Source organism: Rhinoraja longicauda, chromosome 15, assembly GCF_053455715.1.
Source record: "Rhinoraja longicauda isolate Sanriku21f chromosome 15, sRhiLon1.1, whole genome shotgun sequence".
Taxonomy (NCBI): domain Eukaryota; kingdom Metazoa; phylum Chordata; class Chondrichthyes; order Rajiformes; family Arhynchobatidae; genus Rhinoraja; species Rhinoraja longicauda.
Window position 1 is genome coordinate 3,260,846 of NC_135967.1, and position 576,716 is coordinate 3,837,561.

At 44.0% G+C, this 576,716-nt stretch overlaps 4 protein-coding genes across 13 annotated transcripts; 1 reads left to right on the top strand and 3 right to left on the bottom strand.

Annotated features, from left to right (window-relative positions):
- Nucleotides 1-45,980: 45,980 nt before the first annotated feature.
- LOC144600483 (neurite extension and migration factor-like) lies at nucleotides 45,981-348,355 on the bottom strand. 7 transcript variants are annotated; one of them, XM_078412115.1, is made up of 6 exons: nucleotides 322,592-322,838; nucleotides 177,326-177,462; nucleotides 83,803-83,927; nucleotides 67,554-67,700; nucleotides 57,723-63,168; nucleotides 45,981-48,091 (listed from the first exon to the last, which is right to left on the bottom strand). In XM_078412115.1, exons 4-5 carry the CDS (start codon nucleotides 67,585-67,587, stop codon nucleotides 58,877-58,879), a joined length of 4,326 nt encoding a protein of 1,441 aa, XP_078268241.1. In that variant the 5' UTR covers nucleotides 67,588-67,700; nucleotides 83,803-83,927; nucleotides 177,326-177,462; nucleotides 322,592-322,838; the 3' UTR covers nucleotides 45,981-48,091; nucleotides 57,723-58,876. The 7 variants fall into 7 exon arrangements, with proteins under 7 accessions (XP_078268241.1, XP_078268245.1, XP_078268242.1 ...); XM_078412119.1 differs by lacking the exon at nucleotides 177,326-177,462 and adding an exon at nucleotides 202,123-202,240; XM_078412116.1 differs by lacking the exon at nucleotides 177,326-177,462 and adding an exon at nucleotides 312,106-312,208.
- A 4,733-nt stretch (nucleotides 348,356-353,088) lies between these two features.
- Nucleotides 353,089-405,801, bottom strand: abcb7 (ATP-binding cassette, sub-family B (MDR/TAP), member 7). Of its 3 annotated transcripts, XR_013548143.1 has the most exons (17): nucleotides 405,274-405,801; nucleotides 396,997-397,080; nucleotides 394,264-394,383; nucleotides 392,414-392,546; nucleotides 389,781-390,049; nucleotides 386,410-386,498; nucleotides 386,228-386,315; nucleotides 382,398-382,572; nucleotides 378,474-378,631; nucleotides 378,059-378,222; nucleotides 375,626-375,755; nucleotides 369,533-369,704; nucleotides 362,561-362,664; nucleotides 361,243-361,350; nucleotides 359,082-359,274; nucleotides 355,623-355,748; nucleotides 353,089-353,455 (listed from the first exon to the last, which is right to left on the bottom strand). XR_013548143.1 is itself a non-coding variant. In XM_078412123.1 (16 exons), the coding sequence occupies exons 1-16, from the start codon at nucleotides 405,406-405,408 to the stop codon at nucleotides 355,738-355,740; spliced, it is 2,133 nt and encodes a 710-aa protein (XP_078268249.1). In that variant the 5' UTR covers nucleotides 405,409-405,801; the 3' UTR covers nucleotides 355,195-355,737. The 3 variants fall into 3 exon arrangements, 2 of the variants coding, with proteins under 2 accessions (XP_078268249.1, XP_078268248.1); XM_078412123.1 differs by lacking the exon at nucleotides 353,089-353,455 and having other exon boundaries at nucleotides 355,195-355,748; XM_078412122.1 differs by lacking the exons at nucleotides 353,089-353,455; nucleotides 355,623-355,748 and having other exon boundaries at nucleotides 358,063-359,274; nucleotides 405,274-405,800.
- A 15,142-nt stretch (nucleotides 405,802-420,943) lies between these two features.
- On the top strand, nucleotides 420,944-439,755 carry uprt (uracil phosphoribosyltransferase (FUR1) homolog (S. cerevisiae)). The gene is made up of 7 exons (XM_078412124.1): nucleotides 420,944-421,649; nucleotides 430,931-430,973; nucleotides 431,268-431,337; nucleotides 434,026-434,088; nucleotides 434,792-434,953; nucleotides 438,208-438,306; nucleotides 439,286-439,755. The coding sequence occupies exons 1-7, from the start codon at nucleotides 421,408-421,410 to the stop codon at nucleotides 439,390-439,392; spliced, it is 786 nt and encodes a 261-aa protein (XP_078268250.1). The 5' UTR covers nucleotides 420,944-421,407; the 3' UTR covers nucleotides 439,393-439,755.
- A 20,990-nt stretch (nucleotides 439,756-460,745) lies between these two features.
- LOC144600486 (palmitoyltransferase ZDHHC15B-like) lies at nucleotides 460,746-526,629 on the bottom strand. 2 transcript variants are annotated; one of them, XM_078412126.1, is made up of 12 exons: nucleotides 526,374-526,629; nucleotides 510,140-510,166; nucleotides 500,237-500,331; nucleotides 497,563-497,683; nucleotides 495,901-495,970; nucleotides 481,904-481,936; nucleotides 479,698-479,818; nucleotides 478,543-478,675; nucleotides 475,927-476,053; nucleotides 474,918-475,027; nucleotides 472,587-472,660; nucleotides 460,746-463,744 (listed from the first exon to the last, which is right to left on the bottom strand). In XM_078412126.1, the coding sequence occupies exons 1-11, from the start codon at nucleotides 526,489-526,491 to the stop codon at nucleotides 472,617-472,619; spliced, it is 999 nt and encodes a 332-aa protein (XP_078268252.1). In that variant the 5' UTR covers nucleotides 526,492-526,629; the 3' UTR covers nucleotides 460,746-463,744; nucleotides 472,587-472,616. The 2 variants fall into 2 exon arrangements, with proteins under 2 accessions (XP_078268252.1, XP_078268251.1); XM_078412125.1 differs by having other exon boundaries at nucleotides 472,587-472,663.
- Between the last annotated feature and the right edge of the window lie 50,087 nt (nucleotides 526,630-576,716).

Genomic DNA, 576,716 nt, shown 5'->3' on the forward strand with positions numbered 1-576,716 from the left:
TCTCCGACAGTCTGCTGGTGCCAGAGGCAGCGTTTCCCGCTGTGACGCCCTTGCAATATCTCCGCTGCATTTTGAATTCTTTGGCAAGGCCTCTGCATCAGCAGCTGTCATTTCAGATGGTTGAGGGGCTTTGTTTATGTCTCTCTGAGAAGTATATTTTTAATAAAGCTTTTTATCAATTTCATGCACACACTTCCATTCCCCCATCATCTACTTACAAATTTCACTCCTGTACCAGAGGCCTGATTAACATGAAGCCCTCAAACAGATAGGAATCTCTTGGTCTTACACAGAAGTGGGTGAGATTTATCTTGTGTTACAGTGACTTAACAGCCAAGTTTATTCAGAAGATAAAAGAATACCATTTTTTTGGGAAGAAACCCCACTGTTCCTGGCTGTTCAGTGCAATCTAAGACAGGCAGTGAATGCTGGCAACTCCTGCAGGGACCAGTTCACAAATCAACAACCTGAACAACCCGCAATATAAATAACATACATTTAATCTGTCCTTGGCTGAACCACATTGTTAATGTAATGAACAAAGAAGCAGATTGATCTTTGCAGCAGGATAGACACAAAAATCTGGAGTAACTCAGCGGGTCAGACAACATCCCTGGAGAGAAGGACTAGGTGACGTTTCAGATCGAGACCCTTCATCAGTCTCCACCCAAAACGTCACCTATTCCTTTTCTCCAGAGACGTTGTCTGACCCGCTGAGTTACTCCAGCTTTTTATGTCCATCTTCGGTTTAAACCAGCATCTGTAGTTCCTTCCTACACAGGATATTTGCAGCATCTTGATGCAAGATTTTATCTCAAAGATATCAGCAGATAACTGGGAAGGAGGAAGCACTCATGATACCGACTCCATTATTTTATACCTTCTTGATTAGAGAGTCGCGCTCTCTCTAAAACACTGGGACATTTTTGGAGATTCATTTTAACAAGAAAAATACTCTGTGAAATAAAAGAAAAACTGAGAGTAAGGAATGGGACTTTTGCTGTGGCTTACCACCAGACAGACAGACTTGTTCTGCCCCTCTCCACACTTCTACATTGGTAGCAATGTACAAAGTGCAGTTGATTAAATGTTACAGTATTCAAAGGAATACACACCCAATAACATATAAGTCGGCCATGTTACGATGAGTTATAACTTTGTAAGCGCCCTTTATGGGCGACTATTTGCATACCGTGGGTCTGCAAACAAAGAATTTCACTATGGCTTGTCACGTGTGACAATAACATTTTCCATTCAAATGATAAGGTGAGTTCTGCCTCCTTATAATATACCTTGGATTTGAGATTTTATATTTATGAGGTTTCAATCTACTGCTATGCTCAAGTAGTTTATGTTTAAATGCTGCAGGCAATGCTAGAATGCACAATACATATTAGCAATCTATTAGCAATAATTATTGATCATGTATAAAAACCCGGAAAAAGTGACCACACATCTCCATAGCTCTTGCTCTCTGAGAAAGTGACAGTGATGCAAATTCTTAAATCTGTATTTCTTGGTTTAACAGAGGACCATTTCAGAAGGCAGTTTTATTTGTGGTGAGTGTGTAGTCACATACAGGTCAAATTGATAAGAACAGTAGACTGTATTGATTGAGTTGTAAAGACAATCTGAGAGTTTCTAGATCTCCAGTATAGATACTAGCTTTTTAATTGTAGAATAACTGTGTTTAAGTTACTTTGCTACCATTGTGAGATTTGAACATATATTTTTGGATTATTAAACTACAGTATCAGACCAGTAATGTAAAGAGCCCTTCACTCCAGCATGTCCATGACAACCTTTTTCTCTATCTAACTCTATCAACACTAATTTAATTTGCCTGAGGAAGGATTGTGTTATAGAGTCATAGAGTCATATAGTGATACAGCATGGAAATAGGCCTTTTGGCCCAACTTGCCCACACCGGCCAACATGTCCCAGCTTCAATAGTCCCACCTGCCTGCGTTTGGTCCATATCCCTTCAAACCTGTCCTATCCATGCACCTGTCTAACTGCTTCTTAAATGTTGGGATAGTCCCTGCCACAACTGCCTCCTCTGGCAGCTTGTTCCGTACACCCACAGCCTTTTGTATGAAAAAGTTAACCCTCAGATTCCTATTAAATCTTTTCCCCTTCACCTTAAACCCATGTCCTCTGGTCCTCGATTTCCCTACTCTGGGCAAGAGACTCTGTGCTTCTACCCGATCTATTCCTCTCATGATCTTATACACCTCTATAAGAACTCCCCTCATCCTCCTGCGCTCCAAGGAATAGAGTCCCAGCCTACTTAACCTCTCCCTATAGCTCAGACCCTCTAGTGCTGGCAACATCCTCGTAAATCTTCTCTGTACCCTTTCCAGCTTGACAACATCTTTCCTAACATGGTGCCCAGAACTGAACACAATACTCTAAATGCAGTCTCACCAACATACAACTGCAATGTGACCTTCCAACTTCTATATGACCGATGAAGGCCAATGTGCCAAAAGCTTTGAATGTGTTCTTATAATGTTCCTGGTGTTAAAATTAACAGAGCTCGACACAGGGAAGATTAACGTTTATTTCTCCCTTGAACAGGATAAATGTAAGTACTTAGCAGAGGGAACTGTCTGCGGCAGTCATCACCACTATCCACGGGAAGCCTGTGGAGATTGTTGAGGAATCTAAGTACCTGGGCACAATCTTCGACAACCTGCTGAAATTTGCCTCCAACACAGAGGGTATCCTCAGGAAATGCCAGCAGCGGCAGTATCTCCTGAGGAAGCTCAACTCCCTTGGGTTCAGCAAGGACAGCCTCATAACGTTTTACTCCTCCTTCATTGAAAGCATCATCACGTTCTCCTTCACCTGCTGGTTCCACTCCATCAGCCTCCAGAACAGAAACCGCCTGCAGAGCTCAGTCAAAGTCTGTTCCAAAATGATTGGACTCCCTGTCAGAGCCCTCTCTCTCCACCCTATGCGACCAGCAGGTCTAAGGTCAGCTGGCAGGGTTTTACAGGACCCCTCACACGCCCTGTTCTCTGTGTTTGAGTGGCTCCCCTCAGGACACCGGCTTCGCTGCCCAGGCTGTGGGACACAGAGGAGAGGGCAACCTTTGTCCCCAAGGCTGTTCAGCTCCTCAACTCCCAACCACCCCTGTTCCGCTGCTCACCCTGCTAATCCCCCCCACCCCCAGTAGTTTTAGTACTACCCTACGTGCCTTTGTAAATTGCCCCACGGAAACAAATAAAGTGTTTTTGAACTTTGAACTTGAACTTTGAACACAGCAGGTCAGACAGCAACGCTGGAGAACATGAATAGGCGACGTTTTGGATTGGGACCCTTCTTCAGACTGATTGTAGTACAGGGGAGGAAGCTGGTAGAGCGGTGGGGCAGGACAAAGCCTGGCAAGTGATGGGTGGATACAGGTGAGGGAGGATATGACTGGCAGATGGGTGGACAAGGGCCAGAGATGAGAAGAAGACAAAAGGCTGTGAGATAAAGAGGGAAGATGCGTGACATGTGGAGTCAGAGGAAGGGACATAGATGGAAGGGGATGGGGCAAGGGGAGAGCGTGGCTGGTGGTTAGTTACTTAAAACTGAAGATTTCAGCGTTCACACCATTGCATTGTTAGCAGAATATGAGGTGCTGTTCCTCCAAACGATACGATACGATGAAGCTTTATTTATCCCAGGAGGGAAATTAATCTGTCAACAGTCATATAACACAAGATACATGAAACATGAAATTAAAGTGACCAGTGGAAAGGATTGGGGATGTGCAAAGATTGGGGGGGGGGGGGGGGGGGGAGTCGAGGGGAGTCAGTCTACCCCATGTCAGAGGGGGGAGGAGTTGTACGGTTTGAAGCCACAGGGAAAAAGGATCGCCTGTGGCGTTCTGAACTACTCTGGCAGTGGAAGAGGCCCAGAACAGAAAGGTTGGTATTGGAATGGGAGGGGGAATTAAAATGGGTGAACACAGTGCAAGTGATCAGCTTAACAGTTGCCCAGTCCATGCTTGGTCTTGCCGAAATAAAGGAGGCCACCTGGGAGCTCCGAATGCGGTACATAACATGCGGTATGTTGGCATTCAAAGAAAGCGAATGGTATATTAGCATTCATAGCGAGGGGATTTGAGTATAGGAGCAGGGAGGTTCTGCTGCAGTTGTACAGGGCATTGGTGAGACCACACCTGGAGTATTGCGTGCAGTTTTGGTCTCCTAATCTGAGGAAAGACATTCTTGCCATAGAGGGAGTACAGAGAAGGTTCACCAGATTGATTCCTGGGATGGCAAGACTTTCATATGAAGAAAGACTGGATAGACTCGGCTTGTACTCGCTGGAATTTAGAAGATTGAGGGGGGATCTTATAGAAACTTACAAAATTCTTAGGGGTTGGACAGGCTAGATGCAGGAAGATTGTTCCCGATGTTGGGGAAGTCCAGAACAAGGGGTCACAGTTTAAGGACAAGGGGGAAGTCCTTTAGGACCGAGATGAGAACGTTTTTTTTCACACAGAGTGGTGAGTCTGTGGAATTCTCTGCCACAGAAGGTAGTTGAGGCCAGTTCATTGGCTATATTTAAGAGGGAGTTAGATGAGGCCCTTGTGGCTAAAGGGATCAGGGAGTATGGAGAGAAGGCAGGTACAGGATACTGAGTTGGATGATCAGTCATGATCATATTGAATGGCGGTGCAGGCTCGAAGGGCCGAATGGCCTACTCCTGCACCTATTTTCTATGTTTCTATGAGGTTAGAGGAGGTGCATGTCAACCTCCATCTCCCATTTCACCTGCATCCACCTATCACTCACCTGGCTTTGTCCTGCCTTTCCTCCCTTCAGCTTCCTTCCTCCCCCCCCCTAAACTCAGCCTGAAGAAGTGTCCAGACTCGAAACCTCACCTATCCATGTTCTCCAGAGATGCTGCCTGACAATCTGAGTCACTCCAGCATTTTGTAAACCAGCACCTACAGTTCCTTGTGTCGAAATATAAATTCAGTTCAGAGATACAGCGCGGAAACAGGCCCTTTCGGCCCACCGGGTCTCCACGCGCCGACCAGCGATCCACGCACATTAACACTATCCTACACCCACTAGGGACAATTTTTAAATTTACCAAGCCAATTAACCTACAAACCTGGATGTCTTTGGAGTGTGGGAGGAAACCGAAGATCTCGGAGGAAACCCACGCAGGTCACGGGGAGAATGTACAAACTCCGTACAGACAGCACCCGTAGTCGGGATGGAACCCGGGTCTCCGGCGCTGCATTCACTGTAAGGCAGCAACTCTACCGCTGCGCCACCGTGCCGCTCAATTTCACCGTCCCATTTCAATACAGTCTGATGCGAAGAAAATAGCTACTGTCTATTAGTCCTAAAGAATCTGGACTGCTGCCAGACTACCTTTGATTTAAACGATTCATTTAGCCAGCTGGCAGGAGTGAACCAGCTGAATTGTCTTATCACCAAGGGACAATGGTACGTGTGCAGCACAACTGACTGAGGCAATTAAAGAGGCAGGAAATTATTTGAGATGAGTATTCTCACCACGGTTAGAATTGTTGAGCTGAGTGGAAACCACCTCCTAAAGCACATTGCAGCTCATCATTCAGTGGAGACTGCATCAGAACCTGCTGCAAGTGCACAGGCAGAACGTGCGGAGAGAGGAATGGAGTTAACATTTCAGATCAATGATCATCCAACAGAACTGGGGGAAAAAAATATATTAGAAATACTGTACGGAGGTTTAACGGTGTTAGGGGGAAGGGGAAGCGAGCAAAGAGGAAGGTCAATAGACAGTCAGAACCTTTTTCCCAGAATGGAAATATCAAATACTAGAGGGCACAGCTTTAAGGTGAGAAGGATAAAGTTTAAAGGAGACGTGCGGACTACGTTTTTTTTACAGAGAGTGGTCTGTGCCTGGAATGTGCTGCCTCTGGTAATGGAGACAGATACGAGTAAGAGGCTTTTGAACAGGCACATGGAGATACAGGGAATGTCGGGATACGGGTTATGTGTTGGCGGAGGAGATTGTTTATCCCGGCATCAAGCTCGGTACAGACATTGTGGGCAGAAGGGCCTGCTACTGTCCTGTGCTGTTCTTTGTTCTGTAAGCAGGAGTAGGGTTGCCAACTGTCCCATATTAGCAGGGACATCCCGTATATTGGGCTAAATTGGTTTGTCCCGTACAGGACCGCCCTTGTCCCGCATTAGGCCCGGGGGCCGCTGTAGGCCCGGGGGCCGCTGTAGGCCCGGACAGTGTAGGCCCGGAGGCCTGGGCGCTGCCTAACAGAGGTTGCATAGCAACCTACCTCCCGGCCTGGACGGCCGCCATTGGTGGAGCGGGAGCACGTGGCCGCTGGCTGGGTGAGGTCACGTGGGGCGCAGGACGGTGACGTCACCTTTTGTCCTTTATTTGGGAGTGTGTAGGATAGTGTTAGTATGCGGGGGTCGCTGGTCGGTGCGGATTTGGTGGGCCGAAGGGCTTGTTTCCGCGCTGTATCTCTTAAACTAAAACTAAAAACCAAAAACTAAGACGAGATGATGAATACTGTAGCCACTATGGTGCGGTGGTGGCAGGGATGAATGTTCAGTGAGGGGGATAGGGGAAGCAATCACACAGGCTGCCTTGTCCTGGAAGCTGTTAACTTTTGCTACACTGTTGGAGCCGTATTCATGCAAGTAACTGAAAAATACCCTATGCACCTCTTATTCACACCATGTAGTTAGTGGAAGGGCTTTGGGGATCAGGATGTGAGTCATTTACCAATGCCCTGTTCCTGTCGCCATAGCATTTACATGGCTGAATCACACGGGTTTGTCGTCAATGGTCAATTATTTAAACTGGTGCTGAAAAATCCTCGGTAACCAGTTGCAGCATGTTGTCATGGTTGTAGATGCTGCAGTCACAGTATAGGTTAGTATATATGCTGCAGTCACACTATAGATCGGTATATATGCTGCAGTCACACTATAGATCGGTATATATGCTGCAGTCACACTATGGACCAGTATATATGCTGCAGTCACACTATAGATCAGTATATACAACACAATCACACTATGGATCAGTATATATGCTGCATTAATGGTATATATCAGTATATACGACACAGTCACACTATGGATCAGTATATACGACATAGTCACACTATGGATCAGTATATATGCTGCAGTCACACTATAGATCAGTATATACGGCACAGTCACACCATGGATAAGTATATATGCTGCATTAACGGTATATATCAGTATATATGCTGCAGTCACACTATAGATCAGTGCATATGCTGCAGTCACACCATAGATCCGTATATATGTTGCAGTCACACTTTATATCAGTATATATGCTGCAATCACACTATAGATCGGTATATATGCTGCAGTAACAGTATATATCAGTATATATGCTGCAGTCACACTATAGATGAGTATATATGTTGCAGTCACACTGTATATCAGTATATACACTGCAGTGACAGTATATATCAGGATATATGCTGCAGTCACACTAGATCAGTATATACGCTGCAGTAACAGTGTATATCTGTATATATGCTGCATTCACACCATAGATCAGTATATATGCTGCAGTCACAGTATAGATCAGTATATATACTGCAGTCACAGTATAGACCAGTATATATGCTGAAATCAAAGGATATGTCCGTATATATGCTGCAGTCACACTATAGACCAGTATACGTGCTGCAGTTAAGGTATAGATCGGTATATACGCTGCAGTCACAGTATAGATCAGTATATATGCAGCAGTCACAGTATATATCAGTATATATGCTGCAGTCACACCATAGATCAGTATACGTGCTGCAGTCATACCATAGATCAGTGTATATGCTGCAGTTACCGTATAGGTCAGTATATATGCTGCAGTTACAGTATAGGTCAATATATATGCTGCAGTCACAGCATAGATCCTAAGGTAAATTCCTACTTGCATCCCCTCTCTCTGTCCCTCCCCCATTCAAGTCATTGTACTAGTTTCAAAGTCGTCCTGTTAAGTCTCATTGTCTGTAAGTCGTTTTCACCTAGCCCACAGCTAGCAATGGCCTGTTTCCTCCATCATCATTATTTTTTCGCATATCTTTCATTCATTTGTTCTATATCTCTCTACATCACCGTCTATACCTCTCGTTTCCCTTTCCCCTGACTCTCAGTCTGAAGAAGAGTCTTGACCCGAAACGTCACCTATTCCTTTTCTCCAGAGATGCTGTCTGACCCGCTGAGTTACTCCAGGTTCTTGTGTCCATCTCCTAGTAATGCCACTCAACTAGGCTCATTTTGACACGTTCTAAATTCTGTGGCTCAGCCATTCCAATACTAACCACATTAAGTGCTATCTTTGTAAGTAAGGATGCGCTTTCAGGCAAACTCATTGGGCCCTAGGGCATGCCTGGACTTAATGCAGATGGATGAATAGGAGAACTGTGAACTGCAGTGGACATTCGTCACAGCAGATTCAGAACATATCTCGAATCTGTTTCCACAAAAAGGCCTCAAAGATTTTAAAACATGCTTCACTTATTTTCAGGAAGGGAATCTGCTTCAGTGGTCCATTGCTAATCAGTTTACTATTACTGGACGTTGACCAGTTTGTTTGCCTTTACATTATACCCCAAATCACAAAAGGAAACCCAAATCCCCTTTCTTTCTTCTGTTGCAAATTACATTCGTGATTTGAAGAACCAAACAGAGCTTTTACAAAAATGACACTCAAAATCCCCACTGGTATTGCTGGCTAATTGACACAAGAGAACTATTTCCATCAGGAGGAGTAGTGCAAATGGTGGGGATGACCAAGGCCAACACAGCAGATTAAAAAACAAACCCTTTCTTTTTTTTCGAGATACAGTGCGGAAACAGGTCCTTCTGCCCACCGAGTCCGCACCGACCAGTGATCCCTGCACACTAACACTATCCTACACACACTAGGGACAAATTACATTTATACCAAGCCAAATAGCTTTGGGCAGCAAGGTGGTGCAGCGGTAGAGTTGCTGCCTTACAGCGAATGCAGCGCTGGAGACCCGGGTTCGATCCCGACTATGGGTGCTGTCTGTACGGAGTTTGTACGTTCTCCCCGTGACCTGTGTGGGTTTTCTCCGAGATCTTCGGTTACCTCCCACACTCCAAAGACGTACAAGTATGTAGGTTAATTGGCTTGGTAAATGTAAAAATTGTCGGATAGTGTTAATGTGCGGAGATCGCTGGTCGGCGCGGACCCGGTGGGCCGAAGGGCCTGTTTCCGCGCTGTATCCCTAAACTAAACTAAACTAAACTAATAGCCTACAAACCTGTAAGTCTTTGGAGTACGGGAGGAAAACGAAGATCTCGGTGAAAACCCACGCAGGTCACGGGAAGAACATAAACTGTGTACAGGCAGCACCTGTAGTCAGGATCGATCCCGGGACTCTGGCAGCAACTCTACCGCTGTGCCACAGTGCTGCCCTTAATTATATTGATAATATATTATATTGAATATATCTATTCTTATATTGATTTTTATTTATTTTTTAATCTTTCACTGCAGTCAAATAATTGACTGTTTCTCATATCTGTGCAAATGCAAAAGCAAGAGGGATAAAATTAGCCCGAGGAAGCTTGGATTGCTTTTGGTTTGGTTTGGTTATTGTTGTCACATGAAGTGAGATATCGTGCGAGACATTCTTTTGTTGATCCTATCCAGGCAGATCATACCATACCTGAGTACAAGTAGTGCAAAAGAGAAAAGAAACAGAGAGCAAAATATTGCATTACTTCTTAGTTTAGTTCAGTTTAGTTTAGTTTAGTGACACAGCGCGGAAACAGGCCCTTCAACCCACCGAGTCCGCACCAACCAATGATCCCCGCACATTAATGGGAGGACTCTGGGCAGTGTTGTAGAGCAGAGGGATCTAGGAGTGCAGGTGCATACGTCCTGAAGGTGGAGTCACAGGTAGATTGGATGGTCAAAAAGGCTTTTGGCACATTGGCCTTCATCAGCCAGAGTATTGAGTATAGAAGTTGGGAGGTCATGTTGCAGTTGTATGATGCTGGTGAGGTTACATTTACAGTATTGTGTTCAGTTCTGGGCACCGTGTTATAGGAAAGATGTTGTCAAGCTGGAAAGGGTACAGAGAAGATTTACGAGGATGTTGCCAGGACTAGAGGGTGTGAGCTATAGGCAGAGGTTGAGTAGGCTGGATCTCTATTCCTTGGAGTGCTGGAGGATGAGGAGTGATCTTAGGACGACCTAGGACGTCCGCTACGACAGGGACTGCGACAAGCTCCGACAAACGACGTCAACCTGCACTTACTACAACTCCGAACTAGGCAGCGTACCATGGTAGAATGACATGATCTGAAGACCAGCAGCAAACAGCCCACTCCACAAGCAGAGGTCCACCACTCCAGGAAGAGAGCCCCAAAAAGACCACAACCCAAGCCCCTTTTCAGTGCCCCTACACCCTCCCAAAGGAGTTTATTTTTCGATGCAGTACATTGGTTGTGTTGGTTTTGTTTCAATGATCGAAATAAATGAAAAGACTTTGTCTTTCAATGCAGTGAATTGCTTGTCTTTGTGTTTGCTTCATTGATCTGGGTGTCACGGTGGCGCAGCGGTAGAGTTGCTGCCTTACAGCGAATGCAGCGCCGAAGACCCAGGTTCGATCCCAACTACGGATGCTGTCTGTACGGAGTTTGTACGTTCTCCCCGTGACCTGCGTGGGTTTTCTCCGAGATCTTCGGTTTCCTCCCACACTCCAAAGACGTGCAGGTTTGTAGGTTAATTGGCTTGGTAATATGTTTTTTAAAAATTGTCCCTAGTGGGTGTAGGATAGTGTTAATGTGCGGGGATCGTAGGTCGGCGTGGACCCGGTGGGCCGAAGGGCCTGTTTCTCTAAACTAAACTAAATAAATGAAAAGAGTTCTCTTTTAAATGCAGAGCGATGCCTGTGTCAGTGTTTATTTCATTGGTCAAAATAAATGAAACTAGAATATTTGAAAGAGATGCCACGCGAAAGTATTTAGAAATGCAATAACTTCAGACTCCAATTTTTTTTTAAATGTCCAAAATCTACTTTATTCAAACAAACTATATTCCTATGAAAGGTGGATAACTACATGCAAAAATCTTTTTTTTTTTAAAGTTCAAACAATTACAAAATATACCTAAAGAGTGGTCTTGCCGGACCTTGCAGTCGGTATGGTCATGTGTCTGCCCCCCTCTGACAGCATCGCGGTTCCCCCCCATTGGCTGTTGCAGCTGGACTTCTGTAGAGGGGTTTTGACAGTTCCTGTCGCACCTTGTCTTCCCCTGATCCCGGTACCTGTCGCCGGTTAATGTCGGTAGTCGCCAATGAAATTCATCCGTCCTCAGTACCGGCGACAACCTACCTCGCCTGGCGACAACCCGCGACAGCGCCCGCGACAAGCTACGATCATTGGCGTCAAGCCAGCTGTTGCCGAAAATTTTCGAACAGAATCAATTTTCCGCGATGCCCTGAGATCTGCTACGACTCATTGGAGACGACTCACGATCACCCCTGCGACACCCCAGCAAACGTACGACGACAGCCTAGTCACCGGCAGTCGCCTTAAAAATCGCCATACTGGGACAGGCCCTTAAGGCATCAACTCTAACACTGCACCACCATGCTGCCCGGAGGGCTACAGAGAAAGTGCAGATAAAAAATGCAAGAGCTGCAACGAGATAACTGGGGGGATTGGCAATTCATGCTCTTTTCACAGCCTCCCAGTGCATGTTCCTGGCCTTGCTTCATTTATCCTCCCACCATAATTGAGGTCAATAAAATGCTGGAGTAACTCAGCGGGACAGGCAGCATCTCTGGAGAGAAGGAACGGGTGACGTTTCAGGTCGAGACCCTTCTTGCAACATCTAACTTGTTAGATGGAAGAGAAAGGTTTTCTTCTTTATTTATTTCAATTCATGCGTAAATTCCACCTCATTGCTTAAAGCCAACTGGATTCCTCATTATATTGTCAGCAAGTGTGTTGCATTAGGTGGAGCCACATGCATTATTTAGCTGTCAACATGGAGATTTTATGAATCTGTTCTGGCCGGACTGGGCTATTGTCCAGCAATGGCGGAAGAACACTGGGGTCCTGGGCAAAGACCGTATTGGAAGCTCTCGCTGCCCTGCTGTGTATAGGCCATTTTGTATCCACAATTTTGTATAACAGAAGATTATAGAAGCAATGTATGCTCAAACCATGGAGGCTACAGGTGAAAGAGGAAAGGGAAAATGTAAATGCAATGAGCAGCTCCTAAAATCTGATCTTGTTTTGAAAGTTTTGCAATGCCAAAGAGTGTGCTGTTATAGTCAGATGTAAACTCGAAAGGCAACAAGCCAGGTCATTCAGAACAGAAACACATTAATGCTAACCTTGACAAAATGTTCAACACATCTCTCCTGCCATGGGCCTCCTCCAGTGCTATAGTGATGCCCACCGGAAATTGGAGGAACAGCACCTCATATTTCGCCTGGGCAGCTTGCAGCCCAGTGGTATGAACATCGACTTCTCCAACTTTAGATAGTTCCTCTGTCCCTCTCTTCCCCTCCCCCTTCCCAGTTCTCCCTCTATCTTCCCGTCTCCACCTATATCCTTCCTTTGTCCTGCCCCCTGACATCAGTCTGAAGAAGGGTCTCGACCCGAAACGTCACCCATTCCTTCTCTCCTGAGATGCTGCCTGACCTGCTGAGTTACTCCAGCATTTTGTGAATAAATACCTTTGATTTGTACCAGCATCTGCAGTTATTTTCCTACACTACTGATTTTAGATGATCCGCCATGATCATATTGAATGGCGGTGCTGCCTCGAAGGGCCGAATGGCCTACTCCTTCACCTATTTTCTATGTCTCTATGTTTCTATGTTATATACAGATGCTGTCCAAAATACTATTGATTGAAGGAGCTGGTTGGGCATGTGGAATAGCTGAGTAAAATACAAAGTGCCGGAGGAATTCAGTAAATCAGGCAGCTACTTTGGAAAGAATGGACAGATGGCATTTAAGGCTGAAATAAATGGACAGACTGAAGAACGGTTCTGACCCAAAACTTTGTCTGTGTGTTCCTCCACAGATGTTGCCTGACCCGCTGAGATCTTCCTGCATTTTGTGTTTTGCTGAGGATTCCGGGATCTGCAGTTCCTCGTGTCTCCACTAGGGATAGCTGGCTGAAGAGCCATTCCTTTATTGCTGGTGTTTATTCACAAAATGCTGGAGTAACTCAGCAGGTCAGGCTGCATCTCAGGAGAGAAGGAATGGGTGACGTTTTGGGTCGAGACCCTTCTTCAGATTGATGCTCGTTTAAATCGAAGGTAGACACAAAATGCTGGAATAACTCAGCATCAGTCTGAAGAAGGGTCTCGACCCGAAACGTCACCCATTCCTTCTCTCCTGAGATGCTGCCTGACCTGCTGAGTTACTCCAGCATTTTGTGAATAAACACCTTCGATTTGTACCGGCATCTGCAGTTATTTTCTTATAATTCCTTTATTACTACTCACAATGCAAGCTCGTTGTCATTCAAGAGGCTTGGGTACTTGACCCAACACCAGCTCCCAGGAGCAAACTACTTGGGAATAAGCAGGCCTTTGAAGTCAGTATTCTGGGTGACTAGAGGCGATGTTTACCTATGTAAGTTTATTCCTGCTGGAACCTTTGAGGATTTTTGTAGGAAGGAACTGCAGATGCTGGTTTAAATCGAAGGTAGACACAAAAAGCTGAAGTAACTCAGGCTGAAGGAATAGGCAGCACCTCTGGAGAGAAGGAATGGGTGACGTTTCGGTTCTTTATCTCTCCACATCACCATTTATATCTCTCTTTTCCCTTATCCCTAACCAGTCTGAAGAAGGGTCTCGACCTGAAACGTCACCCATTCCTTCTCTCCAGACATGCTGCCTGTTACTCCAGCTTTTTGTGTCTATCTTCGGAACCCTTGAGGATCTCTGGTTTCACAAGAGGAGAGACTTTCTTGGACCTTTTGCCAGGACTTAAGTAATTAAGCAATTAAGAATAAAGTGATTAAGTCCCACAAGGTCTATAACAATGGGAACACATTAATCAGAAAGACTACAGGTGCACCCAATCAGCCAATACCACTTTTTCAAGAACAATTAATGATGGGATATAAATGCTTTCCTTGCCAGTGACACCCAGATCATTCATAATTAAAATTGGTGGCGTAGTGGTAGAGCCACTGCCTTACAGCGCCAGAGACCCGTGTTCAATCCTGACTATGGGTGCTGTCTGTACGGAGTTTGTACGTTCTCCCCATGATCTGCGCGGGTTTTCTCCGAGATCTTTGGTTTCCTCCCACACTCCAAAGACGCACAGGTTTATAGGTTAGGGTTAGGATAGTGTTAATGTAGGATAGTGTTAATGTGCGGGGATTGCTGGTCGGCATGGACTCGGTGGGCCAAAGGGCCTGTTTCCGCGCTGTATCTCTAAACTAAACTAAACTAAGCTAAAACTAAAAATTGTGTCATTCCACACGTGGCACCAGTTTTGGAGTAATGATGAGAAACTTGGATGTTGGATGGTCCCATAAGAAGATACTCCTGGGATGATAGTGTCTGCCTCCCCCAGTGGCAGCATGGAGACCTACAGGTGAGTAAATTACTCTTTCATCCTTATCCCCCCCCCTCCAACCAGCCCTCCCCGCACCCCTCCGATCTGCATCAAACGCAGGCTGCCCCCTTGAATCCATCCAACCCTCTGACATTTCAGGGCGGAGTGATAGAGTTGCTGCCTTACAGTGCCAGAGACCCAGGTTCCACCCTGACTATGGGTGGTGTCAGCATGGAGTTTGGACGATTTCCCCATGACCTTCGTGGGTTTTCTACGAGATCCCTTGTTTTCTCCCACACTCCAAAGACGTACAGGGTTTGTATGGTTAATTGGCTTGGTGTGTTTATAAATTGTCCCTAGTGTGTAGGATAGTGTTAGTGTGCAGGGATCGCTGGTTGGCCGACGGGCCTGTTTCCGCGCTGTATCTCTAAACTAAGCTAAACAAAATCTCCAATTTTAGGTCTCCTGACCCCTTCGCAATCAACCACAGGCCTCCCATTTACCTCCCACCAAGCCCAATGTACCACCCATCTCCTGGCCCAGAGCACCAGCACTAAACCACAGGCTGCATTCCCAATTAATACCCCATCCTACTCCCCGCCAAATGCTGGACACCAAAGCCCACGACCACATTCACATTGTCCATTGGATCCACCTCAGAAGACTACTGTTGGTGACTGCTGGAAAGCCCAAGACCATGTCTCAGACTCACCTACCAAAGCATGGCTCAGTATTGGAGGAACAGGTGCCACATTTTAGAAGATAGCCAGACAATAATCCAAAAGTATAAATGTCTTTCCAGCTACAGGAGAATTCACAAGTATTGTGTCTAAAAAGTGTTGGAGCGACAGATATTGAAGACCTGATGGAAGTTCACAAAATTATGAAATACTTAGATAAGGTAGATAGACACAAAATGCTGGGGTAACTCAGGGGGACAGGCAGCATCTCTGGAGAGAAGGAATGGGTGACGTATTGGGTCGAGACCCTTCTTCAGGCTGAAATTACTCCAGCATTTTGTGTCTATCTTCGGTTTAAACCAGCAGTTAAAAATTTTTTTTTTTAGAGATACAGTGCGGAAACAGGCCCTTCGGCCCACCGGGTCCATGCCGCCCAGCGATCCCCGCACATTAACACTATCCTACACACACTAGGGACAATGTTTTACATTTGCCCAGCCAATTAACCTACATACCTGAACGTCTTTGGAGTGTGGGAGGAAACCGAAGATCTCGAAGAAAACCCACGCAGGTCTCGGGGAGAACGTACAAACTCCGTACAGCCAACACCCGGAGTCAGGATCGAACCTGAGTCTCCGGCACTGCATTTGCTGTAAGGCAGCAACTCTACCGCTGCGCCACCGTGCCGCACTACATTTCCTTCCTACATAGATAGGGTAGATAGTCAGAGTCTTTTTCGCCAGGGTGGAGAGATCAATTATGAGAGTGCGTAGTTTTCAGGTAAGAGGGGGAATAATCGAAGGAGATGTGTGGAGCAAGGTTTTCACACAGAGTGGTGGGTGCCTGGAACACACAAACAGAGGTGGTGGTGGAAGCAGAAAGGATAATGATGTGTAAGAAGCATTGAGATAAGGACATAAACATGCAGGGAATGGAGGGACTGGTATCGTACACGGGCAGATGGATTAGTTTAATTTGGAATCACAGTTAGATAAACACTGCCTGTTGCTGTGCTGTTCTATAAAAACGACAGGAGCAACCTTTTCACAGACAAAGACGGATAGGCCATTTCCTCCTCAATTCCCTAATCTCTTCTCCATCAATCTTTTGAGATAAGATTATTCTAGCCCCTTGTAACCTTGCATGATGTCAGCACTTTGAACTAATTCTGCGAAGAAGCATTGCAGTTGGACAGAAAATCGATATCCCTAATGACAGTTTTTAACAGCAATAGACTTAATATTCAGAGAAGCTTTATTTTGAAAGCATTTTTTAAACAATGAGGGACCAACCTCAACACCAAATGACACATGGCTGCCTACAATAAAGACCGATGACAGGGTGACTGACTATCGGAGGGATGGAATAAAATAGCAGGCTCGTCAGTAAATATTAGGCTTTAAATGGATACTGAATATGGTCCTGAATCACAACTTGTTTCAGGAATTCGACTTGTTTCTGTGTCATTTGAGAAGATAATATAATGATGACTAGATTTCTTCTAACTTTGATGTTCCCAGGGATGCTAGAACAATATGAAATTTTGTCAAGAAGTGTGGAGTAGTTGACACGATTTCACAGCGCTGTAGATATATGGTACCTCCAGTAATAATTCCCAAGTATTGCTACGGGTTACTAAGTTGTACAAAGCAGGAGCAGAATGTGGGTGTAGAGGGAGTTTTTGAGTTTGTTATTTTGTAGTTTAGTTTAGAGTTGCAACGCGGAAACAGGCCCTTCGACCCACTGAGTCCAAACCGACCGGCGATTCCCGCATATTAACACTATCCTACACACACTAGGAACAATGTACACTTATACAAACCCAAGCCAATTAACCTACAATCGTGTATGTCTTTGGATTGTGGGAGGAAACCGAAGATCTCAGAGAAAACCCACGCGGTCACTGGGAGAACGTACAAACTCCGTACAGACATCAATAGACAATAGACGATAGGTGCAGGAGTAGGCAATTCGGCCCTTCGAGCCAGCACCGCCATTCAATGTGATCATGGCTGATCATTCTCAATCAGTACCCTGTTCCTGCCTTCTCCCCATACCCCCTGACTCCGCTATCCTTAAGAGCTCTATCTAGCTCTCTCTTGAATGCATTCAGAGAATTGGCCTCCACTGCCTTCTGAGGCAGAGAATTTCACAGATTCACAACTCTCTGACTGAAAAAGTTTTTCCTCATCTCCGTTCTAAATGGCCTTACCCCTTATTCTTAAACTGTTGCCCCTTGTTCTGGACTCCCCCAACATTGGGAACATGTTTCCTGCCTCTAACGCGTGTGACCTGTTGTATTGTTACTTTATTGGAAGTTTTTTTTCTATATTTTACTTATATTTTGTTTTAATAAATAGTTATTTGTGCTCTTCAGGGTGTGCTTTCTCCATTAATTGACACAAATTCTTGAATCCTGCATATATTTCATTACTGTGTCTTATGTAGACAATGTGTACTGCTTCTTTACATGCCCAAATAATTAAACCTCATTATATCTTTATGGATTACTAGACCAAGTGGAGCCGTTGGGCCCAAACCTCTCCTGCATTGGTGCAGCACCCTCCCCTCCCATCCCCCCTTCCCCTCGCCCCCCTCCCCTCCCCTCCCCCCTCCCCTCCCTCCTCCCCCTTCCCCTCCATTCCCCTCAACCCCCCTTATCCTCACTCCTCCCCTCCCCCTCCCCCTCAACCCCCCCTTGTCCTCCCTCCTCTCCCCCTCCACCCCCCCCCCCTCCCTCCCTCCCTCCCTAGGAGATAAATTTAAACTTTAAAATGTGAATACCTTTAAAAATATAACACTGATTTCAATGAAACTTCTTCCATTAGCACCAAAGGGACGACGGTGAGTAAGGTGGGCCTAGAATTGTCACGCTATCGTGTACCGTTTTGGCTGTAGTTCAGGAACAAACAAACAAACAAACAAACAAACGAGAGTTTTAGTATATAGATGCTACCAAAGGTAGCAGGCAATCCATTCTAGGATCTGCACCACCACTAAGAATAATGGGTAGGCCATTTAGAAATGAGATGAGGAAAAACGTTTTCAGTCAGAGATTTGTGAATCTGTGGAATTCTCTGCCTCAGAAGGCAGTGGAGGCCAATTCTCTGAATGCATTCAAGAGAGAGCTGGATAGAGCTCTTAAGGATAGTCAGGGGGTATGGGGAGAAGGCAGGAACGGGGTACTGATTGAGAATGATCAGCCATGATCACATTGAATGGCGGTGCTGGCTCGAAGGGCCAAATGGCCTCCTCCTGCACCTATTGTCTGGTGTCTATTGACTTGAAGTTGTCCACCTCCCTCTTTCTTCCTTCACATGGATTACTGAGCTGCTGGTGCTGAGCACTTATGCCCACAGTTGAACTGAGAATTTGACGTTGCCAGCCTAACCCCAGTACCAGGCTGACGTTGCCACCCCAGGCTGACGTTGCCAGCCTGACCCCAGTACCAGGCTGACGTTGCCACCCCAGCTGCAAGCTTTCAGTCACTCTTCCATTTCTTTCCACTTGTTTGTCCTAATATGACTTAACAGAACACTCCGGAAGCATTTAGGAGATGACTCAGGAATGCATCACTATTCCATCAGGGTAACTGGTATCTGGCACTGGTCCACCAGTGGGTGTTTAGTTTAGAGATACAGCGCGGAAACAGGCCCTTCGACCCACCAAGTCCGCTCCAACCAGCGATCCCCGCACATTAATACTATCCTACACACACTGAGGTCTTCTACATTTATACCAAGCCACACTCCAAAGACGTACAGGTTTGTAGGTTAATTGGCTTGGTAAATGTCCCTAGTGGGTGTAGGATAGTGTTAATGTGCAGGGATCGCTGGTCGGCACGGTCCCGGCGGGCCGAAGGGCCTGTTTCCGCGCTTTATCCCTAAACTAAACTAAACTAATAACCTACAAACCTGTACGTCTTTGGAGTGTGGGAGGAAACCGAAGATCTCGGAGAAAACCCACGCAGGTCACGGGGTGAACGTACAAACCCCGTACAGACAGCACCCGTGGTCGGGATCGAACCCGGGTCTCTAGTGCGGTAAGCGCTGTACGGCAGCAACTCTACCGCTGCGGCACCGTGCCGCCCTAATTTCCTGTGTGTCGGCACCTTTAGAATGGAAGTGGATGGTCGACATATGGAGGTAATGGGCGGAAGGCACTGTTTACATCACCATTTATATCTCTCGTTTCCTTTTCCCATGGGCCTCAGTCTGAAGCAGGGTCTCGACCGGAAACATCACCCATTCCTTCTCTCCAGAGATGCTGCCTGTCCCGCTGAGTTACTCCAGCATTTTGTGTCTGTCTTTGGCCCTGTTTCTGTGCTGTGTGACTCCATGACAATATGGCCTTCACTAGAAAGACCGCAGCAATTCAAAACAACAACTCACCACCACCTTCATAAGAAAAGTTGAGAACAGATCTTAAATGCTGCACACCCATCATTAGTAAATGATTAAAACATGTTTGGATTTCCTTAAAGGTTTGACATTTTTGCTTGTTCGTTATCAACATCTGATGAAGGAGTATCATGTGGATGGACCTAGTAATGAAATGCAGGATAACATGACATCATATGATCCCTTTCATCTTTGCCCACAATTAGGCCTGGTGTCCGTACTCTTCAATCACTTATAGTCCCCTCACAGTAACTCCTCCTACTACATGGTGAGTAACGACACCCATCACCCTCTTAACACAAGCTAAATGGCTCGCAGTCCCAACACTCTCCTGCTTTCTCCAATCCATAAATTCCTGCCTCTCTGACTTCAGCTCTGTGACACAACAAGCACACCCTCCTTCAATGACAGCATTACCTTCACTGGAGCGGCACGGTGGTGCAGTGGTAGAGCTACTGCCTTACAGCACCAGAGACCCTGGTTCGACCCAGGTAATGTCTGTGCGGAGTTTGTACGTTCTCCCCATGACCTGTGTTTTCTCCGAGATCTTCAGTTTCCTCCCACACTCCAAAGACGTACAGGTTTGTAGGTTAATTGGCTTGGTATAAGTGCAAAATTGTCCTTAGTGTGTGTAGGGTGGTGTTAATGTGGAGGTATGTGTTAATGTGTTAATGTGTTAATGTGTTAATGTGTCTTGTGTTCTTTTTTTTTTTGTGTGTGACTGCAATGTAATTTCGTTCGGTACCTCGGTACCAAATGACAAATAAAGCTCTGTATTCCTGTATCACTGGTCGGTGCGAACTCGGTGGGCCGAAGGGCCTGTTTCCGCGCTGTGTCTCTAAACTGAACTAAATGCAGTTGACTGCACTGCTGGTTTACAATCAAAGGAATGTTTGTTTGAGAAACCTAGACATCTGGTTTTTGATATATCAATTATAAGCAAAGATTAAATCATTTAAGTGTTGTGAAATTTCAAAGTGATCTCTTCTGGTAATGTGCAAAGTGTGTGAAATGGGTAAAGTGCTACTTCTACATTTAATGAGTCTGTGAAGACCAAGAGCTCTCTACCCTTCCCATTCCCACACCGACCTTTGTGTCCTTGGCCTCCTCCATTGCCAGAGTGAGGCCACTTGGAAATGAAGGAACAGCACCTCATTTTCTGTTTGGGCAGCTTACAGCCCAATGGTGTGAACATTGAAGAAAGACACACAATGCTGGAGTAACTCAGCGGGTCAGGCAGCATCTCTGGAGAGAAGGAATGGGTGACGTTTCAGGTCGAGACCCTTGGTCAGACTGATAAATAATTGAATTCTCCAGTTTCAAGTAATATCCTACTTACCCTTTCTTCCATTCCCATGGGCCCCACACTGTACTGCCCATATCTCCACCCCTTCCCTTCACCTTACAAACATTCATTTCCCATCCCCAAGTCCCCCATTTCTCATTTATCCCCTCTGTCCATCCCCTTCCACACATACAGTGGATGTGGAGAGGATGTTTCCACTAGTGGGAGAGTCTAGGACCAGCGATCATAGCCTTGGAATTAAAGGGTGCTCTCTTAGAAAAGAGGTGAGGAGGTACTTCTTTAGTCAGAGGGTAGTTAATGTGTGGAACTCATTGCCACAGAGGGCTGCGGAGGCCATGTCAGTAGATATTTTTAAGGCAGAGATAAATTCTTGATTAGTCTTCTTTTCACCTCTAGCCTTTGTCACTTACTACATCCAACTGCCAATCCAAACCCCCCCCCCCCGCCTGTATCCACCTGTCACTCACCAGGCTTTGTCCTGTTCTCACCTTTTCTTTCCCATTTTTTCCCCCAACTCCAATCCTCATCAACTCTCACCAACTTCTACAGATGTGCCTAGAAAGCATTTTGTCAGGATGCATCACAGCTTGGTTTGGGAACAGCTCCATCCAAGACCACAAGAAATTGCAGGGAATTGTGGACGCAGCCCAGACCATCACACAAACTAACCTCTCTTCCACTGACTCCATTTATACCTCACGCTGCCTCGGCAAGGCCAGCAGCATAATCAAGGATGAGTCGCACCCTGGCCACTCCCTCTTCTCCCCTCTCCCATCGGGCAAAAGGTATAGTCAGTGTGGACTGGGTGGGCCAAAGGACCTATTTCCACCCAATACCTCCAACCTAAAAAAACTACTAGTTGGAACTGTAAACAAATCAGATTTTTGGCCAATGGCAAAAGTACAGAGGATGTTGAACGCAACACACTGTGTGGTTGCACAGGAGACCTGTCAGGTGTGCAGTTGGCACTGTTACAGGGAGTGCAGACATTTGCATGAATGCAGGAAACATCCATAAAATTGGCAGAGACCTTCCTTCATATCTTCCCAGCACAATAATGATGCTGGCACCAATGTGGCTGCCACAGATAGTGTTTCATCCCGACTAACAAGTTTCATTGGTATTACATCTTTCATGTTGCAAAAGGTGCAGGAAAGGAAGCTTCCCAAACAAACTATGACATTGAGCTACATTCGGAGGTGGTCAGAGTGGTAAATTTTAAAGAGCATCTTAAGGAAGGAAAGAAGAAGGGTCTCGACCCGAAACGTCACCCATTCCTTCTCTCCCGAGAAGCTGACCTGGCCTGACCTGCTGAGTTACTCCAACATTTTGTGAATAATTACCTTCGATTTGTACCAGTATCTGCAGTTATTTTCTTATAATAATAATAATAATAATAATAATAATAATACATTTAATTTATATAGCACTTTTCAGGAAACTCAAAGACGCTTTGCAGAGCAAACAAGACATAAAAACAAACAAACAAACAAAAGATTTGTCCAGATTTGTCCATACTACTTAAGGAAGGAAAAGATATGGATAGGGTTTTTGAAGAGAAAACCAGAGCTCAGGAGTTTGGCAGCTGAAGCTACAGTTGCCAAAGGCAGGGCAATTAATTTGGTGGGTGGTCATGTGGATCGCAGGTCATTCAGGGCTGGGGGAGAACGTAGAAGTGGAACGGGATGAAGCCACGGAAGGATCTGAAAACTCGAATAAGAATTGTAAAATGAAGGTGCTGGTTAGATGAGAACAGATGCAGAATGGAAAACACTCAGATGATGAATGAACAGGACTTGTCACGAGTTAGGAAATGGAAACAGGTTTTGGAAGAACTTCAGTTTACCAAGAAGAGAAAACAAATGAAACTGCAAATGCTAGAATCTGAAACCAACAAAAGAATGCTGGAAGAACTCTGCCAGTCAAACAGCATCTGGGAAATGAAACCAGTTAACGTTTCTGAGGAAGGGGCATTGATCCTAAACGTTGACTGGTTTATCTTTCTGTGGCTTTGATGGCTGAGTACTTCCAACAATTCTGTTTTTGCTTCAGTGTACGGGAAAGAATGTGGGAGAGGAACCAGAAGATCACTAGAATAAGCTAGTCTATGTGCAACAAAAATGTATATGATGGTTTAATCAGTCAGGAGTTGATGTAGGGCCAAAGTCCTTGCTTGTTCCAGTTGGTGGTGGGAAGGATAGGATGTAGGTTATTAGTCGAGTTAATGATGATACTTTGATCCATGGAGAAGTCTGAATCCCACTACTAGGATAAAGGTTGGCACCAGTGGGGTGACCAAGAGACTATGGCATTGTCAGTGGAAACCCTCTGGCACAGTAGTGTTTGTCATTAAAGGAAACCAGCACACCTGACTGATCTGACCGACTTGCCACTTCAAACCTACCAATATCACCCTCTGACATTGATCAGGTAGCCAGTAAGCAGACAGCTAATACTGGGCAATAAATGGCCTTGTTGTCAGCACTCACATTCTCTGAGAATGGAGCCTGTTCATTAAAACAGCTCAGAATGATGCAGTTTGATGCTCACGCCATTCATTACCCACCCACAAAGCTTCTGCTCATTAAAATCCTCATTTACCCTCAGCCACTGATTTCAGCATTATGTTCTTTCAACACTGTACATGGAATTTTGATCTTTCCCTAGAATTAGGTCATTCTGCCCATCAAGTCTACTCCGCCATTCAATCATGGCTGATCTATCTTTCCCTCTCAACCCCATTCTCCTGCCTTCTCCTCATAACTCCGGACACCCGTACTAATCAAGAACCTATCAATCTGCGCCTTAAAAATATCCATTGACTTGACCTCCACAGCCGTCTGTGGCAATGAACTCCACAGATTCACCACCCTCTGACTAAAGACATTCCTCCTCATCTCCTTGCTAAAGGTACGTCCTTTTATTTTGAAACTATGGCGTCTGGTCCTAGACTCTCCCACTAGTGGGAAACATCCTCTCCACATTCACTCTAACCAGGCCTTTCACATTCAGAGAGACCTTGTTTGTTCCAGTTGGTGGTGGGAAGGATGGGATGTAGGAAGGAACTGCAGACGATAGAAGGAATGGGTGACATTTCAGGTCAAGACCCTTCTTCAGACTCTCTGAGACCCTTCGGTCTGAAGAAGGTTCTCGACCCGAAACGTCACCCATTCCTTCTAACCAGAGTTCATTTGCACCTCCGATTTCTGAATTCTCTCCCCATTTAGAAAATGGTCTATGCATTTTTTTCCTGCTACCAAAATGCATGACACCACACTTTGAAACACTATATTCCATCTGCCACTTCTCTGCCCACTCTCCCAACCTGTCCAAGTCCTTCTGCCGACTCCCTGCTCTCTCTACACCACCTGCCCCTCCACGTGTCTTTGTATAATCTACAAACTTGGCCACAAAGCCGTTAATACCCTCATCCAAATCATTAATATACAACATGAAGCGTAGTGGCCCCAGCACCGAGCCCTGCGGAACTCCGCTAGTCACTGGCAGCCAACCAGAAAAAGCCCCCTTTATGGCCACTCTTTGTCTTCTGCCATCCAGCCAACCTGCTGTCCATGCCAGTATCTGCCCTTTGACACCGTGAGATCTCATCTTCCTTAGCAGTCTCCTGTGTGGCACGCATCAAAGGCCTTCGGAAAATCCAGGTAAACTACATCCACGGACACTCCTTTATTCATCCTGCTCTTTACTTCCTCAAAGAATTCCAACAGGTTAATTAATGCCAACTCCTCAGAACAGTCCATGAATCCCCCTCCTTAGTTCCCTGCAACCCATACCCTCTCTCTCACTTGCCCCATCAATCTATCCCGATTCTCTTACCAACTACTTACACTAAGGCTAATTTACAATGGCCATTTATATACAGTGCCCTCCATTATATTTGGGACAAAGACCCATCATTTATTTATTTGCCTCTGTACTCCACAATTTGAGATTTGTAATAGAAAAAAATCACATGTCGTTAAAGTGCACATTGTCACGGGCCATTTTTATACATTTTGGTTTCACCGAGTAGAAATTACAGCAGTGTTTATACATAGTCCCCCCATTTCAGGGCACCATAATGTTTGGGACACATGGCTTCACAGGTGTTTGTAATTGCTCAGGTGCGTTTAATTGCCTCCTTAATGTATAAGAGAGCTCTCAGCATCTAGTCTTTCCTCCAGTCTTTCCATTACCTTCGGAAACTTTTATTGCTGTTTATTAACATGAGGACCAAAGTTGTGCCAATGAAAGTCAAAGAAGCCATTATGAGACTGAGAAACAAGAATAAAACTGTTAGAGGCATCAGCCAAACCTTAGACTTACCAAAATCAACTGTTTGGAACATCATTAAGAAGAAAGAGAGCACTGGTGAGCTTACTAATCACAAAGGGACTGGCAGGCCAAGGAAGACCTCCACAGCTGATGACAGAAGAATTCTCTCTATAATAAAGAAAAATCCCTAAACACCTGTCCGACAGATCAGAAACGCTCTTCAGGAGTCAGGTGTGGGTTTGTCAATGACCACTGTCCGCAGAAGACTTCATGAACAGAAATACAGAGGCTACACTGCAAGATGCAAACCACTGGTTAGCTGCAAAAATAGGATGGCCAGGTTACAGTTTGCCAAGAAGTACTTAAAAGAGCAACCACAGTTCTGGAAAAAAGTCTTGTGGACAAATGAAACGAAGATTAACTTATATCAGAGTGATGGCAAGAACAAAGTATGGAGGAGAGAAGGAACTGCCCAAGATCCAAAGCATACCACCACATCTTTGAAAATTGACAGGGGAGAGCCGGTGGATGTGGTGTACCTCGACTTTCAGAAAGCCTTCGACAAGGTCCCACATAGGAGATTGGTGGGCAAAATTAGAGCACATGGTATTGGAGGTAGGGTACTGACATGGATAGAAAGTTGGTTGGCAGACAGAAAGCAAAGAGTGGGGATAAATGGGTCCCTTTCAGAATGGCAGGCAGTGACTAGTGGGGTACCGCAAGGCTCGGTGTTGGGACCGCAGCTATTTACAATATACATCAATGACTTGGATGAAGGGATTAAAAGTACCATTAGCAAATTTGCCGATGATACAAAGCTAGGTGGCAGTGTGAACTGTGAGGAAGATGCTATGAGGTTGCAGGGTGACTTGGACAGGTTGTGTGAGTGGGCAGATGCATGGCAGATGCAGTTTAATGTGGATAAGTGTGAGGTTATCCACTTTGGTGGTAAGAATAGGAAGGCAGATTATTATTTGAATGGTGTCAAGTTAGGAAAAGAGGACGTACAACGTGATCTGGGTGTCTTAGTGCATCAGTCACTGAAAGGAAGCATGCAGGTACAGCAGGCAGTGAAGAAAGCCAATGGAATGTTGGCCTTCATAACAAGAGGAGTTGAGTATAGGAGCAAAGAGGTCCTTCTGCAGTTGTACAGGGCCCTAGTGAGACCGTACCTGGAGTACTGTGTGCAGTTTTGGTCTCCAAATTTGAGGAAGGATATTCTTGCTATTGAGGGCGTGCAGCGTAGGTTTACTAGGTTAATTCCCGGAATGGCGGGACTGTCATATGTTGAAAGACTGGAGCGACTAGGTTTGTATACACTGGAATTTAGAAGGATGAGAGGGGATCTTATCGAAACGTATAAGATTATTAAGGGGTTGGACATGTTAGAGGCAGGAAACATGTTCCCAATGTTGGGGGAGTCCAGAACCAAGGGCCACAGTTTAAGAATAAGGGGTAGGCCATTTAGAACAGAGATGAGGAAAACCTTTTTTAGTCAGAGAGTTGTGACTCTGTGGAATTCTCTGCCTCAGAGGGCAGTGGAGGCCAATTCTCTGAATACATTCAAGAGAGAGCTAGATAGAGCTCTTAAGGATAGCGGAGTCAGGGGGTATGGGGAGAAAGCAGGAACGGGGTACTGATTGAGAATGATCAGCCATGATCACATTGAATGGCGGTGCTGGCTCGAAGGGCCGAATGGCCTACTCCTGCACCTATTGTCTATTGTCTATTGTCATCTGTGAAACACGGTGGTGGGGGTGTTATGGCCTGGGCATGTATGGCCGCTGAAGGTACTGGCTCACTTATCTTCATTGATGATACAATTGCTGATGGTAGTAGCATAATGAATTCTGAAGTGTATAGACACATCCTATCTGCTCAAGTTCAAACAAATGCCTCAAAATTCATTGGCCGGCGGTTCATTCTACAGCAAGACAATGATCCCAAACATACTGCTAAAGCAACAAAGGAGATTTTTAAAGCTGAAAATGGTCAATTCTTGAGTGGCTAATTCAATCACCCGATCTGAACCCAATTGAGCATGCCTTTTATATGCTGAAGAGAAAACTGAAGGGGACTAGTTCCCAAAACAAGCATAGGCTAAAGATGGCTGCAATACCGACCTGGCAGTGCATCACCAGAGAAGACACCCAGCAACTGGTGATGCCCATGTGGTGTGGCTGAGATCAGTCTCCAGCGACCCCCAAGACTAAGAAGTGAAGAACCATCATGACCTAAGCCACCAAAGGCGAAGCACGCAGGGCATACCTGTAAGGTTGTGCTTTAGGACAGACGAGGTCAACGATCTCTGAGAGGAAAAGTAATACATTATGGGCGTCGAATTTTAGGAGAATTCGAATTAGTAAACCTAGTTGTTCTACAAATGAATAAGAATGATGGCACGGTGGCACAGCAGTAGAGTTGCTGCCTTACCCGGGTTCGATCCTGACTATGGGTGCTTGTCTCCCTCTGACCGCATGGGTTTCTGCAGGATCTCCAGTTTCCTCCCACACTCCAAAGACGTAAAGGTTTGTAGGTTAATTGGTTTTGGTAACATTGTAAATTGTCCCTAGTGTGTGTAGGATAGTGTTAGGGTGCGGGGATCGCTGGTCGGCGCGGACTTGATGGGCCGAATGGCCTGTTTCCACGCTGTATCTCTAAAACTAAAAACGAATAAACGGTCATTTTTTCGGATCAATGTGGGCGTATATCGTGTGTCACACACTGTTAATGTCATCGTGCGGAGTTTTCTTTTGGAAAATGTGCACACAGAATGGAAATCCTGTCAAAAATGAGACCGTGATTTTGCTGATGTTTGGTAAGACCCAGTCAGAAAGTGCAATCTTGCTCTAGACTGGGACAAAACAACTTTCAACATTATGCTTTAAATATAAATCCACCAACCGTACACCATTGTTGTCGCTATATCAATGAAAATGACAATGCTTTGAAAATGACAATGCAGTATCTGTGGAAAGAGAAGCAGTCAATGTTTCAGGTGAAAGATCCTTCATCAAAACCTTCACAATTCTGATGAGCATTTCCGACCTAAAACGTTGATTGTCTCCACAGAAACTGCCTAATTGGGATAGGTTACTATCCATCGTGCTGATATTAGATTAGAAAAGGCCAGGTTTCTTTAAGCAAAGGAAGGTCAGGCTTGAAATATGAATACATTTTATCTCTGTGTGGTTTGTTGTCACCTTCCCCCAGCTAACAATGATCTATTCTACACTTTCCTTGTTCTTCCTCCGTCACCTTTGTTGTATCGTTTTCACATCTAACCCTTCCCTATCTCTCTGTCTCCCTCTCCCCTGACTCTCAGTCTGAAGAAGGGTCTCGACCCAAAACGTCACGCATTCCTTCTATCCAGAGATTCTGTCTGCACTGCTGAGTTACTCCAGCATTTTGTTTCTATCTTCTGTGTAAATCAGCATCTGTGGTTCCTTCCTACACTTGAAATATGTAAAACTGTGGTTAGTTCACAGAACCGTATATATATTTCCGGTCTGTGCAGCAAGGAGGATGTTATAAAGATAATATCCAAGGATGTTACGGCACATAAAAGCGTGCAGATTTTACTTTGGACTCTCGAGATGCAGCTAGCCAACAGGCCTGTTGGCCCACCATGTCTGCACCATGTCTGCACCCATGTACACTAACATTATGTACACTAACATTATGTACACTAACACTATCCTACAAGCTAGCGACAATTTTTACCGGTCAATTAATCTACAAACCTGGACGTCTTTGGGATGGGAGAGGAAACCGGAGCATCTGGAGAAAACCCACGCAGGTCGCGGGGAGAACGTACAAACACCGTACAGACAGCACCCGTAGTCAGGATCGAACCCGGGTCTCCGGCGTCGCAAGGCTGCAACTCCACCACTGCGCCACCGTGCCATCCTTGAAATTCATGGCGATGTAACTGGGGCTTGAGAATTACAATGTATGAGAACAGTGGATGCTGGAAACCTGAAATAAGAACAGAAAATGCTGGCAAAACTCAGCAAGTCAGGCAGCATCCGTGGAGAGAGAAGCAGTAAATGTTTCAGGTTAAAGATCCTTCATCAAAACATTCTCATTTCTGATGAACGTTTCTGACTTTAAACATTGATTGGCTCCGCAGAAGCTGCCTGCTCTGCTGAGTTGCCCCAGCATTTTCCGTGTTTGTTACTGGGGAATAGAAGCGACTGATTATGCTGCAGCAAAGGAGATTGTGGAGAAATGTAATCAAAGTGTTTAAAATAATGAGGGATATAAAAAGGGGTGAACAGAAATTATCTAATTCCTTCATCGGAGAGCATAGATTATTAAGATGATTTAGAAAGGGATTAAAATAGACTTTCACCCCAAGAGTTCCAGGGGTCTGGAAGTTCCTGCTTGAAAAGGTGGTGGGTGCAGAAGTCGTTATTACATTTTAAAGTAAACCTTGATGAGCACTTGAAGAGCTGTGATCAACAAGGCTACAGATAGCAGATGTGGAAGTTAGGGTATTGTAAAATAAAATCCCTTTTTGGCTGGCGTGGATACCATGGACCAATTTGCTTTCCTCTAAAATGGTCCGATAAACGTCTGTGATTGTACGATTCAGCAAGTTTATCCTCGTACTCAGAATAAACGTGATCTGGGGCAATCTATGACTAACACAAGAAACTGCAAATGCTGGAATCATCAGCAAAACATAAAGTGCTGGAGGAACTCAGCAGGTCAGGCAGCATCGGCGGAAGGGATGGACAGATGACGCTTCTTCAGCCTGAACTGACCTGAAACGTCATAAGGTCATAGGTGATAGGGGTAGAATTAGTCATAAGGTCATAGGTGATAGGGGTAGAATTAGGCCACTCGGCCCATCAAGTCTACTCCGCCAATCAATCATGGCTGATCTATCTCTCCCTCCTAACCCCATTCTCCTGCCTTCTCCCCATAATCTCTGACACCCGTACTGATCAAAAATCTATCTATCTCTGCCTTAAATATATCCACTGACGACCTCCACAGCCTTCCGTGGCAAAGAATCCCACAGATTCACTACCCTCTGACTAAATAAATTTCTCCTCACCTGCTTCCTAAAACAATGTCCTTTAATTCCGGGGCTATGATCTCCAGTCCTAGACTCTCCCACTAGTGGAAACATCCTCTCCACATCCACTCTATCCAAGCCTTTCACTATTCTGCACGTTTCAATGAGGTTCCCCCCATTGTCCATTCACTCTGCAATAGTCATCTCAGGCAGATGATGCCTGACCCGCTGAATTCATCCACCACTTTGTGTGTTTTGCTCAATCTATAGTACATCTGGACAGTGACTTGTATTCCCCTTTTTTTCTCTAGCAAGCAGGGATAGGCCAGAAATTTAGGGCATGTCAATCTCTCACTGATGGAGCAACCAAGGTGCAAACAGATTGGTGCTAAATTGCAAGGAATAACTGATCGTTTTAAACCGACTGCCTGGTATATTTTCAAGTTAATAACCAGGTGATTCACAGTTGTTGTACAAGAGCTACAGAAAGCTGCTGAATTTACAAGGCAGTAAACAGCTCCCATGTGTCGCAAACAGCAGCGAGCATAAACCATACTTTGCTGAATGAATCTGGCAGCTCCGTGCAGCTTGCTATCAGTGTGACAATCAGCACCTTCTTCTCTTATCCAATATATTCAACAGCACTCTTTTATCAAGCTCAGATGGCCTGGGCTTACTTTACAACAAATGCCTACTAACAGAGTCCAGATAACGTGCAACATACATTGGGAGGAGAACCAGTTTTATTGTTTGAAATATTCCACATTATATAATAAATCAAAGACAATGAACCACTCTAAAGCAAATTATAGATAATCTAAAGATGGACACAAAATGCTGGAGTAACTCAGCAGGACAGGCAGCATCTCTGGAGAGAAAGAATAGGCGACTTTTCAGGTCGAGACCCTTCTTCAGACTGAGAGTCAGGAGAGAGGGAGTCCAGAGATATGGAAGGATAAGGTGTGAAAACGAAAGATCAAAGCAGATAGTGATAAGGAAATGTAGGAATGGTTCATTGTTTTACTGAGGGGAAGGTGACAACACGGCACACAATCAGTAATATTTAATCAGGAGGACAGTAGAAGTTTTAATCAGGAAGTTAGACAATAGACAATAGGTGCAGGAGTAGGCCATTCGGCCCTTCGAGCCAGCACCGCCATTGAATGTGATCATGGCTGATCATTCTCAGCAAAAGATGGCTGAGACAGAAAATTTAAAAGAGAATAAATATAATCTTTTCCTTTGCCAATGAGGTTTGCAGCACACTTTAAGTTCCCTGATGACAGGTTCCCCAAAAGAGGGAACGAGAAGGCAATCTGCTCCCAGCTTTCTGCCAATATAACTTGGTAACCATCTGCTGGGGAAAGTAATGCACAGGTTCTCACACAGAGGAACTGAGGCTGGGGTAAGGCATAGAAGATGCATCCAACTTGTACTTTAGAGACAAAATAAACCACTCAACTTGAAATAGAAATTGCTTCCTTTACAGAATCCAAAATAGTTTGGTGTTAACTGTCAACTATTACAAGTCTGTACTCTGGAATTTTCCACAGTCCTGTAAGGCTGCCTCTTTCTCCAGTTTCGAAAAGCATCTCAAAAGTCTGACCATACTTAACAACTTTATTGATGTAAGATCGTCAACCCAAAACAACAATCCTGCTTCTTCCTTCATGGATGCTGCCTAATCTGCCAGATATTTCCATTCTTATTTTAGACCAGAACCACTACCATTTCCCATAACATATTCTTTTCCTTATGACACAACATATTATGTGAATGTTTCCATGTTAGTCCGGGTTTTTAAGTAGCATTGCAGGGTGATTGTGGATTTGCACGAGATGAGATTTGTATATTATCATTTAAAGATTTTGGAACACCAGAGGTCTTGCCAAGGAAAAGTGCATATTAATTGGTCGTGGGTAAATAAATATGCCTGACATAACCAGGAAAGGCTAACAGCTCTTCACAGTACACACTGTACAGTCAACACTTTCAGGCATCCACTCTTGTTTGGCCAGTTCCATTGTAAGTTTAGCCAGCGATTTCATCGCTTCACTGATGCTTCCTGGCCTATCCAGATATTTCCAACAAGCTTCTTTATTTCAGATTATCAGCAACTATGGCCTCCTGCACCTCACAATTCCACTACGCTCGTCTGCCGCCCTCTCTAAATGTTTTCACTCATCTTTTAACGGGATTGTAGCAAAAAAAAATTACCAGAACAACCTTGGTCTCCATCCTAACACAGATATTCCTCTGTTCTTCCTGCCCACCCGCTCACTGCAATTTTGAACGCAAATTATTTCTCCCTTTTCCAGTGATCTGAAACACTAACATTATTTCTCTCCCGACAGATGCTGCCTGACCTGCTGGGTATTTGCAGCATTTTCCATTTTGTTCCATAACTAAATGTTTTGGATATCTTCAAAGTTGTACATATTCCAAAAGCAAGACCATATTTCATATTTCCATATTTCAGCATATGGAATAAGCTGTACAAAAGCTGTCATCGGTCTGAAGAAGGGTCTCGACCCAAAACGTTGCCCCTTCCTTTCCTCCCGAGATGCTGCCGGTCCCGCTGAGCTACTCCAGCATTTTGTGTCTATCTTCGCTTTAAACCAGCATCAGCAGGTCCTTCGTACACAAAGTTAATTTGGGAAAGCCTTAAGTAATACATTTTTTCATCCTAATAATTAAATACAGCTCTTGCTGTCCTGGGATCTTTCATATTCTGAGCAATTTTCTGGTGACGATTATGAATTCACAAGTGGCTGTACTTTTCCAATTAATTCTGATACCCATTGGTGTTCGCAAAGACGGGGCTAGTCCAACCAGTTACTTATTACGGCATTGGGCCTGTACTCACTGGAGGTTAGAAGGATGAGGGGCCACCTCTCCGAAACTTACCGAATAGTGAAGGGCTTGGATAGGGTGGATTTGGAGAGGATGTTTCCACTGGTGGGAGAGTCTAGGACTAGAGGTCATAACCTCAGTATTAAATTATGTTTCTGTAGGAAGGAGATGAGGAGGAATTTCTTCAGTCAGAGAGGGTGGTGAATCTGTGGAATTCTTTGCCACAGAAAGCTGTGGAGGCCAAGTCAATGGATATGGGGTTAGATAGATAGATTCTTGAATAGCACAGGTGTCAGGGGTTATGGGGAGAAGGCAGAAAAAGGGGTCAGGAGCGAGAGATAGATGAGCCATGATTGAATGGTGGAGTAGACTTGATGGGTCGAATGGCCTAATTCTGCTCCTATCTCTTATGACCTTATGACCTGTCCGATCCTAACCCAGGCAGGCCGATTAGCCAAAACCTACTGCAGCTCAACTCAGCTCCCTTTCTGTTTGTAACAACATTTAAACTCATCTAACGTAAAAATGTATAAATAACGTCACATAATGCAAGAATTATGATAGGCGGCAGCTTTTGTACTCTTTTACAGCTTCTCTCAAATGTTACTTCAACTTCCATCTAACTAGATCTAATACTGCTTCTGGATGCAGCTCACCTGATTACTCTGATTTTACACTTTTTTCACACAAAATAAACCAACTGATATAGAGATAAACCTCTCCCTTTATGATCTTACTTTCCAAGGCCAGTTTGTTCCCTTTAAGTTCATACATCTTAATTCCCATTCGTCCCGTGTCAGCAATGTTGATAGAAGGACAGTGGTGATGAGCTCACCAGCTTCTGGTGAAGTTGGTTTTAGTCGATGGACATTGCACACATGGCCAGGTGGTAAAGTCTCCACCCAGGGGACAGGTGATTGTATTCAATTAATATACTCTGAGGAAGAAGAGGATATACTCTGAGTGGCGGCACGGTGGCGCAGCGGTAGAATTGCTGCCTTACAGCGAATGCAGCGCCGGAGACTCAGGTTCGATCCTGACTACGGGCGCCGTCTGTACGGAGTTTGTACGTTCTCCCCGTGACCTGCGTGGGTTTTCTCCAAGATCTTTGGTTTCCTCCCACACTCCAAAGACGTACAGGTATGTAGGTTAATTGACTGGGTAAATGTTTTTAAAACATTGTCCCTAGTGGGTGTAGGATAGTGTTAATGTGCGGGGATCGCTGGGCGGCGCGGACTCGGTGGGCCGAAGGGCCTGTTTCCGCGCTGTATCTCTGAACCTAAAAAAAAAATCTAAAAAAAGGACTTTGCTTGCATCTTCTCAGGTTGTGGTCAATGATTAATGATCAGAGAGTAAAAATGATTCTCACAGGACGTTCTTGCTTTGTGAGCCCAAACCCTATCCATTCATGTGTGGGAAGGAACTGCAGATGCTGGTGTAAACCAAAGATAGACACAAAGCTGGAGTAACTCAGCGGGACAGGCAGCATCTTTGGAGAGAAGAAATGGGTGATGTTTCGGGTCTGAAGAAGGGTCTTGACCCAAAACGTCACCCATTCCTTCTCTCCAGAGATGTTGTCTGTCCCGCTGAGTTACTCCAGCATTTTGTGTCTATCCATCCATCTCAGCTTTCAATATTCTCAGTGATTTAGCACGCACAACCTCAGGGGAAGGCGATCCCAAACATTCATAATGTCCTGGATAATGGAGTTCCTCCTCAGCTCCTTACCCTTTACCCTGAGATTAGTTCCCCATGTCCTTGACCTTCCACCCAGAAGAAACAGCCTCAACATCTACCTGATCAATTCCCCTCGGAATCTTCTGGGAACAAATTAGATTACTTTCTGCTCTTTTCAACTCCAGAGAATATTGACTCACCCAATTATGTCCCCTGTTTGGGATTCAGTCTAATGAATAGGTGAAATGCCAGGTTAAGGACACCTGTGAAAACTGACTTCCTTTCCTGTAAAGAGGAGAAACAAAGAACTGCAGATGCTGGTTAAAACCAAAGAAGACACCAAGTGCTGGAGTAACTCAACGGGCCAGGCAGCATCTCTGGAGAAAAAGGATGGGTGATGTTTTGGGCTGGGACCCTTCTTGAGTTTGAAACGTTATCCATCTATTTTCCCCAGAGACATTGCCTGACCTGCTGAGTTACTCCAGCATTTTGTGCCTATGTTTCCTTCCAGTCAAGTGTGTTTAACATGTGACCTTACCTGCATCCTTGAATTCAACAGGTGAATGTCACAGGAGCCTGGTCATGTGGGAATGGTCTTATCTACTACACCTCAGACCCAAACCCCATTGCCGGTCCCATTTGACGTCACCAAACCCCATATGGCCATCACCAATGGCCCTCCTCTTTTAGTTCAGTTTAGTTTAGTTTATTGTCACGTGCACTGAGGTACAGTGAAAAGCTTTTGTTGCGTGTTGTCCTCCATCTTACTGTTCGTCTGTTGCTGGTAATTAGTTTAGTTTAGAGATACAGCGCGGAAACAGGCCCTTTCGGCCCACCGGGTCCGCGCCGACCAGCGATCGCCACAAACCAACACTATCCTATACCCACCAGGGACAATTTTTACATTTACAAAGCCAATTAACCTACATTTAACTCCCCCTCCCATTCCCAGTCTGACCTTTCTGTCATGGGCCTCCCTCCTCCAGTGCCATAGTGAGGCCCGCCGGAAGTTGGAGGAGCAGCACCTCATATTTCGCCTGGACAGTTTGCAGCCCGGTGGTATGAACATCGACTTCTCCAACTTTAGATAGCTCCTCTGTCCCTCCCTTCCCCTCCTCCTTCCCAGATCTCCCTCTATCTTCCTGTCTCCACCTATATCCTTCCTTTGTCCCGCCTCCCTGACATCATTCTGAAGAAGGGTCTCGACCCGAAATGTCACCCATTCCTTCTCTCCCGAGATGCTGCCTGACCTGCTGAGTTACTCCAGCATTTTGTGAATAAATCGATTTGTACCAGCATCTGCAGTTATTTTCTTATACCAATTAACCTACAGACCTGTACGTCTTTGGAGTGTGGGAGGAAACTGAAGATCTCGGAGAAAACCCACGCAGGTCACTGGGAGAACGTACAAACTCCGTACACACGGCACCCGTAGTCGGGATGGAACCCGGGTCTCTGGCACTGCATTCACTGTAAGGCAGCAACCCTACCGCTGCGCCACCGTGCCACCTGGTAATATAATAGGAATGAAAATACACATCACCAGCGAAATCCTTTATGATGGGCAGTGGCTCTCCGATCTCTGTATATATTTGTCCTTTGTGCCTCACTCTTGCCAAAATATCAATTTCCTGGGCCAGTATACCTGGTCACAAGTGGTTCGTTCATCCCGGGTCAATAATGAAAGGTTCCTGCACTAAGTGGATTGGATTGGATGCACATTGGGACCAGAGGGCATAGCTTCAGAATAAAAGGACGTACCTCTAGAATGGAGATGAGGAGGAATTTCTCTAGTCAGAGGGTGGCGAATCTTTGGAATTTATTGCCATACATGGAGATAGAGGCCAAGACATTGGGTATTTTTAAAGCGGAGATTGAAAGGTTCTTGATTAGCAAGGGCATCAAAGGTTATGAGGAGACTACAGGAGAATGGCCTTGAGAGGAAAAGATAGGTCAGCCATGATCGAATGGCGTAGTCAATGGATTTGGTGGGCCGAAGGATCTGTTTCCATGCTGTATCTCACTAGTTTATCTCTGTGTTTTTCCTTGTTCACTGTTAGCCCTCTATGCTTCACTGCCAATGTCTTTAGGGTCTTCCAATACATCCTCTCACTTGCAGCCTTTTTCCACTTCTGTTTCTACACCTGATCGTCTCTACCTATCCCCCAGTCGTTTGCTCCCTCCTTGGCCTCCCATGTCAGCCCAGTGATTGCAGAAACGCACATGGACAGGAAGCCCATTCTGCCGTCTATGATGCCTAGGGCCTAAGGCACACAAGCGTTTCCCCGTCAAGAAGTCTCACACAAAACCAGGCTTAGTCCCACCTTGCACATCCTGGTCAGAAATGAAGAATTTTCGGTCCTTGGTGAAGAGAAAAATCAAAATGGAAATGGCCCTGAAACTTGAATTGAAAATTAGAGAGTATATGCTTATGGAGAATAAATCACTTAAGGCTATGTTATAATGAAACCCTCCACAGGGATGCAATCAGACGCAATGTAGTGCAAGAAACAGACCTGATACACAAGCTAACAGGACACGTCTGACATTTCCAATTCTTAGTTCAATCCTATTTCATAACATTATCTAATCTTTTGATGATACGAAAAGATGCTGGATGTTCACAATTGATCCACACAGGGAAAACAGCTGAGATTCCAATCTTTTGCTGTGGTTTTATTGTTTTCACTGCCGAATAAAGACACTGAGAGGGCAGTGGAGGGAAATACTGAACATCCAGTAAGCTGTCTAATATCCGAAATGTCAGCCTGGGACTCGGACAAATTAAGGCTTTCTATGCCTGGAAGTGATTCCCTGATAAATGCACACTTCACAGTGCTTCATTGTTTCAAAAGGATTCTGACCGAGACTGATCTCTTTCATCTTTCTATCGATAAGATATTGGTCGCTTTTAAAAAATGCTTTGTGTTTGACATCACATGTAGTCAGCATCTGCTTAGTTCATGTAACACAATTAATCAGAGTAACCTTTACTTTTCACACAGGGTTAGCTGCTGGTGGCTTGTTTGTTTAGAATGTGTTGTTCTGCCACTTTCCCCGTCTGAAACGCCCGATGAAGCTCATACCAGATGATTCATCCCTTTTCTTAAACCCGCATTAAACCTGACATCTCTTCTCATAGGGCACCCTGCCATGTCAGAATCTTTCATTCACCTGACCACACATTATCTCTAGGCTTGTTCCATTGCAAAAGCATCATCGCCCTAATGCAAGCATGGGCGAGGAAACAATCTGTCACTATTGAAGACTACCTTAGATATTTCTTTAATGTCTGATCAACTGGGGGCTTTTATTAAAGGAATGAGAGTAATGAGACTAAAAATATGGTTGAACTAGCTCAGAGAATAAAGCATTTGACAGGAAAGCAAACTTAAATTGGTCACCAACAGAGCCACTCCATCACAGTGCTCAAGACTCATAGAAACATAGAAACATAGGTTCAATCCTGACCTCGCCTGCTATCTGTGTGGACTTTGTCCGTCCTCCCTGACCATATGGGATTTCTCTGAAAAGCTCTGCACAACCCTCTCCTCCTTTAAACCACCCACTGAAACCAGCATTTTGGGTCAGCTTTGTTGACCCACAGTTGTATCCTCGTGGTCTTCACTATCAAACTTTGCTTGATAACAAAGATGACAAAGTGGGGCGGCACGGTGGCGCAACGGTAGAGTTGCTGCCTTACAGCGAATGCAGCGCCGGAGACTCAGGTTCGATCCTGACTACGGGTGCTGTACTGTAAGGAGTTTGTACGTTCTCCCCGTGACCTGCGTGGGTTTTCTCCGAGATCTTCGGTTTCCTCCCACACTCCAAAGACGTACAGGTTTGTAGGTTAATTGACTGGGTAAATGTAAAAATTGTCCCTAGTGTGTGTAGGATAGTGTTAATGTGCGGGGATCGCTGGGCGGCGCGGACTTGGTGGGCCGAAAAGTCCTGTTTCCGCGCTGTATCTGAAATATGAAAAATATGAAGAAAAAAACCATCTCAGTGACCCGGGCCTGTACTCGCTGGAGTTTAGAAGGTTGAGGGGGGCCTCATTGAAACTTACAGAATAATAAAAGGCACAGATTGAGTGGCTGTGGAAAGGATGTTTCCACTGGTGGGAGAGTCTAGGACCAGAGATCATAGCCTTAGAATTAACGGGCACTATTTTGGAAAGGAGGTGAGGAGGAATTTCTTTAGTCAGAGGATAGTTAATCTGTGGAACTGCCCCAGAGGGTTATGGAGGCCAAGTCAGTGGATATTTTTCAGGCAGAGATAGACAAATTCTTGATTAGAACAGGTGTCAAGGGTTATGTGTCAAGGGAGAAGGCAGGAAAATGGGATTAGAAGGTAGTGATCAGCCATGATTGAATGGCGGAGTAAACTCGGTGGGCCGAATGGCCTAATTCTACTCCTCAAACGTGGACTTGTGAAGGCCTTCATGATTATTTCCATGATAAATATTTTTTTGAATTTATTTTTATTTAAGCCTTTATTGTCATTGTACTTAGAGATACAACAAAATTAGGAGAGCTACTCCTGATCAGTGCATTCAAGGCACCAGATAAACATAAAGTGATATTAAATGACCTAGCTGTAACATTTTATTCTTGATTGGCACTGTGTCCGTCCCTTCAAATTCTTGCAAGAATTTTGGTGTGGAGTACACAAAAGGCTGGTTGCTGCAAGAACGACCCCTCTCAGTCAAGCGGTTACAATAGACAAATTCAACATTCAGGAGAACACTATGTGTGCGTAACAAAAAGGTGAGATGGAGTGGAGGGTTAGACAATCATCGAGTCATTCAACATAGAATCAGGCCCTCAGCTCCACCCATCACCCTTGGAGTCTTCTGGACTTGGAGGAGTGAGGCTGGGCAGATGAAAGGTTGTTGGTGGGAAAGGAAATTAAATGACTGAATTAAAAATGACTGAATTAAAAACAGAAATTCAGGAAGTACTCGGCAGGTGAGATATCTGGAGAGAGGAACTTTTTAAGGTTGAAGATCCTTCATTAGAATCTGAACCCTTCACCTTCAACTTGCAATGTCGAATCTCTCTCCTTCCACAGATGCTGAAGTTGCCAGCATTTTTCATTGACGAGAAAGGATTTAGGTGTAGCATTCACAATTCAATTATTCCGAGAAATACCAAAGGGATAAATCTTGTCAATTGAGATAAGGACAATTTTACGAAGGACGAGGGTATTTGGCACATGAGTACTGTCAGCACTACTTTTTGACTAATTGTTGGCAAACGCAGAAGGAAGCATCTGGGGAAGTTGTGAAGATTCTCACAAAGAAAAAGGGAATCCAAAACACATGTTGAAGGGAAGATTGTGTTTCATCAATGTGTAGGAAGGAACTGCAGATGCTGGTTTACACACAACGGGTTTGCACACAACGGGGAATACGCCCCGATCTTTATCAACGGGGACAGTGTGGAGAGAGGATGAGAGGAGATTTTAGAAGGATGAGAGGAGATCTTATCGAAACGTATAAGATTATTAAGGGGTTGGACACGTTAGAGGCAGGAAACATGCTCCCAATGTTGGGGGAGTCCAGAACAAGGGGCCACAGTTTAAGAATAAGGGGTAGGCCATTTAGAACTGAGATGAGGAAAAACTTTTTCAGTCAGAGAGTTGTGAATCTGTGGAATTCTCTGCCTCAGAAGGCAGTGGAGGCCAATTCTCTGAATGCATTCAAGAGAGAGCTGGATAGAGCTCTTAAGGATAGCGGAGTCAGGGGGTATGGGGAGAAGGCAGGAACGGGGTACTGATTGAGAATGATCAGCCATAATCACATTGAATGGCGGTGCTGGCTCGAAGGGCCGAATGGCCGCCTCCTGCACCTATTGCCTATTGTCTATTGAGAGTGTTCAGCTTCAAGTTTCTGGGTACTCACATTTCGGAGGACCTAACATGGTCCAATAACTGCTGCGCTGGTCAAGAAGGCACAGCAACGACTGTTCTACCTAAGAACACTGAAGAAGTCTGGTCTACCCCAACAGCTGCTGACAACCTTCTACTGCTGCACCATAGAGAGCATCCTAACACATGGCATCCCTGTGTGGTACCTCAGCTGCACGGAGGCAGAGAGGAAAGCTCTTCAGCGGGTAGTCCATAGAGCTCAGAGGACCATCGGAACACAGCTACCAGCCTTGGAGGGCATCTACAACACATGATGCCTCAGAAAAGCCACCAGCATCCACAAAGACTCTTCACACCCCTGCAACAGTCTGTTCGAACTTCTACCATTGGGCAGACGATACAAGGCCTTCTACGCCCACACCTCCAGACTCAGGAACAGCTTCATCCCCAGGGCCATAGCTGCTATGAACCGGTCCTGCTGAGCCGGATGGTCACATCGCAGTGATCCGGCACAGATCTACTTGCACTTTACTCTGTTTTAAAACTGTTCTAATTTGTTTCATTGGGTTGTTTAAATTAATACTGACTAGCTAATTAAATTATTGCATCCTATGGGAGGCGCATTCCCAATCTCGTTATACCCCTGTACAATGACAATAAAGATATATTGTATTGTATTGTAAAAAAAAAAGATAGGCACAAAATGCTGGAGTAACTCAGGGGGACAGGCAGCATCTCTGGATAGAAGGGTCTCGACCTGAAACGTCACCCATTCCTTCTCTACAGCTTGTGCCACATACTGTATGAAATAGTTGCCCCCCAATTCCCTGTTACATTTTTCTCCTCACACTGTAAACCTATGACCTGCTTTAGACTCCCCTACCCTACGAAAAACACCGTGACAATACACCTTGTCCATGCCCGTCAAGATCGTGTATGCCCTATAAGGTCACCCCTCAACCTCCTACGTTCTAGGTCAAAAAAAAGCTTCCAGTCTATCCAGCTTCTCCTTGTAACTCAAGTCCTCCAACTGCAGTGACATTGGCGTGAAGCTTTTCTGTATCCTATCCACCTTAATGACATGCTTCCTATAGCTCGGTGATCGCTTCGCTCAACACCTGCGCTCGGTCCGCGTTGGCCAATCTGATGTCCCGGTGGCCGAGCACTTCAACTCCCCCTCCCATTCCCAGTCTGACCTTTCTGTCATGGGCCTCCTCCAGTGCCATAGTGAGGCCCACCGGAAATTGGAGGAACAGCACCTCATATTTCGCCTGGGCAGCTTGCAGCCCAGTGGTATGAACATCGACTTCTCCAACTTTAGATAGTTCCTCTGTCCCTCTCTTCCCCCCCTCCTTCCCAGATCTCCCTCTATCTTCCTGTCTCCACCTATATCCTTCCTTTGTCCCACCCCTCTGACATCAGTCTGAAGAAGGGTCTCGACCCGAAACGTCACCCATTCCTTCTCTCCTGAGATGCTGCCTGACCTGCTGAGTTACTCCAGCATTTTGTGAATAATGCTTCCCACAGCTGGACTTCCTTAATGGATCACCTGTATTTGGACTGCAGTCAATTCTGAGCTCCCTGTTGTCTGCCACTTTCATTCTCCATCCCAGTTCTACTCTGACCTCTCAGCGGCATCTTTCACTGTCGCCATCAATATCCAAAGTAAACTTGGGAAAAAGCAGATAGGCACAAAATGCCAGAGTAACTCAGCGGGTCAGACAGCATCTCTGGAGAAAATAAGTCAGTGACGTTTTGGGTTGAGACACTTCTTCAGACTGAAGAACCTCTTCAGAAACTGCACCATATCCTCCATCTGGGCATATTGTGGCCTTTCAGACTCAGTTTTGGTTTCAGCAGCTTTAGGTAGACCATTTCCCCTGTTTATATCATGAATGTCTATTTCTGCTGCAGCTCCTCCCAATGCAATACTGGCTGTTTCTCTTTCCCCACCAATATGGCCCCATCTTCTGGGCATTCCCTACAGCTCTGCAATTTACAGCCTTTAGATTTCTTTGTTTCCATTTTATCTTCCTAACTGCCCTCAGCTAACAATTTTTAAACTTCTTTGCATCTAATCTCACTAACCTAACAACTAATTACTTCATCAATATCTTATCTGCACGGCAACCCTGGCCTCACCATTTCAGATCTATTTCCTTTGTCCTACCCATCCTCACCACCACCATCTCTGCAATGTAAAATTAACTTGTTTGCACTCTTTTCCAGTTCTTCCAAAGAAGCATCTGCTCTGTTTCACCTTCATTGGGTGTTGCCTGATTTGCTAAGTGTTTTCCACGTTTTTCTGCTTTATTTCAGACTTCTAACATCTGTAGTTTTATTTATTTCATTTACTTCACTAAGTTGATGCTGATTGAATGGGATGTTTTTGAATGAAAGGTTCAGCTTCCTTTTCTAGGAAGGCTTGTCCTGAAACTTACTACACTGCTGAGAACAGCTTAGCACCAACAATGTATATGAAGGAACCGCAGATGCTGGTTTACAACAAAGACAGGCACAAGATGCTGGAGTAACTCAGCGGGACAGGCAGCATTTCTGAAGAGAAGGAATGGGTGACGTTTCGGGTCGAGACCCTTCCTCGGACTGAGGAAAGGTCTCGACCCAAAACGTCACCTATTCTTTCTTTTCAGAGACGCTGCCTGTCCTGGTGAGTTACTCCAGCATTTAGTGTCTACCTTTAATACTAACAACACTGTTACATGTAGTTAGCAACAGAATATTATTAAAAGTCAAGTTTACTTGCTGTTGGAAGTACAGCTCGTATGTGGAGGTTCTGCCTCAAGATCTACACATCTACTCAATTACATCACTTATGCAGCCTCACTGATGTTCTGGACAGATGTGAATTTTGCACATTAAGCTCAGGCTCAAATATGTAAGAAATGCCAATGTTGTCCCTTTGATAATATCTGCAGACTACGTAGGTAGAAGCAGACTGTGAAATTACCTTGGGCTTTGTGTATGTTAAAGGTCTGAAGGTGAGATCTTGAATCTATAATTGTTGGATTATGTTCCTCCTAATGCAGAATTTTAAGAAAGTACATGCATGGCAGGTTAAGGAGTGGGTTATTTGAGTAGAATGGCTTGGGTTTTTCCTTTTGACTTCTAACAAATATGTTCAAAGTCACATTTATGCAATCACAAGAAGGGTGAAGATGGGAAAGGCTGTCTTTGGGTAGCATTTATACACCACAGGAGTGTTCATTATTGTCTGGTTTTATTAGAGATGAATGACGGCCAACAACAATTTATCTGCAGATGATTTGTGGTACAGAGATAGCAGGGGCACATTCATGTCTTCAGTGACTTCCTTCTATCCGGTCGGTGACTTCCTTCCCACATCTCCTTTTTGAAATATTATCTTTCTCATTTAACTGCAGGGGATAAACTGTCCAGCTACACTACTGAAATTATTCAGCAAGAAAGGGTTGAAAGAGAACAAGCCATGTATGGTTACTTGTTGATTCTCCCCATCTTTTGTCGAAAAGCATTAATGCCCCATTATCAACCTCTAACTGTGTATGTAGAAGTGAACTGCTGATGCTGGATTACACCAAAGATAGACACAAAATGCTGGAGTAACTCAGCGGGACAGGCAGCATCTCTGGAGAGAAGGAATGGGTGACGTTTCGAGTCGAGACCCTTCTTCAGACTTGGAGTTAGGGGAGAGGGAGACACAGAGCTATGGAAGGGTAGGGTGTGAAAACAAGAGATCAAAGCCCCAACCTCTAACTAAATCTGCTGAAATCTGAACATGGTCACTGAAGAAAGCTGATGCAAGGTTGAATGCTCCCTCAACTCCCAACCCTTCCATGGTTTAGATATCTATGGCTGTTACAAAGAATGATACTACAGAGCCCTCCATAATCTTTGGGACAAAGACCCATCTTTATTTATTTGCCTCTGTACTCCACAATTTGAGATTTATAATAGAACAAATCACATGCGTTTAAAGTGCACATTGTCAGATTTTATTAAAGGGTATTTTAATACATTTTGGTTTCAACATGTAGAAATTACAGCTGTGTTTATACATAGCCCCCCATTTCAGGGCACTGTAATGTTTGGGACATATGGCTTCACAGGTGTTTGTAATTGCTCAAGGGTGTTTAAATGCCTCCTTAATGCATGTGCAAGAGAGCTCTCAGCACCTAGTCTTTCCTCCAGTCTTTCCATCACCTCAAAACTCATTGGCCGGCGGTTCATTCTACAGCAAGACAATGATCCCAAACATACTGCTAAAGCAACAAAGGAGTTTTTCAAAGCTAAAAAATGGTCAATTCTTGAGTGGCCAAGTCAATCACCCGATCTGAACCCAATTGAGGATGCCTTTTATGCTGAAGAGAAAACTGAAGGGGACTGGCCCTCAAAACAAGCATAAGCTAAAGATGGCTGCAATACAGGCCTGGCAGAGCATCACCAGAGAAGACACCCAGTAACTGGTGATGCCCATGAATCGCAGACTTCAAGCAGTCATTGCATGCAAAGGATATACAACAAAATACTAAACATGACTACTTTCATTTACATGACATTGCTGCGTCCCAAACATTATGGTGCCCTGAAATGGGGGGGACTATGTATAAACACAGCTGTAATTTCTACATGGTGAAACCAATATGTATAAAAATGGCCTTTATTAAAATATAACAATATGCACTTTAGCCACATGTGATTTTTTCTATTACAAATCTCAAATTGTGGAGTACATAGGCAAAAAAATAAATGATGGGTCTTTGTCCCAAACATTATGGAGGGCACTGTATAGCAGGAAACCGGAGCACCTAATGAAAACCCATGCAGCTCTGGAGAGTTGGACAACAGCCAAGGTCATTATTGAACCCCGGGTCTACGGGGCTGCAAGGGTTCAGTTCTACTGGTTGTGCTGCCATTCTGCATTTGACCCTCCAGCATCCAGTCATTACTATAGAACAGAACAAAAGTGAATCAACAAAGCAATTTAATTTTTTTCTGGAATTTTCTATCGAAAAAGTGATGTTTAAAGAAAAATTGTTGCCCTCTTAATACCATTTTTTCCATCTGATTGCAACAGCAATCTCAGCATCACAGCTAACAACTGTGTATGCAACACTGATTAACAGACAGGAGGAGGTCTCTGAACTTCTCAATACCTCAGGCATATATGCATGTCAGTTATGCTTTGCTTATACTTTTATTTAAAGGAACATGACATACGTCACCACAATGATATGGATTTTCTGCATGAGTTTAAGGGGAAGAAACTGCCAATGCTGTTCAACATAAGAAAGTATTTATATCATTTGTAGTCATTCCATCAAACTGTGATTGCAGGCAACAGACTCTGGCCCAGGCAATAAAGAAAGCACTAAAGAATGCAACCATTTCACAAACTTTATACAAAATAAATATTTAACAATACTTGCAGAAAACTGTTCCTTTAAACACACACTCAAACAACTATTGAAAATTGAGCGCCAATGGGTTCATTATAAGCTTACAGAGACAGTGCTATTTAGAGCATTTCCTGTATTCTTCTGAATTTCCCTTCAAATTAGATTTAAAACTGCAATACATTATATAATTAAAAATTATAATTACTTGATATGAATGCATTGATTTTTTTTTTAAAGAAAGGCAGCAGAAAACAAATATCAAACGTTTCATTCAGTTTTACATATTCCGCGTGTCACCTGAAGTATATAATCACATTTTCTTACAGCAGTTTTACAACAGATATATCCATATTTTACTATATATACTCAATGTAAAATATGGTCAAATATACAGATTTGGAACATATTACAAAGGTTGTACTACATATAACTGAATTTGCATCAAGTCCCACGAAAGCAAGTGTCAAGTACAGCTCTCTCTGAGTGCTATGTGAATCTGCTGACTGCTACAATCTGCAACTCATTCCAGCACAATTGTTGGCTTACATAATATATAGCATTCCTTTAAAATCAGCTGCTTAGGGATGCCAGCATGCGATAAAACATGGCACTTAATCCACTGACCTCTCAATTATCCACAACAGCATTTTTTTATTTTTGTGGGGGGAGGGGGAGGGTGGGGGAAGAAGTATTTTGGCACAAAACAACAAATGTGATAAAAGTCTGTGGGTATAATGTGAGAAAAATAGGAACATATTTACTATTGTAGAATTGCCAATACTATATATTATAGAAGCTGATCAACCAACCTGTACTGGATGAGTAACAAATTTGCAACACAGGCCACTTGCAAAATATATTTATATGTATTTTTCTATTTTATATAACATACTGCAGCTTTAAATAATAATAAGATTAAAGCTGCCTTTTTTTGGGAATGGCATTCAGTAGCAAAAACAGGATTTAAAAATTAGAATTCTATCAGCATCAACACCATAAAAACAACGAAACATATTTTCCAAGTACTGTAAAAATGTAGTGTGTTTGACTTCGAACAACTTTTATTTAAAAAAGTAATTTACACCAAAAATGTCAATTAGCTAAATTTTTTGATGCAAATGTAGTTCTGAACTCTAGCTTATGTAGTCTTCATAGTGTCATTCTTTCAAAATGGTAATTTCTGTTTTACATTTATTCAATAAATGACAGTATTACAAAAACTCATCAAGTTAACAAGAATGACATTTACAGGTACCGTACAGCATTTGAAAGCACAAATATTAAAAACCTCTGCAACAATACAACAAAAACTGATCAGAATAATTTACAAGGGTCTATAAAACAGCAAAGAGCCCACAATTTTTTTTTTTTGCAAACATATTTTGTGTTTTTTTTCACTGTTTCACTACACTCTTTCACAACAGTATTCAGCTTGTTACAAAACCTCCACAAAATGCTTGCCTTTTCTCTCTCTCTCTCTCTCGCGCTCTCTCTCTCTTCGGTATTTTGGTTTTCCAGAGCAGTTAATGTAACTCTACGTCCTTTTATTAACACCCTGAGGAATAAGAGGGTTACGCACACATCCAAACACATCACATCACTTCTAAGAAAAATATACACTTACAAAATATATTACAAATTGGCACACTGAAAAATATACAAGAATTTATAGACGTCAAAGTTCATTTAGAATTTTCTTTTAACTCTACAGATCAATATTTATAAAGCTCATTCTAAAGAAAGGCAAACAATACTAAAATGTTTTAGCATTGTACTGTGATACATCTCAAAACATTTTATTTTTACATTCTGTGAGTTTTCATTTCTCCCTTTCATTTAGGAAATGCATTTCTTTTAGCACCGTGAAACACGAGCAGCTCAATGACACCTCTGCTTCTCTTTTCAGCTCGGTATGAACATTCAAATCTCAGAAGGTAGAAGTTTGAAAGGCAATAAGCAAAGTTAATGGCCAGAACTGTAGGTAGATGTGTTCACTGTAGCAACCCAATGAGTTTCACCCTGGGTCCCGGCGTTTGACTGAGGAGACCAGAGAGAAGAAGAAACAACAACAAAAAAACACATTATAGCAAAACTGGACAGCAAACATTGGTCCCAAAGTAGCAGCAAAATAGTTACTCCAAAAGCACAGCATACATTTTTAGGCAGAATAGGTTTAGTTCTGGCAATGGGTGTAGTATATAAGGCTAGTCAGACAGACGAACCTTGCTCCGTGAGGAAATGTCAAATGTAACCTAATATTGTAGTTTAATGGTTTGTAAAATATTTTATATTGTAATATGTTTGCTGTATAATAGTTTACATTTGTGGCCTGATAGCTCTGCAGGTCTGTTGATAATCGGGAGTACGTTTCCCTTACAGGATCCAAATGCAGCACAGTTGGCAAGGCACTCCTGCTAAATGATGCTGAGGTGGTCTCCCCCATGTGCCTAGAATGCTACTCTTCAAAACTACTCTAATGCTGTTTGAAGAGCTAAGAAGCAGGACACGTTGGATTATTTCTCAGCAAGACAGAGAGATGTGGTATGGGTGAATATTTGTTTGTAGGGCCTCAATAGTTTAGTTTAGTTTAATTTAGTTTACAGTTACAGCGCGGAAACAGGGCCTTCGGCCCACCGAGTCCGCACCAACCAGCGATCCCCGCACATTAATGTATCCTGTACACTAGGGACAATAGACAATAGACAAAAGGTGCAGGAGGAGGCCATTCGGCCCTTCGAGCCAGCACCGCCATTCAATGTGATCATGGCTGATCATTCTCAATCAGTACCCCGTTCCTGCCTTCTCCCCGTACCCCCTGACTCCGCTATCCTTAAGAGCTCCATCTAGCTCTCTCTTGAATGCATTCAGAGAATTGGCCTCCACTGCCTTCTGAGGCAGAGAATTCCACAGATTCACAACTCTCTGACTGAAAAAGTTTTTCCTCATCTCAGTTCTAAATGGCCTACCCCTTATTCTGAAACTGTAGCCCCTTGTTCTGGACTCCCCCAACATTGAGAACATGTTTCCTGCCTCTAACGTGTCCAACATGGACAATTTACATTTATAACAAGCTAATTAACCTACAACCAGTACATCTTTGGAGTGTGGGAGAACCGAAGATCTCGAAGAAAACCCACGTAGGTCACGGGGAGAACATACAAACCCCATACAGACAGCACCCGTAGTCAGGATCAAACCCGGGTCTCTGGCGCTGTGAGGCAGCAACTGTACTGCTGCGCCACCGTGCCACCCCCAATGGTCTAACAGCTATGGTTTTGCCTCTATATGAAGGAAGGATATTGTTGCGATAGATACGCAGGACTGAGCTGATCAAAAACAAATCAGGAAGAACAAATAGAAAGAGGGGAAACACATATTGAAGAACTGTTAGCTGATCTTGTGACAATTTTTAAAATTCAGCAGATGAAAAATATTATACAGTAACCTTTCTGAAATCACATTTTCATCTATTCCTTATTCAGGATCATGGAAATATATAGAGTATATCAGAAGACAGCCATTCAGCCCAATGTTTCTGTGCTGCGTAAAACACCTCTCTATACCTCTTACTTTTGGTCAATGTCCTTAGGAGGTCAGGGAGCTTTATTCTTCATATCCAAGTAATTCAACATATGATGAGTCTTTCTACTTGCACCACAATTTCAGGCAAACAGCGTCAGATCCACCGGCCTCTGGGCAAAACATTCTCCTCAATTCCATGATCCCTCATTTTCCTTCGATCTATGACCAAATGATAGGTCATTGTTTCACTCTCAACAGGTACTGCCTGGCCTCCTACGTGTTTCCTGCATTTGGTGATTTTATTTGAGATCTGCATGTTTTTATTCAGCTCTCCACTGAGAGGACTCGGCTCTTCCAAGTCACCTTATTGTGGCTCTTCTTAATTAAAGGCATCCCAGTTAACTTTCTCCCAAGCAAATTAACAAACCCTCTCCAACCTAGTTTTACGACTTAAATCCCCATCATCATAAATCTCTTCTATATTCACTCTGGTGCCATTGGATCCTCCCTATTCTTCCATTAAAAGTAAATTAGCCCAAGTGCCATGTTAACCAGCTCATCCACTGGCCTGTGACCTTAATGGACCTGCTTTTATGTACAAAAGAATCCTTTGTTCCATGGCAAGTCACTTCTTTTTAATCCGGCACCCCAAACATAGAACTACATAGATACAGAGAAAATAGGTGCAGGAGGAGGCCATTTAGCCCTTCGAGCCAGCACCGCCATTCATTGTGATCATAGCTGATCATCCACAATCAGTAACCTGTGCCTGCCTTCTCCCCATATCCTTTGATTCCGCTAGCCCCTAGAGCTCTATCTAACTCTCTTTTAAATTTATCCAGTGAATCGGCCTCCACTTCTGTGGCAGAGAATTCAACAAAGTCACAACTCTCTGGGTGAAAAAGTTTCTTCTCACCTCAGTTTTAAACATGGAAAAACATTAATTGAATCATAAAAGATAGACACAAAATGCTGGAGTAACTCAGCGGGTCAGGCAGCATCTCTGGGTATAAGGTGATGTTCGGGTCGAGACCCTTCTTCAGACGGCTGATGATCTAATAGCTATGGCTATCACAAAATGCTGGAGTAACTCAGCAGGTCAGGCAGCATCTTGGAGAGAAGGAATAGGTGACGTTTCGCGTCGAGACCCTTCTTCAGTCTGATGTCAGTCTGAAGAAGGGCCTCGACCCGAAACGTCACCCATTCCTTCTCTCCAAGATGCTGCCTGACCTGCTGAGTTACTCCAGCATTTTGTGATACCTTCAATTTGTACCAGCATCTGCAGTTATTTTCCTACACTAATAGCTATGGCTGTTGCCTGTACCAGGTACTAGCCGATGCTCAATTGATAGCCGAATCTGAAGTTTGGAGGTGGGAGTCCCACTTGAGAATGGTGTAAAAAACTGCAATATTGGAGAACGGAAAGAAAAAATTATCAATTCTGTTTACTCAGCAGGTCTGGCAGTATCTGAGGAGAGAGAAAAAAATAATAATTCAGACAATGACCCTTCATGAAAATCTGAAATGTTGATTTTCTTTCTCCACAGATGCCGTCTGACATAATGACAGTGTACAACATTTTTGTTTTTGTTTGAGGCTGAATGGAGATTTAATCAAAGAATATAAAATTGGACTGGGTGAACTTGAAAGAGGGCCCCTGGATTTAAGACAAGTGTGAAGGATTGGAAGAGGTAATTTTATCATTTGCAGTATATATAGCAGGAATATTTCCTGAAAATAGAGGCAGAAACTCTAATCATATTTAAGAAGCAACTGGTGGAACATTTGAAGCAGTATAACTACAAGGCTACAGAGTGAGAACTAGGAAGTGGGATTAGTCTAAAGAACTTTATTGACCATCACAGACACAATGGGTCAAATGGCTTTCTTCTGTCCCTTTAGTTTCTACAGTATGACTTGATTCGCTCTGATGTGCTTGCCAATATTTACCTCTCAACCAACATAAACTAATGCACTGGTCGTATGAGATGTTGCAGTTCGTGGGATATTGCTGTGCTATTAGGGTTGCCAACTGTCCCTTATTAGCCGGGACATCCCATATTTTGGGCTAAATTGGTTTGTCCCTTACCGGACTGCCTTTGCCCCGTATTAGGCCCGGGAGGTGCTGTAGGCCAGACACTGTAGGCCCGGACGCTCTAGGCCTGGACAGTGTAAGCTCGGACAGTGTAGGTCCGGGCGCCGCCTAATGGAGGTTGCGTAGCAACCTGCCTCCCAGCCCGCCGCCATTGGTGGAGTGGGAGCACGTGGCCGCTGGCTGGGTGAGGTCATATGGGGCACGGGACGGTGACGTCACCTTGTCCCGTATTTGGGAGTGAGATAGTTGGCACCTCTATGTGCTATGTAGAAATTGGCTGTGATATTTCTTCAATTACCAAAGAACACACATCAAAAGTGTGAATGTTCTACTCCTCATCAAACCTGTGAGCGTAACTATGACTGATTCTCTAATCCATGACATACTGGGGAAACAATCATATGCAGATGACTCTTCACTGTCACGGGTATGGCTTTGCATTATGTCGTGTGCAGAAATGAAAACTGGAATCAGTTGATAAAGGTAGAGAAAGCTATGTTCTCAGTAACCATAATCATTATTTCCTCCTCTTCCCAGTTTTGCATTAGCTAAAACATGCCTGCTATACAGATGAAGTCGTTCAAGATGGAGCCAGGATTTAGGGTGCGTGTTTTGTCATTATTAAGGTGCATTTTATCATCACTGGAAAATGAGATAATTTATTTTTGTGCATTATGACAAAAGCCAGATCAGATGTAGTAAAAGATCTTAGCTTGGTGCACGTTTACACGCTCATCTTTCTCAGCCATTTAAAAAGTGATGAGCTCAATGAATACATGCCGGCAAGTACTTTGTAGCAAGAGGAAAGTGGCACAAGCGAGGGTCTAGCATCCTACGCATCACAGGAGATATGCAGAAGCCCTATGAAAAACCAGTCATAATCAGCTGACTCAGGCAATCCGACTTGGAGCCTCTGGTTTGCCTGAGCACTACAAATGAGCCATTAGAGGAAGCCTACTTTTTAAATATTTAATTTTTTAAAAAAAATTGCTGAGAAAATGACTTGCTTATTATTCAATCTCTTTAATTACCTGATTTGAAATTGTTAGCACACACTGTTGTAGGATCATCCTCTTGCCTCATTGGGAAAACAGCTGGACATAACTAGCTATGCTTCCAACCCCATAAGGCTCTAGCTAGGGTTAAAGATAATCCTTCTAATCCTTCCCCTTACAGGGATTGATTATTGTATTAAACAAAATCTGCACTGCTTTTCTTTCACTTCCTCCTCCAAATAGTTATTGGACATATCATCAATTGTCCACAAAGCATTATCTAAATTTCTTATTTCCTGGTGTCAGGCTTAACTTCAAATGTTGCCACCTCAATATTTAATCCTAGACTCATAGACAATAGACAATAGACAATAGGTGCAGGAGTAGGCCATTCGGTCCTTCGAGCTATTCACCGTGATCATGGCTGATCATCCACAATCAGTACCCGTTTCCTGCCTTCTCCCCATATCCCCTGACTCCGCTATCATTAAGAGCTCTATCTAACTCTTTCTTGAAAGCATCCAGAGAATTGGCCTCCACTGCCTTCTGAGGCAGAGAGTTCCACAGCTTCACAACTCTCTGAGTGAAAAAAAATTAATTTCCGTTCTAAATGGCCTATCCCTTATTCATAAACTGTGGTCCCTGATTCTGGACTCCCCCAACGTCGGGAACATGTTTCCTGCGTGTCCAATCCCTTAATAATCTTATATGTTTCAATAAGATCCCCTCTCATCCTTCTAAATTCCAGAGTATACAGCAGGGAAACAGGCCCTTTGGCCCAAATATGGACCAAGAGGCCCATTGACGCTAGTGCCATTTGCCTGCATTTGACCCAATTCATTCTACATCTTTCCTGTCCAAATGTCTTTTAAATGTTGTTTCAGTAACTGTGCCAACCACTTTGCCTGACAACTTGTTCCATACACCCACTATCCTCTGTGAAACATTTGACCCTCAGGTTCCTGTTAAATTTTCCCCCTCTCACCTTAAAGCTATGTCACTTAATGCCCTCCAGTTCTTGATTCTCCAACTCTGGGAAAAAGGTTGTGTGCATGCACCCTATCTACGCCCATCGTGGATTTTTTACACCTCCATAAGATCACCCCTCAGCCTCCTGAGCGCCAAAGAATAAAGTCCCAGCATGCTCAACCTCTTTCTGTAACTGTCCTTGAGTCCTGACCGACTTCCACAAAACCTTTCCCGCACTCTTTCCAGCTTAATGGCATATTTTCAATAACAGGGTGACAAACATGTGAAAGAAGTTTTCTTGTGTCCAAATTTAACATATCTAGAAAATTCTGAAAAAGACATTTATGGAGAACCATGAATTATCTAATGGTCATCATCAAGAGAATACCTTTCATTATGAATTAGTCCATCCTTCAGGAAACAGCAATGTAATGCTCCATTACATTCATCACAACTGATCCTCAGTGAATATCAGACAGGCAGTGCATGGAAAATTCCAATGTTTGTTCACTGGCTTTGCATAAGACACTATTATTTTCTTTTATGTGTACGTTTGTGTGTGTGTGGGTGTGTGTGTGTACATGTGAATATGGATATATATATACACACACACTGAAGAAAGATTTCCACCCGAAACATCACCCATTCCTTCTCTCCAGAGATGCTGCCTGCCTGCTGAGTTACTCCAGCATTTTGTGTCTACCTTCGATTTAAACCAGCATCTGCAGTTCCACCCTACACAAACGTTCTTTCTCGTTTATTATATTGTTTACAGTGTACTATGTTAACATATTCTGTTGTGCTGCTGCAAGTAAGAATTTCATTGTTCTATTTGGGACACACGACAATTAAAGAGCTCTTGACTCTTGTTTTCCAGATTGGTCCACATGACAGCTTCACCTCTGTGAATTAAACTGCCCAGGCTTGAGTTGCTTGAGACTAACTAGCTACCCGCTGGGTATGTTGCTTGTTACTCCAGCTTTTTGTGTCTATTTCGGTGTAAACCAGCGTCTGCAGTTCCTTCCTACACATTGCCACTGGGTAAAACAGTGTTCTGCTGGCCAATAAACTCAGGTTAATGATAAAATTTAAAATATGATTATGTTGCTCTGTATTTTTTCATTTTAAACTTCAGTGTCAATGGCAACTTTCAAGAAATGGTACATTGTAAGACCAATTGACATTAAAATTCAACTCAATGAAATGTCAGCCTGATGCAACAGAGACAATGTTCAGTGGTGAATAATCAATAAGTCAGTGTTGCTGGTTTTGTGATAAACTTTAAAACATTTTCTCGCCCATCCTCAGGACATAATACTCAGCGATGCAAATAGGAGTATCATTACAATTTTCCAACCTGGATTTGAAACAAGATAACCTATAATTTGAAACTGTATAACTGGACAACGTTTAACGTGCCGGCCTTCCCTGCTACAGTGGCACAGGAATAGCGAGGATGGAATGGGTCGAGAATCTCAAACGGTTTCAGTGCTTGCCGGTTTTCAATGAACACAACCAATCTATCAGGTTTTCATGATTCAATCATCAGTTTTGCATTAATTCAAATTTGATTCTTAGCGCTGATTTAAATTTATAAATGCCAGGTATAACCTAGGAATTATTTGCCAACTGTGAAAATTTTTGAAATTGGATCTTGAATTGAGTCTGTGGAGATTCCTTCATTCAATTAACTTATAAATTTCCTACAATAATCGATCTCCAGGTAGAGTTCCATTTCTTTATCTTTTCTCCTAGGAACCAGATGAAATACCGGTCTCCAAAGATGAAATGTAATGAATCAGATTGGTGATGAGTTAATGCCTCACCTCTCTCATATATATTGCCCTGAATCTCTTGAGATGTGTAAGTCATAATTAGCAAACCACAATACAGCACTCTGGGCATTGGGTAACACTGTGCTGTAGACAATGAACACTGTTAATGATAACGTCCAGAAGATCATTATAATTGTCTTATGTTGAATTTTAAACTTTAGAAGATCATATTTTCTTAAAATTTCAAGGCATTGGTTATCAATTGGAACTAATATCCTTTGCCAGAAAGTTAATTAAAAACAGTGAGACATTTGCATTAGGAATCTTGTAATTTCAAGTTTATTGGATTTCTTCACTGATGCAATATACTCAAATGTGTGTTTCAGTCTTGCAAATATATTGCTTATAACTAAATTTATTTTTGACTTAGTTCATTAACTACTCTCTGGATGGTTACATACACATGGACTAAAAGCCCATAATGGATAATTGGGGTTTGGAGAGGTGGTGGCTTGGTGGCACAGCAGGAGAGTTGCAGCCTTACAGCACCAGAGGCCCGGGTTCGATCTTGACTATGGATATAGTCTGTACGGAGTTTGCATGTACGCCCCATGACCACGTAGGCTTTCCCCAGGTGCTCCAGTTTCCTCCCACACTTCCTAGGTTAATTGGACTTCAGTAAAATAAAAAATTGTAAATTGTCCCTAGTGTTTAGGATCGTGCTAGTGTACGGGGATTGCCGGTCAGCGCGGACTCGGTAAGTGAAAAGGCCTGTTTCCACACAGTATCTCTGATCTAAAAAGGTGAAAACTCAATTTGCCACTCCATTGTTGTTTTAGTCTAGTTTAAAGACACAGCATGGAAACAAGCCTTTTGGTCCACCAAGACCAAGCCGAACATCGAGCACCCGTTCACACCAGTCTGAAGAAGGGTCTCGACTCGAAACGTCATCCATTCCTTCTCTCCCGAGATGCTGCCTGACCCGCTAGGTTACTCCAGCATTTTGTGTCCACACTAGTTCTATGTTATCCCATTTTCTCATCCACTCCCGACACATTGGGGGAACTTTTTTTTTAAAAGCCAGTGCTGCAATTTCTAACACAGTCTGTGACTGGCCAAGCAATGTGCTTCAGATGTGATAGAGAGGTAGAAGAGGAGATCTGAGGGAAAATGTCCCAATGCCACTCAGAGGACATACTGAAGGAAGTGTTCATCCACACAGATAGGAATCAAAATAGGATGATGGGTGGGAATTGGGGAATGCTGAAGATTGGAGATCAGGGATTTGAGAATGCATTATACCTGAAAGGAGAGAAATGAAAGGGATTGTGACGACATGGTTTGGTAGGGATCTAGAAGAGATGGAGAGAAAGCAGAAATTGAACTCATAGGCTCAGTCCCAAGCAGCAGCCAATTGCACTTATGCATGGAAACTGACACTCAACTTGTACTAGTTAGTAATTGCCAGAATGTTTATAATTTTGTTGTAAATACAAAATAGGAACACAACAGGAAGGAGCCCAGAAATTCAACTATGATCTGGCTTTCATAGAATGGAGGAGACATTTCCCTCTCCCCTGACTCTCAGTCTGAAGATGAGTCTCGACCTGAAACATTACCCATTCCTTCTCTCCAGTGATGTTGCCTGTCCTGGTGAGTTACTCCAGTACTTTCTGGTCCTCTCTCATCATTCAACTTAAACAGTTGAATTTACTAATTTACTAATTACTTTGACCAGGCATTCTCCAAGTCTTTTCTCTGTTGTTTATCTCCTTTAGCATTGTATTCCTCTAAAGCACAAAATCACCTCACCCGTCTATCACTAGCGACTGACTTGAGAGATGAAGACCAGTGTATTCCAAGTTTATTTAGATCAGAGTAAATACAACACTCGTGTAACCTGATATGATTTGCAATGCAATACAGTCAAAATATTTTCGGATTAGTGCTTTCTCCGAATGACTGAGCTCTTTGCGAACAATGAATCACACTCAGCAAATTCACCAACTCCAAATCGCTTCTCAACATCCTAACTTAAGATAAACACAAAAAGCTGGAGTAACTCAGCGGGTCAGACAGTACCTCTGGAGAAAAGGAATAGGTGATGTTTCGGGTCGGGACACGCTGAGTTACTGCAGCTTTTTGTGTCTATCTTCGGTTTAAACCAGCATCTGCAGTTCCCTCCGACACATTTCGTCCTAACTTAGGATCTGACCTTCCTTTGAATTTGTAAAACGAATTACTATTAGAATAATTCAGTGATGTTTTTCTTTAAAAATCAACATCACGACTTTATTGAAATGTGCACATACCTCAGTGAACCGCAATTGTCCATCGTGACATCATCATAGGGTAGGAATGTGTCCATTCAGTACGTAGACAGCGCTTGCTGTTTCTTCCACACTTGGTCCAAACATAGGAAATACCCCTTGGTCGAACTTTCGATAAAGCTCAGATTGAACACAAACCAGTTAATTCCATCTAGACTCCCCAGAGTGAGTTAGCGCGTTGCCAAGCAGATGAGGTAAAGATATTTGGCAAAGTGGAACCACTGCTGAACTGGTTAGCTGCCAGTGTTTTGGTGACCATTGAGGTGCCATAATCCACAGTGAGCTGCAGGTGCTTCAAGGGACTTGCCATAATATTACTGGAATAATAAGTTCAATTCGTCTATTATTTCCCTCTCTTTTTTAAAAACATATATAAAGAAATAAACTAAGATCTAAGTTGTCATGTTCCTACTGTCATAAAATTATCTTTACACTTGTTCACGGTTTGGCACAGATTTTTGCAAGTAGTGCATGTGTTATGGTACATCACTGGTGAAGCAAAGGAGTTCTACCACTCTTTAGAGCACAGAACCTGGAATCTTACTAAAGACACTGAATTCTGCAAGGTGCACAATAATTACATCTCTTGTAATTCCAGCACTTCCATTTTTGTTTGATCACTGACAAGGCCCTGAACAATTCTTCTCTTGTGAAACATTATCCTGAAGAACACTAAACTATTTTTGCCGGAAACAAAAATCTTCTTCAAACATTGGTAAACTCAAAAGGCTCCCTTTTCACTGAGAGCAAACTGCAGCCATTTTTGCTGCAGGAAAACCAAATAATTTATTCCATGGTTCAAAGGGTTTCTTTTTTTTTTGCAGCAGCTGTAGAAAATGTAGTCTACTAAAACGTTGCTAAGGATTATGAAAAAAAACTTGAAGTGAAATAACAGTGTTAGTAGCAACTGTGTTAATTGTACCACAGCCAAGTCAGAACAAAAGTCATTTCATAATTAAGTTTGCCATTCTAGGAGTTCTCATGCAAATCATTCCTTTTGAGAAAGGGACAGGGGGTGGGGGAAAACTGCCTCTTGCATGCAATTCGTGCTTAAAACGGGATAAAATAAGAGACAGTGCCTGGGCTTAGAAGATGCTGGGGTAGTAAAGGATGCAACAAAGCCACTGTACTGGGTATTACCTCAGCTTTTCAAGAGAGGCTGCCACAAATGGGTTCTTGTGTTGCTGTTCCCGCTCTGCTCTCTTTACCTTAATCTTTTCGTCTCCTGACAACTTTAACGTTGCTTTGTGACGGTACATTTTTTTGTGTATGGGGCCATTGCTGGCAGGAATACTTGAGGTGTCAGGGCTTCGTTCAAAAATGCTACTTCTCACGCCAGAGCTGAAATTCAATTCATTGCTGGGACCAGTTGTTGCAGTAGTAGGAGGAACTGTGCACTTTGCAGGGTTTTTATTACTTAAGGCCTTGGCTGCTGCTCTCCGGTTTTTAGCAGGCGAAGAACTATTTGACTTCTTTTTCGTTTCCGCTGTGGTTCCACCCAAAATATTCAATGTTTTCCACTTCAGGCTATTTGCCTCAACTGACTGGCACGTAGCTGAGACAATGTTATGGCTTCCAGGACTCCATATTGGCTCAATGGAAGCCATCATAAAACGCTGGACTTCAGCCATTCCAGAAGCAATATTAGAAAGTATGTTACTCGGTTCTTCAAATTCTCTCTGATCATCAACCAGCAGGTTGATGCTGTTGGTGGCATTGTGCCCGGTCCAACCTGTACTTGTCTTTTTACTCAGAGGCCAGGTGGAGTTACCCCCTGTTTGTTTTTTACCCCGTACAGCACCAGGGCCGCGATGTGGAAAGGACTCGTTGAGCAACTGGATACAAGGTGATATGTTGTTTTTACCAACAAGACCATCCAATGACTTGGGGCTGGCAGTAGCCAGCTGCACTTGATCGCCCCTTTTAGAGTTTGCGGCACCAGTTGATTTTCTGGGTGCTTTGGGAGTCCCTGGATTCTGACGTGAAGTATTTCTGTTTTGAGCTTTCTCTGTCGCTTTCGTGGATTTTGCCTTCCTGGGTTTCTTTGCACCTTTTGGAGCTGAGCTTTGGTTTGGACTCGCATGTCTATTGGAGACACTTTTCCTTTTAGCTTTTTGTCCTCTATTATTATTATTTAATTTCACAGCTCCTGCTTGCTTTTCAAATGGATCCTTTTGCGTCAACTCGCCGGTATCTTCATTGTTAAAGGAATGAAACTGAAATTGATGATTATTCAAAATAAATGTCTCGGTAGACTGATCGTGTGGTTGGGGTACTGCACCCCATTTCATTTCGGTTGGCTCTCCTAGCATAGCTTGAGCTTGATCCTGGAAGTCTTTGGGTTTGCCTAATACCTTGGCCTCTGGCCCCACTATTCCAGGTGAAAGGTCAGGGGTAATTGGGGGAGAAATCTCAGACAGTGTCACCTGCCTGAATCGATCTGGAGTGAAGTTTGAGATGTCAAGGAGGTCTGCAGATTCCTTCAGAGGTGCAACTTCATCAATGCTTTGCTGAATGACCAGCTTGGGGCTGCAATGGGCCAGAAAGTCTTCACTCATATCATCGTCGCCATCATTTTCGCATGACTTCAAACTTAAAGAGCCAAAATTATTGGAGCTTGCTGACAAAGAACCCACTGAATCAAAGCTGATGAGCCGAGTGTCATCTGGAGCTACTGAATCTTGATGGAGCTGAAAATTGCCATCACCGTCCTCTATTATGCATGATTGATAGCTGGTATTTGACTGCAGTGGCTGGTTGTGGGAATAATTTTTGCTAAGCACAAGCCCATCACTGTGCATATCTATTTGCTGGTAAGTATCAGTGATGGTTCCTGAAAGGCTAGCAGCTTCTGCTGGCAGTGACACTGCACCGTCCAGACTCATCGGCAGAATGGCAGGCGCTCTGAGAGCTGAGTACTCTTGCTTCGCATGCCACATCTTCTCAAAGCATGGCGTTCCCTCCTGGTAAAGTGGGGACGGTTGCTGCTCAGGTTCAGAGGGCGGGGACATCACGCAGCTTTGTGTCATGTTTGAGGGGTTAAAGCGGTCGGGCGGCTTGGAAGCAACCACGGAATGATTGGGGAAGTACGAGAGGCCGTTGTGGCTGATGGAGTCAGATGCCTCCAGCAGTGTCTGCAAATACCCCCCTGGGATTACTTGCATCGTGGCTGCAGCATTGGCAGATGGCAGAGACTTGTCAGACGAGCAGGTGGCCGGTGAGAAAGAAGAATTCTTAGCAGCAGCCTGGCACAACTTAGATGAATGGTTGTTGTCAGGAGCACAATGAATAGCATCAGTCAGAAGACTACCTGTACCATTCTGCCTCTTTACAGCCGAATCCATCTCGCTGGCATTTGTCAATGCCTCAATGTCATCACCCACTGCCACCCTGTGCTTTTTGCTGGAGCTTCTCAGTTTGGCTTCCGCCTTCAACTTTAGTCTCTTTAGCCGTCCCTTCTCCTTTACTCTATTTTCAAACTTTCCTTGCGGTTTGCTTCGCACCAAAGCAGTCCCTGATGTAACGTTGGTGGAGCACAATCCATTCGCACAGCTCGGGATTTCAATGGCAAAAGTCTGAGCGTCGACAAATGCCATCTCTTCCCTTTCAGCGTGAGTCAACAGCTGAGTTTCAACTGGGTCAAAAGAGCACGCAATCTGCTTGTTGGGACCCAGCTCAAGCCGAACCCTACGAGCCCTGTGTCTGTTTGGAAATGGCTTGCCTTTCCTCTTGGCAGGATGAGAGAGAAACACATCAGAGACTGAGCTGTTCAAATGCAGCCTCTTCCTCCTTTCAGTTCGCACTGCCAACACTCTCTTTGGTTGTCTTTGGAGCCAAAATTCCTTTAAGGGGGCAAGTTTCTCGTATTTACCTAATGCTTCTTCCGTTAGACAAACACTCGTCTCGGTGGCATCGATTTTACTTACTTTCACTCGCATGTCCTTTTGCCCTTTGAACCTATTAATGATGATGTATTTAATAATAACGGGCGGTCCCCTGCGAGCCGATTTCCGACGCTTCCGTGGACACCATTCATCGTCGTCTTCTTTCTTAGGACCATCCGCTACCCGTTCCTTCTTCCCCAAAACCTTTTCGTTTTCTATGGAATCCACATCGTACAGGTAGTCATCACTGTACCTCACTTTCCTTTTGGCACGCAAGGCATAGTTTAGTTGACCAGAGCAATTGGCGTTTTGCCTCGAGAGATAGCCAGTGCTGTCCATGCTCCCCTTGAGGGTGTCATACGAGGAGTCTGACCCACAGCTGTCATCGCTGAACTCTCCCGAGTCTTCCACTGAATTATTTGTTTCAAAGAAGTGATTTCTCTTCGAAGTTGCATACAGCTTCACGTCCACAGTGCTGTACTTCTGCAGTCCCACTCTCTCTTCGGCCTGGTCCTCATCATCCCAGATAGCAATCTCATCCGACTTCATTTGTGATGCATCGAGGTTCATTTTTACCGAGGCCTTGCCTTCCTTTTTTGTGCAGTTTGAAACAACGTTGGGGAAGAAGCTTAGCTGTGCGTCTTCCTGAAGTGCATTTGTCTTTTCTCTGACATTGTCCTGAAAGGATTCGTACCTAATCTTTAAAGAGCAGACATCACTGCTAAGAGTCGATTCATCATCAAACATGTAATTGTCCACTTCTTCCTCTGCAAAAAGATTGACTGAGAGCTCATTTTTGGAGCACAGATCAAGTAGCTCTATTTTGCTTTCACTAATAAAAGACTCAAAATAAGCCCAATCCTGCCCAGGATTTGATAGTAAAGCTTCCTCTCCATTGCATTTGTCCAGTAGTAGTCCTTCGTAGTAATGTTTTTGAGTAATATCTTCTGACTCACTGTCAGATTTCTCCACATCTCGTTTGTCTGTAGTCCTAGACTTGTGCACAGTGAAGCTTAGCAGTTGGTCGGAAAGGAGCTGATCGCCGTATTTTGCACTTTCTCCTGTGCTCATGCACTGAATCCCTATATCGGAGACTGAGCAGGTGTCACAGTCCCTGTTCATGTCACCTATCTTCATGCTTATTCCAGGCTCTGCATCGATGCTTTCTTTCGATTCAATGAAGCAGCCCAAACAGGTTCTGCTCTGTTGCATCAAACAATCGGCAGACAGCAGTGAAATGCCTTTAGGCTCTGTGTACCTAAAGGGAGCTTTGTCAGAATCCTCTGGTACGGACAAGTAACTCACACCCTTTGTAACACAAGATGTAAGGGAAATGGCATGTGTGGAGGAATCATTAGAAGTATGTTCAGGCACATCAGCGAGTCTCAGAGGAGAGGGTGGGTCCATCGTGCCCTCTTTTGAAGTGGGTAAAGATAACACCCTGTGGCCAAGTTCATTTTCTTTTGGTGAAGTGAAAGATGATAAGGTAATGGCAGCGTCTGCCGCGCTGTGAGACTTCATGATTTTCCCTGCTCCACATGATTCTAGATGGGAAGAGAAAAAGCTCAACAGTGTTAACTTGCAGCACTGCAGTTCCCTTTTAAGGTTATGCAGCTGAACAATTTGAAATGCATCACTAAGGAGAGATAATAAAAATTACACACAAATGTTTTCAATTTCAGTCAAGAGGAACCATTTCGCCATAAGGGAACTGAGGTAGCCACCATATGGAATTTATTAATGCTATCAAATTACAATTATCAATAGAAACTGAAAGGATATGGCAGAACATGTTAAAATCTCATTATGATTACAGTTACAGCTTAGCTTTCATCTTGGCTCCAATTCAGCATTATTCCAAAAATTATTCATTCATTTAATTTGTTAATTAATCTTTCATTAAAATCTGACATTGTGGCAAGAACGAAAATGATCAGAGTTTTGAAAGAGTAAAACCTAAGTAACTATGAATGTAAACCGGAAATTTCAACAGATTACAATCTGCTTGGCAATCACAACGAGGAACTGAAGGTTTGATAGGAACATTAATTTGGGTGACCTTTATCAGTTGACAATTTTTATCCATTAGCATCACTGTTTCTACATGTCAGCTGGACAATCAAAGGTGCAGTCTTCAGAAGAGGCAAGATTGCAGGAGAATAGGAAATCACAGGGTAGGCAGGCACTTTGACGATGTATGCCTTACCCATAAGTGTGAGATTCCCACTATGAATTATTCTGCTCAAATCTACAAAAGGAAGCTGCCTAAGTGAGCTGGTCACTTAAATGATAAAGATCCTGACTGTAATGTTGCTGGTGTCAGGGAGCAGATTAATTATATTAAAAATACATAAACGCAACTTCCATTTTATTGTGGCTAAGTCACTCCGAAGACATATGAACAAATGGAAGATCTTAATATATTACTGGTGGATATCGCCAAAGCACAATCTGGTGTTCAAGTGAATATATGGCTTAGTCTACGCCTGGTGTCGTCGATGTAATGAAGGCCACATCGGGAGCACTGATGAGTAGATGAGGTTAGAGGGAGGTGCATATGAACCTCAGTCTCACCTGGAAGGGCTGCCGAGGTCCCTGGATTGATATGAAGGTTGAGGTTCAGGCACAGGTGTTACATTTTCTATGGTTGCAGGGGAAAGTACCTGGGGTGATGGTGGGTAGACACAAAGTGCTGGAGTAACTCAGCGAATCACCTTGTCCTCACCCTCAATAAACCTATTTGACTTCTCCCAATAAATGTTTCTAAATTTGGGGAGGGGGTGGTTCGGATGGGAAGGGATGAGTGTACGAATGAGTTGTGGAAGGAGAGGCATCTAGAGAAAGCAGAAAGGGGTGGGGATAGAAAGATGTAACTGGTGATGATCACATTGAAGGTGACAGAAATGGTGGGATTGGCAATTTGGACATGGAGGCTGGTGGGGTGAAAGGCAAGGACCAGGTGAGATCTATCATTGCTAAGTCTGGGGGGAGGAAGACCAAGAGCTACTATTGACAAATAAAGGCACAGAGTGCTGAAGTAACTCAGTAACTGGGGTAAGGCAGCATCTTCATCATGGATAGGTGATGTTTAGAATACGTCACTTCGTCAGACTGATTGTAGTAGGGGGGAGAAAGCTGGAAGGGAGGAGGGGGGGAGGGAGACGGAAACAAAGCCTGGGGAGTGATAGGAGGATACAGCTGAGGGAGGTTCGATTGGCAGACAAAAGCTAGAGATGGGAAGACAACAAAAGGCAGTGAGATACAGAGAGAAGTGGAAGCCATAAAATACAGGTGGAAAGGGAAGGGAGAAGCAGAAATATTTGTTGTGGGTTTCTGAAGAAGGATCACGACCCAAAATGTGGCCGATCCATGTTTTCTAGAGATGCCACCTGACCCGCTGAGTTATTAACCACTTTGTGTTTTTTTAAAAATAAACTAGCATCTGCAGTTCCTAGTGGCTATATCAACTGTACTTGCTTTTAACCATAGTTTTAAACATTAACACTTTTTTGAATATTGAAATTCACAAAGATTCAAACGTTATTTGGTATCCGAGCTGTGTTACGCTCCAAATCCATTGCCAACGATACCTTCATTTCGGAATTAAGTTAAAGCAAAAAAGTGAAAAAGATAAGGCTGTGATCTCGTCGACCTTTCCATTGCACAAAGTAATGAAAAGTAAAATAAAATTGGCTTACAATTATTAAATTTATTTTTAATGATAGTTTTCTTTCCCTTTTCATCTAAAAGAGAGATAAAAGTGTTGTGAAGTGAGCACATTTTTCTGGAATCAAGTGTCTAAGACATTCTCAAAAAAAGCTGCAGTATGGATTTTTAGATGGTTTTTTTTCTCCAACAATCTATTTTAATGACCAAATCAAATAAGCACTCTTGGGCGCACTGTACAATGTGACATTTTCATTTCCCATAACAGTCTCATTATAGCTCCAAATGAAAGTCAATGCAGTGCCAATTAATGTGAAATTATTCTAAAGATACACAGTGTACCATTCTGACTCATTCCATTCCAAGTTTTATTCTACCGTCGTGGCAACTCACCAATTGTTTCCCCCAAATAAAACTACTGTTCAACTAGCAAGATTTGTTCAATTCTTTCCTCCCAGCCTCACCACATGTTTCATTTCAATGCTCTCTGTTAAGAGTGGACAGGCTCTCAAAAACCTTCATAAGTTTATCAGTGATTGGAGCAGAATTAGGCCGTTCAGCCCATCAAGTCTACTCCGCCATTCAATCATGGCAGATCTATCTCTCCTAATCCCATTCTCCTGCCTTCTCCCCATAACCCCTGACACCCGTACTAATCAAGAATGTATCTATTCTGCCTTTAAAATGTCCATTGACGGCCTCCACAGCCTTCTGTGACCATGAAGTCCACGGATTCATCACCCTCTGACTAAAGAAACTCCTCCTCATCCCTTCCTAAAGGAACATCCTATAATTCTGAGGCTCTAACCTCAGTGGAAGCATCCTCTCTATATCCACTCTATCCAGGCCTTTCACTATTTTTAGTCAATTTCAATGAGGTCCCCCCTCATTCTCCCAAACTCCAGCGAGTAGGGGCCCAGTGCCGTCAAACACTCATCATAGGTTAACCCACTCATTCCTGGGATCATTCTTGTAAACCTCCTCTGGACCCTCTCCAGAGCCAGCACATCCTTCCTCAGATATGGGGCCTAAAAGTTTATGAAGCTTGAGGAGCGTTTTTTTGATACAATCTTCTCCTTAGAAACCCCAGCTCTCCAGGCTAACAAAACATTCAGGACACTAGTTACAGGATACTTTTCATTGTAAACATCAGGAAAGCTACAAACAAGTCACTTTATGATTATTATACTGGTAGGTTAAGTATTTCATCTTTGTAATAGGAGGCAAGAGAGACAGTGGGTTAAAATTTGGGGCTCTGTTCTTTCCTGTGGGGATAAAATTTAGTTTCACATTGAATTTTGTTTCTGAATTGAATTCTACAGAAGCCAAACATGAATTTCAACCCATAAGTGATATTTACTGAGATCAAATCATACAACAGATAAGTTTCCCGTAGCTGAGGCAAAGTTGCCTATAAGGTGATGTCAATCATAGATGGCTTTATTTAAGTGCAATTTTTTTCACAAGAAATTTGCAAAAGCTCATCACAACAGTAAATGGAAGAGACTTATGTTAAGCCTGCAGAAGGATCTCACCACTTACACATCTGTACATCCCACTGCATCCATCATGGTATTCTAGATGAGAAGAGCATTGGGAATCCAGGTACTTTTCTGATCATTGGATCCTGTAAACAATGTTGTCTATGCCTACAGACTCGACTTAGTTTCTTAGTACCTGAACTGATGTACAGCACTTTGGTCAACGTGGGTTGTTTTTAAATGTGCTACACAAATAAAATTGACTTGACTTGACTTGACTTATCACATTTTTGCAGCCAGAAATCTCCTGACTATTCCTCCTTTCCCGAAGCCAAGTTTGGGAGCTCATCGGCTATAGGCCCACTTGGCTCAGTACTGTGCTTGAGGGTGGGAGTTTTGTGGAGTTTGGGGTGGGGGGAGGGGGGGGGGTGGATGGAGATAATCGAGTTTTGCACCAAAAGAATTGTCAGTTAATATCTTTGACCTAATTTGGATAAAAGTGATTTTCTGTCAAACATGCCAGAGCTGTTCAATCCAATTTCAATGCAGTAATGTGCTTCAATCTGGCTGTGAGCACATCTCTTGTCTTTCATCAAAGGCAAGTGACAAAAGTAGTTGACAAAATTATCCAGAACTCTTAGAGGCCTTCATTCCCTATTCTTGAGTGACGCCATTTATAATGTGTTTTTCGTTGAAAATAGCGACAGATGTCAACATTTTGGCACTTCTTTTTTTTCAAATCTGCAAGAAGAATTGAATAATTGGTGAATTCACTGACATACCTGCTGTTTCCATGTTCTGTGCTTCGACAAACATGAAATATTGGCTGGGTTTAAATTCTCCCTGTAAAGTTAGCCAATGGATTGAGAGTCTGCATGACGCACTGTTGTTTTAACCACCCCTCACCAACAGTTTTCAGAAAGATCCTCCTGCAAAATAAGATTAAAACGCTGCTTGACCAAAGAATAAGTGAAAAAGAATTACCCCTGAACAATCCAGCCATTTCTCTTTTTCTACTCCCTATCTGTACTCACAAGCAACACATTGCTGAAAGTGGAACTCGAAGAGAAAAGCAAGAAAGGGCTGGAAATATTAAGTAGAGCAAACGGAGAGGGTTAAACATAGAAACATAGAAAATAGGTGCAGGCCGAGTCAGTCACACAAGGAAATGTAACCACAGATGAAAAATCCCCCTCGCCAAGCAGGACAACGCCAAGCCACACCATCATCTCCCGCAGATGGACGGAAGAGAGAGAGAGAGAGAGAGAGAGAGAGAGAGAGGAGAGAGGAGAGAGAGAGAGAGAGAGAGAGAGAGAGAGAGAGAGAGAGAGAGAGAGAGAGAGAGAGAGAGAGAGAGAGAGAGAGAGAGAGAGAGAGAGAGAGAGAGAGAGAGAGAGAGAGAGAGAGAGAGAGAGAGAGAGAGAGAGAGAGAGAGAGAGAGAGAGAGAGAGAGAGAGAGAGAGAGAGAGAGAGAGAGAGAGAGAGAGAGAGAGAGAGAGAGAGAGAGAGAGAGAGAGAGAGAGAGAGAGAGAGAGAGAGAGAGAGATATATATATATATATATATGTGCAGGAGTAGGCCATTTGGCCCTTCGAGCCAGCACCGCCATTCAATATGATCATGGCTGATCATCCACAATCAGTACCCCGTTCCTGCTTTCTCCCCATATCCCTTGATTACGTTAGCCCTAAGAGCTATATATCTCTCTCCTGAATACATCTTAACATTTTAGGTTGATGCACTAACTGAGATATTCAAGACATAGCCTGGTGATAGGTTTCCTAATAAGTTCACACACAAGGTTTGGAATCAGGACATTGGAATAGTCCAAACCGAAAAGTTACAATGAGTTAACATGAGTCAGGCCTCCCTGCAAATGGACTCATGCTTGCACCCACTACACCTGTGAAGCATAACCTGCAAAATGTAGCCCAGTCTCGGCCAAATGCATACGGCCTTAAGATAGAAGACCATACAGCACGGTGACATAGCGGTAGAACTACTGCCTTACAGCGCCAGAGACCTGGGTTCGATCCTGACTACGGGTGCTTGTCTGTACGGAGTTTGCACGTTCTCCCCGTGACCTGCGTGGGTTTTCTCCGAGATCTTCGGTTTCCTCCCACACTCCAAAATGCGTACAGGTTTGTAGGTTAATTGGCTTGGTATAAATGTAAAATTGTCCCTAGTGTGTGTAGGGTAGTGTTGATGTGCGGGGATCGCTGGTTGATGCGGACTCGGTGGACCAAAGGGCCTGTTTTCATGCTGTATCTCCAAAGAGAAAGGGAAGGAGGGGACCGTCTTACATGCCTCCCTGCTTCCACCTTGTCACAGCTTGCTTCATTAACCTTGGATGCACTTTCCCCTTCTACTCTTTCAAGCCAATTTTCTCTACAACCAGTTGAGAATGACGGGCTGAATTCATCGTTGAACGACAGCTACCATCAAAAGCCTTTGTTCAAATTCAGGGGCTGCAAATTCTTAGCAATCTTGACTTTGGCATAACATCTTACATGGAGCTACAACACCAGTGGCAGAATTTATGCTGCTCTCAGGTTTTTTCCCCCTTTCCCCAGTTCCAAGAGACAGAATCATTATAATCCACATAAATTCATTTTTGCTTCCAACGAATTTAGTTTATAAAACAGTTAATATTTCATCAAATTGCAGACAGCTGTGACCATGGTGTCATTCTGACAGTTTTGCATGTCATAAAAAAATAGCTTTGAGTAAAACACCTAAATGGGGAAGACGTAGTCGTACATATATGCTCCTAATGCAGGCAAATGGGACTATTGTAGATGGGCAAAAACAGTCGGGATGCACGTGACCGAATGAAGGTCCTGTTTCAGTGCAGAGTATCACGTAATATTACTCGGTGAATCTATGACTAATACTGTTTCAGTGCAGAGTATCACGTAATATTACTCGGTGAATCTATGACTAATACTGTTTCAGTGCAGAGTATCACGTAATATTACTCGGTGATTCTATGACTAGTACTGTTTCTCTGCAGAGTATCACGCAATAGTACTGTGTGATGCTATGACTAATACTGTTTCTGTGCAGAGTATACTCCTGTGACTAATACTGACTCGGACTTTTAAAAAACTTGGGACATTTATTTATGTGAGTTTTGTTATCCAAGATCAATGCTCTTAATGCTGCTCCTTTGCAATCCAGTCTATGTTTGTGCTTAAAACCAATAAAATTCTGATAATACAGCATAATTATGACTTTGGTTATGCAGATCTGTTAGATATTTCACATTAGAGTCAGAGTCATCGAGCTGGGCAGCATGGAGACAGGTCCATAAGGACCAGTTTGTATATCAGGCTTGCCCCATTTGCCTGCATTTGGCCAATATCCCTCTAAATGCTTTCTGTCCATATGTGTAGGAAAGAACTCTAGATGCTGGTTTACACCGAAGGCTGGAGTAACATAGCGGGACAGGCAGCATCTCTGGAGAAAAGGATGTCCTGCTGAGTTACTCCAGCATTTTGTGTCAACCTTCCTATCCATATATCTGCTCAAATGTCTTTTAAATGTCACAATTGCATCTGATTAAAAGTACCATTAGCAAATTTGCAGATGATACTAAGTTGGGGGGTAGTGTGAATTGTGAGGAAGATGCAATAAGGCTGCAGGGTGACTTGGACAGGTTGTGTGAGTGGGCGGATACATGGCAGATGCAGTTTAATGTAGATAAGTGTGAGGTTATTCACTTTGGAAGTAAGAATAGAAAGGCAGATTATTATCTGAATGGTGTCAAGTTAGGAGGAGGGGGAGTTCAACGAGATCTGGGTGTCCTAGTGCATCAGTCAATGAAAGGAAGCATGCAGGTACAGCAGGCAGTGAAGAAAGCCAATGGAATGTTGGCCTTCGTAACAAGAGGAGTTGAGTATAGGAGCAAAGAGGTCCTTCTACAGTTGTACCGGGCCCTGGTGAGACCGCACCTGGAGTACTGTGTGCAGTTTTGGTCTCCAAATTTGAGGAAGGATATTCTTGCTATGGAGGGCGTGCAGCGTAGGTTCACTAGGTTAATTCCCGGAATGGCGGGACTGTCGTATGTTGAAAGGCTGGAGCGATTGGGCTTGTATACACTGGAATTTAGAAGGATGAGGGGGGATCTTATTGAAACATATAAGATAATTAGGGGATTGGACACATTAGAGGCAGATAACATGTTCCCAATGTTGGGGGAGTCCAGAACAAGGGGCCACAGTTTAAGAATAAGGGGTAGGCCATTTAGAACGGAGATGAGGAAGAACTTTTTCAGTCAGAGGGTGGTGAAGGTGTGGAATTCTCTGCCTCAGAAGGCAGTGGAGGCCAGTTCGTTGGATGCTTTCAAGAGAGAGCTGGATAGAGCTCTTAAGGATAGTGGAGTGAGGGGGTATGGGGAGAAGGCAGGAACGGGGTACTGATTAAGAGTGATCAGCCATGATCGCATTGAATGGCGGTGCTGGCTCGAAGGGCTGAATGGCCTACTCCTGCACCTATTGTCTATTGTCTATTGTCTACCTCTGCCAGTTCATTCTAGAGACAGTCTACCCTCCGAGTGAAAAAAACTGTCCCTGAAGTCCCTCTTAAATTGCAGCTTCCTCATCTAGACCCAATGCTCTCTAGTTTTTGAATCCTAGGAAACAGTGTGAGCGTTCACTTTATCCATATCCCTCATGGTCTCATGAACCTCAATAAGGTCATCCTTGAGCCTTCTATTCTCCAAATACCCAGCCTATCCAACCTCTCCCTTCAATTCAAGCCTGCGAACCCAGGTAATACCCTGGTGAATCTCTGCTGGACTTTTGCCAACTTAAAAGCATCCTTCCTATAAGTGGCCGACTAGAAGTCCAAACGTGGTCTCACCAAGGACTTGTGCAGCTGTATCACGATGCACCAACGTTTAAACTCAATACCCTGCCCCAATGAGGGTAAGCATACCAAAAGCTGCCTTAATCTCAATGTCCACCCAATTCACCACTTTCAGGGAACCATACATTCATACTCCCAGATCTTTCTACTCAGAAACACGCTCCAGGGTTCTATCATTTACTGTGTCGATCCCTGACCTGGTTCGATATTCCAAAGTGCAACACCTCATACTTGTCAGAGTTAAATGTATTTGGTATTCCTTGGCCGACCTTCCTAACTGATTTGTAAACTTACGTAACCTCCTTCACTACCTGCTGCCCCACCTGTTTTGGTGACATGACAACTACATTGTCAACAGAATCACTATGAGGGGGGGGGGGTGAGGAAGAGGGAGATCTCATTGAAATTACCGAATAGTGGAAGGCCTGGATAGAGTGGATGTGGAGAGGATGTTTCCACCAGTGGGAGAGTCTAAGACTAGAGGGCGCAGCCTCACAATAAAAGTACAGAAAGGAGATGAGGAGGAATTTCTTTAGCCAGGGGGTGGTGAATCTTTGGAATTCATTGCCACGCAAGGCTGTGGAGGCCAAGTCATTGGGTGGAGATTGATAGCTTCTCGATTAGTAAAGATATCAAAGGTTACGGGGAAAAGTCAGGAGAATGGGGTTGAAAGGGAAAGGTTGATCAGCCACGATTGAATGATGATGCAGACACGGTGGGCCAAATGGTCTATTTCTGCTTCAATGTCTTGTGAACAGTGGTCCAGATCCACAAAGGCAACAGTATTGTCATGGTGGACCACTTTAACCTGGGACTTACTCAAAGCAAAATCCATAGATGGGGCAGAAGTTATTAGGTGTATCCAAGAATTTTTTTAGAAACAGTATGTGGATGGTACAACTCGAGGAGGGATCATATTGGACCTTGAATTGGGATACTGTATGATCCTGGCCAGTTGACTGGTGTTTCAGTGGAAGAGTATTTTGGGAACAATGATGAAAAGTCCATAAGTTTTAAGATAGTTATGAATGTCTGGATATGTTTAAATCTTGGGGGAAGGTACTAAATTGGGGGGTGGCAGATTACAGCAGAATGGGCAGGAGCTAGGGAGGGTAAACTATGAGCTGCTGTCATTAGGTAAGTCCACATATGACGCGTGGAAGTCCTTTAATGGCAAGCTAATCACATTTCAGGATTGACATGTTCCAGTAAGGAGGAAGGATAACATAGAAACATAGAAAATAGGTGCAGGAGTAGGCCATTCGGCCCTTCGAGCCTGCACCGCCATTCAATATGATCATGGCTGATCATCCAGCTCAGTAACCTGTACCTGCCTTCTCTCCATACCCCCTGATCCCTTTAGCCACAAGGGCCACATCTAACTCCCTCTTAAATATAGCCAATGAACTGGCCTCAACTACCTTCTGTGGCAGAGAATTCCACAGACTCACCACTCTCTGTGTGAAGAAATGTTTTCTCATCTCGGTCCTAAAAGACTTCCCCCTTATCCTTAAGCTGTGACCCCTGGTTCTGGACTTCTCCAACATCGGGAACAATCTTCCTGCATCTAGCCTCTCCAACCCCTTAAGAATTTTGTAAGTTTCTATAAGATCCCCCCTCAGTCTTCTAAATTCCAGCGAGTATAAGCCTAGTCTATCCAGTCTTTCTTCATATGAAAGTCCTGCCATCCCAGGGATCAATCTGGTGAACCTTCTCTGTACTCCCTCTAAGGCTAGAATGTCTTTCCTCAGATTAGGAGACCAAAACTGTACACAATACTCCAGATGCGGTCTCACCAAGGCCCTGTACAACTGCAGCAGAACCTCCCTGCTCCTATACTCAAGTCCTCTTGCTATGAATGCTAACATACCATTAGCTTTCTTCACTGCCTGCTGCACCTGCACGCTTGCTTTCAATGACTGGTGCACCATGACACCCAGGTCACGTTGCATCTCCCCTTTTCCTAATTGGCCACCATTCAGGTAATACTCTGCTTTCCTGTTCTTGCCGCCAAAATGGATAACCTCACATTTATCCACATTATATTGCATCTGCCATGCATTTGCCCACTCTCCTAATCTATCCAAGTCACTCTGCAGCCTCCTAGCATCCTCCTCGCAGCTAACACTGCCACCCAGCTTCGTGTCATCCGCAAACTTAGAGATATTGCATTCAATTCCCTCGTCCAAATCATTAAGATATATTGTAAATAACTGGGGTCCCAGCACTGAGCCTTGCGGTACCCCACTAGTCACTGCCTGCCATTCCGAAAAGGACCCGTTTATTCCTACTCTTTGCTTCCTGTCCGCCAACCAATTCTCTATCCACCTCAACACTGAATCCCCAATACCGTGTGCTTTAAGTTTGTACCCCAATCTCCTATGTCGAAGGCCTTCTGAAAGTCCAGATATAACACATCGACTGGTTCTCCCTTATCCACTCTACTAGTTACATCCTCGAAAAATTCTATAAGATTCGTCAGGCATGATTTGCCTTTCATAAATCCATGCTGACTTTGTCCGATGATTTCACCACTTTCCAAATGTGATGCTATCACATCTTTAATAACTGACTCTAGCATTTTCCCCACTACCGATGTTAGGCTAACTGGTCTATAATTCCCCGTCTTCTCTCTCCCTCCCTTTTTAAAAAGTGGGGTTACATTAGCTACCCTCCAATCCTCAAGAACTACTCCAGAATCTAAAGAGTTTTGAAAAAATTATCACTAATGCATCCACTATTTCTGAGGCTACTTCCTTAAGCACTCTGGGATGCAGCCTATCTGGCCCTGGGGATTTATCGGTCTTTAATCCATTTAATTTACCTAACACCACTTCCCGACTAACCTGGATTACCCTCAGTTCCTCCATCTCGTTTGACCCCCGGTCCCCTGCTATTTCCGGCAGATTGTTTATGTCTTCCCTAGTGAAGACAGAACCAAAGTAGTTGTTCAATTGGTCTGCCATCTCCTTGTTCCCAATTATCAATTCACCTGTTTCCGACTGCAAGGGACCTACATTTGTCTTAACTAGTCTTTTTCTCTTCACATATCTATAAAATCTTTTGCAGTCATTTTTTATGTTCCCTGCCAGTTTTCTCTCATAATCTATTTTCCCTTTCCTAATTAAGCCCTTTGTCCTCCTCTGCTGGACTCTGAATTTCTCCCAGTCCTCTGGTATGATACTTTTTCTGGCTAATTTATATGCTTCATCTTTTGTTTTAATACTATCCTTGATTTCTCTTGTTAGCCACGGATGCACTACCTTTCCTGGTTTGTTCTTTTGCCAAACTGGGATGAACAATTGTTGTAGTTCATCCATGCAATCTTTAAATGCCTTCCATTGCATGTCCACCGTCAACCCTTTAAGTATAAATTGCCAGTCTATCTTGGACAATTCACGTCTCATACCCTCAAAGTTATCTTTCTTTAAGTTCAGAACACTTGTTTCTGAATTGACTTTGTCACTCTCCATCCTAATGAAGAACTCCACCATATTATGGTCACTTTTGCCCAAGGGGCCTCGCACAACAAGACTGCTAACTAACCCTTCCTCATTACTCAATACCCAGTCTAGAATGGTCTGCTCTCTCGTTGGTTCCTCGACATGTTGGTTTAGAAATCCATCTCGCAAACATTCCAAGAAATCCTCTTCCTCAGCACCCCTGCCAATTTGGTTCACCCAATCTATATGTAGATTGAAGTCACCCATTATAACTGCTGCAACTTTAGTGCACGCATTTCTAATTTACTGTTTGATGCCATCCCCAACCTCACTACTGCTGTTAGGTGGCCTGTACACAACTCCCACTAGCGTTTTCTGCCCCTTAGTGTTTCGCAGCTCTACCCATATCGATTCCACATCCTCCAAGCTAATGTCCTTCCTTTCCACTGCTTTAATCTCTTCTCTAACCAGTAACGCTACCCCACCTCCTTTTCCTTTCTGTCTATCCCGCCTAAATATAGAATATCCCTGGATGTTGAGCTCCCAGCCTTGGTCACCCTGGAGCCACGTCTCCGTAATCCCAACTATATCATAATCATTAATAACTATCTCCACATTTAATTCATCCACCTTATTACGTATACTCCTTGCATTGAGACACAAAGCCTTCAGGCTTGTTTTTACAACACTCTTACCCCTTATACAATTATGTTGAAAAGTGGCCCTTTTTGATTTTTGCCCTGGATTTGTCTGCCTGCCAGAGGATTGGGACTCTTTTAAAGAGCAACAGAAGATAACTAAAAAGGCAATACGGGGAGAAAAGATGAGGTACGAGGGTAAACTAGCCAATAATATAAAGGAGGATAGTAAAAGCTTTTGTATGTGAAGAGGAAAAAAATAGTCAAGGCAAATGTGGGTCCCTTGAAGACAGAAGCAGGGGAATTTATTATGGGGAACAAGGAAATGGCAGAAGAGTTGAACCGGTACTTTGGATCTGTCTTCACTGAGGAGGATACAAACAATCTCCCAGATGTTCTAGTGGCCAGAGATCCTAGGGTGACAGAGGAACTGAAGGAAATCCACATTAGGCAGGAAAATGTTTTGGGTAGACTAATGGGACTCAAGGCTGATAAATCCCCAGGGCCTGATGGTCTGCATCCCAGGGTGCTTAAGGAGGTGGCTCTAGAAATTGTGGACGCATTAGTAATTATTTTACAATGTTCTATAGATTCCGGGTCAATTCCTGTGGATTGGAGGGTAGCTAATGTTATCCCACTTTTCAAGAAAGGAGGGAGAGAGAAAACGGGAAATTATAGACCAGTTAGTCTGACATCAGTGGTGGGGAAGATGCTGGAGTCAATTATAAAAGATGAAATTGCGGAGCATTTGGATCGCAGTAACAGGATCGTTCCGAGTCAGCATGGATTTACGAAGGGGAAATCGTGTTTGACTAATCTACTGGAATTATTTGAGGATGTAACTAGGAAAATTGACAGGGGAGAGCCGGTGGATGTGGTGTACCTCGACTTTCAGAAAGCCTTCGACAAGGTCCCACATAGGAGATTGGTGGGCAAAATTAGAGCACATGGTATTGGGGGTAGGGTACTGACATGGATAGAAAGTTGGTTGACAGACAGAAAGCAAAGAGTGGGGATAAATGGGTCCCTTTCAGAATGGCAGGCAGTGACTAGTGGGGTACCGCAAGGCTCGGTGTTGGGACCGTAGCTATTTACAATATACATCAATGACTTGGATGAAGGGATTAAAAGTACCATTAGCAAATTTGCCGATGATACAAAGCTAGGTGGCAGTGTGAACTGTGAGGAAGATGCTATGAGGTTGCAGGGTGACTTGGACAGGTTGTGTGAGTGGGCGGATGCATGGCAGATGCAGTTTAATGTGGATAAGTGTGAGGTTATCCACTTTGGTGGTAAGAATAGGAAGGCAGATTATTATTTGAATGGTGTCAAGTTAGGAAAAGGGGACGTACAACGTGATCTGGGTGTCTTGGTGCATCAGTCACTGAAAGGAAGCATGCAGGTACAGCAGGCAGTGAAGAAAGCCAATGGAATGTTGGCATTCATAACAAGAGGAGTTGAGTATAGGAGCAAAGAGGTCCTTCTGCAGTTGTACAGGGCCCTAGTGAGACCGCACCTGGAGTACTGTGTGCAGTTTTGGTCTCCAAATTTGAGGAAGGATATTCTTGCTATTGAAGGCGTGCAGCGTAGGTTTACTAGGTTAATTCCCGGAATGGCGGGACTGTCATATGTTCAAAGACTGGAGCGACTAGGTTTGTATACACTGGAATTTAGAAGGATGAGAGGGGATCTTATCGAAACGTATAAGATTATTAAGGGGTTGGACATGTTAGAGGCAGGAAACATGTTCCCAACGTTGGGGGAGTCCAGAACCAGGGGCCACAGTTTAAGAATAAGGGGTAGGCCATTTAGAACATATCATATCATATATATACAGCCGGAAACAGGCCTTTTCGGCCCACCAAGTCCGTGCCGCCCAGTGATCCCCGTACATTAACACTATCCTACACCCACTAGGGACAATTTTTACATTTACCCAGCCAATTAACCTACATACCTGTACGTCTTTGGAGTGTGGGAGGAAACCGAAGATCTTGGAGAAAACCCACGCAGGTCACGGGGAGAACGTACAAACTCCTTACAGTGCAGCACCCGTAGTCAGGATCGAACCTGAGTCTCCGGCGCTGCATTCGCTGTAAAGCAGCAACTCTACCGCTGCGCTACCGTGCCGCCCAGAGATGAGGAAACAGAGATGAGGAAAAACTTTTTTAGTCAGAGAGTTGTGAATCTGTGGAATTCTCTGCCTCAGAGGGCAGTGGAGGCCAATTCTCTGAATACATTCAAGAGAGAGCTAGATAGAGCTCTTAAGGATAGCGGCGTCAGGGGGTATGGGGAGAAAGCAGGAACGGGGTACTGATTGAGAATGATCAGCCATGATCACATTGAATGGCGGTGCTGGCTCGAAGGGCCGAATGGCCTACTCCTGCACCTATTGTCTATTGTCTATTGTCTATTGACTTTTCACCTTGCTACCTATTGCTTCTACCCTCATTTTACACCCCTCTGTCTCTCTGCTCATGCTCCCATCCCCCTGCCACATTAGTTTAAATCCTCCCCGACAGCACTAGCAAACACTCCCCTAAGGACATTGGTTCCATTCCAGCTCAGGTGCAGACCGTCCTGTTTGTACTGGTCCCACCTCTCCCAGAACTGGTTCCAATGTCCTAGAAATTTGAATCCCTCCCCCTTGCACCATTTTTCAAGCCACGTATTCATCTGAAATATCCTCCTATTCCTACTCTGACTAGCACGTGGCACTGGTCGTAATCCAGAGATTATTACTTTTGAGGTCCTACTTTTAAGTTTATCTCCTAGGTGAAGGAACATTGGATGTCCAAAGAGGTTGTAAATTTGGTTACAAAAAAAGGAAACAGAAGTCAGATGGGGCTTATGAGGAATATATAGCAAGCAGGAAATAACTCAAGCAGACAATAAGAAGGGCCATGAAACATCAGCAGCGTGTCAGATTATACATTAAAAGGACAGGGTAAGCAAGGAGAGGGGAGGACTGCTCACGGATAAAGGATGACATTTATGCTGGGAGTTGGAGGATGTGGGTGACGTACTAATCTTTCCTACCTTTCTTCCCCCTACCACAATCAATTGCCTCTCTTTGTTCCCCAGAGATGCTGCCTGACCCGCTGAGCTACTCCAACGCTGTGTGTCTTGAGTAGAGCAGGAGACTCAATCGTGAGGAGCTTCAATGTCGCGGTTCAGGATGGAGGAGCTGTTATGACCAATTCTAATCAAATGAGGTTTGCCAGCCAGAAATTTGAGAAGCCAGTTGCCAATGGAGGCCCCAAGGCAAAGGTCTAAGTGTGCAGAAGGGAGACACAAAATGTTGGAGTAACTCAGCGGGTCAGGCAGCATCTCGGGAGAGAAGGAATGGGGTGACTTTTCGGGTCGAGACCGAAGGGTCTCGACCCGAAATGTCACCCATTCCTTCTCTCCCAAGATGCTGCCTGACCCGCTGAGTTTTAGATTTTTATTTTAGATTTAGAGATACAGCGCGGAAACAGGCCCTTCGGCCCACCGGGTCCGCGCTGCCCAGCGATCCCCGCACATTAACACTATCCTACACACACTAGGGCCAATTTTTACATTTACCCAGTCAATTAACCTACATACAATAGACAATAGACAATAGGTGCAGGAGGCGGCCATTCGGCCCTTCGAGCCAGCACCCCCATTCAATGTGATCATGGCTGATCATTCTCAATCAGTACCCCGTTCCTGCCTTCTCCCCATACCCCCTGACTCTGCTATTCTTAAGAGCTCTATCCAGCTCTCTCTTGAATGCATTCAGAGAATTGGCCTCCACTGCCTTCTGAGGCAGAGAATTCCACAGATTCACAACTCTCTGACTGAAAAAGTTTTTCCTCATCTCAGTTCTAAATGGCCTACCCCTTATTCTTAAACCTGCACGTCTTTGGAGTGTGGGAGGAAACCGAAGATCTCAGAGAAAACCCACGCAGGTCACGGGGAGAACGTGCAAACTCCGTACAGACAGCACCCGTAGTCAGGATCGAACCTGAGTCTCCGGCGCTGCATTCGCTGTAAGGCAGCAACTCTACCGCTGCGCCACCGTGCCGCCAGCATTTTATGTCTACCTTCGATTTAAACCAGCATCTGCAGTTTTTGTTTCCTACACTCTAAGAGTGCAGAGATGAGCTTATTCAGCAGCATGTTGTTGAATGTTGAGCTGTAGTCAGTGAATAGCTTCCTGACATAGACATCAAGTATTTTCTGTTTTCACTTCTGATTTTTTGCATCGGAAATGTTTTTATTTTTATTTTATGTAATTGGGTTTTACCCAAATAAAGTTGATGGTAAAATTTACTCTACTATTTATGGTACTTGCTTCCTGAAACAGAGGATATTGCTCTATCTGATCTAATGACGCTAATTAATTTCAGAGAGCAATGCTGTTATCCAAGATCATTGTTGTCAGTGCTCCTCTTCTACATCGTATGTTGCCACTCTGACCATCTGTTTGTCACATTTTCAAAACCCTATGTTTCAATTATTCTTGCTCAGTAAACACAGCAGGTACCATTTTGTTCCCGAGTATAAGCTCTCCACACGTCACACCTCACCTCGATTCTAAGCACCGCACCTGTCTCTGTGTGGCTTCATTTGACCTCAGACTCCACTCCACCTGCAAGTTGGACGGTTCCAAGTTTTTAGGATGTCGAGCAGACTGAGAAAGGTCAGACATCATTTGTACGGAGAATTAAAGACAAACTAAGGGCAGTTGATTTAGTTTAGTTTAGTGCAGAGATACAGCGCTGAAGCAGGCTTTTTGGCCCACCGAGTCCGCACATACCAGCGATCCCCACACATTAACACTATCTCACCTACACACACAAGGGACAATTTTCACTTATATCAAGCCAATTAACCTAAACACCCGTACGTCTTTGGAGTGTGGGAGAAAACTGAAGATCTCGGAGAAAACCCACGCAGTCACAAGGACAACGTACAAACTCTGTCCAGACAACGCCCGTACTCAGGATTAAACCTGGGTTTCTGGCGCTGCAAGGGCTGTAATGCAGCAACTCTACTGCTGCGCCACCGTGCTGCACGTCTGTTTGCTACCTGACAGAATAAGGAAGTTTAGATCAGGAGTTGTTAATGTCAAAATATGATCCTTTTATTTGTAAGATAGGTTTGATATATTGCTGGTTCAGAGCAGATAATGTGTACTGCGGTAATTCTATTTGTGTGTGTGCATCAGACACAGTGAGGGATGTTTACAGTTCGAGCAGGTGTTGTATGTGGATCAGCTGCCTGTGTAAAACTCTGGCAGATTTTCCATCACTTTCATAAACTAGATGCACAGAGTCTCTTGCCCAGAGTGGGGGAATCGAGGACCAGAGGACATGGGGTCAAGGTGAAATGGAAAAGTTAATATGAATCTGAGGGGTAACTTTTTCACACAAAGGGTGGTGTGTGTTTGGAACAAGCTGCCAGAGGAGGTAGTTGTGGCTGGGACTATCCCATCATTTAAGAAACAGTTAGACAGGTACATGGATAGGACAGGTTTGGAGGGTTATGGACCAAATGCAGGCAGGTAGGACTAGTGTAGCTGGGACATGTTGGCCAGTGTGGGCAAGTTGGGCCGAAGGACCTGTTTCCACACTGTATCACTATATGACTATGACTTTCAATTGGTACACAATATGTAGCCTAATTCACCAGTGCCTTATCACAAGTGAAAGGAAGGCCATCCTTACATAGAAGTCGTGGGTGGAATTTGTGGACAGAAAGGGAAATACTCAGGTGGTCAGGCTGCAGCTGTGGAGAGAGAAAGGGTGTTAATGTTTCAGTTTGAAGATCCTTTACCAGAACTGGGAAAAAGAGAAGATAGACACAAAAAGCTGGAGTAACTCAGCGGGTCAGACGGAATCTCTAGAGAAGAAGAATGCGACGTTTCGGGTCGAGACCCTTCTGGTCGCCCCATTGCCGGAAGGATCTGAAGGCTTTGGAGTGGGTGCAAAAGGAGATTTACCAGGATGCTGCCTGAGTTTGGGAACATTAGCCACAAGGACAGGATGGATAAACTTGGATTGTTTTTTCTGGAATGCCAGAGGTTGAGAGGAGACCCAATCAAAGTATTTAAAATGATGAGAGGCATTAGACAATCAGAATGTTTCCGCCAGGGTGGAAATGCCAAAGGGCACAGCGTAAAGGTGAGAAGCTTGTGTGGGAAGGAACTGCAGATGCTGGTTTAAACCGAAGATGGACAAAAAGCTGGAGAAACTCAGCGGGTCAGACAGCATCTCTGGAGAAAAGGAATGTGACGTTTCGGGACGAGACCCTTCTTCAGACTGAGAGACAGTGGAAAGGGAAATGAGAGATATAGACGATGATGTAGAGAGATATAAAACAAATGAATGAAAGATATGCAAAAAAAAGTCACAATGATAAAGGAAACAGGCCATTGTTAGTTGTGTGCTAGGTGAAAACGAGTACAATCTAGATGGTTGTTAGAATCAGTAGATTTATTATAGACGTCAGTCTATAGTCTATCTCCAGTGATGGAGATGGTGAGATCAAGAAAGGGCAGGGATTTGTCCAAGTGAATTTGATTGCAGCATGGAAATTGGTGGTGAAGAGAGAAAACAGGTTAGTTCTTACGAAGGGTCTTCAACTTGAAGTGTTGTTACAGTTTCTCTTTCCACAGATGCTGCCTGTCCGATCCAGTGTTTCCATAATTTTCTGTTTCTATTTCAGATTTCAAGCATCTGCAGTTTATTTTTAAATTTCAGGGGTTACAATGTCATTGGAGTGAACAAAAGGATTCATTTGTTGATAATTACATACTCCCGAACATTCAGATTAATTGGCATGAAAGGCCAGAGAAGCTGGATAAGTGAGTGTCTCATCGAAAAGAACGTACTATCCAGCCTTCTCAGCCAAGATGCTAATTCAAACTCTATTCTTTAATTTGTAGGAAGGAACTGCAGATGCTGGTTTACACTGAAGATAGACACAAAATGCTGGAGTAACTCAGCGGGCATCTCTGGATAGTCTGAAAAAAGCTCTTGACCCGAAACGTCACCCATTCCTTCTCTCCAGAGATGCTGCCTGTCCCACTGAGTTACTCCAGCATTTTGTGTCTTTCTATTCTTTAATTGATGACTTTCCTGATTTAGATCACTGCTATCAAGAACTAGAGTCTCCATCACCATATGACCACATCATTACCAGTGAAAACTATCTGCAGTTCATTTTAGGCAACATACTATGATTGATATGATGTTAACGGAAATTAAAATCATGGACATTCAGATATAAACATCCAAATGGCAAATATTTATTCTTTAAAGGGCAACTCTCATCTCTGTGTTACTCCCTTTCCTCACAGATCACTGGAAACAGTTTTATTCTTTGTTTTTAGATGATGAAAATTCTTCTTAAAATTGTCCTGGAGTAATGTCCCGACCCAACTACCCCAACTACCCAACTACCCCAACCCCCACACAACTACCCCAACCCCCACACAACTACCCCAACCCCCACACTCCAGCCTTACCTCATGTCTGTTAATTAGATTTGCTGGATTGTTTGAGCTATTTTATTCATTCTTGGAATGTGGGTATCTCTATTGAAGTTAGAATTTATTGCCCATTTCCTTTGAAAAGGTAGTGATGGGATGCTTTCTTGAACTGATGAGAGTTCCGCTGTTGTGACTGGGTGGAATTTTTACACCATGTTTATTTCACAAACGATGTCAAAGGCAAAATTAATTAAAAATGTAATCAAAAATACTGAGTCAAGTGTTTAGTTTATAGTTTAGTTTGGTTATACGACACGGAAACAGACCCTTTGGCCTACCAAATCTGAACCGACCAGCGATTCCCGCACATCAACACTACCCTACACACACCAGGGACAATTTTACATTTATACCAAGCCAATTAACCTACAAACCTGTACGTCTTTGGAGTGTGGGAGGAAAACGAAGATCTCGGAGAAAATCCAAACAGGTCACGGGGAGAACGTGCAAACTCCGTACAGATAAGAACCTGTAGTCAGGATTGGACAGGTCTATAGCGCTGCAAGGCAGTAGCTCTACCACTGTGCCACCGTGCCGCCCATTTGTAACTCATTGCTCACCGTCTTCATTGGCCCAGTAGGGTTGTGCTGTTTTGTGCCCCCGTGCATCCAAGTCTTTTTCTTGCTGTTCATCCATAAATTTTGTCTGTTATTCCTTATTCCGTCAGTCACTGGTCCCAGCCACACTGTAATACATAAAATATATTTCATTAAACTCCACAAGAACTACATATCTGCAACGGCTGAGAGAGAAAGAAAAATCATCTCATCCCAAAACTTCACAATAGAAGCTAGGGCAAATATTTACCACAAGTTGGCTCACTACCTCGTCTATTTTGATTGCAAGAAATGTGTTTGAGTGTTGGTTTAATATATAAACTGAGGGAGAACAGGACACAAGGTTTAATCTGTCCATTGTTAGCTAAATCATTACCTATGTAATTATAAACATTGCATCTTCAGAATGAACAGACTGAGAATGCACTGATCTCCAAAATGAATGAATTGAGTTCCATGATTGTTGCAGTATTTGGGAGATATTAATGTAACAGGGGAGACTTGAATTCAGCAATCATCATCATAATCATAATCATACTTTACTAGCCAAGTATGTTTTGCAACATATGAGGAATTTCATTTACCATACAGTCATACCAATAAAAAGCAGCAGGACACACAAAATACATTTGAACATGAACATCCACCACAGTGACTCCTCCACATTCCTCACTGTGATGGAAGGCGAAAAAATGTTTAATCTCTCCCTTCTTTGTCCTCCAGTAGTCGGGGGCCTCTAACCTTCCATTGATGGGACGACCTTACTCCCGTATCATGGAAAGGTGGATTTTTTTTTTTGTTGAAAAATAAAAAATCAGTATTTTTCAGTTCTTTTGCTTTCACGTTTTTCTGAAAGCAAGTCTTTTTAGATTCGGGTCTATGTTTTAACAATCAAACCTTGCATTCTACATTTTCACAATTGATCAGTCACAAAGGCATTTATTGCAACTTGCATTTATTCTTCTATCTGTAGAAATCTATGTCATTTTAATTTTATTGCAAGTTCCTCGATACATGTTGTATGAACAAACAGCTTTTGGTACATAACTAGGTAGTTATTATTCACAAGTGTACTCATACAGTGGGCGTTGAATGGATATTTGAATGTGAGCTATTGCAGCTAAGACCAAGCATTCACAATCCATACAAAGGAAGGAATGACTTGCCTTTATGTAATGCCAGTGTGAAGTATTTTAATTCTCAAGACTATTTATTGACACCAATGCATTAGCCAACACTCAAAGCTGAATGGGATAAATGACTTATACCAAAATGTATATTATTCAGCAAATAAAGTCAATTCAGTCAAAAGCAATCCATTTAAAAAATAGAGGAAGTAGAGACTAAAGCAATGTCTGCCATCAAAAGCAGGATAATTTCATCAGAGAAAGAAGAAGTGAGTGGAGAGTAGTTACTTATAAATCCTGCATTAAATGAACCTCAATCACAATGATGCATGGTCCTCAAGTTTGATCGATGGAGGAATTAACTAATCATCTCCCTTCTGGCTGGCTGCCCTATTTGTTGTACATTCAGTCAACTGCGGTCAACCAGGGTCTGCAGTTCCTTCCTGCACATTCCGTCTGCTCCACTGCAAAATCTCCTCAAGGTGTGTCCACTTTGAAAAAGTTCTCCTCATCTCGCCGACGAGATTTCTGCAACATCCTCTCTCGCTGCTCCCCCTCTGTGATTCCTCCTGCTCTCCGACTCTATGATCTGCATCTCCATTAATGTCTTGTTTTCACACCTTACCCTTCTTTATCTCCCTCGCTCAAGACTCTCAGTCTGAAGAAGTGTCTCGACCCAAAATGTCACCCATCCCTTCTATCCAGAGATGCTGCCTGTCCCACTGAATTACTCCAGCATTTTCACTCTATCTTCATTATTAATAAAACAGGAAACGTGGCAACCAAATTGTGAATAGCAGAACTCACAAAAAGCATTCTGATAATCACCAGATAATCAGTTTAGAAATATTCTGAGGGTTAAATTTTTATTAGGACACTGCTCTTCAAATAGTGCCTTGGGATAGTTTTATTGAAGGGCCCTCAACTTAGCATCTCATCCAAAAGATGGCAGTCCCAGCTGTGCAACGTGATTTTAAGTCTTCAGAGATTTGAACACCAGCATTTGGAAGCACATTAGGATGATGAGCAGGAACTCTGGCTGGGTTTCCCCTTTTTGAAGTTAGTGTGACCCCCACACACAACTATACCATCTTTACTGCGGATCTTTCACCGTCCGGCGCGGCCTGGAACGTGGCAACTTCAACAGCCTGACCACGGGAGAAGACGGCAGAGGAAGAGAAGAGACATTCTGGCCTTCCATCACAGTGAGGAGGTGACTGGAGGAGACTCACTGTGATGGATGTTTCTTTTTTATTGTTTTGTGTTGGTTGTGATTGTGTGTGAAATTGTTATATTTTTATTGCTCTATTGCAGGACTGTGGGTGACTTTTCATTTCACTGCACATCTTGTATGTGTGTGTGACAAATAAACTTGATGACTTGACTTGACTTAGTCACCTCCAAATTAAACCCAGAGCATTCATCTCATGTACCAATATATCAGGACTTCAAAACAGGTCAAAGAAATTGTCCTCACTGGGGAAATAAGCCAAATTTGTCAAATCATGCGTTAGCTTCCACTTGTTGTCAGAACTAGTGCCTCAGTCACCTTTCTTACGTTCATGTTATTTTCCTTTCTAACAGTTGATAAAAATAGATTTCCCAATTATTTAAATGTTAGTTATGTGGTCCCTTTGTTGAAAAATGACTTGCGGTGGTGTGGGGGGAAGGTCAGCTCAGATCCGCTTCATATTACACAGCAGCAGAAATGTACTCTGTGTACAGAGAGATTAGATGCATATCTGCCCAATGGCAAAGGCAATAAGAGATACAGATGTAACCGGTCTGTCCAGCACCTGCCAGGTTGCATTAATGCACCAAAGCCCCTGCCCAGGAACCAATCTGTACTTTTTCTGCAATTTGGCCATTATTTTCTTCCTCCCCGTCAATAAACCAAATCATTCTTTTGTCCTATGCTTAAGCTAGGCAAGCTTGCTTTTCTGTATCACATACATCTGTGACCAAGGGACTCCAAATTAGGACTTTCTATTTTGATTCAGGGTTTACAGTTCTTGCTTAAAATGCAGGAGGATTTCCACTTTAAATCTCCACTAAGCCCTACAGAGAGATGCTTAATGTTTTTTTAAAAAGGTGGCATAGGAAAGAAGTTAACATAATGCCAGTATCAATACTCAACGCGGAAATAAGTAATCAAATGGAAATGATAAACATAATAAAACCTAGTTAACAAGGCTTTATGAAAGATAAATTATATAAACTAAGAGGCCAAGGAATTTGGAGGAAGTGTGTTAGCACGGATTGAAAATACATTGTCAACTGGACAACAAGGAGTTTGAATAAATTGGTTCTCTTTGGGTTGGACTGATATAACCAGTGGTGTACCTCATGTCATGAACTGTTTACTTTTTACATTAATAACCTGGAGTAGTAAACTAAAGGTTTCCATCAGTTTGAAGAAGCGTCCTGACCCAAAACATTACCCGGGTAGACACAAAATGCTGGAGTAACTCAGCGGGTCAGGCAGCTGCCATCTCCAGATGTTGCCTGACCCGCTGAGTTACTCCAGCATTTTGTGTCTACCTTCGATTTCGATCAGCATCTGCCGTTTTTTTCCCAAAACATTAACTATCCATTTCTCTCCACCGATGCTGCCTGGTCTAGAATTTCCGAGCATAAATTTCCAACATCTGCAGTCTCAGTGTCTCCACAAGGTTCCCAAGTTTGCTGATAATATGAAAACTTGCGGAAGGACACGTGTGGAGAATATTGTTATTCGGCAATAGTGAATTTAGTGAAAACCTGTCAATGGAGTTTAATGTAGGGGCGTACGAGGTCATGTACTTCGTAAGAGGGGTCAAAAAAGCAGCATCGAATTAGATAGAGACTGCAAATGAGTGGTGAATCTCTGGCATTCTCTGTTCCCACCATGGAGGTGATCAGGTCATTGGATATTTTTAAGGTGAAGATACATAAATAATTGAAAGATCGGAGAGTTGAAGGATATGGGGAGCTGGCACACACTAGGAGTTGAGGTCTGCATAGATCACTGCATGATCATGTAGAAGTGACACTCTCTGGCAGTCTTGAGAGGCCAGGTCGCCCACTACTGCTCTGATTTCCTAGTGTCCTTTAAAAATATATTTTGCTGATTAATTTTGGCAGTGAGAGATCTTTCACCGTCATTAAGGAATTCTGTGTGATAATGGTGTTCTCATAATGGCGTTCACTACACAATTCCAAAATCTGCTCGAATTTGGAACCACAAGTATGTTGCTCCCAGGGGAATGTCACTTTCACCATTGCTGGTTAGATTCTGTGGAGAGATATACTATCTAAGCAAGCTTAATTTGGGTCCATGGTGCTCTGGTAAGGAGCAGTCGTGGTGTTCTGCTGACAGTAGAAGTCCAATGAGTGAACAAATTACATGATCTGAGTTGCCATAATTCTGGCACAAAATATAAAGCTACAATCTCATGTAAGATGACTCAGAGTTTGAGATCCACAGCTAGTTTTTGGAGCTACTTGTCCAACTTGAAATCACATGTGGCAAATGTCACGGTATAATGCAGCCTGAGAACGATTATTTAAAAATGAAGTGGGGCGGTGGGTGATGTAAAAAGGCTGGAGAGAACCTCAAAGAGCTTCAGTCAGTATCAGGTTCCCAAAATGCTGAGACTAAGTGAAAGAGCCTGCATTGCGATATGTATTTGTCAAAATGCTCCCCTTTGAAAATTAACCACTCTCTGTATAATACCTGCTTTAAAAGCTGATCTTAAATAACGTCGGATGAAGCAAAAGAGTGACAGGTTTGTCACTCCCAATGTTTAAACTATAAGGGGTACGTGGGTGTACAGTGGTGTCGAATGGAAGATAAGCTACTTGACAGAAAGATTGGTAGGTCGTATCCAGCAGCCCAACAGCCTAATCCTTCAGTTCCACACTCCTGTAAATTCACAAGCGTATTACCACTACTTAACTGTAGCATGCGAGAAAAATTGAAGATATAATGGGTGTTCCGTTCAAGAGCCGAGATGTGAATAATTTTATTATGCTGTTATGCTGAGTATTTTAGTACTAAGATGATACCAATGAGCCATTCTTATCAGTAAAAAGCCTCATATAAAGTCAAGAGGCTACTATAATTTATAATAACGGATTATTAGTTAGCCACAGCCACCCAGCACGCAGGCTGTTCTCCTTGTTACCGTCAGGCAGATGATACAGGAGTATAGCTGCGCGTACCACCAGACTTAAGAACAGTTTCTACCATCAGGCCATCAGGCTTCTGAACTCATAAACACATTTCACATCATATATGTTGATTATTTTTAATATTGTCTTTTTACCTATTTTTAATATTGTCTTTTTACCTTACTAATGTCATTTTTTAAATCTTATTTATCCTTGGAATATTGCTGCTGAGGTGACCCGTTGTCTTGTCAAATACATTTAATTGTACCGTTGACCCTGTGCCAACCTACATACGACAAATAAAATGTATTATTATTATATTATTATTATTTTCTTACAGATACTGAAAATGCCAAAAATGTGATTAGTAACTGAACAGGTAAGACAGTAGCTTTATGAGAATCACGTCTATTTGCAAGTCAGATATAAAATGTTACGCTAGGTATCTGGTTCAGGTATTTGTTGGCCATATTATTCAGTCAGAACCTTTGTCCCAGGATGGAAAAATGAAATACAGGAGGGCATAGGTTGCAAGGTGAGAGGGGCAAAGGTTAAAGGAGATGTTTAGCGTAGTTTAGAGATACAGTGTGATAACAGGCCCTTAGGCCCACCTGTTCTGCATCAGCCAGTGATCACCCATACACTAGTTCTATCCTACACACTACGGGCAATTTACAGAAGCCAATTACCCTACAAAACCGCGCATCTTTGGAATGTGGGGGGAAACCGGAGCACCCGGATAAAACCCATGCGGTCACAGGGAGAATGTAAATCTGTGGAATTCTCTGCCTCAGAAGGCAGTGGAGGCCAAGTCTCTGAATGTATTCAAGATAGAGCTAGATAGAGCTCTTAAGGATAGCGGAGTCAGGGGGTATGGGGAGAAGGCAGGAATGGGGTACTGACTGAGAATGATCAGCCATGATCGCATTGAATGGTGCTGTTGGCTCGAAGGGCTGAATGGCCTATTCCTGCACCTATTGTCTATTGTCTAATGTGTAAACTCCACACAGACAGCACCCATAGTGAGGGTTGAACCCGGGTCTCTGGTGCTCTGAGGCAGCGACTCTACCGCTGTGCCACTCTGCCACCCTGATGTGCGGGGCAACTTTTCTTTACACAGAGGGTGGTGAGCGCGTGGAGCGTGCTGCCAGGGTTAATGGTTGAGGCCGATCGGAGAGCGGCATTGAAGACGTTTTTGAATGGGCATATGGAAATGCTGGGAATGGAGAAACATGCACGGGTAGATGAGAGATGGTCTTGGCTTCATGTTTGTCATGGATAGCGTGGGCTGAAGGGTGCAGTACTGATCTATGAACATAAGACACAAAATGTTGGAGTAACTCAGCGCGACCCTTCTTCAGACATCTCGACCCAAAACGTCACCCATTCCTTCTATCCAGAGATGCTGCCTGTCCTGCTGAGTTACTCCAGCATTTTGTGTCCATCTTCGGTTTACACCAGCGTCGGCAGCTCCTTCCTGCACCGACCGCACTGTTCTATGTTCCACCTTTCAAACACATTTCATTTCAGGTCTCCAAAAGCAAACTTTTGAGAACAACGTAGACAGCATGAATAAAGTGCACAGTGTAGCATCTCCCCCACACACTGAAGGAATCTTCACCAGCCTCTCCTAACGTTGTGACCTCCATCACCAAGATGGCCAGGAGCAGTCGGTTAACATCACTTGGCACCTTCCAAGTGACAGACTAACCTGGACTCATCCTTTAATGTTGCCGAGACAACTCACCATCTTCCTGCAATGTGAGGCAGCTTTATTGTACTTCTGAGATGGTCCACAAGGAAGCCCACCACCACATTCTGAAGGGCAACTGGGGACATGCAACAACTATTGTCCTTGCTAGTGCTATCTGTATCCTAAGAATGAGTCCCTACAATATATTTTCTAAAGCCTTTCATCACCAGCTGGGCCTCAAACGCGACCATTGCAGATTGAAATGTGCACTCGAGATTTTCCAATATGGTTATCTGCGAGACTGCATTGACTGCAATTTCACCTAATGTACAAAAGAAGGGGCAGGCAATTCACTTTATCACATAGGGCAAGAATTGTACAACTTTCCACAGCAGTGCTCTCAAAGGCTAAGTTTCTTTGCCGAGTGAATAATTACTTGGCCTGGGATAGATTCAATCCTGGGACTCGGACCTTTTAGTTGACTGAAAATAAGAGGGGGGGCCTGGTTGAGGTATGTAATTGAGCTCAGGCTGTAATTGAACTGTGCCTGGACAGGTTTCTAAAGTTTCCTTGATGAGCTCCCGTCTTCAGCTGTCTGATCTCCAGCTGCTGGTGGATCAGAAGGTCCAAATTAGCCGTGCAATTCCTTTCCACAGCAACACCCTCTTCCCCGTCTGACAGGATGAATCTTGATCATCAAATTGCCTTTTTGCCCACATCTCCATTATTATTGGAATTAACAAGGGTTTACAGAAATGAAAAAAAAAAGCCATTCAAAAGGGAAAAAAATCCTCCGTTTTTTGGCCATGGTCATTAATGCTTGTGAGATAGATAGAACGTCAAAAAGTACGGCACAGGAACAGGCCCTTAAACATAATGCCAAGATAAACTAATCTCTGCCTATATATCACCCATATCCTTCCATTCCCTACATATTCATGAACCTGTCTAAGAGCCTCTTAAATGCCACTATCATATCTGCATCCACATACACCCTAGTCTGCGTGTTCCATGCATCCAACATCTTCTGCGTTAAAACTTGGCCTGCACATCTCCTTTAAACCCTCTCACCTTAAAGCTCTGCCCTCTACTTTTCCACATTTCCACCCTGGGATAAAGCTTCTAGCTGGATAGTCCAGCTGTGCCTCTCATAATCTTTTAATACTTTTATCAGGTCTCCCATCAATCTCCGGCATTCTAGAGAAAACAATCCAAATTTGTCCAACCTCTCCTTGTTACTAATACCCCCTAATCCAGGCAAGAGTCGGTAAAAAAAATTCTGCACCATTATGGTTGAGGAGTGAAAATGTACAATTATCTCCCTCAGAAGCCGTTGAGGCAAATGGGCCTCTTTCAAAGCTGATAACACTAATACCAATCTCTTGTTAAGAGTGAAGATAGACACACAAAAAGCTGGAGTAACTCAGCAGGCCAGGCAGCATCTCTGGAGAAAAGGAATCGGTGACATTTTGGGTCGAGAACCTTCTTCAGATTAGTTTTGGAAAAGTGAAATGAGAGATATAGACGATGATGTAGAGAGATAAAGAACAATGAATGAAAGATATGCAAAAAAAAAATCAAGGATTTTAAAGGTCTTTTATTGTCACGTGTACCAATTAAGGTACCGTGATATGTACAGTGAAAGTAACGATGATAACGGAAACAGGCCATCGTTAGCTGTTTGTTGGCTGAAAACAATTGCACAGAAGCTGGTGCAATTTGGGTGGGGAGGGAAAGAGAGAGAGGGAATGCCGGGGTTACTTGAAGTTAGAGAAATCAATGTTCCTACCACTGGGCTGCAAGCTGCCCAAGCGAAATATGAGGTGCTGTTCCTCCAATTTGCGTTTAGCCTCACTCTGACAATGGAGGAGACCAAGACAGAATGGGAGGGGAATTAGAGTGTTTATGGAACCAAGGCCAGTGATGGAGTTGATACAAGTCAGCTCGGATCTGAATGATGGAACAGATCGTAGAGCTGAATAGCCTCCCCTTATTCCTATGATTTGTTTTCTTCCTCCAGTCAAGGACCTGAGTTTGTTGCAAAGTACAGAAGGTCACTCCTTGGCCTTCACAATCTGGCAATGCATTTGTTAATGTGATAAATCTCACACTTATAATTATAGCAACAAAGTAATTAGATAGCATTGAAATATCAACATCCCCGAAAATCGGGAGAACGGGGACATTCTCAGATTCCAATTAGTTTGTCAAAAAGAGATCCGATGAAAATGTCAGCACTAATATTCTAAAAGAATGGTTGAGAATCCTGCAAAGGTCATCTCACATGGAGAAGAGATCCTGGATTCTAATACAGATAAAAAGCCTTCAGCAATGGCTCAATAGTTGTATTCTGAATAATCTTTTCCTTTTAAAAAAAAAAGCAAGATGCAATGACACAGTACATCATCAGGTAAGTTCAATTCATGACTATTTTGCCGAAGGACAGAAGATGAATGTTAGTGTATGAAATAAGTGACCTGGATTACACTGACCCTGAAGCCTGCTTGTCGGAATTGTTCTCTTAAATATATATAGTCAGACATTTTCTACGAACATTTTGTTCTGTGGTTCAGATAGTTGATACATTGAATTCTTGTACTTTACGGTTGGATCCTGAGAGCCACATGCCATTCTTTGTTGTTGACGGGTGTGTATATGCAAGGCTCCCTGTGATCACACAGCCAGCACAAGGCTGAAAAGATAAAGTCAATAGCAATTGTGTTCAATTGATGTATCCACAACTGTGCGATCAAGGACTACGGTGGAGCATTGACAAAATAATTAGAAAAGGATAGAGTGGGAGTGAGTTTGGGAACATTGCGATAGTGATGAGGGTTGGGTAGTGGAGAGTGGTGTGGCGGGTAGTGCTACGACCTCACAACTCCAGCCACTCAAATACAATCCGATCTCTGCTGCTGTCTCTGGGGAGTTTGCACGTCTTCATTATGGCTGCCTGGGTTTCCATCGGGTGTTTTGGTTTCCGCCCACAACCTAAAGATGTGCTGCTAGTTAGCAGATTAACTGGCAACTCTCCATTCCCCCCCCCCCCCCCCCCCCCCCCCCCATTGTAGTGGTTTGGTAAGAGAATCAGGGTGGTGGAAGAGAGATTGTATTGTAAAGAAACAGTGGGGGTTGAAGAATTAGATTGATGGGATTGGTCCGAGACCTGGCAGAAATTCAATGGGCCGAATGGCTCACTTTTTTATAATGCAAGAACATATGAGTGAAGTTTCTGGGAGGATCCAAATTAATCTTGCTGGTTTCATCACATTATCATGAATGAATGAATGAATGAATGAATGAATGTTTTATTGTTATATGTGACAAGTCTCAGTGAAATTCTTTGCTTGCATACCCAAGGTATGCAAACAGTCACCACATAAAGGGCGCTTACAAAGTTACATTCCACTTTAATCTGAAGCAAATAATACTTTAAATCTACATCCATAACACAAACTACCTGCCTGCAAACTGAGATGATGAAAGTTTGTTTGGAAATCTTTGTAAAGAGCCTCCTGCCTCCCAGGGGATAGGACACAAAGGAATTTAGATGAGATGTGTAGGAAAGAACTGCAGATGCTGGTTTAAACCAAGATAGACACAAAAAGCTGGAGTAGCTCAGCGGGACAGGCAGCATCTCTGGAGACAAGGAATGGGTGACGTTTCGGTTCTGGAGAAGGACCTCAACCCGAAACGTCACCTATTCCTTCACTCCAGTGATGCTCCAGCTTGTTGTGTCTATCTTCAATTTAGATGAGCTGTTGGGTGTATGATGAACCATTTGGAGATGATCAGAAAGGTCCACTATTGGAGCTGTGAAGGTGCTCAGATAGGCCAGGCAGGAGCAAAAGTGGAATGAATGCAAGGAGCCTCAGCGATGGAGATGAGAGAGGAGGACCCCAGTTGTTTACAATATACATTAACGATTTAGACGAGGGAATTAAATGCGACATCTCCAAGTTTGCGGATGACACAAAGCTGGGTGGCAGAGTGAACTGCGAGGAGGATGCTATGAGGCTGCAGGGTGACTTGGATAGGTTGGGTTAGTGGGCAGATGCATGGCAGATGCAGTTTAATGTAGATAAATGTGAGGTTATCCACTTTGGTGGCAAGGACAGGAAGACAGATTATTATCTGAATGGTTGACACAAAATTCCGGGAGTAACTCAGCGGGACATGCAGCATCTGAATGGTAAAGAAGTGTCTGAAGAAGGGTCTTGACCCGAAACGTCACCCATTCCTTCTCTCCAGGGTTGCTGCCTGTCCCGCTGAGTTACTCCAGCATTTTGTGTCTACCTAGCATCTGAATGGTGTCTGATTAGGAAAAGGGGAGGTGCAACGAGATCTGGGTGTGCTTGTACATCAGTCACTGAAAGTAAGCATGCATGTACAGCATGCAGCGAAGAAAGCTAATGGCATGTTGGTCTTCATTGCGAGAGGATTTGACGATAGGAGCTAGGAGGTCCTAGTGCAGTTGTACAGAGCCCTGGTGAGACCTTTGCTTCCTGTCTGCCAACCAGTTCTCTATCCATATCAATACCCTACCCCCAATACCATGCGCTCTAATTTTGCACACTAATCTCTTGTGTGAGACCTTGTCAAAGGCTTTTTGAAAGTCCAGATACACCACATCCACTGGCTCTCCCTTATCCATTCTACTTGTTACATCCTCAAAGTATTCCAGAAGATTAGTCAAGCATGATTTTCCTTCATAAATCCATGCTGACTTTGACCGATCCTGTCACTGCTTTCCACATGCGCTGCTATAACATCTTTAATAGCATCTTCCCCACTACCGATGTTCGGCTAACTGGTCTATAATTCCCCATTTTCTCTCTCCCTCCTTTCTTAAAAAGTGGGGTTACATTAGATACTCTCCAGTCCACAGTAACTGATCCAGAATCTATAGATTGGAAAATGATCACGAATGCATCCACAATTTCTAGGGCCACCTCCTTGAGTACTCTGAGATGCAGACCATCAGACCCTGGGGATTTATCTGCCTTCAGTCCCAACAATTTACCTAACACCATTTCCTGACTAATGTGGATTCCCTTCAGTTCCTCCCTCCCACTAATTCCTCAGTCCCCTAGAATTTCTGGGAGATTGTTTGTGCCTTCCTTATTGAAGACAGAACCAAAGTACTCGTTTAACTGGTCTGCCATTACCTTGTTTCCCATTAAGAACTCACCCGTTTCTGACTATAAAGGAACTACATTTTTCTTCACTAATCTTCCTCTTCACATATCTAAAGAAGCTTTTACACTCAGTTTTTATATTCCACACAAGTTTTCTTTCATGCTTTTTCTTTCTCCCGATGTTAGGCTAACTGGTCTATGCTCTTTCTTTCTCCCTCTTAGGACAATCTTGGACAATCATCAGCTGACCAACAACCTGAACGAGTTTTACTGCAGGTTCGAGAAACAGAAACATAATCCTGGCATCCCCCCCCCCAATCATCACTTCACACATACTCACAGGCTGACTCCAGTTTGCAAAGACTGGACTCTTCCCCACCCACTGTGTTGTCATTTGTGAGCGGAGCACCAAGGCACATTCCTTGTATATGCACATACTTGGCCAATAAACTTATTCATTCACTCATTCATTCATTCATTCATTCATTCATTCATTAACCTCTTTGTCCTCCTCTGTTGAGTTCTACATTTCTCCCAGTCCTCCGGTTTGCCTCTTCCTTGGATTTAACACTATCCTTAATTTCCCTCGTTAACCACGGTTGAGCCGCCTTCTCCGTTTTATTTTTTCGCCAGACAGGGATGAACAATTTTTGTAGTTCATCCATGCGGTCTTTAAATCTTTGCCATTGCATCTCCACCGTCAACCTTTTAAGTATCATTTGCCAGTCTATCCTAGGCAATTCCCATCTCGTACCATCAAAGTCTCTTTTCTCTAAGTTCAGGACCCTAGTCTCTGAATTCACCATGTCACTCTCCATCCTAATGCAGAATTCCACTATATAATGGTCACTGTTGCCCAAAGGGCTTTGCACAACAAAATTGCTAACTAATCCTTCCTCATTACACAGGATTAGTTAGCAATCTTGTCTCCCCTGACTCTTAGTCTGAAGAAGGGTCTAGACCCGAAACGTCACCTGTTCCTTTTCTCCACAGATGCTGCCTGACCCGATGAGTCACTCCAGCATTTGTGTGTACCTTGGGTGTAAACATGCATCTGCAGCTCCTTCCTACACAGGTTTGTAGGTTAATTGGCTTCTGTAAATTGCCCCCAGAGTGTAGGATAGTGCCACTGTGTTCATGGATGTGGACTCAGTGGGCTGAAGGGCCTGTTTCCACACTGTATCTCTAAATTCTAAAAACAAAATATCAAACATAAATACAATCATGTCAGACTCAAGTAGAGTAAATAGAGCAAAGGGGAAGATATAAAGTGCAGAGTTCTGAGCATTTTGAGTTCCAGAGACAAAATCCAATGTCCACAATGAATTGGACAGTACCCTAGCTTATAATAATAATAATAATAAGCATTAATTTTATATAGCGCCTTATCAGGTGCTCAAAGCGCTTTACATAAACAATCAAACATAAAAACAAACAGACAAACTATCCTAACGGAGAAGCGGCGAATAAACAACGCCAGCGTCCTCTCACGTCAGGGTCCGGCAGTAGAGAACAAAAAGCACAGGACACACAGATACAATTTTTACACAATTTTTTACACAAACAGCCATCACAGTGATTGCTCTAGGCACACCCTCACTGTGATGGAAGGCAAAGTCTTATCTCCTCCTGATTTCTTCTCCCGTGGTGCCACGAGGTGATCGAGGCTCCCAACTTTTTGAAGCCCCCACTGGGCGATGGAAAGTCCCAGGGCCGAGCCGAGCAGGCCGATGAAGGTCCTGAGCCCCCACCGGGCGATGGTAAGTCCCAGGGCCGAGCTGAGCAGGCCGATGAAGGTCCTGAGCCCCCACCGGGCGATGGAAAGTCCGAGGGCCGAGCCAAGCAGGCCGATGAAAGTCTTGAGCCCCCACCGGGCGATGGACAGTGCTGCGGCCGAGCCACGCAGGGTGATGAAGGGCCTGCAAGCGGGTTGATCAAACCTCGCACTTCGGGGCGGTTGAAGCTGCTACGGCTGGAGCTCCCGAAAGCTGGTCGCCAGCCAGGGATCTGCGAACTCCAGATGTTGCGGTCTGCAGGGCCCACGGCCGAAGCCTCCGAGATGGTAAGTCCAGGCCCTGCGACCGGAGTCTTCAAGGTCGATCCCAGCTGGAGGCCGCCGACTCCACGATGTTAGGCCGTAGCGCGAACGGAGATACGACACGGTAAAGGTCGCATCTCCATTGAGGAGGAGATTTGAAAAAAGATTTCCCCCCACCCCCCCCACCACCCCCCCACATACACAGAGTTAAAAATAGAACAAAACGTACAATTAAACGATGACAGACAAAAAAAAAAAAAAAAAGACAGAGAGACTGCCGGTGAGCCGCAGCTGCAGAACACAGCCACGCCCCTTTTTGGAAGGACCATTCAGAAGCCTGATAAGAGGGCATGAAGCTGTTCCTGAGGCTGGTGGTGCGTACTTTCAATCTTCTGTACCTTCTATCGATGGGAGCAGAGAGAAGGGATAATTGGGGTGGGATAAGCCAATGATTATGTAAAGTTTGTAAAGACATGCCGAATTTCCTCAGTCTCCTGAAGAGGTGGAGGCTTTGATGTGTCTCTTGGCTGTCGCATCAATGTGGTTGGACAATGCCAGATCATTGGTAATATTAACACCAAGGAACTTGAGCTCTCAACCATTTCCATTGATGCTGATCGCGGCAGGTACTGCCATGTACTGGCAAACAGTGAGGAAAACAAAGTAGAGGGATCAGTGTGTGGGGATGAGAATATCAAGGTGTGGATTACCTGAAATTGGAAAATTCTGTGTTTTTGCCATTGTATTGAAAGTTACCCAAAAGGAATACGAGATTGTGTTCTTCCAATTTCCATTTGGATGTCCCATAACAATGGAGAGGGCAGAAGGGTTTTCTCCGAGATCTTCGGTTTCCTCCCACACTCCAAAGACGTACAGGTATGTAGGTTAATTGGCTGGGTAAATGTAAAAATTGTCCCTAGTGGGTGTAGGATAGTGTTAATGTACGGGGATCACTGGGCGGCACGGACTTGGAGGGCCGAAAAGGCCTGTTTCCGGCTGTATATATATGATATATGATAAGACATCAGGGATTCGGAAAGAGAGTTAAAATGACAAATGTAACAGTTGAATGTACACCCAAGGAACCGCAGGCGTTGGTTTACAAAAGAAGGCGCAAAGTGCTGGAGTAACTTGTATCGCCGTATACTGGCAATCTTTCCCCTCCTCCCACAGACCTGAGTCAGGGTCTCAACACAAACGATCACTTTCCCTCCACAAATCTGGTTGATTATTTGAGTTCCTCCAGACTGCAGCATCTGCAGTCTCTCGTGCCCATTGTCTTCCTCTGAGTTTATTCTCAGTATTTTACCACACGGTCAATAATTTACCAGCACCTTCCATGCCCTGTTATAGATGGATGGTTAATACTGTCCACGCCAACAACGTCCAGTTTCAATCAAGGAGTTAAAAACTGTGGTGTGAACAATCCATTGTAAAACTTCAGAATAATCTCTCGAGACTCGCTGCCTATTGTTCTGACTTCCTTCAATAATGTTTTATAAAATGTCACTGTAGATCATCTTGGCAGAGCATCTGATGAACTTCCATCATGAACAGGTCCCTTATTAAAAGATTTTGCAAAAGTTCTCTTAACTTTAACCCTAATTCAATATTTTTTTAACATTTTATCATGATTGTCGAATCAACGCCATTCCACCACTTGTGCCAATTGATTCATCAATTGGATCAACCCGTTTCAATCCCATTAGCCTGTAGCTTTTCTATATATTTAACATTTTAATGGGAGTTTACGCATTAGGGGGATAGACACATAAAGCTGGAGTTACTCAACGGGTCAGACAGTATCTCTGGAGAAAAGGAATAGGTGACGTTTCGGGTCGAGACCCTTCTTCAGGGACTTAGCCATTGAATACAGTTCCTGCCTTAGTGTTTTACTGTGGTAAAGGATTATTTAAGCAAATATGAAAAATCACTTTTCCTTCTCCATGACATTCTGGTAATAATCCTGGATTTAGTTTAGTTTAGAGATACAGCGCGGAAACAGACCCTTTTGGCCCACCAGGTCTGCGCCGACCAGCGATCCCCACACATTAACACTATCCTACACCCACTAGGGACAATTTTTACATTCACCAAGCCAATTAACCTACATTCCTGTACGTCTTTGGAGTGTGGGAGGAAACCGAAGATCTCGGAGAAAACCCACGCAGGTCACGAGGAGAACGTACAAACTCCGTACAGACAGCACCCGTGGTCAGGATCGATCCCGGGTCTCCGGCGCTGTGTTTGCTGTAAGGCAGCAACTCTACCGCTGCGCCACCGTGCCGCACATTTAAGACGGCTAGATTGTGATACATATATTTTCTAGGGTCTTCACATCATACAGGACCACATTCACATTCAGATGGCATAGACGATTGACCACATTGAACGGCCACTTTAATGAGCCAGCCTGTATAATAGATAGCATGAAGGTAATTATGAAGTTGCAAATGGATCACAGAGATCTGCACAATATATATCACTGAAGCACATTGCTGAGATGATGGGGAGATTGCCGGATGTTAATTGAAGAGGAAAGTAATAGCACATCATACAAGATCTTAACAAAGCAGCTAATGAGAAAAGGCCATTCAGCCCATTTTTTGGGAGAGCTATCCACAATTTCCATTCATCTTGTGGGTGCTAACAAACAAGAGGGAAAATCAAAAAGGAAGGGATAGTTCCCTATCCCTAACAGTAATCAAAATAAACTCTAGGATATTAATCTAATATTATAAGCAACATTATTCAACCCTGACCAGTTTAATTTCACAGATGACATTTTCTTGCTCCCAGGAGTACCAAAACCTTCAATAACCCAGAGTCTGTAAAATATTTGATTGTCTGTGAATATAATTTCCTTTCAAATTTCTTTTTAAAATGGTTTTATCTTCAGCCTTTTCTTCTTAAAAGGGAAACATCAATGACTGGGTCCTCTCCACTGTGAGTGCTTAATGCAGCAACACAGAAGCTGTTTAATGATGGAGCTGAAGGCTTGTGGAAACATGCTCAACATTCAGAAGTTTTCAGCAGCAAAGTAATTTGAAAATAGGCCAGTGTCAGGTGCATTTGTGCAAGGAAAGTGAGAGGGTTGGCACAGTGGCGCAGCTGGTAGAGCTGCTGCCGACACTGCACCAGACTGCCGGGTTCAATCCTGACCTCGGGTGCAGTCTGTGTGGAGTTTGCACGTTCTCCCTGCAACTGCATGTGAGTTCTCCCGAGTGCGCCGGTTCCTCCCAACATACCAAAGACGTGCAAGTTTGTGGTTTCATTGGCATCTGTAAATTGCCCTTAACTTGTAAGAAGTAGGCGGGAAAGTGGGAGAGTGTGAAACTACTTTGAATGGGTGATCAATGGTCAGCATGGACACAGCAGGTTCCTGTGCTGCATCTCTAAACTAAACTGATGGCTCATCTACTACTTGGAGTTTAAGGACCTAAATAAAGTGAAGGAGTAAAGAATAAAAGCCTGCTGGATCTCCCAGTTGCTAGCCATCTAAACTCCCATTGCCATACCAACCTTTCTGTTCTCAGCCTCCTCCACTGGAAGAACAGACTGTGCAGACTGGAACAACACCTCATACTCTGCTTGGGCAGCCTTCTGCCCAAAGGCATGAACATTCAATTCTCCAATTTCAGGTAAAACCCAATCATTCCTCCACACACCTTTCTCCCTTGACCACACCAGTTCCTATCTCCTCCTCCATCCGTTCATTTTCCATCCCTCCCTACTTTCCCAACCGATTTTCTCTCCCCTCTTCAACCTCTCTTCATTCCATCCCACCCACTATCATTCCTTCCAGTTTATCATTTCACTCTTCTTTTTGCTTCCTTATCTGAATCTACATCGGCACCCTCCTGTCTCATGTTCACATTTAGCCTTTGTTACTACCTCCATCACCAACCACCCCTCCCCCTGAATCCACTGACCACTTGCCTGTTCTTGCTGCACTCCTTCCCGTCACCTCTCTTCTGCAGCCTGCAGGTGAGGAAGGGTCCCAACCCAAAATGTCTGAGCTTTTCCCTCCATGGATGCTGCCTGGTCTCCACTTAGTTTTTGAAAATCAAGGTTTACAGCATCTGTGGTCTCTTTTGTCTTCTAAAGGCATAAATTAAAACTATCAATTAGAAACACACAAATCACTAAAAGTGGTGAGGTAAGTTAGCAAAGCATTCCAAATCCTACTTGTACATGAGCAGAATTGAAAAGAGAAGGGAGGTTTTGCAACACTTGTACCGGGCGGCACGGTAGCGCAGCGATAGAGTTGCTGCTTTACAGCGAATGCAGCGCCGGAGACTCAGGTTCGATCCTGACTACGGGTGCTGCACTGTAAGGAGTTTGTACGTTCTCCCCGTGACCTGCGCGGGTTTTCTCCGAGATCTTCGGTTTCCTCCCACACTCCAAAGACGTACAGGTATGTAGGTTAATTGGCTGGGTAAATGTTAAAAAAAAAATTGTCCCTAGTGGGTGTAGGATAGTGTTAGTGTACGGGGATCACTGGGCGGCGCGGACTTGGTGGGCCGAAAAGGCCTGTTTCCGGCTGTATATATATGATATGATATGATATGATATGATGAAATATTAAACTACACTGAAATGTAAAAATAAACCTGTAAAGATTGGAAAAGTGAAATAAGAATAGAAAATACTGGAGTTATTCAGTAAGATGTGGTGTTTCAGGTAGATGACCTTTCATCGAATCAAAGTTGGAATCAAAGGGCCAAAGGAAATTATAAAAACTTGCTTTACATTATCCCATTTTGTTCCTTACCCAGGAAGACATGATCAAGAGGAGAAGAACAGTTTAAATACACAGAAACTGTTTGCATGTGAATTGGGAATTCAGAAACGTATATAGCGAACAGCTCATCTCTTTCTGAAAATGCCCCAAATGCTCTACAGTCAGCCAGGTATACCCAATGTTAAACATTATCTAGACTGAGGGCAGGCAGTTCGTGCACAGTTTCCAAGTTGACAATCAGAAATTAATTTACCTTTCAGAAAGATAATTGACTGAACATCAGGCAGCTCATCTATGCTAACCCCCCTGCCTTTCCCCTTCGTCAGGCTGAGTGCTGTCAGGGACCATGACTTAACATCCCATCTGAAAGCAACCACCTGTGATTGTGGAACTCCCCACACCCTGTTGAATGATCAACCAAGGTTTCCGTGCACAACTCCGATGTAGATGTCACAAAACCTGAATATGCCGTAAAAATGAGAAGGATATTGATTAGTACAGGTGTCAGAGAATATGGGGAGGAGGCAGGAGCATGGGGTTAGGAGGGAGAGATGGATCAGCCATGATTGAATGGCGGAGTAGACTTGATGGGCAGAATGGCCTAATTCTACTCCTAGCCCTTATGACCTTATGATTAATTGATTGATTCTTGAATGTCACGTGTACTTGGTACAGTGAGATTCTTTGTTTGCGTACAGTACAAACAAGAGTCGCCATGTAAAGGGCATTGATGAAGTTACAAAAGTATTCGATATAGTCAGGCCTTGCAGTAGCCTCATACCATCCCTTAGCCTCACCCCCCTCCCACCACCTGGTTACAACAGAACTACAGTGGCATATCCAATTTTGGATAGGAGAATTTGAGAAAGCTGTGAGATTTAGCAGTGATGACGTCTGACTTTCTAAAGTGGTCCCAGAAATACAAAACTTCAATTTCTCTGAAAGTCTCCCCTTAGAGCTGAGAAGATTGAGGACATTTGATAGAAGTGTTCAAAGGCATGGGCAGATTCTTTGCCCTATCATAGAAGTGGTCAAAACCATCGGCAGCTTAGGGTTAGGGTTAGGGTTATCAATAAGACAAATAATGAGAAAATGTTCCCAGTGGAGTGAAGGCAGAATGAAGATGATTGGTGAGGAAATGGAAGGTGATATGAGGAATATCATTCTCCTTTTCAAACAAAAGTGCAACCATCTGGAAGGATGATGTAAGCAGTCAATTGTGGTCTTTAATAAGGACATTATGGGAATATTTTAGCAAGGACATGGGTTTAAAAAAAGTCAAAGTGTATAGCTATGCCTGGATTGTTCTTTTAAAAATGTTGTAATATTCTGGATGGACCCTTCTTTCCAGCAGCATACCCTTATCAGTTTAGTTTATTGTCACGTGGAATGAGGTACAGTGAAAAGCTTTTGTTGCGTGCTCTCCAGTCAGCGGAAAGACAATATATGATTACAATTGATCCATTCACAGTCTACAATGTTACAGCAGTTTGAGTATTGGAAAAATCGCTCTTTCGGAATTCACAAATCACGCCCAAAAGATCTGAGATACAAAATGCAAGTGCACTCTTCCAGAATTGACGTGAAAAAAAAACTAAGCAAGCAGAAAATGGGAAAGAAACAACAAATTCTGCCACTTTTATCAAGGGTTCGTGTATGGAAAATCACGACAAGGACCGTTTTCAAGCAATGCAACCTCTCCATAATGTGGGAGTGTACTGTTGTAATAATCTTCTGATTTATACGATGCATAGTCTATGGATTGGGGAATTACTACGATTTTTGAGTTCAGGAACTAAAATATTAAAAGGATTGCTGTGAGAGGTCAGTTGAGGAAGTGTTTTTAACAAGTGTTACACCGGCAGTAACTATCAGGAGAAATATTCTGCAGAAGCGAGGTGTTCGTATGAATTAATACACTTGGAGAAAGCTGAAAAAACCTCAATTAATAGTTGCCCAATTAACCAGTTGTTTTGGAATAAATGCAAAAAAAGGTTTTAATTACTGAAGTTGATATACTGTAATCCCTGAAGGGTTTTCATGCTCACTTAACTGTGTCTAGAGTTTAGCACATCAGAGCTTTAATACTATTGATGCATTTTCCTTTAAGCTACTACAGTGAAATGAATGCCACAGGAAAGCTCAGTATAAACGGCCCATGAAGGGGGAATCTAGGAATCAGAGGAAAATGGGGGATGTTTGGAAAATAGTCAACCTTAGACTCTTACATCCTGAAAGAAAGATAATGGGAAATTAGTCGGGAAAAAAAACTGCAGATGTTGGTTTCAATCAAAGGTAGACACAAAATGCTGGAGTCACTCAGCGGGTCAGGCAGCATCTCGGGAGGGAAGAAATGGGTGACGTTTAGGGTCGAGACCCTTCTTAGACCAATTTAGAAAAACTAACTTCACTGTCAAGTTAGAAGACACAGTAATTAGATGAGGGCAATGTAATAGATTGCAAGGCATAGCGAGCTGGAGCAAAGATAAACACAGCGATGTTTCCAGACCATGCTAAGCAGCAGAGAAGTGATCATAAGGTAAGAGGAGTCACAACAATAAAACTTGGCATAGTTTATGCGAACCATTATGAAGGAAATGGGGAAAATAGCCATCAGGCAAAAAGTGGCAGAGATAAAACAAGATTAGAGACGACAACAAATAGTAGGTTACTGCTGAATTATTGTGAAAATGTAATAGAGACATGCAACCATTGTAATGCAAATACCATAGATTGCTGGAAGTATTTTGAAGTATTAAGGCTTGAATAAACAAACTTGTTCAAGAGACTCACCACTACTGTATTAGATTTTCTTTGTGTGCTGTCCTGATCTCAGCTGGAACTAAGAGGGTAACTGGGCCCCACATGAAAGCCAGCTTCAGGATGCATGGGGAAACACACAAATCCCTCTGACAATTGGTGCTGCAAGCAGCCTCTGTACTGGACTACTGTCGACCAAGTGGCTCCTAATGGCGTGAGTACATTCAAATTTACCACCTATAGGTAGAGGGTTAGATCCTCTTCTGTTGTCAGGTAACTCTAGGTTACTGCTCAGCATGATCGGTGTGAAGGGTAAATACTTCAGGGTACTCACACGAGGAAGGGTTAGATGCCAGGGTACTGACGCAGAGAAATAGGGTGCAAGAGTATCTTGTGCAGGGAAAAAACTTTAAGGTGGTATAAAATAATACAGTGTATTGGTAGGCCAACATCGTCAGTATGTTGGGTCTAACATACTGACGATGGTGGACCCAACAAATCCATAGCACAAATAATAGTCGATCATGATAAAAAAATACATAAAATGGATGAGAGAGAAAGGATATGAACTGGAGGCTTCCCTTGCTGAGCTAAATGCTTGGTCGCAGGGACAGGAAAAAGACACATTCCTCCCATGACCACCATTAAAAGGGTGGCACAGTGGCACAGCGGTAGAGTTGCTGCCTTACAGCGAATGCAGCGCTGGTGACCCGGGTTCGGTCCCGACTACGGGCGCCGTCTGTACGGAGTTTGTACGTTCTCCCCGTGACCTGCGTGGGTTTTCTCCGAGATCATCGATTTCCTCCCACACTCCAAAGACTTACAGGTTTGTAGATTAATTGGCTGGGCAAAATGTAAAAAAATAAATAAATTGTCCCTAGTGTGTGTAGGATAGTGTTGTTGTGCGGGGATAGCTGGGCGGCACGGACCAGGTGGGCCGAAAGGCCTGTTTCCGCGCTGTATCTCTAAATCTAAATCTAAAAAAATCTAAATATGAAGAAGGAGGAATTATACTCGCAGGACCTACAAGACAAGGTAAAACTAGCAGTAATAAAGTGAGGAAAGCACAGGATGAGGAATATAGGATACTATGTGGGAGAATGGTGGCTGCGATGCTCATCACTCTGCCAGTGAACAGAGACCGCATACTGGGGGGCCTTACAGGAGGAAACCTATTTTTGGACTTAATCAAGTTTATGAGTCAACCCCATACTACCACGAGGATGTAAAGAAAACAGCCGCAGGCTCTGATTAGGACAGTAATAAAGACAAATGGGGAATAGGCAATAAATACATGCAGACTATCAGGAAGCATCGACAGTCTCACGGATATAGATGACTATACACCGATCAGCCAAAACATTATGACCACCTGCCTAATATGCTGTTGGTCCTCCGTGTGCAGCCCCATACGCAGCAGGGTGTGATGCACTGTGTATTGTGACACATTCCTCCCGTGACCACCATTAACATTTTCTGTGACTTGTGCCACAGTAGACCTTCTGTCGATTTGGACCAGACGGGATAGCCTTCATTGCCCTCGCGCATCGATGAGCCTTGGGCGCCCAACACCCTGTCGCCAGTTTGTGGTTTGTCTCTCCTCGGACCGCTGCAGCACAACCCGTGCCATTGCGTTCCAGGCACTCACCACCCTTTGTTTAAAAAAAACCTCCCCCGCACATCTTCTTTAAACGTTGCCGCTCTCACCTTAAAGCTATGCCGCCTAGTATTTGACATTTCCATCCTGGGAGAAATGTTCTGACTGTCTACCCTATCTGGGCCTCTCATCATTTTATATATTTCTAGGAGGTCCATCCAACATCTCCATATAGCCAACACCCTCTAAGCCAGGCATCATTCCGCACCCTTTCCAATCTCGCCCCTCCTTCCTGTAATGGGCGACCGGAATTACATGCAATACTCCAAATGCAGCCTCGCCAAAGTCCTTTAAAACTGACTCTTGTACTCAATGTCCTGAACAATGAAGGCAAACTTACTAAATGCCTTCATTACTATTCTATCCACTTGTGTTGTCACTTTCAGAGTTATGGACTTCGAACTTAGAGTCCAAGACACCTCTATACATTGATTTTGTTAAGGGTACTGCCATTAATTGTATATTTTCCCCTTACATTCAACCTCTGCAAGTTCAACAGCTCACACTTGCACAGGTTAAACTCCATCTGCCATTTTTCTGCCCATTTCTGTAGCTTATCTATATCCCGCTGAATACGTTGACAGCCGTCCTCAAAGTCTGTGAGCCTGGCAATTTTGATCTCATCTGTAAACTTACTAAGCAAATCTAATTCCAAAGATATACTGGGTTTAGGATACCATCTCTGGAATACATCCCACCTGTGATGAATGCAAGGTCTGACTCCATCTTAGTCATTTGGCATAATTCTCCCCGATATTAAACTCTTTAACCCTTGATTCACAGATCCTTGCCAATTTCACTCTATTCTTTCATTACCTCAGGTGATCCTTGCAGTAAATTTTCAGACTCGTTTAACTTTAAGCGTGGATACTGTCCGACTCACCTCTACCATTGAGCACATTGGACATTGTTTATGGAGCTAATGCGCTATAATGCTGAGAACTATATTCTGCACTCTGTATCTTCCCCTTTGCTCTATCAATTGTACTTGAGTTTGACTTGATTGTATTTACATACGGTATATTTGATCTGTTTGGATAGTATGCAAAACAAAGCATTTCACTACCTTGCTAGAAGTGACAATAATAAGCCCCAAGACTCTTAAGTTTAGAAGATAAAAGGCAAATGATGTTGCTATGATAATGGACTGAGCTCAGTATGTGAACCTAATTGAAATTTCACCCACACGTTTTTACTGGCAGTTTGGTGAAATTCCATCCTCTCAATCAACAACTTCCAGCGTTATTGATCATGCAGATGGTTTTCCGTTATTGAATAATCTCATTTAATTTCCATTGTAAAATGCTTCAAAACCAGTGAGTTAACTGCACCCAATCCCGTTCTAACACCACCTAATATAGAGTCCATTTAATCTCTCCTATCCCTTCTTGTTTATTCCTTAAATAGAGAATAATGTCTCCAAGTTTTCCATAGCTGATGGGTGAACGGTGCACAGTTTGTGTTATATTTGCTTAAGTAATCATCATTAGGCGTTCTTTTGGTTTCCATTTTACTTTCTATTAATAGTTTTTGGAATGAAAATGAAACAGTTTCTCAAACCCCCCTCCCCCCCTCCCTCCCCACCACCATTATTGTGAGGTAGGGTCTGATATAATTGACTGGCAAAGTAAACCACAGATGCTCATCTACATTATCCCAGAGAAATGCCGAACATCAAGCCCATTACTCTTTCACCTTCTACAAAGCGGGAATCCTGCTTATTTGCATTTTTTTTAAAAAGCACCGTGAATACAAGCTTTCTCAGAATAACTCAAAAATTCAAATCAGAAAACCTTGAGCAGCATCTTTAACCTTTTGGAAACACACTGTTGTTAAGAAAAGTAATGTGTAAGATTAGGGCGGCACGGTGGCGCAGGGGTAGAGTTGTTGCCTTACAGCGAATGCAGCGTCGGAGACCCGGGTTCAATCCCGAGTACGGGTGCTGCCTGTACGGAGTTTGTACGTTCTCCCCGTGACCTGTGGGTGGGTTTTCTCCGAGATCTTCAGTTTCCTAATACACTCCAAAGACGTACAGGTTTTTAGGTTAATTGGCTTGGTAAAATGTAAAATAAATTGTCCCTAGTGGGTGTACGGTAGTGTTAATGTGTGGGGATCGCTTCACGGCGCAGACCCGGTGGACCGAAAGGGCCTGTTTCCGCGCTGTATCTCTAAACGAAAAAATTAAATCCCCCCAATTGTTCCGCTCTCTCACAAATTACCAATTTCAAGTTCCCAATTTAAATGTCCACTTATCACCAAATACCAACTTCTTTCTGAAATGTTAGCATTCATAGGCAGTCGCCTTTCTAAAGCATTATCCTAGATTCCACAATGCCAGTCAACTGTTAATTTCTGCAATGAAAATTAATGGCACATAACCCAAAGAATAAAAGAAAAGCAGGGTGATTGGGTGAGGTCCCACACAACCCTCACAACTTCATAAAGAGGCACTGCCTCTTAAAACCCTGCAAATATATTTCACTTAGAGTGGCAAAATCTTTTGGCAGTCACACCCTATTCCTGTGGAACATAAGAATACTCTTTCAACATCTTCCAAAACAGATTTAACAAATGAGTAACAGCTTTTCACTTGTGATCTCACAAGTTGCCAGCAGCTAAATCCTAAATCTCAAAGATCATACACACACTTCAAACACAATACAGCTTAACTTCAAAATCCAAACAGTAAGTAAAACACAATCATGCCCACCTCAAGGAAATCGGTCAAACCCTTAAGGCTTTGATGCGTACGAATGCTGGAAGACAATGGTCAAGCAAAGACATACAGTGAAACATCCAACATCGAGCAGCATCCACTCAAGGAGCGGCACGGTGGCGCAGTGGTAGAGATACTGCCTTACAGCGCCAGAGACCCGGGTTCGATCCCGACCATGGGTGCTTGTCTGCACGGAGTTTGTACGTTCTCCCCGTGACCGCGTGGTCTGAACTATTCGGTTTCTTCCCACACTCCAAAAACATACAGGTCGCCTCACCTTATACCTCCTTATCTGTGTACCTCCCCCTCCCCTGACATCAGTCTGAAGAAGGGTCTCGACCCATTCTCTCCCGTGCTGTCTGTCCCGCTGAGTTACTCCAGCATTTTGTGTCTATCTTAAGTTTGTAGGTTAATTGGCTTGGTGTAAAGGTAACATTGTCCATAGTGTGTGTAGGGCAGTGTAAATGTGTGGGGATCCCTGGTCAGTGCAGACCCGGTGGGCTGAAGGGCCTGTTTCTGTGCTGCATGTCTAAATTAAACTAAACTAAAATCCCCAATATCATTTCAAGACTGTGAGACATCCTGGTCCCTCCTCTGGTTGCTCTCAGGGTCACCTATGTCCTCTCGCTAAGTGAGCTGCTTTTTCCACAATTCAAACACGCTCTCGTTTTTCTTCCTGGTCTTTTGCTGCTCCCTCGTTTCTTTGTGAGGTGAGGTGAGTAACGGATTAAAAGTATTGTATACGAATGCGCAAAGTATAAGAAGTAAAGTGGGTGAGTTTGAGGCTCAGTTAGAGGTTGGTAGGTATGACATTGTGGGGATTACAGAGACGTGGCTGCAGGAGGATCGGGACTGGGAACTGAATATTCAGGGATATACGTCCTATAGAAAGGACAGGGCAGGTGGGCAGAGGAGGTGGGGTAGCTCTGTTAGTGAGGGATGGAATTCAGTCCCTTGCGAGAGGTGACATTGGGACTGACGATGTAGAGTCACTGTGGATAGAGTTGAGGAATTGTAAAGGTAAGAAGACACTAATGGGAGTTATCTACAGACCCCCAAATAGTAGTCTGGATATAGGGTGTAAGTTGCAGCAGGAGTTAAAATTGGCAGGTAATGCCACTGTGGTTATGGGCGATTTCATTATTTCATTATTACGGGTTGTGCTGCAGGAGGATATGATAGAGACATTTAAGGCACTTTTGGAAAGGCACAATGATATGCATGGAATGGAGGAATATGGATTATATGCAGGCAGATAAGAAACATGGAAATATAGAAAATAGGGGCAGGAGGAGGCCATTTAACCCTTTGAGCCAGCACCGCCATTCATTGTGATCATGGCTGATCATCCACAATCAGTAACCCGTGCCTGCCTTCTCCCCATATCCCCTGATTCCACTAGCCCCTAGAGCTCTATCCAACTCTCTTTTAAATTCATCCAGTGAAATGGCCTCCACTGCCTTCTGTGGCAGAGAATTCCACAAATTCACAACTCTCCGGGTGAAAGAGTTTTTTCTCACCTCAGTTTTAAATGGCCTCCTCTTTATTCTTAGACTGTGGCTCCTGGTTCTGGACTCCCCCAACATTGGGAACATTTTTCCTGCATCTAGCATGTCCGGTCCTTTTATAATTTTATACATCTCTATAAGATCCCCTCTCATCCTTCTAAACTCCAGTGAATACAAGCCCAGTCTTTCCAATCTTTCCTCATATGACAATTCTGCCATCCCGGGGATTAACCTCGTGAACCTATGCTGCACTGCCACAACAGTCCTTCCTCAAATTAGGAGACCAAAACTGCAAACAATACTCCAGATGTGATCTCACCAGGGCCCCATACAATTGCAGAAAGACCTCTTTACTCCTGTACTCAAATCCTCTCGTTATGAAGGCCAACATGCCATGAGCTTTCTTCACTGCCTGCTGCACCTGCATGTTTACATTCAGTTGATCTTGGAGTTATGTTTGGCACTGATATTGTGGGATGAAGGACCTGTTCCTGTGTTCTACTGTTTAATGTTCCCGACAATGTTAACATTTCAGAATAGGGGAAATTATAATAATATAGCAGTATTCAGCATATCCACATGTATTTGATTTAGTGTGTTAGCATTGTTTCATATGGTATTCACATTAATTATTAAACTCTGATTACTGAGAAGTGCAGTATATTGCCTAATCAATCAATGGTCACTGTAACAACCAAGTGACAGGTGAACTATGGAGTCTGAAGTGATAAAATGATAAAGCGACTGAGAGGAATAAAATTATGCATTTACTGATCAAATCGATAGTATGCTTGAATACGTTAGATGGTTGCCAAACAGACAGCAATATTGTTTAAAGAAACAAATAAACAGGCGTTAAATATACCCGTGGAATGTGAAGTATAACACATTGGTCTGCTACACCAGCCTGTAGTTGCACTGTATAAGAAGTGGTCAGAAACTCTCAGAGGTTTAATCAACAGGTGCATTCCAATAGACAATAGACAATACAGTGCAGGAGGAGGCCATTTGGCCCTTCGAGCCAGCACGGCCATTCACTGTGATCATGGCTGATCATCCACAATCAGTACCCCGTTCCTGCCTTCTCCCCATACCCCCTGACTCCGCTATCATTGAGCTCTATCTAACTCTCTTGAAAGCATCCAGGGAATTGGCCTCCACTGCCTTCTGAGGCAGAGAGTTCCACAGTTTCACAACTCTCTGAGTGAAAAAGTTTTTCCTCATCTCCGTTCTAAATGGCCTACCCCTTATTCTTAAACTGTGGCCCCCTGGTTCTGGACTCCCCCAACATCGGGAACATGTGTCCTTCCTCTAGCGTGTCCAATCCCTTAATAATCTTATATGTTTCAATAAGATCCCCTCTCATCCTTCTAAATTCCAGAGTATACAAGCCCAATCGCTCCAGTCTTTCAACATACGACAGTCCCGCCTTTCCGGGAATTAACCTCGTGAACCTACGCTGCACTCCCTCAATAGTAAGAATGTCCTTCCTCAAATTTGGAGACCAAAACTGCACACAGTACTCCAGGTGCGGTCTCACTAGGGCCCTGTACAACTGCAGAAGGACTTCTTTGCTCCTGTACTCAACTCCTCTTGTTATGAAGTCCAACATGCCATTAGCTTTCTTCACTTTCCATAAGCTTTCCAGAACCCAGCAAAGATTGGCTATTCAAAACTGGGTAATGTCTGCAATCTCAAAGTAATTGGGCACTTGCCTGAAGTAAATTAGTTAGACATGACTTTAAGCTTTTGATTATTTAAAAACCAACATTCTTTTAGGGTTTTTTGTGCAGAAACTGGCGACCAAGGCAGGGCTCAACTAGGTTTGATTTATATGAAAATGACAAATGGTTGAATAACTGCGGCTATAACATGCGCACAGCGGTAGAATTGCTGTTTTACAGCGCTTTCAGCGCCAGGGAAACAGGTTCGATCCCGACTACCGGTGCTGTCTTTACGGGGTTTGTACGTTCTCCCCGTGACCTGCGTGGCCAAAGGTCCTGTTTCGCCTGCTGTATCTCTACACTAAACTAAACTGATCTGAAGAGCATCATGGTCATGGAAATTGTGGGAAATGTGAATAGAGTGTTTAACTGTAGGAAATGGTCCCCTGAACATCCTCTGTAAGTGAGTGCTATAAATTATGGCTAAAATACATTGTTGTGACTTCTCTTCCCTGAAGATCAATTCGCTTGCACTCAGCCTGGTTTACAGGCCTTTTGTGTTTATCTTTGCCCAAGCACGCTGCACATGTGGCTCTTGAAGCTTACCTCCATGGCAGCTGGGAGATGTCCACAGAATAGGCTCTCGTCAAATGCAAGTGAACTTTTTCTGTGACAATTTCCCATCAGGTATGAAACCAAATGATAATAGACTTTGAGAGATGTTTACGACAGAGACAAACATTATCAGGAATGACCACAGTGCCGAGCATAAAACAGCCGATGATTGAACCACATGATGGCAGACCAGTCCTGAAGGGTCACAGGTCATTCAGTTGACCCCAGTAGGGTTAAAGTGCCATGATGAATCAAACCTCTTCAGCAAATGCATCAGTAAAGTGCATTTGCAATATTTGCAAAAGATCAATTCATCACACATCAGACCTTAAAAGCAGCATTAGGAGAGCCATCATTATTTAGAGAGACACAAGTCCATGTACACGTAATCAGTAGTGTAATGTGTAACAAGGCAGTAGAGCAATCCTATCCTTTTTCTTAAAGTATCTGCCAGAACCGCACACGTTAATACACAGTGACAGGAATGTACATTTTGCTTGTTTTGTTAATAACAGATTAGAGGTGAATGCTCGTGTTTGAACAATTAAAAACGCAGGCAAAATCTACATTGTTGTAAATTATTTGACATTACAGCAATGATTTCTTGGTGTGCCCTGAAAGGGATGTGAAAGGCACTGCATAAATGCTACTCTTGTGGGTGGGGGAGGGGCAGGAAATAAAGGTCAGGGTTGTGCAACATGTCTAGAAATGTCAACCTCCAGTAAACGATCTTGGGTAAACGAATGTGTGTCACGGTGGCCTAGCGGTGGAGTTGCTGCCTTACAGTGCCAGAGACCCAGGTTCCATCCTGGCTACGGGTGCTGTCTGTACGGAGTTTGTACGTTCTTCCTGTGACCACGTGGGTTTTCACTGAGAACTTTGGTTTCCTCCCACACTCCAAAGACGTACCGGTTTGTAGGTTAATTGGTTTGGTGTAAATGTAAAACATTGTCCCTAGTGTGTGTAGGATAGTGTTAATGTGTGGGGATCACTGGTCGGCGCGGACTCGGTGGGCCAAAGGGCCTGTTTCCATGCTGTATCTCTTTTTTTTTTAAACTGTCCATAGATGTTGCCCTATTTGCTGAGGCATTTTTTATTTACGCTTCAAAACTATATCACCAGATCACCTTGCACGTGAGCGTTTAATGCACACAAACCAGCAATATACTTCTTATGTTACAATAATTCAAATATACCAAAAAGTGGTTGTTTGGCTATAAAGGCTTTGAGACTCCAGTGGAAGATGCTACAACAAAAGCAAGTTCTTTCCTATTGCAATTGGCAATCAACCTCGCACATGATAAATTGTGAGAAAAAACTGACACTGCACTAAAATATGCTCAAATACTCTTTACCAACTCCTGGGATCAATACCAGTACCAAGTGGCCAGGAGTGAAAAAATGACAGGTCCATGAATTTATTGCCTTATTCACTTGACCGGCTATGGCAGGAGATATCGCAAAGATGGCTTGATTTACATTCCATGGTTGTACTGCGCTGGTCACAGGTGCATTTTTCACACCTTAGTCAATACATTAAAGTCGATACTGCCATGCCAGAAGAGACACTGATGATGTTTGTGTCAGTTGGTTCTGACAGTAATGGTTCTGCATCTATCTCATCCGCGTGTTTCCATGCAATGCCCCCAAGACAGTATCAAACAATTAAGAAAACCTCAGAAAAATCCACCAACCAGCTTTAGAGTTGCTGCGTCACAGCGCCAGAAACCCAGGTTTGATCCTGACGATGGGCGCTGTATGTACAGAGTTTATATGTTCTCCCTGTCACCTGCATATGCTTTCTCCAATATCTTCGGTTTCCTCCCACATTCCAAAGACTTACAGGTTTGTAGGTTTGGCTTGGTATAAATGTCAATTGTCCCTCGTGTGTGTAGGATAGTTGTTAATGTGCTAGGATCGTTTGCCGGTGCAGACTCGGTGGGCTGAAGGGCCCGTTCCTGCTCTGCATAGCCTGATGGTCTGCATCCCAGGGTACTTAAGGAAGTAGCTCTAGAAATCGTGGATGCATTAGTGATCATTTTCCAATGTTCTATAGATTCAGGATCAGTTCCTGTGGATTGGAGGGTAGCTAATGTTATCCCACTTTTTAAGAAAGGAGGGAGAGAGAAAACGGGAAATTATAGACCAGTTAGTCTGACATCAGTGGTGAGGAAGATGGTGGAGTCAATTATAAAAGACAAAATTGCGGAACATTTGGATAGCAGTAACAGGATCGTTCCAAGTCAGCATGGATTTACGAAGGGGAAATCATGCTTGACTAATCCTCTGGAATTTTTTGAGGATGTAACTAGGAAAATGGACAAGGGAGAGCCAGTGGATGTAGTCTACCTGGACTTTCAGAAAGCCTTTGATAAGGTCCCACATAGATTAGTGGGCAAAATTAGAGCACATGGTATTGGGGGTAGGGTACTGACATGGATAGAAAATTGGTTGGCAGACAGGAAACAAAGAGTAGGGATTAACGGGTCCCTTTCAGAATGGCAGACAGTGACTAGTTGGGTACCGCAAGGCTCGGTGCTGGGACCTTTTCAGTCGGAGAGTTGTGAATCTGTGGAATTCTCTCCCTCAGAAGGCAGTAGAGGCCAATTCTCTGGATGCTTTCAAGAGAAAGCTAGATAGAGCTCTTAAAGATAGCGGAGTCAGGGGGTATGCGGAGAAGGCAGGAACGGGGTACTGATTGAGAATGATCAGCCATGATCACATCGAATGGCGTTGCTAGCTCGAAGGGCCGAATGGCACCTGAATGGCACTTATTGTCTATTGTCTATCTCTAAACTAAACTAGTGGTGAAGATTTCCACACACCAATGCATGGGATGCAGTCATCACAGTGTTCATACTGTATACAGCCATTGTAAACTCCTCATGGAGGCTCTTTGGATAGCTGGCTCCCTGGGAAAAGGGTGACCAGCTCAAACCATGATTCAAGGTGATGGGGAAGAAATTAAGATGAGATGTAACAAAAGGGTAAGATTCAGGAGGCTGAAGGTGGCAGCATCCATTAGTGGAAATAGCATATGTTTCCGAACAACTCATTCAAAAAGTTTTTCAAAACAAAATTTCAGAGATTGAAATCATTGTTTAATACCCGAATAATGTAAACTAATTTTGTTTCAAGCAAACAATAAATTTTGCAGTAGTATCTTTTTAGTTTAGTTTAGAGATGCTGCATGAAAACAGGCAATTCTGGTTCACACCAACCACCGATCGATCACCTGTTCACAGTTGTTCTATGTTATCCCACTTTCTCATCCAGGAGCAATTCCCAGAAGTCAATTAACAAATAAGCGCGCCTTTGGGACGTAGGAGAAAACTGGAGCATCCTGCGGAAACCCATGAGGTCACAGGGAGAACGTGCAAACTCCACACAGACAGTACCAGACGCCAGGATTGAATCTGGGTCTCTGGTGCTGTAAGGCAGCAGCTCTACTGCCTGCACCACTGTGCTGCCTCTCTCTTAACATGTATGAATGAAGAGAGAGAAATGTCATGCATCTGTGCCATCACATCTCCCAAAATACCTTCACTCGATCAGATCCAGCGCTGACAATGCTGTTGTTGCTACGTGCAACGTCAGGGTGGGTCTGCACTATAGAGAGTGTCAATACTTAGCTGATGGTTCCATCTGTTCTCTCAGGTGGAAGTGAAAGATTCATGTCACCACTGGACACTGAGGGCAGGCCCTGAGTAACTGCCTTGCAAACGCTTCATGGATATGATGTTTAGGAAGAAACAAAAGTGGCGTAAAATAATGCATTTAATTGATGATGCGATAACCAAAGAAAGACATATCCTGGAGATAGACACAAAAGGCTGGAGTAACTCAGCGGGTCAGATAGGATCTCAGTGGCCTGTCCCACTTAGGCAATTTTTTAGGCGATTGCCGGCGACTGCCATAGTCGTAGCAGGTCGCCCAAAAACTGGCGACTGGACCCCCCCATGACAATGCCTACGACAAGCTACAACAACCTACCACCTGGTCGACGTCAAGCTACGGCAAGCTACCGACAACCGGCGACCCAATCATCGTGAGTAGGACGTCCACCTACGACCGCACCTACGACCACACAGGCGACGACCTACGACAACCGAAGTCAACGTACATCCACCGGCAACAAGCTGCGACAAGCTACGACCGTGTCGGCGACAACCGAAGACAATTCACGTCATTTTGGCCTCCGGTTTTAACGCCGGCACCTGTCGCCGGTTGACGTAGGTAGTCGCTAATGGAATTCACTGGTCAACACCGGCGACAACCTACGTCACTTGGCGACAACCTATGACAGCATCTACGCCAAGAGACGTCGAGCTATGCTCATTGGCGTCAAACACCAGAGAGTGGTGAAGGTGTGGAATTCTCTGCCTCAGAAGGCAGTGGAGGCCAGTTCATTGGATGCTTTCAAGAGAGAGCTGGATAGAGCTCTTAAGGATAGCGCAGTGAGGGGGTATGGGGAGAAGGCAGGAACGGGGTACTGATTGAGAGTGATCAGCCATGATCGCATTGAATGGCGGTGCTGGCTCGAAGGGCTGAATGGCCTACTCCTGCACCTATTGTCTATTGTCTATTGTCTATTGTCGAAAATTTTAAACATTCTAAACATCCAGCGGTGACCAGAAAAATGCTACGACTCTTTGGAGACGACTCACGACCGTACAGGCGACACCCCGGCGACCGTGTGGTGATAGCCTAGTCACCTGTATTTAGTCACAAAATGCTGGAGTAACTCAGCGGAACAGGCAACATCTCTGGATAAAAGGAATGGGTGACATTTCGAGTCGAGACCCTTCTTCAGACCCAACTGTTTTATTTGGTGCAGAAACTCTACACAAGCCATAAAATCTCACCACACCAAGTAAAAATTCAATGGCAAATTATATTTGTTTGTGGAAGTTTGCCAAGTTCAAATTGGCTGCTGCATTTACTACACTACTAGACCAAGTGGACCCGTTGGGCCCAAACCTCTCCTGCATTGGTGCAGCACCCTCTCCTCCCCCCCCCCTCCTCCCTCCCCCCCTCCCTCCCTCCCCCCCTCCCTCCCTCCCTCCCTCCCTCCCTCCCTCCCTCCCTCCCTACCTCCCTCCCTCCCTCCCTCCCTCCCTCCCTCCCTCCCTCCCTCCCTCCCTCCCTCCCTCCCTCCCTCCCTCCCTCCCCTCCCCCCGCTCCTCCCCTCACCCTCCTCCCCTCCCACTCCCCCCTTTCTCTCCCCCCACTCCATCCCACTCAACCACTCTTATCCTCCCTCCTCTCCCCTCCCTCCCTCGGAGATAGATTTAAACTTTAAAATGTGACTAACTTTAAAAATATAACACCGATTTCAATGAAACTTCTTCCATTAGCACCAAAGGATCGACGGTGAGTAAGGTGGGCCTAAAATTGTCGCGCTATCATGTACCGTTTTGGCTGTAGTTCAGGAACAAACAAACTAACGAGAGTTTTGGTTTATAGACAACAATTACTGCACTTCAAAAGCTCCTCCTAGGCTCCAATTGACCTCTGGTTATCCCAAAATGATTTGGAGCAGATGAGATACTGACTCAAGTCACGTGGCGGCGCCTAACGGCAGCGGCTGACTAGCAGTCTGTCCGTCTTTTTTTTGTTGAGTGTCGGTGTTGGGATGATTTTTATATATATTTTTTTGGTTGTGTATGTGTGGGAGGGGGTGGTGGTGTGTGGGGGATGGGTGTGGGTGGGGAACTTTTCTCTTCCTCACGGCGCGGGGTGCGGCTCGGCTGCGGGGCCTAACATCCCCCGGTGCGGCTCGGCCGCTGGACTTTACATCCCGGTGCGGCTTGGCCGCTGGACTTTACATCCCGGTGCGGCTTGGCCGCTGGACTTACATCGCCCGGTGCAGCTCGGCTGCGGGGCTTAACACCGCCCGGTGCAACTCGGCTGCGGGACTTTACATCGCCCGGTGCAGCTCGGCTGCGGGGCTTAACACCGCCCGGTGCAGCTCGGCTGCGGGGCTTAACACCGCCCGGTGCGGCTCGGCTGCTGGACTTTTCACCGCTGGTGCGGCTCGGCTGCGGGACTTAACACCGCCCGGTGCGGCTCGGCTGCGGGACTTTTCACCGCTGGTGCGGCTCGGCTGCGGGACTTAGCTGCGCAAGGCTTGGTCGCGGGCCTTTCATCGCCCGGTTCGGCCGCGAGACGTTTCAACGCCCGGTGCGGGGACTGTGCGGGTCGGTCGGGGACGAGCTGTCTGTCCGTGGGCGTGGGGAAGAGAGGGGAAGTTTTGTTGCCTCCATCACAGTGAGGGGGTGTTTGGAGTCACTGTGATGGACGTTTGTGTTGGGGTCATGTGTCTTGTGTTCTTTTTTTTTTCTATGACTGCTATGTAGTTTCGTTCGGTACTTCGGTACCGAACGACAAATAAAGCTCTGTTATACCTGTTATGTTATACCTGTTATCTTCTCCATCACTTGGAATCCAAATCAGACAGATTTGGAGCTGTCATACTCACGTAATTTTTTTAAAAAGTTCTCTTTAGTTTATTGAAGACTGTCAGATGAATCCAACTATTTTCTTTCAGGATCAAGCATTTGATAATAACACTGAAGGAAAATTAGAATTTAGAATTATTGCAGAGTTCTATGAAGCAAAACAATACAAGGGATAAATGATTCCTTAATGAGAAAAATAAATTCATTTAAAACATCGTAATAGGAATCATGTTGCAAACTCCAAAACCAAACTGTTTCCTAATTGGATTTGGTGGTACAATTGCAATATCATCACAGGCAACAAATTACCATTAAAAAAAAAAAGAGATGAAAAGAACTCCCATAGGGTCAAGTAGTCAGAATAAAGTTAAGAGTTAGGTCCATAACTACTACAAATGGCAAACAACAGTTCAGGCTTTATTGGAAAGGGGTTGGAGATTAAACATAGAGAGGATTTGTTGCAAATGTGCAGAGTATTGTGAGGCCACACATGAAATACTGTGTGCAGTTTGTGTCCCCTTGAGAAACAAGGCAATACAAAGGAGATACACTGGCCAGTTTCCTGGATAATAGGGCTACCCTATAACGAGAAACGGAATAGTTTGGACCTGTATAGCATGGAGTTTAGAAAAATGAGGAGTGAACTTGTTCAATATATAAGATCGTAAAAGGGCTTGATAGCCAAAATATTGGGATGCTTTCACAAGTCAGAGTGCCTCAAACGAGGAGTAACAAGGCAAGGGTCAGTCAATTAAACCTGAGGTTCGTGGAAATCACTTTTAGCTTTTTCTTTAGTTTAGAGGTACAGTGCAGTAACAGGCCCTTTTGGCCCATCGGGTCCGCGCTGACCAGCGATGCCCGCACATTAACACTATCCTATACCCACTAGAGACAATTTTTACATTTACCAAGCCAATTAACCTACATTCCTGTACGTCTTTGGAGTGTGGGAGGAAACCGAAGATCTCGGAGAAAACCCACGCAGGTCAATAGACAATAGGGGCAGGAGTAGGCTATTCAGCCCTTCGAGCCAGCACCACCATTCAATGTGATCATGGCTGATCATTCACAATCAGTACCCCGTCCCTGCCTTCTCGCCATACCCCCTGATTCCGCTATCCTTAAGAGCTCTATCTAGCTCTCTCTTGAATGCATTCAGAGAACTGGCCTCAGGGAGAACGTCCAAACTACGTACAGACAGCACCCGTTGTTGGGATTGAACCCGGATCTCTGGCGCTGAATTCGCTGTAAGGCAGCAGCTCTACCGCTGCGCCACCGTGACCGCCCTTCTGGCAGCAGATGGAGAATCTGTGGAATTGTCTGCCCAGGTGGGTAGTGCAAGCTGGAGCATTGGGAGCACATAAATATTTGCACATAAATATTTGCTCCCAATGCTCCAGCTTGCACTACCCACCTGGGCAGACAATTCCACAGATTCTCCATCTGCTGCCAGAAGGGCGGTCACGGTGGCGCAGCGGTAGAGTTGCTGCCTTACAGCGAATTCAGCGCCAGAGATCCGGGTTCAATCCCAACTACGGGTGCTGTCTGTACGCAGTTTGGACGTTCTCCCTGAGGCCAGTTTTCTGAATGCATTCAAGAGAGAGCTAGATAGAGCTCTTAAGGATAGCGGAGTCAGGGGGTATGGCGAGAAGGCAGGGACGGGATACTGATTGTGAATGATCAGCCATGATCACATTGAATGGTGGTGCTGGCTCGAAGGGCTGAATAGCCTACTCTTGCACCTATTGTCGTGGAACAGTGGTGGGGCAAAATGTTCGCAAGAGGAGTTGAGGCCAGCATACATGAACCATCCCACTATGGGTTGATCGGAGGTCAAGTGAGAGCCTGTGAGGAACATTTGAAGTGCAGCAACTATTATACTGCTGCAAAACGCAGCAGCCCATTTGAACTTGGCCGACTCCCACTAATATAATTTGGCACAGATTTCTCACCATGCTGCGGCAGGTTTACATGGCTAGTGTAGTGGTTCTACACAGAATAACTCAGTAAGGCTGAATCCCCATTACATATAATAAATTCTATGCAGAGAGATGGCATCACCAATGGTTTTGGAGTCATTAATGTGGACAAAGGAGGTTATTTTATACTAACAACGTGCAGGATCTTACAAAGTTTTAAAAATAAGGATTCTAGGTTAATCAGTTATTGAAACCAGGTTTTGTCTTAAAAGTCTCAGAAAATAGCCAGAGATTATTAATTAAGTTAAGCAGTTCCATAGATTTCTGGTTCTTAAAAGAATAAGATATGATAAGAGTTATAACATAAGTATAGATTTTATCACAGAACATACAGTACAGCGACAGACCCTTTAGTCCACATTGTGCATGTCGAACATGTTACACTAATCTCTTCTGACTGCATGTGATCCATATCCCTCCATTCCTTGCATATTCCCATCTATATACTAAAACTCTCGTTTGTTTGTTTATTTGTGATCGAACTACAGCCAAAATGGTACACGATAGCTTGACAATTTTAGGCCCACCTTACTCACCGTCATTGCTTTTATGGTAAAGCAAGTAGTTTTATTGAAATCGGTGTTATATTTTAAAAGTTATTCACATTTTAAAGTTTAAATCTATCTACTAGGGAGGGAGGAGGGAGGGGGAGGGAGGGGAGAGAGGGAGGGGGGAGGAAGGTGGATAAGGGGGGTTGAGGGGGATGGAGAGGGGGAAGGGGAAGTGGGGAGAGGAGGGGGGAAGGGAAGGGGAGGGGAGGGAGGGGGGTAGGAGAGGGTGCTGCACCAATGCATGAGAGGTTTGGGCCCAATGGGTCCACTTGGTCTAGTATCTATCTAATGCCGCTCTTCTGAGTGCCTCCACTACCACCCCTGGCAGTACAGGCACCATCATCTTCCTGTGTAAAAACAACTTCCCCCACACATCTCCTATAAACATTGCCCCTTTTACCTGAAAGCTAATACCTCTAGTCTTTGACATTTCCACTCAGGGACAAAGGTTCTGACTGCCTACCCTATCTATGCCTCGTAACATTTTCTATACTTCTATAAGGTCACCTTTAGTGTTTCAGAAGTTATGCAACCTCTCCTTGTAGTGTATACCCCCTAATCCAGGCAGCATTCTAGCAAGCCTCTTCTGCACCCTTTCCAAAGCCTCTGCATCCTTCCTGTAATGGGGGCAACCAAAACCCCACACAATACACCAAATATGGACTTGCTAAAGTCCCATAAACCTGCAACGTGACTTCCTGATTTAATGTCCTGACCTATGAAGGCAAGCATACCATATTCCTTCTTTATCACTCTGAGGGCGGTCACGGTGGCGCAGCGGTGGAGTTGCTGCCTTGCAGCGCTTGCAGCGCCGAAGACCCAGGTTCAATCCCGATTACGGGTGCTAGCTGCATGGAGTTTGTACGTTCTCCCCGTGACCGCGTGGGTTTTCTCCGAGATCTTCGGTTTCCTCCCACACTCCAAAGATGTACAGGTAAGTAGGTTAATCGGCTTGTTGCATGTGTAAAATTGTCCCTAGTTTGTGTAGGATAGTGTTAGTGTTAGTGTGCGGGGATCGCTGGTCGGTGTGGACTAGGTGGGCCTAAGGGCCTGTTTCCACACTGTATCTCTAAACTAAACTCTATACTCGCATTGCCACTTTCAGGGAGCTATGCACTCGGACACCACATTTAGTACCTTGTCTACATCCTCTGACTCCTAACATAAATTCCCTCTGTTATCTTTGAGCAATGCTATCTTCTCCCAGCATACTCTATTGTTATTTAACATACATATAAAATGCAGGTGATACAGAAAACAGTCTCGTCATAGATGGGGGAAATCCATGTCCATGGTAATGCATTATTGCATTTAACTGACAAACATAGATTGCAAGCAAGGTTTGAGCGATTTTTTCATAGGAAAGGTGGATTGCACCTTTGGAAAATGCAGCTTGTAATCCTTGCAATCAACAGAGGCAAAGTTCAGAGCATTTTGTCATTTAACTTTGACATTTGTTTTACTATCTGGTGATATTTTAAAAGACAAGCAGGCCACTCTAATTAACGCACATCATATCAATTGGAACAAAGTGCTACTTGAATTGATCTACAATGATCTAACTTTTTATTTGCCTGCACATTGAAAGTACAGTATATCTGAGCGTTAGATCATGGAACAGATTATAATTCATCTTTATTTGGAAAATAGTAGTAAACCACAGACATTAAACTTTGGACTTTTCTAGCATCATTTTATAGTCATAGAGTGTGGAAACAGGTCCTTTGGCCCAACTTGCCCACACCGGCCAACATGTCCCAGCTACACTAGTCCCACCTGCCCGCGTTTAGCCCATATCCCTCCAAACCTGTCCTATCCATGTACCTGTCTAACTGTTTCTTAAATGTTGGGATGGTCCCTGCCTCAACTACCTCCTCTAGCAGCTTGTTCCATACACCCACCACCCTTTGTGTGAAAAAGTTGCCCCTCGGATTCCTATTAAATCTTTTCCCCTTCAGCTTAAATCTATGTCCTCTGGTCCTCGATTCCCCTACTCTGGGCATGAGATTCTGTGCATCTACCCGATCTATTCCTCTCATTTCCAATTGTGTCTCCAGGCAATGTTTTGCGATGCATTCTCAGTGTGCGGGCATTTGTAGGATAACATCAATCTAGTCACACTATTTGATTATTTTCCATTAGAAACCCATTAATTCCCTAGTGTTACTTTAGGATAGAAACAGAATGTGTCACATTATTTTTCCCTTTCCGTTTATCTAAGCCTTAGGTTTCTTTACTGAGGGAGTGCTGCATTGTTGAAGGCGCTGCCTTTAATGGAACATTAATTAATTAAATTTGCAGCATTGGATCCAAGTGCAACATCTTGGGAAATTCCACCCATGAGCCGATACTGCCAAAATGTTGCAGCAATGGTATAATGTATCACTGTTTGTGTAATTGTGCCGACCACAGGGTGTCAAAATACCATTTTATCTCAGGCCAATTTCTCACGCAACCAATTCCACATTCCATTGACTCCCAATCACACCATGACCTTTCCATGCCCCAAGCCACACCCCTTTCCCCCCGGGCCCTCAGTTCTCCTTCCAATCCCCTGATCTGCCAACGCTCTCCAGCTTCGCCATCCCCCTCCAGGTCCCTTGGCTCTGATCACTTAACTGAACCGTTCCCCACCACATGCTCCTCTGATATTAAATTGACATCAGCCCTCCCTTGGGCATTACCTTGCAGCCAAAGCTCCTTGACCCCCATTGATCCAAGGAAAAACACTTGCCTTTCAGTGTTCGGTGCCTGCCGGCAGCAGTGTTTTGACTCTGGGTCATGGTGAATTTATGAAGCCTTTCGGTGCTCCCTATCTTAGGATGATGGTTCCATGGTCAAATAGTTATTTGTCTATCACTCTACTCCATTGGTATGTCATTATAAATACAGAATATACAGAATACAGACCTTTATTTGTCATTCGGTACCGAGGTACCGAACAAAATTACATTACCAGCAGTCACACAAAAAAAAGAAACACAAGACACATAACCCCAACACAAACATCCATCACAGTGACTCCAAACACCCCCTCACTGTGATGGAGGCAACAAAACTTCCGCTCTCTTCCCCACGCCCAAGTCCCCGCGGCCGAGCCGCACCGGGCGCTGAAACATCCCACGGCCGAGCCGGGCGATGGAAGGCCCCGCGGCCGTACCGTGCGCAGCTAAGTCCCGCGGCCAAGCCGCGCCGGGCGATGGAAGGCCCCGCGGCCGAGCCGCACCTGGCGCTGAACCGTCCCGCGGCCGTACCGGGCGATGGAAGGCCCCGCGGCTGAGCCGCACCGGGCACTGTTAAGTCCAACGGCCGAGCCGCACCGGGCGATGGAAGGCCCCGCGGGCGATGGAAGGCCCCGCGTTTAATTTTTTTAGCGCAAACGGAGATACGACTCGGAAAGGGTCGCATCTCCGTTGAGGAACAGATTTTTTTAAAGGTTTCCCCCACCCCCCACCACCCCCCACAAATACACAGCTAAAGATAGGCTATTTCATACATCTAACACTAACAAATAGACAAAGAAAGAAGAAAGAAGAAGAAAGACAAACAGTCTGCCGGCGAGCCGCAGCTGCAGGGCAGCGCCGCCACTTCCACTCCACAAGGGCCGCCACTTCCACTCCACAAGGGCCGCCACTTCCACTCCACAAGGGCCGCCACTTCCACTCCACAAGGGCCGCCACTTCCACTCCACAAGGGCCGCCACTTCCACTCCACAATAAACAGAATTCACCAATATTTTGGACCTGTTCTTATGCTCTCATCTGCTATCTTTCCTTACTCTTGGGTGGCACGATGGTGTAGCAGTAGAGCTACTGCCTTACAGCGCCAGAGACCCTGGTTCGATCCTGACTACGGGTGCTGTCTGTACGGAACATGTACGTTCTCCCTGTGACCTGTGTGGGGTTTTACCCAAGATCTTTGTTTTCCTCCCACACTCCAAAGACCTACAAGTTTGTAGGTTAATTGGCTTGGTATGAATGTAAATTGTCCCTAGTGTTTGTAGGGTAGACAATAGACAATAGGTGCAGGAGTAGGCCATTCGGCCCTTCGAGCCAGCACCGCCATTCAATGTGATCATGGCTGATCATTCTCAATCAGTACCCCGTTCCTGCCTTCTCCCCAAACCTATGCTTAAGAGCTCTATCTAGCGTGTTATGTGATAATGTGCGGGAATCGCTGGTCGATGCAGACTGGGTGGGCCGAAATCTCTAAACTAATCTAAACACTGCATCTGAAAAATTGGAATCCCCAACTCTCCCCATTTCTTGTGAAGAGTTATTAAACTGAAATATTAACTCTGTTTCTCTGCCCACTTGCTTGACCTGCTGAGAGTTTCCAGATTTTGTGGGTAATTTAATGACAGATCTAAATATCCATCCTAAATGTTGGCTGGGGATAGAAGAGCAGACAGGATGCTCCTGGTACATATGATGCAGTATATGTTGTTGGTCCTTCGGGTTCGAAGATGACCATGACTTCACTTTCAGTTGGAGGATTGGTGACTGTGGGTCCGGAAGTGACTGGTGAGGCCAATCCGGGCCCGGAAGGCACGCCCACACGTAGGACACAAGTGGATGGGTGCTGCAGTGGAAGTGGAGGTAGCCCGGGCCTTGCGCGCGGTGCGTTTCCTCTAGGCCTCTGTTCTCTGCTGCACGGGCTCCTGTGGTGAGCTTGCTACGCCAGGTTGGACGGTCCAGAGCAAGAGACTCCCAAGTGCTGAGGTTGATGTCCAGGTCTTTGAGGGACACTTTGAGGCAGTCCTTAAACCGTTTCTTCTGTCCTCCTACTGAGCGATTGCCCTGACACAGTTCTCCATACAGAAGCTGTTTTGGCAGTCGACTGATGCAGTGTACTTAAAGCAGAAGCACAGAGCAATCATTCTACGTGTTGGTCTTGAACGTAACAAGTTCTCCCAAACGTTGGTGCCCATTTGTAAAGGGAAAATCAATGGTTCTTTCTTCTTTCAGTCAGTTTTTAGCAAGAAATAACTGCTAAAGAAGTAGCATATCTTCCAAGCACACTTGGATAATATAACACAATTCTTTGTTTTGTCTCTCCTGCATCATTATCAGGCTTCAGAAAGATAACAAAAGTTCCAAGGACAAATTCCATTGCATATTTTATATTTTCAATAACTTTATTATAGCCTCAATAATATGTTTGGGTTGATGCACGTGAGCTACTCAACATTCCAATGTGGCTACTATCACTTATGGTACTGACATTCCTGATGGAGATAACACTTGGGCTTTCCAGTCTTCTTTAATCATCAACATGAGATAGACTTTTGGCAACATTTCCACTATTAATAAAAACACGAATCACATCCAGAGCATCAAATGAGACATTCGCCTTCTTATTTCAGTTATGACAGTTATTTCCCTGTGTGAAATGTCATTACTTCAAAGCACACGGCTGGAAATTAGCTTGCACACAAACAAAACTGGTGTACTGTTGAAAGATCAGGGAACCAAATAATTCTGTTGCGTGAACCTCATATCTGGAGGTCACGCCCGTAGTCCAGACAACCCTACCTCAGCAAGGCCAGCAGCAAAATCAAGAACGAGTCGCACCCTGGCCACTCCCTCTTCTCCCCTCTCTCATCGAGCAAAATGTATAGAAGTGTGGAATCACACACCTCCAGATTCAGGGACAGTTTCTTCCCAGCTGTTATCAGACGACTGAATCATACTACCACAACCAGAGAACAGTCCTGAACTACTATCTACCTCATTGGTGACCCTCGGACTCGGCTGGCTTTACTTTGCACTAAACATTATTCCCTTATCATGTACATTGTAACTGGCTCGATTGTAATCATGTATCGTGTTTCCGTTGACTGGATAGCACGCAACAGAAGCTTTTCATTGTATGTCGGTACACGTGCCAATAAACTAAACTGAAACAGGGCGAGGGAGAACTGCTTGACCTCTATGAAGAATTATTTGACATTCTGACCTATGTTTATCCCTAAGCCAATATTATTAAAAATAGTTGCTTTTGAGGGAGTTGACTGGATGCAAATATGATGCAACTTTTTCTTTAATGAAAGAGTGAATGCATTTGAAAATACTTTACTTGCCATAAAAGGCTTTGCACTTGGGTAATACAATGCACTCCATAAATACAGACGGCTTTCCATGTAGCAAGATTCTATAAATATAACAGAAACCAGGAATAATTGGTTTCAATCATTTTGATCGATGATGTTAAGAGGACCCCGTGATCTGCTTCGATCAATGCCACCTCAGAGGGCAGATGGGGTCTTTTTAATTTAGTTTGGAGATGCAGCGCGGAAACAGGCCCTTCGGCCCACTGAGTCCGCACCGACCAGCGATCCCCTCACATTAACACTATTCTACATGGACAAAGGACAATTTTACACATACATCAAGCCAATTAACCTACATACCTGTACGTCTTTGGAGTGTGGGAGGAAACCAAAGATCTTGGAGAAAACCCACGCAGGTCACGTGGAGAACGTACAAACTCCGTACAGACAGCACCCGTAGTCGGGATTGAACCAGGGTCTCCGGTGCTGCAAGCGCTGTAAGTCAGCAACTCTACCGCTGTGCCACCGTGCCGCCCTTAGTTTAACATCTCATCCAAACATTGATAGCTCTCCTCATTTTGCACAAAAGCATCGGCCTGGTTTGTGTGCTCAAATCAGGAGGACAAAGTTTAATCCCACTGCCTTCTCAGAGAGATGAGAGGGCTATCAAAGGCCAGTCCTGACACATTACAAAATTGTCAGTGAATCTCACAGCTTTTGATATGTCCCACGCCATACCTTTTACCCATGAGACACTGAGGGAGTACAGTTTTTGAGCAGCAAGTTTTACAGTTTCAGATTCAATGCGTGCAGTGTTGATTGGTGGAATCATCTGAAAAATGAGATATAAACACTGGACTAAGTCCTGTATTGCACAAAAGGCCTGCCAATGTATGATATAGGTCCTTGATCATTTAGGAAGGAACTGCAGATGCTGGTTTAAACCGAAGATAGACACAAAATGCTGTAGTAACTCAGCGGGACTGGCAGCATCGCTGGAGAGAAGGAATGGGTACTGCCGGACCCTGACGTGAGAGGACGCTGGCGCTGTTTATTCGCCGCTTCTCCGTTAGGATAGTTTGTCTGTTTGTTTTTATGTTATGATTGTCCTTGTAAAGCGCTTTGAGCTCCCGATAAGGCGCTATATAAAATAAATGCTTATTATTATTATTATTATTATTATATTTCAGGTCGAGACCCGAAACGTCACCCATTCCTTCTCTCCAGAGATGCTGGCTGTGCCGCTGAGTTACTCCAACATTTTGTGTCTATCTTTCTTGATTATTTATATGCCTCAAACTAACAAGAGTAACACCTGGGAGAGAATCCAAGGCAGGGATGGTAATTCAAAGAATTTTGCAAAACAAAATGCCTGGAACAGATTGTATTTGCACAATCAGTGTTAGAATCAGTGAGAGGTCTATCCAGTCCAAGGCTAACCCCTGGTAACCTGAGCCCTAGTCCAGGTATTGGGTGGGTTTCGAGGATCCTGGCCTGGCATCAGGTATGTTCCAAGGATTGGACGTTCAGCGTGCGTTCCCCGGTATTCTACTGCGGTCTTTGCAGTCCTCTTCCCATTCCCCATGTGGTTCAGGACTACAGGGCAAACTAGCTGCTCTTTTACACTGGTTATGTCTGTCCTGCAGCTTCCTGCCACTCAGTCCCGATGCAGAGTCTCAACCTGAAATGTTGATGTGTAGGAAAGAACTGCAGATGCTGGTTTAAATCAAAGATAGACACAAACTGCTGGAGTTACTCAGCGGGACTGGCAGCAACTCTGGAGAGAAGGACTGGGTGACGATTCAGGTCGAGATGTTTCAGATCTGAAGAAGGGTCTTGTCCAGAAACGCCGCCCATTCCTTCTCTCCAGAGATGCCTGTCCCGCTGAGTTACTCCAGCATTTTGCATCTATCTGAAATGTTGATTATTCCTTTACCTCCGTACGTGCTGCTTGACCCACTGAGTTCTTCCAGACGGTTTTTTTCCCCGCTACAGATTCCAGTATATGTAGACCATTTTGGTATTCATGCTAGTGAACCAGATGGAATTTTCAACAAAACTTTATTCTCATGATTAACATTACTGACACTGGCTATTTAATTCCATGTTTATATAATTAAGTGGGATTTCACCACCTATTTCCTGAATAATATTTCAGGCTTGTGGATACATAGAAACAGAAAATAGGTGCAGGAGGAGGCCATTTGGCCCTTCGAGCCAGCACCACCATTCATTGTGATCATGGCTGATCATCCACAATCAATTACCTGTGCCTGCCTTCTCCCCTTATCCCCTGATTCCACTAGCCCCTGGAGCTCTATCTAACTCTCTTTTAAATTCATACAGTGAATTTGCCTCCACTGCCTTCTGTGGCAGAGAATTCCACAAATTCACAACTCTCTGGGTGAATTTTTTTTTTTTCACCTCAGTTTTAAATGCCCTCCCCTTTATTCTTAGACTGTGTCCCCTGGTTCTGGACTCCCCCAACATTGGGAAGTCCTTTTATAATTTTATACGTCTCTATAAGATACCCTCTAATCCTTTTAAACTCCAGTGAGTACAAGCCCATCTTTCCAATCTTTCCCCATAAGACAGTCCCACCATCCCGGGAATTAACCTCGTGAACCTACGCTGCACTGCCTCAATAGCAAGGATGTCCTTCCTCAAATTAGGAGACCAAAACTGCATTCAGTACTCCAGGTGCGGTCTCACCAGGACCCTATACAACTGCAGAAGGACCTCTTTACTGCTATACTCAAAACCTCAGTCGAGTAACTTTACAATCTGCTACTGAATCACGTGATAGTGAGGAACTAGTGTTTCCTGAAACGCGGGTTTCATCAAACTGAATGCGGTGGATAATGTTGTAATATATAAGACAAGGGGGATGTTGTGATATTGCTGGGACTACTTTGTGTATCCAAGGACTACTTTGTATGCCTGTGTATATAAGTGATTGGTGTGATTAGGCGGTCACTCTGGATCCAGGTGGCCACGGAATAAACAGCCTGGAGTTGAGCTCCAGCAATGTAACCTTTTATACACGTGTACTTGTGGTCCTTCCAGAGTCACTAAAGGTACAACAGGTACCGGACCACGAAGTACAACATGGTGGCAGCGGCTTGGTGTTTCGCCTAGGGAGAGAATGAAGCATGCCCGAGCAGAAAAGGTTAGAAAGAAGAAAAAAAAGAAGAAAAAAAAAAGCCCTGAAGGGAAACAAAACAAAAGAAAAGTTTCCAGCTCGGTACGGGACGTTTGGAGTGCATCCCGACAGGGCCAGTGTGAGTTGGTATAATTACCTGCTCAGTAGTCGGCGCCGAGTTGCCGACGTGACGCTGCAAGCTGCTGAGGGTGGTGCGTGTAGGCCCACGTCGCGCCCCAGCACCTGTGTAGGCCCGAGATTAGAAGCCTGCGACTGCTTCGCGGGGGAGAGACCGGGAGAGCCGACACACACGGAGATGTGCGGTGACCGGGGAAGACCGGGAGACCCGACACACACGGAGATGTGCGGTGACCGGGGAAGACCGGGAGACCCGACACACACGGAGATGTGCGGTGACCGGGGAAGACCGGGAGATCCGACACACACGGAGATGTGCGGTGACCGGGGAAGACCGACACCCACGGAGGTGTGCGGCAACCGGAGGAGACTGGGAGACCCGACACCCACGGAGGTGTGCGGTGACCGGGGAAGACCGACACCCATGGAGGTGTGCGCCGACCGGGAGAGCCCCGGAGGAGACCGACACCCACGGAGGTGTGCGGCGACCGGGAGAGCCCCGGGGGAGGCTGACACCCACGGAGGTGTGCGGCGACCGGGAGACCCGACACCCACGGAGGTGTGCGGTGACTGGAATGACCGGGAGACCCGACACCCACTGAGGTGTGCGGTGACCGGGGAAGACCGACACCCGTGGAGGTGTGCGGCGACCGGTAAGACCGACACCCACGGAGGTGTGCGGCGTCCGAGGGAGGCTGACACCCACGGAGGTGTGCGGCGACCGGGAGAGCCCTGGAGGAGACCGACACCCACGGAGGTGTGCGGCGACCGGAGGGGGTCGGCGACCGGAGGGACCGACCACCCGCGGAGGTGCAGCGGCCGGTAAGGCCGAGGCACTGCGTACTTACCCAGGCGCGTCGACCGTAGAGTCGGGAGGCCCTGGGCCCGAGGCAGCGGCAGCGCGTTCGAATTTGAGCGGCAGCTGCCGGGAGCACCTGTGGGCGGGGCTGGGGAGCACCTGTGGGCGGGGCCAGCGGCAGCGCGTTCGAAAAGTTGAACGGCAGCTGCCGGGGAGCACTTGTGGGCGGGGCCAGCGCACCGCGATTACAGCAGTGCCAGCCCAGCAGTGGGAGCCCAGCAGTGCCAGCCCAGCAGTGCCAGCCCAGCAGTGGGAGCCCAGCAGTGCCAGCCCAGCAGTGGGAGCCCAGCAGTGCCAACCCAGTAGTGGGAGCCCAGCAGTGGGAGCCCAGCAGTGCCAACCCAGCAGTGGGAGCCCAGCAGTGCCATCCCAGCAGTGGGAGGCCAGCAGTGGCAGGCAAATCATGGTGGTGGAGCATCTAGAGCCTACACTACGTTTGATCTACACAGCACGTCTTCTTGAGGGGAAGATATGGAACAAAATGAATATTTTGTGTTTAATGACCTGTGTAGTGATCTGTGTAATGAAAGCTTAATGTATTATATTTGATGCTTTTGTATAAATGTATATATCTGTGGAGTGACCACACGGAGTGAGTGACCACCCGAAGATGAGTGACCACACGGAGATGAGTGACCACCCGGCGATGAGTGAAATTCCGCAGAGGAGTGACCACCATGATGGCGAAAAAAGCAATTGTGTTTAATTGTGTTTAGTTGTGCTATTGGTTTTGTTTGCAAATAGCAATGGTGTTTTGGTTTTGTTTGTTAAATATATTTTAGCCCTCGAATGGTAAAGAAAACAATTTTATATAAGACAAGGGGATGTTGTAATATATAAGACAAGGGGGATGTTGTGATATTGCTGGGACTACTTTGTGTATCCAAGGACTACTTTGTATGCCTGTGTATATAAGTGATTGGTGTGATTAGGCGGTCACTCTGGATCCAGGTGGCCACGGAATAAACAGCCTGGAGTTGAGCTCCAGCAATGTAACCTTTTATACACGTGTATTTGTGGTCCGTCCAGAGTCACTAAAGGTACAACAGGTACCGGACCACGAAGTACAACAGATAATACACACCAAAATGATCAATACCATTCTACTTTTGAACAGAAAATTGTTTGTAGTTAAAACACACACCTTAATCTTAATGACTGGTTGCAATTCAATGATGAAGCTTCATTTGTTTTTACATAGAAAGCTTTGTCCAGTAAGGCAAGAACGATAACTTCATAATTCTACTGGGACCAACATGATTAATAAAAGTATTAAAAACACACGTCACAACTTTAATGCCAGGGTCTGCAGCTGCACTATTATTTACTGCGATGGAAAGTATTGTGGGAGAGAGTTATAATTTTTCTTTGTAATTACAGTGAAATGTTTGCAACTTTCCTGTGTTTTACTATTCATCACAATCTATGGTGATGTGTTTAAATTTGCTGCAGCTGCTGATTGCAGCTCCATCAGTAACAGCTGGCTTTTACTTACAAAGATGAGGGCAAGGTCATAGAGTTATTCAGCTGTTGTTATGCCAGGGCTATTAATTGCTTTCTACTCTTGATATTTTTGCTTGTGTATATTTATTTCATATTGCATCATCCATCACCACAACATTTTTCAACAACAAATTCACAAATGCAAATATCTATTTTTGTTAATGCGCTTTTTGCTGTAAATGGATTTGGGGCAAAATTATGAGAACAAATTCTCTCGCAGAATGGCAGATATATTAAAACAATGTATATTTTAGATCAATATCAGTCATATCTCATCTCCTGTGAGAAGTCATTGAATGAAGAACGAAGAAGATGGATCAACTGGCAATACACATTCACTCACACACGCAGACACACACACAAAAACACACACCGCCCAACAGCTCACGCAACACGGAGACACTAGGAACCGCAGATGCTGGAGAGCTTGGGACTCGGTGGGTCAGGCAGCATTTCTAGAGGAAATGGTCAGGCAACATTCTGGGTTGTAGCCCTTCTTCAAACTCAAAATGTAGTCCATCCGTTTCCTTCACAGGTGTTGCCTGAGCCGCTGAGTTACTCCAGCACTTTCTGTTGAGCTGATACAACATGACATTCCCAGAAGTCCAGGAACTGTCACCACTGTGTCCTTCCATTCTAGTTCATAAAGACCTGGAGTTAGAACATTTAGAAGGCAATAAACCTTCAAAATATAATCAAAAGATATAGACAAACCATATTGCTGTTATCTTTTTCACTAAAATGATAACCGTTATTTTATTTAAATTAGAAACATTTTTGTTGCGATGTAAAATGTATATCATCCCAGATGCCTGAAGTTGTATTTCAATCTACCAATGTGCCAAAGTAATAAACATTGCTCTTTTCAATGGTATTCATGCATTTACTTGCGGTACGAAGATGTATCAACAAAGATTTCTAGTTCAGTTACAGACTTTACAACACCTCAGGATGCCGCGATATCAAAGTGGTGAAGGACTACAATCCAACTCAGAGAAAAAGGTGGCAGACAGGGTGGGAAAGGCCCACAATAATCCCACAATAGACAATAGACAATAGGTGCAGGAGGAGGCCATTCGGCCCTTCGAGCCAGCACCGCCATTCAGTGTGATCATGGCTGATCATTCTCAATCAGTACCCCGTTCCTGCCTTCTCCCCATACCCCCTGACTCCGCTATCTTTAAGAGCTCTATCTCGCTCTCGGATTTAGCGCTCTGACATTTCGGATCGGGACCATACAATAACTGGTGTGTTAGAAAAAAGCATAGGAGTGGTGGGTGCCTGGAACAAGCTGTCGGGTGGTGGTGGAGGCAGATACGATAGTCGTATTGAACGAGTATATCATAGTACAGAACGAGAATGATAGGCACAGGTACAGTATTACTGTCCGAATCCACATTGGCATTTAAGGGTCTCCACCCGAAACGTCACCCATTCCTTCTCTCCAGAGATGCTGCCTGTCCTGCTGAGTTACTCCAGCATTTTGTGTCTACCTTTAGCATTTATGTTAATTGGTGGGGTAAAGGATTGAATGCGAGGCATCTTGCATAAACAAACAGAATGGAAACAGAAAGTAAATAGATTGGTGCCACTAACGTCCATGGTGATGAAGCACTTTGAAAGGTTGGACACGGTGCATATCAACTCCTACCTCAACAAGAACCAGGACCTACTACAATTTGCCTACCCACCACAATGGAGGATGCAATCTCACTACAGCTCGGCGTTCACGACCATCATCCCGTCCAAACTGGTTACCAAACTCACAGAGCTGGGTCTCTGTGCATCCCTCTGCAACTGGACCCATGACTTCTTCATCAACAGAACACAATCAGTACAAATTGGTTACACCACTTACCGCTCGATAACCATCAGCACAGGAGCATCTCACAGCTGCATGCTCATCCCCATGCTCTACTCGTGACTGTGTAGCCAGACACAGTTTCAACTCCATCTTCAAATTTGCAGACCACTCTACCGTTGTTGGACGAATTACGGATGACACTAAGTCAGAGTATAGGGGAGGGGGAAGATTGATCGATTGATCAAATGGCGCCAGAACAACAACCTTGCTCTCAATGCCTGTAAAACCACCAAACTGATTTTTGACTTTAGAAGAGGAAGGCCAAGGATCCACAAACCTGCCTTCACGGATAGGACAGTGGTGGAGAGAGTCAACAACATCAAATTCCTCGTCATGCATATCACTGAAGATCCAACCTGCACCCAGCACATTGATGCAATCACAAAGAAAGCACATCAACACCTCGCCTTCCTTAGAAGATTGAGGAGTCAGCATGTCGGCGAATACTTTCTTCAGCTTCTACCTGTGTACGGTTAGAGGCATATTCACAGGTTGCATCATCACCTGGTCTGGCAACTCAAATACCCAGGAACAAAGAAGATTGCAAAAAGTGGTGAGCTGCCCGGTCGGTCCATCATGGATACTGATCTCCCTGCTACCAAAGAGATCGATAGGAGTCGCTGCCTCAAAATGGCAGTCTGCAGCATCAAAGACCCACGGCACCCTGGCCACGCTCTCATGTCACTTCTGCCACCGGGAAGAAGGTAAAGGAACCTGAAAACTAATGACCAGGTATCTTCTTCCCAACAGCCATCAGGCCATTAAACACGACAATCTCCAACTCAGCTCCAAATTATATAGACTTGGGGAACATTGTTTTTCTTTGACTTTGCAATATTATAGTTTTATTTTAATATACTGAACTTTTTGTTGTTTATTAAGGCATTTACAGAGTACTATGTTTACATATCCTTTGTGCTGCTGCAAGTAAGAATTTCATTGTTCTGTTTTGGGACATCTATACATGACTTAAACTTTCATCTTGTATATACGTGGGTTTGTAGATATATTTGTTTCCGAAATACAGCCAAAACGGTACACGATAGTGCAACAATTTTAGGCCCCACCCTACTCAGCATTCACCTGTGGTCTCGATTGATCAAGTTTTGTTACATTTTAAAAGCAATTAACTAAATAAATGTTAATAAATGCGCTCCCCCCCACCCCTGCCAGGAGGATCGGCGCCTGTCCCGGCGGGCCCCGTGCCTGACCTTCCTCCCATGGTGCAGCGCGGCGGAAGAGGGTCAAAGAAGATGACCGTCGGCGTCGAGCTGCCTCTGCAGGAGAGGTTTGCACCTAACGGGTCCACGGCTCGCTCTGGCCGCCACGATGGCCGCCCGGGCCCGGTGTGAGTGGCTCCCTCTCCCCTTTCCTCTCCCCCCTCGCCTGCCCATGGCCCCGGGGGAGACACCGGCCAGCAACGGGTCCACGCGTCATCAGTTGGGGGATGGTTGCCGGGTCCGCAGGAGAAGTTTGGATCCAACGGGTCCACGCCCGTCTAGTATGACAATAAAACTCTCTTGACTCTTGAACGTCAGTTGTTAAGCATGCCTATAAACGTTGGCTGCTTGACTGCGACATGTTCAGAGGAAGAAGGGAAAACAACAGGGCAGCACAGTGGTGCAGCTGTGGAGCCACTGCCTTACAGCGCCACAGAACCGGGTTCGATCCTGACTACGGGTGCTGTCTGTATGGAGTTTGTACATTCTCTCCGTGACCTGCGTGGATTTTCTCCGAGATCTTCGGTTTCCTCCCACTCTTCAAAGATGTAAAGATGTGTCGATTAATTGGCTTGCTATAAATGTAAAATTGCCTAGTGTGCGTAGGATAGTGTTAATCTGCTTTTTGCTTGGGCTTTTGTGCTACTTAATTTCATCATACCTGAGAGAGTAACTCCCTCGATAGTACCTTGAGGTCTCTGGGATGATATAGGACACAATACAAGGCTGCAGCAATGGCAGGGTTAACTCTTTCAGTGGGCGATTACCTGGTGCCTCATGGTCTGTGGAGTTTCCTAACAAAATCTCAACATGACGTTTCACAAATCAAAGGTGCTCTACTTAAACTGCAAATCCTGTAATGTCATGCTTGCAAACTTGTCCAACCTGCTGATCCCAGGTTTCTGAAGGGCAGCAGAATTCCCGGTACTCTGTTTCCATTCACTGTCTCCATAGACTTTTACAAATTGCCACAATTAATGGAAAATATGCAATACCTTCCGAAGGTAGACACAACATGCTGGAGTAACTCAGCAGGTCAGGCAGCATTGACACAACATTTTGGAGTAACCTCCTACATACAGTGCATTCAGAAAGTATTCAGACCCCTTCACTTTTTCCACATTTTGTTATGTTACAGCCTTATTTTAAAATGGATTTAATTTTTTTTTAATCATCAATCTACACACAATACCCCATAATAAAAAAGTGAAAACAGGTGTTTAGAAATTTTTGCAAAGTAATTAAAAAGAAATAATTGAAATATCACATTTACATAAGTATTCAGACCCTTTACTCAGTATAACATATAACATATAACATATAACAACTACAGCATGGAAACAGGCCTGTCCGGCCCTACCAGTCCACGCCGACCATTCTCCCTGACCTAGTCTCATCTACCTGAACTCAGACCATAACCCTCTAATCCCCTCCTATCCATATACCTATCCAATTTACTCTTAAATAATAAAATCGAGCCAGCCTCCACCACTTCCACCGGAAGCCCATTCCATACAGCCACCACCCTCTGAGTAAAGAAGTTCCCCCTCATGTTACCCCTAAACCTTTGTCCCTCAATTCTGAAGCTATGTCCCCTTGTTGGAATCTTCCCCACTCTCAAAGGGAAAAGCCTACCCACGTCAACTCTGTCCGTCCCTCTCAAAATTTTAAAAACCTCTATCAAGTCCCCCCTCAACCTTCTACGCTCCAAAGAATAAAGACCCAACCTGTTCAACCTCTCTCTGTAGCCTAAGTGCTGAAACCCAGGCAACATTCTAGTAAATCTCCTCTGTACCCTCTCCATTTTGTCGACATCCTTCCTATAATTTGGCGACCAGAACTGCACACCATACTCCAGATTCGGCCTCACCAATGCCCTGTACAATTTTAACATTACATCCCAACTTCTATACTCGATGCTCTGATTTATAAAGGCAAGCATACAAAACGCCTTCTTCACCACCCTATCCACATGAGATTCCACCTTCAGGGAACAATGCACAGTTATTCCCAGATCCCTCTGTTCCACTGCATTCCTCAATTCCCTACCATTTACCCTGTACGTCCTATTTTGATTTGTCCTACCAAAATGCAGCACCTCACACTTATCAGCATTAAACTCCATCTGCCATCTTTCAGCCCACCCTTCCAAAAGGCCCAAGTCTCTCTGTAGACTTTGAAAATCTACCTCACTATCAACTACTCCACCTATCTTAGTATCATCTGCATATTTACTAATCCAATTTGCCACACCATCATCCAGATCATTTATGTAAATGACAAACAACAGTGGACCCAACACAGATCCTTGGGGTACTCCACTAGACACTGGCCTCCAACCTGACATACAATTATCAACCGTTACCCTCTGGTATCTCCCATTCAGCCATTGTTGAATCCATCTTGCAACCTCACTATTAATACCCAACGATTTAACCTTCTTAATCAACCTTCCATGTGGAACCTTGTCAAATGCCTTACTGAAGTCTATATAGACAACATCCACAGCCTTGCCCTTATCAATTTCCCTGGTAACCTCTTCAAAAAATTCAAGAAGATTAGTCAAACATGACCTTCCAGGCACAAATCCATGTTGACTGTTTCTAATCAGGCCTTGATTATCCAAATAATTATATATATTGTCCCTAAGTATCTTTTCCATTAATTTTCCCACCACAGACGTCAAACTAATAGGTCTATAATTGCTAGGTTTACTTTTAGAACCTTTTTTAAGGTACTTTGTTGAGGCACCTTTGGCAACGATTACAGCCTCAAGTCTTCTTGGGTATGAAATTTTGAGAGGGACGGACAGAGTTGACGTGGGTAGGCTTTTCCCTTTGAGAGTGGGGAAGATTCCAACAAGGGGACATAGCTTCAGAATTGAGGGACAAAGGTTTAGGGGTAACATGAGGGGGAATTTCTTTACTCAGAGGGTTGTGGCTGAATGGAATGGACTTCCGGTGGAAGTGGTGGAGGCTGGCTCGATTTTATTATTTAAGAGTAAATTGGATAGGTATATGGATAGGAGGGGATTGGAGGGTTATGGTCTGAGTGCAGGTAGATGAGACTAGGTCAGGGAGAATGGTCGGCGTGGACTGGTAGGGCCGGACAGGCCTGTTTCCATGCTGTAGTTGTTATATGTTGTTATATGTTATATGTTGTTATGACGCTACAAGCTTGGCACACCTGTATTTGGGTAATTTCTCCCATTCTTCTCTGCAGATCCTCTCAAGCTCTGTCAGGTTGGATGAGGAGTGTCGATGCACAGCTATTTTCAGGTCCCTCCAGAGATGTTCGGGCTCTGGCTGGGCCACTCAAGGACTTTCACAGACTTGTCATGAAGCCACTCCTGCGTTGTCTTGGCTGTGTGCTTAGGGTCGTTGTCCTGTTGGAAGGTGAACCTCCGCCCCAGTCTGAGGTTCAGAACGCTCTGCAGCAGGTTAACATCAAGGATCTCTCTGTAATTTGCTCCGTTCATCTTTCCCTCGATCCTGACTAGTCTCCCAGTTCCTGCCGCTGAAAAACATCCCCACAGCATGATGCTGCCACCATCATGCTTCACCATAGGTATGGTATTGGCCAGGTGATGAGCGGTGCCTGGCTTCTTCCAGACGTGAAGCTTGGCATTCAGGTCAAAGAGTACAATTTTGGTTTCATCAGACCAGGGAATCTTGTTTCTCATGGTCTGAGAGTCCTTTAGGTGCCTTTGGGCAAACTCCAAGCGGGCTGTCATGTGCCTTTTACTGAGGAGTGGCTTCCGTCTGGCCGCTCTACTATAAAAGCCTGATTGGTGGAGTGCTGTAGGTATAGTTGTCCTTCTGGAAGGTTCTCCCATCTTCACAGAGGAACTCTGGAGCTCTGACAGAGTGACCATTGGGTTCTTAGTCACCTCCCTGACCAAGGCCCTTCTCCCCCGATTGCTCAGTTTGGCCGGGCATCGACTCTATGAAGAGTCCTGGTGGTTCCAAAGTTCTTCCATTTAAGAATGACGGAGGCCACTGTGCTCTTCGGGACCTGCAATACTGCAGAAATTGTATTATTCCCTTCCCCAGATCTGTGTCTCGACACAATCCTGTCTCGGAGATCCTCGGACAATTCCTTCGTCTTCATGGCTTGGTTTTTGCTCTGACATGCCCTGTCAACTGTGGGACCTTATATAGACAGGCGTGTGCCTTTCCAAATCATGTCCAATCAATTTAATTTACCACTGGTGGACTCCAGTCAAGTTATAGAAACATCTCTAGAATAATCAATGGAAACAGGATAAACCTAAGCTCAATTTTGAGTGTCATAGCAAAGGGTCTGAATACTTATGTAAATGTGATATTTCAGTTATTTCTTTTTAATTACTTTACAAAAATTTCTAAACACCTGCTTTCGCTTCTTCATTCTGGGGTATTGTGTGTAGATTGATGGAGAAAAAAAAAGAATTTAATCCATTTTAAAATAAGGCTGTAATGTAACAAAATGTGGAAAAAGTGAAGGAGTCGGAATACTTTCTGAATGCACTGTATAATACCTTCCTGCAGTTCTATCAGTCCTGTCTGCGACTTGGCCACAATTTCGCAAAGTTCATCTTACAAATTAAACATGGGCTTTACTAATGCAGCAGTTACAATGTTCTCAAACTGAGCCAATGAGCATAATATTGATGTCCACGGGGGGATTAATTAAGTAAAGGCATAAGTTTAATTCATCTCTCTGAGGTGGATTCAAATTCAAAGAACAGAAGCAACGAAGCAATGTTTTAATTACTAACACACGGGAACCCTCAGTTCCTCCTTCCAGTTTATATATTTTTTCAAAAAAATATTTAATTCACTAACCTACTGAGAAAATGAGTACTTATTTAAAATTTTAAGACAGTTTACTTCCTCCATTTGGCTACAAAATTGAAGACGTGTCCTTGGATGAATTAAACAGACTTAATTACTATATCCTATCGTAAACAGATGACAGTTGTGAGGCATACACTGGTACACTTTTAACAAAATAAAACAGATGCTTAAAAGGTGCCCTGCAAGGTATTTAGTGATTGAGGGGCAGATTATAGTTTTAGGATAAGCAACCACAGAAACACCAAACTAATGTGAAATTAGATACAAAATCATGAGAGGAATAGATCAGGTAGATGCACAGTCTCTTGCCCAGAGTAGGGGAATCGAGGACCAGAGGACAGGTTCAAGGTGACGGGGAAAAGATTTAATAGGAATCCAAGGGGTAACTTTTTCACACAGAGGGTGGTGGGTGCCAGAGGAGGTAGTTGAGGCTGGGACAATCCCATCGTTTAAGAAACAGTTGGACAGGTACATGGATAGGATAGGTTTGGAAGGATATGGACCAAGCGCAAGCAAGTGGGAATAGGGTAGCGGGGACATTGTTGGCCGGTGTGGGCGAGTTGGGCCGAAGGGCCTGTTTCCACACTGTATCACTATGACTATGACTCCAGATTGTACCTATAGAGAATAGATTCTAGAAAAGTAATGAAATGCTCATTTATCTACAAATTGAATTTCATCTCTGAGCTCCATCTCCACGTTAAAGCCAAGCCCCAACACTGCTGTCCAACTCCAGCCCCTAAGATCTATCTTGGTCTTCTGAAACCACCCTATCTCTGCCAGGTCTGTCCAGACCTAGGTCCCACCCTTTCTAATCTCCCAATCATCCACTGCCACCAATGGAAACATCAGTCTCCAGCCAGATCATTGCCAACTCCAGTTCAGTTTAGTGTCACATGTACCGAGGTACAGTGAAAAGCTTTTGTTGCATGCTAACCAGTCAGCAGAAAGACAATACATGATTACAATCGAGCCATTTACAGTGTAGAGATACATGAGAAGGGAATAACATTTAGTGCAAGGTAAAGCTAGCAAAGTCCGATCAAGGATAGTCCGAGGGTCACCAATGAGGCAGATAGCAGTTCAGCACTGTTCTCTGGTTGTGGTAGGACGATTTATTTACCTGATAACAGCTGGGAAGTAACGGTCCCTGAATCTGAAGGTGTGCGTTTTCACACTTCTATACCTTTTGCCTGATGGGAGAGGAGAGAAGAGGGAGTGGCCAGGGTGCGACTCGTCCTTGATTATGCTGCTGGCCTTGCCGAGGCAGCGTGAGGTACCATGCAGTCACACTGCCATCAATCTTTGTCCAGCTCCCCAATCTCCCAGATTCAAGGCACAGACATATGATCCCAGCTAACCCCATTTCTGAACTACGCCACAGAGCAGTGCTGAACTACCATCGACCTCATTGGCGACCTTCGGACTATCCTTGTGTAGGAAAATAACTGCAGATGCTGGTTCAAATTGAAGGTAGACACAAAATGCTGGAGTAACTCAGCGGGTCAGGCAGTATCTCAGGAGAGAAGGAACGGGTGACGTTTCGGGTCGAGACCTTTCTTCAGACTGATTCATTTCCATCGGACTATCCTTGACCGAACTTTGGTGGCTTTACCTTTACGTTAATCTCTTATCATGTGTAAATGGCTCGATTGTAATCGTGTGTTGTCTTTCCGATGACTGGATAGCATGGAACAAAAACTTTTCACTATGCCTTGGTACACGTGACAATAAACTAAACTGAGCTAACTGAGATATCCGCCATCAGTCACAACATTTTGCATGCACTGAAATTCCTAGACCAACCTGTGTAGGAAGGAACTGCAGATGGTTTATACCAAAGATAGACACAAAATGTTGGAGTAACTCAGCGGGACAGACCGCATCTCTGGAGAGAAGGAATGGGTGACGTATCGGGTCTCGAAAGAAGGGTCTCGACCCAAAACGTCACCCGTTCCTTCTCTCTGGAGATGCTGCCTGTTACTCCAACATTTTGTGCCTGTCTTCCAAGACCAGCATGTTTTGTATGGGAAAGGAAACTTGCTGGTGAATAAAACTTCTTTGGATTCATGACCCTCTGTGATGGAAAATCAAAAAAACAATAGATATTGGAAATCTGAAATAAGAAGAGGAAAAAAATGGTAGAAGCACTCAGCAGGTCTGTTAGCATCTGTGGAACAAAGTTTCTCATACTTTGCTTATATATTGTACCGAGACGACAGTCACAAACACCAATAAATGTGACTAGACCAAGTGGACCCGTTGGGCCCAAACCTCTCTTGCATTGGTGCAGCACCCTGTCCTCCCCTCCCTCTCCTCAACCCCCCGTCCTGTCTCCCTTCTTCCCCACTCCCCCTTCCCCCCCCCCTCCCACCCTCCTCCCCTCCCCCTCCCCTCCTTTTAAACTTAAAAATGTGAATAACTTTAAAATGATAACACTGATTTCAATAAAACTACTTGCATTATCACTAAAGTGACAATGATGGGCCTAAAATTGTTGCGCTATCGTGTACCATTTTGGCTGAAGTTCAGTCACAAACAAGATAACAAACAAGAGTTTTAGTATATAGATGACATTGAGTGGTGTGGAGGAACAGGGAGACCTTAGAGCTGAGACCTGCTGGGTTATCCCCAGTGCTGGGATTAGGTTAGATAGCTCTTTTGCAACAGCACTGACTAAACAGCCTGGACGCTGTATAATTTCTATGGTTCTTTTGCAGCAAAGCAATAAAACAATGTAGGAAAAAAACTGCAGATGCTGGTTTAAGTCGAAGGTAGACACAAAATGCTGGTAACTCAGCAGGTTAGGCTGACATCAGTCTGAAGAAGGGTCTCGACCCGAAACGTCACCCATTGCTTCTCTCCCGAGATGCTGCCTGACCTGCTGAGTTACTCCAGCATTTAGTGATACCTTCGATTTGTACCAGCATCTGCAGTTATTTTCCTACATTTCTTGAGTATCCTTCACATCACAAGTGTGCCTTCTCAAGTAAGTGATAGATGTTACATTTCTGACTGTTGAAACGTGGTTATTCCATTTTATGCTCACCAGGCATATTGAGTTAATAACCAATTACAGGGGCTGTAGCTTATTTCGGAATCTGGCAGTCAAGGTTTTCAGTATCTTCCACCGATCTCCACTGGCAGTGGCTACTCATGCCCCCCTCACAGGGTCATACGCACACAGCATATTGACTGGTTGCATCACGGCCTGGTTCAGCAACTTGAACGCCCAGGAGCAAAGAAGACTGCACAAAGTTGTGAACACTGCCCAGTCCATCACTGGTTTTGACCTCCCCACCATCGAAGGGATTTACCAGAGTCGCTGCCTCAAAAGGGCAGCCAGCATCATCAGAGACCCACACCACCCTGGCCACACACTCATTTCACCCCTACCATCGGGAAGAAGGTACAGGAGCCTGAAAACTGTAACGTCCAGGTTCAGGAACAGCTTCTCCACTACAGCCATCAGACTATTAAACACTATAATCTCAAATACAATAGACAATAGACAATAGGTGCAGGAGTAGGCCATTCAGCCCTTCGAGCCAGCACCGCCATTCAATGCGATTATGGCTGATCACTCTCAATCAGTACCCCGTTCCTGCCTTCTCCCCATACCCCCTCACTCCGCTATCCTTAAGAGCTCTATCCAGCTCTCTCTTGAAAGCATCCAACGAACTGGCCTCCACTGCCTTCTGAGGCAGAGAATTCCACACCTTCACCACTCTCTGACTGAAAAGGTTCTTCCTCATCTCCGTTCTAAATGGCCTACCCCTTATTCTTAAACTGTGGCCCCTTGTTCTGGACTCCCCCAACATTGGGAACATGTTTCCTGCCTCTAATGTGTCCAATCCCCTAATTATCTTATATGTTTCAATAAGATCCCCCCTCATCCTTCTAAATTCCAGTGTATACAAGCCTAATTGCTCCAGCCTTTCAACATACGACAGTCCCGCCATTCCGGGAATTAACCTAGTGAACCTACGCTGCACGCCCTCAATAGCAAGAATATCCTTCCTCAAATTTGGAGACCAAAACTGCACACAGTACTCCAGGTGCGGTCTCACCAGGGCCCGGTACAACTGTAGAAGGACCTCTTTGCTCCTATACTCAACTCCTCTTGTTATGAAGGCCAACATTCCATTGGCTTTCTTCACTGCCTGCTGTACCTGCATGCTCCCTTTCAGTGACTGATGCACTAGGACACCCAGATCTCGTTGAACATCCCCTCTTCCTAACTTGACACCATTCAGATAATAATCTGCCTTTCTATTCTTACTTCCAAAGTGAATAACCTCACACTTATCTACATTAAACTGCATCTGCCATGTATCCGCCCATTCACACAACCTGTCCAAGTCACCCTGCAGCCTTATTGCATCTTCCTCACAATTCACACTACCCCCCAGCTTAGTATCATCTGCAAATTTGCTAATGGTACTTTTAATCCCTTCATCTAAGTCATTAATGTATATCGTAAATAGCTGGGGTCCCAGCACCGAACCTTGCGGTACCCCACTGGTCACTGCCTGCCATTCCGAAAAGGACCCATTTATCCCCACTCTTTGCTTTCTGTCTGTCAACCAATTTTCTATCCATGTCAGTACCCTACCCCCAATACCATGTGCTCTAATTTTGCCCACTAATCTCCTATGTGGGACCTTGTCGAAGGCTTTCTGAAAGTCGAGGTACACCACATCCACTGACTCTCCCCTGTCAATTTTCCTAGTTACATCCTCAAAAAATTCCAGTAGATTTGTCAAGCATGATTTCCCCTTCATAAATCCATGCTGACTCGGAATGATCCTGTTACCGCTATCCAAATGCTCAGCAATTTCTTCTTTTATAATTGACTCCAGCATCTTCCCCACCACTGATGTCAGACTAACTGGTCTATAATTACTCGTTTTCTCTCTCCCTCCTTTCTTAAAAAGTGGGATAACATTTGCTATCCTCCAATCCACAGGAACTGATCCTGAATCTATAGAACATTGGAAAATGATCTCCAATGCTTCCACTATTTCTAGAGCCACCTCCTTAAGTACCCTGGGATGCAGACCATCAGGCCCTGGGGATTTATCAGCCTTCACTGCATAGACTATTATTGATATTATTGCACTATTATAGTTTGATTGTTTTTTATGTGTACATTTGTGTGCGTATGTGCATATATACACTTGATAGAGGTTTTTAAAATTTTGAGAGGGACGGACAGAGTTGACGTGGGTAGGCTTTTCCCTTTGAGAGTGGGGAAGATTCCAACAAGGGGACATAGCTTCAGAATTGAGGGACAAAGGTTTAGGGGTAACATGAGGGGGAATTTCTTTACTCAGAGGGTTGTGGCTGTATGGAATGGGCTTCCGGTGGAAGTGGTGGAGGCTGGCTCGATTTTATTATTTAAGAGTAAATTGGATAGGTATATGGATAAGAGGGGATTAGAGGGTTATGGTCTGAGTGCAGGTAGATGAGACTAGTTCAGGGAGAATGGTCCGCGTGGACTGGTAGGGCCGGACAGGCCTGTTTCCATGCTGTAGTTGTTATATGTTATTGTTATATGTTATACAGTGCATTCATAAAGTATTCAGACCCCTTCACTTTTTCCACATTTTGCTACATTACAGCCTTATTTTAAAATGGATTAAATTCATTTTTTTATCATCAATCTACACACAATACCCCATAATAAAAAAGCAAAAACAGGTGTTTAGAATTTTTTGCAAAGTAATTAAAAAGAAATAACTGAAATATCACATTTACATAAGTATTCAGACCCATTGCTATGACACTCAAAATTGAGCTTATGTTCATCCTGTTTCCATTGATTATCCTTGAGGTGTTTCTACAACTTGACTGGAGTCCACCAGTGGTAAATTAAATTGATTGGGCATGATATGGAAAGTCACACACCTGTCTATATAAGGTCCCACAGTTGACAGTGCATGTCAGAGCAAAAACCAAACCATGAAGACAAAGGAATTGTCCGTAAACCTCCGAGACAGGATTGTGTCGAGACACAGATCTGGGGAAGGGTATAAAACATTTCTGCAGCATTGCAGGTCCCGAAGAGCACAGTGGCCTCCGTCATTCTTAAATGGAAGAACTTTGGAACCACCAGGACTATTCATAGAGCTGGCCGCCCGGCCAAACTGAGCAATCGGGGGAGAAGGGCCTTGGTCAGGGAGGTGACCAAGAACCCGATGGTCACTCTGACAGAGCTCCAGAGTTGCTCTGTGAAGATGGGAGAACCTTCCAGAAGGACAACTATATCTGCAGCACTCCACCAATCAGGCTTTTATGGTAGAGTGGCCAGACAGAAGCCACTGCTCAGTAAAAAGCACATGACAGCCCGCTTGGAGTTTGCCAAAAGGCACCTAAAGGACTCTCAGGCCATGAGAATCAAGATTCTCTGGTCTGATGAAACCAAGATTGAACTCTTTGGCCTGAATGCCAATCGACACCGCTCATCACCTGGCCAATACCATACCTACGGTGAAGCATGGTGGTGGCAGCATCATGCTGTGGGATGTTTTTCAGCGGCAGGAACTGGGAGACAAGTCAGGATCGAGGGTAAGATGAATGGAGCAAAGTACAGAGAGATCCTTGATGTAAACCTGCTCCAGAGCGTTCTGGACCTCAGACTGGGGCGGAGGTTCACCTTCCAACAGAACAACGACCCTAAGCACACAGCCAAGACAACGCAAGAGTGGCTTCGTGACAAGTCTGTGAAAGTCCTTGAGTGGCCCTGCCAGAGCCCGGACTTCAACCCGATAGACCATCTCTGGAGGGACCTGAAAATAGCTGTGCATCGACGCTCCCCATCCAACCTGACAGAGCTTGAGAGGATCTGCAGAGAAGAATGGGAGAAATTACCCAAATACAGGTGTGCCAAGCTTGTAGCATTATACCCAAGAAGACTTGAGGCTGTAATCGCTGCCTAAGGTGTCTCAACAAAGTACTGAGTAAAGAGTCTGAATACTTATGTAAATGTGATATTTCAGTTATTTCTTTTCAATTACTTTGCAAAAATTTCTAAACACCTGTTTTCACTTTTTTTATTATGGGGTATTGATGATTAAAAAAAATGAATTTAATCCATTTTAAAATAAGGCTGTAACGTAGCAAAATGTGGAAAAAGTGAAGGGGTCTGAACACTTTCTGAATGGTGTGTGTGTGTGTGTGTGTGTGCGCTAAACTTTTTATCTTGTTTATCATATTATTTACAGTGTACTATGTTTACATATTGTGCTGCTGTTGTGCTGCTGCATGTACGAATTTCATTGTTTTATCTGGGACATATGACAATAAGACACTCTTGACTCTACTCCTTAATGGAGGCAGCACCGAGCGATGGTCCCTCCTGCTCAGCACAGACAACACTCCCTCTCACGCACCCCGTGACTGCAAAACCTGCCCACTGAGATGTTCCTGGCACTAGAGCAGAAATCTAGTTCAAATGAATGGAAGGTATCGGTAACCAAGAAAAAGACTTTTCACCTTTCCTTCATAAAATGGTTAAGATTCTTTCAACTGTGTTCATTTGTTTGAAGAGTGTGAACATTTGTTTTTGTTATTTTTGAAAGTAAAAAAAATAAATTAATTGCAACTAGAATTTAACAAAATTCTCCAAAAAGCAGAAACTAAAGTCTGGTGAGACTTTACAGATGAATTTGTCTATTGGGAAACAAAAGGCATACATTAATGCATAGTCAGCAGAAAAGCGAAAGCATGAAATAAAACATAAAATATATGAGAAAATATGAAAAAGATTAGGAGAGAATACAAAAGAAAGAACACAAAGAGGATCCATTAAATTAATTTATCAAAGAACATAAAAGAAAATAGTAAAATATTTCTCAGGCACATCAACAGAGAAAAGATTGTGATGTAAATAATCCATTAAAGCATAAACAGAACAATACCACAGACACCAATATGGAGATGACAAAAATATAAAATCATTATTTCACTTTGATATTGGATGAGGGGTTGAGTATCCAGATAAAAGCATCCAGAATTGAACAATGGGATACAGTAAATGAACTGATCAAACTCAACACGGATTAACCACAGATCTGCATTGACTGCATCTACACATACAGTCATAGAGTGATACAGGCCCTGTATCACTGGGGGAATAGTGTGGAAACAGGCCCTTCGGCCCAACTCGCCCACACCGGCCAACAATGTCCCAGCTACCCTAGTCCCACTTGCCTGCACTTGGTCCATAACCCTCCAAACCTGCCCTATCCATGTACCTGTCCAACTGTTTCTTAAACGATGGGATAGTCCCAGCCTCAACTACCTCCTCTGGCAGCTTGTTCCATACACCCACCACCCTTTGTGTGAAAAAGTTACCCCTCGGATTCCTATTAAATCTTTTCCCCTTCACCTTGAGCCTATGTTCTCTGGTCTTCGATTCCCCTACTCTGGGTAAAAGACTCTGTGCATCTACCCGATCTATTCCTCTCATGATTTTGTATACCTCTGTAAGATCTCCCCTCCATTTTAAAGGAAAGCAACAGGGACATCAATGCGTACATTTAGTCATTTGTTAGAAAAGTGTAGGGTCACAGGATGTAGTAACCATTAGGGGGAGGAATAGAAGCTATCAAGTGGGCGACACAGTAGCACAGTTGGTAGAGCTGCTGCCTCACAGCATCAGAGAACCAGGTTCGATCCTGACCCCGGATGCTGTCTGTGTAGAGTTTGCATGTGATTGTTGCAGCACAAGGGGCCCAGGTTCAATCCTGACCTTCAATATATACACCTGGAGTACGTTCTCTGCACAACCTTCAGACATCCTAAAGGTGAACGCTAGGTTAATTGGTTACTGTAAATCACCCCTTCATATAGGCAGCTAAAAATGGGAGAATTGATCGGCATGAAAATAAACTGCATACCTACAGGGAAATCAGGAGAAGGACAATGGGATTGTTCAATTGGGATCCAGCATGGAGCTTTTTGGCCAAAGTGATCTTCTATGTCTTAATGTGTAAATAAGATAATATGAATACAACACTTGTTCCATATTTGGGGGAAATCAGAACTCGAAGCTGTCAATATAAAACGCTCATCAAATAATACGGCAGGGAATTCAGAAGAAACCTTTTTTATCCAAAGAGTAGCTGAGAATGTAGATGAAGGGAATAGTCTTTAAGTGGACACCAGGTAAACAAATGAGGGTGAAAAGAGTAGATGGTCATGCCCAAAACATTTGGATGTATAAAGTGGACAGAGGCTTAAAGAAGTGGTCTGGCTGGTGAAACTGAATGACATGGTTCTGTGCCATAAATCCTTTGTATTTCCTGCAACTTAGAAGTTTATGGAACAATTTGGATCACGGCTAGGATAGGGGAAGAGAGCTCGGGCTGCTTACAACTCTTCTGTTACTTTTGTTGAGCGGAAACCTAGGACCAGGGGCCACGACCTTAAAAGAAAATGGAAGCTGGGTTATTCAGGTGTGAATCCAGGAAACACTTCTACGTGCAAAGAGTGACTGAAGTGCAAAACCTCCGAACATGGATGTTAATGCAAAGCCATTTGTTAATATTAACTCTGAGAAAAGAAAGGAAAGGTTTTTGGGCAAGGTGGGTGGGTGTATGGACTTTGGTTGAGATCAGGCCATGATGTCAATGAATGGCTATGCGCTTCCTTCCTGCTCCCATCCCATCACAGTCTTGCCCTGGCAGTGCAAGAAAATAACTGCAGATGCTGGTACAAATCGAAGGTATTTATTCACAAAATGCTGGAGTAACTCAGCAGGTCAGGCAGCATCTCAGGAGAGAAGGGTCTCGACCCGAAACGTCACCCATTCCTTCTCTCCTGAGATGCTGCCTGACCTGCTGAGTTACTCCAGCATTTTGTGAATAAATGCCCTGGCAGTGTATGTATGCTTAGGAGGAGGGCAACTTAAATGTAGTTACTTTATTCCCATTCCCATCAGAATGACTTCTGTAATTAAATGCAAGATAGATTGCACTTGCACATTTTAATTATCAACTTATTAGCTCAGGAGCAGGTATTCTATGTACTGATCACAGTGAAATTTGTACAACGACTTTGAAATTGTTAATTTATCTCTGCTTAGTGTTGGTTTAATCAATGAGTCACTCACTTCCAGTTTGTGCAAGACCATGTTTGCATTACTGTCAATTCTAAATAAAATGCTTGGTCAGCAGACACTGCTACATCACTCATCAGCTGTCACTCTTACAAAACTCACTTTTTTGACAACTGGTGTAAAAAATAACTACATCAGCTTGAAATGGATAAGCGCAACGTGCAACAAGCAAAATGAAATTCATCTCAGTGAAATGTAAGCAAACTAAATAATGGAAGCTATGCATCGAGTTATCAATCACAACTACCAGGAACGATGGAACAGACTGGGACTTTTTACAGCTGTGCTTGAAAGTATGACAAGGTGGATAGAACAGATGAAAAGGGTGGTATATAATTAACAGCATGGGTGCATGACGTTGAATGTCATGTCCATTGCTGTGGAATCTTCATAAGCCAAGTTGAATGTGGTAGATTCATGAGATGACTGGCGATGGAGCCGTGAGGATGAGAGTCTTCCTGGATCAGGTCATTTGGACATTTGTAGAAGAGGCAGCAAGATTTGTTTTGGAGAAGTTCTAGTTTCTTTCCACTGCCTCAAGGTTATTGTTGGCACCATGAGTGCTTGCCCTCAACCTCGACCATCGACAGCAATATTCGACAATTCTCAACATCAAGCAGTTGTCACTGGGTAAGTCCACTGAGGACACGTGGCAGTCGTTTAAAGGCCAGCTGATCAAAGTGCAGGATCAGCATGTTCCAGTAAGGAGGGGGGATCAGGATGGCAAGGTAAGAGTAAGGCAAGGATGACCAAGGTGGTTGTACACTTGGTCAGGAGGCAAAATGAAGGTCAGGTTTAAAGAGGTGGAATCAGACGGGGTTTATGAAGCATATAAAGGGACTAGGACAGAACTCATACGGGCAATTAGAAGGTCCAAACGGGGTCATGAAGTGTCATGGGCCAGTTGGATTAAGGAAAATCCCAAGGCTTTTTATTCGTACGTTAAAAAGAAGAGGGTAACCAGGGAAAAGGTAGGACCGCTCACGGATAAAAGTAAGGAATTTATGCTTGGAGTTAGAGGATGTGGGCGAGATACTAAATGAGTACCTTGGATCTATATTCACCGAGACGGACTTGGAGGATGGTGAGATCAGTGTGGAGAACACAAATATGCTGGGGCAGTTTGAGATGGAGAAGGAGGTGGTGCTGAGGTTCCTGAAGAACATTAAGGTGGATAAGTCCCCAGGGTTTGATGGGACCTATCCCAGGTTATTCAGGGAAGCAAGAGAGGAGATTGTGGGGGCCTTGACGAGGATCTTTGTTTCTTCTCTTGGAGAGGAGGATGGGGGTTTAAGTGTTAATGTGTACATGACTGGGGAGAAGTGTTAGCTAATGAATTGAGGTTTTGCAAAACAGCAAAGGGCGTTGTGACTGAAAAGGGAAGAGGACTGATACCAAGTAAAACTGCAGAGAAAAACAAGTCTGTGCCAGACACGATAAGAACCGGTGCAGGAGATGTGCTGATTGTGCGATTAGCTGGACCCGTGACTACTGGTGTATAAATATACTGCCGGTGCACAATATAATTGAGTGGGACGGCGAGGAGTTGGCAAGTATGTGACCATACTCGCAGGGACTCTCCCTCTCCCGCTAGCTTAATAAAGTTGTGTCTTTACTATGAGCATCAGTGTTCGACAGGGTTTATTCCAGAGCTCGGGCGAGATTTAACACTCTCTCCACAGTCACGGTGCTGGAGGACTGGAGAGTGACCAGTGTCATTCTTTCGTTTATGAAGGGAAGAAGAGAGAATAGGCCAGTGAGCCGCCTGTTAGTGGTAGGGGAACTATTGGAGAGAATTCTTCGAGATAGGATTTACTCCCATTTGGAACAGGATGAGTTAATTAGGGATAGCCAGCTTGTCAATTGCCAGTAAGGGGCAGGTCATGCCTTATTAGCTTAATTGGGTTGTTTGAGAAGGTGACGAAGGAGATTGATGAAAGCAGGGCAGTGGATGTTGTATACATGGATTTTAGGAAGGCTTTGAATAAGGTTCCTCAACTAATGGATTGCTGACCCAGATGATTAAGATCGACTGGATTCACAATGACTTGGTTGTATGGATTCAGAACTGGCTTATTCATAAAGACAGAGGGTTGTGGTAGAAGACAGATATTCCAGCCGGAGGTGTGGGACCTGTGAAGTTCCACAGGGATTTGTCTGGGACCTCTGTTGTTTTTGATATATATCAATGACCTGGATGTAAATGTAGATGGATGGGTGAGTAAGTTTGCTGATTAAATTGGAGGAGTTGCAGACAGTGAGTAATGGTTTCGGAAGATACGGCGTGATATAGATCAGCTGTAGGGATGGGCAGAGAAATGGCAGATAGAGTTTAACCCGAGCAAGTGTGAGGTGTTGCACTTTGGGAGGTTGAATGTAAAGGGAAAATATGCAATTAATGGCAAGACTCACAACAGCAGTGATGTGCAGGGGGATCTTGGAGTCCAAGTTCATAGCTCACTGAGGTGTCAGCACAAGTCAAAGAAAGCACATGGTATGTTTGTCTTCATTACTAGGGGTGTTGAATACAAATGTCAGGATATCATGATGCAGCTTTAAAGGGCTTTGGTCAGCATTGGGTGCCATTCTGGTTGCCCCATTACAGGAGATATGTGGCTACTCTGGAGCAGGCACAGAGGAGGTGTACCAGAATGCTGCCTAGATGAGAGGTGCTCAGGCTACAGGGAGAGATTGGATAGATTTGGATTGTCAAAGGCTGAGGGGAGACTTGATAGAAGTATATAGAATTATGAGAGGCATGGATAGGGTAGACAGTCAAAACATTTTCCGAGGGTGGAAATTTCAAACACAAGAGGACATAGGGAAAGTTTCATGGAGATGTGCAGGGCACAGAAAGTGTAAAGGGGGCCTGAAACACATTGCCAGGGGTGGTGGTGGAGGCAGGTACAATAGTGGCGTTTAAGAGGCTTTTAGATAGGCACATGGAAATGCAGGGAAGAGAGGAATGTAGATTATATACCGGCAGATGAGTTTAGTTTACCTTGGTATCATGTTCAGCACAAACATTGTGGGTTGAAAGGCCCATTCACATTCTAATGGACATCAGACAGCTAGCTAATCAACCATCAAGTTCATTGTCTTGAATTATGCTTTTCGCTACCAACTGCAAGCGTGGAAGTGTTGGTTAACCTTTCCCTATTTGCTCATGGTTACAGAAATCAGCTGTGGCACTTCCCTGAATTGGGACCAGGTAACTCAGTTTCATCCAGAACACAAAGCTCATCCTGTAATTTAATAGCACACAAGGTAACATATTTACCCACTGAGACACACTGATGAGACCAGAGGGCACAGCCTCAGAATAAAAGGATGTACAGTGCCCTCCACAACGTTTGGGACAAAAACCCATCATTTATTTATTTGCCTCTGTACTCCACAATTTGGGATTCGTAATAGAAAAAATCACATGTGGTTAAAGTGCACATTGTTAGATTTTAATAAAGGCCATTTTTGTACATTTTGGTTTCACCATGTAGAAATTACAGCTGTGTTTATACATAGTCCCCCCATTTCAGAGCACCATAATGTTTGGGACACATGGCAAACTGTAACCTGGCCATCCTATTTTTGCAGCTAACCAGTGGTTTGCATCTTGAAGTGTAGCCTCTGTATTTCTGTTCATGAAAGTCTTCTGCGGACAGTGCTCATTGACAAATCCACACCTGACTCCTGAAGAGTGTTTCTGATCTGTCAGACAGGTGTTTGGGGATTTTTCTTTATTATTGAGAGAATTCTTCTGACATCAGCTGTGGAGGTCTTCCTTGGCCTGCCAGTCCCTTTGCGATTAGTAAGATCACCAGTGCTCTCTCTTTCTTCTTAATGATGTTCCAAACAGTTGATTTCGGTAAGCCTAAGGTTTGGCTGATGCCTCTAACAGTTTTACTCTTGTTTCTCAGTCTCATAATGGCTTCTTTGACTTTCATTGGCACAACTTTGGTCCTCATGCTGATAAACAGCAATAAAAGTTTCCAAAGGTGATGGAAAGACTGGAGGAAAGACTACGTGCTGAGAGCTCTCTTGTACCTGCATTAAAAAGGCAATTAAACACACCAGAGCAATTACAGATTCCTGTGAAGCCATGTGTCCCAAACATTATGGTGCCCTGAAATGGGGGGACTATGTATAAACACTGTTGTAATTTCTACATGGTGAAACCAAAATGTATAAAAATGGGCTTTAATAAAATCTGACAATGTGCACTTTAACCACATGTGATTTTTTTTCTATTACAAATCTCAAATTGTGTACAGAGGCAAATAAATAAATGATGGGTCTTTGTCCCAAACATTATGTAGGGTACTGTACATTTAGAAAATAAATGAGGAATTTCTTTAGCCAGATTGTGGTGAGTCTGTGGAATTAATTGCCACAGATAGGTGTGGAGGCCAAGTCTTTGGGTATGTTTGAAGTGGAGATTGATAGTTTCTAGATTAGCACGGGTGTCAAAGGTTACAGGGAGAAAGCAGGAGAGTAGGGTTGAGAGGGGAAAATAGATCAGCCATGATTGAATTGCGGAGCAGACTCTATGGATTGAATGGCCTAATACTGCTCCTATGTCTTATGAACTTATTATGAAGTTATAAACTACAGATGCTGGAATCGTGCGCAAAACATGAAGTTCTGGAAGAACGCAGTGTGTCAGGAGGGAATGGAGAGATAATGTTTTGGGTCAGGATCCTTTCTCAGGCCTTGGAATGATCCCAACCCGAAACATTATCTGTCCAATTCTTTCACAGATGCCGCCCGACCCGTTGAGTTCCTCCAGCATTGTGTTTTGCTCATATTTATCCACTGAACCAGTGCAATCGATTTTGTAAATCACTTTTAACCTTCAAACCTCTTAAACATTTGTTAAGCATTAGTAAAGTTCAGATTTGCCAAAAGAATAAGCTGCAATCGTGAAATCTTAACACTGTGATCCATCAACTGTATACAGGACCCCAGTGTTTAAAATATCATTTTTAGTTGTTAAGTATCACACCACGAGTAAAAGATTTAACAACTTTTGCTCCGTTGTAAAAAAATGAGACTGTTGGTAAATGCCACTATGTCATGTGTCACATCACACTAGTTTTACACTATGCCTTTCATAAATCTTACTCAGGTAAATGATACTGCATGGTCATGGGTTCATGCACTCAATTTAAAGGAGAGAACAAATGAAATAGGTAGACTTTCATTATCTCCCAAAAGGACATCAAAATTCACACTTTGTTAGAATAACCCTTGCACCCCTGAAGCAGTCACTTCCCCTAGCTAATGGAAAATTGACACCAATTTAAAACGTATTTTTAAATGAATTTCCACAGATATTACAAAATGATGTGGCCTTGGTCTGATTTAATGGTCTTCATTTTTTCCTACTGGTGTTAGCAGAAGCTGCTTACCTTATGCTGTGAACCCTCAGATTAATTCAAGTGTCCATCTTCTACCAGTGAGCCTTAACAGATGTTAGTTACCCTATATCGAATATACGAAACATTACCAACGATCTCACCTACATTTAAAACGTTCTAAAGGAGTGGAACAATTGGTGCCAAAATAGAATTGGTAACAAAAAGCCTAAAATTTATTTCGAAAGACAAACTGCTGGAAGAACTCAGTGGGTCAGGCAGCATCTGTGGAGGCAGACAGATGATCGACGTTTCAGGTCGGAATCCTGCATCAAGACTTTCTATTAAGTGACTTGACTCAAAACTGCCGTCATATGTGTCTCTAAAATTTATTTCATACTGGAGGACAACTAGAGGCTAACTTTCCCACTGCTATTCTTGCTCAATCCAGACCACGACATCGCTGGGTTGCACTGCGCATTGTCAAATTAGGCAGAATTCAATTAATTAAAGGGGCAATTCTAAAATGGTCCATTCAAATGAATGGCCCAATACTGAAGGAACCAGTTTTGAGGGGTGGTGTTGAAGCAGGTCGAACAATTTGGCATCGCCATTAAAAGGTGTTGAAACTATTCAAACTGACTCAGGAGACGATGTCACCCACATACTGATGTTGGGACCCAGTTCTCCCACACCAGTGCATGGTGATGCTTGTGTAAAACCCCTGTCCCACTTAGGCGATTTTTTAGGCGACCAGGCTGTCACCACACGGTTGCCGAGGTGTCGCCTGTACGGTCGTGAGTTGTCTCCAAAGAGTCGTAGCGTTTTTCTGGTCGCCGCTCGATTTTGAAATGTTACAAAAATTTCGGCAACTGTTGGTTTGACACCAATGATCGCAGCTTGACGTCTCCTGACGGGGGCGCTGTCGTAGGTTATCGCCAGGTTGTCACCAGGTGACGTAGGTTGTCGCCGGTGCTGACCGTTGAATTCCATTGGCGACTACCTACGTCAACTGGCGACAGGTACCGGCGTCAAAACCATGAGGCCAAAATGACGTGAATTGTCTTCAGTTGTCGCCGACGCGGTCATAGCTTCTCGCAGCTTGCCGCGGGTAGACGTAGGTTGACTTCGGTTGTCGTAGGTTGCCGCCTGTGTGGTCGTAGGTTGTCGTAGGTGCGGTCGTAGGTGGACGTCCTAAGTCACGACGATTGGGTCGCCGGTTGTCGGTAGCTTGCCGTAGCTTGACGCCGACTAGGTGGTAGGTTGTTGTAGCTTGTCGTAGACATTGCCGTAGGGGGGGGGCAGTCGCCGTTTTTCGACGAACTGCTACGACTATTGAAGTCGCCTAAAAAAACGCCAGGTAGGACAGGCCCCAAAGTGAGATTGCACAAATAGATGGTACAATTGCATTAGCTATGCTCTCTAGTGGTTAGATGACAACACAAGTAAAATGGTATCTCACGCACTGACAAAGTTCATAAATTTGTGATAAGGAGCAGAATAAGGCCATTCGGCCCATCAATGCTACTCTGCCATTCAATCATGGCTGATCTATCTTTCCCTCTCAACCCCATTTCCTACCTTCTCCTCATAACCCCTGACACCCACACTAATCAAGAATCTGTAAATCTCGACCTTAAAAATATCCAATGATGGCCTCCACAGACTTCTGTGGTAATGAATTCCACAGATTCACCACCCTCTGACTAAATAAATTCCTTCTCACCTCCTTTCTGAAGGAACGTCCTTCTATTCTGAAGCGATGGGCTCTGGTCCTAGACTCTCCCACAAGTGGAAACATCATAGTCCTTTGTAAATTATTAACCAGCAGACCTACATCCCTCTGCACCTTAGCTCTGCAATCACTCACCATTTGGATAACATGCTCCTAATTCTGCCCCAACATTATATTATTTTTTGCAGTCTATAGTCCATTTCTTCCTTTGTCCATTCACTCAACCTATCAATATCCCTTTGTAACCTTCCATATCCTTCTCACAATTTTTAATAGAACAGAGAATTGCTTAGAACATATAACATAGGGCGGCACGGTGGTGCAGCAGTAGATTTGCTGCCTTACAGCGCCAGAGACCTGGGTTCAATCCTGACCACGGGCCCTGTCTGTATGGAGTTTGTACGTTCTCCCAGTGACCTGTGTGGGTTTTCCCCATGTGCTCTGGTTTCCTCCCACACTCCAAAGACATACAGATTTGTACGTTAATTGGCTTAGGTAAAATTGTAAATTGCTCCTAGCGTGCGATGGATGGTGTTAGTGTGCGGGGATCGCTGGTTGGTGCAGACTCAGTGGGCCGAAGGACTTGTTTCAGCGCTTTATCTCTTAAAATTAAAAACTAAAACTAAAATATAACAGACCTGCTAACATTATGGGCTGAATAGGATCTAAGAATAATAGTGCTAAAACATCACTGATAACTTGGTGGCAAAACACGTCAGAGATGCAGTGCACTGCATTATACATTGCTACAATATGACTGTGATTCCCCACATGGCAAGTTACTGATATCGGCTTCACTAGCAGGCTGCCATCCAAAAGGACCAGGTGCCTCTCCACAGGGAGAAGGGAACAGCCAAACAGCAGAAACGTGCCAGTTTTTCCTAGGTTGCTTTCACACTCATTCCAGCAACCATTACAGGAAAGCACCTGTGAAGAGGGCCTCTCAACGATATGCTTCTACCTTTTACAATGCATTGCAGAAACTTGCAGAGCTGACAATTTTCATCTGTGTATTTCCTCTGAACAGTGGGGGCCTGCTTCAAAGCAAGGCTAAAGGCCACAGCAGGTGGACAAACCTCCTGTTACGCCAAATCTCATAAATTGCACCATAAAACAAAATCTTCATTTGAGAACATTTAAACATGAATTTTATTTTTAACAAGGGACAGGGCACAAATAAAGAATTTCACATTGGTGGGACTGCTCTTAAGAAATGTTCCTGGTTTAGGAAGAGTTCATCGATCAGGAATCAGAATAATAAAGGCACCTGCAATGTAATGACAAACATCCGAGTTAATAGCATGGGAAGGTTTAATCCATATCACGTTATAAAGTAAGAATTAAGTCCATTATCAGCACTGATTGATGCCATAATCACTTCATCAAAAATTATTACACCGCTCTAGTTATGGCAGGCAGTTTCTCCACCATATAAAATGCATTCTGCAAAGCTGATACAATGTTATGTTTATAACCTATTATGTTGATTTTGATTGCCAGTTGATAAAAAGCGCATAGCATCTGTTACAGCAAAACCAGATGCTGGCTGTTCCTGCTGCTAGCTTCTAACAAAATGAAATCCTCCCTAAAATTAAAACAAAATTATTTCTAAAACTACAGCATCAGTAAAATTCAGGCTAAATTGATGAGAGAGTGATTGCAACTTACAGAGTGCAGCCTCAACAGAATGCAATAATCACCGGGAGGAAGGAGGTAGTTCTGGGTGCCACCAGTTGAGATGCAGCGCGGAAACGGGTCCTTCAGCACACCGAGTCCGCACCGACCAGCGATCCCTGCACACTTACACTAGTCCTGCACACACTAGGGACAATAGTTCATTTATACCAAGCCAATTAACCTACAAACCTGAACGCCTTTGGAGTGTGGGAGGAAACCGAAGATCTTGAGAAAACCCACGCAGGTCACGGGGAGAATGTACAAACTCCATACAGACAGCACCTGTAGTCAGGATCAAACCCAGGTCTCTGGTGCTGTAAGTGCTGTAAGGCAGCAACTCTACCGCTGTGCCACCGCACTATCAGTGCTGATAGTGGTCCCTGCTACCTTCTGATGGTAAGTACTTATAACCTTTCCCAGTTATAATGAGTAGCTCTTTTGCTAAAAAAAAAGTGAAAGCGTTCAAAAGTCTAAAAGACAGGCATAATTCATTAACATTTAGCATAAAAGAAAATGAACTGTAAAAATCTAGAAATAAAAATCAAAAATGCTGGAAATACTCAGCAGGTTTCCAGCGTTTTGTGTTTTTATTTCAGATTTCTAGTGTCAGTAGTTTATTTTTCATTTTCATACAAAACTCTTACTGTCAACTGAACTGAATACTGAACCAAATAAATATCTGCTTCTCCCATCATCTCTGAGCTGGAGTCTCTGGGCACTTGTTGCCCTGCAGGAGTGGTGGTGATAGTCCCTGTCACCACCACTTTTAAGAAATATCCAGATGAGGTTTTGGATCACCAAAGCATATAAGACCACTGACTCGCCTAAAGAGAATTAGTGGAGATTGGAACTCAACGGTCAACATGGATATTGTCGGCCAAAGAGCCTGGGTCTGTGCTTCAATGGCCCAATGAGTGGTTTGGTAGAAATTGCACTGGGGAAGGAAAAAGATGCCCCATCAACATAGATCATAGAAAACAGGTGCAGGAGGAAGCCAGTTGGCCCTTCAAGCCAGCACCGTCATTCATTGTGATCAAGGCTGATCATCCACAATCAGTAACCTGTGCCTGCCTTCTCCCAATATCCCTTGATTCCACTAGCTCCGAGAGCTCTATCTAACTCTCTTTTAAATTCATCCAGTGAATTGGCCTCCACTGCCTTCTGTGGCAGAGAATTCCACAAATTCATATCTCTCTGGGTAAAAAAGTATCTTTGTACCTCAGTTTGAAATGGCCTCCTCTTTATTCTTAGACTGTGTCCCCTGGTTTTGGACTCCCCCAACATTGGGAACAATTTTCCTGCATCTAGCTTTTCTAGTCCTTTTATGATTTTATACGTCTCTATTAGATCCCCTCTCATCCTTCTAAACTCCAATCAAGACTGATTTTACTTAAATTGGGTCATGATCGGTAAGCTGGTAAATTTAATAGCTGTGTAGAAAGGAACTGCAGATGCTGGCTTATACCGAAGATGGTCACAAAAGGCTGGAATAACTAAGCGGGACAGGCAGCATCTCTGGTGAGAAGGAATGGGTGAAGATTTGGATCGAGACCCTTCTTCAGATTGAGAGTCATGGCAGAGGGAGTCTAGGGATATGGAAGGGAAATGTGAAGATGACAGATCAAAGCCGATGTTAATAAGTGTGGGAGAAAAAAATGTTACTGTACATGGGGGGCTTGTGATTGGCTCGGAGAGGGGATAGTGGCATGGGGCCACCTAAAAGGTGAGATAGAATAATGTCAAGATGCTCTTGCATTGTGTTTGACTTGTATTAACCATTGAATAAGATTAACAAAAACAAAAGGTATGTTATTTTTTAGATTTAGATTTAGAGATACAGCGCGGAAACAGGCCCTTTGCCCTCCGGCACTGCATTCGCTGTAAGGCAGAGCAACTCTACTGCTGCGCCACCGCGCCACCCTTTAAATGAAAGGTAAAGTTATGACTAATAAAATAATTGGTACCCATGTAGTTGATAGAATATTTTTGTAGAGTAGTATCTAACAAAAACAAAAGTTGTTTACTGCACGGTATAACTGTCGGCTAATTCTGCCGTGAAGTCAGAGAACTGGTGGGCAGTTTACTGCCGCCATCGCTCCATGATATCATGCAATTAAATCTCGAAGCAAACCTGCAAAATCTCCGCTTTTCATTTTCCATTAATTTCCCTCTAAATTAATTTCTTCCACAATAAGGAAATGTAGAATGGCTCATTGTTAGCTGAAGAGAAGGTGACAAGGAGGCATACAATCAGTAAAATTAATCAAAGGACAGTGAAACTAGTTGGAGAACTAGGGTGCGGGAGGGACAGAGAGAGAGGGAAAGCAAGGGTTACTTGAAGTTAGAGAAATCAATATTCATACCGTTGGGTTGTAGGCTACCCGAGTGAAATAAGAAATGTCTATCCAAATTGATTAACTAGGCGACTGGCGTTCAAACTTCACATGCAAATGTGTGGGGCTTCAGGTGATGAATAATTTAGAAATTTAAAGAGCAAATATTAGCACGTACGCCAACTGAGATAATCAAAGATAATCCAGACACAAAGGTACGGAGTAGATCAAAGTAATATTAAAGCAAAAAAGAGGATCAAAATAGGGAACGTTGCTAAAAGTCAATATTTATCTGAATCAATAAATTCATGCCAATTCATGTCATTCGTACCCAAGGCCATTAAATGGCATTTGCTAGCTCTTTATCTGAATGATTCATAATAAGACGCAGCATTCATAATAAGATGGAGAAATGGCACAAATGGATAAAAATTGGCAGTCCAATACGCGCTGGAGATGAGACTTCTAAGTGACCGATGCGAGGAACAGAATATTCCAGAGCACTTGATATTTTGGAAAGATGGACAGAATATTGAAAAATGGTAGGGTTTGTATGGAAGGGTGGGGTGGGGGGGATTCGCTGTGGCAAAGATTATTACCTCTGAAGATCAGAAAGTAGAACCATTTTGGATGAAGTTAAGGAATAACAAGGGACATGAGACACTGCTGGGTATAATCCATAGCCGCTTTAACAGCGCTGATGCGGCTAGATAGGCTATCAAACCTTACTACAAAGGTAAGAGAACAATCAAGGGGAATTTCAATCCTCGAAAGACTGAACAAAGTAAATTGGCAAAGGTATTTTGAAGAAGTTTATGGAACTGAGCTTGGACCACAATACATTGTGGATCAAACAATGGAATTTTGATCTCATCATGTGAATCAAAACAGGATTATTTAGGAATCTCATTGAGAAGATTCCTCTGGGGAAGAATCACATTTGTCACATTCAACCCCTGTGCTTAATTACATAGAAAAATATAAAATAGGTGCAGGAGGAGGCCATTTGGCCCTTCGAGCCAGCACCGCCATTCATTGTGATCATGGCTGAGCATCCACAATCAGTAACCCGTACCTGCCTTCCCCCCATATCCCTTGATTCCACCAGCCCCTGGAGCTCTATCTAACTCTCTTTTAAATTCATCCAGTGAATTGGCCTCCACTGCCCTCTGCGGCAGAGAATTCCACAAATTCACAACTCTCTGGGTGAAAAAGTTTTTTCTCATCTCAGTTTTAAATGGCCTCCCCTTTATTCTTAGATTGTGCCTCCTGGTTCCGGACTCCCACAATATTGGGAACATTACAAACAATTAAATAGCTGAGGTGTGTTGCATTCGGCAGTTTGGGAAATTAGATGAGATGAACATGTAAACATTAGAGCAGGAGTGGGCTACTTGCGCCAGCACTGAATCTGATTGTAGCTGATCTGCCCCAGAGCTGACCTCCATTTTTCTGCCAGTTCTCATAGCCCCTAATTCCTAGATCATTCAAAAATGTACATACTTTCTATTTTTAAAAAAACAATGATCAACACACAGGTGCAGGGAACTCCAGAGATTCTCCACCCTCTGTGAGATCTCAGTTTCAAAATTAACTCCCCCTAATCTTGAAACGAAAGATAATAGAGCAGTGAAAGATAGACCACTCCGTCGAAATCACCTATACTGAAGTGTAGTATGCAAAGCAGCCATTTTAGTAGGCAAAACCCACCGTCCGTTATGCCTCTCACAATGTAATCAGTGGTTTGGGGGAACACTAAGTGTGATGATACCATAAAAATGCAGAATATATTTCTTCTATCAATTCACAGATTTTTGTTATTTTTCTTTTTAAATGTTTCTGCAAGTTTCTGCCTACTAAAATGGCGCCATGACTTACTACGGTTTTTAGGGTCGAGTGGTCTATCTTGCTCTGCTCTATTATCTTTGCTTGAAACAACATCCCTTTGATCCAGGTTTTTCTCCCATTCCAACATTTACCCTGTCAAGCCTCTTCAGGATCATACAGGTGTCAATAAAAACACCCCTCTTATTTTCTTAATACAAAATAGGGTAACTTTTTCACACAAAGGGCGGTGGGTATATGGAACAAGCTGCCAGAGGAGGTAGTTGAGGCTGGGACTATCCCAAAGTTTAAGAAACAGTTAGACAGGTACGTGGATAGGAAAGGTTTGGAGGGATATGGACCAAACGCAGGCAGGTGGGACTAGTGTAGCTGGGACATTGTTGGCCGGTGTGGGCAAGTTGGGCCGAAGGGCCTGATTCCACACTGTATATCACTCTATGACTCTAATAGAGATCTAATTTCATGACTCACTTGTGATTGAACAACCTTCTAATCCTGAGCATTAGACTGGTGAACCACCTTTTAATGGCCTCCTTTAACCTTCCAGTTGTAAAGTCCCAATGCAACATAGCCTTCCATATGGTCATAAGGTCAGAGGTGATAGTAATAGAATTAGGCCATTCAGCCCATTAGGTGTACTCTGCCATTCCATCATGGCTGATCTATCTCTCCTGCCTAACCCCATTCTCCTGCCTTCTCCCCATAACCTCTGACACCTGTACTAATCAGGAATCTATCTATCTCTGCCTTAAAAATATCTACTGACTTGGTCTCCACAGCCTTCTGTGGAAAAGAATTCGACAGATTCACCACCCTCTGACTAATGACATTTCTGCTCATCTACTTCCTAAAGGAATGTCCTCCTCGTGTGGTGTCAGTAACAAACTTGGGCCCAGACCTCCAGGATCACTGGGTTGTCTTAGTGGGTGACTTGAACTTCCCCAATATTGACTGGGACTTGCTCAATTCCAAAGACTTAGACAGAGTAGAATTTGTTTGCTGTATCTAAGAGGGTTTCCTGAAACAGTATGTGGATTGTCCAACCCGAGAAGGGAACATACCTGACCTTGTGTTGGAAAACCTTCAGTGGAAGAGCATTTTGGGGATCACAACTCCATAAGTTTTAAGATTACTTTGAATAGAGATAAGTCTGTATCCTGCAGGAAAGTATTAAATTGGAGTAAGGCAAATTACACTGTTATCGGGCAGGAGCAAGGGAGAGTAAAGTGGGAGAAGTTGTTATTGGGTAAGTCCATATCTGAATTGTGGGAGATGTTTAAGGGCCAGTTGATCAAAGATCATGACTGGTATGTTCCAGTAAGGAGGAGAGATACGGATGACAAAGTAAGGGAATGTGGATGACCAAAGAGGCTGTAAATCTGGTCAAAACAAAATGGAAGCGTATATAAGGTTTTGAAAGATGGATTATGACAGGGCCTTTGAGGAATATAAAGCACGCACGAAAGAATTCAGGTGGCCAATTAGAAGGCCAAAAGAGGCCATGAAATGGCTTTGGGTAGCCAGATTTAAGAAAATCCCAAGTTTTTTAAATGTACATTGAAAACAAAAGGATAACCAAGGAGAAGATAGGACCGCTAAAGTATAAAAGAGGGAATTTGTGTTTGAAGTCCCGACAATGTAGGCAAAGTACTAAATTAGTACTTTGCATCTGCATTCAACAAGAAGAAAAACACGGAGGGCAGTGAGATCGGTGATCTTTGCATCTTCTCTTGCTACACGCAAGGTTCCAGAGAACTGGAGAGTAGATAATGATCTTCCTTTGTTTAAGAAGGGAAGTAGAGAAACTTCAGGAACAACAGGCGAGCGAGCCTCGTGTCAGTGCAGAAAGGACTAATGAGCAAGGACAGTTCGAGTTCAATAAAATGGTGGTGTTGGGGGACTTGAAAAGCCCCAATTAAGTTGGATAATTCCACAGCGCCTGATGGGATCTATCCCATGTTATTTAAAGAGGCAACAGAGGAGATTTCAAGAGCCTTGGTGAAGATCTTTGAACCTTCTCTTACCACAAGCAAGGTCCCAGAGGACTGGAGAGCAGAAAATTATCTCCAGGAGAAGGGTCTCGACCAAAAACGTCACCCATTCCTTCGCTCCTGCGATGCTGCCTGACCCGCTGAGTTACTCCAGCATTTTGTGTCTACCCAGAAAATTATCTTCCTTTGTTTAAGGGAAGTAGAGAGATTCCAAACATGATATGCCAGCGAGCCTCTTGTTAATGGAGAAGCTATTGGAGAGGATTCTTCAGAATGGGATTTACTTTCAATTGGAAGGGAGTGGGCTAATTGGGGATAGTCTGCATGGCATTTTCTGCTGACTGGTTAGCACGCAACAAAAGCTTTCAACCCCTGATATTGTCAATAGTTCCCGCTCACATTATGTCTCTGTGTCCACAGCTCTGCTCTCACTTTCACTCCCCCCAGCCACAACAAGGGCAGAGTTCCCTTGGTCCTTAACTTTCAGCCCACCAGCCTCCACATGCAACACGTCATTCTCTCACATTTCTGTCACCTGCAACAAGGGACCTGAAGACTGAAGTAGTGTTGTGACCTGAAACGTCACCTATCCATGTTCTCCACAGATGCTGCCTGACCCTGAGTTACTCCAGCACTTTATGTCCCTTTCTGTAAACCAGCATCTTAAGTTCCTTGTTTCGACTGATTCAACTTATTTGTTTTTCCTTGTTACAAGTTGAACCCCGGTGTTTCGGCAATTGATGGTCCACCCACCCCTACAATCCGGACAAAATTAAGGGAAGGTAGACACAAAATGCTGGAGTAACTCAGTGGGACAGGTAGCATCTCTAAAGAGAAGGAATGGGTGACCTTTCAGGTCGAGAACCTTCTTCAGAATTACGAGAGCTCAGTTGAAATTCCTTGAGCGGCCACAGGGGGCATTGTGAGTGGCAGCGCTCGTTCCAGTTGTGTCCCTCTGATATGAAAGAGTTATTTGTTTACGTCTAAACATTGAGATCCCTCCTTGGCCTTGTCTAATTCTATCTCTGCAGGCGGAATGTTTAAGTTTTTTGTGTTTCAACACCCCCCCCCCCCCCCCCACCCCAGCCCCATACACCACCCCCACAGCCCCTTCTCCCACCATTCTGTTCAATTTTCCTCTAACCCTCTGGAACTCCAGATTTCCTGACAAGCCTTCTCTAATTTACAGGGTACCTACAAAAGGGTGCTTCCCAAAATCCCTTTTCAACTATGCTCTCAATCTTCTCTCCTGCCTGTTTCGCACGGTAATGCAGCAGTAGAGTTGCTGCCTCACAGCGCCAGAGACCTGGGTTTGATCCCGACCATGGGTGTTGTCTGTACAGAGTTTGTGCATTCTCCCCGTGACCTGCATGGGTTTTCTCAGAGATCTTCGGTTTCCTCCCACACTCCAAAGACGTACAGGTTTGTAGGTTAATTGGCTTGGTACAAATGTAAAATTGTCCCTAGTGTGTGTAGGGTAGTGTTAATGTACGGGGATCGCTGGTCGCTGTGGACTCGGTGGGTCAAAAGGCCCATCTCCATGCTGTATCTCTAAACCAAACAGTAAACCCTCGTTTTAACCCCTTATAACGGACGTCAGATATAGTGAATGGACCTGCTGATCCATCCCCAGCTCCCACCGTCTCCCCGGCTGTTTAGAGCCCTTGCTTCGGACCCCACTCCTGAGTTTCTGGCCCTTCATGGGCTTTAGAGACATGGATGGGTGGTATTAGTGGGCCAGGGGTATATTGTCGTTTCATTATCACGTGACCTCTGTTGGTCTGGAAAGTGGGATAATCCAGAAAGGCTCCGGAACCGAGGGTGTGGGAAAATCAACCGGTACTAATTCTCCACTCTGTTCTCTGGGGTGCCACACTTACCCTAGTTACTGCCTTGCTTATACACACGAAGAAGCTCTTGTCATTTCTCCTCGTATTACTTGCCAGTTTTCTACAATAATCAATTTCCTCCTTTCTAATTAACTTGGTGTTGGTGCTTGTTAAATTCCCAGTCCACTGGTCTAACAATAGCCCTTGTAACTTTATATGTCTTCATCTTTGATATAATCTTTTTCTTGACCTTTATTAAATAACAGATGGTGTATCTTTCTCTTGGGATCTTTTCTACTTGGGATAAGATTTAGAAACATAGAACATAAAAAATAGGTGCAGGAGGAGGCCATTTGGCCCTTTGAGCCAGCACCGCCATTCATTGTGATCATGGCTGATCATCCACAATCAGTAACCCGTGCCTGCCTTCTCCCCATATCCCTTGATTCCACTAGCCCCTATAGCTCTATCGAACTTTCTTTTAAATTCATCCATTGAATTGGCTTCCACTGTCCTCTGTGGCAGATAATTCCACAAATTCACAACTCTCTGGGTGAAAAAGTTTCTTCTCACCTCAGTTTTTTGCTGCGTGTTGCAAGCTAACTGCTCGATGGCCGTCAGATGAAAGGTCCCAACCCGAAATGTTGCTTATCCATGTTCTCCAGAGATACTGTCCGACCCGCTGAGTTATGGCAGCATTTTTACTTTTCCCTCGACTCCACTGATTTAACCCTCTACCAAGTGACCCAGTCCACCTCAGACGACGCTATGTTTATACCACTAGAGCTGCCTGTGTTTGCGTGCATTGGTTGTAGATCCCTCGTATTCACCCTCAAATTACATCTAGTATTCCACCACATTCTGATCGTTACTCCCCAGTGGAATCTTTAACCATAGCATCCTTAAACATAATCCTTATTAATTGCACACGACCAACTCTAAAATAGCCATTTGCAGGTCGATTCTGTCACACACTGCCCTAAGAAACCATCCCCAATAGACTCAACAAATTCATCTTCTGTGATATTCTTGCCAATTACCATCAGAGCATGCAATCCCTTGCCTGGGATCGACACTCCAACCGCGGCCTGTGGACTTCACCATCAAGGAGCTCGCAGTCTCGGGAAGAGACCGATGTCGGGATCTCCAAACGACGCAGAAGGTTTGACTAGCTCCGACCCGGGGTCGATCGCTTGGCAGGGGCTTGAGATTCCCCCCCCCCGATGCAGGAGCTTGATCGCCCCGATGTGGAAGGCCCACCGTCGGTTACGGGAATCAAGATCGTCCCGTCAACGGAAGGCTCGAGGCCTCCAAACGCGGGAGGACAAAGAAGGGAAGAGATTGAACTTTTTTTCGCCTTCCATCACAGTGAGGAATGTGGAGGAGTCACTGGGGTGGATGTTCATGTTCAAATGTATTTTGTGTGTCCTGTTGCTTTTTATTGGTATGACTGTATGGCAAATGAAATTCCTCGTGTGTTGCAAAACATACTTGGCTAATAAAATATGATTATGATTATGATATTAGAAGACCAAATAGATTAAAATCATCCTTGCAATTCCTTTCTTTAAAGCCTTTGATATTTCCCTATTTATGCCTCGTCTTATTAAGAAGCAACAACTTGAGGTCCTTGAGTTAGGGAGAGCTCTAGGGGCTAGTGGATTCAAGGGATATGGGGAGAAGGCAGGCACAGGTTACTGATTGTAGGTGATCAGCCATGATCACAATGAATTTGTGGCTCGAAGGGCCAAATGGCCTCCTCCTGCACCTATTTTCTATGTTTCTGTGTTTCTATGTCCTAATGACCACTAGCATCTTATTTCACTTGTGTAGGAAGGAATTTCAAGAATCATCAAAGGGAGTATAAATCTAGAATACAAGAGTAAAATAACAAGAAATATATCAGTAGATTTAGAGCTTCTACCATGTGTCATCAGAAAGTAGAGAAAATAAACTGGTCCTTTAGAAGCTGGGATGGGGAAATTAATAATGGAATGCGGAAATGGCAGAGTTTAAAATGGCATTATGTAGCTGATTTCAACTGCAAACAATTGTACCAAAAACAAAAGAAAACAAAAAAACAGAAGGTTGACGTTGAAACAAGATCAGAGAAAAAGTAACCCTGGGGTCTTACAAAAAATCTGGGAAATTTTCAAACCAATGTATCACTTCAACCACTATCACTTCAACCATCCCTTTTGGAAAATTGGAACTCCAGCAATTATGTCCAGTGATATTTCCATCCCAGCGCCATTTGCTTACAATTTACATTAATAATCACATGCCAGCGTTTACAGTCACATAATACTTTGTAATAAAACTGCACTCTCTCTCATTTCAAACTCTTTGGATCCATGCCCTTTGTTGCTGAAGAAAATAGAGTCAGAATTACTGAATACCGTGTGGAATCTGCTGAAATGTACTTTTCTAGAGGCACACCTGATGATGTTTCATTGCAAGTCCATCATGTGCATCCATCTGCACGATACAGATATCACAGCCAACCTGCTCATTCCTGCCATGGTGACAATGCAGAACCGGCTGCTCAAAACCGAGTATGTGTAGGAAGGAACTGCAGATGCTGGTTTAAACCGAAGATAAGATGCAAAAAACTGGAGTAACTCAGCGGGACAGACAACATCTCTGGAGAAAAGGAATAGGTGACGTTTCGGGTCGAGACCCTTCTTCAGACTGGGAGTCAGGGGAAAGGAAAACGAGAGGTACAGACGGTGATGTAGAGAGATATAGAACAAATGAATGAAAGATATGCGAAAAAGTAACGATGATAAAGGAAACAGGCCATTGTTAGCTGTGTGCATGGTGAAAACGAGTCACAGACAATGAGACACAACAAGACTACTTTCAAGCTGGTACAACTTGGGTGGGAGAGAGAGGGGATGCAAGGGTTACTTCAAGCTAGAGAAATCAATACTCATCCCGCTGGGTTCTAAATTGCCAAAGCTCAAAACTGAGGCTGTAGATCAGCAGAAACACACATCACCACAATCCACACCCTCGTAGCCTGGCATTTCCCTCACTGTATCATTACATTAAACTAGGTGATCAACACCATTTCAATGAGAAGTGCAGATGGGAATGTTGGAAGATATATTGGGCACATCAGAAATGGTGTGTTCATTTGGTGAAGCTGTCACATTGGGCTACACGTGTGAAACCGCAAAATAATGCATGCAATAATCAAAGCTAAGTAATCTCACAACAGCTGGATCAGATGAACGTTCTGCCATCCTCTTGCATCCAGTGTTGCAGTGCGAATGTTTTAGGTGCCGGGGCTGTCACTGGCGCCGGAGAGACCGCTGTTAAATTCCCCGCTAGTTAAAATTTCCCGCTGTTCATTTTGGGTTTTTTTTACAGAGGGGCTGGAGCGGAGCTCCGGTGAGCTCCGGCAACACTGCACCCCTGCTTGAACCTGGTTGTCAGAGTCATTCAGATCAAATTGCCGACCTGCTTGGGTCCCATTTGTCTAAGTTTGAACCGTAAACCTCTGAACCATTCCTATTCATGTACCCGAATAAATATCTTTTAAACACTATAATTCTTCCACCATTTCTCCCACCATCCCACACCCTTTTCCTTCCCAGCCCCACACCCTTCCGTCTATATCCCGCCCTCTGATTTCACACATCATCCCACTTCTCTCATCTCACAGCCTTTTGTCATTTCACCTCTGGTATTTGTCCGACCATCTGCAAAATAAAACCCTCCTCCCTCGTATCCACCTATCACTCGCCAGGCTTTGTTTTGCCGCCACCTCTCTTCCAGCTATCTCCCACCCACCCAACTACAATCAGAAGAAGGTCCGCACCCAAAATGTTACCTATTCAAATCCTCCAGAGATGCTGCCTGACCCGCTGAGTTACTCCAGCACGGTGTGTCTTTTTTTGCTGTATCCTTCACTTTCTCTGGCTGTTCGCTCCACATTCCACCACCCTCTGTGGCTAAGAGATGCTGCTCAGGTTCTCTTTAAATAATTCCTCTCTTACATTAGTTTTAAGACTCCTTTCCCCCCACTGGATAAGTAAACAGCTATGGAGACAAAGGAGACTACAAAACACTCTCCACCCCCACCAGTGGTGGAGTCCAGCACATTTGCACAAAAAAACAAGACTGAAACATTTGCAGCCATGTTCAGACAAAGCTGCTGATCCATTCCTCCTGAGACTCCATATTCACAGAAGTCAGTCAATTTGATTTAGTCTGCATGATATCAAGAAAAAGCTATGGACACTATCCAGGCAATGGACCAAACAGTTGTTGTACGGAAGACTTTACGTTTCAGAATTAGTTGTGGCTCTAGCCAAGCTGTTCCAGTAAATCACAATGTTGTCAGCACACCATGTGGACAATTGCCCAGCTACATGCAGTTCACAAACAAAATCGCAATCTTGTCCTTTGCACAAAGGTGCTGGACTCCACCATTGGTGAGGATGGAGCATGTTTTGTTCCTTTGTCTCCATTGCTGTTGAATTATCCAGTGGGGAAAAGGAGTCTTAAAACTAGAGGGAATAGATGAATCTAGCTGCTTATGACTAGATCGCAATCATACAATACAATACAATACAATACAATATATCTTTATTGTCATTGTACCCAGGGGTACAACGAGATTGGGAATGCGCCTCCCATACGATGCAATAATTTAGGTAATTTAGACAGCAGCAACCCAACGAAACGAAACAGTTGTAACAGTTTTGGACAGGGTAAAGTGCAAGTTGATCTATGCGTTGTGGCCATCCGGCTCAGCAGGACCGGTTCATAGCAACTATGGCCCTGGGGATGAAGCTGTTCCTGAGTCTGGAGGTGCGGGCATAGAAGGCCTTGTATCGTCTGCCCGATGGAAGGAGTTCGAACAGACTGTTGCAGGGGTGTGAAGAGTCTTTGTGGATGCTGGTGGCTTTTCTGAGGCATCGTGTGTTGTAGATGCCCTCCAAGTCTGGTAGCTGTGTTCCGATGGCCCTCTGAGCTCTATGGACTACCCGCTGTAGAGCTTTCCTTTCTGCCTCCGTGCAGCTGAGGTACCACACAGGGATGCCATGCGTTAGGATGCTCTCTATGGTGCAGCGGTAGAAGGTCGTCAGCAGCTGTTGGGGTAGACCAGACTTTTTCAGTGTTCTTAAGTAGAACAGTCTTTGTTGTGCCTTCTTGACCAGCGCAGCAGTGTTATTGGACCATGTTAGGTCCTCCGAAATGTGAGTGCCCAGAAACTTGAAGCTGGACACTCTCTCCACACTGTCCCCGTTGATAGAGATGGGGGCATATTCCCCGTTATGTGACCTACGGAAGTTGATGATCAGCTCCTTGGTCTTGGTGGTATTTAGGGACAGGTTGTTATCCGAGCACCAGTCCGCCAGGTTCTGCACCTCCGCTCTATAGTTTGTTTCATCCCCGTTGGTGATCAGCCCGATCACCGTTGTGTCATCTGTAAACTTGACAATGGTGTTGGTGTCGAATGCAGGAACAAACAATAGAAGGTGTTGCTGAGAGATGCTATGCTTGGACTCAACACCCAATGCCCATCACAGCCACCACCCAAATGGAAAACCAAGAGCTGAATCCCAGAGATCAGGTGAAAGTGGCTGCCCCTGTCATCAACAGAGCACTTTAGTTTAGTTTAGTTTAGAGATACAGCGTGGAAACAGGCTCTTCGGCCCACCGAGTCCGCACCCACCAGCGATCCCCGTACATTAACACTATCCTAATACTACGTACACCAAGCCAATTAACCTACAAACCTGTAGGTCTTTGGAGTGTGGGAGGAAACCGAAGATCTTGGAGAAAACCCACGCGGTCACGGGGAGAACGTACAAACACCATACAGACAGCACCCTTAGTCGGGATTGAACCCAGGTCTCTGGCTTTGCAAGCGCTGTAAGGCAGCAACTCTACCGCTGTGCCACCGTGCCACACTTGAGCAGGTACAGCACCAGGAGCATCAGGGGGCACCAATGAGGAAGTATTCCCACTGTTGAAATCAAGCCTGGCACAAAGATAACCGGAGGCCAAGCATCCAAGACCCACATTATTGGTGCAGACTTCATCAGGCAATGTCTCAGGCTCAGCCACTCAAACAGCTGCCATACCAATGACCTGGCCTCCAAAAGTAAGTGGGAATGTCCAATGATTGCATGATATTCAGTTTTTCCACAAATGAGGGAGTCCATACCTGCTAAGAGTCACAGAGTCATGCAGCATGGACACAGGCCTTTTGGCCCAACTTGCCCACACCGGCCAACATGTCCCAGCTACACTAGTCATAAACATCCAGCCATTTTCTGTTTTTGATTCAGATTTCTAGCATCTGATTTTGTTTTTTTGATTTTCACTGACCTGAAAATATCACCAGCCCTTCTTCATCACTGGGTCTTTGTTGTACTTAGAGGGAGTACAGAGAAGGTTCACCAGATTGATCCCTGGGATGGCAGGACTTTCATATGAAGAAAGACTGGATAGACAAGGTTTATACTCGCTGGAATTTAGAAGACTGAGGAGGGATCTTATAGAAACATATAAAATTCTTAAGGGGTTGAAGAGGCTAGATGCGGGAAGATTGTTCCCGATGTTGGGGAAGTCCAGAACCAGGGGTCACAGCTTAAGGATAAGGGGGAAGTCTTTTAGGACCGAGATGAGAAAACATTTCTTCACACAGAGAGTGGTGATTCTGTAGAATTCTCTGCCACAGAAGGTAGTTGAGGCCAGTGCATTGGCTATATTTAAGAGAGAGTTAGATGTGACCCTTGTGGCTAAAGGGATCAGGGGATATGGAGAAAAGGCAGGTACAGGTTACTGAGCTGGATGATCAGCCATGATCATATTGAATGGCGGTGCAGGATCGAATGGCCTACTCCTGCACCTATTTTCTATGTTTCTATGTAACCTCCCTACCCAATAACTCTGTGGGGAAAACCATCACCACTGTGGGTTTAAGGCAGCAATTCACCACTACCTCACAGGACAAATACAGATGCAAAAAAAATATCGATCTTGCACGAAAAACCCAAAGCCCAATAAATAAATAAATATAAAAGTCAGGACCAACTATCGTCTTTGGGTAAAGTTACAAAGCAGTACATAATTATCCGTCTGAAGAAGGGTCTCGACCTGAAACGTCTCCCATTCCTTCTCTCTCTCTCTCGAGATGCTGCTTGACTCGCTGAGTTACTCCAGCATTTTGTGTCTACCTTTGATTTATACCAGCATCTGCAGTTCTTTCCCACACTGCACATAATTAAACCTTGGCTCATGGATGCAGGTGTCTTCACCCATATACTTTATGCAATACTTCCACCATACTTTGATAAAAATCATATTAAATTGCAAATCTAATAACGGTTTTTGGTAAAAACTGAATTGAATGAAACATAATTTCTCTGGGGTGCAGACATAGGAACAGTAGAAATACCACTGCAATACCTCTGAGAGTCTGTAATTTTAGTGTTACATTTTTAAACCCAGCTTCCATTATAATTATGTCATAACCATTAATGTAAAATAGTTGATCAGGCAATGCTGACAGGCGTACATTTTTATATTCCTTTAATTACAGTCGGCCCAAGGCTTTTTGCACACGGTGAATCTAAGTGTTCCAGTGTACGGTGGAAAAGAAGTGTGACACCTACAACAAGTGTATCCTATTCATATTGAGGTGAATAGCAGAGAAATAGATTGTTCTGATTAAATGCTACTTAGTTGGTATAATTAATTTTATGGTTGCCATTAATTTGATGTGAATAACAGTGAGGGGTCATTTTTAACTTCAGCTGCCCAGCAAGGAATTGATGGAAATTGATTGGTTGTTGTTTTATTTCTGACTCAATTTTAGTTTTACATCTGGCAGGTTAGATTAAAATGGCTCGTTAAACACTTGAAAACAGTACATTCACTGCAACACGGATGTGTAATCGCTGCAGTTCTGCTGCAGCTCGCCAACCAAGTGATGCAGATGCTTCAGTGGCCACTCTTCAAACATCAGATTATTCCACTTTGTTGTGACACCTGTAGATTTGCCTTGTGTACCCTGCACACTGAATAGAGAGACGGGGCTGCTGTTATTAGCAAGTCTGCTGGAGCAACAGAGTTGAAACATAGTTCTGTGCGCAAGGTGATACTGGGTACATTGTGTCTATGATAAAAGGGGAAAGTGAAACAAGAGTTTGATGACATTTTAAACTAACATGTTCTGTAACCATTTCCTTCACGCACTTTGGTTGGTGTAGATTCTGATGGTTTGGCTCTTGCATTAGTGATGAAAACATCTATATTCTGCAAAATGGAGTCCACCATTCTGTTTCTTTATTGCCTTCAATTTTCTGCACATGCCCATTACAATGCACGGTGTTCTTAAAAGGGAAACACACACAACGCTGTTAAAAGGGGAAAACATGGTTTTCTTATTGCAGACAGGATAATACAGCAGCAACAATAATATTAGTTGGTACCAAGTTTTGGGAAATATTTTGTTCACCAAGTGACATGATCTCACCCCACCACAATAAACTCCTGGGAGCTGCAAATTTGACGGTACACACCTCTTTCTAAAGCAAAACACTTCTTTAAAATTGAAAATTGTCTCTTCAAATCACTTCAATCCTCGTAAAAAGTCTCACCTTCAAAACGTATGCGCTACCAAATCTTGGCTCTCAAAAGGCAAAGTTATGCAGTTTCTTGAAATTAAAACAAAAACAAAAAATACTGAAAAACATTCACAGGGCTGGCAGGATGAAAATGAGTTAATATTATTTCATGCCAGTGACCTTTCATTAGGCTTCAGGTGTTTATGAAATCACATCACAATTCTCATTCAATTTCACAGCTATCAGTACTGAAATCCTTTATATTGAATCCAGCTGAAAGATCAGAAATACTAATGAGTTCATTACTTCTTTACAAGACAGCTGTTTTAAAGATGGAGCAGATGACCTACTTGTAAAGAGAATGGATTATTGACCAGACTGGAGAGGTTCAATCAATGTGAAAACCTGGTTAATGAATTATATATGTATGCAGTTCCTGACCATGAACATTTTGCCATTTATCTAACAGTACCATGATAATTTCCACAAATGTCAACAAATATGCTAGCCTAAACATACTGAGCAACGGATTGTGTCACATGTGCTCCATCACATGGGATCATCCTCCAAGCTCCGTCTCGCTGACATCATGCGACATCATGATAGAGCTCTAGGGGCTAGCGGAGTCAGGGGATATGGGGAGAAGGCAGGCACGGGTTACCGATTGTGGATGATCAGCCATGATCACAATGAATGGCAGTGGTGGCTCGAAGGGCCAAATGGCCTCCTCCTGCACCTATTTTCTATGTTTCTATCTGCCAGGACGTAGATTGATTGGGAGGCTGCTACAAGGCCTTAAGTTGGTGAGGACCTAATTGAGGGAGTTTCCCAGCTCACATCGATGAGCGATAAAGATCAACCAAAAAGTGATGCACAGTAGAGGGAGAAGCTGACTGGGAAGTGGGAGCAGTTGAATATTTTCCAGGCAAATGGGATTTGCGTAGCTAGGCATCTTGATTAGCATGGATGAGTTGGGCCGAAGGGCCTGTTTCCATGCTGCATCCCTCCATGACTCCTCAATACTTTTATAGTTTGATCAATGAAGCTAAAGTGAAGGCAAGGTTCTGAGATTGTGGGCAGGAATGTTCAGTGTAACATGGTTCTTCTGTAAATAGTTGCTTATAATTACTGGTAATTTCTAGTTAACTCAGGCGGAGGGAAATGAGTGACTGCCAGTCAAAGTAAAAGCGAAATGGGTAGTGGAAGAAGGGTCCCGACCCAAAACATCATCCATCCTTTTACTCCAGAGATGCTGCCCGATCCACTGAATTACTCCAGCACTTTGTGTCTATCCCAGAGAGTGCAAATTTCCCTGTGACAATTCATTTCTCAAAATAGATATACTGCTCTGGATACCAATGACAAAGATGACTTCTCCAGAGAAGATAACTGCAGCATCTGTTCACAAAATGCTGGAGTAACTCAGCGGGACAGGCAGCATCTCAGGAGAGAAGGAATGGGTGACGTTTTGGGTCGAGACCCTTCTTCAGACTGATGTCAGGGGGGCGGGACAAAGGAAGGATATAGGTGGAGACAGGAAGACAGTGGGAGAACTGGGAAGGGGGAGGGGAAGAGAGGGACAGAGGAACTATCTAAAGTTGGAGAAGTCAATGTTCATACCGCTGGGCTGCAAGCTGCCCAAGCGAAATATGAGGTGCTGTTCCTCCAGTTTCCGGTGGGCCTCACTATGGCACTGGAGGAGGCCTATGACAGAAAGGTCAGACTGGGAGTGGGAGGGGGAGTTGAAGTGCTCAGCCACCGGGAGATCAGATTGGTTAAGGCGGACTGAGCGCAGGTGTTGAGCGAAGCGATCGCCGATCGCCCAGCCTGCGTTTGGTCTTGCCGATGTATAAGAATCCACATCTTGAACAACAGATACAGTAGATGAATTGGAGGAGGTGCAAGTGAACATCTGCCTAACCTGAAAGGACTGTCGGGATCCCTGGACAGAGTCGAGGGAAGAGGTATAGCGACAGGTGTTGCATCTTCTGCGGTTGCAGGGGAAGGTACCTGGGGAGGAGGTGGTTTGGGTGGGAATGGATGAGTTAACCAGGGGGTTGCGGAGGGAATAGTCTCTGCGGAAGGCGGAAAGGGGTAGGAATGGGAAAATGTGGCTCGTGGTGGGATCCCGTTGGAGGTGGCGGACATTTTGGAGGATAATGTGTTGTGCCTCGTCTGTCTCTTCCTTCTCTGTTGTTTTATAGTATGTGTTAAATGTATGTGTTAGTGTTCTTTAGCTTGTTTTATGTGGGGGGTGGGGGGGGTTCGGGGAAACTTTTTATTAATCTCCCATCTCGACGGAGATGCACTTTTTTCCCGTATCATATCTCTGTCCGCACTGCGGCCTAACATCGAGGAGTTGGTGGCCTCTGCTGGAGACCGACTTCGGGAGCTCCAGCCGCGGGAGCCTGCGGACTTAACATCGTGGAGCTCGCCGTCCCTGGTTAGAGACTGCCTTCGGGTGCTCCAAGCCGCGGGAGCTTCGACCGCTGGCTGCGGGAGCTTCGATCGCCCTGACGCAGGAGCTTCGATCGCCCTGACCATGGGAGCTTCGACCGCTGGCTGCGGGAGCTTCGATCGCCCTGACGCAGGAGCTTCGATCGCCCCGACCATGGGAGCTTCGACCGCTGGCTGCGGGAGCTTCGATCGCCCTGACGCAGGAGCTTCGATCGCCCTGACGCAGGAGCTTCGATCGCCCTGACGCAGGAGCTTCGATCGCTGGCTGCGGGAGCTTCGATCGCCCTGACGCAGGAGCTTCGATCGCTGGCTGTGGGAGCTTCGATCGCCCTGACGCAGGAGCTTCGATCGCCCTGACGCAGGAGATTCGATCGCCCTGACGCAGGAGCTTCGATCGCCCTGACGCAGGAGCTTCGATCGCCCTGACGCAGGAGCTTCGATCGCTGGCTGCGGGAGCTTCGACCGCCCTGACGCCGGAGCTTCGACCGCCCCGACCATGGGAGCTTCGATCGCCCTGACGCAGGAGCTTCGATCGCCCTGACGCAGGAGCTTCGATCGCCCTGACGCAGGAGCTTCGATCGCCCTGACGCAGGAGCTTCGATCGCCCCGACCATGGGAGCTTCGACCGCCCTGACGCGGGAGCTTCGACCGCCCCGACCATGGGAGCTTCGATCGCCCTGATGCGGGAGCTTCGACCGCTGGCTGCGGGAGCTTCGATCGCCCCGACCATGGGAGCTTCGACCGCCCCGACCACGGGAGCTTCGATCGCCCTGACGCAGGAGCTTCGATCGCCCTGACGCAGGAGCTTCGACCGCTGGCTGCGGGAGCTTCGATCGCCCCGACTGCGGATGGCTCCACTGCCCCAACCACGGGAGAAGAACGCAGAAAGAAGATTAGACTTTAATGCCTTCCATCACAGTGAGGAATGTGGGGAATCCGCTGTGGTGGATGCTTATGTTAACTTTCATGTAGTTGTGTACCATGTTGCTTTTTTTCGTATGGCTGTATGGTAATATGAAGATCACTGTACCTTAATTGGTGCACATGACAATAAAAGACCTTTGAAACCTTTGTTTGCGACGGCTGATGGGGTGGAAGGTAAGGACCAGGGGGCCTCTGTCTCTGTTGTGACTAGGGGGAGGGGGGGCAATGGTGGAGCTGTAGGGTACCGAGGAGACAAGAGTGAGGGCCTCGTCTATATGGGAGAGGGGAACACCCATTCTCAGTGTCCTATAAAACTCCCTTTACACTCATGACTGTACGTCCAAATTCAGTTCTAACTCAATCTACCAGTTTGCACATGACACGTCTGTAGTGCACTGAATCACAAACAATGACAAGACGGTATACTGGAAGGAGACAGAAAGCCGAGCAAAATGGTGTCAGAACAATTATCTCTCCCTCAATGTCAGTAAGACAAAGGAGCTAGGTATCGACTTCAGTAACAATGGTGGAGTACATGCCTCAATCAGCATCAATGGTGGAGTACATGCCTCAATCAGCATCAATGGTGCCAAAGTGGAAATGGTCAAGAACTTCAAGTGGCTTGGCGTTAATATTACCAATGATCTTTTGAGGAACAACCACATTGATGGATGTGACAGCCAAGAAGGAACACCGACGCCACTACGTCTTGAGGAGACTGAGGAAGTTCGGCATGTCTCCAGTGACTCTTACAAACACCCACAGATGCACCTCAGAAAACACACTGTCAGCTTGGTTTGGGAACAGCTTACCCCAGGACCACAAGAATTTACAGAGATGTTGCCCAGTCCATCAAATGGATCAGACTTCCCACCATTTTAAGGCGTCAGAGACAACTCAAAATGCAGCCTATCCAACATCCTACAGAGTAGCAACATGACTTTTCACCTCTTATACTCATAAACACCTACTTGAATTCTGTGTTCATAAAAGGCACAAATAACCAATCAAATGTATTGGGGAACCTAGTGTCCAGATAGGGAGGAATTGAAGGAATCAGAATGAATAAAGATTAATCCTTGGGAAACTAATGGAGCTAAAGGCAATGATTCCTAGACCCTAATAACTCACGTCCCAGAGTACTAAAGGAAGTGGTCTGGAAAATAACAGATGCATTGGTAATCATCTTCCAAAATTCTTTGGATGACGTAGAAACATAGAAACATAGAAAATAGGTGCAGGAGGAGGCCATTTGGCCCTTTGAGCCAGCACTGCCATTCATTGTGATCATGGCTGATCATCCACAATCAGTAACCTGTGTCTGCCTTCTCCCCATATCCCTTGATTCCACTAGCCCCTAGAGCTCTATCTAACGTAGCAGTTCATTGAGGATGGAAGTGGCATGCTTTTAGGCTTTTAGAAAGAATGTTTGTTTAAAATAAAGGGGGAGTGGGAAGCAATTTCAGACCAGTTAGTTTAACAGAGTGGGTAAATGATGACAAGCGATTATCAAAGATGCAGTGAGTGAACAGTTGGAAAGCATAAATGGAATTAGACAAAATCAGCATGGGTTTATGACTGGGGCATCACGCTGAGCAGATCTACAGGAGCTTTTAGTTTTTCAATTTAGAGATACAGCGCGGAAGCGGGCCCTTCAGCCCATCGAGTCCGCGCCGACCAGGGGCCACAGTCTCAGAATAAAGGGGAGGCCATTTAAAACTGAGATGAAAAAAAACTTTTTCACCCAGAGAGTTGTGAATTTGTGGAATTCTCTGTCACAGAAGGCAGTGGAGGCCAATGCACTGGATGAATTTAAAAGAGAGTTAGATAGAGCTCTAGGGGCTAGAGGAATCAAGGGATATGGGGAGAAGGCAGGCACGGGTTACTGATTGTGGATGATCAGTAACCCTCCTCCTGCACCTATTTTCTATGACCAGTGATCCCCGTACACTAGCACTATCATACACACAAGGGACAATTTATAATTTTTACCAAAGCCAATTAACCTACAAAGCTGCACGTCTTTGGAATGTGGGAGATAACTGGAGCACCCGAAGAAAACCCACGGGGAGAATGAACACACTCCGTATAGACAGCACCCGTAGTCAGGGTCGAACCTGGCACTCTGGGGCAGCAACTCTACCGCTGCGCCACCGTGTTGCCCTTTCCTGACGATACAGTTAATAGAATTGTGAAGAGAGACGAGTGGCTATGGTGTACTTGGACCGATGGAAAGCCTTTCATTAGATCCCACTTGATCGGTTAGTGTGCATAGTAAAAGCACATGGAATTGGAGGTGATATTCCGGCATGGACTAGGATTTGGTTGACAGTCAGAAAGCAGTGAATAGGAATAGAAGGGGCTTTCATTTGGCAGACGGTGGGTGACTAGAGGGATGGTACACGGATCAGTGCTTGCATCCCAAGCATTCACAATATAAACCAATGATCTAGATGAGGGACAACACAAAGCTGGGGGCGGTGGTAGAGTGACGAGGGAGATGATGGCGGCATTGTAAACCGTGAGGAGGCTGCAACTAAACTGCAATGTGGTTTACACAAAACTTAGAACATACAATAGTACAGGACAGGAATCGGCCCTTTGACCCGCGATGTCTGTGCCGACCACGATGCCAAATTAAACTAACTCCATCTGCCAACTGATGATCTTCATCTCTCCATTCCCTGCACATTCATGCGTCTGTCTAAATGCCTCTTAAATGTCATTATCTTATCTGCTTCCAACAACCCCCCCAGCGCCATGTTTCAGGCACCCACTACTATCTGTAAAAAAAAACAACTTATCTCGCACATCTCCTGTAAACATTTCCCCCCACACTTTAAAGCTATGCCTTCTGACATGTTCGCCCTGACGTAAAGGTTCCGACTATTTCATGGGGTGAGTGTGTAAATGCATATTGACCTTCACTGCAATAGAATTTGGGTACAAGTGTGAGGATGTCTTGTGTAGCTGTACTGAGAACTTGCAGCTTGCTGAAGACGTCTGGATGTGTGTGTGCAGTATTGGTATGTTTACCCAAGGATGTATATTCTTGCTCTGGAGGGAGTGCAACAATAATTTATTTGACCGATTCTTGAGATGGCAGAACTGACTTTACATAGAGAGCTCAGATCGATTAACTTTTTTTATTAACTGGAGTTCAGAAGAATGACGGTGTATCTCAATCACACAAGGCAATAAAATCCCAACAGAACTGGATAAACTAAATGTTCCCAACTGACGGAAAGTCCAGCCTCAAGAGTCAAGAGTGTTTTATTGTTGTATGTGCTGAAATAGAACAATGAAATATGGGGAATATTATTTTTATTTTATTTTACTTTATTATTGCCACATTTACTGAGGTACCGTGAAAAGCTTTTCTGTTGTGTGCTACCCAGTCAACGAAAAAACTACACACAAATAAAATCAAGCCGTCCACAATGTACAGATACACCATAAAGGGTATATTATTTAATAGAAACATAGAAACATACAAAATAGGTGCAGGAGGAGGCCATTTGGCCCTTCGAGCCAACACCGCCATTCATTGTGATCATGGCTGATCATCTACAATCAGTAACCCATGCTTGCCTTCTCCCCATATCCCTTGATTCCACTAGCCCCTAGAGCTCCATCTAACTGTCTTTTAAATTCATCCAGTGAATAGGCCTCTACTGCATTCTGTGACCGATAATTCCACAAATTCACAACTCTCTGGGTGAAAAAGTTTATTCTCAACTCGGTTTTATATTGGCCTCTGATAAAGTCTGTTTAAAGATAGTTCAAAGGTCTCCAATGAGGTAGATGAGGTCAGGACCACACTCCAGCTGGTGAGAGGATGTTTCAGTTGCCCGATAACAGCTGGGAGGAAACTGTGCCTGAATCTGGAGTTATGCTTTTTCAAACTTCTATACATTTTGCCTGGTGGAAGAGGGGAGAGGAGAGTGACTGAGGTGACAATTGTCCTTGACTATGCTGCTGGCCTTGCCGAGACAGCATGAGGTGTAAATGGAGTCAATGACAACGCATCGGCAGAAGTTGGTGAGGGCATACACAACTTTCTAAGCCTTCTATGGAAGTAGAGGCGTTGGTGTGCTTGGTTGTTGCTTCAATGTGGCTAGTCCAGGACAAATTGCTGGTGATCCCTACTTCAGCACTATCAGTGTATACTGTTTCTCTTCCTGGAGTCCATCACAATCTCCTTTGTCTTGCTGACATTGAGGGAGAGGTTATGGTCTCAGCACCAAGTTATGAGGTTCTCAATCTCCTTCCTGCACTCTGTCTCGTAATTATCTGATATCCGGCCCGGTACGGTGGTGTTGTCTGCGAATTTGTAAATTGAGTTGGATTGGTATTTGGCTGCACAGTCATGACTGTATAAGGAGTATAGTAGGGGGCTGAGAACACATCCTCACGGGGGAAAAAACATTCTTTACGCAGAGGGTGGTGAATCTATTCCTGTCCTGTACTATTGTAGAAGCAAGTTGTTAAATGTATTCACAAAGGAAGTCAATATATTTCTTATTCCAAAGAGATCAATGGATATGGGGAGAAGGTGGGATCGGGGTACTGAATTGGATAATCAGCCATGATGATGCTGAATGATGGAGCAAGCCAAAAACACTGAACGTCCTACTCCGGTTAGTGTTCACTCGGGAACCTGTTCTTAGATCCTGCAGAGGTTTGCAGACTGAACCCATTTTAAAGGGATGGCAATGATGGAGGGAAGGTGAAGGTGAGTGTACCCGTTTAAAGAAAATTAGTACAATTTAATGTTTATATTTATTTGTAGGGATTTTTAAAAAAATAATTTGTTTCATTTTTAATGATAAAAGTCTCTAATGTAGGAAACACCCAAAAAATAAAAAAAAATTCAGAGGTTCCAGAGGTGCAAAGCAGGGGGCAAGGCTTTGTTCGAGGTCAGAACTCACTTTCTCAGTTTAGTTTATTGTCACGTGTACCGAGGTGCAGTGAGAAACCTTTGTTGCGTGCAATCCAGTCAGCGGAAAGACAATACATGATTACAATCCAGCCATTTACAGTGTACGTCACAGTTAAAGGAAGAGATGTTGCTGCAGGAGTAGAGATTTAAGAGTGTGCAGCGATTGTAATATCTGCTTCTGTGGCTAGCACACCATCTGTTAGATGGCTTTCTGCGGGCAAGGGTTCCTCAGTACATCTCTAGAGGAAGGCTCTTCCACTACACAGAGCACACCAAGGGGGGTAAGAGGCAGCAAAATGCACCCCCCCCCAACCCCAACCCCAACCCCATTCCACACATTCGGGGTCAGCAAAGCAAGACTTTACATACCCAGACCATATAAACACAGGGCATGATTGTTGAACACAGGCACAGGCCAAGGTTTGTACATCACCCCAACAAAGGCAGCTGCTGTGTACCTGAGCAATTCTATTTACCTTTTTATACACGATGTATATTTATTGTCCTTCTCATTAGAGTTTCACAGGCAAACAACAGCTGAGTAAATGACAGTAATAAAATCACCAGTGGAAGAGGGCGATATTTTTCAGCATGGTTTGAATGAGCCATCAGCCCATGTTTAATTTTAAAACGCTCACTGCTATTTGAAATGAAGAGGTATCGAGCATGTGCAGGCAGAAGGAATCAGTTTAAATATGTTCAGCACTGACACTGTGGACTGAAAGAGCTGTTCCAACACTGTCTTGGTCGATATTGCATTAGGGATTTTTATGTGCTTGGCAAACAAGGCAGAATTTACTGCAGCACACAATGGAGCCTTTGAACACACGAATTAAGGAACGGATGGCCATTCTCCTATGCGGACTGGAACCCCAACTTTGCATTCCCATCTCCCTCTCATTACCTTTTATCCTTTTGCTTATCAGGAATCAATCAACTTCAAAATATTGAACATTGTGTGGCACAGCGGTAGAGTTGCTGCCGTACAGCCCCAGAGACCCGGGTTCAATCCTGACTTAGGGTGTTGTCTGTACAGAGTTTGTTCGTTCTCCCCGTGAACTGCTTGGGTTTTTCCCGGGATCTCCGGTTTCTTCCAACGTTCCAAAGATGTGCAGGTTTGTAGGTTAATTGGCTTGGTACAATTGTAAAATGTCCCCAGCGTGTGTAGAATAGTGTTAGTATGCGGGGATCGCTGGTCGGTGCAGACTCGGTGGACCGAAGGGCCTGTTTCCGCGCTGTAGCTCTAAACTAAATATTCAAGGGCTAAAGAGAAGGCAAATTATGGAGAATTGCAAACTGGTAACAAGCTTGATGAATTCTAATATTTTCAGCTTCTGTGTGCTTGATATTTTAGACAGGAATGACATGTCCAGAAACATACAGAACATCACTGGATGAAGAGAGAATGAATCAGAACAAGCAAGTACCAGGGAACATAGAAGCAACGGTGATCCCAATACATCAGGATCAAGATGACAATAAAAAAGGACTTGAGAGACAAAGACTGTGCAATCATAAGTAGTCCCAGCACAGTGGGAGGCAAATAGAGCCACACAGCCATTGCAAGTTCTCTCCGGGAACAATTGTGTCAGTCTTATTTCCCTGTTTTATCTCCATCGCCTCGCAAGTATCTCTCCTGCTCAAGAGCCTATTAAATTTCCTTCAGAAAACAGTGAATCTGCTTCCAGAAAAATTATTCGTTGCACAATGAAAATCATTCCTTATGTCACCTCTGGATCTTTGAATTATTGAATTATTTTGAAGCACTCTTGAAGCTCTTCCCTCTGGAAGGCGACTCCAGACTGTCAAAGCCGCCACAGCCAGACATAAAAACTGCTTTTTTCCGCTCTACTCAATAACCAAAAGTCTGTAGCCTCTTTTTGCTCTGGTTTATTTCATTCACATGTTTAAACTATAATGTTTTATTCTTAATGTTTTAATGTTTTTATGCTTTATTCTTATTTTTTACTGTATGTTCGTGTTGTTACTTGCGAGCGGAGCACCAAGGCACATTCCTTGTATGTGTACAACTTGGCCAATAAACTTATTCAATTCAATTTAAATCCATGTCTTCCACTTCTTGCCCCTCCCGCCAATAATAATAGTTTCTCTCCATTCTCCCTGTCTAGATCATTCATGATTTTTAATACCCCTTCAAATTCCTAAGCTCCAAGGAGAACAATCTCACCATCACAAATCTATCCACTCCTCCGGGACCATTCCACCAGCTGTCCTGGGCCTGCACACCCGGCCTACTGAGCAGAGTTAGCTGCAATACCCTCGTTGGAGCTAAATCTATGTTTGATAGAGATGAATCCTAGACTTGCTTTTGTAGTCTACATTTTACACTTGTTTATAAAGCAGAGTTTGTGTTTTATTTCAACTCACTTTTTAAAAGTTCATCCTTTTATGCCCCTTTTAAAGATCTGTGAACCCAGGTCTCTCTACTCTGTGCACTGTAGCAGTGAGCTCATTGTATCATAGTGTCTTTCCTTGCTCCGAGCAAAATACATCACAACATAGTGCTTCGCCTCAAATCTCTTCTGCCACTTGAATACAAGAAAAATTGTGCATTTATCCAGGTTCTTTCAGAATGTCAGGATGCCCTAAATCTCTAAACTGCACTGAAGTGTAGCCACTGTTACAATGCAAGAAATAAGGTATCCTATTTGAGTACATTAAACTCCCACAAAGAGCAACAAACCAACGACCAGATCTTCTTTTAACGCAACTTGAAAGGTAAATATTGGTGATGACAATTTGCGGATAACCTACCTGCTCCTCTTCAAAGTACGTCAAGGGATCTTCTAGCTGAGTGAGCAGGAAGGGCCATTATTTAACATTGTATTTGGTAGATGTGAACTCTGTGCTCAAGTATCCCGAGTAGGACCAACAAAGTTTTCTGACTCAAAGCAGAGGCAGGAATGCAACCCAGCAAGGCACAGCTGACACCATTTAATTAAGGATCTACATTCGACACACCTGGATGGAACATTGGTGAGCATTCCTAGTTCACATAATATAGGAACGTGGAGACACTGGCGAAGACGCATGTAATATTTAATGGAGTGATACCACAAATAAGGAGCACACCAAATAACTGGACAAGCTGGAGTGGTGACTGAATGGATGAGTAGAGGGCAATATTGGAAACACAATCTCCAGTCTGGAATAACTGGCTTGCTTAATGTGCAGTAAATATTACACAATATCACATTAAAATTGAGTCCAGTGTTTAGGTCTTATGATACTGTCACTAATGTGATCATTCTCCAGAGAATACAACTGCAGTTATTGATAAATATATCAGACCATCCTCTAGTTTCAAACGATCCTGCACCTCCACTAACGAGTGCCTGCCTGGGTGTTGGAAAGATTATGGAATCAAAAGCACTGTACAATAAATTGTCTGGTTTCCTACACATGGGGTGAGACCCTGGGGTTTCAGCTCTTGAGGAGAACCCTTGAGATAGATGCTCAGCACTAAGGAGTTGGCAGACTTTGAACAGGGGAGACCCAAACATTTGCAAAGCTCGCAGCAGGCAAGGATATACAAGGCTGTAAGGTGGAAGCATGTTATGATCTTTGTGTTCCAACAGAGGGAAACCTTACACTCCCCCACCTCCCCACAAAGTGTATGTGGTGTTTTTTTAAACCATCAGACTTGATTGCACAAGAGATGGTCTAGTGATTGGTAAAACTGTTGACCAAAGGGGTTTGAAACGGAAGGGTGATACTAGCCCCATTGAAACGAGGTACTGTGTTAGTGTAACACCAGAGAGGGAAAAGCTGAGATGTGCTATATTGGGCAATCATGGCACTGATCAGCACATTGCATAGGTTTTATGATCTGAAAACATTAGATGGTGAAGAAAGCCAGTAGAAAAGATTTCAAGTTTATGGAATATTTCCCAAGAGACATTGAAATTTATTTTAATTGGTTTTTGGAATACAAACTAGTTTTTTGGGCCCATAATGTTAATAAGCATATGGCTGCCTTGAAAAACATGAATTGGATCAACAATAGCACCTCCAGTGCAAACATTGTTGGCGTGTCTAAAGTTACCCCATTAATCATTCAAAAACGTACCATGCACATTATTCTGTGGTGGAAATGCATATCTCTAGTGAAATAATTTGGAAAAGTAATTCATATTGTCCCTAGCAACCAGAGCTATATAAATAATCTTCTTCATATGTGAGAAATATAAAGCAAACTGTCTTTTTTCTCTCAAAGAAGCAGGGACTCTCGGGAATTGCCACTGCAGGAGGAGGCCATAAACCTGTTGCTTCCATTCAGCCCAAAACTCAGCATTTAAGGTCAGAAAACGCTGGAAATACTTAGCAGGCTAAGCCACACGGAAGGGAAACATACAAGTCCCTTCATTCTGTAGAAGGGCTCTCGACATGAAGCGCTAACTCTGTTTTCCTTCTCACTGATGCAGCCTGTCCTGTTCAGTAGTTCCAGATGTTTGTTTTTATTTCAGCATTCCAGCATCTGCAGTAATTTTAAGCTTTTAGTCCATACCCTTTTGTCAATGATAATGCAGTAAAAGAAAATGGGTCCTTCCTACAATCCTATCTCGCTTTCTCAATCTTGAACATTATGCTGACATTTCCTTCAGTCCTCTTTGTTCAAACCAAGTGTTCCCAGCCTAGCCTATCTCTCTTTGCGATCAATATTACTGCAGGTGTGGTAGTAATACCTTTGAAATTCTCACTCAGTAGTGCTACAATTTATTGTGTTTAAAAATATATAATATTGCTGTTTGCAATTTAGTGACCCGAACTTTGCATAATAATCTACCAGTACAGGAACTTGCCCAGTGTTTTTAATATTGTTTTTGCATGGCCTGTTATTAACTACTATGGCATGGTTAATAAAGGCCATAAGCCATCTCAACTGTCTTATATATAAATTGAAGGTCGACACAAAATGCTGGAGTAACTCAGCGGGACAGGCAGCATCTCCGGAGAGAAGGAATGGGTGACGTTTCGGGTCGAGACCCTTCTTCAGACTGATGTCAGGGGAGTGGGCAGGACAGAGATAGAATGTAATCGGAGACAGTAAGACTGGTGGGAGAACTGGGAAGGGGGAGTGGGTGGAGAGAGAGGGAAAGCAAGCCTTCCATCACAGTGAGGAATTTGGAATCCGCTGTGGTGTGTCGTGTTTCTTTTTTTTTAGTATGGCTGTATGGTATTACGAATATCATTGTACCTTAATTGGTACACGTGACGATAAAAGATCTTCCAATTTCTTGACATTTTCCAGTATTCTAACTTCTGTGCATTCCTTTAGAGTCATAGAGTGATACAGAGTAGAAACAGGCACTTCGGCCCAACTTGCCCAACATGTCCCAGCTACACTAGTCCTACCAGCCTGCTTTTGGTCCATATCCCTCCAAACATGTCCTATCCATGTAGCTGTCTCACTGTTTCCTAAACGTTGGGATAGTCCCAGCCTCAACTACCTCCTCAGGCAACTTGTTTCATACACCCACCACCCTTTGTGTGACAAAGTTACCCCTCAGATTCCTATTAAATCTTTTCCCCTTCACCTTGAACCTATGAAACTAACCTTTACTTGGTTTGCCATCCCCAATCACTCTCAGAAGTAGATTTCCTTTTCCCACAGTACTGCGCACTTGACCCATTCATTGACATATGAAAGGTATGTGGATTTTTTTTAAACACTTTTATATTATTTAAAATATTATTGTGGATGTTTGGAAGGTCTGTTCACAATGAGGGAATAGAACCAAAAATGACTTCTTTTTTAAGGAACTTGAGGCAATCAGTTCTTCCGTGTTAACTTACAAGAGCAGATTTGTAATAAGCCTTGTATGCTAAATGCAACCTCATTGATTCAATAGTCTGGCTGTCTAATGTTAAGCCGTCAACTATTTAAGGAGTGTACTCTCTGTTTGATTTTTAATTTATACAAGTCTCAAGACACTGTTCTCAACTGCAAATTTTAATCCACCAACATTACTGCTGAATTACTGTCACATAACTGAGCATGCCTTTGTAACCTATTATTTAATTAATTAACTTAATCTACCAATTATATGTACAACATCGAAAAACATAACTAAAGTTGCAAGCCTCTCGCCACAGTAAAACATTACAACCAATAAATCTGTATAATCACTTGTATGGTAGTAGAATTATTATCGCAGTGTACACAGCACAGAAACAGGCCCTTCAGCCCTTCTGTGTCTATGCCAACCAATCAACCCTCAGAGTTAATGAGTCATAGAGTGATAGAGCACAGAAACAGGCCCTTCAGCCCTCTGTGTCTATGCCAACCATCTAGCCCTCAGAGTCACTGTCAGAGGATACAGCACAAAAACAGGCCCTTCAGCCCTTGTGTATCCATGCCAACCAGCCAACCCTCAGAGTCAATGAGCCATAGAGTGATATATCACAGAAACAGGCCCTTCAGCCCTTCTGTATCCATGCCAACCAGCCAACCCTCATCTCCATTGATACAATTTGTCTCTCACATCTCCATCAACTTTTCCCCCACCTCCTATTCTTATGCCACCCACCTGAAGTAGGGGGCAAATTACAGCAGCCAATTAACCTAATAACCAGCACACCTTTGGCATGTAGGAGGAAACTAGTGCACTAGGGGAATCGCTTATGGTCACAGAAAGAACCCACGTTTCTGGAGCCAAGAGGCAGCAACATTAACCACTGCATTACTGTGCCATACTGTGGAAAATACCAAAGGCATGGTTCCACAAACCAACATTAACCACTGCATTACTGTGCCATACTGTGGAAAATGCCAAAGGCATGGTTCCACAAACCAACAATGAGGTGATCGCCAAATAATTTTCAATAATATTGATTGAGGGATAAATATTAGCCTGGACACTCAGAAGTATTCCTCTGTTCTATTCCACATAAACTTTATCATCCACCCATGCATATGGTTTGGATACGTGGGTCAATTTTTAACTTTTATCTGAATTTTAATTTTAAAATTTAAAATTTTAATTTTAAGGTGTATTTTTTATGCCAAAGGTAGCACTGTGCAGCAGTATTGCTCTTCCTCAGCGCAGAAAGAAAGGATCAATTGGCATTTATCTGCTTGGCTCCTTCTGAGCCAAAGGTGCTAAGGTGTGCCTGTTGCAAACTGCGATTTACAACAAAATTAGTCAACAAAACGTTCAAGGCTGTGTTCTTTGACTTCATTGATAACTGGCAGGGAAATAAAGGCAATTTATTCATTCACTACCTTGTATAATCCCCGAGTTGAGATGGATGGTCTTGCATTAACACAGGAGCACGGTTTGGCATGTTAAATTTCAACAGTGCGGAGAAGGCACGGAAGTTCTTTGGAGAGGTGAAGAATTCATTGGGTGCCCACATCAAGGTATCGATCCTAGTGCTCCTGTACTTTTGAAAAATCATTTCCCTGCTGACAGAATTGCAGCTATCATTTTGCATCATATTTTTAAATCTGTTAAAGCAAAAATATGGAAACAGCAAATGATGGGAAGAGATTACAGAAATATCTCTTAAGACGGCAGCAAATGCACACGTTGCAAGAGTAGTTATTGCATCTGCTCTCCTCACACCTAGCAAAGAACATAGACCAGTACAGCACAAGAACAGGCCATTCGGCCCACAATGTCTGAGCTGAACACAATGCCAACATCAACTGCACATAATCCATATTCTGCCAATCCCTGCATATCTGCATGCCTACCCAAAAGTCTCTTGAATGCCACTATTGTATTTGCCTCAATCATCACCCTCAGAAACGTGTTCCAGGCACTCACATACTGTGAAAAAAAACTTTCTCTGCCCACTCCTTTAAACTTTACCCCTCTCCCCTTAAAGCTCTTTAGTATTTGACTTTTCCATTTAATTTGGGGAAAAAGGCTCAGAACGTCTGCCCCATCTATGCCTTTCATAATTTTTAGATTTTTAGATTTAGAGATACAGCGCAGAAACAGGCCCTTCGGCCCACCGGGTCCGCGCCGCCCAGCGATCCCCGCACACTAATACTATCCTACAACCACTGGGGACAATTTTTACATTTGCCCAGCCAATTAACCTACATACGTACGTACATCTTTGGAGTGTGGGAGGAAACCGAAGATCTCGGAGAAAACCCACGCAGGTCACGGGGAGAACGTACAAACTCCGTACAGACAGCGCCCGTAGTCAGGATCGAACCCGAGTCTCCGGCGCTGTAAGGCAGCAGCTCTACCGCTGCGCCACCGTGCCGCAATTGGATTCCTATCAGGTCTCCCCACAACCTCTGGCATTCTAGTGAAAATAATACAAGTCTGCCCAACCTCTCTGTGTGGCTAGCACCCACTAATCCAGTATCATGCAGCTAAACCACCTCTGCACCCTTTGCAAAGCCTCCACATCCTTCCTGTAGTGGGGTGATCAGAAATGCATGCAATACTCCAAATGCAGCCGAAACAAAATCCTATAAAGCTGCATCAGGACTTCCAAACTCTTCTATGCAATGCCCCAACCTACGAAGGCGAGCACACCATGTGCCTCTTTATATAATTGTGTTGCCACTTTCAGGGAGATGTGGATTTGGACCCCAAGCACTCTCTGTACATCAATGCTCTTACGGGTCATGGCATTAATTGTATATTTTCTACTTACATTATATAACTTGGCATTCTTCTTCGGTGCTAAATGTAAATGGGGAGGATTAGAGAATTTAAGGGAGTATTTCATGAGGCCATTCGGAAAATTACACAGTTGTTGAGAGTTTTGTTTTGAGCAAGTTTTGATGGTTGGTGTTTGCATCTTGTTTTAGGCTTATGATCAGATACTATCACACCAGATCTAACAGCAGCAGGACACACTGTACAGATCCTCCTACGCAGGTGAACATTTATATCAATCCCAGTCTTGTTTCCTGGAAAAGTGGTTTTAGTGCCTTTGTGAAATTTCGGACTATCCTTTCAGAATGATGCCTCCAATTCCCATTCTGCTGAATTAGATTTTAGATTTTAGATTTTTTGTTTAGAGATACAGCACGGAAACAGGCCCTTCGGCCCACCGAGTCCGCGCCGCCCAGCGATCCCCGCACATTAACACTATCCTACACACACTAGGGACAATTTTTACATTTACCCAGTCAATTAACCTACATACCTGTACGTCTTTGGAGTGTGGGAGGAAACTGAAGATCTCAAAGAAAACCCACGCAGGTCACGGGGAGAACGTACAAACTCCGTACAAACGGCGCCCGTAGTCAGGATCGAACCTGAGTCTCCGGCGCTGCATTCGCTGTAAGGCAGCAACTCTACCGCTGCGCCACCGTGCCGCTTGCTACTTGTATTCCAGATTTATTCCAAGAGTATTGGTGCAAACAAAGTTCTCACTGCAGAACTGGGCAGGGAGAATGTTAAAAAGTGTACCTAGACTCATGCAGTATGAACTATTTTGTTATATTCAGGGCGTCAGGAAACAAAAAAATTAGTTGGAGTATAACCAATGAAAAGCAAACTGTAGGATGCAGAAACTGGCAGAAATCTAAACACACTGCAGAACTGGTGGAAATGTCACGTTCTAACTGAAGCAACAGGCCAGCTTTTGTTTTACAGCTTGACACTAAGAGGAGCTCAGCCTTGTATCTACATTAGAAAACGTTATTCGTAATGCAAGCAAATACACCTGGTCAACCCTGAAGACCCAAGACTTGTCTCTGCTCGAAGTAATGATCATAATAAATGAGTTCAGAGCTTCGCATGCATTTTTATAATAATTTATTCAAATATGTTTAGCAGTAAACTGGTTGAAGCCATCTGGTCACTCATTATAATACATACTTCATTATTTAAAGGTGACCTTGAAAATTCTATCTCCCTTTAGATAGAAAAGAATTTGTATATTTTCCCTTTTTTAAATTTCACCTTCTTTTCCGAAAGGAGCCTTTCACTCACTGGCCAATCCATCCTTAAAATAGGACTTGGTGCAATGAGTACTTGAAGTGTCACAAAACAAGACCAAGTGCCGTTGGTCTGATTCACAGCTTTTCGGACTGCCTGCTCAGGACAGGCCAAAGGCTCTCCTCCAAAGTGAATTCTCCACGGTTTATTCTGGCCAGCCAGAGTCACTTGCCAAACAGTGAACATAGAAACGGCGTGTGCTCTCCTCCCTATTCTGACATCAACCAGTCTGTCCTCAGCCTTCTACACTGCCAGGGTGAGGCCAAACACAATCTACAAGAATAATTCCTCATATTCCGCTTAGGTAAGTTAATGGTAAATTTAATGGTATGAGCTCAGAATTTACCAATGCCAGATGGCCTTCACTCCATCTTGTATTTCCACTCCCACCCAAGTACTCTGATCATCTTTCCCATCCCTTCCCTCTTCCCCACAAAGCTCCTTGTGCTCATTATTCACCCCCTCATCTAGTTCCACCTATCAACATCTAACCACAGCCTCGCCAACAGTCTGTCTGTCTGTTCCTTCTTTGTTGTTTTAATAGTATGTGTTAAATGCATGTTTTTAGTATTCTTTAGCTTGTTTTATGTGGGGGGTGGGGGAAACTTTTTTTAATCTCTTACCTCAACGGAGATGCTATTTTTTTTCTGTACCGTATCTCCGTCCGCACTGCGGCCTAACATCGAGGAGTTGGCGGCCTTTGCTGGAGACAGACTTCAGGACCGCCAACCGCGGGAGCCTGCGGACTTACCATCGCGGAGCTCACGATCCATTTGCCAGGGATCGACCTCGGAGCTCCAACCGCGGGAGCCTGCGGACTTTAACATTGTGGAGCTCGCGGCCTCAGGTTCGGGACCGACTTCGGGAGCTCCAAGCCGCAGGAGCTTCGACCACCCCGACGCGGAGGCTTCTATAGCGTCGGCTTCGGGAATTCCGACTGCCCTGACGGATGGTTCGACAGCCCCGACCGCGGGAGAATATAGAGGAAGTAGATTGGACTTTATTGCCTTCCGAGGAATGTGGGGAATCCGCTGTGGTGGATGTTTATGTTTACTTTTATGTGGTTGTGTGTCTTGTTGCTTTTTTATAGTATGGCTGTATGGTAATTTGCACATCACTATACCTTAATTGGTGCACGTGACGATAAAGGGCCGTTGAAACCTTTGAAACCTTAACCTCGATCCTCTCCCACCATCCCTCATTACTGCAAGACATGGGCCATCTTTCCAATTCATACACCAATCCTTATGTAAAGTTTCAACCTGCTCTGTTGGTACATCCATTTATCACCACAGATGCTGCCTGACCCACTGGGTTCTTCCAGCAGTTTAATTCTTGCTCTGGATTCCAGCATATGCAGTTTCTTGTTTCTCCTGCATTGGAGCATGACTTGAACCCATGACTTTCTGACTCAGAAGCTGATGTTGCTGCGAGCTTGACAGAAGGTGAGATGAAACATAGAAAAATAGGTGCGGGAGTGGGCCATTCGGCCCTTCGAGCCAGCACCGCCATTCAATATAATCATGGCTGATCATCCAAAATCAGTACCTGCTTTTTTTCCCCATATCCCTTTAGCCCTAAGAGCTAAATCTATTTCTGTCTTGAAAACATCCAATGAATTGGTCTCCACTGCCTTCTGTGGCAGAGAATTCCACAGATTCACAACTCTCTGGGTGAAAAAGTTTTTCCTGATCTGAGTTCAAAATGGCCTACCACTTACTCTTAAACTATGACCCCTGGTTCTGCACTCCCCCAAAATCGGGAACATGTTTTACTGCATCTAGCCTTTAAATTTATATGTATCTATAAGATATGAAGAATTGGTGAGGATTCTTAAGCTACCAAGGCAACTAAACTGACAGATGAAGCTACTGCCAATGATGCTTCAGGTGTACACAGACAGGAACTGCACATATTTGGTGACATCATCCATTCCAGAGATGCTGCCTGTGCGGCTGAGTTACTCCAACAGTTTGTGTCTATCTTCAGTGTAAACCAGCATCTGCAGTTCCTTCCTACATATCCTATTTTGTACATGGGAGGTCATTTTTACACGAACCTGACTGAGTTTTTTGAAGATGGGACCAAAAAGGTTGATGAGGACAGAGCTGCAGATGTTGTACATAATGATTTCAATACGACATTCGACAAGGTTACTCTGATAGGCTGCTCTGGAAGGCTAGTTCGCATGGGATCCAAGAAGAGATAGCTGAATGGATAGATTGCAGTCATGCAGTGGAAGGATGTTTTTCAGACTGGAGGCCTGTAACTAGTGGTGTGTCTCAGTGTGCTGGACCACTTTGCTGTTTGTCATCTCTATCAATGATTTGGATGAGAACCTACAATTCATAATTAGCAAGTTTGCAGATGACACTAAAGTGTAGATAGTGAAGGTGGTTGTCAAAGATTACAGCAGAATCTTGATCGGTCCGGGAGGCGGGCTGAGGAATGGATAATAGAATTTAATACAGAGAAATGTGAGGTGTTCAATTTTGGGAAGTCTAACATGGGCAGGACCTACACAGTGAATGGTAGGGCTCTGGGGAGTGTTGTGGAACAGAGGAATCTAAGAGTGCAGGTGCAACAGTTCCTCAAAAGTGGCATCACAGGTGGTCAAAAAGGCTTTTGGCACATTGGCATTCATCAGATAGAGTATTGAGTATAGAGGTTGGGATGACAATTATATAAGACATTGGCAAGGCCACATTTAGAGTACTGTGTTCAGTTTTGGTCAACATGTTAAAAGAAATATGGTGTAAAGCTTGAAAAGTTTCAGAGAAGATTTACAAGGATGTTGCCAGGACTCGAGGGACTGAGCTATAAGGAGAGCTTGAGCAGGCAAGGGCTTTATTCCTTGGCACGCAGGAGGATGAGGGGTGATCTTATAGAGGAGTACAAAATCATGAGAGGAATAGATCAGATAAACGCACAGAGTCTTTGCTCAGACCAGGTTTAAGGTGAGGAGGGAAAAATTTAATGGAAACCTAAGGGGTAACATTTTTTAATGGAACAAACTGATGGAGCAGGTAGTTGAGGCGTATAAGAAACGCACAAGAAACATTTAGATAGGTACACGGATAGAGTAAGGTTGGGATATGGACCAAAATCAGGCAGATGGAACTATTTTCAATGGGCATGTTGGTCGGCGTGGGCAAGTTGGGCCGAAGGTCCTGTTTCCACACAGTGTGCCTCTATGAAAATGGATTTCAGAGACGTGGCATTTCAAAAGATAGTGATGTTTTTAATGTCAGGTACTATGGGCATGGAAGACTGCAGATGCAAGTAGAGGGCTATCAATAATGTATTATAATGTAAGCTAGAGGTTGCCAGCAGAGTCAGCTGCGAGCAAGGCTTGTATTTCTTGCTGGGAAAGTTTCCAAAAGTTCCCATTGGAAGCATTGGCCCGAATACAACTTGCAGAGGTCACCGACCGGCAAGATAGCAGTGGTTGCCAGTGACTGCAAAGTTGTGGCATTGAACATGTTGGAGTTATTCAGCTCAAGAAGATGCCATTTGGATGATTTCTATCAGATTAATGCCAGTTGAAAATTTAAATAGAGCACAGTGTACTAATATAATCAGGGGATTACGCTTCTCTTTAAATATGAGAAGAATCAATCCACATGGGACTGCTGGCAACCCGACATGCAGAGATTATCATTGGTGACTTTGAGACTTTTTGTGGAATGGTCAGATAGGGAGTTTGCGGTGGGACGTTACCACATAACAGGACACATATATTTAAGGTCATTGGCTCTATAGGAAATGGTGAACCATCAGTAGGGTAGTCAAGTTGCAGTTGATATAACAACACTGTTTCTGAGGGGAGGACAGGTGCTTGAGCAAAGGGAACTGGTGATGGTACTGATATTGATGACGATGGAAAGGGTAGGTGAAAGAAGATTCTGCTGTTGAGTACAAACGCAAAGGATGGATATTGCAGTGCTGGGCTGGAAACGAGAGAGAATCGGCAAAATGCTCCGATGAAAGAGGATCTCAGTTAGCCGAGCAATGGGTGAACTGTAGATTGGTCAGTGCTGCCACATGGTAGGGTCAGTTGCCTTTGCCACACGGCAGTCAGAGAGATATCGAAATCTACAGCTTGTGAAATCTGTGTTGAAAGCACCCATTAATAATCAATCTACTTCGCAAATGAAGTACAATTATATTACCCTTGTCCCTTTACCCAAGAATGGATAAACTAATCAAACTCAGAGGATAGAACTCTTCACCTGAATTAATGCATCTTTGCATTTGAATATGAGAGAAAAGCTTTACCTAGAAACAAAATGTACTCTAATGAACTTTCAGCAATGATTTCAAAACAGAAAGTTGTGCTTGAATAGAATATAAAGCACCAGTCACTAACAATTGTGCCACATGGTCATGGAAAAAAAAGATGTAATGTTAAAGATGCATGTGTGTGTGTGTGTATGTATTTATATATATATATATATATATATATATATATACATATACACATATATGTGTGTGTGTGTACTTGTGAGTGTGTGTGTATATATATATATAATGCTAAACCTTGTAATGCTAAAAGATGTAATGCTAAACCTTGGTCAGAACACATTTCAAGTATTGTGTACAGCTCTGGTCACCATGTTAAAACAAGAACATGGAGGCACTGGAAAAACTGCCAAGAAGGTTTACAAGGGTGATTTCAGAAATACTAGGAAAGGAGGAACAAACTGGGTCACTTTTTCCTTGAGCAAAGATTGAAGGGTTTTTAATTATGGCAGAGATTTAAATTATGAAAAGTTTTAATCAAGTCAAAACAGAGAAAGTGGGTAACCGGAGACCATCAATATTAGGTTGTCATCAATTAGGTATTCAGAAGAAACTTCTGCACCCAAAGAACATCGAGAATGTACAACCTGTTACTACTGTGAGTGGTTAAGGTGGGCAGTTCAGATTATTTAGAGGGATATAAAAGGAGGCACAAGGAACTGCAGATGCAGGAATGTTGAACAAAACACCAAGTGCTGGAGGAACTCAGCGAAGAACGAAAAATATGGCTGATTAGGAATGAGATGAGATTGTAGATGACACCAGTAGAACACAAGTGCCTGAATGAACTGGAATGGGCTGAATGGCCTGTTTCTATCATATTTCTCACGTAATCCTTTGTTATCTAATTATCCACAATTCTCTGAATACTGTCCAATTATTACCAATATGCATGGAGTTTGGCTGTTAACAAAAATATAACGACATTTACCTAGAAATGATAGCTTTAACACCGTATTGTTTGGAACATTGTAGGATACCAGGTTATTTCTGTGGCTTAACAGCAAATAAATTCAATATAACGAGACTTTAACACAATCTCACGGTTCAGGTGGATTCAGAGAATATCACTTGTGCCGTTTCATTCCTTGCATAGATGTGAAACAGCTTTGTAACACATTCCACGTCTCATTATTTTGCTTTTCATCTTAACCCAGTTATTGCAAGATTTTCAAAAATCATGGATGAATGGGACAAAGAATTTTTCACCATTCTCATCCACCTATTAAGCTTTAACTTAGGAAATGTAAGTAACTGGAGGCAATTACCTAAAAATGTTCTAATTGTTTCTCGTTGCCCAGTGTTTTCAATCACATTTACGGTTACTGAGTGTTGACATTTCTTTCAAATAGATAAGTGCAGCACAGGAAAGATGTCAGCTCTTCTCAGACACAGTACTCAAAACAAATTTACACAATATATTGGTTTTCAAACAAATGTTCTGCCCCAGCAGCACTGATGGCTTTTCACTCATATTGTTTGTGATCAGACTTTGCCACTTAATCCAGCTCACCACACCTGCCAGAAAGGATGACGGTGACCTGGCAGATTAACTCTGGCTACTAGACGTTTCCTTCTCCTCCTTTCCATTCAGAACATCCCGCTGAAAACTCCCTGGTGCTTCTGCCAAATGGAAATACATCATTTCCCCCCCCAGAGTTAGTGGGCACACAGATGTTAATGTACACTCAAGTTAAACAGTCTTGACAGCCTTCGATGCATTTAATTAGCAGTCGACAAGTGCTTGGGAAAAAATATTTCCCTTCGGCCTCCTGTGAATGGCATTTTTTCATGTCCATTCTACTTCCCGCCTCCAATAACCATTTAGCCCGAGCTACTGAGAAAGAATAGCCTTCATCTTACTGCAATTCATTGCTGCTCGTCATTCACATCTTGTAGTTGTTGCCATTTCCTCTTCCCCCACCATCCCATCTGGCAGATGCATTCTCCCCAGCAATATCCAGCCGATATATCCTGGATACTGAATTTTGTAAACAAACATAGCAATTTGTTGATATACAGTGGATGGTAGATTACCTTCTAAAAAGAACTTTGATCGACCATTTGGGTTTTGTAACAAGCTGATATTTTGGTCGTTATCTTTTTAAAACTTCCAATACTTTTATTTATAAACTAAATTTACACAGCAGAATTTGAACTCATTTTCTTTCACCTGGTGTTCTTTGGACAACTGGTCCACCAATTTGGAAATATTGTCAATGACTTAATAACTATTAACCGATATAGGAAGATAAAACCTCACCCCAACGCTAACCAGAAATGTGTGGCGTTGCTAAATGCCCACAAGGTGACAAAAGTAACAGGCTCAACTCTGATGAGCCTATCTAGAGGTTGAATGGTATTCACTCCCTGGGCTATCTTCATGAATGTCCATTTTAGTGTGGCACCAAAGGTGGACCACCTCCTCCGGTGGCGCAGCGGTAGAGTTGCTGCCTTACAGCGCCGGAGACCCGGGTTTGATCCTGATTACGGGTGCTGTCTGTACGGAGTTTGTACGTTCTCCCCGTGGGCTGCGTGGGTTTTTTCTGAGACAAAGTTTTCTCAGGATAAATGTTACATTTCTTACGCAATAGAAAATCATTTGTCCCATTGAGTTTAATGGCTTTCTCAGAGCCATCCCATTCCTCCATTTATTTCCCTACTCTCTTTCAAGTGACATTAACTTCAGCCTAATTTTCCTTCCACCCAGCCATATTGGGGGAACGTACAGTGACCTACCATCCAGCACACCTTGCAGAGGAGGAGGACATGCAAACTCCACACTGACAGTTGAACCTGGGTTGCTCATAGGGGTGCCAACTATCTCACTCCCATATACGGGACAAGGTGAAGTCACCGCCCTGCGTCCCACGTGACCTCACCCAGCTAGCGGCCACGTGCTCCTGCTCCATCAATAGCGGCCGCCCGGGCCAGGAGGCGGGTTGCTACGCAACCTCCATTAGGCGGCGCTGGGGCCTCCGGACCTACACTGTCCAAACCTACACTGTCTGGAATGTAGACACAAATTTTAACCAGCATCTGCAGTTTTTTCCTACTACACTGTCCGGGCCTACGGCGTCGGGGCCGACAGGGTCCGGGCATACGGCGTATGGGCGTACAGAGTCTGGGCCTACAGCGTCCGAGCGTACAGCGTCCGGGCATATAGAGTCCGGGCGTACAGAGTCTGGGCCTACAGTGCCCCTCGGGCCAAATACAGGACAAGGGCGGTCCCGTATGAGACAAATCAATTTAGCCCAAAATACGAGATGTCCCGGCTAATACGGGACAGTTGGCAACCCTAGTTGTTCGAGCTGTAAGGCACAAGCGCTACCTGTTGCAACACCATGCCGTGCAGAATAAATATTATTCTAAAGTAGGCAGGAATATTACTCACTGATTAGAAATGTCCCCGTATCAATACACAATGATAAATACTCAAAGTAGCAATAGACAGATGAGTCATCCCAACTGAAACAACAATCAAGAGAACGCCATAATTTAAGCATAATTTGTCGCACAAATTGAAGCTTAGAAACCCCCTAGAAACCCAAAGACTGCAGGATAACAGAAAGGATGGTACGGTGGAGGGCAAGTGTTGGTTTATGAAGCAAAAGGAAAGGTGTTATCTGTATTTGCAGGCAATCCATTGTTGGATTTATCCAGAAACGGTACTGAACATTGATACAAAGGCATGAATTTAGACGTCGGATATTAAAGATCTTCCTCAGAGGAATGCTGATTTGCATGTAAACTAACATATCAGACCATTTTGCAATTTTACTAATTGAAAGGATAATGAAACGCTGAGGTATAATTTATTTAAAAGGCTACGATTAACAGGTTACGTCCATGTCACCAAATGTTTTTGTCTCCTGGAAAATTGTTTTCAAGAATGCACAATATACATCTGGATCAGGATAGTGATTTGCACCACTTATATTTTAAACTACTAATCAAAACGACACCTAATTGCTTCCTAGAAGACAGCAGGGTTTTCATCATAATCCTTTTGCCCAAGAACCCATGTTGATCACCATCTGTGTCTTTTATACAAGTTCCAAACTTACCCGTACTGGTTTGAACTTAAATCCTTGCCTCAATTATAGCGTTTCTTCAAAAGTCTGCTCTGCTGATGTTTTCCATTCTGTTTTTAATGAAGTGGGACATAGGTAGACATAGGTGGTGAAGGAGGCATTTGGCACCACTTGCCTTCATAGTTCAGGGTATTGAGTACATGATTTTGAATGGCACGTTACAGCCATTTACAAGACATTAGTCGGGCTACATTTGGAGTACTGTGGACAGTTTTGGCTGTTGCCATTGGAAAGATGTCGTTCAACTGGGAAAAGTGCAACAAAAAAAAGACCTGTGCAGATATTGGAATAAGCTGCCAGAGGAAGTGGTAGAAATTGGTACAATTATGACATTTAATAGACACTTGGACAAGTATATGGATAAGAAAGGATTGGAGGAACATGGGCCAGGCACAGGCAAGTGAGACTAGCCTGGTTAGGCAACTTGGTTGGCAAGTACGTGATGGACTAAAGGGTCGGTTTCCTTATGGCATAGCTCAATGACTTACCATCCTGTAGACTACCAGTGGTCATCATTCATTGCATGTCTCAACATTATTGCCTACTCTGCCTTCAACACCAGAATACCTCGAGCATTATTGGTCATAATCAGATCCAGCACTCAATGTTCACTTTGCCAGGAGAGGGAGAGAGATTAATCATAACGTCTGTCAAATCTGTTCACTATATTTGATTTTCTAAATTCATGTTCAGAATTTGAAGAACACTGGCAAGGCCAGAATTCATTACCCACCCCTTGGGGACAGTGGTAGTGAGCCATTTTCTTCAACTTTTGTAGATTTTCTGGTGATAGTGGCCCAACTAGGATTTAGACCCTGCGATGAAGGTGGAGCAGTGATATTTTTGGTTTCGTTTATTGTCACGGGTGCAGAGGTACAGTGAAAAGCTTTTGTTGCATGCTATTTAGTCAGTGGAAAGACAATACATGATTACAATCAAGACATTCACAGTGTACAGACACATGATGAAAGGAATAACGTGAATAACACTTAGTGCAAGATAAGGCCAGTAAAGTCCGATCAAAAATAGTCCAACGGTTTTCGATGTGGAAGACAGTAGTTCAGCACTGCTCTCTGGTTGTGGTAGAATGGTTCAGTTGCCTGATAACAGCTGGTAAGAACTGTCCCTGAATCTGGAGATGTGCGTTTTCACACTTCTATACCTTTTGCCCGATGGGAGAGGGGAGAAGATGGAGTGGCCAGGGTGCGACTCGTCATTGATTATGCTGTGGGTGTTGCCGAGGCAGCCTGAGATATAAAGGGAGTCAATAGAAGGGAGGTTGGTCGGTGTGATGGTCTGGGCTGCGTTCACAATTCGCTGCAATTTCTTGCCAAGATGGTGGACAACCTAGAAGGCAATTTGAAGATGGTGGAACCCACATGCACCTGCTGCCTTTGCTCTTCTTAGCAGTAGAGGATGCAGGCTTTGAAAGTGCTATCAGAGTAAGTAGTGTGCATTTTGTAAATGTTACGAACTGCAGCCACAGAGGCAGAGGGAATGAACGTTTAGTCTGGTCAATGAGATAGCGATCAAATGAACCGCTCTGGCACGGATGGTGTGGAGCCCATTGAAAGTTGTTGGTGTTGTACCCATCCAGGCCAGCACAGAGTACTCCATCACACTCCTGACTTCACCCTTGAAGATGCCAGAAAGACTAGTGATCGCCAGAGGATTCCCAGTCTCTGACCTCCCCTTGTATCCACAGTATGTTAATAGCTGATTCAGTTGAGTATCAGCAATGGTAATGCCATTGAATGCCAAATGATAGCCGGTTAGACTTTCCCTTGGAGATGTTGTAGGAAGGAACTGCAGATGTTGGTTTAAGCCGAAGACAGACACAAAATGTTAGAGTAACTCAGCGCGACAGGCAGCATCCCTGGAGAGAAGGAATGGGTGATGTTCCGGGTCGAGAAGGGTCTCGGCCCGAAACGGCACTCATTCCTTCTCTCCAAAGATGCTGCCTGTCCCGCCTTGACCAATGTTACTCCAGCATTGTGTGTCTGTCTATGATTTTATGCTGCCTTGGTACAAAGCAGTCACTCTATCCTCCAGAATTCAGCTCCTTCAGGCTACGATGAGATGTGGAGTCACATGGTCCTGGTGAAACCCAAATTGAGCATGAGGTTATTGGTGAGACAGTGCTACTTGATAGCACATTGATGACAATATATCACTTTGCTGATGATTGAGAGCAGTTTGATTTGGAGTTAATTACAACAAATTGGATTGTCTGACATTTTGTGAACACGATATACCGAGGCAATTTCATACATTGTGAAGAGGAATCTGTCGCAGTGATGAACGGGAACCGCTTACTTGCAGATTCAGATCATTTTGGAGCACAGGTCTTCAGTACTACAGCTAGAATACGTTCGCTTTGACTCTGTTGTATCCAGAGCTTTATGTTGTTCTTTGGCGTCATGTGAAGTGGATGCATTTGCTGGAGACATGCTCTTGACCAGAAGGGATGATCAAGACACTTACTAGTGATGAAAAGTAAAGAATTAACGAAGCGGGGGCAGGCTCCCCGACAGCAGAGACCATTCAGCCTGGGAAAGGAGATGGTCACCACTGGGTTTCATGGGCCAAAGAAATAAATCACACATCTTGTAGGTCAAGATCAGGTCAACAGTACACAGACAGGAACAGAGATGGCTTGTTATATCAGCTCAGATGTTTCAACACACATCATGGCCAATCGTTTAATTTATCAGGTTACCTTTGTTACATTTCATCCAATTTTGGTCAATCTTTTTCACATCATGTCAAGCTCATTCTGTGATCTCCTTCAATTTTGCTGGCATTTCAAGTTTATTATCGACAAATGTAACTGTTTTGTAGTGTGTTTTGGAACATAAATCACAAATTTAAATTAGAAACAACTGTATTCGCAATACAGGGGATGAGATTCTCATCCTGATCCACCCCCTCAAACTTGACTACGGACTTCAGAGATACGGCACAGAAACAGGCCCTTCAGCCCACCAAGCACGTGCTGACCAGCCATCACCCCATACACTATCCCACACATTAGGGACAATTTACAATTTTACCAAAACCAATTAGCCTACAAATCTGTAGGTCTTTGGAGTGTGGGAGGAAACAGGAGCATCCAGGGAAGACCCACGCAGTCACTGGGAGAATGTACAAACTCCATGCACACAGCACCCACAGGTAGAATCAAACCTGGGTCTCTGGTGCTTTAAAGCAGCAACTCTACTGCTGTGCAACGGAGCCACACAAAACGTATTTGTCAGTTTTGCATCTGTTCCAAACTTTACTTGAATTATCACATCTTTTAACTCAGTAATTACTCAAGATGCACTTCATAAAAATGCCTTTTTGACATCTGAAAATAAATTCATATCCTTTACCACTGTCGGTCTGGTACGTTACTTCCACACAATCTGGATGCTTGTTCGACACAACTCTCACCAAATAAAATCTTATGTAGCGAGGTTATTAATATTTGTAGCACATTTAGTCCTTGAGCGTACTCCTAATAAACAGTGAATATCAGCTCCCAGCCATAGTCAATTAAAATTAGCAAAACATCTCTGGCTTATATAGCATTAGTCCCTTCTCGTGCAAAGTAAGAACTGAGCTGGTAAGGAAACCAGTTCTCCAAATGGTAGAAAATGTGTTGGCAATTTGAAGGAAGTGGGCAGGTGCTTTGAAATGTGTGCTCCTGATGGACATACTTGCCTCTTGTAAACGGGTTAAAAGTTACACATCTCATGTCTAAAAATAACACCACTTTCTAACTTCATGAATAGCCTGTTCAGTCCCAATTGAGGTCTTCATCCTTCAGCACATTAGCAATGCATGAATTTATTTTGAGAATTGAAAAGGATCTGGAGAAACAAAGAAATGCTTCAGACAGAAGGTAAATTAATGGCACAGGAATAATTGACTCAGTCTTGCGCTGCAGAATTGAAAGCAGTCCAACTAAAGAATAGCAATGGTATTTTATCCACAGACAGGATATACACAATGAGGTTGAAAAAAAGTAATTGCACAACATATCCCAAGACCCATTCCCTGCAAAAGTGGGAAAGCCTTGCTCTATATCCAGCAAATACTTGAAATGTTAATCAATGAAGTGACAAAAAAATTGTAAATTAATCTGATCTCTGGCCAGCTTGATAAATCCATCAGGATATCATCAGTTTCTGGCCAACCCTGCCTCTATGCAATTACTGTCTTACTCAAACAAATGCTCTAATCACCAACTCGTGGAGGAAAGCCACAAATTCACACAAGGCTTGTCCAGAACTTGACTCGTAGAACATATGGCAAGGGACCTTCATCACAATCTGTCAAGAGAGTAGCTCCGACAAAGCTTGACTAAACCAGAAAAGTAGGCTAATTGTACACACAAGTATAGTGGACAAGTGTGGATGACATACAGTGCCCTCCATAATGTTTGGGACAAAGACCCATCTTTTATTTATTTGCCTCTATACACCACATTTTGAGATTTGTAATAGAAAAAATCACATGTGGTCAAAGTGCACATTGTCAGATTTTAATAAAGGCCATTTTTATACATTTTGGTTTCACCATGTAGAAATTACAGCAGTGTTTATACATAGTCCCCCCATTTCAGGGCGCCAAAATGTTTGGGACACAGCAATGTCATGTAAATGAAAGTAGTCATGTTTAGTATTTTGTTGCATATCCTTTGCATGCAATGACTGCTTGAAGTCTACAATTCATGGACATCACCAGTTGCTGGGTGTCTTCTCTGGTGATGCTCTGCCAGGCCTGTATTGCAGCCATCTTTAGCTTATGCTTGTTTTGGGGGCTAGTCCCCTTCAGTTTTCCCTTCAGCATAAAAGGCATCCTCAATTGGGTTCAGATCGGGTGATTGACTTGGCCACTCAATAATTAACCATTTTTTATCTTTGAAAAACTTCTTTGTTGCTTTAGCAGTATGTTTGGGATCATTGTCTTGCTGTAGAATGAACCGCCGGCCAATGAGTTTTGAGGCATTTGTTTGAACTCGAGCAGATAGGATGTGTCTATACACTTCCGAATTCATTATGCTACTACCATCAGCAGTTGTATCATCAATGAAGATAAGTGAGCCAGTACCTTCAGCGGCCATACATGCCCAGGCCATAACACCCCCACCACCATGTTTCACAGATGAGTTGTTATTCTTTGGATCTTGGGCAGTTCCTTCTCTCCTCCATACTTTGCTCCTGCCGTCACTCTGATATAAGTTAATCTTCATCTCATCTGTCCACAAGACCTTTTTCCAGAACTGTGGTTGCTCTTTTAAGTGCTTCTTGGCAAACTGTAATCTGGCCATCCTATTTTTGCAGCTAACCAGTGGTTTGCATCTTGCAGTGTAGCCTCTGTATTTCTGTTCATGAAGTCTTCTGCAGACAGTGGTCATTGACAAACCCACACCTGACTCCTGAAGAGTGTTTCTGATCTGTCGGACAGGTGTTTGGGGATTTTTTTTTATTGTAGAGAGAATTCTTCTGTCATCAGCTGTGGAGGTCTTCCTTGGCCTACCAGTCCCTTTGTGATTAGTAAGCTCACCAGTGCTCTTTTTCTTCTTAATGATGTTCCGAACAGTTGATTTTGGTAAGCGTAAGGTTTGGCTGATGTCTCTAACAGTTTTATTCTTGTTTCTCAGTCTCATAATGGCTTCTTTAACTTTCATTGGGACAACTTTGGTCCTCATGTTGATAAACAGCAATACAAATTTCCAAAGGTGATGTAAAGACTGGAGGAAAGACGAGGTGCTGAGAGCTCTCTTATACCTGCATTAAGGAGGCAATTAAACACACCTGAACAATTACAAACACCTGTGAAGCCATGTGTCCTAAACATTATGGTGCCCAGAAATGGGGGACTATGTATAAACACTGCTATGGCGAGTCCGAAACTTGTTGGTTGTAGACGAAGTTTATTGCAGCAGCAATACACGAATACAGAGTTAAACAACAAGGTACAGGACAACCAATACAAACTTACTGTCTTCCTTGAAGACTTCGCCGAACTGACTAAAACGGGCGCCAAACGCGCACATGACATCGCTGGCCAATCAGCGATGTCGCTCCCTGGACCAATCCCCATGGTCGCGTTCCCACGTGACCTCGCTGGCCAATCCGAGGGTTCGACGACCTGGACCATTCTCTATGGTCGCTACATGACCCCCCCCCAGAACCCGAGGTGCGGAACCTAGCAGGGAGCCGGATTTCGCGACCATAACGAGTACGGAGAGGGACAGCCGGAACCACAGGAGCCGGAGGTTCCGGACATGGTGGAACGGCCGGAACGAGAGGTTCTGGAGGAACTACCGGCACGGGGGGTCCTGGAGGAACTGCCGAAACGGGGGGTCCTGGAGGAACTGCCGGAACGGGGGTTTCCGGACTGGGCGGAACTATCGGAGGTCGGCCTCTCCTAGGGGTTTGACCGACCAGGACTGGTTGATCCGGGTCCAAATGGGCCGGTTTGAGACGGGACACCGAGACGAGTTCACTCTTGCCGCCCATGTCTAAGGTGAAAGTAGCCGTCCCCTTACGTAAAACCCGGAACGGCCCTTGATAGACCCTCTGCAACGGGGCGCGATGGGCATCTTTACGCAGAAAAACAAACTCACAGTCCTTCAAGGAAGACGGTTCATGTACCATGGGACACCCATGACGTGAAGTCGGAACTGGAGCCAGGGAGCCCACCCGTTCCCGGAGAGATGCTAACGCTGATGGGACTGTAGGGAGCAGGTCTGAAGGGTCCGGAAACAGATCTCCGGGTACTCGAAGTGTCGAGCCATATACTAGCTCTGCGGACGACGCACCGAGATCCGGCTTAGGAGCAGTCCGGATGCCCAAAAGAACCCAAGGGAGTTGGTCTACCCAGTACGGGCCTTCAAGCCTTGCACTGAGGGACGCCTTAAGTTGGCGGTGGAACCTTTCTACGAGTCCATTTGCCTGGGGGTGATATGCAGTTGTGGGTTGTAACTTGGACCCGTACAGTTCCGCCAGCGCGGCCCAGAGGGACGAAGTGAACTGTGGCCCTCTGTCAGTTGTAATAACTGCCGGGACCCCGAAACGAGCTACCCATGAAGGGCCAAAGTCCTAGCACAAGACGCTGACGAGATATCAAACAATGGGAAAGCCTCTGGCCACCGGGTGAACCGATCCACCACCGTGAGGAGGTGGGTGTAGCCCCGGGAGGAAGGTAAAGGCCCGACCAAATCCACGTGGATGTGGAAAAAACGAAAAGCCGGGACCTCGAAATCCTGTACGGGGGGCTGGACGTGGCGCTGGACTTTAGCGGTCTGACAGGGCACGCAGGAACGTGCCCACCCCGCTACCTGTTTCCGCAGGCCATGCCAGACAAACCTCGCTGCTACCAAGGCAGAGGTGGAGCGGATGGACGGGTGCGCCAGCCCATGAATGGCATCGAAAACCCGGCGCTGAAGGGAGGGCGGTACTACCGGCCTGGGACGAGGAAGAGAAACATCGCACCAGACTTTCGTGCCCTCCGACCCACAAGCTACCTGGGCCAACTTCAATCCCGAAGTGGTGGACCGGTAAGCCGAAACGGTATCCGCTAGGAGCTGTGCCTCCGCAAGCTCCTGGGGATCCACTTCGCAGTCCACCGCCGAAATAGGGGGAAAAGCAGGTCTAGACAGGGCGTCAGCAACGGCATTAAGCTTACCCGCGACATGACGGACATCTGTGGTAAATTCGGAGATAGCAGTTAGATGGCGCTGCTGGCGGGCCGACCATGGGTCAGACAATTTCAAAAAAGCAAATGTTAATGGCTTGTGGTCCGTAAATGCCACAAATGGGCGGCCCTCGAGGAAGTACCTGAAATGACGGACAGCTAAATAGAGAGCTAGAAGCTCTCGGTCAAACGCGCTATATTTCATCTCGGCCGAATTTAGTTGCCGGCTGAAAAACGCTAAAGGCTGCCAACGGCCACCGACCTGCTGCTCCAGAACCCCGCCCACCGCCACGTCAGAGGCGTCAACCGTCAGGGCCGTGGGGGCGGAGGGGCTCGGATGGACCAACAGGGTGGCGTCTGCCAAGGCTGCCTTAGCTGCTGTAAAAGCCGACTCTGCAGTCGGGGACCACAACAACTCTACCGGATTCCCCGCAAGGCATTGGAAAAGCGGGCGCAGGACTCGCGCCGCTGCCGGAACAAATCTATGGTAGAAATTAACCATGCCTACGAACTCCTGCACCCCTTTTACTGTGGTGGGCCTGGGAAAAGCCCGGATAGCCTCTACCTTCTCGGGCAAAGGGGCGGCGCCGGCAGGAGTAATTCTGTGCCCTAGAAAATCGAGAGCAGGCAGGCCGAATTGTCATTTGGAGGGTTGGATAATGAGCCCGTGGTCTTGGAGCCGCTGGAACACGGTCCGCAAATGGGCCTGGTGTTCCTGCACTGAGGGGCTGGCGACCAGGATGTCGTCCAAATAAATAAACAAAAAGGGTAAACCCCGGCCCACGCGGTCCATCAGTCGCTGGAAAGCCTGTGCCGCGTTCTTTAAACCGAAAGGCATACGCAACCATTCAAACAACCCGAACGGAGTAATAGTTGCAGTTTTCTGTATGTCCTCCGGTCGCACCGGAATCTGATGGTATCCTCGCACCAAATCGATTTTGGAAAACACCACCGCTCCTTCCAGCCCAGATGAAAAGTCCTGTAGGTGCGGTATGGGGTAGCGATCAGCTGTGGTGACAGCATTGAGACGCCGATAATCGCCACATGGCCTCCACCCCCCAGATGCCTTGGAGACCATGTGTAACGGCGAGGCCCACGGGCTGTCAGACTGACGGACAATTCCCATTTCCTCCATCTTCCTGAACTCCGCCCTTGCCACCACCAGTTTGTCTGGCGGTAGTCTCCTGGCCCGAGCGAAAACGGGAGGGCCTTCGGTGCGGATGTGATGGACCACACCGTGCTTAGCCGAAGGTGCGTCAAAACGTTGGACGAGCAGCTCTGGGAACTCTGCCAGAATCGCAGCATACGAGTCGGGGGCCGCGACGACGGCCTGGACAGTAGGGCTGGGCGAGGAGGCGATTGTCGGAGCGACGTGCTCATCTTCGGCAGAGGGTCGGAGGTCGTTACCGCGGACATCAGGAACCAGTTAAAAAGCCCAGAGAAAATCTGCGCCCAGGATCGCTTGTTTGACGTCGGCTATGATGAATGGCCATTCGTACGTGCGGAGGCCTAACACAAGGGACATCTTCCGTGTACCGAAAGTGCGAATTGGGCTGCCATTAACCGCGATGAGGGTGGGACCTGTCTTACCCGATCTGGTTTCGAGGTCGGTCGGCGGCACTATGCTGACGATGGCTCCCGTGTCTACCAAAAATTCTGTGTCCGTGAATCGATCATGGACATAGAGGCGCCGGTTCTGGCCAATCGTAACTGCCCCTATGTACGATCGGCCGAGGCATTTCCCGCGAAGGTACAAGGCAAACGACAGTTGCGGGATTCGTTACCCCATCGTAGGTGATAATAGCACCAGCCGCGCTTGTGCGGATCTTTTTGGCGGGCTTTCGAAGAATTGGCGGGAGACGTGGCGCCATCTTGCCGTCGCTGTGGCGTGGTCACCGATGTCGAGACTTTGTTGATTGAACCACTTGCCTTGTTTTTTGCTGCTATGAGCGCGTCCGCTTTCGCTGCATATGCTTCGGCGTCCTTAAAAGAACAATCCGTGAGCAGCAGTCGGACATCCTCGGGAAGTTTCTCGCGGAATGCCTGTTCAAACATCGGGCAATCCGTGTGCTCACCGGCTAGCATCATCATTTCGGCCATGAGGACGGAAGGCAGTTGGTCTCCAAGATCCGGTAGGTGCAGAAGTTTTGCCGCACCACCATGCTTATTAAACCCGAAGGTTCGCAGTAATACCTTCTTCATGGCCTCGTACTTGTCTTCCGCAGGTGAATTTACGATGAACCGCATCACGCGCTTGGTTGTGTCCGGCGATAGAGCGCTGACGAGGTAGAAGTACTTTGTGGATTCGTCCGACACCTTCTTTATATGGAATTGAGCCTCGGCGTGGATAAACCAAGCTTGCGGTGCGTACGTCCAAAATAACGGAAGATGGACGCCCGCCGCGCTTGACTCCGGTGTGCCCTGCTCGGTCATCGTCAACGAGGCGTCGGGTTCCTGCTCAGTCGGTGATCGTCCAGATCACGTCGGGGTCACCAATATGGCGAGTCCGAAACTTGTTGGTTGTAGACGAAGTTTATTGCAGCCGCAATACACGAATACAGAGTTAAACAACAAGGTACAGGACAACCAATACAAACTTACTGTCTTCCTTGAAGACTTCGCCGAACTGACTAAAACGGGCGCCAAACGCGCACATGACATCGCTGGCCAATCAGCGATGTCGCTCCCTGGACCAATCCCCATGGTCGCGTTCCCACGTGACCTCGCTGGCCAATCCGAGGGTTCGACGACCTGGACCATTCTCTATGGTCGCTACACTGCTGTAATTTCTACATGGTGAAACCAAAATGTATAAAAATACCCTTTAATAAAATTTGACAATGTGCACTTTAACCACGTGTTTTTTTCTATTACACATCCCAAATTGTGGAGTACAGAGGCAAATAAATGATGGGTCTTTGTCCCAAACATCATCGAGGGCACTGTTGATCTTCCTTTGATGAGCAGCGTTTTTGGCAGTGCAGCATTATTAGCAATACAGAGAGTGGTCTCGAACATTGTGGAATTGAATCCATAACCTTCTCGTGGAGACCTCTTAAAATATCACTAAATGCCAACTTTCTTTTAAATGCATGGATGCAAACTACATGGGAGGGGATTGTAAACCAAGTTAATCCAATACTTATGCCAGATTTCAGCAGCAAAATTGATCATAACTGTTCTCTTCAGTTTTGCACATTCTTCTTGCTGGTGTGAAAGCGTAGTGCAAGTTGGGAATTCCAGCTTCCCTTAATCATAATCATAATCATACGTTATTAGCCAAGTATGCTTTGCAACACATGAGGAATTTCATTTGCCATACAGTCATACCAATAAAAAGCAACAGAACACACAAAATACATTTTAACATGAACATCCACCCCAGTGACTCCTCCACATTCCTCACTGTGATGGAAGGTGAAAAGAAGTTCAATCTCTTCCCGTCTTTGTTCTCCCGCGGTCGGGGGCCTCGAGCCTTCCGTTGACGGGACGATCTTGACTCTGTAGTCGGTGGTCGGGCCCTCCGCGTCAGGGCGATCAAGCTCCTGCATCGAGGGGGAATCTCATCTCCCCCGCGCCGGGCGATCTACCCCGGGTCGGGGCTGGCGGAAAACCTTCTGCAATTTAGAGCTTCCCGATGTCAGTCTCTACCCGAGACTGCGAGCTCCTTGATGTTGAAGTCCATCACGGTTGGAGTGTCAATTCGAGGCATGGAATCGTAAGCTTTGATGCTAAGTCCATGCCCCGCGGGGGCTCAAAGTCAGTCCTGGGCAAGGCCTCCAGCTCCACGATGTTAGGCCGCAGAGCAACCGGAGATACGATCCGGAAAACAATCGCATCTCCGGCAAGTAAGAGATTGAAAGCACCATTGGAAGCACTGAGCACATGCCCTGTTTTTTATCACATACATGTGTACACTTTTATTTTACCTTTAGTACACCATATCCTTTAAAAAAAAAAGAAACATGAAGATATGAAGTGTACGCGAAGGAACTGCAGATACTAGTTTAGACCGAAGGTAGACACAAAAAGCTGGAGTAACTCATCGGGTCAGACAGCATCTCTGTGGTCCCCTTACTCTCAGTCTGAAGAAGGGTCTCGCCCCGAAACATCACCCATTCCTTTTCTCCAGAGATGCTGTCTGACCCACGGATTACTCCAGCCTTTTTTCCCTATAAAGATATGAAGCCATCCACGCTACAATGCAATGCTGTTTGGAGCTCTTTCACTGCAATGACTCACAACAATGGTACAGCATGCCAAGGCTCCATGTATATTTTACGGCTCTCATGCAAGTTTAGTTTAGTTTTGAAATACAGCGCGGAAACAGGCCCTTCGGCCCACTGGGTCCGCGCCGACCACCAATCCCTGCACATTAACACTATCCTATACCCACTAGGGACAATTTTTACATTTACCAAGCAAATTAACCTACAAACCTGTACGTCTTTGGAGTGTGGGAGGAAACCGAAGATCGCAGAGAAAACCCACGCAGGTCACGGGGAGAACGTACAAACTCCGTACAGACAGCACCAGTAGTCGGGATGGAACCCGGGTCTCTGGCGCTGCATTCGCTGTAAGGCAACAACTCTACCGCTGCCCATAAGTATGCATTATTATTTATCTGCACCACACCACATAATCACTGGGGTGGGAAAGCTTCCAACTGAGCCACGATGGAAGAAAATGAATTATGGAAAAACTGAATACAAAATTGTGTGAACTCGCTGATGTACATGCATTTTATTGAATTCCTTTAACTCTACAGATGTAAATATCTCATGGAGGCAGACACCATTTTTTCTTAACATCTGAAACACGGCTACTTTGGAACACTGTCCAGAGAGCCACATCAATATGCACACATAGAAATGCCAAGTCCTTGGTGCTAACATCAGCAGCAAGCTTTATGATGCACATTGTAAAGGGCAGGATGATCTAGATGGAAAATGAACTGTGCAACCTAGCAATAGTAATTTAATTTTGAAGAGCAAGTTACTGAGCTTACATTAAAATTGTGACACGAAGCTGGGGAGCAGTGTTAGCTGTGAGGAGGATGCTAGGAGGCTGCAAGGTGACTTGGATAGGTTAGGTGAGTGGGCAAATGCATGGCAGATGCAGTATAATGTGGATAAGTGTGAGGTTATCCACTTTGGTGGCAAGAACAGGAAAGCAGACTATTATCTGAATGGTGGCCGATTAGGAAAAGGGGAGATGCAACGAGACCTGGGTGTCGTGGTACACCAGTCATTGAAAGTGGGCATGCAGGTGCAGCAGGCAGTGAAGAAAGCGAATGGCATGTTAGCATTCATAGCAAAAGGATTTGAGTATAGGAGCAGGGAGGTTCTACTGCAGTTGTACAGGGCATTGGTGAGACCACACCTGGAGTATTGCATACAGTTTTGGTCTCCTAATCTGAGGAAAGACATTCCTGCCATAGAGGGAGTACAGAGAAGGTTCACCAGATTGATTCCTGGGATGGCAGGACTTTCATATGAAGAAAGACTGGATAGACTCGGCTTGTACTCGCTGGAATTTAGAAGATTGAGGGGGGATCTTATAGAAACTTACAAAATTCTTAAGGGGTTGGACAGGCTAGATGCAGGAAGATTGTTCCCGATGTTGGGGAAGTCCAGAACAAGGGGTCACAGTTTAAGGATAAGGGGGAAGTCTTTTAGGACCGAGATGAGAAGGGTTTTTTTCACACACAGAGTGGTGAATCTGTGGAATTCTCTGCCACAGAAGGTAGTTGAGGCCAGTTCATTGGCTATATTTAAGAGGGAGTTAGATGTGGCCCTTGTGGCTAAAGGGATCAGGTACAGGATACTGAGTTGGATGATCAGCCATGATCATATTGAATGGCGGTGCAGGCTCGAAGGGCCGAATGGCCTACTCCTGCACCTACTTTCTATGTTTCTATGTTTCTATTCCCTGTGTACTTTAGGGCAGAAAACCATGGTGGAGATCTAGGTCTCTCAACAAGTTGATCTAATAAGGTAACTGTGGCTCCTTAACCAAAGAGTTACACAGGGATGTACATATTTTTGGGAAGTGCTACCCTTCCTTTCAAAGTCAACCACTCCTGTTTTTGCATTCATACCCACTCGCCCTTCCTCCCTCCCACACATATTTGTCAGGAGTCTGAGCTATCAAAATGGGTTTCAGCCACAGATGATTTGTTATGTATGATTTAAAGTATTGTCCATTTACATGGAATTTGAGAACTCATATCGGCCACACAGATTGATAGAACTCTATCCAGAGACTTTGCTCAGGTATAAGCTACATGTTCTTCATCAAACCTTGTGGTGTTTCCAAAAGCAATATGTAGTGTGCTTGGCAGGGGAACCATTTCCTTATCCAGCACATGAAACACATCCCAATATACTGGACTAGGGGAGACGAGGAATGGCGTGAGAAAAATAGCAGCAAGTCTGTATCATTCGACACACCTAATATGATTTATAGCATAGATTACAGTTGTTAGATTGTTTTTCATTGATGATTAACTTCCTTATTAGATGACCCTTGTGCAATTCTATTGTCTACAAATTCATTTTTAATTAAGAATCACAACAGATCAAAATAGATGACACTCTACACCCAAGACCTAACTCACTGAACACCAATGACACCACCTTTGCATGCTCTGCACAATGCTGTGAAGCAGATTAGAGAACAATCAAAAGATGTCGTATCTTCGTAACTTTGATATTGGGGACTAGCTTCCAGCTATTTACAAAAGATGAATTGTGGCGTAAAATCGCAATCAACAGATATAAAATGCCTTTACTTACTTCAAGAACGCTTTTACAATATTGCATTATTGTAATAGTCAATCTATTCCAAAAAGCAGTCCCCCGCAGTTTAAAGAACAAAGTATTGTGCATTCAAAGACCTAATGCTCACCTATACAGTGCATGAAATTCATTTGTGTTTCGGCAGCCCCATTATTCTGTCTGAAAGCTTTTCCCCAGACACGGAAATTTTCTCCAAATTCAGCAGCTCTGTAGCACTTAATAAGGAATAAATATCACTACACTGCAAGTCATTATCTGACACTGCATATTACATAACACAGAAAAATATAATTAATAGCTGTTCTCGGTAACTTTAACACAGATAGATCATCCAACTGAATAGTTATCCCGATTTACTGAATGAAATTATCTCCACGTCGATGGATGTGAAGAAAATCACAGAGGTACTGATTCCTGATGTCATTATGTAGGACACGTGATCATCCCACACACCACATCTCCCTGAGGCAATAGGGTACCATTCCCTACAATCTTGCAATAGAAAAGGCATAATTTAAAATATATTTTTCTGTTAGTTTGTTGTTGCGTTTTGTTATTCAGCAGGGTCATGGATGTTGGTACAAGGAAAATGCAGCAGTTCCCATCCCATCCCAGCAGGTAGTATCAGACGCAAACACTTTACAATAGTGCCAGGAATGCTCTCTCTCTTCACCCCAATGGTGCACCCGAATCTAATCTGGAACAGAATCCCTTATGAATCAATTCCTATACCTTCCCCCATGGCTGTTCTTGTGACTGCACAACGGTTTTGGCAGCTCAGCTCCAAAACTGGAAGCAATCCCATAATCTGCACTCACACTGCCACCAAAAAACTGGGTTAGGTACAAAAAAACAATTTACTAGCCTTAGAAACGCCGTAATGAGTCAATGTTTTTCTTTCATGATTATACAACTGAAAATTAATTCTGCCCCCCACAGAGTGAAACATGATAATAAACATTTCCAGGAGTGCATGGATCGATATCGTTTCCACCGCAACCTTTCCTTCAGAGAACTGAGGGGCAACTTGGGCGATACTGAACAGAAGCAGCTAGTGTTGTGCATTCAAGGAAGACTTGGTCACCGACAGGGGAACCATTTCTTTATCCAGCACATAAAACACATCCCAGTGTACAGGACTAGCGAAGAGTGGTGGTGTGAGGAAAATAGCAGCAAGTATGGAGTTATAGCAAGTTATAGCACTAACTTGGTCACTGGCTTTAAAATTGGGTTGGAATGGGATTACGTAGAATTAAATAAGTAAATTGTCTTACCACCTGAAGTACTGCAACAACACTGTAATCACTTCACTGACTCCGAAACTCTAGTCTTTCAACACTGAATCTACTGTGGCTCATGCCCCAAATCTCCACCGCCCGACAACCTCACCTGAGACCAAGGCTTCACTTTGCCTCAAGATAAACACAAAATGCTGGAGTAACTCAGCAGGACAGACAGCATCTCTGGATAGAAGGAATGGGTGACGTTTCAGGTCGAGATCTTTCCATTCCTTGGCTCCAGAGATGCTGTCTGTCCCGCTGAGTTACTCCAGCATTTTGTGCTTATTTTCAGTGTAAACCAGCATCTGCAGTTCCTTCCTTCACTTTGCCTCAACCCTTTGCTTTCAACCCTCAAACACTCCATATCCACAGTTCAAGACCCATACAAAGGTGGCCACTTTGACATTCCCTCAATCCTACTCTTCACATTATCTTTCCCTTTCACCAACATAATCCCCATCTCCCAACTTGAAGCACAGGCCCCTGACATCCCTCCGACAACTACTAGAGCACAGCACACGCACAATCTCTCTTCCTTGCCCCAAAGCCCCACCCCACCGTCTCGCTCCACATCCCCCTCCAAGCACAGGCACCAATCCTTTATTATCCCGCCTCATCTTCTGCCACGGTACCAACTCAATCAAGCTCACTGCTCATCCCTACTGTTCTTAGAACTGCCCTCTGGACCAACGTCTGGGCAACCGTTTGCAAAATCAACAATATGCCACACTACGGCTCAGGTATAACTGCAGCAAGTCATCGACTAAAAGCTGTGCATGTACCACTACAGTGCTGCATGGCCCTTCTAATGCACTCTTCAGGGTGCACTGGAATCTCTCTCTGGGCCTGCAGAGGGCACAAACACCTGACATGTACCCTTCCATTTCTCTAGTTTCTTTGTACCCGTCCATATCTCTAGTTTCCCTCTCCCCTGACTCTCGGTCTGAGGAAGGGTCTCGACCCAAAACGTCACCAATTCCTTCTCTTCAGAGTTGCTGCCTCTCCCACTAAGTTACTTCAGCATTTTGCGTCTATCTTTGGTGTAAACCAGCATCTGCAGTTCCTTCCTATATGCTTCACTACTTATCTTTTTCTCCAACTGTTGTAGTAGCAACAATACAATTTGGAAGTGCATTTTACCATATCACTGTTTGCCTCATGATTAATGGTGAAATTCACTATTATAATTCACAAGATCAGACCAACAAAGGAACTGAAAGAAAGATCTAACTTGTTCTACAATCTTGAATTAGTTGCAATAACTTGTTTTTAAAGACAGTAAAAAATATATACTTCTCCTGCAAGCACATTAACATTAAAAACAGGGTATCGGGTTACATTTTACATGTTTTTGAGTCTGCACCGAAGGAAAAATCATTGCTTTTAAATAACTTTAGTTACCAACGCTGTTATCATGCATTCATTGAGTTCAGAAGGAAACGGAGTTTACCTTTTGTGCTGCTCATCCCTGGGACATGGGCATCATTAGTAAGGCCAGCATTGCTCTGAACTTACCCTGGGTGTAGTGGTCCAACTCTCTAAATCACCACACCCCATGCATTGAAGGTTTCGTCATGGCTACCCTTCCTTCGTTGTGTCCAGCCACTCAAGTTATATTTCCTTCTAATGGTGAACACACTTTAATACTTACGAGGTGGCCCTGCTTAAACCTTGCGCAGGGTAGGGAGGGGACAATTCATACTGCGAGCAGAGGCATCCCAAATGGCCCCACATTCTTGCAGTATCCCGGGTGTGAATGTCCTTTGAATAACTGTCCAGGGCCATTCGTAGTCACGTGTGTGACCACAAATATGAAAATTTGTGGAATACATCTCTTCTAATTCTGAAATCATTACAGGTATATTGTTTTGTACTGTATATATGACTTAAATATGTCGACGTTTATCAAGTGATATTTTTATATGTTATGCTGACAATGTTTGTTTAGGGTCAGAGGTCAAATATGACTGGTCACGTGTGTGACCTCACACGGAAGCATTTTTTTCATAACTCAGTTTTATCTTACAAACTGTGAATTTTTTTAAAGACATTAGGAAAATAGCAATAAGATTAATCTCTTACAATAATTTTTTAATGTATTACTTTATGTGATGACGTCTGGTCTCGTGTGTGACATTTTGGTTCACTTTCCAAAGAATGGCCCTCCAGAAGATTTCTGAAATCACGAGATAGACACAAAAAGCTGGAGTAACTCAGCAGGTCAGACAGCATCTCTGGGGAAAAGGGATGGGTGACGTTTCTGGTCAAGACCCTTCTTCAGACAATGCTGATTCTAAACGCACACGGCAAGGTTTCTGGCACACAATATGAAACGGGAGCTGTCTCGTTGGAAAATGGTCCTCAACAAGAGTTTTGTTCTTCTCTTACAGTGAAAAGGAAACATGTAGCCTCTTAACTCACGTTGTTTAGGTTGTATAGAAGACATTTTTTCAGGATCAAACGGGCACAACCTTTCCATCCATGATCGGTTTTTAACAATGTTCATGTTCTATATGGTGTGATGGCAGGAATGCTGGGAAGCATTCCCTTCCACTTGATTAACTCCTTCCACAATGAGACAGTAAAACCCAATATTTGCCAAGAATATTAATTGAAACAATGTTTTATCTGCACTTTCTCTGTGGCGGTAACACTATGTTCTGCACTGTTTCCTTTGTCCTTTTGCACGACTTGACCTTACATATGGCATGATTTGCCTGGATAGCACACAAAGTTTTTTCACTGTATCTCAACGCATGCGACAATAAATAGTAAACCAATATCAATGTTGTACCTCTCAATTTTCTTCACAGATACTTATTTCAACAATGTATCATTACATCAATTTTGCATTTCTGATATCTTGAGCACAGTACAAGAAAAATGTGGCCATGAACAATTATATATAGCCGTACCTGGAGCATTGTGCACAATTTCATCTTATTTGCTTTACACAGAATGCAGCCTAGATATAGCCAATTGGTTTATAGAATAATGGGAAGCAAGGATGGATCAAATAGGCCAGGACTCAATGCAAGATATTAAAGGAATGAGGGGAAATTGAAATAAACATCATCCTTTGAAGGCTCAATAAGGCGCATGTTTCATTTACTGGAGAGTCGAGAAATGTTGGGGAGGGGAGGTTACAGTTTGGTTTAGGTTTAGTATTGTCGCATGTACCAAGATAACGAGAAAAGCTTTGTTTTGCATGCTATCCAAACAGATCAGATATACCATACATAAATACAATCAATTCAAACTCAAGTACAATATATGAGGGCGTGCAGCGTAGGTTTATGAGGTTAATTCCCGGAATGGCGGGACTGTCATATGTTGAAAGACTGGAGCGACTAGGCTTGTATACACTGGAATTTAGAAGGATGAGAGGGGATCTTATCGAAACGTATAAGATTATTAAGGGGTTGGACACGTTAGAGGCAGGAAACATGTTCCCAATGTTGGGGGAGTCCAGAACAAGGGGCCACAGTTTAAGAATAAGGGGTAGGCCATTTAGAACGGAGATGAGGGAAAACTTTTTCAGTCAGAGAGGTGTGAATCTGTGGAATTCTCTGCCTCAGAAGGCAGTGGACGCCAATTCTCTGAATGCATTCAAGAGAGAGTTAGGTAGAGCTCTTAAGGATAGCGGAGTCAGGGGTATGGGGAGAAGGCAGGAAGGGGTACTGATTGAGAATGATCAGCCATGATCACATTGAATGGTGGTGCTGGCTCGAAGGGCTGAATGGCCTACTCCTGCACCTATTGTCTATTGAATATATACGAATGCAGAATATAGACTGTGCACTCTTCCCAGTCTTAAAATAAATAGTGGGCCTTTTAGGATTGAAATGAGGAAGACGTTCTTCACTTAAAGGATGGAGAGTCTTTGCGATTTTCATCTTCAGAGCGTTGTGGAGAAAGAGATTGTATGAGAAATAAAGGTTTTAAAGAATACAAGGACAGGGCAGGAAAATGGTGTGTGAGATATCTGATTAGCAATGACCTTATGAAATGGCTTACTCCTGCTCCTCTTTCTTTTGCTCTTATGTTCTTAAATCATTTACAACATTTGCAAGCTCATTTCCATGCAGCAAGACGTTTCATTCCACACAGATTTTGGATGACCCAGAGCATGAAAAGATTTTTTAAGACCACATGTATTATTACCACTATGACTGAAAGGACAGGCAGTGCATATTTATGACTGAGATCTATGGCACGGTGGCACAGCACTAGAGTTGCTGCCTTACAGCACTACAGTTGTTGCCTTACAGCACGACAGTTGTTGCCTTACAGCACTAGAGTTGCTACCTTACAGCACTACAGTTGTTGCCTTACAGCACGACAGTTGCTACCTTACAGCACGACAGTCTCCCCGAGACCTACATGGATTTTCTCAGAGAAATTCGGTTTCCTCCCACGCTCCAAAGACCTACAGGTTTATAGGTTAATTGGCTTGGTATAAATGTAAAAATTGTCCCGAGTGTGTGTAGGATAGTGTTAATGTGCGGGGATCGCTGGTCGGTGCGATCTCGGTGGGCCGAAGGCCCAGTTTCCATCCTGTATCTCTAAACTAAACTAAATCAACAACGCTGCGACGAGCAGAAAATTTCAAACAGTAAAGCAGTGACTATTCCATCATTCTTTTGCCAAGTACCAGAACGTTGAATAGAGTAAAAAAAGATTAAAGAATGCTCAATGTGGGAGATGTCAACCTTAAAATAAATTAATTGCATTCTTCATCCCACCTGAGCTATATGAATTACCTGGTGCGACTAACAGGACTGTCTGTGAAGGAAATCTGAGTGGCACTTTCAGTAACTTAACTCCATCCCCATTCAGCCCAAGTGATTTCAGGTTTTATTTTGCCTTTTTAATTAAAGGAATTATCTGTGCAGGTGTTCTGGCAGCTCAGCAGGTGGGACTGGGTAGCGCACTCCTATTATTTTCAGGCGCAACACTACTCCATGAAAGCGACTTTGGAATGAATAATGCGGAAAAGGTGAATTGTGCAGACAACTGACATTTCAGTCAAGTGCTCTGTGCGATAGTTTCTGCACTGTATATAGCAGCTTGGAACAATGGAACTCGTACTTTTTACCTCTTGTAGATAGTTCCTGATTGATATCTTCAAATACTTTTCTATAATCTTATTTTAATTGAATTCACAAAGATCCATGAAGGATCGTCACGGTGGCGCAGCGGTAGAGTTGCTGCCTTACAGTGCTTGCAACTCTGGAGACCCAGGTTCGATCCCGACTACGGGTGCTGTCTGTACGGAGGTTGTACGTTCTCCCCGTGACCTGCGTTGGTTTCCTCCCACACTCCAAAGACGTACAGGTTTGTAGGTTAATTGGCTTGGTATAAGTGTAAATTGTCCCTAGTGTGTGTAGGGTAGTGTTAATGCGTGGGCATCGCTGATCGGTGCAGACTCGGTGGGCCGAAGGGCCTGTTTCCGCGCTGTATCTCTAAACTAAAGTAAACTAATTTGCAGAATAATAAAAAGGAACTTTATCAACTTTATCTTTTTATACAATTAATTTGGTCACATGGCCCTTATTCTCATTACAATATGGCATTTTTTCAAATGTACAATTGTACCAATGATGGGCTCTGTCCAAAGCAGGTCAAAATATTCTCCATTACCAAAAGCTTGTTTTACATGTCTTGTTTTGTAATTTAAAAAACTGGAATCTTTATTTGGAAATATGTGCATTTTCTGCTTTTCCTTTTGTCTGGATCTCCTTTCATGCACTCCATAGGTTTACCGAGTAGTCAGGGCACAATGTACTCCCAAGCATACACTGAAGCTACCCACCAAGCAGGATCGTTGCCTACTGTGACTCATACTCCCTCCTTCACACAAAGGAAGCGTTGGCCTTCATCCACGACAGTCTGGCTGTAATCAAGGACTGTACACTTCTGTGTGTAAACATCTTCAGACTCCAGTATCCTATTGCTACATTATTCTGCAATGTGGGGGGGTGTAACAGTTTGAGACATAGCAATAAATTAATTTAGATGGCTTCGGTTCAAAACTCAATTTAGTAATACTTTACAAATGGAAGGCCTCAGTCCTACCTCCAGTTGATACATCGGATAAGTCTTTAGAGAGCAGTCTGTGCAAATGTATTACAATAAGCAAATGGGAAGCAATTTTGTCTACATCACAATGAGCTTGATGGCACATCAAGGATCACAGAAACACTGGAGAGGACGGCTTGGTTCATCTGTATTGATGGACTAATTAGGTCAATAAATATTCTAATAATTGGAAAATTCAACCACAAAAACATTCCTAACTCTTCGATCTCTTTTGTTGCAATTGATTCAAAAGATCTCCTTAGTTATTTAAGCCATTGAGAAATTCTCTGAATAAGCAAATCTCCCTTTGGCAGAAATGGGTCAAAAGGCCTCATCTGAGGGCTTTAAAATGTTTAAACAAAGCCTATTCACCAACATTGTTGAGAAGAGGCTTAAGACTTAATTTTACACAATCCTTGGACTTCCACCCTGTGGCACTAGGAAACACACAGCATTTTGTGTTTGACACTTCAAGCACCCCATTCATAGATGGCACAAGAGAAAATAAAGCCTTGCATGCAACGGTAAATTACTTTGATTAATCTCAGCTTATTAAAATGCATCAATAAGAGCAGAGGTTTTATTATACGGTACAATTATTTTACGCTCACGGGTTTGCCTACATTATTTTCTGGTCGGTGATCAGATGAGAAAACCACCATAAATGATAAACCAATGGCAAGGATATTGATGGAGTGAACACAGAACATAGAACAGTGCTGCACAAGAACATGTCCATCATGGCTGTGCCAAACATGATGCCAACCTAATTCATGCCATCTGCCCAGTCATGTTCTGTATCCCTCTATTCCCTGCCTGGTCACATGTGTGAAATGTGCCTTAAACATTGCTATCATATAGGCTATCTTCTATGTCCTAAATACCAGACAGGAGACAAGAGTGGAATTTGCAGGGTAAATATTGCCATTTGGACACAGATTTCCCCACCCGATGTCAGTGTGGTTGGGACGATGTCAGTGTGGTTGGTACATGCAGAAACCCCAAACTTACTGTCAGACTCCACTGGTGATTTCCACCTGTGCTCTGTTAAGGGTCTCCAGCACTTATGTTGGGAAATCTGTTCTTAGGACCTGTGCTAAGTTATACCCATGTGCAGTATCCACAAAACTCATCCATATGAATTGTTGGGCTATTGGGAAGAAAGGCAGGCTGCTTTTAAGAAGTGTTTTAAGTTGATTTTAAAAAACTTTAAAGTGATTCAACTCTTGCAATTGTTCATTTCATTTTTAATAGATTTTGAATGCTTCCGATTTCTAGCAGGTAACATTTTAAAGTCTCACCAATAACAACAGACACTAACGTTAAGAGGCAAAGCTTTCAAGGGGTTTGTGAAGTTGTGCTTTGTTTTGGCCCACCCACGTCATATGATTGCTTTGTGTGTAGGAAGGAAATGCAGATGCTGGTTTAAACCGAAGATAGGCACAAAAAGCTGGAGTACCTCAGCGGGACGGGCAGCATCTCTGGAGAGAAGGAATAGGTGATAGGGTCTCAACCTGAAACGTCACCCATTCCTTCTCTCCAGAGATGCTGCCCGTCCTGCTGAGTTACTCCAGCTTTTTATGTCTATCTTCTATATGATTACTTCATCTGAGACTGCCGCAGCTGGACGTGCTGTTTTTCGACTCTCGAATGGTCTCTGATCAACTGTATAAATCCCGAACAAACACAGGAGAGTAGGGGATGGGAACAATGAGGTGGGGGTGCAGAAGAAGGTCCCATCCCAAAAATCTGGACCATTATTTAATTAAATATGCATCACAAAAAAGATGCAAACTGAATCAATAGCTTACTGGAATTTATTCTGTCAAACCGCGTTAATATTTAATCAAAAGTGGCGTGATGGTAATACAATTTGTTTGATCTGCTTTTCTTCATCTTAGAACAACATTATACAGGCTTTGTGTGTAGGAGAGAACTGCAGATGCTGGTTTAAATCGAAGGTAGACACAAAATGCTGGAGTAACTCAGCGGGACAGGCAGCATCTCTGGAGAGAAGGAAAGGGTGACGTTTCGGGTCGAGACCCTTCTTCAGTCTGTCCCGCTGAGTTACTCCTGCATTTTGTTTCTGCCTTATACAGGCTTTGGCTCGGTCCATTAGGACCTTGCTACTAGTGTAAAGTGTGGGTGTTGCTATTTTTTTTAATTTCATGCTTGTAAATTAATTCTCTTCAATTCCCATTGAAACATTGCCAGCAATTGAGTAGTCGTCCTGAGGCAGGCCAAGCTGTCCAATTCCCACGTTTCTGGCAACAAAAAAAAAGCTACCACTGCCCTGTATCTCCCTCTCAACAGGCTGCCCTTTTGGCCGAGAATGCCACTTCATTCCTTGGAACAGCTAAATATTTTGAAGGTTACAATTCTTTAAGTCTTACTGAATGCTAAAGGGCTTAAATTGCAAACTCAATGTGTGGAGAATATAAACCAATATTCAAAGCATAATCCATTTGCATCAGATACCTATGTGGATCAGATGTGGATCATAATCCATTTGCATCAGATACCTATGTGGATCAGATGAAATAGGAATAGAAGCCTCCCGCCGCTCACATCAACTCTATCATTTAATCAGACGGTGATTGATTTGATCACTGGTCTTAGCTCCACTTAGCTGCCCAATCCTCATTACCCATGAAGGATGCTGTAAATTGCTGTTCAATCAACAAGAACTTTGATTTCTGACGATTATGTTGAAGTATCAAATGAGCTGACTTCCTAAAAAACGGTTCCAGAATCTCTCAATCGTTGACACAGAAACATAGAAAGTGGGTGCAGGAGGCCATTTGGCCCTTCGAGCCAGCACCGCCATTCATTGTGACCTTGGCTGATCATCCACAATCAGTAACCCGTGCCTGCCTTCTCCCCATGTGCCTTGATTCCGCTAGTCCCTCGAGCTCTATCTAACACTCTTTAAAATAAATCCAGTGATTTGGCCTCCACTGCCTTCTGTGGCACAGAATTCCACAAATTCACAACTCTCTGGATGAAAAGGTTTTTTCTCATCTCAGTATTAAATGGCCTCCCCTTTATTTTAAGACTGTGTCTCTTGGTTCTGGACTCCCCCAACATTGGGAACATTTTTACTGCATCTCCTTTTATAATTTTATGTTTCTATATATAAGATGCCCACTCATCTAAATTCCAGTGAATACAAGCCCAGTCTTTCCAATCTTTCCTCATATGACAGTCCTGCCAATCTTGTGAACCTACGCTGCACTCCCTAAATAGCAAGGATGTCCTTCCTCAAATTAGGAGACCAAAACTGCACATAATACTCCAGATGTGGTCTCACCAGGGCTCTGTACAACTGCAGAGGGACCTCTTTACTCCTATACTCAAATCCTCTCATTACGAAGGCAAACATGCCATTAGCTTTCTTCACTGCCTGCTGTACCTGCCTGTGTACTTTCTGTGACTGGTGTACAAGGACACCCAGGTCTCGTTGCACTTCACTTTTTCCTAATCACACACCATTGAGATAATAATCTGCCTCCTTGTTCTTGCTGCCAAAGTGGATAACCTCACATTTATCTGCATTATACTGCATCTACCATGCATCTGCCCACTCACTCAACCTGTCCAAGTCACCCTGCAACCTACGAGCATCCTCTTCGCAGTTCACATTGCCACCCAGCTTTGTGTCATCTGCAAATTTGCTAGTGTTACTTATAATCCCATCATCTAAATCATTGATAAATATTGTAAATAGTTGCGGCCCCAACACAGGAGGGAGGACATTGAGCATCTTCGAGTCAATACTAGTTGCTACTACAGCAACCCTATCTGTCCTATCTTCCGCCTTCCCCCCCAGAGGATTGCTAATTATTTTTTCTTTGAGTACTGATCTAATTTCTTTTTGGACACTCTAAATGTTTGTTACTACCCTCTCCTTGCACCGAAGGGTGGGCTGAAAGATGGCAGATGGAGTTTAATGCTGATAAGTGTGAGGTGCTGCATTTTGGTAGGACAAATCAAAATAGGACGTACAGGGTAAATGGTAGGGAATTGAGGAATGCAGTGGAACAGAGGGATCTGGGAATAACTGTGCATTGTTCCCTGAAGGTGGAATCTCATGTGGATAGGGTGGTGAAGAAGGCGTTTGGTATGCTTGCCTTTATAAATCAGAGCATCGAGTATAGAAGTTGGGATGTAATGTTGAAATTGTACAGGGCATTGGTGAGGCCAAATCTGGAGTATGGTGTGCAGTTCTGGTCGCCAAATTATAGGAAGGATGTCGACAAAATGGAGAGGGTACAGAGGAGATTTACTAGAATGTTGCCTGGGTTTCAGCACTTAGGCTACAGAGAGAGGTTGAACAGGTTGGGTCTTTATTCTTTGGAGCGTAGAAGGTTGAGGGGGGACTTGATAGAGGTTTTTAAAATTTTGAGAGGGACGGACAGAGTTGACGTGGGTAGGCTTTTCCCTTTGAGAGTGGGGAAGATTCCAACAAGGGGACATAGCTTCAGAATTGAGGGACAAAGGTTTAGGGGTAACATGAGGGGGAACTTCTTTACTCAGAAGGTTGTGGCTGTATGGAATGGGCTTCCGGTGGAAGTGGTGGAGGCTGGCTCGATTTTATTATTTAAGAGTAAATTGGATAGGTATATGGATAGGAGGGGATTGGAGGGTTATGGTCTGAGTGCAGGTAGATGAGACTAGGTCAGGGAGAATGGTCGGCGTGGACTGGTAGGGCCGGACAGGCCTGTTTCCATGCTGTAGTTGTTATATGTTATATGTTATATGTTATTTCCAGCGTGTAACTATTCTTTGATATAAGAAGACATTCTCCTCACACCCTCTGGGTCTTTATTCCGCCCATCACTTTAAATCTGTATCTTCCATCTTTGAACCATCCACTCACGAAAATAACATGCCTCTACTTTTCCAAATCCATCATGGTCTTATACACCAAAATCAAGTATCACCTCTGCCTTTCAGGGAGAATAACACCAGCATATCCAATTTAAACTAGTAGCTAAAATACATCATTCGAAGCATTCCAGTAAATCGCTTTGGCACCTGCTCCAGAATTTCTAATACTTTCTAAGGTGCAGTGATCAGAATTTTATATAATACTCCAGTTGTGCTTTATAAAAGCTTCTAAGCCTTTATATTCTATATACAAAAGAGTACTGGAGTAACTCAACGGGCCAAGCAGCATCTCTGGAGAATATGGATAACGTGCAAAAATCTATTGATCGTTATTTTGAAAGAGCTCAATAACTGAGAATCCACAGCCCCACCTTTGAGTGCAGAAATATTTCCTCCTCTGAATCCTAAATGGCATTGCCCGTCTTCTCAAACTGCAGATTGATATTGAGTTTGCGGATAATATGAAAATAGGTGGAGGGGCAGATAACGCTGAGGAAACAGGGAAGCTGCAGAAGGACTTGGACAGGTTGAGAGTGGGCTAAGATGTGTCAGATGGAATACAGCGCAGCAAAGTGTACGGTCATGACCTTTGGTAGAAGGAATAAAGGTGTCGACTACTTTCTAAATGGGGTGAGGATTCAAATATCTGAGGTGCAAAGGGCATTGGGAATGCTGGTGTAGGATTCCCAAAGGTTAATTTACAGGTTGAAATGGCAGTAAGGAAGGCAAATACAATGCTATCATTCATTTAAATGGGGGTAGAATATAAAAACAAAGATGTGATCCTGAGGCTTTATAAAGCATTGGTGAGGCCACAGTTGGAACATAGTGAGCAGATTTGGGCTCCATTTTTGAGAAAGGCTGTGCTGGTTTTGGAGATGGTCCAGGGGAGGTTTACGAGAATGTTCACGGGGATGATCGGTTAACATATGAGGAGCGTTTGAAGGCTCTGGGCCTGTACTCGCTGGAGTTTAGAAGGATGAGGGGGGATCTCATTGAAACATACCTGCCAGATAATGAAAGGCTTAGATCAAGTGGACTTGGAAAGGATGTTTCCAGTAATGGGAGAATCTCGAACCAGAGGCCACAGCCTCAGAATAAAAGGAAATACATTTAGAATGGAGATGAGGAGGATTTTGTTTTTAGCCAAACTGTGGTGAATTTGTAGAATTCATTGCCACAGATGGCTGTGGAGGCCAGGATATTGTGTGTTTTTAAAGCGCAGATTGATGGGTTCTTGATTTTGAAGGATGTCAAAGATTACGGGGAGAAGGCAGGAGAATGGGGTTGAGGGGGAAACATAGATCAGCCATGATTGAATGGCAGAGTAGTCTCAATGGGCTGAATGGCCTAATTCTACTTCTGCGTCTTATGATCTAAACCAGGGGCCTTCATTTTCAGCATGAGGGCCACATTATATATTTGGCACATTTTTGCTGGCTGTAGGAAAAAATAAAGAAGTGTCAGATTTATAAATTTAATGAGGTTTATATGGCAACAAATAAATAATATTCAATTTTTAAAAAGAGCTTGAAATACTGCAATATATACACCGTAGGTATACAATTATTTATAAAAAAGAAAAAGTACAGTGACCACCAGTGGGCATGCAGACAGTATGGAAATAGCATGTGATATAATGGCAGAGTGACCACATGTGAGTCACCATCGCAGTGACTCACGGGTGGGCACTCCGCTAAGAAATCAGTCAAATTAAAATTATTATTAAGTCGGCAGCTGCATAAAAACCTTCAACTTGATCGCCTACCTGACGTGTAAGTTCGGAAACTGCCGCCGAGATCGTCCCTGAAGACGGGAGAACCGAGGAGGAGGGAGCCGCTGGCGATGACGGGCACGGTGAGTGGGCCAGTAGGTGAGGGGTAACGCCTCCAGCGACTGCAAGGTCGGCTGCAGAAGGCGTTTCCCCCGGGACACAGAGGCGGTCGGTCGGGCGAGGAGAGGGACGTCGATCGACGGGCCGAGCCAGTCAAGGGCGACGGAGGAGGCCCTGCAGCAGCCTGGGGCTCGCCTGGATCAGGAGCCGCTCCAGTACATCCAGCGCGCGGTCCTGACTTTGGACTTTTTGTAAGCGGCGCCAAAATATGGTGGTGACTCGTGCACGTGTGATCTGCGCTAAAATAATTCCTTTGTGCAGTGCACACGTGACAATAAACCACCATTCATATTGGCCGCTAAAAAAAAGGTTCCCATGCTACCACAGAACCCGCAGCACGGAACGTGCTCACTGCGGGCCGGATAACATCTCGTAGTCTAAACTGTACCTCGCCTTACCTCCTCCCACACCTCTCTGCCTCACGCCTGTCAAACCCTTCAACAATCTTGAAAGCTTCCATGAGATCTCCTCTCATTCTGCTCAACACTGGAGCATATGTCCCAGTCTACTCAAACTCATCAGCTGCTACAATCCTGTCATTCACGGAACAAAGCGAGTGAATGATCACTGCACTGCCTCCATGGCAAGAAGGAGAGACCAAAGCTGGGCATAATAGTCCAGGTGTGGTCTCACAAAGCTCCTATATAATTGCAAGAACAATCCCTTTCATTAATCCCTCTCATTGCCTTCGTAATTGGGGCAGCACAGTGGCGCAGTGGTAGAGTTGCGGCCTTACAGCACTTGTAGCACCGAAGACCCAGGTTCGATCCCAACTACGGGCACTGTCTGTATGGAGTTTGTATGTTCGCCCCATGACCGTGTGCGTTTTCTCCGAGATCTTCAGTTTCCTCCCACACTCCAAAGACGTACAGGTATGTAGGTTAATTGGCTTGGTGTATGGGTAAATTGTTCCTAGTGTGTGTAGGATAGTGTTAATGTGCAGGGGTCGCTGGTCGGAGCGGACTCGGTCAGCCGAAGGGCATGTTTCCGCGCTGTATCTCTAAAACTAAATAACAAAAACTAAATTGCCTGCCTCACCTGCATGATGGCCTTCAGTAACATAATACAAGCACCTCCACCAGTACATTGACATCAGCACTACGTAATATCTCATTATTTAACAAATACTTCACTCTTCAATTATGTGCGCTACTGTAAATGCCCACTTACTCAGCTTGCCCATATCTCACGTAGGCCTCTTTATATCTTCTCTGCTCAGAATCTCAAATATTCCCGTGTCTGCAGCAAACTTGGATAAGTGGCACAAAATGCTGGAGTAACTCAGCGGGACAGGCAGCATCTCTGGAGAGAAGGAATGGGTGACGTTTCGGGTCGAGACCCTTCTTCAGACTGATGTCAGGGGAGTGGGTGGGACAAAGATAGAATGTAGTCTGAGACAGTATGACTGGTGGGAGAACTGAGAAGGGGGAGGAGATAGAGAGGGAAAGCAAGGGCAACAGGACGGAAAGGTCAGATTGGGAATGGGAGGGGGAGTTAAAGTGCTGAGCAATTGGGAGATCAGGTAGGTTAAGGCAGACTGAGGTGTTGGATAAGTTGCATTTGGATTCAAACCAAAAATCATTGCTATAGATCCTGAGTAGAATATGCTGACGAGATGAGAACTAAGAACTGCGGCACGGTAGCGCAGCGGTAGAGTTGCTGCTTTACAGCGAATGCAGCGCCGGAGACTTAGGTTCGATCCTGACTACGGGTGCTGCACTGTAAGGAGTTTGTACGTTCTCCCCGTGACCTGCGTGGGTTTTCTCCGAGATCTTCGGTTTCCTCCCACACTCCAAAGACGTACAGGTATGTAGGCTAATTGGCTGGGTAAAAATGTTATTAAAAAAAAAAAAAAAAAAAAAAATTTGTCCCTAGTGGGTGTAGGATAGTGTTACTGTACGGGGATCGCTGGGCGGCACGGACTTGGTGGGCCGAAAAGGCCTGTTTCCGGCTGTATATATATGATATGATATGATATGATAAGAGCCCAGAGATGGTACAGAATACCATATGGGTGGTCTATTGGATGAGATGCAATGGAATTTGAAAATAAGATGGATTTTTTAAAAATTCAAGCCGTGGGTTAATGAGGAGTGAAGGAAAAAGCTGTTCACTGTACCTCGGTACACGTGACCATAATAACGTAAACCAAACTCAACTTAACGTTGTATCATCAATACTGTAATGGTTGGTGAAGTTACTTGGCACAAGTTAGGGCTTGGACAGCAGACTTTGGACACCATCAATGCTAATTGATTTATACTCCATTGCACACCCTGCCACAGTGGATTTGAGTTTGCAATCTCTTGGATGGCCCCATGTTCTACCCTACATAAACTTGAGAACAGCCAAGACATTGCAAGTTCCAATTAAATGCAGCAGATTGTGTAATGGAGTGTAAATCATCAGTCAGCATCACAGGCATGCTGTAGTAAGTTGTCATAAGGTCATGAGTGATAGGAGCAGAATTAGGCCAATCGGCCCATCAAGTCTACACTTCCATTCAATCATGGCTGATCTATCTCTCCCTCATAACCCCATTCTCCTGCCTTCTCCCCATAACCCCTGACACCCACAATAATCAAGAACCTATCCATCTCTGCCTTAGAAATATCCATTGACGGCCTCCACAGCCTTCTGTGGCAAAGAATTCCACAGATTCACCACCCTCTGACTATATAAATTCCTCCTCATATCCTTCCTAAAGGAACATCATTTAATTCTGAGGCCATGACCTCTAATCCTAAACTCTCCCACTCGTGGAAACATCCTCTCCACATCCACTCTATCCAAGCCATGTCCATGAAATTTGTTGCATAACCCAACTGGTGTATGAAAACCCATCATTGAAAGGGAAACAGTGCCTCTGTCTTGCCTGTCCCATGTACAATCCATAAACGATGGCTGGTGCTTTACCTCTGAATTTAATCTAAACTGGACAATGGGAATTATGTTAGGGCAAAGTCAAAAGTCAAGAGTGTTTCATGGATGCACGATTTTACTCTTGAGCCACTTCAATGGAGAGTTAAATTGTTCCGGATATTAAACTGATACTTCACTCAAACTAGACGGGATAAATTATAAAACAGAACTCTTTGCAAAAAAAACCCACTTAAGGAAAAAAGTAATTCATAGCATTATCTGTGACAACACCCGAGACCAATATATATTTTTTAATTCCCACATACCCTGCCTAACATTCAATCAGCTAATTAGCTACAGGAAACCTCTGCACCTACCAAACCAGGAAAAATATGATTCTAAGTGTAATACAATTACAGGGTAGAAAGACAAGTTTAGCGTTGAAGGAAAATTAATATTATTCAATCTCCTCATAACAGGTCTCAAGAGCCACATTCTTCATGATTTAGTTGTCATAAAAATGGTTTTATATTCCATTCACGGGAAATAGATATAAATCTCCATTTGGAAAATATACTTGCCTCATAAAAGAAATACTTACATTTATATAGCACCTTTCACAGCTTTGGTAATGTCCCATATGTTTCCGACACAATTCAATATTGTTGAAGTATAATCAATGTAGGAATCATTAGGATTAACAATTGAACAGACTACTTTTAAACATTCTATTTAGTTAATAAATAAGACATACTATTGAAAAGCCATCCATTTTTTTCCTTTTCCCACATAGAACTCTGACACACCCAGAGAGTTAGTGTCCAATTGTTACACTCATCAATCATGCCCCTTCAGCACTGCGAATTGGCAGACATTATGGAGCTTCATACTGCCTGATGAAGATTCGGAAGCTGAACTTTGGCAGATGCCGCACACCTCCTTGGCTGTGAGGGGTTTCAGGCCACAACTGTTTCTCCAGCTGGGATCAGGTCACTCAGAGTGCAGTGTGGATCGAACCTGATCTGCACGCCCTCACCAGCAGTACTTGCCCACTGAGTTACTTCAGCTTCTTCTGTCTATCTTCGGTTTAAACCAGCATCCACAGTTCCTTCCGACACCCTAAATACTAACAATCTACAGCTAATATAATAGATCTTATTTGTTCATTTTTCAAAAAGTCTGATAAAATTTGGATCGCAAGAGGCAATTGGAAGAGCAAACTGAGTCTACATTAAGTATATAAGTACAGATACCATCATGTGTGTATAATTGAATACAGTGGGTTTATCAAATATGCCATTATTTACAATTTTATATTTTTTGCACTGTCTATGCTATCTTTTTCTTCCATAATGAACAATTCAGATTTGTCCAACCTCTGCTATTGCTAATACCCTCTACAATCCAGGCAGTATTCTGCTACTTCTACACTCTTTCCAAAACCTGTACTGGCATGATGAGAACTCGCACAATACTGAAAATGCGGCTTAACCAGGGTCCTATAAAGAAACTGATCAGGTGTAGAACAAGCGTAAAATGCTCCTCCTGACTTGACCTGAAGCAGACTTCTTTTTTTAATTATATATATTTTTTTAAACTGCGGTATCACTAACAAGACCAGAATTTATAATCCATGCTTAATTGCTCTTAATGAGATTGCGGTGAGCAGTCTTCTTGAACTGCCACTGGAATTCTCCCAGTGCAGGTATTTGCGCAGCGGAGCAGGATTGGGGACTAAAGAACAATGTTTCACTGTATCTCCGAGTCGCGAAGGTATGCAACATGGAGGGGAACCTGTTCATGGTGGTGTTCCCATTCTCCTGCTGATAGAGGTTGCAAGATTGGGAGGGGGGTCTGATTACCGGCAATGAGTGAATGAGCACAGCTTATTAATGAGCAATTGCTCCACCATCGTACTGTCGATGAAGCCTTCTGCCACTTTGCTGATGATTAAGAATTGTCTGCTGGCATGGTAATTAGCTGGATTGGATCGGTCCTGCCCACTCTGCACAGGACATACTTTGTTAGGTCATTACCCTTGTTGTTTATCACAGTACCATTGTTGTTACTGTGCTGAAACAACCTATCTGGAGGTGCAGCATGGTCTTGTGTGGATTTCTTCAGCACTGTAGTCAGAATAGTGTCTGGTCCCATGGTCTGTGCTATACTCAGTACTCTTAGCTATTTCTTGACCAAAAACCAAAATAAAAACAGGAACTAGACACAAAAAGCTGGAGTAACTCAGCGGGTCAGACAGCATCTCTGGAGAAAAGAAATAGGTGACATTTCGGGTCAAGACCCTTCTTCAGTCTCAACACAAAACGTCACTTATTCCTTTTCTCCAGAGATGCTGTCAGACCTGCTGGTTTGCTCCAGCTTTATGTGTCCCTCCAGCTTTTTGTGTCTATCTTCGGTTTAAACCAGCATCTGCAGTTCCTTCCTACACATAAAAACAGAACATGCTGGTAAAACCTGGGTCAGGTAATATCTATGGAAAGAGAAACTGTTAACGTTTCAGGTCTGAGATGATTCAACAGAACTGGATGTTGCACGACTTCGATGATGCCAGGTGTTTCATCAGCATGCCCTGTGGATCAACCACTTTGCACTTGACTCAGCATTGTTGCAAATATATCAGACTCACGTTTAACGCTTGCATGCTGAACCTTGCCGTCTTGGAGGACAGGGTTGTTCTTGGAGCCCTCTTAACTTATGAGCTAGTTAATTGTCCAGTATCTACAAGGTTTCTTCAGAAAACAGCTTTAGAATTTCCCATCAGTCTGAGCAAGGGTGCCGACCCAAAGCATCGAGTGTCCATTCCCACCACAGATGCTGCTGACCGGCTGAGTTCCTCCAGCACTTTGTATTTCGCTTAGAAAGGCCCTAATGACTTAAACTCCAATGGTGTAGGAAAAAACGCCAGGGGAGCAGTTTCAACTTTGATTTACTAATTATTACAATCAGGATAGCAATAATATCCCACACGGGACCTTTGATAAGGTCCCACACGGGAGATTGGTGAGCAAAATTAGAGCACATGGTATTGGGGGTAGAGTGTTGACATGGATAGAGAAGTAGTTGACAGACAGGAAGCAAAGAGTAGGAGTAAACGGGTGCTTTTCAGAATGGCAGGCAGTGGCGAGTGGAGTGCCGCAAGGCTCGGTGTTGGGGCCGCAACTGTTTACAACATATATTAGTAAAGTAAAGTAAGTAAAGAACTTTATTGTCATTCGGTACAAGTACCGAACAAAATTACAGCAGTCACAAAACACAACAAAAACACAAGAAAAAAGTACACAGGACACACGACCCCAACACAAACATCCATCACAGTGAGTCCAAACACCCCCTCACTGTGATGGAAGGCAACAAAATTTCCACTCTCTTCCCCCCACACCCACGGACAGGCAGCTCGACCCCTAACGAGGCGGCCGACACGCACAGCCCCCTCAAAGGGATGGAAGGCCCCGCGGCCGAGCAGCACCGGGCACTGAAACGTCCCGCGGCCGAGCCGCGCCGGCGATGTTAAGTCCAGCGGCCGAGCCGCGCCGGGCGATGGAAGGCCCCGCGGCCGAGCCGCCCCGGGCGCTGCCAAGTCCAGCGGCCGAGCCGCGCCGGGCGATGGAAGGCCCCACCCACCCCCCCCCCCCCCCCCCCCACACATACACAGCCAAAAACAGAAACAAAAACCAACCCAACACCGACACACAAACAAAAAAAAAGGAAAAAGTACAGACAGATTGCCAGAGAGCCGCAGCAGTTAGGCGCAGCCACACGTGACATTAATGATTTGGATGAAGGAATTAGAAGTAACACTAGCAAGTTTGCAGATAACACAAAGCTGGGTGACAGTGTGAACTGCGAAGAGGATGTTAGGAGGTTGCAGGGTGACCTGGACAGGTTGAGTGAGTGGGCAGATGCATGGCAGATGCAGTATAATGTAGATAAATGTGAGGTTATCCACTTTGGCGGCAGAAACAAGGAGGCAGATTATTATCTCAATGGTGTTAGGTTAGGTAAGGGGGAAGTGCAACGAGACCTGGGTGTCCTTGTACACCAGTCACTGAAAGTTGGCGTGCAGGTACAGCAGGCAGTGAAGAAAGCTAATGGCATGTTGGCCTTCATAAAGAGAGGATTTCAGTATAAGAGTAAAGAGGTTCTGCAGTTGTATAGGGCCCTGGTAAGACCACATCTGGAGTATTGTGTACAGTTTTGGTCTCCTAATTTGAGGAAAGACATCCTTGTAATTGAGGCAGTGCAGCGTAGGTTCACGAGATTGATCCCTGGGATGGCTGTTCTGTCATATGAGGAAAGATTGAATAGACTAGGCTTGTATTCACTGGAGTTTAGAAGGATGAGAGGGGATCTTATACAGACATATAAAATTATAAAAGGACTGGACAAGCTACATGCAGGAAAAATGTTCCCAATGTTGAGGGAGACCAGAACCAGGGGCCACAGTCTTAGAATAAAGGGGAGGCAATTTAAAACTGAGGTGAGAAGGAACTTTTTCACCCAGAGAGTTGTGAATTTGTGGAATTCTTTGCCACAGAGGGCAGTGGAGGCCAAATCACTGGATGGATTTAAGAGGGAGTTAGATAGAGCTCTGGGGGCTAGTGGAATCAAGGGATATGGGGAGAAGGCAGGCACATGTTACTGATTGTGGATGATCAGCTATGATCATAATGAATGGTGGTGCTGGCTCAAAGGGCAGAATAGCCTCCTCCTACACCTATTTTCTATGTTTCTATGTTTAATATAAAGAAAAAGCAGATAGACAAAAGACAATAGACAGTACAGGTAGTGAAAAGCTTTTGTTGCGTGCTAACCAGTCAGTGGAAAGACAATACATGATTACAATCAAGCCATTCACAGTGTACACATATATATGATAAAGAGAATAACGTTTAGTGCATGATAAAGCCAGTAAAGTCCGATTAAAAATAGTTGGAGGGTCTTCAATGTGGAAGACAATAGTTCAGCACTGCTCTCTGGTTGTGGTAGAATGGTTCAGTTGCCTGATAACAGCTGGGAAGAAACTGTCCCTGAATCTGGAGGTGTGTGTTTTCACACTTCTACACCTTTTGCCCGATGGGAGAGGGGAGAAGAGGGAGTGGCCAGGGTATGACTCGTCATTGATTATGCTGTGGGTGTTGCCGAGGCAGCCTGAGATATAAAGGGAGTCAATAGAAGGGAGGTTGGTCGGTGTGATGGTCTGGGCTGCGTTCACAATTCGCTGCAATTTTTTGCCAAGATGATGGACAACCTAGAAGGCAATTTGAAGATGGTGGAACCCACATGCACCTGCTGTCTTTGCTCTTCTTAGCAGTAGAGGATGCAGGCTTTGAAAGTGCTATCAGAGTGCATTTTGCAAATGTTAGGAACTGCAGCCACAGAGGCAGAGGGAATGAACGTTTAGTCTGATCAATGAGATAGCGATCAAATGAACGGCTCTGGCACGGATGGTGTGGAGCCCATTGAAAGTTGTTGGTGTTGTACCCATCCAGGCCAGCACAGAGTATTCCATCACACTCATGACTTCACCCTTGAAGATGCCAGAAAGACATCTGGGTCCATGAATCTGGAGGTGTGCGGCTTCACAATTCTATACCTTTTGCCCGATGGGAGAGTAGAGAAGAGGGAGTGGCCAGGGTGCAACACATTCTTGATTATGCTGCTGGCCTTGCCGATGCAGCGTGACGTCTAAATGGGGTCAATGGAAGGGAGGCTGGTTTGTGTGATGGTCTGGGCTGCGTCCACAATTCTTTGCAATTTCTTGCGGTCTTGGATGCAGCTACCCTTTGGCTATTTCAAACATAATTCTTGCCGGGTCTACAATTGAGCACACAGACTCGAAAAATGTCAGATGTATTCTGAGAATTGTACTAAACTTGCTGATCAAATTGGAGGTGCATCGCATCAAAGGGGAAATGTGAAGGAGAGAGAAATTTGGTCAGAGTTCCCATTCTTGCTCTGAATCCAGCACCCCTTGCACTTAATTTGGGAGCATCCTACCAATGGAGTACTGAATGGCATGTTGGAGAGCACTGCTAGTGTGGCAGTTGAGTGGTAATATGACACGACGAGCGCAGGGCTGTGGAGTCGGAGTCATCGAGTCGGAGCAATTTCGGTGCTGCTGGAGTCGGTGTCGGTAAAAAAGTCCCGACTCTGACCTCAACATAAATTTTTTCTTTTAGCATAATGAACTATGTGGTTTTTTTTAAAGCACAATAGCATAGCTACAACCATTAGACTCAACGCTTTAAGGACATGGGTTTAAAAGGTAGCCTGATGATCCATGTAGTTCTTATGGAATGCCAACTTGTGTAATGTCATCATAGCAGATTTAGAATTATTATACCTGGGGGTCGGGGTCGGATACACGAGAAATTAAGGAGTCGGGGTCGGGTGTTTTGGGTATCGAAGCCACAGCTCTGGATGAGCAGGGGTATTTTGGACCAATGCGCCAGGAACTTTGGTGTGCTGGTGTGAATTCTTCCAAGGATGCAAAGGGATTTTAATTCAAAGGGATTTTAATTCAAATAATCAAGTTGTTAAAAGAATTGAGAATGTGAAGAAAAGTCAGTGTGGTTAAAAATGAAACCAGCAGACTGTCATTAAACACCAGCTAGTTCACTAATGTTCTCTGGGAAAGAAATATAGAAACATAGGAAATAGGTGCAGGAGGATGCCATTCGGCCCTTCGAGCCAGCACCGCCATTCAATATGATCATGGCTGATCATCGAAAATCAGTACCCTGTTCCTGCTTTTTCCCCCATATCCATTGATCCCTTTAGCCCTAAGAGCTAAACCTAACTCTCTCTTGAAAACATCCATTGAATTGGCCTCCACTGCCTTCTGTGGCAGAGAATTCCACAGATTCACAACTCTCTGGGCAAAAAATATTTTTTTCCTCATCTCAGTCCTAAATGGCCTACCCCTTATTCTTAAACTGTGACCCCTGGTTCTGGACTCCCCCAACATCGGAAGCATTTTTCCGGCATCTAGCCTGTCCAATCCTTTAAGAATTGTATATGTTTCTATAAGATCCCCTCTCATCCTTCTAAATTCCAGTGGATACAAGCCCAGTTGACCCATTCTTTCATCATATGTCAGTCACGCCATCCCGGGAATGAACCTGGTGAACCTACGCTGCACACTCTCAATAGCAATAATGTCCTTCCTCAAATTAGGACCTCCTTGCTCCCAAACTCAAATCCTCTCGCAATGAAGGCCAACATGCCTGAGTAAGGGGAGAAGGCAGGCACGGGTTACTGATTGTGGATGATCAGCCATGATCACAATGAATGGCAGTGTTGGCTCGAAGGGCCAAATGGCCTCCTCCTGCACCTATTTTCTCTGTTTCTATGCCATTAGCTTTCTTCCCTGCCAGCTCACCTGCATGCTTACTTTCAGTGTATATGTCATTCTTATCTGTAAGTGATTGAAGGGTGTTATTCTGGCTGGAGTTCTGTGACCAGTGGTGTTCTGTAGGATCAATGCTGGGACCTCTGTTGCAGACAGTGAAGAAGCTTGTGAAAGATGCAGCAGGATAAGGATCAGTTACAGATATAGGCAGAAAAATGGCAGAGGAAGTTTAATCCGAGCAACAGTTAGATGTTGCACTTTGGGAGGTCAAATTTAAGGGTAAAGTATAGAGTTAATGGCAAGCCCCTTTACAGCAAGCATTGATGGGGTACATGAGGTAATGTTGCAGCTTTATTCATCTTTAGTTAGGCTGGTCAACGGTGAGCAGTTCTGGTCATCGCGGTCTAGGATCTGGAGGCACAAGGTACTCTTGTGCTGTTATTATCTACCTCATTGGAGACACTCAGACTATCTTTGATCAGACTTTACTGGCTTTACCTTGCACTAAATGTTATTCCCTTTATCGTGTATCTGTACACTGTGAATGGCTTGATTGTAATCATGTATTGTCTTTCCGCTAACTGCTTAGCACACAACAAAAGCTTTTCACTGTACCTCAGTACACATGACAATAAACTAAACTAAAATGTTGATACTAGAATCTTGAGCAAGACACAAAGTGCTGGAGGAACTTAGGGGATCAGGCAGTATCTGCGAAGAGAATTGACAGGTGACTTTTCAGGTCAGGGCTATTCTTCAAACTCTCGATCCAAAAAGTCATTTTCCATTCCCTCTATAGATCTTGTCTGACCCACTGGGTGTCTTACACAGGACTTCAGAGAGGGTGCAGAAGAGATTTACTGGGATGCTGCCTGTATTACAGGGTATTGGCTATAACAGGAGGCGGGACAAACTTGGATTGTTTCCTCTGGAGCAGAGGCTGAGGGAAGACCTGATGGAAATACATTCAATTATGAGAGGTGTAGATAGTGTGGAGAATCACAATCTTTCTCTGAAATGTTAAATACTAGAGGGCATAGCTTTAAGGCCAGAGGGGAAAGCTTAAAGTTACGTGCGGGGCAAGAGAGGAAGGTGCCTGTGACATGTGGCCTGGGGTGGAAATAGATATAATAGTAGCATTTTAGAGGCTTTAAGGTAGGCATATAAATATAGAAACAGAGAAAATAGGTGCCAGAGTAGGCCATTCGGCCCTTCGAGCCATTCAATATGACCATGGTTGATCATCCAAAATCAGTACCCCGTTCCGGCTTTTTCCCCATATTGCTTGATTCCCTTAGCCCCAAGAGCTAAATCTAACTCTCTCTTGAAGACTGATGCAGGGAATGGAGGACAATAGACAATAGGTGCAGGAGTAGGCCATTCGGCCCTTTGAGCCAGCACCACCATTCAATGTAATCATGGCTGATCATTCTCAATCAGTACCCCGTTCCTGCCTTCTCCCCATACCCCCTGACTCCTCTATCCTTAAGAGCTCTATCTAGCTCTCTCCTGAATGCTTTCAGAGAACTGGCCTCCACTGCCTTCTGAGGCAGAGAATTCCACAGATTTACAACTCTCTGACTGAAAAGGTTTTCCTCATCTCCGTTCTAAATGGCCTACCCCTTATTCTTAAACTGTGGCCCCTGAGTATGGATCATGTGCAGGCAGAATGAATGAAAAGAGCAGTTTAATTTGGCATTATGTGTAGGAAGGAACTGCAGATGCTGGTTTATACCGAAGATAGACACGAAATGTTGGACTAACAGACTGAAGAAGGGTCTCGACCCAAAACGTAACCCATTCCTTCTATCCAGAGGTGCTGCCTGACCCGCTGAGTTACTCCAGTATTTTGTGTCCAATTTGGCATCATGTTTGGCACAGACATCATGGGACACACAGCCCGTTTCTGTGCTTTACTGTTCTATGTTAAATTAGGAATGGCTCCAAAACTCTTTAAACGTTGATCTAAACAAATGTACAAAGTTAACTCTGAGGAGGACTGAAGTAAGCTTAAAGTAGAAGGAATTGGAGAGTGGTGCAAGGATATTGCTCTGGAATCCATGGCCTGCAACCTGCTTCTGGAGTATGACTGCTGCAGTATGACAATAGACAATAGGTGCAGGAGGAGGCCATTCGGCCCTTATGGAGAAGTGAATCTGCTGCAAGAGTATCCTTAGTGCTTTTTGTTAATCCACTTGCCTTGTTTTACTGTAAATTATTATCACATCAGGCTTTTCACAATTATCATGTGATGGTAGGTGTTGTCAAAAATCACTATTGATATTCTCACTTATATTAAAGTCAGCCTTCTGTTAAGACCATGGCTCGTTGGCATAGGGGTATGATTCTTGGTTTGGGTCTGAGAGGTCCCAGGTTCAAATCCTGGATCGCCCCTTTTGTATAGTGAATGGCTTGGATCGAGTGGAATAGTGAAAGGCATGGATAGAGTGAATGTGGAGAAGATGTTTCCACTAGTGGGAGAGTCTAGGACCAGAGGTCATAGCCTCAGAATTAAAGGATTTTGCTTTAGGAAGGAGACAAGGAGGAATTTCTTTAGTCAGAGGGTGGTGAATCTGTGGAATTCATTGCCACAGAAGGCTGTGGAGGCCAAGTCAATGAATATTTTTAAGGCAGAGGTAGATAGATTCATGATTAGTATGGGTGTCAGGGGTTATTGGAGAAAAGGCAGGAGAATGGGGTTGAGAGGGGAAGATGGATCAGCCATAATTAAATGGCGGAGTAGACTTGATGGGCCAAATGGCCTAATTCTGCTCCTATCACTTATGAACTGGTTAAATTCAGAGTTCAGGCTTAGCTCTACCCTCTATGGCTTCGAGCTCCATTTAATTAGGATAGGTGGGTGTGATTGCCCTAAAATCAAGGCAACTTGCACACTAGGTAGCCTCAAGGACTCAAGTAAAACCGAAGTTAATGGGGATCAAGAAAGTCCTGGTTCAAATTGAAGGTAGACACAAAATGCTGGAGTAACTCAGCGGGACAGGCAGCATCTCTGGAGAGAAAGAATGGGTGACTTTGCGGGTCGAGACCCTTCTTCAGATTGAGAGACAGGGGAGAGGGAGGCACAGAGATGCTTCTTCAGAAGGGTCTCGACCCGAAACGTCACCCATTCCTTCTCTCCTGAGATGCTGCCTGACCCGCTGAGTTACTCCAGCATTTTGTGTATAACATCTTCACTGGTGTAAATGAACTCAGAAAATGTTGGAAAAGTGCAGGGGGTGAGGGAGGATCAATGGAGAGGGAAGGAGGGTTGATGCTTCAGGTCATTGATTCTTCATGTGATGAACTCACTACATTCGGAATATGTTTGAACTGACATACAATGCTGCCTAACTTGCTGCCCATTTCCAACATTTTCAATTAGGTTTCCATGATCTATAATTGTTTACCTTAGATCAGTGATATTAAATGTTACTATTATCACTGTCCCCAGTTATCAGCCTACCGCATGTCAAGAATGATCACCACTGCTAATAAATCTAATCTTAAAATATGTAGGAAGGAACTGCAAATGCTGATTTACACCAAAGATAGACACAAAAAGCTGGAGTAACTCAGCGGGACAGGCAGCTTCTCTGGAGAGAAGGAATGGGTGACCTTGCAGGTCGAGATCCTTCTTCAGACTGAGAGTCAGGGGAGAGGGAGGCACAGAGATATGGAAGGGTAAGGTGTGAAAATGAGATATCATAAGAAAATGTAGAACAGATCATTGTTAGCTAGGGGAAGGTGACAACGAGGCATATAAATATAAAATGTAGTCAGGAGGACAGTCAGACTGGTCGGAGAACTAGGATGGGCGAGGGATGGAGAGAGAGGGAAAGCAAGGGTTACTTAAAGTTAGAGAAATCAATGTTCATACCGCTAGGGTGTAAGCTGCCCAAGTGAAATATGAGGTGCTGTTCCTCTAATGTGAGCCAGGTCCCACTCTGACAGTGGAAGAGGAGCAGGGCAGAACGATCAGTGTGGGAATGGGAGGGGGAGTTAAAGTGTTTAAATAATACAGTGACTTTTACAACATATCTCAAGGACTTTATGTTCTGCAGCAAGTGATTCACTCTTAATTCCACAAAGTCACTCCACAACTATAAAGCATTAATTAGTCTTATTCACCTTGGAAGAGATGCAATGGTACTCAATACACTGACACCATCAAAGCTGGTACTTATCAATTTGCTTGATCAGCATCTCATTCATTAGCAGAAACATTCAATATTAATGTCCTGGAAGGACATCCTTCATTTTAGGTTTAGGGCAATCGCACCCACCTATCCTAATCAATTGAGCTCTTGAAGCCATAGAGGGTAGAGCTAAGCCTGAACTCTGAATCTAACCAGTTCATAAGTGATAGGAGCGGAATTAGACCATTTGGCCCATCAAGTCTACTCCGCCATTTAATTATGGCTGATCCATCTTCCCCTCTCAACCCCATTCTCCTGCCTTTTCTCCAATAACCCCTGACACCCATACTAATCGTGAATCAATCTATCTCTGCATTAAAAATATTAATTGACTTGGCCTCCACAGCCTTCTGTGGCAATGAATTCCACAGATTCACCACCCTCTGACTACAGGAATTCTAGTATTTACACCGAAGATAGACACAAAATGCTGGAGTAACTCAGTGGCACATGCAGCATCTCTGGATAGAAGGAAAGGATGACCCTTCTTCAGACTGAGTTGAAGTCTGAAGTTCCTCAGTCAGAAGACTGAAGAAGGGTCTCGACCCAAAACGTCACCCATTCCTTCTCTCCACAGATGCTGCCTGTCCCGCTGAGTTACTCCAGCGTTTTGTGTCTATCTTCGGTGTGAACCAGCATCTACAGCTCCTTCCTGCACATCATAACTTGCAGTTTTATTTATCTTTTGTCCTGGACGACCCAAAATGTAAATGCAACGTCAGATAGATATTGTTCTCCATGGAGCACAAGTTCATTATTCACATGGGATAAAAATTCAACATACTAGAGTGCACCAGCAAGTTCTTGATTTCAAGTTTCTATTTCCTCAACCAGTTTGTACAAACAGAGCACATTCTATTTGTTTTCAGAAACAAAGCAAGAAATTCTCTACAAATTATGGGTGAATGACACCCAAGGAACATTTGATAGTGAACAGATTTTTAAATGAAGATTACATAATAAGACTGGTGAAACAGAAGCAGAAACGTTCATGAAATGAAGGATGTAGCCCTCGATGTCAATTGCCTAACTGTCTGTGAAACAAAAAACAATGATGTTATGTACCTCAATTAATTCCCAGGCTGAAACATTCCCGCAACACCTGTTTTAATGACTACCCACGGTAATCCTGCTGCTGGGGTCTTTCATTGGCCTGCGTACAGTGCACAAACTCAGCGTCACTCTGCACATTTGCTAAATGTCTCCAATGGTGGGAGTGGGCACACTGCAGCAGTTGCGATCAAGAAGAAAACAGCTCCTTGCAATGCAGCGGGGTTTTTTTTTTCTTTGCACCAGCGAACATGCTCAGAGCCGCGCACCGTTTCATTGAATGGCGGTGCAGGCTCGAAGGGCCGAATGGCCTACTCCTGCACCTATTTTCTATGTTTTCTATTAACGTTACGATAAAGGCTCCATCCATCCAGCCTGCTGCAAAATGCAGGAGCAAACCGTGCAGATTCCGACACAGAACGCATACTCCTGGCTTGTCATCAAATACCAATCAATGAGCGGTCTACGAGCAGCTCCATCACAAGGTGGTGTGTGCAGGCTTGCCACTGTGAGCCCTGCGTGCCTTTACAACCCCTGCACCCTTCAGCGAGTCGCAGTTGGAATACAGGGATTGTCACTGGTTTGTGTCTTTCTGAACCTGAATGACTGGGGACCTCCCACGGAGGTTAACAAAAAGATCAAGGAATGCCCTGCAGTCCATCAGCATGAAATATCTTACCATTTGTTCAGGATAATAATGCAAAGCAACATACTGTAAGCAAATTGGGGAGGTTCGGGAACAGCAGGGGTTCATGTAATGTTTCTGCAGCTTCCGCAAAGCATTTTACAGACATCATAGTGGTTTCCAGTGAAGCAAATAGCTGAGGTGTGTATAGATTCATCCCCATTTCGGCTGCATTACTTGCACATCCTTTGAAAAGGAGCCGGGTGAACGCGCCAGGCTTGACCCAGAGGCTTATATATATATTGTGTGGGGAAGGGGGTCGGATTTCCCACGTCTGTCAAGCATGTTTTCTGGCCGGTTGCCCACGCCGACCAGCGATGATGGCTGTGGCCCAAGCAAGCAAGCTCAGGCGATAAAATTAGTGGATCTAAGACACACACAAGGAAAGGAAGCCAGAGAAAAATCGGCATGTCTGCAAACAGGGCCAGGGGAAAAGACAGACAGACAGACAGACACCAAGTAAAATACAGCCGGCTAGACTCCGGCAAAGGATTCAAGAAATAAAGCACTCAGGAAAATGAAGGGAGAAGATCTTCCTGGCTCCCAGCACGCACACAGGGACTACTAGAGATTGTTTGCATTCAAGAAAGAGAGAGGGGGGAATTAAATAAAGTAAAAATAAAATATAGTAAAGCTACTGCATCATGCTGCAACAAAGCATTTGTCATTTTCAGGGTGCTGACTCCAAAATCAATAAACACTCTTTATTCTTAGGGGGCAATCCATCTGAATTCGACATCTTTACACCAAACATGCTCTTTGCCAAATAATCTGAAAATGATGTGATGTTGTTCCTTTAGCTTCCTTAAACCCAGCCTATTTCCAGTCATCAAAGGTGATTATTATATCACAAAATCTTAATTTATTCAAAGCCGAGCGGTAAAAAAGTGACTGTAGTACTAACGGCTTCAACTCAAACTGCTAATTGTATTTTGAGAGGTGCATTTTCTCTCCCAACGTCCCTGAAACTTGGTGAAATCAGAGGGCATGTACATGTTGATTAATACTTGTTACATACAGAAGTCAAGAGACTTCCAGGCAAATCATGGGCTGATTTTACAGCTCTTTGCAAGTGTGTTGGGATATTGATTCCAAAAATGATACCCTAACCCGAACAATGCCCCCATGAACAGGGTGAAATAACTGAACTGTTGTTAAAACTACTATGTTCATTGGCTAAAATAAAATGAAACACAATTACAACAGATCTAACCAATATTTACATTCAAAGAGGTCCCTCTATCCTACATCATGTAAATCCTTCAGCAGTTCTCATCCCATTCCCCTCGAAAGTATCAGTGCTGTTTGTGCCTCAACCACTCCACATTTTACCTACTGTAGAAACACACAAGTCTTTGTTTGAAGGAGAGGCAGCTGAGCAAATAATACAGATCCCCCAAAAAATAAAATGTTACCTGTGACAAGAAAACAAAAATCTACAATTCTAAAAAGGAATCATACTGAAACATAAAAGTCCATAATGCAGATACTCTCATTGTTGCCACCTCTCACCTTTTCATAATTTCTAGCAGCTTATATTTTTAACTTTGCCATAAAATATAAGTTCCAATATGAAATGAAAGGAATTAAATGAAGTGCTTGGTCAGATGGGGAGGAAATTATATCAATCCGTTTTAAGGTGGGCAAACTGAACTTAGTTTTTCAATTTTAAAGAACAATGCTTTAAATTCCTCCATTGTGCACAACAGCCATTGCCCCTGACACGTAGCCTGTACATACATGGAGTGTGAAAACACACACTTCTAAATCAATCTGTGGCCATGGGTTCAAAGCACCATGTTCAAGCTGCCCAAATGCCTTTTAAGATCCTCTTTTCTCTCTATTTCACCAATGTGGTTTAATACCCCCTTTCTGAAGCCAAAATCCAATTACGAGGAGAGTCTCCCCAAGGAAACTACTTGGCAAAGGTTTTCCTGCACCATTCTAAACGAACAATGTAAATTACATTGAAGTGTATTATTATATCACTCGAGGGTGCCATCATGATAGAAATTATGAGCAGCAATTCTTCTCCAGGCTCTCCCAGAGAAAAAATAAACTTGCCAAATATTTCTTGCACACCATTTGCCAGCTTACCATTCTCCTTTTAGACAGGTGTTAAAGCTCAAATTGAGAGCATACTGATTCTGGAGTCATAGATTTTGTGTTCAAGTTGAATTCCAGAGCTCGGGTACATAAACTAGATGAATCTTTCACACAGGGTGGTCTAATTTGGACGATAGCCACCCTTTCAATTTAAGTGGACATGAAAGACCCCATAGATCTATTTGTAGAACAGGGACACATCCTGATAACCCAGATGCATCATTAGTACCTACACAGCATGGCTGCTACATTCATTTCATTTTGAAATAAATCTTACAATTTTTGGAATGGATGAGATAATATCAAAGATATTATCCAGAGCTCAAACCATAGTTAACACAATTCTTGCTAGTTTCTCATTGGAGCAGCTTGGTTGCAGGCACAGGTACCTTTCAGGCACAGTTACATTACAATAATTACCTTAGAAATCTTAGACTAATTATTGTTAATAATTAACAATTATTAGCAAACGTAACAGCATCAGGTGATTGTAAAATTAGACCCACAGTTACTGAAAGTACGCAAGGACATAATCCCACAAAGCAGACCAATTGCATTTATTTAGTGTAAGAAAATAACTGCAGATGCTGGTACAGATCGAAGGTATTTATTCACAAAATGCCGGAGTAACTCAGCAGGTCAGGCAACATCTCAGGAGAGAAGGAATGGGTGACGTTTCAGTTCGAGACCCTTCGACCCGAAACGTCACCCATTCCTTCTCTCCTGAGATGCTGCCTGACCTGCTGAGTTACTCCATCATTTTGCGAATAATTGCATTTATTTAATGGCTGGACATGGTTAGTTTTATTCTTGCAACAGGCACCTACATAATCGTAAACAATTAACTGAGGTGATGGCAGCAGGGATGCTCTGAAAATAACCTTAGGCACATTGTGGTCAATCTTTAAAATTGATGCAATTTAGCACTAAATGTAGCCTGGCACACATCACCTCTTTTATCACTACTGTTTGTTACACATCTTTTTTTAAAGCTCATGCAAAGCTTTTATAATGCACTCCATTAAGTTCAGCATGAACATGCACGTCGCTCTGCCATTTTACAACAGTGCTTTCCTTTTAAAAACTGAGATTGCAAATAAGATGTGATGTTAAGTGTTAATAGATGTGCACACATACCAGTTCAGGAACCAGAAGATAAAGCAAACATATACAAACAAGGACAATGGTGCTCCATCAAAATTCCAGTCACTTTCCTCTTCGACAGATACCAGCAAGTAACATTTGATGAGATTTAATAGAAGGGTTCTTTCAGCAATAATAAATGTGCTCAAAGAAATCAGAGTCATAGGGATACACAATAGGGAAACTAGGCGTCAAGTTAGGAAAAGGGGACGCACAACGAGATCTGGGTGTCCTAGTGCATCAGTCACTGAAAGGAAGCATGCAGGTACAGCAGGCAGTGAAGAAAGCCCATGGAATGTTGGCCTTCATAACAAGAGGAGTTGAGTATAGGAGCAAAGAGGTCCTTCTGCAGTTGTACAGGGCCCTGGTGAGACCGCACCTGGAGTACTGTGTGCAGTTTTGGTCTCCAAATTTGAGGAAAGATCAGAACTGAGGCCGGCTGCCTACTAGTTGTACCACTGTGCATCTATGGGGTTGAGCAGCTATGAGCTGCACACTGTGTTTAGAGGCGTGAACAACGCCTCTGCTTGCTGCACCACTGTCTGGAGCAGTGAAGCAGCATCACGAGCTGCACCACTGTGTGTCTGGAAGGGTGAGCGCAGATGTGCAGAAGGGTCTCGACCCGAAACATCACCCATTCCTTCACTCCAGGGACGCTGCCTGTCCCGCTGAGTTACTCCAGCTATTTGCGTCTTTCTTCAGCATCTCTACGACGCAGTATCTCCACTAGCTGCACCACTGCACATCTGCAGCAACGATGCAGCATCTCCAGCAACGACGCAACATCTCCAGCAACGACGCAGCATCTGCAGCAACGACGCAACATCTCCACTGGCTGCACCACTGCTATCCGCAAATCATTAAGAAGCTTGGCCTTAAATTCTTGGAGATTTGCAAGCTGTGATGCACAGTTAGCAAATCCCTAACCGAGGATGCACATTGACGACAGGTCTGGGGGGGGGGGTTCATTCAAACCAAGCATGGGTAATTATCAGATAACAAAGACCTCAGCTTTGAAACAATTAAAGAGATAAGAGATCCACCAACAAGCTTTGGACAGTTGACCCAAGCTGGCAAAGAATATCCAACAGTCAAGTCAAGTCAAGTCAATTTTATTTCTATAGCACATTTAAAAACAACCCACGTTGACCAAAGTGCTGTACATCAGTTCAGGTACTAAGAACGAACATACAATGGCACACAAACATAACAGCACATACCTCAGAGGGCCTCAATCGCTAGGGAGTAGAAATAGGTTTTGAGCCTGGACTTAAAGGAGTCGATGGAGGGGGCAGTTCTGATGGGGAGAGGGATGCTGTTCCACAGTCTAGGAACTGCAACCGCAAAAGCGCGGTCACCCCTGAGCTTACGCCTAGACCGCGGGATAGTGAGTAGCCCCAAGTCGGCCGACCTGAGGGACCTGGAGATAGAGTAGTGGGTTAGAAGATTTTTGATACGGGGGGGGGGGGCAAGCCCATTTAGGGCTTTGTATGTGAACAGAGTAGGGGGGGGTGGAAGGGATGGAATGAAAATGGTGGGCTGGGACATACACAAATAATTGCTTTGTGAAGAAGAGAAGAAACAGTTCCAATAAATAAATAATATTATTTGGCCTGGATTGAGGAGAACAGGTGTAAGCCAGCCTCAATTCATCTACCAAGCAAGTTTCCAACCATCCATGAATCCTGGTCAGTTAGCGCCATCACTCCTACAACTTACAGTTGACATTTAGCCTCCTGAATAAATTCTCATTGCCATGTCATTGTCCATTATGCCAAGATTTTATTCCTTCCCCCTCTCCTTGTGAATGAAGCATGATTACAAAAAAAAAGGAAAACAAGTATCAAAATAAATTAAAAATTGGAAGGACAACCAAGAGTGGTGTAAATATTGCTGTTAAGTACGTGCTACTTTATTCTGAAAGTATTATGGCCAGGAAGTCATGGAAATTGATGAGGACTGAACAATTTATAACAAATCCAATTTGGTATCTGAGCTTTTCCACAAATTGTATTGAACCTGGAATGAAAATGGCCCAGACTAAATCAATATTTCAAATTAATGTCAGTCTGGATGATTTGAGTGAAGGACAAGCTGACATCTGCTATTAACTTTATAATAATTGCTTACTTAATGGAGACACATTGTTGAGGTCGAGAAACATTTGTCAAGACCTTTTTTGGAAAGAAAAAATGCAGGATTGGACTTGGTCACTCGGCTGAGTGTGTCACATGTTTTGCGTCCAGACCCTGTACTAGGACTGAGAGCGGAGAAGGAAGATAGTTAGCCTAAAGAGAAGAGAGGGAGAAAGTGGTGAGACAGGGGTCAGTGGAAAACTGGTGGGCCGAAGAGGTGCGAAAAGAAGACGGGCAGACGGAGACAGGTAGAGGAGTGTTGGGAGATGGAGGCAGTTGGTTAATAAGTGGAGGCCAACAAAAATATCCATTTCCCCTCCACAAATCCTGCTCTACCCATTGAGTTCCTTCAGCAGATGATTTGTTGCTCTAGTTTCCAGCACCTGCAGTTTCTGAAACTCAGATTCCTATAATGACCATCAATCATTGGGACCATCCAAATCGGAGCTGGGAAGAACATTAAAAATTTAAAATTGTGACAGCTTCTAAAGGTTGCATGATGTGTTGGCCAACGTTGCCTCTTTTCCAGGCTCCATGCTCAATCATGGATTTTATTTTCCTTTTTATTAAGCTGGCGTATTCTTAAAAAACCCATCGGAATAAAGCTGTGGGTATTGAACTTTTAAGTCCTTGTATCATTTGCGCTGGTCCATGTAAAGGCCAAGCATACAGCTCGGTGCTATTGACAAGGTTTTGATCTTCATGAAAGAAATGGTAAAATGCCATTAATGTTTAATTCTGACCACATTGATGTGCTACCGCTTGAAGGGTCAATAATGAACCAGAATAAAAATTTATGGCCACCTATATTTGAAATAAACTTGGCTTTTCTAGTAACCTGTGAAAGATATCCAAAAATAATCTCTAATTGAAAATAATGGACATTCATGTCATTCCATTTGTTAATGTAATTATTGTGATCGTTGTTCACCTACTCTGCTAAAGGCTTGGACAATAATTAACACATTAGTTTCTCAATAACCTTTTGTTTGGGCCTCGGGTAACAGATAAGAAAGTATTCACTAATGGATACAAATGCTGGAGTAACTCAGCGTGTCAGACAGCATCTCTGGAGAAAAGGAATAGGTGACGTTTCGGGTCGAGACGTCGGATTGAAGAAGGGTCTTGACCCGAAACGTCACCTATTCCTTTTTTTCCAGAGATGCTGGCTGATCTGCTGAGTTGCTTCAGCTTTTTGTATCCATCTTCGGTTTAAACCAGCATCTGCAGTTCCTTTCTACACTTTTCGTTCACTAATGGATATGTTGTTACAGGTGTTGGAATAGTCAACATGAAACGAGAGGTAACAAGGGAACAGAACAGTAGTAAGGCTTGAAGGAAATGTATAAAGTTTTGTCTCTTGCCTTCCACACAAGCAAGTCCCCATCACTCCCCATCGAGAGAATGAGGCACTGCGACATAGATTCGCAAAATCAATTCCATGGCTAACAGCTAACAACAGCCAACTTTGACCCCCGCACTGCCATCTGACCTGCAATTGTCACAATTATGAATGATGCATTGTTCAGAGGTTAAGATGGTTTTCTTTAGATTCCACCAGTGGGATGCAATACCCAGGAAGATCCGAGTCAGGAGAAACAACATCAAGGTTACAAGGCCTTCAAATGCGAGCAAAATTCTAATCTTTCAAATAGTGGGAGATCTTTTACAACTGCTGTATGAGAATACCCAGAGCTGCTGAAATTGCCTGCTTTGTGTTGCATTTCTCTTTCCAGCACTTGCCAAGGCCGCCTGATGAGAAAATCAACAGCAATGCGCAGAGATTGACAAAAATGTACTCGAGATTTCTTTTTCAAGTTGCTCCCTCCCCTTCCACCATCCTGATTCACTGCCTGAACTGCAAGCACAACCCCTCTCCCTGGAGCAGTGATGTGACAAGAAGCAAATTGTTTACTGCAGCAAGAATTTGTGAATGGCACGCAGCATCAAAAGGAACACAGAAGGAAGGAAGAGGTGGCCAAGGCCCCTCCAATGCCCCTCCCGCCTGTGGTCAGAAGCCACATTTGCTATCAAGCACTGAGGCGAGCCATCAAGGTTCAGTCCACCCAGCTGACCAGTAAAATCCTCCTGATCAGCATTCAAGATCAGTTTATTGTCACATGTACCAATTAAGCTACAGTGAAATTTGAGTGACCATACAGCCATACTGAGTGAAAAGCAACAAGACACACAGCCACATAAAATAGAATTTAACATAAACATCGACCACAGCGGATTCCACATTCCGCACTGTGATGGAAGGTAATAAAGTTCACTCATCTTCCTCTTTGTTCACCCGCGGTCGGAGCTGTTGAACCGTTGCCCGAACCCCTCGTGTCGGGACGATCGAAACCCCCGCGTCAGGACGGTTGAAACTCTCCACGGCTGGAGCTCCCGAGTCGGCCTCTTCTTACCAGAGACCGCGGGCTTCACGGTGTTAAAGTCCACAGTCGATCCTCGGCAAAGGATCGCAAGCTCCGCGATGTTAAAGTCCATGCCGCACCCGCGGCATGAAGCGCCGGGCCGAACTCCGGCAACTCCTTGATGTTAGGCCGCAGTGGTGACGGAGATACGATACGGAGAAAAAACAAAATCGCATTTCCGTCGAGGTAAGAAATTGAAAAAAAGTTCCACCCCCCACCCCTCACATAAAACAAACCAAGGAACATACTTTTAACACATACTTAAAATAACAAAAACAGAAGAAAGGACAGACAGACTTGGCAAGGCAGCCAGTGGTGGTGGTGCCACCTGGCATCAGGGAACATGTCCCGATTGCAGGAGAGTTGTCTCAAAGAGCATCCAAGCAACAGATTCATGGAACCGCGCCTTACAACTAACATTCTAGCTGCTATTCGTGAGAATGAATGTCTAGTGGCAGCACAGGCTCACCAGAGGTGACAATACAGAGGTAACTCAAGAAGCAACTCTGCAGTCTTCAACATTTGACGATAGAACAGACCCAATGAAGTCACGGCGGTTTGGGCGGTCACGGTGGCGCAGCGGTAGAGTTACTGCCTTACAGCGAATGCTGCACCGGAGACCCGGGTTCCATCCCGACAACGGGTGCTGTCTGTACGGAGTTTGTACGCTCTCCCCGGACCTGCGTGGGTTTTCTCCGAGATCTTCGGTTTCCTCCCACACTCCAAAGACGTACAGGTATGTAGGTTAATTGGCTTGGTAAATGTGAAAATTGTCCCCAGTGTGTGTAGGATAATGTTAATGTGCGGGGATCGCTGGTCGGCGCGGACCCGGTGGGCCGAAGGGCCTGTTTCCGCGCTGTATCTCTAAACTAAACTAAAAGGCTCAAAACATCGGTAAAGAAACTGCATGTTTAATGCAATCAGCTGCTCCCCCTCATTTGGGAAAAATAGGCAGCTTCATTGTCTTCCACTGATAGTTGTGCTATGGCAGCAATACCATCTGAGCTGCCCAACCAGGTTTATGTTAAATGAAGAGGAAAATCTGCTCCTGCATCTGTGGCAGCATTGGTAGAAATGATCATACTATCCATTTTTCCCTTTATGTTTTGTGTCACGTCCTGATGCTCAGGAAGATAGATTCAGAACAGATGGGGCGGCACGGTGGCACAGCGATAAAGTTGCTGCCTTACAGCGCATATAGCGCCAGAGACCTGGTGGGTACCACTGAAATAACAACAACGAATGGCAGGTCAGGTCGCCACAGTGGGAAGAAAAACACAGTCAGTGTTCAGGTTGGAGCCCCTTCATCAGAACCAGGTGTACAGAAAGAGCACTAGGTTACTTAGCTCTGTAACCCTACAAACAAAAACATAGAGGTAGAGCCACTACCTTACAACGCCAGAAACCCGGGTTCGATACTGACTATGGGTGCTGTCTGTACGGAGTTTGTACGTTCTCCCCGTGGGTTTTCGCCGAGATCTTCGTTTTCCTCCCACACTCCAAAGACGTACAGGTTTGAAGGTTAATTGGCTTGGTTCTAAATGTAAAATTGTCCTTAGTGTGTGTAGGGTAGTGTTAGTGTGCGTGGATCGCTGGGCGGCGCGAACATGGTGGAGCAAAGGGCCCGCTTCTGCGCTGTATATCTAAACTAAACTGAAACAAATATCAGGAGATGAAAAGATTTTGCGAGCCCATGCAACCACCATGGAGAAGCCCCAGCTGAGGGAATAGAAGGACATCTCAAAAGCATTGGTGGGGAATGCCTTGTCATCATCAGATGCCATGGAGCCCGAGACATTGGGAGCATGGAATTTAGTGCTGAGATTAAGTAGAGCTGGAGGAGAGATGGTCAAGACAGCTATTGAATCTGTGTGCTTGCGAAGGACATGAAGTGCCTTTAGGAAGTTTTCATGGGCATCTTCAACCTCGCACTACTAAAATTCAAGTTCCACACCTTCTTTAAGTGGACCTTCACAATACTGGCAAGGTGCCTCATTGCCGACCAACTAGTGGCACACCATGTCCATTGTGATGCAATGCTTCAAAATGTTGGTTATGACACAAATCAAACTAAGCCTCAGTAATGACCTGCATTCACTTCCATTCGCCAACCTCCACATCCAATCCACAGCAGATGCAATCTCACTTGCATTGGATCATGTCAACAACAGGAGCACATAATGGCTGTTGTTCATTGACTACAGCTTGGCGTTCAATATCATCATTCCCTCCAAACTGATCATCATACTCAAGGAACAATCTCTGCTCCTCCCAATGTAACTGGATCCTCTACTTTATTGTTAATATCTATTATTTTTGCATCTAATGTGCCTGCAAAACACCAGCAAGAATGTCATTGTTGATGTTCGTGAATGGTGCACATGACACATAAACGCTCTTCGCTTGATTCTTGGCATGTTGGAAGCAGATAGCCAGCGTATCCACTGTTTGCATAACAGAGCTTTATTTGTCGTTCGGTACCGAAGTACCGAACGAAACTACATAGCAGTCATAGAAAAAAAAAAAAAAAAGAACACAAGACACATAACCCCAACACAAACGTCCATCACAGTGACTCCAAACACCCCCTCACTGTGATGGAGGCAACAAAACTTCCCCTCTCTTCCCCACGCCCACGGACAGACAGCTCGTCCCCGACCGACCCGCACAGTCCCCGCACCGGGCGCTGAAACGTCTCGCGGCCGAACCGGGCGATGGCCAGTTCTTTGAAACCCCAGGGTCAAGTGTTGCCAATTTATCCCCTTACCGTTCCATTAATTTTCCAGATATTAAATCTTCACCAATACTAATTCCTTCAAGCTCTTCGTTCTCCCTCAAGTTTGTTCCTCGCCATTTCTTGGTAGTTTGTGCCTTCTATAAAATGTTTGTTTAATTTCACTGCCCTTCCCTTCGCCCCCCAGTACAACTCCTGCTCTCTCAGTCCGTAAAGGATTGATCTTAACTTTGGATAATCTTTTTCATTTTGCACACAGTTGGACAATTTTGTAGCTTACTGGACTCTCTCAAATGTTACTCTTCCCCTTCCCTTATCTATGCCTTGGTCTTCCTCTGCTGAATATTTCCAATCCTCAGGCTTATTGCTTTTTGGCACATACAGGCCTCTTCCTTTGATCCAATACTATCTTTAACTTATCTCAATATCCATGACTGGATGACTTTCCCTATTATTTTTAATCATGTCTTTTAATTTTGTTTCAAGACTCAAAGCTCATGCCTTCACGGTTTTCTTTATTCCAATTTAAAACCCGAGTTTCAGTTTGAACTAAATCACTTTCAGTTTTTATTTAAAATTGAATCGTATTATGAGCATTCCCAGATTATCAATTAAAGTTTTTCGTTACTCCATACTTCATCTAAAAGTGCTTGTTCTTTCAAAAATCCATGTACGACAAACCATGTTTTTGCGGGCGGTGCAGCGGTAGAGTTGCTGCCTCACAGCACTTTCAGCGCCAGGGACCCGGGTTCGATTCCGACCACGGGTGCTTTCTGTACGGAGTTTGTACGTTCTCCCCGTGACCGCGTGGGACTCCGAGATCTTCGGTTTCCTTCCACACTCCAAAAACGTACAGGTTTGTAGGTTATTTGACTTGGTATAAGTGTAAATTGGCCCTAGTGTGTTAATATAGGATAGTGTTAATGTGCGGGGATTGGTTGGCGCGGACCCGGTGGCCCGAAGGCCCTGTTTCCATGCTGTATCTCTAAACTAAACTAAACGGTATACAATCATACAAACCGATGTATACAATGCTCTCCATCATCACTGCTGTTTGGGAACTGTTCTGCCCAAAACAGTAAGAAATTGCAGAGAGTTGTAGATATAGCCCAGTCCATCACTCAGACCAGAATCCCACCATTGACTCCATCTATGCAGCACGCAGCCTCGGAAAAGCAGCCATCATAATCAAAGACTTGTCCTACCCCAGTCATTCCTTCTTCTCCCCACTCCCATGGGGCAGAAGATACAGAAGCTTGAAAGCACCCTCCACCAGACTCAGAAACAGCTCCATCCACTGTGATCAGTCTTTTGAATGATCGTTCCATGCGTGGTAGGCTGTTCTGGAAGCTGATATCCCATGGAATCCGCGGAGAGCTAACGGACTGGATAGAAGATTGGCTTCATGGAAGGAAGCAGAGGGTGACGGTGCCTCAGTGTTTGTTGCTGGGCCCATTGCTGTTAATCATCTAACCTAGCATTGACACTAAAGTGGGTGATATAGCAGATAACAAACATGGTTGTCAAAAATTGCAGCAGGATCTTGATCAGTTGGGCAGGTGGGCTGAGAAATGGTTAATGGTGTTTAATGCAGAGAAGTGTGAGGTGTTGCATTTTGGGAAGTCTAACATGGGCAGGACCTACAAAGTGAATGTACAATCTGAAGAAGGGTCTCGACCCGAAACGTCACCCATTCCTTCTCTCCAGAGATGCTGCCTGTCCCACTGAGTTACTCCAGCATTTTGTGTCTACCTTCGATTTCAACCAGGCTCTGCAGTTCTTTCCTACACCACCAAAGTGAATGGCTGGGCTCAGGGGAGTGTTGTAGAGCAGAAGGATCTTGGAGTGCAGATACATATTTCCTTGCAAGTGGTATCACAGGTAGGGTGTTCAAGAAGGCTTTTGGCACACTGGCCTACATCAGTCAGAGTATACTGACATTAGGTTGGACTTGTGTCGACGGGCATCTTGGTCGGCATGGGCAAGTTGGGCCTAAGAGCCTGTTCCAACAGCGCATGATTATGACTCGAAGCTGGGGTATCGTACGATTTGACCCACTGCGGACATGGTACTTTGTGTATGGAGTATAGAAATTGGGAGGTTATGTTACAGTTGTGCAAAACATTAGTGATGCCACATTTGGAGTATTGTGTTCAGTTTTGGTCAAACTGTTATAGGAAAGATGTTGTTAAGCTGCAAAGGGTGCAGAGAAGATTTATGAGGATGTTACCAGGATTTAAGAGCCAGAGCTATTGGGAGAGGTTGAGCAGGCTAGGACTTAATTCCTTGGAGTGCAGGAGGACGAGGGGTGATATTATAGAGGTGTGCAAGATCATGAGGGGAATGCATAAGGTACATGCACAGTCTTTCACCCAGAGTAGGGGAATCAAGAACCAGAGGTCATAGGTTTAAGGTGAGGGGGGGAAAGATTTAATAAGGCAACTTTTTTTTACACACAAAGGGTGGTAGGTATATGGAACAAGCTGCCGGAGGAGGTAGTTGAGGCAGACACTATCACAATGTTTAAAAACCATTTGGACTGGTACATGGATAGGTTTAGAGGGATATTGGCCATAGGCAGGCAGGTTGGACTCGTGTGGATGGACGTCTTGGTCGGTGTGGGCAAGTTGGGCCTAAGAGCCTAACACTGCATGACTCCATGACTCGAAGCAGGGGTATCGGCCGATATGATCCACTGCGGACATGGGACTTTGTCTATGGAACTGATGCGCTACAATGCTGAAAAGTATACTCTGCACTCAATATCTTCCCCTTTGTTGTGCCTGCATTGACTTGATTGTAAAGCAGTATCAGATCCAAATGATTAGCATGCAAAACAAAGTTTTCACTGTGCCTCAGTACATATTGTTCCTAATGTACCTATTTTTGTTCCTAATGTTTGAGCTTCAAACTTATTCTGCTTCTTAATGTTCCTAACCAAGATGATGCTCTCTATTGCTTTGTCCCTATTATTTAAATTCAAAATTAATCTGTCTCCTCTTCATTTTGTCTATTTCCTCCAAAAGCAAAAAAAACTGTGCATCTGATCATCACAATGGATAAAAATCCCACAGGACAACAAGAACCTGTATTGATGCAGTGCCTTTAATGTAATCAATATTTCAACACAGCAGGAAATGCCATTCAGTTGACGACACTCTTGCAACTTCACCAAACTCTGGGGTTTTTCAGATCACCAAGACATTATATCTTAGAACAGAGCTGATCCCTTACCCTAAACTCCGTCATTTGCCTTGATTCTAGAACCCTTTGCAATACTTCCTCACAAAATATCTCCCCATCATAAAGTTTTGATTCAAGATTCAAGATATCTTTATTTGTCATCCAAAAAACAAGTTTTTTGGACGAAATTTCGTCACCCACAGTCCAACAATAAGAGCAATAAAATAAGCAAATTACACAACCCCAACCAACACAAAACCCCCCAAAAAGAAACATCCATCACAGTGAGTCTCCTCCAGTCCCCTCCTCACTGTGATGGAAGGCCACAATGTCTTTTCTCTTCCCCTGCCGTCTTCTCCTGCGGTCAGGCTGTTGTCGTTGCCATGTTCCAGGCTGCGCCGGACGGTGAAATGTCCGCAACGGGCCGACCCAAGCCCCGCTGTAAGTCGGGGCGGTCGGGGCTCCCGACATTGAAGCCCCCGCCGAGCAGAGAAAATTCCGTGGCCTATTTCAGGCCGCGCCGGACGGTGAAATGTCCGCGGCGGGCCGACCCAAGCCCCGCGATCCGGGGCGGGCGAACACGCTGCCGCTGCCGGAGCTCCCGATGTCGGCATCCACGCGGCCCGAGCCTAAGGCGAGTCGCAGCCGCTCCCGCAGCCTCCAAGAACGGCTGGCTCCGCTGATGGTGAGTCCGGTCCGCGGGCTCTGCGAACCAGAGCCCTGGAGGCCGCCAGCTCCAGGAGTTTGGCCGATGGTAGGCCGCAGTAGGAACGGAGACCCGACCTAGAAAACAAAGGTCGGGTCTCCGTTCGGAAGGGATACATATTTACAATGTTACAGTTCCCCCCCTCCCCCCCCCACACCCACACATAGTACACAAACACAAAAACACCACATCACAACTACAATTAAGACAACAAAAACAACAAAAACACAAAGACAAATGGACTGCAGGTAAGCCGCAGCTGCTAGGGCAGCGCCGCCATCTTCAAGCATCAGTGCCGTAAGTTTACACACAGAATTGACATTAATTGAATTGACCAGCGGAAAGTACGATAGGATTTGACCCAAGTTAAATGCTACATTTCATGGGCAGTGCCTAACACAATGCAGCACTCTAATATCACTCTGCCAAGTAAGATTACAGGCCATCTTGGGGCTACAAACACCAGGCTTATGGTCACATCGTACATAGGAACACTTGGAAGAACCAGACTATGGATTCCGGCATCTTCTACCGGATGGGAATAGGGAATTTATGCATGCCTTCTCGACGCATCCCCTTACCCCTGGGGCCTCGCATCCCCTGGCATCCCCTTACCCCTTGAGTTGAGCAGAGCTGGGGGCGGTGAGCAGAATCACTCACTCACTCACAGTGTATAAACTATGTATAAACACAGCTGTAATTTCTACATGGTGAAACCAAAATGAATAAAAATGGCCTTGAATAAAATCTGACAATGTGCACTTTAACCACATGTGATTTTTTTCTATTACAGATCTCAAATTGTGGAGTACAGAGGCAAATAAATAAATGACGGGTCTTCGTCCCAAACATTATGGACGACACTGTAAATGCTGAGTTAAAACTGTAGCTCTCTTTCACAGCTGCAGTTACATAAGGATTTGTGAAACCAAAAGAGGAAAATAAATCATCATACCAAGGATAAGTATGCTTGGTTAGCAAGAGTGTAATGAAGGTTCAACAGATTCCTGAGATTGTATTTGTATTCAGAGTTGTATTCAGAGTTTCGAATGGATGTTATCTCATTGAATAAAGTTCTTGGACGGTATAAATCAAAGGGCTTAGTTTAGTTTAGTTTATTGTCACATATACCGAGGTACAGTGAAAAGCTATTGTTGCATGCTAACCAGTCAGCAGAAAGACAATACATGAATACAATTGATCCATTTACAGTGTGTAGATACAAAGGTTCAAAGGTCCAATGGTCTGTTTATTGTCACGTGCACCAATTAAGGTACAATGAAACTCACATTACATGATAAGGGAATAACCTTTAGTACAAGGTAAAGCCAGCAAAGTCCGATCAAGGATAGTCAGAGGGTCATCAAAGAGGTAGACAGTAGTTCAGCATTGCTCTCTGGTTGTGATAGGATGATTCAGTTGCCCGATAACAGCTGGGAAGAAACTGTCCCTGAATCTGGAGGTGCGCATTTTCACACTTACATACGTTTTGCCTGATGGGAGAGGGTAGAAGAGGGAATGGCCAGGATGTAACTCGTCCTTGATGATGCTGCTGGCCTTGCCGAGGCAGCGTGAGGTATAAATGGAGTCAACAGAAGGGAGATTGGTTTGTGTGATGGTCTGGGCTGTGTCCACAATTCTCTGCAATTTATTGCTTCTTGGCCAGACAGGTGAGTCTAAAACTAATTCATAACGAGATGTTGGCATTGTTAGAGAGATGAAGAAAACAATTTCTCCCAGAGAATTGTGAAATAATGCTTGTGGATGCACAGTTGTTGGTGAAGGCCATTTTTATACAGTCATACAAGACTGAAGCTTGTATGTTTTTGTGCAGGAAGGAAGTGCAGATGCTCGTTTATACTGAAAATAGGCACAAAATGCTGAAGTAGCTCAACAGGTCAGGCAGCATCTCTGGAGAGAAGGAATGGGTAACGTTTCGGGTCGAGATTTGTCTTGTGTCCAAATATGTTTTTGATACTGAGGGTTCTAACGAAAGAGGGATTGAATAGGAAAATGGAGATGCAGCTGAGATCAGCTCTAATCTAATTGAAGGACATGCTCAATGGACAGTATAGTCTATTCCTGAGCCTCTTTGTTATGTTATTAAATTAAATTGTGTTAAAAACACCTCCGTGAAAAATCCCTTGTCTCTCACTTGCAACTCTCCAAACTGATTTTGAATTAAACCAAGTAATTAGATTTAATATGCACGACTGCAATTTCAGAAAAAACTTCAGGTAGTCTTGAGTGCAGCATACCATGCACAGAAAATTACATTTTCACACTGTGGTGCAGGCTGGTGGGGAGATCCAATATACAGCTAATGCAAAAGCTAGTCTTTTTCATACTTCTGCTTCACTCCAAAGCCACCACATGTATCTCAGCCAATGATCCACTGGTATCTGCAACACAATATTGTTTTCCTTAGGACCTCAAACTTAACAAGTGGACAATATATTTTTCAGACTCAGACATCAGAGCAGAGCCTGTCAGAAATCTTAGCCAGTCTGAAGAAGGGTCTCCACCCGAAACGTCACCCATTCCTTCTCTCCATAGATGCTGCCTGACCCGCTGAGTTACTCCAGCATTTTGTGTATACCAGTTGGACAGGGACATGAATAGGACAGGTTTGGAGGGTTATGGACCAAGCGCAGGCAAGTGGGACTAGGGTAGCTGGGACTTGTTGGCCGGTGTGGGCGAATTGGGCCAAAGGGCCTGTTTCCACACTGTATCAGTCTATAACTCTATGACTCTAAAAGCTGAACCTTTTCTAGAAATAAGTTGGTCTCCAATCCTAGTCACCCCACATGGAAGCTTGGCATGTTTCTGGAGCGGGTGTATTAAAGATCTACTATAATGGTTTATGATCTTTGACTGGAAATACTGGACTAGTTTTTAGAGCAAAGAAAATAGAAGTGATTTGACAGAGGTGAACAAAATCATAATAGGTTTAGATAGGGTTAAACAGAGGGTATGCGTAAAAAGGAACTGCAGATGTTGGTTTATACCGAAGATAGACGCAAAGTGCTGGAGTAACTCAGCAGATCAGGCAGAATCCAAAGGATGGGTGATGATTCAGATCTGGACTGAAAAAGGGTCCTGACCCTAAAGGTCACATATCCTTTTCAAACACAGGGTAGCTGTTCCAGATGGTTTGGAGACTCACACACACATTTATAAAAATGGGCCAAATATATAAAATATATAAAAGATGCAAGGACCTTCTTCATGCCAAGAATATTTATTTATGATCTGGTTCTTTGTGCTTATCAGGGGGCAAAACCAATTATGAGGTTTTTAAAAAGAGAACCGGATAAACAGGATTGAGCGAAAATACCTTCCAGTGCTACAGAGGAAAAAAAAAGGGGGGGGGGGGGAGAGAAATAGGATGAATAGAAAAGCCAGGATAGATTCAAAGGGGGAGAATGAGTTGCTGTATTATAACAACTGTTTAATTATCATTGGCATGATTAGAGCTCCTCTTTCATCTAGATTCTGGAATGTTTGCCCAGTAACAATCACCATCCTGGTGCTCTGAGGTCTCCTTTTTAAAATTATAGTCACTAGAAAAATCGTCAGCTTGGTCAAGTGAGAGAGTGGTGATGGCATATTCATGAGGCACATCTCAGTCTTGAAATTAGCCCAGGCCTACAAATGCATTTACTGGTTTAGGGCCAAAAGAACTAAATTTTCCTTCCCTAATCTCTTAGTTGAAGATGACAATGATGTCTCATTGCATCCAGAGTTGAGTTTACTCCACAGAGGGCTGAATCTAGTCTGTGCCTCAAAGATAATGGCTATAATTTTAATCACATTCCTTCCCCAAATGAGTGGGATCGACAGTGCAAACGAAATACTTCTCTGAAAATTTAAAAACCTAACTCCAAATCAATTTGAGCCTGCCTATTCAGATTTTACGGGTAAGCAAACCTATCTCAGGGGTAGGCTATTGACAAATCCTTTGAAGGGGTTTCACCTATTAAAATGTGACTCTGTTTGGATGTTTTTCTCACTTTCAAACTCTTGTTGGCTAGGTTTATCTGGATTTGGGAAAACTGGTTAGAAAAGAGAGAATTGCAGGATTCATAAGGTCAGGAGAGGCAGCTGTGTTTCCTCCAAGCTTGCCCATGAAACCCCTCCTCCAACCTCACCCCAAACCCAAAATCCATAACTCACACCTATAACTCCTTCCTCGGCACTATACAGAGAAAATGCAATCACCAACAGGCAAACGATCATCTCTGAAGTGCCCAACTTTCACTTTTCGACATCAACCAACTCATTCTACTCCCCACAGTCTTGAACCGAAACATTACAGTCATATGTTGGAATGGCGGGACTGTCATATGTTGAAAGACTGGAGCGACTAGGCTTGTATACACTGGAATTTAGAAGGATGAGAGTGGATCTTATCGAAACGTATAAGATTATTAAGGGGTTGGACACGTTAGAGGCAGGAAACATGTTCCCAATGTTGCGGGAGTCCAGAACAAGGGGCCACAGTTTAAGAATAAGGGGTAGGCCATTTAGAACTGAGATGAGGAAAAACGTTTTCAGTCAGAGAGTGGTGAATCTGTGGAATTCTCTGCCTCAGAAGGCAGTGGAGGCCAATTCTCTGAATGTATTCAAGAGAGAGCTAGATAGAGCTCTTAAGGATAGCGGAGTCAGGGGGTATGGGGAGAAGGCAGGAACGGGGTACTGATTGAGAATGATCAGCCATGATCACATTGAATGGCGGTGCTGGCTCGAAGGGCCGAATGGCCTCCTCCTGCACCTATTGTCTATTGTCATCCATTCCTTCCCTCCAGAGATGCTGCCTGTCCCGCTGAGTTACTCCAGCATTTTGTGTTTATCTTCATTCTACTCCCTTACGCATTCCCCAGCAACAGTTTCACCTTCAGGGAAATAATGAGGCGATATTAAAGTTGCTTAACTTTATTCCCATAGGTATAATTTCAAGATTAAAAACCAAGTATGCTGTCAACATTTTGACAGGCCATGATAGCACTGGCATCAGAAGCACATTCATTTAGCATGTTATCGTCAGATAACTAATTTTGAGTTTAATAGACATGGTTAATATTCATAGCACAATGATGATGATGCATCAAGAAGAGGTTTTCAAAAGAAAAGCTTTGTTTTAATTTTGTGACATGTTTTCATTTACTCACAGCCATTTAAAAGAAGCAATTATTTTAAAGTATTAAACATGCATCTTGAATTCAGTAATTCAATTGTGCTGTTGAATCCCAGTTCCACGGGACCACTTAATACAGCCTGTATAAAAGGCTGATATTTTTATATAAAATGTGTGCCATATAGTTATGTCCTTTGAAGTAATGCTGTGTAATATTGGCGCATGCTAATATGTTGACTTAACTCTTATCAAAACTCGGTCTGATTGCAAAAATCTCATGCTCTGATTGAATTTGAAAGGACAATATTGAGCCAACTTGGATTCATTGAAGTGTCCAAGACTACACACGCAATGAATGCTGAGCTCTGCTTTAGCTTAACCGTAAGAAAAGATAAATACACTTAAATATCCAAACAGTTTTGCACACAAGAAGCAGCATTCGTTTCAAAGCCTAATGGCACAAGAAAACAAGAACATATTTGAACATGCAGAAAAGCAGGGGTCAATCAAAAGGGCTCAAACCTCAGACCAATTATCAGATGGTGTGGTCTTAATTACCTGCTGCAGCAAGTATAAATGTACAAACATCCCAGGAGAGTGGTTAAAGGGAATTATATACTCCTTAAAAATGAAAAAAACATGGGTGAATACAAAGTCCTGTCCATAACTCAGAACACCAAGATTAAAAACTTGACTGGACAATAGGATAATTCAATAGTAATTAAATCTGTTTGCTTTTAAAAGGAATTCTGAATCTTCTCAGCAGGAAATCATAAATTTGCCAGAGTACAATTCAGGCAGGTGATTTAAACATCTACATACTAAAACTCTCGTTTGTTTGTTTGTTTGTTCCTGAACTACAGCCAAAACGGTACACGATAGCACGACAATTTTAGCCCCACTTTACTCACCATCGTCCCTTTCGTGCTAATGGAAGAGGTTTCATTGAAATCGGTGTTATATTTTTCAAGTTATTCACGTTTTAAAGTTTAAATCTAACTCCTAGGGAGGGAGGGGGGAGGATAAGGGAGGTTGAGGGAGGGGGCGAGGGGAGGGGGGAGGGGAGGGGGAGCGAGGGGAGGGGGAGCGAGGGGAGGGGAGGGGGAGAGGGGGAGAGGGGAGAGGGGAGGGGGGAGAGGGGAGGGGGGAGAAGGGAGGGGGAGAGGGGAGGGGGAGAGGGGAGGGGGAGAGGGGAGGGGGAGAGGGAGGGGGAGAGGGGAGGGGGAGAGGGAGAGGGGAGGGGGAGAGGGGAGGGGGGAGAGGGGAGGGGGAGAGGGGAGGGGGAGAGGGGAGGGGGAGAGGGGAGGGGGAGAGGGGGAGGGGGAGAGGGAGAGGGGAGGGGGAGAGGGGAGGGGGAGAGGGGAGGGGGGAGAGGGGAGGGGGAGAGGGGAGGGGGGAGAGGGGAGGGGGAGAGGGGAGGGGGAGAGGGAGAGGTGAGGGGGAGAGGGGAGGGGGAGAGGGGAGGGGGAGAGGGGAGGGGGAGAGGGGAGGGGGAGAGGGGAGGGGGAGAGGGGAGGGGGAGAGGGGAGGGGGAGAGGGGAGGGGGAGAGGGGAGGGGGAGAGGGGAGGGGGGGAGGGGGAGGGGGGAGGGGGAGGGGAGAGGGGGAGGGGGAGGGGAGAGGGGGAGGGGGAGGAGGGAGAGGGGGGAGGAGGGAGAGGGGGGGAGGAGGGAGAGGGGGGAGGGAGAGGGGGGAGGGAGAGGGGGGAGGGAGAGGGGGGGAGGGAGAGGGGGGGAGGGAGAGAGGGGAGGAGGGAGAGGGGGAGGAGGGAGAGGGGGAGGAGGGAGAGGGGGAGGAGGGAGAGGGGGAGGAGGGAGAGGGGGATGAGGGAGAGGGGATGAGGGAGAGGGGATGAGGGAGAGGGGGATGAGGGAGAGGGGGATGAGGGAGAGGGGGATGAGGGAGAGGGGGATGAGGGAGAGGGGGATGAGGGAGAGGGGGATGAGGGAGAGGGGGATGAGGGAGAGGGGGATGAGGGAGAGGGGGATGAGGGAGAGGGGAGGAGGGAGAGGGAGAGGGGGGGGAGGGAGATGGGGGGGAAGGGGGGAGGGGGGAGGAAAGGGTGCTGTACCAATGCAGGAGAGGTTTGGGCCCCAACGCGTCCACTTGGTCTGGAACAATACTAAAATTACTAAAATACCGACATTGCTCCTATCTAATAAAGTTTCAATAAAATTTCCTTCATCTAGAATCATGGAATCATTGTGGCACAGTTGTGACTATTGTGCCCATTATGGTTCTTTACAGAGACATCAATTCATCCGCCTGCCCCTTGTTGAGGCTTTGGTTCAGTCAGCAGCCCTTGGAGAACCTGGGCATTGACAGTATAATGACTGCCAGTGGAGTTGCTGCCTTACAGCGCCAGAGACCCGTGCTCAATCCCGACTACGGGTGCCGTCTGTACGGAGTTTGTACGTTCTCCCCAGGACCTACGTGGGTTTTCTCTGAGATCTTCGGTTTCCCCACACATTCCAAAGACGTACAGGTTTGTAGGTTAATTGGCCTGGTATAAAATGTAAAATTGTCCCTAGTGTGTATGGGATAGTATTGACGTGCGGGCACCGCTGGTCGGTGCGGACTCAGTGGGCCGAAGTATCTCTAAACTAAACGCGTCAAAGTGGCCCCAACATACTGCGTCAGCCATTGCTTCTTCCCTGGGCTTTGCTACCTCTTTGTTCTGATGTGATGAACATGAATGAGAATTGGATGTTTAATATAGACAGATATTTTTCCTGACAATGTCAACCATTGATTGCAGAAGGCTGGATTGTATGGGATGTATTTAGCATTGTACCATAGATGTCCAGATATTAGATTTGCATCAAGTGTAATTGTACCATAGATCCAGAGATACAACGTTCAAATCACTACAGGGTGGCTGGGTATATAATTTCAAGTCAGTAAATAAATTTGGGGTTTTAAAAAACAAACTAGTCTCAGTAAGTACAAAACCGCTGGATTGCATTAAAAACTCACTTAATCTCTTTTCAGGAATTAAATCAACCTTTGTTACTCAGTCTGATTTACATGTGGCTACAGACAAACCACTGTGGCAGACTCTGTACCGCCCCTTTAGGTCAGGGCAATTAGAGCTGAACCGTAAATGCCAGCGTTTCCAGCAGTTACACTTATAGTTTCGTTTATTGTAACGTGTACCGAGGTACAGTGAAAAGCTGTTGTTGCGTGCTATCCAGCCAGCGGAAAGACAATACATGATTACAATCGAGCCATTTACAGTGTGTATCACAGTTAAGGGGAATAACAGGCCACTTCCCTAAAATGAATAAATTTAAAACCCAGCATCGCTCAGAAAACAAACAAAATTCTCATCACTGCAAATGTATTTTGAAATCATCACCATCCAAAGTTGTTCTTCTCTTTGACAAGATTTTTAAAAAACTAGTTAGATCATATGACTCAAGTTCTAAAGCTTCAAATCAAATTTAATCAGCTGTCTCCAGCAAATTTCACCTGGGTTCAGAATTTCTCATTTTGTATCTCAACTGCAAGTGACATTTTTTTTCCCTTTGCTTTTTACTTTATTCATGATTTTTTCCTGGGTTCCACCTTTCAGAAGATGATTTTAATTGGTCGTAAATGCAAATCCACTGCAGTTGCATCGAATGAACTGAAGACTCTTTGCAGTTTTCCAATTATTACTTTTATCATGTTATCTGCTTCATCTTCCCAAAACAATTGAACAATATTAAACCTTGACCGCCAAACTAATTTTTCAAAGTTAACAAAGAGAATGATTGTGGTGACACAGAATAGTTGTTATGATTATTAAGCTGGACTGGATAAAGCAGAGAAAACATAGAACAGCTCACAAATGAAGCATTAAATCTATATATATGTTACTAAAACTCTCAACATGTATATTCATACATCAGTTTGTGTGTTCCTGAAATACAGCCAAAACGGTACACGATAGCACAACTACTCACCATTCCCCTGCGGTCTCGATTGATCAAGTTTTGTTACATTTTAAAAGCAATTAACTTTAAAAACTTTAATAAATGCCCTCCCCCCCCCCCCCCCTGTCAGAAGGACCGCACCCATCCCAGCGTGCCCCATGCCTGACCTTCCTCCCGTGGTGCAGCTCGGAGGCAGAGGGTCAAAGAAGATGGCCGTCGCCATCCAGCTGCTGCTGCAGCAGAAGTTCCCACCCAACGGGTCCACGGATCGCTCTAGACGCCGCGATGGCTGCCAGGGGCCGGGGTGAGTGGTTCCCTCTCCCTTTTCCTCTCCCCCCTCGTCCGCCCCTGGCCCCGGGGGAGACTCCCTGGCCGGCAATGGGTGCACGGGTCGTCAGTTGGCGGATGGTTGCCAGGCACGCAGGAGAGGTTTGGACGGAGGGTTGCTGGGCACGCAGGAGAGGTTTGGACGGAGGGTTGCCGGGCCCGCAGGTCAAGGTTTGGACCCAACAGGTCCACACCTAGCTATTCTCTCCTTCACCATTCATGGAAGCTAGCTAACCAGCCTCTGGTTGATGTCATCTGAGACTCTCTTTAATTTGATAATGTCTAAGTTTAGGGAACAATGATCACATGCATCAGCAAATAACACAAGAGACATATTTGATTGGACGTTTGTTCCTTTGCTTGCTTAGTCTCAGGTGATCCAGAAACTTCACATTTGTATTTAATTAAGCTTGATTTCCAGATGGCTCTTTTTGACCTGCATTTTCCAATGGAATAATTTACCAGTTTACTACAGTGATACTTTGATATTGCAAAGGTATAACATACCTTGAAATTAAGGTTTTACCAATGCATTCATTTCACTTGCAACAAACCAAGACTGACCAAAAACGGTCAAATACCAATGTTAAGTAGTTGTCAATCATAGTTAAGTCCTAATGGAAATCCTTCCACCATGCAAACTAGGGCGCTTTCAAATAAGATACAATGGAACCAAAAAGATACCAAGTGCTGGAGTAACTCAGCGGGTCAGGCAGCATCTCTGGAGAACATGGATAGGTGATCATGGAGGGAGCTCTGGTTCCAGCACTGTCTGGATCAGTGTTGATTGGAGAAGTTGGATCTGTGTGAGGCCCCAGTCGCAAGCTGTGGAGCATGCCCTGTCCCAGGATAGGTCACACATTTCAGAGAGAAGGTCTGCTTATCCTGGACTCCGATGACCAAAGTTTGGATCAGCTTCCCGTTCTCTCAGCTAAGACGGACCCCCAAAGGAGGATGTGGATGATTTCATTACCAGATTACCTTTGGTGATACAGACTTTGTCCGGAGCAATGTCTTTGTACTTACACTCCTGTATTGCCAAAGTTAATCTGGTAATGAAATCATCCACATCCTCTTTGGGGGTCTGTCGAGGCTGAGAGAATGGGAAGCATGCTGTGAAGACATTGTCTCGAGTCTCCCAAACGTTGTCCAAAGCCAATTCTGATACTGATTGCTTGTGCTGGTGCAGGGCATTGAAACACTTCTGTCTGAGCTCTTCCAAGTGCATGCGGAGCATCTTGATCTTTGTCGTTTCCTCCAGTCTTGTCGTTGGTGTGAAAATTGATAGAAGCTCAAAGTAGCCCTGGAAGGTCCTCTTCCATTGCCGCCAGGCCTCTGGTGTTGATTTCACCTTAACCACAGCCCAAAATGTATTGGGTGTGTAAAGTGGAAAGGCCATTTGTGTATTTTAACGAGAAATAGTATTGGGTAGACTGATGGGACTGAAGGTTGACAAAATCCCCGGGGCCTGATGGTCTGCATCCCAGGGTACTCAGGGAAGTGGCTCTAGAAATAGTGGACGCATTGGTAATCATTTTCCAATGTTCAATAGATTCAGGATCAGTTCCTGTGGATTGGAGAGTAGCTAATGTTACCCCACTTTTCAAGAAAGGAGCGAGAGAGAAAACGGGGAATTACAGACCAGTTAGCCTGACATCGGTGGTGGGGAAGATGCTGGAGTCAATTATTAAAGAGGTAATAACGGTGCATTTGGATAGCAGTAAAAGGATAAGTCCAAGTCAGCATGGACTTATGAAAGGGAAATCCTGCTTGACTAATCTTCTGGAATTGTTTGAGGATGTGACAAATAAAATGGATGAAGGGGAGCCAGTGGATGTGGTGTATCTAGACTTTCAGAAAGCCTTTGATAAGGTCCCACACGGGAGATTGGTGAGAAAAATGAGAGCACATGGTATGGACATAGGATAGAGAATTGGTTGGCAGACAGGAAGCAAAGAGTAGGAGTAATGGCAGGCAGGCAGTGGCCAGTGGAGGGCCGCAAGGCTCGGTGTTGGGGCCGCAGCTGTTTACCATATATATTAATGATTTGGACGAAGGAATTAGAAGTAACACTAGCAAGTTTGCAGATGACATAAAGCTGGGTGGCAGTGTGAACTGCGAAGAGGATGTTAGGAGGTTGCAGGGTGACCTGGACAGGTTGAGTGAGTGGGCAGATGCGTGGCAGATGCAGTATAATGTAGATAAATGTGAGGTTATCCACTTTGGCGGCAAAAACAAGGAGGCAGATTATTATCTCAATGGTGTTAGGTTAGGTAAGGGGGAGGTGCAGCGAGATCTGGGTGTCCTTGTACACCAGTTGCTGAAAGTTGGCGTGCAGGTACAGCAGGCAGTGAAGAAAGCTAATGGCATGTTGGCCTTCATAACGAGAGGATTTCAGTATAGGAGTAATGAGGTTCTTCTGCAGTTGTATAGGGCCCTGGTAAGACCACATCTGGAGTATTGTGTACAGTTTTGGTCTCCTAATTTGAGGAAGGACATCCTTGTAATTGAGGCAGTGCAGCGTAGGTTCACGAGATTGATCCCTGGGATGGCGGGACTGTCATATGAGGAAAGATTGAAAAGACTAGGCTTGTATTCACTGGAGTTTAGGATGAGAGGGGCTCTTATACAGACATATAAAATTATAAAACGACTGGACAAGCTAGATGCAGGAAAAATGTTCCCAATGTTGGGGGAGTCCAGAACCAGGGGGCAGTCTTAGAATAAAGGGGAGGCCATTTAAAACTGAGGTGAGAAGGAACTTTTTTCACCCAGAGAGTTGTGAATTTGTGGAATTCTCTGCCACAGAGGTCAGTGGAGTCCAAATCACTGGATGAATTTAAGAGAGATTTAGATAGAGCTCTGGGGGCTAGTGGAATCAAGGGATACGGGGAGAAGTTGGGCACAGGTTACTGATTGTGGATAATCAGCCATGATCACAATGAATGGCGGTGCTGGCTCGAAGGGCCGAATGGGCTCCACCTGCAAATATTTTCTATGTTTCTATGTCACCACTGTCTTACGCGGTGAAAGAACGACAACAAAGTATAAAATGGGAGTTTCCTAAATAACGTTTAACATAGTTGGGCCCGTGTTCCTAACGTAAAATGGCTGCTTACAACACGGTCTTTATCCCAGTAGGCACCGTACCAGTCGTGCTTCACCATCCTCCAACTGGACGTTGCTACCGATGCACTGCACACGTGTGTCCTAGTGTTGTTCCCAGCTGTAGAGGTACAGGTGCACATGCATGAAAGGTACTGCCATGCATATGTGTAAGCTGTCTGTTTGCTACGGTTCAGGACCCTTCTTCAGACAGAATGGAATCAATGGAACCAAGTAAGCGTTAGTCCTACATTCTCATGGTGGATGGTAGTTTCTATTTATTAATGTCAGTCATGACTTTGTTCTTAGCAGTGGTAGAGCTACTGCCTTACAGTGCCAGAGGCCTGGGTTCGATCCTGACTATGGTTGCTGTCTGTACTGAGTTTGGACCTTCTCCCCGTGACCTGCATGGGTTTTCTCCGAGATCTTTGGTTTCCTCCCATGCTCCAATGACGTACAGGTTCGTAGGTTAATTGGCTCGGTAGAAATGTAAAATTGTCTCTAGTGCGTGTAGGATGGTGTTAGTGTGCGGGGATCGCTGGGTGCTGTGGAGGCAGTGGGTCGAAGGGCCTGTTTCCACGCTGTATCTCTAAACTAAACTAACACTTTCACAACTGAGTCACAAGGTTACAAATTCAATCTTCACACTCCAGAGACCTGTGCACAAAAATCTAGTGTCTCTTCAAAGATTAGTGTGACAATGTTGCATCAGTAAAGATGCTACCTGATGCTAAAGATGTTAAATGGAAGCCTTCTATATTCTTTCTATGAGGGCCATTTTGAGAGTCGCAAAAGAATCCTCAGTGAACAATATTTAACCATCAACATAACTAGGTCATCCAATTGTTGATGAATTACTTTTGGGAGAGCTAAATGTTTGCAAAATAGCCACCCCATTTCCAACATTACAAAAGCAGACACTCAAAACGTACCTCAGTTTGGAACAAAAGTACCTCAGATAGGCCAAAAGAAACAACTGAATTTTTAAGAAAGTTTTTCTCAAATGCATCTAGTCTACTTTATTCAGCATTAAGAGCAAATGGACCTTAATCATCACCTTCACTATAAATCAAAGAAGCTCCTTTTGAACAGGATGACTGTTTCCAGTGAAATGCCTTGACCCCTGGATTGAGTTATTTGACAGAGCCAAATGTGGACTTTGCTTGCAGTGCATCCATCAAAACAACATGAACACAGTCATCCCCCCAAGGCCTGAACATGTGAAAAATATAATACACATAAAACAAAAGTTCTGCAGCAATAAATAGCTTGGAAACGACTCAACACGATGTCTGTGTGTGAAATAACAACGTGACCTCCATCTAACTGCTACGTGCCATGGGATGCTGATGTAGCAGCGTTCTCCATTATCACGGCACCATTTACAGCAGGGCAGCTCAGTGGTGTAGCTGGTTGAGCCACTGCATCACAGTGACAGAGACTTGGGATCAATCCCCACCTCAGGTGCAGTCTGCGGGAAGTTTTCACATTTGTGTTTTAACTCATGAGATTTATCTATCACTAGACCAAGTGGACCCGTTGGGCCCATTCCTCGTAGAGGGGGGACAGGGAAAGGGAAGGGGAAAGGGTGTCACTGAGTGAGCCCTAGACTCAAAGCCTCTCCTGTATTGGTGTAGCACCCTCAACCTCCCCTACTCAATCCACCTTATCCCCCCCCTCCTCCTCCCACTGACCCACTCCATCCCCCTCTCCCACTCTCCCCTCTCTGCTCCCCCACCCCTCCCCCTACCCCCACTCTCCCCTCCCCCCTCTCCGCTCCCCCACTCTCCTCTCCCCCCACCCCCACTCTCCCTGACCCCCTCTCCCCGACCCCCATCCCCTCTTCCTTCCTAACCCCACTCATCCCTTGTCCCTCCCCTGCCCCCACCCCCATTCCCCCTCTCCTGACCCCCACCTCACTACCTTCCCCCCACCCCCACTCTCCCCTCCTCCCCCCAACCCCCACTCTCCCCTCCTCCCCACCCCCACTCTCTCCTGCACCCCACTGTCCCCCTTCCTCCCCACCCCTCCCTTGCACCCACTTGGCCGCGAGGCCCACTCCCCTCCGTGGAGCCGTTGGCTGCGAAAGGCACTTACCAGTGCCCGTGCGTTCAACGCTGACTGCCAACGTGCAAGTCTCTGCCAGGGAGGGGAGAGGCGAGGCGAGAGGCGAGGGGAGGGGGAGAGGGGAGGGGGAGAGGGGAGGGGGAGAGGGGAGGGGGAGAGGGGAGGGGGAGAGGAGAGGGGAGAGGCGAGGCGAGAGGCGAGGGGAGGGGGAGAGGGGAGGGGAGGGGGAGAGGGGAGAGAGGGGAGAGGGGAGGGGGGAGAGGGGAGAGGGGAGGGGGGAGGGGGGAGGGGGGGAGAGGAGGGGAGGGGCGAGGTGAGGGGAGAGGGCACGACTGCCGGGCGGGCGGTGGCGCTGCCGGCAGCAATCTTGTTTTGGCGAGTGAGGAGCAAATGAAGCGGAACGTGGAGCACTGTGACGTCATAGGCTAAGTAGTTTCAGGAAATGGGTTAGAAACTTTAAAATGTCTGTAGCTTTAAAAATGTAGCTTCAATTTAAATGAGAGTTGTTAGACATTATGCCCAGGATAATGGTGAGTAATGTGGTGCAAACATTGTGGCGCTATGGTGTACCGTTTTGGCTGTGCGAAGCAGCAAAGTTATGGGACAGACAGACAGACGGACGGACGGACGTGAATTTACAGTGTCTTTTACCTAGAATTGGGGAATCAAGAACCAGATGACATTTGTTCAAGGTGAGAGGGGCAAGATTTAATATAAACTGAGGGGCAACTTTTTCACTCAGAGGGTGGTGGATACATGGAATGAGCTGCCAAAGGAAGTAGTTGAAGGAGATGCTATAACAGCATTTAAAAGACTTGGACAGGTACATTGAGAGGAAAGGTTTGGAGGGATGAAGCCCAATGCTGGCAAATGGTTTTAGCTTAGATGGGGCATCTTGGTCGGCATGGATGAGTTGGGCTGAAGGACAATATGTCTCTAATTGACTATCGTGTAAATGAGTGGTAGAATCTGTTGAAGCGAGGCTGATATATTGAATTGGCCATATCGTTTCAAATCAGCTGCTTACAAATCAGATCCTCACAGTACATTTTCAAGGAGAAACAAAATAATCATTTGTGGTCATCTGACCAATATTTATTTGTTCAAACACCATAACAAAACTACTTTTTCCAATTTTTACTGCACTGCTTGAGGCAGGGTTTTCTGTCTGCAAATTAGCTACCACATTTCCTACATTACAACATGGGTGACACTTTAAATGTACTTTTGTTGCTTTGGGACAATCCAAGGCCACAAAATCCTTCTGTCGCCCATAGCAAAAGACAGACTATTGACCGACATCTACTACAAACCTACTAACTCCTATAGCTATCCTCTTTGTAGGGTACGTTGAACAATCCCTGTTCCTGGCCCTATCCCCGAACTCTACCTCCGCTACATTGACGACTGCATTGGTGCTACCTCTTGTACCCGTGCAGACTCACTGACCATCAATTTCACCACAAATTTCCATCCTGCGCACAAATTTACTTGGACCATCTCCGACATCTCCCTACCGTTTCTGGATCTCACCGTCTCCATCACAGGAGACAGACTATTGACCAACATCTACTACAAACCCACTGACTCCCATAGCTATCTCCTGCCCTCTGCCACAAAATCCTTGACTTCTATTGATTTGCAGGTGGTGGTGTAACAATGCAAATCTTGGATTTGAGTGGTCTTGTTAAAGATGCCTACAATGAACAATGTACAATGAACGGTATGGACTGCAGATACAAGCGTGATGATACTGTCAGTGAATGAGTGTTTAGATTGATAGACAAGACGCTAATCAAGCAAAGTGCACTGCCCTGAATGGTGTCAAGTGAATTGAGAATGATTGGAACCGCACTTTCAGCCAAGTGGAGAAGATTCGTTCATATTCCTGATAGATGGTGGAAAGGATTCAGTGGGCCGGAAATAGTGCAGAGAAGATTTGCGAGGATGTTGCCAGTACTCGAGAGTCTGAGCGATAGGGAGAGGTTGAGCAGGCTAGGACTCTATTCCTTGGAGTGCAGAAGGGTGTGTGAACTTAAGAGGTATATAAAATCATGAGAGGAACTGATCTGATCTTTCCCAGAATTGGGGAATTGAGAACCTGAGGACATAGGTTTAAAGAGAGGGGGGTAAAAGATTTAATAGGAACCTAAGGGGTAACTTTTTACACAAAGGGTGGTCGGTGTAAAGAATGAGCTGCACAAGGAGGCAGTTGAGGCAGGTACTATTGCGATGTTTAAGATAGGATAGCTTTAGAGCGATATGGGCCAAACGCAGACAGGTTGATTGGTGTGGGCAAGTTGGGCCGAAGGGCCTGTTTTCACGATGTATGTCTCTATGAGCCTCTGACAGCCGCAATATTTATTTTACTGGTGCAGTAAATTTTACTGCGTTAAATTCAGTCAAAGGGCATCTCCGTGATGTGGGTGCTGATCTGGGTGTCCTAGTGCATCAGTCAATGAAAGGAAGCATGCAGGTACAGCAGGCAGTGAAGAAAGCCAATGGAATGTTGGCCTTCGTAACAAGAGGAGTTGAGTATAGGAGCAAAGAGGTCCTTCTACAGTTGTACCGGGCCCTGGTGAGACCGCACCTGGAGTACTGTGTGCAGTTTTGGTCTCCAAATTTGAGGAAGGATATTCTTGCTATGGAGGGCGTGCAGCGTAGGTTCACTAGGTTAATTCCCGGAATGGCGGGACTGTCGTATGTTGAAAGGCTGGAGCGATTGGGCTTGTATACACTGGAATTTAGAAGGATGAGGGGGGATCTTATTGAAACATATAAGATAATTAGGGGATTGGACACATTAGAGGCAGATAACATGTTCCCAATGTTGGGGGAGTCCAGAACAAGGGGCCACAGTTTAAGAATAAGGGGTAGGCCATTTAGAACGGAGATGAGGAAGAACTTTTTCAGTCAGAGGGTGGTGAAGGTGTGGAATTCTCTGCCTCAGAAGGCAGTGGAGGCCAGTTCGTTGGATGCTTTCAAGAGAGAGCTGGATAGAGCTCTTAAGGATAGCATAGTTAGGGGGTATGGGGAGAAGGCAGGAACGGGGTACTGATTGAGAGTGATCAGCCATGATCGCATTGAATGGCGGTGCTGGCTCGAAGGGCTGAATGGCCTACTCCTGCACCTATTGTCTATTGTCTATTGAAGGATTCTACCGTGATAATGCCACTGATGTTTACGAGGACATGATTAGATTCTCTCTGAGAAAGACTATGCTGAATCTTAACCTATTGTCATCTCAGAATTCTAAATGAGAGCACTACAATATTAATTTTGGACATTCGAATTTGTTCAAACACTTTTCAACTTGGTTCGTACACAATAAGCTCGAGGTCACTCAACTTGTGATTTCAGTGGTAGAAAAAAACGCACGTAATACAAGAAAGCATTTGAAAACTTGCAGAATTAATAGTTAAGTGGCAAATTAACTCTCAGCACTCAGGACAATTGGAGGTGATGGACTATAAATAGAAACTTCTTGGTGACCATTAAAAAAAACTGGAGAAACAGAAAAAAAACAACAGGGTTGGCTGAAAGAAACAAAAGCATTGCAGGCGAGAGAACAGTTAAAGGTACGATGCATTTGGATTTGCTTCCATGAAGACCGAGTTCAAAAGCAGCGACTTTTCTATGTTTTGATGATTCAAGCGCTTAAAGGAAATAGATTTCTGCATATCCACTTCAAATACTTTGCACAGTTCTAGACCGCGCTAAACTACTAAGTACTGGACTTGCCTTGTATTCATATCAATCCAGTAATTGTGGTGGGAATCACAAACCATGGCGTCTTTCAGCACACCCACATCTCCCATGCCTTAACTTATATGCCATGTCCTCCGTGATAACTTTAGTTTTTTTTTAGTTTAGAGATACAGCGTGGAAACAGGCCCTTCGGCCCACCGGGTCCGCAACAACCAGCGATCCCTGCACATTAACACTTCCCTACACACACTAGGGACACTTTATAATTATACCAATCCAATTAACCTACATACCTGTACATCTTTGGAGTATGGGAGAAAACCGAAGACCTCGGAGAAAACCCATGCGGACACGGGAAGAACGTACAAACTCCGTACAGACAGCACCCTTAGTCGGGATCGAACCAGAGTCTCTGTCGCTGTAAGCGTCGTAAGGCAGCAACTCTACCGCTGCGCCAACGTGCCACCCTCCATACTTGTGAAAACATAGCAAGTTTTCACAATTATGGAGAGATGACACCCAGTTCTACATCACCAATATCTGTCTTAATTTATCAACTGTTTTTAACCATGTTTCCGCAAGTATGGCATCAAGTACTGAATTTCCAGAAAAATCTCCAATCAAAATATTGGGAAAGATACACTCTCTTCCCTCTCTATGCACACTCTCTCTCTCGAGCAACAATCAGGCTGCACTAGATGATTTATAAACTTACCGCCACATTTCACCCTAAGATAAGCTTTTGATCACACATCCCACCTGTACCTGCAGATTAAACCCTTGTTGATGCCTTGGTTACAGGTAGACTCAATTATAAAACTCCTATGCAGTCACCTTCGCTCCATCCTCCAGCATTGAAACATCGACTCCAATTTTTTCCCAACCCTCAAATGCTTTGAATTAAGCAGCAGCTTCAGCTAAGCTCTTCCTCTGCCACTCATTCCTCATTAAAGACACTTCTCATCCGTCACAATGTCAACTTTGTGACTCGGTATCAAATTTTGCTTGCTGGTACTCCTGCTTGGTGTATATCATCATATCATATCATATATATACAGCCGGAAACAGGCCTTTTCGGCCCTCCAAGTCCGTGCCGCCCAGTGATCCCCGTACATTAACACTATCCTACACCCACTAGGGACAATTTTTACATTTACCCAGCCAATTAACCTACATACCTGTACGTCTTTGGAGTGTGGGAGGAAACCGAAGATCTCGGAGAAAACCCACGCAGGTCACGGGGAGAACGTACAAACTCCTTACAGTGCAGCAACCGTAGTCAGGATCGAACCTGAGTCTCCGGCGCTGCATTCGCTGTAAAGCAGCAACTCTACCGCTGCGCTACCGTGCCGCCCTTTGCTAATGTACTAAGCTGGGAATCCTCAGAGGCTGGAGATTCTGCAACAAGTAACGTCTCCTAACTCCCCAAATGCTGTCCACCATCTATCGGCTCAATTCAGGAGTGTGATGGTATACTTTCCACTTGGCTGGGTGTGTGCAACTTCAACACACTTATGAAACTTGCCACCACCCGATATAGCAACTTTCTTGATAGCCACTCCATGCACAACCATTCACTCATTCCACCATTAGCAGTATTAGTTTGCCCCGTCGGCACGGTGGCACAGCGATAGTGTTGCTGCCTCACAGCGCCAGATGCCTGGGTTCGATCCTGACTACGGGTGCTAGTCTGTACGGAGTTTGTACGTTCTCCCCATGACCCATGTGGGCTTTCTCTGAGATCTTCGGTTTTCTCCCACACTCCAAAGACGTACAGGTTTGTGCGTCAATTGGTCTGGTATAAAATGCCAAATTGTCCCTAGTGTGCGGGGATTGCTGGTCGGCGTGGACTTGGAGGGCCAAAGAGTCAGTTTCCGCGTTGTATCTCTAAATTAAATTAAAGACAAGATGCACTGCAGCAACCGTCAGAATGGACTCAGTGAGTTGAAAGTCCCGAGCCCACTCTGGTTGGTAGACACACGGGTCAGTAGGTTGGTTGGCCAATGTAAACCTGTCCTTGTGACTGCTTCCAACCCGTCACTCTATCCTCCCTTGCAAAGCTTATCTCCGCTATGAAACCTGCAACCTGCCCCCTTGATCCTGCCCCCACTGCCCTTCTGAAGGATGTCATTGCAATAGCTGGTCCCAGCATCCTCTCTATTATCAACAGTTCTCTGGCCACTGGCACTGTTCCAACCAGTTTCAAGCACGCGGTGGTCCAGCCCCTACTGAAAAAACCTAACCTAGACCCCACCTTGCCTAGCAACTACAGACCCATTTCCAAACTGCCATTCCTGTCAAAAGTCCTTGAAAAGGCAATCCTTAACCAATTAGTGCCCTACCTGCACCAAAACACCATCCTGGAAAGTTTCCAGTCAGGTTTCAGAGCCCACCACAGCACAGAGTCTGCCTTGTTGAAGGTACACAACGACCTGCTTCTCGCCATCGACACCGGCGACTGTGCAATCCTGCTCCTTCTCGACCTCAGCGCAGCATTCGATACAGTGGACCACACCATCCTTATTGACCGTCTCCGGTACGCGGTTGGCATTGATGGCACTGCCCTGAGCTGGTTCGCTTCGTACCTCAAAGATAGGAGTTTCGCCATCAACATAGGCAGTTATTCCTCTGCTCCAGCTAGCCTCTCCTGCGGAGTTCCACAAGGCTCAATCCTAGGCCCCATTCTCTTTTCTCTATACATGCTCCCCCTTGGCCAAATCATTCAAAGGCACGGCATTTCTTTCCACTGCTATGCCGATGACACTCAGCTTTACCTCCCCCTGAAACCCAACAACCAGTCAAATTTAAACAGCCTCTCACACTGCCTTGAGGACATAAAATGTTGGATGGCACAGAACTTCCTCCAATTAAATGAGAGCAAGTCTGAGGTCATCCTATTCGGCCCCCCCGACTCCATCAAATTGATAACAGGCAGTCTTGGAAGCCTATCCTGCCTAGTCAAACCGCTTGTCAAAAACCTCGGCATGATATTTGACTCTGCATTAAAATTTGATAAGCAAGTCAACGCTGTGGTAAAAGCCAGCTTCTTCCAACTTCGAACCATAGCTAAAATCAAACCTTTCCTCAAATTCGACGACACAGAAAAAATCATTCACGCTTTCATTTCCTCCCGCCTAGACTACTGCAACTCCCTATACACTGGGATCAGCCAATCTTCCCTGTCCCGCCTGCAACTGGTCCAAAACGCCGCAGCGAGACTCCTGACGGGTACCCGTAAAAGGGACCACATCACCCCGATTCTGGCCTCTCTCCACTGGCTCCCTGTACGGTACAGAATCAACTTCAAGCTCCTCCTATTCACGTATAAAGCCCTAAATGGACACTCCCCCCCCTACATCAAAAATCTTCTAACCCCCCTCTCTAACTCCAGGTCCCTCAGATCGGCCGACTTGGGGCTATTCACTATCCCACGGTCTAGGCTTAAACTCAGGGGTGACCGCGCTTTTGCGGTTGCAGCTCCTAGACTGTGGAACAGCATCCCTCTCCCGATCAGAACTGCCCCCTCCATCGACTCCTTTAAGTCCAGGCTCAAAACATATTTCTACTCCCTAGCGTTTGAGGCTCATTGAGGAGGCGCTGTGAACTGTTTGCGTGCTACTGTATGTTTTCATTTTTTTTTCTATTGGAACCTAATTCAAATGTACAGCACTTTGGTCAACGTGGGTTGTTTTTAAATGTGCTATACAAATAAAATTGACTTGACTTGACTTGACTTGTGTGCAGGTGGTAGAATCCAAGGAGAATTGTTGGCAAAATGGGGATAATAAAAATGGAGTTAGTGTAAGTGGGTGCTTGGTGGATGGAATAGACTCAGTAGGCCAAAGGGGCTACTTTCATTTCGGTTTCCATGACAAGCGGTGCTGGCTCGAAGGGCCGAATGGCCTACCCCTGCACCTATTGTCTATTGTCTACCAATTATGTAACTATTTTCACAATCTCAACACAGGTCAAAGCACTTATTCAACCAGTGAAGTTCCTCTAAAATGTTTTATCCATTATAAATTTGCGAACAACATGGAAAGAGCAAAGCTCCACAAATAGCCATGAGACATAACTGACACCTCTGCATGTCGAGAGCCTGTGGAAACTGAGGCTAGTGCTGAATCACTCCTGATATCCAAGGTCTCTAGTTTTCAGTAAGTATATTTGTGACCCGGGTTGAGTGAAAGGCAGAAGGATTACAGGTTCTACACTCTGAGAACCGAGAAATGCATTAATACCACGAATCGGTGCAGTGTTTCATCGCACTGCAGATATATCACATATTAGTGAAGCTTATTTTAAAAAGATTTATGAAATAAATGTTTTTTTCATTGCAATTCTGAACAAACTGTTTTATCAGCTTCAGCTGCCTTAACATGTCCATGTCAAGAGAACTTTATTTTAAAAAATTATATTTGTAGAACTTTGAAAGCGAGGAGTCCATGTTTAAATTGTGAATGCAATGGAAATCTTCGCATGAGTGGGGGAAACAAATGAATATAAGCATGGTATCCTTTTTATCAGAAGGTTGCACTCCCCAAGGTAGAGCCCAAGGCTGAGGTAGTGAGAACAATAATACACCATCCAAGTTAATCATTGTGTTAAAGCAACATCGCAATTAGTCTATTAAAACGCAACACATTTTAAGGTGAGACAAAATGCCACCAAACGACATGCAAAATTCCATTTGCTAACTCAGAAATTTAAGTCTACTCACAAATTAAACCCAGGACTGCAGTTACACTAACCAGTCAGCAGAAAGATAATACATGATTACAATTGAGCCATTTACAGTGGATAGATACATGATAAGGGAATATCGTTTAGTGCAAGGTAAAGCCAGCTAAGTCCGATCAAGGATAGTCCAAGGGTCACCAAAGAGGTAGATAGTAGTTCAGCACTGCTCTCTGGTTGTGGTAGGATGATTCAGTAGCATGATAAACAGCTGGGAAGAAACTATCCCTGAATCTGGAGGTGTGCGTTTTCACATTTCTATGCATTTTGCCCAATGGGAGAGGGGAGAAGAGGGAGTAGCCAGGGAGCGACTGGTCCTTGATGATGCTGCTGGTCTTACCGAGGCAGTGTGAGGTATAAATGGAGTCAATAGAAGGGAGGTTGGTTTGTGTGATGGTCTGGGCTGCGTCCACAATTCACTGCAATTTCTTGTGGCCTTGGATGGAGCTGTTCCCAAACCAAGTTGTGATGCATCCTGATAAAATGCTTTCTATGGCGCATCTGTAGAAGTTGGTGAGAGTTGTTGGGGACATGCCAAACCTCCTAAGCCTTCTAAGGAAGTGGAGGGGTTGATGTGCTTTCTTGGTTGTTGCTTCAATATGGGTGGTCCAGGAGAAGTTGTTGGTGATATTGAGTCCTAGGAATTTGAAGTTTTCAACCATCATTACACTGTCAATGCAAACTGGGGTATGTGCACTGCATACATTCCTGAAGTTGACCACTACCTCCTTTGCCTTGCTAACGTTGAGAGAAAGATTGTTGTCTCAACACCAGGACACGAGGTTCTCGATCTCCTTCCTACACATCATCACATCATTATTTGATGAATCTGAAGAAGGGTCTCGACCCGAAACGTCACCCATTCCCTCTCTCCCAGATGCTGCCTGACCTGCTGAGTTACTCCAGCATTTTGTGATACCATTATTTGATTAAACGTCACCCATTCCTTCCCTTCAAAGATGCTGCCTGCCCTGCTGAGTTACTCCAGCATTTTGTGTCATCATTATTTGATATCCGGCCCACAATGCTGGTGTCGTCTGCTAATCTATAAATTGAATTGAATTAGATCTGTACATGGCTGCACAGTCGTGGGTGTACAAGGAGTAAAGAAGGGGGCTGAGAACACATCCTTGCGGAGCACCAGTGTTGAGGATTATCGTGGAGGATGATTTGTCCCCCATCCTCACTGATTGGGGTCTGTTGGTCAGGATGTCGAGGATCCAGTTGCAGAGATGAGTGCTGACACCAAGACCCGTGAGTTTGGTGCTAAGCTTGGATGGTATAATGGTATTAAAGACAGAGTTGTAGTCTATGAATAGGGGTCTGACGTAGGTCATCTCTCTTATCCAGGAGTTCCAGGGATGAGTGATGGCTAGGGCGATGACATCGTCCATGGACCTGTTGTGGCAGTAGGTGAACTGCAGTGGGTCAAGGCTGTTCAATGACTGGATTCAATGCGTTCCATAACTAGCCTCTCAAAATTGTTTTCAAAAAACTCACCGTGTACTCATTTTGTTCTATATTCTAAAACCACACACCGTGATAAACCATTTTGAGCTCCACTACAGAAGCTGGTGGCAATCTGAGCAATAAAGAAGAAACAAGTACTGGGGAAAGTGGACTGAAAGCAGTTTCTCCACAGATACTCCCTGACCCACTGAGTTCTTCCAGAACTTACTTTTGCTCAAGATTCCAGCAGATGTAGCTTTTTGCATCTCTGAAATTATTCTATCCTCTATCAATTTTTTTAACCCTTCTTCTAAGCCACACAGTCGTTAGTGTCAGGAAAATACCACGTTCAAATTGTGTACATTACAAGATGGTACACATTCTGCTGCACAGAACCATTTTAGCATCAAATCCAGAACTCTGATCCTATGCTCAAAGCTGAAACAACACAATCCAGAGAACACTGAGCATCAGATTTATGAATTGGTCTCTCTGACTCAGATTCATATTATTACTTGGCTGCCAGAAACTGAATTTCAAATGTAACACTTATCATTAGGTATTGCAATTTTGGCAATGACTACATAAAATTTATGCCAAAGCAACAAAATGGTGACGATGTGCATGTTTTAAATGCACCAAGCGACATCTGTTCATCAGCATCTAACTATGTCCTTAACGGAAATTGAGCACATATATCTGCCTTGGGTCAAAATGAAGCATTTCCAAACTAGGTGATAATGACTGAAATTACAAATTTTGATTTGCAACATATCCCTTCTGAAATTGAGGACAAAACAATTCAACCAGTAAACAGACTGAAACACAACCGTATAGCTCTTTGAATGCATGCCGTTTTACTTTCCATAAATTGCTGAACTAAAAGGTCAGGTTTTTCACACGTTTCTCCTGAGTTCATAGTAATTATCAATCATGCAATACAAATGACACACATATACTTGTTTCTACTTTTTTACCTGACCACGTTTACAGAGTGCACTTGAAAACTTTTTTTTTAAACAAAGCACTTGGCACTTCTTAATTGATGTATTAGTATAGGAGCAGATATTATCCCACTGAAGGTGAACCATAAACCTCAGATGCATTGTTCAGTCCAGTTTAGTTTATTGTCACGTATACCGAGGTACAGTGAAAAGCTTTTGTTGCGTGCTATTCAGTCAGCAGAAAGACAATATATGATCACAATCGATCCATTTACAGTGTGTAGATACATGATAAGGGAATATCTGTGACCAAACTCAGAAAGGGAACAAGTCTGATGTGGTAACTATAGAGGGGTTTACCTCTTCTTGCCACAGGGAAATTCAGCACCTGAATCCTAAATGACACCCCTCAAGTTACTGAACAAACTTCCAATCGTGGGCGGCACGGTGGAGCAGCGGTAGAGTTGCTGCCTTACAGCGAAAGCAGCTCCGGAGACCCGGGTTCGATCCTGACTACGGGTGCTGTCTGTACGGAGTTTGTACGTTCTCCCCATGACCTGCGTGGGTTTTCTCTGAGATCTTCAGTTTCCTCCCACACTCCAAAAATGTACAGGTATGTAGGTTAATTGGCTTGGTAAATGTAAAAATTGTCCCGAGTGGATATAGGATAGCATTAATGTGCGGGGATCGCTGGTCGGCATGGACCCGGAGGGCCGAAAGGGCCTGTTCCACACTGTATCTCTAAACTAAAAAAGCTAAACTCAAAGAAAACTTCAGAGAGCAGCACCAACTACAGTACATGGCCTTTTTCAATCTCACTAAAGCTTTGACTCCAACAATGGTGAGGGGCTGTGAAGCTCCCAACTTCACCATTTTGTATTGCTTCACATCAGCTTGTGAACCATGATCCTAACCCAAGAGTCTAATCTCAATGAAGTCAACAATGAAGTCTCAATGAAGACCAAGGTCAAACAAGCTTGCATTGCCCTGACATTTATCTCAGTCTTTCCCACCACAATATTGCACCTCATCTCCAACAAACTTCCCATGGGAAACTAACAGGAAATGTCCGCCCTCGGGAGAAGAAACCACGGTCATCTCACTTTCAATATCGAGCTGCAGTGTGCAGAACCCTTCGATTTTCTGTTCATTCGTATTAACAAAAACAAAACTTTGTTCACAGTTTTCTAAAGTTGGATTACATTTAAAAATGTTTAAAGAATTGAAAATGTCGTCAGGCAATGTTACACGGTTTCAGATGATCATAGCCTGGAACTGGTGTACTCAAGGAAGAACTAAATTAAAACAAAATGCTGGAGTAACTCCGCAGGACAGGCAGTATGTCTGGATCGCAGGAGTGGGTGACGTTTAGGGTCATATTAATAATAGTTGTAAATAACAAAGATGTTGTATCGTGAAAACCTATATATTTTTGAATTTAGATAAAACAATGCATGTAATGGGACACATTGATGAGCCTTAAAATATAATCAAATCATGCGTCAAGAATGAATGAAGATTAAACAAAACATACATGTGAAATATTGATCATAAAGGATAATAATGCAACATGCATAATTCCCATTCACAGCTTTGTTTACAGTTATAAAAGGAGGGGACACGACATTAAATTTCAGCTCAATGAGACACAAAGCTGAGATAATTTATATAAGGTCATAGGAAATAGGAATAACCTATCAAGTCTACTCTGCCAATCAATCCTGGCTGATCTATCTCTCCCTCCTAACCCCATTCTGCCTTCTCCCCATAACCTCTGATACCTGCACGTATCAAGAATCTATCTATCTCTGGCTAAAAGATATCCACTGACGGCCTCCACAGCCTTCTGTGGCAAAGAATGCCACAGATTCACCACCTTCAGACTAAAGAAATTCCTCCTCATCTCCTTCCTAAAAAAATGTCCTTTAATTCTGAGGCTATGACCTCTAGTCCTAGACTCTCCCACTAGTGGAAACATCCTCTCCACACCCACTCTACCCAAGCCTATCACTATTCTGTATGAAGGGGGATCTCATTTCAATGAGGTCCCCCCTTATTCTTTTAAACTCCAGCGAGTACACGCCCAGTGCTGACAAAGGTTAACCTACTCATTCCTGGAATGTCCCGGTCCAACGAGGCAATGGGACTGGGGCCGTTGGTTTACCAGTTGGAGCCATACCGGACTCTCTAATAAGTGTCCCGCAATATGATGACCAGTTTGCAATTCTACACTCATGCTGGTATGCTTGGTTGGCAGTCATTGCTCAAGGACTGTGCATATGCGAGAGGTATAAACTCCACCACACAATCCAACCTGGCACAGAGCTGGTGATGTGTATCAGTGTGATGCACGCTTGATTAAACAGCCATCTAAAAGGCAATGATGTGCATTGCCACTGCTGGTGAAGGACTGATTCTCCTTCACAACCAACTTAGACTGACTTTGATGTGCACACTGGAGACTGATGGCATCAACACAATGCAGGGTGTCATAAACATCTTACACCAGGCATAAAAATATAGGCCAACAATCCCTTGCAGTACTGACACCACAATGCACTATTGGAGCTGCTGTTTTCAGATGAGATGTTAAACGGAAGCACTCAGGTAGACATGCAGTGCCACTGGGTGCTATTTCAAAGTGCAAGGAAATGATCCCAGAGTCCTGACCAACATATATCCTCCTCAATTTCTGGGAACTGGCTTTGCATAAATTGGTTTCCACATTTACCATGTTATAAGGAGAACACTTGGTTTTTAATTGGCCGTAAATACACCGTATAAATGCAAGCCTTTCTTTCCACCACCTTTGGAAGGGTGTAGCGAGATGGCATCTACACACAGTAGAGGCACACGGGAGCAGGAAGAGGCAAAATCACTTTGCGCATCAATGTCATTCCCCATGATGAGCGAGCGGCAATTGTGTGTAAGATTTTAATTTGTTTTAGTAAGAGAAAGAAATACCATTGGTAGTACCAAACCTCTACAACATCCCCACTCCAGGCATTTTGCTTTGAAATCTTCACTTGCTTAATCTATCCCCACATCTTACCTCGTGGGCTAATTTGTGGTGGTTCCACGTGTGGCAGCAGGCCTGGTTCAGCGCTGTGAAGAAGCTACATACAGAGACAAGCTCGCAAACCCTGAAGACTGGAGAATCGAAGAGGGAGCCAATGGTGATGGCGGGGAGTGGGCCGGTAGGAGAGGGACGGGGGTATTGGCTCCAGCACCTTCAAGGTCGGCTGCAGGAGCCTCCCCCACCCCCATCCCCACCCTCCCGGGACACAGAGGGGTTGGGCAAGGAGAGGGATGTCAGGTCTGCAGCGGCCTGGGGCTTACCTGGATCGACCAGACTTTGGGCTTTCGACTTTTTCTTTGTAAATGGCGCCAAAATGTGGCGACTGTGCATTTGTGTGTGGTGCAAAGGAATTTCACTGTGCTGTGCATACGTGACAATAAAGAATTACTAACCATTAGATCATGAAGCTGTCCCTGTTTAAAAGACTGATGCACAGGACTCACTTCCTCGCTTACAAGATAGAGAGGGTGGAACTGTACATCTCCCCAATTATAAAAAGTCCTTTCATTTTTATTCTGAGACAGCAATGTGTTATTGCTTATATTTAAAAGTAAGAAAATAGCCAGCACTGAATGTACAGAATTATTTAGATTACTTGAATAAAGTCTTAATTCAATTCCTTGCAGCTAAAGAAAAAGTCACGTTTAATCAACAATTTTTTTCTGATTATTTGCTGATAGTAATTAAGATTGTGTGCAACCTGTAGAATTGCTGTGGTTTTCAATGTTTTGTTTACATCACATCCCTCTTATTTGAATAAGTGAAACTGCAGCCACAGTATCGATTGATTTTTCTTAAATGAAAGCATGTTATGGTTTTGTTATTCATTCATGAAGCTCTTCCTATACAACTGTAGACTTGAACAGTTTGGGGGTCCTTGCATTTGTACACGGAAGACCAAGGTGTGATCTAAATGAGATTTTTAAATTTGCTAAAGAGTTCAATAGGCTAGGCACAGAAACACAGCACACAACGCAGTGGCACGGCAACAGTCCTGCTGCCAAACAACTCCAGCAATCCAGGTTCAATCCTGACCTTGGGCATTGCCTGTGTGGGGTTCGGACATTCTCCCTGTGAACATGAAGATTTCCTCTGATATTCTGCACATGGATCTTAGACAAAGTGAAAAGAGGCTAAACACAAGAAGGTTCCAGAGTCTGGAATCTAGCAAATTCCAAGTATTCCAAGTATAGAGGGAGTACAGAGAAGGTTCACCAGATTGATCCCTGGGATGGCAGGACTTACATATGAGGAAAGACTGGATAGACTAGGCTTATACTCGCTGGAATTTAGAAGACTGAGGGGGGATCTTATAGAAACATATAAAATTCTTAAGGGGTTGGAGAGGCTAGATGCGGGAAGATTATTCCCGATGTTGGGGAAGTCCAGAACTAGGGGTCACAGCTTAAGGATAAGGGGGAAGTCTTTGAGGACTGAGATGAGAAAACATTTCTTCACACAGAGAATGGTGAGTCTGTGGAATTCTCTGCCACAGAAGGTAGTTGAGGCCAGTTCATTGGCTATATTTAAGAGGGAGTTAGATGTGGCCCTTGTGGCTAAAGGGATCAGGGGGTATGGAGAGAAGGCAGGTACAGGTTACTGAGCTGGATGATCAGCCATGATCATATTCAATGGCGGTGCAGGCTCGAAGGGCCGAATGGCCTACTCCTGCACCTATTTTCTATGTTTCTATGTCTTTCTGCAAAATACTTGATAGTTCTCCTGTAACACACAGCAACCTGCATTTCTTCATTTCTCCCCTGACCAATTTCCTAATCTTACTTCCCCCATGCTGTTACCACAGATTGCCTACTCAGAAGCACTCCAGCAACATTTGTTGACCCAGTTGCAGTGTCCTAGTACCACACCTAAACAAGCGGCATCCAATTCCTTGCTGCAGGAGTTCATTTTTAAACTACCAACCCCACTTGAGATTTTCTTTTAAATTCAGCATTCATATTATCAAAATAAAGAATATGAATACCTTGCGTTGTTCTGCTGATAGTACCGAGCTGCAGAATTGCTTCTCTTTGTTAGCACCATGGTGAAGGACAACGTAAATTCACGAGGCGTCCATTTAACTTGTCCTCCCACAAATCTCCAGGAGTACTTGTGCAAACATAAGATACTTTTTCTTCCCTCAGCAAACAGCTCGAAGATACCAACTGGCATGGTTCACATGCAAATTATTGGCGTCTATGTAAAATATTGAAGAACTATTGGAAAAATATCACCAGACACTATTGACTTAGGAGCAGGAGAAGAAAAGGAAAAGGAAAAATTGCAAAAAAGATTGCTTTTTCATGGTTCTTCGTACAAACAATGTAACCAAATCTGGTATCAAGTCTGAAAGCCACTTTAGACCAAGTTAAAATTGAATCATAATATTACAAAAAGGATCAATCCGATGAGAACGTTAGCAATAAGGTCCACAATGATCCGCTGTGTTAAATAATGTTGGCACATGCATTCAGCTTTTGTTCCTACTATATAAAAGACACTTTAATGCAAACTATGTTGCTTTGTTGGTATCCACGTGTCGCCATTGGCCACTTCAATACTGACTGGAATTAATTCAGAACTACTGATGAATTGTGAACATGACTTACGAACACACCAAGAAACATTAGTAGATATGTAGGAACGTGAATTAGTCTGGAATTTCCGGTTCAATCCAACATTTTCTTTGTTCCTGTCCTTAATAATCAACATTACTAAAATAGATTATCTGGTCATTATCACATGGTTGTTTGTGGTATCTCCATCTCCACAAGTTCCCTGCTGTGATTCCTTCATTACAGCACTTTGAAAATACTTCACTGAGTAGAAATTACTTTTAAGCATTCTGAAAGGAATGTAAAGGGTTCCATATTAATTCATTATTATTTTGCTTTTAATAGAGGTCTGCAGTAAGGGGATTCAAGTCTAGATTTTATTTTGCACATGTAAATACCCCAAAATTAATAATCAAACTTGACGCTTTGATCTGATAAAGGTTCTCGACCCGAAACATCACCTATTCCTTTTCTCCAGAGATGCTGTCTGACCCGCTGAGTTACTCCAGCCTTTTGTGTCTATTGATGCTTTAAAACTCTCATTTAGGTGATTTGGATAAAATGGGATAAAATCACATAATTTAAAGTTCAGACTATTTGTCAGGAGAAATAAAGGAGTTATAGTCCGCTGGTTTGGGAAAGACAAGTTCCTTTTCATGGGACATAACACGAGTTCAGGGAGTGAAGTCCACTACATTGTTGTGTGCGAAGTATTGTGAGGTACGGCAGCATAACAGACACATACTCAGACAACACACAAAGACAAATTATACATGTATTACACACAAATTGTTAGAAGACAGTGAAAAGAAAAAGAATGCACGAAACAAAGACATTAATGCAAAACACAATTAGTAAATCAATCTCCGGTAGTGTAAGACGTAGTCTGCAGAGGTCCATTGCCAAGGTGTGATTTGGTTGTGCAGGTCTGTTCAGGAACCTGAGATGGCACAGCAAACTAATGGAATGGGGTCTGCCAGAACTGCTATGCAATTGGTGTCATTTGAAAACGATAAATTGGGAATTGACTACGTCTTAAGTTAGTGTGTGATGGGATAAAGTCTACAAGCAAAGAGACTAAAGCAAAATTGATCTCGAAGAGAAAGCATAAGAAAAGTTAAGGAGAAAATTGACTTCATGGGAGCATATAGAAGTCTCAAAAATAGATTCATGATGAATTGAGCAGGCTTCCTATTGATAATGAGTTAACCATCAGCACATAGTGTCTGCCAAATCATGTGGGAGCTGGAAGTAATGATGGGAAGAATCGTGGATTGCAGAGATGTGGCTACCTAAAAAATCAGGACGGAGAATTAATTCCCGCAGGGAATAATACACTGACAAACAATACAGAAGAAAAAAAAAAGGGGGTGAAGTAATGGTACTTATTAGAAATAACATGCAGGTAGAGAAAATTGATACAATATGAGGAAGACAAAAACACATTCCATTTAGTGATTAAAAAAGTAACTTAGACTTAGACTTAGAGATACAGCGCGGAAACAGGCCCTTCGGCCCACCGGGTCTGCGCCGCCCAGCGATCCCCTCACATTAACACTATCCTACACACACTAGGGACAATTTTTACATTTACCCAGTCAATTAACCTACATACCTGTACGTCTTTGGAGTGTGGGAGGAAACCGAAGATCTCGGAGAAAACCCACGCAGGTCACGGGGAGAATATACAAACTCCATGCAGACGGCGCCTGTAGTCAGGATCGAACCTGAGTCTCCGGCGCTGCATTCGCTGTAAGGTAGCAACTCTACCGCTGTGCCACCGTGCCGCAGCGGTAACAAATCATATTTATACCGAGTCGATAATCTAAAAAGGTGGAGGGAGCAATAGGCAGGTGAATTTGGAAAATGGGTACAAAACGGTAAATATGGAGGATAAGGTATCTAAAGCAATAAGGGGATATGGGCAGCTCAAATAAGGGGAAAAGAATAAGAGCAACAAAAAAAAGGGAACATCTAGACAGTTGTGATATGATTCACGATAATAAAATGGTCCTGAGAAACAGATTAATAGATTGCATAAAGTGACTTTATTAAAATGGTTCAAAGAAGAACTTGGGAGGATAAAGTGCACAATTATATTGACAAAACAACAATGAGAACATTCAACTCATAGTTCCACAGAGTGCAGGAAATATATGTTCCACTGAAAGGAAAGAAACTTAGCACTTATGAGTCTCCATTGATAATTGAAGGCACAAGTGAACAACCGAGGGCAAGGAAAGAAGCAGACACTAAGTACTCGAACAGCAGAAGAATACGTGGGACTAAGTCAAATACTTTAATGGGAAGGCAAAGAAGAATCCTGGCATTCACTTGTGAAGATAAACAACATTGTAAACCAATTTCTTGTTTTCTTACAAACCTCAATTTAAATTGGCTTACAAAATGGGCCATCAGGGCATGAGTTGAACAATACCACATAAACGGGTTGATAGGAAATACTAAATTATTCAGTTTCATTATATACAGAGGAAGTAGAGCTGTTGGATTTGGTGCTGGATGTCCAGAGTATGAACATAGATAAATCTCCTGGGCCTGAGCAGATATATCCGAGGAGATTGGGGGAAGTTAGAGAAGTAATTGCAAGAGACTGAGAAATAAGACTCATCATTAGATACCAGTGAAGTGCCGACAGACTGGAGGGTGGCTAATGGTGTGGTTCTATTTAAGGGCTGCATAGAAAAGCCTGGGAACTATAGACCAGTGAACCTAACATCTGTGGTCAGCAAATTACTGGCAAGGATTCTGAGGGATCAGATATATATGCATTTCGATAGACTGGGGCTGATTAGGTATAAAACCAGTACGGTTTTATATATGGGAGACTGTGCCTCACAAACCTGATTGAGCTTTTTTGAAGTAACCGAAAAGGTCGATGAGGGCAAAGCTGACGTTGTCTAAATGCACTTTAACAACCCATTTGATAAGGTTCTGCATGGTAGGTTGCTCTGGAAGGCTAGATCGCATGAGAGCTAGCTGACTGAATAGAGGAATGGCTTCATGGAAAAAAGCAGAGGGTGATGGTGGAAAGTTGCTTTTCAGACTGGAGGCATGTGACTCGTGGCTTATATCAGCTATTTGGTTGAGAATGTAGATGTTTAGAGATATAGTGTGGAAACAGGCTCTTTGGCCCACAAGTCCATGGTGACTAATGATCACCCGTACACTATTTCTATCCAACACACCAGCGACAACTTACGGAAGCCAATTAACATGCAAGCTTGCACATCTTTGAAATGTGGGAGGAAACTGGAACACCCAGAGAAAACCCAGTTGATCACAAGAAGAATAGTGCTGCTGCCACACACCTGCAGTGACCCTAGTTCGATTCTCATCTCTGATTTAGTCAGTATGAGGCCAGTTTGTTCTCCCTTTGACTCAATGAGCTTCCATGGGCTGATCTATCTTCTCCGAAATCCCCAATACATGAAAGTGGGTTAACTGGCCACTGTAAATAACTGCTAGTGTGGGTGGTTGGCAGGGAAATTGGGGGAAGGTGCAGGGCATGTGATAGAGAATAGGTTACAGGGAAATAAAGGGGAATGGAATTGATGGGAATATTGCAAGAATTGCTATAGAAACAATAGACCGAACGATCTCCTTCCTGGTCCTTAAAAAAAAAAGTAAATATGTGGAGGAGGCTAGGTTGCGTAATAACCATCATTGACTGGTCGGGCCGAATTGCCTGCTTCTGTGCCAAGTGTCCTGTATGACCCGATGTGTCAATTATTTGCATCATGCGACAGGGGAGTTGTGCATGGTGAGAAACAAATGCAGAAGTATGTTTGGTCAGCAGACTCTCCCGGTGTGGGGCGGCCACCGAGAACGAGGGGGGGAGGCAGATGTAAGGGGGGTGAAGGGTGGGACCATTGGGGCAAAAAAAGGGGGTATTTTGTAAAATTGTTGGTGCCCTTTACGTTGCGTGACGACTCTTTGTATACCGAGGTATTCAAAACAAAGCATCTCACTTTGACTTGTCACATGATATGATATGTGACAATAAAAGTATCAAATCTAATCTACTGCATGCAGGACCTAATTATGATCCAACATTTCTTTGGGTAGCGTCAGGATGCAATGCTTAGTGATTACAAGAACCACGATATAGCAGGAAGGAGACAGAAAAAAATCCAATTGGCAAATTGAGGAAAGGTGCCTTGTTCATCATTCGCAAAAAATAATAGTACTCAATTCAGAGGTACATTTTCAAAATGCGTGGGTGACATATAATTAGGGAGAAAATGGGGTGTAGGTTAGCTCAGAGCAGAACTGGGACTAAAACACTGGAAAACAGACAAACTACAAACTTGCGGAACAGACAAGAAATTAGCAAATTAATTTCAAAAATGATAAACAAATTTAAGAGCTGATACATTTTGGAAAGAAAGATAAAGCGGTGATCGGTTCATGGCTAATTGGGGCAAAGGATGGCAGAGCCCTCAGGGATACCAAATGTAGAGACCAAAATTAGCGAAACAGTTTAATCAAGCAGGCACTATAACAAAGGTAGACACAAAATGCTGGAGTAATTCAGCAGGTCAGGCAGCATCAGGCAGCGAAGGAAAGGGTGACTTTTTGGGTCAAGACCCTTTTTCAGACTCTCTCTGAAGAAGTTCTCTCCTGAGATGCTGCCTGTCCCACTGAGTTACTCCAGCATTTTGTGTCTACCTTCGATTTAAACCAGCATCTGCAGTTTTTTTCCTTGGCACAATAACAACATTTGCAGGTATTATAACAACATTGAAAAGACATTTGGACAGGTCCAGGGATGGGAAAGGTTTAGAGGGATATATAGGCCAATGGCAGGCAGGTGGGACTGGTGTCAAATTGGGCATCGTGGTCAGCATGGGCAAGTTGGGCCGAAGGGCCTGCTTCCATGCTGGATGACTTTAAGTCATTCAACAAAAAGCAGGAAGAAACCTCAGAGACTGAACTGAAAAGTGAAGGTAAAGGTAAATGTATGAAAAACCTTGGTTAGCATGGCATTCCAAAATATGTGCTACGTTCTTGTGTCCATATTATAAAAAAAGATGACAAAACATAGTAGATGCAACAAAAAAGTTAACATTAGAAGAACTAAAGAGGTTGCAGCTCTTTACTCTGGGGAAAGAAAAAAGACCAAGGGGTAAACAAAGATATTTTAATTTGTGGAGAGAACAAAGCAAGGGCATTTAATGTGGGAGTCACTGAACCATCCAAGTGGGAATTCAGGAGAACCTTCTTCACCCAGAGAGTGGTCAAAATATGGAATTCAACAGGACAAGGATTCAGAGAGATGGCTGGCTTCTCCACGTTTAAAGATAGATAAACTGGAGGGTTGAAAATGTTGATGAGATTAGCTGGAGAGGAAGGCATTGACCAAAAGGTATGTGTGCTGTAAACCAAACTTCATTTCCAGTGAGAACCACCTGTTTCAACCTCACCAGTCTGTAAAATAACAATTCATATTTACAAGAGAGCAAGGTTTTACTAACCTTTTTTGAACAAATAAACGTTTACATTGATACATAGATACATAGACAATATGTGCAGGATTAGGCCATTCGGCCCTTCAAGCCAGCACCGCCATTCAATATGATCATGGCAGATCATCCACAATCAGTACCCCGTTCCTGCCTTCTCCCCATATCCCTTGATTCCACTAGCCCCAGGAGCTCTATCTAACTCTCTTTTGAATGCATTCACTGAATCGGCCTCCACTGCCTTCCAAGGCAGAGAATTCCACAAATTCACAACTCTGTGTGAATTTTTCCTCATCTCCGTTCAAAATGGCCTACCCCTTATTCTTAAACTGTGGCCCCTAGTTTTGGACTCCCCCAATATCGGGAATATGTTTCCTGGATCTAATGTGCCCAATCCCTTAATAACTTTATATGTTTCTACAAGATCCCCTCTCATCCTTCTAAATTCCAGTGTATACAAGCCCAGTCGCTCCATGCTTCCATCATATGACAGTCCCGCCATCCCGGGAATTAACCTGGTGAACCTACGCTGCACTCCCTCAATAGCAAGAATGTCCTTTCTCAATTTATGTTTTTGTTTTACTAACTTCTATTCCACTGAAACTCTGCTATTTAGAGGGCCAACTTCAAGCCGTATCCTTTGTCCTTGCTTGAATCCAAGACCACACAAAAAAACACCCACAACTGTGCCTGGCCTGCTTTGCTCGTCAAGGTCAAGCTTTTAATTACTCTCAGTGTCTGAGCCTCTGGACCATGCCAGGCTACCACCAGTGATCTCTGCACAGATTACTGCACACTGCTAGGTCAACCAAACTATGTACTCCAGGAGAGACAACTTGCCCACTTCAATTAGTAAGATCAGATCAGATATGGTACTTACTTGTGCAGGAAGAAACTGCAGATGCTTGTTTAAATTGAAGATGGGCACAAAATGCTGGAGTAACTCAGCGGGACAGGCAGCATCTCTGGATAGAAGGAATGGATACATAGATAAGGAAGTATATGGTGTGAAAATGGGACCAAGGGGATGTAGATTAAGGAACGTAGAATAGATCACTGTTAGCTGGGAGAAGGTAACAACAAAGTAAACAGAGATAAAATGTAGTCGGACAGTCAGACTGCTTGGAGAAATGGGAAGAGGGAGGGATGGAGAGAGAGGGAACGCAAGGGTTACTTGAAGTTAGCGAAGTCACTGTTGATACCGCTGGGGTGTAAGCTACCCAAGCACAATATGAGGCGCTGATCCTCCAATTTGAATTATTTGAATTGGCTTGCCAAGTGCAGACATTCATTGATTCCTCTCAGAGATCTCCACAATTTCCTGCCTGGTAGTTTTCCAGTTGCATTGTTAATATACATTGGAGTCAACCGTTTTTGTTTATATAAACAAAAGCAAATGGAATCTTCGGTTTCATCCATGGAGTTAGAGTACAGGAACACCTAAATATAATAACAAGCTTTTTGAATCATAGTTTTGGCCTCAGCTTGAGTATTGCATCCAATTTGAGGAATGATTTCAAGGTTTTGTACAAGTTTATCGTTGAAAAATCACTGAATACAAAACTCAGCTCCAATAGGGGCTGGTCTCCCTATCCTAGGGAGAATATTTTTGAAAGAGGATGTACTAAGAAGCTTCATCAAATTGATTTCTACAGTAGCGGGTCTGGCATGCGAGGACAGATTAAGTCAAAACTCGTGTTTAGAAGAATGAGGGGTAATCTCATTGAATATGCAATATTCTCACAAGACTTGGTGGAGAAGTTGCAGAGTTGGCATTTCCCCTCAATTACTCTCGTACCACGGATCATAGCTTGGAAATAACGGAGTGGCTATTCTGGACAGAGCCTAGATGATATTTCTTCATGATGAGGCCAACAAACCCTTGGGATTCTTCTTTCCAAAGGGCTGTGGAATGTCAGTTGCTAAGCCTGCTCAAAGCAGAAATTGAGAGATTAAACAAAATATATTTAAATATTCTAAGAGTAGAGGGCATAGGCTTAATGTGAGAGGGGAGAGATTTAAGAGAGACTTCAGGGGCAACTTTGTCACTCAGAGTCCACATCTGGAATGAGCTGCCAGAGGAAGCAATAGAATTACAACTTTCAAATGACATTTTGACAGATATCCGGATAGGATGGGTTAAGAGAGATATGGGCCAAATGCTGGCAAAGGGACTAGCCTAGAACGCTGACTTGGTTGGCATGGACATGGTGGACTGAAGGCCCTATTTCCATGCTGCATAGATCCATGACTCTCTCTACTGACAGTGCAACAGAACTCTGCAGCACAGAGGGATCTAGGTGCCTGTGTGCACACTTTGCAGAATGTTAATCTACCGGGGGGGGGGGGGGGGGGGCAAGTAATTACAAAAGCCAACTGTGTGTTTATTGCCAGATGGATTGAATAAAAAAAAGTAGGAAGGTTATGTTTCAATTATGTCGAGCACTGATGAGATCCATCTGGAGTACTGTGTACAGTAATGGTCACCACATTTAAGGAAGGATGCTAATGTGTTGGAAGTAGTTCAGAAAAGGTTTACTGGACTAATATCTGTAATGGATGATTTGCCACATGTGGAAAGGTTGGATGGGCTAGGCTTGTTTGTATCTGTTGGAGTTTAGAAGCGTGAGAGGGGAATTAATCGAAACATTCAATATAGGATGGATGTGGTAAGAATATTCCCTTGTGTGTGAATCTACAATTAGGGGTCATTGCTTGAAAACGAGAGGTTGTCCAATTAAGCCAGGGATGAGGCCAAATTATTTATCTAATTGGGTTGTGAATCTTCTCAAAAGGATACTGGAAGCACCGTGTGACCATTTGTTAAAGCAGAGTATATAGACATTTGATTTAGACATAGACATAGAGAGAAAATAGGTGCAGGAGGAGGCCATTCGGCCCTTCCAGCCAGCACCGCCATTCATTGTGATCATGGCTGATCATCCACAATCAGTAACCCGTGCCTGCCATCTCCCCATATCCCTTGATGCCACTAGCCCCTAGAGCTCTCTCTAACTTAAATTCATCCAGTGATTTGGACTCCACTGCCCTCTGTGGCAGAGAATTCCACAAATTCACAACTCTCTGGGTGAAAAAGTTCCTTCTCACCTCAGTTTTAAATGGCATCCCTTTTATTCTTAGACCGTGACCCCTGGTTCTGGACTCCTCCAACATTGGGAACATTTTCCTGCATCTAGCTTGTCCAGTTCCCCTATGGATTTTATACATCTCTATAAGATCCCCCTCTCATCTTTCTAAACTCCAGCGAATACAATAACATATAACATATAACAACTACAGCATGGAAACAGGCCTGTCCGGCCCTACCAGTCCACGCCGACCATTCTCCCTGACCTAGTCTCATCTACCTGCACTCAGACCATAACCCTCCAATCCCCTCCTATCCATATACCTATCCAATTTACTCTTAAATAATAAAATCGAGCCAGCCTCCACCACTTCCACCGGAAGCCCATTCCATACAGCCACAACCCTCTGAGTAAAGAAGTTCCCCCTCATGTTACCCCTAAACCTTTGTCCCTCAATTCTGAAGCTATGTCCCCTTGTTGGAATCTTCCCCACTCTCAAAGGGAAAAGCCTACCCACGTCAACTCTGTCCGTCCCTCTCAAAATTTTAAAAACCTCTATCAAGTCCCCCCTCAACCTTCTACGCTCCAAAGAATAAAGACCCAACCTGTTCAACCTCTCTCTGTAGCCTAAGTGCTGAAACCCAGGCAACATTCTAGTAAATCTCCTCTGTACCCTCTCCATTTTGTCGACATCCTTCCTATAATTTGGCGACCAGAACTGCACACCATACTCCAGATTTGGCCTCACCAATGCCCTGTACAATTTCAACATTACATCCCAACTTCTATACTCGATGCTCTGATTTATAAAGGCAAGCATACCAAACGCCTTCTTCACCACCCTATCCACATGAGATTCCACCTTCAGGGAACAATGCACAGTTATTCCCAGATCCCTCTGTTCCACTGCATTCCTCAATTCCCTACCATTTACCCTGTACGTCCTATTTTGATTTGTCCTACCAAAATGCAGCACCTCACACTTATCAGCATTAAACTCCATCTGCCATCTTTCAGCCCACCCTTCCAAAAGGCCCAAGTCTCTCTGTAGACTTTGAAAATCTACCTCACTATCAACTACTCCACCTATAGACAATAGGATTTGAAGGGGTTCAGAGGGGTGGGGCAAAATGGTTGGTTGGGGGTGGGGTGGGAGGAGAAACATTACTGCAGATAGATGAAAGTGATCAGCCATCAACTTATTAAATGGTGGAACAGGCTTGAGGGGCCGAGTGGCATACTCCTGCTCTTAGATTGCAAGTTCATATTTGCACTTGTGCTTAAGCAGGGATGTGGAACTTTACTTCAGTAGAAGGACTGCAGAAATAGTGGGTTTTAAGGCAGAGAAAGGAAGGTGACATTTAAAGGTAATGCTCAAACCTTTGCAGAATGTTCTAACCAAGAGCAGAAGCCGTTCCAGTGGCAGAAGGATCTGTTACGGAGCATCAGGTCGCTGGCCATGGAGAAGTTAAAACCCATGCATCAAGTTGATATGTTCTGGAATACACCAGATGGGTAGTGGAGGCAGGATACTTAACTTAACTTCAGAAGGGCTAAACATCCAAGGACGTACACGCCACTGGAGATAAATGGGTCTACTGTGGATAGGGTGAGCAGTTTTAAATACTTGGGAGTCCGCATCACAGAGGATCTGACGTGGGCAACGCACATTGCCGCACTGGTGGGTAAGGCAAAGCAGCGCCTTTACCACCTTAGACAACTGAGGAAATTCAGAGTGTCTCTGAGGATCCTTCATTGCTTCTACTCTGGGGCTGTAGAGAGCATCCTGTCCGGCAACATTACAGTCTGGTTTGGGAACAGCTCTGCCCAGGACAGGATGGCCCTGCAAAGAGTAGTGCATTCGGCAGAACGCACCATGGGAACTACACTCGTCCCCCTGCAGGACCTATACATCAGGAGGTGCAGATCCAGAGCAAGCAAGATCATGAGGGACCCCTGCCACCCCAGTAACGGACTGTTCCAGATGCTACGATCAGGCAAACGCCTCCGCTGTCACGCTGCGAAAATGGAGAGGATGAGACGGAGTTTCTTCCCACAGACCATCAAGACTGTCAACTTTTATAACCCCAGAGACTAAATTTTTGTCTACACTATAGTAACTTATTAACTTTATTTATATGCTGTAACTGTAATTCTTTTTTGTGCACAATCCGCAGGCATTGCCACTTTCATTTCACTGCACATCGTGTATGTGTATGTGACAAATAAATTTGACTTGACTTGACTTGACTTTACAATAACTTTCTAGAAGGAATTGGGCATATGTTTGAAATGGAAAACATTGCAGGGCACTCCCTCTCTCTCTCTCTCTCTCCCTCTCCCACCCAAGTCGCACCAGCTTCTCATTTTCACCCTACAAACAGCTAACAATGGCCTGTTTCCTTTATCATCGTTACTTTTTTGCATATCTTTCTTCATTCATTGTTCTTTATCTCTCTACATCATCGTCTATATCTCTCGTTTCCTTTCTCCCAAACCAGTCTGAAGAGGGGTCTTGACCTGAAACGTCACCCATTCCTTCTATCCAGAGACGCTGAGTTGTTCCAGCTTCTTGTCTGCCTTCAGGGTGGTGATGGGTTGATTGCAGAAACGAAATATGAGAGGTAGGTGTAATCATATATTCAAAGATAGACAATAGACAATAGGTGCAGGAGTAGGCCATTCAGCCCTTCGAGCCAGCACCGCCATTCAATGCGATCATGGCTGATCACTCTCAATCAGTACCCCGTTCCTGCCTTCTCCCCATACCCCCTCACTCCACTATCCTTAAGAGCTCTATCCAGCTCTCTCTTGAAAGCATCCAACGAAACTGGCCTCCACTGCCTTCTGAGGCAGAGAATTCCACACCTTCACCACTCTCTGACTGAAAAAGTTCTTCCTCATCTCCGTTCTAAATGGCCTACCCCTTATTCTTAAACTGTGGCCCCTTGTTCTGGACTCCCCTAACATTGGGAACATGTTTCCTGCCTCTAATGTGTCCAATCCCCTAATTATCTTATATGTTTCAATAAGATCCCCCCTCATCCTTCTAAATTCCAGTGTATACAAGCCCAATCGCTCCAGGCTTTCAACATACGACAGTCCCGCCATTCCGGGAATTAACCTAGTGAACCTACGCTGCACGCCCTCCATAGCAAGAATATCCTTCCTCAAATTTGGAGACCAAAACTGCACACAGTACTCCAGGTGCGGTCTCACCAGGGCGCGGTACAACTGTAGAAGGACCTCTTTGCTCCTATACTCAACTCCTCTTGTTACGAAGGCCAACATTCCATTGGCTTTCTTCACTGCCTGCTGTACCTGCATGCTTCCTTTCATTGACTGATGCACTAGGACACCCAGATCTCGCTGAACTCCCCCTCCTCCTAACTTGACACCATTCAGATAATAATCTGCCTTTCTATTCTTACTTCCAAAGTGAATAACCTCACACTTATCTACATTAAACTGCATCTGCCATGTATCCGCCCACTCACACAACCTGTCCAAGTCACCCTGCAGCCTTATTGCATCTTCCTCACAATTCACACTACCCCCCAGCTTAGTATCATCTGCAAATTTGCTAATGGTACTTTTAATCCCTTCGTCTAAGTCATTAATGTATATCTTAAATAGCTGGGGTCCCAGCACCGAACCTTGCGGTACCCCACTGGTCACTGCCTGCCATTCCGAAAGGGCCCCATTTATCCCCACTCTTTGCTTTCTGTCTGTCAACCAATTTTCTATCCATGTCAGTACCCTACCCCCAATACCATGTGCCCTAATTTTGCCCACTAATCTCCTATGTGGGACCTTGTCGAAGGCTTTCTGAAAGTCGAGGTACACCACATCCACTGACTCTCCCCTGTCAATTTTCCTAGTTACATCCTCAAAAAATTCCAGTAGATTTGTCAAGCATGATTTCCCCTTCGTAAATCCATGCTGACTCGGAATGATCCCGTTACTGCTATCCAAATGCTCAGCAATTTCGTCTTTTATAATTGACTCCAGCATCTTCCCCACCACTGATGTCAGACTAACTGGTCTATAATTACCCGTTTTCTCTCTCCCTCCTTTCTTAAAAAGTAGGATAACATTTGCTATCCTCCAATCCACAGGAACTGATCCTGAATCTATAGAACATTGAAAAATGATCTCCAATGCTTCCACTATTTCTAGAGCCACCTCCTTAAGTACCCTGGGATGCAGACCATCAGGCCCTGGGGATTTATCAGCCTTCAGTCTGCCCAAAACCATTTCCTGCCTAATGTGGATTTCCTTCAGTTCCTCCATCACCCTAGGTTCTCCGGCCCCTAGAACATTTGGGAGATTGTGTGTATCTTCCTCAGTGAAGACAGATCCAAAGTAACGGTTTAACTCGTCTGCCATTTCTTTGTTCCCCATAATAAATTCCCCTGCTTCTGTCTTCAAGGGACCCACATTTGCCTTGACTATTTTTTTCCTCTTCACGTACCTAAAAAAACTTTTGCTATCCTCCTTTATATTATTGGCTAGTTTACCCTCGTACCTCATCTTTTCTCCCCGTATTGCCTTTTTAGTTAACTTTTGTTGCTCTTTAAAAGAGTCCCAATCCTCTGTCTTCCCACTCATCTTTGCTATGTTATACTTCCTCTCCTTAATTTTTATGCTGTCCCTGACTTCCCTTGTCAGCCACAGGTGTCTCTTACTCCCCTTAGAGTCTTTCCACCTCTTTGGAATAAATTGATCCTGCAACCTCTGCATTATTCCCAGGAATACCTGCCATTGCTGTTCTACCGTCTTCCCTGCTAGGGCCTCCTTCCAGTCAATTTTGGCCAGCTCCTGCCTCATGCCTCTGTAATCCCCTTTGCTATACTGTAATACTGACACTTCCGATTTTCCCTTCTGCCTTTCCATTTGCAGAGTAAAACTTATCATGTTGTGATCACTGCCTCCTAATGGCTCTTTTACCTCTAGTCCCCTTATCAGATCAGGATCATTACACAACACTAAATCCAGAATTGCCTTCTCCCTGGTAAGCTCCAGTACAAGCTGTTCTAAGAATCCATCTCGAAGGCACTCTACAAACTCTCTTTCCTGGGGTCCATTTCCAACCTGATTTTCCCAGTCTACCTGCATGTTGAAATCTCCCATAACCACCGTAGCATTACATTTTTGACACGCCAATTTTATCTCCTGATTCAACTTGCACCCTATGTCGAGGCTACTGTTTGGGGGCCTATAGATAACTCCCATTAGGGTCTTTTTACCCTTACAATTTCTCATTTCTATCCATACTGATTCAACATCTCCTGATTCTATGTCACCCCTTGCAAGGGAATGAATATCATTCCTTACCATCAGAGCAACCCCACCCCCTCTGCCCACCTGTCTGTCTTTTCTATACGTTGTGTACCCCTGAATATTCAGTTCCCAGCCCTGGTCCTCTTGTAGCCATGTCTCAGTGATCCCTACAACATCATACTTGCCCATGACTAACTGAGCCTCAAGCTCATCCACTTTATTTTTTATACTACGCGCATTTAAGTACAACACTTTAACTTCTGTATTTACCTCCCCTCTCACATCGGTCACAATTGACCCTGCCCTTCATTTCTTTTCCCCTCTAGAACTTCTGTTCCCATTCTTCCGAGAGTCTTTTGCAATATCTCTTGTATTCCCTTTTTTTACCTCATCTTCATATTCACAATTTGTTAACCCCTCCCCCCCACTACTTAGTTTAAAGCCACAGGTGTCACACCAGCAAACCTGCCTGCCAGAATGATCTGACATGTGCATGAAGGGCTAACTAACTGGCCACCTTCAACATACTCTATTGCATCAGTCTGCAGTGTCTCAGGTTGCTCTTATGCATGCAGTAGTCTGGCGAAGAGAAAATGGTCTTGCACATAATTTTGCTAACAGTGAGCAGCACATAATGGGAAGGAGAGATTAGGGTCATTGCAGAGCAGAACAAATCATGCCTACATTTGACAACTGCTTTTAAACCAGTTTATACACACACAATAGAGTTATATGAAGTACCTATAAAAAGGCTAATCAGAAGGTGCAACACGGTTTATTTTGACTTTGGATGGCAAGTTCAATTGTCTATTCATACAACAATGTGTGAGCTTACTTTGTAAAATACAAAGCAAAAAACTCCTCCCATACCGTCTCCACAATGGCAAGCCTGCACATTTTTCTATCATATTGTGCAAATTGCAAGTGCAAACTGAATCCAGCTGATTGGCTCAGGTTTTTATCTTTATTGATGGAAGTTGCAAATGAGTAGTCAGAAAAAAACCACCATTCATTAATGTTAAAAAATACAAATCAAAAATGTGCAACCCAAGAATGTTTGGCAATAAAACTAAAAAGGCAAACCAATCAACTGCTTAAAATATCTGTTTCGAAAATACTGGCATCGAAGCGGAGGACTTTAGACAAAGTGTTAAACAAAGCGTATTACAATAAATTGCGAAGACGTATCCACACAACAGAATTTGTTTTACACTGGCTGTAGTAACGTCTCAGAACTTGAGAGAGTTACAACAGTAAAACTATGTTTTCACCACAATTCCGTGTGACACTGACCTCATTTTAGGAATTCTATGCATGCATGGAATTGAACGTGAATCCCCAAGTTGGTGTGTGTCTGCACTCATTCACAGATACCTCGTCTTTCAACTGATGGAAATTTCAGGTTAACATGAACTGTCATTATAAATGTACTATAATATAATGAGGAATGATCAAGTTTTTCTGCAACATACTGTGGCATTATTATTACCCACCACTCTGGACTTAAAATCCAATTTTTTCTGGATGTGGATCATAATTCCCTCAATTGTTTCATTCAAAATACAAAGCATTTTTAGATATATTATTTTTGTAATAAAAAATTATCTTTCATTTTCTATTTTAATATCATATTCTAGTGCTAGTGTTAACTAAACTAATTAACTATTCCAATCTTTATTTTGTGTTCTGTAAGCTGTTCAAAATATTACACAAAAATTGTTCTTTTTTTTTTTAACTTGGTTTGATGTCCCAGAGAAACTTCAATGAGATGAGCTGCTTAGCTAACTTAATGACATTGCAGTTGCTGTACACCAGGGATCCCCTTAAACTGAAAGCAACATTGGAAGAACATCCACAAATTTCAATAAATCTTAGTTTAATTTAGTTTCGTTTCCACAGCGCAGAAACAGGCCCTTCGGCCCACCGAGTTCGCGCTGACCAGCGATCCCCACACACTAACACGGTCCTACACAGACTAGGGATAATTTACAATTATACCTAAGCCAATTAACCTACAAACCTGTATGTCTTTGGCGTGTGAGAGGAAACAAGAGATCCCGGGGGAAACCCACGAGGGTCACGGGGAGAACGTACAAACTCCACACAGAAAATACCCGTAGTCAGGATCAAACCCGGGTCTCCGGTGCAGTAAGGCAGCAACTCTACCGCTTCCTATCGCTGCACCACCATGCCGCCCTTAGTTCAAAGTATTTTGAAGTCAGTGGCAAGACCTATGACGTCATCATTTATGCAAAAATTCAGCACAATATTTTTAATTGATCAGGGACCTTTGCCCCTGAATAAAACCAGATTGGACAGGATGGTGACTCGAAGCTTTGCACACTGTTTCAAGGCATGGTACTCATCACATTGAAATGTTTATTTACATTTCTTGCAAGCCCATTGCCCAAGGCAGTTGAAATGTTTCTAATTTGATTCCTTTTTGTAATTTTTCTTGTGTTCCACACGAAGTGTGGTGGGTGTATGGAACAAGCTGCCAGAGGAGGTAGTTGAGGCAGGGGCTATCCCAACGTTTAAGAATCAGTTAGACAGGTACCTGGTTAGGGCAGGTTTGGAAGGATATGAACCAAACGTACGCAGGTGGGACTGGTGTAGCTGGGACATGTTGGCCAGTGTGGGCAAGTTGGGCCAAAGTGAATGAGTTCTGAATACGGAAACGTTGACTATCCCTTTGCTATCATAAGAATGTATGTAGGTTAAAATTGAAATAAACAAAATACTATGGTTAAATCTCTCTTAACAATAAGAACATTTATAGGAAACTACCAAGTCGGCCTATTGAAAGATGCATTGTTAAAATGCACCTGTCAGGAGGTCCAGCAGCTCATGTTTCATCAGTTCCACACCCATCACGTGTGAAGGAGACTAAAGGTATTATCTCCTCGTGTGTGTGCACATCCTCTATGAATGACAGCAAACAATGGATACTCAGAGCCAACAGCATCTTGCAGTAAGATGAACATGGGAGCGACACTATTGGCACATTACCATTTTGTTATCGACACCAAACTCCATATGTAATAGCTATGTGACAGTACCTTCAGCGAAAGGACTGAATGTGGTCAAGAAGGCAGCACACCACCAGTTTCTCAGCTAACATTACTAACGGATGATAAATGATGGTCCTAACAGTGCAATCCAGACCTTGAAAAAAATAATGAATACTGTATAATAAAGAAATCTGGCCTCCTCATTGCTCATGTTTCTGTATTCATTGAAAATTATTGCAAAGCAAAACTACCAGAGGATTCATTGCAATACGTCACCCAGGGTAGGATCATTATTTTTAGTTTAGTTTAGAGATACAGCATGGAAACAGGCCCTTTGGCCCACTGCTTTCATGCTGACCAGCAATCCCACACACTTACACTGTCCTACACACACCAGTGACAATTTACAATTATACCAAGCCGAATAACCTACGTCTTTGGAGTCCAGGATGAAACCAGAGATCCCAGAGATAACCCACACAGGTCACAGGGAGAATGTACAAAGTCCGTACAGACAGCACCCATCGTCAGGATCAACCCCAGGTCTCTGGCGCTGTAAGACAGCAACTCTGCCGCTGCACCACTCTGCCACCCCTTTTGTATACAAGTTCAGGACCAATGCAAAGTCCATCTTACCTCAAAATCTGCCAGAGGTGGTTCCTTTCAGTTTCTCCCTCCATGTTTGTCTTTTGTAGATAGAGGTGGGGAATGCTTCTTGGGAATTCCCTGATGCCAGCCACTGCACCAAGATTAAGAATAATGTGACACACTAAGTAGAAAGATGGTCCAAAATTGGTCTCAAGTACAGTCTGAAAATTCATGGGCATGGCCACCCTTCACATCTTAACCATCATCAGAGTGAGAAGCCAATCATGAACTAATGGGAAGCACAGAGACTGGGGCTTGAGATCACCCAAACATGAGCGACCAGTTTGGTGAAGCAAGTCATTGGGGACGTTTCCTGGTAAAGCAGATTTAATTAGGACTAAAAGGCTCCATTCAAAATGTCAGAGTTGCCAATTAAAATAAACATGGCATTAGACCACCAGAGGAAAATTAGGAGACTGTGTGATAAGGTTGTTTAAAAGAAGTACCATTGGTGAATTTTGAGGTAAGATGTACTTTGTATTGGTCCCTATCTTGTATAGAGGGGTCAACAGAAGGATTTGAATAATGCCCTGACCAAATAACACATGGACTACCATTATTCAGATAAATAAACTGGAGAATGTTCACCACCACACACCAGCCCATCCAGCCCTCACAACCTTCAATAGCATTATAATCACAGAGAACGCTATTAGTTTAGTTTACAGATACAGCGCGGAAACAGGCCCTTTCGGCCCATCGGGTCCACACCGACCAGTGATCCCCGCATATTAACATTATCCTATACCCACTAGGGACAATTTTTACATTTACCAAGCCAATTAATCTACATACCTGAACGTCTTTGGAGTGTGGGAGGAAACCGAAGATCTCAGAGAAAACCCCGCAGGTCACGGGGAGAACATACAAACTCCGTACAGACAGCACCCGTAGTCGGGATCGAACCCGGGTCTCCGGCGCTGCATTCGCTGTACGGCAACAACTCTACCACTGCGCCACCGTGCCGACCCTCTTGTTTGCTGGGTGCTCTCTTATGAACCATTAAACCAACTACATGGACATCTTCAAAAGGTAAGCAGGCCACAGGCCATTTCTCCTGGAACTCACTCCCCTGATCCTTAACATTCTCCTCACAGAACAGTACAGCACAGAAAAGGGCACTTCAGCCCACAATGTCAGGGCCAAACATGATGGCAAGTTAAGCCAATCTCCGCCTGCACATGATCCATATCGTTCCAGTTCCTGCATATCCAGGCGCCTATCTAAATGCCTCTTCCACGCCACTATGGTACCTGCCTCCACCCCACTCCTCTATGCCTCTCATAATTTTATATAGTTCCATCAGATCTTCCCCTGCCAACGCTCCAGAGAAAATGATCCAAGTTTGTCCAACCCTCCTGATAACTAATGCCCTCAAATCTAGGCAGCATTCTGGTAAACCTCTTTTGCACCCTCTCCTAAGGTCACAACATCCTTCCCATAATGAGGCGATCAGAATTGCACACAATACTCCATATGTGGCCTTACAAAACTCCTCCAGAACTACATAGCATGGATTACATTTTTCAAAGAACAGCATCAAAATAGATTGGGCAATCATCATTCAGAAGGGCCTCGACCCGAAACGTCACCCATTGCTTCCATCCACAGATGCTGCCTGCCCCGCTGAGTTACTCCAGCATTTCCTGAGGACATGGTAAAAAGATTCCATTCTGTTCTTTCCCCAGATTTCTTCAGCATCTTTAGTGAGCACATGACTAATTCAGTCACCCTGAATTTGTCAATATTACTGAACAAGTTTTGCAGAGCTTGCCCATTCATTGCATTTCACCTACCTTGCATCGGACATTCGGGTACGGATGTCAGAGGTTGCGGGGAGAAGGCAGGAGAATGGGGTTAGGAGGGAGAGATAGATCAGCCATGTTTTGAATGGAGGAGTAGGCTTGATGGGCCGAATGTCCTAATTCTGCTCCTCTCACTTATGACCTTGTCCCACACACTGCACAAAAGCAGGGATGGTTCCACCGGACGGATGCCTTTAACACACAACCGTACTTGCACCAGCAGTCAGGTTTGTTTTAAATGTATTGGTCGAACATAAATCCTAACAAGAACCGGAAAATAAACCATGAAGCTGTAAGGATTTATTTCTGAACAAAAAAGTGTTATTTTATTCGGTCGTGAAGCACTATCCAACAAGACTATAGCTAGGCCACACATTATGAGAACTAAAAAGCATGATGGTTTGCCTCATGGGATCAGAAATTAGTATATAAACTGGTTCCATGGAAAAAAACTGTGTCAATATATGAAAAATATTCTGAAGCAAATTGAAAAGACAAATTCAGGTGGCTATATTTCACTCAGAATTTCAATGTTGTTTATTTGAAAATATCATGGCACAGAATTTCCTGGGCTGTTTCCAATGACTGGGACCAGTGTGGTATTATCTTAACATTTTGTTCTGATGTGATTCAGGTGTACATGATTTACTCATAAGGCAAAGAGCATGGAATTACTCCATCTAGAGTTAACAGAAGCAAGGCTGAGCTGGGTTGCTATGAGATAGAGTTGCAGTTTAATTGCAGTGAGAGTCAAGTTTATTTATTGGGAAATACAGGTTTGAGACACATGATTGTAAGAAAGATGGGTTTGATCCTGACCTCACATGTTGCCCATGTGGTGCTTGCATGTTCTGTTTATGACCATGTGGGTTACCTTCCACATCCCAAAGATGTGCTGATTTGTAATTAGTTCCTGTAAATTACCCCTTAGTGTCACTAATGTAGTGAATAAAAGAGGTATGAATGAAACAGAAACATAGAAAATAGGTGCAGGATTAGGCCATGGCTGATCACCCCGTCCCTGCTTTCTCCCCATATCCCTTGATTCCACTAGCCTCAAAAGCTATATCTAACTCTCTCTTGAAAACATTTATTGAATTGGCCTCTCAATTCACAACTCTCTGGGTGAAAATGGTTTTTCCTCATCTCGGTCCTAAACGGCCTATCCCTTATTCTTAAACTGTGACCCCTGGTTCTGGACTCCCCCAACATCGGGAACATTTTTCCTTCGTCTAGCCTGTCCAATCCCTTGAGAATTTTACATGTTTCTATAAGATCCCTCTCATCCTTCTAAATTCCTGTGGATATAAGCCCAGTCGACCCATTCTTTCATCATATGTCAGTCCCGCCATACCGGGAATTAATCTGGTGAACCGACACTGCACTCCCTCAATACCACGAATGTTCTCCCTCAAATTAGGAGACCAAAACTGCTCACAATACTCCAGGTGTGGTCTCACCAGGGCCCTGTACAACTGCAGTAGGACCTCCTTGCTCCTAAACACAAATCCTCTCGCTATGAAGGCCAACATGCCATTTGCTTTCTTCATTAGACACAAAATGCTGGACGAGAGCCTTCTTTGCAGGTGTGGTCAGAAAAAAGGAGAGGGGGGATGGAACTAATGGGATTGCTCCCCTTATGAGCTGACACAATGGCCTCCTTCTGTTTTGCTTTTATGATACAAGGTACAAGTTTCCAGCACACATCTTCATACACTCTCGTGGTCATTCATTATTCTGAAGCTGCCATGAACACAAATTCAACACTTGATAAAGATCCTTCCATTCATCACAGAGGTCTTTCCTGCTCATTGCACCTGTCCACAAGCCAAAATACATTGACAATTTCACTGCTCTGTGAAGAAGGTTATCAACAAAAAGCTGGATCAATAGCTGTGAAAAATCATTGCCAATGAAGATTGGTCATGGTTTAACTCGAATTTCCCAGGTGTAAACTTGATATACTAGAATTAGAAAAAGTGAAACAATGCTACTTTATCAAATTAAACATTTTCAAAAGTTAACGGGGGAGTGCAGGAAATCAGAATGCGGTCAGAGAAAAAAATCAAATCAAATTATGTTTTGTGTATAAAGCATTTTGCTAATGCAGCTAGCATTAAAGTATGATCGTTACAAATAAATTCAAGATAACACTTCTTGCATTCTCTTTGGAATGTCAGCTTGTGTTGCCAGGGAATACAAAGTGGAGAACGGGTTTAATCTTCTTCCATTAGGATTGTTATAGTGGCTGCAATGTTCCAGGGAGGAGGAGACCCAGAATCTAAAGTTCTATAATTGAGGGCAAATCAAAGCAAAAATACCACTTCAATGCTGTCATCACAGCACAGCCGAGGACAACATAAACGGGCTCATAGATCACAATGACCCAGCTCCCTTTGAATTAGACTTACAGAGCACAGGAGGCCTCCTTTTGCCCACCAATAGCGAGGCCAGCTCTCTGAAGAAGCCAATTATTCGCCCCATGTTTCTACTCTTCCCCCACAGCAATCTTTATCCTGGAAAATAAAGCACTGCATGATTACTTGATGAGTCAGTGAGTTTGTCCAGTGACTGGCTGAGCCACGCAGACTCCCAGGGTCAATCCCTGCTAAGTTAGCTGCAGTCAGTCACAGTGGCCCTGACATCTCCAGGTTAGGCAGCGAGAAAATTAGCCAGGGTCTCACACCGGAACATTATCCAATAAACCTTGTAATTACATGTACTTAGTCATTCTGAGGGATGTAGGAAACGCACTGGAATACAGAGTATACACTTCATTTTCAAAGGCATTTATCATTTAGGCCAACCGTGTGCGAAATAGCTAGCAAGGCAGAAAGACAAAAGTCCATACACGATGTCTCAGCTACCTTGCTGGATGCATTATCTGTCTCCACTATACAGCATTCGCCATTCTGAAACTTCTAAAGTGGCATCGTTTTGGGCGGCATTTTATTGCTAATTTAAATGTAGACTCTCCAAGCACAGAGAGAGAGCCGATGCCAGATCTTTACAAAAGAACTATCCCAGGGACCAGCTCTCTCCCCAGTGTGCAGAATATTAACTCGGAATAAACTTAAAACAAATAGCGCCCATGTTTTACGAAGTGGCCTGAGGTCAAGTGGATTGTGAAAAAGATGACTTCCCAGACAATTTTATTTTCTCATTTCCACATTCTAACAGAGAAAATATAAGATGAGGCGAGGCAAGGATTTTTGAAAGTGTTAAGATAACTAAATGAAAGAATGCTCCTCGAGTATTGGCCCTGAGCAACATGTTTATAGTTGTTTAGTTACAAGCCAGCGTGGCTTAATACACGAGGTGTCAATCAGCTGTATGCAACCTCCACACAGATACCAGCAAGCAAGCAAGTTTTGTTTAGTTTAGAGATGCAGCGCGGAAACAGGCCCTTTGGCCCACCGGGTCCGCGCCGACCAGCGATTCCCGCACATTAACACTATCCTACACCCATTAGGGACAATTTTTACATTTATCAAGCGAATTAACCTACAAACCTGTACGTCTGTAGAGTGTGGGAGGAAACCGAAGATCTCGGAGAGAGTCCACGCAGGTCACGGGGAGAACGTACAAACTCCGTACAGACAGCACCCGTAGTCAGGATCTCCAGCGGGTCTCCAGCGCTGCATCCGCTGTAAGGCAGCAACTTTACCGCTGCGCACCGTGCGGCACATTTAAATGTTGAATCTCCAAGCACAGAGAGAGGGCCTATGCCCTTTTACTGTGCAAGCTTACGCACATTTGCTGTCCAGTTGTCTCAGATGAATCACATTTTAATTGAAAATATTTCAGAGCTGGAAAAGGGGCTTGGACTACCCTTTACCTCCAAAAGCCACTCACACACATCACCATCTCCCCCCAACCCTCAGGAACAACATGTTCACAGATCACAGGGGATTCACAAGGGAAACAGCAGGAATTTCATGACTCTCTCTTGCTCATACCACCCGCTTCAAGCGCAGTCTTTCTTGATTTCTCTGCTTCACATTTTTTCAGGATGACATACAAGTATTAATAAAGAAGGGTCTTGACTCGAAACATCACCCATTCCTTCTATGCAGTGATGCTGCCTGTCCCGCTGAGTTACTCCAGCGTTTTGTGTCTATCTTCAGTGTAAACCAGCATCTGCAGTTTCTTCCTGCGCGATAAAGAGTGCTTTCTAGAAATGGTGAGGGCAGAGGCTTGCTGGCACTCTTGCAATTGTGCGAATATGTGCAGTGGGCCAGTGAATTAAGAAACGTTATTCTCAAAATTAACGCAGGCAAGGCATTTCCAGTTCCCAACCTTCGACACGCCTCGCAACCCAGCTGGGAAGACAACTGCTGACAAGGCATAAAAAAGGAATACTCGTATCAGACCCAAGATCTGTGGCAGGAGGAGGGATGAAGGCAGGGGCAAAGCAGGCAACTGCGTTTGATCTTCCTCTTGTTCGAGGGTGGTCCATCCATGGTGCAAGATCCTACAAGCATTGAAAGGTACTTTGCACCGGACAGACTTTTATTTCAGTAGATGGACACAACACAACGTTTGTTTCGATGCTCCACTTGAAGAATGACCACTTCACCAAGGAGCCAGAGAGCACCAGGTCACTCATGAGTCATGAACATTGCAGGGAGGGAATCAATATGTCACAAGAGATTGTGGGGTGAGGAGAGTAGAATGCAAGATAAATTAGTTGTCTTACATTAAACTTTCATATCAAAATTCCATAAACAGCTAAGCAAACCCTCAAACTAATTGAAGATAGACACAACAAGCTGGAGTAATTCAGCAGGTCAGGCAGCATCTCTGGAGAGAAGGAATAGGTAACTTTTTGGGTTGAGACCTTTCTTCAGACTGTGGGTCAGGATACTCTCAAAATGAGAGATATACACGGTGATATAGAGAGATATAGAACAAATTAATGAAATATATGCAGAAAGTAATGATGATTAAGGAAAGGTGGAGCTCACAATGGCCCATTGTTGGCTGTGGGCTGGGTGATAACAAATTATATAGACAGTGAAACTCAACAGGACGACAGTGAACCTAGTGCGATGACTAGGGGCGACAGACAATAGACAATAAACAATAGGTGCAGGAGGAGGCCATTCGGCCCTTCGAGCCAGCACCGCCATTCAATGTGATCATGGCTGATCATTCTCAATCAGTACCCCGTTCCTGCCTTCTCCCCATACCCCCTAACTCCGCTATCCTTAAGAGCTCTATCTAGCTCTCTCTTGCATACATTCAGAGAATTGGCCTCCACTGCCTTCTGAGGCAGAGAATTCCACAGATTCACAACTCTGACTGAATTTTTTTTTCCTCATCTCAGTTCTAAATGGCCTACCCCTTAATCTTAAACTGTGGCCCCTTGTTCTGAACTCCCCCAACATTGGAAACATGTTTCCTGCCTCTAATGTGTCCAATCTTATATGGAGGGCTGGAGAGAGAGGGGATCCAAGTGTTACTTGAAGATAGAGAAATCAATATGCATACCGCTGGGTTGTAAACTGCCCAAGCAAAATTAGAGGTGTTGTTCCTCCAATTTGCATTTGGCCTCACTGTGACAGTGGAGGAGTCCCAGGACGGAAAGGTTAGCGTGGGAATGCGAAGGGGAGTTAAAGTGTTTGGCCCCCAGGAGATCAGGTAGCCCATGGTGGATTGAGCGAAGCACTAACTGCCAGCAAGTATGTCATTCCAAATCTCTAAAGGTTTTACACATTGCTCATTTAAATACGCCTGATACGGAATAAAAATAACACTGAATGCAGCACAGCAGATTTATGCTTCATCCCACCTTCCAGTGGCTTGTCTTCCCTGTACCCATGCCACCAAGCTTCCCCTGTTGTGGCCTCCATTACACAAGCCCATCTTAACCCTCAGTGTTCCACCCAGTCCCAAGGGACCACATCACACAATAAGGCACAAATAAAGAAATGGTTTAAGGAACTTTTATAAGCAGAATCAACTTCAAACAATGTGGCATATTGTATAAATAGAATTCAACAATTCACATGGAAGATGCTGTTGGAGAGAAAGATGCACAGGAATTTGCATCTGACAGCTTTCAAATATCCAATGTCATTTCAATACATTGCACATTAAATCATCGTTAGCGGGGGAGAGTGGAGGGGGTGGGGGGAGTGGAGGGGGTAGGGAAGGTGGTGAGGAGGCTTGTCCCCTCCCCCTCCGTCCTCCATCTCCCTCCCCACCCCCCATTCTCCCCCCACCATCCTCTCCCCCCCACCATCCTCTCCCCCCCCCACCATCCTCTCCCCCCCCACCATTCTCTCCCTCCCCTACCATTCTCTCCCTCCCCTCACCATCCTCTCCCCCCCCACCTTCCTCTCCCCCCCACCATCTTCTCCCCCCCACCATCTTCTCCCCCCCACCATCCTCTCCCCCCCCTCACCATCCTCTCCCCCCCCTCACCATCCTCTCCCCCCCCCACCATCCTCTCCCCCCCACCATCCTCCCCCCCCCCACCATCCTCTCCCCCCCCCACCATTCTCTCCCCCCCCACCATCCTCTCCCCCCCCCCACCATCCTCTCCCCCCCCCCACCATCCTCTCCCCCCCCCACCATCCTCTCCCCCCCCCACCATCCTCTCCTCTCCCCCACCATCCTCTCCCCTCCCCCACCATCCTCTCCCCCCCACCATCCTCCTCTCCCCCACCATCCTCTCCTCTCCCCCCCCACCATCCTCTCCCCCCCACCATCCTCTCCTCCCCCCCCACCATCCTCTCCTCCCCCCCCCCCCACCATCCTCTCCTCCCCCCCCACCATCCTCTCCTCTCCCCCACCATCCTCTCCTCTCCCCCACCATCCTCTCCCCTCCCCCACCATCCTCTCCCCCCCACCATCCTCTCCCCCCCACCATCCTCCTCTCCCCCACCATCCTCTCCTCTCCCCCCCCACCATCCTCTCCCCCCCACCATCCTCTCCTCCCCCCCCCACCATCCTCTCCTCCCCCCCCCCCCCACCATCCTCACCTCTCCTCCCCCCCCCCCCCACCATCCTCTCCTCTCCTCTCCCCCCCCCTCCCCCACCATCCTCTCCCCTCCCAGCACATGCTCACCACAATCACTGGACCATACTTCACTTTAGTTTCCATTCAAAGCACTTGATACAACTGCTAATCTTCAACAGGTATTTTGACCTTACGTAATTTAAATTTAAAATTAAATTCAATCCATCTTCCATCTCCATATTGTAACAATTGTCCACAAGGCAACATTTCCAAATATGCAGGAAGAAAATCTGTTCAAATTATTATTTTGTAACAGCTTATTGGACAACACAATCTCGTGCAGCAATGTCTTAATTTATACTGATGAAACTTTTAAGCCTTCCAAAAGAACAAGTTCAAAAATCAAGGTGTGCCTAATAAATCTCAACAGCACAATAGGAATGGTGACTAGAGGAAAAAGCTTCAAAGTAAAATCTTTTGCAAGACAGAATTTTCCGTAATTTTTCTATTTTGTTCCAAAAAATCCAGTTAATTGCAGTGGATTTAATTTGAAGGCACTAGGAAAAAAATAATTCATCTCCCCACAAATGCAGAAATTCTACCTCTCCAGAAAAGTATTACTTCACCATCCACAGTTCCATACAATGGAAAGTCAATGGTAGAATAGTATTTAGTGTAACTGAAAGCTATGAATTTTTAAGAATCAAAACTACTGCATATCCAGAGGATATAGTAAACAACTCTCGAACATCTGGCATGACTCTTATGCAAAATTAAAGGGTACCACATAAATCTGCAAAATTTTTGGTCTTTGTCTCCAATTGTAGACAACTATGATCTTTCCTCGATCTTAAAATTAATGACTGCCTGTCCATACATTAAAAAAAACACTTACAAGATTTTTGTGGACCTTCTATGCAACTACAGTAACCTGTCATTCTTGGGTTCTCCCCTCCCCCAATCTGCAGCAATAGGAATAAGATAGCAAAAAATACAATGGGGTGTTTTTAATTTAATTAGAATGGTTGTCACTATTTCTGAAAACATTTTCTTAGCAAACTGATATTCATTAATGGCCTAATAAATCAGACATATGCAGATTTATTGTCTATTCCCAGATCTCACATTAAAACTCCATTACAGACTACAGCATTACAGACATTACAGACTACAATTTGCAGGGGAATATGTACCAATGTTTCCCCCTTCTTCTCCCCTTCCTCTCACCCCCTTCCACTCTGCCGTTGGCCATCCACTGCACAACCAATGCAAATGTAACACACACACATGCTGCAGTTGCAAATTAATCGCTCATAAACCGGGAGCCTTTCGACAGCGAAATCTGCTGCATTTTAACGTGCGGTTTCAAGCACTCTCAGAATGCCACAATTGGCATATTCGCACGCTCGCAGGCCTGAACGCACACCTTCCGATCCATCCGCTTTAACAAAGATTGCTACAATGTTAAATGCAGCAAGGGAGAGTAGAGGGGAGAGGAGGGGATGGGGGAGAGATTGGGGGTGGGAGGATTGGAGGGGGGGTTGTGGGGATTAAGGGGGGGTTGTGGGGATTAGGGGGTGGGTGGGGATTAGGGGGGGTTGTGGGGATTGGGGTGGGTGGGGATGGGATGGGATGGGGGGGTCAAACACAGGGACCGCAGAGAGTTACACAGACATTGCAAAGCAGAAGAGAGCTGCCATACCTGTAGATCCGAATGCAGCATTGCCGCTGGCAGGGCCAGGGCCAGGGCGCAGAGTTTGGGGAGGGGGGCTGTGAGGGGGGCAAGGCCTGGGGCACTGGCACTGTCCACGATCCAGGATTGTCTGCTTCCTCGCCTGCTTTCCCCAGCAGTGCAGGTGTCGCGCTTCCTTCCCTCTCCCTCTCCCTCCCTCCCTCTCTCTCTCTCTCTCTCTCTCTGATGCAGCCACGGCTTTTTCTCCAAACCTCGCCCCCCTCCCCTTTCCTTCTACACACACCCCCCCTCCTTCCTTTCTTACATCTTTCCCCTCTGCACGGCGCCAAATACACGCAGAATAGAGAGAGAGAGAGAGAGAGAGAGAGAGAGAGAGAGAGAGAGAGAGAGAGAGAGAAATAGCGAGAGGGTGGGGAGGGAGAGGGGACTAACAATCTGTGAGCCGGTTTGCAAAGGTGCTATTTAATCCATTGCCCTCGGGTTTGATTTTTACATTGAACATTGCAGGGGAGGGGAGGGGAGGGGAGGGGAGGGGGGGGGGGGGCTGGAGTTTGTGGTGGGGTGTGGGTGTGGGGGTCTGTCTGTCTGTCTGTCTGTCTGCGGGTGAGGTGTTCCCTGTGCTGCGGAGGGAGGGAGGGATGTTTGTTTGTCCCGTCCCTTCCCTTCCCTTCCCCTCCCGCTGGACATCAGATGCAGCCCAGTGCCATTGTCTCCAGCGCTGCGCTGCCGCCGCCGCCGCCGCTCCCGATGCCCTGGATGCGCGCTCCCGACGGCCTGGATGCGCGATCCCGACAACCTGGATGCGCGCTCCCGACGGCCTGGATGCGCGCTCCCGACAACCTGGGTGCGCGCTCCCGACGACCTGGTATGCGCTCCCGACGACCTGGTATGCGCGCTCCCGACTGCCTGGTGCGCGCGTCCGTGTCTCCCCTCAGTCCCGCGCACAAGCGCGCGCCCCCGGCCCATTGTGCCGCCTGCATGCATGCGTGCGCGCGCCCTGGCTCTCTCCTCTCCCCCCTCAATCCTCTCTACCTCCCCTCTCTCTCCCACCCCCTCTCTCTCCCCATCTCCCCATCAATCTCTCCCCCCCCCACACCCTCTCCCCAGCCCACCCTCTCTGTTCCCCCCTTCTCTCCTCTCTACCCCCCTCTCTCTGCCACCCTCCTCTTTCTGCCCCCTCCTCTCTCTGCCCCCTCCTCTCTCTGCCCCCTCCTCTCTCTGCCCTCTCCTCTCTCTGCCACCCTCCTCTCTCTGCCCCCTCCTCTCTCTGCCCCCTCCTCTCTCTGCCCTCTCCTCTCTCTGCCCCCTCCTCTCTCTGCCCCCTCCTCTCTCTGCCCCCTCCTCTCTCTGCCCCCTCCTCTCTCCGCCACCCCCCTCTCTCTGCCCCCTCCTCTCTCTGCCCCCTCCTCTCTCTGCCCCCTCCTCTCTCTGCCCTCTCCTCTCTCTGCCCCCTCCTCTCTCTGCCCCCTCCTCTCTCTGCCCTCTCCTCTCTCTGCCACCCTCCTCTCTCTGCCCCCTCCTCTCTCTGCCCCCTCCTCTCTCTGCCCCCTCCTCTCTCTGCCCCCTCCTCTCTCTGCCCTCTCCTCTCTCTGCCACCCTCCTCTCTCTGCCCCCTCCTCTCTCTGCCCCCTCCTCTCTCTGCCCCCTCCTCTCTCCGCCACCCCCCTCTCTCTGCCACCCTCTTCCTCTCTCTTCCCCTACCCTCCCTCTTCCCCCCACCCTCCCTCTTCCCCCCACCCTCTCTCCACCCCCACCCTCTCTCCACCCCCACCCTCTCTCTTTGCCCCACCCTCTCTTCCCCTCTCTACCCTCCCCTCTCTCTTCTTCCTCCCCTCCCCCCTCCCCTCTCGACCCCCCTCTACCCCCTCCCCTCTCTACCGCCCCCTCTCCTCTCTCTACCCCCTCTCCTCTTTACCCCCCTCTCTCTACCCCCCTCCTCACTCTACCCCCTACCCTCTCTACCCCCTCTCCCCTCTCTACCCTCCCCTCTCTACCCTCCCCCTCTACCCTCCCCTCTCTACCCTCTCTACTCTACCCTCTCTACCCTCCCCTCTCTACCCTTCCCTCTCTCCCTCTCTCCCTCTACCCTCCCCTCTCCACCCTCCCCTCTCTACCCTCTACCCCCCTCCCCTCTCTCTAGCCCCCTCCTCTCTCTACCGCCCTCTCCTCTCTCTACCCCCACCCCCTCTCTCTACCCCCACCCCCTCCTCTCTCTACCCCCCACCCTCTCGTCTCTCTACCCCCACCCTCTCCTCTCTCTACCCCCCACCCTCTCCTCTCTCTACCCCCCGCCCTCTCCTCTCACTACCCCCCACCCTCTCCTCTCTCTACCCCCCACCCCCTCTCTATAACCCCCTCTCTGCCCCCTCTCTCTCTGCCCCCTCTCTCTCTGCCCCCTCTCTTTCTGCCCCCTCCCACTCTGCCCCCCACCCTCTGCCCCCCTCCCTCTCTGCCCCCCCTCCCTCTCTGCCCCCTCTCTCTCTGTCCCCCCCTCTCTCTGCCCCCTCTCTCTCTGCCCCCCCCTCCCTCTCTGCCCCCCCTCCCTATCTGCCCCCCCTCCCTATCTGCCCCCCCCTCCCTCTCTGCCCCCCCCCCCCCCGCCAATAACGTGGAAGCGTATGCGTGCAGTTAACGGGAAAGAGAGTGTCACGTTTAGGAAAGGTCACGTTTAAACTAAAAGGGCGGGGGATGGGAGCCAATGCAAGGAGACAGAGGGCCATAAAAGGAGGTCAGAAGCAAAAGGTAGAAGGGAGATAACCTGAAAGCTTTGTGCCTTAATGCGAGGAGCATTCGTAATAAGGTGGATGAATTGAATGCACAGTTAGTAGTTCAGGAATATGATATAGTTGGAATTATGGAGACATGGCTCCAGGGTGACCAAGGCTGGGAGCTAAACATGCAGGTGTATTCCATATTCAGGAAGGATAGACAGAAAGGAAGAGGAGGTGGGGTGGCATTGCAGGTTAAAGAGGAGATTAATGCAATAGCAAGGAGAGACATTAGCTTGGATGCTGTAGAATCGGTATGGGTAGAACTGCGAAATAGCCAAGGGCAGAAAACGCTTGTTGGAGTGGTATACAGACCAGCAAACAGCAGTAGGGAGGTTGGGGATAGCATCAAGCAGGAAATTAGGGATGCGTGTAGCAAAGGTACAACGGTTATCATGGGTGACTTTAATCTACATATAGATTGGACCAACCAAATTAGTAACAGTGCTGAGGAGGAGGATTTCTGGAATGTATACGGGATGGTTTTTTAGATCAATATGTAGAAGAACCGACTAGAGGGCAGGCCATCCTAGACTGGGTATTGTGTAATGAGGAAGGATTATCATATCATATCATATCTATACAGCCGGAAACAGGCCTATTCGGCCCTCCAAGTCCGTGCCGCCCAGCGATCCCCGCACATTAACACTATCCTACACCCACTAGGGACAATTTTTACATTTACCCAGCCAATTAACCTACATACCTAGTTAACAATCTTGTTGTGCAAAGCCCCTTGGGCAACAGTGACCATAACATTGGTAGAATTCTGCATTAGGATGGAGAGTGACGGTTAATTCAGAGACTAGGGTCCTGAACTTGAATAAAGGAAGCTTTGAAGGTATGAGACGGAAATTGGCTGGGATAGACTGGCAAATTATACTTAAAGGGTTGACAGTGGAGATGCAATGGTGAAGATTTAAAGACTGCATGGATGAACTCCAGAAATTGTTCATCCCTGTCTGGTGAAAAAATAAAACTGGGAAGGCGACTCAACTGTGGCTGACGAGGGAAGTCAAGGACAGTGTTAAAGCCAAGGAAGAGGCATATAAATTGGCCAGAAGAAGCGGCAAACCAGAGGACTGGGAGAAATTTAGAACTCAACAGAGGAGTTTCAAAGGGGTTTATTAAGAGGGGGGAAAAAGAGCATGAAAGAAAGCTTGTGGGAAATATAAAAACTGACTGTAAAAGCTTCTTTAGATATGTGAAGAGGAAAAGGTTAGTGAAGACAAAAATAGAACCCTTACAGTCAGAAACGGTCAGAAACTTTGGTTCTGTCTTCACTAAGGGAGACACAAACAATCTCCCAGAAATACTAGGGGACTGAGGATTTAGTGGGAGGGAGGACAGAAGGGAATCCACATTAGTCAGGAAATGGTGTTAGGTAAACTGTTGGGACTGAAGGCAGATAAATCCCCAGGGCCTGATGGTCTGCATCTCAGAGTACTCAAGGAGGTGGCCCTAGAAATCGTGGATGCATTGGTGATCATTTTCCAATGTTCACTCGACTCTGGATCAGTTTCTGTGGACTGGAGGGTAGTCAATGTAACCCCACTTTTTAAGAAAGGAGGGAGAGAGAAAGCAGGGAATTATAGACCAGTTAGCCTCACATCGGTAGTGGGGAAGATGCTGGAGTTGATTACTAAAGATGTTACAGTCTGAAGAAAGGTCTCGACCCGAAACATCACCCATTCCTTCTCTCCTGAGATGCTGCCTGACCCGCTGAGTTACTCCAGCATTTTGTGTATAACATCTTCACTGGTGTAAATGAACTCAGAAAATAAATAACTTCGATTTGTACCAGCATCTGCAGTTATTTTCTTACACTACAAAGATGTTACAGTAGCGAATTTGGAAAGCAGTGACAGGATCGCTCAAAGTTAGCATGGATTTATGAAGGGGAAATCATGCTTGACTAATCTTCTGGAATTTTTTGAGGATATAACAAGTAGAATGGATAAGGGAGAGCCAGTGGGTGTGGTGTATCTGGACTTTCAAAAAGGATTTGACAAGGTCCCACACAAGAGATTAGTGTGCAAAATTAGGGCACATGGTATTGGGGGTAGGGTATTGACATGGATAGAGAACTGGTTGGCAGACAGGAAGCAAAGAGTAGGAATTAACGGGTCCTTTGCAGAATGGCAGGCAGTGACTAGTGAGGTGCCGCAAAACTCGGTGCTGGGACCCCAGTTATTTATAATATATATAAACGATTTAGACGAGGGAATTAAATGTGACATCTCCAAGTTTGCGGATGACACAAAGCTGGGTGGCAGTGTGAGCTGCGAGGAGGATGCTATGAGGCTGCAGGGTGACTTGGATAGGTTGGGTGAGTGGGCAGATGCATGGCAGATGCAGAATAATGTGGATAAATGTGAGGTTATCCACTTAGGTGGCAAAAACAGGAAGGCAGATTATTATCTGAATGGTGTCAAATTAGGAAAAGGGGAGGTGTAACGAGACCTGGGTGTGCTTGTACATCAGTCACCGAAAGTAAGCAGGCAGCGAAGAAAGCCAATGGCATATTGGCCTTCATTGCGAGAGGATTTGAGTTTAGGAGCAAGGAGGTCCTACTGCAGTTGCACAGGGTCCTGGTGAGACTGCACTTGGTGTATTGTGTGCAATTTTGGACTCCTAATTTGAGGAAGGACATTCTTGCTATTGAGGGAGTGCAGCGTAGTCACAAGGTTAATTCCCGGGATGGCGGGACTGACATATGATGAAAGAATGGATCGACTGGGCTTGTAATCACTGGAATTTAGAAGGATGAGAGGGGGTCTTATAGAAACATATAAAATTCTTAAACGATTGGACAGGCTAGATGCAGGGAAAATGGTCCAGATGTTGGGGGAGTCCAGAACCAGGGGTCACAGTTTAAGAATAAGGGGTAGGCCATTTAGGACTGAGATGAGGAAAAACTTTTTCACCCAGAGAGTTGTGAATCTGCGGAATTCTCTGCAACAGAAGGCAGTGGAGGCCAATTCACTGGATGTTTTCAAGAGGGAGTTAGATTTAGCTCTTAGAGCTAATGGAATCAAGGGATATGGGGAAAAAGCAGGAACGGGGTATTGATTTTAGATGATCAGCCATGATCATATTGAACGGCGGTGCTGGCTGGAAGGGCCAAATGGCCTCCTGTACCTATTTTTCTATGTTTCTGCATTGATTACAAAAGATGGATATATAAAACAGTAGACTTGCACAAAATAAGGAGGCAGACTCAGTGAAGTGAAATAAATAAAAGAAACTTCAAAATACTGGATATACCAAGTCATGATGCATCTCAAGAGTCAGGAGTTCTTGTCATGTCCCGAAGCAGAACAATGACATTTTTGTTTGCAGCAGCACAACAGATATGTAAACGTAGTGCTCCGTAAACACCACAATAAACAACAAAAATACTTTCAATATATTTTTAAAAAAACAACATAGTGCAAAGACAAAAAAACGACACCCCAAGTCCCTGGTACATTCAAGACAGCTTGTAGTTTGGGATGGAGGTGGTAGTGTTCAATAGCCTGATGGAGTTGTACAGCACAGAAACAGGCCCTCCTCCCAGCCTGTCAATGCTGACCTTATCAACCTCTGTACTAATCCCAATTGCCTGTATCGGTCACATTCTTCCTCGCCTGGCCTATTTGTCTACCGAAACACCTCTAAAACACTGTAATTTTTAACTAATTCTGCCAGCACCTCTGGCAGCACCCTCAACATATCAACCACTGTGTGTGAAGAACATAATAATAATAATAATAATGCATTTTATTTATATAGCGCTTTTCATATACTCAAAGACGCTTTACAGAGATTTTGAGAACATAGGGAAATGAATAAATAGATAAATAAGTAAATAAATAAATGAACAGAGAAAGGAGACAGAAGGTGAGGTGACCTTCAGTGGTTGAAGGCAGTACTGAACAGGTGAGACTTCAGTGATGTTTTGAATGTGGTGAGTGTGGAGGAGTCTCTAACGGTTTGGGGTAGTGAGTTCCATAGGGTGGGAGCAGCGATGGAGAAATCCCTGTCCCCCCAGGATCTGAGTTTGGTCCGGATGTGGGGGGATAGGAGATTGGCAGCGGCAGAGCGGAGGGTGCAGGTGGGAGTGTGCCTGTGGAGGAGGTCGGTCAGGTAGGATGGGGCCAGGTTATGGAGGGCTTTGTATGTTATGAGGAGGATTTTGTACTGGATTCTCTGGGGGATGGGGAGCCAGAGGAGTTTATAAAGGACGGGGGTGATATGGTCACGGATCGAGGTGTGTGTGAGTAGACGGGCAGCGGAGTTTTGAATGTATTGAAGTTTATTGATGATTTTTGAGGGTGCGCCATAGAGGAGGCTGTTGCAGTAGTCCAGACGGGAGGTGATGAAGGCGTGGATGAGGGTTTCTGCAGCTGTGGTTGAGAGGGATGGACGGAGACGGGCAATGTTTTTGAGGTGGAAGAAGGCTGTCTTTGTGATGTGTTTGATGTGTTTGTCGAAGGAGAGGGTTTGATCAAGGATGATTCCAAGATTCCGGATGTGAGGTGAGGTGGATACTGGGAGACCATCAATGTTGAGGATGAAGTTTTGGGTGGATTTGGTGAGCGTTTTTGGACCAATGATGATGATTTCAGATTTGTTGCAATTGAGTTTGAGGAAGTTTGATTGAAGCCAAGATTTTATTTCAGTGATGCAGTTTGTCAGTGTAGAGTGTGTGGTGGGGGAGATTGACTTGGTGGAGATGAGGAGCTGGATATCATCGGCGAAGCAGTGGAAGTTGAGACCATGACGGCGGATTAATTGACCAAGGGGGAACAGGTAGAGGATGAAGAGGAGGGAGCCAAGGACTGAGCCTTGGGGGACACCTTGGGGGAGAGGAGCGGTGGGGGATTTACAGTTGTTAATGGAGATGAACTGGTGTCTGTCAGAGAGGTAAGATTTGAACCAGGATAGGGCTGTGCCGGTGATGTTAAGTGAGGTTTCAAGTCGGGTGAGGAGAATGGAGTGATTTATGGTGTCAAAGGCGGCGCTGAGGTCAAGTAGGATGAGGATGTTGAGGTTGCCAGCGTCGGAGGAGAGGAGAATGTCGTTTGTGATTTTGAGGAGCGCAGTTTCAGTACAGTGGTTTGAGCGGAATCCGGATTGGAAAGTTTCATACAGGTTATTGGTAGAGAGGTGGTATTTGAGTTGGGAAGCTACAGCACGTTCCAAAACTTTGGACAGAAAGGGTAGGTTGGAGATTGGTCTGAAGTTGTTTGGGGTGTCAGGGTTTAGACCAGGTTTTTTCAGAATGGGGGTGACAGCAGCGATTTTGAGGGATGGCGGGACGATGCCAGTGGACAGGGAGGATTTTATTGTTGCAGTGATAAGTGGAGAGAGAGCAGGAAGGCAGGCCTTGACAAAGCTGGAGGGGATGGGGTCCAGAGAGCAGGTGGCAGTTTTTATTCCTGTGAAGAGGTCAGAGAGGTCGATGGTGGAGATTGGGGAGAACTGAGGCAGGGGCTGACAGGATAAGGGGGGGCAGGTGGTTTGAGGGGGAGCAGGTGCGTTGGTGGTTAAGGTGCTGTAGATGTTGTCTATTTTGCTTTGGAAGAATGAAAGGAAAGTGGTGCATTTGTCAACTGTGAATGATTGGGAGATGGTGTCCAGGGGGCTGAGGAGTTTGTTTATTGTAGAGAAGAGTGTTTTTGGGTTTCCGGAGCCAGAGTGAATTATTTGAGAGTAGTAGGTGGAGTGGGCACGGGAGAGGGCATCTTTATAGTGCTGTATGTGGTCTTTGTAGGCTTGGGAGTGAATTGTGAGACCTGTTTTGTTGCGGAGTCTTTCAAGTTGGCGGGCATGAGTTTTCATCACGCGGAGTTCAGGGGTAAACCAGGGAGCAGAGTGGGTGAAGGAAACTGTTTTGGTTTTTATAGGTGCAAGCTGGTCGAGGCAGGAGGAGAGAGTGCGGTTGTAGTAGTCAGTGAGGTCAGAGGGGCTGTGGAGGTCAACGAAGGGAGAGATGAACATTATTTCAGAGAGGGAGGATGAGAGCGAGGTAGGTGAAACAGAGTTCAGCTTGCGGAAGTTGATTTTGCGTTTTTGCTTTGGAGCTGGGGTGGGAATGTTGACGGACATGGTGATGGCTAAGTGATCAGAGAGGGTGGGGTCGGAGCCAGAGAGGTGATGTAGATTTAGTCCAGTGGAGCAGACAAGGTCCGGAATGTGTCCACGGTTATGGGTGGGAAAATTGACGTGTTGAGTGAGGTTAAAGCAGTTGAGTATTTCAGTGAAGTCAGCGGTTATTGTGGAGTCAGTGGAGTCCATATGGATGATGAAATCACCGAGGAGGAGGATTGAGGGGGAGAGAGAACAGAACTGGGTCAGAAAGTCAGAGAAGTCAGAAAGGAATGATGGGTGTGGTTTGGGAGGGCGGTAGACAACTGCCATGACTAATTTTGTGTGGCCAGAGAGTTTGAAAGCCAGGTGTTCAAATGAAGGAGCAGATGAGATGGAGATGAGGTTGATCTTGAAGTCCTGTCGGTGAATTACGGCAATCCCACCACCTCGGCCTTCCGAGCGTGGTTTATTGATGTAGGAGTATCCGTTGGGTGTAGTGAGGTTGAGTGAGAGGTAATCCAGAGGTTGTTGCCAGGTTTCTGTCAGACAGAGGAAGTCCAGTTTATTTTCCAGGATGAAGTCATTCAGAATGAGGCTTTTATTGTTGAGGGACCGGATGTTGAGCAGAGTGAGCTTCATGTTGCTTTGTGTGGTGTGGATGGACACGGGTGATTTAGCCAGGGCTTGTAGACAGGGGGCACGCTCGTGTGCGTTGTTGCGATGACGTAATGGACGAGTGGAAGTCCGATCAGCTGACTAGAGTGCAGGGATGGAGTGACCGGTCTGGGAGTAGACAAACTTGTGACCGTAGCCTCTGTGGATGTATTTGGGTGGTCGTAGAAGTCCGTGGTTGATGATGGCAGAGATGCATGGCGGAGTGGAGTGGTTGTTGAGCTGGAGCAGTCTCGCAGCCAAGTACTTCAGTGCCATGCCAGGCAGGAGCGAAGGAGCATAGAGCCCAGAGAGATCAAAAGGTCACAGCAGGCACAACTAAGATCCTCTAAGATGTATACAACTAAGATGTATTAACATACACCTAACATACACCTAAGATCCTCTTAAAATCTCGTAACTCTCACATTAAAACAATGCATTCTTGTTTTTGGTACTCCTATTGCTGGAAAATAATTTTAACATTTGCTTTCCTTAATCTTATATACTTCTATCAGGTCACTCCACAGCCTCCTTCACTCAAGGGAAAACCAGCCCAGTCTTTCCCAAAACATCATCTGCCCATTCCCTCCACAGGTTCTGCCTGACCTGTTGAGTTCCTACTGCACTTTCTGTTTACTCAAGATTCCAGCAACTACAGTTCCTTGTGTCTTAACAGAGTTAACCTTCCGGGTCAAAGATAGACACAAAATGCTGGAGTAATTCAGTGGGACAGGCAGCATCTCTGGATAGAAGGAATGGGTGACGTTTCAGGTCAAGACCCTTCTTCAGACCCTTTCAGGTCAATAATCTTTAATTGGAGTTGAGGAAATTGGAAAGTTGCTTGGTTATATTTGCCGAGATGGAGAGATATGAGGAAGAGAAAATAATGGGAATGTTTGTGATAGTGTGGAGATCAAGAGGAAATTGATGACATAAATGTACATTGCAGCAGGAAGGGACTATTTGTAAGTTTCCCTGCCATTCAAAAAGATCTTGGCCGTAACCTCATATCTACATTCCCACATATTCCTGGTATTCTTTTATCTGCTTGTTTATCAGGAATCTATATATCTCTTCCTTAACAATATTCAAAACTCTGCTTCCTTTGCCCCTCGGGAAAGAGCTCCAAGGACTCATGACCCTCAAATATAAGAATTCACATCATTTCTGTTTTAAATGGGTAACCTCTTATTTTTAAACTGCAACCTTAGTTCTAGATTCTCCAACAAGACAAAACATCCTCTCCAAATTCACACCGCCAACACACACATTGTGGTGCCAACTGAGAGAGGGCCACGAAGATTTGTTCATTGCAACTGTTGGAGGAGATGCAAGTTGAAAGAAACATACAGTAATGACAATAGACGGGAGGGAGAAAACAATACAACTGTGAGACACAGAATGCTCAGGATGGTGCACCCAGTGAAGCTGTTGTGTCGAAGCTCCACTGCCCCAGATTCCACACTGATCTCCAGTGTTATAGACAATAGACAATAGGTGCAGGAGGAGGCCATTCGGCCCTTCGAGCCAGCAGCGCCATTCAATGTGATCATGGCTGATCATTCTCAATCAGTACCCCGTTCCTGCCTTCTCCCCATACCCCCTGGCTCCGCTATCCTTAAGAGCTCTATCTAGCTCTCTCTTGAATGCATTCAGAGAGGCCTCCACTTCCTTCTGAGGTAGAGAATTCCACAGATTCACAACTCTCTGACTGAAAAAGTTTTTCCTCATCTCAGTTCTAAATGGCCTACCCCTTATTCTTAAACTGTAGCCCCTTGTTCTAGACTCCCCCAACATTGGGAACATGTTTCCTGCTTCTAACGTGTCCAACCCCTTAATAATAAGATCCCCCCTCATCCTTCTAAATTCCAATGTATACAAGCCTAGTCGCTCCAGTCTTTCAACATAAGACAGTCCCGCCATTCCGGGAATTAACCTAATAAACCTACGCTGCACGCCCTCAATAGCAAGACTATCCTTCCTCAAATTTGGAGACCAAAACTGCACACAGTACTCCAGGTGCGGTCTCACTAGGGCCCTGTACAACTGCAGAAGGACCTCTTTGCTCCTATACTCAACTCCCCTTGTTATGAAGGCCAACATTCCATTGGCTTTCTTCACTGCCTGCTGTACCTGCATGCTTCCTTTCAGTGACTGATGCACAAGGACACCCAGATCTCGTTGTACGTTCCCTTTTCCTAACTTGACACCATTCAGATAATACTCTGCCTTCCTATTCTTACCACCAAAGTGGATAACCTCACACTTATCCACATTAAACTGCATCTGCCATGTTATCTGTACGGAGTTTGCATGTCCTTTCTGTGACCAGGTGAATATCTCCAGATGCTTCTGATTCTTCGTATATCTCAAAGGTGTGCAGTTTAGTATGTCAATTGGACATTGTAAGATGCCCCGAGTCTAAATAGTGTAGAGGTCTATCTACACACCTTCTCCAATATAATTTTGTTTTAGGGAATTGATGAGAATGAATGAATTAATAAGTTTGTTGGCCAAGTATGCACACATACAAGGAATGTGCCTTGGTGCTCAGCTTGCAAGTAACAACACGAACATTCAGTAAACAATTAAGAATAAAGCATAAAACATTAAAACATTAAGAATACAACCTTACCGTTTAAACATATGAGTGAAATAAACCAGAGCAAAAGGAGACTACAGAGTTTGGTTATTGAGTAGAGTTACTACTCGCGGAAAAAAAGCTGTTTTTATGTCTGGCTGTGGCTGCTTTGACAGTCCGGAGTCGCCTTCCCGAGGGAAGTGCTTCAAAGATTTTGTGGCCAGGGTGAGAGGGGTCAGAGATGATCTTGCCCGCTTGCTTCCTGGCCCTTGCAGTGTACAGTTCATCAACGGGGGGGAAGGTTGCAGCCAACAACTGATCGAACTGATCGAACGATACGCTGCAGCCTCCGGATGTCGTTCTTGGTGGCTGAGCCAAACCAGACCATGATGGAGAAGGTGAAGACAGACTCTACTATGGCAGTATAGAATTGGACCATCATTGCCTGTGGCAGATTGTGTTTTCTCAGTTGCCGCAGGAAGTACATCCTCTGTTGGGCCTTTTTGACTATGGAGTCGATGGTGGCCCCCCATTTAAGGTCCCTGGAGATGACGGTTCCAAGGAACCTAAATGACTCCACAGATGTGACTATGGTGTTGTTGATGGTGAGTGGGGGGAGGGGAGGGGGAGCTCTCCTAAAGTCTACAATCAGTTCCACTGTCTTAAGAGCATTGAGCTCCAGGTTGTTGCGATGGCACCAGGATGCCAGCTGTGTCACTTCCCATCTGTAGGCAGATTCCTCCCCATCCTGGAGCAGTCCAATCTGGGTTGTGTCATCCGCAAACTTGAGGAGCTTGACCGAGGAGTCTGTGGAGGTGCAGTTGTGGGTGTAGAAAGAGTAAAGGAGGGGGGAGAGTACGCAGCCTTGCGGTGCTCCTATGCTGAGGGTCTGAGGTGTGCTTTACCAGCCTCACATGCTGCTTCCTGTCTGTCAGGAAGTTGATGATCCACTGACAGAGGAGTTCAGGCACAGTCAAATGTGGGGAAAATAAAAACTTTGGATTAATGTCAGATTAATGTAAGTGGGTTGATAATGTTTGTCATGGACCTGTTGAGCTGAGGTTCCTATTTCCACACAGTGTCTGTTTATTGGTTTGTTATTATTGGCATGTGTACTGAGATGCAGTGAAATGTTCATAAGTTATAGGAGCGGATCTGCTCCGCCATTCAATCACGACTGATCTATCCTTCCCTCTCAACCCCATTCTCCTGCCTTTGCCCCATAACCCCTGGCAGCTTTGTTTGCGTGCTGTCTGGTCAAATAATACAACACTTGAATACAATCGAGCCGTATCAAGTGCAACAGTAATGCAAAGAGAAAAAATACCAGAGGAAGAAGCATTCATAATATTAGAGTTACAGAGAAAGTGCAGAAAAAAAATGCACGGTCCACAAGGAGCTAAGTTGGAAGATAGGGACTACATCCTAGCTGATGGGAGGACCACTGTTATCTGTTCAGTAGTCTTATAACAGTAGCCATGAAGCTGTTCCTAATTCTGGTGGCAAGTGTTTCAAGCTTTTGTAACTACACGAGAGGGGAAAGGGGGAGACTGACTTAGGTCAAAATTGTCCTTGAATCTGTTGGCTGCTTTTCTGAGGCAGCGTGAAGTAAGATGGAGCCGATGGATGGGAGGGCAGTTTGTGAGATAGACTGGGCAACACGCACGGCCTCTGGAATTTCTCGTGGTCTAGACAGAGCTGTGACCAAACCATGTTGTGATAGGATACTTTCTGTGGTGCATCTGTAGAAGTTGGTAAGAGTCATTGGATCAAGTAGAGGTGTTGGTGTGCTTTCTTGGCCATAGCTTCCAAGTGGATGGTCCAAGACAAGTTGTTGATGATATGTACACTTATGAACTAGAGGCTCTCAACCAGCACCATCAATGCTGACTGGGGCAGGTACAGCACCTCGTTCCCTGAAAGTCAATGACTAGTTCCTTCATGTTGCTGACTTTGTGGGAAACGTCATTATCTCACCATAATGTTATTATGTTCTCTATCTGCCTCGTACTCCATCTCATTATTGTTCAAGATCTGGCCAGTAGAGAAGTAGCAAAAACGGAGTTAATATTACAGATCAATGACCTTTACCAAGGTAGAACAGTTATCTGAATAGTGAATTCAGTCCCAATAGCTGTAATGTGCAGAGATAGAAGAGGTGGTGTTCCTCCAGCTTGTTTGAACAGCTTAAGAGGCTAAAGACAAAAACACCAGTCAGAGTGGGTTGGAAAATTCAAGGGCATCCTTGCGGACTGAACGGAGGTGATCAGCAAAGAAGTGATCACTCAATTTCTCCACTATAGATGAGAGCACAAGATGAACAACAAAAGTTGTACTTGAGATTGGAAGTGCAAGTGAATCATTCTTTCACCTAAAAGGTTAGTTTGGATCACTGACTGATGGAAGCGGAAGGGGAAAAGGATAATTAGTTAGAAAGGTAATGGGCAAAGGGGAACAGCTGTTGGTGGAGATTGGAAGAATTAATTACTATTGCGGACAAATGCTGAAAGTGGAGAGGATGAGGCAATGTTTCTGGTTATCATGTTGAAGGTTGTGGAAGTTATCTGGTATGATCCTTTGATAGATTTTTGCCAGAGGACATAGTTGAATAATTACTTCCCCTGGCAAATGCAAGAACAACATTTAAAGGATATTTGGACAGGTACATGGATAGGAAAGGTAGAGGGATATAGGTCAAACACAGGCAGGTGGGACTAAGTTAGACGGGACATCTTGGTCAGCATGGGCAAGTTTGGATGAAAGACCTGTTTCTGTACTGTTTGACTGTGGAGTCCGGTGGGCTGGAAGGTGAGGACAAATGGATCCTTTTGTTCCAGGTAGAAAGAAGAGGAATAAGAGGAATCAGAAGTATATTTGGGATTCCCATCAACTGTAGTGGAGGGGAAGCTATGGTTAGGGAAAAAGGAAGACATCTTGTGTAGGAAGGAACTGTAGATGCTGGTTTACACCAAAGATAGACACAAAATGCTGGAGTAACTCAGTGGGACAGGCAGCATCTCTGGAGAGAAGGAATGGGTGACGTTTTGGGTCCAGATCCTTCCTCAGACCGAGAGTCAGAGGAGAAGGAGTCTAGAGATATGGTGTAAAGTCAGATCAAAGCAGATGAAAGGCTGTCGTATGTTGAAAGGCTGGAGCGATTGGGCTTGTATACACTGGAATTTAGAAGGATGAGGGGGGATCTTATTGAAACATATAAGATAATTAGGGGATTGGACACATTAGAGGCAGATAACATGTTCCCAATGTTGGGGGAGTCCAGAACAAGGGGCCACAGTTTGAGAATAAGGGGTAGGCCATTTAGAACGGAGATGAGGAAGAACTTTTTCAGTCAGAGGGTGGTGAAGGTGTGGAATTCTCTGCCTCAGAAGGCAGTGGAGGCCAGTTCGTTGGATGCTTTCAAGAGAGAGCTGGATAGAGCTCTTAAGGATAGCGGAGTGAGGGGGTATGGGGAGAAGGCAGGAACGGGGTACTGATTGAGAGTGATCAGCCATGATCGCATTGAATGGCGGTGCTGGCTCGAAGGGCTGAATGGCCTACTCCTGCACCTATTGTCTATTGTCTATTGTCTATTGTCTATTGATGATAAGGAAATGTAGAATGGTTCATTGTTAGCTGAGGGGAAGGGTACAACACGGCACACAATCAATAATACAATCAGGAGGTCAGTAGAACTAGTTGGAGAACTAGGAGGGACGGAGGGAGAGGGGAAACAAGGGTTACTTGAAATTCAAGAAATCAAATTTCATACCGGTGGGTTGTAAGCTGCCCAAGTGAAATACGAGGTACAGTTCCTCCAATTTGTGCTGGGTCGCACTCTGACAGTGGAGGAGGCCCAGGACAGAAAGGTCAGTGTGGGAATGGGAAGGGGAGCTAAAGTATTTAGCAACCAGGAGATCAGGTAGGCCTAGGCCCTAGGGGAACCGAGCGGAGGTGTTCAGCAAAGTGATCAACGAGCCTGCACTTGGTCTCGCCGATATACAGTCCAACCTGGAACAGCGGATACAGTAGATGTTGTACACTAGGAGGTGCAGGTGAACCTCTGCCTCACCTGAAAGGACTGTTGGGGTCCTTGGATGGAGTCGAGGGTGGAGGTGTAGGGGCAGGTGTTGCAACTCCTGCAGTTGCAGGTGATAGTACCTGGGGAGGGGGTGGTTTGGGTGGGAAAGAATGAGTTAACCAGGGCGTTGCGGAGGGAACGGTCTCTGTGGAAGGCGGAAAGGGGTGGAGATGGGCAGAAGTGTCTAGTGGTGGGATCCCATTGGAGATGGCAATAATGTTGGAGGATCATGTGTGGCGTGCGCCGGCTGATGGGGTGCCCCAACAGTCCTTTCAGGTGAGGCAGAGGTTCACTTGCACCTCCTCCAACCTCATCTACTGTATCCACTGTTCCAGGTGTGGACTCCTATATATCGGCAAGACCAGGCCCGACGATCGTTTAGCTGAACATCTCTGCTCGGTCTGCCTAGGCCTATGTGATCTCCCGGTTGCTAAACACTTTCGCTCCTCGTCCCATTTTCGTGCTGACCTTTCTGTCCTGGGCCTCCTCTGCTGTCAGAGAGGGGCTTGGCACAAAATGGGGGAACAGCACCTCATATTTCACGGGTAGCTTACACCCCAGTGGTATGAACATTGACTTCTCTAACTTCAAGTAGCCCTTGCTTTCCCTCTCTCTCCATCCCTCCTCCATCGTAGTTCTCCGACTAGTTCTACTTTCCCCCTGATTAAATATTACTGATTGCCTGCCGCATGGTCACCTTCCTCTCAGCTAACAAGGATGACATCTTCACTGATCTGCAAACTGTCATAATCAAAACAAATACTTATACATGTACTTATACAAATACATGTAGTTATGAGTTAATAAGCAATAAAATATGAGTAAGTGTAGGAATATAACTGCAGATGCTGGTACAAATCGAAGGTATTTATTCACAAAATGCTGGAGTAACTCAGCAGGTCAGGCAGCACCTCAGGAGAGAAGGAATGGGTGACGTTTGGTCGAGACTCTTCTTCAGACTGATGTCAGGGGGGCGGGACAAAGGAAGGATATAGGTGGAGACAGGAAAATAGAGGGAGAACTGGGAAGGGGGAGGGGAAGAGAGGGACAGAGGAACTATGTAAAGTTGGAGAATTCAATGCAGCTCAGTGGTATGAACATTGACTTCTCCAACTTTAGATAGTTCCTCTGTCCCTCTCTTCCCCCTCTCCCCCTTCCCAGTTCTTCCTCTATCTACCTGTCTCCACCTATATCGTTCCTTTGTCCCGCCCCCCTGACATCAGTCTGAAGAGGGTCTCGACCCAAAACGTCACCCATTCCTTCTCTCCTGAGATGCTGCCTGACCTGCTGAGTTACTCCAGCATTTTGTGATACCTTAAATACGAGTAAGTGGTTAAATAAGTATGTCAGCGAAAATGCCAAAAATGGAAATTCCTGTATTAAGGCACCAATCCAATTTGTTTTAAACATTGTTTAAATCACTGATCAATGCCTCAAGGTGGTAGAAGAAAGTTAAGACAGGATTCAAAATTGCTTCAAAAATGGCGCCCAACCCAGACGACTATTTGCGTGCTGACCACAGCAACAGATCTACAAACTCATATTACAATCGCACCACAATCTTAAATCTCTGTATACACTGTAAATGGCTCGATTGTAATCATGCACTGTATTTCTGCTGACTGGAAAGCACGCAACAGAAGCTTTTCACTGTACATCGGTACACGTGATAATAATTTGAACTGAACTGAATTCATGATGCTTACGGTATATTGACCATTATTGTTACAGGACTAGTGCCACAGGGGTCACAGTGGAAATGGAAAAGGATGCACACCAGATGCAGCTCGGAACCATTCAAATGAGTCGAGTCAAGTTTATGTATCGGAAAATAACTGCAGATGCTGGTTCAAATTGAAGGTAGACACAAAATGCTGGAGTAACTCAGCGGGCCAGGCAGTATCTCAGGAGAGAAGGCAGCAGCATCTCAGGAGAGAAGTTTATTGTCATTTGCGCAAGTACATGAGGTACTGGTACAATGAGAATCTGACCTGCAGCAGTATCACAGGCATAGACATAGACTAACACACCAAAACAAATAATGCACAAATTACACATAACACTTCAAAAAGATGCAAAAATATAAATTAGAACACAAATGTGCATAGTAGTGCAAAAGGTGGCCCACAGAGTTCTGTTGTAGGACTTAATAGTGTCAGGAGAGTAGCTACTCCTGAATGTGAAGGTGTGTGACTTTAGGCTTTTGTACCTCCTGCCTGATGGTGGCAGCAATAAGAGGGCATGGCCTGGATGATAGATGCATCTTCTGCAGGCAGCATCTCATGTAGGTGTTTTCGATGGAGAGGAGGGCTGTACTTGTGATGGACCAGGCTGAACCCACCACTCAATGCAGCCTCTTGCGTTTCTTTGCTATTGCAAACCTCATTGCAACCAGTCACAATCCTTTCTGCAGTGCATGCACAAAAAGTTTAGTATTCAGAGGCATATCAAATCTTTTTAAACCTCTAAGTAAATGCAAATGGTACTGTAATGCTCCTTAAAAAATAAACTCACCTAATCTGTATTTGGTTTGCCCACTGGCAATAAGATCACAACACTAGCAGCATGTGTTATAATTGAAATTGAGAAATGGGAAGGGGAGTTAAAATGTAGGAAAAAAGAACTGCAGATGCTGGTTTAAAATCGAAGGTAGACACAAAATGCTGGAGTAACTCAGCGGGTCAGGCAACATCTCGGGAGAGAAGGAATGGGTGACGTTTTGGGAGACCCGAAACGTCACCCATTCCTTCTCTCCCGAGATGTTGCCTGACCTGCTGAGTTACTCCAGCATTTTGTGTCTATACCAGGGGAGTTAAAGTGTTTGGCAACCGGGAAATCGCGTAGGCCAAGGCAGCCTGGGCGATCATTTCACTGAACACCTTCATTCAGTCCACCTTGGCCTGCATGATGTTCCGGTTGCCAAACACTTTAACTCCCCTTCCCATCCCCACGCTGACCTTTCTGTCCTCGGCCTCCTCCACTGTCAGAGTGAGGACCAAATGCAAATCAGAGGAGCAGCACCTCATATATCACTTGGGCTGCAGCCAACCAATGGGTATGAATCTTGATTTCTCTCACTTCAAGTAACCTTTGCATATCCTCTCTCTCCGCCCCTCCCCCACCCTAGTCGACGTACTAGATTCACTGTCGTCCTGTTGCATTTCACTCTTTGTACAACTTGTTATCACCTTCCCCACAGCCAACAATGATCGTTGTGGCTCCACCTTTCCTTGACCAATCTTGCTTTTTGCATTTCTTTCATTCATTTGTTTTACGTACTTTCCACATCTCTCGTTTCCCTCTCCCGACTCTCAGGCTAAAGTAAGGTCTCAGAAACATTACCTATTCCTTTTCTTCAGAGATGCTGCCTGAGCCGTTGAGTTTCACTGGCGTTTTGTGTCCATCTTCAGCGTAAACCAGCAACTGCAGCTCCTTCTTACAGACTATACAGGTAGTTCCGCTATATTGCATGTTTCCTTAACATGAATAGAATATAACTGGAGTGATGAATTGGTTATAATGCAAATTGGTTATAATGCAATTTCAATCATGAAATAGAGAACTACTTAAAAGTTACACCAGACATTGTTAAGCAGAAAAAAAGATGCCTTTGATTTGGGGAGGAGAAATCCTGTTCCCATTTGGATAGACAGAAGCCAATAAGGGATAGTCAGCAAGGTTTTGTACATAAGTTTGTGTCTCACAAATTTAATTGAGTTTTTTTTTAAGAAGTAACCAAGAAGGTTGATGAGGGCAAGACTGTAGACGTTATCGATATGGACTTCAGTAAGGCCTTTGATAAGGCTTTGCATGGTAGGCTGCCCTGGAATGTTAGATCGCATGGCATCGAGGGAGAACTAGCTGCCTGGATACAGAATTGGCTTCATGGAAGGAAGAAGAGCGTGTTGGTAGAAGGTTGTGCTTTCCAGACTGGAGGCTTGTAACTAGTGGTATGCCTCAGGGATCGGTGCTGGGCCCATTGCTGTATGTGGATTATATTAACAATATAGATGTGAATGGTAAGTTTGCAGATAATACTAAAGTAGGTGGTATTGTAGATAGTGAAGGGGTTATCAAAAATGACAACAGGATCTTGATCAGCTGGGCAAATGGGCTGAAAAATGCTGAATGGAGATGCAGATATGCGTGAGGTGTTAAACCAGGGCAGGACCTTCATAGTGAATGGCAGGGCCCTGGGGGTGTGGTGGAGCAAGGGAACTAGGCGTGCAGGTGCGCATTTCCCTGAGGGGGTTAAAGGAGGCTTTTGGTATATCCGTCATCATAGTCAGATGGAGAGTGTAAGATCATGAGGGGAGGAGGTACTTTGAATGCACAGAGTTTTCCTTAACCAGATCACTCAAGAACCAGAAGACATACTGTAGATTTAAGGTGAGATGGGAAAGATATAACACAAAACCGAGGGACAACTTTTTCCACACAGAGAGTGGTTTGTATATGAAATCAGCTGACATAGGAAGTAGTTGAGGCAGGTACAATAACAGCATTAAAAATACACTTGGGCAAGTACATGGATATGGAAGATTTAGCGTGATCTGCACCAACTGCAGGCAAATTGGACTAGCTTAAATGTGACATCTTGGTCAGCGTGGGCAAGTTGGGCTGAAGGATCAGTTTCTGTGCTAAATGACTCGATGACTCAGTTTCCTATTAAATCTTTCCCCTCTCACCTTAAACCAATTTTCTGCTGTGTTACCAGACTTCTGCCTTTCTCTGTACTTTAGTTCCCTAACAGTTCTTTCATTCTCTTTCTGGTTGCTAGTATTTTTTCTGCAATGGTTGTTCTGTTTTCCTTTGGATGTTTGATTCTGGAATAGAAGACCAAGACTCAGAGGTGTGTCAATGGCAAAAGACTTCCTTTATAAGGTTTGAAGAGTGCCGATTGATTATTGCTATCAGTGGTCCTTATGTTCCAGGGGAGTTGAAGCTATCCACACAACAGTGCAGCAGTCAGGACTGCTTCCACACTACTCTACCGAGATGGGGTCAATCCTGGTTCCCCTGCCAGGTAGAATTTGGATGGTCCGGTTACCTTCTCTATTGCAAAGATGTTCTGGTAGGTTATTTGATTATTGCAAATTTACTCCAGTGCAAATGAGTCGTTGGAGAATCAGGGGTAGTTTCACAACTAGGTGAGAGAGAATATAACAGTACAGGAATAACTACCTTGGCCCACAATGTCCGTGCCTAACTGGTGCCAAGTTAAAATTATTACAATAAAGTACAGGAAATATAAACAAATGGGGCGGGGGGTATTTATGGGACTGCTCCAATTGCTGATATTGACTCGATGAAATTTGTAAAAATGTAAACCAAATCTGAAAGCATTCAAGGAAACTCACAAAAAGCTGGAGCAACTCAGCGGGTCAGGCAGCATCTCTGAAGAAGATGGATCGATGATGCTTTGAGTTGGGACTCTTCTTCAGACTGATGCATTCAAATTAGCAGCAGAGTGGCACAACAGGTAGAGCTGCTGCCTCACAGCGCCAAAGACCCATATTCAATCTTAACATCAGGTGCTGTGTGTGGAGTTTGCACATTTTCCATGTGATAGCGTGAGTTTCCTAAGGGTGCTCTGGTTTCTTCCCACATCCCAAACGCGTGCGGGCTTGTAAGTTAATTGGCTTCTATAAATTGCCCCAAAAGTGAGGGAGTGGATGAAAAAGTAGAAGAACAGAACTCATGTGAATGGGCAATCAATGCTCAGCATAGACAGTGGGCTGAAGAACCAGTTTCCATGCTGTCTCTAAACTAAACATTTCTCTCCCGTCAGTGTCCATGCCCATCACTAATTGGTAAAGGAACAAAGATAATATGGTTTTTACCTCCCCCTTGGCAAACACACTGACTTCTGTTGATGGGAAAGAATTGACCAATTAGACAGAATGAGCAGAATCAGGATGAGGGAATGAGACATAGAAACATAAAAAATAGGTGCAGGAGGATGCCATTTGGCCCTTCGAGCCAGCACCGCCATTCATTGTGATCATGGCTGATCATCTACAATCAGTAACCTGTGCCTGCCTTCTCCCCATATCCACAAAATCCACGACGCTCACATTTTAAAGAGCTCACACAGGAATCACCTGGCTTCAACCACAATAAACTGCTGTGCTGACTTGTTGTCATCATCTCCTTCACAAATGGATAGAATCACACCACTGTAAAAAGGTGAAACACAGTCCATTCATCACCTGTCACTTAATACTGAAAGCTTACACAGGAGTGTAATACAGCACGCAAGTTCTGATACCACTGCCAAATGCAGTATTTAGTTATAACATTGTTCATATTCTGTATAGGTCTTCCTACCCCCCCACCCCCGGTTATAAACACCTGGCTCATGGCGACCCTACACATGAGCAAGCGGGTTTGGAGATCTGTGGGATGGATTTGCCAGCCGCTTCAGGCATCTTCAACCAGATGGGAGCAGGGCGTTTCTCTGTGTCTTCCCCTCCAAGCCTCAATAATTGGGCTGGGATGAGGAGAGCTGGGAATACAGACTGGCTCGCTGAGTCACTGAGGCTGGCTGGCGACCACTCTCCCCTCACACCGTCATCCTCTCACAACCACAGCTTTTGCCCATTTCGGACGACTGAACAATTTAGGTTGCAGACAGTTCTCAACTGTCTCAAATTCACCTGGATTATCTCTGACATTTTCTCCACTTTCTTGATCTGTCGGTCTTCAATTTAGGAGACAGACGCCTGTTACAAATTGACAGATGACCATAGCTACCAAGACTACACTCCTCCCATCCTAACCATACCTTTCTCAACAGTTTCTGTTATTGGTGCAACTAGTCTCAAGATGAGGTTTTCCGCACCAGGACACCAAAAATGTCCTCAGTCTTCAGTATACATGTTTCAAACCCAACCTCCCTCCCCTCCACGCCTGCATTTGTGGATGGAGCCCTCACCATGTTCCTCAGTTTCCCAACAGTTCTGCTCTCCCATTTTCCCAGACAAGACAGTGACAGAGTTCCTCTGGGGAAGGCACAGTGGCCCAGTGGCGGTAGAGTTGCTGCCTTACAATGCCAGAGACCCGGGTTCTATCCTGACTATGGGTGCTTGTCTGTACATAGTTTGTACGTTCTCCCCATGACATGCGTAGTTTTTCTCCGAGAACCTCGGTTTCCTCCCACACACCAAAGATGTACAGGTTTGAAGTTTAATTGGTTTGGTATAAATATTAAAAAAGTCCCTAGTGTAGAATGGTGTTAATGTGCAGGGATCGCTGGTCAGTGCAGGAATTGATGGTCTGAAGAGATTGTTTCTGCGCTGCATCTCTAATCTAAACTAAACCTCACCCCAACCTTCTCCACATCCAGCTCAATCTCCAAAGTTTAGATTTTTTAGATTTAGAGATACAGCGCAGAAACAGGCCCTTCGGCCCACCGAGTCCACGCCGCCTAGCGATCCCCGCACATTAACACTATCCTACACACACTAGGGACAATTTTTACATTTTACCCAGTCAATTAACCTACATACCTGTACATCTTGTTCCCGTACGTTTGTACGTTCTCCCCGTGACCTGCGTGGGTTTTCTCCGAGATCTCCGAGATGGGAGGAGTGTGGGAGGAAACCGAAGATCTTGGAGAAAACCCACGCAGGTCACGGGGAGAACGTACAAACTCCGTACAGACGGCGCCCGTAGTCAGGATCGAAACAGAGTCTCAGGCGCTGCATTCGCTGTAAGGCAGCAACTCTACCGCTGCGCCACCGTGCTGCCCACTTCAGCATGATCCCACCACCAGCCACATCTTCCTGTCCCCATCTTTTACCACTCGCTGCAACGACCAATCTTTCTGCAACTCGTTGGTTCACTCTTCCTTCCCCAACCGCCCACCCCTCCCCAGGCACTTTCTCCTGCAACCACCGCAGATGCAACCCCTGACCCTACACCTCACATCTCACCTCCATTCAGGGACCCCAACAGCCCTTCCAGGTGAAACAAAAGTTTACTGACACATCCTCCAGCGATCCCTGCACACTAACATCATCCTACGCACACTGGGGACATTTTGTACATTTACCAAGCCAATTAACGTACAAACATAGAAACATAGAAAATAGGTGCAGGAGTAGGCCATTCGGCCCTTCGAGCCTGCACCGCCATTCAATATGATCATGGCTGATCATCCAGCTCAGTAGCCTGTACTTGCCTTCTCTCCATACCCCCTGATCCCTTTAGCAAAAAGGGCCACATCTAACTCCCTCTTAAATATAGCCAATGAACTGGCCTCAACTACCTTCAAGACTTGTACGTCTTTGGAGTGTGGGAGGAAAGCGAAGATCTCGGAGTAAACCCACGCAGGCCATGGGGAGAACGGACAAACTCTGTACAGACAGCACCTGTAGTCAGGATCAAACCCGGGTCACTGGCACTAAGGCAGCAACTCTACCACTGCGCCACCGTGCCGCTCTTTACATTGGGTAGACCAAGCATAGATTAAACTGTTCACCGAACACGTGGGCAGGAGCCAGGGACTGCTGGTGCTCCAAGCTGCCAACCATTTTAATTCCCCCTCCAATTCCTATATCAACTTGGCCTCCTCCACTGCCAGAGCAAGGTCTCACCCAAACTGAAAGAACAGCAACACATATTCTGCTAAGGTGGGCCACAACCCGATGGCATGAACATTGAATTTTCCAATTACAAGTCAACTCTCCCACCACAACTTCTCATCTACACAATTCTGCCACTCCCCCTCCCCTCCACATGCACATTTTCTCCAATTTCCTTGTGCACCCCCCCCCCCCCCCCGAGTTTCTTTAGGGTTCCTCCACTTGCTCCTCTCCCATCCTTCCCTACTGCAGTCCCCCTTTCCCTTTCTTCCACCCACCAATTGGCCCCATAGCAGAAGCATCCATGTCGCGGGGCTGGAAACTGAAAGTGTCCTGAGCTCATTCTGCTACCACCATCGTCAAGTGATGGCCCCCACTTGATTGTTGCCGGAAGCTTGTGCCCTTTTCAGGACGGACGACAGTGATGTAACATTTGAAACATAGACGATGGACATGAAAGAAGAAGACCCACCAATTCCACATTTCACTTGCCACCTTCCTTAATAGATTCCAACATCTGCAACTTTTTATCTACTCCACCTATCGCCTCCAGCCTTGGTTACTCTCCCTCCCCATCTCTCCCCCACCTGACTCTCCTGCCCATAACCTCTCCTCATATGAATCCACCTATCACTTGCTTGTTCGTGCCCCACCTGTTCCCACTCACCACTCTCCTCTCACTCTGAAGAAGAGTCCCAACCTGGAGCGTCGTCTGTCTGCAGAGTCTGACCTGCATTCCCCCAGCAGATCTGTTTTTAAACTACAAATCCCAGCATCTGCAGTCTCTTGTGCCTCAAATTCAGGCTGGAACTAAACCAGAAGGCATACTCATTTGACAAGTTCATGTCCGATCCTCATAGATTCACTTTCTGTTTTTGGTGTCCACAAATGCAACATTTTCAACAATCTAGCATTCACCTTTCTCCAGAATCCAACATTCTTGAGTTGGTTGTGCTCCTCCTTTTACAAGGTACCATGCAATAAAGGAAAAAAAGGAAAGGTATACCTGAACAGTGGCCGTTCTCCAACCTCAAATGTCTATGACAATAAGCGGTACTTTTAAGCCTTTAATCAAGATACATGATACAGAAGCAGGTTTGGAATAGTGTAGAAAGGAACTGCAGATGCTGGTTGAAATCGAAGATAGACACAAAATGCTGGAGTAACTCAGGAATGGGTGACGTTTCGGGTCGAGACCTTTCTTCAGATTGATGTCAGACAGCGATACATAGATAAGGAAGTGCAAGATGTTTTAACAGGACAAAGGGAATGGAGATCAAAGGAAATGGAGTATAGATCATTGTTAGTCGGGAGAAGGTAACAACAAAGCAGAGATAAAATATAAGAAAATAACTGCAGCTGCTGGTACAAATCGAAGGTATTTATTCACAAAATACTGGAGTAACTCAGCAGGTCAGGCAGCATCTAAGGAGAGAAGGAATGGGTGACGTTTCGGGTCGAGACCCTTCTTCAGACCCTTTTTTTGGGGTAGGAGGTAGAATCGGGCCGTGCGGGGCCCGAAGAGATAAAATGTAGTCGGAGACAGTAAGACTGGTCAGAGAACTGGGAAGGGGGAGAAGCTGGAGCAAGAGGGAAAGCAAGGGCTAAAAGTTAGAGAAGTCAATGTTCATATCGCTCGGGTGTAAGCTGCCCAAGTGAAATGAGGTGCTGTTCCTCCAATTTGCGCTGGGCCTCACTCTGACAATGGAGGCAGCCCAGGACTCAAAGGTCGGTGTGGGAATAGAAGTGGGAATTAAAGTGTTGAGCAACCTGGAGATCAGGTAGGTTTAAGTGTAAGAAAATAACTGCAGATGCTGGTACAAATCGAAGGTATTTATTCACAAAATGCTGGAGTAACTCAGCAGGTCAGGCAGCATCTCAGGAGAGAAGGAATGGGCGACGTTTCGGGTCGAGACCCTTCTTCCGACCCTTTTTTTCCCTCCAGGTTCCTCCACCTCATATTTCGCTTGGGCAGCTTGCAGCCCAGTGGTATGAACATTGACTTCTCCAACTTTAGATAGTTCCTCTGTCCTTCTCTTCCCCTCCCCAGATCTCCCACTGTCTTCCTGTCTCCACCTAAATTTATATCCTTCCTTTGTCCCACCCCCCTGACATCAGTCTGAAGGATCTCGACCCGAAAAGTCGCCCATTCCTTCTCTCCTGAGATGCTGCCTGACCTGCTGAGTTACTCCAGCATTTTGTGAATAGGTAGGTTTAAGTGCTCAGCGAAACGATCTCCGAGCCTGTGCTTGGTCTCGCCGATATACAGGACTCCACACCTGGAACAGCAGATACAGTAGACGAGGTTCGAGGAGGTGCAAGTGAACCTCTCACCTGAAAAGACTGTCGGGGACCTTGGACGGAGTTGAGGGGTGAGGTATAGAGACAGGTGTTGCATCTCTAACAGTTGCAGGGGAAAGTACCTGGGGAGAGTGGTGGGAAGGATGAGTTGCGGAAGGAACAGGCTCTGTAAAAAGCAAAATTGGTGGAGTTGGGAAGATGTGGCTAGTAGTGGGATCCCGTTGGAGGTGGCGAAAATGTTGAAGAATTATGTGCTGGATGCGACGGCTGATGGGGTGGAAAGCGAGCACAGGGGAACTCTGTCCTTGTTATGAATGTGAGGGGGGGGGGGGGGGGGGAGCAAGGGCAGAGCTGCGGGATATCGAGGAAACCCAAGTGAGAACCTCATCTATAATAGAAGTGGAGAAACCCTGTTCCCTAAAGAATGAGGACATCTCCGATGACTTGGTATGGAACACTTCATCTTGGGCACAGATGCGGTGTAGACGGAGGAATTGGGAGTAGGGGATAGCGTCTTTACAGGAAGCATGGTGGGAAGAATTGTAGTCTACATAGCTATGGGGGCCAGTGGGTTTATAATAGATGTCAGTTGATAGTTCATCTCCTGTGGAAACGGTGAGATCATTCCTTTTGTCCTGTTTTCACTTCCTTACCTGAACACTTCCTTATCAATATACCGCCATCAGCCTGAAGAAGGGTCTCGACCCGAAACATCACTCATTCTTTCTCTCCAGAGATGCTGCCTGTTCCGCTGAGTTACTCCAGCTTTTTGTGTCTATCTTAGGTTTGGAATAGTGATGCATGGATCTGTGATAAAATGGAAGGAATATAAAATTCACTGCAGAATTCACAATTATTTGCTATGAAATTGTAGATTCAATAGGTCTCCTCAGCCAGTAGCAGGAATCTAGGATCAAATCTTCCACCCAGATAATGCTGTATAGATACCAACTGAGTCACTTCTGTTTTCATGTGTCACAGAATCAATTGTTGAAACCTGCATTTTCCTACAAATAAATATCCTCCAATATTAACAGGATTGGAGGAACCTGAAAAGGCCAATTTCAAAGATGACCTATTTGTTTAGTTTAGAGATACAGCGCGGAAACAGGCCCTTTCGGTCCACTGGGTCCGCACCGACCAACGATCCCCGCACATTAACACTATCCTACACCCACTAGGGACAATTTTTACATTTACCAAGCCAATTAACCTACATACCTGTACGTCTTTGGAGTGTGGGAGGAAACCGAAGATCTCGGAGAAAACCCACGCAGGTCACGGGGAGAACGTACAAACTCCGTATAGACAGCACCCATAGTCGTGATGGAACCCGGGTCTCCGGCGCTGCATTCGCTATAAGGCTGCAACTCTACCGCTGCGCCACACATTCAAAAAGTACACAGAGCAATTGGAAAGATATAAGTAATGTGTATGCATTAATTGTAGCAGCTGGGACTTACTGACATCTGACAAAACAGAAAATAGTCCACAGGTCACATCTCATGTGTGGGAAGACAAACAGTTAATGGTGACCCAAAATGTTGACTTACTCTTCCCACTGCTGCAACCCGATGTACTGCATATTTTCAGCATTGTTTGTTTTAGATTTGCAGCATCTGCTGTTTAAAAAAATTTTTTTTTACTGTCCTCTGTGGATGTCCCTTCAGAAAGCAAATAAAAATTTCCATCATGTATATATACTTGACAATCTATTCTGAACTTGTTTAGCCATGTCCAGAGACTTCAGTGTAAACACTTAGTTTTCTGCTTAAGTATATTAGAGTAATAGAGTTGAAGATTAATGACAGGTACAAAGCAATAGCTCAATTGAACCATTATGATAATATAACCACAAAAACAGTTTGCTGCCAGTTGTTCTTCAAAAGATGAAAAAACTACTCCAATGATTTACAATTGTTGCAACAACCACATAATCATGGTAGGTCACTTACATAATTCCCATTCTTTGTAGTAGGCGACTAGAAAATAAATGGAGCAAGAATTTGTGCAGCTGAATCCAATCTTGTTCATGTTGGAGGATATGTATTTTTAGGAAAATGTGCAGTTTTCAACATTTAATTCTGTGACACATTAAAACTCAAATGGCTCAGTTGTACCTCTGCAGCACTATCTGGATGGCAGTTTTGATCCTAGATTCCTGCTGCTGGCTGCCTTTATCTTGGGGCAAGAATGAATAAGGGTGCCCACTCATGATTGCCTTTCAGCAAGTACTTTTGTGCCATTGTTAGACTACTGAACAGGCCTCTCAGAAGCTGCGGGTGCAGTCTCAATCTCCCTCCATTGCAGCTCTTGCACTTTTTACCTGTACTTTCTCTGCAGCGGAGCACGAGATTCTGCAGTCTGGTTAGTTTTCTCTTTGCACTACCAGTTGTACGTGCATGGCTTGATTGTTCTCATGTAAGGTATGATTGAACTGGACAGCACGCAAACACTTTTTCACTACATTTCGGTACAGGTGTCAATAAGACTGACACGAACACCAAGTGTACTTGTGGAAATTGGTGATCAAAGTCAGGCTTTGCACGAATGCTCTGCGGTTGGGTCGCTGGCAAAATACTGCAAAACCACAGCTGAAGTGTGTTAAGTCAATGGTCGTCAAATGAAAGAACAAATAGGTGGCGACTTGGCAGAAAGGCAGAGGGTTGATGGGGAGAGGGGGTTGAATTCAGTGACAAATTGACATGCATGCAAATCAAATCCAAAATAAGAGTAAAAATCACACCAGTCAGAACTTAAAATAGGATTTTCAAGCACAGTACAAGGCAGCGATCAAAAAGTAAGAAACAGATCACAAGCACACTTTTTTTCTGTTGCAATTCAATTAGGGGGAAAAAAATACACATGACAAGGTGACAAAATCAAAGGGCAGATGCTCACTTCTAATCTCAAGTAAACTCTTATTAATATACCTGTAATTGCCTCCCCACCCTCACCTTCAATCATTATAATAGGAAGGCACGACTCAGTTACAACCGCAGCGGTATGAAAATTGTACTTTACACCCCAGCGGTATGAAGATTGACTTCTCTAACTACAGATAGTCCCTGGTTTTCCTCTCCATCCCCTCCCCAGTTCTCCCACTAATCTTTCCGTTTCAGACTACATCCTATCTTTGTCCCGCCCCCTCCCCTGACATCAGTCTGAAGGGTCTCGACGCGAAATGTCATCCATTCCGTTTCTCCAGAGATGCTGCATGACCCGCTGAGTTACTCCAGCTTTAACCAGCATCTGCAGTTCTTTTCCTACTCAGTTACAGTCCTGCTTGAAACATCCGATTATGGGAGATACAAACAAAAAATAAATGGACATTTTGTATTGGCAAGATAAAAAAAATTAAGAATGTCTTTCTGGGACGGTTCATCATCCAACCCAGATGGAATCGCATACTGGAACTTATTCAAATAGACAGGCATGCAATGTATTCTTTATTAGCCAGAAAGAACAAGAATAACATATGGCAGGCATGGTCAATGGTGCGAGTGCTTGTGTGTTGCCAAACACTTCTGAATAATCCAGAAGAAAACAGTTTTAGTGTCTGCTAATAAGACTTGCACTTCAAGATATTTTAATTGGATATACAGATTAAGTGGGCACAGTGGAGACTGGATAATAATGTTAATTATTTAGGTATAGTTTGTAGTCCAAAGCAGGGGCTCATGTTGTCGACCTCCCCGTGGTGAGCCCTGTCAACTGACCTCAGTCAGGCGAACGATAGACAGCAGAAGCACCTTCATAACCTCTGCTGCCTCAAACGCAAGAAGTCCAAAGCAATCACATTGAAATCTGATATATTTTATGCGCTTTCTGCAGAAGTTAAATTTAAATATACAATAGTTTTAGCCCCATGAAACATTTTTTTTTGTTAAACATGCAAAATATTAGTAGAACACCAATTTGACTGATGTATGAAAAAAATCTAGAATATCTTACGTTGAGCATTGATTTTGAATGAGCCAATTGGTTTTTGCAAATAGTTTTGGTGATGAAAATTAAAAAGCGGCAGATGCTGGAAAACTGAAATAAGACAGAAACTGCTGGAGACACTCAGCAGTCAGGCAGTACTTCTGTAGAGAGAAACTGTGCCAACTTTTCAGAGTGAAGACCCTTTGTAGGTACAGGGACAAAGAGAAAACATTTTCTTTCCCAGTTATTTCAAAGGTCTTTGCACTGAAACATTAACTCTGTTTCTCTTACCACATGGTCTGCTGAGTATTTTTCCAGCATTATCTGTTTTTACAATAGGTTTGTTAATACCATGTGGCTACCATGAACCATTTAAAATAACAGAAAAGGGATACAATGCTGTTAAGCTTTTGGCAGCTCTCCACTTGTCTTCTGTTGACTTACTGGATTTCCCTTCATGTCCTATGGCAAGCACCTTTGTTTTAGTTTCTGGTCCAGAGACTGCCTTTGACATTGGCAATACTATTTAAGTAACTAGGATTCAACATGGACACCTTTTACTGGACGCAAAACAAGAAAAGAGACACCCAAATAAAATAAAAATACCGATTAAAGCAGGAACTGGATTGTATAGTGTGTTGGAAATGCAAACGTTTAATTTTAACGGGTGTTTCCCAACAATCATTGTAATCCCAACAATCAAAGAAAGACCTGAAGGTGAGACTGAGACAGGCCGACTATAGGAGAAAGCTGGAACTGAAACTTTTGCAGAACAACATGAGGGGTGTGTGGAGTGGTATGAAGAGCATTACAGGCTACAAAAAGACCAGTGGCCTGGGGAGGGAAAGCAATCAGGACTGGCCCAATGAGCGAAATCTGATTTTTAAATAGATTTGATAGAGGGAGGGGCCTCTGCCCACCCTCCCCCCTGTTCCCTGACAGACTCTCCCCCTCAAGTCCACTTCCTCTGCCCTTTCTTTGTCGTGCCTGACCATCAAGGCTGAGCAGGTGAGAAAGGAGCCGAGTAGACTCCGCCCAGGCAAAGCCACGAGTCCCAATGGTGTCAGCCCTAGAGTACTCAAGGCGGAGTACTCCAGCATATCTTCACCCTGAACTCGTGCCTGGAGATGATTCCTGTGATGTGGAAGACATCCTACTGCGTTCCAGCTCCTCCAATGGCTACAGACCGGTGGCGCTGACCACACATCATGAAGTCCGGGAGAGGCTGGTGCTCACTCACCTGCGATCCCTGGTTAAAACTCTACCTGGACCTCGGACAGTAGCTTACCAAACAAGGATGGGGGGTGAGGACACCATCATCCACCTGCTCCATCGTTCCTATGCTCACCTGGATAAACCGGGAAGCATTGTGGGAGTCATGCTTTTTTAACACCATCTGGCCTGCACTGCTAGGGAACAAACTGATGAAGATGCGGGTGGATACTTATTGGTGACCTGGATCACCAACTACTTGATTGCACAACCACAGTATGTCAAGTTACAGGACTGTGTCTCGGACATGGTGAGCAACCCAGGGGCCCCACAGGGCCTCCCTCCCTTCCAGTTCACCATCTACATCTCTGACTTCAGATATAACTCCGTCTCCTGCCACCTGCAGAAGTTTACAGATGTCTCTGCAATTGTGGGCTGCATCAGTGAAGGGAGGGAAGCTGAATACAGAGGTGTAGTCAATGACTTTGTTGAGTGGTGTGGGCTGAATCACCTGCAGCCCAACACCAACAAGATTAAGGAGTTAGTGGTGGACTTTAGGAGAGGAAAACGCCTGTCCCTGTCTCCATCAAGGGTGTGGATGTGCAGTTTACCAGGGAGTACAAATACCTCGAGGTGTACCTGGACTGGTCCTGGAACGCTAAGGCCCTGTACAAGGGACAGAGCCGGTTGTACTTTTTGAGAAGGCTCAGCTCCTTCAATGTCTACAGCAAGATGCTGCAGATGTTCTACCAATTGGTGGTAGCCAGTGCTTTCTTCTTCGGTAATACATTGGCTTCTAAAACGTCAGCTAATGGAGTTAGATTTTTCTTTCATTTAAACCGATAAAATAGTTTACCTTAAATATTCGCCAATAAATGTTCTACTCAGTTAGCACAATATACGCAGGTACAAGAGATAGCAGGCGCTAGAGTCTTGAGCAAATATTAAAGTGCTGGAGGAACTTGAGCGGGTCAGGCATCATCTGTGGAGGGAAATGGACAGGCGTTTCAGTTTAGTCTGGTCCTCATATGATCCCAATCCAAAACATTGTCTATCCAAGGTATTTATTCACAAAATGCTGGAGTAACTCAGCAGGTCAGGCAGCATCTCGGGAGAGAAGGAATGGGTGACTTTTCGGGTCGAGACCCTTCTTCAGACGAGACTCCAGACTCGCTACAATCTGTAGTTATTTTCTTATACACATTGTCTATCCATTTCTCTCCACTGATTTGTGCCTGACCTGCCATGTTTCTCCAGCACTTTGTTTTTTTTTGCTTTTTAAACACACGATAGCAGGCTCTACACGTACTAGTTTAGAAAATTTGGTCTGCGTATTCAAACTTTCCTATTCATCTTAGGAAAGTACAATAGCAAAAAGTATTATACATGAATATCAAAAAAGTTCATATTGTCTTATAAATGTTGTTATTTAAATCAACTGAAAAAGAATGTACATTTCATAGTCCTGATCCCAATTCCCAAAAGCGGTTCACATACAATGAATTACTTTGAAAGTGCAGTTACCATTATATAGGTAAATATCTACCCTAATTAAAATTTTAATTTTATTTATTCCACCCAATAATTTTATTTTGCATAAATTTGGATGACAGAGCGCCAAATGAGGTTATTTCTTTGCAGCACTGTTTCTATTTGAATGGAGGTTTAATACAACATCTTTTTAGATGTTTCCCCATAACAAAAAAGTAATTGCTACTTAATCAAGGGCATAAGAAGTTTAACAGTCACAAACAAATCATAGCCAAGGAATATGAAGATGGACACAAAAATCTGGAGTAACTCAGCAGGACAGGCAGCATCTCTGGAGAGAAGGAATGGGTGACGTTTTGGGTCGAAAAGTGGTCGCCTTCTACACTTGGTCTCAGCAACATAGGATTTCCTGGTTGCTATTTGATTATTCTACAGCACGTACACTTCATGACTTATGTACCCCATTAGAACACAATGCAAAAGGATCGCACTTGAAGGATCGCAAACAAAATGACCATATTTCTTCCTTTCTATATTTTTGTCTTATGATTTTTGGAAAAAATGAACATGTCAAATAAAAATTTGGATCGGCAAAGAGTAATGCAGACACTGCTTTTCCAGTGCTGCATTCCATTATAGATGGACTGCAGAGATTGGTGAATGCCCCCTTTAAACAGTAACCCTAAGCACGAACATAATCTACTACAATATTCAGCGAAGCAAACTACTACAGTACAATGGTCAGAGCAGTGATCTGGATCAAATAGTGCAGCAACGTACTTCATAACTCAGAGAAAACTGAAAAAGCACAAATCAAATAAAGAGTTCATTGGAAAAATGCTATTTTTCACCAGCATTTGATCACAGGGATTAAAAAGGGAACAAAGAAATGGGCACACTGCTGCTTAATATTTCCAGATGCCAAGGGACAATATTGTCAGAGTACCTGGCCCATTTAGTTTGCATCTATTGCATTAAGTTGAAAACATAAAAATGTTTAGTACAAGAATGAAAAAAGATTGTATAATATGCAGTTGTGGAAATAGAAACAAGAAAGTGTCATTCATGTTTTTTAAAAACAGAACATAGAACCAGCCCCTTCGGCTCACCAAGTCATCGCTGACCATCAATCATTGTTCACACTAGTACAATGTTATCCCACTTTCTCATGCACTTCCTACACACCAGGGGGAAATTTTACGGAGGCCAATTAACCTACAAACCATCTTTAGGGTGTGGGAGGAAACCGGGGAATCCCATGCCATTACAGGAAGAAAATGCAAACTCCATGCAGACAGCACCCAAGATTAGGATCAAACCCTGGTCTCTGGTGTTGTGATGCAGCAGCTCTACTAGCTGCACCACTATTGGTTGCTTAGTTTTAATCCTTAGTTTAAAATGCATTTTTATTACATTCAAGCTGCCCCAAAAGCAATTTAATTCAAGACCACAAACTGAAATAAGTTCCATATCAGACTTCCAATGCTCATAAAATCACGTGGGTTTTTGCTATTACCATAAATTTAAAGGAAGTTCTTAAATGCTTTTACATTTTGCGGCACTAATATGTACAAGATAGTGAGAGCTGAACCTCCAGACTAACAGCTCACAGTAAAAATCCTGTTCACTCATTGAATTCTCCTCCAATACCAAAATAGACTAAACAAAACCTTGTGGAAAGTAGAGAAATGGCAGAACTGTAAGTGCATCAACAATTACAAACCTTGTCACCTTCATTCTTCACCAAGAGTGACATTGGAATTTTAATGTGAAGAACAGAAAACAGATCTGAATGACAGAAAAGATTTATACAGAACTGATGTTTAATCAGTATAAGAAAATAACTGCAGATGCTGGTACAAATCGATTTATTCACAAAATGCTGGAGTAACTCAGCAGGTCGGGCAGTATCTCGGGAGAGAAGGAATGGGTGACGTTTCGGGTCGAGACCCTTCTTCAGTCTGATGTCAGGGGGGCGGGACAAAGGAAGGATGTTTAATCAACAGGATAACAATTACATACAGGCAATGCAGCTCGAGAGATAACCAGAGGCAAATTCCTTTACAGCCTTTTAAAAAGCCTTTTCAGTAAAATATTGGCATGTTATCTCAAATTAGTAACTAATAAATTATCAACCAGCTGTTTATCATATCTTCAGAACTATTTAAAATGGCTGTAAACAAAGTTCAAAATGTGCATTATTGGTAAACATTGTTCCAAAGAGTTCATTTGTGCCTCATTCTCAAGATAATTCCATTACGTATTCGGGTAAACCAAGCACTGCCCCAATTAGAAATGGTTACAATAGATGGTGTACAATCCAACACTAAATATTTACACAATTTATCCCATGAGGATTATAACATTCCTACTGCTCAGTCCCCAACATACTCAATCATGGACTAAAACAAACATTGGTCTAGCTTACCATGACCAATCCTAAAATTAGCCCATGCTAACACTGATACAGTATTAGCCAAACACGGCATTCCGGTAATTCAATATAGTCACCTGCAATGCACTAAAATTCCCTTAAACATACATAGGAAATGTATGGATCCTACTGCAATGGAATAGTTTATTTGATCAATTTTTGATACCAGTTTTCAATTTGCTGTTCCATGAAAGGACCCTCAACATCAGGTTTACCAATCAAAAATATTTTGACCATTTTGGTTAAAAAAATAAAATCCATCATTAGCTTTGTCGTTCAAAATGGTCTATTTATACATTGGTACCTAATAACGCTTCCAGTGCAAAATGCCAGTGTAGATTTACTCCCAATACAAGATAAAAGGTTTTCAACAAGAGCAGTTTCCACAACCTTTAACACTGTTCAAAATCTCTTCTGATAATTTTCTTCTTTCTTCTTCCTTGGAAGACATTGCTCTCTTTCCTTCTTGACGACTGGAATTTTTGTTGAGCGCTCTGCTATTTTGTGTGTGCCACAGTTCAGAATAAAGACTGTTGGCATTATTCAAGAGGCTCAAATGGGTTCCTCGTTCTGCTATTTTACCCTACAGAGTTAAAAACAACAGTCTTAAAAACACATTGGAGTATTGTACATGCTACTAATGATTCACCTTCATAGTTTATAGTTTAAACAAAATTCCTCAATTAGATCTATACCTTGATATGTACAAAATGATAGACGACTAGTTGTACATTATCGTCAACTTATTCCAGAGTGGAGTTTGAACGGCCATTTTCCTTCTTTGAAGGAGGCAACTAATGAACTAGTAAATTGTTTTACTGATATAATCACGTGAAAGCACCACCCATGAGTAAAAGCTACTTCTGAATACAGGTGGTGGAGGACTGTCAACTTAGCCTATTTCACGTACTCGGTTAGTTATAATCAGAGCATTCTAATTTCCTATGATTGTCCTTTGTTTTTAAATCTAGAGGTAGTTACTCCTATTTTTTTTCTTGTAAGTTTCTCACAATGTTAAACCTCTCTATGTATTCATGAAGACTTATTTCAAATAGCACAAATGATCAAGACATACAATCTGATTTATTTTGTTTTTTTTGTAGCAAAAACAAGTTCACACTTTGTCATCTGCAGCACTAAATTTAATAAATGTGCCCCACATATAAGTTTACAGATGGATGCCAAAAATTCATTTACGTGTTACCAGATTCAATTAAGAATTCCCAAGGCTCAAGTTGTTAACTCAAGAGTACCAGAGTTGATTCATTATGTTATTATTTATTCACTTTTCAGGATGTATGCATTGATTGACTGATATTTAATTATCATGTGACATGTCACAGTGAAATTTTGCATATCATACAAAGTATGCAAAGAGTCGCCCGAGTATAGGGAGCCGATATCATTAGGAAGGACAGCATTCATTGTCCATCTCTAGATTGCCTTGAACAGAATGTAAGTAGCATTGACTTAAGGTTCACAAAGAATGTGAAAACACGAGTATTTAGTTGCATTTTTACATGGGGACTGGAGGTTGCAGCAGATGTCCTTGTATGCCGACATGTCAAGTTTAATTTAAAAAAAAAGTTAATTATACATTTGCGTTTTGTATACTAAAATGCTATGGTAATTTATGCTGCAGCATGGTGGTGCCGTGTTTTCAATGGACAAGTCATCAGGAAGTGTTGACTAACAATCCAGAATTCAAATCACTACGGAAGGTGTGCAATTCCAGAACACATTTAAGAGTTAACATTATTGTAGGCCTGGAGTCATAGATGGCTTAAAGACACTGGTGAACCAGATTGGGTTTTACATCAATTCATGATCATTGTTACCAAATTTAAATCCCACACCTCCCACAGTAATTTGACTCTGGATTGTTAGTGCAGACCTCCAGGTTTCTTGTCCAATGAAAAAGGAGCCATCACAATCCTGATTTACTGCAGCACTGCAGTATACAGAAGGCAAATATGATTGACAAATTCAATTTTAAAAACTATTTTCCATCAAGACATCTAGACACCCAAGAACTTGTGCTGCAATCTCTAGTCTACTTGTAAAAAGGCAATGACTCATGTTTTCCATAACTTGTGAACTTTGTAAGGCATTGCTATTCACACTGTAACGACAAAAGGTCATTTGCAGCCTGTCCCCTCCACAGCCGACAACCCGTATGTTTGCAGCATGGAGACAAGAGGGACACCCTCAGAGCAGGAGCTCATTGTGTGAAATAGCAAAGAAAGTTTATCCCACATTCAGTAAACAGCTTCTCAAGACACAATGGGGACAATAGTCTAATGGAGCTGTGTCAATTCTGCAGATCTTCCTTTTTCTCTTGAAAGGGTGCCCGTTTTTGACTGATGTGGCATTCCTTTTGAAACAAGGAGTTCAATTTACTGCGAATTGCAAATGCAATCCTATTACTAAAGGTATTCTTTGAATGCAAAGCAGCTTAGATTTTGGCCATTGACAAAATACTTACTAACAAGTGTGCTCTGGAGCATGATTTTTGCACAATTATTCTAGGCTGGAATGATGGTTATCCTACCTTATCCAGAACCAGAATTTCATCTGCATCAACAATTGTAGTGAGCCGATGAGCAATAAACACAGATGTACGTTGCTGAATCAAGTCCCGCATTGCAGTGAGAATATTCTGTGGAGAGTAGAAATTGATCTTTTTCATTGCTGCAAGTACTCGAGATCAAAAAAATTCTGAAAACACGACTTATAAAATGGGATGCAGAAGTTTATTTAAAGTGAAACTGGACATAGTAATGTATTTGAGGTTGGATTGATTGCAATTAAAAATACAACTAGCATAACATGCAGTTTAAATACATTTGTATTGGTTGGCATGGACCATAAGAGATGGTACAGAGCTAGAGTTATACAGCCCAGAAACAAGCAGTTGCCTATCTTTCCTGGTCCCATTTGCCAGTGTTTGGCAAATTTGCTTCTAAACCTTTCCAAATGATGTACTCACACAGAAGGGATGGGAAGCAAGCAGGTAGCTGGGAGGGGTAAAAACACACACTGGCCAGCCAAGAACCACCTCACGCCCGTGGAACCCTCAGTCACCAAAGCCCAGGACTGGTGCAATGGCTTTGATCTCTCCGCCCAATTTTCTGTCAGTAAAACACTCGCTCTGGCGGTGTGCCTTTTAAGCATTATAATTGTAGCCACCTCAACTGAATAGCTCGTTCCATACACCCACCATCCTCTGTGTGAAAAAGCTGCCCCTCAGGTTTCCTTTAAAGTTATCCTCTAACATCTTAAACCTATGAATGAATGAATGAATGAATAAGTTTATTGGCCAAGTATGCATATACAAGGAATGTGCCTTGGTGCTCCGCTCACAAATGACAACACAAACATACAGTTAACAATTAAGAATAAAGCATAAACACATCAAAACAATAAGGATACACCATTACGGTCTAAACATGTGGGTGAAAATAAACCAGAGCAAAAAAGAGACTAGACTTTGGTTATTGAGTAGAACTATCACTCATGGAAAAAAAGCTGTTTTTATGTCTGGCTGTGGCTGCTTTGACAGTCGCCTTCGAGAGGGAAGTGCTTCAAAGAGTTTGTGGCCAGGGTGAGAGGGGTCAGAGATAGAGATGATCTTGCCCGCTCGCTTCCTGGCCCTTGCAGTGTACAGTTCATCAATGGGGGGAAGGTTGCAGCCAACAACCTTCTCTGGCCTCTAGTTTTAGTTTCCTATGCCGCGGGGGAAAACCCCCCTGCTATTCAGCTTATCTACGTCTTTCATGACTTTATATAGCTCTACGGTCACCTCTCAGTTTCCTGATACTGAGGATAGTATTGATCTAGATGTGGGATATCTGACCGTCAGAACATACCTCTTCAGTGATGGAATCCAATGACGATGTAGCTTCATCATACAATATAATGCGAGGGTTTTTCAGAATTGTCCTAGCAATTGCAACTCTTTGCTTTTCTCCACCTGAGAAAAATGTCAGATTTAAACAAGATCAGACTATGAATAACAATGTGTAGGAAGGAACTGCAGACACTGGTTTAAATCGAAGGCAGACTCGAAATGCACGAGTCACTCAGCAGGACAGGCAGCATCTCTGGAGAGAGGGAATGGGTGACTTTTTGGGTCCAAAGAAGGGTCTCGACCCAAAACATCACCCGTTCCCTCTCTCCAGGGATGCTGCCTGTCCCACTGAGTTACTCCAGCATTTTGTGTCTACCTATGAATAACAATAATCTATTTGAAGTGACTAAAAGATACAGTGCTGGAATAACTCAACGAGTCAGGTAACATCTCTGGACAACATGGATAGGCAACGTTTTGGGTCGAGACCCTTTTCAAACTTCAGAAACATCACCTATCCATATTCTCCAGAGATGCTGCCTGACTTGCTGAGTTACTCCAGCACTTTATGTGTTTATTTGTGAACCAGCATCTTGTTTCTTCATCCATTTGAAGTGGTTAGGTTCTTCCAGAAACCCCACAAAAGGTTGAAGCATAAGCAAATAAAATGACATTAAATAGTTAAAATACAATGATCAAAGTGATTATAGCTCCTTCTGGTTTCAAATAACATTTTAATATGGTGAAGATTTAACTGCAAACTGGCTTGTGAAGCCCAAAACAATTCACTGTTCGTATCAGTTACATTGCTGTGGTTTTATTTAACATTAGATAATCGTGTGACTGCTCAGAGGTTTTTGAGAGAGGAATTTTGAAGCTATAGCATTTTTTAGAAATAGTAATATATCCAAGAACACCGATATTTTATGCTGTTAGGCTTTATACAGCAAATTACAAATGTTTGAAATTTTCCTTCAACATGTACAAAAATAATGGATATTCCACTCTGCTAGAATTATTCAGTTATTGAATGGAAACAATGCAAGTTTCTCTTTCATGGCATGCTTGGGAACAGGGTACGGTTAAGATGTATCAATCCAGGAACAGAAATTAAAATATTAACAAATGAGGAATTTAGCAAACAACACTCCCTTTTGTGTTAAAGTGACAAGATCTTCCTGTGGTAATGTGTAATGTTCCAGGAGAGAACACAAAGCACATTCTGTTGCTGGCTACCAAGGAAACCAAAGAGATGTATGATTTGTAGTTAAGATGGTGGCTCCTCTAACTTTTCCAGAGCCAGAATTATATTTGCATCAACACCAGTTCTCGACGATGCAGGTTCTCCCCAGTGTGTGAACGCCCAACCTATGTACAGTTTGTACATACGAACAAGAATGGCGGCATGGAGTTGCTACCTGCTGTAGGGCAGCAGACATCTGCCACCAGGATCTCTGTTCGCATCTGCCTTTCCAACTATCTGAGCTGTTTTGGTTCCAGACAGTTCTCAGGAACATAACCCAGCCCTACGTAACTTGGGGGCAACCTGTAGCTAAAACATTTAGAGTTATTGCCCAATAACTGGAAAGGGGAGGGAATATGATGAAATTTTAGAAATTATATACTTTCATAATTACACACGAGCACATCACATAGATACTGAACAAGAGGTGACAACTGAATTACAAAACGTGGTTAATTCCATGAGATGAAAGGATACAAATTATTTTCTATTTGCTTTTTAATTTAACCAGAGAAAAGAAACTGCTACCCAATGGATCTAATTATTTTATGCTTATGCAACATTGATGGATATAGCATCAAATGGTTTGATGCCGTGAATCTTATTGCTTTATAATCCGTAATCTAGGCTATCGAGAGAACTCTGGCACTGTGAATTTGAAAAAAGGAAGCTTCCAAAAGCTGCATGAGACAACGACCAGATTTTAATTTAAGATGTTGTTAACTGAGAAATAAATACAGACATGGGACAACTCTTCCCCCCAACCTCCGCGCCCCCCCAAAAAACCCAAGGCAGACAGAACCTTTGGGCATTTGTTCACTATTGTATTAAAAGTAAACAAATTATGAACAATTCCAAATGCTAGAAAACTGAAATAAAAGCAAAAAGTGCATAGAATACACATCAAGCCATGCAGCATCTGTGGAAAGAAAAAACACTGATGTTTCAGCTCAATGGCACTTTATCAGATAAAAAAAATATTGATTAAAGAGGTAACTCTTCTCTCTCCACAGATGATGTTTGGCAGACATGCTGAGTCCTCAGCACTTATGTTCTTGGCACGGCGATGTTACCACTAGTTATTGCCTCACAATAGAGACCAGAGTTCAGTCCCGACAGTCTTCATCATGTACAGTTTATATGTGCTTTCTGTGAACGCGTGGCTTTTCTCCAGGATTTCACCCCGCACCCCAAAAGTGCAGGAGTTGGTGCTTAATTGGCTACTTTAAATTACCCCAAATTTGTCAGTGAGTGGGGGTGGGGAGATTAATAGGATTAAACGGGATTAGTGCAAATAATATCTTGATGGTTAATGCGGACTTGGTGGACTGAGAGATCCATTTGCTGCTATCTGCCAATTTGTAAAAAACAGATGATTTTGGTCATTACCTCCTGAAAGCAGATTGATTGAGCCAATCAGTACAAAATGGAAGATGATTTAAGAATAACAAAATAAATGAAGTCCGCATCTTTTTTTCACATTTTCATTCAATACATTGAAAGATTTATTGTACAACTGATTACTGATTGTTTAGAAGAGTTTCTTTGGTAAAGTCTGTCAAGCAGCATTTGCATAGAGTTTTTGTTAGCCGCAGCAATTTACCTCTCCTGTTCTACCACATCTGAGCTCTTTCATACCTCATTCTCAAAGGTGAACGTTTTTTGACATAAACTCCTCTGCAGAAGTTACAAATTCTGTAAGTATCACAAAATGCTGGAGTAACTCAGCAGGTCAGGCAGCATCTAGGAGAGAAGGAATGGGTGACGTTTCGTGTCACCCTTCTTCTCCCAATCTATCTGTAACTGGATTAAGGACTTCCTGACCAATCGGCCCCAGATGGTCAGATTAGGCCCTCACACATCCTCCACTCTCACAATCAGCACCGGCTTCCCACAAGGATGCGTGCCGAGCCCCCTTCTCTACGCCCTTTACACCCATGACTGCACCCCCACTCATCCTACCAACACCATCATCAAGTTTGTGGATGACACGACTGTGGTTGGATTCGTCTCAGGAGATGACGAGACAGCCTACAGAGATGGTCCAAAAACTGATAGGATGGTGTGCGGAAAACAATCTGGCTCTGAATCCTTCCAAGACAAAAGAACTCATAATAGATTTCCGAAGATACAATACGGGCTACACACCACTGCATATCAGCGGGGTTTGTGTGGAAAGGGTCCCTGCCTTCAAGTTCCTGGGCACGCATATTGCTGAGGATCTCTCCTGGACCACAAACACCATAGCGGCAGTCAAAAAGGCACATCAGCGGCTCTACTTTCTGAGGATCCTCAGGAAGAACAACCTGCAAGAGCAGCTGCTAGTGACTTTCTACCGTTGCACCATCGAGAGTGTGCTGACGTACTGTATTTCTATGTGGTACACCAGCAGCTCAGAGGCAGACAAGAAAGCCCTTCAGAGGGTCATCAACTCTGCAAAGAAAATCATTGGTTGCCCACTGCCCTCTCTAGAGGAACTTTACTCCGTCCGCTGCCTCAGCAGAGCAGCCAACATCCTGAGGGATCCTTCCCACCCTGGTCATCAGCTGCTCCAACTGCTGCCCTCTGGTAGACGGTTCAGGTCCATTACATCACGGACTAATAGACTCAAGAACAGCTTCTACCCCAGCATCATACGTGAGCTGAACACTGCCAGACACTCACATACAACTGAATGGAAGGAACGGAACTGATCGGAACACTGTCAGTTACTTGTCAGAAAACATAAGCCTCAATTTAATACATGTTTACATCCCACTGCACTTATATTGCTTAACATTTGCTAAACTTATTACATGTTACACCCGACCGCACATTATATTTAATTACATTATTTCTTTTATTTTTAAAAAAAACGGCACTACCGATGCATTTGCAATATGTTAGCTCTCATTGCTGTGCAATAACTTGCTGTCTTGATTGCACTGTACACTGCCTTGACCGTATTGTAATTGTTTTGTCTATATTGTATTAGAGGTCAGTTTGTTTAATTTAGTAGATTAGATTTAGCTTGTTATGGATAAAGGTTTATCCTTTGTACTGTCTGCTGTGTGTGATTGCATCATCTGGACTGCTTTAATTATGCTGTACTTTGTGTAGTGACAATAAAGGTTTTTTACACTTTTTACATTTACATTCGTGACCCTTCTTCAGACTGATGTCAGTGGGGGCGGGACAAAGAAAGGATATAGGTGGAGACAGGAAGACAGTGTGAGATCTGGGAAGGGGAGGGGAAGAGAGGGACAGAGGAGCTATCTAAAGTTAGAGAAGTCAATGTTCATATCGCTGGGCTGTAAGCTGCCCAAGCGAAATATGAGGTGCTGTTCCTCCAATTTACGGTGGGCCTCACTATGACACTGGAGGAGGCCCATGACAGAAAGGTCAGACTGGGAGTGGGAGGGGAAGTTGAAGTGCTCAGCCACCGGGAGATCAGGTTGGTTAAGGCGGACTGAGTGAAGGTGTTGAGCGAAACGATCGCCGAGCCTGCGTTTGGTTTCGCCGATGTAGAGAAGTTGACACCTGGAACAACGGATACAATAGATGAGGTTGGAGGAGGTGCAGGTGAACCTCTCTCACCTGGAAAGACTGTTTGGGTCCTTGGATGGAGTCGAGGAGGGGGGGGGGTAAAGGGACAGGTGTTGCATCTCCTGCAGTTGCAGGGGAAAGTGCCTGGAGAGGGGGCGGTTTGGGTAGGAGGGGGCGGTTTGGGTAGGAAGGGACGAGTGGACCAGGGAACTACGGAGGGAATGGTCTCTGCGGAATGCAGAAAGGGGAGGAGATGGGAAGATGTGGCCAATAGTGGGGTCCCGTTGGAGGCGACGGAAATGTAATTTCTGTAATGTGAATTATTGTTTGCAACAGGATTATTTGCATCTTTCAGTGGAAAATATGCGACGGTTTAAGAAGCTTTTAATGTAGTCTTCGCTCCAGCACAAAATGTATTTTTAAAACAAAACATTTGCGTAACTATGAATAATGCATCTTTTCAGTTTCCTTGGTGGCAAGCAATAGAATATGTTCTACTTCCAGATTTCTACTTACAGATTAGAAGAGGTCAATACCTGTGAGAGACCGGGTAATGTCCATACCTTTCTCTGTGCACAATGCATTTGAACCAGAGAGATGTTTGTTATGGCTGCATACTTAAGGACATCACCTTTACAGACCTCCCAACCCTTCTGAATTTTCCCCCCACCTCCACTCCTGCTCCCCCCACTCCCCTCCCATCCTCCCCCACCCCCCTCCCATCCTCCCCCCTCCCATCCTCCCCACCCATCCTCCCCCACCCATCCTCCCCACCCATCCTCCCCCACCCATCCTCCCCCAACCCCCTCCCACTCTCCCTTCCTCCACCCCCCAACTCTCACTGCCCCCTTCCCTGCCCCCATCCCCCTGCCCCCACCCCCCTGCCCCCATCCCCTCTCAACATCAACGGGCCTTGCGCTGCGAGGCGAGGCGGGGCCGGCGGCGAGGCGAGGCGGGGCCGGCGGTGAGGCGAGGCCAGCGACGAGGTGAGGCGAGGCGAGGCCGGGCGAGGACAGTGGCGTGAGGCGAGGCGAGGGGCGAGGTATGTGTTTTGCGGAAAAAAGAGGTGAAATCGGAAAGGCGGAAATGAAATAAGAAAGCGGAAACTTTCCGCCAAATTCGGAAGGGTTGGGAGGTCTGTAAAGGTATGCAGCCATAACAAACATCTCTCTGGTTCAAATGCATTGTGCAAAGAGAAAGGTATGGACATTACCCGGTCTCTCACAGGTATTGACCTCTTCTAATCTGTATCTAAAGAAAGCGCTGCCTGAAAAAGGCAGCTAATATCATCAAAGATCACCTCACCTCGCTGATACCATCGGGAAAGTGGTACAGGTGCCCGAGGACTATTACCCCCGAGTTCAAGAACATCTCCTTTCCATCAAACAACGGGTGCTTGAAATCACACTGCACAACTCTAACTCGGCACCAAATTTATATGGATATATATGGATATATATATGGATATATATATGGATATATATATATCTGAAGAAGGGTCTCGACCCGAAACGTCACCCATTCCTTCTCTCCCGAGATGCTGCCTGACCTGCTGAGTTACTCCAGCATTTTGTGAATAAATCGATTTGTACCAGCATCTGCAGTTATTTTCTTATATATATATATATATATACACACACACACACACGTATATTATATACTTTGACTATTACGGAACTGCTTACCTAATATAACTGATAATTTATTGTTTACTGTATAGTTAATTGTGTTAACTGCGTTACTGTGCCTGTAAAGTTGCAGCAAGAATCTTGTTCCATTCCATTGCATGACAATTCCATTGCATGACAATTAAACACACCCGACTTGACTTGATTGCAGCCAGCAGTGACCATACCATGTTGCATTCCATCATCGTAGCAAACCTTTTAACTTTGATATAGAAATATTACCAGAGTTTAAATCTTGGCTTCCAATGCTGCTACTGACCTGCTAATTTTCATACCTAGTCTATTCATTTATGTTACAATAGTCCAAAATCCAAAGGAAGCTGAAATAATGCAACCTAATGATTAAATGGTCAGTCATTATTTACATATGTACAAGATGGACAATGTAGATTGTCTTATTGGTAATAAACCTCAACTAATGGCCTTGACGAAGAAACATTTAAATATATTTAGGGAGCAGTCAAATTATAGGCATTAGCCAGCTCTTCAGTGTGCATGTAATCAAATTGAGAATATCACTTGTCCTTTAACTCACCAGAAAGCTTCAGTCCACGTTCACCAACTTGAGTATTATAACCATGTGGCATTTTGAGAATAGAGTTGTGAAGCCCAGCAATCTTAGCAACATAGAACACATCTTCTTCCTTTGCATTGATGTTCCCATACTGGAGGTTATAGAAAATTGTATTGTGGAACAGGACAGCATCCTATAAGCCAACAAAGACAAGCATTTTCAATTTTAAATGCGTAAAAATACTTAGGATTATTTGAGCAAGATGGGGAGGTACTTGTGATGAAATGTTTTTAACTATCATTAATGCTTCAAATATAATTTCTTATTCAGGAATTAAAATTTTGCTCACTCAATTTTGTATTGCGAAAATAGATATCTGACAGTCATTTAAATCACCATTCACTTACTCCTAGAATGAGTATTTGGTACTTTTCATGAATGATTCCATATAGATGCAGAGGGGAAATTACAAGACTTTTAGCAGATAAGCTGATTGAAAAGGAAATTTTAAAATGTCAATTTAATGCAATACAGGTAATAAAGCTACAATAGACACCAAAAACATAAGTTTTCAGCTGATTAAAGTTAAATCTGACAGTGCTAAATTTAAGGCAATATTTGTTATTTACTTGCAAAATAACTTTTGCTCAAAACATATTAATAAAAATAGCCGTAATAGTTAGAAATCCCACATAGCGCAGCGGTAGAGTTGCTGCTTTACAACGAATGCAGCGCCGGAGACTCAGGTTCGATCCTGACTACGGGTGCTGCACTGTAAGGAGTTTGTACGTTCTCCCCATGACCTGCGTGGGTTTTCTCCGAGATCTTCGGTTTCCTCCCACACTCCAAAGACGTACAGGTTTGTAGGTTAATTGGCTGGGTAAATGTAAAAAATTGTCCCTAGTGGGTGTAGGATAGTGTTAATGTACGGGGATCGCTGGGCGGCGCGGACTGGGTGGGCCGAAAAGGCCTGTTTCCGCGCTGTATATATATATGATATGATATGATATGAGTCTTACAAACTAAATGGTTTTGCACTCAGAAAACGAATAAATAATTTCCCAATTAATTCAAATCTATATTAAGACAACCAATCATTACAATTCACATCTGTATACTAAAACTCTCATTTGTTTGTTCCTGTACTACAGCCAAAACGGTACACAATAGCGTAATAATTTTAGGCCCACCTTATTCACCATCGTCCCTTTGGTGCTCATGGAAGGTTTCATTGAAATTGGTGTTATTTTTTTAAGTTATCCACATTTTGAAGTTTAAATCTATCACCTAGGGAGGAGGATGGGGAGGGCAGGGGGAGGGAGGGGGAATAAGGGGTTTGAGGGGGATGGAGTGGAGGGAGGGGGATGGAGTGGAGGGAGGGGAAGAGGAGGGGGATGGAGTGTAGGGAGGGGAAGAGGAGGGGAATGCAGTGGGGGGGAGAGGCTGCACCAATGCAGGAGAGGTTTGGGCCCAACGGGTCCACTTGGTCTAGTATCTACTAAAATGTCATCATTTATATCCATAGTGCAAACTAAATACATGGAAGCTGCATCCAAAAGGTGTTTTTTTTTTCAGAGCTAGCATTTAGAATTATATTGGCAAATCTGAAATGTTTCTTCTGCATACGTGCATTACATGGCAGTACTGCAATTAATTTCATTACAAAAGGTCAAAGAATGCACTTGATTGTTTCAATGAAGTGCCCTTTGATACCATCTGAATTAAAGATAATATATTTTGAAATAAAAATAGGAAACAGTACTCAGCAGAGAGAGAAAAAACAAAGCTAACATGTTAGTTAGGTCGATACCTTTCATCAGGACAGCTTACATAGAAAATTCACATCTAATGGCTGGCTGGGCTTTAACATTTGCATGATATACAAAAATATTATATTTTAATCTATGTTTATAAAGCAGAGTCCTGAAATAATTTGGATTTATATTTTATATCCACTCTATCTTCAATACATATATATTTTGCTGTCAAAAGCTTGCACAACCAAGTTCAAATAATCTGCAAGAGAGATGGTGGGGGACATGAATGGCTTCAACGAAAGCTCACTGTAATAATAATCAATTATGGTCTCTTTTATTTTTTGCCCTTGAGAAGGCATTGTTCCACAAATTTTAACAATTCTTCGGAAAATCCAAAATACAATTGTGGCAGTAGATACTGAAGGGAATCCACATTAGTCCGGAAATGGTGTTAGGCAAACTATTGGGACTGAAGGCAGATAAATCCCCAGAGCCTGATGGTCTGCATCCCAAAGTACTCAATCGTGGATGCATTGGTGATCACTTTCCAATGTTCTATAGACTCTGGATAAGTTCCTGTGGACTGGAGGGTAACTGTACTTTTTAAGAACGGAGAGAGAGAAGAAACAGGGAATTGTAGACCAAATAGCCTGACATCGGTGGTGGGGAAGATGCTGGAATAATTCTAAAAGATGAAATAGCGGCACATTTGGATAGCAGTAACAGGATCGGTCCGAGTCAGCATGGATTTACGAAGAGGAAATCAGGCTTGACTAATCTTCTGGAATTTTTTTATGTAACTTGGAAAATGGACAAGGGAGAGCCAGTTGATAAGGAGATTAGTGGGCAAAATTGGAACACATGGTATTGGGGATAGGGTACTAACATGGACAATTGGTTGGCAGACAGGAAACAAAGAGCAGGGATTAACAGGTCCCTTTCAGAATGGCAGGCAGTGACTAGTGGGGTACCGCAAGGCTCAATGCTGGGACCCCAATAATTTACAATATACTAGACTTAGTGACCCGTTGGGCCCAAACCTCTCCTGCATTGGTGCAGCACCCTCTCCTTCCCCCTTCCCCTCCAACTCTTCCACTCCCCCCCCACTCCATCCCCCTTATCCTCCCTCCTCCCGCCCCTCTCTCTACCCCCCTCCCTCCCTGGGAGATAGATTTTAACTTTAAAATGGAAATAACTTTAAAAATATAACACCGATTTCAATGAAACTTCTTCCATTAGCACTGGGCGGCACGGTAGCGCAGCGGTAGAGTTGCTGCTTTACAGCGAATGCAGCGCCGGAGACTCAGGTTCGATCCTGACTACGGGTGCTGTACTGTAAGGAGTTTGTACGTTCTCCCCGTGACCTGTGTGGGTTTTCTCCGAGATCTTCGGTTTCCTCCCACACTCCAAAGACGTACAGGTATATAGGTTAATTGACTGGGTAAATGTAAAAATTGTCCCTAGTGTGTGTAGGATAGTGTTAGTGTGCGGGGATCACTGGGCGGTGCGGACTTGGTGGGCCGAAGGGCCTGTTTCCGCGCTGTATCTGAAATATGAAAAAATATATATATATAATGACAACGGTGAGTAAGGTGGGCCTAAAATTGTCAAGCTATCATGTACCATTTTGGCTGTTGTTCAGGAACAAACAAACAAGAGTTTTAGTATATAGATATTAACAATTTAGAAAAAGGAATTAAATATAACATCCCTAAGTTTGCGGATTACACAAAGCTGAGTGGCAGTTTGAGCTGCGAGGAAGATACTATGAGGCTAAAGGGTGACTCAGATAGGTTGGGTGAGTGGGCAGATGTAGTATAATGTGGATAAATGTGAGGTTATCCATTTTGGTGGCAAGAACAAGGCGGCAGATTATTATCTGAATGGTGTCAGATTAGGAAAAGGGGAGGTGCAACGAGACCTGGGTGTGCTTGTACATCACTCACTGAAAGTAAGCATGCAAGTACAGCAGGCAGTGAAGAAAGCAAATGGCATGCTGGTCTTCATAGCGAGAGAATTTAAGTATTTTAGCAAGGAGGTCTTACTGCAGTTGTACAGGACCCTGGTGAGACCAAATCCAGAGTATCGTGTGCAGTTTTAGTCTCCTAATTTGAGGAAGGATATTCTTGCTATTGAGGGACATTCTTGCTATTGAGGGACATTCTTGCTATTGCTATTGAGGGAGTGCAGCGTAAGATTAAGTGTAGGGTAAGGTTAATTCCCGGTATGACGGGACTGACAGATGATGAAAGAATGGGATCGACTGGGCTTATATATTCACTGGCATTTAGGAGGATGAGGGGGGATCTTATAATAATAACAATAATAAACATTTATTTTTTATAGCGCTTTTCCAGATGCTCAAAGACGCTTTACAAAAACAGTCAAGACATAAAAACAAACAAACGAACTGTCCTGACGGAGAAGCGACGAACAAATAGCGCCAGCGTCCTCTCACGTCAGGGTCCGGCAGTAGACAACAAAGAACACAAGACACACAATTACAATTTTTAACACAAACAGCCATCACAGTGATTGCTCCAGGCACACCCTCACTGTGATGGAAGGCAAAGAAAAGTCTTGTCTCCTCCTCATTCTTCTCCCGTGGTGCCACAAGGCGATCGAGGCTCCCGACTTTTGAAGCTCCCACCGGGCGATGGAAAGTCCCAGGGCCGAGCCGAGCAGGCCGATGAAAGTCCTGAGCCCCCACCGGGCGAGGGAAGGTGCCGCGGCCAGGCCACGCAGGGCGATGAAGGGCCTGCGAGCGGGTCAATCAAACCTCACGCCTCGGGGCGGTCGAAGTTGCTACGGCTGGAGCTCCCGAAAGCCGGTCGCCAGCCAGGGACCTGCGAACTCCCGATGTTGCAGTCTGCAGGGCCCACGGCCGAAGCCTCCAAGATGGTAAGTCCAGGCCCTGCGACTGGAGTCTTCAAGGTCGATCCCAGCTGGAGGCCGCCGACTCCACAGTGTTAGGCCGTAGCGCGAACGGAGACACAACACGGTAAAGGTCCGTTGAGGAGGAGATTAGAAAAAAAGGTTTCCCCCACCCCCCACATATACAGAGTTAAAAATAAATCAAAAGAAACATTTAAACGATAACAAAGACAAAAACAAAAAAAAAGAGAGACTGCCGGTGAGCCGCAGCTGCAGAACGCAGCCACGCCCCCTCTTATAAAAAACATATAGAATTCTTAAGGGATTAGACGGGCTAGACGCAGAAAAAATGTTCCCGATGTTGGGCAAGTCCAGGATCAGGGGTCACAGTTTAAGAGTAAGGGGTAGGCCATTTGGGACTGAGATGAGAAGAAACCTTTTCACCCAGAGTTGTGAATCTGTGGAATTCTCTGCCACAGATGGCAGTGGAGGCCAATTCACTGAATGTTTTCAAGAGAGTTAGATATAGCTCTTAGGGCAAACGGAATCAAGGGATATGGGGAGAAAGCAGGAACGGGGCACTGATTTTGGATGATCAACCATGATCATATTGAAAGGAGGTGCTGGTTCGAAGGCCAAAAAGCCTACTCCTGCACCTATTTTCTATGTTTCTATGTAAACAATAGGGTAGAAATTTTCTAACGTGGCAGAAAACAATGGATTGGGATCCATTACATGCAACCCTGATAAGCAGTCCCATTCCCTGCAACATCTATGTCACAGCAATTTTAACATAGAATACAATAATGTCTGAAATTGCTTCAAAAGCAGCCATATCAGTGGAAACAACTAGAGCCAGTGAGCACGCCATGGCCTTTTGAAATATTCAAAGCAAAGCCCTCGAACAGAAAGGTCTGAAGAAAGCCTACAACATTTAAGCTATTCATCCTGTGGCCCAGCCAACATGTTTCAAATTAAAAATATGGTGCAAATCTACTCCTCAAAGATTTGCTACATACAAAGGATGAACATTTTTGAATCTTAAGATTAGCATGCAAGACAAATACCATACAAACATCTCATCATAGCTAATGCATTTATGCAGCTAAGTTATTCTAAATCAGATAAACAACTGTCTACCATCTGTCATTGCAGTCAGCTTCAAGTTGGGCTTCCAATTTCAGAAAATTGCCCAAAGCAAGAATAATTCAGACCACTATTGCGCTTAACAATTTGGCTGATAATTTTCCTTAAGGCAATGAATTTTAAGCTATTCACTGGGTTACAGTCTGACAACTATGCTGCAAGTAATCACCATACGTCAGTTTGCATTTCCCCCCAAAGCCAATGGATATCAAATCTATATTCAGATGTTTGTTCCTTCTCTTTGAGTCCAGATCGGGCAACTGCTTAAAGTTTTAACCATATGTACTGCAATCAAGACAAAATTTAAAAGGTTATTTTGGCACGTGATGATCTTTACCTGTGGTACAACGCCAATGACTTTCCGCAAGCTTTCTAGGCTGACGTCGTTAATGTTCTGGCCACCTACATAGATGTTTCCTTTCTGAGGTTCGTAGAAGCGGAACAGCAATCTCACTATTGTGCTTTTCCTAAACCATTGGAAAAAATGGAACTGTTATTTAACATCAATTCAGAATGAGGTAAATCCACAACTATTAAAATTTAGCAGAGGGATCACCAGATGCAAGTAATTAATTGAAACGGGGACTGTGTTAAAGGTCTGAGAAAACTAATATCAGTTCTCCATTTCTAATAAGAAGAATGGTGAAGTATAGAAAATTATAGGGCAGATAGTTTACAGTTGGTGCTATGAGAAACAATAAAAATATTAAGCGAGGCTGAACTTTTAAAAAAAATCATGAAACCAAACATTCAGCTCTATTTCAACAGGATCCACACTTGATCAGAGTTTTGAAATAAAGGAAACTGAATAAAGCAATGTAAAATGTTTACATCTTTACATGACATTAGGTGAGGTACTACATGAGACTTGTGCAGAGTTGAGGGTGAAGTAACAGGATTAATGGCACACTTGATATAAAACAATGAAAACATTTACAAAATATGAGCAGTTACTCAGACTACAGAGAAAGCTAGAAAGTAGTGTTCCATCACAATTGAAGCTGGAAAAACCTAATTCACCACTTGTAAATGAGAGATCTGGTACTTTGAATTAGAAATATAATTTAAAAACTGCAGATTTCAATTAATTTAAGGATATAGTTTATCTTGTGAAACCAAAAGTCCAACCGATTGGACATGTAATTGACAAAACAAATGTAGAAAAGTGCACAACAGTGCATCCTGGTGGAAAGATTCAGGAATTCACATATTGATCGGATGGAAATCTTAAGTTTGTAGAAGCAAAAGTGGGTCTTAACAGGTAAAACTCAAAGTAGGAACAAGTTCATGAATGGTAAAAAAAATGGAGCCCTCGAGTTCATTTCAAAGATATTCTGTTATGCTTGTATTAAAAAAAATGGTACGATCACACTTGAGTTACTGTTCCCATTATTATAAAGAATACAGAAAAATTGCAAATAGGTTCACAAGGATGAATCCAGAATTAAAGCCAGACTGGAACTTCTTTCCTCCAGAAAAGAGAAAGCTAAAATTTCCCCCAACAAATACATGCAGATGTGTTTCCACTTTTGATGAAGCCCCAAAAGAACGGTCACAAATACAAATTAAATTTTCAGAAACCCAACAAAATATTCAGGTAAACTTCGCTAGGAAAGTGTTGCAAAAATGTAAAATGGCACATCACAAGGAGGGGCGACGGTGAACATTGCAGATGCTTTATGGGAAGCTAGCTGGGCACAAAGAGAAGGTGGAGAGCAGAATAGTACTGATCTGGCCCACTTCAAACAGCTGCCTCCAATACTTTATGTAGCTTTGGCATAACTATTCTTTGCCTATTAAGAGAATCAGAAGTATTCTCCATGTGTTTTTCCCCCCAACAATCTCTGCTTTACAAACATCATACTGCTGCCTCTGTAAAATTGAACACAATAAGATTGCACTTTATTTTAATAAGGATCTGAATTATACCATAAACATTTATGAAAAAATGACCCAATTAAGTTACTGATGGGATTAAACTGTATCTGGACATCATGGGGAGGGGAGGAGGGGGGGGAGGAGGGGGAGGGGGGGGGAGGAGGGGGAGGGGAGGAGGGGGAGGGGAGGAGGGGGAGGGGAGGAGGGGGAGGGGAGGAGGGGGAGGGGAGGAGGGGGAGGGGAGGAGGGGGAGGGGAGGAGGGGGAGGGGAGGAAGGGGAGGGGAGGAAGGGAAGGGGAGGGGAGGAGGGAAAAACATTTTCACCCAGAGTTGTGAATTTGTGGAATTCCCTGCCTCCGAAGGCAGTAGAGGCCGATTCACTGGATGCATTCAAAAGAGTTAGATAGAGTTCTTCGGGCTAGCGGAATCAAGGGATATGGGGAAAAGGCAGGAACGGGGTACTGATTGTGAATAATCAGCCATGATCGCATTGAATGGTGGTGCTGGCTCGAAGGGCCGAATAGCCTACTCCTGCACCTATTTTCTATGTATCTATGAATGTTCAGATAGTAGAAGTCATTAGTCAAACTAATTGGCAAGCAACATAGGAGTGTAATTAAATAAGATGAGGAGTGACAGGAATTGAACCGCATTTCTGCAAAATCGCTAATCTCTTGCATAGGTTCTCAGCTATACAGATCCAAACGATTCCAATGTTTCAACAAGGCACTGGGCCAGAGTGGTGGTCATTTATTATTAATTGGCAATTTAATTAGTATGATGACCAGAATAAGAAAAAATGAAAAATACAAAATACAGGAAAAAAATTAAAAGAAAATGGGAAAATATTTCAAAAACAAACCTAAAGGGAGAACAATAAAAGACAACTTACCCTGAACCACTACCTCCTACAATTGCCACCTTTTTCCTTGCAGGAACTTCAAATGATACTCCATCAAGGACTTTTTGACCATCCAGATATTCAAAGTACACATCATCAAAAGTGATGGTAGAGTTTTCAGGAGTAACCTGAAGTACTGGAGCCATTTGTACCTCCTATAAAAGCATAAAAAGAACCATGAAGTTGCATTACAGCACTGGGGGCCACATTCAATTTGCAAAAATGAGCACATGGTGTCTCTTCAGATATTGCAACTGAAAATTACCTGCCTGGTACTTTTCAAATTTTCAGTTTATGTATTAAAAAAAATTACAATTTAATTTTTACAAGCTGTTATATAGAATTTCAGACTATAAATTCAGAACTAAAGAGCATCACTGACAATGCTAACACGTTAGCATCTTACCTTAATCTTTGTATCAAGGCCCAGCAAAGTGAACAATGTGTTCATGTCTATTAGTGCCTGTCGTGTCTCTCTATATACGGTGCCCAGAAAATTTAAAGGAAGAGACAATTGGAAAAGCAGGCCATTTACCATCACCAGATCTCCCACTGTTAGTGTACCTGTAAAAATGAATGGAACGTTACAAGAAACTTTCATTTCCATTAAATTCAATTAAGTTTGAGAAAAATTGCTAATATTTTGGGATAAAATAGTGATGAGTTTCCTTAACTTTTTTAACAATGTCAGTTTACACTGTAACATAGAATATTAGTCATTAGAAATATGGCAATTAAAGCACGAATGGCAAATGAGAGACTTCTGGACCTCGTTGTGGAATGTTCCCCATATGAATTGGTCAAGCATCTCTTGCCTTTCTCTGAACTTACATTTCAATGAAATGCTCTTCAGCTTTATGAGATAGTCATGCACAGATTCATCACTAGTTTGTATGAGCCCTTGAAAAGTGTAGCGATGTATGTGATGGTTGGTCTTTAGTTCAAGGTGTCTTTCAAACTTATCTAAAATAACTTTTTTCTTCTCTCTGTCCTCTTTTTGCTGAAATGTCCAGATGTTGTACAACTCTAGTCTCTTCTCTCCTGTCCAGAGAAGCAGGTACCTAGCTTTCTCACTCTTACTAGCATTCTCTAACACTGTTGAACATTAGTCCACATTTTTGTCTAAATCTGGCAAAGGCGTTCATTATATCAGCTACTTCCCAGTCCGTTAGTGGCGCTAGATCAGGCATGTTTATTGCAGCCATATCTATTGCGATGCATACAGTGTTGCCGTTCCAACTGTACGTGACAAGTTAACAAACAGATTCAATCAGTTATAAATTTTTAAGTTTGCAGTGTGGTTACACACTCGTTTTCATTGGCAACAACAATGAAGTAATCGTTTTTTGATCATTTGAGTTTTTGGTAGCTAATTAAAGCATATTTAGCACTTGTGGGTAGTCTTCAGTATACTGCAGCCACCTTTTGTGTCGCCTTGAAGTCTATCTTCAAGATAAAGAATGGAGACATCACTTGTGCTGCAGTTCTCTTTGAAAAAGTGCCATCTATTAAAAATGGCATCTCCAGGCTTCTCATTCTGCAACCGTTCGCACTATCTGGATCACATGACTTAACTACATCATGCATTGAATTTGCTTATTGCACCCCAGTTTCGATTGTAACAATATACCAATGGTCATCTGAAAGAGTGCAAGGCGAATGATAATGACCAAGCCTCAACAAAATGTTTGACATAAACTTTGAAAACACTTATTGAAATGCAATCACCATGTTGTGCATGTGTAAAGAAACATGCTTACATCAGGAATTTCAGCACTGCCAACCTTTTGAGGGAGAATGGTTTCCTAAATTTTCAGACTATTGCTGGTTTATTAGTCAATACAGTTGGAGAAGTATCAGGTATTTTTTTCTGCATTAACAGTAGATAAGTCTAGACAGTAGACAGCACATCTTTTTTAAAAACCTTTAAATATTATTTATTAAATATAAATAATCTTTATTTTCAGAACTGATAAAGCAAATAGACAGATGTTAAGGAGTGAGAACCAAGGTGTCCAATCACAAAATCATTTGCTGATGCCTGCAACATTGACCAGAGAAAAGCGATTTAACGGCATATTCACCAATCTATTCCTTAAGAACAATGAAAAACAGCATCCTGATCCAACTTTATAACACACCTGTGTTCTTACACTTTCCGAGCCTCCACTCCCTCATCTTTACTATGGACGTTCAGTCACTCTACACCTCCTTCCCCCACCAGGATGGCCTTAAAGCCCTCCGTTTCTTCCTCGACCGCAGAACCATCCAGGTGGTCCTCATCCTCAACAACTTCTTTGACTCCTCCCACTTCCTCCAAGTCATAGATATGGGCACCCACATGGGCCCCATCTATGCCTGGCTCTTTGTATGGTACTTTGAACAATCCCTGTTCCAGGCATACACTGGCCCTATCCCTGAACTATATCTCCGTTACATTGGTGACTGTGCTCCTGCACCCATGCAGAACTCATGGACTTCATCAACTTTACCACCAATTTTTATCCTGCACTCAAATTTACTTGGATCATCTCCGACACCCCCCTCCCCTTTCTTATCTCACAGTATCCATCACAGGAAATAGATTATTGACTGACATCTGTTACAAACCCACTGACTCCCACAATTATCTTGACTACCATTCTCCCACACCCTACTTCCTGTAAAAACTCTATCCCCTACTCCCAATTCCTCCGTCTACGCCGCATCTGCGCCCAAGATGAAGTGTCCCGTACTAGAACATCTGAGATGTCCTCATTCTTTAGGGAACGGAGGTTCCCCACTCCCATCATAGATTAGGCCCTCACTCGTGTCTGCTCAGTACCCTCAGCTCTCCATGTACCCACTCTCCCAATTGCAATAGAGACAGAGTCCCCCTGGTCCTTACCTTCCACCCCATTAGCCGTCGCATACAACACATAATCCTCTGAAATTTCCACCACCTCCAACGGGATCCCACCACTAGCCACATTTTCCCATCTCCACCCCTTTCTGCCTTCCGCAGAGACCATTCCCTCTGCAACTCCCTGGTTAATTCATCCCTTCCCACCCAAACCACCCCCTCCCCAGGTACCTTCCCCTGCAACCGCAGAAGATGCAGCACCTGTGCTATTCCTCCTCCCTCGACTCTGTCCAGGGATCCCGACAGTCCTTTCAGGTCAGGCAGAGGTTCACTTGCACCTCCTCCAACCTCATCTACTGTATCCATTGTTCAAGATGTGAACTCTTGTACATCGGCGAGACCAAACACAGCCCTGGATCGTTTCACGGATCACCTTCACAGCCTGCCTGAACCAACCTGATCTCCCAGTAGTTGCTGCACACTAATTCTCCTTCCCATTCCTACATAGACCTTTCTGTCCTCCGTCTCCTCCATTGTCAGAGTGAGGCTAAACGCAAATTGGAAGAACATAATTTTGCTTGGGCAGCTTACAGCCCAGTGGTGTGAATATTGATTTCTCTCACTTCAGGTAGCTCCGGCATTCCTTCTCTCTCTCTCTATCCCTCCCCTACCCAAGTTGCACTTGCTTCTCATTTTCACCTTACAAACAGCTTACAATGGCCTGTTTCCTTTATCATTGTTACTTTTTGGTATATTTTTCATTCATTCATTGTTCTTTATCTCTCCACATCACTGTCTATATCTCGTTTCTCTTATCCCTAACCAGGGCCTCGACCCGAAACATTACCCATTCAAGTGCTGCTGGAAGGTCATCAACTCGGTGAAAGACGCTCTTTGGTCTGCCCGATCCTTGTTGACCTCCCAGCATAGCGAGCTGTCCGTCAAGGAATGTTGCCGACTGGCCCGCTGCAGACTGCAGGAGTACGTGCTGAGGGACGCACTGAAGCTTGGTGCAGCCAACACCAAGGCTCTGTGGGGGAGGACCACAGTCTAGGGACCTTCTGCTGCTGGACATGGGGGGCAAAGTGTGGTGGAGACGCCCCTCCAAATAATGGATACTGTGTAAAGTACAATGTAAATTTGGAAATGAATACCTGTATTGAATGTGTAACCTCCGGAAATGTCGGATGGGGTTGTTAAAAAGAAGATGTTTTATAAATATTTATTACTTGAATAAAGTATTTTTTAATATAATTTTTCCTTCTCTCCAGAGATGCTGCCTGTCCCACTGAGTTACTCCAGCTTTTGTGTCTATCCTGTATTCTTACACACTGCACCACATGCATCCTCCGCAGCTAGCTCTCCATGGCAAACACAAGTTTTCCAGCAGACTAAACAGATTATATGAATGTGGGAGTACTTCTCAAAATAAAACTCAAAAGGAAAGTGTAAGTTCTCAAGCATAAAACATGAATTTAACTACTGTACCTGCCATGATTCCTTGACTGGCAAGTATCATGATCCCAGTCAGACCAAAGCTAAAGATAAGATTCTGACCAAAGTTCAGTACAGCAAGACTTGAGGTAGTCTTCAGAGATGATTCTTCATACGACTTCAAGTATCCATCATATCTTTCTGCTTCATACTTCTCATTATTGAAATACTGTAATTGGAATTTAATCTTTAGTATTTTTTGTCAATCAATAACCCATTTGAATATCAGTCTGTTACCATAAATGCAGAGCAAATAAGTTACACTCTACAAAGCAAGTACATGAAGTACACCTGCAAAGGATATTCATCTGAACCTATTTTCACAATTAAATGATTCCCATTTTTTCCAAAAACACTTTCTTATATTAGCATCATTAATACTCATGCCCTGGACCCTCCCATCAACAGAGCAATGGCTCTGTGCCTGGGACTACCCATGGAAATCAGGCGTGTTTGTTCGCATCTGCAAACTGTCCACTTTATAAAGTATCTAAGGAAATGGATACGAATATTGCAGAAAATACCCTTTTTTGTTGTTGTACAGAAAATCAAAAGTGATTTATTTACTCTTCAGTTTGAAGTCTACATTTCATGCCAATTCCTAAAGTCAATATCGACAACTTGGGACTCCCCCATGGAACACCATGCCTGTTAGCAACTTAACCAGTCACATATTGGTGGATCCATCACTTAGTGTACCCCAACATTAACAAGCTGAAATCATTTCATTCCAAAAAGGAAGAAAGATTCTAAGGGGAGTAGGAGGCAACCGTGGCTGACAAATTAGGGATGGAATAAAACCAAAAGAAAAGATGTAATACACAGCAAAGAGTAGCCGGAAGCCAGAGGATTGGGAAACTTTCATACGACAACAGAAGGTAACAAAACGGGCTGAAAAGATGAAGTACGAGGGGAAGCTGGCCAAGAATATAAAGAAGGACGGTAAAAGATTCTTAAGATATGTTAAGAGAAAAAGAGTAGAAAGTTAAATGTGGGTCCCTTGAAGGCAGACACAGGTGAAATTATTATGGGTAACAAGGAAATGGCAGAAGAGTTGAACAGGTGCTTTGGATTTGTCTTCACTAAGGAAGACACAAACAATCTCCCAGATGTACTGGAGGACAGAGGATCTAGGGGGGTAGAGGAACTGAAAGAAATTTTCATTAGGCGAGAAATAGAATTGGGTAGACTAATGGGACTGAAGGATGATAAATCCCCTGGGCCTGATGGTCTGCAACCACTGGGTCCTCAGGGAGGTGGCTCTAGAAATAGTGGACGTATTGGTGATCATTTTCCAATGTTCAATAGATTCAGGATCAGTTCCTGTGGATTGGAGGATAGCTAATGTTATCCCACTTTTCAAGAAAGGAGCGAGAGAGAAAACGGGGAATTAGACTAGTTAGCCTGACTTTTTTTTTATAGATACAGCACGGAAACAGGCCCTTCGGCCCACCGAGTCCGCGCCGCCCAGCGATCCCCGCACATTAACACTATCCTACAAACACTAGGGACAATTTTTACATTTACCCAGTCAATTAACCTACAAACCTGTACGTCTTTGGAGTGTGGGAGGAAACCGAAGATCTCGGTGAAAACCCACGCAGGTCACGGGGAGAACGTACAAACTCCGTAGACGGCTCCCATAGTCAGGATCGAACCCGAGTCTTCGGCGCTGCATTCGCTAAGGCAGCAACTCTACCGCTGCGCCACCGTGCCGACCACTTCGGTGGGAAAGATGCTGGAGTCAATTATTAAAGAGGTAATAACGGTGCATTTGGATAGCAGTAAAAGGATAAGTCCAAGTCAGCCTGGAATTATGAAAGGGAAATCATGCTTGACTAATCTCCTGGAATTTTTTGAGAATTTTTTGTGGAGTAAAATGGATGAAGGGGAGCCAGTGGACGTAGTGTATCTAGACTTTCAGAAATCTTTGATTAGGTCCCGCATGGGAGATTGGTGACTATAATTAGAGCACATGGTATTGGGGGTAGGGTGTTGACATGGATAGAAAATTGGTTGGCAGACAGGAAGCAAAGAGTAGGAGTAAACGGGTCCTTTTCAGAATGGCAGGCAGTGGCGAGTGGAGTGCCGCAAGGCTCGGTGTTGGGGCCGCAACTGTTTACCATATATATTAATGATTTGGAAGAGGGAATTAGAAGCAACACTAGCATGTTTGCGGATAACACAAAGCTGGGTGGCAGTGTAAACCGTGAAGAGGATGTTAGGAGGTTGCAGGGTGACCTGGACAGGTTGAGTGAGTGGGCATATGCGTGGCAGATGCAGTATAATATAGATAAATGTGAGGTTATTCACTTTGGCGGCAAAAACAAGGAGGAAGATTATTATCTCAATGGAGTTAGGTTAGGTAAGGGGGAGGTGCATTGAGACCTGGGTGTCCTTGTACACCAGTCACTGAAAGTTGGCGTGCAGGTACAGCAGGCAATGAAGAAAGCTAATGGAATGTTGTTCTTCATAACAAGAGGATTTCTGTATAGAAGTAAAGAGGTTCTTCTGCAGTGGTATAGGGCCCTGGTAAGACCACATCGGGAGTATTGTGTACAGTTTTGGTCTCCTAATATGAGGAAGGACATCCTTGTAATTGAGGCAGTGCAGCGTAGGTTCACGAGATTGATCCCTGGGATGGCGGGACTGACATATGAGGAAAGATTTAAAAGACTAGGCTTATATTCACTGGAGTTTAGAAGGATGAGAGGGGATCTTATGGAAACATATAAAATTATAAAAGGACTGGACAAGCTAGATGCAGGAAAAATGTTCCCAATGTTGGGGGAGCCCAGAACCAGGGCCCACCGTCTTAGAATAAAGGGGAGGCCATTTAAAACTGAGGAGAGAGTGACTTTTACGCCCAGAGAGTTGTGAATTTGTGGAATTCTCTGCCACAGAGGGCAGTGGAGGCCAAATCACTGGATGGATTTAAGAGAGAGTTAGATAGAGCTCTAGGGGCTAGTGGAATCAAGGGATATGGGGAGAAGACAGGCACGGATTATTAATTGGGGATGAGCCATGATCACAATGAATGGCGGTGCTGGCTCGAAGGGCTGAATGGCCTCCTCCTGCACCTATTTTCTATGTTTCTATGAAATTGTAGGAAAACAGCTTTGTTTCCGGCCTCATCAACTTAACTGCAAGTGGCTAGAAAGGAGGTGTGAGGTATGGTATGGTACTTTGTCACATGTACCGAGGTACAGTGAAATTTTGTACACAGTTCAGTACTAGTATCACTGTACATGAGCACTTAGATACATATAAATGCATGGTAATGCTGGTTTAGCCACCTTTCTAGCAAACGTCCTATCTAAAGCAGAGAAAATCTATGCTTTTTGTAGCAGCTGAAGCTCATTGTACACAAATAGTGATCAGAATTCTAAACCATGTCTCTGACATTAATATTTGAACAATGGTAGCATGCAGGACTGTAATATTTCCACTCATCAGTTTAACAAAGAAAACGAACACTTTTCACATTGCCATGTCTAGCTATTCAAACAAGTCACCAATTCAGAATAATTATACCCAACAGATTTACCACAATTGGATTATATTCACAATAAATGTGGCAAAGTATTCAAAATGTTATCTACTTTGATAGAAATAAAGTAAATTAGCTCAAGTTACAGAAAACCGAAAGGAAACTTAAAATGCACAAGATGTAGCATGCAAATGGAAGTAGTCTTATTTTTCACAATTCTACAGTACCAGAAGTTATTTTGTGGGAAGGAAGAATTATAAGTGTATAATCTTAGTGAGGGAAAGGGTTGCTTAAAAAGTAAGAATCTAATCAAATATAATTCAGAACATTGTACCTTTACAGTTTCATAATTCAGGAGAGAGTCTATTGCAGCATTGCCTGCATCATTATCAGCTTCATTCATTTTGATCCGGAAGATAGTTCTACAAAAAAATATATACTGAAGTTGTAAAGTCACCACAGAAAATACATGAGCATGTATGAAAAAATAAAGTTCAAATATTATTTCTACATCACCTCCACTGTGTAATGGCAATGGTAAAAACTGCATATGCACCTAACGTTCCCAGTGTTACTAATGCATACGGCAAGCCGCATTTAAAGTACTGCAAAAGAAAAACGCAACATTGAAAACTAACGATATTAGTCAAAATATCATTTGCAAAATATGACAAGTCAGATTGATTGACATGATAATGAATTCTTAATTTCAAAATCTATCTAATCATATGTACCACCGGGTGGCGTTTCGATGGCAGCCTTGCCGACAGTCTGTCTGTCTGTCCTTTTTGTCTTTTTTTGTTATTTTCAGTGTGTTTTAAAAGTATGCGTTAATGTTCTCTGGTTTGTTTTATGGTGGGGGTAGGCGGGAGAAACCTTTTTTTCAATCTCTTACCTTGCCGGAGATGCAATTGTTTTCCTGATCGTATCTCCGGTCGTTCTGCGGCCTAGCATGGAGCTGAAGGCCTTGCTCGGGACTGACTTTGAGCCCCACGTGGACTTACCATCAGAGCGTGCCATCCCTTGCCTGGGATCGACACTCCAACCGCGGCCTGCAGACTTTAACATCGGGGAGCTCGCAGTCTCGGGTAGAAACCGATGTCAGGGAAGCTCCGAAGCCGCACAAAGTTCAACAAGCCCTGACCTGGGGTGAGATCACCCGGCGCGGGGGAGCTGAGATTTCCCCCCGATGCAGGAGCTTGATCGCCCTGACGGTTCGAAATTTAATTATACAGTGCCCTCCATAATGTTTGGGACAAAGACCTATCATTTATTTATTTGCCTCTGTACTCCGCAATTTGAGATTTGTAATAGAAAAAAAAATCACGTGGTTAAAGTGTACATCGTCAGATTTTATTAAAGGGTATTTTTATACATTTTGGTTTCACCATGTAGAAATTCCAGCTGTGTTTATACATAGTCCCCCCCATTTCAGGGTACCATAATGTTTATGACACATGGCTCAGGCGTTTGTAAATGTTCATTCTACAGCAAGACAATGATCCCAAACATACTGCTAAAGCAACAAAGGAGTTTTTCAAAGCTAAAAAATGGTAAATTCTTGAGTGGCCAGTCAATCACCCGATCTGAACCCAATTGAGGATGCCTTTTATATGCTGAAGAGAAAACTGAAGAGGACTAGCCCCCAAAACAAGCATTGGCTAAAGATGGCTGCAATACAGGCCTGCAGAGCATCACCAGAAAAGACACCCAGCAACTGGTGATGTCCATGAATCGCAGACTTCAAGCAGTCATTGCATGCAAAGGATATGCAACAAAATGCTAAACATGACTACTTTCATTTACATTACATTGTTGTGTCCCAAACATTATGGCGCCCTGAAATGGGGGGGACTATGTATAAACACTGCTGTAATTTCTACATTGGGAAACCAAAATATATAAAAATGGCCTTTATTAAAATCTGATATTGTGCAGTTTAACCACATATGATTTTTTTCTATCACAAATCTCAAATTGTGGAGTACAGAGGCAAATAAATAAATGATGGGTCTTGGTCCCAAACATTATGGAGGGCACTGTACATCACGAATTGGCCAACATCGTGAAGTGTTGGATATTCTGAGACAAGGGCAGTTGTACAGGGCCCTAGTGAGACCGCACCTGGAGTACTGTGCGCAGTTTTGGTCTCCAAATTTGAGGAAGGATATTCTTGCTATTGAGGGCGTGCAGCGTAGGTTTACTAGGTTAATTCCCGGAATGGCGGGACTATCATATGTTGAAAGACTGGAGCAACTAGGCTTGTATACACTGGAATTTAGAAGGATGAGAGGAGATCTTATCGAGACGTATAAGATTATTAAGGGGTTGGACACGTTAGAGGCAGGAAACATGTTCCCAATGTTGGGGGAGTCCAGAACAAGGGGCCACAGTTTAAGAATAAGGGGTAGGCCATTTAGAACTGAGATGAGGAAAAACTTTTTCAGTCAGAGTTGTGAATCTGTGGAATTCTCTGCCTCAGAAGGCAGTGGAGGCCTCTCTGAATGCATTCAAGAGAGAGCTGGATAGAGCTCTTAAGGATAGCGGAGTCAGGGGTATGGGGAGAAGGCAGGGACTGGGTACTGATTAAGAATGATCAGCCATGATCACATTGAATGGCGGTGCTGGCTCGAAGGGCCGAATGGCCTCCTCCTGCACCTATTGTCTATTGTATGGTCTATTGACTACATCTTATCCAGTGAACTGCTTTTTCTGGACTCAAGAATGTTGTTGTCACATGATAGCTTAATTATGAAGCAAACAGCAATCTGCATCACTGAGACAGTAATTCCTAAATGGTGATGGAAATGCCTTAACATTTAATAAAATACTTCAATATTTAAAATTTGGCACCATACACAGTATGATCATAGTCAAGTTTCTTAAATCACTATTTGGCTATTAGACTGGATTATTGTCACATCTCTCTCCCTAAATGTGAAGGGCTAAACAATCAGCATTCTAGCACCAAGGCCAAGGTGAGGCCTTATATCCCAGACCGCACTTCCACAACAGTGCATCTGTTGGAAATAGAGATATTTATATTTTTTTAAAACATTAACAATTAAAGGGATTAATGTAAAGAAAACTATAGATTATAGATACCAAAATTCATTGTGCATCATTAAATATTATCTGCATACTAGTATATGTCTTACACCAATCTGAATATCACTATTTAAGAATCTGAAGAAGGGTCTCGACCCAAAATGTCACCTGTTCCTTTTCACCAGAGATGCTGCCTGATGGGCTGAGTTACTCCAGCTTTTTGTGTCTCTCTTTGGTTTAAACCAGCATCTGCAGTCCCTCCCTGCACATCGCTATTTTCCCATTTGCTTCATCACTTTTGAACCTTTTCTGATCCAGCTCTTCAACTGGGTTTCCTAACAGGCGGCATGGCGGCGCAGCTATAGTTACTGCTTCACAGGGCTTACAGCGCCGGAGATCCAGGTTCGCTCCTGGCTACGGATGTTTATCTGCACGGAGTTTGTACATTGTCCCCATGACCTGCTTGGGTTTTCTCTGAGAACTTCTGTTTTCTCCCACACTCCAAAGACATACAGGTTTGTAGGTTAATTGGCTTGCTGTAAATGTTTTTTAAAAATTGTCCCCAGTGTAAGATAGTGTTAATGTGCTGGGATTGCTGGGTCGGTGCAGACTTGATGGCCCGAAGAGCTTGTTTCAGCACTGTATCTCTAAACTAAACTAAGATTATTACTGTGTAATAGGAATCAAGGGACGGTTTCCAGCCTTGCACTCTTGCATATTAGAAACACATAACTGAGGGTATAGAGACTATAAATAAAACTTCCATATTACCCATAATGATAACGTGGTCTATGGCATTTCAGCAGGATACCAAAACAATTTAAATACACATTACTTACCAAAATGCTGCTGACAAGCAGCACTTCAAATGAGGTGGGGCCCAGGTTAAATACCAATGCACTGAGCACAAAACTGATTCCTCTAGTTCCCCGGTCTATAGCTTTTGAGAGTGCACCTGTCTGTCTGCTGAGGTGAAAATCCAAATCCAAGTTGTGCAGATGGAGGAAAACATTTTTAGCAATTCGCCTGATGGAACTTTGAGCTACTTTGCCAAAGACAGCATTCCTCAGCTCGTTGAAGCCTGTTGCACAAACCCTAGAAACTCCATCTGCAAAGAAATTCCGAAGTTTCAAATTACCTTTTTAAAATGTACTTCAGCATTTTAAAGTTGCTTCAAGAAATGTAGAATTATAAAATCAAGACTGTCCAGACAATATGTTAACTATGTATACAGTACACAAATTGCACTTCCTATTTGAACGAATATAACTTAACTATATTGGCAAATTCTGACACCCGAGACATGAAAAAATCCTAAATCTCTTCAATCTGTGATTAGAGTGATCTCATTTGGGCTGTGACACGCTGTTAAATGGCCTCAGCATTGCATTAACCTCTGTTAATTATCACTTTCCAGCAACTCTGCTAAAAGCGCATGTGAAGATGCTGTCTGGACAGGATAACTCTGCTTAGATCCATCCAATTATTGGCAGAACTTGTTCCTGCTCAGCACAAATCTCATGAAAAACAACAATTTATATAATGTTGTGGATGACAACTGGTATCTGAAACATTTAACTCAGTAAGAAAGTTGGATAGAAAATTGGTTGACAGACAGAAAGCAGAGTGGGAGGCAGTAACTAGTGGGGTACCGCAAGGCTCGGTGCTGGGACCGCAGCTATTTACAATATACATTAATGACTTGGATGAAGGGATTAAAAGTACCATTAGCAAATTTGCAGATGATACAAAGCTGGGTGGTAGTGTGAGCTGTGAGGAAGATGCTATGAGGTTGCAGGGTGACTTGGACAGGTTGTGTGAGTGGGCGGATGCATGGCAGATGCAGTTTAATGTGGATAAGTGTGAGGTTATCCACTTTGGTGGTAAGAATAGGAAGGCAGGGTATTATCTGAATGGTGTCAAGTTAGGAAAAGCGGGCGTACAACGAGATCTGGGTGTCCTAGTGCATCAGTCACTGAAAGGAAGCATGCAGCTACAGCAGGCAGTGAAGAAAGCCAATGGAATGTTGGCCTTCATAACAAGAGGAGTTGAGTATAGGAGCAAAGAGGTCCTTCTGCAGTTGTACAGGGCCCTAGTGAGACCACACCTGGAGTACTGTGTGCAGTTTTGGTCTCCAAATTTGAGGAAGGTTATTCTTGCTATTGAGGGCGTGCAGCATAGGTTTACTAGGTTAATTCCCGGAATGGCGGGACTGTCATATGTTGAAAGACTGGAGCGACTAGGCTTGTATACACTGGAATTGAGAAGGGGGAGAGGAGATCTTATCGAAACGTATAAGATTATTAAGGGGTTGGACACGTTAGAGGCAGGAAACATGTTCCCAATGTTGGGGGAGTCCAGAACAAGGGGCCACAGTTTAAGAATAAGCGATAGGCCATTTAGAACTGAGATGAGGAAAAAAAGTTTTCAGTCAGAGAGTTGTGAATCTGTGGAATTCTCTGCCTCAGAAGGCAGTGGAGGCCAATTCTCTGAATGCATTCAAGAGAGAGCTAGATAGAGCTCTTAAGGATAGCGGAGTCAGGGGGTATGGGGAGAAGGCAGGAACGGGGTACTGATTGAGAATGATCAGCCATGATCACATTGAATGGCGGTGCTGGCTCGAAGGGCCGAATGGCCTCCTCCTGCACCTATTGTGTATTGTCCATAAATCAAATGTCTCAATGAGAGAAACAAAAAAAAGTGGGACCAGTGACAAGTGTGACAAGTGCCAAGTTCATCAAAATGTAAAACTGTAATTGGCACATATTTGATCAATATCTTTGCTGACTCCATAAATTCCAGCATTATAAAAATGAAATGTTTCTGGGGTACTTATGCCAATTATTGGCAAGTTATTTCAATAACACTATACATGTAATGCTATTTCCATGCTAACTCCTTTATATTTATTCTAGATGTCCACATTACTACCTGGTTTTGAATCCCTTCCTCTAAGCATCTATTTGAACAGAGGGAAATTGAACTTGGTAATAGAGAGAAGGCAGAGGAACGTTACTAAACGAGATAGTTCCACCAAATACCCAATCTAGGTACAATACACTAAAATGTTCCATGACACCATTTGGACTTCTAACAGAATACTGAACAAACATGACAAGGAGCCATTATATGGGGGAATGAAGATCTAACCTAATCAATTTACAATATTTGCCTGTTTGAGTACACATTTTAAGCTTCAGATCTATTGTTCCTTCAGAGAGTTATCTGCCACATGCATGTCTCACTTTATATTAATTTATTCTGTTTATTTTCAATTGAAACATTTACATGACTCATTTTGATATAATGATCTATAAATTCTCAACAAATCATTGCAGTAACAGCCTCCACCATTACAATATTAATGTAGGCAAAGTGAAAATAAATCACGGCAATTCTAATCACCAGAAATATTTGCTCGTGGCTGCAAGTCAGTTAACATCTGTCAAGACAAATAAAATACTTTACTTACAGCCAATGAGAACAGCTGTTGCCATGGTTATGACTGTACCTGTTGCATCATTCAGGCTCAAAACACTACCTGACATTTGGTTGAGATCATCTACTGCATATTTAAACATGAAAGGAACCATCACATTCATAAGCTGCAACGACACAAGAACAAAACATTACAAAAGGTTGAACATTACACTGAGTGAATAATTTGACTGATTTACAGTTCTCTGAATAAAGGTCCAGGAGTCACTTTGAAATGTCAAGTCTTTGATGCTGTAAAAAGTTGGCAGTAAAGATTTAATTCACTGCAACAGCTAATAGCTATCATTGCTTCACCGTATTTACATGTCTGCTTTTAACAACAAAGAAGCAGACAGCAGCAGTGTGATTAATATGTACTAAAGAACACTGCTGCTCCCAATCATCCTATTTTAACAAAAAAAATCATAAGTACAACATATTAAACTATTTTTAAGAATTGTAAATTCTGATTAAATCATTCTTATAACTTAAAATGTTAACTTACAAGGCTTAGACTTTATATGCCTCTCATATTTAATCACCAGTATATGTGCAAGGTCAATATTTGATCTTGACTTCCCATTCACAATAATTGCTTTCAAATTTCTTGTCTTATCAGGATTCATGAACAATAGAGCAAAGACAATAAAGAAGCAAAATGAATAACAAAAACATGTGCAATTAGAATTATTGGAAAATGTTGAAGACTGATTTTTCTAAGATGCAAGTGGTTTTCCAAAAAGTCAACAGTTTTTGCACTAGTTACCTTTTCCATACCTCTAGTTTCCCTCTCTCTCTGACCCCCAGTCTGAAGAAGGGTCTTGACCAAAACATCACCTATTCACTTTCTCCAGAGATGCTGGTTATTTCAGCATTTTATGTCTATCTTTGGTGTAAACCAACATCTGCAGTTCCTTCCTACACAATTCTTTTATTAATTTCCGTTTCTGTAAAATTAAATTTGCTTCCCCTTCCCATTTACTCTCAGGCTCCCACAGCATTGTTCAGGAGAACAAAATAATCCATGCCAAGACCTAATGACTGGCAATTCTAAGTGACCAATTAACTGACTGATATTTAGTTTTTGTTTAATCAGATGAGAAAATCAAAATCCATTAAAAAAAACTCCAATAGTGATTTGAGAGTTGCAGGGAGTTCAAAAAGTATGCGAAGATTCTCTGGAGATCTGATCGGTTGGCAAGAACAGTAGCTTGATTTTGCATTTCGAGTTAGAGAAAAGGTTAGGAAAATTTAAAAACACAAAACAACCAATAGTTTAATGATTATGTAATTAATTCATTCAATTAACAGTAAATCAATTAATGAAACTTTCAACCAAATAAGTGGTTTAGATGACCAATAGTAAAAGAGTGTCCACTAAAATTTAACAACAGTCTAATAAAAAGGCAAGGCAAGCCAGACGAGAAAGCCAGGTTCCTTCGCATGTCCTGGACAACTGTCCTTAGCTGGAGGAGCCAAGACTAAATAGTGTAATCATAATTCACTGATAGGTTAACCGAGGGAGAAACCCCAAAGGCATTTAAAACATACACAATTGAACACAATGTGCTAGAACCTACGTCCCCAACCAAATGCTCAGAAATCTCGTTAGTCTTCTAATTGGTCTAAATGATTAAATGTCCATGACACTAATAACAAAATTATCTCCGTTTAAAAATATATGATCAAACATTTTACTACGCATTATTATTAAAACTATGGTAAGAAAATACTTATTTAAAAGTAAAATAGATTTTTAAAGTTTAAAATCCATTGGCATAAACAATAAAAGTGGTTATACAAACTGCAAGAACATATTTTTTTAAATATACAGAAATCACCAACCTTTGCCCCAGCTAATAGACCAAGAGATAAAGCCACCCTTGCACGGAGGTCTGGTCTATCCTTTGGCCAAACGTAAGTCAGCATAGCTTTGAGGATTTTTCTTGTATCAATATCCTTAAACTGAAAGATAAAATTTACAAAATTAGCACACTATTAACACTGAATAAATATAGGTACACAGCTAATATTTCTGTTCTGTAACAATCATTGAGAGAGCAATGTAAATGGCATTTAATTGACCATTATCCTTCTGATTCAAGATCATTATCACAGCAAACATGGCTAACAGTTTGGCTCAGCAAATTCCCTTGCTATCATTTCATTTTAATTTTTGTTTATATGAAACTTATCAACATACTGAATAAAAGGAACGTTCAAAATTCTTTCCAGTCAAGACTCTTTTAAAAAGGTAAAAAAGATTTTGACTTAAAGTATAAAAGGTATCAGATGACAATCCCATTTGCTTATTTTAAAACTTCCTAAATATTTGGTGTTAACATACCAAATCTATTTTTTTGTATACAAAATGCTCCATATTTATACCACATCTACTTCACGCATCTCTCCAAACCACAAAATTTTAACATGTACAAATTAAGATATTGCTCAGCAATAATAATATCATGTTTTCTATTTGGAATGCAATTATGGATATATAATTTCAAAATTGTTTTTAGAAACAGGATTTCATTGATCCATCAAATCTTCCCACTCAGTTTCAGATTAGTTTATTTTCGTATATACCAAGGTGCAATGAAAATTCCTGTTCTCCTGAAGCTAGAATAAACATTATACGTCCATTGATGATAAATGCAATAACTCAAGTGCAAAACTGCAGAATGGAATGGTGCAATCTGAACATCATGTCATCTTCTCAGGAACATGGTAAAATATATATTAAAATTGAGGTAGATCCAGACAACAGAATAGAAAAAAGAAGCAAAATATATTAAAAGGCTAAATCAAAGTAAGAAAGTGGCATGGCATTGTAAAAAGGGAAAATATGATAGGATTTTTATCAACAATGTTAAATAGTCTAAAAGAATAACATGACAATTAGACGCAAATGAATAATCTCAGAGGATGAAAGAATAGTCATAAATCCTTTGTCCTGGTTTTCACAGAAGAGTGCCTTTGTGGTAATTAAAGATATGGAAAGGAACTGAAATAACTAGACAGGATAATTATAGATAAGGATCCACTGCTGAACCCTTTCTCAGAAAATGCTGCTAAAAAAAAGAAAATCATTCAAATATCCTTGGATAGAAATGTTGTACCACAGGAGATTACAATTGAAGGGTAAAAATGTTTGATCATAACTATATACCTGTGTGAGAGCTTTTAAAGAACATGATCCAGATTAAAATTGGTAATCAATTGGAATGACATGGCTAGAGCAAATATATAAAAGAAATTAATAAAAAAAGATTTTAATAAAATTAAATAGTGTATAATAATGCTATAGAAGTTGAGACTCAAAAAGGGTTTTAAAAAGGTGGCACATACAAAATCTGGGGATAATTTAAGATGTTCTGACGTCAAAGAAAGTATTGGGAAAATATAAATCTGGAGAAGTCACAAATAACAGCAGAATTATCAAAAGTATTCACTATCAACAAACAATTTTTTTAAGTCCAACAGGCTGTTAGGTACTTGATCTAAAGGCAAAATCCTCTCCATACATTACACACAAACAAAACAGGCTTCACTATAAAAACAGAGCCTAAATGCCAATATAGTTATTGATTTGTGGAATACCTCTGTTCATTTTAGTACAAAAGTTTAACCCTGAGCATGCCTTTCTCAATCTCTTCCACAATCCCACTCTGATCCTGGCTTTGTAGATCATTCCATTGAAACTAAACAAGCGAAAGGAAAGGCACTGATACATCCTTTTACAACTAGACTGCAGAGTTCAACAGTTTATTATCCCTACACCCTGATATTTTAACAACATCAGAATGGTGCTATGTTTTGTTTAATCTCATTGCCATCCTCTGTTGTCCTATAAAAACGAGGTATTTTAAACACTCTCCCTTCCACCTTCGAGATTATTTGGTTTATTCATTCCCCTCTTTGCCCTAACTCTTCATTAATTAAAATCCAATTTTCCCCAGATCTGATGAAGCCATCAACTTGACACATTAATCCCCTTTCTTTTCTTGTAGATGTTACCTGACCTACTGAGCATTACTTGTACATTCTGCAGTTTGAACTTTAATGGTGCAAAGTATGCAAGGACACTTCACAGGAGAGTTTTAAAAAAGAACATATTTTCTTTATATACAAATGGATGATTCCTGGCTCAAGCTTTCCCACAAGTACCAAGATGAGTGCATCTCAAGCAACATTTACCCTACTTGATCAGCACCCTTTTAGAGTGCAACATATAGGAATGCACTACAGAAACATTTCTTCTAAAGCTCCAAAACTTGTAATCTCTACAGGCACACAAGGAAACCATAACCTCTAAATTTCTCTCTGGGTTGCCTATATTGTGTAGTTGAATAGATCTCTAGAGCTCCTTATCCAACAGAGAAATTGATAACATTCTTGAACCAATGACGTGTAGGGATGGACAATATATGACAAGTAATGCTCAAGATTTCATCAAAAAACAAAAAAGAAACAATTCCCAACATGAAATTTCATAGACATTCTTTCAGGTAAAATCAAGTCATCAAATTTAAAAATTACAACATTATGACTCAATCATAAAACAGAAATATTTACATTTTTGGGGTCAGAATGAAGGCCTCCACCAGCATGTCCATGCCAGTCTGTCCTCTTATCCACATGTTGCCACCACTGAACAGCCTGAAACACAGAAAAAATAAAAGATAAAGTAAAATTAGTCTTACAAAACTCAAGTTATTAACCCTTATAATGCATTTTTTTTTTAAATCACTGCTGATGCCACAAAATTGAGAGATTTATTTCTTTAGCATTCAACTCCATAGCCAGAAGACCTAGGCAGGAGCATGGAAAAGCAACAATTTTTCAAACTTTTGTCACTAATATGCAGGGTTGTCTAACTGATAAAGGATGGATATGTACAGTCCCACTGGCAGGATAAAAAAAATGCCTCTTCTACTTATTGTTTCACTTGCCGAGAATAGAAATGTTGACAAGAATTAATCCCGTGGAGAGCAAACACTAACCGAGTCCTCACCTCAGTAAAACTAAAACAGAAACTGAACTGTCATTCAATATTATTCAAATAAAATTCATTTTTTCTAGGTCTTTGTTGCAATGAATACAGGTCTTAACAAGCAACAGGTATAAAATACTATTAACGGAGTGTGAGAAAGTACGCACAGAGGCAAGACCCATATTTAATCACTGCAATAATATGAAGTGACATTGTCCTGCACTGACAGACAGCAGCTAGAATGGCAATAAAATATATGCTTGGAAGGTTAGAATTTACTGTTTCTCACCAATTTCCACAGGTCATGTGGCATTTACAAGCCAGAGACGGCTGAACAACTTAATTTCTACAAATATGCTTTTGATCTGTCATAACTGGACATCAATAACATCCTTCTCCTCTTTCCCACAAAACAATGTCTAATTTTCAGCAGCATAACGATTTGGATGGTAGTGGAAGACTGTAAAACAGGAAATACTGGGTATACTGAGCAAGTCAGATGCCGTCCGTTGATCACTAATTGACAGGGAATGAAAGCTCGGAACAGCAGCCGGTGGTACTACACAAAGATGTCCTGCACAGTTCAATAGACTGTGGTACAATTTAGCAGAAGTGGACTGAAAACTGCTACCATGGTTAAGTGGTCTCATGAGGAATATTCAAGAGATTCAGGGACTTAAGGTCATAAGTGATAGAAGCAGCATTAGGCCATTTGACCCATCAGGTCTACTCCACCATTTAATCGTGGCTGATCTATCTCTCCCTCCTAATCCCATTCTCATGCCTTCTCCCCATAACCCCCGACACCTGTACTAATCAAGAATCTATCTCTGCCTTAAAAATATCCATTGACTTGGCCTCCACAGCCTTCCGTGGCAAAGAATTCCACAGGTTCACCACCTTCTAACTAAAGAAATTCCTCTTTATCTTCTTCCTAAAGGAACACCTTTTAACTCTGAGCCTATGACCTCTAATCCTAGACTCTCCCACTGATGGAACTTAACCCAGAGTAAATATGTTCCCATAAAAAGGGTAGGACTGCTAAATCAAAGGCCCTGGATGACAAAGGGCAGATGGATGCAATATTGCAAAAGAGCAATGTATCAGTCACCGAGAGGTTAATGTATCATAAAGCCTGGAAGGGCATAAAAAAATGTATAAGCAAAATTAAAAGAGAAATTAGGAAAGGAGGAGAAAGTATGAAAAAGTAGATGCAAGTTAAATAAAATTTATTTGAATTTACTTTGATAACTACATAAAGAACGTGCATAGCCAATTTGGCACGGCAAGGGTTACCCACATAAGTGAGATAAGCAAACACTTTGCAACAGTCTTGATAAAAGATAATTAAGCACCCTTGGGACTTTGGTAGTTCTGGACTAGCAGATCTTCCAGACGATTGGGTATTATCTCCTATTAATGCCAAAACGCACTTTCATTTCACTCTCTTTTTTACATTTTACACAGCAGTGTAATCAATTTTGCAAGGAACTCAAAGTTTAAACAAAGTGGGAAATATATATAAACACTCTGAACCCCAGTTCCAATACACTGAATTTCTGGTGTTCCAGACTCGGACCCTAGCACCATTACAACCCTCAGCTCAGGATGCACACTCCTTTGCAATCCGGAACTCTGTCTCACATTCCAGACTAAGTGAGACAGATGCCAATTATCAGAGTTTTACTGGACTCTGCCACTCAGTCTCCACAGGCCTTTTTCACAGCAAATTCCAAAAATTCATCAACTCTGGGAGAAGCAGCTTTTTGCTTTATTTTAGTTCAGTTTAGAGATCCAGCACGGAAACAGGCCCTTAGTCCACCAGGTCGGCACCGACCAGCATTCTCCGCAAATTAAAGCTGACCTACACATCTTAGGGACAATTTACATTTATACCAAGCCAATTAACCTACAAACATGTACGTCTTTGGAGTGTGGGAGGAATCTGAAGATCTCGGAGAAAACCCACGCAGTCACAGGGAGAATGTACAAACTCTGTACAGAGTAATGCTTTCCCAAATCCATATTGACTCAGCCGAATCCTGTTATTTTCCAAATTATCATAGAAACATAGAAATATAGATGCAGGAGTAGGACATTCAGTCTGTCAAGCCAGCACCGCCATTCAATATGATCATGGCTGATCATCTAAAATCAGTACACCATTCCTGCTTTTTCCCCCATATCCCTTGATTCCTTTAGCCCTAAGAGCTAAATCTAACTCCCTCTTGAAAACATACAGTGAATTGGCCTCCACTGCTTTCTGTAGCAGAGAATTCAACAGATTCACAACTCTGGCTGAAAAAGCTTTTCCTCATCTCAGTCCTAAATGCCCTACCCCTTATGTTTCCTGCATCGAGCCTGTCCAATCCTTTAAGAATTTTACATGTTTCCATAAGATCTCCTCTCAACCTTCTAAATTCCAGTGAATACAAGCCCAGTCGACCCATTCTTTCATCAGATGTCAGTCCCGCCATCCCGGGAATTAACCTGGTGAACGTACGCTGCACACCCTCAATAACAATAACAGACCAAGTGGACCTGTTGGGCCCAAAACTCTCCTGCATTGGTGCAGCAACCTCTCCTTTCCCCCCTCCCTTCTCCCCCCCCTCCCTTCTTCCCCCCCCACCCTTCTCCCCCCTCCACCCACCCTTCTCCCCCCCTCCACCCACCCCCCCTCCACCCACCCCCAAGCAGGCTGTCATTTGCCTTTTACTGAGGAGTGGCTTCCATCTGGCCACTCTACCATAAAGGCCTGATTGGTGGAGTGCTCCAGGTATAGTTGTCCTTCTGGAAGGATCTCCCATCTTCACAGAGAAACTCTGGAGCTCTGTCAGATTGACCATCAGGTTCTTGGTCACCTCCATGACCAAGGCCCTTCTCCCCCAAATTGCTCAGTTTGACTGGGCAGCCAGCTCTATGAAGAGTAATAGAGGAAACAGCAATTTCCAGGATTCATGTCAAAAGTGCACATGTAGATTTTGGGTGATGTGAACAGGTACAAAGATACTTGGTGGACAAGGATCAGTTGGCTAGCGTTCATGTCTCTGAATGAGAAGATCCATGGAAAACTGAATTACAGAGACTTAAGTACACAGTCATGGCTGGTTTTGCAGCAAATTTCTTCATGATGTCAACAAGTTTCTTTTTTCAGTGCACATAAAAGACACCACAGTATTCTGAGGAAGAACGAGGGAAGGGGCAGGGATGAGATCATCCTTGATATCCCCCCTCCTAATAATATAATGGAAAAACTTACATGGACAACATATAACTTGGTGTATAATTACACTTTCAAAGGTGCTTGTGACATTAAAACGTTACAAAAGCCATTACACAAGTGGCTTTCTTTTTAAGGCTGATTGACAAGTAAAACCAGAGCACCAGAGAATGACCAACGCCAAACAAAACTAGCAAAGCAGCAACACCCAAGTAAAGAAATGCATGATAAAGCAAATTATAAAACATCATCTAACTTTTATGTTCAAAGGTAAAGGTTCAAAGGTAACCAGAACTCCAAGATTCACCAATGTTTGAAACAATCAATCAGATGACATTGATTTTTTTTCTCTCTAGTTCAAAGTCAATAGTTGCAAATTTTTAATCATATTTTGAGAAATTTCAGTTTGCACACTTCAAGTCAATTCACGTTTATTGACATATGCACAAGCACAGTAGAGGTACAGATGTAATGAAAATCTTGCTTGCAAAACATCACACGCACAGATTCAGACAGCACATAAAAACATAAATCATTTGTAAATTACACATCTACCAGACAGTGAAAAGCAACAAAAAAAAACAAACATCAGTACAAAGCATTTAGCAAAAAACGAGTTCATGATAATGCAAAAGGTGGTACAAGGTGTTCTATTGCAGGGGAGGATTAGTGTTGTGTAGGCTGGTTCAAGAACCTGACAGTTGTAGGAACGTAGCCGATTCCTGAACCTGGTCATGTGCGACTTCAGGCTTCTGTACCTCCTGCCAGAAGCAGCAGGTAGCAGCAAGAAGAGGAATTTATCCGGATGGTGGGGATCCTTGATGATGAATGCCGTCTTCAAGAGCCCACAGCATATGGAGATGCTTTTGAAGGTAGGGAGGGCTGCACCCGTTACGGACTAGGCAAAGTCTTTCCAAAAAAATCATATGTCGGATCCAGGATGTGTTAGCAAATTGAGTGCAAAGGGTAGAAGATAAAGGGTGATGGTAGAACCACCATATTTTGTTATTTACTTTAATGATTTGGATGAGAATGTAAGTGGCGTTTGGGATTATTCAAGATGTAACAGGCATTCACCAAGTATCTGTGTTAATGTGCAGTGCAAATGGTAATCATTTTGAAATGAAAAGTACAGCTTTGTAAATGAGTAGAGCAGTCTACATACATGACCATGACATATTCATGTATGCATCAGCCCATTGTTAGACAACAGGCTATCATCGGACATACATCAAAACAGACATGTTAAGTTACTTTGTACCATTGTGATAGAGATGAAGGAAATGTCCAGACCAGACCAGACTTATTTGTCACTTGACACATCAAACACAGTCAGTGGCACATTTGTCTGACTGGCAATTTGTGTACTTAAGGCTAATTTTGGCTGTCTGGGTTCCCTGTCCTCAGAAGCTTTTAGGCCATCCATGGAATTCATTTGGAACCAGCAAAGGTGTTGGAACATTCAGACGTGTACTCACTCACATTGCATGTGTAATTCCACGGAATCTTAAGTTTCAATGGAGACGTATTTTATTAAAATCAGGACAGGATTTGAGTACATGAAATGAATGTGGCAGGCAACATAAAGGAAAATCCCATAAATTCTACATGTGTATTAAGAGTAAAAGGGTGGCTATGGAAAGAACAGTTCTCCTTAAAGATCAACAACTCTGTCTTTGTGAAGAGCCATGGGAGATAAGAGATCTTTAATGACTATTTCTCATCAGTGTTTACAACGGAGAAGATCAGGGAAGCTAAGAATGGAGGCAAATGATCAGCAGTTTCTCAGACCATATACAAATTACAACAGAGGTGATATGGGCAGTCTTAAAAAACATTAAGGTGGGCCAATCCCAAGGGCCTGACCAAGTGCATACGTAGACCTTGTGGGAAGCTGGGGTAGAAATTCCTCTGGCCCCTGCAGAGATATTTGCATCTTTAGCTGCAAGTGAAGTTCTGGAGAGGTAGTTAATGTTGCACCACTATTTAAAAAGGGCAACAAGACAAGCCAGGAAACAACTATAGGATGGCAAGCCTATAGTTCCTGTCGGGGATTCTGAGGGACAGGATCTACCGGAATTTGAAGAGACAAAAACTGATTAGGGTTAGTCAGTACAAAGCCGTGCATGGAAAATCGTGTCTCACAAATCTATTGAGACTTTTGAAGAGGTAACCAAGAGGTTTGATGAGGACAGGGCTGTGGGCATTGCTAGCATGGCATTTGCCAAGGTCTCACACAGTAGAATGGAGGTTTAGATTGCATGGGATCCAAGGAGAGGTAGCTCAATGGATACACATTTAGCTTGATGACAGGGTGATGGTGGAAGGTTTTAGTTTAGACTGGAGGCCTGTGATCAGTGGGGTGCCATTGGAATTGTGCACATTTTTGTAAAGGATTTGGAGAAGAATGTAGTAAGTTTGCAGACAACACTAAAATAGATGGTATCGTAGACAGTGAAGAGGGTGAACATGATCAACAAGAGCAGGATCATGATCAACTAGGTAAGTGGCCAATACTGGCAAATGGTATTCAATTCAGACAAGTGCATGGTGCTCTACTTTGGGAAGTCAAATCAGAGCAAGACTTTCATAGTAGCACCCTTGGTAGTGTTGTAAAATAGATGGACCAAGGAGTACAACTACATATCGCCCTGAAAGTGGTGTCACTGGAAGACAGGGTGGTGAAATCGGCAGATGGACACAAAATGCAGGAGTAACTCTCTGGAGCATCTCTGGAGAGGAATGGTGAAATTGGCACGTTGCACACTACACTACATTAGTCAGGGCATCAAGTATAGGAGTTGGGACATTATGTAACAGTTGTACTAGACATTGGTGATTATATATTTGGAATACTGAGTACGGTTTTGTTGCCCTGCTATAGTAAAAATACCATTAAGCTGGAAAGAGTGCAAAGACAACGTACAAGATTATTGCCAAGACTCAATGGCCCTACTTACAGAGAAAAGTTAGGCAGGCAAGGATTTTATTCTTTATGACTTAAGAAAAGGAGGTGTGATCTTAAGGTGGATAAAATCATGAGGGGTATAGATAGGCTGAATACACAGTCCCAGTGTAGGGAAATCAAGAACATAGTTTTACAGTGAGAGCGATGAGGCAAGACCTGGCCAAGACCTTAGAAATAGCAGAATTGTGCACATAAACAGGCAAAGACACAAGCACACTTTCCCCACATCAACTCCAATTACACTTCATGTTGCCTTATGTTCATGTAGCGTTTGAGGCGCTCTGAGGGGCGCTGTGAACTGTTTATGTATGTGCTGTTATGTTTGTGTGCCATTGCATGTTCGTTTCCTAGTACCTGAACTGATGTACAGCACTTGTCAACCTGGGTTGTTTTTAAATGTGCTATACAAATAAAATTGACTTGACTTGACTTGTGACAAGTTACACCCCAGCCATTCCCTCTTCTCCCCTGCATCAGGCAGAAGATACAAAAGCTTAAAAGCACATATCACCAGATTTAGGATAGCTTCTTCCCTCCTGATCAACCTCTAGTAGCACGCAGGCACAGCCCCGACTTCCCAAGATATCTTAATGGGGCCTTTGCACTTTTTTGTATCTCCACTTACTCTGCAGCAGTAATGCTATAACACTTAAACACTGGTATTTACAATAACAGGTATTTTTTCTCATTGTACTACCTTGTGACTTGATTGTACTCATGTACAGTATGATTTGACTGGATAGCATACAAAGCTTTTCTCCATATCGTAGTACACATGACAATAAAACAATATCAATAACTGTTTCCACCTAACCTCAGACATATTATCCCTCAAAAACACTGATGTTACTTTAATCACATATGCCCATTGGGAAACTGACAAGTAGCAATTTCGATGTCGTGAGGAACTGAGATGCTGTGTCATTTCTATTGACTCTTGCACAATCATACTCTGGTTAAACAATGTAATATAGCCTTTAGTATTTTTACCTTACTGTAACAAGAGCAAACATATTGTTATTGAAAAGATTTTTACTTTTGAAAACCCAGAGCGGGGTTAGAAGTGTTATAACAAGTCTGAAACAATCTAGCGCCTAACCCCCTTTCCTTGTCCCATCTAAAAACTTGTAAGTGGAGTCCCTCTTAGGAACACAGCGACCGTGTTGTAATAATAACTAACTTTAGCGCTAACAGAATCTGCAAATACCAAACGGGTGTTTAAAATACAGACCACAACAATGCCTTAAAGTCCTTTGTACATTTATAACACGACAATGGTGATAAATTTACAGGGTCAACTGATAAAATAGTGATAACGCTACTCGCACAAGCCCCCTTTATCTTTGGCTGGAAACTCCCGGCCTGATCCCGAGAACAGAAAAATATACAATCCAAACAGGGGAACGATGCGTTTGGGAGGGGGGGGGGGGGGGGGGGCAGAAGACCCCAGCTGCCCCCAGCTGCCCCCAGCTGCCCCCAGCTGCCCCCAGCTGCCCCCAGCTGCCCCGACCGTGTTGGCTATCCCAGGCGGTGCCACCCGCGGCCAGGCCGCCGTCCCCTCGGCCCCACCACCTTCCCTGCTTCCGGCGGCCAGGGCCAGGCTCGCGCGCAGCTCCATCAGTTGCAGGAGCAGAGTTAACACCCGCCTGGCTTTGCCCCGTGACCACTCACCTCCGGCCGCCGCCGCTTGGGGCGATTCCTGGAGCTCCACAGCAAGTGCACCGCGCTGGCCGGCTGTGAGAGGAGCAAGACCCGGTGCCTGTGGAGGTGAACACCGCCCCGCAACGACACCCAGAGCAGCGCCATCTTAGGCCACGGCCGCTGCCCTGTGGGAGCGCGCCTACGTCACCGCGCCACACGTGACCGCGCCCTGAGCAACCGGCTCCATCACCGCCCCTAGCAACCCGCTTCATCACCGCCCCTAGCAACCCGCTTCATCACCGCCCCTAGCAACCGGCTCCATCACCGCACCTCGCCCCTAGCAACTGTCTCCATCACCACACCTAGCAAACGGCTCCATCACCGCCCCTCGCCCCTAGCAACTGGCTCCATCACCGCCCCTAGCAACCCGGCTCCATCACCGCACCTCACACCTAGCAACCGGCTCCATCACTGCCCCTAGCAACCGGCTCCATCACCGCACCTCGCCCCTAGCAACCGGCTCCATCACCGCCCCTCACTCCTAGCAACCCGCTCCATCACGCACCTCGCCCCTAGCAACCGGCTCCATCACCGCCCCTCGCCCCTAGCAACCGGCTCCATCACCGCCCCTAGCAACCGGCTCCATCACCGCACCTCGCCCCGAGCCACCCGCTCCATCACCGCACCTGGCCCCTAGCAACCAGCTCCATCACCGCCCCTCGCCCCGAGCAACCGGCTCCATCACCACACCTAGCAACCGGCTCCATCACCGCCCCTTGCCCCTAGCAACCGGCTCCATCACCACACCTAGCAACTGGCTCCATCACCGCCCCTAGCAACCGGCTCCATCACTCACCACTAGCAACCGGCTCCATCACTGCACCTTGCCCCTAGCAACCGGCTCCATCACTCTGCACCTCGCCCCTAGCAACCGGCTTCATCACTGCACCTCGCCCCTAGCAACCGGCTCCATCACTGCACCTCGCCCCTAGCAACCGGCTCCATCACCGCATCTCGCCCCTAGCAACCGGCTCCACCACTCTACACCTCGCCCCTAGCAACCGGCTCCATCACTGCACCTCCCCCCTAGCAACCGGCTCCATCACTCTGCACCTCGCCCCTAGCAACTGGCTCCATCACTCTGCACCTCGCGGCACTGCAGGCCCGTCCAATTGTGGTCAACACTCCCACCGTGTGGTGATCCGCTGCACTGCAGGCCCGTCCAATTTGTGGTGAACACTCCCACGTGTGGTGATCCGCTGCAATGCAGGCCCGTCGAATTTATGGTCAACACTCCCACCGTGTGGTGATCCGCTGCACTTCAGGCCCGTCTCATTTGTGGTGAACTCTCCCACCGTGTGGTGATCCGCTGCAATGCAGGCCTGTCGAATTTATGTTCAACACTCCCACCGTGTGGTGATCTGCGGCACTGCAGGCCCATCCAATTTGTGGTCAACACTTCTCCCGTGTGGTGATTCGCTGCACTGCAGGTCCATCGGATATGTGGACAAAGTACTGTAAGTATAAGAAGATAACTGCAGATGCTGGTACAAATCGAAGGTAATTAATCGCAGAAGGGGAGCAACGAGAGACCATCAGTCTGAAGAACGGTCTCGACCCGAAACGTCGCCCATTACATCTCTCCCGAGATGCTGCCTGACCTGCTGAGTTACTCCAGCATTTTGTGGACAAAGTACTGGTTTGACTCAGATGGTCAGGCAGCATCTCTGGAGAACGTAGTCAGAAGTTTATTTTTGTCCACACACTTACTGCGTTGCCTGCATTGCACAGTGAGAGGCATTTCTTTAGTCAGAGTGTGGTGAAAGTCTGGAATTAATTGCTACAGAAGGCTATGGAGACTGTCAATGGATATTTTTAAGGTGGAGATAGATACTTGATTAGCAACGGCGTCAATAGACAATAGACAATAGACAATAGGTGCAGGAGTAGGCCATTCAGCCCTTCGAGCCAGCACCGCCATTCAATGCGATCATGGCTGATCACTCTCAATCAGTACCCCGTTCCTGCCTTCTCCCCATATCCCCTCACTCCGCTATCCTTAAGAGCTCTATCCAGCTCTCTCTTGAAAGCATCCAACGAACTGGCCTCCACTGCCTTCTGAGGCAGAGAATTCCACACCTTCACCTACAGGGTCTGAAGGAGGTTCTCGTCCCAAGAGGTCACCTGTTCCTTCTTGCCAGAGATGCTGCCTGACCGGCTGAGTTACTCCAGCACTCTGAGAAACATCACCTATCCATGTTCTCCAGAGATGCTGCCTGACCCGCTGAATTAGTCCAGCTCTTTGTCTCTTTGTACAGAATCATGTTGGAACATTTCAAACATTAAAATGGTGTGTTCATTTGATTTTTCTGCATAACTTCAAGTCTACCTGGATTTGGTCTTTGTGGATGTCATAGGAAGGCAAGGCACCCATTTCTAACCCTCTTTAGTTTAATGGGATAAATGTTTTACATTAATGATGGCTTTTCCAAATTGTTTGGAGAAAGTTCTTGTAATGCACGGTGCTGGAATGTTGAGCAAAAAAAGTACTTGGAGGGTCAGGCAGCATCTGTGGAGGAAATGGGCAGATGTATTTGATCAGAAGCCTTCGGACTGGAGTAGGGGGAGAAAGTTGGCAAAAGGGGGTGAGGTGAGGAAAAGCCTGGCAAATGAAGGGTGAGAGGGGATCTGAGAGAGACATATAAAATTATAAAAGGACTGGACATGCTCGATGCAGGAAAAATGTTCCCAATGTTGGGGGAGTCCAGAACCGGAGGCCACAGTCGAAGAATAAAGGGGAGCCCATTTAAAACTGAGATGAGAAAAAACTTTTTCACCCAGAGAGTTGTGAATTTGTGGAATTCTCTGCCAGAGAAGGCAGTGGAGGCCAATTCACTGGGTGAATTTAAAAGAGAGTTAGATAGAGCTCTAGGGGCTAGTGAAATCAAGGGATATGTGGAGAAGGCAAGCACGGGTTACTGATTGTGGATGATTAGCCATGATCACAATCAAAGGACCAAATGGCCCCCTCCTATTTTCTATGTTTCTATCTCAATGTCATCTGTCCATTCACCTTGCAGTCAGCTAGTTGATGCCTGAACTGTTGAATACCTCCAGCACTTTGTTTTGGACAAAGCCATGTTCTCTGGTTAAAGTAATTGTCGTTGGCTCCTGTAACAGGAAAGTAAAGTTTAATATTCGTGGTGTATTAATTTGACTTTTGTACATCTTTGTCAACTCCATCAGGATCTGGTCTCTATGGAGATGACAGGAAGGTAAGGGCACTGTTTCAAACCCTCTCTTGGGTTTCAGTGTTTGGGGGAAGATTGGGCAGCACAGTGGTAGAGTTGCTGTCTCACAGCACCAGAGACCTGGGTTCAATCCTGACAACATGTGTTGTCTGTACAGAGTCTGTACGTTCTCCCTGTGACCATGTGGGTTTTCTCCAGGTGTTCTGGCTTCTTCCAACACACAAAGGCATTCAGATTTGTAGGTTAATTGGTTTTAGTAAACAGTCCCTCGTGTGTAGGATAGTGCTAGTGTACGGGGTGATCGCTGGATTGTTCAGACTCAGTGGCCAGAGGGCCTGTTTCCACACTATATTTCTAAACTAAATAAATTATTTTAAATTCAAGGTTCTTTTAATTCAGGGCGCTGGAATCTTGAACAACCACAACAGTGCTGGAGGGACCTGATGGGTCAGGCAGCAACTGTGGAGCAAATGGATTGATGCATCCGGTTGGAACTCTGTGGACTGGAGTGGGGGGGACGCTGGGAACGTGAGGGGGGGGGGGGTGAGGCAAAGCTGAGCAAGTGATGGGTGGATAAGGTGAGGGGGTGATTGTGGAGTGAGTGACAAAGGCAAGGGATGAAGATGTGAGAATGTGTCAGAAGGAGAGGAGACGTGAAATGTAAAGCTTGAGGGAGGTGTACGGGTGTAATGGGACAGGGTGGGGGTGAAGGGGGTAAAGGGGAAATATGGGACTCTGAGAGGGAGATGAGCATACTGATGAAAACTCCCCTCTTACCCTGCACCCCCACTAGGGGTGACATCTCCCGCACTCCCAATACAATGTAGCGGCCAGCTTTATGCTTCCCTTACAGAACCCCAAGCTTACCGTTTGACAAAGGAATGGGAGTGGTGGTCCTTGACTCAAATAATCAACGACAAAGAGATCTTCAGGACGTTGCAGTCAGTTAGTCGTTTATTTGAAGTTGCAATAAAACATATTAACATATCTCTTGTCATTAACTTATTTGGTTGCAGTAAAAACTTAGTTTCTCACTGACACTCCTTCGTATCCTGTTACTTGCTAAAACCTTATTATCTCAGCAGGCTTGACTTTTATGGCCACTAAGACCTTATTATCTTAGCAGGCATTATCACACTGAAGCATTACTCAGTGCTGAGCAAGTTATACTAAAGATTTGGCCCTGCCCATGGCACCTCCCAGTCTATATACGTAAGCATAGTATTAACCTCTTACTGTCCAAAACTACAGCAGGATACAAAGTAATATGCAAAATAACAAATAAACACAAAATGGCTCCAACACACTGGCCCCTAATTGTTATGTGTATAACACAACAATTACTAATAAACTTTAAAAGGAGCCATAAAAACATCATACATAATCAAAAAAGCATGCACTATATATTGGCATCTAATCCACAATAGTGATTCTTCAATCTTCAAGGCCACCAGTCCTCACTGTACGCAGGTATCAGCTTCCAGGAGCAGACATATTTTCGTAATCGGGCTTTCCAAGATGTTGCTCTTAGTGCAAAGTCGAACAGTGCGCACAAGACCTTGTGCATCTGGTACAGCCTCCAATATTCTGCCCATTAGCCAGGATCTTCTTCTCTTCCAGCTTAAGAAGCTGTCAGTCCTCTTAATGCTTCACCTGCAGGATTTTCCTTTGTGCTAACATATCTCCATTACGATACGTCAGTAGCATCCCTTACGAAAGAGATTCTGTTTACCACAAATGTTTGAAAGCGTTTGGTTTCTTTGTTGATGTACTTAAGCACCATTGTGCTATCGGTCCAGAAGATGGATTTGTCCAGTTGAAGCTGTAATTCCTTTCGCAGCTTTGTGTCAACTCTGGATTTTCCCATTATGAAGTCGTGGTTGTATTGCTTGGCCAGAAGCTCCTCTTGGCTTGCAACGGATATTCAATTGACAGCAGTGGCAGGGCAGCCATTTCCCATCCCTGCTGTCGTGGTCTTTTCTCAGGTCACCATCCAGGGTAGATTAATTTGTTACAAAGATTTCTGGATGGTCATCTTCAGTTTCACTGGTGATGGATTCATCTAGTTTTCCACCGTCGACAAAAACTGTAGAGTTCTCTGTGGAACTAGTTTTTTTAGCAATTATTTTGGTTGCAAAGTCTTCAAGGTGTGTTGGGTTTTCTGGTGCAGGATCCCCTGAAGTTTCTAGTTCTATCATTTCTTGATCCGAAGATTCACGATTTCCTGGTGCTACTTTCACTGCTTCATCATACACAGTCAGTTTAATATCTGGTATTAGTTCGGAGTTGGTCTCAGTCATCTCTGTGTTCAGGCAAGTATTTTCAGGACCAGATTCTCCAGCCAATGGTTCAGTTGGACTGCTTTGGATGAGATGCGGGTTTCATCACCGGCCCCGATATGGTCACACATCTGGATGAGGGGGCAGCATCGCCCATTCTGGTTCCTTTCCCTTGTCCTTTGGTTCCCAACGAAGTATTTCAGGATGATCTTCTTGCACCTGTGCTTCTACAGGTTCTGTAGTCGTTGCCAAACTGCTTTTGGCTGTTTGTGGCTTTTCTCTTGCCTCAGCAAAGGTACGGCCTTTGACTGTCCCTCCTTTCAAACAAGAGTTCATTCCATCAGCTGCTGTCGAGCTGTATCTTGATCTCCTTGCTCAAGTACATCGAGTCTTGTCTTGGCTGCTGCTATTGCCAATAGTTCCTTTCGTCTTCTCAGCTGTTCCATCTGGCTCTTCCTATCGAACTCCATTTCCAATTGTTTTCTCTTCTGTTCTTCTTCCTTGTTTTTCAATTGTTCATCACATTTCTTCTGTTTTTCCTCCTTTCTCTGTTCGTGTACCTCAATCTCATGCCTGTCTTCTATGAAGGCAGCCTGTTCTGCTAGAACGGCCAGGTCTGCCTTAGCTTTCATATGAGCAGAGTGCGTCCAAGATGCATGAGACAAAGAACGAGATTTGAAGATCTATTTAGAGTTTGAGACATTTGAAACACTGCCTTCAGGTCCAATGATATCGAAGTTTACACGGCTCTGTTGTGTAGCACACTCAGCAATGGAGTGTGTGGTTTGTTGACCAACCTGAGTGCCTTGTGTAAACCCAATAAAAGTTTCCACTGCTTGGTGAATCTAGTGATTTTGCTTTTCGAGCTCACCTTCAGGCAGTAGTAACTTTACCAGTGCTTCCTTGATTAATTGAATCAGGTTAGATTGTACTCCATTTACATTTTCACCTGATTCCATGTTCTCTTTCATCATTTCTATTAACTTGGTAGCTTATTTATATCTTGAGTTTTTCTGTTTTTCTTCTTCAATCTCACGCTGGCTTTTCAGGGAGGCAACCCTTTCCAAGACGAAAGAGAACTTTGAAGCTTCACCTATTGAAGAAAAAATCATTTTCCCTTTGGGAATCCATGCTGATGGCGCCACCTGCTGGCCGAACATCAGATTTACGTACAAGCATACTTGTACGTCAATATCCCTTGAAGACGTATTGACACAAAGCCATATCTTTGGAATTCAAAACAAGCTGATAATCTGCGTTGCTCAAGGTCATTTGTTTGTTCTCAACATTTTTCAGTCATAGTTTGCTTATACAACTTCTGAAAAACAGCTTTCCAATAAAACTCACTGCGATCAACTGGCTTTCGAAGCTTTCCTTTCTCCAATGTCGATTAGCACAGTCAAGAGACTCTTATTAATCTATTTCTGGCTTCAAAGTTTTAGCGACAAAACAATCCTAGTTACTGTTAGTCTCTCCACAAGCTTGAGTCCCACTCCGAGAGCCAGTTCCTTTTAAATGACTCTTTAGAGACGGACTACTGCATCTTCTCTCACCGAGGATCGCTCTTGATCGAGGCACTCCGGCTGAGGAAGGTTTTACAATAAATCACTCCAGTTCGGCACGGTAGCGCAGCGGTAGAGTTGCTGCTTTACAGCGAATGCAGTGCCGGAGACTCAGGTTCGATCCTGACCAGGGGTGCTGCACTGTAAGGAGTTTGTACGTTCTCCCCGTGACCTGCGTGGGTTTTCTCCGAGATCTTCGGTTTCCTCCCACACTCCAAAGACGTACAGGTATGTAGGTTAATTGGCTGGGTAAATGTAAAAATTGTCCCTAGTGGGTGTAGGATAGTGTTAATGTACGGGGATCGCTGGGCGGCACGGACTTGGTGGGCCGAAAAGGCCTGTTTCCGGCTGTATATATATGATATGATATGATATGCGTTACGGCAAAGACAGGTTTTTACCCTTTGTAGTGGCCAGCTTTATGCTTCCCTTATAGAGCCCCAGGCTTACCATTTGATGAAGGAATGGGAAGGGTGGTCCTCAAATAATCAACAACAAAGAGATCTTCAGGACGTTGCAGTTAGTTAGTCGTTTATTTGAAGTTGCAATAAAACATATTAACATATCTCTTGTCATTAACTTATTTGGTTGCAGTAAAAACTTAGTTTCTCACCGGCACTCCTTCATATCCTGTTACTTGCTTAAATCTTATTATCTCAGCAGGCTTGACTTGTATGGCCACTAAGACCTTATTATCTTAGCAGGCTCTGGTGTCACACTGAAGCATTACGACAGTGCTGGGCAAGTTATACTAAAGATTTGTCCCCGCCCATGGCACCTCCCAGTCTATATACATAAGGATAGTATTAACCTCTTACTGTCCAAAAATACAGCAGGATACAAAGTAATATAATAACATGCAAAATAACTAATAAACGCATGGCTCCTACAAACGGGACAAGGTGATGTCACCGTCCCGCGCCCCACATAACCTCACCCAGCCAGCAGCCACGTGCTCCCGCTCCACTAGTGGCGGCCCCCTTATTCTCAAACTGTGGCCCCAGGTTCTGGACTCCCCCAACATCGGGAACATGTTTCCTGCCTCTAACGTGTCCAACCCCTTAATAATCTTATATGTTTCGATAAGATCCGCTCTCATCCTTCTAAATTCCAGTGTATACAAGCCTAGTCGCTCCAGTCTTTCAACATATGACAGTCCCACCATTCCGGGAATTAACCTAGTAAACCTACGCTGTACGCCCTCAATAGCAAGAATATCCTTCCTCAAATTTGGAGACCAAAACTGCACACAGTACTCCAGGTGCGGTCTCACTAGGGCCCTGTACAACTGCAGAAGGACCTCTTTGCTCCTATACTCAACTCCTCTTGTTATGAAGGCCAACATTCCATTGGGTTTCTTCACTGCCTGCTGTACCTGCATGCTTCCTTTCAGTGACTGATGCACCAGGACACCCAGATCTCGTTGTACGTCCCCTTTTTCTAACTTGACACCATTCAGATAATAATCTGCCTTCCTATTCCTACCACCAAAGTGGATAATCTCACACTTATCCACATTAAACTGCATCTGCCATGCATCCGCCCACTCACACAGCCTGTCCAAGTCACCCTGCAACCTCATAGCATCATCCTCACAGTTCACACTACACAGATGATACATTTGTATCATCTGCAAATTTGCTAATGGTACTTTTAATCCCTTCATCCAAGTCATTAATGTATATTGTAAATAGATGCGGTCCCAGCACTGAGCCTTGCGGTACCCCACTAGTCACTGCCTGCCATTCTGAAAGGGACCCATTTATCCCCACTCTGTCTGTCAACCAATTTTCTATCCGTCAGTACCCTACCCCCAATACCATGTGCTCTAATTTTGCCCACTAATCTCCTATGTGGAACCTTGTCAAAGGCTTTCTGAAAGTCAAGGTACACCACATCCACCGGCTCTCCCCTGTCAATTTTCCTAGTTACATCCTCAAAGAATTCCAGAAGATTTGTCAAGCATGATTTCCCCTTCGTAAATCCATGCTGACTCAGAACGATCCTGTTACTACTATCCAAATGCTCCGCAATTTCGTCTTTTATAATTGACTCCAGCATCTTCCCCACCACTGATGTAAGACTAACTGGTCTATAATTTCCCGTTTTCTCTCTCCCTCCTCTCTTAAAAAGTGGACATTAGCTACCCTCCAATCCACAGGAACTGATCCTGAATCTATAGAACATTGGAAAATGATCACCAATGCGTCCACAATTTCTAGCGTCACCTCCTTAAGTACCCTGGGATGCAGACCATCAGGCCCTGGGGATTTATCAGCCTTCAGTCCCATCAGTCTACCCAACACCATTTCCTGCCTAATGTGGATTTCCTTCAGTTCCTCCGTCACCCTAGGATCTCTTGCCACTAGAACATATCACATCATATCATATCATATATATACAGCGCGGAAACAGGCCTTTTTGGCCCACCAAGTCCGCGCCGCCCAGCGATCCCCGTACATTAACACTATCCTACACCCACTAGGGACAATTTTTACATTTACCCAGCCAATTAACCTACATACCTGTACGTCTTTGGAGTACAATCTGGGAGATTGCTTGTATCTTCCTTAGTGAAGACAGATCCAAAGTACCGGTTCAACTCGTCTGCCATTTCCTTGTTCCCCATAATAAATTCCCCTGCTTCTGTCTTCAAGGGACCCACATTTGCCTTGACTATTTTTTTCCTCTTTACATACCTAAAAAAGCTTTTACTATCCTCCTTTATATTATTGGCTAGTTTACCCTCGTACCTCATCTTTTCTCCCCGTATTGCCTTCTTAGTCATCTTCTGTTGCTCTTTAATAGAGTCCCAATCCTCTGGCTTCCCACTCTTCTTTGCTTTGTTATACTTCTGCTCTTTTATTTTTATGTTGTCCTTGACTTCCCTTGTCAGCCACGGGTGCCTCTTACTCCCCTTAGAATCTTTCCTCCTCTTTGAGATAAATTGATCCTGCAACTTCTGCATTATTCCCAGGAATAACTGCCATTGCTGTTCCACCGACTTCCCTGCTAGGGCCCCCTTCCATTCAATTCTGGCCAGCTCCTGCCTCATGCCTCTGTAATCCCCTTTGCTATACTGTAATACTGACACTTCCGATTTTCCCTTCTCCCTCTCAATTTGTAGAGTAAAACTTATCATATTGTGATCACTGCCTCCTAATGGCTCTTTTACCTCGAGTCCCCTTATCAGATCAGGTTCATTACACAATGCTAAATCCAGAATTGCCTTCTCCCTGGTAGGCTCCAGTACAAGCTGTTCTAAGAATCCATCTCGGAGGCACTCCACAAACTCCCTTTCTTGGGGTCCATTACCAACCTGATTTTCCCAGTCTACCTGCATGTTGAAATCCCCCATAACCACTGGATATACCTCCATCCTCCATTACTGTGCCTCCACACAGCCCTCTCCTCCACCTCCTCACATCAACCCCTCCTCGCCGGAATCCACCTTTCACTTGCCACCCCTTGCCCTCACCCCTCTCCATCTGCTTTCACCCCTTTACTCTATCAGTCTGAAGAAGGACCTTTCTATCCTGAGCCTCCTCCACTGTCAGAGTGAGGCCCAATGCAGATTGGAGGAATAACACCTCATATTTCGCTTGGGTAGCTTACAAACCAGCGGTATATTGATTTCTCCAGTGAGTAAATACTACCGAGAGACGACTGTGGGGCCTACATTGTTTCCATCGATAGAGGGGCGGATTTATCAGGAACATATATCAGCTAAAGCCCCCTAGGCAAATTAATTTTGAGGCAAGGGACCTGCCGATGGAGTGGAGACAATGGAGGGAAGAGTTTGAGCTCCATGTTGATTTGAGCATGGAAGGGAAGGATGACAAGACAATGAGGAAACTGCTAATGTACCTAGTTGGACCGCAAGGGAGGGAGCTCTACCAAACGCTCGAGACACAGACGCCGGAGGGCAACGTACAAGAGGTTACGCTAGAGCAGGCTCTCGATGCTTTCGAACAGCATTGTCAACCCGTGAGGAACGAGACCGTCGACAGGTATAGATTCTTTATGCGGAGCCAAGAGGGAGGGGAGACTTTTGATTCATTTTTATTAGAACTGAAGCTCTTGGCAGCTCATTGCAGTTTCAGAGAGTTGAAGGATTCACTGATACGTGATAGAATAATATGCGGCATAAGGGATGACATGCTGCGGGAAAGACTTCTCCAAGAAACCTCACTTGACTTAGAAAAGTGTGTGAAGGCATGCCAGGCTTCGGTGCTGGCCAAGGCCAGAGTTGATGTCCTGGTAGGGGACCAGCGACAAGATGTTTGTGCAGTGAGGCATGAGGGGAAACGATACCAGCCAACCATACAGTGCAAATACTGTGGATACAAACATGAGAGAAACTGGGAGAAATGTCTGGCATATGGCAGGGAGTGTTTCAAATGCCATCAGAAAGATCAAAAAACCTGTGCATGCAGTGGTGGAAGTGGAGAGTTCCAGTGATGAGTATGATGACAGTCAAGAGGTTGATGAAATTCACACAATGGAACTGCAACCAGAAGCAGGAAAAGCAGAAAGTGTGCACAGGGTTGAGGAGACTCAATTCCCAAAGAAAATCTTTGCGACCATGATGCTGAAAGGGAAGGAAGTAAAATTCCAGGTGGACAGTGGAGCCACATGTAACATAATTCCCAAGATGTATGCAAAGGATGTGGATGAAACCAAGCAAGTATTGTCCATGTACAACAATACGACAGTGGTGCTTCTTGGGAAAAGCACGATGAGACTGGTGAACCCAAAGAATGGAAGGAAATACAAAGTAGAGTTTGTAGTCCTGGAGGAAGACTGCATTCCAACCCTGGGAATCAGGGCAGCCCAGCAGATGGGGCTCATCTCAGTGTGTAAAGAGAACATAATGACACTGAGTGGCAGTGAAATCCCTCTGAACAAGGAAAGATTGATAGCGGAGTATGCTGATGTGTTTGAAGGGACAGATATATTTGAGGGCAAGTGCCATCTGCTGGTAGCTGACAGCATAACGAAGAGTCCCATCCACCACGAAGAGTCCCTGTAGCCTTATGGAGTAAGCTGAAAGAGGAGTTAGGTAGACTAACAGAAGCAGAAATAATTGCCCCAGTAGAGACCCACACACCATGGGTATCCAGCCTTGTGTGTGTAGGAAAGCCCAATGGGAAGTTGAGAGTGTGTTTAGACCTGAGGGATCTGAACAAGGGGCTTAAAATAAGTCATTACCCAATGACGATGATCGAAGATGTCCTCACCGACCTGAATGATGCCAAGGTCTTTAGCACGTTTGATGCCAAGAATGGGTTTTGGCATGTGGAACTGGATGAGGAGACTTCTCAGCTTACGACATTTAACACACCATATGGTAGATATAGGTGGAGACGCATGCCGTTTGGTCTGACCACGGCCCCTGAGGAGTTCCAGCAATGACAGAACCAAGTGCTGGAGGGCCTGGAAGGAGTGAGGTCTGTTGCTGACGACATCCTAGTGTTTGGGAAAGGAAAAACGGCAGAGGAAGCAGAAAGAGACCATGACAGGAAGGTTAAAGCTCTGATGGAGAGATGTCGTGACCGTCACCTGAAGCTGAACATAGAGAAGGCAAAGCTGAAGGTGAAGGAAGTCACTTTCATAGGGCATAGAGTCTCTGCTGCAGGACTGAAACCAGATCCAGGGAAGGTAGAAGCCGTGCTACAGATGCCTAACCCAACGGATGTCCAAGGAGTTCAGCGATTTATTGGCTTTGTTAACTACTTGAGCAAATTCCTTCCTGGATTAAGGGGTCTATGTGAACCGCTATGCAAGCTGACACAGAAGGATGTAGTTTGGTGGTGGGCACAGGTGCATGACAGGGCGGTGATGGACATAAAGAAGCTAGTAACTGCCGAGCCAGTACTCAGATACTATGATCCATCCAAGGAGCTGACAGTACAGGCCGACGCGTCAGAAAGTGGACTTGGTGCGGCGCTGATGCAGGAGGGCCATCCAGTTGCCTATGCCAGCAGGGCCCTGACGGTTGCGGAGACCAGATATGCACAAATAGAAAAAGAATTGCTGGCAGTGATGTTTGGTCTAGAGAGGTTCCATGTGTACACATATGGAATGTGCAGTCAGATCATAAGCCACTGGAGATAATCGCCACAAAACCACTTCATCGTGCACCAAAGAGATTGCAGAGGATGCTGGTGAGAATGCAGACCTATGATGTGGCAATAAGATACAGACCAGGGAAGGAGATGCAGCTTGCAGACACGCTGAGCAGAGCACATATTCAGACTGGCAAGACTGACAAGACCATGAGAGAACTGGAGACTGTAAACCTGGCAAGGCACATCCCAATAGCACAGCCCCTGCTAAATGGCATAAAGGATGCAACAGAAACAGATGAGACTATGCAGAAACTGCGAGGTGATCAAACGAGGCTGGCCAGAGAACAAGAAGGAGGTTGACCCAGAACTTATCTCCTATTTCCATGTGAGGGACGAGCTGAGTGTTGGAGATGGCCTCATATTTAGGGGAGAGAGAGTAATCATCCCTAAAGCCAGGAGACGCAACATGCTCACAAGAGTACGATTCCCACATTGGTGTGAATGGCTGTCTAAGAAGGGCAAGAGAATATCTGCACTGGCCCGGAATGAGTGCAGAAATCAAGGACTTCATACAAAAATGTGAGACATGTCAAGCTCAAGGGAAAGAGCAACCAAAAGAAACGCTGCATTCCCATGAAATTCCAGAGAGGCCATGGGCGAAGGTGGGTGCAGATTTGTTCCACTTGGATGGAAGGAACTATTTGGTCACTGTGGACTATTTCTCAGGATATTGGGAAATAGACTATCTAGAGAAAACACTGGCAGTGAATGTCATCCATAAAATCAAAGGCCAGTTCGCAAGATATGGAATACCAGATCAGCTCATCACAGATAATGGGCCACAGTTCACAGCTGAGGAGTTCAAGAGATTTACCAAGAAGTGGCAGTTTGAACATACGAGCGCATCACCCTATTATCCACAGAGTAATGGAAAGGCGGAGAGCAGTGTGAAAGTTGTTAAGTCATTGCTGAGGAAGGCTAAGGCTGCCGGAGCTGACCCTTACCTGAGCATATTGGCTTTTCGGAACACACCAACACCTGGCATGAGTAGCAGTCCAGTTCAAAGATTGATGAACAGACATTCTACCGACTACTCAGAGGCTGCTCAAACCTGAAATTCAGAAAAAAGTAGATGAGTTGAGAGCAGCTAGAGACAGACAAGCAGACTACTACCACAGAGGATCTCAAGATCTGATTCCCCTGAAAGCTGGCGATCCAGTTCGAGTGAAGCTGACCGATGATCGACATCAGGCCTGGAGGAAGGCCGTGGTTGTAGGCCATGTTGCGCAACCCAGATCTTATGAAGTCAGAACCGAGGACGGCATCATCTATCGTTGGAATTGGCGCCATCTGAGGAAGACCAACAAGCCATGTCATCGCGTTGATGTTGACCTGAATGACCTGGTGACGTCACCTGAACCAGAGCGAGAAAATCGACCTATGAGCCAACCACCGGTCCCCAGGGAGCATCAAACCCTGACAACAAGATCTGGTAGATGCGTTCGAAAACCACGCCATCTGCAGGATTATGTGCCCAAATAAGGATAGGGCCTGTACATGTAGTTGAGTATAGATGTTAAGGCTATTAGGTTATGTTTAAAAAGTTAATGTTATATTTACGGTTATAGTTTGATATGCATTGTTTTATGTAGAAGTAGTGGCAATGGCCATTTTAAAACTAAATAAATAAACAAACAAATTAATAAATAAAAAGGGGAAAGGGAATGAGGAACCAGACGTGTGTTGTTCAAAGTTTAGATCATTCTGAGCACTGAACTGTCGCAGATCCAAGGGAGGAGAATTTGGAAGCTCCCACGGAAATGGATTGTCAAAGGCATGTTGGAAAATGGACTGTTGGAGACATGTTGGACTCAGTGAAATAAGATGCCATGGAAGAATTTAATTAATGGCTATACATGTAAAGTTCCTGTACATATCTGTTTTGTACATAAAGGGGGATGTTATGGGAGTAGCGTGGGCTCTGTGGTGCAGTAGTGGGGATACATCACCCATGCGGCAGTGGCCAAGCGGATCCTGAATTAAAATGGCTGAAGACGTACAGGTATGTAGGTTAATTGGCTGGGTAAATGTAAAAATTGTCCCTAGTGGGTGTAGGATAGTGTTAATGTACGGGGATCACTTGGCGGCACGGACTTGGAGGGCCGAAAAGGCCTGTTTCCGGCTGTAGATATATGATATGATATGATATGAAGCCAAGACTCGAGTGTAAAGCCTCAGCCTCTGTTAATTAGTTGTGTAGCTGTAATGGAGCAGGTGACAGAAAGGAAACACAATAACACAACAGGAGGAGGGTCTCGACCCAAAACGTCACCCATCCCTTCTCTCCTGAGATGCTGCCTGACCTGCTGAGTTATTCCAGCATTTTGTGAATAAATACCTTCGATTTGCACCAGCATCTGCAGTTATTTTGTTACACTGACACAACAAAAACTGAAGTTACAATAAACTCATATCAGAGAAAGTATCTGAATGGGGCGGTGCTGCAGTCAGATTGAAGAATGAGAGAGGGGTCGGCCAGCAGATGGAGCCGGGAGGGTAGAGGAGGCAGAGACACAGGGACACACACACAGACAGACACACACACAGACAGACAGACAGACACAGGGACACACACACAGACAGACACACACACAGACAGACACACACACACACACACAGACAGGGACACACACACACAGACAGACAGACACACATACACACAGACAGACACACACACACACACACACAGACACACAGACAGGGACACACACACACACACACACAGACAGGGACACACACACAGGGACACACACACAGGGACACACACACAGACAGACAGACAGACAGCGGCGACACGCACCAGCAGCGGCGGCGACGACACGCCTGGGCCTCAGGCTCTCTCTCTCTCTCTCTCTCTCTGTCTCTCCCTCCCTCCCTCTTGGTTTCATCTCTGAGACCGCGGGAAGCTGCGAGCGCCTCAGGAGGAGTTGGCTGCCGTTCTATGGAAGCTGATTTTTCCCTTTCCACCATCATGCCTTGTCAGAACACCCAGCAACAGCAGCAGCAGCAACAGCAGCAGCAGGGCGCCGGCGCCGAGCGGGGCCACTCGCTGCCCAAGCAAGTGCGGTTCGCGGCCAGCGCGGGGGCCGAGGCCGAGGCCGAGGCCGAGCCACTGGGAGCACAGCTGAAACTGCTGCCCATGAACGACCAGATCCGAGAGCTGCAGACCATCATCAGGGACAAGTGAGTGAGTGAGTGAGTGAGTGAGTGTGTGAGTGAGTGAGTGAGTGAGTGAGTGAGTGAGTGAGTGAGTGTGTGAGTGAGTGAGTGTGTGAGTGAGTGAGTGTGGCGGGACGGCGGGCTGAGTGAGGCAAGGCGGGGTGAGGTGAGGCGGGGGGGGGGGGGGCTGGGCCTCTGTCGCTGCCCGAAGGGAGAGCCTGCGGTGCAGGCCTGCGCCCCATGAGGGGGGAGACTCCCTCACTCACTCACTCTCCATCACTCACACTCCATCACACACTCCATCACTCACACTCCATCACTCACACTCCATCACACACTCCATCACTCACACTCCATCACACACTCCATCACTCACTCTCCATCACTCACACTCCATCACTCACACTCCATCACTCACACTCCATCACTCACACTCCATCACTCACACTCCATCACTCCCTCACTCCCTCCCCCACTCCCTCCCCACTCACTCACTCACTCACACTCCATCACACACTCCATCACTCACTCCATCACTCACTCCATCACACACACCATCACTCACACTCCATCACTCACTCCATCACTCACTCACACACTCCATCACTTCCTCTCCCACTCCCTCCCCACTCCCTCACCAACTCACTCACTCCCTCCCTCACCCACTCCGTCACTCCCTCCCTCACTCTCTCCCTCACTCACTCACACTCCATCACTCACTCCCTCCCTCCCTCACACTCCCTCCCCCACTCCCTCCCTCACTCACTCACACTCCATCACTCACTCACTCCCTCCCTCACCCATCCATCACCCATCCGTCACCCTTCCGTCACCCACTCCCTCCCCCACTCCCCCACTCACTCCCCCACTCACTCGCTCCCTCACACCAGCCCCAGCTGCGCCAGGCATTCAAGGCCCGCCAAGGCACTATCCTTAAATAAAAATCCATCTCCGAGATTGGAGCAACCCCAGAAACGTTGTTCCAACACATTGGTCCCATTTCTACAGCAGATGGTACAAATAGCTCATTTGTATTTACACGTGCAGTTCTTACTTCCACCACGGATGGATGGATGACCTAAACCGATCCGACAACAGACAATAGGTGTAGGAGGAGGCCATTCGGCCCTTCGAGCCACAAGTCTACAAAGAAACCCACTCATTAGCTCCATCCAACATTGCCCATCTTTCATACAATTGGAACAACAGACCAGGAACTCGACTAAACCAATCCTTGAATTATATAACCATCCAGACCAACAAATACTGTTTCTGCTACTCGCTGTAACCCAGAACCATCTCTCTTTGGAATCCTTTGCCACCGCATATAAAATCTGCTGCTGATAGTTAATCTTTTAAACTGTTGCTTGCAAACACTAAATTTTAAATCTGCAACTGCATGCATGAGGGACTGCACATTTATAACCCAACAGCGGCGGTTGGTGGAGTATCAACAAGACAAGACAAGCCAGCACCGCCATTCAATGTGATCATGGCTGATCATTCACAATCAGTACCCCGTTCCTGCCCTCTCCCCATTATCCCTTGACTCTGCTATCATTAAGAGCTCTATCTAACTCTCTCTGGAAAGCATCCAGAAAATTGGCCTCTACTGCCTTCTGAGGCAGAGAATTCCACAGATTCACAACTCTCTGAGTGAAAAAGTTTTTCCTCATCTCTATTCTAAATGGCCTACCCCTTATTCTTAAACTGTGGCCCCTGGTTCTGGACTCCCCCAACATTGGGAACATGTTTCCTGCCTCTAACGTGTCCAATCCCTTAATAATCTTATATGTTTCAATAAGATCCCCTTTCATTCTTCCAAATTCTACTGTAAACAAGGTTTATTTAGTAATGGTTTATTCCCTACTGTTTAATATTTAAAGCATTGAACAGTACTACCAAAAATAAATATACCCCTGGACATGTACTTCTGTGAAGTTGCTTTTTCAACTGGTGAATGGTTCACCCAAGGGTGAATGAAATTAGAGGGGTGCATGGTGAATGACTTCATAATATATATATAATTATACACAAGGGAGAATAAGATGAAAATTACCAAAAAACATAAGAAAATTTAGTCGAGGGTGAATGAAATTTTGTGATAAAGACTCAAGGGTGAATGAGTTTAAAAAGCACTGGGTTAAATGATCAGCCATGATCACAATGAATGGCGGTGCTAGCTCGAAGAGCCAAATGGCCTCCTCCTGCGCCTATTTTCCAAAAGGCAAATCTTAGCTATTGCTCCAAAATTTCTACGCAAATGAAACATTGCCTTAATTATTCACTTTTATCAAATGAGCTATTTGATTGGGAATATAAATTTGGCTGCCCCATTTTGAAGGATTTCTCTGCTCTTCATTGCTGAAGATTTAGTTCTGTTTACAGATATAGCATGGAAACATGCCCTTTGGCCTCGAGATGCCTACACACTCTGAGAAGTCTCCAACAACTCTCCTGCATTGGGTTGCTTCTTAAATTGATTTGTTAAAGATTTGCAGCCCTTTTCAAGCATTAGGAAGGAGGTGTGTGTGTGGAGAAGGGCTGATGGAAAGGGGTGTGGAAATCCAGTGGTGTGATGTCAGCCTCTGCACTCTGTATTTTGGTCAGAGTCTGGGGCAAGAACCTGGTGAAATGCCCCATCACCAGAACTCTACAGAACTAGCACCAAGACCTTGCTTGGCTGGCGGTGAGATGCGTCGTCACAGTTGGTCCCATCCTGCACCGTTGGAATCTTACTACCAATGCACACTGCCCTTGGGGTGGTTGCAGAGTGGAGATAGTTGCCCACCTCTTCATAGAGTGTTAATTTGCGAACAGAGTCTGGACAACGACGCAAGGGTCCTTGTCATGATTCATCCCCAGCAGGTCTGTGACTGAGGATTCTCTGATTCAAAGACTATCCCCAGGGACATATTTTGAGACGGGCATCAAGTGCTGCTGGAAGATCATCAACTCGCTGAAAGATGCTTTTTGATCTGCCTGAAACGTTGGCCTCCCAGCATAGCGAGATGTCTGTAAAGGGAATGTTGCTGACTAGACCTATTCTAGTCTGCAGGAGTACGTGCTGAGGGCACTGAAGCTTGGTGCAGCCAATGCCAAGATTCTCTGGGAAGGACCACAGTCTAGGGTACTTCCACTGCTGGACACTGAGGGCAGAGTCTGGTGGAGACACTCCTTAAACAAGGGAAGGGATATCGCCCCAGAGGGCCACACGAGTGGCAAGGGTGTTTTGTTTAAAGATGGGTGTGAACACTACAGAGCATAGCACTAATGAATGCATAGATGCTAAGAATGTCTGAGGTGTTTTTGCACTGTTTTTGTTTGGTATTTTTTTTAATTCTGAGAAACGTTGATCTTTTGGGGAGGGAAAAAGCAATCCTGCTACCTTCTGGGCTGATGTAGCCCAAGGCACATGTGTGGAACCAAACAAGAAGCTATTGGTTGGGATGCTGGTTTTACTCTGATTATATTCTCTGGGGAGCTTGCACTAAATTCAGGGTGAATGGTTTCCCTCTGTAAAATGCTTCTGTTCTTCCACCAATGCTAAATATGAGCGGTAGATTAGTCATCAGAGCCTGAGCTGTTCAGACATTGGCACGTTGTGGATTTAAGCTGCAGCTGCACTATAACTGCAGTGTCAGCACAGAGTGATATCACAATATACTAGCCTTGCAGGCATCTTGTCCTGATATTTTTATGGGATGCTTCTCTGGAGGGGTATGGGCAAAACACGGGCAGCTGGGAGTTGCATATATGTGGCATCTTATAAGTTTTAGGAGCAGAATCAGGCCATTTGGCCCATCAAGACTACCTCACCATTCATTCATGGCTGATCTATATTTCCCTCTCAACCCCATTCTCCTGCCTTTGCCCCATAAGCCCTGACACCCGTACTAATCAAGAATCTGTCAATCTCCGCCTTAAAAATATCATTGCCTTGGCCTCCACAGCCATCTGCAGCAAAAAAATCAACAGATTCACCACCCTCTGATTAAATAAATTTCTTCTCATCTCTTTTCTAAAGGTACGTCCTTTTATTCTATAAGGAGGCTATGGCCTCTGGCCCCGGACTATCCTACTAGTGGAAACATCCTCTCCACATTCTCTCTATGCAGGCCTTGTTTCAATGAGGTGCCCGCTCATCCTTCTAAACCCCAGCAAGTACAGGCCCACTGCATTCAAACGCTCATCATTCGTTAACCCACTCATTCCTGGGATCATTCTCATAAACCTCCTCTGGACCTTCTCCAATCTTGGTCAGCATAGGCAGGTTGGACCAAAGGGCCTGTTTCAAGTCAAGTCAAGTTTATTTGTCACATGCACATACACGATGTGCAGTGAAATGAAAGTGGCAATGCCTGCAAATTGTGCACAAAAAAAGAATTACAGTTACAGCATATAAATAAGTTAATACAGAGAAGACAAAATTTAGTCCCTGGAGTTATAAAAGTTAACAATCCTGATGGCCTGTGGGAAGAAACTCCGTCTCATCCTCTCTGTTTTCACAGCGTGACAGCGGAGGCGTTTGCCTGACCGTTGCAGCTGGAACAGTCCGTTGCTGGGGTGGCAGGGGTCCCTCATAATCTTGCTTGCTCTCGATCTGCACCTCCTGATGTATAGGTCCTGCAGGGGGACGAGTGTAGTTCCCATGGTGCATTCTGCCGAAAGCACTACTCTCTGCAGGGCCATCCTGTCCTGGGCAGAGCTGCTCCCAAACCAGACTGTAATGTTGCTGGACAGGATGCTCTCTACAGCCCCAGAGTTTCTGTGCTGAATGACTGTATGTATACATGCAGCTCTTTGTTGCTGTTGCTATCCTGGTCTCAATCCCACCACCCCTCCTTCCATAGTTGGAACTAAATTCAATCGGTTTGGTGTCCTTAAATGCAAATTTATTAAGCTTGAAAGCTGGTTGCTTATAATTTGCACTACACTGACTGAAGAAAGAACAAGAAATAAAGCAGCTTTAGGCAATTATGAGCGGCTTAGCAGTGTGCTCTTGTCCCCCAGCTTTGGGGACTTGGGTTTGATACTGACCTATGGCTTCTAGACTAAACTACACCTATGTGGAGTTTACATGTTCCCCCTGAGACTGCATGGGCTTCCCCCGCATGCTTTTTAAGTTTTCTTCCATATCCCAAACATTTGTTGCTAGGTTAACTAGCCACTGTAAATTGCTCAGTGCGGGTGAGTGGCAGGAGAATTAGATGGGGGGGTCAATGGTCAGATGAGAAAGAATAGGTTACAGAGAAGATGATGGGAGTGCTGTGAGGGCCAGCGCTGACTCGATGGGGTCAGTGGCCTCATAACAATACATCTATTTGAACCGTTTCTGCCACTCAATAAGATCATGGCTGATCCTGTGCCTCGTCCACTTTTCTGTCCAATCATCATATCTTCTGTCTCCCTTGCTGTTAAAATTGGCCTTGAATATATCCAACAACTGAGCACCTTCAGCTCTCTAGGAGGGAGAATTACAAAAACTTGTGGGATGAAATGTCTCCACATCTATGTCTTAAATAACAGGCCCTTTATCATTGTCCACAAACCTGTATGTCTTTGGAGTGTGGGAGGAAGCTGGAGCGCCCGGAGAAAACCCACGCAGATCACAGGGAGAACGTACAAACTCCGTACAGAGAGCACCCCGTAGTCACGTTCGACCCTGGGTCTCTGGTGCTGCAAGGCAGCAACTCTACTGCTGCGCCACCGTGTCGCTTCGGGTCTACAGCCTTGAGCTGTTGAAAATATCTATTGCAGCTTTCTATCAGTCATTCTAAAAATCTTGTAGCAATAAAATTACCTTCTATTCTCTGAAACTCCATTGTATAGGTTTAAGTTTATTATTGCCGCATGCCCTGAGGTGCAGTGACATTTTTTTGTTTGCGTGCTATCTAATTACATCAGATAATAGACCAACCTTATTCAATTCTTTTCACAGGACAACACCAGCCTTTTGTCTTTGATAGTGGTAGATGAATAATCGGTAACAATAAGGAGAGCCTCCAGCTCATGTATCCAACAGAGTTAGTAGGTTGCAAATTATCTAATAGCATCTCATATTTCGCTTGGGCAGTTTACACCCCAGTAGTATGAACATTGACTTCTCTAACTTCATATCCTCTGTCCCTCTCTTTCCCCTCCTCCTTCCCAGTTCTCCCACTAGTCTTCCTGTCTCCTACTACATCCTATCTTTGTCCCGACCCCTCCCCTGACATCAGTCTGAAGAAGGGTCTTGACCCGAAACGTCACCCAATCCTTCTCTCCAGCATTTTGTGTCTACCTTTGATTTAATCCCATCGAGTCAGCACTGGCCCTCACAGCATCTGCAGTTTTCTTTCTTATACTGCTTAGTTATGTTTTTTTCGTACTGCATCAATGAGTGCACATAAAAAAATATATTTGTGAGTGGCCTTGAACGTGTGAGAATGCTCCATATGAAATCTAATTCTTTCCAAGTCATTTTCACTACCTTGTGTAATTAAGTTAGTTCCCGGTTTCAAATAATTTTTAAAATGCCTTTATTTTGTACAATTGCCATTTATTAGAATAGCCCAAAGAACTTCAAAAAATCCAATGACAAGCCTCCTGTATAAATATTCGGACAGGGGACTACAGGTTGAAACACTCTAGTGCGGTATTCTGATGTCTGGCTGCTCCTTTGGTCCAGCAAGTTTTCAATATGCAGTACATATAGAAGACTCCTGCAAAAATAGGTGCAGGAGGAGGCCTTTCGGCCCTTCGAGCCAGCACTGCCATTCAGTATGATCATGGCTGATCATCTAAAATCAGTACCCCGTTCCTGCTTTTTCCCCATATCCCTTGATGCCTTTAGCCCGAAGAGCTAAATCTAACTCTCTCTTGAATACAGGGTCTCGACCCGAAACATCACCCATTCCTTCTCTCCTGAGATGCTGCCTGACCTGCTGAGTTACTCCAGCATTTTGTGAATAAATACCTTCCAGTGAATTGACTACCTTCTGTAGCAGAGAATTCCACAGATTCACAACTCTCTGGGTGAAAACATTTTTCCTCATCTCAGTCCTAAATGGCCTACTCCTTATTATTAAACTGTGACCCCTGGTTCTGGACTCCTCCAACATCGGGAACATTTTTCCTGCATCTAGCTTGTCCAATTCTTTAAGAATTTTATACTAATCTACTAATTAACTTATTCTAATACAGATCTAGAATTAACTATAGCTAAATAACCGACCAGTTCAACTTTTATGATCTCAGGCATTTGCGTCTTGCGGAAACCTGTAACATGTAGTTCTTCCGCCCCTTGTGTGAGTCAGGTAGGGTTGAAACTTAAAGAACAGTTCTCCTGCTCTGAAGAAGATGTGGGTGGTGTTTTCTGAGGACCAGCACCAGTCAGGTTCCAAGGGTGCAGTCTAGAAAGTTTTAACCTATAACAGCTTGGTCAGAGGATGGTTTTTAACAAGCATCTTAGAGGTAGTCATTTGGACAAATGTGTCAAGGGGGATTTCAGACAAGGTCCCAGACAGCTAGAAGCATGACTGTTAATAGGGAAGAGATATAAATCAGTCTGGAATTGGAGATGAGAACTTTTGGGGGGGGGGGGGGGTTAGGGCTGGAAACTGCCAGGGTAGGGAGAGCAGTGTGAAGAAGAGGTGCAATCTGAAACAACACTTATCCACGTTCTCCAGAGATGCTACTGCTGAGTTATTCCAGTATCTTGTGTCTTTGGTATGGCCACAACGGGATTTGGAAATATCTAACCTGAGGAAACGAGAGGCAGTGATTGTGCTTCATTTAATAAGGAATGGTGAACAACATAAAAGACATCAGGAAGAGTAACCTGATGTTCAATTTGAGCAGCGTTCAAATCCAAAGTAGATGATTAAGCAGTGATTCCCATATGTATGTCTTCATTATTGACTCAATGCCCCAGGGCCATGAGCTTCTCCAGCAAAATTAATCCTAATTTGGCATTAATTGGTATCCTTGAGAGAATTCATGGTATTGCCGCTGTGTGAATTAGATATAATTGTATTAATGCAACAGTGATTTCAAGGTTGGATCGACTTTAGTTCTGATTTAAATTCAATATTTGCACTAATAGGTAGTTGAAAATGTTTTGGGTTACTTGAGAGTGAGAGTCACTACCTGCCATGATGAAAATGTTGCAATATTTATAAGACCTGACATTTGTTTTTGAACTGAGCTTTAAATTGCTTTGGAGTCATAGAGTGATACAGTGTGGAAACGGGCCCTTCGGCCCAACTTGCCCACACCGGCCAACAATGTCCCAGCTACACTAGTTCCACTTGCCTGCGCTTGGTCCATATCCCTCCAAACCTGTCCTATCCATGTACCTGTCTAACTGTTTCTTAAACGATGGAATAGTCCCAGCCTCAACTACCTCCTCCGGCAGCTTGTTCCATACACCCACCACCCTTTGTGTGAAAGTTACCCCTTGGATTCCTATTAAATCTTTTCCTCTTCACCTTGAACCTACGTCCTCTGGTCCTCGATTCCCCTACTCTGGGCAAGAGACTGTGCATCTACCAGATCTATTCTTCTCATGATTTTGTACACCTCTAAAATCACCCCTCATCCTCTTGTGCTCCATGGAATAGAGACCCAGCCTGCTCATCCTCTCCCTGTAGCTCACATCCTCAAGTCCTGGCAACTCCTTTTCTGAAATCTTTTCTGAACCTTTCAAGCTTGACAATATCTTTCCTATAACATGGTGCACAGAACTGAACACAATATTCTAAATGTGGTCTCACCAACGTCTTATACAACTGCAACATGACCTCCCAACTGCTATACTCAATACTCTGACTGATGAAAGCCAAAATGCCAAAAGCCTTTTTGACCACCTTATCTACCTGCGACTTGACCTTCAAGGAACCATGTACTTGTACTCCTAGATCCCTCTGCTCTACAACACTACCCAGAGGCCTACCATTTACTGTGCAGGTCCTGCCCTTGTTCGACGTCCCAAAATACAACACCTCACACTTCTCTGTATTAAATTCCATCAACCATTCCTCTGCCCACCTGGCCAATCGCTCCAGATCCTGCTGTAATCGTTCACAACCATCTTCACTATCTGCAAAACCACTTACTTTTGTATCATCGGCAAACTTGCTAATTTTGCCCTGTATGTTCTCATCCAAATTATTGATGTAGACAAACAGTAACGGGCCCAACACCGAACTCTGGGTTGGATTGCTAATTAGTTTGCTGAAGTGTTAAGGGGTGTGCTAAAATAACTGACATTTCTATGGGTGTTTTCTACTGTAAAGAGGCTGCTATTTTTCCTTTGTCTCTAGATCAACGAGCAGAGGGGACTTTGTGTTCTGCGCTGATCGATTGGTGAGTAGAAACAATAAACTTGCCATTACCTCAGTATATTTTTCGAATCAATACTTGGGGGTTCCACAATTGGGGTTCTAACAAATAGAAAGGCTGAGTAGGAGTGGAGATGAAGTGTGGCAAGGCTCAAGAATGATAACATTTTAAAAATGGAGGGCCACGTAAAAACAAAACTGATTGCATTTGGCATTTTTATTTGTGACAAAGAAATGGGTATTGTTGCTTAATTTGTTTTATTGACCTGCAGTGAAATGTATTTGTACAGACACAATCACCTGGAATATTATATTACAGATCAGACTCGTTGTTGAAGAAGGACTGAACCAGCTACCATACACTGAATGTACAGTCACCACCCCAACAGGTTTGAGATAAACACATTGTGTTGAACAAATACTGCAATAATCGGCTTGCCTCACCACTATACACACCATGACCTGGATCCTAACATTTATTGGCAATTGCTCAAGGTTCTTTGTGTGGTTTGCCAATAACTAGTTTGGCTGTGGTATTCGTGCAGCAAGGCTTCGTACTGGGCAAGACTGACTGCAGCAAGGCTTTGTGTTGGGCAGGACTGATTGAGCCTTGGGCACTTTATTCTCCATCTTGTGCCATTGTTCAGTGTATAAATTGTAAATGTTGAGTAAGTGCAGGGGGATTATGAGACCTGTGGTTGGGAGTTAATTGAGTCTCTGATAGGTATTGTTCACGGATCGGTGGGCGGGGGCAGATTTAGTCAAGCAAGGCTGAAGCCTGGAGGTCATGGTGTGGAGCTTTGTTTTCTTATTTCCAAAAATAAACATTATTCAGAATAAAAAAATATATACAAAAGAAGAAGAGTGCAAAAACTCTTCAGACATTCTCAGCCTCTACGTTCGTTAGTGTCCTATTTAGTAATGTTCTCAGCTATCCTTAAAATAAGTACCCTTGTGGTGTGGAGGTGAGATAATTGAAACGTAGAAATATAGAAAAATAGGTGCAGGAGTAGGCCATTCGGCCCTTCGAGCCATCCAATATGATCATGTTTGATCGTCTAAAATCAGTACCCCATTCCTGCTTTTTCCCCATATATCTTGATTCCTTTAGCCCCAAGAGCTAAATCTCTTGTTAAGGAACCTAACTGACTGAAGTTCCCAGCTCTGGGCTGGGGTCAGCTCTGAAGAGATGCCATTAATACATGGAGATACACCAGACACTGCAGGTGCTAGAATCTTGAGCAAAAAAAATACAACTGCTTGGGGAACTCAGTGGACCAGGCAGCAACTATGGAAAGAAAATGATAGATGATATTTTGGATTGGGACCCTTGTTCGGACTGTAAAACTGTCAGCGCCAAATGACAGGCACTCTTGAGAACAATGTGATTGAGTTCTCATGCAAAGCAGAAATTGCACAAGCACAATTATTGACTAGAGGTGCCTACTAGCGTACTTTTGGAAGCCACATTATGCAGAAGCCTGATTGATAAAATGGTTGCCAGCATCTGGCCTACCTCTCCCAAGTGACCCCTGCAAGTTGAAACAACTACAGGAATCAACTGCCATTCGCTGGTAAGTATTGATAAATTATGCCATTAATTGGGCTGGTGAATGATTTGTCCTACTTCTGGATTGTATGGTGACCCGTAATGTTTAAGATTGTGTGTTTGTAGCCAAAATAGCAATCCTGGTGTCCATTCAATGCGGCATCCCCTTGGAATTATGACTTATCTACTTTGCACATGCCCTGCAAAGGTTATTTCCAATGTGGCGTCCTTTGCGATTTGCCATTACCTTTGTTGTGAGGCTCTGTAGCTTTCCAACAGCATGTAAACCATCTACACAATGGATCCCACCATTTAAATCTGGTGCCCAGTGATTGAGTTCACTCGGCTCCATATCAACGCACAACTGTGTAAGGGGCATGGCAAACGCATATGCCGATCAACATATTTTTATTGCCTTTTATATTGTGTTAGGCTTTTCTCAAAAGGCAAAATAAGGGCTTCCTTTGGAGATTCAAGATTTTGTTGTGACCTTGTGTTGACTTAGTTAGCCCATTCTCTTTGTAACTGTGTGGGTTTCCTTTAAGTGATTAAAATCTTCCCACCGTAATTTATTCCTTAGTATACATTCGTGGCAAAAAGAGGAGATCTGGTAGAGGTTTAGAAAATGATGAGACAGACAGTTAGGGTGGATCCTCAGAGTCTGTTTCTCAGAGTAGATTGTCAAATACTAGAGGGCATGGCTTTAAGGTGAGAGGGGAAATTTTAAGGGAAGTTTTGCAAGGTAATATAGACAGCCTTAGATGCCTGGAACGTGCTGCCATGGGTAGTGATGGGAATGGGCAGCTGGACATGGAGGGAAATGGATTATGTGCAGGCAGATGGGATTTCTTTAATTGAGCAATATGATCAACACCTATTGTGATCCAAAGGGCCTGTTATGTTGTATGTTAAAGAATCAAAGGGGAGCTGAGAGACAATAGGTTGCAGGGGAATGTGGAAATAGAGAGGGGGAAATGGGACCCATTGGTTTCACACTGGACCAATGGCATCTAGTATGACCCCATTAGAACGGAGATGAGGAAAAACTTTTTCAGTCAGAGTTGTTAATCTGTGGAATTCTCTGCCTCAGAAGGCAGTGGAGGCCAATTCTCTGAATGCATTCAAGAGAGAGTTAGATAGAGCTCTTAAGGATAGCGGAGTCAGGGGGTATGGGGAGAAGGCAGGAACGGGGTACTGATTGAGAATGATCAGCCATGATCACATTGAATGGCGGTGCTGGCTCGAAGGGCCAAATTGTCTATTGTCTATTGTCTATTGTGTCAATACATCCTCAAGGGATTTTGACGTACAAGTATGCTTGTACGTAAATCTGATGTTCGGCCAGCAGGTTCAGCCATGATCACATTGAATGGTGGTGCTGGCTCGAAGGGCCGAATGGCCTACTCCTGCACCTATTGTCTAATGGGCCAAGTACTGAGAATTATAACATTAGGGACTGGGAAAGGAATAGAAGGAATTTGGGTGGCCCGTGTTGCGCTAACTCCAGTTAATATTTCATTTTATACAGGACATAAATATGATGGAGTGAAGTTTGAGAAGGGAAACTGCGGTGTTAGCATTATGAGAAGTGGTAAGTAATCATTGCTTAAAGATATATGTATCTCTCAGTAGGCAAATATTTCAATGCCTAACATGGGGAGTGTGGAGCACGTGTGATGTTGAATGATTGGTGTTGGCTGGTGGGAGTTGAGCAGTAATGAATGTCTACCTTTACCGTTCCTTCGCTGTGCTGTACCTGCTTTTGTCCTTTCCACTGCAAAGCCCACCCATCTGTGTAAAGACTTGGAATAGAAAGCTAAAATTCAATTTTGGGTCACTGGTTGCCAGTACATTCAGATTCTCAGAAGATAGGCCTGAGGAAGAGGTTTTGTGTGGTTAGTTATGTTGGTGCACATTCCTAAGAATTATAACTCTCTACATGATGTAGTGTGTGCAAAGTTTGACAAATCTGTTGGAGCATATTCATGGCTCCCAGGTTGTCGATGTTCATTGTTATTGTGAAATTGTTGCTTGTATTTTAGTTGTATATATAATTCCAAGTAAGTTACTCTAAACTATACATGAGACTTTCAAAAAATGATACATGTTCTGATGGAGTACTCCTTCAATACCGTTGCAGATTTATAGTGTGTTTACAAAAGTTTAATTTGGAAGTGGTCATTGGTAAATAATTATTAAAAACTTCACACGTAATAAAATATAATCAATTCAAAATCAACAGTTCAATGTACTTCAATAATTGGAGAAAAATCTAAGTCAGAGTGTTCTTGCAGGTGAAGCCATGGAGCAAGGTTTACGAGATTGTTGTCGATCAATACGCATTGGAAAAATCCTAATCCAAAGTGATGAAGAGACACAGAGAGCAAAGGTCTACTATGCAAAGTTTCCACCAGACATCTACCGCAGGAAGGTGCTTCTAATGTACCCGATATTGAGTAGGTATTGCATAATTTTATTTGAATAAATTGGAAGAGGGAAAAAGCATTTGGGTTAAGAAAGCTGAAGTAGGTTTTCACCAGATTTAAGGGCTTGTCCCACTTAGGCGATTTTAAGGCGACTGCCGGTGACTAGGCTGTCGCCGAATGTTTGCCAGGTGTCGAGGGCATGATCATGAGGAGTCTTCCAAAGATCGTAGTGGATCTCGGCGCGTCGCCGAGAAATCAAACGGTTTGAAATCTCTCGGTGACAGCTGGCTTGTCGCCAGGTATCGTTGCTTATTGCGGGCGCTGTCGCATGCTGTCCCCAGGTTTGCTAGGTTCTCTTAGATACATTTAGATGCACATAATATTAAAATAAGTAAAGTCATTTCAAAATACCATAAAATGCTTGTGTTTAACCAATTTATTTACCGTCAGGACATTTGACAGGTAGATTGGAGGCGACAGTTTGACGGTCAGGTAAGCATGGGAATTTTCGCAATGTTTTTGGCCTCAGCCATTACATTTAAAGTGGGCTCCCAACCCAGATATTCAACCCAGAAACCAGATGTGCATCTCCCTTACATTTTCAAAGAATGTCCACACACTTTTCACGAAAATCCACTGAGCCGCTTTTTAAATTATTTTTTAAAATACAGCTGTTAGTAAACTGGAAGTAAATCCAGTTTATTCCTTGTTACAGTGAAGCTTGTTTTTTAAGTAACCCATACAAGGTGTTATAGTTTAAAACTCTCAAGTACTTACCGACTTGTCAGTGATTGCAGCGAAAATTAGGACGCCGGGGAAGCATTGACAGCGTGGGAATTTTCGCGTTGTTTCAGAAGACGGTGAAATCTCGACCTGACTCGGCATTGTCGTGGTCATTGTCGTTGGGTAAAAGAAAAGTTTGGCGATCTGCTACGACTTTGACAGTCGCCGGCAGTCGCCAAAAAGATCGCCTAAGTGGGACAGGCCCTTTATGCTCCGGGATAACATTTAAACCTGGCAAATCCAAACCACATCTAAGACCATACAATCTTTTTCTAACACCTGACCATGTAACTAGCGGTAGGCAGATATGGAGTCGTAAGGCACTTCAACGCTGGACTCTTGAGCAAAACACACAGTGCTGGAAAACTTGGTAGATCAGGCAGCATCTGGGGAGGGAATAGACAGGCTGAGATTCTTCTTCAGATTGGTTAGTAAAATAACTAATGGGGCCATTCTGCAGTCTGAAGAAGAGCCACAGCCTGAAATGTCACCTGTCCATTCCCTCTCCAGATGCTGCCTGCCCTTTGAGTTCCTCCAATACTTAGTGTTTTGCTCTAGTCAGGTTTGGGTCAAGTAGCCAGGCTCTATTATGTAGGGTCACATACAGTGCAGCAATGCCTTTCATAGCATTGGGGAAATAAGTTGAAATGACAGGTCAGACAGATCAAGGTGCTATGAAACAGCATTCCAGTTTGGGGATTACTGTGGACGGTAATCATTTGGTTTAAACATTTTTTTTCCATTGAATGCAATCCCAAATCGACCCAATGCAGAGCAGCTGCAAGAAGGCTTGAATTTTACTGTCATTGGTGAATGATGGCACAGCAGATTTGTCCATTGACATTCCGGGCTTTTGCACAGCAATTTGAGCTAATTTGAATCCCAGAGGCTCGCAGTCTGTTCCACTAGAGATTGGAGACTTTTTGCGTACAGGGCAGGCAGCAATGCCCTGCCTAATTGATGCTGACGGATTCTTACGGCAACATGTAGAAACTCAACCAAGAAATGGAATTTAAGATATCTAACTCCCTGTTAAAATTAGCTGCAGAATGTAAGTAAAATGAGACTGAGAGACAACATTCTTAATGTATTAAAAATTGCAGTTGTCAATAAAATCTGAAGTCATAATGTAATACTTTTAAAAACAAATTTTTGGTTCCAGGGAAGCTGTTTAGCACAAATGAAAGAGTAGTTTACTGTTCAAAAATCAGTCTCAGTAGAATGGTTGCACCTAACATGTTTTGGCAGCTATTTACTCAGCACGAACCACAACTGTATGCCTCTTTGTTTTTAAAACTGGTCTCGCAGGAACAATGCCAAGTTACTGTTAGATTAAATTAAAGTTCTTGGTGGCGCAGGCCAACTCACAACAAGATAATAACTCATCAAATCTCATCCAAACAGCTTGCAAAATTGAATTATTTTATTTCAAAACAAAAACAAGATATAAAGATGACCCGAGATTTGTGATGAATAGAGATTTGTGAAGATGACTATATCCCATTGTCCCTATGTTTGCCGATCTTACTCCGCCTGATCTATATTTAAATTTAATGACATGCTGGGAGAAGAGGCCAGTAGGTGGCCCGGAGAGGGAAACGTATACTGGCCCCTGATCAGAACCACCTCATGCCTATGGAACTCTCTCACCAAAGCCCAGGACTAGTGCAACGAGTTTGTTCTCTCCGCCCAATTTTCCGACAGTAAAGCGGTCGCCCTTTTCCCCTGCCCATGTCCTGTTTCTGCCGCACTGGAGTAGAACATTCTCAACTGCTCTCTCAAACGGCCAGGCCAGCCTGTCAGTTCCAGCAATAAACATGATCTGGTTCACCATCAAACATTGTGTGTTTTTCCCCACGGTCTTTGAGGCAACCAGAAATGCCAACCTAGTTGGCCATACCAATATCTCAGCTTTATTTGAAAAGATTCAAACATGTCCAGTTTTGTTTTGTGAGCAACATGGAGATTGTGCTAGTTGCGTTCCAAACAATCATCATTCCCTTTGCTTCCAACAGCTCTCAGAAGGACAAAATTTGGTACATCGTATTCTGATTTTTCCAAACAGTACCGATTTCAGTGTGTAGGAAGAAACTGCAGATCCCGTTTAAACCGAAGACAGGCAGAAAAAGCTAGAGTAACTCAGCAGGACGGGCAGCATCTCTGGAGAAAAGGAATGGGTGACGTTTCGGGTCGAGACCCTTCTTGAGACTGAGATTCGGGGGAGAGGGAAATGAGAGATGGAGACTGTGATATAGAGAGATATGGATCAAATTAATACAACTTTAATGTTGTTTTTAATGTGTGTTTGTCATCAATTCAACACAAGTTTATCATTTCACCAGATTAGTCCAAAAACATCTATACTGCTACCTTTGTAATTCCATTGAACTGAAAAACTCAGAGCTAATTTATGCACAGGTACATGGAGAGGGTGGTTTGGACTGATCTGAAATGTAAAATGTCCACTCTGCATAATCTCTGGTCATTTATTTACACTGCAGGCACAGGCAACACTGTCATAGAAGCTGTGAAGGTGCTGATTGAGCATGGGGTGCAGCCAAACCATATTATTCTACTCAGTCTTTTTTCAACTCCACATGGTAAGTGAGACATGAATACCATAGGAACAGACGTTAATATTGAAATTCACAGTGTGCAAGAACTACTGATTACTTTTGTTGAGCATTGCCCCATATAGAAGTGTGGGCGACACTGGCTTGTATTTTTACCAGATTTGAAATGTTACCACAGACTTTGATCAGTTCTTCGTCACTTCCTTCTGTTAATTGGGTTGGTAGATATCTGCAATCCTCTATCTGATCCTGCCCAGGAAGTTAGTGCTAAAATGGTCAATCATGACATTTCAATTTCAGTTGATCAGTTAAATAATCCCTTGGCTTTCCTGACCAAACGAAGAGTACACTCAAAAATGTCACGTGATGTCAGTTATCTTTTATTAAATTAGGCTAACAACCCTTAGCTTTGCACTTATACTTTCAATGAGTAAATATTTAAAAGCTGATGGGACTAAATTATCCTTCACTCAGAACTGTGAAAGTCAGGAAAGTGTGGCATCAAAATGAATGGATTGGGTGTCATTGTAGTGTGGACGATCCTCAAGTTTTTGTGGCCATTTTGAGTTCAAATCTTTACCTTTTAATCCGATCTTGTTTTGGTCTCTTCTGATGCTGCCAGTTCAATCACACTGTTTCCCTTTTCATTTACCTGGTTCTACTCTTTCCATCTCAAACAAAGTTTTGGATCATAACTCTGATGTTTAGGTGGGAATGGGAGCACCAGAATCTGGGGTATTGTGTTAAATATCTATATATATGTATTGATTTGGTGTGCATACATATTGTTGACTATGACTTGTATTGATGGGTTGCTGGATGGAGACACTGTGCTTTTTTCTGGTATTGATTGGCTGCACCAATTGCTTCTCTACCTCAACACTGACATAAGGTTGTAGCTTCACAAAGATATTTAGAATTCTTTATGACAAATAAAACAGCCACTTCTTTTGGCTTTCATGTAATCCATTAAAACAACAGCTTGGTTTATTTTCCCCTTAAAAAGGTGCAAAGTCTATAATAGAAGAATTCCCTGAGATCACAATTTTAGCAACAGAGGTCCATCCTGTGGCACCCACCCATTTTGGACAGAAGTATTTCGGCACGGATTGAAGCCAGGATAAGATCCAAGTGAAATCTTTCAATGCATCGCTGCCTCCATGGATAAAGACCCAGTTTTATCAGTAGGTGTGCTTCCCTCACCATCTCCCCACCCCACTCTTTACGGCAAGACAAAATAACAACTAACCTAACGTCGACATCTAAGAACATTTGATCTGATTTTATTTTTTCCTTAAGTTCTTTTGTCCAAGTTATTTTTATGAAAGGCGTCTATTCTGAAAAGCACATTCCACTTCCATCAGTCGTCTGCGCTGTGCTTGTATGTGTACTTGCCAGTTCTTTTTAACGTATTTATTGTTTGCACTTAAAGCTAGTGCTTAATTGTAACTTAAGCTATATTAAATTTGTTTTTTTAAAAAAAACATTGGATTGCATTCTAATTATTTTTCCACTCCCTTGCCAGATTTGCCGCATTTTGCATTTCAAGGCTAAAGTTTTACATGGGTAGCAACTATATAATTGATTCAATTTTTTATTTTGTAGCTATAAAAGTGATCCAGCTGTTCAGAGTTTAATCTAGACATACAGCATGGAAACAGGCTTACCAACGATCATCTGTACACTAGTTCTATCCTGCACAATACGGGTAATTTACAGAAGCCAATTCACCTACAAAACTGCACTCTCTTGGAATGTGGGAGGAAACCGGAGAACCTGATAAAACCAACGTGGTCACGGGGAGAACGTACAAACTGTACAGACAAGATTGAAGCCAGCTCGCTGGCGCTGTAAGGCAGCAATGCTATCTGCGCCACTGTCTTTCAGATTATGGACAGGATGGACAAATAGAAATGGCAGGTGGCTTAATACAGATGTACTTGCATGCAACCAAGGGTCAAGACGGGCAGTTTCAGTGATCATTTCCTCCTTTTTCAACTGCTGCAATTGAAAATCAGAGATCAGACTTGGAATCTTTCTAATTTATAAAAAGCAGTGGCACAACAGTTAGCTCCAAGACATTGCCCTTATTATTCATTTTTTAATCACAAATGTGTCTAGCCTAGGGCCAGCTAGAGTTGATTAATCATTTTATCACTTTTACTAGATAACAGTTGAGAAAGTAAATGGTCACAACTAATTTTAGAGTTTATAATCTGCAGTAAATTGCACTGCATGGACAATTATCAGAGTGGGAGAGAAAATTCCCCAGAGAAAAACAAGTGAACAATCAACAAATGATACAAAGATCATTTGGGGTGACAGAAAGGTAAGGTTCTCTCAATGCTTACATGAGAATGATGCACAATTTGTGCCCCATTGTTATGGTTACTATGACAACCCAGTAGATGGAGCAGGTCGGAACAACCCTGATGGCTGAGAAGATGCGTTTCCTCACTGCATTCAGTATTGTGGAAAGAGCTCAAGGAATAGTTTCAGTGAGGAATCTGTCCATCTCCAACAGCACTCGCTCACATTGACATGAGGCCAATATTTAGTGTCATCGCATTTCCCCGGCTTTGTGTTGGTGCTGGACTTTAGTAAGAGATGAATGCAGAGTAGCAGAATCCAGAACAGCCAGGATCTCGTGCTCCTGTTGAAAATAGTTTACAGCTAGATCCTGGAAACTTGATAGACTAAATCCTACCAGTTTTCTTCTATGACATATGTGAGATGCAAATGTGAGTGCTCACAATCACGATACTCGAGACAATCTAGAGAAACAAGTATTTTATTTGCAAGTCTGCAGAGTTGGGTGTCTCCCCTGTCGAGACACACCGAGGTCGGGAAAATCCCCTCTTTTTATTCACTTCATTTTACAATTGTTACACCTGTAATTCCTCCCCTTCGGGCTCCTTCCAATCGGAGGCCTGAGGTGCACAATCTACCGTCACCGCCCCTGTTGCTTTCCACATCATACAGTAATATTCATTTATTTCATTAGGCTAGCGCAGTACAGAGTAGTTCATGCCCTCCCCTTCTCCTAGCTCTCTGATTATTTTGGCCTTCCTCCCAGTTCTCTGATTATCTTCTAACACTTGTCCTTGGTCTGTCACTATTTGTTCTTACGGGTTTTTTTCTAGCCGAGCACTGTCTGGTCAGTTATTTCTCAGGGTCGTATTGTCGAGTCAGCTATTTCTCAGGATCCTTAGTCTAAATCAATTATCCCTTTTTACCCATCTCTCACAATCCACCCTTTTTCTTATGCCACGCTACTTTGATTTATACTATTTCCTCCTTTTCTAGTGCTAGCAGCAGAGCCTTTGCCTCTCTATATTCGTCCTGCTGGTCATGCTGTGCTCTAAAGGCCATCATGGCGATGTCGTTCTTTGTCAGAGCTGCCTCTATCAATCTGAGACAACCCCCGTATGCAGGGAATGATGCAACATCCGAATAGACATAGCAACCCCATCATAACTATCACTGATGTTAGGGCTGATGTAAAGATGTGCTTCCATTTCCCAAACCAGGAGTCTAGAAACTTGGTCCAGGAGGTGTCTACTCCAGAATTCTCGGCCAATTCGATAGACAGGGAGGTGAGACTCGCTAGGGCCCTTGACACTGACCCATCAGGAGCAGTGTTGTTGGGGATGAAGGTGCAACATTGTTCTCCAAACATTACGCACACCCCCCCCTTTCTCAGCCAGTAGCATGTCCAAGGCCATGCGATTTTGCCAGGCCATTAGGCTGGTAGCTGTCAGTTGTTCCGCTAATCCTTCAACTGCATCTCGAGTGTAATTTATAAAGCGTTGTTGATTGTAGTATAGGTAGTTGATCCAGTCCACATTTTTATTAATTGTGGACCACCAGAAGAGTATGGACTCAAAGCCAGCAGCTATCTGGTTTCTGGCTTTGAATTCATCGGGTACCCCTCTTGGCACCCCTATTGCATCGATATAGATGTGTGTGTCAAATGATGCTCTCACCTCTCTCCTTTGTCGTCGGCCTCCTTCATTGATTTCGACCGCATGCTCTACTGCTATGGTGAAGGGCATCATTAGTTGTGTAAGGGTACAGGTTCCCGTCCATGACCCTGGTAGCCGGGGCCACAGAGTATCCTCTCCGCACCACCACCAGACATCGGCTCTACTGACTATCTGCTTTATCAGCCAGGAGCTACTGAACAGTGACCCCTGTTCCTCAGCTGTTATGTTATACGTCTGATTGCAGTTTAGCACCTCCCCCATATCCTGTCCATCTGGGTTATATCTTGTATAGCACTGAATCCCTCCTCCCCGAGGGGAATGGTGAATGGGGGAGGTCGAGGGTCTTTCCTTTGGCCCTTCGTGGTGTTGTTGCTAGCCGGGAATAGGTAATGGTAGCTCTGGCAGGTCTCATTCTTTGGTAGTATGGGATTCGTGAATAGTTGTAGTATACATGACATAGCCCCAGGTGTCCTATTCCAATTCAGGGGAAATGGTACTGGGACCAGCTGAGGCTTAGCTCCGGCGCAGGCATAGCAATTGGTTTGTTGCATAATTCTGGCTGTGTACATCATCCAGGTAAGCCAGGTGTTGGTTCCCTTTCCCCCTGTTGGTATTCCCTCCCCATACAATTGCATTAATTCTATTTCTCCTGTTACTATCATTATCTTCAAATCCTTAGGCTCATATACTGTGGTGACATTGCTGACTACCGGTGGTGCTGGGGTTGCCCAGGGATCCCTACTCTGACTGTCATCTATCTGGAACATTTCCCCCTTATCCTCATATTTTACTATATATCCGTCCCGTTCTACCTCTATTTCAAACCTCAGGCATGCGTCCTTCCCTGTTCTATCTGCACATATCCAATATCTACCACTTTCCTTTATTTGAACCCTCTGTATGCTTACATATACATGTCCTGGCAATCCCTTGTTTGGGTTTTGAAATACTCTCCACCTATCAGTTTGATAGGTGGACTTTTGCCACCCTTCTCTGGATGAAGTGAATACCTCGCGCCAATTTTTACAGGGATGGGTGCATACATACATTCTATAACCACACCATGATTTTCCTCTACATACATCAAATGGGATGGTGGTGGCCCTTCTATTCTGTGGTATAGTGATTTTTATGCATGTTACATTACTCACAAGCTGGGTAACCACCCAGCACCCGATCCACCAGCACGAAGTCTTCATTTTCCGTGTGGGGTTTTGGTGAATACCAAAGTCAATGGCTCCTTTCCTCCACGTACCGTCCACGGGCTGATATTGTCTGGTGGGGCCTCCACGGGACCCTTAAATCGACTTGCGTGGGTCCACCCTTTTTCTTTTGTTCGTACTGCTGTCTCGGTGGTTAATAACACAAGGTAGGGTCCAGTCCACCTAGGTTGCAACTTTTCTTCCTTCCACGTTTTTATTAGTACCCAGTCTCCAGCCTTGACTGAGTGAATCGGAAAATCCAGTGGCGGGCTCTGGACCAGTAATCCTTTAGTTTTTAGTTCTGCAAGAGATTGGGATACTGCCAGTAAATAGTTCCTTAGGAACACGTCTTTCCCTGGTATTGTTGGGACCCCTTCTATCTTTCCTAAGTACGGGAGCCCGAATAACATTTCATATGGGGATACCCCTATGTCTTTCCGAGGTGCCGTTCGGATTCTTAACAAGGCTATCGGAAGGCACAGTCCAGGGGAGTCTCGTTTCCTCTATTAACTTGGTGATTTGGGTCTTCAAGGTGCCATTCATTCTTTCCATCTTTCCGGAACTCTGGGGATGCCATGGTGTATGCAATTTCCATTCAATTCCTAATGCTTCACATATCATTTTATGTGTTTTGGAGGCAAAATGGGTCCCTCTATCCGAGTCTATTGTTTCCACAATCCCATATCTGGGTATAATTTGCTCTAATAATACCTTGGCTACCGACTGTGAGGTGGCAGTTGCTGTAGGGAGTGCCTCTACCCATCTAGTGAAATGGTCCACTACCACTAACAGGTATTTCCATCTTTGTAGTCGGGGCAACTCAGTGAAGTCTATCTGTATTCTTTGGAAGGGCCTTATTGCCAATGGTTGTCCTCCTCCTGGGACTGCTCTCATGATTTTCTTGTTGATTCGCTGACATATTACACAACCCCCTATGACTTGTTTGGCCATGCTCCCCTCCCCCAAGGTGTCCCCCAAGGTTCAGTTCTTGGCCCCCTCCTCTTCATCCTGTACCTGTTCCCCCTTGGTCAATTAATCCGCCGTCATGGTCTCAAGTTCTACTGCTATGCCGATGATATCCAGCTCCTCATCTCCACCAAGTCTATCTCCACCGCTACGCACTCGACCCTGACAAACTGCATCACTGAAATAAAATCTTGGCTTCATTTCAATTTTCTCAAACTCAATTGTGACAAATCTGAAATCATCATCATTGGACCAAAAATCCTCACCAAATCCACCCACAACTTCACCCTCAATATTGATGGTCTCTCAGTATCCACCTCCCCTCACATCCGGAATCTTGGAATCATCCTTGATCAAACCCTCTCCTTCGACAAACACATCAAACACATCACCAAGACAGCCTTCTTCCACCAAAAAAAAACATCGCCCGTCTCCGTCCATCCCTCTCCTCCACAGCTGCTGAAACCCTCATCCACGCCTTCATCACCTCCCGTTTGGACTACTGCAACAGCCTCCTCTATGGTTCACCCTCAAAAATCATCAATAAACTCCAACACATCCAGAACTCCGCTGCCCGTCTACTCACCCACACCCCGATCCGTGACCATATCACCCCCGTCATTTACAATCTCCACTGGCTCCCCATCCCCCAGAGAATCCAGTACAAAATCCTCCTCATGACCTACAAAGCCCTCCATAACCTGGCCCCATCCTACCTGACTGACCTCCGCCACAGGCACACTCCCACCTGCACCCTCCGCTCTGCTGCTGCCAATCTATCCCCCCACATCCGGACCAAACTCAGATCCTGGGGGGACAGGGCTTTCTCCATCGCTGCTCCCACACTCTGGAACTCACTACCCCAAACCGTCAGAGACTCCTCCTCACTCACCACATTCAAAACATCACTGAAGTCTCATCTGTTCAGCACTGCCTTCAATCACTGACCGTTACCTCACCTTCTTTTTCCATCTATACATCTGGAGGACCCGTCTATAAACCACCGGCTGCCCTCAGCCAGAGGTTGTTCTTCCAAATCTTCTCTACTTTTTGTCTGTAAATCTATTATTTCACTACAGCAGTGTTCTGCCCTCCCTGTCTTGTTTTCTCTCTCTTCGGGCGGGTACAGAAACTGAGATGGGTTTGAATTTTTGATAAAACTGCCACGGGCTGCCGGTTTCCCCCCCCTCCTTTGAGTCAATACCCCGAAGGCTATTAATGGCATCATTCTCCCCCTCAGCTCCTGTCTCTCGTTCACCATCTCCTGTTGCGGTTCTATCTGTATACTTTCCCACCTCATTCTTCTCTGGGCGTACCCCTGGCTTTCCTTTCTTTTCTTTCCATATCTTTTTCCATCTCCCTTATCTCTATCTCTAAGCGCTTTATGGATGCCTCTATTTCCCTTCTACACTCCCTTGTTCTTTCCCCATCACTTTCTAATTCTGCTTCATTCTCACAGTTTTGCCTTCTCTCTGATACCTGTTGATTACTCGCCTGTGTTTCTGTGTTGCTGCCTCCCTCATACTCCTCATTTGCTGCCTGACGGATCCCATAAATCTTTCTGTCCCTGAGGTCCTGCAGCCTTCTGATGTCTGCTTCTAGTTCCCGTGCTTGCTTCATCCTTCTATCTCCACTATTCCCTTTCACCAAAGGGCACTGCTTTGTTCCGTCCTGGCCGGAATAGGGAGGGGGATACCCAGGGTCCCATAGGCTGGGGTACAGAGTTGATTTTTTTTCCCTGAAGCTCCTGACTTTCATGCTGTTTTGGGGGGTTTTCACCCTTGTTCGGGGTGGTATTCTTTTCCTGCTATGCTTTCCTCAGCCTTTCTCCTATTCTAAACAATTTAAGTACGTCTAGTTCTTTTTCCTTTTTCATTACTCGGGTTTCTGATTTATCCTTAGGTTTATAGTTCTTAATTAACACTCCCATTTCATCACACATGTTTATATCAAAATATAAATATATCGAAATTTATATCAAAATTTATATCATTCCGTGGGCCATTTCGTAACCAAATTTATTTTTTAAATTTATTTTTTTTCCCATTTCTCAGAGTGTGTTTTTTTAATATCCTCTTTGGATACGGGGAACTTCCTACTTAGTAGTTCAACTGCAGTTATTTTATTTTATTTCGAACATGTTAAAAGACATCAATTAAAAAACAAAATAAACAAAAAAAACAGAAGAAATACAAGGAATTTCATCCATTACTTAACATGTGCGAAAAGGAGTAGGAAGAAGTGTGAACTTATTTAATCCAACCCCCATTCCCTAATCAATATTTATCAAGTATCAGATATTAATACAAAAATACTCATACACCCTTATATATTCATATAGATATACTTATTTAAATAATGATGTGTTATTATATGTAGACCCCTGGTGACTGTTAATCCCCCTCCTCACTGTACCTAGAAAAAATCATGTGTTTATATTTGTCTTTAAACTGGATGATGTTTGAACATTGTTTTAATTCCGCATTCATTCTGTTCCATAGCTTTACTCCACTGATTGATATAGAAAATCTTTTCATTGTTGTTCGAGTATTGCGAATCTTGAAATTTAATGTTCCCCTTAAATTATACCCCCCTCTCTTTCATAAAACATTTCCTGTAAGTTACTTGGTAGCAAATTGTTTCTCACTTTGTACATGAATTGAGCTGTTTGATATTCCACAATGTCATAAAAGTTGGTGTGTTCACAAAAACCGACATTATGAATGATTCTAATGGCTCTTTTTTTGCAGTATGAATAGTGGTTGTAGTGAACTTATATATGTACTTTCCAACACCTCTATACAGTAACTTAAATAAGGTGAAACTAGTGAACAGAACAGAATGCGAAGTGATTTGTTATCTAGGAAATGTTTTGCTTTGGCCAGAACTGAAATGCTTCTAGATACTTTACTGTTGATATGTTTAATGTGAGATTTCCAGCAAATTTTTTTTCATCTATTATCACCCCAAGGAATTTAGTTTCATTTACTCTTTCTATGTTAACACCCTCTATCTGTACCTGTGCTTGATTGTTTATTTTACTGTTCCCAAATATCATAATTTTTGTTTTCTCCAATCCCTGGGTTTTTCCCTGCCCCCAGTGGCTCAGCATTCGCCCCAACGGACTATCAGGCGGAATGCGGGGGTCGGGCTTACCGTCCGTCCCCTCCCCTTTGGGCTTTCCGTTTTCACTGCCCATCCTCCCGATCGGAAATTCCCCTCCGATCTTATCCCGATCGGAATTCCTTATTTTTATTTTTTATTTTTTATTTTTATTCCCTCCGATCTTAGCTGTAATCGCCCGAGTAGTACTTAATAGTCAGTTTTCTTACCCGGGTCCTGTGCACAAGAATCGCTCGATTTAGCTCCTCGCGAGATCCTGGTCCTCCCACTTGTTTCTCGAGTCTCTGGTCCGGGTATCACTCGCTCAAACCGCTGATGGCAAGCAAGGAGATCAGGGACTGCTGAAATCAGCAGGGTGCACCTTCCCTTCCTTTCGTGCCTCCGCCAAGCGGCCGGAGTGGCGATCCCGGACGAGCCCCCAAGTTTGTGAGATGCAAATGTGAGTGCTCACAATCACGATACTCGAGACAATCTAGAGAAACAAGTATTTTATTTGCAAGTCTGCAGAGTTGGGTGTCTCCCCTGTCGAGACACACCGAGGTCGGGAAAATCCCCTCTTTTTATTCACTTCATTTTACAATTGTTACACCTTTAATTCCTCCCCTTCGGGCTCCTTCCAATCGGAGGCCTGAGGTGCACAATCTACCGTCACCGCCCCTGTTGCTTTCCACATCATACAGTAATATTCATTTATTTCATTAGGCTAGCGCAGTACAGAGTAGTTCATGCCCTCCCCTTCTCCTAGCTCTCTGATTATTTTGGCCTTCCTCCCAGTTCTCTGATTATCTTCTAACACTTGTCCTTGGTCTGTCACTATTTGTTCTTACGGGTTTTTTTCTAGCCGAGCACTGTCTGGTCAGTTATTTCTCAGGGTCGTATTGTCGAGTCAGCTATTTCTCAGGATCCTTAGTCTAAATCAATTATCCCTTTTTACCCATCTCTCACAACATATAACATATTCTACTTGCCTCATTGGTCAAAGATTTTTTCTTGGCACCCCATTCCATCATGAAAGGCTTGGATAGAGTGGATGTGGAGATGATGTTTCCACTCGTGGGAGAGTCTAGGATTGGAGGTCAGAGTCTCAGAATTAAAGGGCGCTCCTTTAGGAAGGAGATGAGGAATTTCTTTAGAGGATGGTGAATCTGGAATTCTTTGCCACAGAAGGCTGTGGAGGCCAAGTCAATGTGCAGGAAAATAACTGCAGATACTGGTACAAATCGAATGTATCACAAAATGCTGGAGTAACTCAGCAGATCAGGCAGCATCTAGGAGAGAGGGAATGGGTGACGTTTCGGGTCGAGACCCTTCTTCAGACCCTTCTTCAGACTTCAGAAGGGTTTCGACCCGAAACGTCACCCATTCCTTCTCTCGCAGATGCTGCCTGACCTGCTGAGTTACTCCAGCATTCTGAGATAGGCCAAGTCAATGGGTATTTTTAAGACAGCGATAGATTCTTGACTTAGCACGGGTGTCAGGGATTATGGGGAGAAGGCAGGAGAATGGGGTTTGGAGGGAGTGATAGACCAGCCATGATTGAATGGAGGAGTGGACTTGATCGGCCAAATGGACTAATTCTACTCCTTTCACTTATGAACTAGTATGGAACATTCCCTACAATGTTCATTGTGCTTGCCTGGCTTCCAAGCATCGCATGACATTTCTGGATGACAAGATGACATCCTCGCACAGTAATCTGTACCCACTTCCTTCAGTTTTCTGATTAAGGGATTTATGCTTGAAGTTATGCAATCCTCTCTGACTTGGTGCCAAACCCTGCTGGTCTCAGGGTCCAGATGGTGTTCCATGGATAATCTTGTACACATGACAATACTGCTCAGGTATGCAGCAAAGATATTAAGAAGGTGGTGAAAAAGCCAAGCATTCTAGGTGTCACATTTACTCTTTGTTGCCTTGTGTGCAAAGTAAATTCCAGTGTAATTTTACTTTTTATTTTGGGGAGGGAAAAAATATATTATGAGCACTAGAACGCCATCATTGTTTATTTTTCTTTGAATGAAGTTTGCCCAAATTGCTGCCTTTCATTGAGGCTTAACCTTTTCCCAATCTTTCTGGACTGGCTTCTCAAAAAGATGCATTCTGCTCTTCTCTTTTCTTCACCATACACTCACCAGTAATCTAGAGGAATGATCTAGAGTTTCTTTCATGCCTTGCACCTAGATTTGGTTTGCAGGCTTTGCTGCTTCTATTTCTGGCTTGCACACCATATCCTGAATACACGAGAGGTCTGTGAGATATTCACAGGTTCAGTTCTTATTCTGGATCGAAGCTGCAGGCAAAGCATTAGTGAAATGTATATCAGTACTTTAAAGGTATAATAATAATAAAACATAGCTATAAACAATAAATGTATAAATCTAGTTTCACAAAATATTAATAAGTAATAGTTGTATAAATACTGTGTTGCAAATACCAATGTTACATATTATACACGCTTGTGTGCATACGATACTTGCCAGTCTGATAAAACAAAATGCACGTGAATAAGTAATAATGTATTTGATAATACTCCAGAGGGAAGAACAGCTTTTAACATTGGATGGATCTGCAGTATATATTTTATTCTGTGTGTTCTGCTGTTGAATTTGAAGAATGTGCAAGCATAATTTTCGTCAGCAACTCCCTTTTTATTAAATCCGTTTGCAACCATTGCGTATCCCTTCGCAACCATTGCGTAAAAGACCTTCCACCCCTTGGGCTTTTCCAGCTACCACTCCCTCTCTGACACATTGGTACCTTTTGTGGTTAAAATTCCATCGGAATTTCATGATCGTGCTTCTGTCCTCATGAGACGACAAGCCTCAAATTATCCTGTAACTGACAAATTATTACTCTTTGCCTATTTCAACTCTTCTGATCAATTTTCACTCTACTCACTTTTTTTGTATGGGACCAGTAAGTCTTTTTTTACTCATTCTTTAGATTCATAGTTGGGTTGCTGATAAAAGACAGGGTTGTGGTGGAATATATATATATATATTTGGTTAATATGTTTGCAGAACACATCAAGATTGCTGGCGTCATGGACAATGAGGAAGACTATTAAAGTATACAGTGGGATATATATCAGCCGCAGCAATGGGTAGGTGGGTACATGGCAAGGAGAGTTTAATTTGAGCAGGTTTGAAGTTGCATTTTGGGAGGTCAAATGTAAGGGAAAAATACACAATTAATGTCAAGACATTGAACAGCATTGGTGTACAAAGGAATCTTGGGGATCAAAGTCCATAACCCACTGAAAGTAGCAACACAAGTAGATCAATAGACAATAGGTGCAGGAGTAGGCCATTCGGCCCTTCGAGCCAGCACCGCCATTCAATGTGATCATGGCTGATCATTCTCAATCAGTACCCCGTTCCTGCCTTCTCCCCATACCCCCTGACTCCGCTATCCTTAAGAGCTCTACCTAGCTCTCTTTTGAATGCATTCAGAGAATTGGCCTCCACTGCCTTCTGAGGCAGAGAATTCCTCAGATTCACAACTCTCTGACTGAAAACGTTTTTCCTTATCTCAGTTCTAAATGGCCTACCCCTTATTCTTAAACTGTGGCTCCTTGTTCTGGACTCCCCCAACATTGGGAACATGTTTCCTGCCTCTAATGTGTCCAACCCCTTAATAATCTTATACGTTTCGATAAGATCAACTCTCATCCTTCTAAATTCCAGTGTATACAAGCCTAGTCGCTCCAGTCTTTCAACTTATGACAGTCCCGCCATTCCGGGAATTAACCTAGTAAACCAACGCTGCACGCCCTCAATAGCAAGAATATCCTTCCTCAAATTTGGAGACCAAAACTGCACACAGTACTCCAGGTGCGGTCTCACTAGGGCCCTGTACAACTGCAGAAGGACCTCTTTGCTCCTATACTCAACTCCTCTTGTTATGAAGGTCAACATTCCATTGGCTTTCTTCACTGCCTGCTGTACCTGCATGCTTCCTTTCAGTGACTGTTGCACTAGGACACCCAGATCTCGTTGTACGTCCCCTTTCCCTAACTTGACACCATTCAGATAATACTCTGCCTTCCTATTATTACCACCAAAGTGGATAAACTCACACTTATCCACATTAAACTGCATCTGCCATGCATCGGCCCACTCGCACAACCTGTCCAAGTCACCCTGCAACCTCATAGCATCTTCCTCACAGTTCACACTACCACCCAGCTTTGTATCATCTGCAATCGTGGTAAAAAAAAAGCATGGAAGTCACGATGCAACTTTACAGGACTATGGTTAGGCTGCGTGTGGAATATTAATACAGTTCTGGTTGCCCCAATACAGTAAGAATGTGGAGATTTTGACAAATGTGGAGAACTGGAGCTAAGAAAAGGCCAGAACTAGGCAGGGCTGACAAAAGATGACCAAGGATGGGTAGAGCCCATAGTGGTCAATTGTTGACAGGTGGAGGAGTGATAACGAAGGGCTACAACGATGCAAATGGAACTAGGACGACTTGGGTGGGTAAGGTAAGAGAATGTCGGGCTTACTTGAAATTAGAGAAATCACTGTTCCTACCGCTAGATTGTCAGCTGCCCAAGTGAAATATGAAGTGCTGTTCCAACAATTTGCATGTGGCCTCATTCTGACAGTAGAAGAGGCCTAGGACAGAAAGGTCAGAATAGCAATGAGAAGAGGAGTTAAAATGTTTGGAAATTGGGAGATTGCGTAGGCCAAGGCGGACTGAGCATACGTGTTCAGCGAAACAATCACCCAATCTGCTCTTGGTCTCACCGATATATAGGAGCTCACAACAGTTACAGTAGATGAGATTGGACAAGGTGCAAGTGAACCGCCTCGCCTGAAAGGACTGTCAGGCACCTTGAATGGAGTTGAGGGAGGAGTTATAGCGACAGGTGTTGCAACTCCTGTGGTTGCAGGGGAAAGTTCCTAGGGAGGGAGGGAGGGGGGGTGGATGAGTGAACCAAGGAATTATGGATGGAACGGTCTCTGCAGAAAGTAAAGAGGGGTGGAGATGGGAAGATGTGACTTGTGGTGGGATCCCATTGGAGGTGACAAAAACGTCAGAGGATGATGTGTTTTATACGATGGCTGATGGGGTAAAAGATTTACCAGAATGCTGCCTGGTTTAGTGTTTCAGCTAGAGGAAGAGGTTGGATTGACTTCTCGAACGTTAAAAGGTTGAAGGGAGACTTGATAGAGGTATATAAAATTACGCGGCATAGATCGACAGTTAGAACCTTTATCTTGGGGTTAGAAATGACCAAATCTAGAGGGCACAGGTATCAGTTGAGTGGGGAATGTTTAATGGAGATGTGTTGTGGGGCAAGTTTTTTCTACAATGGTGTGGGCCTGGAATGCACTGTCAGTGGTGGAGGCAGATATGGGACTGCTGTTTGAAGCTGTTGGATAGGCAAATGAAGGTGCAGGGAATAGAGGGATATGGATCATTTACAGGCAGATGAGATAATGTTCAGCCCAAACATTGTGGGCTGAAGGGTTCTTTCCAGTGCTGCACTGTTCTATTATATGGAGCGATAAGGATTATGTGCAGGCAGATAAGAATTGCTCTCTGCATAGAACGCACATTGCTGCAGTATCTCAGTGGGTTACGCAGCATCTCTGGAAGAGATGGATGTGATGTTTCGGGTTGGGACCCTTCAAGTGGGGAAGAGAAAGCTGGAAAAGAGGTGGGGGCGGAACAAATCTTGGCAAGTGAAAGTTGGACACCGGGGAAGGGGGGTGGACAAAGGCTGGGGATGAAAAGGGGACCAAATGAGACACAAGAGTGTTGAAGAGAAGAGAAGTTTGAAATGTAAAGCTAAAAGGGATATAGGTTGAAGGGTTGGATGGTTTGAGGTAGAGATAGTGGGTTATATCCACGTCTTCCAGAGATGCTTACTGACCCACAGCTACTCCAGCATTTTGTATTCTATGCAAGGTTCCAGCATCTGCAGTTCCTTGACTACTTCTCTTGGCAGAACAAAGCTTGGTGAACAAAGTGAAAGTTGGACACCGGGGGAAGGGGAAATTTCACCAGTGGATGACATGCACCTCTAAGGTCAGTCTGTTCTTCACACAACAGCTGCAGACATTGAGTCAGCTTCCAAACATATCCTGATGATAAGAAGTCACTGTCTATTGCTCAGCACTGGAGTCCAATTTAAGAGGGGATTAACGCTATTGTGACATCATTATAAGCAGTGTTGCATTGCACGTTTTTACCCGTGACTACCCGCCTCTAATATCTTCAGTTTTATATTACATCTCATTCCCTCTAGCCTTCCAACTATTTATTTCCTCTTTCCATCTTCAGTAACTGCTGAAAAAACTGTCATTGCTCTCATTGGCAACCCTTCTTAAATCACCTTGCATCCCTTGTTCTTCCACCTTTCAGAACTTGCTTTAAACTATTCTTTTTAACCAACTTTGTATTTTGCAACCTTCTCCAGTGACAGGCCATGAAGCATTTTCTGTGTTGAACATGCTGTATTGCGATAAGTTGTGTATGGATTTGTTTAAATCAATAATTTATGAAAAGGGTGAGAATGAATGCATGTAGCAACCATTACAGGAAGCTGACAAATGGCATTGGATCAGTTGTTCAATATGTCCCTTCTTTGTAATGTTTCAATCTTAATCCCATTATATAAAAATATTTTTTAAATTTTATTTAAATTTTAATAAAGCACATACATGTTACAACTCATAGTACCCAATGATACCTACATTATACAATGATACCTACATTATAAATTCAATTATACATGTATTGTTCTGTATTATATTATGCCCATGTGGAGTGTAAAAAAGTACCCACATCTTGGTTGCATCTAAAACAAATTTCAGATAAGTTTGGTTTTAAATTGTTTAATTTTATCGGAGTTAAATATAATTGATGTAAAAAATTATATTGTACTAAACTATATCTCACATTAATATTTGATTCCAACTCAGTAAGTGGCATCAAAAATCAAACACTTTGTAAACATCTTTATTCTTGAAAAGATATCTTCTTACAATAAAGATTTTTAACAGGCATATCTCTGAATGTATTGGAGAACAGTAGAAACTGTTTGCAATGACATAGGCATACAGCTTTAATACATCAAAATCACTCTGGATAGCAACATCTCAGCATCGTAAAGGAGCACAGGAAGAGATGGAAAAACTGAAGGAAATAATTAAAGCTGTCAATATCACTGTATTTACTCAGATATAAAACAAAGTCAGATGTACTAAATAAGGAATCAGAAAATAAAGTACTGTCTCAGGCATCAGTAACAACACAACAGATATAGAAGAACATGAGTTCAAGTAAACTATATTATTTCCACAGTGACAAGGCAAAACAACAATAAACTGGGATGAAAGAATATAGGTACACATATTCTTTGCTGATACATTGTTTTGTCAATAGCACTCATTGGATTTGAAACAAACCCCAGCTGATAATGCAGCAGTTTGGTACTGACTCGACTCCTCTTTATCCTAAAAGCTGACAATGCTGAATCATGTGTTGCTACGTTAGCAATTATTTGTAAGCTATCGAAGCAATGACCTCAAAAAGAGTCAACTGCAAACAACTATTAAATCTGTCGGTTAAAATAATTTTCACAACTTCCTAACATAAGGATGAGTATCGTGCCACAATTCTTGGTCACTTTAATAGTGCAATAGTATTTGACAATATAATACAAGGGGAGAGCTATAATGCCAGATAAGTTGAGATCTGAATCTCAAGCTCAAATGTGCTCAAAAGAATGCAGTTTCTCAGTGCTACTTGAGCATGAAAACGATGATTCTATGATTTATTTATTTAGTACTGGGAGAGAAAGTTCCACTTGTCGGGTAATGGGGATTCTGATTGATGAGGCTATTTGGATGTCGGTTAACTAAAATAAGCTCAAAGATGTTTAATTGCCATTATAAGTTAAGCTTGGTAAACATTTATAAAATGGTCAAGTATTGGAAGTTATAATTTTTTGAATGCCACGCAACCCAAGTTTTCTATAGAAGTACTTTAAATTACTTTCTAAAATTAGAGTTGGCTGGTACTCTGCATTGACTACTTTATCTTTTCATTTTTCTATCACTTTAGATTGGGGTGAAGTAGTCTTCTGTACAATACTGGTGATAGCAGTATTGGGTCCAATTTCTTTAAAGGTTTAAATCCTAAACTGTACATTAAAAGAGCATATCTACTGGACACAAAAGTACTGCTTTACATAGAAACATAGAAAATAGGTGTAGGAGTAGGCCATTCGGCCCTTCGAGCCTGCACCGCCATTCAATATGATCATGGCTGATCATTCAGCTCAGTAGCCTGTACCTGATACCCCCTGATCCATACCCCCTGATCCCTTTAGCAAAAAGGGCCACATCTAACTCCCTCTTAAATATAGCCAATGAACTGGCCTCAACTACCTTCTGTGGCAGAGAATTCCACAGACTCACCACTCTCTGTGTGAAGAAATGTTTTCTCATCTCGGTCCTAAAAGACTTCCCCCTTATCCTTAAGCTGTGACCCCTGGTTCTGGACTCCCCCAACATCGGGAACAATCTTCCCGCATCTAGCCTCTCCAACCCCTTAAGAATTTTATATGTTTCTATAAGATCCCCCCTCAGTCTTCTAAATTCCAGCGAGTACAAGCCCAGTCTATCTAGTCTTTCCTCATATGTAAGTCCCGCCATCCCAAGGATCAATCTGGTGAACCTTCTCTGTACTCCCTCTAAGGCAAGAACGTCTTTCCTCAGGTTAGGAGACCAAAACTGCACACAATACTCCAGGTGCGGTCTCACCAAGGCCCTGTACAACTGCAGCAGAACCTCCCTGCTCCTAAACTCAAATCCTCTTGCTATGAATGCCAACATACCATTCGCTTTCTTCACTGCCTGCTGCACCTGCATGCTTGCTTTCAATGACTGGTGCACCATGACACCCAGGTCACGTTGCATCTCCCCTTCTCCCAATCGGTCACCATTCAGGTAATACTCTGCTTTCCTGTTCTTGCCGCCAAAGTGGATAACCTCACATTTATTGGATAACCTCACATTTACCTGCAGAGATGTGCAGCATTAGGAGTCTTCAGGTTGTCTTTGATTAAACACTGTGAAACACTGGCTTGTGGGGAGGGGGGTGAGGATACAGGGTTGAAACTAGGTGCTCTTACAACATTTAACTTGATGAGGTGAGGTCTGGAAAATGGGATTAGTACAGAAAGGTACTTGAGGGCCAGCATCGACATGCAGGACCAAAGGACCCATTTCTGTGCTGTGTGACTACAGTTGACATTACAGGCATATTTGTGAACTCTAGATGATTATTGCAAATGATTTCGGACTATAATTCACAATGAGCTCATTGGTTCAGCCCTACAGCTGGATCGTGGAAGCGTTCTGTTTGTGCGCACATACTTCCATTAGTAATATCAGATAGATTATCAGTGCAAAATAATCCTGAACCAAAACATGTAAAACCCCCACATAAATTTAAACTTAGTGATATCAGATTTAGGTGTGATAACAACCTAAGTTTGCCTTATTTTAATAATTTACCTGCACTGCAGAACGTTAAACGTAAATGCCTTAATTTTGCTGATGCAAACCTCAGCAAAAAACAAATCGCTCATCTTTTCATGTCTCAGAAGTTCAACTGCTGCTTCATGGACATCCTATTTGCAGGCAACTTTGTTGCAACGACTTTCACTCCACATTTTCTGCTGGCTGCTTCTACTGCAGATGATGGCGGCTGGATAGATCTTCAATAAATTTGCTCAGGGCAGTGATTTCAATATTGCAGTAATTCAGTGATTTCAATAATTCAGTGATTGCAGGCCTGCAATAGAAACCTTTAAAATGGATGCAAATCATTCTTTATGATAGATCTGGCAACATATTTACATACAAGCCTAGAAATTGTTGTCTTCTTGCTCAAACGAGGCCCAAGAGCAAATTGGCTGAAGGGAAACGGAGGGGCAGGAAGACTGATGATATAAGAAAATAACTGCAGATGCTGGTACAAATCGAAGGTATTTATTCACAAAGTGCTGAAGTAACTCAGCAGGTCGGGCAGCATCTCGGGAGAGAAGGAATGGGTGACGTTTCGGGTCGAGACCCTTCTTCAGGCTGATGTCAGGGGGGCGGGACAAAGGAAGGATGTAGGTGGAGACAGGAAGATAGAGGGAGATCTGGGAAGGAGGAGGGACAGAGGAACTATCTAAAGTTGGAGAAGTCGATGTCCATACCACTGGGCTGCAAACTGCCCAGGCGAAATATGAGGTGCTGTTCCTCCAATTTCCGGTGGGCCTCACTATGGCACTGGAGGAGGCCCATGACAGAAAGGTCAGACTGGGAATGGGAGGGGGAGTTGAAGTGCTCGGCCACCGGGAGATCAGTTTGGAATAAGACTGATGATATTCTGTCTGACAAATCTGTTACTTCGGAAAAGGGGCTTGATATTCAACATATATTTAGACAGAGATGAAAGATTACATTGTTTCTAAGTCTGTAACACATGGGATACATATCTTGAAAAAAAAAATCACAGCATGTTACATTTAAAAGACAATATAAAGAATACAAATTCTTGTAATTGATCTCAGGAATTATATGGTTCACCACTGAAGATTAACAGACCTCTGGAGTACAAGATTGCCAACAACCTGAATGAAGATATTTCTCACCTCAAATCCGTTCAGCTACTGCTTAGTTTGAGATTTTGGCTTTTAGTTGTAAGCGCCACTGTTCAGAGAAGCAAACTTCCAGCATTGAAATGGAATGTTAATCAGACAGGTGTGAAATTAAGTATTTGGGAAGTTAAAGTTGAACCAGGGCAGGACCTGCAGTCATTGGCTGGGGAATGTTGTTGAACAGAAACTTTGAGAGGTATAATTACATAGTTCTTGAAGGCGGTGACACAGTTAGACAAAGCGTGGCCGTGAGTATATATGTTGATTAAACCTCACTTGAAGTATCATGTACAATTCTAGTTGCCATGCTATAGGAAGGATGTCATAAGCTAGAGAGAGCGCAAAGAAGATTCACAACAATGTTGCTGGGACCAGAAGGCTTGAATTATAAGGAACAATGGGATAGGCTAAGACCATCTTTCCTGGAGTGGAAGTAGTTTATAACATCTTGAGAAGCATATATAGGGCAGGTTGGCACTCTTTTTCCCCCATGGAAATGGAGTCTAGAACTAGGTTTAAGGTTTAGGAAAGAGAAAAGATTTAAAAGTGATCTGGAGCACAGATTTCTAGAGAATTTGGTGGGTAATATGGAACAAGCTGCCAGAAGACGACTAGACAGTTGCAGCATTAAAAATATATTTGGACAGAACATGCAAAGGAAAGGTTTAGAGGGATATTGGACATATATATGCAAATAGGCATCTTGGTTGGCAAGAATGAATTGGGCCAAAAGGCCTCTTTATGTGCTATCTAATTGTATGACACTTATTCTAGCAAATTTTAAGGAGATTTGAGATTACCCTTTCATTCTTTTAATATCCATAGAATACATACAACTCTCATCCCAGGAATAGTCTGGTGAATGATTGAGGTAATTTCCCTTGACAAGCAACTGAAACTGCAGACAGTAATCTCAGACTGGTAATCACCGACGCCCAATATTATACCGAAAAACCTTTTTTCCCCGTATGCTTCATTTATTGTATTTTTATAATGACTATTCAGATGCATAAAGTTTCCAATGTTCAGTTCTGTTTAGGACTCCAGATAATGAAGCTATCAATTTGGGCTAATGACAAGTAACATTTGCAATACACGGGTTCCAAGCAATGATCATTTCAAAGTCCAGCACTCCATCGCTCAATGGTAAAACACACCCTTGATGAATCTCTGACTGTGCAGTGTTTCTGTCAAACAGCCTGACTTGGAGACATGTTACCATCAGCAGAACTTTCTCACATGCAGCTGGGGAAGAGAATTTAATGTTCAGTGATCCCCAAATCCAATGAAAGAATAGAATTCTTAAAAGCCAGGCTGACAACCAGTAACGAATGGTCCATACATTGTCAGCAACTGCTGAATGTTTTCCCTTGCTTTTCTTTAAAACATTAATCTACTTAAATGTTTATAACTCAAAATAAATGCAGTACCACAAATTCAAACTCGTTGATCATAAATTTCTTGAAGTTGCCATCTGGTTGAAAGGATGTTTACTCCACCATATTGCTTTAGTTTATCTCTATATACTAATTTGTTTACAATTGTCTCTCGTTTACAATTGACAGATTCATCCTCCATTCTACGTAATAATAAGCAAAATCTGTTCCTTTTTTATTTAACTACTTTAGTCCACAAATATCTTATATCCACACACGAGATAAAGAAATGACCCATCTTTCTATTTTTCATATTGGGTTCCGAGGATTTACTTTGAGGAATATAGATTTTATCACATTTTAAAAACAGTCATTAATGAGATTCTACGATTTCTCTAACAATGCATAAAAAATGCCATGACTGGCTCAATGGAAGCATACTCCTATATTTCTCCAGTGTAAAACTATTAGTAATAGTGGCATAATAAATACTTTCTTGAATTACTGGGATTAGTAAAATATGTTGTTTGGAATAATGATTATTTTCCAGGGAATAATATTAGTAATGCCAGTATAGTTCAGCTTAAATTAGAGATCTAATCACACCGATGAATGATCGCCCATACATTAGTTCTATCCTATGCACTCGGGGCAATTTACAGAGGCCAATTAACCTACAAACCTGCATGTCTTTGGAATGTGGGAGCAAACCGGAGCACCCAGAGAAAATCCATGCGCCTACAGGGAAAATTTGAAAACTACACAGATAGCATCCGTAGTGTGGATCGAATCAGGATCTCTGGTTCTGTAAGGCAGCAACTCTAACAATGTGCCTGTGGAAGTTACATGCTTCCATTTAGGATAATATTTTTTGTATTGAGCAGTGAGTATTTCACTCTTAATATTCCTAAGTACATGGGTTTAGAGGGATATAGGCCAAACGTGGGCAGTGGGACTAGCATAGATGGGGCATCTTGGTCGACATTGGCAAGTTGACAAAAGGGCCGGTTTCAGTGCTGTATGGCTCTACAACCTCTTAACTTATCAAGAAATGGATAAACACGTAATTTTCTGAACAAAGAGAATGAAAAATAGGAACGAGTCAGAGAATGATGGAGAGACAATATCATTAATACTCGTGTTCAATTTTTCTGGTTGGTTGTCAATTTAAATCCATGTGAATCCCTTGCACGTTTGGGGTAGGACATTATGGTGCAGATAAATAAGCAGAAAATAATAGCAATTGGCAAGGTATTAATGGCAGTATTTTATTACGCTAACTATTGATCAAGAATACATTCTTACCTCACCAAGGTTATTGCTATCTGTAAACTGTAAGGGAACAAATGAATGAAAATAGACATCTATTTTTTTTTGTGGTATTATAGAAATATTTCTATTTTGTTTCATAACCCATTTCATAAAGACATTATGTATGGTAACAATAACTGACTGTTTGTTGTCATTATGTTCCAGTTTCATTAATAGGGGAATAACCTAGCAGTTCTGCAATTCGGTACAAATACTTCTCAGGTCAACAGATTATTAGAGCCAGTTATTTCAGCTCTCTTGACAGCGGGCTACATCAACCAACAAATGAACATGTTATTTTAGACACTTTTAAATTGGAAAGTTAACATTTTAACTTCAAATACATTTATCGCTAATTTTGAAGATTTATCAAAAAGGAAATTGCAATTTTATTTGCACTTATAGTTTGCCAGATGAGATTTCTAAAGAAATTCTTAGTCAAACTTTTTTTTAACTTACCAATTCTTTTGGGTGGGGCTGGGGGAAGGAATTGTGAAATTAAAATTCAACTATATTAAATATTATAGGAATTTCAGGTTATTAGTCAACTTGAGAAAAACTTATTGTATCAAAACCGCAGAAATACTTGGAATCAGATGTTTATGTTTACACTTGAAGGTGTCATTTTACAATAGCATTGAGATTATTGAAAGAATTCTCAGAAATAAACTCACAATTTCTTCTCCTTTGCTGAACTTGTTCTTGTTCTTAAAATATTTCTTGTAATAATGTCTGAATTTGTTCATATACAGTTCTTCATTAATAAAAATATTTACAACCTAACTATTTTAATACTTGAAACGGTCACTGATTTGGTCATAATAAAGTGGTTTAATTTGTAAAATGAAAGATCTTTGAACTTTCTATTTGTCAATTAACTATTCTATTTGTCTGCACAACATCTCTAGTAAGTTTGACAAATAACGCAGAGCTAAAACCATTTATAGTATCTGAAACATTATAAGCTTTTGTTATAGTGGGCAGCTGACTGTCAAAGACATATTTAATCCAATTTCATTATATCAGCATCACTTTGACTGCCGTATGCCTTTATATTGCAACAAGAGCGTGCTTTTCACAACCTCAAGGTATCCCAAGGACTTTTCAAACAATGAAATTACTTTTCAAGTGTAGTCACTGTTGTAATATAGGAAACAAATCAAATAATTTGCATGTACTGAATCCCACAAATAGCAATAAATAGCAACCTGTCTTAATGACTGATTGAGAAATATGTTACAAAGAGAAAAGGAAAATGACCTAAAAGTGTACCTCAGTGGGAAATATTTTGAATGCTAGTGATACCTGTAAGAACATTTTTAAATATGGGAAGTATTGTTGGATGGGAAGAATAATTGTTATTGTTTTACTCGTATGTCGTGGATAGTCACTGTTCAATACTCCCTCTAAAATAATTACATTCCGAAGTACGTTATTCCTTTCCACTGTGGTTAAAGTCCTTGTACCTCAATCAGTTATTCCTTATTTTTGCTAGAGGTGTTTAAAACACCTGTTCTTCCTGGGCTTGAGCAACAGGCTGCAGAAGCTTGGTCAGAAAACCTCCAAATGTCAAAGTCCAGGAAATTCACGTGTCATGTTATGAGACCACAAGTCAGAACCGTAACCTGGGAAAGGGTGTTGCTTGTTCTCACAGTAATACCCATTAAGCCCAGGTTGTTGAAGGAATGAATTTCCATGCAAGCTGAAAAAATTACTCTTAAGAAATTGCACATGGTCCAAGAAAAAAAATTAAATACATTTGCTAACAGTTATTATCTAACCTGAATTTCACTATATATTTTAAATTAAGAATAGGTAGCAAATTCTCAAACTAACTGGTCTGTGCAAATTACCAGTTGTACAGGGAGAAAGTGAAAGGTGATATTTTGGGGGTAGAATCAGCTGTATCCCCTGTAGAATACACAAATCGGAGAACTTTCTTTGGGATGCAAAAAAGATCAGGAGAATTTTTCAGGTATATGTTTGTTCGTCACTTCTTTTGCTCAAAATTAAAGCTAGCATAATAAGGAACATGCAGCACAGATAGAAAATGAAAACTGGACCTGACGTCATGCTGTGATGTAAAAGGCAAGTGCACACTAACTAAATTTTCCTAAGGTTCAAGAATAACTCAAACTTTGAGCAGATACTGCTTTACCAATCTTTGGTCCCTCATTGGAGTAATATATTTAATTTTAATTCTGAGGGTAAATTAGTTTAAAAAATATATACATCACATTACAAACATATAAAAAAACTAGCTAAGTTCAAGAATCTTTTAAACATATTTAAAAAACATTTTAAAAAATGACCTGGTTTGAAATGACTTAATTCATATAAACACTGTAAATAATCAATCCATTGCTCTTTTAGTTCGAACACATGGTTGAACAGATATTGCAGATTTTTCCACTTGACAGTTCGATATTTGTACCTTACCCGTGCAACATTAATGCAAGGAACAGTTTTGTTTAGCACTTTGCCCTAATGAGTTAAATACAACACATCAATGTTAAATTAATTGCAGCGTCGGTTTCAGGTAACTGTGATAGAGCCTCATTCACACGCACATTATTTACATACAAGCCCCTGCTCACGGGTACTCCGTTTGTAAGTGAATTTACAATGGTCCCCTTTCCATTCCTCCATCACCCCAAGAAAATGTAGTTGTTTGCGAACCAAAGCCTAAATGTACATCATGTAATGAGAAGATCTTCAGAAGATTGTAAGGCATGTAATACTCAGTTCCATCCTATTTGTTGAAGTCCCTCAGGGAGCCTTGGTTCTCACATTTTCACACCAAATAATACTGTACCACCGGGGATTAACCTGAAAAGAAGGCAATAACTAACGTTAAGAATAGGCGAAGTCATTAATGATAAAGTATTTATCATTAATTAATGGACCTTAGAAATAATCTTTTTTTTATGGAGGTGGCTGCTCCATCAGTAAATAAATAAAAGTTTTTTCAGCCGTACCGACTGCAGGGAACTTATCGAGGTTCGAATTAATTGACTGAAAGATGTAATCAGAAAATGAAACGGAATGGATTTCTAGCTTCTCATAGGCAATTTTTAAACATTAAATTCCACTTTCTTCAAGAATTTTGCTCTCTTACATAGACCATAGAACAGAGAAAAGTATAGCACAAGAACAGGCCCTTTGGCCCACAATATCTGTAGTAAACATGATGCCAAATGATCTCATCTTCCTGCCCATGAACCATATCCTTCCATTCCCTGCATATCCACGTGCCTCCCACAAAGTCTTCCAAATGCCGCTATCACATCTGCCTCCACCACAACCCCAGCTGTACGTTCTTGCTACCCCCTGTGTAAAAATACTTGCTCACTTTGAAGCTATGCCCTCTCGTCTTTGACAATTCCACTCTGGGAAAAAGATTTAAACTGTCTATCCTTTGTATGGCTCTCATAATTTTATACACTTCTATCAGGTCTCATCTCCGGCATTCCATAGAAAACAATCCAAATGTGCCCAACCTCTCCTTGTAGCTAATCCCACTTAATCCAGGCAGCATTTTGGTAAACCCCTTCTGCACCCTCTCCAACGCCTCCACTTTCTTCCTGTAATGGGGCGTCCAGAACTGCTCGCAATACTCCATATGCAGCCTAATCAAAATCTTATCGAGCTGCATCTCTCTTCACGGAAGACTATTCAGATACAAATGTATAACTGAGTAAACAAAGGCATCAATAAAGTGGCTATAATTCTTGAAAAACAAATTGGTACAGTGACAATTGTTCTTATGCTATTCCGCCATTATTTGTTATCTTTCCCTCGGACGGTCCTCAACCTAAATGTTAGTCTAAGATGACTAATGTAACTCACAAACAGCAAGACACGAATGGTGAAATTTAATGACTTGAAAGTCACATCCTGTTTACATCTGTTAATTGGGATATATTTTAAAAATGCACTTAACACAGCTTGGTGGAAGGAGACAGAGAGTGGTAGTGCAGGGTTGTTTTTTTAGATTGGAGGTCTGTGACCAGTGGTGTCTGCAGAGATTGGTGCTGGGTTCACTCTTATTTGTCACATGTATCAATGATTTGGATTAAAATGTAGATACCATGATTATACTTTTGTGGCTGCCATCAAAATCGGTCGTGTTGTGGACAGTGAAGGTCGTCTAAGGTTACAAAGAGGATTTACAGTGCATTCAGACCCCTTCACTTTTTCCACGTTTTGTTACATTACAGCCTTATTTTAAAATGGATTAAATTCATTTTTTTATCATCAATCTACACACAATACCCCATAATAAAAAAGTGAAAACAGGCGTTTAGAAATGTTTGCAAAGTAATTAAAAAGAAATAACTGAAATATCACATTTACATAAGTATTCAGACCCTTTGCTACGACACTCAAAATTGAGCTTATCATATCATATCATATATATACAGCCGGAAACAGGCCTTTTCGGCCCTCCAAGTCCGTGCCGCCCAGTGATCCCCGTACATTAACACTATCCTACACCCACTAGGGACAATTTTTACATTTACCCAGCCAATTAACCTACATACCTGTACGTCTTTGGAGTGTGGGAGGAAACCGAAGATCTCGGAGAAAACCCACGCAGGTCACGGGGAGAACGTACAAACTCCTTACAGTGCAGCACCCGTAGTCAGGATCGAACCTGAGTCTCCGGCGCTGCATTATGTTCATCCTGTTTCCATTGATTATCTGTGTTTCTACAACTTGACTGGACTCCACCAGTGGTAAATTAAATTGATTGGACATGATTTGGAAAGTCACACACCTGTCTATATAAGGTCCCACAGCTGACAGTGCATGTCAGAGCAAAAACCAAGCCATGAAGACAAAGGAATTGTCCGTAAACCTCCGAGACAGGATTGTGTCGAGACACAGATCTGGGGGAGGGTATAAAACAATTTCTGCAGCATTGCAGGTCTCGAATAACACAGTGGCCTCCGTCATTCTTAAATGGAAGAACTTTGGAATGGCCAGGACTCTTCATAGAGCTGGCCGCCCGGCCAAACTGAGCAATCGGGGGAGAAGGGCCTTGGTCAGGGAGGTGACCAAGAACTCGATGGTCACCCTCACAGAGCTCCAGAGTTCCTCAGTGCAGATGGGAGAAACTTCCAGAAGGACAACTATATCTGCAGCGCTCCACCAATCAGGCCTTTATGGTAGAGTGGCCAGACGGAAGCCACTCCTCAGTAAAAAGCACATGACAGCCCGCTTGGAGTTTGCCCAAAGGCACCTAAAGGACTCTCAGACCATGAGAAACAAGATTCCCTGGTCTGATGAAACCAAGAACTCTTTGGCCTGAATGCCAACCTTCATGTCTGGAGGAAACCTGGCACCATACCTACGGTGAAGCATGGTGGTGGTAGCATCGTGCTGTGGGGATGTTTTTCAGCGGCAGGAACTGGGAGACTAGTCAGGATCGAGGGAAAGATGAACGGAGCAAAGTACAGAGAAATCCTTGATGTTCTGGACCTCAGACTGGGGCGGAGGTTCGTCTTCCAACCGGACAATGACCCTCAGCACACAGCCAAGACAACGCAGGAGTGGCTTCGCGACAAGTATATGAATGTCCTTGAGTGGCCCAGCCAGAGCCCGGACTTGAACCCGATCGAATATCTCTGGAGGGATCTGAAAATAGCTGTGCATCGATGCTCCCCATCCAACCTGACAGAGCTTGAGAAGATCTGCAGAGAATGGGAGAAATTACCCAAATACAGGTGTGCCAAGCTTGTAGCGTCATACCCAAGAAGACTTGAGACTGCAATTGCTGCCAAAGGTGCCTCAACAAAGTACTGTAAAGGGTCTGAATACTTATGTAAATGTGATATTTCAGTTATTTCTTTTAAATTATTTTGCAAAAATTTCTAAACATCTATTTTCGCTTTTTTATTATGGGGTATTGTGTGTAGATTGATGATAAAAAAAATGACTTTAATCTATTTTAAAATAAGGCTGTAACTTAACAAAATGTGGAAAAAATGAAGGGATCTGAATACTTTCTGGATGCATTGTAGATCAACTAGGAAAGTGGACAAATAAATGGTAGATTGAATTTAATACTAGGGGACCAAGGATCTAGTGGGAGGGAGGAACTGAAGGGAATCCACATTAGTCAGGAAATGGTGTTAGGTAAACTGTTGGGACTGAAGGCAGATAAATCCGCAGGGCCTGATGGTCTGCATCTCAGAGTACTCAAGGAGGTGGCCTTAGAAATTGTGGATGCATCGGTGATCATTTTCCAATGTTCTATAGACTCTGGATCAGTTCCTGTGGACTGAAGGGAAGCCAATGTAACCCCACTTTTTAAGAAAGGAGGGAGAGAGAAAACGGGTAATTATCGACCAATTAGCCTTACGTCAGTGGTGGGGAAGATGCTAGAGTCGATTATTAAAGATGTTATAGCAGTGCATTTGAAAAGCAGTGACAGGATCAGTCAAAGTCAGCATGGATTTATGAAGGTGAAATCATGCTTGACTAATCTTTTGGAATTTTTTGAGGATGCAACAAGAAGAATGGATAAGGGAGAGCCAGTGGATGTGATGTATCTAGACTTTCAAAAAGCCTTTGACAAGGTCCCACACAAGAGATTAGTGTACAAATTTAAAGCACATGGTATTGGGGGTAGGGTATTGACATGGATAGAGAACTGGTTGGCAGACAGGAAGCAAAGAGTAGGAATTAACAGGGTCCTTTTCAGAATGGCAGGCAGTGACTAGTGGGGTGCTGAAAGGCTCGGTGCTGGGACCCCAGTTGTTTACAATATACATTAATGATTTAGACGAGGGAATTAAATGTAACATCTCCAAGTTTGCGGATGACACAAAGCTGGGTGGCAGAGTGAGCTGCGAGGAGGATGCTATGAAGCTGCAGGGTGACTTGGATAGGTTGTGTGAGTGGGCAGATGCATGGCAGATGCAGTATAATGTGGATAAATGTGAGGTTATCCACTTTGTTGGCATGAACAGGAAGGCAGATTATTATCTGAATGGTGTCAGATTAGGAAAAGGGGAGGTGCAACGAGACCTGGATGTGCTTGTACATCAGTTATTGAAAGTAAGCATGCAGTGAAGAAAGCTAATGGCCTTCATTGCAAGAGGATTTGAGTTTAGGAGCAAGGAGGTCCTATTGCAGTTGTACAGGGCCCTGGTGAGACCACACCTGAAGTATTGTGTGCAGTTTTTGTCTCCTAATTTGAGGAAGAACATTATTGCTATTGAGGGAGTACAGCGTAGGGTCACGAGGTTAATTCCCGGGATGGTGGGACGGACATATGAGGAAAGAATGGGTCGACTAGACTTGTATACACTGGAATTTAGAAGGATGAAAGGGGATTGTATAGAAACATATAAAATTCTTAAGGAATTGGACAGGCTAGATGCAGGAAAAATGGTCTCCGTGTTGGGGGAATCACAGTTTAAATATAAGGGGAAGGCCATTTAGGACTGAGATTAGATATTTTTTCACCCAGAGAGTTGTGAATCTGTGGAATTCTCTGCCACAGAAGGCAGTGAAGGCCAATACACTGGACGTTTTCAACCAAGAGTTAAATTTAGCTCTTAGGGCTAACGAAATCTAGGGATATGGGGAAAAGGCAGGTACGGGGCACTGATTTTGGATGATCAGCCATGATCATATTGAATGGCGGTGCTGGCTCGAAGGGCCGAATGGCCCACTTCTGCACTTATTTTCTGTTTCTAACTCAGACTAGTGTAAAGTGATATATTTTGGAAAGTTAAGGCAGGGCAAGACATACATAGTGAATGGCAGGGAGATGTAGTGTTATATACACAGAGTTCCATGAAAGTGGTGACATAGGTAGACAAGGCGTTGAAGGCACATGGTACGCTTGGAGGTAGTGACCATAATATGATTAGTTTTAATATGCAATTTGACAGGGAGAGGGTTAAACTAGGAATGTCAGTGTTGCAGTTGAACAAAGGGGACTATGAAGGCATGAGAGAGGAGCTGGCCAAGGTCGAATGGAAAAGGATCCTAGCAGGAATGACGGTGGAACAGCAATGGCAGGAATTTCTGGGCATAATCCAGAAGATGCAGGATCATTTCATTCCAAAGAGGACGAAAGATTTTAAGGGGAGTAAGAGGCAACCGTGGCTGACAAGAAAAGTTAGAGATGGAATAAAAGTAAAAAAGATGTATAAGATAGCAAAGAGTAGCGGGAAGCCAGAGGAGTGGGCAACTTTCAAAGGACAACAGAAGACAGACATTAAAAGCTTCTTTAAGTATGTTAAGTGAAAAAGATTAGTAAAGACAAATGTGGGTCCCTTGAAGGCAGAAACGGGTGAAATTATTATGGGTAACAAGGAAATGGCGGAAGCGTAGAACAGGTACTTTGGATCTGTCTTCACTAAGGAAGACACAAACAATCTCCCAGATGTACTAGTGGACAGAGGATCAAGGAAGACAGAGGAACTGAAAGAAATTTGCATTAGGCGAGAAATAGTATTGGGTAGAATGATGGGACTGAAGGCCGATAAATCCCCAGGGGCTGATGGTCTGCATCCCAGGGTACTCAAGCAGGTGGTTCAAGAAATCGTGGACAAATTGGTCATCATTTTCCAATGTTCAATAGATTCAGGATCAGTTCCTGTGGATTGGAGGGTAGCTAATGTTATCCCACTTTTCAAGAAAGGAGCGAGAGGGAAAACGCCTGACATCGGTGGTGGGGAAGATGCTGGGGTCAATTATTAAAGAACTAATAATGGCGCATTTGGATAGCGGTAAAAGGATTGGTCCAAGTCAGCATGGATTTATGAAGGGGAAATCCTGCTGATCTTCTGCAATTTTTTAAGGATGTGACAAGTAAAATGGAACAAGCAGAGCTAGTGGATGTAGTGTATCTAGATTTTCAGAAAGCCTTTGGAAGGTACCACACGGGAGGTTGGTGAGCAAAATTAGAGCACATGGTATTGGGGGTAGGGTGTTGACATGGATAGAAAATTGTTTGGCAGACAGGAAGCAAAGCGTAGGTGCTTTTCAGAATGGCAGGCAGTGGCAAGTGGAGTGCCGCAAAGCTCGGTGCTGGGGCCACACTATTTACAATATATATTAATGATTTGGATGATGGAATTAGAAGTACCACTAGCAAGTTTGCGGATGACATAAAGCTGGGTGGCAGTGTGAACTGCGAAGAGGATGTTAGGAGGTTGCAGGGTGACTTGGACAGGTTGAGTGAGTGGGCAGATATATGGCAGATGCAGTATAATGTAGATAAATGTGAGGTTATCCACTTTGGCGGCAAAAATAAGGAGGCAGATTATTATCTCAATGATGTCAGATTAGGTAAAGGGGAAGTGTAACGAGACCTTGGTGTCCTTGTACACCAGTCACTGAAAGTAAGTGTGCAGATACAGCAGGCAGTGAAGAAAGCTAATGGCATGTTGGCCTTCATAACGAGAGGATTTGAGTACAGGAGCAAAGAAGTCCTTCTGCAGTTGTATAGGGCCTTGGTGAGACAACATCTGGAGTATTGTGTGCAGTTTTGGTCTCCTAATTTGAGGAAGGACATCCTTGCTATTGAGGCAGTGCAGAGTAGGTTCACAAGGTTAATCTCTGGGATGGAGGGACTGTCAAATGAGGAAAGATTGGAAAGACTAGGCTATTCACTGGAGTTTAGAAGGATGAGAGGGGATCTTATAGAGAAGTATAAAATCATAAAAAGACTGGACAAGCTAGATGCAGGAAAAATGTTCCCAATGTTGGGGGAGTCCTGAACCAGGGGACACAGTCTAAGAATAAAGGGGAGGCCATTTATAACTGAGGTGAGAAGAAACTTTTTCACCCAGAGAGTTGTGAATTTGTGGAATTCTCTGCCACAGAAGGCAGTGGACGCCAATTCACTGGATGAATTTAAAAGAGAGTTAGATAAAGCTCTAGGGGCTAGTGGAATCAAGGGATATGGAGAGAAGGCAAGCACGGGTTACTGATTGTAGATAATCAGCCATGATCACAATGAATGGTGGTGCTGGCTCGAAGGGCCAAATAATAATATGCCTTTATTGTCATTGTACGCAAAGTACAACAAAATTAGAAGTGCTACAGCTGATAACAGTGCGACAGTGCATATCTTTCAAAGACAATCGCACAGACATACGAACCAACACAACAAATACCAGTATCAATAAAAAAACAATTTAAAAACCTAATAAATAATGAATGAGTTTTTACACCTAAAATTCTAAAAAATGTTTCTTTTTAAAAAAAAATGTGCGACGAAAATGAGAGTAGTCAAGTCATGTGCTTCCATTCACTGTTCTTATGGCCCAGGGAAAGAAACTGGCCTTCTCCTGAACTTATTTTCTATGTTTCTATATGGTCCAATTTCAGGTTACTGGGACTGGTTCAGGAAAGTACCTCAGACAGCATGGAGCGTTAGTTTGTTTGGGCCTGTGTTGTGTTGTAGAACCCCGACTCCTTGACAGCAATTTCATCATATCATGTTCCAAACAATTTTCAGGATTAATTTTATTTGAAACATACTTTTCATTTTCCATGAAAGAAAAAGTTTTAAAATAGATTTTTGGGAACCAAGTTGAAGTAGTCAGAAAAAGATTTGGATGAGACTGTACAGGGTACGATTTACAAGTTTGCAGATGATGCAAAGTGTGTGGTATTGCAGACGGTGAAGATGGTTGTCAAAAGTTGCAGCAGTATCTTGATTATTTGGCCAGGTAGGCTGAGGAATGGTTGATGGAATTTAATAGAAAAATGTGACGTGTTGCATTTTGAAAGGTCTAACATGGGCAGGACTTACACAATGAATGGTAGGACTCTGGGAAGTGCTGTGAGCAGAGGGATCTAGGAGTGCAGGTACATAGTTCCTTGAAGGTGGCGTCACAGCTAGATGGGTGATCATAAAGGCTCTTGGCACATTGGCCTTCATCAGTCAGAGTATTGAGCATAGAAGTTGGGAGGTCATGTTGCAGTTATACAAGACGTTGGTGAGGCCACATTTAGAATAGTGTGTGTTCAGTTCTGGTTACCATGTGATGGAAAGATGTTGTTAAGTTGGAAAGGGTGCAGAGAAGACTTACGAGGATGTTGCCAGGACTCGATGGCGTGAGCAAAAGGGTGAGGTAGAACAGGCTAGGACTGTTCCTTGGAACACAGGAGGATAAGGGATGACCTTATAGACTTGTATAAAATCATGAGAGGAATAGATCGGGTGGACGCGCAGAGTCCCTTGCCCAGAGTGGTGGAATCAAGAACTAGAGGGCATAGGTTTAAGGTGAAGGGGGAAAGATTTTATAGGAATCTGAGGGGTAACTTTTTTTATGCAAAGGGAGGTGGGTGTATTGAACAGGCTGCTGGAGGAGGTAGTTGAGGCAGGGACTATCGTAACATTTAAGAAGCAATTAGACAGGTACATGGATAGGACAGGTTTAGAGGGGTATGGGCTAAACAAAAGCAAGTGGGACTAGTGTAGACGGGAGATGTTGGTCGGTTTGGGCAAGTTGAGCCGAAGGGCCTGTTTCCACACTGTATGACTCTAATGCTCTGGATGAACCTCATGCACTGTAAGTCTTTTCAATCTAAACTATTAGAAAATTGCAAATTCTAGCTCAAAATATGTTTTTTTCCTGTCCAATCAACTGAAATAAAAATCTGTGAACAGTGAAAATGGGCGGAGTTGCTTGCTTACCTGTGAGTGCTGAACAGCTGCAAAGGTCAGCTAGCTCTCCATTTCTACAGTCACTGATGTATTTCCACTTGTGGCTGCTGACAGAAAAAGTCACATTTTGAAAATAACTACGTTCTTTCCAATAAAAGCAGTTTTATTTTTTCTATAGTTATGAATATTAGAAGCACATACCGATTTTTTCCTGCTTGTTCCTGACCCACCAAACCCATCTCCAAATACCTCCATTCAATCTTGCTCCCCATCCCCTTGCCCAGTCACTTACAACGACCATCTGAGACACCTCACTCTGCGATGATTTTCAATTCCTATGCCCCCATCGTCCCATCTCTACATGGATGTCCAGTCCCCTTACATCACCGTTCCCCACCAGAAAGGTCTCAGGGCCCTCTGGTTCTGCCTTGAAGAGAGACCCAATCAGTTCCCCTCGGTTAACATTCCCTTCTGCCTGGTTGAATTTGGCTTCACCATTAACAACTTGACTTTTGACTTCTCTCACTTGTTTTTCAAATTAAAGGTGTAGCCATGGGCACTCGCCCAGGCCCCACGACGCCTGTCATGTTGTTGGCTATGGTGAACAGTCCCTGTTTCAAAAGCACCCGGCACCATTACCCAACTCTTTCTCCGTTGTGGGGATGACTGCTTCGGGGCTGCTTTCTGCAACTTTTTATCAACTTTTTTACCAACTTCCATACCTCTCTTCCCTTTCTCGATTCCTCTGTCTCCATCACAGGGAAGAGACTATGTACTGACATCTACTACAAACCCACTGACCTACTATTACTTGATTACACCTCCTCTTGCAAGGATCCAATTCCTGACTCCCAAGATGAGGCTTTCCACTCTAGGACATCCGAGATGTTCTCTTTCTTCAGTAAACGTAGCTACTTCCTGTCTTGTGGATGGAGCCCTCACCCATGTCTCCTCTGCGCCTCATATTTCTGCTCTCACTCCACTCCCCCCCCAGATGGAACAAGGATAGAGATCCCATGGCCTTCACCTTTCACCCCACCAGCCTTGGCATCTAACACATAATCCTCCGACATTTCCACCACCTTCAACATAATCGCGCCACCAGTCACATATTCCAAAACCAAAGAGCAGTGCTGAAAACCAGAGGGCAGTGCTGAACTACTGTCTACCTCTTTGGTGACCCTCAGACTATCCTTGATCAGACTTTGCTGGCTTTACCTTGCACTGAACGTTATAAAGGACTCGATTGTAATCATGTATTGTCTTTCTGCTGATGGATAGCTCACAAAAGCTTTTCACTGTACCTCGGTATATGTGACAGTAAACAAAACTGAAACTATCCCCACCCCTTTCCACATTCCCTACAGACCACTCCTTTTCACCTATAGCCATTGTCACTTACTCGACCCATCTGCCAACAAACCCCCTCCCATCTGTACTCACCTATCACTTGCTTTGTTTCACCCATCTCTCAATTCCAGCTTTCTCCTCCCTACTCCAATCTGTCTAAAGAAGGGTCCCAACCCAAAACTGAGTTCCTCCCGCACTTTTTGTTTGCTTATAATTTAAGTGAATAATTAAATGTTACAATTTGTTTACTTCTTGGTAAAAGAGTGGGTGGCAGTGGGAGAGTGTTGGAGAGGAAGAGGGAAAAAGAGGACAATGGGAGATACAGAACACATTCCAGATTCAGGGACAGTTTCTTCCAGATTCAGGGACAGTTTCTTCCAAACTGTTATCAGACGACTGAACCATCCTACCAATAGAGAGCAGCCCTGACCTCATTGGAGTACCTCAGACTATCTTTGATTGAACTTTACCTTGCACTAAGTGTTACTCATCTTATTTCCATTATCATGCATCTGTAAACTGTGGATGGCTCAATTGTAATCATGTATGGTCTTTCTGGTGACTGGCTAGCAGACAACAAAAGCTTTTCACTGTACCATAGTACACGTGACAATAAACAAAAAACTAAACACAAGTAAGGAACACAAAGAGCGGTTTCTCCCCTCATTTCTATTTCATAATCCAATGACACAAATGATACGTCAAATAATCACATACAAACCAACACTTGATACTTATAACATGAACTGGGGCCTGTATTAGGGCTGCCATCTTCTGGTTTTTCCCTAAACCCAGTACAGAATACAATGTTTCATGATATTTTTTCAATAAATGAAGATTTAAGGATGATGTGTTGCTTTAATATTATCTAATACGTTGATTAACAGCAAATAAAATTTGAGGCCCAACACATCTTCAAACTAATTGCAATAAGTAATCACCCTTTATTAAAGTTTATCATCAGAAAGGCTTGTTTCCATCACTAAAACAACAAAAACCCAATTGACTTACCGTAGTAGTCTACATCTGAATCGCCCTCTCCCCACTGCTCATTATTGGAGAGAAGTGGATTATGACTCTCTGGCTGTGACCTCAAGGGGAAAGATTGTCCATCTCCAACACTGAAAACACATTTTTTAGAAATACCAATGATCTACAAAAATTTAACTTGGCATTCAACAGCAGCCCAGTAGTAGAGCGATCGAGGTTCAATTCTGATGCCGGTTTTGTGGAGTTTAGTTTAGTTTAGAGATACAGCGCGGAAACAGGCCCTTCGGCCCACCGATTCTGCTCCGATCAGCGATCCCTGCACATGAACACTATCCTACACACACTATGGACAATTTACCCATACACCAAGCCAATTAACCTACATACCCTTATGTCTTTGAAGTGTGGGAGGAAACCCATCTTGGAGAAAACCCACGCAGGTCACGGGGAGAACGTACAAACTATGTAAAGACAGCACCCATAGTCGGGATCGAACCGGGTCTCCGGCGCTGCATTCGCTGTAAGGCAGCAACTCTACCGCTGCGCCACTGGGTTTGCATTGATTTCCCCAGGTGATTTTGTGTCCTCATCTCATCTGTAAGATGTGGCAGTTGTTAGGTTAATTGGCAACCTTAAATTAGTGTGGTTGATGACAGAATTGGGGTTGTTAATGAGTATGTGTGCAAAATAGGTTATGGGGGGCGGTGGGGAAGCAGAGAAAGTGATTGATGGGACTGCATTGCTAGATTAAACTTCTTGACTGAATGGCGTCCATCTGTGCGGTGAGGAAAGATGAATAATATTTCAAGCAAGAGCATCAACAGGCATGGAGTGAGCATATTTGATTGGACCCCCACCGGTGATCCCACACATGTTCTTTACATACGGTTCATGTCAGGGCTGAGTAACTGATGGCCAACATGGACATGGTGGGCCTGAGGGCCTATTTCAGTGCTCTGTGACTGCGATTAAAATTGTATATTGTGTTATACATACACAGCAGTACTGATGGTCTCGATGGGCAGAATACCTGGTAAAGACGGGTAGTAGCCAGTACTTCTTTTGTGGACCAAAGACTTGCTCTAGGTTTTTCCACACACCAAGGTTGAAACCATTTTTATCTGGACCATGCTGAAATATTGGCGCTGAGAAGGCCTCTATAAAAAAAGGAGAAAAACATATTTAAAAATCCCATTCAATTGTGTCACTTATGAATGGCCAACTTATGCGCGGCCCTTGCAGAAGCTTTTGGGAGATCAGCAAGTGCAATTTTCCGGTTGCTGCGGAACTGCGGGGAACTTCCCGACTATCCCTAGCTGGAATTTGTGCACGTTGAACCCCGCAGGAATACATTCTATAGTAAAATCTATTAAGATATCAATACCAGCCCGAGATAGGCTCAGGCTAACTTTGTTCATATTAAGGTCTCAGGTTAATATCAGGGTCTGAAGAAGGGTCGTGACCCAAAACATCACCCATTCCTTCTCTCCAGAGATGCTGCCTGTCCTGCTGAGTTACTCCAGCATTTTGTGTCTATCTTTTGTTAATATCAGCTTTATTATTAAGAATTGCAAAACAAGATTTAAAATACTTCTCTAGGATATCTATTGCTATGGACAGCAGATCTCTGCATGCATCATTTGCTGTGTGGGAACGACATTTGCGGACACATTTCCAACTTGTGAACTGTTCAGGATATGAACAGTATATAGGATTGGTCCTGCTATAACACGAGAACTAGTAGTTTTTTACATATAGAGAACTAAAAGCTAGACAATAGACAATAGGTGCAGGAGGAGGCCATTCGGCCCTTCGAGCCAGCACCGCCATTCAATCTGATCATTCTCAATCAGTACCCCGTTCCTGCCTTCTCCCCATACCCTCTGACTCCGCTATCCTTAAGAGCTCTATCTAGCTCTCTCTTGAATGCATTCAATGCTAGACAATTGAAAACTTCCTCTCTTCTCACAGCTTTTCTGTTCATGCTAAAATGTAGTTTTTCTTTTCTTTTTTTTTTTGGTAATTTTTTTCAGATTAGATTTCTATTTCACTTGCACTTTCTAAAATATTTGTTTTATATTTCTTCCGCATACTTCATTTCTCAGAGCTCAGTTTGCCAAATCTGAGGCCCAGAGTTATGAAACAGCTCACCCTGGCCTTCACTGATATGCTGATGAACGTGGTGATGCAACTACACAGCTGGCCGCTCGTGACAATGTTTCTTCCTCCTCTCTTGAACCCATCCCATCCAAATAAAGACTAGCATTTTGAGAAGTCACTGTATGTAAAGTTAAACAATCCAATACAACACGAGTTCCGTTACTGAAGTATTCCTTTTTTTGCTCAGGACTAGTTCTGCCTCTTGTTTGGAGGCTGACTCATAACGTTATGCGAAGAAATAAACCAAGCTCTCTGTTAGAAAATTACACAATCTGTCGTATTACAGCTATGTGTAGTAAGGAACTGCAGATGCTGGTTTTCACCAAAGATAGACACAAAATGCTGGACTCTCCGGGACAGGCAGCATCTCTGAAGAGAAGGAACGGGTGACATTTCAGGTCGAGACCCTTCTTCAGACAATGTTATAGCTATGTTGGGGTTCAGACCCTAACCAGAAGTATTCCTTGTGCAGACATTTGAATACCAGTTTGGTTAAACAGGTTGTGTTCAGTTTCTTTGCACTAAAATACTGGCCATCCCTGGTTTATGAATGGCTTCCATTTTTAAAGATGGATCCAACTCGATTTTGTCCATAATTTTAAAAGTGCACAAAATCACTCGATACGGTAATCATATATCCACAGTACTGTAATGAATGGTGATGATGACATGAACATTTATTTACTGCCCTCCCCGGCCTATTTACAATGGTACAGAATCACGATGACCCAACCTTAACGGCTGGTTTCAATGAGCTTGAATTATCGGTGGCTGTTATATAGTATTGATAGAAGCAATTGCCTGTCAATTTTCAATGCAATCCTCTTAAATGGGCTCCCATGGTGAACTGTTCTTAAGAGACGATGGTGACTAATTACAGCGATGAGGTTGTATGTAAACAAGACTGGTTCTGGTGTGAATTTAATGATATTTACAGGAGCTCACTCGTATGTAAGAGTCAGGCATTTATAACTAGGGAGGACCTGTACATGCATTTATGATTGTGTGCATTAAAATGTAGTAGAAATCAAAACCTGCATTTTTTAAATCAAATAAAAAGATAAGCCTCAGGTGCAATATATGCACATATTGAAACAATGGCTATAACAATATCTAGTTTCATTTATTGAACGCCATTAACAAAACATCACAATATGCTTCTGAATATCATAAATATTAGCAGGTGACTAACTGTTTGACAAAAATTGTAAATCAGGAGCATCTAAGAGGAGGGAAGCACTGACTTCCAATCGACAGCTAAAAATCAAGGTTTCAGGGTCAGTACATTGTCATATGTACCAATTAATGTACAGTGAAATTCGAATGACCATAAACCCATACTAAAAAAAAATCAGGCCCCCTTTCTAACCTTCTTCCTCCAAGGCCCCACATAATCCATAGCAACAAATAAACACACCCAAGTCGCAAGCCCACTTGACCACGTTCATAATAATGCAATACCAAGGAGATGTTATTCAAAACTTACCTAATGTAGATCTGTTTAAACTGACCAGCCAACAATGGTAATTGAGAAGGAACATGAGGCTGAGGAAGAACATGACAGCCACGAAAAGAAGAAAGAGAACATGAAATTTTGCAGGACCATCTGGAAGACCACCCTGTCAGAAAAATATGAGCTAATGAAATTTGTTTCCCACCATTGTGCAAGATCACAGCAAACTTTTTTTAATCATATTATACAAATGACTGTTGTTCTGAGCAACATAGACAATAACAAAGAAAAAATGGCAGTATTTTATGTAGAACTAAACTAGATCTGAGAAGATCCCACATTCATTTTGAGGTTTGTACTGATTTAACTGATCTTAAAATGGACAGTAATTTACAAAATAACTATAAGTCACTATGGCCCTAAATAAGGATGCTATTAGGAGGATGTTGTTGGAGGATATCCCAGATTCCACTCCGATCGCTATGCAGTGATACCTGCAGAAAGGTATACATAGACTGACACAAGGCTGTGGTTATCTGTGTCAACATCCCAGACTCGGGTGGCATGGTGGCGCAGCGGTAGAATTACTGCCTTACAGCGCTTACAGTACCAGAGACCCGGGTTCGATCCAGGCTACAGGTGCTTGTCCGTACGGAGTTTGTACTTTCTCCCCGTGACCTGTGTGGGTTTTCTCCGAGATCGGTTTCCTCCCATACGCCAAAGACGTACAGTTTAAAAGGTTAATTGGCTTGGTGTAAATGTAAAAATTGTCCCTGGTGTAGAATAGTGTTGATGTGCGGGGATCGCTGGTTGGTGCAGACTTAGAGCCTGTTTCTGCGCTGTATCTCTAAACTAAACTAAACCTAATAACTTACCAGCATTCACTTTAGACCCTGATGAAGAATCACCATCAGTGCCTAGTTCTGCCAGTATGAATTAGAATTGCATGCAAACAGGCTATGAAATCTTCAAACGAAAGAGTGCAAAACAAATAAACCTATACTCTGTATACGTGTAAAGGAATCAAAGATGTAATAGGATTTTCTAACCTTGAAATATAAAGCAATCTATATTGTTTTTGTACCTCAAAGCAACTAATGTAATTATCTAACTGACAAAACAAGTCCATACCCAGATTTAATTTGTGTTTCATATTTTGGGTGAGGATACATGCAAATTGGAAGTTACCGTCCAAAACATGATGAAATATTGCAGAACTGTGGCAGCAACGAACAAGGAATACAACATGGAATATCCCAAAAAGAGCAGGAAAAATTTGTAGTTTGAAAATCCAATACAGTTGTTTACCCTAGAGAGAAATACAATTATCAAGACAAAGTCTTTCTTCATCATCATAAAGAACAATTGGGATTTAAATTGCATTTTCACAACCTCACATCATCACAAAGAATTTCACAACCAATAAATTACTTTAAAAATAAAATCAGTGTTATTTAGCAGGCAATGCAACAAGCAATGCACACACTGAATAATTTCACAAATGGGAGTGCAATGATCACCAGATAATCAGTTTTGACAATGATTTATGGCAGCAGAGTTATTTATTAATGATTTATTCACAAAATGCTGGAGTAACTCAGCAGGTCAGGCATCATCTCGGGAGAGAAGGAATGGGTATGAACATCGACCTCTCCAACTCTAGATATCTAAAGTTGGAGAGGTCGATGTTCATACCCAATCCTTCTCTCCCGAGATGCTGCCTGACCTGCTGAGTTACTCCAGCATTTTGTGAATAAATCGATTTGTACCAGCATCTGCAGTTATTTTCTTATACTATTTATTAATGAAGTACACCAGGGGAAACTCCTTAACTCTACTTTGAGGGTGTAGCATAAGATCTTTCATGCCTATCTGAAAGGACAGATGGGAGCTTGTTTAACTTATCAGAAATATTAATTTCCTGCAATACAGCACCTAGTCCTACTGCATTGATGGTTACAGGCCGGATTACCTTGAGATTTACGTGAATCTGTAATCTATTCATTAGGAGGCAAGTCCTACCACTGAGTCAATAATGAGAATTTTAAAAGTTGCTGGTCCCTTTGTACCAATGTGAAAATATAAATACAGGTACAACACCGATTGTCCGGCAACTGATTTTCCGGCTCATCCTTTAATCGAGACAAAATTATGATAGCACACATGATATAATTCCCGGATATCCTCCAGAAAATGTAGCGCCTAGGCCGGGTGAGGCGACCGATCTCAACCTCATCAGGACTTCCCTGGCCGGACTTCCCATCGGCGAGTCGGATTTTCGCCCTGTGGCCGGGGCTTTGGAACTCCGGCCCGGCCAGAGCCGGCAGATCTGTTCCCTTAGCTGCCTTCCGAGGCCGGCCTTGCGGGCCGGTCCGGTCCGGTAAAGTTCAACTCCTCTCGGAGGTTCCCGCCAGATGGCGGGCACACCCACCCTGCCGCAATGTTAACAGATTTAACCATCTTCGTGGGTCAGCCCTGCTGGGTGAGTGGCGCCTCGGCCCCACTGGAGGCCTCCGATCCGACCCTCATCGGGACTTCCGAGGGCAGCTCGTTAACCAGCACCCGGGCTGCCCATGCAATTTAATTTACATTTAATATATGGTTTATTTAAGTTTCTAACAGTCCATGGTGCTTCAGAGAGAGGAGAGCGGTGTGATTAGTGGGGCAGAGATGTATCGTTTAATTATTTTGTGATTTGCTTTGGTCCAGCAAAACAAATAATCCTGCAAGGTTCTGGAACCAAGGGGGCCGGAAATCAGTGTTGGACCTATATTGTTTCAACCAGTGATATCTTGATTTTTAATAAACTGGAGATTGTTACCTTGATATTAAGGAAGATTTAGTTTCCATTAAATAGATAAGCTTTCAAGAAACAAAATTACAATCAAAGATTCAGTTATCTAAAATCAAGGCAGCACTCAATTTTGGAGGAATTTGCTCATTTATAACATTTATAACTGTTGGGCAGGAAATGGAATCACTTTCAATTTAAGGAATCTTAGAATACTAACTGTACATAATTTGATAATTTTATTCTTAAACTCATTTTTAATTCCCAAAACTAATCGTTCTGGATCACAGTGACTAAAGAACAATAACTAAATAATTTGAACACCTTACAGAATGTTATTAAGCAATGCTATTGGTTGTAATATGTATTTACAGTTTATTTCAATGCTACAGACAAGAAACCATGCAATTAATAGAAGGTATCACAAAATGCTGGAGTAACTCAGCAGGTCAGGCAGCATAAAATAATAAATCAATACATAGCATATGCTCTTTGTAAAAAAATCCACAACTCTGTTATATACAAGTCAATGATAGGTTATAATTAGTTTAATGACTTGATTACGCAATACCCCATATGTTTTAAAAATCAATTTTGACTTACCAAGGACAGTGATGATCCATTTTCAATACACACCTGAAAAAAACCCCAAGGAATCCAGTTATTGATAATTAATGTAACTGTAAAAAGTAAACCTCAGGTGCTTTCAGCAGAAATTAGGCTGGGTTTCAACATAAACTTGTTTGAGTCTTTAACAAGCCACTTCACAGAAGCATCAGCAAAGTAAATTTGACAAAGTCGCATCATGTAAGAGTAATGTAATGTAATGGAGGTAAACGCTAAGCCAATTCCTAAAGATAGGAGAGATAAAAAGGGGAGGCTCACCTTGTTGGGAATGTATTATAGGTCCCCAAGTAGTCAACAAGAATTAGAAGAACAAAAATGTTTGGAGAGTGCAGGGAGCTACAAGACTAATATGGTTATCATAGAAGTGGATTTTAACTTTCCCAATATGGACTGGGACTGCCATAGTGCAAAGGGCTTGGATGGGGTGGAATTTCCCAAGTGATCAAGAACATTTCCTCAGGCTACATATAGAGGGCCCTACAAAGGATAGTTGGGCAGGGCAAGTGACTGAAGTGTCAGTGGATGAGCCTTTTGGGACCAGTGTCCATAGTTCAATTAGCTTTAAGATAGTTCTGGATAAGGACACTGATGTTTTAAATTTTGGCAAGAACGTTTTTTGTACGTTGGCCTTCATCAGTCAGGGATTTAAATATAAACATTAGGACGTTATATTACAGTTGTACACGACATTGGTACGGCTGCACTTGGAGTATTGTGTTAGTTTTGGTCACCCAGCTATAGGAAAGATGCCATTAAGCCAGAAAGAGTGCAGAGACGGTAAACGAGGATGTTGCCAGGAGTCGAGGGCCTGAGCTATTGGGACAGACAGAGTGAATGCACAGAGTCCTTTTCCTGCATTCAGAAATCAAGAACTAGAGGGCATAAGTTGTGAGAGGGGTAAGATTTAACAGAAATTTGAGGGGCAACATTATTCCACACAGGGGGCGGGTGAGGGGGTATATAGAATGCACAGCCATAGTTGAGGCAGGCATAATAACACTATTTAAAAGATTTATAATCCTTTAAAAGGCCAACCCTCAGTCTCATGTACACCAGAGTCCAGTCTCGCAGTCATACAGAATGGAAACTGGCCCCTTGGTCCAACTTGCCCATGCCGACCAGGATGCCCGTCTACACTAGTCCCACCTGCCTGTCTTAGATCCATATCCCTTTACTCCTTTCCTATCCATATACCTTTCTAAATGTCTTTTAAATGTTATTATAGTTCCTGCCTCAACAACCTCCTCTGGCAGCTCATTCCAAGCTTTCTTACTCCCACCTGCCTTGCCCTCCACTTTAACAGGAACAGGCGTTCCCTGAGCTCTGGTCATCACACTTTTAAAACAATCCTACTTCCTGACGTTCCTTTCCCCGCAAACAACCTACTCCAATCACCATGAGCAAGTTCCTGTCTAATACCATCAGCAAAATTTAATGGCCAAAAAATTGTCCAGCAGTAGTTTGCCAAAACAAAGACACAAAGTGCTGGAGTGCTATAGTCTGGAGAAGGGTCCCGACCCGAAGCGTCACCTATCTATGTTCTCCAGAGATGTTGCTTGACTCGCTGAATATTCCTGCACTTTGTGTCTTTTCTTTTGTAAACCACCATCTGCAGTTCCTTGTTTCTACTGGATTTGTCAATCTAAATAATGGGAACATGAACTATTTGCACATTGCAATAAAATACAATGTTTGAGCATTTGTTCTGTCTGCATTGTATATTTAATTGTTCCATGATACATTCATTTGTTCCAAGTTTTCTATGACTTTCACCCAGTATTTTTTAAATATTTCATTCTAAATATTTAAATCATCAATATCTTATACCGCCTTACAGTTTACTGCCAATTGTACTCTGAAAGAACTATTAGTTTCTATAATGACAACAGATCAATGTACTAATTTTTCCTCACACTATTTACGGGTATCATGTCTTTCTCTGCTCAGTGCTTCCACGACTGATATAGACTTTTGGAATTCAGGGTTATTTAGGTATATGGGTCAGAACAGAACATGATATAAAAAAGGGTCTGTGGAAAGAGAAACAACATGAACAGGTCAGTTTGTGCTGGACCTGGCTTGCCATCTGAACCTAATGCCCCTTGGTTTTGCCCATGCATCATTTTCCCAAACAAGGACAACAGGAGGAGCTGAACCTCTGCACCTGACGCATCTCCAGTGAGGTGAAGTGGACACTATGCAACAAGCAGGCCTCAGGCAGTGAATCCCGAGGCCTTACCCTGATAGTCCTGATAGCCTTGCTGGCTGTCATGGGACATTTAACATTAAAAAAAAAAAATTCTGATAGACAAAGCCATTTAAAACTATTGAAAAAAGAAGATATATTTTAGAAATGTAAATATAAATAAAATGCACAATAAAACACCAATAATTATAACATTAAAATGAAGTTAAGTTAATAAAGTATCTACCTTTCTCCAAGGACATTGAAATGAAAGGAGTCTCTGTAAAGACATGTCTCCCTGCTATAGAGAGCTGGATATAGAGTGCAACCAGACCCTGTCTCGGCTACTGACTGCACTACCCCTGTGTGCAACATAATATGTAGCAACATATAATGCCTGCCACTCCTTTTTCTTCAGTTTTTAGTTGTGCACTTGAGAAATCTGATGTGCTGAGGTGCAAACTGTTGACATCTAGAGATTTGTTTGAAACTCTTGGCTACAAGTAAGCATAACTAGTGCCCAGTGTTTCAGATCTATGCTCTTTAATGTCCCTTCCACACATGGGGTTTAGACAGAAAGGTGCAATTGAGGTAGGTAAATGATGATCTTGTCAAACTGGAAGCAGGCTCAAGGGACTATGCAACCTACAGTGCCCTCCATAATGTTTGGGACAAAGACCCATCATTTATTTATTTGCCTCTGTACTCCACAATTTGAGATTTGTAATAGAAAAAAATCACATGTGGTTAAAGTGCACATTGTCAGATTTTAATAAAGGCCATTTTTATACATTTTGGTTTCACCATGTAGAAATTACAGGAGTGTTTATACATTGTCCACCCATTTGTACCAATTAAGGTACAGTGATACTTTATATATATTCCTTTATTCGTCCCACACCGGGGAAATTTGCAGTGTTACAGCAGCAAAGTGGATAGCAAGAGATCATTCATTATAAATAAAAGTAAAGACAAGGATAAATTGTCATCAGTTTTCTGTGTATTCTTAACTGTTACTGTAACACTAGCAAGTTTGCGGATGACACAAAGCTGGGTGGCAGTGTGAACTGTGAAGCGGATGTTAGGAGGTTGCAGGGTGACTTGGACAGGTTGAGTGAGTGGGCAGATGCATGGCAGATGCAGTATAATGTAGATAAATAATAATAATAATAATATATTCCTTTATTCGTCCCGCACCGGGAAAATTTACAGTGTTACAGCAGCAAAGTGAATATAACATATAACATATATAACATATAACTACAGCATGGAAACAGGCCTGTCCGGCCCTACCAGTCCACGCCGACCATTCTCCCTGACCTAGTCTCATCTACCTGCACTCAGACCATAACCCTCTAATCCCCTCTTATCCATATACCTATCCAATTTACTCTTAAATAATAAAATCGAGCCAGCCTCCACCACTTCCACCGGAAGCCCATTCCATACAGCCACAACCCTCTGAGTAAAGAAGAGCAAGAGAGCAAGAGATCATTCATTATAAATAAAATATAAATTTACATAAATTGTCATTTGTTTCCGTGTGTTCTTAGCTGTTATTGTTGACTCGTCTGCTGGGAGCAGTGCAGGTTGTGCAGTCTCACAGCAGCGGGAAGGAAGGACCTCCTATATCTCTCCTTCACGCACTTGGGGTGAAGGAGTCTGTCACTGAAGGAGCTACTCAATGCAGTGACAGTGTCCTGCATGGGGTGGGAGTCGTTGTCCAGCAGCGATGTTAGCTTTGCCATCATCCTCCTCTCTCCCACCGCCTGCACTGAGTCGAGGGGGCAACCCAGGACAGAGCTGGCCTTCCTGACCAGCTTGTCAAGTCTCTTCCCTTCCGCCGCAGACCACTCCATAGAAAATGGCCGATGCAACCACTGTATTTGTATTACCATACAGCCATACTAAAAAAAAGCAACAAGACACACAACTACATAAAAGTTAATATAAAAATTCCACCACAGCGGATTCCCCACATTCCTCACTGTGATGGAAGGCAATAGTCTAATCTTCTTCCCTAATTTTTCTCCCGCGGTCAAGGCAGTCGAACCACCCATTGGGGCGATCGAAGCTCCTGCATCGGGGCGGTTGAAGCTCCTGCGGCTTGGAGCTCCCGAAGTCGGTCTCTAACCAGTGACCGCGAGCTTCACGATATTAAATCCGCAGGCTCCCGCGGTTGGAGCTCCGAGGTCGATCCCTGGCAAAGGGATCGCGAGTTCCATGATGGTAAGTCCACAGGCTCCCCAGTTGGAGTTCCCAAAGTCGGTCTCCAGCAAAGACTGCCAACTCCTTGATGTTAGGCCGCAATGCGAACGGAGATACGATACGGAAAAAAAATCGTATCTCCATCGAGGTAAGAGATTGAACAAACGTTTCCCCCACCCCCCCCACATAAAACCAGCTAAAGAACACTAAAACATACATTTAACACATACTATAAAACAACAGAGAAGGAAGGGACAGACAGACTGTTGGCGAGGCAGCCATTGTTGGTGCCACTCAGTGGTCACAGTGTAAGAATAAGGGGTAGACCATTTAGGACTGAGATGAGAAAAAACATTTTCACCCAGAAAGTTGTGAATCTGTGGAATTCTCTGCCACAGAAGGCAGTGGAGGCTAATTCACTGGATGTATTCAAGACAGAGATAGGGCTAACGGAATCAAGGGATATGGGGAGAAAGCAGGAACGGGGTACTGATTTTGGATGATCAGCCATGACCATATTGAATGGCGGTGCTGGCTCGAAGGGCCGAATGGCCTACTCCTGCACCTATTTTCTATGTTTCTATTATGCTCTAAGCAGTTCAATAGTGCTCTGAATGTAGCCACATGGAGATTTGTGTGACAAGCGTGAACTGATGTATTGTTTTAACTATTGCTTAATCAACTACTTGTCACATCAGGTCATAGATTACGGCCCTATATACTGTCATTTTAAACCGCGGTACTTAGATCTGTTCAATGCAGGATTGAAAGCAGTATTGTATTTTTGATCTCATGAATCTCCCGTAATCAGTGTTTGAAAATAAACCATCACCATTTTTACTTGTACTAAACATTCTTTCCCTTTCATTCCACACAAAGCATGAGTTTTGTGAGTTTTGCAGACAAGGCTGTATAATGGTAGGATTCTAGTCATATCTTCAAAATGCATGAAAAGGTAAGCAACTAATTAAATGTGGCTTTACAAATGCAGCAGTGCAGAAATAGATATACAAAGGTTCTGAAGAGAAAATCAAAGACCAGAGGTATAGTCAGCATAGCGTTCTCCAGCAGGGGAGAAACCATGTTACTAATAACGTTGCGATAGTATGAATATTTAACTCTGCAGCCGAGACATCTGCTCATTGTATGTAAGTGATAGCTCCCAAGTGGAAATGTATTCAAATCAAGAGCAATACGTGCTGGAGGAACTCAGTGAGCCAGGCATATCATATCATATCATATATATACAGCCGGAAACAGGCCCTTTCGGCCCACCAAGTCCGTGCCGCCCAGCGATCCCCGCACACCAACACCATCCCACACCCACTAGGGACAATTTTTACATTTACCCAGCCAATTAACCTACATACCTGTACGTCTTTGGATTTAGTTTTCGAGTTACAGCATGGGAACAGACCCTTCGGCCCACCGAGTCCACTCCGACCATCAATCACCCTTTCACACTAGTTCTATGTTATCCCAATTTGACATTCACTTTCTGCACAACAAGGGAAATTCCTGTCAAATCTTTCCTTTCCCATCTTAAACCTATGTTCCATTGGTTCTTGATTCCCCAGCGGAACCAGTTCATTGGCTATATTTAAGAGGGAGTTAGATGTGGGCCTTGTGGCTAAAGGGATCAGGGGGTATGGAGAGAAGGCAGGTACGGGATACTGAGTTGGATGATCAGCCATGATCATATTGAATGGCGGTGCAGGCTCGAAGGGCCGAATGGCCTACTCCTGCACCTATTTTCTATGTTTCTATGTTTCTAAGACTCTGTGCATTTACCCTCTCTATTCCCGCCATGATCTTATACACCTCGATAAGATCACCCCTCAGCTTCCTAAAGTTCTAGACTGCATAACCTCTCCCTATAGCACAGACCCTCAAGTCCTAGCATTACCCTTGTAAATCTTCTATACACTCTTCTCAGCTTAACAACATCATCCCGATAGCAGGGTGACAAAAACTGAATACAATACTCCAAATGTGGCCTCACCAGTTTATTGTATAACATAGCTCGTGTAGGAAGGAATTGCAGATGTTGGTTTACACCAAAGATAGACACAAAATGCTTGAGTAACTTAGCGGGGACAGGCAGCATCTCTGGAGAAAAGGGATAGGTGAAGTTTCAGGTGGAGACCCTTCTTCAGACTGAGAGTCAGGGGAGCTGGAAACTAGAGGTATGAAAATGAAACTAGAGCTGACCTAGCTGCTGCGGCGTACCTGCAGTCTGTCTGTCTTTGTATTTTTATGTTTTTTTTTGTCTTGATTGTAGTGTAAATGTGATGTAGTTTTTTGGGGGTTGTGTACTATGGGGGAGGGGAAAACTGTGAATGTAAATGAAAATGTTAAATTGTCTGTTCCGAACGGAGACGCGACCTTTTGTATCTGTGTCGTGTCTCCGTTCCCGCTGCGGCCTACCACCGGCCAAACACCTGGAGCTGGCGGCCTCCACCTGGGACTCGCCTGTGGAGGCTCCGGCCGCGTGGACGTCGGAAGCTCGCAGCCCCCTGGGTGGGGGCCGACATCGGGAGCTCCGGCAGCGGCAGCGTCTTCGCCCGCCCCGAGTCGCGGGGCTTGGGTCGGCCCGCCGCGGACTTTTCACCGTCCGGCACGGCCTGAAATAGGCCGCGGGATTTTTCTCTGCCCGGCGGGGGCTTCAATGTCGGGAGTCTCGACCGCCCCGACGTGCAGCGGCGGCGTCTTCGCCCGCCCCGGAACGCGGGGCTTGGGTCGGCCCGCTGCGGACCTTTCACAGTCCGGCATGGCCTGGAACATGGCAACTTCAACAGCCTGACCGCGGGAGAAGACGGCAGGGGAAGAGAAAAGACATTCTGGCCTTCCATCACAGTGAGGAGGTGACTGGAGGAGACTCACTGTGATGGATGTTTCTTTTTGTTTGATTGTGTGTGTCATTGCTTAATTTTATTGCTCTTGTTGTTGGACTGTGGGTAATCTTTCATTTCACTGCACATTTATGTGTATGTGACAAATAAACTTGACTTGACTTGATACAAGGTACAAATGAATGAAAGGTGTGAAAAGAACAAATTAAAGCCAGCAATGTTGATCAAAGAAAGGTGGAGCCCACAATTGCCCATTGTTGGCTGTGGAAAAGGTGATAATGAAGTGATACGATCAGTGAAACTAAGCAGAATAACAGTGAAACTAGTAGCACGTCTAGGGTGGGGGAGGGACAGAGAGAGAGGGAAAGCACAGGTTACTTGAAGTTATAGAAATCAATATTCATACCAATGGGTAGTAAGCTGCCCAAGCAAAATATGAGGTGATTTTTCCATTTTGCATTTGGCCTCACTCTTAATAGTGGTGGAGGCCCCTGACAGAAAGTAGATTGGAATGGGAAGGGGAGTTAAAGTGTTTGGCAACTGGGACATCGCGTAGGTCTAGGCGAACTGAGCGGAGGTGTTCAGCATAACGATTGCCTGAGCTTGGTCTGAGCTTGGTCTCACCGATATATGTGAATCCACACCTCGAACAACGGCTACAGTAGATGAGGATGGAGGAGGTACAAGTGATCCTCTGCCTCACCTGAAAGGACTGCCAGGGTCCCTGAATGAAGTCGAGGGAGGAGGTATAGAGACAGCTGTTGCATCCCCTGCGGTTGTAGGCTCCACCTTTCCTTGATCAGTGCTTTGTTCTTTTCATACTTTTCATTTATTTATACCTTGTACCTTTTCATGCCTCTAGTTTCACTCTCCCCTGACTCTCAGTCTGAAGAAGGGTCTTGTCGCAAAATGTCACCTATTCCTTTTCTCCAGAGATGCTGCCTGTAACTTAACATTCTAATTTTGATACTCATTACCGTGACTGGTGACAGCGAATGTACCGAAAGTTCTCTTGACCACCTATCGACATGTGACGCCACTTTCAAGGGACTATGTGCCAGTACTCCTAGATCTCTGTGCTCAACAATACTTCCTAGAGCCCTGCTATTCACTGTGAAGGCCCTGCCCTGGATTAACTTCCCCAAATGCAACACCTCACACTTATTATCTGAATTCCTTAGCCCACTTGCCCAACTGATCAAGATCTAGCTGTAATTTTTGATTACCATTCTCGCCATCTACGACACCACTTACTTTGGTGTCATCTGCAAACTTATTAATCATGCCTTTTATATTCTCATCCACATCATTAATATAAACCACGAACAGCAATAGCTCAGCATCAAATCCTGAGGCACACCACTAGTCACAGGCCTTCAGTCTGAAATACAACCTACTACCATCACCCTCTGCTCTCTTCCTTAAAGCCAATGCTCTATCTAGTTGGCTAACTCTCTCTGGATCCCATCAGTCTATCCTTCCAGAACAGCCTATCATGCAGAACCATCAAATTCCTTGCTGAAGTCCATTTCGCAACATCTACAGCTTTGCCCTCATCCACCTTTTTGTATACTTCTTTTAAAAACTCATTCAGATTTGTTGACTGGAGCTGAATGGATAGCAAATTGGCTCCATGGAAGGAAGCAGAGGGTGATGGTGGAAGGTTGCTTCTCAGACTGGAGGCCTGTGACTAATGGTGTGCCTCGGGTTCGGTGCTGGGCCCGTTACTGTTTGTCATGGACATCAATGATTTGGATGAGAACATAGAGGGCAAGATTAGCAAGTTTGCTGATGATATAAAAGTGAGTGGTTTTGCAGATAGTGAAGATGGTTGTGAAAGATTACAGCAGGATCTGGATCGATTGGGCAGGTGGCTGGATGAATGGTTGATGGAATTTAATACAGAGAAGTGTGAGGTGTTGCATTTTGGGACGTCGAACAAGGGCAGGACCTACACAGTAAATGGTAGGCCTCTGGGTAGTGTTGTAGAGCAGAGGGATCTAGGAGTACAGGTGCATGGTTTCTTGAAGGTCGAGTCGCAGGTAGATAAGGTGGTCAAAAAGGCTTTTGGCACTTTGGCCTTCATCAGAGTATTGAGTAAAGAAGTTGGGAGGTCATGTTGCAGTTGTATACGACGTTGGTGAGACCGCATTTAGAATATTGTGTTCAGTTCTGGGCACCATGTTATAGGAAAGATATTGTCAAGCTTGAAAGGTTCAGAAAAGATTTACGAGGATGTTGCCAGGACTAGAGGGTGTGAGGTGTTGCAGTAGGTGTGAGAGGTTGAGTAGGCTGGGTCTCTATTCCATAGAGCACAGGAGGATGAGGGGGGATCTTATAGAGGTGTACAAAATCATGAGAGGAATAGATTGGGTAGATACACAGAGCCTCTTGCCCAGAGTAGGGGAATCGAGGACCAGAGGACATAGGTTCAAAGTGAAGGGGAAAAGATATAATAGGAATCCGAGGGGTAACTTTTTTACTCAAAGGGTGGTGGGTGTATGGAACAAGCTGCCAGAGGAGGTAGTTGAGGCTGGGACTATCCCATCGTTTGAGAAACAGTTAAACAGGTACATGGATAGGACAGGTTTAGAGAGATATGGACCAAGCACAGGCAAGTGGGACTAGTGTAGTTGGGACGGTGTGGGCAAGTTGGGCCGAAGGGCTTGTTTCCACACTGAATCACCCTATGACTCTAAGATATGATCTCCCACATACAAACCATGAGGTCTGTCCCTAATCAGCACGTCAGTCCAAATATATATTATCCCTCAGAATACTCTCCAGTAACTTGCCGACCACAGAGTTCATGTCATAGGAGCATAATTAGGCCATTCAGCCCATCAAGTGGCACATTGGTGCAGCGGCAGAGTTGCTGCCTTACAGGGCCAGAGATTCGAGTTTGATCCTGACTACAGGTGCTGTCTGTATAGGGTTTGTATGTTCTGCCAGTGCCCTGCATGGGTTTTCTCCAAAACTTCTGGAGAGTGTCCTCCCACACTCCACTGACGTACAGGTTTATAGGTTAATTGGCATGGTAAAATTGTAAGTTGTCCCTAATGTGTGTAGGATAGTGTTAATATGCGAGGATCTCTGGTCGGCACGGACTCAGTGGGCTGAAGGGCCTGTGTCTCTAAACTTAACTGAACTAAGTCTACTACACCATTCAAATTTGGCTGATCTATCTTGCCCTCTCAACCCCATTCTCCAGCTTTATCCCCGTAACCCTTAGTAATCAAGAACCTGTCAATCTCCACTTTAAAAATACCCAAAGATTTGGCCTCCACAGCTGTCTGTGGCAATGAATTCCATGGAGTCACCACCCTCTGGGCTATAGAAGTTCCTCCCCATCTCTAAAAGTACATCCTTTTATTCTGAGCTGTGCCCTCTGGTCCCTGAACTCTCCCACTAGTGGAAACATCCTCACTACATCCACTCTATCCAGGCCTTTCACTATTTGGTAAGTTTCAATGAGGTGCCCCCTTATTCTTCTAACGTCCAGCAAGTACAGGTCAAGAGCCACCAAGCGTCATCATATGTTAACCCAATCATCCATGGGATCATTCTCGTAAACCTCCTCTGGACCCTCTCCAACACCAGCACACCCCTCCTCAGATATGGAGCCCAAAACTGCTTGTAATACCCCAAATGTGGAATGATCAGTACCTTATAAATCTTCGGTAATACATCCCTGCTTTTACAGTGCCCTCCATAATGTTTGGGATAAAGACCCATCATTTATTTATTTGCCTCTATACTCCACAATTTGAGATTTGTAATAGAAAACACAGCTGTAATTTCTACATGGTGAAACCAAAATGTATAAAAATGGCCTTTATTAAAATCTGACAATGTGCACTTTAACCACATGTGATTTTTTCTATTACAAATCTCAAATTGTGGAGTACAGAGGCAAATAAATAAATGATGGGTCTTTGTCCCAAACATTCTGGAGGGCACTGTATATTCCAGTCCTCTCGAAATGAATGCTGGCATTGCATTTGCCTTCCTTACTACCAATTCAACTTGCAAATTAACCTTTTGGGAATCCTGTACCAGCACTTCTAAGTCTCTTTGCACCTCCGATTTCTGAATCCTCTCCCTATTAGGAAAGTAGTCTGTGCCCTTTATTCCTACTACCCAAGTGCATGACCACACACTTTGCTGCGTTGTATTCCATCTGCCATTTCTCAGCCCACTCTCCCAACCTGTCCAAATCCTTCTGCAGTTGCCCTGCTTCCACAACACTACCCGCCCCAACACCTATCTTCTTATCATCTGCAAACTTGCCCACAAAGCCATCAAATTCCTCATCTAAATCATTGACATACAATGTGATGAGTAGGGGCTCCAACACCGACCCCTGTAGAAAACTAGTCACTGGCAGCCGTCCAGAAAAAGCCCATCTTAATTCCCATTCTTTGCCTGCTGCCATCCAGCCAACCTTCTATCCATGCTAGTTTCTTCCCTCTGATACCATGGGCTCTCATCCTCATGTGCGGCACCTTATCAAATGCCTTCTGAAAATCCAGGTAAAGAACATCCACTGACTCTCCTTTGCCTATCCTGCTTCTTCTTCTTCTTGCATTTGAGGCAGCAGAAGTTGTGTAACGCCCTCCAGGCGCTGTGGACAAAAGTGGGAATCCCGTGGGTGTCGGTCTTGGTGCAGGCGGCCAGGGTATAACCAGGGATCTTCAGTTGGGAGCTGTCACTTTTGTGAGTCTCTTGGAGCAGGATTGCAGTGACTTTGTGGGTCTGTAGCAGATGTTCAATGATGGTGGTCTTTGCCTTGGTGAGGCCTTCCGCATTCAGCTGCAGCAGGGTGATGCCATCCGGTTCGACATCCGTAGGTGCCTGCCGTAAGAAGGGCGCCAAGCTGCAGCGACTGAGGTTGCATATGGGCTGCAAGCTGTTGTTGTTTGTTTGTTGTTATTTCTGCTTCTGCTGTCTCTGTTTGTTGTCGTTCGCCTGACTGAGGTCAGTTGACAGGGCTCACCACGGGGAGGTCGACAACATGAGCCTATCCTGCTATTTACTTTCTCAAAGAATTCCAACAGATTTTTCAGGCAAGATCTCCCCTTCACAAACCCATGCTGACTTCAGCCTATTTAATCCTGTGCTTCTAAGTACTCAGAAACCCCATCCGTAATAATGGACTCTAATATCTTACCAACCACGGAGGTCAGGCTAACCTGCCTATAGTTTCCCCTCTTTTGCCTCGCTCCCTTCTTGAGCTGTGGAATAATAATTACAATATTTGCAATTTTCCAGTCCTCTGGGGCCACTCGTGACTCTAGTGATTCTTGAAAGACCACTACAAATGCCTCTAAAGCCACTACCAATCTCTAAAGCACCTATTTCAAAACCCTAGGGTGTAGTCCATCTGCTCCGGGTGATTTCAGACCTTTCAGCTTCCCAAGCACCTTCTCCATTTCAGCTTCCCAAGCATCTTCGTCATTTCTTTATTCCCAAGCACCTTCTCCAGCGGTCCAATATCCACTCACCTCTCTCTCACTCTTTATATATCTTAAGAAACTTTTGTTAACTTCCTTTTATATTATTGGCGAGCTTATCTTTATATTTTATCTTTTCTCCCCTTATTGCCTTCGGTTGGTTTCTAAAAGCTTCCCAATCCTTTAGTTATTCACTAATCTTTGCAATATTGTACGCCTTCTCTTTTATTTTTCTACTGTCTTTGACTTCCCTTGTCAGCCATGGACACCTCATTCTCCCCTTAGAACCCTTCTTCCTCTTTGGGACAAAAAGATCCTGCATCTTCTGAATTATTCCCAGAAACTCCTGCATTGACGTTTCACCATCATTTGTGCTAGTCCCTTTCCAACCAATTTTAGCCATTTACTCCCTCATGCCTCTGTACTTACCTTTACTCAACAGTGTGGGCAAGTTGTTACTCAACCAGTGTGGGCAACACTGTATCACTCAATGACTCTATACGTAATACTGACACATCTGATTTCATCTTCTACCACTCCAACTGCAGGCTGAGTTTTATCACATTATGGTCACTATCTCCTGGGGGTTCCTTTACCTTCAGCCCCCTAATTTGTTATACAACACCAAATCCAGAATTGTCCTTTCCCTAGTAGGCTCGATCACTCTGCTCTAAGAGGCCACATTGTGGGCACTCTGCACATTCCTTCTCTTGGGATCCAGTACCAACCTGATTTTCCAAGTCTACCTGCATATTGCGATCCCCCATGGCCTCGGTCTAACAGATTTTAGGCTCACTGGACTATAGTTCCCAGGCTTTTCCTTGCAGCCCTTCTTAAATAGAGGCACAACATTAGCTACCCTCCAGTCTTCTGGCACCTCACTCGTGTCCAATGATGATTCAGCAAATTTCTTCTCTAACTTCCCACACTTGCCAGGTTTTGCCTCACCCGCATCTCCCTTTTCCACCTCCGCCCTGTTTCACTCAATCTGAAGAAGGGTCCTGAATGTTATCTGCCCATTCCCTCCATAGATGTCGCCTAAGTTCCTCCCGCATTCTGTATTTTTGCTCAAGATTCCAACATCTGCAGTTTTTTGTGTCTCTATTCAATGAAGAATAGTTCTTTGTAGATGAAGGGTGCATAGAAGAATTGAGTCAACTATTCATGAAATCCAATCTAGATGTAAAATCGTTTTGTGCAACACCATTGTTCATCTAATTTAATCTAGTTACTTTATTTTAAAATTTTCTTAATTATAAGATCTGAACTACATACGTGTCACAGATGGAGCAGTGATGACATCGATCAGGCTTAATCTGATGGCACCGGTCACAGTATCGGATAGCTAAAAAAAAAAAAAAGAACATGAGGATTGGTATCACTACCAATTTTAGTTCGAAGATGAAGAACTTTCAAAATCAAAATCATCTTGAAAAAATTATTCCTTTTGAAACAAGCAATGCATAACAGGATTTGATTACTTATCAATAATGTTTAAATAAAACATTTCAACAGGTCTACAGGTGCATGTTGCATAATCTAACAAATCTAACAAACGTTGCATAATCTAACAACACACAAGGTCAATGGCTATCCCCTACTCCCAATTCCTCCGTCCACGCCGCATCTGCGCTCGGGATTAGGTGTTTCAGACTAGGGCTTCCGAGATGTCCTCGTTCTTCAGAAAACGGGGCTTCCCCTCCTCCATTATAGATGAGGCTCTCACTAGGGTCTCTTCTACATCCCGCAGCTCCGCTCTTGCTCGCCCTCCCCCCACTCGCAACAAGGACAGGATCCCCCTCGTTCTCACCTTCCACCCCACCAGCCAGCGGATCCAACATATCATCCACCAACATTTCCGTCATCTACAACGGGACCCCACCACTGGCCATATCTTCCCATCCCCTCCCCTCTCTGCGTTCCGCAGAGACCATTCCCTCCGTAACTCCCTGGTCCACTCGTCCCTTCCTACCCAAACCACCCCAACCCCGGGCACTTTCCGCACGAGATGCAACACCTGTCCCTTTACCTCCCCCCTCAACTCCATCAAAGGACCCAAACAGTCTTTCCAGGTGAGACAGAGGTTTACCTGCACCTCCTCCAACCTCATCTATTGCATCCGCTGCTCTAGATGTCAACTTATTTATATCGGCGAAACCAAGCGCAGGCTCGGCGATCGCTTCGCTGAACACCTGCGCTCGGTCCACATTAACGCAACTGATCTCCCGGTGGCCCAGCACTTTAACTCCCCCTCCCATTCCCAGTCTGACCTCTCTGTCATGGGCCTCCTCCAGTGCCATAGTGAGGCCCGCCGGAAATTGGAGGAGCAGCACCTCATATTTCGCCTGGGCGGTTTGCAGCCCGGTGGTATGAACGTCGACTTCTCCAACTTCAGATAGCTCCTCTGTCCCTCCCTTCCCCTCCTCCTTCCCAGATCTCCCTCTATCTTCCTGTCTCCACCTATATCCTTCCTTTGTCCCACCCCCGACATCAGTCTGAAGAAGGGTCTCGACCCGAAACGTCACCCATTCCTTCTCTCCCGAGATGCTGCCTGACCTGCTGAGTTACTCCAGCATTTTGTGAATAAATCGATTTGTACCAGCATCTGCAGTTATTTTCTTATATATATATATATGTCAATGAACAAATAATTGATTCATAAGATAATGCAAGATCTGACTTTAAGCTGAAATCACGAGTGTCATTTTCACCGGAAATGCACAATAAACATATATTGCTGTTGAATATTCTTTCTTTTCTTCAGTGTTTTACAGTTATAATTCTTTGTTCTCATTACTAATTTTCCCCAAAAAGGAGCTACTTTGCTACTGATTAATTAGAATAATGTTTATTTTTCAAATTATTGACACATTATAAATGTTATAAGCCATATTATCAGAACTATGTAAATAGCAAGTGTCACAGCGTCCTAGTTACCTCCAGATGCAGTCCTGGTGTATACTGGTAACCTTCTGGCCACATCCAGTAGAATTTGCTTTTGCACTTCAGGGCTCTCTTCTCGCTCGTACCTCTCTCTATCAGCTCTGGACAATTGAAACTACAAGTACAGCAAAAAAGGAACAAAATTAATCCGTTAACAAGAGAATGTAAGAATGTCTTTATTAAAAAGAGCTAATTTTGCCGTGGAGCAAGAAGAATAAAACGTTGCTACAATATTGAAATGTCATTTATTTAATAAAACATTGCATTCATATCATGATTGAAACTTGTCCGAGAATGTTAAGGTGCATAGCAGTTTTAAATGTCAGGTGACTTTCCTTTTCGTTGGCTGCTAATTCATATCCTTCAGAAGCCAGGCTCGACTAAAAGCAAACACTTGATTTTCAGAAAGCCTTTGTTAAGGTGCAAGTGAGGCCGCTAAACAAGATGAGAGCCTATGATATCAGAGGGAAGATACTAGCATGGATAGCAGGTTGGCTGGATGGCAGAAGACAAAGAGTGGCAGTAAAGGAGGCTTTTTCTAGTTGGCTGCCAGTGACTAGTGGAGTTCCACAGGGGTCGGAGCTGGGGCATATTAATGATTTGGATGAGGGGATTGAAGGCTTTGTGGCCAAGTTTGCAGATGATATGAAGATAGGTGGAGGGGCAGTCAGAGAAAACTGGGATGCTGCAGAAGATCAGTCTGCAGAAGGGTCTCGACCCGAAACTTCACCCAATCCTTCGCTCCAGAGATGCTGCCTGTCCCGCTGAGTTACTCCAGCATTTTGTGTCTACCTTCGATTTAAACCAGCATCTACAGTTCTTTCCTACACACTCTGCAGGACTGGGACAGGGTTGGAGAGTGGGCAGAGAAGTGGCAGATGGAATACAGTGTATCAAAGTGTGGAGTCATGCATTTTGGATTTAGGAATAAAGGCATAGACTATTTTTTAAATGGGGAGAGAATTCAGAAATCGGAGGAGCAAAGGGATTGGGGAGTGCTGGTGCAGGATTCCCAAAAGGTTAATTTGCAAGTTGAATTGGTGGTAAGGAAGGCAAACGCAATGCTAACATTTATTTCGAGATGACTAGAATACCAAAACAGGGATGAAATGCTGAGGCTCTATAAGGTGCTGGACAGATTGCATTTGGAGTACTGTGAGCAATTTTGGGCCCCAAATCTGAGGAAGGATGTGCTAGACCTGGAGAGGGTCCAGAGGAGGTTATGAGAATGCTCCCAGGAGTGAAAGGGTTAACATATGATGAGCATTTGACAGCACTGGGCCTCCACTCGCTGGAGGTTTGAAGGATGAAGGGGGGGACCTCATTGAAACTTACCTATTAGTGAAAGGCCTGGATAGAATGGATGTGGAGAGGATGTTTCCACTAGTGGGAGAGTCCAGGACCAGAGGTCATAGCCTCAGAATTAAAGGATGTTCCTTTAGGAAGGAGATGAGGAGGAATTTATTTCAGCAGAGGGTGGTGAATCTGAGGAATTCATTGCCACAGAAGGCTGTGGAGGCCGTCAGTGGACATTTTTAAGACAGAGATAGATATATTCTTGTGTAGTACTGGTGTCAGGGATTATGGGGAGAATGCAGAAGAATGGGGTTGAACATCAGTAGAGTAAGCGTAAAGGAGTTTTGAGCGACAACTGTAAATTCCTCAATACAAATGAGTCTTTCTTTCCTAATTGGAGGTGAAAAAACAGTGAAAGGGAAACAAAGTTATACACCATCTACAAAAATCTGCAAATCCTGCATTATGAAGATGTCAGGGGACTAAGCTTTAATAAAATATTTAATTATGGTGCAATCAGTTTTATCAGATTAAGCCATTTTCGATTTAAAAAAAAATTGTTTATAAAATTCCTCCACTCATTTTTATTTGATCTCTCCCATTCATTAAAACCTCTGACAGAAACAGCCAATAGCCAAGTAGGTTATCCATCCCCCATCCTAGTTCTCCGACCAGTCTGACTGTCCTGATTAAATGTTACATTGTATGCCTCGTTATCACCTTCCCCTAGCTAACAATGATCTATTCTATATTTTCCTTGATCATTGATCTCTCGTTTTCACACCTTACCGTTCCATATCTGTCGATCTCTCTCCCCTGACTCTCAGTCTGAAGAAGGGTCTCGACCCGAAACGTCACCCATTTCTTCTTTCCAGAGATGTTGCTTGTCCCGCTGAGTTACTCCAGCTTTTTGTGTCTATTTTAGGTTTATTTCTGCCTAAGTTGTTCTAAACAAGGTGCAGAAAGGGAGCCCAATTTTTCATCTCAATGGTCTTTTCTAAGCCTCCTTCAAGAAAGATACTGCAATCAGTATCCAAAAGCACTGGAGAGAATTTGACAGACACCTTACAATTCTCTGCTCTGTTACAGAGTGCATACGGTATCAAGGCCTTATATAAAGCCTAAGATAGTCACAAAAAGCTGGAGTAACTCAGCAGGACAGGCAGCATCTCTGGAGAGAAGGAATGGGTGACGCTTCGGGTCGAGACCCTTCTTCAGACTGGTGCTTGTATTATATTATTTTGTATTATATCAGACTTATATAAAGCCTGCTTGATCCAGTCACCTCCATGTAAACCATGATGAAGTTAAACATGACATTGAACTTATTATACAAGAATAATCACTGCTCACTTAAGTCAAATTGAATTACCTTTCGAGAAGGCTTTGCTGGTTCTGTGAAAATAGCCTTGCAATAGGTCCACACAAATAGCACAAAAAATAAATGAAATATCACAAGATATGCAGCTGAAATACAACAACAAAAAACGATCAGATAAAGTTAAGATGGTTACATTTTTTTAAAACGTGTAAATATTTTCATAACAGAAATTATTATTGATGCCGAATAAATCAATTAGTAACATGGTTTTCTGCTTTTAAAAGATAAACACGAGCAGCCTTGCAATATTCACAAATTCAGATTGAGAGTCCTATTTTAGATTTTTGGCTTCAAACTAAACAAAAACATTTATACAGGTTTATTATTTTATTAGAATGCTCCAAAGCAATTAAGATAAAATAAATTATTTTGAAGTATACCGATGCGACCTTTTTTAGATCACGCCTAGATCACCCAGGTTTCCTGACAATCTTTTGCCAAAGAGATTTTTACAGGTGTTGAAACAACACATCGCCACGACGGATTGTTTCCCCACATAGATCACTATTCCAGGATTATTGCGAATGGAACCTTGCATTTATGCTGCAATTAGGATTGTTATGAAACAAAATAACAGAAAAATATTATGCAATATTTGTACTGAGGCAACAAAATGCTCCCTCTTTTAAATAGTCTAATGCCAATCAGCTTTAAGGAATTTGAGTTATATTTGGAATGGAAATAAAACATTTTAATGGTTGTCTCGCTGCAAAATTTGGAAGGGACAGGACAAAATAAATCTCTATTGCAACATGTAGTTAAGCTGCCTGAATTCGGGCCGGATAAGTGCACTCCCATCCACTAGCAATAGCATTCCACTTGGCAGACCACAAGGGGATTAGGGGCAGACAAAAGACAATCTCTTTGCCTAAGAAAAGGCATTGACAGAACACCTAACGCAAGATGTTGACGATATATATATTTCAGATGACTTTTTAATTACCACAACTGTGTGGAGAATGGATGTGAAAGTGGGATAACATAGAATTACAGGTACTCCCCAGGTTACGATGGTTCGACTTGCGATAGTTCGACTTTGCGATGGTGCAAACGGCAGGGACCCGAAACGAGCCGCTGCTCGCTTCTGGACACGTGATCGCACGTTTTCAATGCATTTTGACTTACGATACTTTCGGTTTCCGATGGCTTTCTCGGAAAGGAACCCCATCGGAAGCTGAGGAGTACCTGTAATGTGAGTGGGTGATCGCAGGTCAGTACCACAAATTGTATACTTTGTGTTAAGGTGGAATACTTTGTAACATTGTCGACGCCCTTGAAGTGGCCACTCTGCATTCCTTGGGTATGCAAAACAAAGAATCTCACTGTGACATGCCATATGTGACAATAAAGTATCATTCATTCATTATTAATTTCTAGTTGCAATCCATGCAGAATAACAAGTGTAATTCGCAAAACGGGTCTTGAAGGGTTTTTACACCTCTATGATTCATGTTCAAATGCTTCCCAAATGAAAGGGAAGAAGTTCTCTGTTCTCTGTCATCTATCAAGTGTTAAATAGAGCAACAAGAACATTAGAGATGTAATGCTGAGTCTCTATAGGCACTGGTCAGGCTGCATTTGGAGTAGTGAGCAAATTTGGGCCCCATATCTGAGGAAGGATGTGCTGGCTCTGGAGAAGGTCCAGAGGATGTTTACAAGAATGATTCCAGGAATTAATGGGTTAGCATATGATGAGTGTTTGACAGCACTGGGCCTGTACTCACTGGAGTTTACATTGGTGGGAAGTTTACAAGGAGGCGAGGAGGAACTTCTTTAGTCAGAGGGTAGTTAATATAATAATATATTCCTTTATTCGCCTGCTTAATCTGTGGAACTCATTTCCACAGAGGGGTGTGGAGGCCAAGTCAGTGGATATTTCTAAGGCAGAGATAGACATATTCTTGATTAGAACGGGTGCAAGGATTATGGGGAGAAGGCAGAAAAATGGGATTAGGAGGCAGAGATCAGCCATGATTGAATGGTGGAGTAGGCACGATGGGCTGAATGGCCTGATTCTACTCCTATAACTTGTGAACGTTCTAAACTCACTGCACATAGGCCATTTGGAAGTTGAGTGCATTTTTGGAGCTGAGATTTCCTCTGCGGTTGGCTATGATATTCTGACTGTGTTTAACATGGGCACTGGAGGCTTATATTGGAGGGTGTGTTGCATCCCCTCCCTCAAAGAACAGGAAAATAATCCCTGAGGGACTGTAAAAAATAATGCTAACCTAGAAGATCATCCTCAGCAGGAATTACGCCTACTGGAAAAGAGGGATTTCATAAGAAAGAGGCTTATGTAATTAATAGAGGTTAGGTAAAATGTTCATTGAAAAGTAGGGCATACAAAGTAGCAACACCAGAGGACTGGAAAGTTTACAGGACCTAGCAATGAAAGATTACAATTTTATAAGAGCGGAGAAAATTGATACCGAGAGAAATGTTTGTGTGTAAAATCGAAACAAACAGTCAAGAAAGATTTCTGTAGATCCATAAAATGGAAGACAGTGACGAAGGTAAGTGTGGGGTTTGTAGAGAATGAAGCCGATGATTAGTTACAGTGAATAAATAAATGTTAAATCAATTTTTTTGAACAGTCTTTATCATGGACATTGCAAATATTCCCAAGATAACAGAGTAATTTCAAATCTCGTAGATGAAGTTATAAAAATCCCTATTACAATGGGTAAAATAATAAGGAAATCATGGGTCTGTAGGCAGACAAATCACTGGGACCCAGTAGCCTGCAGCCAAGGGCTTTGAAGTAAGTGGCTGCAGAAGTAGTGGACCCACTGGTTGAAAATTTTCAAACTCACTAAAAGAGGGTAGCAGATTGGAAAACTGCCAAGAAGACAGGTATGTGGATAAGAAAGGTTTAGTGGGATATGGGCCTAATGCAAGCAGGTGGGACAAGTGTAGATATGGCATCTTTGTTGGCATGGGCAAGTTGGGCCGAAGGACCTGTTTCTGTGCTTTTTGACCCGCTTATTCAATAGAAGAGGAATACAGAATGCAGGGTATTGTTGCTAGTTAGTAACATTTATTGTTGGCAAGATGCTAGAGTCAATAATGAAAGAGGAAATAATTAATCATTTACGAAAGATAAATATAATCAAACCTAGTTAACATGGAGTCGTGAAAGGTAAATCATGGTTTGCCCATGATGGAAGGGTACGATGTAATTAGGACATTGTGATTTTGCAAGGGAAATTGAGGGATTGAGTGAATAGTGAGAGTGATTGAGGGATTGAGTGAAAGTGGGGAAGTGTAAAGTCACGCAATTGATAAGAGAAATCAAAAGATGGACTATTGTCAAAATGGAAATGGACTGTGAATTAGTGAAATTCAGAGGGATCCAGATGTTCCAGTGCATGAATCACAAAAGGCTAGCAGGTGTAACCAGGTTTAAGATAGCAAACTGTAATTTGGCCTTGACTATGAAGGGGTTAGTGTTTATGGATAGGGAGGTTTCAAAGGTTCCACAGCATCTGTGGAAACAAAGACAGTTAAATTTTCAGGTTAGGAACTCTTTGTCAGAACTAAGTCTTTCCAACATTTTTTGCATTTATTTCTGACCTGACATTTGCAATATTTTATTGATTTTCAAGTTCCAACTTTAAGGTTTTTAGAAAGTATGTTGGACGTTTGACTTGATGTAAAACACTAATATATTTTCCAATATAATGAACGTTCACCAGACTGATTCTTGGAATGGTGGGCTTGTTAAGTAATGAGAGGTTAAGCAGAAGAAAGAGATATGATCTTGTAAAAAGTTACAAAATTATTCTTGGGCTTAGACAAGGTGGATACAGTGATGTGATCTCCAGAACCTGGGCTGTCCAGAACCAGAGATCCCACTCTTAAAATAAGGGTTCGCCATACAGCACAGAGATGAGAAGAAAATTCTTTAGGAAGGGTAGTGAATCATTGTAATTCTCTACCCAAGGGAATATGGAGGGATGGTCACTGAGTATATTTAAGAATATATTTGATGGAATTTTAGATATTTAGATATTTATTGTAAATATTAGATATTTAGACTCAAGAGACCAGACTTACTGGAATCCAGGAAAAATAAACAAACTGTTAAGAGGAACTCAGTGGGTCGTGCAGTAATTGGGGTGTGGTGGGGTTGTTTGGGATCCCTGCACCAATGTTTTGGGGCTAATGCAGTAAAGTGACTCCTGAGGTATAGATCAGCTATGATCTTACTGAATATCGGAGCAAGCAGGAGGGGCAGAATGTCTTCTATTTCTATTTCTTATGGAGAAAAGATGTATATCAACAATAATCTTTTTATGTTCTCTGCACAAGTGCAATTTGTCAGATAGGGCAGCAGTATTCAAGGTTAATAATATAAATATGGTACATTTTACCATAAAATAATCAAGTTGTAGATATCTTTTTAATGTTCTGACATATCGTTCATTGTATAATATGTCTTTTCTTTTACTGTAAGGATTGTCACAGATATCCTGGTACTTATTTTTATTAATTGTTTGATGGTCATGTAGTAATTATTACTGAGAATGGAGAGCAAGCAATTCTGATGCCTGAATTATTTAATAGGGTGGTAAACATAGGTGAAAGCAAGATTAAGGATCACGAGTTTCAAGGAGAATTTTAAGAGATTGGACCAAGTAAATGGCACCACTCATCAGATTTCACTGCATTACAACTGCTATTGAATTACTTGCTCTTTATGTATCCAGAAACCTTGCTGAAACCAGATTGGGAAAATTGCCAAGCTAAGCCACTGAATATTAACAGTAACGATGAATTTATAAAGTCAAGCCCCTATCCTATCTCTGTCCGCACTGTGGCCTAACATTGTGGAGCTGGCGGTCCCTTTGTTAGGGATCGACTTCGGGAGCTCCAACCGCAGGAGCTTCGACCGCCCTGATCGCGGGAGCCTCGATCGCCCCGATGTGGGGGCTTTGATCGCCGACTGCAGGAGCTTCAATCGTCCCGACTGTGGATGGTTCAATCGCCCCGACCGCAGGAGAAAAGGAGGAAGAATGTAAAAGTTATTTGCCTTCCATCACAGTGGGGAATGTGAGGTAGCCGAAAAACAAGATGGACGTGCTGCCTGCGCTGGTGGGGACTTGGAGGGATTGCGGTGATCTCGGTGTTTGCGGTGACATCGCGCCATGAGAACATCCTGAAGTCTGGTGCGAGTGTGGACGGCTTTCTGACAGTTCGGGCGGACAGGGACTGCAGAGAGAGTGACAGCGGTCGGTACAACTCTGGTCACATCACGGTGAAGAGTGTGTGTGTGGCCTGGACATTGAACTGATGGCTGTGGGTCTCCGCTTAGGCTGCGTGCCCTGGGGATTCTTACACACCGCTGTGGTGGCTGTTTAAGTTTAATCTTTATGTAGTTTTGTATCTTGTTGTTTTTTTGGTATGACTGTATGGTAAATCAAATTTCGTTGTACCTCAATACACGTGAGAATAAAGGACCATTGAAGCATTGAACCATTGAAGTATACAATAAATTCAGTGTTTGGGATGAAAACATTTCTGGCTATTTTTCCAATGAAATGTCTAATTCTTTATTGTAAAATGATCCATAGTGAGCTCCAGCACAGTTCATCTGCTGGGAAGAAAAAGGACAAAATTCTTAGTGCACAGCCCCAGCTGCTGGGCAGTGTTTTCAGTGGAAACCAAAGGTCTTATAAGCATTGTTTCATTCTTTATTTAATATTTGTGGATTTTGTTCCATCATAGTTGATGGGGCCCTTGACTGTGACCATCCCATTTTCTTTACCCTTTCTATCCCACTCAGAACCACAATAGTCTTCACATTCCTCAACAGAGACCTTTCATTTGTAACCCTACGCCCAACTCAATGAGTTCCAAGTCCATCATGATGTTGAGCTCTTCTTCCTTTCCCTCCCCCTCCCCCTCCCCGAACCTTTTTCCTTGGCATGGAGACCTCGTCTCCCAGTGACGACCCTTTTCCACCATCTCCACCACTCCTCTTCCTCATGGACTCTCCCTGCTGGTCTTCCACCCTCTTTGGACCTTTTTATTTCCAAATTCTGCTACAACATCAACAACCTTGACTTCTCCACTCAGGTTACGCACTTCATTCCCACCCCCCCCTTTGAATGCACAGCCTTCTGCTTACTCAGTAACAAACCAAATATTGTTATTAAACCTGCCGTCAAGGGAGGTGTCATTGTAGTCTGGCTGGCTGAGGCAGGACACCAGCTCTCGGACACCAGCTCTCGGACACCTCATTATACCTCCCCCTTGACCATGACCCCACAGATGAACCCCAGGCCACCATTTTCCAGACCATTACCAATCTCACCTTTGGCGATCTCCCCGTCACAGTCTCCAACCTTATAGATAATCAGCCCCATTCTAGCTACTTTTATCTCTTCCCAAAATCTGCAAAGAGGGCAGACCCATTATTTCTGCCTGGTCCTGCCCCATAGAACTCATCTCCAAATAACTGGAATCCATCTTATTCTGTCCTCCCCCCCCCCCCCCCCACACTTGTCCAGCCCGTTCCGACCTACATCCAAGACATCTCACATGCCCTTTAACTTCAATAACTTTCAATTCCTTGGCTCCCATTGCTCCACATTTACCATGGATGTCAGGTCTCTTCACACCTTCAATCCCCACCAGGAAGGTCTCAAGGCCATTGTCTTTTTTCAGTGAACACGGACCCAATCAGTTCCCCTCGACTAACAATCTCCTCTGCCTGGCGGAACGTCCTCACCCTCAGTAACTTTTCTTTTAGCATGTCTCACTTTCTTCAAGTTCAAGGTGCAGCCTTGCACACTCACATAGTCCCCCAGCTATTCCTGCCCTTTTGTTGGTTACGTTGAATAGTCCTTGTTCCAACCGTACACCGGCACCATCCCCAAACTCTTTCTCCGCAACATCGACGACTGCATCTGCACCTCGTGCTGCCTCAGGAAAACCACCAACAGAATCAAGGACTTCTCCCACCCCAGTCATTACTTCTTCTCCCCCCCTCGCACTGGGCAGAAGATACAGAAGCTTGTAACACCAGATTCAGAAACTGCAGAATCTTGGGAACTTCATGCTTAATGACTTAGACGAAGGGATTAAAAGTACCATTAGCAAATTTGCAGATGATACTAAGCTGGGGGGTAGTGTGAATTGTGAGGAAGATGCAATAAGGTTGCAGGGTGACTTGGACAGGTTGTGTGAGTGGGCGGATACATGGCAGATGCAGTTTAATGTAGATAAGTGTGAGGTTATTCACTTTGGAAGTAAGAATAGAAAGGCAGATTATTATCTGAATGGAGTCAAGTTAGGAGGAGGGGGAGTTCAACGAGATCTGGGTGTCCTAGTGCATCAGTCAATGAAGAAGGGTCTCGACCCGAAACGTCACCCATTCCTTCTCTCCCGAGATGCTGCCTGACCTGCTGAGTTACTCCAGCATTTTGTGAATAAATCGATTTGTACCAGCATCTGCAGTTATTTTCTTATACTACTGGTTGCTCCACTGCGATTTCTCTTCGAGGTATGTCCACTTTGAAGAAGTTCTCCTCCTCTCTTCGACGAGAGTTTAGCAACATGCTCTCTCGCTGCTCCCCCTCTGTGCCACCCCCGACATCAGTCTGAAGAAGGGTCTCGACCCGAAACGTCACCCATTCCTTCTCTCCCGAGATGCTGCCTGACCTGCTGAGTTACTCCAGCATTTTGTGAATAAATCGATTTGTACCAGCATCTGCAGTTATTTTCTTATACTACTGGTTGCTCCACTGCGATTTCTCTTCGAGGTATGTCCACTTTGAAGAAGTTCTCCTCCTCTCTTCGACGAGAGTTTAGCAACATGCTCTCTCGCTGCTCCCCCTCTGTGCCACCCCCGACATCAGTCTGAAGAAGGGTCTCGACCCGAAACGTCACCCATTCCTTCTCTCCCGAGATGCTGCCTGACCTGCTGAGTTACTCCAGCATTTTGTGAATAAATCGATTTGTACCAGCATCTGCAGTTATTTTCTTATACATATGAAAGGAAGCATGCAGGTACAGCAGGCAGTGAAGAAAGCCAATGGAATGTTGGCCTTCATAACAAGAGGAGTTGAGTATAGGAGCAAAGAGGTCCTTCTACAGTTGTACCGGGCCCTGGTGAGACCGCACCTGGAGTACTGTGTGCAGTTTTGGTCTCCAAATTTGAGGAAGGATATTCTTGCTATGGAGGGCGTGCAGCGTAGGTTCACTAGGATAATTCCCGGAATGGCGGGACTGTCGTATGTTGAAAGGCTGGAGCGATTGGGCTTGTATACACTGGAATTTAGAAGGATGAGGGGGGATCTTATTGAAACATATAAGATAATTAGGGGATTGGACACATTAGAGGCAGGAAACATGTTCCCAATGTTGGGGGAGTCCAGAACAAGGGGCCACAGTTTAAGAATAAGGGGTAGGCCATTTAGAATGGAGATGAGGAAGAACTTTTTCAGTCAGAGAGTGGTGAAGGTGTGGAATTCTCTGCCTCAGAAGGCAGTGGAGGCCAGTTCGTTGGATGCTTTCAAGAGAGAGCTGGATAGAGCTCTTAAGGATAGCGGAGTGAGGGGGTATGGGGAGAAGGCAGGAACGGGGTACTGATTGAGAGTGATCAGCCATGATCGCATTGAATGGCGGTGCTGGCTCGAAGGGCTGAATGGCCTACTCCTGCACCTATTGTCTATTGTCTATTCACATGGCCGAACTGCAATGACAATATTATACTCGGGAGGTCGAAACTGGGTGCCTGGCATGGAAAATGATCAACTCTACTGAAATAACATTCCACCTCCGAGCTCGTCTCAAGAAATAATTAGATTAGTTGGTTAAAGGAGAAATGGTTTGGTCTGGATGTTTCTAACCTGCGACTTTTATTTTGGGAGCATACTTAAAATTGATTTGCATCTCACAAATGAAGGTGAAATCTCCCTAGTTGTCCAAAAAGGGAGTAGCACAAAAAGTTTACTTTAAAATGTAATATACTTCAATCTTTTGAACCAATGAGTCATTTTTAAGTTTTCAAGTAAAGGGCATCAGGTGGAATAACTGGGGAAATGTGCTGTAAACCTATGTTGGGTGGGCAATGATGTTTTCAAGTATAATAGGAATATATTTTGATCAATCATTGAAATTGATAAAATAATTAAAATATCCCATTTTACTTAATAGGCTCCTATGTCAAATATTCCTGTACTGAAAGGAAGTCCTGGGTGAATATTTGAAATATAATGATATAAATATATAGGACAGCTTACTTATTTATTAAAATCAAGTATTTATGTAAACTTTTCCTCAGGGGAAATTAAGTAAGAAGAGCAAATTCAGAAAGTTTATGTAACAAACAATCGAAAAGTGGACACAGCAGAAAGTCAAATAAGTCTCTTTCTGCAGTTTGTTTTTCTACAACTTTAGTGTAGTAAGTGTGAATAATCAGATGTAAAACACTTGCCCTGCATCTTTGGAAAGGAGATCTCGGGTAGTTTGGGAAGGGGAAGGAATGATGGTGGTGAGGAGAGAATGAATTAATAAATAAAAAACAAACAAAGCCAACTCATCTAATAGATGGAGTGTTGCAACATGATTTTCAATGCAAAGGAACAAGTTTTCACTCATTATTTACGAATTCCTCAAGTAGATATTATACTTCTGTGCTTTAATAAAAAATACTGAATTTACATTGACTTTTGCAGTGGGGGAACATGGTTCAACTTTACAACCTGATGACTCATTAATTTATAGAAATAATTACAGCCAGCTGCATGAGCAATGTTTTGAGGTTTTGTTTCTTTGCTCCTCGAACATAACCACATTATATACACCTACTGAAAAAGCAGAAACATACCAGCTGTTCGCTGGTGAAGCAAGTTCCTTAAAAGATTATACAAAACAAAGTCTTACCTTTTTCTAAACCATTTTGAACAGTAACTGTGTAGAGAAGGAAGAAAAACAAACATGTTTTTAAACAAGGAAACAGTCAAAACAGACACCAAGCACAACAAAGTAATTATCCTTCATTCGCAGTACACACATTATAACTGGTTTGGAAGCTCGAGATATTCATATGACTCTTATTGGAATTGAAATCTATAAAATGAAAATAACTGTGGCAGCACAAGCTACCTCTTTATTATTACTCCCCTGTCCCTTAAAACAGTTCCTCAATTGCTTATAAACATGTTCTGCTTAACTCAGCTTCAAGAGTTCTTTGTGATAATATAGTTCTCATCCTAATACATTTTCCAAAAAAGAAAAAGCAAAGATACAACTTTATGTAGCAGTAAAATGAACCATTTGTAGAAGATGCAGGAATCTGTGGAATTTATTTTAGGACATGACTTTATGGCAAAATGGATGGCTGATTTATGAACTGACTACAGGGTATTTGATCTCTACCAGAATTCCAAGCAAGATCATGCCACTTCAGTCAGACCCAATTGGCAGCGTACGTTGCTTTGGTCTAATGATTTACAAAAATTGACAGAAAATATCAAATGCAAATTTGACATTGTTAAATTCTCTGAAGAGCACAAGAGATTTATTTCAAAGACAGCAACCTGACTGGAAATGATTGCTTGTGGCCGTTGCTGTTGCATGCATGAAATGTTGCTGGTTAACTTCACTCAGTTCTGAGAAACAATTACCACAAATATGAATATTTAGATCATAGATTGTTTTCATCGAGTTCTAAGCCTGAGGTGAAACATTTGTAGTTTGTGCACCTGGAAGTTATTTTTAACTTGTTGCAATGGTAACTTTTCATTTCATCTTTGAAATATACTATTGGCATAACCATTTGTTAAACATTGAATGACAACTTACATTTAGACAGCAACTCTACTCATCGGAAAAAGTGATCAAAATCTTCCTCAAAGGGGTTAATTTCAAGAACAAATTCAGGGAAGGATTGAGATTGAGACAGATTGAGAACCAGTCTGAGGAAGGGTCCTGACCTGAAACATCACCTATCCATTTTGTCCAGTGATCTTGCCTGACCCGCTGAGTTACTCCAGCATTTTGTGTCTATCTTTGAGAGAAGGAGATGTTTAAATAGGGATCTCTGCAGCAAGGTGCTGGAAGCAGAAATAGTTCAGAAGTGGAAACAGTTTTTGACATTTAGCTAATTTGGATTTGGTTGCTTGGTCCAGAATTGAAGATGCAAACAACTGGGAAGGAGAAAGAATTCAACAAAAGGCAAAGGGAATGCTTTTGATCCTTCCAACATTTACTTGGAGTAAATTACACCTCATTCAATTATCAACATCTGACAACATAGTGGTGGGGTCAAGAGAGAGATGATGGAGTGATAGATTCAGGTTTTAAGAGCATTCAGTGTTTCAGGAGCATATTTTCAAGGTCACTTTTAGAGATGTTGTTCCAGGACAGATCTGTGGCAACTTTGAAAGAATTGTGTGAGGGAAGATGACACCACTGTTAACATTTTCCGAGGTACAATCATAAGGTCATGGGTGATAGGAACAGAATTAGGCCATTCGGCCCATCATGTCTACTCTGCCATTCAATCACGGCTGATCTATCGCTCCCTCCCAACGCCATTCTCCTGCTTTCTCCCCATAACCCCTGACTCCCGTGCTAATCAAGAATCTATCTGTCTCTACCTTAAAAATATTCACTGACTTGGCCTCCACAGCCGTCTGTGACAATTAATTCCACAGATTCACCACCCTCTGACTAAATAAATCCTGTGCTCACAGGAGGCACAGTGCTGTTACAAAGGAGCATTCTTGGGCAGTGACTAACTGAGAAACTACCTGTGGCGCTGAGGCCCATCCCACTGCTTGCGTCTAGGGGCAAGCTCATGCACTTAGAAGGTTGGTAGAAACTTGTAAAAGCTTGTATCCATTTTAAGATCACTTCCACCACAGTGTTTTCCCCCTGATTTTAGTCTGGTGCAGAAGGAAACCTAGCAGGTTTAGAGTTCACATTCCCTGAACTTGAGGCGAGTGCACTTAAAAGCTGACACAATCGAGACTGAAGAAGGGTCTCGACCCGAAACATCACCTATTCCTTAGGGAAGGGTAGAAGGGAAGTGCAACGAGACCTGGGTGTCCTTGTACACCAGTCACTGAAAGTAAGCGTGCAGGTACAGCAGGCAGTGAAGAAAGCTAATGGCATGTTGGCCTTCATAATGAGAAGATTTGAGTATAGGAGCAAAGAGGTCCTTCTGAAGTTGTATCGGGCCCTGGTGAGACTACATCTGGAGTATTGTGTGCAGTTTTGGTCTCCAAATTTGAGGAAGGACGTGCTTGCTATTGAGGCAGTGCAGTGTAGGTTCACGAGGTTATTCCCTGGGATGGTGGGACTGTCAAATGAGGAAAGATTGGAAAGACTGGGGTTGTATTCACTGGAGTTTAGAAGGGTGAGCAGGGATCTTATAGAGACGTATAAAATTATAAAAGGACTGGACAAACTAGATGCAGGAAAAATGTTCCCAATGTTGGGGGAGTCCAGAACCAGGGGCTTCAGTCTAAGAATAAAGGGGAGGCCATTTAAAACTGAGGTGGGAAGAATTTTTTTCACCCAGGGAGTTGTGAATTTGTGGAATTCTCTGCCACAGAAGGCAGTGTAGGCCAATTCACTTGATGAATTTAAAAGAGTTAGATAGAGCTCTAGGGGCGAATGGAATCGGGGGATATGGGGAGAAGGCAGGTACAGGTTACTGATTGTGGATGATCAGCCATGATCACAATGAATGACGATGCTGGCTCAAAGGACCAAATGGCCTCCTCCTGCACCTATTTTCTATATACAAATAAACAGCCAATCTTGAAACTATATATTTTCTAAATCTAATCTAAAAATAAACGATATCTTTTCTCTAAGACTCAAATTCCAATTGTGGGATTCGGGTATTTGGGAAGGTGGGGGAGGAATGAAAAAAGTGGATAAATCATCCCATGACAGCTCTGGTTAGAAATCTGTTCCAGGGAAAAGACTAATAATCAGGAACACTTGACTCAGGTAGCAAGAAGCAATTTTGAAATTTAAAACGTCCCTGCGATATTGACAATTCTTTTATGAATGTCCATTTTCAAGACACTAGAATTCTCCTACGCATGGCAAGGCCCAGCAAACATCAGGATTATTTCATCTACACCACAAAACTGTTATCATCTTCCAAAATTCTAGAGATTCTGGAATGGTTCATACAGATTGATCGGCAACAAATATGACACCACTTCTTAAGTAGGAAAAGAGGGAACAAGCAACCTATTAGCCCGACAATGCTTGATAAGAAATTGCTGAAAACTATCATAAAATGTGAAAACAAGACAGTTAGAAAAAGGTCTCCTGAGAAATTCAATGTTACATGCCCAAGTCCAATAGTTCATTTTTGTGCAGCAAGGAACTGCAGATGCTGGTTTAAACTGAAGATAGACACAAAAAGCTGGAATAACAGCGGGACAGGTAGCATTTCTGGAGTGAAGGAATGGGTGACGTTTTGGGTCGGGACCTTTCTTCAGATTGGTTTGGGGTAAGGGAAACGAGAGATATAGGCGATGATGTAGAGAGATAAAAGACAATGAATGAAAGATATGCAAAAAAGTAACGATGATACTGAATGACACCTGGTTAAGAGAAGGGCAGTACTGGCAGCTCAATGGTCTAGGGTACAAGTACTTCAGGAGAGACAGAGGCGGGAGTAAAAGGGGAGGGGATTTGGGACATTACCTGGAAGATGGCAGAGGAGCAACAGCAGCCAGACCAGCGAGTGTGTGGATTGGCTGAAGGAAGGCTTTCTCCTTGGTGAGTAAAGTTTGGGAGGTTTAAAAAGGGCGGCAGGAGTCATCCTGGGGCAATGACCTGGACGATCACAGAGGAGCAGCAGCCAGACCAGAGAGGGAGTGGATTGGCTGAGACATCCTAATTAGTGGAGTGGATAGTTGACGATTAGATAAAATTAAGTTCAGCCTTGGAGGGCATCTACAACACCTCAGAAAAGCCACCAGCATCCACAAAGACTCTTCACACCCCTGCAACAGTCAGTTCGAACTTCTACCATCGAGAACTGGAGCAGCAGCTGGATGACCTGCGGTCCATCCGGGATGGCGAAAGCTTCCTGGACTGGACCTGCAGTCAGGTCATCACTCCAAGAGGGCAGGAGGTGCGACAGGTAGAGACGGAAAGGAAGGGAATGAAGCGAGTGCAGGAGACCTCGGTGGAAGCACCTCTTGTGAACAGGTACACCCCCTTGGGAGCTGTCAGGGCAGATGACGCTTCCTGTATGAGCGGTGGTCAGGTCTGTGATTCGAATCCTAGCGCTCAGACTCGACTGGCGAGACCGACATCAGGCTGAGCTATAGTGGTGGGTGACTCCATTGTTCGAGGTGCGGACAGGAGATTCTGTGGCGACAGGCGAGACTCGAGGATAGTGTGTTGCTTCCCTGGTGCCAGGGTTCAAGACGTCTCAGACCGAATTCAGAACATCCTCGAGAGGGAAGGTGAGCTGCCAGAAGTAGTTGTGCTTGTAGGCACAAATGACGTGGGTAAGAAGAGGGAGGCTCTGCAATGTGAGTAGAGGGAACTAGGTAGGAGGCTGATAAGCAGGACTTCTAAGGTGGTTATCTCTGGGTTGCTTCCAGTACCTCGTGCCAGTGAGGGTAGGAACAGGGAGATAGGGGATCTGAATGTGCGGCTGAGAAGTTGGTGCAGGGGGCAGGGATTTAAATTTCTAGATCACTGGAATCTCTTCTGGGGCAGGGATGACCTGTACAAAAGGGACGGATTGCACCCTAATTGGAAAGGGACTGACATTCTGGCAGGCAGGTTTGCCAGTGCTGCATGGAGGGTTTAAATTAAAAAGTGGAGGGGTGGAGTCAACAATGTGGACGCGTTTCCGTGCAGCTAACGGGAAAGAAAGTGCAGAAAAGGTCAGGGCAGGGGGATGGGACCCAATGCAAGGAGACAGAGGGCCATAAAAGGAGAACAGAAGCAAAAGGTGGAAGGGAGATAAGAAAAGCTAACCTGAGAGCTTTGTGCCTTAATGTGAGGAGCATTCGGGGAATAAGGTGGATGAATTGAATTTGTAGTTAGTAGTTAAGGGTAATGATATAGTTGGAATTATGGAGACATGGCTCCAGGGTGACCAAGGCTGGGAGCTAAACATGCAGGGGTATTCGATATTCAGGAAGGATAGACAGAAAGGAAGAGGAGGTGGGGTGGCATTGCAGGTTAAAGAGGAGATTAATGCAATAGCAAGGAGAGACATTAGCTTGGATGCTGTAGAATTGGTATGGGTAGAACTGCGAAATAGCCAAGGGCAGAAAACGCTTGTTGGAGTGGTGTACAGACCACCAAACAGCAGTAGGGAGGTTGGGGATAGCATCAAGCAGGAAATTAGGGATGTGTGTAGCGAAGGTACAACGGTTATCATGGGCGACTTTAATCTACATATAGATTGGATCAACCAAATTGGCAGCAGCGCTTAGCAGGAGGATTTCTTGAATGTATACGGGATAGGTTTTTAAGAGGAACTAACTAGAGGGCAGGCCATCCTAGACTGGGTATTGTGTAATGAGGAAGGATTAGTTAACAATCTTGTAGTGCAAGGCCCCTTGGGCAACAGTGACCATTATATGGTAGAATTCTGCATTAGGATGGAGAGTGACGGTTAATTCAGAGACTAGGGTCCTGAAGTTGAATAAAGGAGACTTTGAAGGTATGAGACGGGAATTGGCTAGGATAGACGGGCAAATTATACTTAAAGGGTTGACAGTGGAGATGCAATGGCCAAGATTTAAAGACCGCATGGATGAACTCCAGAAATTGTTTATTCCTGTCTGGCGAAAAAATAAAACTGGGAAGGCGACTCAACTGTGGCTGACGAGGGAAATCAAGGATAGTATTAAAGCCAAGGAAGAGGCATACCAATTGGCCAGAAGAAGCGGCAAACCAGAGGACTGGGAGAAATTTAGAACTCAACAGAGGACAAAGGGATTAATTAAGAGGGGGGAAAAAGAGCATGAAAGCTTGCGTGGAATATAAAAACTGACTCTAAAGGTCTCTGTAGGTATGTAAAAAAGGAAAAGATTAGTGAAGACGAATGTAGGTCCCTTACTGTCAGAGACAGGTGAATTTATAATGGGAAACAAGAAAATGGCAGAACAGTTAAACAAGTACTTTCGTTCACAAACAATCTCCTGGAAATACTAGGGGACCAAGGTTCTAGTGGTAGGGAGGAACTGAACGGAATCTACATTAGTCAGAAAATGGTGTTGGATAAACTGTTGGGACTGAAGGCAGATAAATCTCCAGGCCCTGATGGTCTGCATCCCAGAGTACTCAAGGAGGTGGCCCTAGAAATCATGGATGCATTTTCCAATGTTCTCTCGATTCCGGATCAGTTTGTGTGGACTGGAGGGTAGTGTAACTCCACTTTTTAAGAAAGGAGGGAGAGAGAAAACAGGGAATTATAGACCAGTTACCCTTACATCAGTATTGGGGAAGATGTTTGTCGATTATTAAAGATGTAATAGCAGCGCATTTGGAGAGCAGTGACAGGATCGGTCAAAGTCAGCATGGATTTATGAAGGGGAAATCATGTTGACTAATCTTTTGGAATTTTTTGAGGATGTAGCAAGTAGAATGGATAAGGGAGAGCCAGTGGGTGTGGTGTATCTGGACTTTCAAAAAGCCTTTGACAAGGTCCCACACAAGAGATTGGTGTGCAAAATTAGAGCGCATGGTATTGGGGGTAGGTTATTGACGGATAGGGAACTGGTTGGCAGACAGGAAGCAAAGAATAGGAATTAACAGGTCCTTTTCAGAACGGCAGGCAGTGACTAGTGAGGTGCCGCAAGGCTTGGCGCTGGGACCCCAGATGTTTACAATATATATTAACGATTTAGATGAGGGAATTAAATGTAACATCTCTAACTTTGCGGATGACACAAAGCTGGGTGGCAGTGTGAGCTGCGAGGAGGATGCTATGAGGCTGCAGGGTGACTTGGATAGGTTGGGTGAGTGGGCAGATGCATGGCAGATGTAGTATAATGTGGTTAAATGTGAGGTTAACCACTTTGGTGGCAAAAACAGGAAGACAGATTACTATCTGAATGGTGTCAAATTAAGAGAAGGGGAAGTGCAACGAGACCTGGGTGTGCTTGTACATCAGTCACTGAAAGTAAGCATGCAGGTACAACAGGCAGTGAAGAAAGCCAATGGCATGTTGGCCTTCATTGCGAGAGGATTTGAGTTTAGGAGCAAGGAGGTCCTACTGCAGTTGAGCAGGGCCCTGGTGTGACCGTACCTGGAGTATTGTGTGCAATTTTGGTCTCCAAATGTGAGGGAAAAAAACCATTATTGCTATTGAGGGAGTGCAGTGTAAGTTCACCAGGTTAATTCCCGGGATGGCGGGATTGACGTATTATGAAAGAATAGGTGGACTGGGCTTGTATTCGCTGGAATTTGGAAGAATGAGATGGGATCTTATAGAAACATATAACATTCTTACGAGGATTGAACAGGGTAGATGCAGGAAAAATGTTCCCGATGTTGGGGGAGTCCAGAACCAGGGGTCACAGTTCAAGAATAAGGGGTTGGCCACTTAGGATTGAGATGAGGAAAAACGTTTTCAACCAGAGTTGTGAGTCTGTGGAATTCTCTGTCACAGAAGGCAGTAGAGCACAATTCACTGGATGATTTCAAGAAAGAGTTAGGTTTAGCTCTTAGGGCTAAGGGAATGAAGGGATATGGGGGAAAAAGCCGGAACGGGGTACTGACTTTGGATGATCAGCCATGATCATATTGAATGGCGGTGCTGGCTCGAAGGGCCGAATGGCCTACTCCGGCACCTATTTTCTATGTTTCTATTATGGATAGTTTGTCTAATGAGGCTATATCAGTGGAGCTACGGAACAAGAAAGGGAGGATCATCTTGTTTTTTTTTTACAAATACTTTATTCCAAAACAAAACAAACATACAAGGAGTAACGCGATCAAATCAAAAGCTGCCTGTATTGGCAGTTTACAAACAAAACAATTATCAAATTAAAACTCCGTCAACTTTGTCAATAATATATTCGACCTCCCGCGGTGACCAGCGTTCACGGAAAGCCTCCAGCGTCCCCGTGGACACCGCGTGTTCCCTCTCCAGAGACACGCGGGCACGGATGCAAGTTCGGAAAAGGGGCAAGCAGCTGACCCCTGTGCTGTTGACTGGACCCGCGGATGGCCATCTTGGCCAGGCCCAGGAGCAGACCGACAGGGAGACCCCCTCCTCCTTCCAGACCCTCCACCCTCTGTACCGGGTGCCCAAAAATCAAGAGCGTAGGACTAAAATTGAGCCAAAACTTGAGGAGCAGCCCCTTCAGATACTGGAACAGGGGGTGCAACCTCTCACACTGTAAAGACAAATGGTACACGGTCTCTTCCTCGCTGCAGAAGTGACAGGTGGCTGACGATTCCATGAACCGGCTCAAGTACCTGTTGCAGGCCACGGCTTTAAGCAACACCCCAGGTCCCCGAGGTAAAGGGGGAGGAGTACCTTATAGAGAGACCTCCACTGGGGACCGCTCCCGCCGACAGGTGGTAACAGGGCGTGTCCGGACGGATGACGAGGGCAAGGAAGTGGAGAGTGTGCAGGAGCAGCCCGTATAATACGCTCCTCTCCGCGTCACGGAGTGGCACGCTGGGCATCTCGGAAAGGTGGCTCATGATCACCTTGTTGGGAATGTACTACAGGCCCCCAAATGGTCAACAGGAATTAGAAGAGCAAATATGCCAGGTGACTGCAGGCAGCTGCAAGTCTAATACGGTTGTCGTAGTTGGATATTTTAAACTTTCCCAATATTGACTGGGAATGTCATAGTGCGAAAGGTTTGGACGGGGTACGATTTGTCAAATGTGTTTGAGAGAGTTTCCTCCGGCAATAAGTAGAGGGCCTCACATGGGAGAGGGTAATCCTTGATCGAGTCTTGGAAAATTGGGAGGGACAGATGGATGAAGTGTTCGTGGATGAGGCTTTTGGGAAAAGCGACCACTGTTCAATTAGCTTTAAGATTGTTATGGATAGAGACAGAGCTGGCCCATGAATTAAAATTCAAAATTGTGGCATGGCCAACTTTGAGGGTATGAGACAGGAATTTGTTAAAGTTGACTGGAGTAGGTAGTTTGAAGGAAAAGGAACGTAGGGAAAATGGGATGTTGTTTAAAGTGTGCTGACAATTCAGGACACGCACATCCCTGTTAGAGTGAAGGGCAAGGCAAGAAGTGTGAGGATGCTTGGATGATGAGGGAAATAGTGACTCTGGTCAAGAGTAAGAAGGAGGCATGGGGCAGGTGTAAACAGCTGGGATCAAGTGTATCCCTGGAGGAGTTCCAGGAATTATGGAGCAAGCTAAAAACAAAATACAGGAGGGCCAAAAGGGGACAGGAGATAACTCTGACAGATAGCATTATTAGTTTAGTTTATTGTCACATGACCGAGGTACAGTGAAAAGCTTTTTGTTGCGTGCTAATCAGTCAGCAGAAAAACAATACATGATTACAATCAATCCAATTACAGTGTATAGATACATTATAAGGGAATAACATTTAGATAAGGGAATAACATTTAGCTAAGGGAATAACGTTTAGCTATTGTTTACTGTATGTCGTGTTGTTACTTGCGAGCAAAGCACCAAGGCAAATTCCTTGTATGTATACATACTTGGCTAATAAAATGTATTCAATTCAAAAATGTATTCAATTCAATACTAAGGGAATAATCCCAATATGGATAATCCCAAGAGATTTTACAAGTACATAAAGAGTAAAAGGGTAACCAGAGAGTGGGACCCCTCTGGAATCATAGTGTGCGTGGAGCCGAAAAGAGTACTTCTCTGTTTTGACAGTGGAGAAAGACATGAGGACTGGGGGACATGGGGCAGTCAATCGATGTGTTTTGACAGCAGACAGTGTTACGGTCAAAAAGGTCCCGACGTGTATGAAGGAAGACAAATTCCCAGGGCTTGATCAGATATATCTGAGGATAGACACTGTGAGAAGCTAGAGAGAAAATTGCAGGTGCCCTGGCTGAGATTTATGAGTCGTCATTAAGTACAGGAGAGGTGCCGGAAGACTGGAGGATGGCAAATATTGCGCCTCGATGGCATATATTGCAGGGAAAAGGCTAGGAATTACATGCCAGTGAGCTTAACATCTGTGGTCAGAAAGTTACTAAAGAGTTTTCTGAGGGATAAGACAAGGGCTGATTTGGGATGGTCAGCATGATTTTGTACATGTGAGGTCGTGTCTCCAAAATCTGATTGAATTTTGATGATGAGATGAATAAGGATGATGAGGGCAGAGGTGTAGACATTGTATGTATGGATTTCAGCAAAGCATTCAACAAGGTTCCGCATGGTAGGCTGCTCTAGAAGGTTAGAGTGCATGGTATCCAAGGGTAGCTGATTGGATAGAAAATTGGCTTCATGAAAGGAAGCAGAGGGTGATAGTGGAAGGTTGCTTTTCAAACTGGCGGCCAGTGACTCGTGGTGTGCCTCAGGATTTGGTGCTGAGCCCATCGCTATTTGTCACCTATATCAATGATTTGGATGTGAACGTACATAGCATGATCAGCAAGTTTGCAGATGACACAAACATGGGTGGTATTGTTGATAGTGAATGTGGTTGTCAAAAATTGAAGCCGGATCTTGATCAGTTGGCCAGATGGGCTGAGGAATGGTTGATGAAATTTTGTACAGAGAAATGTGAGGGGTTGCATTTTTGGAAGTCAATAGACAATAGGTGCAGGAGTAGGCCATTCGGCCCTTCAAGCCAGCACCACCATTCAATGTGATCATGGCTGATCATTCTCAATCAGTACCCCGTTCCTGCCTTCTCCCCATACCCCCTGACTCCGCTATCCTTAAGAGCTCTATCTAGCTCTCTCGTGAATGCATTCAGAGAATTGGCCTCCACTGCCTTCTGAGCCTAAACGCAGGAAGGTGGGACTAATGTAGATGGGACATGTTGGTTGGTGTGGGCAAGTTGGTCCAATGGACCTGTTTCCACACTGTTTGACTCTACGACATTAGTGAAAAGAAAGAAAGCATAAACAGATTGCAGGATATTTCACGACAACCTGTGAAAGCAGGTTTCCATATATCAGTTGGGTCAATGCCTCGATCTGGTTTGCATTAGTTCAAGATAGAGGCTGACCATAACCTTTTCATGATTTTGTTTATGATTTGGTTTATGAAAGTAAAGTAAAAATAAATGAATTTTGAATTCAAGATAGAAAACTTCTGGATTAGACTGAGGGAGAAGCAATCAGCTTTTATATCATCAATTGCTCGACTTTTCCAAAAAATGCATTTCATCTTGTTACTGAATACTGGAATTTAGATGCAATGTGCTGTCATTAAATCCAAATGGTTTAGGCTCCTGGAGATTATTGGCATATTTTGGGTTGAATTACAACAAGGTTATGTAATGGCTCTTTAGAGTCCCGATGGAATTAAACTGGAACACATCCGGTAAGCGGATCGAACTCCATACGAAGCACAAGCAATTACACTATAGTTGTCCCACCCTCCTCTAGGGAACAGCTAGCATATCGATTCCTTTTAATGATACAAATTTGAGCCAAATTTTTTATACTACATTTAGGTAAAACTGAACATCTGATAATGTCTGCCATTGCTGCTTGCAATTAAAAACAAAATTTTGTTGGGCATTATTTTTGCTCATGATTCACAGTGCTTTTAAATGGTTTATTTCAAAAGTAAAGCAACTACCCTGCTGGACTCTGTTTGATATGGAGTCTATCAGGGCCCCACACTGATCATATCACATACATAATGAGATAGGAGAATATGATGAAGCTCAAGACCGAGTAAACCAAAGCTGCAGTCATTAAAATTGCATGATCAATGCAGAAATGTCAGAATCCAGAGATTTAACAGAAAGTCTGAGGATGGTGATAGATTTAGAAAAAGACAAAGCAATAATTTGAAAATAAGTGAGAAGTATAGTACTGAAGCATTACTGGAAAAGGAGCTGGGCAGGTCAGCAAGCTCAGGGCTGCTGAAAAAATGGGACAGTGCAATTTAGAATATGAGCCACCGAATTTTGGATGAATTCGTTTGCATAAAGTGGAAGATAGAAAGACAACCAGGACATCATAGGACCAGTCACATAGATAAAGCCAAATCTGAGAATTTCAGCAGCAGAAACTTGAGGGCTTGGGTACAGTAAAAGGTAAAAATTGATCAAAGAAAATATATCATTAGAAACTCAAGGATGATTACAGCAAATTCCATATAGATCCATTACGCCTCCGACAAAAGTCAAGGAAAGGAGAAAAGTTGATGACTAAAAAGGAACATAGATACAGGTGATTTCTGCTTATTCCATCCAAGACAAGTAGTGTGATAAATCAGACACAGTGGCAGGGTGAAAAATGATAGAAATGAGGTAGAGTGGGCTGATGCCAGCATATAAATAGAATGTGACATGTTTTAGGATGATGTCAATGAAAAATAGGAAGAATGAAGTATATAGACCCCTGGGGAAAAAATACAGAGGTAACCATACAGCAGTGGGAAGAAAAATCATTGCAGTTAATTCTCTGGCTACGTATGGGCAGCCAAGATTGGAAACAAAGGAGGGGGAAGACTCCAACCAGGCAATGAGAGGTATTACAACTGATGGTATGGCAGATTATGTCTGAGGCTACAAGCGGGTCAGTAAGAATGAGGCAGGATAGTTTACCATGTTCCCTTTGGATGCCATGTGATTTTGATTAATACAAGATAAGAAACTGTATGGAAAATGTGCAACATATTTATCAAATGGTGCCAAGGCTGTGGAAGAGTACGAAATCTAGAAGGTTTAGCATGTGCTTTCTTTAAAGCGCAATTCTACCTGTGGCTTATTTAGTGGTATATATAGTTCTAGAATAACCTTCCTATTCCTGTATTCTATATCAAGGCTTATAAAGGAAAGGTGCATTTTTATGTTTTTCTCCAGAGATGTTGCCTGACCCGCTGAGTTACTCCAGCATTTTGTGTTTGTTTTTTTTAAACCCTTATTTATCTCTCTCACTAATTTTAAGCATCTGTAGACAGAGGTCCCTGTTTTCCTCTCCACATCCTTCCATGGTCAATTGCTTTGTAGCACTTGCCCAAATAGATTACCTCACACCTCACTTGCAAAATTGACCAGCCCATTAATATCCTCCTGTGACATAATGCTTTCTTCCTCACTATTAAATCACATTGCTATTTAGTGTATCAACTGCAAACTTCTTTACGTGTCGTAAAGAACTGCAGATGCTGGTTTAAATCGAAGGTAGCCACAAAATGCTGGAGTAACTCAGCGGGACAGGCAGCATCTCTGGAGAGAAGGAATGGGTGACGTTTCGGGTCGAGACCCTTCTTCAGACTAGTGTCAGGGGAGTGGGCAGGACAGACATAGAATGTAATCGGAGGCAGTAAGACTGGTGGGAGAACTGGGAGGGGGAGGGCATGGAGAGAGAGGGAAAGCATGGGCTATTTGAATTTAGAGAAGTCAATGTTCATACTGCTGGGCTGTAAACTACCCAAGTGAAATATGAGGGGCTGTTCCTCCAATTTGCACTGGGACTCACTCTGACAATGGAGGAGGCCCAGGACAGAAAGGTCAGATTGGGAATGGGAGGGGGAGTTAAAGTGCTGAGCAACCGGGAGATCAGGTAGGTTAAGGCAGACTGAGCGGAGGTATTCAGCGAAACGATCGCCGAGTCTGCGCTTGGTCTCGCCGATGTAGAGAAGTTGAAACCTGGAACAGCGGATACAGCAGATGAGGATGGAGAAGGTGCAAGTGAACCTCTGCCTCACCTGAAAAGGCTGTTGGGGTCCTTGGATGGAGTCGAGGGGGGAGATAAAGGGACAGGTGTTGCATCTCCTACGGTTGCTGGGGAAAGTACCTGGGGAGGGGGTAGTTTGGGTGGGAAGGGACGAGTTGTCCAGGGATTTGCGGAGGGAACGGTCTCTGTGGAAAGCAGAGAGCGGTGGAGATGGGATGATGTGGCCAGTAGTGGGATCCCGTTGGAGGTGGCGAAAATGTTGGAGGATTATATGCTGCTGTAATTTCTTCATGCAAATTTTCTATGCAAACTTCTTTCAGTCTACTTCATTAATGTATATTACAAACAGCACCAAATCATGTGGAACATCATCTAATAGCAAAAAAACATGCATCAGCAATTAACTTTTGCTTTTTGCTTCTGAGCAGTTTTGAATCCAATCTCCCCTCTCCTTTGGATCTCATGAGCATTTACTTTTTTGATGAACCTGTCACATGGAACTTGCCGAAAATTGGGTAGCTGACAGCAAACACATTTTCCTCATCGACCTTTCTTTTCACCTTCTTAAAAAAATTCAAAGTAGACAGATATGACCTTCCCTTAGCAACTCCATGCTGACTGCCCCTGATTAATGTGTCTTTCTTTTTTTTGTGTTTAGTTTATTGTCATGTGTACCGAAGTACAGTGAAAAGCTTTTGTTGCGTGCAACCCAGTCAGCGGAAAGACAATACATGATTACAATCGAGCCATTTACAGTGTATAGATACATGATAAAGGAATACTGTTTAGTGAAAGGTAAAGCCAGCAAAATCTGAACAAGGATAGTCCGAGGGTCACCAATGAAGGAGATAGTAGTTCAGGACTGCTCTCTGATATGGCAGGATGATTCAGTTGCCTGATAACAGCTGGGAAGAAACTGTCCCTGAATCTGGAGGTGTGTGTTTTCACCAGATGTCTGATGGGAGAGGGGAGAAGAGGGAGTGGCCAGGGTGCGACTCGTTCTTGATTATGCTGCTAGGCTTGCCGAGACAGCGCGAGGCATAAATGGAGTCAATGGAAAGGAAGTTGGTTTGTGTGATGGTCTGGGTTGTGCATGTTATTCCCCTTCGGATTTGATCCCAATATTTATACATTCCCCTAAATCAACCCAAATACCCAATGTAATTATTTGGTAACATTCCCTGGGCAATAACTGTGCTGTTGCCATCAACATCTTTCAATGCATGTATATAAATCTGAAGGTGTAGGAAAGAACTGCAGATGCTGGTTTAAATCGAAGGTAGATACAAAATGCTGGAGTAACTCAGTGGGACAGGCAGCATATTTGGAGAGAAGGATATAAGAAAATAACTGCAGATGCTGGTACAAATCGATTTATTCACAAAATGCTGGAGTAACTCAGCAGGTCGGGCAGCATCTCGGGAGATAAGGAATGGGTGACGTTTCAGGTCGAGACCCTTCTTCAGCGGGGTCTGAAGAAGGGTCTCGACCCGAAACATCACCCATTCCTTCTCTCCCGAGATGCATCTTTGGAGAGAAGGAATGGATGATGTTTCAGGTTGAGACCCTTCTTCAGACTGAACAGTCTCGACCCGAAACATCTGAGTTACTCCAGCATTTTGTCTACCTTCATTATAAATCTGAAAGCAGTCCTAACATTACAAGTTTGGTAGGAACACGATTTAATTGGCATATTTCAATGGAAAATTCAGAAATTAGGGTGAAACAGTATCCAGAACTGTCAACAACACAGTTCTATCAAAGAAAGAGACTACCAAACGAATACAAGAAGTGCCCTAAATACATTTATATAACCTCCTTCACCATACTTGTCCATATGACAATTAACTCGAATTGACTTGAAAATACAATATTTCCAATGACTCCTGGCCTATGATGTTAACATTCAGGATGGCACCGAGAACCTTGTCCATGCATCCAGGGCAAAGAGAAGCCTTGTGAAATCCATCTACCTGTCCCTGGCTTCAGAAACTCCTGCCCCATCTGTGGAGGAGACTGCAGTCCCCGCATTGGCCTCATCGCCCGGTCACCCCAGAGCCTACAAATCAGGAGTGGATGCAAATCTTCGTCCATCCCAAGGGATTGCCCTAATCAGAGGGACCTGTACATGTATTTGCCCAGGTACAGCTGTACTGTATATTTAAAGTCGAGCACCAGGACAATTCCCCAGTTCGTGTACTCCTCCCCTGACAGCCAAGTTTGGTCGGTCGGAGCGATGTGATGATGTGAACAGACCCTGGCTTTGACTGTTGCCGGCCAGTGGACACAGCCAATAGCTCCCTTTTCCCGTCAGCACCAATTTCAAAATAAAGAGCCACTTACAGACACACAGCTCGATCACATAGGCGTAGTAAGACCAAAGCACAACCAGGGTGATGATGAGCACCGGTATCCAAGCCAACACCCGCTGGCAGCACAACAGTCCTCGCGATATCGCCATTTTCCCAGCCGGCCGATCGGCCGGTGCCGACAACACTGGCACTGCCTCACCGACCCTGCCGGCCGCCGCGGCCCGCTCGGCTCCCTCCGCCACAGCGCCGGCCCGCTCGGCTCCCTCCGCCACAGCGCCGGCTCCCTCCGCCACAGCGCCGGCCCGCTCGGCTCTCTCCGCCACAGCACCAGGCGGCCTCGGCTCTCTCCGCCACGGCGCCGGCCCGCTCGGCTCCTTCCGTCACAGCGCCGGCCCGCTCGGCTCCTTCCGTCACAGCGCCGGCCCGCTCGGCTCCTTCCGTCAAAGCGCCGGCCCGCTCGGCTCCTTACGTCACAGCGCCGGCTCCTTCCGTCACAACGCCGGCCCGCTCGGCTCCTAACGTCACAGCGCCGACTCCTTCCGTCACAACGCCAGGGGGCCTCGGCTCTCTCCGGAAAGCTGCGGCCTGCTTCGGTTTGTTCAGGAACAGCTCCCCCCCCCCCCCCCCCCCCCCCATTTCGGAATATTTCGGTCCAGCTTCGTCTATTTACGGTTGGTTAATAGTCACTAGTATTGGAAAACAAATAACATCTTAGATGCCAGAACCTGAAACAAAAACAGAAGTTTTTAATTTAAGTTTAGAGATGCTGGAAGATCTCGGAGGAACCATTCCTTCTCTCCAGAGTCAGAGACGCTGCCTGTCCCGCAGACTAGAGATTGTATTAACAAGAGCGAAGTTCTTTTAGGCCTTCTAGTTTGCCCTGTTACTCCAGCATTTTGTAACTATCTTCAACCCGAAACGTTGACAGCTCTGATGCTGCTTTCAATTTGCCGAATTCTTCCAACATTTCTGTTCCTGATATTCCACTCTTCCAGGAAATTTCGACGGGCAGGGAATATATGTTGATAATTTCCGAATGGCAAAATGCAAGAACATTAAGGTATAGCGACGACGAGGAGTCTAAATTATATATTGTGTTATTCACTTGCGCTGAAGATTAACATATCGAGTTGCTTTGGAACATATGGTCACCTTTGAATTAATGAAATACATAATTAATACTGCAACTACAAGACATACTATATTAAATGAGAAATAGCTGCCATTGTAGACTTAGAGATTGTATTAACAAGATCAAATATCTTTTATGCCTTCTAGTTTAGGATACCTCTGCTATGGAATAATGATTTATTCTATCTATGGCCCTCATAATTTTGTATAACTCTTTTCAGGTTACCCCTCAGTCTCATCCACTCTACCAAAAACAAACCCCACTTATCCAGTCTCATCATAACTGAAATTGTTCATCCCAGTGCAATTGTCCTTCCTACAGTCAGGTGGCCAGAATTGCACACAATATTCTAGCTCTGACCTAACCAATGTTTCATAAAGTTATACCATTGTTCAATTCCCTGGCTAATTTAAGGCAAGTATATATTCTTGTTGAAACAGGGGGCCCATGACCTGAAATGTCACCTGCCCATGACCTGAAATGTCACCTGCCCATGACCTGAAACGTCATCAGTCTGAAGAACATCACCATGTTTGCCAGAGATGCTGCCAGACTCACTTGTCCAGCAATCTGACATTTTTTCTTCACCACTTGTGCTGCCACCTTCAGGAATCCTTAAACTTCTACATCAACATCCCTTGATTTTTTGCGCTGTAGTTGGTAACATAGATAGGTGATAGGCACATAGATAGATGCCTGACCCACTGAGTTACTCCAGCACTTCGTGTCTTTTTTTATTGGAAACCAACATCTATAGTTCCTTGTTTCTGGATCACTCTTGAACTACAAACCAATTAGTAGTGAGATGTCATATAGATTTGCATCAGGCATCAACTATTTGCAATCTATATTAATGACTGATGAAGGTCCCAGTGTACTGTATCCAAATTTGCTGATGATATAAAGCCAGATGAGTTAGCAAGTTGTAAGTGCCTGCAAAGAGATCGAGAAAGGTGAAATGAGTGGAGAAGAAGTTGGTAGATGGAGTACAATGTGGGAAAAATATGACATATGGAAAAAAAAGAAAATGCTCTTTGCAAAAAAAAAAAAGAAAATGCAATTTATGGATTATAAAATAAATTTATAGAATCATTGACTCCTACAGCGTGGAAACAGGCCCTTTGGGCCAACTTTCCCACACCGGCCAATATGTCCCATCTACACTAGTCACACCTACCTGCATTTGGCCCATATCCCGTTAACCCTGTCCTATCCGTGCACCTATCTAAATGTTTCTTAAACATTGCAATAGTTCCTGCCTCAACTACCTCCTCTGGCAGCTCGTTCCATATACCATATAAATTTTGTTTTAGATTTAATGACAATTTATTAGTATCAAACCACTTCTTTAGGATTTCCAATTCCCCTTTAACTGTGTTCAAAAGTTGCTTCGTATACCTGCAAATATACTAACTAGACCATCCACATTACGTGAAGTAATTTGTATATATCACAAACAACAGAGGCCCCAGTACAGATCTCTGCAGGAACTCCACTGGTCACAGACCTCCAGCCGGAATATTGCCTTTCCACACAATTCTGTCTATCAGTAAAACAGCTCATATGGTGAATCACTTAATCTTCTGGATTAACCAACTGTGATGGTCTTTATTAATGCTTATTAAAATTCAAGCAGACAACATCTGTTGCCCTACCCTCATCGATCATCTTCGTCACCTCCTCAAAAGATTTAACTGTCCCTATTTAACTTATTCTCTTCCAAATGGGAGTAAATCCTATCTTGAAGGCTCCTCTCCAGGACTTGAGAAGAATGAGAGATGATCTTATTGAAATATACAAGATTGATCTTTAAGACATCGAAGGGGTCAACAGGGTTTATTGTAAGAGGCTGTTTTCCCTGGCGGGGCTATCTAGAACTGAGAGTATTCCTCCTTAGGTTACGTCATCACTCATTTCAGTTTTAGACTTCATTCTACTTTCACACCCTCTCTCCCATTACCCATTGTTGTTCAAATATCTGCCAATCTGTACCTTGGATATATTCAATAACTGGATATATTAAGCGAGGAGGATTTTTTTCCTCTCATAGTGTCTTGAACCTTTAGACTGTCGGGTCATAATCAAGAAGGCTTGAATATATCCAAGACGTAGATTGCGGAAATTTGAACAATAAGGAATTCACGAAGTAATGAGAGAGAAAATATGAAAGTAATATGAAGGCCTAGACTGGATTATCATTGAATGATGAAGCAGGCCTGAGTGGATAATTGATTTACCCCTCTTGTTTCATACGTTTTTAAATAGTTCTTGACATTTCCTTTATAGTACTTTTCCTTTCTTTGACAGACCTGCACTATGCTATGTGTAATGTCATGCTGAGACCCATTCCTGGGAGGAGTGGCCCATCTCTAGAGTTTCCTTTCCTTCTCCAGGAATAGCGTTTGCCCTTCGTGTCGTGGGAAATTGTTGGAGCAATCCTGTACCTTATTATTTAAATGTGTTTTTAGCACAGTGAATTGTACTGAAGAGAGGGTTCACCAGTACACGAGACAATTTTTTGTAGTCAAGTCAAGAGTGTGTTATTGCCGTATGTCCCAGATAGAACAATGAAACTCTTATTTGCAGCAGCACAACAGAATATGTAAACATAGTAAACAATATAATAAATGAGAAAAAAGGGTTCAGTGCACACACGCACGCACGCACACACACACACACACACACACACACACACACACAGCAATTGTAACAATAGCCTATGTAGTTCAGAGCTCAAATGAGGTTGTAGTGTTTAATAGCCTGATGGCTGTAGGGAAGAAGCTGTTTGTGAACCAGGACGTTACAGTATTCAGGCTCCTGTACCTTCTTCCCGATTACAGGATGACATTAGAGTGTGGCCAGGGTGGTGTGGGTTTCTGATGCTGGCTGCCATTTTGAGGCAGCGACTCCTGTAAATGTGTGAATGTGCTACCATTCTATGGCAAAGTGAATTAGTGAGCCAATTATTCTATTGTCCCACATAGAGTGAGTTGGCATAACATTAATTTTTCCCATTGTTTCACGGTGGAATGGTTTGGAGTCTTCAACATCAGTGCTTGTGTGGTTACTTGGCACATCATTGAATATACTGTCAATCAATGGTGCATTGAATTTGTTGACTCATCATTCTGCAGTGGATTCCACCGTTGTACCAGAAATTGCAATACTCAACTTTCTTTCTCTCATATTCTGCGATATATCAAAATAACTACCATAAATTCCCAGAAGAAGCACAGGCATAGGGGTGGCCTGATTTGTTTTTTTATCACATGTTTCATGATTAAGTCTCCATTGTTAATCCTAGGTGCATCACAGTATCAATCACAAACCTTAGAAACACCCAGCTGTTTCATTAAAAATTGCAATATAAACTCCATGTGAATTATTAATAACAAAAGCTGCAGTAGAATCTCACAGCAGCACTAAAATCTCATCATGACACAGTCCAAAACACTTCTTTCCTTTTAAATTAACTGCAGTGCATTAGAATATATGGTAGTGCAATATTTTTCTTGTCCTTGAAGTGTCTTAATTTATGACAGTGAAATGTGTTTACAGATAATACTCCAAATAACCTCTTCTATTGTCAGTGCATTTATTCATTCTTCATACAGTAGATTAATGAGGCAGTCTATGTGCAGATCAGCCTGACTCTGACAGATGATGGCTTTACCATGAGGCAGATACAGAGAAAATAAGTTTTAGACGTTACTAGATTGATAGTAAGTGTATCATTTAATATTGCATATGCCACATTTTGAATAACAGCACTTATTATATTGGTGACTGCATTAGTTTGCAGCCAAGATGCACTGCTCAGCTTGGGAATATTGAGATCAAGTGTATGCCTGGAGGAGTTTTGGGAACTGAGGAGCAAGCTTAAAAAGGCAAGCAGGAGGGCAAAAAGGGGGCAGAAGATAGCTCTGGCAGACAATATTAAGGATAATCCTAAGAGATTTTCTAAGTACATAAAGGGAACTAGGGTAACCAGCGAGAGAATGGGACCCCTCAGGAATCAAAGCGGTCAACTCTGTATGGAGCCACAGGAGATGGGCAAGGTCCTCAATGAGTATTTCTCATCTGTTTTTACTATGGAGAAAGACATGAGGACCGGGGAACTTGGGGCAGTCAATAGAATTGTTTTGAGGGCAGTCAGTATTACGGTCGAGGAGGTGCTGAAGGTCCTGATGTGTGTAAAGGTAGACAGATCTCCTGGGCCTGATCAGATATGTCACAGATAGTTCACTGTGGGAAGTTAGTGAGGAAATTGCATGTGCCCTGACTGAAATGTACAAGTCATCATTCAATACTGGTGAGGTGCCTGAAGACTGGAGGGTGGCAAATGTTGTGCTGCTTTTTAAGAAGGGCTGCAGGAAAAAACCTGGGACTTAGAGGCCAGTGAGCTGAACATTTGACATCGGAAAATTATTAGGGAGTATTCTGAGGGATAAGATATACATGCATTTAGGTGGACAAGGGATGATTAGGGATAGTCAGCACGGTTTTATACGTGGGAGATCGTGTTTCACGAATTGGACTTTTTTTTTGAAGATGTGCCTAAAAAGGTTGACGAGGGCAGAGGTGTAGACATTGTATATATGGTTTTCAGCAAGGCATTTGACAAGGTTGTGTGTGGTAGGCTGCTCCAGAAGGTTAGGTCGCATGGAATCCAAGGAGAGATAGCTGAATGGATGGAAAATTGGCTTAAGGGAAAGAAGCGGAGGTTGACAGTGGAAGGTTGCTTTTCAGACTGGAGGGCTGTGACTAATGGTGTCTCAGGGTTCGTTGCTGTTTATCATCTATATCAATGACGGATGAAAACGTACAGGGCACGATTAACAAGCTTGCAGATGACACTACAGTGGGTGGCATTGTAGATAGTGAAGATGGTTGGCAAAAATTGCAGCATGACCTTGATCAGTTGGGCAGGTGGGCTGAAGAATGGATGATGGAATTTAATGCAGAGAAATGTGAGATGTTGGATTTTAGGAAGCTCAACATGGGCAGGACTTACACAATGAATGGTAGGGCTCTGGAGAGTGTAGTAGAACAAAGGGATCTAGGAGTGCAGGTACTTCCTTGAAAGTGGTATTCACAAGTAGATACGGTGGTCAAAAAGGTTTGAGTATTGAGTGTAGAAGTTGGGAGGTCATGTTAAAGCTGTATACAACATTGGTGAGGTCACATTTAGAGTATTGTGTTCAGTTTTGGGCACCGTGTTATAGGAATGATGTTATCAAACTGGAAATGGTGCAGAGATTTATAAGGATGTTGTCAATACTCGAGGGCCTACGCTATCTAGAGAGGTTGAGCAAGCTAGGAGTTTATTTATTGAAACGCACAAAAATGAGGGATGATCTTATAGAGGTGTACGAAATCACGAGAAGAATTGAGCGGGTAAATGTATAGAGTCATTTGCCCAGAGTAAGGGGAATCGAGAACCGGTAGACATAGATTGAAGGTGAGGGGGGAAAGGTTTAATAGGAACCTGAGGGGTAACCTTTACACAAAGGCTGGTGGGTTTATGGAACGAGCTGCTGGAGGAGGTAGTCGAGGCTGGTACTATCATAACATTTAAAAGATATTTAGACAGGTATATGGATAGGATATGCTTAAAGGGTTACGAGCCAAGCGCCGGCATGTGGAACTGGTGTATTTGGGGTATGTTAGTGGGCAAGTTGGGCTGTAGGACCTGTTTCCATGCTGTATGCTCTTTTAATAACATTTATCCCTTGTATTCTTCATCTTCCCTGTCCTTCCCATGGATAGATTTTTCGTTTATTTATGCCTTTTATGAACTCACAATAGACGCTGAATATTTTTCTTACCCTTTCTCATCATATTCACCTATCCATAAGTACTGTAGATTAATATATATTTTTGTCGTAATTAGTCTTAGTGGATTAGTGTTGGCTAAAAAACTTGGAAATATTTATGTTTTTCATCACATGTGAGGTGCCGGAAGACTGGAGGGTGGCTAATGTTGTGCCTCTATGTAAGAAGGACAGTAAAGAAAATTCTAGGCACTATAGAACAGTAAGCCTTACATCGGTGGTAGGAAACCTACTGGAGAGGTTTTTGATGGATAAGGTACATGTATGGCGAGTCGTAGGCGAAGTACGTTGAGGTAGACGTTTATTATAACATTAACAACCGTGACAATCAACGCATCAAACGACAGACAACCATAAATCTTACTGTCTCCGCTGGAGGACTAAACGAGACTGCCTCGTTCCCTTTACCTGCGTACCACCTCACCTGGTCTACCAATCAGAGGGTTCGATGGCCTGGACCAATCCCTGTGTCCCTACATGACCCCCCCCAGAACCCTCGGTGCGGTACCGGGCAGGTGCCCGGACCACCCGACCGGAGCGGGTGCGGAGAGGAGAGGGGGGCCCTGCCGGGGGTGGGGACGGGGAAACCGGCACCGCGGGAGGAGGGGAAACTGCCGGAGCCGGAGGGGGCAGTGGCAAGGAGACCGGGGGAAGCGGGGTCCCGAACGGGGGCAGCGAGGGGGAAAACTGCTGTACAGGAGCCGCGGCCGGAGGGCGGCCTCTGCGAGGAGGTTGGGCCGCTGTGACGGGCTGGTCTGGGTCCAAATAGGCAGGCTTAAGGCGGGACACCGAGACGACCTCTTGTCTTGTCCCCACTTCTAACGTGAAGGTGACTGTGCCTCTCTTCACTACCCTGAACGGACCCTGGTAAACTGGTCGGAAAGGGGGGCGGTGGGCATCTATGTGCCGGAAAACGAACTCGCAGTCGCCCAAAGCCGGCGGGACGTGTGAAGGGGGATCCCCGTGACGAGAAGCAGGGACCAGGGCCAGGGACCCCACCCGCGCTCGGAGTGCAGCTAAGAGTGCTGTCATGGAGGGAGGGGGGGTGGAACATTGGGGGAGAACGTCGCCTGGTACTCGCAGGGGCGAGCCATAGACCAGGTCTGCCGAGGAAGCTCCAAGATCGTGCTTTGGAGCCGTACGGATACCCAGGAGAACCCATGGGAGCTGGTCGGCCCAGTCGGGGCCGGACAGGCGGGCAGTGAGTGAGGCTTTAAGCTGCCTGTGGAACCATTCCACCATCCCGTTGGCCTGGGGGTGATAGGCGGTGGTTTGTTGTAACCGGGACCCGCACAGCTGGGTCAGAGCCACCCACAGGGATGAGGTGAATTGGGCGCCCCGGTCGGTATTGATGACGTCCGGGACGCCGAAACGGGCAATCCAATTTAGCGCCAGAGCCCGCGCGCAGGAGGCTGCTGAGATGTCGGACAACGGGAGCGCCTCTGGCCACTGGGTGAACCGCTCGACTACCGTGAGGAGGTGGGTGTAGCCCCTGGAGTGGGGTAACGGGCCGACGAGATCTACATGGATGTGGAGGAATCGGACTGCGGGGATCGTGAACTGCTGGATGGGGGGCCGAGTGTGTCGGTGGACCTTGGAGGTTTGGCACGGAATGCAGGAGCAGGCCCAGGAGACCACCTGCTTCCGCAGCCCGTGCCAGACAAATCGAGCCGCAATCAGAGCCGAAGTGGCCCGTATGGACGGGTGTGCCAGGCCGTGAATAATGTCGAAAACCTGGCGCCGCATGGAAGTGGGTACTACCGGGCGGGTGCGCGAGCAGGGAAACGTCGCACCAGAGTTTAGTACGCGTGGGACCACAGGCTACCTGTGCCAACCGCAACCCCGAGGTGGTGTGGGGGTACAGAGAGGGGGTGTCTTCCAGGCGCTGAGCCTCCGCGAGCTCCTGGAAATCCACCCCGGAACTTACCTCGGCAACCGGGGAAACCGTCTGGACAGGGCATCCGCGACGGCGTTTAGTTTTCCCGCAATGTGCCGAACGTCGGTGGTAAATTCCAAAACGTAAGTGAGGTGTCGCTGCTGGCAGACCGACCACGGATCGGAAACCTTCGAAAAAGCAAACGTCAGTGGCTTGTGGTCAGTGAAAGCCACGAAAAAGCGACCCTCTAAAAAATAGCGAAAATGACGGATCGCCAGGTAGAGGGCCAGGAGCTCCCGATCAAAGGCACTGTAAGCTATCTCGGGGCGAGTAAGCTGGCGGCTGAAAAAGGCCAAAGGGTGCCAGAGGCCGTTAACCTGCTGTTCTAAGACGCCCCCCACCGCCACGCCGGAGGCATCGACGGTGAGGGCAGTGGGGCCAGAGGCGCGCGGGTGGACGGGCATGGTGGCGTTCGCGAGGGCCAGCTTGGCTGCTGCGAAAGCCGCGTCGGCAGCAGGGGACCACACGAGCTCGGTGGGGTTACCCGCGAGGCATTGGAAAAGGGAGCGCATTATCCGGGCTGCCGCCGGGACGAAGCGGTGGTAAAAGTTTACCATCCCTACAAACTCTTGTAACCCTTTGATTGTGTCGGGGCGGGGGAAGGAGCGGATAGCAGCCACCTTCTCTGGCAAGGGAACGGCACCTGCCTGTGTGATCCGATGGCCCAGGAAATCTACTGAGGATAGTCCGAATTGGCATTTGGACGGGTGTAGGATCAGACCGTGGTCCTGCAACCTTTGGAATATGGAGCGCAGGTGGGACCGGTGTTCGTGAGCCGACCGACTTGCCACGAGAATATCGTCCAGATATATGAATACAAAAGGCATACCCCGACCCACATGATCCATAAGGCGTTGGAACGCCTGGGCGGCGTTTTTGAGGCCGAAAGGCATCCGCAGCCACTCGAAAAGCCCGAACGGGGTGATTGTGGCGGTCTTAGGAATGTCTGCGGGGCGAACCGGGATCTGGTGATACCCTCGGATTAAGTCCAGTTTTGAGAAAACCGTGGCACCCTCTAGGCTGGCCGAAAAATCCTGAATATGCGGGATCGGGTATCGGTCAGCCGTGGTGATGGCGTTCAGGCGTCGGTAATCGCCACATGGTCTCCACTCCCCAGATGCATTTGGGACCATGTGTAACGGTGAGGCCCACGGGCTGTCTGACGGGCGTATGATCCCCAGTCGTTCCAAAGTGAGGAACTCTTCGCGAACGACTGCCAGCTTATCGGGGGGTAGGCGTCGGGCTCGGGCGAAAACAGGCGGTCCCTCCGTGGGGATGAAGTGTACGACTCCGTGCTTGGCAGCAGGTGTGTCGAATCGCTGGACTAGGAGCACCGGGAAATCAGCGAGTATCGCAGCAAACGGGTCGGAGGTCGTAGTGACGGCCTGGACAGTCGGGGTGGATGACACGGAAACCGAAGGAGCGGGGGGGTCAACGCTACTGGACGACGGCTGCAGGGTCTTCCCGCGGACGTCAGGGATTAACGAGAAAGCCCAAAGGAAATCCGCGCCCAGGATTGCCTGGCCTACATCTGCGATGATGAAAGTCCAGTTGTAGGTCCTGGAACCAAAGGACAGGGACATGTCCCGTGTTCCGTAGGTACGGACAGGGCTGCCGTTGACCGCAATGAGTGGGGGGCCGGTCTTACCTGATCGCGCTTCTTGGCAGGATGGAGGCACAATGCTGACGATCGCCCCGGTGTCCACGAGGAAAACGGTACCCGTATGTTGCTCCGCCAGGTAGAGGCGATGGTTCTGGCCGATCGAGATTGCCTCTACATTTGATCGGCCGAGGCATTTCCCGAGAACGTGCAGGGGCTTCTACAGTTGCGTGCCGCTGCTCCCCATCTTCTATGAAAGAAACACCAGCCGCGCTGGTGTGTTTCTGTGTCGCGGGCCTGTTTCAAAATGGCCGCCGTCGACGTAGCAGCTTGGCGGGCTTTTTGAAAAGTGGCGGGCGGATGGGCGCCATCTTGGCCGCGCGGTCGGTCGCTCACCTGTGTTGAAACCCGATTTACTGACCCGGGGCGCCTCGCCTTTGCCGCGACCAGTGCGTCCGCCTTTTCTGCGAAATCCATCGGGTCCCCGAAAGTAACGTCTGCTAGTACTACGCGGACGTCCTCTGGCATCTTTTCGCGGAATGCCTCCTCGAACATGAGGCATTTGGTGTGTTCTCCTGCTAGAGTCATCATCTCCGTCATGAGGACCGACGGCGGTCGGTCCCCGAGCTCAGGTAAGTGCAGGAGTGTGCTGGCCCGCTGTTGTTGGCTGCGCCCGAAGGTTTTCAACAGCAGCGACTTGAGGCCCGCATACTTATCGGTTTCTGGCGGGTCGGTGACGTACTGTGCGACCCGTGCGGATGTTTCCGACGGCAGGACGCTCAGTAGGTGGTAGAACCGGGTCGCGGTTGGCGTCGATGCCTCCCGTTGGGACATCTTGGTGATCTGTGATCACGTCGGGGTCACCACTATGGCGAGTCGTAGGCGAAGTACGTTGAGGTAGACGTTTATTATAACATTAACAACCGTGACAATCAATGCATCAAACGACAGACAACCATAAATCTTACTGTCTCCGCTGGAGGACTAAACGAGACTGCCTCGTTCCCTTTACCTGCGTACCACCTCACCTGGTCTACCAATCAGAGGGTTCGATGGCCTGGACCAATCCCTGTGTCCCTACACATGTGCATTTGAAAAGACGGGTGTTGATTAGGGATTGTCAGCATGGTTTTGTGCAAGGGCGATTGTGTCTGAGGAATTTGATTAAGGTTTTTGAAGAAGTAACCAAAAAGGTTAATGAGGACAAGGTCATAGACAGAGTCTATATGAAAGTCGGCAAGGCCTTTGATAAGATACTGCATGGAAGGATGCTCTGGTTAGATCGCATGGGATTCAGGGAGAGCTAGCTAACTAGATACAGAATTTGTTTCATGTTAGGAAGGAGGGTAGTGGTGTTGTTTTTTGGACTAGAGTCCTGTGACTAGTCTGAAAAAGGGTCTCGACCCGAAACGTCACCCATTCTTTCTCTCCAGAGTTGCTGCCTGTCCCGCTGAGTTACTCCAGCATTTTGTGTCTTCCTGTGACTAGTGTTGTGCGTCAGGGATTAGTGCTGGGCCCATTTCTGCCTATCATCTATATAAACAATTTGATTGAGAACGTACAAAGCATAATTAGTTAAGGTTGCAGAAGATACTAAATAGGTGGTATCATAGACACTGAAGATGGTTATCAAGAAATACAGCGGGATCTTGGCAAGTGAGCCGAGGAATGGCAAATGGAGTTTAATTCAGTGTGAGCTGCTGCATTTTGGGAAGTTGAACCAGGGTAGGACCTTCACAGTGAATGGTAAGGCCCTGGAGAGTGATGTAGAACAGAAGGATCTGGGTGTACAAGTATATAGTTCCCTGAAAATGGCATTGCAATTAGATAGGGTTGTGAAGAAGGCCTTTGGCATGTAGGCCTTCTTCTGTCAGAGAATTGAGTTTAGAAGTTGGGAAGTTATGTTACAATTGAACAACATTGGCGAGGCTATTAAGCTGGGAATGTTGCAGAGGAGATTTACAATGATGTTGCCTGGACTCAACAGTCTTGGCAAGAGGAAGAGATTGGGGAGGCTGTACTTTATTTCTTGCAGTGCAGAAGGCTGAGGGGTGATCTTATAGAAGTGTGTAAAATCATGAGGGAAATAGAGAGATTAATGCACAGTTGAAGGGGAAATATTTAATAGGAACCTAAGGGCCAACCTTTCCACAGAGAAAGCCACTTAAATATTTCCCCTCTCATCCTGAACCTATGTCCTTTAGTTCTTGAACCCCTACTCCAGGAGAAAGACTCTGTGCATTCACCTATCTATTCCCCTCATGATTTTATACACCTCTGTAAGATCACCCCTCATCCTCCTGCACTGCATGAAATAAATAATAGGGAACAAGCTTCCAGAGGAATTAGTTGCGCCAGGTACAAAAACACCATTAATTTTTTTTTTGGATGGGTGTATCGATAAAGGTGTAGAGGGATATTGGCCAGATATGGGCAAATGGGACTAGTTTGGAAGAGGCATCTTGGTCGACAAGGACAACATAGAACAACAAGGGCACAGGAATGGGCCCTTCGGCCCACAATGTTTGTGCCGAACATGCTGCCTAGTTTATCAGATCTCATCTGCCTGTACATGATCCATATCCCTCCATTCCCTGCACTTGCATATGCCTTTCTAAAAGCCTCTTAAAAACAACTATTGTATCTGCCTCCACCACCACCCCTGGCAATGCGTTCTAGGCCCTCTCCTCTCTCTGTGTAAACAACTTTTACACAGGGCGGCATGGTGGCACAGCAGTAGAGTTGCTGCCTTACAGCGTTTTCAGCTCCAGAGACCCGGGTTCTATCCTGACTACTGGGGTTGTCCATACGGAGTTTGTACGTTCTCCCCATGACCACGTGGGTTTTCTCCGAGAACTTTGGTTTCCTCCCACACTCCAAAAACATACAGGTTTTTAGGTTAATTGGCTTGGTAATGAATTTAAATTGTCCCTAGTGTAGGATAATATTAATGTGCGGGGATCGCTGGTTGGTATGAACTCGGTGGGCCGAAGGACCTGTTTCTGCATTGTTTTTCTAAAGTAAACTAAACTTGCCCTGTACATCTCCAAAAAACTTTCCCCCCACACCTTATAGCTATGCCCTCTAGTGTTGAACCTTGGGAAACCTGGGGAAAAGGTCACCTTGGGAAAAAGGTTCTAACTGTCTATCCTATCTGTGCCTCTCATAATTTTACATACTTCTATTAAGTCTCCCCTCAACCACCAACGTTCCAGAGAAAGTAATCCAAGACCTGTAGATGAAGTACTCTAATGCAGGAAGCATTCTGGTAAAACCTCCTTTCCAAAGCCTCCTCATCTTTCCCGTAATGGAAAGACCAGAACTGCACATCATACTCCAAATGCAGTCTAACAAAAGTCCTATAGAGAGACATCATTAATTCCTGATGCATCACCGTATAATCAATGCACCTAGCAATGAAAGGAAGCATACCAAACACCTCATTTACTTGTGCTGCCACATTTAGTGAACTATGAACTTGGACTCCAAGATCCCTTTGCACAATGCTGTTAAGGTCTGGCCATTAATTGTATACTCTCTCCTTACATTCAACCTCCCTAAGGGCAACACCTCACCCTTGCTTGGGTTAAACTCCATCTCCTATTTCTCTGCCCATTTCTGCAGCTGATCTGTATCCCACCGTCTGCAACTCCACCAATTTTGGTGTCATCAACAAACATACTCACGAATCCATCTACATTTATGCCTAGATGTCACTTATATATATCACAAATAGCAGAGGGCCCAGCACAGATTCCTGAGGAACTCCACAGGTCACAGACCTCCAGCCAAATATCTATCTTCCACCACAATCCTCTGCCTTCTATGAAAAAAACAGTTCTGAATCCATATGACCAAGTCATTCTTAATTTTTTGGATCAGACTATCCTGAGGGACCTTATCAAAAATCTTTTGAAATCTTTTGAAGTCCACTGCCCTACCTTCATCAATTTCCTTTGTCACCTCCTCAAAAAACTCAATCAAGTTAATGAGACCTGCCCCTTACAATGCCGTGCTGGTGATCCTTAATGAGCTCATTCTCTTCCAAATATGAGTAGATCCAATATCAAATAATTCTCTCCTATAGTTTCCCTACTACTGACGCGAGGCTCACAAGTCTATAGTTCCCTTGATTCTCTCTACTTCCTTTCTTAAACAAAGGGACAGCATTGGCCACTCTCCAGTCATCCAGGAACTTGCATGTGGCTAGAGAAGAAATAGGATCATCGTCAAGCCCCCACAATCTACTCTCCTGCCTCCCTCAATAATCTGGGATAGATCTCATTAGGCCCTGGGAACTTATCCACCTTAATGTTCTTCAAGAGCTTCAGCATCACCTCCTTTTCACGGTAGCGCAGCGGTAGAGTTGCTGCTTTACAGCGGATGCAGTGCCGGAGACTCAGGTTCGATCCTGACTACGGGTGCTGCACTGTAAGGAGTTTGTACGTTCTCCCCGTGACCTGCGTGGGTTTTCTCCGAGATCTTCGGTTTCCTCCCACACTCCAAAGACGTACAGGTATGTAGGTTAATTGGCTGGGTAAATGTAAAAATTGTCCCTAGTGGGTGTAGGATAGTGTTAATGTAAAGGGATCGCTGGGCGGCACGGACTTGGAGGGCCGAAAAGGCCTGTTTCCGGCTGTATATATATGATATGATATGATATGATATTCATGTTCTTCACACTGATCACGTTGTCTTCCAAATCCTTCTCGGTGAATATAGTTGCAAAGTACTCATTTAGTACTTCACCCACATCCTCCGATTCCAAGCATAAATTTCCTCTTTTATCTTTGATCACATAGAAACATAGAAAATAGGTGCAGGAATAGGCCATTCGGCCCTTCGAGCCTGCACCGCCATTCAATATGATCATGGCTGATCATTCAACTCAGTATCCTGTACCTGCCTTCTCTCCATACCCCCTGATCCCTTTAGCCACAAGGGCCACATCTAACTCCCTCTTAAATATAGCCAATGAACTGGCCTCAACTACCTTCTGTGGCTGAGAATTCCACAGATTCACCACTCTGTGTGAAAAAAAACTTTCTCATCTCGGTCCCAAAAGACTTCCCCCTTATCCTTAAACTGTGACCCCTTGTTCTGGACTTCCCCAACATCGGCAACAATCTTCCTGCATCGAGCCTGTCCAACCCCTTAAGAATTTTGTACGTTTCTATAAGATCCCCCCTCAATCTTCTAAATTCCAGCGAGTACAAGCCAAGTCTATCCAGTCTTTCTTCATATGAAAGTCCTGCCATCCCAGGAATCAATCTGGTGAACCTTCTCTGTACTCCCTCTATGGCAAGAATGTCTTTCCTCACCCTCTTAATTTTCACATACATATCAAAAGCCTTGGGATTTTCCTTAATCCATCTTGCCATGTCAATGGCCCTCTAATCGTCCACTGGTATTCTTACCACTGGTGTTCTTACCTACTTGCCTTAAATTGCCTGTCTGATGCCACCTTTGTAAACCTGACATATGCTTCCTTCTTTTCTTCCTGACCAAGTTTACAACCTCCTTGATCATCCACGGTTTCCTTACCTTGCCATCCCTCCTCCTTACTGGAACATGCTGATCCTGCACCTTGATCAATTGGCTTTTAAACGACTCTCACATGTCATCTGTGGATTTACCCAAAAACAACTGATCCCAATCTACCTTTGTTAGCTCCTGCCTAATGTCAGATGTGCAGCACTTTGGTCAACGTGGGTTGTTTTTAAATGTGCTATACAAATAAAATTGACTTGACTTGACTTGACTTGACTTGACATTGTAGTCTGCCTTTCCTTAATTAATTATTTTCCCCCAATATTCCAACTTGCCCCTATTCAAAACAATCTTAAATCCTATGGAGTTGTGATCATTATCTCACATTCTTCCACCGCAATACCAGTCACCTTGCCAGGCTCATTTCCCATTACAAACTCCAGTATGTTCTCTCCTCAAGTTCGATTATCCACATTCAGTGTTAGGAAACCTTCTTAGATACAAATTGAGCCAAAAGGCTTATTTCCACTTTGTTTGATTCTATAACTCTATAAAATATATTCAGAAAACTGAACTAGTTTACCAAAGACAACGATTGCTGGCTGCCAGTTCACAACTCTAACCAATTTAAGGGATTTGCTTTAGAAACTGCGATACTTTATCAAACAATGTAACATCAATTTCTAGTTAATTAGAATAACCCTTTCTCTTCTGCGTATAGGGCATTACTATTGAGAGAAGAAACTCCCATATGAATGCATCTCTGCTTATAACATGGGATTCAATGGGGAAAAAAGGGTTTGCATTATGAAAAAGCACAGTATTTTTTTTCTCCAGAATCCAACCCTTCTGTAACACTGTACTTCCCAGGTTCGTAATTCTATAAACTCCCTGAAGTCGGGTATTGGGATTGCACTGACTCCCAGGCTCATGTTACTTCTCTTTGTTCAGACTCTGCACACCATTCTACTGTAGTGCTTCAATGCCTCTGCTGGTTAGAATTGCTCCCCATTTGCCTATCTTGCCGATCTAATCTTAACCAGAGAAAGTGATAACTTCTCATTGCAATCGCCCACCCATCAACGCTGCCCCACTCTTCTGTAAATGACTGAGAATAACTAGAATACAGAAAGCGACTGCAGTGCTGTAATCTGAAGCCAAACTACTAAAAGAATTTGAAGATAGACACAAAAATTTGGAATAACTCAGCGGGTCAGACTCTGGAGAAAAGGAATAGGTGACGTTTTGGGTCAAGATCCTTTTTCAGACTGAGAGTCAGGGGAAAGGGAAACAAGAGATATAGACGGTGATATAGAGAGATATAGAACAAATGAATGAAAGATATGCAAAAAAGTAATGATGATAAAGGAAACAGGCCATTGTTAGCTGTGGGCTAGGTGAAAACGAGTTACAGACAATGAGACTCAACAGGACGCTTTGAAACTAGTACAATGACTTGGGTGGGGGAGGGACAGAGAGAGGGAATGCAAGGATTACTTGAAGTTAGAGAAATCAATATTCATACCATTGGATTGTAAGTTGCCCAAGTGAAAAATTAGGTGCTGTTCCTCCAATTTGCATTTGGCCTTATTCTGAAAATGGAGGAGGCCCAGGACAGAAAAGTCAGCGTGGGAATGGGAAGGAGAATTAAAGTGTTTGGCAGAAGAATCCAGCAGGTCAAGCAGCATCTGTTGAAGAAATAGGAAAGTTATATAAAAATATATTAAAATGATATAAACATTTGGGAATCATATAAATAGATGTACATCCTCTGTATAGTCAAACAGGAAGATCTGGAAGAACCTTTAATTATTTGCCTCTGAGGTATAAATTGTATGAATTTCTGTGCAAAAAGAGTCAGTAACTAACTACTCTGGCTTACAAGAGCAATAATAATCCCCTATTATTATCAGCACGTAACAAAATGATAGACATTTAGAAACAAGATATTGATCATTCTATTAAATACAAACTAAAGCTGTAACTTCAATCATGATTAAGAAATGCAGACGGTTGTCAAGAAGTCCAGAGATGCTGCCTTTTGTGTCCAGCATTTTGTGTCTACAGTGACGTTATTGGACTGTGGAATAGAACAATGTTTTCACCAGGAACTTGTGAAATACCAAGGGGAACCAGTAGATGATGCTATAAACCTTCTGTAAAACTGACAGGGGCCATGGACTTCTCATATGCCCATAAGCTCACATCTTGTAGCACATTTCAATTTGTTCAATCAATAATGTACGTCTATGTCTTATACAAACATGGTTAAGCATTGTGATTAATGTACTTGTATAGACTCACGCTGGCAATCAAATATGTGAATACTGTAAGGAGGTAAGCAGCTGCACAATATCTCCACCAGTTCTCTCCTTTGATTACCAGAAGTGTTTTAGTAATGGAATTTAATTAAAATTTCAGTTCACATAACATAAACATCATACCCCAAATGAGGGGGCCAGCACACTGAATGTTCTTCATGGATTTAAGGGAAAGATGTGAATTTACTTACGCACACACTCCCTGCTGTGGGAAAGCACCCCCTGCAGCAGTGCTGGTTGATATCTAATCTCTTTCATAAAGGTCTGCTTCATAGTGATAGACAACTTGCCTTTATCTATATGTACAGGCAAGAATGACTTCTCAACGCATTTTCTACACTGTGAGATTATACTAAAATCTTCAATGGCTGATTAAGTATCACAATATCATGTTACTATTGTGATGAGGTTCAAATGTACAGTAACCCTTAAGCTGAACAGACATGTAACTGGATAAAACATGAGGTCTAAACATCAGTGCTGCAACAATATGCATGTCTACAGAGATTCCTTTGGTATTACTGTGATCGATTAGGTGTGGCAGAGTGGCGTAGCTAGGAGAGCTTCTGCCTCACAACACCAGAGACCAGGGTTTAATCCTGACCTGTGGTGTTGTCTGTGTGGTGGCAATGTTCTCCCTCTGAATGTGTGGGTTTCCTCCAGGTCCTCTGGTTTCCTCCCACATCTCAAAGGTGGATCGGTAAATTGATTGGCCATTCTAAAATTACCCGGAGTGTGCAGTTGAGTGATAAAATCATGAGGGGAGTTGATGGGAATGTGGGGAGAAAATTAGTGGAAGATTGGCGTTGCATTTTGAGATTCAATGAGCTCTTGGCCCCCTTTTCATGTCTAAACGAAATATGGAATAGGGTCTTCAATCTACTCTCTGAGCTATGAACATCCTTCATTTACGCCTCGATGAATACAGAGGTCAAGAGGCACAGTTACTTGCATCTATTACAACAAATTTGGTGTTATTTCTCTGATTGTTTTTCTCCATTTGTCTCGCACTAGGTTGCTACATAATTAGCTTGTGCTCAGGGCTACTGTGATCTCATGCTGCATGTTACAGATTGCTGCTTTCTACACCTAGGACTATAAAAGCAATTCTGTAAAGTGCAACGAGTTGTCGTTTGTCAGCATGGAAATCCACCCCGAAATGTCACCCATTCCTTCTCTCCAGAGATGCTGCCTGACCCGCTGAGTTACTCCAGCATTTTGTGATACCTTCGATTTGTACCAGCATCTGCAGTTATTTTCCTGCACTCCTAACCCAACAGTCATGCTGGCCTTTTGACCTCTGGTATCAGCCTGTGTGGATATGTATTGTCAGCCTATATGGATTCTTTCCTGACCTCAAAGGAAGTGTGATTGGAGTATAAGGCTATAACTTTAGACTCTAAATCATACTGACATATTTGCTCTAAAGGTTGAATGAAGTAATACTTTGTACATGATATTGTTCAATGTGAAAGAGTAATGCATCCACAATGCCAAGGGGCTATGTTCTAGGTTGCATTTAGTATTGTTCTGCAGATATTTAATGTTAACAGAATGCATAGCAAAATTCATAGTAGCTGTTTGTGGGACAACTTAAAATGTTATCCAGATCTACTAAAAACAACTCCACAGTGCTGGAGACACATTAACAGACTACTTGAAATTATTTGTGTAGGAGTAAATGGCAAAAGAAACTAAGGGGAGGTGATGGGTGTGTATGTGTGTATGTGTGTTTGAGAGTGTTAGTTAGTTAGTTAGTTGGTTGGTTAGTTAGTTAGTTGGATGGCTAGTTAGTTAGTTAGTTTAAAATGAGAGGGCGAATGGGGGGGATGAAATTCCTTTGGTAGAAGCTGGCATCCCTAGATGGGCTGAATAACTACCTTCTCTGACATAAATAAGTACAGTAAGTAAGGAAAGACTGTAAACAAAGCTAAACAATTTTGAAGGCTGTGCCATATCAATTATAGCCAGTCCTAGTCTGGTTCACTTCAGAGCTAGTGTCAAATATCAATTTGGAAATGTCTAGATGTGGGTACAACCTCAGCCCAGCATACATTTAACATTAACTATGAATATCTTTTGCCTTAATGAAACCAGCCTACTTTGATATCTGAAACAAGCAATAACAATCCAAGGAGCATTAAATCCAACCACCTTGGATTTAATGCTGCTCCTTAGAGGGCAGATCCTTTGATGTGGTTGTTCTGATGTTTTAATTTGAGTTTTGAAAGCACAAGTAGCAATATTTTCACAGAATTACCCCTGTTCACTGCCTGCAATGAGAACTGGGCAATGACAAGAAATGCCTGCAGGATTTCTTACAATACATCAGTGGTTAACATCAGCAACTAGCTTACTTCAGCAGTTCACACCAGGAGGACACACATCCTGTTCTCAATCTAAACTGAAGAACACGTTGGCCTGGTGCAACTGACTTTAGAAGAAGAGAGATACAAGGAACTGCAGATGATGAAATCTTGCATAGAGCGCAGAGTGCTGGAGTAACTCAATAGGTCAGGCGAACATGGATAGGTGATGTTTTGGGTAAGGACTCTTCTGGATCCTACTGAATCTCCTCATATATGTGGAATGAGATTGCCTACAATTGCCTCCGCATTCAGGTCCCTATCATCGAGTGCCATGTGCTACGTGTGCAGAATGACAGATAATAAGATGGTGCTGAACTACCAAGATCCGTGGTATCTTAACATCTTAATGGGAAGATAAACACCAACGTGTAATGTGATGATATTAGATAATATATTGGTCCTCCGACTATGGACTCCTTCATATATTTCCAATGTATAGCTTGTTAAAATATTTCCACGTGATTTCCCTCTCAGGAGTTGCCAATCTTTCCTTGATTGGAAAGTAGATGGAACATGATGAGCATATTTTCACTAACCTATTATTACAGAGTAACATAGTTACAGCCCTTGTTATGTTTCTGGTTTCTTGATTGGGGAAAAAAAAAGTTTGAAATAATGGACAACTTAAAATCTGATCATGGATAAAAGAATAAGATTCATCTATCTATTATTATTATTATATTACTAAAACTCTCATCTTGTATGCATGTATGCATTTATGTATGTATGTATGTATGTTGTTCCTGAAATACAGCCAAATCGGTACACGATAGCGCAGCAATTTTAGGGCCACCTTACTCACCATTCACCTGCGGTGTGCATTTATCAAGTTTCGTTGCATTTTAAAGGCACTTAACTTAATAAACTTTAATAAATGTGCTCCCCACCTCTGCGCAGCAGCGCCGGGAGGACCGGCGCCCGTCCCGGCATGCCCTGCGCCTGACCTTCCTCCCATGGTGCAGCGCAGCGGCAGAGGGTCAAATAAGATGGCCGCCGGCAGTGCCTTGCGGCCGCTCTCCTGGTGCTGGCCACTGCGATAGCTGCCTAGAGCTGAGGTGAGTGGCTCCCTCTCCCCTTTCCTCTCCTCCCTTGCCCGCCCCTGGCCCGGGGGGAGACTTCCTGGCCGGCAACAGGTCCACGGGTTGTCAGTTGGGGGAAGGTTGCCGGGCCCGCAGGAGAGATTTGGACCTAACGGTCGTCTCGTGCACATTAAAAGGAGCTTTGAGCAAAAGTACCTAGCTGAATTTTTCTGACTGGAAATGTTGTAGTATGCTCTCGGCAGCTAGGGTTTCTTCTTAAGAGTGTAAAATTATATAATTACCTTCTACATATAAAGGGATATGATTTTCTTCAGGCCAATTCTTCCACCTACCACACAGAGATCTATAATAAGCATTATTGGAAATCAGCAATAAAAGCAGAAGATGCTGGAAATCACATAACAAATTCGGCTATATTGAAAAATATAAAAAGATGAGTTACTCCATCAGTTGTTCCATGTTTCACTCCTTACTCCTTACACCTTACTCCTTTCTTGACCTTACCAAAAAAAATTAAACAAAAAACAAACGAGGATACAGAGATTTATGAGAAGTTACATTTAAATGGATGAACGGCACCTGAAACGGACAAATAGGACTATTGGGAAAATACATATTTCTGCTCATGCACATTAATAACAAAGTAAAGCAATTTAAAAAAAAATAGTCTGACAGCTATCGGATCTCTTTGTATTAGAACCAAATGTGCAAAAGGTCAAGGGCCTGATTGTAATTTTATTGTCCATACAATGCAGTTCGTTTCACTTTCTGGAACTACGTTGCCAGTTGATGTCATGAGCTGAACAGATAACGTGAAGAATGTGTCCTGGGTTCAACTCATGACATCATTAACAGAACATCTCATTGAGACACAGGGGAACAGCATAAATCTTTCAACAAAAACAAAGAGGTCCAGATTTAAAACTGATGAAGATTGTTATTTTAATAAGGGATCCATTACCCTGTTAGTATTTATTTCTTATGTTGGAACTTAATTCAAAAGCTCCCTTGATGGCTCGTGTGGATATGGGTACCATTTGGTACAACATGGAACCACACACACCCCAGGCAGTCCTGTGCCTAACCTAGGTCTTCTCTGAACTACAATTCAGCTGTTTTTGTAAATGCTGTTACTTTCAGCATTTCTAGGCAGAAGAAGGGAAATAAATCACACCATCTGCAACACCTGTTTATTAATCCATGCTGGAAGGCTTGAGTGCGGCTGGAAGAGGGTGGGAAGAGATGTTACCTCCAATGTATAAATTGCATAACTGGTCCATGATACAATGAGTAATGTCCCGTGAACCTTTGGCCCATGATACCTCAAAGTGGAAAAGGAGCATTTGTGATGGTGTTGAATAAGTTGTGGAAGAGTCTACTGTTCTCACATTGGCTCAGCAGCCACTTACGATCCCACATAGCTGAAACCGATGCATGTTATCCGTAATCCTGAGGGATTGCCTGAGAAGGAGGTATCTTTCGCCAGATTGAATGACTTTTCATTGATAAACATTATGATCGAACTGATAAACATTATGATTGAATCAAACACTGATTCTACCCAAAATAACACGTGCACCTCTTCCAACCTTGTCTGGTGCATTTGATGCTCCCGATGTGGCCTCCTTTACAATGGCAAAACCAAACATAGACTGGACGATGGATTGGCCAACGATGGATTTGTCCCACCCCATCTCTCTTTTCTAACTTTCTACCCCCTACTCCAATCAAGCTGAAGAAGGATCTAAAACATCATCTGCTAATTCCCTCCACAGATGCTGCCTGACCCTCTGTTTTCCTCTAGAACTTTGTTAGTTGCTTAACAATCATGCTCAGCTTGTTTTCACTCGCTCTCTTGAAGTGCCTTTGCCACTGGTTTTTGAAAGGTGTCATCTCCAACTCTGCATCAGTGCTGCTCCAAAGTTCATCACTGGGTGTCAGATTCCCCAATTTTATTTTGCTTTCTTGATTTTCACTCTGCAGATAAACTTGACAAACATTGAACTTGGGGATTTATGGGGTTATCACAGTTTGAAATATAATTTCAGCAGCCCAGTATGCAATGTTAATATCTGAAGAAGGGTCTCGACCCAAAACGTCACCCATTTCTTCTCTCCCAAGATGCTGCATGACCCGCTGAGTTACTCCAGCATTGTGTGTCTGCCTTCGATTTAAACCAGCATCCTCAGTTTTTTTCCTATGCAATGTTAAAATCCAGGTGTTTTAAATGAACAAATAAAAAATAAAAATAAAATGCAAATCCGCTTGGGTTTTATTGTACCTTCACAAAATCACATGCATGCGTGACAAGGTTAGTTAATTGACACTTACAGCTGATTAACAACGTCTTAAACAACAGCCTTGTTCAAAGGAGTATAGAAATCTGGACCATTGTCTTTACTGAGACTCAATCCCAAAGGGCAGACCTGGTTGCTAATGAGTATAATTCCAAAACCTGGCATGGATTAGAACTAAATGCAATTTAGAAAATAATTTTTGCAATCTTATTCTTATTATGACGCTGAAGGAGACCATTTGGCCCACCGCGTCTATCCTGGCTTCAGGGAAGCAACCCCATTAACCCATTCCCTTCCCCTCCATTTTGCAGTCCAGCTGCAACTTACTCTTTCTCAGGCAACTGACTCCTTTTGCCCTTAGCCTACGCTAAGAAGTAATTTACATGACCTTTCTGTCCTGGGCCTCCTCCATTGTCATAGTGAGGCCCAGCGCAAATTGGAGGAACAGCATCTCATATTTCGCTTGGGCAGCTTACACCCCAGCGGTATGAACATTGACTTCTCTAACTTCAGATAGTTCCTCTGTCCCTCTCTTTCCCCTCCCCTTCCAAGTTCTCCCACTATTCTTCCTGTCTCCAATTAAATCATATCTTTGTCCCGTCCCCTCCCCTGACATCAGTCTTAGGAAGGGTCTCGACCCGAAACATCACCCATTCCTCTCCCGAGATGCTGCCTGACCCGCTGAGTTACTCCAGCATTTTGTGTCTACCTACAGGAACCAGTTAATCTCTCAGCACGTTTTCATGATGTGGGAGGAAACAGGAAAATGCAGAGGAAATTCATAGTCACGGGAATGATGTGCAAACTCTACCCAGATAGTACCCAGGATCACGACCTAACCCTGAACTCTGAACCTGTGCTGCAACATCACTAATTACTGCATCATTGTGTTGCTCTTTTTACAACTGTTAGATTTATGTTAAATTTATGGAACAGAGGACAGGAAAGTACAGGATAGCTTGGAGATCAACTTAAAAGAAAGTTGGTTCACCATATCCTTGGCGTGGGCACCCTAATTTACTCTACATAAAACATCTGTCATTTTGATTTCTATAAATTATGACATTTGCCTACAATTCAAATAAATTGCTGCAATTTAATAAAAGTAAGTTTGCTGTTGTATCTGACTTACTGTTGTTACTCCATCAAGGCATGTGGTCATCAAGATAAACCTGTGAAAGACCAGTGTGAGGGCAGTGTTGCGACGAGGCAAAGTCACTCCCGCAATCTAATCTCAGTCAAGCTTTCAACTGAAAGTGAAACAGTGGACAGCCAGGAAAATGTAATTTTCAAGTACAATTCTCATGCACTGCGAGACCCCCTCTCACAAGACTTCACCAGTCTGTCCATGTCACAACATGCTTGTCATTACAAAGTCCAATCATTCAGTAGTAACATTCCACAACAGGTTGCAAAGAGTGCACTTGCTGTACTGCATGCTGAGAACTGGCAGAACCTGCAATGCATTAGTGGGGAACATCAGGCTGAAACTGAGAGAGTCAGTCTCAGAGTGGTGTTGCAGAGGGAGACCTTAAATGCTGCACTGTCATCTGTGATACTGACGTTCCCAGCATCTGCAGTTACTTATGTTCTCGTTTTTTATGAGGCTTTCACAGAGCATTAGGTGATCCAGAAAGCTATTTTAATGCCACGGAATTTGCACGAAGTGATTTCTAGGAATTCATTCCTTCGTAGTCTCTCTTGCATAGTTGCATCCTTTTCAGTATATTCCAAAATGCCTTGCAGTCAATGAAATGTAAGATTGTTGTCATATCGAAACCGTGGCAGCTGGTTTATGCACTTTGGAAATGTGATGATAACTGGGGAATATCGATATAAAAATTAGCTAAAAACAAAGGATTGCCCTTAGAGACACTAGAAACTGTAATGCTGGAATCTTGAGTGAAAAACAAAGTGTGGACCAGAGCCCGCCCAGTAGGCCTGACTCGCCCCCACAGGCTTCCCAGGAGGCCGCTGCAGCAGACAGCTCCAGTGAAGCCATGGAGAAGCCAGGAGACGAAGCCTGCCTGGGCCAATGGAGCCTCACGTTGGCGGTGGAGCCTCGACGGCAGCGTTGCAGCCTTGGCGGCAGCAGTGGAGCCTCGGCAGCAGCGTTGCAACCTCGGCGGCAGCAGTGGAGCCTTAGCGTGGGAGGACCGCTGTGAAGGAGAGGGAGAAGAAAGGGGGACTTAGCGTGGGGAGACCACCATGAGGGAGGGGGAAGAACAATGAACAATGGAGGACCTGGCTTGTAGGGACCACCGGGAGGAGGGGGGGAAGAACAATGGAGGACCCAGAGCAGGATGAACTGAGGAGGAGCCGGCGGGGTTACTTTGTAACTTTGTCAACACCGTATGTGGTGGCTATTTGCATACCTTGGTTATGCAAGCAAAGAATTATATCTCAGCCTTTTGTTTTTTTCATCTCTGGCCTTTGTCCGCCAATCTGCTAATCAAAATCTCCCCCCCCCCCTCTCCCAGATCCACCCATCAATTGCCTTGTTTTGCCATGCTTGCACCTCTCAGCTTTTCTCTCCCTACCATAATCATTCTGAAGAAGGCTCCAGATCCGAAACGTCTCCTATCCATGTCCTCCAGAGATACTGCCTGACCATTGAGATACTCCCACATTTCCTCTTCGTGGATTGTCACCTTGTCGTGGTGGAGAAGTTTGTGTGGACCTGAGATCGTAAGAGCGATGCCGTCTGGAGCTACGCTCCTGGTAGGGTCACCCATGGCGGTAAGGTCGAGGGGGAGGTCCCTGACAAAGAGCAATCCAACTGTTGGAGCCATTTGTGTTTGTGCTGGCTGTTTTAGCATATTATATTATTTTGTCTAGGTATCTTGCTGCATTATTTTGGACACTTGGGGGCTGTAGTGAGATGAATACATATATGGGCATAATGTACTGAGAGGGGCCAGAACTAGGTGCTATATCTGGAGATGCAGAGACGGGTCAGACACAGGGAGTATGGTGAGATACAGTTCCTACCAGACCTGCGACGAGAGCTGAAAGCTTGGGGAGATACAGACCTGTTTGTACTACTACTTCAATAAACGACTAATTAGACTGAAAATACATTTGGAAAATCTCTTTGTTGGTTTGCGTCAAGTCCACTCACACTTCCTGTGAAGTAATGGCAAGCGGAAAGGACTTTATTGGAAAAGTCTGAAGTTGCCATTACATTTAATGTAAGAACTGTATCTCACCATAACCCTGTGCCTGACCCCTCCCGTCTCTGCATCTCCAGATATAGCACCTAGTTCTGGCTCCTCCCAGTACGTTATGCCCATATATGTATTCATCTCTCTACTGCCCCCAAGTATCCAAAATAATACAGCAAGATATGTAGACAAAATAATATAATATGCTAAAACAGGCAGCACAAACACAAATGACTCCTACACACTCAGTTGTTATTTTCAACTGTCTTCTCTTCTGTTCTTCCTCAATCTCATGCTGGTCTTTCAGGGTGGCAACCCATTTCATGACAGCAGAGAACGTTGAAGATGCAAATGATGAAGAAAACCCTTTTTCCTTTAGGAATCCTTTCTGATATCGCCACCTTGCGGCTGAACATCAGATCTAATCACAGACATACTTGTACGTTGCTATCCCTTTAAAACGCGTTGACGTAAACTCATATCTTGCACAAGAATTCAAAACAAACTGATATCCTGCGATGCTCAAGGTCACTTCTTTGTTCTCAGCATTCCATACAGCAGCCTTTTTCCAATACATCTTCTGATATATAACTTTTCCAATAAAACTTAATACTGTACACACTTTTCTTTTCAAAGTTTCCAATCTCCGTTAGTCAGATTAGTGCAGGTAGCAACCCTGTCCAGTCTGTGGACTTCGGCTTCAGGCTTGCAAAATAAAACAATCCTTGTTCCGTTCAGAACTTGTTGGCTAAGAACAGAGCACAGCACATTTCAAACCATGGGATTAATCGTTCCCTGCTGTCATGAAATGGGTTGCCGCCCTGAAAGACTGAAAAAAAGGTTGAAAAGGAGATGCAAGTCTTTAAAGCAACTCACCGCGGACAATGTTTTTGTTCTGAAGATCTTTCCCAAGCAGAAAGTGCAATCATCTCTTTCAGTCAAAGACAAAGATCCGAAGAAGAACTATCAGCACTAGAAGTTGGTGGTAATAGTGTGAAAAGAAGCAGTAATTTGTACAAATTGGATCCAGTGCTGAATGATGGACTTGTGAGAGTAGGCGGTGGCCTGAATAGACTAGCGATGCCTGAAGAGGCCAAACGTCCTATAATTCTTTCGAAGGACCTTAACATATCAACACCACTGTTACGACATATCCATGAACAGCTCGTTCGTGGAGGAAGCAATCCTATGCTGTCTCGTCTCTGTAAAAGATACTGGATTATCAAAGCTAACTCCGCTGCAAGAAAAATCATAACTGCGATGTGTGTAAACGACAGCGGGGAAGAGTTGGGAACATCCAGGAAGCTAAGCCAGTTGCAACTGTCAAAGGTTCTACTTTTGCTAAGGCAAGAGAAAGGCGGCAACTGAGAGGAAGCAGTTTTGCAACAACTGCAAAACCTGTAGAAGCACAGGTGCAAGAAAATCTGACAACAAAGGGAATAAAAATAATATCTACCGCCAAGCCACAAGGTTCTTGTTTATTCTGTAATAAAAGTGGTTACACATTGGGGCGGTGTTGGCAGATCAAGAAGAAAGAGCATAAAGAAAGGATAGACTTCTTAAAGGAGAAGGGAATCTGTTTTGAATATTTGAAAATAGGTCACATGAGCAAAGACTGCAAGAGTCATTTGGCTTGTGATGTGTACAAAGATTATCATCCTGAAATACTTCATGTTGAACATAAGGACAAAGAAAAGAAACCGGAACATACAGAACGGAATGAAAAGCCAATTGCAAGTGATACTGTTCTCCCATCTCAAATGTGTGGGCATATTGGGGCCGGTGATGAAACCTGCATCTTCTCCATTGTACCAGTACAAATAAAGAGCCACAAGGGGAGTACAGTGTTGCAAACAAATGCATTTTTGGATCATGGATCATTTATCTTCTGCCTTGGTGAGAAGGCTGAACATTTCAGGACCTAGGACCAAAATTCTCTTGCGAACCATGAATCAAGTGAAGCCTGTCATCTTATCTCAGGTTTGGAAATATCTAGTCTGGACAAAGACGATTTTATTCAACTATGGGATGTGTTCACACATAAAACCATGCCTGTTTCTCAGCTAAACATTCCCAGACAAGAAGACCTGAAACAATGGCCTTACTTGAAGGATATCAAGATTCCCGAAATAGATTCTGGCATTGACCTACTCATTGGGACAAATGCTTCTAAGGTATTGGAACCTTGGGAGCTGGTCAACAACCAAGGGGATGGACCATACGCTTTGAAAACACTACTGGGGTGGGTGCCCTGAGAAGAGACCATGTCAGCAGGGATGTCAGCAGGGATGTAAATGGCTGCCCTGCTGCTGATGTCAATCGAATATCCATTGCAAACCTAGAGGAGCTACTGGTCAAACAATACAATCACGACTTCAGTGAAAGAATCAGCAAGGAGGCAGAAGAAATGTCCAGAGAAGAGGTAAAGTTCTTGGACATTATGAATCGTTCAGCAAAGATGACAGATGGACACTATTGGCTAGACTTACCTTTCAAGCAAGAAAACGCCAGCATGCCAAATAACTGTTGCATTGCAGAGCAACGCATCCAGAGCTTGAAACACAAGTTTGGCAAGAATGAGAAGTTTTATGATGAATATACATCTTTCCTCACAGAAATGATTGACAATGGTTATGCTGAAAGGGTACCAGTGGACCTGCCGAATTGAAGTGATGGATGACTCTGGTACATCCCTCACCACGGAATGTATCACTCAAAGAAAGGAACTTTAAGGGTGGTCTTTGACTGCGATGCAGTCTTCAAAGGAACATCACAACGGCCAAGTACTGCAGGGACCAGACCTAACCAACTCACTTATTGGAGTTCTCATCAGATTCAGACAAGAACCAGCCAGCTTTGATGGCTGATATCAAAGCAATGTTTCATCAGGTCAAGGTATCAGAAAAACATATTGACTATCTGCAATTTCTGTGGTGGCCCGATGGTGATGTGCAGCAAGATCTTGTTGAATACCGGATGAAGGTACATCTTTTTGGAGCCATGTCGTCACCAAGTTGTGCAAACTTTGCATTAAGGAAAACTGCTGAGGACAACAAAACTCACTTTCCAGCAGAGGTGACAAACACAGTAAAGAACAACTTCTACGTAGGTGATTGTTTAAAATCCATGCCTTCAGAACAAGAAGCATTTCAGATGGTAAAAGACCTGGCTGCCATCTGCCAAATGGGAGGATTCATGCTGTCAAAATGGATCAGCATCAGCCAAATGGATCAGCAACAGTATTGGCATCCATTACTCAAGAAAACGTTCAAGTTCAGAATTGCTGCACAGGAATGACCATACACTAGACGTGGCATCTTGTCTGTAGTCGGCTCTATATACGACTCTTTAGGATTTCTAGCACCATTTACTCTGCCAGCCAAGTTGATTATGCTGATTATACAGGAGCTCTGCAAGGAGAAACTTGGATGGGATGAAAACATACCCCAAACCTTCTCTCAGCGATGGACAGGCTGGCTAGCAGATCTCAACAAGATTGCGGTGTTTAAAGTGGACGGGTGCATGAAGCACACAAGCTTTGGTCACATCAGATATGCACAGCTACACCACTTGTGGGTGTACAAGGACTGGCGGAGTTGGCAAGGGCGGAGCTCTCACGGGTCAGAGCCCTGGGCTGGCGGAGTCGGCAGAGCCCACGGCCGAGGTCGGAAACCGCGCGCCACGAGTCGAGGAGCCCGTGGCCGACGGAGCCTTGGTTGGCGGAGCCCGAGGCTGGGGCCGGGATCGGCGCCATGGAGGCGTGCGGAAAGGACCTGGCGGCGATAGTGGAGAGGTTGGTGCGGCGGTCGATGAGGGCGCTGACCGACGGATGAGGACGGACCATGTGGAGTGAGGATGCTGCTGCCGAAGGAAGGAACAATGAAGGACCCGGGGGAGGGCGAGGGGAGAGAAAAAAGGGGGACCTGGCACGGATACTCTGTAACTTTGTCAGCGCCCTTTATGGGTGACTATTTGCATACCCTGGGTATGCAAGCAAATAATTTCACTGTGACTTGCCACATGTGACAATAAAGCATTCATTCATTCATTCATTCATTCATTCATTCATTCATTCAGTAAAGAAGGGGTCTGACAACGGATTCTTGCGTAACACCAGAGTTGAGGATTATTGTAGAGGATGATTTGTCCCCTATCCTCACTGATTGGGGTCTGTTGGTCAGGAAGTCAAGGATCCAGTTGCAGAGATGAGTGCTGACTCCAAATCCCGTGAGTTTGGTGATATGCTTGGATGGTATAATGGTGTTAAAGGCAAAGCTGTAGTCTATGACGTAGGTGTCTATCTTATCCAGGTGTTCCAGGGGTGAGTGGTGGGCCAGGGAGATCGTTCGTGGACCTGTTGTGGCTGTAGGTGAATTGCAGTGGGTCAAGGCTGCTTGGTAGACTGGATTTAATGTGTTGCGTAACTAGCCTATGAATCTAAAGTTCAATCTAAAGGAGACCACATCAACGGCACTGAATGTAGGAAATGAGGTTGGAAGATGTGCACCTGCTACTTTGGCTAGAATCAGTGAAATATTCAATCATTTAGACACAGGACACAATACGCAAAGTTTTGGGTCGAGGTGGGGGCGGGGGGCAAGACAAAGCTTGGCAAGTTATAGGTGGATACAGATGAGGACGGTTTTGATTAGTGGATTGTTGAACCAAGGCTCGAGATGAAAAGAAGACAAAAGGCTGTGAGATGAGAGAAGAGGAAAAGGAGTGAGTCAAGAAATTGTGGAGAATGGTCTCCACACGGGGAAATGAATGGGGGCTGGATGATGTGTCTGATGGTGGGAAAACATCGAAGGTGTTGGAAATATCCGAGAATGGTATGTTGGATAGGGAAGATAGTGGGGTGAAAGGTGAGGAGGACAAGGGGAACTCTGTTTTTGATCCACCTGGGTGGAGGGGGAGTAAAAGCAGAACTCCAGGACTCAGAGGAGACATGGGTGAGGGGTCCATCCACAAAAGCCTGGTCCAAACCATGTTCACATGAAAGAGGACATTTCAGATGTCCTAGATTGGAAAGCTATAACTTGGAGGCAAATGAGGTGGAGAGGACTGCCCTTGTTCTTCTTTGAAATTGTGCTATTGCACCTTTTACATCCATTTGAGAGTGGATAGAACTTTAGTTTGACATCACATCTTAAAGGTAGCTCCTTTGGCAATGCAGCACACCCTCAATTCTATGTTGTGATTCTGCTTAGATTGTTGTCACTTCTCCTATAATCCGCTGAAGACGTCACCCTTCATTTTGCTATTTAAAACGTAGAACGTACAGCAGTACAGTACTGGAATAAGTCCTCCGGCCCAAAATGTCCGCACCGAACATAATGCCAAGTTAAACTGATTTCCCCTTGACTGCACATGATCCATATCCCTCCATTCTGTGCATATCCGTGTACCTTATTAAAAGCCTTTTAAATACCACTCTTGAATCTATCCACCATCAGCACGTTCCAAGTTCTCTATGTAAAAAGATATGCTCTTCTTAACTTAAACCTATGCCCTCTAGTCCGGGACATTTCCACCCTGGAGAAAAGGTTAAGTCTGACTAGCCTATTTATGCCTCTCATAATTTTATATACTTTTATCAAGTCTCCATGTTTGCCCAGCCTCGTCTTCAGAAATTGCATAAGTCATAGGAGCAGAATTAGGCCATTTGGCCCATCAGATCCACTCCACCATTCAATCATGGCTGATCTATCTTTCCCTCTCAACCCCATTCTCCTCCCTTCTCCCTACAACCCTTGACACCCTTACCAATCAAGAACCTGTCAATGTCCCCCTTACAAATGTCCAATGACTTGACTTCCATAGCTGTTTATGACAATGAATTCCACAGATCCACCATCCTCTAACTAAATAAATTCCTCCTCATCTTTCTAAAGGTACGACCTTTTATTCTGAGGCTGTGCCCTCTAGTCCTAGACTCTCCCACCAGTGGAAACTTTCCGCATCCACTCGATCCAGGCCCTTCACTATTCGGTAAGTTTCAATGAGGTCGCCCCCTCATCCTTCTAAACTCCAACAAGGACGGACCCAGTGCCGTCAAATGCTCATCACACATTAACCCATTCATCCCTGGGATCATTGTCATAAATCGCTTCTGGACCTTCTCCAGCACATCCTTCCTCAGATATGGGGCAGAAAACTGCTCACAATACTCCAAATGTGGTCTGACCAGTGACTTATAAAGCCTCAGCAGGACATCCCTGTTTTCATACTGTAGTCCTCTCAAAATAAATGCTAATATTGCATTTGGCTTCCTTACTACCGATTTAACTTGCAAATTAACCTTTTAGGAATCTTGCACCTGCACTCCCAAGTCTCTTTGCACCTCTGATTTCTGAATCCTCTCCCTATTTAGAAAATAGTCCATGCCTTTATTCCTTACTACCAAAATTCATGACTCCACATTTTGCTACACTGCATTCCATCTGCCGCTTCTTTGCCCACTCTCCCAACCTGTCCAAGCCCCAGGACCGCCCCTGTTGAACGCCACTAGTTACTGGTAGCCAACCAGAAAAATAAACCTTTATTCGTACTCTTTGCCTCTACCATTCAGTCAACTTTCTACCAATGCTAGTGTCTTCCCTCTAATAGCATGGGTTCTTATCTGCTTTAGCAGTCTCACGTTGGTATCTTACCAAAGGCTTTCTGAAAATCCAGGTAAACAACATCCACTGACTCTCCTTTGGCTATCCTGCTATTTACTTCCTCAAAGAATTCCAACAGATTCGTCAGGCAAGATCTCCCCATCACAAACCCATGCTGACTTCGGCCTATTTTATCATGTGCTTCTAAGTACTCAGAAACCTCATCCTTAATAATGGACTCTAAAATCTTACCAACCACTGAAGTCAGGCTAACCAGCCTGTAGTTGTCCTTCTTATACTTCATTCCCTTCTTGAACGGTACGGTAGCGCAGAGGTAGAGTTGCTGCTTTACAGCGAATGCAGCGCCGGAGACTCAGGTTCGATCCTGACTAAGGGTGCTGCACTGTAAGGAGTTTGTACGTTCTCCCCGTGACCTTCGTGGGTTTTCTCCGAGATCTTCGGTTTCCTCCCACACTCCAAAGACGTACAGGTATGTAGGTTAATTGGCTGGGTAAATGTAAAAATTGTCCCTAGTGGGTGTAGGATAGTGTTAATGTACGGGGATCGCTGGGCGGCACGGACTTGGAGGGCCGAAAAGGCCTGTTTCCGGCTGTATATATATGATATGATGATATGATATGAACAGCGGAATACCATTTGCAATTTTCCAGTCCTTTGGGACCACTCCTGACTCTAGTGATTCTTGAAAGATCACCACTAATGCCTCCACAATCTCTAAAGCCACCTCCTTCAGAACCCTGGGTCTGGATTTGTAGTCCATTTGTAGTCCAGGTGACTTATCCACCTTCAGACCTTTCAGCTTCTCAAGCACCTTTTCCTTAGTCATAGCAACTCCACTAACTTCCACCCTCTGATTCTCTTGAATTTGAGGCAACATTGCTGCTGTCTTCTGCTGTGAAGACAGGAGCATAAAACCTATTGAATTCATCTGTCATTTCTTTACTCCCCATTATTACTTCTCTTGCATGGTATTCCAGTGGTGCAATGCCCGCTCTTGCCTCTCTTACTCTTTATATGTCTGAAGAAACTTTTGCTATCCTCATTTATATTATTGGCTAGCTTACCTTCATATTTCATCTTTTCTCCCTGTATTACCTTTTTAGTTACCTTCAGTTAGTTTTAAAAAGTTACCCAATCCTCTAGCTTCCCAATAATCTTTGCAATGTTGTTTGCCTTCTCTTTTATTTTTATTCTGTCTGACTTCTCTTGTCAGCCACAGTCACCTCATTTTCCCCATAGAATCTTTCCTCCTCTTTCGGATGAAAAGATCCTGCGTCTTCCGAATTACTCCCAGAAATTCCTGCCATTCCTGTTAGGGTCCCTTTGCAATCAACTTTAGCTAGCTCCTCCCTCATGCCTCTGTAGCTACCTTTACTCAACAGTAATACCGACACATCTGATTTCATCTTCTCACTCTAAACTGCAGGTTGAATTTTGTCACACTGGTCGCTAGGAGGAGCTGGGCATCGTGGGTCGGAGTCCGGGTCAGGTCCACCGACGATGGGGCCTCGGCGGCGGCGATGCCTCGCGGGTTGACCCGACCCGGACTCTGACCCACACTCCGACCCACGATGCTCAGCTCCTCCAACCGACCTGCGGGGCTCCGGCCGGGCCCCGACGCGGGCTTCTACGTGGCGATCCGTGAGGCATGGAGACCTTTACCTTAAGGGTCCCTAATCAAATCTGGTTGGTTGCACAATATCAAATCCAGAATTGCCTTTTCCCTAGTAGGTTTGACGACAAGCTGCTCTAAGAAGCCATCTCGTGGACACTCTACAAATTCCTTCTCTTGGGATGCAGTACCAACAGTTTTCCCAGTCTGTCTCTATATTGAAATCCCCCATGACCACAATAACATTCCCTTTCTTATATGCAGTTTATATCTCCTGATGTAATTTTTCCCCGACATCCTGGCTACTGTTTGGAGGCCTTTATAAAACTCCCATCAAGGTCTACCTACTAATTTCTAACTGCGCTACAAGCTCACCCACCTTGTTCTGTATACTGCATGCATTCAAATATAATGGAATGGAATAGTTGTATTGTCACATGTGACAAGGCACAGTGAAATTCTTTGCTTGCACACCCAATGTATACAAATAGCAGCCACCTGCGGCGTTGACAAAGTTACGAAGCACAGCGCCTCCTCCTTTTGTTCTCACCCCCCCCCCACATCGGTTCCCCCATGCCGGGTCCCCATTGTCCTTTGTTCTCCCACCCTCCCCAATTGTTCTTTGTTATCCCCCCACCTCCCTCACGGTGGCCCCCCCATGCCGGGCCCTCCATTGTTCTTCCCCTCCCCCCCTCACGCACCGCGGTCCTCCACTCTCTCATCAACCGTGGGTCGACCCGCAAGGCATCGCCGCCGCCGAAGCCCCATCGTCGCGAGGCTTCAGCAGTCCGGCCGCTTCACCGCCGCTGCGGCCTCACCGCTGTCGATGCCCCACTACACGCCCCCATGGTGCTGACCCGGGCTTCAGCCGCGGCATCTGTCGGCCTCCACGCCTCACGAATTGCCACCTAGAAGCCCGGGTCGGGGCCCGGCTGGAGCCTTGCGGGTTGGTAGGAGGAGCTGGCATCGTGGGTCGGAGTCCGGGTCGGGTCCACCGATGATGGGGCCTCGGCGGCGGCGATGCCTCGCGGGTCGACCCGACCCGGACTCTGACCCACACTCCGACCCACGATGCCCAGTTCCTCCAACCGACCTGCGGGGCTCCGGCCGGGCCCCGACGCGGGCTTCTACGTGGCGATCCGTGAGGCATGGAGACCGCAGCGCCTCGATAAAGGCCTCCGGCCTCCGATAACACCTTCAGCTCAGTATTCACCACCCCTCTTCTCAAATCAGTCCCTGTTTTGCCTGATCTTCGACTCTTATCCCAGCTTAAATTTTCCGTCCTATTACTCCTGGAGATTTCAGTCATCTCTCCTGCACTCTCCTTCCCTTTAACTTCATCCACACATTTCGAATTTGTTGACCCCACTCCCAACTATTTAGTTTAAAGCCCTATCTACAGCCCTATCTAAAGCCCTATTCTGAAAGGTAATGCCCTCTAGTCCGGCAACATACTTGAGTGGAGAAAACCTAGAGTTGAAAATAAACATTAAAAATATATAGAAAATGTAGGGGGTGAAATAAAATAGAGACCTTAGAGTGTTTCACATGTGCTTTGCATCTGTGAAAGTAATGATTATTGAAGCAAATAGCAAGGGAGAAAAATTCCTTGGGAAAGCTAATGGATAATATTAATGAGTTCAAGAAATATTTAAGGACATTGCCTGGGAGAACAAAGATAAATAGTTGGAGTGTTCAGGAGGGTTTGTTTACATCAGTGTTCTGAGCACATGGAATGCAAACCAGAAACGATGGCTGACACTGACTTCATTAAAGCTTTCTCTGGAGAAATCCAGAAAGAAAAAAAAGAAAATGCATTTACGGGGAGCTTTCCACGAGCTCAGCATTATTGGAACCAACTAATAGCTTTTGAGGTACAATCAATTTAATTTGTGGGCAGGTGCAGTAGACAATATACATACGGAAGATTTCTTTATTTCTTCTGGTATTGATGTATATCACGAGCCTCTTCAAAAACATCACACGAATATTAACACTTTCAAAGTGTAGAACGATATGTGGTGGGTGGCGGGTGTGAGGAAGCGTTAGTTTGAACAGAGAATGATAGTGATTTGGTGCTTGCTAACTTTAAAGATGAAAGAAACAGAGTCAAAGGGATTGAATAAAGATTCGAGAGCATGTGATCCGTAGGGCTTCAAGGAAAGAGAAGGTAATGCGGACTGAATAGATTGCTCTGTGCAGGCTTGATGGGTCAAATGACTTCCTTTTTGTGCCATAATCACCTGATTCTATGATCTGAGACCTAATTTAATGTCTCCTTCTACAGACAATGCCCCTGACAATTTTGTGCTGAAGTGTCACACTAGATTATTGTTTAGGTACGAGCTGGCTGGCATCGCCGAAGCATCTCTAAGACGTGATAGGGCAGCTGCAGTAGAACGCTTCAATGCGGACACAGACCCCCGTCATCCCTTGCACAATCACCAACATGCCAAGAAACGCTTGAAGAGTCGGAACAGCTTCATGGAACTAGAGCCAACCGTGCCAGGTACCAAAACCAAACAACAGATGGCACCAGCACCAGGACACCACCTGCCTAATACTACCTGGAAAGCCCTAAACCGCCTCTGCACTGGAGTGGGACTTGCGGACTCAACCTGAAGAAGTGGGGCATCTTGGACTCTGACAGATGCAAATGTGGAGAGGTACAGACAATGGCCCACCAACTGACTTGCGGCAGAGGCATGCACTGCGGACGATCTCCGCAGAGACACAGATGTGGCACTGGCTGTGGCAAACCAATGGCAGAACGTCGTCTGACACATGAGCGGAAAACAATTGTTTAGCTCTGGAGTGGAATTCAAACTCACAGCTTTCAGTGGAACTTAATTTAGTTACTACTGTCAAGAAAAGGTTGATGAACATTTGAAAAGATTGATAGCCAATGATGGCGAATGGGATTCAATGGTTTACCCTGTCAGCAACCTTCCACGGGAATAATGGGTCAAATCAACTCTTGAGCTGTAAAATGTTGAAGGGGACAACCCAAGAACATATAGTTGAAATGCTTCTACTATTCACTCTTGTGATTATTTTCCTGTTGTCTGTATAGTCTCTTAGCTCCAAGAGAAAAAAATAATTCTATTTAGTGCCCTTAAGGATATCCCAGATTATTTTATAGCCAAATGAATATTTTTTAACTGCAGCTAGTTTTATAAAATAGAAAAATCATTCCAACCTACAACATGATGATACCTGGGTCATAAATAAAAACAATAAATGCTGGAAACATTAAACAGACCCAAGCAGTATCTGTGGAAAGTGAAACAGTTAATGGTTTAGGTTTGGAATCCTTCATCAAAACTGATAATCAAAATCATTTCTTATTGAAGATAGACACAAAATGCTGGAGTAACTCAGCAGGACAGGCAGCATATTTGGATAGAAGGAATGGGTGACATTTCGGGTCGAGACCCTTCTTCAGACCCCAGACGTGAAACATTAACTGTTTCTCTTTTCAAAGATGCTGCCTGATCTGATGAGTGTCCAGTATTTTCTGTTTTTCATTTTCAGCTCGGCAATGATTTTGATTTTCATATTAGCTGGATCATCTGTTTATATGATATTGACTGAAGGATAATTATTGATCAGGACACCAGATAAATCTCCTTCAAATATCGTCATTGGACTCTTCTACATCCATACAATCGTGCAGTTGGATTCTTGGTTTAATTTCTTAATGTCTCAGCCTTGAACTGAAACATCAATCTATGTTTTTGTTCTTATGTAATTGAGGCCTAATTTTACAGTACACCAATATATCTCCGATGTCTCACATGACCTTCAGCACTCACATGCAGTACCTCACCTTTGGTGCGAATGGGTTTTCTTGGAGTTTCCTTCTCTGACTAACTTTTTTATTGCCCATCGCCATTCATGACCAGATCTGGCCGGACATATGTAACTTGTCACTGAGAAATCTGTACACTTTCCAAAAGATGTTCAACCCTGCTTCAAAAGTAAAAGCATTGAGATGAGCTATGCTCAGTACGGATACAGATACACACACAGGGCAGTACGGTGGCATAGCAGTAGAGCCACTGATTTACAGCGTCAGAGACCCGGGCTCGATCCTGACTACGGGTGCTTGTCTGTACGGAGTTTGTATGTTCTCCCTGTGACCTGCGTAGGTTTTCTCCGGGATCTCCGGTTTCCTCCCATATTCCAAAGACCTACAATGTAGGTTAATTGGTTTGGTATAAATGTAAATTGTCCCTACCTAGTGTGTGTAGGATAGTGTTAGTGTGCGGGGATCGCTGGTCGGTGCAGACTCGGTGAGCCGAAGGGCCTGTTTCCGCGCTGTATCTCTAAAAAAAACCACATCCTGTTCTACTCCACGTAGCTTAAGCTAACTAGCATTTGCATCCCTCGAAGAACTGCAGAAACGATTCATCAATGTGATGGCTGAAGAAAGATGATGCAACCTGTCCTCAAAGTGCTGCCGTAGCTGGGCTTGTTGGCGCAGAACTGAATAAACCTGAGTTGAAGCAAAAAAAAGACAGCGGTGGAACGTGCGGCAGGTGAGTCAGTGTCTGTGGAGGGAACATACAAACCAGTCATTTAGTCTGGCCACTGCTTCTGATCTCAAAAGTGAAAGATGAGCAAGTATCAGGAATGATGTAAACGTTTTCTGAGGAAAGAACAGGGACTGGAACGAATTAGACAGGTTTCAAAGTTCTGGCAAATACACAATGTATTCGATGTCAGTATAGTGGGTGAGGAGGAAGCGAGGGTGCCTGCCACTGGTCTGGAATCTCACAAGTGGTAGCAACATAGAGGTCTTGCTGAACTTAACACCATCAGAAGTTTTTCTGCTCCACTTCCTGCCTTAGTTAGAAAGCTGGTGGAGAAAGCTGCCAGCTAAGAGAATGCTTCAGTCCAAGGCCACGGCTGGGCACAGTCACTGGCAATCGAATAATTGGGTGAATGGGATCAGGTGTTGCTTCAGACCTCCAGATTCAGGGACACTTTCTTTCCAGCTGTTATCACCTCATTGATACCTCATTGGTGACCCTCGGACTATCCTTGATCCGACCTTGTTGGCTTTACCTTTCCCTTATCATTTATCTTTTTTACTGTAAATGGCTTGATTGTAATCAGGTATTGTCTTTCCGCAGCCTGGATAGCATGCAACAAAAGCTTTTCATTATACCGCAGTACGCGTGACAATAAACTAAACTAAACTAAAATAGAGATAGACACAAAATGCTGGAGTAACTCAGCAGGACAGGCAGCATCTCTGGAGAGAAGGAATGGGTGATGTTTCGGGTTGAGACCCTTCTCCAACCCTGGTTTACTCCAGCTTTTTGTGTCTATTTTCGGTTTAAACCGCAGTTCCTTCCTGCACAAATCATATCATACTATACGTAAGGATAATCAAGCCATACACAAGTACAACAGATAGTGTAAAAAGAAAAATACCAGACTGCAGAATATTGTTTTGCAGCATTGTAGCATTGCAATCAAATGTCCATAATGAGTAGGTTCCAGGATCGAGACTACATAGAGTCATAGAGTGATACTGTGTGGAAACGGGCCCCTTCGGCCCAATTCACCCACACCGGTCAACAATGTCCCCGCTACACTAGTCCCACTTGCCTGCGCTTGGTCCATATCCCTCCAAACCTGTCCTATCCATGTACCTGTCTAACAGTTTTTTAAACGATGGGATAGTCCCAGCCTCAACTACCTCCTCTGGCAGCTTGTTCCATTCATCCACCACCCTTTGTGTGAAAAAGCTACCCCTCGGATTCCCAATAAATCTTTGCCCCTTCACTTTGAACCAATGTCCTCTGGTCCTCGATTCCCCTACTTTGGGCAAAAGACTCTGTGCATCTACCCGATCTATTCCTCTCATGATTTTGTACACCTCTATAAGATCTCCCCTCATCTTCCCGCGCTCCATGGAATAGAGACCCAGCCTACTCATCCTCTCCCTATAGCTCACACCCTCTAGTCCTGGCAACATCCATGTAAATCTTTTCTGAACCCTTTCAAGCTTGACAATATATTTCCTATAACATGGTGCCCAGAACTGAACACAATATTCTAAATGCGGTCTCACCAACGTCTTATACAACTGCAACATGACCTTCCAACTTCTACACTCAATACTCTGACTGATGAAGGCCAAAATGCCAAAAGCCTTTTTGACCACCTTATCTACCTGCGGCTCGACCTTCAAGGAACCATGCACCTGTACTCCTAGATCCCTCTGCTCTACAACACTACCCAGAGGCCTACCATTACTGTGTAGGTCCTGTCCTTGTTCGACATCCCAAAATGCAACACCTCACACTTCTCTGTATTAAATTCCATCAACCATTCCCCCGTCCACCTGCCCAATCGCTCCAGATCCTGCTGCAATCGTTCACAACCATCTTCACTATCTGCAAAACCACTAACTACACCTCAGCTTTTGGGAGGATTATTCAGCAGTCTAATCATAGAGGAGAAGAAACTGTTCCTGAATGATGGAATCATGGTACATGGTTTCAAGCTTTTGTACCTTCTATCCAACGTGAGAGGGAAAAGAGGGAGCGACAGGTGAAAAAGGTACTTGATTATATTGGCTGCATTCCCTGAGGCAGCATGAAGTGTAGATGGAGTCGACGGTGGGGGAGGCTGGTCTGTGTGATGGACTGGGCTTCATCAACAACCTTCTTGCAGTCTTGGGCAGATCTGTTTACAAACCAAGCTGTGATGCAATTCGATGCTCTGCCTTCAACGGTGCATTTGTAGTACAAGTTAAGAGTTGTTGCAGACATGTTGGACTTCCTTAGTCCCATGAGAAAGTAAATGAATTGGTGTGCATTGTTGGCAGTATCTGCAGTGTGGTTGCACCAGAACAAATTGTTGGTTATATTTATTGCCCAGGTACTTGAAGCATTTGACTGTTTCCGCTTGGCACCATTGAATCTGACTGGAGTGTGTACTCTGACACATTTCCTGGTGTCAATGACGAGCTTCTTCGTCTTGCTGACATTGAGGGAGAGGATGTTGTCTTGACACCATGTCACCAAGCTCCTTCCTGCACTCCATCTCATCGATGTTCGAGATCAAGCCCATTACAGAATACAGAATACAGAATAGCTTTATTGTCATTCGTTTTACCGAACAAAATTAATTTGCCAGCAGTCACAAAAAAACAAAAAACACAAGACACACAACCCCAACACAAACATCCTTCACAGTGACTCCAAACACCCCCTCACTGTGATGGAAGGCAAAAAAACTTCCTCTCTCTTCCCCCATGCCCCTCCCACGGACAGACAGCTCGACCCCTACCGAGGCGACCGACCCGCAAGGAGATGGAAGGTCCCGCGGCCGAGCCGCACCGGGCGCTGTTAAGTCCTGCAGCCGAGCCTCGCCCCGAGGAAGAGACCTAAAAAAAGAAAGATTTCCCCCACCCCATACCCCCCCACACATACACAGCCAAAAACTAACCACCCCAACACCAACACACAAACAAAAAAGGACAAAGGACAAACAGACTGCCAGCGAGCCGCAGCCGTTAGGCGCCGCCACACGTGGTGTCATGTGCAAAATTGTGGATGAAGTTAGAGCAGGATTTGGCTGCACGGTTGTGAGTGTACTGGGAGTATAGTAAGAGGATGCAAACACATCGTTGTGATTTGTTGTGGTGGATATTTTGTCACCTCTCTTCACTGATAGTGGTCTATGGGTCAGAAACTTGAGGATCCAGTGGCAGAGGGTGGTGCTGATCCCGAGGTCCAAGAATTTAGAAATGAGTTTGATTTGGATTATGGTGTTGAAGATGAACTATAGCCATTAATTAGGAGATAGACACAAAAAGCTGGAGTAACTCAGTGGGACAGGCAGCATCTCTGGAGAGAAGGAATGGGTGACTTTTCGGGTCAAGACCCTTCTTCAGAAGTTAAATATAGGTGTCCTTGTCATCTAGATGTTCCTGAGATAGTGTAGGGCCAGGGAGATGGCATCTGCTGTGGACTTGTTGTGACAAAAGGCAAACTGTGGAGGATCAAGGCTGTCAAGAAGGCTGGATGTGCCTCTTTAAGCACATAACATAATGGTGGATGTCAGAGCCACTGGAGTAGTCACTGGATGGTAAACAAATTTGCGAAGAATTGATGGAAATGGGAGGATAATAAAAATAGGGTTAGGGTAGCAGGATAGTTAATGGGTGCTGCAGAATCAATGAGTGAAGAGCCTGTGTCTATGCTGTATAATCTGTAACCAATAGATTTTCAGGCCAGAAAGTTCTTCACCATTAGTGATAGCTTATTGTGCTGTTCAACTAGTTACCAGTAACATGTAATATTTTGCAGCCTGTGTCCTTTGATGGAGCACGGTTAGGCAAAGAGGGACAAAAACAAAATCCTGACGACGGAGTTTGTATGTTCTCCCCGTGACCTGTGTGGATTTTCTCCAAGATCTTCGATTTCCTCCCACGCTCCAAAGACGTACATTTTAGAAGGTTAATTGGCTTGGTATAATTGTAAAATTATCCCTAGTGTGTGTAGGGTCGTGTTAGCATGCGAGGATCACTGGTTGGTCTGGACGCGGTGGGCCGAAGGGCCTGTTTCCGCGCTGTATCACTAAACTAAGCTAAACAAAACTAAACTAAACTAAACTAAACTAAACTGGGGATGTGGGAGACTTAAGAAAAACTGAAATGGTTGAAGCGGTCAGCCAGTCAGGCAGCATCTTTAGAAAGCCAGTAGGTCATGCACCCATTGCCAGGACTGGAAGGGTAAAAAGAAAACAGATGTTAAGTTGCTCAGGAGGATTGGGGTAAACAGAGGGAACGTCTGTGATAGGGTGCAGGACCAGTGTAACAATTACTTCAAAAATTAGCAACTGGAAACAGGAAAAAGGCACATCGGTAGAGTTACTGCCTTAAAGCGCTTGCAGCGCCAGAGACCCGGGTTCCATCCCAACTATGGGTTGTACGGAGTTTGTACGTTCTCCCCGTGATCTGCGTGGGTTTTCTCCGAGATCTTCGGTTTCCTCCCACACTCCAAAGACTTACAGGTTTGTAGGTTAATTGGCTTGGTATAAGTGTAAATTGTCCCTAGTGGGTGTAGGATAGTGTTAGTGTGCGGGGATCACTGGTCGGTGCAGACTCGATGGGCCGTAGGGCCTGTTTCCGCACTGTATCTCTAAAACTAAAACAAAACTAAAACAGAAAAGAAACATGAAATAAATTGAAATTGCGAAGTACAGCTATGGAGATTACCTGAAATTGCAAAATTTAATATTAAGTCTCATCTGTGACTTACCGTGAGATGAGTTGCTATTCTTCGAATTTAGCAAGGGCATGATTGGAGCTACATAAGAATTTAACAACTTCAGGTAACTTGGAACATGGTTTTCCCATTCTTCCATTTCTGATGAAGTATCCTTGACCCAAGACATCGTCTCTACATCTCTCTCCACTGATGCTGCTTGACCTACCAAGTGCTTTCAGCATTTTCTCTATTGTTCAGGAAAAAATAATTGTTTGATATTTGTGTTCAGGACATGAGAATTATTTTTAAGACTGCGTATGCAGATGATGTCAGTACAAGTACAGATTTTGTGCCCAGTTAACTGAAGGATCTGTGGCAATGCCGGGGAGCTGTGTGTTCACAATGTAGGATTACTGTGTAGGATTAAACGAGGCAGTGTCTGATATGTAATAAGAGCGGAATTTCTGCCTGTTTTTGGTTGTTAAATTTTCATTTAAAACAAGTCAGTACAACCAGGAGGCCAGTTGCATGTTAGCTGATAGCGCAGGCAGAAATTTTGATTTATGTGGTAGAATGTTAACAAGCAAGTGCTCAATGGAGTGTTAGAGAATTCCGCTTATTAAGAAACAGCTATTTTCCAGCATCGGTGAGTTGAACAGCGAGGAAGCTTTTGCAGAGATACAAAGAAAAACAATAGTGGGAACCTGATATAAAATGTTACAGAAATTGCTGGAAAACCACAGCAAGTCTGTCACCATTGGAAACGTACTTGTTAGCCTGATTTTTGCTGCAGTTGGGAGGCTTCAAGCAGAGATCTTCGTTGGAAATTTTAATATTGTATTAAAATAAGGAAGGAAAGAATTGACATGAATTGCTGTGAGAGTTGACATTGAGTTAACACAAAATGCTGGAGTAACTCAGCGGGACAGGCAGCATCTCTGGAGGGAAGGAATGGGGGAAGTTTCGGGTCCAGACCCTTCTTCAGACTGAGAGTCAGGAGAGAGGGAAACGAGATATAGAAGGAGTTGAGTTTAATTTATTGTCTCATGTACCGAGGTATATTGAAAAGCTTTTGCTGCATGCTATCCAGTCAGCGGATAGACAATACATGATTACAATCGAATCATCCACAGTGTATAGATACATGATAAAGGGAATAACATTTAGTGCAAGATATAGCCCAGTAAAGTCCGATCAAAGATAGTCCAAGGGTCTCCAATGAAGGTAGATAGTAGCTCAGGACTGCTCTTTAGTTGTTGGTTGGATGGTTCTGTTGCCTGATAACATTCTAGGGTGAAACTGTCCCTGAATCTGGAGGTGTACTTTTTCATAATTCTATACCTCTTCCCCGATGGAAGAGGGGAGAAGAGGGAGTGGACCAGGGTGTGACTTATCCTTGATTATGCTGGAGACCTTGCCAAGGCAGCGTGAGGTGCAAATTGAGTCAATGGAAGGGAGGTTGATTAGTGTGATGGTCTGGGCTGTGTCCACAATTCTCTGCAATTGCTTGCAGTCTTGGCTGGAGCTGTTCCCAAACCAAGCAGCGATGCATCCTGATAAAATGCTTACTACGGCACATGGACTCAATGGGTCAATGGATCTCTTTTTGTATCTTAAGAACATTTGTATAGGAAAGAACTGCAGATGCTGGTTTAAACCGAAGATAGACATGGTATAGAAATTCAGTCTAAATTTCTATCAGTTACAAATTTAGTTCATGGCGTTTTGTCATTCCAAGGTGTTTTACAGGCAATTCATTGCTTTGAAGTCAACTCTTGGTTTCTTGTCACACCTGATTTGCACATGGCCAGTCTCACAAATAATGATGAGATGAATCAACAATTTATCAGTCAGTTCTTCCCTGTGGCTATCAAACTGTACAACTCCTCCCCCTTCTGTCGCGGGGTAGACTGAGTCTGAGACCGACTCCCCCCCCTCTCCATGATCATGAAGCGTAATCATAACCTGCCAGTACACAGAACCTAAAATGATTTTCTGACACAGGAATCTAGCAGTGATGTGCAGGCAGGAACTGCAGGTGCTGGTTTAAACCGAGGATAGACACAAAATGTGGAGTAACTCAGTGGAGCAAACAGATCTCTGGAGAAAAGGAATAGGCGACGTTTCGGGTCGAGACCCTACTTCAGACTGTTCTTTCTCTGTCTGAAGAAGGGTTTCGACCCGAAACGTCTCCTATTCCTTTTCTCCAGAGATCTGTTTGATCCACTGAGTTACTCCAGCATTTTGTGTCTATCTTCAGTTTAAACCAGCACCTGCAGTTCCTGCCTGCACATCACTGCTAGATTCCTGTGTCAGCCAAGCAAGCACAGAGAATGATTTTAGGTTCTGTGTACTGGGAGGTTATGATTACTTTTCATGATCATGGAGGGTGGGGGGGGGGGGGGGGGTGAGGGGGGAGGGAGTCGGTCTCAGACTCGGTCTACCCCACGACAGAAGGGGGAGGAGTTGTGCAGTTTGATAGCCACAGGGAAGAACTGACACCGATGAACTGTTGATTCAGCTCATCATCATTTGTGAGACTGGCCATGTGCAGATCAGGTGCTACAACAAGAAACCTACACTGGAATTTAGAAGGATGAGGGGGGATCTTATTGAAACATATAAGATAATTAGGGGATTGGACACATTAGAGGCAGGAAACATGTTCCCAATGTTGGGGGAGTCCAGAACAAGGGGCCACAGTTTAAGAATAAGGGGTAGGCCATTTAGAACGGAGATGAGGAAGAACTTTTTCAGTCAGAGAGTGGTGAAGGTGTGGAATTCTCTGCCTCAGAAGGCAGTGGAGGCCAGTTCGTTGGATGCTTTCAAGAGAGAGCTGGATAGAGCTCTTAAGGATAGCGGAGTGAGGGGGTATGGGGAGAAGGCAGGAACGGGGTACTGATTGAGAGTGATCAGCCATGATCGCATTGAATGGCGGTGCTGGCTCGAAGGGCTGAATGGCCTACTCCTGCACCTATTGTCTATTGTCTATTGTCTAAACCGTGAATTGACTTCAAAGTAATTAATTGCAAAGTCAAGCGGCGAGCAGCGATCCCCGCACATTAACACTACCCTACACACACACACTAGGGACAATTTACATTCATACCAAGCCAATTACCCTACAACCTGCACATCTTTGGAATGTGGGAGGAAACCGAAGATCTCGGAGAAAACCCACGTGGTCACAGGGTGACCATACAAACTCCATACAGACAGCACCCATAGTCGAGATTGAACCCGGGTCTCTGGAGCTGTAAGCGCTGTAAGGCAGCAACTCTACCGCTGCGCCACCGTGCCGCACAGTGAGTCTTGGCAACATCCTCGTAAACCCTCAGGTCCTGGCAACATCGTCGTCAAAGAGGTCTTTGACAAACTCGTGGGGACCTCTTGAGTGGAGAAGGTCACCACATCCACCACATCCAGCCACCTTTAGCTGGAATGCCTTGATGCGGGTGCTGTGAGCGACGTGTTTTGGCAGTGGGACATATCCAGGGCAATCTGGTTTCATGTTTGTAACCATGCAAAAAACCTGGAACCGTGCACAAATAAATCACTTGCCTGTGGCCCTGGATAAAACTGGAGCAGCTTCGTTGTGATGCCCTTTAAAATTTTAATAGATGTTACCCAGCACTTCTAAAATATCAGAAATCCTTCAATATTCTACAAAGATTTTTCTATAGATTGGGTGCCCACTATTCAACAATGGAGCAAAGTCTAGGTATGAACAAGTGATTTATGGGCACACTACACTGTGTTACCATTGAAAACCTAATTTTTAAATTGCACGCAATATTACACGGCAGTTTGTACGAGAGTAAAACTTTTGTTTAAACGGAGAAAGCTAGTGATATAACTATTTGTTTGGAGTTGGCCTGGCATTGCAAAGTTACTGAAATTACAACCTGCAACACTGGATTACCCAGTAAATTATAAATTAATGTATTTGGTGTTTGTTTCTGGTTCTCCAGAGTTAACAAAGAGGGAATCTTTAAGGGAGCAAGTGGAATTTTTAAACATTTGAAGCTAAGAGGTTGCAGCCTGACCATTGTATTAGTAATAGGCGAAACAAAAAGATCCCAAAATCTTCGATTGAACGTGGCTGACGTTATAAGGTTCCCACTTGCAAGTCACCAGGCAACCCTGTGTATTCTCCAATACCACACCAGAGTGGAATGGAATCAATAGGATGACGTAAACCAAAGAGATACTCCTGGAGCAAGACAGTTTATACATTATACTTCCCAGACTCCAATGATCTATTAACGTATTTTTATAAAAGCTCTTAAAGTGATGACAAAAACCCAGACTGCCTGCATCAGCAGTGATCAGAAGCAGACACGTTCCCTGCACTTCCCTGCTTTACATCAATTTGTTATCCTTCATGGGCTTCACTCTGTCAGGTGATATGGAATTGTTACAAGAAAATTACCTGTGACAGAATCTGTCAGACATGGGCCTCCTTTCGTGAGTGCCACAAGGGGCTTGTCATTCCACCCAACTCTGCTGCCCCACACAACACATCAATGGCCTGGTCACTGTCGGTGGCAACATTGGAGATTCTGCTTAAATGAGGTCTAAACGTTCCATTTCTTCAATAACTTTGTCCATAACTTGCAAACTCTTCACTCCTTTATCCCAGCGATCAAATTATTTGGAGATCCAAATTATTTGGAGTCCCTGCCTTTCCTCCACTGCTCCCCGACCCCCAGTCCACCACTAGTCTTGTAGAAACAAGGAATGACTGTTCATCAAACAGTCCTTGTTACAGACGTAATCTGGCACCATCCCCCAAATCTTTCTCCGCTACATCGACGACAACATTGGGCCTGCCTCCTGCACCCATGCAGTCACTATTAACTTCCACCCTGCCCTCAAATTTACCTCATCTATCTCCGACACCTCTCTCTCCTTTCTTGAGCACTCTGTCTCCTTCACAGGGAACAGACTATTGACTGACGTCTACTACAAACCTACCAACTCCCACAGTTCTAAGGGTTACATTTCCTCCCACCCTGCCGCTAGCTAAGAGGCTATTCCTTCCTCTCATTTCCTCCGTCTCCATTGCATCCACTCCCAAGGCGAGGCTTTCCATTCTAGGACATCAATATGTCCTCTTTCTTCGGTAAATGTGATTTCCCCCCTTGCGTCATAAATGGAACCCTCATCTGCGTCTCTTCCATGTCCCGTAGCTCTGCTCTTGGTCCCCCTACCCCCAATGCAGTAAAGATAGAGTTCCCCTGGTCCATACCTTTCACCCCACCAGCTTCCGTATCTAGCACATCATCCTGCAACATTTCCAACACCTCCAACGTGATCCCATCACCTGTCACATCTTCCCATGTCCGCCTTATGTAAAGACCACTCCCTGCACAACTCTCATTCACTCCTATCTTCTCACCCGAACCACCCCCTCCCCAGGAGATGCAACAGCTATTCCTATACCCCCACCCTCATCTCTATCCAGGGACCTCAACAGTCCTTCCAGGTGACACAAAGGCTCACATGTACCTCCTCGTCTACTGTATCTGGTGTTTGCAATGTGGCCTCCTGTACATTGGCAGACTTGGGGACTGCTTCACTGAACATTTGCGCTCAGTCTGCCAAGGCCTGCCGGGACTCCCGGTCACCGTCCACTTTAACTCCCCTTCACCTTCCTTGCTGTCCTTTCTGTCCTGGGTCTCCGCCATTGCCAGAGTGAGGCCACGCGCAAACTGCAGCAA

Excerpts from the sequence above, each read along its gene's own strand:
- LOC144600483 (XM_078412121.1), bottom strand. The coding sequence starts at position 67,587 with ATGTTTGTCGAAGCACAGAACATGGAAACAGCAG. Across the intron at positions 63,169-67,553 it reads ACAGAACATGGAAACAGCAG|AATCATGTGGAGCAGGGAAA; the intron begins GTATGTCAGTGA and ends CTTCCCATCTAG.
- uprt (XM_078412124.1), top strand. The coding sequence starts at position 421,408 with ATGGAAGCTGATTTTTCCCTTTCCACCATCATGCCTTGTCAGAACACC. Across the intron at positions 434,089-434,791 it reads TGTTAGCATTATGAGAAGTG|GTGAAGCCATGGAGCAAGGT; the intron begins GTAAGTAATCAT and ends GTGTTCTTGCAG. Across the intron at positions 434,954-438,207 it reads TCTAATGTACCCGATATTGA|GCACAGGCAACACTGTCATA; the intron begins GTAGGTATTGCA and ends TTTACACTGCAG.
- abcb7 (XM_078412122.1), bottom strand. The coding sequence starts at position 405,408 with ATGGCGCTGCTCTGGGTGTCGTTGCGGGGCGGTGTTCACCTCCACAGG. Across the intron at positions 369,705-375,625 it reads TCATTGGCGTTGTACCACAG|GATGCTGTCCTGTTCCACAA; the intron begins GTAAAGATCATC and ends GTTGGCTTATAG. Across the intron at positions 359,275-361,242 it reads AAATTCTGGTTCTGGATAAG|GGTAAAATAGCAGAACGAGG; the intron begins GTAGGATAACCA and ends TTAACTCTGTAG.
- LOC144600486 (XM_078412125.1), bottom strand. The coding sequence starts at position 526,491 with ATGGCGATATCGCGAGGACTGTTGTGCTGCCAGCGGGTGTTGGCTTGG. Across the intron at positions 481,937-495,900 it reads CACTGCTCCATCTGTGACAC|GTGTGTATTGAAAATGGATC; the intron begins GTATGTAGTTCA and ends GGTTTTTTTCAG. Across the intron at positions 472,664-474,917 it reads TTCAGATGTAGACTACTACG|CAGCCACAAGTGGAAATACA; the intron begins GTAAGTCAATTG and ends TTTTTCTGTCAG.